General features: G+C 37.8%; 4 protein-coding genes and 1 long non-coding RNA gene across 7 annotated transcripts; 4 read left to right on the forward strand and 1 right to left on the reverse strand.

Annotated features, from left to right (window-relative positions):
- Nucleotides 1-169,325: 169,325 nt before the first annotated feature.
- On the forward strand, nt 169,326-174,506 carry LOC140247615 (uncharacterized). The gene is made up of 4 exons (XR_011902726.1): nt 169,326-169,389; nt 173,315-173,396; nt 173,824-173,944; nt 174,286-174,506. It is a non-coding gene; the product is annotated as an uncharacterized lncRNA (long non-coding RNA).
- Nucleotides 174,507-192,335: 17,829 nt separating this feature from the next.
- On the forward strand, nt 192,336-391,751 carry ADCY2 (adenylate cyclase 2). Of its 2 annotated transcripts, XM_072328899.1 has the most exons (25): nt 192,336-192,694; nt 208,945-209,142; nt 254,067-254,228; nt 286,334-286,483; nt 319,419-319,567; nt 320,854-320,965; nt 321,916-322,043; nt 326,857-327,015; nt 327,370-327,502; nt 327,830-328,006; nt 329,361-329,404; nt 332,500-332,580; nt 335,218-335,287; nt 338,636-338,733; nt 345,292-345,376; nt 354,476-354,613; nt 362,843-362,962; nt 367,801-367,985; nt 368,979-369,063; nt 375,468-375,626; nt 382,241-382,387; nt 383,939-384,046; nt 386,079-386,193; nt 388,663-388,787; nt 389,371-391,751. In XM_072328899.1, exons 1-25 carry the CDS (start codon nt 192,470-192,472, stop codon nt 389,521-389,523), a joined length of 3,306 nt encoding a protein of 1,101 aa, XP_072185000.1. In that variant the 5' UTR covers nt 192,336-192,469; the 3' UTR covers nt 389,524-391,751. The 2 variants fall into 2 exon arrangements, with proteins under 2 accessions (XP_072185000.1, XP_072185001.1); XM_072328900.1 differs by lacking the exon at nt 254,067-254,228.
- Nucleotides 391,752-395,734: 3,983 nt separating this feature from the next.
- On the forward strand, nt 395,735-405,792 carry CFAP90 (cilia and flagella associated protein 90). Its single transcript, XM_072328666.1, has 3 exons — nt 395,735-396,051; nt 398,618-398,734; nt 403,511-405,792. Exons 1-3 carry the CDS (start codon nt 395,878-395,880, stop codon nt 403,685-403,687), a joined length of 468 nt encoding a protein of 155 aa, XP_072184767.1. The 5' UTR covers nt 395,735-395,877; the 3' UTR covers nt 403,688-405,792.
- Nucleotides 405,601-411,969, reverse strand: FASTKD3 (FAST kinase domains 3). Of its 2 annotated transcripts, XM_072328663.1 has the most exons (7): nt 411,744-411,969; nt 410,174-411,637; nt 408,933-409,018; nt 408,136-408,298; nt 407,319-407,388; nt 406,564-406,678; nt 405,601-406,078 (listed from the first exon to the last, which is right to left on the reverse strand). In XM_072328663.1, exons 2-7 carry the CDS (start codon nt 411,606-411,608, stop codon nt 405,980-405,982), a joined length of 1,968 nt encoding a protein of 655 aa, XP_072184764.1. In that variant the 5' UTR covers nt 411,609-411,637; nt 411,744-411,969; the 3' UTR covers nt 405,601-405,979. The 2 variants fall into 2 exon arrangements, with proteins under 2 accessions (XP_072184764.1, XP_072184765.1); XM_072328664.1 differs by having other exon boundaries at nt 405,738-406,078; nt 410,174-411,770.
- MTRR (5-methyltetrahydrofolate-homocysteine methyltransferase reductase) lies at nt 411,957-436,934 on the forward strand. Its single transcript, XM_072328665.1, has 16 exons — nt 411,957-412,194; nt 413,062-413,191; nt 415,408-415,596; nt 418,193-418,346; nt 419,279-419,396; nt 420,400-420,754; nt 422,008-422,130; nt 423,286-423,439; nt 424,656-424,744; nt 426,410-426,590; nt 428,410-428,452; nt 429,766-429,952; nt 432,098-432,216; nt 433,483-433,575; nt 433,671-433,850; nt 434,803-436,934. Exons 3-16 carry the CDS (start codon nt 415,453-415,455, stop codon nt 434,945-434,947), a joined length of 2,085 nt encoding a protein of 694 aa, XP_072184766.1. The 5' UTR covers nt 411,957-412,194; nt 413,062-413,191; nt 415,408-415,452; the 3' UTR covers nt 434,948-436,934.
- The last annotated feature ends 85,117 nt before the right edge of the window (nt 436,935-522,051 follow it).

The raw sequence follows: 522,051 nt of genomic DNA on the forward strand, positions 1-522,051 counted from the left end.
CATAGATAGATAGCTATCACTTCTCTACAGCCTCACCACACCAGGGTAAGGTAGAGCCCACTGATCTTTGCCTGAGGGGGAAAAAAGCATTTCTTGGAGTGGCACAAAGCAACCAAGGGGAAATTAACTGACCTGCAAGAGGAGCTGATGTATTGCCAAAAAATGTGAAAATCTTTGTAGGCTACAGGTATGAGAACATGGTGATGACCATCTCCTGTGCTATGAAAGCTGGCGATGATAATGTGCCAGTGGACTGAGGTACAGTTCAATTTTCAGCATGTGATGCTGGGCCCTGCATGCTCACATTCCAGTTTGTGTTTCTGAAGTCTAAGAAGACTTCAGAAGGGCTTAGAGTGCATCGTGAGAATTCTAAATAGAATTTGAGAAGAAAAATAGTCAGTGAGGATATTGTGGCCCCTCACATTTCAAGTGACTTTTGAATATGTTCATTGCTACCAAAGGGCCTGTATAAAAAACGGATTTAGTTTCATGTTAGCTGTCACTGCACTCAATATGATTTAAAATCTTAGCAGGCTCCTGTATTCCCACAATCTTTTCCTAAATTACTTTCCCAAATTCACTGAATGCAAATTACAACAGTTTCTTCAATCAGAGCTTTTTTTTTTTTTTTTCTTTTTTTAATAAATAAGGTATCAACACTGCTGTGGGCTGGCATGTGAAATCCTATCTTGGTTTGATTTTAATGGAAACCCCCTCAGAACACAGTGCTGCAAGAGCCATAAACTATACTTGCTTCATTTCACTGTAGAGTGGCTAAAAATACATTCTCTCTTTTGCCTCGCTGTCTCTAAACAACTTCATCTGCAGATGACAACCATCATATATACAGGCAAGGTAAAAAGTGGAGCTTTGTTTGCTTTAGTAATGAATCTTAACGCTTTATTTCACTTTTGTGCTTTGCATAGAGTTTAAAGTAACTGTAGCAGATCTAAACAGAGGACTTTTATTCATGAGGAAGTTAGTGATCCACAAAACAATTGTTCTAAGCAGGCACGGTTTGTGCTGTGACCAACACGCATAGACAAGGTAACAAGGCAAGTTCAAGACCAAGCCAGGAAAGCTCAACAACAGCTCAGGAACAGAGCCTGGGACAGGCAAGCCCACTGCATAACCCATCAAAAGGCTGAAGTCCCAGCTATGAGCTTAAATGGGGGCTCTGGGCAAAGGTGGATGCTCCAGGTGAGATTGTTAGGAGTGATTATGGCCTGTTAGTGGCATCATGTACCTGATAAATTCTTGTCATTCAGCTGACCAGCAGAATCACAAAGTGGTAGATGTTGGAAGGCACCTCTGGGGATTTTGTCTGTCTGTCCTCCCAGCAAAGTAGGTTGATCTACAGTAAATTATACAGGAAAGTGTCCAGGTGGGTCTTGAATATCACCAGAGAAAGAGGCTCCACAGCATCTCTGGCCTGCCTGTTCCAGGGCAGTGTTACCCTCACAGTATAAAGCGTAATGAAAGTTATGTAAATTGCGATTAAAATTGTATTTCAGGATGCATGAGCTGAAAGCAATATTTTTACCTTACCATTTTGACCAATTGCAGCATATTATTCTAAGTAGGAATAATAGTAAGTTATCTCAGATTTTAGAAGTGTGAATACCACATTGGTATGTGATACATGTCCATGTTTATGCTCCTCAAACCTAAGAAAATAACACTCTTCCATCTGGAGGTTTATCTGAGGAAAGATATTCAACTCTTTGTATTCAGATTTAGGTACACGGCCAAAATACTAAAATCTGTCATGTACTGCAAAGCAGAAAATTTGAAGTGGGAACCTAACTTCTTGGATGGCTATGTAGTTAACAGCAGGGTGCCAACAGCTTCTGAATTTCATGGGTGCTTTTCCCACAGCTGTGTCCATGCTACCATGGAAATAACTGAAACCTGGTGGGAGCCACCTGCAGGTATTTGTGTTATGCAGCAAAAGATAGGCCACCTGAGGAGAGAAGGCTTACACACTGTATCTGGATGGGCTGCTGTGATAAAAACAGACGGGTGCTTTTAGCCAGGAGCAAATCTTCTGATTCCCAGAGATGCACTTATGGGCAGCAGGACAAATGCTCTCCTCCTCACCAGGGGAGGTTTAGGTTGGATATCAGGAAAAACTTTACAGAAAGGGTTGTTAAGCACTGGAATAGGCTCCCCATGGAGCATGGACCCTGAATGGGGTTAAAATCCATTTGGATGTGGTGCTCAGGGACATGATCTAGCAGAGTTACAGTTAGGCTGTAGTTAGACTTGATGATCTTTAAGGTATTTTTCAACTGATCATTTCTATGATCCTGTGAAATGCCTTGTCTGTGTTATAGAGCAAGTCCTGATTAAATGATATGCCACCACGATTTTACTAATCGTTATCACTTCTACAACAAAACAATATCATTTTGGTCATCCCAAAGCTGAAAGCTCTGACAATCTGATTCAGCTGGGCCTGGTCAAAATAAGTACTACCCATCAGTACTCAAGCGAGAGAACCAGAGAAGCTGTATGGCTATCACTCTTTCCTCGTTTACAGTACCTCTCTCTTTTGTTGTTTCTCCCTCAATCTCTCTCTCTCTTTTTTTTTTGGTCAGTGAGGATGTGGCCACTACCTCAAGGAAGCACATCCAATGGAAATGTGATGCTGGAACATAGCCCTAATCTTGCACAACTTGCTTCACACTGCGCTATATTTACATAAATCTGAGGTTCCCTGTAATACCATTCGCTTTATCACAAAACAATCAGATTTCATCAGTTGTTCAGAAGACTAGAGCAACCCATGCTCAGTGACTGGTTAGGCAACTCAACAAGTGAACACATTACCAGGTTTGTATTGTCAGGACTCAAGTCTTATGGTTACCTGCAGTTGAAGTCAGCGCTTCGACTACAATGAAACAAAAAACATAAATTCTGACTACAGCATAACTCTAGACAGTTACATATCTGTAAGGGAAACTGTTGATCACAGCCTGAACCTCTGATTAACCACCTGAGGCAAGTGATGAGTCAGCTGCGGGAGCAAAGGTGACGGTAATTTAGCTGTGCTACTGGAAGGGGTGGAGCTTGGTCCTACCTCTCCTAGATCCCATTTAAGAGCTGACCACCACTAATGTAGCATCTCTTTCTGGAGATTGCTTCTTTGTGGAGTTTTTGTGGCAAGTCACAAGACATTTCCAAAAGACTCATGACAGAGCAGTGCTGTGTTGTCAGGGTCAAGGAGAAGTGCATGATGAAAACAGGGCACCTCCAGAAAATGCAGAGCTGCCCTATAACAAAAGAGTACTGACTAAAAATATTATCAGCTAGTTTTGTATAGTTGGTTTGGCAGTTATTGTTAGTAACATCCCTTTTTTGCTATTCTGGCAAAGCACAGCCACTGTGAGCAAAATCACTTTGCGTGTCAGAGAATGCCAACTGCTTGCTTTCTGCTATCCCCGTGAGTGCCATGCTCACTTAATGGTGTTGGTAACTGTTGCATCAGAACCTGCTCTGAATGTTTTTCTTTTGTTTGTTTGTTTTGTTTTTGTTTTGTTTTTAAAGTAATTTTTGTGGAGAACTTAGCTGAAGATTTTAGTGTTTCTCTGTTTTCATATTTCCTATTTTAATTGAATTAATAGTGATTGGTGTGTTTCTGATCTGGAGATGGGCCAAAAGCAAAGTTGGATATAGCTGTGGGTGAATTCTTCCCTTTGGTTGTCAGCATATGTGACCTTTGACATGGCTGCTGATCCTCTGGATGAGCTGTAAATATCATTTTACACAGCAGCCAATCTTAAAAATCAAGCTGCAGTGGTATTGCTAGGGTTTGATCATCATCCATGTATAGATTCTCAAAATGTTTATCTTGTGTTTAAAGTTGAAAGGCTTCTAAGCATAATTGCTTCTAAAAGCATTGTTATCTACAAACACAATAACACAAAGCTTAGGCTGCTGTCCCATAAACACATTTTCCTGGTTGCTGACATGGCTGCTTGCCAGCGATGTTGAATGCTTCCATGATCTCCCAGTCAACCATGTATTAAGCATTGTCACATATAAAGGCTCATTCTGTCCCAAATACAGTCAGAGTGTCACCCACAGTCTCTTCACAGGCAGCAGGACACAGGCAATAATAGGCTTGCAGGCCCATGTTGCCAGGAAGCCCATCAAACAAATGCTGTCTTTGTTATGCATCAGCTTAATGGTTACATCTGCACTATTCAAGAGAAGTTTGTTTTGAAATAATGGAGCAGCAAAGTGGTCCCAGGCATTCAGTCCTCCCACTCTGGCCCTGTCAGACCAGAGAGCTGCCTGAACTGCTTTCCTTTTCTTTTTCTCAGCCAGATGGATGTCTGGTTCTTCCTCTACTTTTGCTTTAGAAAGACTGGCACAGGGTATCTCTGTGGACTGGTCAGTCTTACTCTTTTCTTATTTTTCTCCATCATTTTCTGATGTCACCAGCATGCATATAGAAAGAAACATATCCAAACACTTTATTCATTTCTTTTTTCAGTGTCTTAAGTGGTGTTTTCAGCACTTGGCTTAACAATTTCCAGCTCCTATTTTGAAAGTGGTATGACCTATATGCAGTTAAAGTGTAAGTAATGTTCCTCTTGCATGCACAGAATGTATGGTATGTCCTGTACATCAGTGGAAGGACTTGAAAACCCAGGAGGCTATTGCTAACCTGGACTGCATAATTCATTTGTAAGGCTGAGTCCCACTAACAATTTGTTGATTTTAATTAATCAGGATCTTGCAGGGCTGCTGCTGATTCTTAAATTGCCTTTCCAAAGCAAAGTCGGTCTTTATATCAACCTTGATTGTGTCAACACGTATGCAGTTTACTGGTACACAGTTCAGCTTTCCATCCTTTGCAGAGATGATCTCATTGTTACTACTGCTGGTTGGATCATGGTACAATAACTCAACCAGAAAGTTCTCAGCAACCTGATGCATGTAGATACCAAGATAAATTGACGATATTTGCCAAAAAGTGCATTTTCTTTGGCAGCAACCACTAGTTGAAGCCCTCTCCAGATATGAGCTAGTATCCTAGCTTCATAAAGAGTGCAAAAATGTTACTCTGTCTTAAGCTTGTTTACCTCATGACAGGACTGCAGAGAAGGCCTGTGTCTGGAGAGATGAAGGCTGACATTCTGTTGTGAGGATTCATAGGATGTTACACGTCACCAAAATGCATCATCCTTCTGCAAAATATACTGCGTATACATGTGTACTCCCCAGCTGTGCTATTCTGCAGGTAATGTTTTCACTGATGTTACTCCCGCTGTGTAGGCACTGTTTTGCCTTTAGGTTCACCTCCTGCTTAAATGAGCTCCAAGAACCTTGTCAGTTGTGAAGTCTAAGACTGTGCTCTGTGGGAAAAATCTGGCACTGGTGTTGCTGAGTACTGAGGGGTAGAAAGGGTCCAGAGGAGGGCCACGAAGATGATCAGGGGGCTGGAGCACCTCCCCTATGAGGACAGGCTGAGGGAGTTGGGTTTGTTCAGCCTGGAGAAGAGAAGGTTGCGGGGTGACCTCATTGCAGCCTTTCAATACCTGAAGGGAACTTACTCCCAGGAGGGGAGCAAACTCTTTGAAAGGGCTGATAATAGCAGGAATAGGGGAAATGGTTTTAAGTTAAAAGAGGGAAGATTTAGGTTGGATGTTAGGGGGAAGTTCTTTACTAGGAGAGTGGTTAGGTCCTGGAACAGGCTGCCCAGGGAGGTTGTGGATGCCCCGTCCTTGGAGGTGTTCAAGACCAGGTTGGACAGGGCTCTGGGTAACCTGATCTAGTAAAGGTGTATGTTTGGTGGCCCTGCTAGGCAGGGGGGTTGGAACTACATGATCATTGAGGTCCCTTCCAACCCGGGTCATTCTGTGATTCTGTGATTCTGTGTAGAAACCACTGGACATCATCTTTCTTTTACCATCACTCCAACCCAATCATTGGGTATTCTGGTATAGGAAGGTTTCTATGCAGCTGTAAAATATTTGGAGCGAGTCACGCAACACATAGCACCTGCTTTTTCCTTCCTGTCCCTTTTATACTAATAATCTTCTCAATTTTGTAGTCTGTCCTTATCTAGATTCACTTTGTGATGTACCTCTGATTCTTTTGTGACTGCAGTCTATCGAGTAGCATACAACTATTTCCTTTCTCACAGTTTTAGCTACAGCTTCTAAGTTTACTGAAATCTTTCTTTTCTTGCAGACCGTGGTCTCTCTTTTTGAGGAAAGATGCAGATTCTGTCGTTTAAATTAAATTTAAAGCTTTAACTGTAAATTTTAATTCATTCCCCCATAGATTTTAAAGGTTTTACTTTTGTGGGCTCTGTGGCTGTGGTAGTTCTGTGGAAGCTGTAGTTGTAACTCTTTATAAATGGTGAGAATATATCAGTGTAGCAAAAAGCATTGTGTGCTATAAAATATCTCCACATCTTGGTTTTGAGCGTCCTGCTAAAATGTTCTTTATTAGTAGTAGCATTATTATACAGCTGTAAAAGCTTTTTTAAAGGCTGCTTTAAAAAAATCTTTTCCTTGAGCAGTCATTTCTGAGGTTATGTGTCTCTGATAAAAATGACTCATAACCCCCCAACTATTTCAGAACCCATTTTCTGTTTTAAACCAGCAGCCCAGGCATGCTTCAGTAATACACCCACCACCACAAAGCTCTACTTACCACTGCCATTTTGTTTGTAAAACCATTGCGCATCCACCGATTGTGGCTGTCTTTGTCCTTTCACCTCTGCCACAATCACCTCTTTCCTTTTACACTGCTTTCTTTCTGCCTTTCCTAAGCAAAATGCGTCTTGGTTTGCAAGCCATATTGCCACTTGGCTCCTATTCAGACAGGGATTTTGCTTTGCTGCTGCTTCCAACAGGTGATAGCTCTCCATCCTCCCTGGAGAACAATGGAAGTCTTCCAACAGAAACCTGTGGTGTAGACATGCCTATCAACTGATGCACTGACAAGTTATACTGACTGGGAGAGAAGAGTAATTCTTGGCGGCCAGACTTCTCTGACTCCAGAACTGATGAAATTTCTCCATTATGTCCCTTGTAATCTTTTCCTACTAGATAATCTACATTAGAACTAATTTCATATATGGCTGAGAGATAGCTTCTCCTATTTCTTGAAGCTGAAGCAAAGTAGCAGGTGCAGTAAGATGGACTTTTCTTCTCCCTTGTGGTTGTTTGGGATGAGTTTTCTTCCTTTTATGGCTGACAACATACTTTCACATAATAAGTGGAGTTTGCATGCAGCATTGTGATAGTTAATGCTGATTCACGAGAAAGTTAGGTGCTAATTTTGGAGAAGAAAAAGGCGAGGCATTCTCAAGTTGCATACCAGAGCAGAGAATGAATGTGCACAGAGGGAAATTAGATTTTGAATTAAATTGAAATCCAACCTCTTGCTTGTTTTCAGATTCCCCCACTGTCACCACCAGTCATTCTAAGGACTTCATAATCGACACTGCAACTGAATTTATACCGTACCTCATTGGAGTGCTCTGTTTTGCTCTTCTGATGCAGTGCTATCCGACACTTTAAAATCATACTTCTATTTTTCCATTCCTTCTCCCAAGTCAGCAGCTTAAAATCTTGGATACCGAAACACTTAAATCCTATATTTGGCTCAGTAAATGTTTTAAAGCATGGCAACAAAAAGAAGTGGAGCCAACCAAAAGCTTGAATTCTGTGTTTTGATTTTTTAATGTTAATATCAATTTGGTGATAGTATAGAGTTAATATAGATTGATCTTTTAAAAAGGCTAGTCTTCCGAATAGCTGTGATTTTAGTTTACGTAATTAACACATCTCCAGACCACGTTTATTTAGTCAGACCATTTGTGGTTAGAATTAAAATCTTTGCAATCATTGAGGCAAAAGCATCTCTAAAATTTAGGTGCATTTTGGACTGTTAAATTCAGAGAGAGCTTTTCAGCGCAGCAAAGTGTTTCGTTCTCTTTTCTTAAACTTGCCGTCTGACATAATCTCTGTCACTCCAGAATGATGAAAATAACTTCTGACTGAAAAATACAATTTGTCAAATGAAAAATGAGATTGATTTTTCACCTGCCAGCTGCAATATTAAACTCAGTTAAGATCAAGAGTGAGAGGACATTGCTACAGTTACGTATCTGCTTTTTAGTGAACACAATTTAGTAAAAGGGCAATAGATTCAATAGATCTGTAAGCAGGACTTTACTTCTTCACTTTCTTGCTATGAATAGTTCACCCAAATCTGTGGTGGAATAATGAAAAGGTGTACCAATTGCTGGCAATGTATGTTATCCACCTGGAGGAAGTGCCATTCTGAGAGCTTATCATTTTGTGATCTTTCACAAGCACCCAGTTAACATGTGTTTTGTGATGTAGTCACAGTGGTCGAAAAGCTGTTATGACACTTTGGGGATTTTTATTCAAATTCGTTTTATTATGAGTGGATCCCATTATAAGTTCTTTTATATATATATGTGTGTATATATATATTTATATATATATATATTAAGTTCCATATAACTTATTGCTTACTGAACTTCATTTTAATAAACAATATGTACTCTAACTTGAATCCAAGGCATAAATCATGTTACGTTTGCAGTTTTGCTGTTGGCCAGAGGAAGAGACTGGAAAACTTTCATTTATGTTCCCATCAACTGAATTCTTTAAAGTCTAAAATATTAATTAAAATATCTATAAAGGACAAGATAATAAGCAATAGAATTATAAAGCACTGCTAAAGCAGCTGGAAAATGAAAAATGAACTAATAAAAAATGAATAGGGGATTGCATGGGAAGTTCTGGTAACTATTAAGAACGTTCATTTTGCAAAAAGAGCAAGGGCGCGTAGACTTTAGGAAGAGAGAATGACTTATGAACAGAGTAAGAGAGCACTCAGAAAAATTTATCTTCTCAGGATGATCTCAGAAAGCATTCAGAAGTGATTAGAAAGTCACAGAGGAGCTGAATGAGACAGGCCTAACTCTAGATGTCAGTGCTTTAGTTATTAGATAAAAGGAGAAAATATGTTCTTTTCTGGCAGTAAGCAGAGCAGAGGCACTTTGTTTAGCCCTGCACCAGGCAAAGTGCTATGATCTGTGTATCTCTACTGGGTTGCGTGTTGGTGAGATATACAACAAGCACCATCTTTATCAAGGGCTGAGGTAAACGGATTCAGATCCTCGATTCCATACATTAGTAATCATTTGTGGAAACTGGTATGAAGTGGCTGGTGTTCCTGAATTACACATCCTCTGTTGACTTCTTGCTTCTCAACCATGTTCCTCACCCAAACTGCAAGACAGTCTCCTCCCAGAGCTGAAATATTACTGCTAAGCATAAGGACTACTCCAAAAGTAATGCTTTCCATTTTATGATGTTTGCCCACAACCTCAGAGGCTCTCTCATGACTAAAACAATAACTCTTGTCTAACTCATTGTGGTTTTTTTTGTGCTCCTGCTTGTGTTTGTTGCATCTCATCCAATTAGTGTACAACTCTGAAAGAGTCTGTCTCTGTCTTCTTCATCCTGTGATCAAGTAACTATAGACAGCAGTAAGGTCTCCCTTCACCTTTCTCTCCTTAAGCCTGAATAAGCTCAGTTAGATAACTGTTTTTACGTCATGTCTTCTAGATGCTTTGCTGTCTTCATGGCTCCCCGTTATACCTACCCACTATGTCCATATCTGTATTGGAATGCTGAGCCTAGAACAAAACAAAGTACTTCACATGTGACCTTACAAAAGTAGAAGGGAAGAACCACTTTCCTAAACCTTCTTGTGGCATCCTTGTTGGTACAGTTCAGGATGTGTTAGGCCTTCTTTGCTGCAAGGATGCACTGTCAATTTGTGCTGACAAATGCACATATTTACTTTCCCAACAAATTACAGTTGTCGCTTGTTCTTTGTGACCTGTTCAGATTTAGTAAAATAAAAACTGAAACCAGGTTTTAGTGGCAGAAATTGGAAAGACTGAAATAGCATTCAAACACCTTTCCCTTCCCACTAAATCTGCTCCTTTTCTATGGCTTATTTATATAGAATGAAAGAAAATTGTGGTGTTCTTGAATGTCGTGATGAATAATGATTTTTTTTTTTTTTTCCCCTCATAGGGAATTCAGCTTTTTAAAACTAACGAATGTGAGTCAGTACAGTACATTTAATCATGAAGCAACTTAATCATCCACAGTAGTAATTTTTTCTTGATTAAGGATTGTAGGGTGTGGTTGTTCATGTGATGTGTGGTAGTCTTCTCTGTAGAGGTTTATGTCACTATGAATCAGGAATATTGACATGCTACTTAAATGTTTCACCTATTCTCAAGAATTACAACTCAATACTTCATTCTTGGATAACTGAGACATTGGAATGGCAGAAACAGGGCTGATTAAGGTCTATCTTGGATGTAGTGGAAATATTTCTTATTACAAAATACTGGTATAAATCAAAGGAAGCAGGAGCTACTCCATACAAAAGGCTATTAATCATTTCAAATGTTTTTGAATGTTTTAAACTGCAGTAGTACCTATGCAGCATAAAAGGCAATCATGTGTGCCTTCGATCTCTCTGTGAAAGACAGCCAAAATATTCAGTATGTGAAGAATTGTTTACTGTTAAAATAACTTGACATAGGTCAAAGATATTTTCATTGACACATAAATGGACTTTAGATCAGGATTTTGGCTTCAGGTATACAAATAAAGAAAGCAAGAATTTTAAGCTAACAAATAGAACCATATGAAAACCGCAGATAGATAATTAATACTTCCTCATAATAACTTACTCTGTCTTTGATAAAATCCACCAAAAATATTGCCTGTATGGATAATTTTTCACTATTAATATTTTCTCCTGGAGCTATAAAACCCAAGGTCTTTGCAAATATCTTACATTTCCCAGAAATAATAAAGAGGAAACATATACTGACTCACCACTTCCCTTTGTATGCCACTCTTATCTATTTATTGATTTATTTATACTAAATCTGCAGGAACAAATGGACACAAGTAGTCTTCAAAGACAGCCCAAGCTTCCACAAAAACTGTAATGAAATAGATTTTCTGAGCCTGGTAACTAGCAGGTAGAACTGGGCTTCCTGGGCCATCCTTGCTTTCAGAAGACTGCCAAATCAAGTGAGCCCTGTGACCTGAGGCACTCCTGGACAAGGCCTTTGTATTGGAGGCTACTATGGTTCTTCAGGCTCTGAGATCTTCAGGATCTTTCCATCCTGATGTCCTGAGGAGAGATGGTCCATCTACAGCTGCTGGGTACTCGCTTCTTCCACTGTTAGGTAAATACATATGTGCACTTTGGGTCTCCTCAGGAGAATCTTATACACTGATCTGGATGATGTCCCAGAGACAGCCTGGGAATCATCAAGAAGAGATGAGCCAGGTCCAACCGAGGCTCCAAATCACCAGGCAAACTCATAGTGGTGTGGCGGGTCCAAAGTCAAGACAGGAAGCCAATTTGTAGATCACAGACAGGATCAGGTAGATATATAGTGACATGACAGGTCTGAAGACATGCATGCATTTTTCGCATTTATGAATGTGTACCTTCTGGAAATAAATGCTCAGCTTTGCTAGTGGTTGACCTGGAGAGGTGGGGCTGCAGCAGTCTTGCTTCTTTAGCTAATTTCAGTCCATGATCAGAACTTTCATGGCTTAGTTTCTCAAGCTGTGCTTTGGTCTGTACCTGTATTACTTAGAGTTGTTTAAGATAGACCAGGGAACAATATATCTGTCTGAGTGGAAGAAACTGTGCACACCATCATTTCCAGTCAAGAAAAACAAGCTTAGTGTCTAAGCCAGTGACAGAACTTATTTCTTTTACTGGATGTATTACAGACATCCTGATGTGAACAATGTTTTAAAGAGCTCAAGTTACCACGTTCCAATATTTGGCAGTAAAGACTTTCATTAGATTTTGATGTAAGGATTTTTGCTAATTCCTTATATGTTTCTGCGTCCTTCATCAGTACTGCCACAAACGAAACTCTACTTTCTATGATATTATGGTTAATCTAGTGCCCAAAGTGATTTCATATCTTTCTCCTCAAAAGCAATCTACTTACTATAAACTTCTATACCACCTCCCCATTCCTCATCAATATTTTCACTCATCTAAATGAATAAGAAAAGAATGGGAAGTTACCACAAGGAAAACTGAAAAGCAGCTGCCTGTGGAATCTTTCATCCATATAGACCTGTGTGGAGCACCCACTGGTCCAGTCTGCTCAAAGAATGCAGTTATAGTTGTTGTACCCTACCATGAGACCTAAAGATCCTATTACACAAAGGATAGATTGTGTGTCAAATCCACACGATATTTTAGATGCTTCTAGAGAACACAGAGGACAGAAACTGTACTAATGTTAGTAAAATATCTGTTCATTTGTGGAAATGTGTTGGGAGTTTCTTTCCCATTTTTTCTGGAAATGAGAGTTCATCATTGCTCTATTTTCTAGAGTTTCATTTTTCCACATCAAATAAGCATATCATTATTTCTGAAATACTTAGCAATCCTCTGAATGTATTTGAAGCTCAGCTCTTTGTGAAGTTATTCACAAACTGAACTGATTCTATTTTATGTTTATAAATGTTAATTTTAATCCTCTGTTAATAGAGAAATCTTTTTGAGAAGAAACCCTTTCATACAAAGCCTTTACTAATTTTCCCCTACATTGTTACCAGCCTAAGGAATGTGTTGGTGCAATCTATGCACAATTTTAACATAGATATTAGGGACATCAAAATAAGTTCAAGTGAGTAAACCAGACGGAGCTCACAAAATAGTCATGCTATTTGAATTATTGCCTAAATGATTGTTCTGGCAACAAACATTTTACTTGTTCATCTTAAAGCAGATGCAAATCTGTAGACCTGATTTCAAAGCTTCCCCTATGCTGCTTATGAGCGTATCCAATATCCAGCTACAGCCTACTAGCACTAAAATCACCAGTGAAATTAGGGGTCAGGTTATAAGAGTGAAATGTTCTTTTTCTAAGTGCTTTGTCTGCTCTAGTACTCTGCCACCAAAGAAGGCTATTCTTTGTCTGAGAAGTAAATCCTTCTGAGTTCCCATCTGCACTTATCACGTCCATATGGTTATAATGAACAGAACAGCAACAGAGAAACAAAATCTCATTTTAAGGATTGCAGGAAACCAATACTGAACATTTTAGTTATTGGATAAAGACAACACGTATGTGCAAAATCTCTTCACATATCTTTATGTGTTAAGCTATACTGTATGTCATGCTGCCATGCGCATTTTTTCTCCAGTGAACAGCTAACTCACTGAAAAAAAGAAGCATGAGAACAAATTTTTTGGGGGAAAATAGCAAGGTTTAAAACATTTCTTTCAAACATTTCACCAGTGCTTAAAATATTTGCTATACATGAAAAGAAGGAATAAATCTATGGAGTTTGTTACAGTTGGTGTTACAGCTGGAAAGATTATTGTGGTGAAAAAGGGAAAAGAAACAAACAGGGAAGGTGCAAAGGAAAGACTCTACAGAGGAGCTATCACCAGAGACAGGTCCTTCCCCAGTGGCAGTCAGCCCTTGAATGGGATCTAGGAGAGGTGCAGCCAGGCTCAACCCCTTCTTGTCACACAGCTGAATTGCCTTTACCTGTGCTCCTAGGGCTAACTCTGCTTGCCTCAGGTGATCAGCCAGTGGTTCAGGTTGTGACTCAACAGTTCCCATACAGAGTTCCGTTTCCACAGTGTTTTGTCAGTATTGTTTACATTGAGGAGATAGACAGGAAGTCTGCAGAGCAAATGAAAACATGCATAGGCTTATTTGAACTAATTCTGACCTACCTAATGAAGAAAATGAGAGCAATGAAAACATGATAGCTTCTAGAGCAAAAAATAATTTACCTGAACCTATAGGTAGTGGTGTAGACGTGACTTTCCTTTATTCACGCCAGTTGTTCTACAGGGTGACCACTTCTATGATGAGAAATCCTCAAAAAAAAACTCAGCACACCTACCAGGTGAAAGCACAGCTTTAGTGAGCTGCAGGGCAAACCTCTCACTATTCTGTCTTCTGTCCTTAGTCTTATTGCTCACAAAATAATGAAGGGGCAGAAACAGAGAGTCAGCAGGAAGCCCTGGAGAGACTTATTTTCCAGCTGTGGAGCTGCGCATTTAAATGGGAGCTCAAATGCACTGATGGTGGTGAAGAGTATGGTAGCAGGAAGAGAACCATCTGAAAGAAGAGGAAACAGAAGCAGGACTGACAGCTTCTTCAGGGGTGTCTGGGCCACTTTTGTACCCGATCATTCCACTGCAGCCATCCCAGGAACTGTCTGAGAGGCTGGCACCAATTCCCTGCTAGCACCAATCATGGGAGGAACAGATACATCTCTTTCTGACACTCAGGTACTCAGTACCTATGTGATAAGCATTGATCCTGAGTTCTTAATACCTACAGACCACATCTGCTCCTGCAGATAGGAAAGATTGGCACAATTTATTTATTTATTTATTTATTTATTTATTTATTTATTTATTTATTTATTTTTCTTGCCTGACACTGTCAGCAGAAGGGTTGGGGAGATAGGTGGTGGCTGGCTGACAGTGGAACCTTCCCTGCCCTGAAAGCCGTATCAGAGATACCTGGATTCAGCCTTTCAGCCTTGAAGGTGCTCCAGCCTCCAAGCAGGGACTCAGATCCTTGTTTTTCCAGTTTCAGATAAGATATTTGTTTTTCCGGTTTCCTGCTGTGAAACTGCATTAAAAGAAACTAAAAATACACTTCCTATTACTGCTTTTTCATGCAGTCAGATGCTGTACTTACTACAGGGATGTTATTTACCTGTCATGATAAAGACAAGTTAAGGCTTGTAGTAGGAAGTCCCAGAGACATTCCTTCTGCTCCTCTGAACTCCGCATGATGATGCAGAGGGGCTCCAGTGTGACAGTGCTTTGTAATTGGGATTGAGAAACTGACAAAATTGGAAAAAAAATAAATGTTTTGAAGACCAGCATCTAATGACTTAATAACAGAAAGAAAGTGCTGGAAGTTTCTCTGGTTGTTCGTGTTTAGAACTAGAATAGAAACCACTAAAAAGGAATAGTGGGAGAAGCAGTCTTGTCCTTTCATAGTTTCTTCAGATATCGACAATCTAAAAAAAGCCTCCTTTCCCCAGTTATATAATTAGAGGAATTCGTACATTTGCATTTAGGGAAGCAGTCTCTTTCAAATGTGCTCTACAAAGCCACTCTGTGAAAAGAGCCATTTCCAAATCATGCTGTTCTTCTAAGTGTGCTAAAGCATAAAGAGTAATTAGACTTCTTGCCTTAGAGTTTAGTGGGAAATGTTTAAAAAGAATCCAGCCCTCCCTAAAGTGTGAGTCATCAGCTGATTGGAGCCTGGGAAGCCACAGCACAGTCCTCTGTCTCTTTGTTTAAAAAGATGGTTGTGCATGAATTTGCTTTTACAAAAAAAAAAAGGGGGGGGAAAAAAAAAAGAAGCAAAGAAGCATATGTTTTTCTGGTGGTATCCCCATATGGTTGCAGAGAAATGTCACTATCTATACATACATATTCTGTGTCTGCCTCTGCTTCGAGGACTCCCATTGCCAGTCAAAAAGGACAAGCAGAGAAAGAGTGCCTCTTCCCCCCATCCATCCCATGCTCTTTGCTGTCAGAGGAAACACTGGGAACCTCAGAGTGCCTTTCTCTTTTATCAAAAGAAGTCCTGCAGCCCAAGCACTGAAGTGGGATAGATACAGCCCTGCTCTGTGGCTCATGGAGCATGTACTCTTTGCTTCATATGTGAAATGGTGAGGAGGTGGACTATACTTGGTGAAGGCCACAGCTGCAAAAATACAGAAGCATTTCAAAGAAATATCTATGAAAAGGATTCATTTATATTTTCCCCTTACTATTTTCAGCATGGGGGAAATTGTAATTCAGTGCATTTGTCATGGAGATGGCTGCACTATGTAAACTAAAAATTAAAGAGAACAGTCAACTGAAGCAAGATAACAGATGAAGGAATTCAGACCCAACCTGCTTCAGAGTCACAAAGCTGTAATTAACAGAAAACAAGATTTCTAATAAAAATTAGTTCAAATATGCTCTTTGTAATGTTGCTGTCAATATTCCACATCATAACATCATGTGCAGTATGGATCATTAAGAGGTTCATACTCCAGTTCCGTGGAATAACAACATCCCGAATACTCAGCTCTCAGAAGAAAACCACGTATCCCAGAGGACTTCACGGCCAGAGATAAGTCATGGAAGGAGGACATACATAATCTCGCTCCCAGGCTGGAGCTCTCTCTCTCTCAGACTCTCAGAGAGTGGGAAGTGTTCCAGCCATGTTGCCTAGAGTTCACAGTAGGCCTCTGGGTTTTTGGGGACTCTCTCTCTGTTTTGTTCGATTTATTAGCCTCAATCATATTGTATTATATTGTGTTATCTTGTATTCCGATATCATATTTAGTAAAATAAGTTTTCCTCCTTAGCTGTCCTTTTTTCCCATTCCCCTTTTCCCTTCCTTTCTGGGCCGGGGGCCCTATGGGGCGGCTGCCCTCTGTCACGGGCACAGGTAAATCTAGGTAACCCGTGACAGATTTATAAGTATGAAAAATTTGAAAGTCAGCTTGCCCCACTTCCAATAAACTGCTAGTGGATGCATTTATATGCAGAATGAGAGCTACGACTTCTAATAGGAACTCTAATTTTTACTTGTGTTGCTCAGTGAGACCTCTAGAGAATTCTTTATACTCATTGCAAATCAGATTAAAATTGTCTTTATCAGCCAGTCTAAGCTCCCTTGGAACTCTATTATCTCATGTATCAGAACTATTTAATACTAAACTCCTCCTATCCACATCCTTTGGTTAAGGTAACATGGCAGAAGAAATTAAGAGCATATTCCACATGTTTCAGCCAGGAACAGTCAAAACCACTCCAGATTACTTTGAAACATCTAATTCCAGTGTAACTTTCTCTTGAGACCTATTGCGGTGTTGCAATATGTCACCCAAAGAATGTCCTACAGGAGAAATACAGAAGATGTGGAGCACTGTTCCTAAGAAAGACTGAGAAAGTTGGGGATTATAAAGCCTACAGAAAAGAAGGTTCTGGGGAGATCTTCTAGAGGTCTTCTATATTTGAAGGATAGCTATAGGAAGGATGGGACAAACTCTTTTTTAAAGAATGTAGTGATCGGACAAGATATTTTTAAACTAAAAGGGGAGATTTAGATCAGCATGGTTAGCTGACTGAGCTTGTTTTTAATAGTGTTTTACTTAACAGCATAAAAGAAGGGTGCCTGGAAATATAGAAAGGAAGCATACAACAGTATGATAAGGGAATCATGCGCATTCAGTATCTATATACTGTTCAGCTATTAACTTTATTATCTTTTCTATCAGAATCTCTATTTTTGTGTTATTTCTAATCCCAAACAGCACCAGCATTTTTTAAAGTGCTCTGCCTTTCAGTGAGTAATTTGGATTGATTCTACAGCATGAGACAAGTTACCAGCTGCTTCTGGCAACAGATTGTATTCTAATTCATTATGGTCTTAATGCATGCAATATATACTAATCACAGTATTACTTTTGCTTTTGAATGAGTCTAATGAGCTTAATGCCATTGAGGGTTTCGCCTCCTGTCAGAACAAATTTTAGAAGCTATTCTACTGGAAGCAGAATTATTGGTGAAATCCTTATTTTCTTGCAGTCAGTTTTCTCTGATGTTTAGCTTATAGACTGCTCTCTGTGAGGAGTTTCCCTTTTCTGGGTAACAGATCTAAGAAGAGAGGGCTTGGATTTTTAAAATCCAGTGTTGATCTTTTCAAGAATTCAGGTTGCGCTTGTGTGGACACTGAGAAAAGAAGCATCTGGATTAAGACAGAAGATATACACTTCTTCCTATTAGAAAACTCTCTCTGACCATTCCCCTCCAGAGAGACTCCTGAACCACTTGCGCAGAAACATTTGACTGTAATCATTCTGAATCACCACTAAGAAGACCTCTTCGCATTCTTTCATGTTATCCTCTGAACCAAGACTGAATGTTGTCCTGGCTTTACAGCACAAATCATATTTAGAGGGAAATGCAAAATAAGATCAGGTTGCTCACACACACTTGTCTCTAGTAGATACCTTTTCTCAGTCACCATTTCTAGAAGCTAAGGCTTCTTATCCTGTTTTTGACTGGAGCTGAGGCAGAGATGGCTTTGGAAGAAGGTCTGAGGAAGGACTGTAAAGCTCATTTCCTTGACATATGTATGTTGAGGATATAATAAACTGCTTCAGTTACACTCTGACCCCCTGATCCAAAGTGACTGCGAGGAATAAAGGTGTACTAGTTATTTCCATCCCTTTCAGTAACTCTAGCCATAGCATTTATTATATACAGCAATATATATTGCTGTGTATGACAACATGTGTCATCTCCCTAGCATGAGTCTCCCACAATCCAAGTCTTGCTCCTCTCTGGGATTCAGAGGTTCTTCTCTTTGTAGGAAGCTTTTGCAGGGGTGATGAGCCTCCTGTATGAGCACTACCTGCTTCCTGCACACACCATGGAATCTTTGAAAAAACGACAGGGACAGAAATATCCTGGTGGCATGAAATGATGCAGATGTCATATTGCCTTTTGGGTACATGCTGGAGAGCATTAAATTTGCACATATGAAGAAGGCCAAGGCAGCAGCCTACAGGCTGGAGACATCATGACACCGTCAGGGCCAAGCAGACCACTCGTTTCAAAGAAGCATTCTCACCAGGCTTGCAGCTCCACTTCAAGGCCAGATATACTGTTGCGACTTGGGGAATTTAGCCTTATATATGCTGTCTAGCATGAATAAGGCTATAAGCAGTAAAAATGTAGTGCAATTGTCTGTCTCCGTCTTTAAGCATTTTAAACCATTACGTATGTATGCTGTTAACTTGCACAAAATCACTGTGCAGCTGCTGTTCAATTCTTTGTAGATCTGTACATAACAAAGTCATCCGTATTTCTGCTGGGGTGTCTGGGCACAAACGCTGTAATGCTGCTCTGTGTTTAATAAGCTGCTCAGTGGCCTTGACATGCCTGAGGCAGAATTCCTGAGGCTGCTTCTCCTACCTAATCTGCCCATGGACTTGATTGCTGTGACATGATAAGAGTATATAACTGGCACATTATGATATGGTCTCACTGGCTGTCAAGAGCTCATGTGTGAATAGAGGTTCCTATTACTCCTGTGTTTGCCTAGAAGTAAGTAGGACAAACACAAGCAAAAATAAAAATATTATTAATAATAATAAAATTAGAATAAGCCCACAGCAGCCAGAGACATGGCAATTAACCCTATCATTCAAATATTGGTATAAAATTCATGCTTGGAATGCTCCCCCACATTTCAGTTTTGACAGTTCAATACTTATACTGTTCCATTTCATTCTGCTTTATGTGCTTCAGTTCTTGTAAGTCAACAACTGCTATGCTCGTTTCATTATCAGCAGTTTTCTATGTTAGTATGTTTTCTTTTTCACACTTCATTATATGTTTCTGTTTCCATATCCCATTATGCATTTCAGCTGTTGTATCTCCTTTGGCACTTTACATGTCATGCTGCATTAGCATTTCAGTTCTTGTTTTTGCTTGTCATTATGAATGATCATTATCACAAATCATTATATTTCTGATTTCACATCTAATTACTCATTTTCTAGACCATCACTGTGGATTTCAATTCATATTGCACCATACGCTGGGGGAGGTTTACTTCACTTTTAATGGACTTTTCATGACTTTTTATGGATTTCACTTCTGCATTTTATCCTGCATTTAATTTTTCATAATTCCTTATACATTTTCCCTACTGCATTACATGATTCAGCACTTAACTTTGAATCTTATTTTATTTTGCCTCTTTGATCTTAAGGTGCAGTTCTGATTTTGCCTGTGATAACTTATTCAGATTTTGTATTTCATTGCTTATTACGAATGTTCAACTTATTTTGCATTTCTGATGTCAAATCCTATTATGAGTTTTCTTTTTCACATCTCATTACCCACTTTTTGATTTTGTATCTCAATATGAGACCCTTTATACATCTCATTTCCAGTTTCCAGTTTTGGCTTTTGCTGTGGATGTTCATTTTTATTTCACTGCTTGGTTTTGTTTTGATATCTCATTATGTACTTTTGGATCTAATTATGAATTTCATGTATCATTACTTATTACTCAATTTCCTTTTTGTTGCCCATTATGGATTATGCACAGCATTTTGAATAAAAGGTTTCAGATTTCTCCATGCATGTTCATTTCCTCATGTTTTTCAATTAACTTCTAACATCTTAGTATACATTTCATATTTTCCTGCTACCATCTTTTTCAAATCTCTTTTTTTTTTTTTACACCTGAGTAGACTGTCTTCTTTTGCACCTCAATAAACATATTCTTTTCATGTCTCATTACTCATTTAAATGACTTCATCTCACTGCAAATTTAATTTCTTTGTCTCATGCTAAGTTTTTATTTACAGATGCCTAATGAACTTTCCTTTTTGTAATTTTCCTTTTACACAACCTATTTAGATACATAAAATTATACATTTCAAACTTTGCATCTCTCTTAATGTTTAGAGATGTTCTGCATTTCATTATGTAGCTCCATTATTTACATCTTGTCTTTGGAGTTATCATAATATATTGCCATTTCCCCAGTCCTCATGCTCTGTTTATGTCGCATTTTTCAACTTTTGAGTACCTTTTTGTGCTTTTGAGCAGCAGCATATCCAGCAGGCATGACCTTGCTCAACTCATCATCCATTTGTCTATAATCTTATATTTTTTTCAAGTTTTCCTTTTGTTAATTACGTTCTTATAGCAGGTTGCAGTTTTTTTCTTTTTTTCTTCCTTATATAAGTAGTTAGCTTCAAAAGTAATGCCTCCTACTTATTTCCATGAAAACCACAACAAATACAAAGAACAATAACACTATTTGATAGAGCAAAATCTCAGCTACAAAATATTACTTTACCTTTCAACTTAGTCATCATCATTAGCTGTATATTGTTGTCAGCAATGAACAAGAGCCTACATGCAGTGCTAATAAAAATCTGCACCAGTGTAGGTAACCCCACTGCACCTGTCTTGTGGACTGACTTTGTGGTTCAGCCTCAGGCCAGTCTCATCAACACAAAGCAGCTCAATGATCTGGACTCCTGGCAGGTCCTGGTTGCCCAGCCTGGGCCTGTCCAAATCTCCTTTCTGGGGAACTATGGGACTGGGAGCTGGCAGCCTAGTGAACCCCTGTACTGCTAGCTAGTCCCACTGCTAGAGTGGATTTGGTTGCTTCCCCTCAGAAGAGACAGCACTAGATTGTGTTAACCTGAGTTTTGTTCAGTCATAGAACTGAGAGTGTCTAACAGTGAATATTACATCTCTTCCTGGGCAACCAGTTCAGGGGATGCATTGCCCTCCCAGTGAAATCAATAAGATACTGGTTGTGGCTATCATGATTTGTTATATTGCCTGGAATTATGGTGAGATGTTTTGTTCCCGTGACATTGTCTAAGTATTGCCTTAGTGTGCAAATAACTGTAAAGTTTTTTTTACAGGAGTGGAAACAAAAGATATGATTCAGAAATAAACTTGCCTGCTGAAGATAAATGGCATTTGAATCTGAAAAGTGAAACAAGCAGGAAACAAGTGTTGCTCTGATTTCTCAGTTTCAGTAAAATGAAGATCTTACATTGTTTCATCTAGTGAGAAAAGTACCTAGGTACAGGAACAATTCTCTTGTTTCATTTCATTGGCATGTAGAGTAAATACGTCCATCTAAGTGAACAGTATTTGTTAAACAACATAAGCTCAACACATTTTTGTGTCATTCTTGAACTCCTAGAGAGGAACAGAGATCTTTGAGTATTTCTTTGATTCTGTCCTTAACTTCTGTCTCCTTAAATGCTTAAGAGCAACATAGAACTTGTTCATGTTGCTGTGAACATCTAAAGTCTTCAAATGTTTTAATAATATAAATGGCCACAAATAAACTAGATTATAAGGTAATTTTAATGTAGAAATACCACTTATATTGATATATCTTGTGACTGTTCATTTATTTTCAGTCTATGCTAGGAAGTTTGTATTTTCCTGGCCAGTTTTGCCAGTTTTCTTTGAATCTGGAAGGCTGAACATTGTATGGTTGAAGGCTGTATTGTTGCTGAACATAATCTACTTCCTCACCAATTCACATAGCATTAATGTGTAACCTGGGACATGACTGTGGTTACTTATTCAGATTTACTCCAAGAGAAGGCAGACATTAAAAATGTCTTCTGATATCCTTCAAAAGTGCATGCAGCTTCAACATCCTTTGCATCGTATGTTCCTTTTCTGTGCGTAAGTAAGTAGAGAAGACTCCAAAATTACGTTTAGTTTTTAGGGAGCTGCAACCAGTTCCCACTTGTCCCTTTGTGTCAATAAAGGAGATGAAGGATGGATGCAGTATAGCTGGAAGAATGTTAGGAGTTCAAGGGTAGACTAAGAAGGCATAGTCTTGGAGTACTGTCTGAAACCACACAGTACACTGAGCTATTGACCAGCATAAGGCAATCTGGGAAATATCAGGGCAGAGCTCAAGACTGGAATTCTGACATTCCAGCTGCGTTCCCTCTAAGTGTTAAAGAAATAAACATTAAGCAGGCAATCCTTTCTCCAGGAGCATAGGTTTCAGGCATAATTGTGAATTCAGGACACTTGCAATGAAGCTAGCTACTTTTTTGATTTCCTTTGAAAGAAAAAGGATCTGGATTCTTCAGAGTAGGTAGCATATATTAATGCACAGGGAGGAGAAGTAGGGAGAGAGTATTCCATGAAGCACAGGGAAAGTATCTATATTGAATCAAGGTTTTTGATGTCCTAGTACTACACATTCTCAGGTGCACCTGTATACGGTGCTTTGCGACAGTCCCTTGAGGATGAAGGCAGAGATGAAGTGATTGTCTTGCACAAAGCGTTTCCTTGCCAGCGGCTGGAAGCTTTGTCCTTTACACATTGCTGCAGGATTTCATTCCTGCTCATAGTGGCTACTTTCACCTTCACAGTATCTGAAAGCTTTCTATAATGTGATGCAACAACTCCTGATACAATAAGCACGCATGTTCTATTCAGGGGAAGTGACTGAACAGGATGACCTTCTAAGGTCCCTTCCAACCTTCAGTGCTCTATAATTCTTTGAATGTGATCTTGTGAACCAAAGGCGTCTGTAAATATTTGTTTTGTAGAATGTTATCATATAATACCTCACAGCCCTCCTTAAGACTTTTTTTTTTTTTTTTTGGAAGACAGCTGAAAGAAACTCTAAATATTACATAAATGCTAGATAAATATTATTAGATGCTATTTTTACTTTGAATGGAAGGGTATGTCATTGTAAACTGAGAAATGATGCGCCAATGTGCTGTTCACAGTAAAGAATCCTATGCCTCTAGGTACTGCCTTTACAGGCTGCACAGATAGAAACCACCTTATTTTCTTCAGCAAAATTTTCATCATTCTTACTACTGCTATTTTGCTTTTTAAAAGAGGAAGTTGGGATAATAGAATAACTAAATTATTTTCTTCCTCAGTCAAGAATCGATTTTTTTATAAGGAAAGATCCTTATGGATTGCATAGAGGTAAGAAAGAAGATTCCATTTATAGGAAATTGAAATCTGTTTTGCATTCTGTTGTTATCATAGCCAGTTTTCTGCAAGGAGTACTAAACTCAACCATTTCAGATACTTGATTAGAGCAAGGTTACCCATCAAAGAGTGAAAGAAACATAAAGCCTGTGCAGGCTGAAGTACAGACTTCCTGTTAACAGGATCTTAAGCTATTGTGAACTGTGAATGACTATAAGGAATAACTGCTTTACATATAAGTAAATAAGAAGCCCATCTATGTATTGTAACTAGATTCTGTAAGGATTGAGACAGCTTTTGTTTGATACTGGTGATTACATCATCTGTAGGTCTTTGCCTTTATCAGAAAGCATAGAAAGAAGTTCTTATGTGGACATTTTCTTTTGACAGCAGAATTGCTGAGCTGAAATGTTTTTTTGCATAATCTCATAGTGGTTCAAAATATTAAAATGTTGAGTAATCACAGAATCATATAATTGTAGGGGTTGAAAGGGACCTCTAGAGATCATTGAGTCCAACCCCCCTGCCAAAGCAGGTTCCCTACACCACGTTGCACAGGCATTCAGGTGGGTCTTGAATATCTCCAGAGAAGGAGACTCCACCACCTCCCTGGGCAGCCTGTTTCAGTGCTTCGTCACCCTCACCGTAAAGAAGTTCTTGAGTACATTTGTGCAGAACTTCCTATGCTGAAGTTTCAGCCCATTTCCCCTAGTCCTTTCCCCATGCATTACTGAAAAGAGACCAGCCTTGCCACTATGGCTCCCACACCTCAGGTATTTATAAACCTGGACCAAATCTCTCTGTGGATGAGATCTTCATGGCATGCAGTGGCCTGATTGGCTTATTTGATGCTGATGCTACGTAAAATGGTGCTTCAAAGCATCTGAAGGGACTCAGGTTATCAATACTATTCTTTTTTTTTTTTTTTAAATAGTGTTAGACCAAAGGAAGAATACTTCCAGAGTCTGAGTTCCTCTTACTGAGATCATAGTAAAACTGCAACTCCTGGTGCAAAAGAGAGGGCAAGAGAGGAGTTTGTATTGTACTAGTGATAACATGAGCAGATAATTTTTTTTCATGCATTTTTGTCTCTTAATGGCAGCAGCTTACCTCTTCAAAACTATAAGAGCCCAGTTTGTATTGGAGGTGATTCAGACAGGAGATATTCACTCAGAATTGCAGGGAATTATGAATATGCATGGGCTGTGATCACTAACATTACACGGACTGTGGCTTTAGGAACAGAAAATAATGGAATTCTGAACCCTGAAGTTGACCCAGTCCACTGTGAGCCTTATTCATTTGGTTTCTCCTTTAGTCATCATACATATTTCAATGTATAGATCAGCAGGAGATAATTTAAGCAGGTACCTCTTCAGTGTCCCATTTTGATTATTTTTCTCCTTATTTTTTATGAGAACTTTTTTGCTGTACACCATTCAGAAGGAAACAATATTTTCCACATCCACACAAGCTTTTGTCTGGAAACTCATCACAATATTATGAACATTAATAAGCAAGGGACACTGCTATTTTATCTTCACAGTACCCTGAGGAGAAAGATACTCACAGGTTCAGAGAAACTGCATTATTGATTTCATTTGAAGTGCAGGTACATTGCACAGTTGAAAATGAAAGAAAATGAATTCAAGTTAAGGAATTCAAAAATATAGATATCTCCTTCAGGTAATTTTATCTAGTAATTTGACAGACATCCTTACATGACCACTGAATAGTCAAGGTTGCATATGAAATCTACTAATTAGCATTTAATTTCATCAATCAGGAAATCAACTTGATTCTCATATGGTCCCTTCCTTGATCACACTGTTCCTTCAAAATCCGGCACTTCTACTGACTCTGTGATACTGTCCTTTTATCCACGGGACAGATATATCTAGTCCAATGAATCAGGCATTTAAGAGGGGGGAAAAATGATTTGATTTCTCAGGGAATATTAACATTGTACTTTAACTTTTTGTGTTTTGCTCTATTCACAACATTTCATTGTATGATGTTTATAAACTTTCCTTCTATTTTATGCTTAAAAATGCAAAAGTCTGATCACAGAGGGGCTAGTCACAGAATTCATCATAAGTAGCTCTCTTGCACACCTGCTTGTCACTAAAGGTAATGAAAAACTAACACCAACAGCTGGTGTTATCTTCTATTTAAATCAGTTCTTGTTTCACAGATGTTTTTTGACAGCAGAGGAATGATAAAAGTTGAGAACTCTAGATCCCATTAGATTTGCCAGAGTAGAAAGACACCCTAATTATCATAGACTGTCATCTCATCACCATCTCTTCTCCAATATATACTCCTCTTGTATGTTTTTCTCTGTCTTAGCTTCTCCAAGAGAAGCAGAACAGAAATACTTCTCCACTGGAGTCTTGTGGAAGATACTGTGCTTGTGGAGTCAGCAGGCCCTGATGTCTGTACTAAGCTGTGTGCTTAAAATACCACCATGTTCATGTGAATGGCTGCAGCATAACCCCAGCTATATGACAATAGAAGGCAAGTGCTGGAAGGCTCCACATGTATGCTGCTTCTGGATAAAGGTCGTATATGTTTAGATAAGTATGTTCTGGTGGTGGGCATAAAGAAAGACTTTTCAAAAAAGGCTTTTTATTTTATTTTTATTTTTTTTAATGGTTAGGTAAGAGGAGCAATGTAATGGGTGGGAGTGGACCTTACCATAGATGGTATCTGCACAGCGTGATGTGGCTGTATGTCTGGTGCTATGCATTCAGTGGAATACAAGAGCAGGTTACCCAGCATCTGAAAGGATGTAAGATTTACTCAGTACCTGTATTTTTCTTTCTATTTCTATTGCATTATTATTAATTGCATTATTATTACAGTCTGTTTCTTTTTTACATCATTTCTTGCTGTGCCTTTTTTGACTGAGATTGGAAAGAATGCTGCATCTATCCCAATGCAGAACATCTGTGCAATTGGATGAAGAGAAGGAGAGATTATACTTTATGAAGTAAATTGTACTGTTTACATTAGGGACTTTGGCCATCACATGCCATTTATGGCTAGTAGGAATAGAATGCTTCTTATGGTTTGAAACTGTTGCACTGCACAGAGAAGGAATGACATTACAGGTAATTAGAATGAAAAACGTTGTCATATATATATATATACATATATATATATATGTGGTATATATATATATATATATGACAATATATATATATACACCATATAGCAGTGGTATAAGCTGCTGCTTGCAGCACTGAAGGGCCCAGGTTCGAATCCCCCCTGTGGCGCAGGGGTAGAAGTGCCGCTTCGCTACACAGGGGGCTCGAAACCCGGGAGTTGGACTCGATGATCTCTAAGGTCCCTTCCAACTCGCACGATACTATGATACTATGATATATGTTATATGTTATATGTTGTCATATCACTCCCTTATGACACTTTCCATCCTTTTGCATACTGAAGGGAATAGCTCTAGGACCTTGTGGAGATGTTCTAGAATTCATCAGTTCATGGAGAAAGCATGTCAGTATTTTGCATCTGAGATGGACATTTTGTGTAACTCCTTTATTAAAACAACTACAATGCAATGCAAGAGCAAAACATTTTTGCCACATTGCTTGTTTGTCTGTTTTGCTCTTCCTATTACATAAGAAGCACTTTCAGGATGGATAACCTGAATACAAAGCAAGTAAGGCATTTCACTGCAATCCATTGTTCTATTACCAGGGATGCTATCAGCAGAATTTATTAATACTTTTTATTTCTGTTCCACTGAAGGCTATCTTTGCCTTCTAATCTGGAGGCAACAGTATATTCCTCAGCCTGCTAGGTAATACAAACAGGAAAGGAAAAAAATCCCAAGGAGACTAAATTGTCACTTAAAGGAACTTTCTTTTCAGTCAGAAGATACACTAATGCAATATGGTGCTATGTCCAAATCTCAGCTCATAATTCTCAGTCTTAACACTTGCAATCAGGTTTTGTTTTCCCTATATCTGAGGAAAAAAAAAAACAAATCTACCTTAGAACTTCACTTGTCTTACTATTTCTCTTCAATAAAGAAGTTTAAAAAAAAAAAAAAGTCAAGGAATTCAAATCTTAGTTCAATCATCTGAGAGTAGACTACTGTTACATACTCTGCAAAGTAGTCCTGTAATTAGCAGTCCAAAAGAGAAACCATCTAGCATCTTGTATTCAAAAAAAATCACAAAGCCTTTTCAAAAATAAATATCAGGGGCTAGAAAATATACTTTAGAGAAATTGTCTTGGATAGGTTCATGCATATTTGTGATTAAATATCTTTCTAACATTTGAATAGTCAAATACTGTGCATTCAAATATACATTCTGAAATAATTTAATCACATGAGAAGGCACTATCAGAATGCAAAGCTTAAGAATTAATTTTTCCAGCTTCCATTTTTGTAGACCTTGGTGAAAAAATGAATCTGGAAGAGTAATTTGCTTAGGGATCTGCAGTAAGATTAAGGGTATAGGGAGACAAGAGATATTAATGAAAAAGATAAAGAGGCAATAGTTTGAATTAAATATTTTCCTGACCAAAAATGTCTCAAGCAGAACAACTGTAAAATCAGGACTAATGATGCTTGCAGTTAATCTTTCTATCAATTACCTCTTTTTCTGTATTTGTTTTCTTTCTGCATGAATGATCAATTCTTCTACCACCTAAAGAAGAATTACAGGCAATGGGGAGCATGACTTCTCACAAACATTACAGAGAAAAGGCAAGAGGAAGCACTTGCAAGGAAAATTTTGAATGAGTTTAAGGAAAAAATTGTTCACCATAAAAGCATATAATCACTGGAACAAGTAAAGTAGCTCAGGGAAGTTATGGAGTCAGCAACCTATGGGATGTTCAGAACTCAGTTGTACAAGGCCCTGGCAACCTGAGCTGGCCTTGAAGACAATTTTGCTTGGAATAGTGCTTGAACAAGATAACTGCAGAATTCCACTTTATTTCTGTTATCCTACAATCTCAGTTATGCCAATGAGTGATAAGTAAATAATACTAACCGGGGCTAATAACCAACTTTGCGAAGAAGCATGGGACTACATGAGTTAGAAGCAGATGGCTTCTTACTTGTAACTTGTTTTATATTTGTGACACTAAACACTAGGCCAGATGCTTCTAGATAAAAAGGTAATTAAATATTTCAATTTCACAGAGATTTGTAGTAGAGTCAAACATGAAAAACAGAACACAAAGGTGAATAAAATGGTGGTAAAATCCTAGCAACAATATTAATTTCTCTATCACTTTGCTTCTCTTTGAAGATTGGATGCCTGTATGTGAATTTTTGAGAATTCCAGGAAAGCATTCCCTGCACCCTGCCATGAAACAGTCAGTTTTGCTGCTATTCAAAATTAAAAAGGAGCATACTCTCCTTTTTCTTCTACTCTTGCAGCATGGCCAATGCAGCAAAAGGACTGTTACAGGGTGAGATGCAAGCAACGTGTTGAAATTGCAGAGGTGTCCCTTTGTTTTTCTGAGTGAGTCATGTAGTTACTACTTTTTGCTGTAGAACCGACAGTTTCCTAGGTGAGCAATGCCAGCAGGCAAAGCACTCTCCTTCTAAGAGAGTGTCTTATTTGGTTTCTGGTATAGAGGGTTGCATTAAGATGTAAGCGAACATGATTTTATAATAGACATCATTGATTCATGTCATCAGAATGTAACTTGCATTCTGGGTGGATCACAAGGCCATTCAAAGTAACAAAAGCATAAACATCAAAAAGACTCTTTAACTTCTTTAAAAACCTGGAAATGTATATTGAGGAAAAACCTCTGTCAGTTTCCTTTTAAACTCCTACATATTCTCAACCTCATTTCTAAATTGTTATCATTTTCATTATCAATAAGATTGGGTTACATTTGGAACAGCACTATTATAAATGGCTTTGATCTTATGGAACTCTTCAAAACTTTGTAAAATATAATTATGATAATTCCATCCACTGCATTTCTAAATCTATTACTTTTTACAGATGAATATTAAGAGCCAATAAAACTAGTATAAAATTTAGTCTAGATTCTATTTGAAGAATTAAAATATTTTTGCCAGTATGTTTTATGACAAAACAATATCAATAGCTTTGGATACAAACTGGCTATTCCTGTCTATAGTTATTTGCTAAAACAGTGTTTTCATCTATGAGAAATTCGGTCAATTTCTTATCTGAACATAACTTAAAAGAACAGAGATAATATGCCTTCTATTACTTGTTTTTAGATATTATCTAATGTGTAGAGATCATAGAATGGAAAGTCTTAGATTGGAAGGGATCTTAAAGCTCACCCAGTCCCAAGCCTGTGCTGTAGACAGGGCTGCCCCCCAACAGCTCAAGCTGCCTAGGGCCCCATCCAACCGGGCCTTGAGTGCCTCTGGGGATGGGGCACCACAGCTTCTATTGGCAGCTGTGCCAGTGCCTCACTGCCCTCTGAGAAATGAAAGATTTTTTTATAAATTCATACAGAGGTATGAGGGCCCTTATTTTTCCAGGACCCTTATCACTCTCCATTAGCTTAAACTGTAAAGAAGGTTTCAAGAACAAAGATGAGAATGATAAGATGATTTAAAATATATGATAGCATTATTGCCTTCTCCTATCAGCTCCAGCTTTTAATGTCAGCTTCAGTGTGAAGATAACAGGATAGTGAGCTAGTAATCTTAGGAATGGATGGGTAATATGTCTGTGTTCTATAAAGTATGTCACTGATGCCAGTGCTCTGTTAGCAACTTGTTTCTCCTTTCTTCTTTCCTATTCTCCTGTAATATTTGAGTAAAAGCTTTGTGCTTGGAAATTACAGCATGGAAGTTGTAATTTTCTCTGATGCTGTGGTTTTCTGGCAATGTGAGCACTGATGCAGGGCTGGCTACCTACCTGCAGGGAAAATAGGCCTCCACATAGCAACAAATTATGGTCAGATAAGCACTGCAGGGTATAATGGGAATAAGCGCACTTTCATAACATTTCCATTGCCAAGATCAGAGAGGGAAAGGAAGGTGCTTGGGATACATACTAATGTTGAACAGAGCAGTTCAAAGAGCAGCTGTGAATACGTGTTCAGATCCACTCCCAGCCTAACTATCACATGAGACTCACAAGTAGACTGCTGAAAAAAGATTAGCTACAACTTTCAGGAAGTAGTTGTCAGCTGCTGGATTCTCACTTTTCTCTTATACAGAACTTATCTATATAGTTTCTTATCTGGTCTAGGCCCTCTCTGTTCATAGTCTTAGTCTGAAAGGTACTTGAATCTTCTCTATCCACGCTAGAGACAAAGGTTAAGAGGTTTGTATTGTGAAGCCTTAGCTGTTCTGTCTATGCTCAATGGCAGAAATAATAAAGAAAAAGAAGCAATGTGACTATGCCTTAAAAGCTTAACAACAGTTTTTGAGGATTAAGGCTTGCTTCCATACTGTAAGTGCTGATTATGTGAAACATCTCTTATGGTGTTTCTTTTCTGGTGTTGCAGCATTTTGTTAGGTGTCAGTGGACACGATATTCTCCCTCTTTTTTCCTCTAGCTTGTTCAGAATTGTCATATTTGAAAGTGGTGTCTGAAAATGCTCTTGTGGTGTTGGGAGATGTTTTTATTTCCAATCCTGTGATAACATTTCTGGAAACAAATTCTGCCAGAAGCAGTAATTAAAAGAGACCTTCCAATAGAGCCTTAAGCCGCCCCTTCATGTTAGTTTTCTGCACAGGCAATAAAAATAGTCAGGACAGTAAAATACCTATCTTGAAGGCATATGTTCACCAAAAAGCATTGTGCGGTTTCTACATTACTAACAGTATTTTCTATTGAGCTAGAAGGGACTGAAACTTTTCATTCTGCTTCAGATGTTTAAGCATATATGTTACACAAGGGAGTGAAGTACATCCAAGTCTACTACAACACTTTGCCAAAGAATGCCATTTTCCCCCCATCTCTGCCAGATCGATGTAACTATCTTCACTGGCTAAGGATAACATTTTAAAGAAGTTGCTAAGCTTCAAGAGTGGGAGTGAGCACTGTGCCTTTCCTGCACTGTCAAGAAATAGATATCTTCTGCTCATCACTGCACTCCCTTGTCCTTACCCTTCCCATATCCTGTATTCTAGTTGTTACCCCTATTTCTAAGAGCTTCCCTTGGTTCTCCCAGTGCTGCCTGGTGGCAAGTCTAAACCCTACTAGGGAAAAGCAAAGCAGCTGATGCTCATTAAGATTTCATGATTTCAACCTCAACTGCCATGAGGAACAAACAAACAACATTAGAAAAAAATATGGTTTTAATACTGGGTAGGGAAGTTCAGGCTAGAACATAATGAATACCATTTTCATCAAAGAAATCTGAACAATAAAATTTTTCCACGCTTCTTGATATTCCCTTTGTACCCCATGAACACGATGGGAGAATGCCACAGAATCAAGTGCCAACTCTTCAAGTGTATTCTTTCAATGGCCTTTGTGAGCTTTTAAAGTAATCTGAAGTATTAGCAGTAGAATAAATACATTTTGGTCTTCATTTTGAGTAATCAGTTTCACTAAGGGTAGGTTTTTAACTGATTGAAAACCACGCACATAACAGCCAATGTCATGTTTAGCTGAACAGTTCAAAAACTATTTGGATAAAGTCAGTGTGAAGTATAAGAAGTATCATATACAGCCTACAACAAAATTGTGAGGGCTGAAGTAATCTCTTAAACAGACATTAATTGAAGTAAAGCAGGAAAACAAGTTCAGAGCAAAGTGTTTTTCAGTAACCAGAAACACAAGGCAATTTGCATAATGTTTGACTGATTTCTGTAAAATGTAGCAGAAAATGTATCTAAAAGATGATGCATGCTGCAGGGTCAGCACTGATAGCAACTGTTTTCTTTAATATATTTAGAGCTATTTAAATAAATTAGCATGACTGGGAACACATAGAGATAAATAGTAACATAATTTCACCTTCCATAATGCAGGAAGAAAATGACTAATGAGTTATCTGCCAAATGCAGTTGCCTTACTATGGGGATTTATGCAACAAATATCATTAATTTAAAACTTTTAAAAAATTCTACTGTTCTACTCTTCCCTTCTGGAAGACCAATTTTCATTAACAAAAATAATAGAAATAAATATAAATACAGAAATAGAAATGCAGTCTAAAAGTTAACTTAGAAGGTTAGTTGAACTTACTGCTTGATGAGGGGTCATCTATATAAGATTATGTCAGGTTAACTGGGCTGTAGTCAAGTCTGGTCTTGAAATTCTCAAGGGACTGCTTAAGCTCTATGGGCAACCTGTTCTGCTATATGGTCATTCTCATAGTGAAAACAGGCTATTTTTATATACAGTTTGAAAGTCTTTCACTTTAATTTATATACACTGTCACTGGCCCTCCTACAAAGAAAAACCTGTCTCCATCTTCTTGTTAGCCTCCTCGTCATAATCTGTGCCAGCTGTCACTGAAAAATTCATCCCAGTCAACAACACTTCCTTGTTAATGAACAGCAACCGTGCATCACCCTTGTATGGACCACTGAGTCCTTCAGTCAAGAAGTTATCTTTGACAAATACCCAAAATGACCCAAAATCTCCTTCACTGCTTGCATCTCATCATGACACTCTTTCGATGAAGATCTACAATTCAACTAGAGCTTAAGGAACCATTCTCTGCAAAGCTGATTTTCAGCCAAGTAAACTCCAGCATGGACCGGTTATTCCCATGTGGATTTATTCCTATTGTACATGGGTTTATTCTTACCGAGATGCAGGGCTCTAATTTCCCTATATTGGACTGTGTGAGGTACTTGTCTGCTGATCTCTCCAGCCTCTCAAGATCCCTCTGAAAGGCAGCACAACTATCTGGTGTATCAGGCACTCCTCTAGGTCTGTAGCATCTGTGGTGCATTCACAAGGGTTCATTCTGCCCCATCACAATATCAGTGCCCAGGTCACACCAGTAATGACTGATCTCCAGCAGGATTTCAAGCCCTAGATCACAACTTGTTTGACCTTGACAGTTCTACCAGTTCTCAAACCACTTTGTTGTAGACTTACTTAGCCTATTCTTCACCAGCTTGTTGGTGAGGATGTTATGAAAGATAGCACTGAAAGCCTTAAAAAAGTCAGATAAACTATATCAATTGCTTGCCTTTCACCTACCAAGTTTTTGAACTCAGCATAGTGGGTTGATTAAGTGTGATTCCTTTTTCATAAATCTATGTTTACTGTACCTGAGCACTTTCTTGTTCTTGATGTGTTTGGAAATAGTTTTCAGGATTAGATGCTCCATACCTTTCTTATGGATCAAAGTGAGACTAATTGAGCTCCTTCTTTCCCTTTCTTAAAGACAGAGAAGATGTTTGCTCTCTTCTAATCCTCGGGAACTTGCCCATATCATCATGACCTGGTAGTCTCGGCTGGGGAGCTAACCCCCCTGTGATTCTGGAAGAAATAGTGAGAGACTTACTACTCCAACTGGACTGCCACAAGTCCATGAGGCCAGATGAGATCCACCCGAGAGTGCTGAGGGAACTGGCAGAGGTGGTAGCTGAGCCGCTTTCCATCATCTATCAGCGCTCCTTGTTGACTGGTGAGGTCCCAGAAGACTGAAGGCTTGCCGACGCGACTCCCATTTACAAGAAAGGTTGTAAGGAGGATCCAGGGAACTACAGGCCTGTTAGCCTGACCTTTGTTCCAGGGAAGGAACAGATTGTTTTGAGGGAGATCATGCAGCATGTGCGGGATGACCAGGGGATCAGGCCCAGCCAGCATGGGTTCATGAAGGGCAGATCCTGTTTGACCAACCTGATCTCCTTTTATGATCTAGTGACCCATATGCTGGATGAAGAAAAGGCTGTCAACGTGGTCTACCTAGACTTCAGCAAAGCCTTTGACACTGTCTCCCACAGTATTCTCCTGCAGAAGCTGGCAGCCCATGACTTGGATGGGTACACTCTTGGTTGGGTAAGGAGCTGGCTGGAGGGCCGGGCTCAGAGAGTGGTGGTGAATGGAGTTAAATCCAGCTGGCGACCGGTCACAAGTGGTATTCCCCAGGGGTTGGTGCTGGGGCCTGTCCTCTTCAATATCTTTATTGATGACCTGGATGAGGGCATTGAGTGCACCCTCAGTAAGTTTGCAGATGACACCAAGTTGGTTGGGAGTGTGGATCTGCCTGGGGGTAGCGAGGCCCTACAGAGGGATCTGGACAGGCTGGAGAGCTGGGCTGAAGCCAATGGAATGAGGTTCTACAAGACCAAATACCGGGTCCTGCACTTCAGCTACAACAACCCTGGTCTATGCTATTGGCTTGAGGCGGAGTGGCTGGAAGACTGCATAGAGGAAATGGACCTGGGGATATTGATTAACGCTCAGCTGAACATGAGCCCACAGTGTGCCCAGATGGCCACGAAGGCCAATGGCATCCTGGCTTGCATCAAAAACAGTGTTGCCAGCAGGAGCAGAGAGGTGATTGTTCCCTTGTACTCAGCACTGGTGAGGCCGCACCTCGAGTACTGTGTCCAGTTTTGGGCCCCTCACTGCAAGAAAGACATTGAGGCCCTGGAATGTGTTCAGAGGAGGGCAACAAAGCTGGTGAGGGGTCTGGAGCACAGGCCTTATGAGGAGCGGCTGAAGGAGCTGGGAATGTTCAGCCTGGAGAAGAGGAGGCTCAGGGGAGACCTCATTGCTCTCTATAACTTCCTGAAGGGAGGTTGTAGTGAGCTGGGGGTCGGCCTCTTCTCTTGAGTCATTAGTGATAGAACCAGGGGGAATGGTTTCAAGCTATGGCAGGGGAGATTCAGGCTGGACATTAGGAAGAATTACTTCTCAGAATAGGGTGGTCAGGCACTGGAATGCACTGCCCAGGGAGGTGGTGGAGTCACCAACCACGGGGGTGTTCAAGGAAAGACTGGGAATGTATGTATGTATACATTTATTGCATGAAACTCTGTTTTAGACCTAAATGTGTGCTTATATTTTGGTAGAGGCTGTACTCCCACAATGTTAAAATAGGCAAGCAATCTGAAATAAAAAATCAGGTTTCACAAAATAATCAGTCTTAAAAATCACGTGATTAAAAGTAATAAAAATACTGCCTCTTGTATTTGTTGTTAGAGCTTGTTAGAGAACATTATTTATTTATTTATTTATTATGGTTCTAGGATCTGGAAATTAATTTACTTCAAAACTCAAATAAAAAACAAACTCGTAATAGTACGTTTTCAAGAGAAAGGAGCTTCAAGCTCTCTGTCATTAATTATAATACATTTGATGAAAGTCTAAGTTATAACGTTACTACTGCTGCAAAAAGAAATTATAAAGCGTCTCAGTCACCTAAAAGTGGAAATTAATCTTTAGTACTTCCAATATCTTTTTTCATTATTAGAACATCTGTTATTCGGGCATAATATTTAATAAGTTCACACTAAAAATTGCATTCTAAATACTTTGTGGTACAGTCCTTAGACACTGCCTTTTACTCAGATATTTCTGAATAGTTTAAAAAGTAATCACATTTTATTCTGCTAACTGCTCGCTTTGAGCTCATCTAAATGGTAATAAGGAGAAAAATGAATAAATTATTTGATTAATTTTTCATATTTTCCATATATATTGAACCATTTCCTTAACACTTCAGTTTCTATTGATTTGTGTACTTGTAGCCATTGCTAATCACTACCCATATATTGAAATAATTATCTTTGAAAAGTACTTTTTTTTTTCTTAGGGGACATCCTTAAGACTTTCTGGACTTTTTGTATCAGTGATGAATATTTGGATATCACTTTAAGATCAGTTCCCTTTAATACCTGCTTTCTCAGATTTCAGATGGAACAGTCCCTACACTTCACTTGGCACCGGTACGCTTACAATTCCAGTAGGAATGCTTTTAATTTATTATATCTCCAAAAAACCCCAGTCCATTTAAATATTAACATCTCATTAAACTTTGCTTGCTGAGTTAGAACCATGGAGCAATCTGTGGCAATGCCCATTTGTTTCAGAAAGCTCATATTCAGAAGCAGTATGACATGCTATCTCAGAGAGGTGGCTAGTCTCTTTCTGACATAACAACAGCTAGTATACCAATTTATATTTGCAAACTCCCTTGCTATCCACTTACTGAGGAGACAATGTTAGCTTACACAAAAGAAGCAGAAAGGCTTGCTTCAGAGCTGAGCTCTCTTTCTGAGATGAGATGACATGGCACACAGAGAAGCACTGGTGTTATGGAGTCTCAGCATGGGTTTGCAGAAACTTTCAGAGCTGACAAGGTACCTGAGAGACAAGAAAATAGTAAACTGCTGTATCTGCACATAGATCTGACCCCGGGAATGCTGTAAGATCCCATCCGTAGATAGAAGAGAATAGCTAGAAGAGCTATTTCTTTCTGAAAGGCTTCTGTTGAATGTTGAAATGACAAACTATTGTACACAGAGCCCAGAGCACTGGAACAATCTATGCAGAGAGGTTGTGGAGTCTCTTTAGAGATATTCAGAACCCACTTTCCTGTGTAATCTACTGAAGTGAAGCTGCTTTAGCAGGGAGCTGGACTAGATGATTTCCAGTGGGCCCTTTAAACCCCTACAAATCTGTGATTCCATGTAAGGCAATGCAACACAGAGCAAATTTTCTTTATCTCAGCAAATCCACTATGCATCATCTGAGAGGCAGTAATTGGCTGTTCACAAACCCAGACTTTTCTTATTTCTCATTCAATTCATAACCTTATGCAACCATAATGATTTAAGATCATCTGTTGAGCTCCACAGCTGTAAGAAGCTAAGAGTGCATTGAAAGTCTGTTATGAAGTCTTGGATGACAGGCAATGAATTACTGAGCAAGTGGACTTGTTCAGTTTCTGGAAGGTAGCATGCCCTTGATGAAGTGTTGTGAAAGATCAGTTTAAAATAAATAATTCTATTTAAAACTTTAAATAAAAATATTGTTGCGGTCTTTCCAAATTCTTTTTTGACCTTATGGAAGAACTTCTTTGCGGACTGTGCAGCTGCACTGAAACCTGAGGGATTTATTAATGTAGAAATTGAGTTAGGCAGAAATATCTTAGAATATCTTTTCGATTCTTTGTTATTCTAGACAATTTGGAACCTGATAGATTAAATTAATGATGAAGGATGACAGTTGGAAACATCTGTCTTAACTCATGATGGAAATTCAGTTACTAAAATGATGTAGCAGTATTACAAAAATGTGTATATTCATGGAAAGCATCTCTTAGACAGTTACATGTAGTTTTAGGGCTGTGATTTGTGTTTCACCGTTTAACTTCTAAATATTTGATTTACCATTTGAGTTAGTTCACATTTGAAATGTGTTTTGCCTACAGTTTCAGGTTATGAATGTAATCTATTTGAAAGTTATTTAGAAAAAAGCATTTGTATAAATGTGAGATCCAAAGTTAATTCAGTGTTTTAGTATTTTCTATCGTGGCTGTTAAGTAATCAAGAAACCAAGGAGTCTTAGAAGTATGAAAAAGATGTGCTTAAATCTATTTATACCTTTCTATCATGCTTCAGTCAATCCAATCCTAAATTTCTAAAAATAAGTTAAGGTTTTCTGATTCCTTCTATAGGAGCAGACATGGGAATCTAATGTAATCAATGGGAAATTATGAAATAGAGAAGCATTACATGAAGGTATGTCTCACAGATTCATTGCATAAATTAGGTGGCTGGGTAGAAAGAATCTTTATGGTATATTACAAGGAGAAATTATGCTACAATAAATATATTTACATATAACCCTACATATATAGCCATATTTTTCTAATGAAACAAGAACCACATTTTAAGCAATGTCTGACATTTGGATATTGAAAGTTAACAAGAACTAAGCAGATCTGTGGTGTATCTTCAGTATACATGGCACCATTCACTGCCTGGAAGTTAAGTTGAAACTTCCAGACTATACTTATAAAGTTGCCACTGATCCCTGAGCTAAATGGTATAGACTTTCTCATGTCCTTTTCACAAGCTAGAGAGCCCTTTGCCATGACCACTGAATCCTTTGCACTTTTTTAGTAGAGCATCTGATAAATATACGCTTCTATTTTAAACCGTCTTGGAAAAGTACTGATGCAGCTCATTGAAAGGGGTGCAGACTTACAGCTAGCTAATGGTTTTGCCTTTTCAGTGATTCTGTACTTTTAAATAGGCCATTTTAATTACTTATATTAAAAAACAACATTGCTTGGTGTGAAGCTGAGGATGAGGAACCAGCAGTGCTGAACTGCCCAGCAGGCTCTTCACAGGACTACCAGCACATTCCCACACTACAGCACAGTTCTGGCTGAGAGCAAGTTCTTCACAACTGTGGTCTCTGTCTCTCATCCCTTCTGCACTACAAGTTGCTTTCCTCTGATCCTAAGTCATCAGAATTAATAAGCATGAAAATACATATAACAGGAGTACAATGTACAGCCTGCCAGACTTGATTTTATACATCATGATGCAACACACAAGACATACATGTGAGGCTATGGCAGAGCCTGTGATCACAGGAGAGATATCCTTAGGTATCCTAGAAGATTACATTAGGGGGAAGAACAAACATATGGATGTTATTTGAAACCAAACATCCTTTAATGCAAAGACCTTGGCAAAAAGCATCATCTTTTCCATGCCCTTGTTTACCTGTCAATAAGATTAATCAGCTGTCAAACCAGAGCAACGAGGGCAACTGAAAGATTAAGGGCACAAATTGAAATAGGAAATGAATAACTTGACAAATAGACTTAACAGTAATGCGCATAGTCTTAAATTTGAATCCTTGCATTCCTAAGCTATGTAAGCTTGGACTTCTCAGCCTACCTCAGGCTGGAGAGATGAAATGCGTGCACACCTGAGACTATTTGAAACCAAACACTTCTGCTCAAAAGTGGGCTCAAGAGTAGGTTTTCAGATCACTTAAAAATAGCTGCAAGTGCCCGCTGTTTACAGAATTATGTAATGTCATTCAGGAAGGTGGAACATTTGGGTTCAGTTATTTCCTTGTCTAAAGATGTTTGAGCACAGATTTATCCCATGGAAGATCTATGAAGATCTTGAAATACTCACCATCTACTGTGTATGAAGTGACTGCTTCAGAGTTATGAATACCAGATCTGTGGAATTAAAAAGAAATGAATATTATTAAACTGGGACATAGCTCAGGTAAAATGGTAGTTTTTTTTGATGGAGGAAGTGAGGAGTATGTTAAACTATTAGGGAATATGGTTCTGAAAAACCTTATCTCTTAGGATAAGATCATCCCAAGAGAAAATGAAAAGCACAGATTAACGTGAGAAAGAATTTTGAGAAAGCTAAGGTCTTATTGAACATCCCTGCTTCAAGAACTGTAGATGTTTGCAGTGACTTGAGAGGGCTATTAACAACAGCAGGGCTTTGTTTTAATTCTAACCATCGATATGTGAGTTTTTGTCACAGCTTTCTGAAGTTTTATTCTTCTCTCATAGTTACTTCAGCCCCTAAATTGGAATTTCTTTCTATTTCTTAAGCACAGTGTATGTTTAATTGGATTACTTCCACAGTGAGCCAGCCATGAGAAACCTCATTGTCAGAAGTTTTAAAGGACAGTATGACTTAGGTTATAAGAACAATTTTTTTTTTTTTTCCTTTAATGAATGTGAAAGTGAGATGAAATTTATTTACTTGCTGCATAAGACAATTCTGATAATAACAATAAAGATTTTAAGATTCTTTATTTGCATGCATATATTTTTCCTCATCTTGAAATATTGTAGTGTATTGATTAAGTATAAAAATCTAATCTTGATCAGGGATCAGAACGCTGCTGTACTTTTGTCATATGAGCTATTTAATCTCTCATGCTTAAGAATTTACTTGAGAATTCAGTTATGAATATAGCAAATATCCTTGTCAATTTATGCATTTTGTGTTTGATTTAGCACACCATAGTATGTATCTGTACATGGATCATAGAATCGTAGAATGGCTTGAGTTGGAAGGGACCTCAAGGATTATGAAGCTCCAATGCCCCTGCTGCATCCAGGGCCACCAGCCTCCACAAGTAATACTAGACCAGGCTGCCCAGGGCCCCATCCAACCTGGCCTTGAACACCTCCAAGAACAGGGTATCCACAAGTTCTCTGGGCAGCCTGTGCCAGTACCTCACCAGTCTCATAGTAAAGAACTTCCCCCTGATATCCAAAACAAGAAAACCCCTCTGAAAACAAAAAATGAAAAACAAAAGCCTTTAAAATAGAAATGTTCTGAGTTTTGTCTTGCTAGAAACAAGCACATCACCAGATAAGATAAAAGAATTATTCAATTAATTAAAAAAACCTGGATATTTATACCTAAGTATATGGAGGAAAGATTGTGAATAGCTCTCTATATAGAAGTAAAAGACCCCCAAAATATGATTTACTGCTTTCAGTATAAAGCTAGATAAATCTGAACTCAGAACTACAAATTTTAGCAGTAATTTATTAATCATAGGAGAAATGTACAGAGCATGTAATGGTACTCTGGAATTTGAAGTCTTCATATCAGTCTCCAGTAAAAAAAGAAACTCTTGTTGAAATCATTTGGCTTGAGTTGTTCAGGAGATCAAAACAGACAGATACAACACTGGATTTTATTAAATTTAAAACTAGCCTATGAAATGCAATTAGTTTGGAAAGCAGATAGTTCAAGTCAGCCAACTTTATTTGTATGGGTTTCCCTTGAAGTTTCACATTCCATCTTCATCCATTTATAATTTTTGCCAAACTAAGTTAATCTCATTCTACAGCTCAACCTCAAGACAAAAGATCATACAGATCATTCCAGATGTTTCTGAAGACAAGAATGAGACAAAAATGTGTATTTTTGCATTAGGATGATCTAACAATCCTTCTGAGACACTGCTGAATTTTTATACAAAGATCTTGGCAGAAAAATTACTTTAATCAGGAAGGTAGTTTATGCTGCTACAGAAATTAACTAAACAGATTCAGATAAAGGATTTTGAAAAACCCAGCCTGCAAATATATATTAAAGACTATTGAGAATTGATTTGTTGAAATCTTTGGAGACACTGATGAAGTTCTCCTTGAACAAGGTCAAGGACTTTGGAGCTGTCCATGATAACTGCCTGTCTCTATGCACTTCTTACTCTGAAGCTGCATTCCCCATCTCTCCACCACTCCTAAAGCTTATATGCCTGTACATATTACAGTCACTCAGAGAATTCAATATCCTACTGTCCAGAATGGCAGGAGTGAAGCTGAAATTTCTCTAAATGGTGTACTAGCTCAGAATAACAGCTGAGTTACTGCAACCTTATAGACCTGATTTGCATTTGACCAGTTCAAAGTACTGAAGATGAAATTTATACAGACGTGTTCCAAAATGTTCTATGAGGGCTGCTCCAAAGCAATGCCTCTTATATGAAATGCTGTCCAGAAAACAGCACACATAAAGCTGTTGTTTTCTGATGACACTAAAATTTCATACAGTAATGACACTAACTGAAGTATTGAAAAATTTCAAATTACAGAAATAGGTATTTCAAGGAGAAGATAATATTAGAGTGTGTGTTTCACTAAACCATAGTGATTTGCTCCCAGTTTGGCTCCAGAGCCTTTGTCCAGCTTATAGTTTGTCTTAGATCACTCTTAAACTATTTCCTATAGTGAACAGATTAGCTGACTTGGTTTAGATCCATAAGCATGGTAGGATGTAAGCAAGCTTCCTTAGGTATTTCCATCTGAAATAGCATTTCAGTCTGAAAAACAGCATAAAAAATGTACTTTGGTTTGCAGGCCAATAAAGAATGCATAAATAACAAAAAAGGAACACTGCCATCTGAATTTATTAAAACTCCTTGAATTCAGTAATCAGAATATAAACTTTAACATACAGATCTGAAGACATTAAGAAATTTGTCACTATATGAAAAGATAGTTGATCAGAATTTTTCATTCAGCAAATTACTTTCAAATTTACAGGAAAATGAAGAACTGTCACCAAAGAAGAGCTAACTCCTTTTACTATTGTTTGCTGGTCATTGTTTTAGTAACTATAAGAATAAATTAGGGCAGAAAGAACTGAACGTTGGAACAGTCAGTACAAATTGTTCCCACTGCAATGGGAAAACTGTAGGGTAGTGGGTGGAACCAACTACTGCAGGGATGTACAAGAAGCAGTCTCAAAAGTGCCTCAAGGCAGAGCAGTTTTTCCTTAGGTTCTTCATAAGAGCAGTGAACAATTTATTTGCTGAAATTTTGTGCTTTCATTAGGACTTGGATGGCCCTGTCATGTGAGCCTATATACCAGCACCCCCTAACAGGGATCTGTTCATTTTCCACATACAGGATCAGCTGCATAGTAATAATGTTACTGTATTAACAATTAATTTTCAGATATCAAACTGATACATGACAGATCCCGAGGAGCCAGTTAGAGACTCTTATTAAGTTATAGAATTTGTCTTCCTCTGATGCCATACTAATTCTTTGGAAGAATGCATCTATTTTCAAGGGCAAAGACCTTGGTAGAACTAATACATCTGATGTAAGAATCAGATTAAGAAAAACATACATTACATTGGGTGTGAATACAAGAGAGTTCTATAACTGAGAAATTTTACTCAAATTGAACCATGCAAATATAAGTCTTATGCACCTTTTGGAGGAAAAAATATCCTTAAATTTCCTCTTGAGATGCCTAGGCAGGTAATTTTTTGGGTATTCTATCTGTAATGAGTTCGACATTGAGGTAGAGAGCAGAAATTTACCACTGGCTCCTACCCCATCTTTTTGGTTTCTTCTCTGTGTAGGAAGGTAATAGCTGTCCTGCAATTGCACTGCTCCTCCTTCTGGTCGCCAGGAGACATGAGGAGAGAAATAGCTGAGCTAGGGACAGTGGGAGTGACTATATACTGCTGTTTCAAGAGCAAAATATCATGTAATCATCAGGAGTTGACTGGGGAAAATTGCCTGATTGGGGAGAGTGGGAATGAGATGAAAAGGAGCTGGGAAGAGATGCGAGAGGAGAACCTAGAATAAGTAGTAAGTCATAGTGAGCCTCAGTGTGCTAAGACCAAAGAATATTTGCTAAGGACAAAGGTGCAGAAAGGTGAAAGGTTGTACAGAACTTAGGGTCTCCACTCTGCAAATAAAGTAAGTCTACTCTGGTAGACTGTGTCTCAGCAGTGGTTAGTCAACAAAGAAATGATGCCTGTCATCCTTGTCTGTCTCTCTTTTGAGAAAATGGAAAGAAAATTTAAAATTTCAAATCTTTGCTCAGAAGATTTAAAAATGAGGTAGCTCAGATTCTATTAAAAAAAAAAAAAAAGAAGAAGGATAGAAGGAAAGAAGGAAAGAAGAAGGAAAGAAAAGGTCACAATGGAGCTGGTTAAGCAAGCAGAGTGTCAAGAGAGATGGTGAAATTTCTGTACTGATGACCATCACTGGAGAAATTTCTGTCACTCAAGACAAAGAGATGTCTGGACATGAATTTGGGCACCTGATTTAGCTTTAGTGCTGCACTGGCTAGGAGGAGATGGCTGAACTTGAAGGCTGGCAGGAGTCCCTTCAAATCTATGTCTCTCCATGATTATAGAATGGATTTTCTGGGGAGATTACAGTTTCTGTTTGAAGAGATGAAAATATAGAGTTTGTACACAACACAGACAAGCAGATCACAGTTTATTTTAATCTTGACATTCCTTATCTCTGCAACCTTGATCTGCTCGCTTCCAGTAAGAATTATCTTGGGCACAGACCTATGTTTCAACTACATAATCTGTGATTTATTTAGATGATGGGCTCTTTTGAGGCTATGCAGCAGGGAAGGAAGCATTTTGAAGGCCACAATCTGATTCACTGTGGCTGTGGAAGTCAGTGAACAGCGATTTGTGGGAAGAAAATAAGTTTCATTCAGGAAAATCTGAATAGACATGGAAAATAGAGGTTATTCCTTCTTGTGTCACTGATCTTAACAGACTGGCTATTCAAGATGATGGTGAAGATTTTCTTATTTTTCACATGTGCCAACTTCCCTTTCAGAATATATTTTGTGGAAATAGTAGGCACAGGGCAACAAGGTAAACACATGAAAGAGATTCTGTACAAGCAGGGATTAGGTGAATCTAGGGCCTTTCAGTATGGAAAATATGTAATTGAGGAAGGCAATGTGACAAGGGCTGTAAAGTCATGAATAGGGAATAATTCACTGCTTCTTACAAGAGCTACAGGAAACATCAAAAGAAATTACTAAGCTGCAGATCAAGAGCAAACAAAGGACTTCTACACAAAGTGTAATTAAACTGTAGAATTCATTGCTTCAGAAAGCCATACATACAAAAAATATAAATCATTTATAAAAGTGACTAGATGAATCTGCAGAAGATTATCCATCAAAGGTTGTAACAATGGAAAAGGCAGATGTAACCTTTGACTGGGGAAGTCCCTTGAAGAAGTGACTTAGTATGAGGGCATCCATTTTGTTTGTTGACATAAGCACACCCACGCTAAGTTTTTCTCATCCATTCACAAATGACTGAGTAAACAGTCTGGCAGATAGCAAATGACATGCCTAAGAAATAGCAGTGTTATCTCCTTTGAACAGATGCAAAGATAGGGCCTATGATTTAAGTGCCTATTTGCTTTACACAAAGGATGTGATGTTGAAAATCACATTTATTGTATTGACATGAATCCAGTCATATTGAAAACAAAGCCCTGGGATCCTGAAATAGAAAACAAAGCTCTGGGATCCTGAAATAGAGCAAGCTGTAGGATTTAAGATTTAAAAAAAGTAAAAATAAAATAATAATAATAAAAAATATATACATACAGGTATAATAATAATAATAATAATAATAATAATAATAATAATAAAAAGCAATGCATGAGGAAATGTGTTATCAGAATAGAAATACTGAGTCTGTGAGGTAAGACTTATAACCATATCCAAAGAGTTTCCTACTCTTTCTTTTACTGGAGTTAAAATTTGGATGCACAATCCTTGTGCACAGTTTTCATATCAGGTCAAGATCATTGTGCACCTGATTGCCTCTGAACCAGCACAGTTAAATACGAAATGTCATAGTTTTCAAATTTACATTTGCAGTCATACAGCTATGAGTAATGCAAGTGAACAAAAAACACGTAAAATATCTTCCTTCCATGTCTGTATAAAGGAAAACAAAGGACAAAAGTAGGCCAATTTAGAAAGAAATGGAACTGGATGGGACATTTTCTGATGATATAGAAAAAGAAAATGTATTTGTTTTCACCTTTTTGTGTTATCCTACTGAATGCCACCATGGGCCTTTGTAACACAACAATTCAAAGAGAGTACTTTCAGGAAGTTTCATTCATTCTTTTTCCTCAAACTAGGCCAAGGATTTGTCTAGGTAAAAGTTTAGTTTGACCATTGTTTATGAGTTATTCTATGGTTGACCATGCTTACAGTCATCAGTAAATCTACCAAAACTGTAGGCAGTTCTGATTATGACAGCATATTTTCTCTAATTTTAAAAGGGAAACAAAGACACTCTCCAGGATCTTTCTGTTCTGTAGCTGTTCGGTCCAAGCCATTCCAGTTTCATGGTCCAGCTGCCCTTCAAGGATTTCAAGGGGGAGCACTGCTGCTGAGCTAGGAAGTCAGCGCCATGCAATGGTTTAGAGTAGAAGCCAGAACAATGATGCTTTATAAAACCATCAAGTAGGTTATGCCAAGTACAGGAGTTTTTATAATTTTATTATATCAAATTTGAGAGGTCATATGTAGAATACTGTGGTTGTTTATCCAAAAGAATACTCCTTTCTCCTCTAGGTTTGAGAAGAAATGCTAGTGGAAGATCACAAGCTATTCTCTGAAGAGTATTTCTCACACTAGCCCTGCATTTTGGATATTTAATTAATCTGTAATTAATCCAGACAGTAAACAAGAGAATGATGTTAACATGTGGGAATGACAGAAAAACTAGCTCCTTAAGACCATGGTAAATACAATAGAGAGCAGATATTCTTCTTAGTAGACCATAGTCTAGGCAGAAATCTGTTGGTTGTATCAGTTTTTTTCTATGAATCTGTAAGTTTACTGAATTTAAGATATTAATGTGGTTCTCTAGTCAGTGAGTAGAGGCTCTTGACTTAGAAGCTCAATTAGAGTCCAGTTACTTGTTCAATGAATACTTGATGTAAAATATTTAAACTTTTATCGGAGTAGCTATTTGAGTCCAGGTAAGCAATCTCACAGAGTAATTGCTATTCTCTGTAGACTAACAGTAATTTCATTTACTCATCTTTTGATGTGTTCAGAGGTCCTCCTGCAATAATGCCATTCTCTCCAGACAAGCAAACCCAATTCTTCCTCCAGGACGAACAGGGGAAGTTGGAACTTCTGATTTCAGTGCACTGCTGAGGACTGAGTTCCCTGTGCTTCGTGAAGTCATTCTGAGTGAACCACCTCTTAGATTACACTTGTTTCTGGAGCATACTGGGTATCTGGCAGGAAAATTCCCTCATGAATGGCATTGACTCCAACCTAAGCTTCCTTGAGCCCCAGTGAGTCCTTTGGAATGCTCCAAGTTAGAGTCAAATGTTGAGGTAACCTGTCATTGTTAAAATGTTGCATAAATTTGGAACTTGATGTAATTCAAGTACTTGCTCAGTTCATCTTATTGTCTGATATGTAGCAGGATTTCCTGAAGAGTTGGTCAGAACTATGCTTAATGCCTTGTGTCACACATTTCCAGAAGCTAATTCCTTATCAATCAGAGAAAAAAAAAAAAAGAAGAGATATCAAAAAGAGCTATTTAGAGAAGAACAAAAAATAGCCACAGCCTCAGGAAGAGAATAACTGTACCATTCTGAGAAATCACTGTCCCTGGAGCTCCAAATCTGTCAGAAAATAAACTAAATAAGAACCTTTATAGTGTGAGAAAATGAAAGTATGAGTCATTTTGAAAGATTCTTTTGTAAAATGACCATGCTGCCTTCCATCGTTATTTTCTGTCCAAGCCAACAAAATCAGAGTGCAGAGACACAAGTATTGGCTAAGTGCTTTAAGTCTAATAAAGTTAATATTATGGACCAAATATTTTCACTTAATGTAATTATGACACCTGACGGCTGGATGTTCACAGATCAATGAAATGTTATAGTGTTTCAAAGCTGCAAACCAAAATATTCTCTAGGGAAGACTTAACTTTGAGAATAATATACTGAGATACTATTTTCCTTCACACGAAGGAAAGGAAAAAAATACTTTTCTTGGGTGTGACTATTCAGAGCTCATTCTGTATTTCCACAGGATGTTGTATGTAGAGTAGTTTATATAGAAATGTGAAATATATAATGTATGTAAACAGAAGATTAAATGCAACAGCTTTATATGTAACTTCCCCTTTTGCAAATAGACCTGAATCTACAAGTTCTGTCATATCTACCTAATAAATGCTCTTCCAAAGAAACTGATGAAAAATCCATGTAAATCAAGATTTTAAAGGCTGTAAGCAATATCAAAACAGAGAACATAGAACTGAAAAATGTTTTACATTGATGCATTGTTCTACAGCATACTAATTAGACAAACTAATTAAAAAGATGGCCCGACCTTTTTTAAAGACTTTTTGGTCACCGTTGCTGATATCTCAGACTAATTGAGCATTTATGCTATGGACAATTAAGACCTTGTCTGTTTCTAAAGACCTTTAGTCAGGCACCCTGAAAACATACAAGTGTTTTTAAAAAGAAAACACACACTGCTAAAACAAACAAATCCTGTGGTGATCTTGTTTTGACACTTAGAAACACCTAAAAAGCAAGTGTCAAGAGAATGTCTTCTGCTTTAAGTTAACTCTCTGTGTATGGCTGGACTGCAGCTGTTGTGTGCTTCAGTTTCCTTTCGATTTTTAAGCTTCAGAGCTACTTCAGCTTCTAGAACTGCTAAGCTTCAGCTACACTTGCAGCAGAAATCACCATGACCAAGTGGCTTCCAATTGCACTCAAGTGGCTACCTCACATATATGCAGTACTGTTGGTGTACTAGTTTCACACTGGGGATGTATGACTCTCCAAAGATTTTGTTGTTGCCAGTAACAGGCAGTGTAAGAGAGGCCATTCTGCCTGTGTGACATTCTAGAGAAGGCAGTAACAGCTCTGCGTTTTCTGAACAGGAGCGCATGTCTCAAAGCAGGTAGGAAGGACTTGCCAGTGTATTTGCTGCAGGTTTTGGTAGCTGCTTCTTTCTTTAGAACTCATATGGCCAAAAAGGTGGAACAGAGTAAGAAACACCTGGACTGTGCTGTGGCACCACATCAGAAAACCTAGCAAGGCAGTCTGAAGTAAGACAAGAAATGAATATGTTACTTCCACATTGTCAGCAGTCAAAGAATAGAGTGGAAAACACAACTAGTTTCTTCTTCTCATTGCAGAATGAGCACTCTGAATTCATCAACTATACAAGGCTGTGAGTGCTGAGCAACTGTGGTCACCCAGAGCACACCTGTGTGTATCAATTCAGGCTCCGCAGTGATCCAGCCCATGACAGTAACAGTGGGGGAAAGCCACCTAGTTTACCCAGGCATAAGTTACTTCAACTTTTCCCAAGTTGAGTCTCTCACATCCATCAGGTTATCTGTTTAGAAATCTTGTGTTATTTGTCTTGACCCAAAGATTTTTCACCCCATTTTCTTCTGCCCTCCTGTTAGGGAGGAGTGAGTGAGTGGCTGGATGGGAGTTTGGCTCTAGTTTAAGGCTAAGCCAGCACAGTTACATATTAGGCTGAAACCTGCGCAGGAGCTGAATCAGAGTTATTTCTGAGAGTGTTATGGTCAAGTAGTTATGTTATGGACAAATAGTTATGTTAGACCATGCATTTGTACTTGTTCTTGTTGTCTCCAGGCTTCAGGAGAATCAAAGGTTGCAAGAAGAATCATTTAGGTTGCAAAAAACCTTCATGATCACCAGGATTTTTTTATTAATAGAATGTATTAATGCATGTTTGTTACTTAGTAAGTGGCCAACCTGGTCTTGTGTGTGCAGCCATTTACTAAAGTCATTCAGTATTCCAAGAAGAGTACTGGGGTACTAAATCCTGCCCCACTTACAGTGGCTAGGTGTTCAGCAAAATGGAATAAGATGTCTGACTGGCAGAGGTCAGAGGGCTTTGATCAGCAGTGTAGAGTCTAGTTGGAAGCCTGTAGCTAGTGGTGTTCCCCAGGGATTGGTACCAGGTCCGATCTTGCTCAATATCTTCATCAGTGACCTAGATGAAGAAACAGATTGTGCCCTCTGTAAGTTTGCTGAATTTGACATGAATTTGGGAGTTGCATCTGACACACCAGAAACCTATGTTGCCATCCAGTGAGATCTGATTAGACTGGAGAGTGGGGGCAGAGAAAAACCTGATGAAGTTCAGCAAGGGCAAGTGTAGAGTTCTACACCTGGGGAGGAATAACTGCATGCATCAGTACAGGTGAGGGGCTGACCTGCTGGAGAGGAGCACTGCAGAGAAAGACCTTGGTGTCCTGGAATTAATTAAAACTTTAAAAATGTAGGAGTCTTACTTTGACTTCTATTATTTGGCACTGAACTGAAGCTTTAGTCTCTAATTTTTTTTTTTTTTTAATTATTATTTTATTAACCTGTAATATTCTGGTTCTACTCCCTTTTGCAGCCAGCTACTCAACATTCACTCAGATTCTGTCAGTTCCACAAGATGTGGCTTACATGAAACACAAGAAAAAAAAGTTTTACTATAAGATGGTAGAAAGAGATTCACCAATATATTAGGAAAATATTTGTTTTAATAGCAGGTAAAGACAGTAGTTGTTTCAGTGTTTGTGTCAGTTAATAGGAGTGTCTGTGATCTGTCTTGACATCTCTACATCTCTGTAACCAGAGGTTCAGTTCAGAGCTGGTAGACCTTACTACTAGTAAGTGGCTAATAGAAAAAAGATATGTTTGGCAATTGGAAAAGCTCCATATGTATACCAAATCACAGAATAATTGCTGTAGGCTAAACAAATGTGTACTGCTGCTTTACTCCCAGATTGTCTTATTTTCCTTCATGGCTCTCTGCTTGAAACAATTGTTTTCTATTCCTGCCAGACCTAGCTTTCAGTGGAGAAGCAGCACTGCATAGAATAAAAGCGTTTGTGGTCAAATTTCTGTAGTGAATACAGTTTGAAAGAAGGATGCAGGATTGAATGGACCTCAAGACTCCTTGGGTTCTGTGTTCTGCTGCAGGAAGGACTGACATCAAAGCTAGAACAAGATGCTCAGATGTTTATCTAGGCATGTTTTGGAAGTCTTCAGGGATAGTGATTCCTTGTTCTCTGCTGGCAAGCAATTCCAGTGTGCAGACATCCTTATGGTGCTGTATTTTTTCCCTCCATCCACTTGAATTTCCTTTGTTCCAGCCTGTGAGTATTGTCTCTGCTTCTTTTTTCTCCATTCACTTCTGGGAAGTCTGACTCCTTTTTCTCTACAATAACCTTTTGTGTAGAAGATGATGGCAATTACCTCCCTCAAACCATTTCTTCTTTAAGCCAAACAAATGAATTCTCAACTTCTCCTTGTAAGTCATGTGTTCCAGCCCCATAACCGTCTTGATGGCTCCCTGTTAGCCTCACTACAGTTGTTTTTCTTGCAGTTGTGCTACATAGTTTATAGCAGCCATCATCTTTTGATCTATTCCTTCTTCTCTACCCTGCTGTGTAATTCTGAGAAGACTAAACCACAAACATGTTTCTTTTTCTACTTTATGTCCCTTTAGAATACGAATACTTAGAAGCAGGAATTGCTTCTACTGCTTGTACATGGAGTTCTAAATATGTGAGGACTCTAATCTCTGTTGGTTTCTGAGCATTGCTCTGATAGAAAGAGCAATAATTCTTTTCTACATTAAGCATATGGGAAAAGTAATGTGATAGTACAAAAAACCCCAGCAAAAACAATGGAAGAAAATTCAAATATAAAATGAAGAATGATGGTGCCTACTATGATTTGATTTGCTAAGTTCAGCCTGGTTCTTAATGGTTGGTCATGGGGGTGTTGGGAGTGATAGTGCTGGCAGCAGCAGTGGTGCCATGTGTATTACACATGCAAGCACTAGCCCTGGGCACCCTGCCCAGAACAGCAACTACCACTTGCCAGGCCAGTGCCACAGATATAAATTAATATTCCAGATTTTTGTTATCAGTGTGATACAAAGTCTGAAGTGACGCTAACAAGTCTCCATCCATCTGGAGACAAAGTTGTAGATTCATAGAACAATATTGATGGTTGTCTTGTACAACACATTTCTCAATGCAGAGCCAGTTTAAAGCAGTCTGACCAAGACCTTCTTGAGTTCTGAGTATGTCCAAGAATGGAGATTCCACCACCTCTCTGCACAACTTGTTTCAGTGTTTGTCCATCCTCAAATGGTTAAGAAGTTCTACCTCTTCTTCATCTGGAATTTCCAACTGGATATAGATTGCTTATTGTTTTTCTTCTCATACAGATTTGTACTTTCTAGAATTGGCAATGCTTCATTTTTTTTCTCTACTTTCTCATCAAGGAATGATTAACTGAGATCGTAACTTGGACAAGTAATGGTGTGTCTGATTTATTACCACCTGAAAGAAAAAAGTAGTTCAGCTGAGTGGCCTGCAAAGTTGTGAGAGGTTTCCCTGCTCACATCACCAGGGTGAAATGCAGTACTAAGAACTTCATAGAAGTAGTAAGAACTGTATAAAAGAAGCTAAGCGAAGAAAGCTGCCTGCAGGATGCCACTTGCTTTTCCTGCTGCACCTATGCTGTGTATGGAGCCACAGAACTGTGGTGGGCAAGTCAGTAAAACAGGCCTGCAGAATAGATACCGAGACAATGATTGCTTCAACAGCAGAAATCTTTTCTGCCAAACTACTTTGGTCTTGATACTGATGGATTTCAGACATCTGAACCTTCTCTGTTCTGTATAATTCTGAAAGAAAAGCCTTTAAAATTCAGAAACCAGTGTTAGCTATCTTGTAGTTGGGTTCTAGGGCCTCACCGTTCTCTCTGGGATTTCTTGCTGGCTGTGAACATTGTTCATCTGATAAATTAAAACACTAAGCTGCCTGTAAATTACATGGCTAATCTCAGGTTTGAGAATACCCTTAGATGATTTGGCACTCAAAGAGTTACTGACATTAAGAAGATGAGTGGTTGCAAACTGGCAAATGCAGGGAACATAATGCCTGCAAGGAGATAGGCTCCCATCCAAGCAGAAAGAGCTATTAAATCACTTTAGCACAACAGCATTTGTAACTATGAAAGGAATAAAATATTTATCAAAATACTAATTTTAGAATAAGAAGCCAGAAAGAATTCTGACTAGGTTCTGTATAAGAAAAATATAATAATTTTATTTTATAAATGTACTTTAAAGAGGTAAATTAGGTCACATCCTATGTGATCTAATGTCAGTCTTTACAGGCTATCAATTCTTCTCAGTCACATTTCCAAAAAAGAATTTTTCACCATGTTTAGTTATTTCTATCTATGTCCTTTCCATGCTACCTTTTTTACCTTCTTTCTGATGGTTCATCTGGTGAAATTTGTACTTTTAATATGTGTTATTTCAAATGAATGTTGCCAATGACTAATTCCATGTCATTTGGCACTTTTCTATGCCACTGAACTAGACCAAATAGAATATATGTAAATATAGATTATCCAATTAATTTCTGCTCCCATGTGTTGTGTGTGAAAAGATATGTTACATGCAGGAAGGATCGTAATGATGAATTGCTGATATTCAGATATGACAGATGTACTTGGGTTCCAGTATAAATGGAAAGGACAGCCCTAAATTCTTCAGGCAGTACTGGGTCTTAATTTTGCACAGCATTTATCATTTTCTGAAGGAGAAAGTGAGATTTCATCATTACAGTTGTATAAGATTGCAAGGAATTGAAAAATTCCTTTCAACCATTCTGACTATAATGGTATAAATATATGGGGATTTGATCTCACAGAAAAAGAATAATTAGTAGTTCTTGCTAACTAACATCTCCAGGGATGTGGCTTCTACCATCTCTCTGGGCAACCTGTGCCAGTGTCTCATCACCCCTACTGTAAAAAACTTACTTGTATAGCAATGAGATTTGTGTATGTTTTATTTAGCCAAGATCTTTCCCTTCTCCTCCAGTACCTGAAAGGTTCTTACAGTGAGAGTGGGGCAGGTCATTTCTCACTGGTGACATGTGACAGGACGAGGGGAAATGGCCTCAAGTTGCGCCAAGGCAAGTTTAGGTTGGATATTAGGAAGAACTTCTTTACAGAAAGAGTAGTTAAGTACTGGAATAGGGTCCCCAGGGAGGTGGTTGAATCTCCGTCCCTGGATGTGTTTAAGAGCTGTTTGGATGTAGTACTCAGGGATACGATTTAGTGGAGGGTTTTTAGAGTTAGGGTACTGGTTAGGCTGTGGTTGGACTTGATGATCTTCAAGGTCTTTTCCAACCTGGGTAATTCTATGATTCCCTTCAATGTATTTTTCTCCCTTGAGTAATTAACTATATTATCAGGATGCCGTTTGCTGAACTTATCACTGGCATTTTATCAGTTTCTATTTCAACTTTAGGTTTCTTTGATATATATACACATATATATATTTTACTGTATCCTCATTTTATCTGAACTATTTCCATTTCAGTAGCTTCAAAATTCTGTCCATAAGAATCATATTACACAAATATAATCATGGTTCAGAGACACTTCTGTGTATCTATGACCATGATCATCACTTGCAAATCTGCAGATCCTCTGGCATGTCAGACTTCAGCAGCAAGCATCTGAGCTTTATGGACTACAGATTTTTAATTTTTTTTAGAATGTAAATGCATTGCCTAGAAAGTCCGTCATAAAATGAAAGCCTACATCGATGCTAGAATTAATGGAGTCTGATTCTTGTCCATTTGTCACTCTGTCATTTCTGTCATATTAATACCCTGTTCAAGGGAAAGTGATTTGATCAGCAGATACCATTTGGAACTTGTTAACAATTTTCAACTATTTCCACCCAATATATGCCACTCCTCTCAGAAGTTTGATTACACTTGCTCCTCTCTTGTTTGATGCAGGAACCAACAATAAATTTCTTTGAATCCTCCAAGTAAGAAATAATCTTTATCATATAGATTGTAAATTTTTGATAAATGTTGTTAATGTTTTCATGAGTACTGAAGATATTACAATAAGTTATCTCATTACAAGCTTTTCTGTATATTCCTTGCTTACAAATGTATGATTTCACAAACAGATGCTAGTAATTTTAATGAATGATCATTATTTACCTACTTGTTTTATTGCTCAGTGACTTCAGGACCTGTGATTTCCTGGAGTTCTCTCTTTTGATGGCACAGATGTGAGGGTATGAAATTTTCCACATTGAGGCATGAAGAGTTAAAAGGTCTTGTATGGAGTGCAGTTACCCGCAGGAAAGCCATGCTGCTTCAGGAATTTAGTTCTGCTTGTAACTGAGCAATTTTACATTCTTAGTTTTGCATTTATTGTGCCAAGAGAAGAGAGTTTAACTGCTCACTTCAGCGAAGCATGTGTTTGTTCCATGTTTTTTATTTCAGATATGCACTTTCCTTTTCCTGTTATGACATTGTTTATTTTCCATTTTTATACACTTCCACCACAAATAGCATCAACAGGAAATAAAATCATTAGCTTTAATACCTTGGGATCTGTACTTGAGAAGGTGATATCATCCAGCATCCTTGATATGTTTGAGGGGAGGGCTGCCATTCAGAAGACCTTTGAGAGGGTGCAAGGGAAGGCTGGCAGGAACCTTATTATGTTCAGCAAGTCCTGCAGCTGGGACAAAGGAACCAATGCAGGCTGGAGATGTTTGGGCAGGGGAGCAATGTCTCAGGAAGTGTCCTTGTAGTCTTGGTAGGCAGCAAGTTGAATCATCAGTGGGCTATGACAACCAAGCAGATGAACAGTACCAAGCAAGGACTATATTAATAGGAATATGTATAGTAGGTGGAAGAGAATAATTATTTTCTTCCACTTAAAATTTGTTAGACTGTACCTTGAACAGAACAGAAGGCTTGGGAAAGAAGGGACATCAAATATCAGCCTTCCAGTACTCACAGAGAGGTAATAAGAAAGGTGGAACCAAACTTTTGATGTTTATGTGTAATATAAGGACAAAAGACAATGGGCAAAATATGAAACAGTGATTCAGACTGGGTAGAGGGAAACACTTTCACCATGAGAGCAGTCATGCAGTGAGTCATATTGCCTAGAGAGGTTGTGCAGTTGGAGTTCACGAAGCCCTGAAAAGCCTGATCTGATGTCACAGATGATCCTGCTAGATTGGACTGTGTTACTACACAGATTGGACTGGCTGACTCCCTGAGTATTTCTATAACCATATGGTTAACTTAAAAACCATCCAGAATCTGCAAAACTGACAAGAAGCAATTATTTTCAGTACTAGTACTGATCTAAATATGGTTATTAGCACTATGCAGATAGGTAATTTCCTTTGGTACAAAAACTTTCACTATATAATTAACTTCACAGACTTTGTGCCTCAATCCATACTAAACAAATTATATGCAGTGATGTCTCCATTTGCATCCAGCAACAGTATGGAAAAAACTATATATATAAAAAAAAATACTGTGAATTTAATTTAACAAAATACTGCTGTTTCAGTCCTCCCAGAATGATCCACAATTTTTAATTATATTTGGTAAGAGAAAAATTGATTTGTATTTACAGGCATTCTGTGGAAAACAAAATGTGCTGTTCAATTCAGCAGCTAGTGCTTAGTGACTGAACAGAAAGGTCTGATTTGTTTCTGGTTGTTTTTTCTTTTGGTTCTTTTTTGAAAGGACTTGAATGTCTATGTGTGTCTCTAAAATGTGTTTCTATCCCAGATCTTATTGGATATGGAGTACATGGTATTAGGGAGAAAACTGTATTTTCAATCTATTGTACTGACTTGCAAGTCAAGATAAAGACAGGTTAGTAAATGAAGAAGGAAAAGAGAGAAGAAAGCAAATGATACAAAGGCAATCACTCACCATCTCCCATCAGCTTACTGATGGCCAGTCAGACTCTGATCAGTGTCTCTTTTGACAAAACTACACCCCTGCACACCACCCTGTATTCATGCTGATCATGATGCTACATGGTATGGAATATCTCTTTGGTCACTTTGGGTGGACTCTACTAGCTGTGTATCTTCCCAGTTTCTTGCCTGCTCCCAAACTACTCATTAGGATGGGAGAGTGAGAAACAGAAAAAGCTTTGATGCTGTGTAAGAACCATTGAGAAGCAGCTAAAATAATGGTGCATTATCAGCATTGTTTTGGTCACAGATCCATAATGCAGCACTATACAGGATGCTACGAAGAAAACTAACTTCATCCCAGTCAAATCCAGTGCAGTGAGAATAGAGCACAACCCCATTAAGACTTTTGTATCTTAAGGCATGCTGATCATTATCAGGTGAAAGATGAGTACTAGGGATCATTTGGACTAGATCCTTCAAGCACATGGGTCAGACAATCAGTTCTTGAAGAGGCTAATCTTTATGGTCCAGTATTGTAGTAAAAAATACTCAGAACACTATGTAAAATGTTTGCAATAATAAATGAAGTGAAACACAGTATCATGCACAATCTATGCTTAACAGAGAATACCTTAATACAGAAGGAAACTATGGGTTTTGTGTAAATAAATATCAGCCCTTGGTGAATGAACTGTAACTGTGAATCCTCACTGGATAATTAGTTGTACAGCAGCAAGATAACATTCAAAAATGGATACTATCTTGTGAGGTATTAATAACTTGCTATCAAATAGCAAAAGGGAACTTGATATAAGCCAAGTAATTATTTGTTCTTTGAAGAACTATGTAATTCTGATCTGGAATTTATTTATTTATTTATTTATTTTGGTGGTATTTATGTCATTCCTTCTGGGATGACAATGGCAGAGATATAGTGTCTCCCACAGCTGACACTCCCTATATTCACAAGTGGTAGAATTCTGGGACAGGTTTTATTTAATATTCTTCTCTTGTTCAACAAAACACTTCAAAATCCTGCTTGTGAAGTGGTGTGACTCGAAAAACAACATCAAAAGCAAACCCATTAGCAAAAGCAATCAGCCATTACTTGATAATAACTAAGCAGCACTATGCAATTCTCAAGTGGCTATAGTGCACACTCCCTTGCTGTAGATGATGAAAGGCAATCATAATTTCCCTGAACAAAGTAGCTGGTTATGTAGTAGTACCTGCCTAGAACTCTCCAACATAAGAGAGTATATGTTCTTTCTTCTGTGTATGTTTTTTTTTCTTTTTTTTAAATAATATTTTGGAGCCTCAAATAAGCAAAAACCTGGACAATTAAATTGCTACATGAAAATATAATCTTCTTTATTGCTTTTACAGGCAAGAATAGATTCTACTTTGAATTGCCCTCCGTACTTGCACATAAATCAAATTCTTAAATAAGCAGTCTGATAAATTACCTTAAAAACATCTACTTTTTTTCTTAGTAAATACACAGAAGACAGTTATCTTCTAGTGTAAGAAAATTAAATATGTTCCATTTCTTCAAGTGCATTTGTATGCAAACAGTCATGATTTCCTCATCTACTTCAATTGTTTCATATAAATTAACTCAGAATCTTTTAAATGCGAGTGAACAGAGGGAAAATAATCGTCATCACAGGAGTGTTTGTGCACTAGCACAGCTTGCCTAGAGAGGATGGGCAATCTCCATCCTTGGAGATTTTCATATCGTATTATCATGCCTGGATGAGTTCCTGAGCAGCTTTTCCTAGCTATGATATGAGCCCTGCCTGAAGCAGGGGATGGACTAGAGATGGTTAGTATTTACTGTAGGATTTTGACCAGCAGCACATTTATACTCCTCCCCTGAATTCTAAATCTGCTAGGAAGGAAAAAAGATTATTGAAGCAGAGAGCAAAGAGAGAAGATGAGATGTTTTGGGTGCAAAGCAAGTCTACACATTTGTTTACTCTCCACTCTCTTCTGTTATCATTGTGTTTCAACTCATTACAAACATGAATGCTTTTACCTCCTGCTGCAATATATAACATTACCTCAGTTTCACAGATAGCGAATTAAACAGAGCAAAGCTCTGTTTTGTCCAAAGGTCAAATACAGAAACCATGGAATTTCAAGAGCAGAAACAAATCTTCTAAATACTAGTCCTGAACTTTATTTTAAGCAATTACTGTTTCAGTGGGAATTACTCTACAAAAGAGAAAATGCAAGAACTGGCGTTCTAAGGCATCCACTGAGCTCTTTGCTTCCTGCTTTATGCCTTGCAGCATACAAATGTGTTATTAGTACTTGTTATGTGATTTAGAATATGAATGCTAATACACTTTAACAAGCTCTGACCTGGATCTAAACAATCCTGCTGATTATATTCCAGATCAGGCACTGGGTAAGAATTAGACACAGTGTTTACAATATTCGAATACTGATGTCATTGGCAAGGCACCTCTGCATGAAGTTCAGTACTGAACAGTGGACCAATCAGCAAAGCATTTTATTAACACACCTGCTTTCAAGCAAATTTGGAAGCAGAAATTAACTCCCTTTTACTTGGTCAGAACTGATATAAAACACAGAGTGTCAGACACCCTGTAGTAATTGTTTTTCAGCAGTATGTCACAAATGAAACAACAAACAAAACAAATTTTTTATTATTTTTTTTTAATTTTTATTTATTTATTTAGGAGAAAGGAAGTAATCCAGAGAGTTAGGAATATTTATTCAGAGAAAATCACAACTTTCCACAAAGTTGTGGAAATTCAAGCTTCTGGTTATGCTTCTATTCTGATTACTGAAAGAATCCTAAATAAATAATAGCAGCAATAAAAAAAATAAACAAACAAGGAAAAATGATGTTATTTATGTCTTCATTGATTTCAGTAACAATAAAATGTAATTGTAATGTTTTTATTTATTTATTTATTTATTTTTAATTTTTGAAGTGTATTTGTCCCTTATGTGATCCTGTATCCGAAGCTGATCTCCATGCAGAAATGCATTGCCTATCTTGTGACATTTCATAGCTTCAATGCTGTGTTCCTCTTGTGTCCTGCAGGATGGCACCAACCATGCTTGCCATCATCTCCCCTTCCTCTGCTGCAGTCCCATCACCTATGGCCATGACAATGCTTTTTCTCAATCTGCCCCATAGCCAACTGATGTCTTTCTTCTGCTTTTGGTCAAGTTAAAACAGGAATCAAAAGCTTTTTGGGCTGAATGCTTAACAAATATCTAAATAACTTGAATAAATTTCTTTTGGAAATTAACATTACAATACTAATATTTGTGTGAAACTAGTAACAATGAAAAGATATAAAGGGAATGTGGGGTTCCAGCCAGCTACTGTGTAAATTTTAATGTGAAGTTGCTCATGGCTGCCTGGACAAGGCAGAAAATAAGTTTCAGAACTGCAGTCACTGGGAACCTAATTTAATATGAACAGAGAAGAAGTACTGCTGAATCTAAAATAACACCAGGACATACAAATTTTATGAAATTTGAAAAGCAGATGAACAGATAATATGATTAAACCTTCTCTGGCATACCTGATGGAAAAGAGGCAAACACATTTACTGCTTATTACAGTGATAAATTCATGGAGGACAAGACAGATGTGTGATTCATAGTAGTCTTGTTGCAAGCTTACACTTTAGAGCTAGTCTCCTAATCCCCTTGCTGCTGTGCATCCTCACATTAATATTTAGGAGCATTTCAATGGCCTCTTGCCGACTGCTTTCCGTAAGATACCAGAGGTCTTTCAGGAAAATGCTGCTCACAGATGACTGGCCATACTCTATTTCCATCTGATCCTCTTCCTGCCTTTAGTCAACACATTTATTTTCTTTCATATTTGTTCTCAGTAGAATAAATGTCACTAAGAATAAGTTATATTTTCAGAAAAAACAGCAACATAGAAGTCTAGCAAAGGGACTTTTATTAAAAATCAGTATTGTTATTTGACTGAATTGTACTGTAGCAGAAATTTATATTATCAATAATAAAAAACAAGAGTCTACAGAAGAAAACATTCTTTGTCTCCAAAGCCAATTGGAGAGAAGGGAAATGAATATATTATTTCAGGTGCTTATTGTTGGGTATTGGGTAGGTGGTGCCTGCGTGCACCTGGGGTGGAGTCAGGGAGGTCACGAGTGTCACACAGGGGCGGTCACCTGTACCACTATATAGGGTTTGTTGTGAGGCATTAAACTTGTACTTTCGGCGTTACGCACTGTGTGTGAGTCCCGTCTGTTCCCCGTGCGCTGAGGCACGGTACTTTCACACGGCAGCCTTAACTTGTCGCCGGATCGGGAGGCGACACTTATGATTAACTTATTTCTACAAAATGTTTTTAAAACCTTTGTAGAGCAAAATACTGTTTGGAAGCTGAAGACGCGGGCCTACAGCTATATTTTGTTTTATAGTCTCTGTTCTTCCATTAGTATGATTTCAGAGTATGTAATACTAATCAATCAGTTATGATTTCAGTTTCATATGACATGCTGATTGATAAATATGGGATATCTTAACTCCCCTTATTTCTCCATTTTTCTTATTTGAGCAACTGTTTCTGCCCAAAATCCCAGATAGCAACAACCCTTTGTTTTATATGCACTGCAATCGTGCACTGTTATATGTCTTCCACTCACTTTTCCAGTGATGACATCTGCATACATAGACTTTGCTCATGAGAGCCTCCAGTTAGTACTGAATGCTAATTGTGAATGGCAGTATTTGTAAAATTTGTACTCATGGGACTGGTGCGTTTTGCATTAGTTCTGACCTGCACCCAAATGAGACAAGGAAAAGATCAGGAAAGTAGGTTGTGAGGTCATCTGTTCTTGCAGGCATGGAATAATGACTTTAGTAAGAAGACCAAATCAGAACAGATTTTCCAATTCCATATCAACCCCCAGTCTTTCCCTGAGTACTTGTCCCTAGATCTGATGGTCACTGTCAATGTCTGTTTTCTGCTATAAGCTCCTGTCCGCACATCTTTTCTGCCCTAGTGCCTATTTACAAACCCAGGACCTTACTGCCCAACTGGTCCCAGGCTCTTCATGGAGAGAGGCTCTTCGTTTGTAGTGAGAGCCCTCCATATCGCACAGTTGTCTGTTTTGCTTCTGTATGCACTGCATTGCATGCTTTTATAGATGTATGCCCAACAATCCTGTGAAACACCTATGAAAGAATAAATATTTTTAGCTTAAAGAGAAAGAGCAATATTGATAGTACTGACTCTAAGGATTGTCACACTGCTTTTCCAAGTGTACAATTAAAACAGTTTCAAATTTCAGCATAATTAAGGATTAAGTCTTGTCTGTACGGTCATCCTGTGTTTTGCTATCCTGTATGTGCTCCACTAGAGTGACAAAAGCTTTCCAACACTTTTTAGGCCTTTCTTACACTTTTTATTCTATGTACACTCCTCTAGAAAAGCAGAGGTCTAAGAAGAAGGAACTGCCAATCCTATTTTGCATGCAAAAGGCTATTACCAAGTATCTCAAAGACCTCTTTGTCAATCATTAAATGTTATGCACAAGCGGGTAATTAACTGCGGTGATACAAAATCACATGGGAATATGGGACCATAAGCACTGCTATAATGTTAAAGTTTGTGTTGGTGTTTATGTTTTTTTTTTGCCTTGTGTATGAGGAGGGCAGAGAATTTACTGGGTACAGCACAATTTCATTCTCAGTTTAAAACCTCTTTCACCTTTTGTTCCTAGGTCCATCACTTGAAATTTTAAAGCTAATGTGGGGAAAGGGTGTTGCTTAAGTGTAGCAATATTCACCTATGATGTGCTAGGGAAAAGCCATTGGTTTGTAGAACAAAATTTTATGCTTATTTTTACAACACACTGTATGTATGCCCAATGAATGCAGATTTTTATCACCAGGAAAATGAGGATCTGTCAAATGTAACTGTATATAATGTTCCATGTGGAAAAACAAAGTACAGAGCATAAACCTAACTTTGGCATCTATTTCTCTGGCATCAAAAACTGACTTCTATCTCTGTTCTTCCCTCCTCCTAGAGGGAATCCATTTATTGGTCTCCTAATTACCCAGTGCAAGCATGCTTCACCTTTTAGTATGTAAAGGAGAAAAAGAAGTGTAACCTGAGCTTGAAAAGGTAAAGATCTATAATGGTTTTGGATACTGATAGTTGGAACTTGTTTTTCATACACAGCTCTGCTCCATGACATCCCGTTGTAGTAGAATGAAGTAGCAGTTTATTGGATCATAAGGAAAAGTGTATTAAACTGTCCTTCTACCAGGCGTATTCCCCAGGCTCATAAGCATCACTGTCTAAAAGTAGCTCTGGATAATACTATATAACGATTTTATTTCAAAGCATGTTAATGGCTGTCTCAGTCCCAGGTCAGCTACGGCCATGCAACGGCAATAACCATTGCACTGCTGTAATGTCATTGACCACCAACATCACTTTCCCAGTGAATGCTCTGAAGTAAAAAATGATAGCAATATACTAAATCAATATTTGCACATCATTCTTTATTGCTGTGTTTAGATATAGAAAAAACATCCTTTCTGCTAGAGTCCATAGCTTTGATTCCTCTGTACTTTAAGCAGTATGATTCAAGTTTCCAAGCTACACAAGCAGTAAAAAATCACACACACACACAAAAAAAAAAACAAAACCAGCATTAAAAAAATTCAAGTAAAACATAAGCTGGGATTATGCACCCTTTCTCTGCACTCTCAATTTCTGATATGAAACACATCTATGCCTGATCCTGGGGCTGTACACAAAGAGACAGCCAGTCCTGATAAATTGCATATGTGTTATGTAGAAAACTCTTGTGATGTGCTCTATCAAAATCATCTGCAGAAATGTCTTTGATTTCTTCAGCCCATGACTCTCTAGCAGCATCGATACTGCACTGTAAGCAATAATTAATTGTGAAGTTCGGTTCTGGCAGGCACTGAAAAAGTGGAAGTGAAAATGTGAGAGAAAGACTCCAGTCTCCCTAAAAGTCATCTCTTCTCTCTAGTTTCTAGTAAGTTATGACAGACAGGAATTCTTATATGAGCAAGAGGGAATGCACAGAAATGAAGATAATGAGAAATGGAGACAATGGATATGGACAGGACAAGAAGAATGAGAAAGAAAACACTATTTTAAAAAATGAATTAAAAAAATGAGAAGTTACTAGGATGCAGAGACAAGTGGAGGCCAGGACTAAAGAGAGGGAGCACAAAGGGACTGGCGCAACAAAGATGTTGCTTTGAATGAAAAACAAATAGAAGAGTACAAATTAAGAAGCAGTGGAGAGGAGAGTGGGAATAGGAGGAATAATATGAAGCCTGAAGTATACGCAGAGTAATTCTACATCAATTATGTCCTTATGATTTGCTTGAGGGAGAAATTCTTTTAGCAGTTGGCTCAAATGGCTCATATTTATCCTACTAATACCTAATTCCAATTGGTATAAACTGACTACCCTCATGCTGCAGAGCACTCGGAATAATCCCTAACTTGATATCCACGCCACAGGCCTTTGCACCTATTTGTTGACAGGTCTATTTACAAAGCTGTGTACTTTGTGTTGAATATTTGCATGTTTTACACAATCTGCGTGACCAAATTAATATTAGCTGACCTGTTCAGGATTGTGCTCAAAAAACACCCATGAAAAGCTTCCCTGCTGCTGTCATGTACACTGTGAGATATTCATGCTTTTAGTTTGCTGCAGTATAATGCAATGCCAGCAGCTATGTAAGCTCCCATTCTGCCCAAATTTCAGCTTGAGACATTTTTAAGGTCATCAACATTCAGTTTATCTTTATAAAACACTCAATATAATGACAGAAATGAACTTTGCATCAGTTACCCTGGGCTCTTAGAATATTATGCTGGGAGTATAGTTTGAATGAAAATGTGTTGTGTGCAGAGGGGCATAGTATCAATAATTAATAATATGTACACTTAACATATTGCTTGTTACCTTGTTCTTTGTCTCAACTCTTAATTTCAGTCTGATCATTTTTCGTATCTTTACTGCTGAGGCTGTATGTTCCTTGGGATATCAAGAGTGTGCAAATCTCACCTGGAGGTTATCCCATAAAATCATTTAGCGAGCCTTGCTCCAATTACTTACGCTCCCAGTCCTAATTATGAACAGACAAGAAATAACAGGCAATCCTTATACAATGCTTCTAGAACAAAAAGAGAATCATGGGAGTTATAAAGACTATACAATTTGTATATCTTCTAATAGGGTAGGTGAAGATTTCTGGAAGGTCTTCATGAAGCTCAAGTTGAAAGAGGCACACGGAAGAGAGGATAGTGCTAATAAAATTGTACAATATAGACTTCAAAGTGATGAAGAAGTAACAAAAATTCCCCATTCAAATCTTCTGATCAAGAAGGAAATTCAAGAAAAATAGGGAACAAGTAAGATAGACTTTAAGTGGGAAATAACTTTATATGCTGATAGTTTGCAATAGCATGAAAGGAAATCTTTAGGTTTTAATGTTTCATAATCCACTTCCTCAAGGCAAATCTTTCATTATCCACACAATATGACAGTTTCATAATATTTCTTATATCCCTGCTCCTAACAATACACTCTATCTCATGATAATAAATCCTCCTTTATATACCTACTGCAAAATTGAGGAGATAGATACATGTTCAGCTCATAAGCCCACAGGCAGCCATCTGGAATGGAACAGGCATTACTGTCATATTATCTTCTTTCTAAGTACTTCTGACTTTAGGAACTCTTGCATCTTGATCAAAGACTTCTGCCTTCAGAAGATCTTTTGTTAGGCTGTTCTGATCAAGCTTTCAGCTGTCTGAGCTGACAAAGTCTGGATCCATATTAGCACTTTGGATCAGGACAGAAACGTTGTCTAAGCAAATCACCCAGCAAACCAACCTCAATTGCCTCAGTATACACTGTGGTTTTCATAGAACCGTGCTAGATGCCTTTCAGAGGAAATTAAACTGGACCCCCATCTCCAAATGCTTTAGGCAGTCTTTACCTCTTAAGGAAGACTGAACAACCGATTGATGGTGTTGATCACACTAAGCTGAACAGCTCCACAGCACACCAAATATTTAATTGTGTTCTCATGTAACACTCTGAAAAGATTTTCAGATAATATAAAAAGCCAAGTATTATGTGTGTTCTCATATGTATTGATGAGTTCCAGCCTTCATTTCTTTGCAAATTCACTGCTCCTTTATCACCTACTTGCTCATCTTCTGGTTCAAAATCCTTTTTCGTCTTTAACTTATCTACCTTCTTTCCATGCCTTTCTGAATGTTTCTTCACCTTCCATTTGTTGTGGTAGTTGTACCAAGAAGTTGTAAGAGTAGTAAAACTAGTGTTTTCACCATTTTTATTGTCATTTATTGCAGTGGTGACATCTACCCTACAAAAACCACAAGTACTACAAATCTGGATATGAATGAATGTGGCAAAACTGGGATCCCTAGGAAAAAGGCCACCAGGGACAAGCTATTAATTTGGAATGAATTTGGATAGAGAAAAAGAGATGCAAGGGCCATCTAATGTAAAAAAAAAAAAAAAAAAAAAAAGGATAAGAGGGTACAATAACATGAGAAGACCAAAACAGAACAACTATCTGGCAGTGTGGATTTTGTGTTGTGTAGATACACTTAACAGTACACAACAACAAGTGTATCTTGTCTTCTGGACAATAGTCTAGATAGTTAGTACAACTAGCTTCTGTGCAAGACTGTAGTAAAATGTTGGAGTCGCATTCACTGTGTGTTATTAAGAAAAGGTTAGAGAACTATCCATAAAAATTATATTTAATCTGCTAAAGGTCAGGGAGTTGTTGATTCTGTGACATTTTGAGATCTCCTCAGCATGTTTGCAATTTCAATATTGTCAGTAAAGCTTTGATTCTTGAGTCATAATTAATCAAAATATAATCATCTTGTAAAAGAAATTCCATTTCTCATCTGAAATTTGGTAGAAATCTGATAGATATAGTAACAGAAAAAGAAGACATTAAACAAGTACTTTGCTGTACTTCTTGCTGGAGTGATGTCTTTCCTTAGTTTCTGTTTAGCAGCTTAACCTCCTTTAAAGTTTCTTTTAAAATAAATGAATGAACTGATGTAACAGATGAGAAAAATAATGTCTTTCTGTAAATGTACAGCCCAGCTTCCAAAATTCTTAACCTTACCCATTAAAATCAAATCATTTAAATAAAAATGGAAGAATGTCCTTCTTACAGTTGTGCCAACGTGAGCCTAAAAACCTATACACAGAAACTTTTCAGCAAATATTGTTCTGCTATGTAGTGTTTAAGTACAAGGAACAGTGGAGGAAATGATAGATGATTTTATTTAACTCTCCTTAGTGCCTCTTCACTCTCATACTGTAATATTAATGTGAATGTATGGATGATCTCCATTGCTAATACAGAAATGTTATGTGACTTGGAATATGAAAGTCCAAGAGAAACCTAAGAACTCAATAAACAGAGTAGCACATAGTCAGTGCAGAAAAACATTTCAATGAGACTACTTAGTTTATTGAATTAAATTCTATAAATATATGCGGTATCTGTTCTGAGATCACATGTAATAAATAAAAACAGAACAGACGAGCTCTTTGAGTCTACTAAGCTCATTTTCTTTCTAATGCTTAAATATTTCATTGGTGACAACATTTCTTGGTTTTCCAACAAAATGATGTAAAAATAGACTGGAAAGTCAGAATGTGCAATATTTTCGTCTCACATCAGTGCTTCTTCCAAGTGGTCTTTCTCTGAGTGAACATACATAACCTTTGAGACAAGTAGTCAAAAATATTTTGTGTAGGAAAAAGGCTTCATTATGCTAGTCATTATCTGTTTGTTACTAGCAGTTGGGACACTGATTTTTTCTGAAGCAGTCTCTTTATCTGGTGACATTTCCAAATAAGTAATTGATTTCTTGTTATTTGACATTTTAAGCATTGAAATTCTGTTTGCATATATCCTTCTGAGTACTTAAAATATTAAAAATGATTGCTGGAAAGAGGTGTAAACCTGCTTTCTCATATTGTAAGTGCATAATAATTATCATTCAGCTATCAGTTACCTTGATACTCTATTTCACATCTGTACAGAATGAGATTTCCCGCCCCCCCCCACATCCCCCTTAAATAACAAACCAAATTAAACCACAAAAATGCACACACAAAAAAAACCAGACAAATTTCTTACTGTTTCTTTTCTTTCATGTTTTCTAAATCTTCGATTTGTTTTCAGAGTCAGTTTTGCTAAACAAGATGTTTTGAAAGCTTCATAAAAAAACCTGAAGATTCTAAACCAGAACTTTCCTGCTGCAGATTGGTCATTGCAGATTTCAGGCTTAGGACCAATGTTAGCCAGTGTATGTCTGTTTGGGAAAAAAAGTCCTCAGTTAACTCTACCTTGGCACTTTGATCCCAAATTTTGTTAATTACAATGAATGCTTGATCCTCAGGCCACTAAAGAGAGGTATCATCAATTGCCAAAGTTGTTAAAATATGGCTACACATAGCTATTAGGCATTACCTGTAACAGTGCCAAACCAGGAAAAAAGCCAGAACAGAACAAAAACCCACATACCTCCTGCAAGTTGTATGTCTCCCTCATTAAGGCACTAGCCAAAATGGTGTTATATATTTGTGATTCTGGAAAACCCTGAGTACCTTTTGAAGAGACACTTAATCAGAAGTTTGTGTGGCCACACCTTAATTTGTGATAAATATTTTAGTATATATACTAGCTAAACGTAAATGTTGAGAACTTGTAGAAAATTTGTCTTGTCAGAACAGTGTATAAACATCTTCCAGACAGTGCTGTGTAGAAAATAAGAATACAGCTCAGGGCTAGAGAGAAGGCTAAGGCAGTAGGTTTTTTCAAAGTATCTGTAATACCTCCAGTATCACAAGATGTCCTAATTCTGAGCATCACTTATTAAATTCTACTGTTAGATTCTAACCAAAGTAATGAAAACTAAAAAACATGATTCATAACACTGAGGAATGAGTGAAACAATGAGTGAAAATTAATCTGTGTTTCTGCGTAAAGGCAGTCTGGGATGATGTCAAACTAAGGGTGTCATAGGATTATTGAAATCATTTGAACAGGAGACAAGCAATTCTTCTAAATTGTAAGATAAATCATTCGAACTCTGAGTTTGAACATAAGAGACGTAAAAGGTACTTTGATAAAGACAAGGAAGAAAATAGCCTTTGCTGTTCATTTCTGCATTCTGTGATGATATTCTAAAATACAGAGCTCTTCTAAAATGAAATCTGTTTGTTTCCATTTTATTTCTTTTTAAAAAAGTTTGCTGTTAGGAAATTCCTGGGTTTCCATTGAGGCCAGAGACTGGTTTTCAATGAGATCCTGGAGTGCCTGTGTAGCAGTTGTTGCAACAGATATTTCACCAGAATAGTGCCATTACAGTCTAATTCTTTTCTCACTTGGTTTGCTGTTGACCATCAACCATCGCTGTCAGTTGTGAAGATTTGAGCCTCAGGAGTTTTTACAGCAAGAAATAAAATGAATCGAATTATTAAAGATAAGAAGAAGGAAAAAGGAGAAAGGATTACGAACTGAGTCAGAAAAGCTAAGGCAGAGATAGATAAAAAATAAAAGGAAAGTGAGATGCTAATACAAAATAACATTAAAAAGGCCAGTGCATTTATGGTCCTTTCTACATTAGTCTCCAATGAATAGTTTAACTTTGGTTTATATAAATAACAAAGACTCAGGCTGGAGAAGAAAGATAACAGGCTGGAAAGTGCTTAGGTTATTTCAACCAGGCATTAAAAAAATGAAATTCTTCTGCTGATACTTTGAAGATTTGACTCAAGAATAAAAGTACTGTTACCTATGAGAGATACTGTATAGATGAATGAGATAAATATGAAACATACTAAATGCTTAGTTTTTCTGGGGGAGGTAAATAGGTAAGCTGTCACCATACAATCTAAGCTTGGATGTCAAAAACTGCTGGAGATGAAAAACAGACAGTTTTACAATATTTTAAGCCGCTAGAAGGTGGCACAGAGAAAAACAGTAACAGGACATGTTCAATTAAAAAAATCAGAATAAATTAGTTGTTCTAGCATATGGTTATGTATGTTATAACTTTATTAAAAATCTTCCACAGCATTGTGAAGATGAAGTAAAGGAAAAATATGTAGACGGTATGCTGGAAAGATATATTCATAGTTACCATTAAGTTGGAAGAAATGTTTTGTTTAAAGTGTTACATGAATATCTCTTCAGGTAGGAATATAGGGAGGATGTTCACAAATAACTTGTCTGATACAATTTGATATTTGTAGAAATATCACACTGAAATCCATTTCAAATAGTTTGGTTGACAAGATCTACTTCTGAAGTTGACAGTGATATGGTAAGTAAGTGGCTTGGAATCAGCAAGGCAAAAACCATGAACTGCTATCAAAGAGCATTGTATCAGGGTGATGCAAGTAAGAAGTACAAAATAATCATTCTGTCTTTCAAGGAGTAACAAAAGCCAGCTGCTTCTTCAGAAACATGACCAGAAAAGCAGGAGCCAGTTCAACTACTGCCCTGTCCCATAATACTCAGCAAAGTGACCAGAGAAAACAAATCGTTGACAAGTTTTTTTCCCTACAAGGTGTGTCCTCACACCTCATAGAGGTCTGGGTTAGCAGGGCCTTGACGTATAGTGTATTAATTGATGTGGATATCAGTGGGCTGTTCAGGGCTGAGTTTCATGTGGAGCTTGGACAGGGAACTGTGAAAATTGTATGAAACATGGCAAGAGAGACTTGAATTTGGATGAGGAGGACACAGGGTGACTATGGAGGTCGAAGACACCGCTAGTATAGTTAAAAAGATGAAATGCCCCAAACACCCTTGATGGGTCCGGTTTGGAGGCCATAACACTCCTGCAAACTCTATTGTGTACAAGTAACCTCAGGTTTTCATAGGGATAAGAGCTACTTTAACCTCTCATCAAGTGTTTTAAATCACTTTTCTTTTGGTGAAAGAGAATCACAGAGAGTACTGAGAACACAAATTTTTCAGTTACCAGTGTTAGTGTTTCTTCAGTTTTACCTGATATTGCAAACGAAGGTGCAAGAGAATAATTCCTTCTGGAATATCACATACTGAACCTCCTGCATTAAAACAAGATCTTTTAAAGATTATGTGTCATATATGATTCCATTATTCTGTATATAAGTAACTTATTGATTCTGTGAAAACATGGCTTTGGTAAGGGTCAGAATTGGCATGAAGTGCTGCCTACACAGAACTCTCAAGCACCACTGTAAGAAATATGGATGTTTGATAAAAGCATAAGAGCTTCTGCTTTTCTTGTGAAGAACTATTGAAGGGCCATGATCACCACATATGAGCCTAGCTGAAAACCGAGGAAAGTGGCATGAATTTAGTACCCATTTTAAGGTACACATTTGATCTATCACTCTTTTTATTTTTCTGTGGATATGGTTTTTGAAATGTGGATTAAACTTCTTAATTAGAACATTGACCATTATACGATACTCATTCCATATGTTAATCCTAACTCATGTGAGAGCTCAAAGGAAACAACATGCTTCAAATTTTTTTGTACTTAGAAATTTATAACGGTTCCATTTTGAACATGGCAGTGTCGAAGTAACCATTCTGTAATCATACTAGTTCAATTTTGGAAGTATCTGAGTTGCATAATGTACGTTCAATTCATTCTGCCAAAAAATAAAGTACAGTCATGTGGAGCTTCTCTTTGCTTGCTGATAAAAGAAAACTGACACTAATGAGGTCCCTTGACAAGCAAATGCAGAGCTAAAAGCATCCTAACTTCAAAAGGATTTTGAGTTTCAAATATTGAAGTGATGCAGCAGAGAGAAAGGGCTCACAGTTGTGGAATCCCATGAGTTAAGTCTAACTGCTTGAAGATTAAGAATTGTATCTGACCTTGTATCACAGATATATAAATGATGGAAAATCTGTTCAGGGGAGATTATTGTCCCAATTTCTGTACAGTTTCTAGAGGAATTTCCCACAGAGGACTGTGTGGCTGAAGTTTGATAAGGCTTGGCATTGCTGGGAATCACGTGAATGATACGCATGACTTTGCCAGCATTAGATGGGAGTTTTTCCCACCCATTCATGACTGGTAACAACCGATAGGGAAAAATACTGGTCATGCTTAACTAAAAACTTCTGGAAAGTTAGTGAAACTGTGATAATATCCTAAAAATAAAGCCTTGAGAAGATTTAAAATATAATTAAAATAAAATAGAATAGGAAAAAAAAAAAGTCATTTCAGGATTGGGCATAATTCAGGATTTCAGGATTGGGAAGGTTATGGAAAGGATAATCTCAGGTATCATCATGGACGAACTAAAGGTCAGCCATGGGATCGGGCCTAGTCAGCATGGGTTTATGAATGGTAGATCCTGCCTGACTAACCTGATTTCATTCTATGACAAGGTGACCCGCTTAGTAGATGAGGGAAAGGCTGTCGATGTGGTCTACCTGGACTTCAGTAAGGCCTTTGACACTGTCCCCCATAACATTCTGGTAGAGAAGCTGGCTGCCCGTAGTTTGGATGGGTGCACGCTCCGCTGGGTGAAGAACTGGCTGGATGGCCGGGCCCAGAGAGTTGTGGTCAATGGAGTGGAATCCAGTTGGCGGCCGGTCACAAGTGGCGTCCCCCAGGGCTCGGTGCTTGGGCCGCTTCTGTTTAACATCTTCATTGATGATTTGGATGAGGGGATTGAGTGCACCCTCAGTAAGTTCGCAGATGACACTAAGCTGGGAGGGAGTGTTGATCTGCCTGAGGGGAGAAGGGCACTACAGAGAGACCTGGATAGACTTGATCGATGGGCCAAGGTTAATGGAATGAGTTTCAACAGGGCCAAGTGTCGGGTCCTGCATTTTGGTCATAACAACCCCAGGCAACCCTACAGGCCTGGGGAGGTGTGGCTGGAAAGCTCCCAGACGGAAAGGGACCTTGGTGTGCTGATGGACAGTCGGCTGAATATGAGCCAGCAGTGTGCCCAGGTGGCCAAGAAGGCCAATGGCATCCTGGCTTGTATCAGGAATGGTGTGGTGAGCAGGACTAAGGAAGTCATCCTGCCCCTGTACTCAGCATTGGTGAGGCCTCACCTCGAGTACTGTGTCCAGTTTTGGGCACCTCAGCACAAGAAGGACATGGAGGTACTGGAGCAGGTCCAGAGAAGGGCAACGAGGCTTGTTAAGGGCTTGGAGAATCAGCCCTATGAGGAGAGACTAAGGAAGCTGGGGCTGTTTAGTCTGAGGAAGAGGAGGCTGAGGGGAGACCTTATTGCTGTCTTCCAGTACCTGAAACGTTCTTACAGTGAGAGTGGGGCAGGTCTCTTCTCACTACCGACTTGTGACAGGACGAGAGGAAATGGCCTCAAGTTGCGCCAGGGCAAGTTTAGGCTGGATATTAGAAAGAACTTCTTTACAGAAAGGGTGGTTAGGTACTGGAATGGGCTCCCCAAGGAGGTGGTTGAATCGCCATCCCTGGATGTGTTTAAGAGCCGCTTGGATGTGGTACTCAGGGATATGATTTAGCAGAGGTTTGTTGTTGTGGTATTGTTTTGTGGTTGTTTTTTAAGAGATAGGCTACTGGTTAGGCTGCGGTTGGACTTGATGATCTTCAAGGTCTTTTCCAACCTGAGTAATTCTATGATTCTATGATTCTATGATAATCACAGAACTGTAGAATGGCTTGGACCTCAAGGATCAACAAACTCCAGACTCCCTGTCCACAGTCAGGACCACCAACCTCCACATTTAATACTAGACCAGGCTGCCCAGGGCCCCATCCAACCTGGCTTTAATGTCTAAACTCATTAAAAGGTGAAGGCCTCTGGTGTTACTGAGAGTTGGTGATGGTGCTGTGTATTCTTGAAGGGAAGCTTTTTTTTTTCACATTTTGAAGCTAGTTCTCTGATGCAGTGCTTGACTAGATTTGAGGGCCACTGCAGGACTGTTATTTTCAGTCATTTTATGTTACCATTTTTACAGATGTTCATTCTTCATTTCAAAAGAAAAATAAGAATCTTAAATCTTTGTGTTTGGAAGAAATTAATAACATTTTCAATAATTTGAAAGTGCTTTTAATAGTGCCTCTTTTTTAGTTTAGGAAATCTCAATAACAAATAATTCAGTTTCCAGGAATGTATGTACTAAACAATATGAACAAAGAAAACATATATCTAAATGAACAAAGAGCTTGAGTGTAGTGAAAGATTTAACTCCCATATGATAATACATTTTCTTAAGCAAAAGTAAAAACACTGGGTGAAGAAAATTGAATAGCACAACAAGGAATTCAAACTGATATGAAGAATTGTGATTTACTGTACCTCTAAGTTGCAATGAAATTTGCTTCTCCTAACCTCTTCCAGCTCTTCCCATTTCTATATCAATTCTAAGTTACTGTTCCAGATACCAAAATATATATGATGTCCTCCTAGAAGTGTCAATGAATTCATATGTCTGTTTAGACAACCCATATATAATACAGTGAGAACTTTTGCTTTGCATAGCTAATGCTGGCAAGCAGACACAACGCCTGTGAACCTTGCAAAGACACAGACCTGAACACTAATGGGCTTCAGACCACTCTTTCCTAGAACACACATCTGAATCTGGTAATCACAGAATCACAGGATTGCAGGTGTTGGAAGGAACCCCAAGAGTTCAGTTCCCCAACAAGAGCAGAGTTTTCCAGCTCTGGGCAGGCAGCTTTGGAACTGGGCCATCAGAACCACACTCTGCACCTTCTGCCCCATTTGGTCCTCCAGAACACACCAGACATGACGAATCACAGAACTGTAGGGGCTGCAAGGGACCTTAAGAGATCACGTCCAACACCCATGTTAAAGCAACTACTCTCGAGGCAAGAAGAGAGGGGAAACAGAACTACACGCAAGTAAAGGAAACTCTTTCCTCTGATTTGGTATTTATCTCTTGCAAGATTCCATGCAAATACTAGCTGGGATTCTTCTGCTTCCACAGCAGACAAGAGAGGCTTTAAGATTTTCATGCTGAACTATGAGTATGCAATCCTTACGAGACATTGCATGGCATAACTACATAGCTTCCTCCTTGATCTGAAATACTTGTTTCATTAGTACACTACTATTTCGCAAACCAGAATATTATTATCCATAATCCTTGATACTCAAATTAAAAACAAATGAAAATCTAGATATGCCTATCCTTGAATAAACTTTTAAAATGTGTTTTCAGTAAAAGAAGAGTTTTTTTAGTAACAGCCTTCCCAGCATTTTCAAGCGGATATTTAGATTTATGGTGAAATTTATTCTGACCACATTTATTAACAAAACTTCCTTTGTTAAAAGCCTTGTAAGATAATAATAAAATTTTTACACTTTGGTTTCAATTACTTGATAAAGCCAAAACCAGGCACATTATTTTCAGATGCATTCTCTTTCTTTCTTAGTGTTAAAAATGGTATATGTATTGCAATAGTTTGCTTTTCTAAACTGTATTATTGTCTTGAATTGAGACCATAAAGATGTACTTTGGCAAATGAACTCATTGTTAATGTAAGAATAGGATGTATTTACTACATAGGGATACTAAAGTGTTATTTCTGTCTTCATAAGAAACACTCCTGAAGGCATTAAACCTTCATTATATTTTTATTTTCTATTCTGAGTGGAATTGGTCATAAACAGGAGGAATTAAAAGAAAAAAGACATAGAAAAATGGTCTTGTTACATCTGTGATACTAGAAAGGAATTCATTTGCAAAGTCTGAACTGAATTTCAGCATCCTCCTTTGCTGCTTGCATTCAGCATTCAAGGTTATAAATCCTCGTTGCTAAAAGTTACAATCTAATAATCATAGTAATAACACTAGTACTAGCACCATAAGCTTCAAACGATGATGTGTTATCTTTGTGTTAAGTATTAAACAAACACAGTTGAAACGTAAAGATCAAGGGAAAAACAGATGCTATTTTTCCCCCCCATTCCACTTCAAGAAGTCACAATACATTCAAGCAAATTTCCAGCGTTCTCCTGAACTGGGGTTTGATTCTGAAGTGAGAAAGCACACCAGCTACATCTAAATTAATCTTTGCTTGCCTGCTGCACTTTCTTCCATCTGGTGTTGTTTGATTGTCCATATTAAGCACCTCTGTTAGCACTCATAGAACAAGTGCCTAGACTTCTTCATGACATGTGAAAATGAGCATGCAGGGAAGGGAAGAGCAAGTTGTCTGCTCTTCAGCATAAGATACTGAATCTTCAGCATTTCTTCTAAAATGGAACAGTATCACAACAGCAGATCTGTTAAGAACTGAGATCTGGGCCAAATAACATAACTGTATTTGGTCAGGAGTCCATCTCACACAGTATCCCACCCTTAACAGTAAAGAGTGGAAGATGATAAAACATCAGACATGCACATTCCAAATACTCAACTAGCATTCCTCATTCTTACACAATTAACATCCTTTGTGCTGTGAAGGCATTGGTGTATCTTCTTCTTCCACACCATAAATCTTCAATATCTTTTTAAGCCTATAGGAACTTTAAAATCTTACCAATTCTTATGGCAAAAAGCTACAAGTATATAATGTATTCTTAGTTAACATGAGTTAACATTTAGTTATCACATTTTCTCCCCGGTCATTTTTCTTCACAGGCTAAATGATTGTATTTTCTTAGCTATTAATGGAGAAAACCTACACAATATTCTAATATTCCTTTATCACGATCTTTATAACTTTACTTTTCTCTATTTTCCTTCAAAATCAGGAGTGAAAACAAAGAATTCAAGATACAGGTTCAACATGGATTCATATGATTTCCTGTTCCTCTCTCTCTCCCATCAGGTCTTAATATCTTTGATCTTTTAACTTTTAATCTTCTTTTAATCAAAATCACTGAACTGATGTTTTTATGAAATAGTTGTATAACTCCAAAAGCTATTCCATAAGAGTAATAAGGGTCCATAAGGGTTCAAGGACTAGAAGGAATGACTTCAAGTTTCTCCAGGGGAGATTCATGCTGGACATTAGGAAATACTACTTTTCTGAAAGAGTGGTCAGGCAGTGGAATTGGCTGCCCAGTGAGGTGGTGAAGTCAATGATCTTGGAGGTGTACGAGGAATGTTTAGACACTGTGTTGAGGGACGTGGTCTAGTGATAACTATCGGTGATTGGTGGATGGTTGGACTGGATGATCTTGTAGGTCTTTTCCAACCTTGGTGATTCTATTATTCTATAATCCATGAGTGTGTAAACAAATTTAGGATTTTTTTTTCTTTCCTTACTCCTCTCCAAACAATTTGAACTTCACAAGTTTCATGTTTGCTTACTTTTCCAGTAGCCATAAGGGTTCCTCTGAATGACAGCCCTGTCTCTTGCAGAAGAAATATTGATTGCCTAAGTAGATCCATCCCAGTATAATTTGCAAGCTTGTTGAGTATGCGCCATGTTATATCATACAGACTGATCACTGATACATTAAACAGAAGATTAAAGATACTCAGACCCTTATCCTTCTCTCCTAATGATTTTCAGAGTTTTAAAAGGTGTTTTTATCATTCTTAAATATATAGAAATATCAAGATATTTCCTCTTGTGGTTCTCTCCACAGCCTGCAGTAGAAGGCATATTAGAAAGTTTAAGTTGTTTTAAGATTAGTACTCATTTGCAATTTTTTGTAATAAAGTTGGAGAATATAGAGAAGCACTTCTGTTCGTGAAGGGTTTGGATATGGTTTGTCTTTCTGAAGAATACTGTCTGAGAAATGCTGTGAAATGCAATATTTTAAATCCTATACTATGAGTGGACTGATAACCCATTTTCAATAATGTGCCTCTCTGCTTTAAAATGTGTTGTATCTGTTATATCTATTTATCTCTGGGAAGGATTATGGACTGAAGAAAAGTAAAGGTACATTGAACTAGGAAGATTAGATCATTGAATTAAAGCAATTGATGCATGTGAAAAATGAATTATGAAAATGAGAAAAAAAATATATTGATGGATGTGATATTTCCTTAAAATGTCCTTTTAATGTAATGTAGCCTTTTAGTGCTCACCCATTTGTTCTGCAGTATAAAAGGGTCTTCTAACATTGAACTAAATGTACTGATAGCTACTTGATATTCAGCCGACCTTGCACCTGCAGCATCAAATTCTGGCACAAATACATTCTATCTCTTTTTGCTTACTGCCCTATTACATTTTAATTTTCCATTAGCCAGTGTCTTATTAGGTTTCAACCATTTAAATCACTTTATTTTCTCAAAAAAGGGAATAGAATAGAATAGAATAGAATAGAATAGAATAGAATAGAATAGAATAGAATTGGAGATACTCTAATGTTACTGTGTCTTATTCAAAAAAGATGAATCTCAAGTGTGTGATCAGATAAGATCTTATGTAATAGCATTTGAAGTGGAAAAACGGATATACTTTTCCTGATATGTCTTAGCATTATATTTGCCTCTCATATAACTTCTTCACAGTGGCAGTTCACAGTCCGACTAGCTCCAGGTGTTACTTCCACCTCTTGTCTTGCAGCTGGTTTAAGCTGAGATTCTTACTGTTCTGCAAATGGTGGGAAACTTCCATACTTTCACACATTGCTGCATTTTTGTTTTGTTCTGTTTCTTCTGTGATTTGAAAAGATATTCCTGGGGACTCTCAGGTCTTTCTTGAAGCTTCTGTTATCCTGGCACATCTGGGCAGAAAATTGCTGAGTCCCTTGAGCACCAGCAGGTGCCCTGAATGCTCCCCTCTGTTCTTAAAATCTACTTCTCATCATTATTCCCTCTGGTTCTTACCTCTTTTTCCTTTCTCCTTTGGTTTCTTCACAAATTCAGTACTTCTTCCCAAACCTCTTCCCTCTGCCTCTTGCATCTCCAACCTGAAGCTCCTGGCTTCAGGACAAATGCAGACCTCTTATTTCCCTTGAGAATTGCAGCAAGGCCAGCACTGTGTGTTAGTTGCCAACAGAATATATGAACAAATCTACATTCTTCTAGTATGCTCTCCCAACAAAAGTGAAGCTGAAAGGCAACATGAACCTGAACAATAGAATGGATATGCATCGTTTTTCTTAAAAGCCCAAGTTGTACTTTCTGCCCAACTACAGTTCCTTTTGGAAACCACACTGCATTCATTACCTGTAATTTGTTCACCAGAGTTAAAGCTCACATGCTTCACTACTGTATGTTCATTTTCAAGCAGAGACAGTTTGATCATCCAGAAAAAACAATGCCAAAATTCTGTCATGAGTCAGGAAGTTTTGTTTCCCAATGCTGATATTTAAAAAAGACACTTTTTTTTTTTTTTTTTTTTTTTAATTATTATTGCTTTGCAGCAACATTTAGTAAAGATGGAGCTTATTTTCACATCAAACATTCCTGTCCCGTCTCTGAATTCTGTTAACTAATTTTTTCTTACTCATTAACATGTTCAAATTACTTATATTTCAGTTTTGTTAATTCCCTCTGTAACAGTTACAACTGGGGTTAGCTTTAAAGCAATGTTTAGAAACTATTACATTTGCTGCCAGTCCACAAATCAAGGTTAAAACTAAACATACTCGAAAGTATTTCAAGCTTTCTGTGAGTTGTGCTGTGACTACAGTTGACAGGGAATTGAATTATAGGAACATGGCAAGTTTAGTAAATGTTCACTGTCTACAGCAACATGGGCAGCTTTACTGTTCTTCACTGAGGAAAAACCGCAGCAGAACAGCCCTCAAAGGAGGAACAGTCATACCAAAAGGTGAATGTAGCGCAGGTAGAGACTCTCCCCACATGGGGTGCAATCCCTCCACATCTGAGTAGGGTGAGTAACTGCAGAGACATGAGCATGATGTGATTCATCAGGTCCACCCCAGGGGTTCCAGTTGGAGGAGGAGGATGAAGTGCAACCAGAGACAAACCAAGAAAAGGAGGCAGGAATTAAGGTCTGAGGTCCATCCCAGTGACACAAAGGACACAAAAATCCAAAACTGTTACAGACAAGAGAGAGTATGCAGCAGCCCATGGTGCATCTGGGATTTATTTAAGAAACAAAATATTCTATTTGATGACTATATCATCACTTGTTTCTGCTGCAGATCCGCATTTGCAAGCTCCTTACTCCCCTCCCCACCAGAAAGACTGCTGCTGGTTGAGGAAGGTTGGGCAGAAAGTCACGTCAATTTCTGCTGCTTAGTTGTCTTCTCTCTCTGTTAAATTTAACTAATCTATGCATAGGTGGTTTGATCTCACATCTCTTCATTAATTAGAGGATACAGGACCTACCAATTCAGTTTAGTTAATAGAATTTTGAACGCGTGCTTACTTGTTGCAATGAATAGTCTTCTGTCCGAGAGTTCATAAACCCAATTTCAAACACCTGCATCTACTTATCTGCTGACTGTAAGCAACAGCAATTAAAAACAGACTTTTCACCTACAAAAACAGTGTAGCTCAGAATAGGAGTGAAGGACCAAGCCTAAGAATAAATGACATTCATGACCAATTGCAGAAGTCCAAGGTGAGGCTGGTCAAGGCAATTCAGGCCTATTAGTGTACTCATTGTCCAGACAAGTATGGAGATGAAGCCGTTTATCAGAAAGATCTGCCTTCTGAAGCTCTTCAAGCAACCAACTCAAAATGATGCTGATAGGCTAAAATATTCTATTCCATTTTATCATTGCTTTTATTTTGGTTCTCTTCTTATGCAAATTTCTTCTTGGATTTTCTGCACCAGTCATGAGATCTAAAAGCAAGCATTAATCTATATATACTCTAGTGTACCTGAATCTGGGAACTGACACCACTAACTTCTTGTGTTTTCCATTTGGTGTATATTCAAAGTATGTTATAATAAGGGATTCCAAAGCACAATCAATTATGTTAGCCAAGAGGGCTTTAGACAGCCTGTCTCACTCAGTAGTAAAAACAGCTGATCTCACATGATCCATCTTATCCTGAGTTTATTTTTATCTGATCAGTTGCAGTTCATCTGTAGTTGCACTGAGCTGGGAATACAGTAATCTCTGCATGCAAGTGTAGTTTAGAAATAATACTAATAAAAATTTTCTTCCCAAAATGTTCTTTTCTCTAGATTAAGCTGATACTAGATCTCTTAATCTAGTAAACAAAGACAAGATGCTCACTGGAACTAATGTGCCTATACCTTGGCTATAAGCTTCTCAGAAGCAATTGTAAATGCAATAATTCCAGTAAGAACTGTAGATCCTTAGAGAAACATTACTGTGAAAATACAGTCCATATGTGTCTGTGACACTGACAATCACTGCTGTCACTATCATAGATCTACCCATAAACTATCTCTCAGCATAATTTTTATTGTATTAGTCTATCTCCAACAGGGGATAAACTTGTATTTTATATTTGTCTAAAAGAAAATAAAACAAAGCATCAGTGTCTCTTAAAAAGAAACATTTCTTTTCAAAGATGAATGAAGTCAGGAGAGGGCTATGAGAGCTTTACCAGACAGAGCTTTACCAGACAGCTGACTGAATTATTTCTGTATGATACACGGTGTATGTACAGAATACGATTCAGGAAGCGATGCCTCAGGGTGACAGGTAATTTATGCCATTTGACTTATCATCACCTGGGAGAGAAAGTGTGATTGTCACCTGGCTGACCAGTAAACAAATCTCTGATTGCTGACTGAAAAAGTAGGTGCCTGCTCATGCTTTCCAGATAGGAGCTATGCCACTTTTTCAGCATTCCAAGAAACTTGTGTCCTGCTGCCTAAGGAAGTGTGCTCATGGGGTCTTGGCTCTACATGAGTCTGCTGTAGCTTTGCAGGCAAGCAAGTTTGTCATTGCACAACTGTATTACAATACTGTCTTCAACATCTTTGTTTTTTGAGTAGGAAAAGGATACAGCAGATCTTGGGGAAAGAGAAGGAAAAAAAAAAAAAAAGAGCTGTGTGACAAATGGGCACTTTTCTTATAATAAATGTATGTGTATATATTTTTAAGATAAAGTGAGAAAACAGAATGTGTCTTGTCCTGCTTTTCTGAAGGATTTTGGCTATGTCATTTAGAATATTAAAAGGTCATTTCTCTTTCCCACTACAGAGCTTTCATCATGAATCACCTTTTTTTCTTCTTGTGAAGAAAGCACTTCTGTATGTTGAAATGGTAAGGAAATTATAGTTTTGTCATTTTTCTGTGTTTAAATGAAAGCACTGCATGACTGCCACTGACCTAAGCAGACATGTTTTTGCAATTTAGCTCAGTTGCTTTTACTTCTTTAAGAAATACTTTAAGAAATCAGCGGGCCAACAAAATTCTTGTGCATGGAGACAAAAGAGTTCCATTCTAGGACTACATGTGGAAAAGTAATAGCTGGTAAGAAGACATCCTCTAGTTGCCCTCTCTTACAGATTTAATTTCCTCAGTTAATACTTGAGTATACACATTCACATATTTGCTTTTAATATTAATTAATGGCAGAGATCTCTGACAAGTCAAGAAAGAGGTAACATGTATGTAGGTGTTAGTAAAAGACATATCTAAGAAGAGAAATGAAACGGTGGTGGAATTATCATAATGAAAGTGGTTAAGCAATGGAACAAACTGACCAGATAGCTGTTGGAATCTCTGTCCTTGGAGTGTTTCAAGACCCAACAGGATTAGGCTCTAAACAATTTACCTTAAGAAGTAGATCTGCTTTGTGCTGGGGGTTGGACTGAATGACCTCTGCATGTCACTTGCAACCTAAACTTTTCTGTGATTCTCTGAGTCAGCATTAACCAAAAAGTGACTTTCTGCAGAAATGAACTGTCTACTGTAGAAGACTCTCTAGCTACTTGTTTTTTTCTCACTAGCTCTGAATGTGGTTCCTCAATTATGACAACTCAGGAAAACATACCTTCATTTGCACACTAAATCAACCTTGCTTATAATGTTATAATTACTTTTGGCTTATTCTGGGGACACTTTGGATGTGTGAGATTCATAGGTGTCAGGGAAGATAGCTGTTTCTTGTTAGTCCTCAAATCTCTATTTTCCTTCAACTCCTTTTCTGTGACATTTTCAGCTGCAGAATTTGAATCACTTCCTAAGCTGTTCTCTGTTTTCCTACAAGTTCTTAATTTTTTTCATAGCTGGGGCTCACTGTTCTCTGCACAATACATTTTCCACACATGACAAGAAAAAGCACGAAAATACACAACGATTAAATTAGTTTTGAAGGAATAGATCCTATTTCAGCCAAGAATTTCCTGGGTAAAGAATAATGTCAGTCCTCATATGTAGCAATGCCCAAACTCTTGTTCATTTTTCAAGAAATTACTTTTTTCCTGTGAGATTCTGGATGTTTTTTTCCTCCACAGTTTACATCTCTATACATTCACTCTCCATCAGTCTATGCAATTCCTGGAAATATCCACTTTCTATATCTCATTGGGCTAAACAGAGAATTCGGGGGAAAGCTCTCAATCTTGACAGTATGGATAATGTTTCCTCCAACTATTGGACTCAAATTATAATCCATTAGAATCACAAATTCAGTGTCACGGAGTGTTTTCTTAATGGAGGTTACATTTTTTCACTGGTTTCCCATGCTTAGAAACTCTACCAAAATCTTTCTGTATTGTACAATTATATGACAACTTCACCACCGACCTCTTTCTAAACTGTACAGGTTGAACATCCTGGTGGGCTGCTCCTCAAATCTGCTCCTTTTGTGGGAATCAATACCAGTGTTCTTTTGTGAGTGACTGCTGGGTGAAATCACTCCGAAAGCTCTTAACAGCACACATTCATAAGAAGACGTTTCACAGGCTTGCAAAGCCTACATTCCTATTGGAAATTCCAACTTTGTTAGCTCTCCATTTTCAATTTCATTTCACAGCTGATACAGACTTTCTCAATGAAAACTCAGATGCTCCAAAAATGCTGCACCTTAGCTCCCACACGTGGACTTTTATTCTTCACTAGGTTGATGTTGCTTTGTGGAATAAATAGGGTCATCATATCTGCCCACTTTCATTAGCAATTAGCAGTGTCATAGCCCAGAGCATGCTGCTCCTGTTGCGGGAGTTTAGCCAACTGCATTCATGCCCAGCTCACTGACAGGAACTGCACCAAGGAAATAGATAACATGACTAAGCAGAGAGCCCTCTTTTTGACTTGTGTTTTTTTTTTTTTCTATGCAATGATTAGTAAGGGTGAGTTCAGAGTCCTATATGTACTAATGTGTAGAATCACAGAATCACAAAATCACCAAGGTTGGAAAAGACCTCCAAAATCATCCCATCCAACCACCCACCTATCACCAATATTTCCCACTAAGCCATGTCTCGGCAGACCATTCTAGTGTCTAATCACTCTCTTGGAGTAGAAGTATTTCCTAACTTCCAACCTGAAGATCCCCTGGCACAACTTGAAGCCATGAGTGTTAAGAGGCTCTAGGTCCCAGAACTAGTAAGACTGCCTTTGCCTTTAGCATGAAGAGTCAAGTATAGCTAGTCTAAGTTACATCAGACATAAAAATTAAAAAGGAGATTGCAACTGTAACATGCTAAGTCTTTCTTCTTTCAGAGAGATGAGCTTTAAAAGACCTCGAAGACAAAAATGACACTCAAACGATCTGCAAACTAAATACAAGCATGCTACGCTGTTATGTAGTTTGACTACATGAAAACTAGCCTTTTGTGCCAGTCATTATTTGTATATTTGACTCTACGTCCCAGTGGTTTTGTTTCTTTTAGTGTCTGTAAGTTTTAATTCTTGTGCACCCACTGGAAAATTTAGTAGTTATATAAGACATTCAAAAAGCTTCTGTTTGAACTCTTCTTAACTGTCTTATTTTATCTGTTTGTAACTGGTAATTATGAGTTCGTGCTGAACTACAATTTCAGTTTCTGCAGTAGTGCTGTTAAAAAGTTGTTTGGTTTTAGTCTGTCTTATTCTTCTCCAATAATGCATTTTTAGGTTTGAGTATAATACTGAAATATTCATTAAGTTCCAAACCAGCTGCAATTATTTGCACTGCGTTATAATAATGGCAGCTGCCCTGAATGAAAGAGGGGAAAAGATGGGTGGGAATGGGGTAAGTGGAAAATTACAAAAAAAAAAAAAAAAGAAACAAAAATAAGAGAAACGTAGAGTATTACAAAAAATATCTGGAATGAAGAATGGTAAGACCAGTGAGAAGAAATATGAAGATAATCATTAAAATAGAGTCCAGCAAATTGACTAGCAAAATATCAGTTTTTATCCAGTCTTACATCCAAACACTTGACATGCTGTGGCTCATGAAAGACTAACAAGCCACTGTGGCATTAAAGTTTCAGAGAGAACAAAATACATGAGGTCAAACACAGGATAATAAAATGGAAAAGTTGTTGCTGAGAAACCACTTTTAGATAATTAGAGGTATTATAGAGACTAGAGATCAGACAGAACTGCTCAATTTTAAGAAATGTTGGAAACAGTACTTTTGTGCTGTTTTTGTTGGTAACCATCCCAAAATGGATGACTTTGAAAACCAGGCTTTAATGAGATTATCTGTTACACTGGCTGTATCAAAAAATCAATCAGCTGTATCTGATAAGATCTGTCTTTCATCCCAATCTGTACAACAGTATTAATTTTGTTTCAATTACTTTATTTAACCTACGGAAAAAGAACTGTTATTTCTTAAACTGCTCAACTGGAGCAAGAATAGAGCATCTTGTGATGACTCCAAATAAAATGGGAGGCAGATCCCAGCTTGTAGGCAAATGTCTCTTCAGGACTTTCCTTCATATTTAGATTAATGGATTGTAATGGTGTTATTATGTAATTTTACAATCCAAAATTATGTATGCCTTCATAAAATGTTAACATGTTTATACAGCCTATAACCTAGAGACTTAGATTATCTGTCAGAGTTCTGAAACAACTGCTATGAGAAATTACTGATCTGCTTGTAAGGCATGTGGGGAGGTATGTTTTTAAATCGCTTGCTCTAGAAATGATGATGAACAGCAAAGCATTTTGAATTTCCATCTTGTCTTGTTCCCCATCCAGTGATGTAATATTCTTCTCCAGCAGGATATGAATATCAGAGAATAGAACAGATTTTGTGATTCTGATTTGAAGACGAGTTTCAAAATATGGGCATTGCTGCTACTGAGGACAGCGTTGCAACAACTACCTTCTAGCTGGCAGTGTGGCAGGACTCAAAACTATATTCTCCCTAGGCAGCATGTGGGAGAACCAGCCATCATAAGAAGAGCTCCACTTTACACGATTGCACCTCAGTAACAATCAGCTGGAAAATACTATAAAATAAGGAAATGTCATGAATTCCATCTTCTCTGTTGCCTTGGTGAGTAACACATAAAGGTCTTGACCATTGTGCCATGTCCTCTTTTCCTTGAAATAGATCCCTACATCTTGAAATAAGCAGGGACCAGTCCTTTGATTTATAGATAATCTGTTGGAAGATGAGAAGTTACATTAATCCTGGCCCCTCTTCCCTACTCTCTTTGGAGTGCAGTAGATTATATATATGAGAGATAAACTGGTTTCCTTCCTCTTTTTCATTTTACCCTCATATTTCTGCCTAGGTTTTATTTGCATGTGTGTTGAGTGAAGAAGGTTCAGGGTTGTTTTCCCCTTCTGTTGGCACTAGTCCACCATGAAGTCTGAACTGTTCACAGTTCAAAGAGAAAAGGAACTTCTCCTGTTATGCATCTAGGAAGCGCTCTGTAAAAAGGACTCCCTTGCAGTCCTTTCAATAAGGACAGCATGTAAAAACTGTTCACAAAATAAAATACTGCCCTGGAAACACTTGAGACCAGGTTCTCTTCTCATATCGTTACTGAACATTAGCTTAGAAGACCAGTTCTTAAGCTGAGAAATACTGAATATTTCTGCAAAATGGGACAGTTTTAACAATACTAGTTATCATTATGCTACACAGGGGAAGGAAATTGATCTAGGTACCCTAAAACCTGCTCTAAAAACAAAAATAATTATAAAAAGCATAGACCTTTAGATGAACATTAATTGGTCCACTATGCTAGCTACATTTTGATCTATATATATCTGTTAGTGCTGATACAATTCTGGACATGCTCAGAAGCAGAGATGTGCAGAATTGGGAACAATTAAAAGAAAAATGAGCACAAGCACTGGCAGAATTTGTGTATTTTCCATAGGACAAAGCAAATAGGGAGAATCTGTACAATTGCAATTGCTACCTATGCCACAATTCACTGCATTTTTCCAAGCTGTTTACATGGGTTTTAATCTGAAGCTATATCTATGTGAGATGAGGTTCTTTAGATACTGATACTTATAAATATTTCTATAATGAGTAATTTTTAAAAAGGGACTTAGTGTAAGATCTGTAGTATGAGACATTGGACTACAACTTCTGAGATTTTTGCAGATCTTTCAGTATGCTCAGCACGTTTCTTAGTTTGTTCTGAAAGGTGAATTACTCTATGAAAATCTTCCATGAAACAAAAAGACTATCTGTTTCCATGGCAAAATCATAGTTTCTTTTCCAGTAATCAGTTTGCATCTTTGTACTCATGACACAAACAATCTGTTTAAAGGCATAAGAAGGAAAGCATGTCGGCCATAATAAAATTGGAGGGCAATAAAACTACAACAGATTGGTTACATAAAATATAGAGGAAAAGGTACAAAGGCTTAACATTTCAAAAAAGTCTTAAGAGGAATTGTTAGTTTTGTTTCTTTTAGCAAAACTGTGGTTCTCAGATAAAGTCAAAAATGGTGACAAAGAATTGAAGATCTCTTTGTGTGGTTGTACCGTTTGAATTTGTCCACACTTTGAAACTTCAGAGCAATCATAATAAAAAATCTAAGAGAACTTCCTGCAACACCTGTGAAAGTTAACAAACTAACACATTTTATTTTCAAGTAGAATGTTCCTTTAGGCACTTCTTCATTTACCTGAAGTGCTTTAGCTGTCTTTCAAGATTAATACATTTTGAAAGCATAAAAAGCAGTGAAAGTTACAGTCATTTAACCCTCCTAAATCTTTAGCAGATCATCTGACAGCCAAACAGAACCACTAGGTACTTGCCACTGTCTTCTTATAATAAACATCTGAGAAATCAAAATGATGGTTCTAGGTTACAGGTGGTCTATGAGAGATTGTTTCTGTAATTTGCTTCCATAGTGGACATGCTAAGTCATGGCCTGCAGCAGTGATTGAGCACCTGGTGGGAAGGCAGAGCCAACCCAAGGGAGCTCAGCTGCATGCAGTTCACCTGGGTGACCGGAAGGGGGGGGGGAAAGAACAGGAGACCTCATTTAAGGGCTGCCCGTGGAGGTGAGGTTCTCTTGCTGGAGCTCCATTCTACTTGAGGCCTTCTGAGGGTAAGCAGCTTGTTTTTCTTTGTTTCTGTGTTCCCCAGCATTTGGACTTGTTCTCATTAGCTTCTGCCAAAGGCTTTGCCATCTTGCAATTTTTTCTGTGCTTTCCGTTGCATTATTGTGTTACAATTTCAGTCACAGAAAAAGTGGATTGCGATTGGTGCTGTTGGGCAGAATCCACTGTTTACTATTACAATGTGAGAGGCTGATCAGAGAAAAAAAAAAAAAAAAAAAGCATGGTGCAAGAATATCAACTGGCACAGCACAGCCTTGATGCTTGCAGCTGTGGGTAATACAGGCAGCCTGTTGCAGCTTCTGAAGCCAACAGGCTAATTTGCTAATTTCAGGCTAAATTTACTGCAAAGTTGGTTTGGGTCTGGTTTTTGAAGACCACCTGCCTTGTAAAAAGAGAAAGCACGAGTTCAAGCTATTGTGCTGTATTTTAAATTATATTGTAATACATGTAGGCAGTGACTGAGATGAAGCTTCTGTTTTAGAGAACCTGATTAAGAGATCTTTTAAAAATATGTTTCTGTGTGTTGCAAAAGAGAGTTTGTGAGGGTGGGAGACTGAGCTGGAGCCTCAGCCAGACAGCTGATATCTGCTCACACAAACTATAATCAGTCATTCCCTCAGGCTTTTGCAGGTGCAATTGCTTTCTTAATTGTCACATGTGTATGTGGCTGTGTATGTAAATAAGAAAACATGGGAGGGACCTGCTGAAGGTAAAGAGGCAACACTGTTTTATTTATGACTAAATTCTATGTATTGAAGGGTTACAAACTCAGAGCTGGAGCGGATCTTAAGGGATTTTCTAGTCCGCACTGTTTGACAACTAAAGTTAGCTTTCCCAAACAGCATTTTCCTAAGCTGCTCACAAAGGATACCTGTCCTCCACAAATGACAAAGCTGTTCCCATGCCACCTATCCCAGTTGCTCCATTATCATGATCAACACAAGATTTTTCATGAGACCCTATCCTGAATAGTCCTTGATTAGTTGTTTCCCAGTCTGTATTTATGCAATTAATAATTTCTACCTCAAAAGCCTAGTTTATATTCACTGGTACCTCACTGTCCTTAGCATTTGGCAGCTGATGAATTTGGGCCAAAATATTATAAGAGTTCCCAGTCTCCTTGATGCTGAGAACTCGAGTTGCACTGCTACAATTTACACAAGAGTTACTTCAAGTAACATGTGTGACCCTCATCTTCCTATAACTATGCTTTTACAGTTAAAAAGGCTTCTATTTGATTTGTGCAGCTGCAGGAATAAGACCCAGCTACATGAGTAAAGAAAGGAAGTGGAACAGAGGAAATAATTTCAGGCCTGTTAGAAAGCATCAAAACACTGAAAGCAGGAGAACATTTCATAAAAATGTAGGGTTTTTTTGTGTGTGTGCGTGTATTTCATCACATGACAGTTGTATTTCCATCCTATCACTCAATTTAAGTCTCTGCATAGTTAATACACAGTTTCTTGTCATGTGGGCAGGCATGATGGAGCTGCTGGCACTCTGTTTTATAAATAGAATCATAGAATGCCTTAGGTTAGGAGAAATCTCAAGGATCAGAAATTTCCAACCCCCTGCTGTAGGCAGTGTTTCCAACCACTAGATCATGTACTAGACCAGGTTGCCCAGGGCCTCATCGAACCTGGCCTTGTGTGGCCCAAGAATGGGACATCAAGAACTTCTCTGGGCAATGTGTTCCAGCACTTCACCACTCTCTCTGTGGAAAACTTATCCCTGGCATCTAATCTAAATTTCTCCTTTAGTTTAAATAACTTTTCTTTGTCGTATTACTACCCAACAATGTAAAAGTTGAAAAAGGATAAATCTTGATAATATTTGTAGGGTAGTGGAGGACCATTACCAGCCTGGTATAAGGTGATGCTGTTCACCCATGCCCAAAAACTGCTTTAGGCAACCAAGATCTTCTTAGATCAATTGGAAGCTTTTAGTGCAACACCCTAGCAGAATGGACTGTTTTGATGTAATAGATCTTGCCTACCATGTATTCCCAGGTACACATAGCTATGTAATGTAATGCGTGATACCGAAGATTTGTTTCCTCATATATACATATTCCACAGTGGGAATAGATTTCATATATGACAATCAATTTCTCATGATTTTTCTCCAACAGATACAAAACTGTTGGCCTCTTTTCCGTTAAAATTCTCAAGAAGTTTAAAATTACGGACTTAAATAAATTCTCCTATTTCTTATAAGGTCAGCATTATTTGAAAATGCAGGATGTACTTAAAAAAAAGATGTAGGGTCAAAAGAGGTCTTTAAAACCTGACCTCTTTCTTTTTAGTTTTCACATGCTATGCATTGGTATGGTAATAGGTCTTGTATGGAGGGATTCAGATAAATGGTTTCAATCATGTCTGTCTAGAAGTGCTGGAAGACTTTTGAGAAATGAATAATTCAGCATTTTTTTGTTGTTGTTGATAGTACAGTTATTAATGGCCCTCATTTTTAAATGTGGACTTTTTTTCTGACATTTGACACAAGACGAGCCAAAGAATTTCTTCTGTTCTATATCTCAAAAATAAGAAACATTTGGAAAATAGTATTTTTCAGTTTTTCTGCAGCTCTTTATGGAAGTACTCATTTTCATGTCTGTTTTACAGTTGGCAAGGAGGCATGCAGAGGGTACCGTTTCTTAACAGAAAAGGTAGTCTATCTGTCATTTTGAGTTCTTAACTCCTCAAACCCACACCTCTTACTCTGGAGGTAATAAGTCAATAGATGCTTTTATTTATTTATTTATTTATTTTCTGTCAGTGCATAGATTCAGCAAGTCCTGGCAGCACTGCATTATTTAGCACCTAAAATCGTCAGGAGCACTCCAACAACTTTGTCTGGTTCACTCCATTCCTGTTCTTGCTTTCCTTCATATCCAGTACTTGTAGGGTGAAGAACAGCCTACACTTATCTATGCAGCTTTTTCAAACAGTATGTTTGTTAGAAAACTTGCCTGACTTGTGACACCCGATTTCATAAACTACGTGGGACTATTTGGAAGCTAGGATTTGATTCTGCATCCACTGCTTCTTAGGGTGGTCTGTGTTGTGCTGAGAGAGAAGTCTTGGAGGTCACTCTACCTCTGAACTTGTGTAAGCCAGAAAGGGAAGGATGGAAAATACCTTTTTTTTACCACACAGTCTAAATAAGGGACTAGGAGCATAAATACTCACAAATACATTTCTCTACTGTGTAAGATATTTTCTTTGTTGTCTAGTAGCATTGTGTAAGTAATCAGGTGGCAATAGTATCTTTCAGACTGGCATACACAAACATAAGAATTTAGGTTCTGACAAATCTGTCAAAGGTCTTCCTGCTGACTTGACAAAACAAATGATGCACAAAGCAATTGCTCACCACTCTATAAAAGATGCTGAGCCAGTCCCTGAGCAGTGGCTGATCTACCCCCCCCCCCTCCCAGAACCCCCCGAGTTTTTGTAGCTTTTTTACATGACATCATATGGTATGGAATATCCCTTTTCCTGGTTTAGGCCAGCTGTCCTGGTTCAGTACCCTCCCAACTCCCTGTTCACCCCTCAGTCTCTTTCTCACAGTGCGGAGTAAGAAGCTGAAATGACCTTGGCTCTGTGCAGCACTGAAACCATCATTACCATGCCTACTAACGATGTCTCTCACTGTCACATCTACAAGTTTCCTGAATGCCTCTAGGGATGGCAACTCTACCACGTCTGTTCCAGTGTTTCACCACTCTTTTCAAGAAGAAATTTTTCCTGATAATCCAACCTGATCCTACCCCCTGATGCAACTTGAAGCCGTTCTGTGTTGTCCTACTGTTAGCTACCTGGGAGAAGAAGCCTGCTTCCCCTGCACCCCACCCCCACCACACTACAGCCTCCCTTCAGGTAGTTTTAGGGAGTAATGAGGTATTATCAACATTATTTTTTTCCTTAAACAAAAACAGCATCATACCAGACAGCTCAGAAAATAACTGTCCTGGTTTCAGCTGGGAAAATGTGTGATAGCTTTTGCAGACAGTATCATTGTAGCGGGAACATTCAGATGTCAAGAGCAGCTTCTGGTGACAGAACAGTAGCTATGAATGTAATCTGCCAATTTGGTAATTGCTTGTGGGAGGTTCTCAAGATTATAGTGAATTTACAAATACTGTAGTCCTAAAGGGTATGTGTTACCTCTCTCGGCCCAACTCAAGACAAGAAGATGATGCAAGCAAAGGGTAGTATGTAATTTCTTCATTCAAGGCATATAGAAGTCTTGGATTTTATTGTTAAAAGCAAACTGAGAAGAACAGACATTAAATTTTCTGTTAGCTTTTAATGAACTTCAAGTTATTCAAAATATTTTGCAACTCTTAATCTTTCAAGAGTTAAGATAATCTGTTTCAAGGCCAGCAACTTATTTTATAGTACTGAACTGATATAGATCCCTCACCTCATAACCAGCAAATCAGTTTTCTTCTAAACAGTGTATGTGTATGCTGTCTATTTACTGTTGCCTAAATCAGGTTTCTACCCTGAAGGAGCTGTCTACATCACAAACAATCTGAAGTTATCACTAACACCCTGGCTGTCTTGGCTTTAAAGAGATATTGCTGAGCTCAAGCACAAGCAATATCAGCAGTCAGTATGGAAGATATGACTTTCTCCGTGGAGGTTAATCATTGAGTAGCTTACTGACAGCAGGTGGTTAATTTTCCATTAAAGAATCTCCATGTGAAATAACAACCTTTACTTTCAGGTTTTTTTGATGGTAAAAGGGGTTGACTTAACTGACTTAGTCATCTCTTAACCAGACATCAGATCACAAAAGCTTTTAGAGAAAAAGTGACATGGCTTGAAAATGCCCAACAACCAACCAAAGAAATCCAAACAATAATTAATTAATTCTTACATAAATGAGTCTCCTGGTTATTTCCTATTAATTACATGGTCATCAGGATTGGTGCTGGGGAGTTCACAGAAGAGTGCCTACCAGTAGAGGGAGAGGGCAGGACAGTACTACGTCACTCTGTGTTTTGGCGTCTTTAAATAACCCTGGCATTTCTTCAGGTTAAGTTCAGTTTAGCTGGCTAGTGATGTATAAAAAAATTATATTATTTCACTGGAAAATAACTTCTGAAATGGGAGTGTTCTTATTATGACAATGCAAACAAATTATTAAATATGTGGGAAAAGGAAGCATCTCAATGTTTTCCTTGCAAAAGTCAGCAAAAAGATAACTCAGTGTTCAGTTTGACAAAATGCTCTGAGTTCCATAACTCTCTGCTGTAAGGTCTATGATCTTTCAACAGTGTTTGTCAAGTATGGAGTCTCCATATCAGTTTAATGTCTGGAGCTCAGCAGTTCTGTTTTAGTGGCAATGCTTAAAGCAGTTTGTGGAGATTAATGCTTATTAGGAAAAACAGAACCCCTTTTACAGACCCGAGAAGAAGAAGATGTTAATAACTGTATCCAAGGGCTCTTAAAGCTTCTTGATATAAGTGAGATCATGTAACACAATCTGTGCCTTTTTTTTCTTTTTCTTTCTTACAGGGTCAAATTTCAAAATAGTTCGAATAAGGTATCTACTATTATTGCTGATGGCAAAGCACACTAGTATTTGAAGACTTCCAGCTGGCTACACTGTGTGTGAAAATGCAGGCTTGCAGATTCTAATAGGAATGGAATTTGCTTACTAATGATTTAGCTCTTATTTGCTACTCCTAGTAGATGAATGACTAAAAAAACATGATTCACGAAACTCCAGGTGCTGAAATGTGTTTATATTAGCAGCTTTGCCTAATTAGTTTCATTTAAAGTCTCTCTATGTGTGAGAGAGAATTAGGGAATACTAAAGTAGTGTTTTATTGCCATTCTTTGTTTTACTAACCCTCAGATTAATTATTTCAAACATGAGCTGGTTGTTTAACTTTATTTAGCATAACACAAAGTTAAACCTCAAGGAAATTGCATGTAAAATACAATTATAAATAGGTGTTGATAGCTCTCAATCAAGTGCAGAGAGAGCTTGCCACAGACTCTCTCTGTTACATGTTGTAAATAGTATTGATAGGTGGGGAATACATTATAAATTGTATAAAGTATAACTGGAATCAGAGTACTATGAATAACTGAAACAAACTCTTAGAAAGCTCAACAATCTTTAGCAAAAATCTATACCATAGAGATTTCAATAACAGGCTTCAAAATAATGTTTACACAGGAACTTAAGACAGAGAAATGCATATTCTTTAAAACTCCCAGGAAAATATATTGCTTTTTTTTACTCTGTTTTCCACTTCTATTTTCTTGTTATTAGCAAACTGCATATATTTATTCTTGATTGTATTTCAAGTGGCAAACACCCCAAGTATCTTTGGCAGCATTGGTGTTGAATTAGTATATTTGGGAGCAGTAATTCCTTGCAGGGCAAAAAAAACAACAACAAACAAACAAAAAAACTAACAACAAAAACACTAGAATTGTTTTATCTTCTGAACCTACTGAAGGAAGGTTTCTGAGAAGGAATTTTTTCTAATACCCAACCTGGACCTCCCTCAGTGCAACTTATGGCCATTCCATCTTGCCCTATTGTTAGTTAGGGAGAAGAGGCTGATTTCCCCTCCACCTCACTACAACCTCCTTTCATGTAGTTTTAGGTAGTAATAAGGTCTCCCCTGAGCCTCCTCTTCTCCAGACTGACCAGTCCCAGGCCCCTTGGCTGCTTCCCATAGTCTTGAGCTCCAGACTTCTCACCAGCATCATTGCTATTCTCTGGACATGCTCTAGGGCCTCAGGAACCATTAGAATTTGCATTATGGAATTGGATTTTATGGAACTGCATATACTTTTTACCTGGAAAGTGAGGTTGCTAACATCAAGCTTCTCTGGTTTTTAGGCTTCAAGGGAGAAATACAGATCTTGTGAATTAATTCATCTTGTACTAATTATTTTCATACTGCTGATTCTCCATTAGCTTTAATTAATCTCCAAGGTTTATGGTCTAGAAATAACATTCATACACATGTAAATATCTTATAATTGCGCACAAAAATGTGCCTGGTTCCCTATCAAATTTTATTTATCATCATATCATAGTATCATAGTATCATGCGAGTTGGAAGGGACCTTAGAGATCATCGAGTCCAACTCCCGGGTTTCGAGCCCCCTGTGTAGCGAAGCGGCACTTCTACCCCTGCGCCACAGGGGGGGGATTCGAACCCGGGCCCTCCAGTGCTGCAGGCAGCAGCTTAAACCACTGCGCCACTGGGGGCACACTTTTACTAACATTATGTCTCATAGTTCTAAGTATTTCCACCTGTGCTACTGTTTATCTTTTAAATGAGAACCAGCCTATATATTTTTTTAGCTAAAACACGTTTAGAATTGCCTACATGTTTACATTTGCACTTGTTTTCCACAGCCCTCCCTCTCCCTTTCCAGGGATGCTTAGCTAGACATATTTGGAATACTAAATCCAGTACAAAAATTGCGTTGTTTTATTTGCGGTTGGCATCCCACTACAATTGGGTTTCATTTTGTTATTTTAATTGCATGCTCTGATTCTACTAACTTTCTGATGCTGAAGCCACTGATAAACAACATTTTAAAAGCTTGTTTTATTTAGTTGGTGCTTTTGCCTTTGCTAAGCCGAAATCTGGGTGTACCTCTGTGTCCACAAACCTTCGAAAATCCATTTTAAACATAGACTGGAGGTGAAATGATTTTGTCTTCTTCCCTCAGAATTCATAGGACAGTATTGTATTCTTTTTGCCTGGGGGTATTTTTATCTTACCACTATTTTTCAAAACCTTAGGGCCCAGTTTAAATTTAAGTACAGAATGTCTAATCATGGAAACTAAAAAAAAAGAAATAAAACATAGTGTACCGAGGCAGGGATTTCTCTGGCCTGCAGCTTTTACCTCAGTTCCTTCTTAGACTTTCATCTTTGTTTAAATTTATATACCAAAGATAAATCTATTTCCATTACTATTTGAACATTCTTATAAGGGAAACTTGGTCCATATTCTGAACTCGGAAATAACAGCAGTCACCTCGGTAGAAGTCCCATCTCTTCATTTCAGAGAGTCTATCTTGAAATAGGCTTCAGTTAAGTCCAGCATCTCTTCAAAAGCTTCAGATATAATTAGTGTTTAAGAAAATAGTATGGGCTGGGCCTGTCCCTTTCAAATTACTCATCTTGCACACACTGGATAGAATACTTTTTGAAAATGAATTTTTAACAAAGCAGTAAAAAGGCTCCCATTACAAGATCTGTAACAACAGGACTTGTAACAGCAGGATTTGCATTCATTTTTACTAGCAAAGATCACATCTATTTTTGTTAGGTGATACAATCTCAACTGTTTAAATTAAATTAAAAAAAAAAAAAAACAAACCCAAGCTGACTAGTTGAGGCTGCATTGTTTGAGAAATAATGTTCAGGTTATTCACAGTTTTGAGCAGATTACTGCTATGTAGGAGCAGGTGAAATTGACAGAATCATAAACTCCCAAATGTAGACCATTATCCCTGCTTTTTGACCAAATATATCCTCTGTGACCATGACAACACAGTACATATGTAGCTGAGGAAACACTGTTTTCTCATTATCTGCAAAAGGCCATAGACCTTACAGTGCAGTCTCTGGGTTTTCATAGGCCTTGCTGGTTTCAGCCAACTTTAGCCATAGTAGCAATTGCTTGGTGTCCAATTGTGTGGACAAGCAATTGCTCCTTCCCCACTTCTTCCAGAGAAGGTTTTCCATTTTCTTGGAAATGAGATTGTGCCTATGCTATAGGCTTCCTTCAAGCTTCCTTCCCCATTCAGCTGGGAGAAGCATTCTGTCAGAATGTTAGTAACTGTAGCATGAAATGTTGAACATTGTATGTTCTTACCCTATACTGTTATCACTTTCAGCCCTAGATGTCATATCAGTGCTGTCCATTTGTATACATATTCTAGAAATGAAAGCAACTGTCCTGACCCATTTAAAAATCACCAAAATTACCTGAGAAAATACTTCATTGTGAACCACTCATGTCAGTCACAGCTTTGTAAGTGAAGGGTCAGCATCTAGAATGTATCTTAAACCATCTAATGATTTTGAATGTTCCCAGTGAAACACGGGAAAAGGAAACAAAGAAAAATCTTAGTAGAGGCAGAATTGCCTGGGCTAGAAAAAGCATGAGTTGAAACTGATATATTATAGATGTGTACTTACTATCTAGACCCCAAAATCATGTGACTCCAAACAACAAACTTGTTTTCAGACTGTAAAAATATACATTTGTAGCTCTGAAGAAAATGTTGACAATCTGAGTTGCTCCACAGAACGTATGCCATGCCACTCAAAATAAATTTGATACTTTTCCACCACTTTCTGTATATGATATGCAGGTATGTAGTCTCTAACTGATGTCAGTACAGCTAGATGAAATTTTTGGTTGCTCTCTTTTTATTCCCAAGACAAGGGATGTCACTGATCTCCTTATTTTTGTGACTAGAAATGACTGGGATTAAGAGAACTCTGCCACTATTATTTGTGTCTTTGAAAAGAGTGAATAACCAGAAGTTCAATTCCATTTCTTGCTTTGTATCCAGCATTTCTTTTAACTTGATGGGGATGATGAATATCTTTGAATAAAGTGAGAAATACAGAATTGTTGTGTAAAAGTATTAACACTATCAAATATTCCAAGTTTAGAGGGTTGAACATATTTTATCTGGACTCACCTAAAATGTGATTTTTGGACATGATGAGCAAAACAGTGCTAAGTAAGAACATTGTACCTAAAGAACTCAACAAGCAACCATCAGCCTTTCCTTAGTTTCTCTTTTGGGGTTATTCCTTGAGGAAATATTTCATCAGTGTAGTGAAAAAGTTCTTTATAGATGTCTTGTTATAAGGTTTAATGGATAATGCCATAGCAGATGGTAGGGCTCTTTCCATCACTGGGACAGATGGTTCCAAGGGTATTGCATGCTGTTCTGGGAGAAGACAAATGTGAATCTTTCTTCTTTGGCCAGAGGCTTTATAAAAAGGCAATTGCAACACTAACAGCGTTATAATTGATATATTCTTTGTCCTCCATCTCCAACAATACCTTTCCCATGTAATGAAGTATAGCATCTTATGGGGTGTGATCGAACTGGAAGTTAATAATTAAGCACCACTCTGCAATGTTCTTCCGATCAGGACAAACAGTACTATTGTAAAGTATACTCACTTTGGACAACCCCTCTGTTTTCTGAGAGAAGCAGCTGAATTTTAAGTTTTGCTGCCAGTCCTTCAATTGCTTTTATCTGCTTTTGGTATATCACTTAGTCCATTGACAGTGAGGAAATCTAGGCTGGATGTACGTGTGCCTGCTCTTAAGACTCAATCTTCTGGCCCTATCAGTCCCTACATCAGTTAAGCATACCCAATGATGGCAGGAGTACCAGGGCCAGTGGCTGTAGGAAGGAGGTACCAGTTTCACCTATTAAAACCAAAGCTTTCATTTTCAGAATCAGACACTTCCCCCTGAGCCTGTCTTGGTGTGTGTTCTCCTAGGACCACAGTCCTTGAGAGGCATAGGTGCCTGCCTCTGGTACCTACCAGTTTGTTTCTGAATTGTCCTTTAGTAGGAGCACTGTGTGCCTCTTTGGATAAACAGGCTCATTACATAGGTGCACACGTGCACCTCCCACTCTTCCACCTTAAGAAAAATATCACTTCCCTTTTCTATTCTGGCTAATCACACATAGATGCTTTGTGTATGAGGTATAATTTACTGATTTTCAAATCTATCTTGACCATTTAGGAAAATGCATACAATCCTACTTTTCAGCAAAATGGCTTCTTTAATGTTGACATATTTGTCTTCTTCACTTAGAGTCATCAATCAGCTCTCAGTTTTAAGGAACACATTGGAAGTGATTTTCTGTAATGTTTGCTTGGGCAAGAGAGGGATCTTGTACCAGCTTAAAAGTGACTCAGTGTTTGGTAAAGATTTTTATAGCTGTAGCTTCTGGCAGTATTAATTAGAACAAATTATAATGTGATAGACAGGTTTTGCCAGTTGAAAAAGCTTAACAGAACTCCCTCTGTCTCCTTCAAAAACCAACTGGAATTTTTGGTGGTATGTGCATGGCTGGCCTCCTTGTATTCGTAAATATAATAGGCTATGTGCAACTTATCTGTTCAGAAGTTTACTTTGATAAGCACATGTCCCTGTGGTTACATAACATTACAAATGGTACAGTAATAAGCATAATAAATATTCTGGGGCTGCTTTTCATCGCATTATTAATAACAGGGATTTTTAAACTCAGCTTAAGGTTTCCCAATCAGACTTCATTATTTATGCTTAAGTCATTTTTCAATGATCACAAGTGGTAATTTTAGGTTTCTATTTGACTGGAGTTTGTGCTAAGCTATTAATTGGAAAAATGAGTATATTTTAATGAAGTATTTTCTGTCATTATCTGCTCCAGCAGCTTCCTAGATCCCAAACAAAGGCACTTAATTAGTTGTTCAGTCTTTCTCTGGTCCAGTAAATGTTCTATGCAAATACCAGTAATGAGAGCCAATAAGAACAATCCAAAAGTCAGTCAGTGTTCATTCTTAGCATCACTACTTTGGTTTCTTTCTCCACACACAGCTTCTTCATGAAAATCTAGCACTGCAGTTTTTGTGAAATGATTTTCAAAAACTACTTCTCTTTTTCTCAGCCCTAACACCAAATATCTGCCTTCAAAATTCAGCCTCTTAACATAAAATAATCTTCAACAGTCCTAGCCCAATGCTGCTCAGCAAGAAGCAGTTTGAGTTAATTATTCAATGTATGTTAATTTACTTTTCTAGAAAAATGCAAACTTTTTACATGCAGAGACTTATTCTTTACCCATGCAGGACATGCTACCGAGGCCACAAAGTTGCACATACAGAATGTTAAATATATCTTCTTGTCTTAAATGAAACAGCTGAAAAATGAAAACAAACCTCTGTCAGGTATCATTCATGGAAATTACGTGAATACCTCTAAATCAATTTTCCACTAGCAGCCAGTGAAACTGAGCTGACCAAAAACGGCTCATAAATTTTCCTATATTAAATATTCAATTAATATTCAATTGACATATCTACTGCTAACTATTAGGTCTTCTTACCCATGATTAGTCTGCTGGTTTGACTTTGAATTTCCTACATACTGACCCTTGCAATTTCTGGGTTGGCAAACCATGTTGTTATTTTAGTGTGGTTATTGCTCCCACTTGACTTCATGCTGAACTTTCTCACCACAATACAATACACTTGATCCTCCTTGATACCGTTTACAGAAGCCTCAGAATGCATAGACTGTAGCTGGAATCACCAGCCCTGTTCTTGTTCCATACTTTTCAACATCCCAGGGCAGATTTATCTCTCTGCTTCTTATGGCAAGTGCAGAGGCAACCATATGTATCAGTTCTTTGTGATTTCTAAACAACACATTCCCTCCACTGTCATTGGTTTTAAATGTGAACCATTACTTAGGTAAATAGGTTGATGCTAGTACTGATTATTGCTTTTCATTGTTAAATTTTTTGCTTTGTGTCATCAATAAACATAGAATTTTGCTCTCTAAGATCTTAACAAGTAGGCCACATCAAAACATTTAATCTATTTGAAATTCAGTTCTTTAAAAAAATATCTTTGAGATGATTGTTTTGGTGGTAGAGAGAAGGGGAAAAGAAAGATATTCCCTCCAAGGGTTTTGATAAGCTGACTTTGTTCTTTTTTCCCATCTGTCAGCAGCAATGCAGCAACAGAGGAGAAACTACAAACTTCTTTCCTAGTGAACACATGTGAACGTACTTGGAAAAGTCAGATCCAAGTTCTGACCTCGATAAGGCACTCAAATGGCTTCTGTGAATGCCTGCAGAAGTACAGTCCCATGTGACTGATCCACTTGGTGCCCTATACTTGAGGTATATCATAGTGAGAAGGGCTACTACTAGTAACAGAGGATTTTCTTGCAAATAATTTCTAGAGTTCATATAGAGCATTATTTAGTTGTGTCAACTACATGGTGAAAGTACTCCAAATGATATGTATGCAGTGGATACGTCAAAAATAAGTTTTGGATCAAGCAGCCATACAAATTCTGTAGTTACAAAAAGTTTTATGGAATTCCCTGCAAAGAGACAAGGGCTAACACAGGGCTAGAAATTGACAAGTAATCAGATTGGAACTGGAAAAACAAAACACCAACCCAACCAACTGAACAGAAACCAACACCAAAAGAGACATAAAAATAGTGCTTAATTTACTGTTGTTTCCCCCATCCCTTAGGCTGCTTTTATTTTAGGTGCTTTTGTGCTGTATTTGACTAGAAATCCTAGATCTGAAGAACTTTCAGTTGTACATAGTTCAGTTCTGTAGGTGGCTGTTGGTGTGAAATATAGAGCTTTCCTCTTCCAGATTAATACCCTAGACTTGAGCCCAGTTATGCTTCAATGTTTTGAAAACTGAATCTGTTCCCTTGTTGGTGTTATCAGTACACAACTCAGTGTGAGTTCTGGGCACTGGGAACTCCTATTACTCCCTCTCATACACTCTAGAGAATGCACAATGTGGCTAGACATTCAGCATCCATATCAGGTACACTTCTTCCAAGAAACAGTCAAAATTCTACAGGACTCTAACTCAGTCTGTAATCCAAGTGTGGTTTTTACTATTGCCATGTACCCTTCTTCCAAACATTTGCATGAATTATTCCAACCCCATCTGCCAATGGACTTGAACCAAGAAGGGTAAAATACTGTTTTGCACCAGAATTCCTTTTTGAAAATCTGTTATTAAAGCTCATGAATCCTGACTGAAAAGGCCACTCAGGGCTGAGGGAGCAGATTGTTACCCTAGTGGAGCATTGCTTCAACATTTTGTGGTTTTACTCCAAACAATCTATGTGCTTTTCCTAAAGTGAGACTGTGTTAATTCACCATACCTATTACTACACTGACTAAGAAAGAATCAGACTTTCTCCTGGTTAGGCTGCTATCTGATAACCAATATAAAGTAAACACAATGGAGAATTTTTGTCCTTTGTAAAGATATTTTCATTTTTTCTTCTTCCCTCTGCTTTCTTTTACTGCACAGACAAACCCCTTTAAGTAGTACAGAGGTATCACTTGCAAAAACTTCCACAAATGAAAGGGCCTTTTATCATCTTCCCTCGTAATTAAGAGAAGTGTCACCTCAGACAACAATCAGCAGCAACAGCTGCATGAGAAGAACCATTCTGAGTGACAAAAGCAGTGCCACAGTGATCAGTACATCATTCCTACTAGGCCTCTCTTCCTTACCTCAGCAAGTTAAGAATTGACCAAGTAGGTCAGGAAATTTGCCATGCTATTTGCTATTCTTAAACAATCTTTTGAGGTGTGTCTGGCAGCACTACAAAGAATAGTGAGATCTGAAGTCTGTTTCATGAATTATTGGGTGATAAGTTAAAAGAACTCCTTACTTCTAAAACTAGGTTGGCTTCTTATTAAGAAAACCTGTCATAATAATGCCACAGCTGCAGCAGTTATGTACCCTGAATATAAGAACTTATTTTTGATGCATTTTGTAGAGCTTCTTTACTCTTCCAATGCATGTTTCCCTACTCTTTTCCTTGCAGATCACTGAGCTCTCTGGAAGGTTTTTGTTTTTGTTTTTTGTTTTAGTTGCCAAGTCACTGGAGGTGTTCAAGAAACATTTAGTTGTTGTTCTGAGGGATATGGTTTAGTGGGAACATTGGTGAAAGGTGGATGGTTGGACCGGATGATCTCAGAGGTCTTTGATTCTATACCTCCCATGGATTATTCTTCACAGCTTTAAGAGGATGAACCATACTGTTTTCTACTAGAAATACTAGGATTCTCCTGCCACCACCATAGCCTAGAATTGAGGTCTTATGTACGGGAATGCACCACTGCTTTTATCTCACTGTGGTTGTTTTCCATGAAGACCCACCAATCCCATTGTTTTGAGTCAGGATTTGGTTGTCTTCCTGCACTAAGACATCGCATGCTAGATGGAATTCAGGAAAGTGAAAAGAAGCACTGCAGAAGCATAGGACATCTGGCTTTTGGAATGCCATCCAGCTTGTCATATCCTGACCAGATGAGAAATTTTTCTGTAAGTCTGTCAGAATTAGAGAAAAACAAAGCTCATCCTTTTTATTTTGGCTATTAGGTAGGCTTCTCCTTTCACATACATGTCCGCAATAGTTAGCCCACTGGAGGCTGATACTGCATGGAAAATTTTAAAATAATTTAATAATCAAATATTAATTGTGTGCCCCCGGTGGTGCACGGTGTTAGAACCGCTGCTTGCAACACCAGAGGGCCCGGGTTCGAATCCCCCCTGTGGCGCAAGGGGTAAAACTGCCGCTCTGCTACACTAGAGGGCTCGAATCCCGGGAGTTGGACTCGATGATCTCTAAGGTCCCTTCCAACTCGCACGATACTATGATACTATGATATTAATGCTAATTGAAAACTGTGGAAAATTAGGGCACAGAGTAAAGGGGTACAAATTTTCCAGTAAAAGAAAAAGAGTAACCAACTTTTTTGTTTTTGTTGAACCAGACATATGATTCTCAGGAAAAAAAATAATAATCATCATTTGTTCCATTTACAAAACAGTTTATCACAAGGGATCACTGTGGTAATAAATCCCTGCCTCTCAAAGGAGATGAAATATATCTATCTGCCTCACAAATAATAATGCAAGTTCAAGTAACCACAGGTTAAAAAGGATAAATGAAACTGAGGCAAAACTTTAACAATACCAGTAGAAATGGTGAATCAGTGTTGGAAGACCCAATCACGTGTCTTTTCTTTTCAATGTCTCCAATGGGGGAGACACCACAACCTCTCTGGGCAACCTGTGCCAGTGCATGGCCACCCTCACAATGAAAAAGAATTTTCTGATGTTCAGAGGGAATGTTTTGTGCTTCAGTTTGTGCCCATTGCCTCTTGTCCTGGCATTGGGTATCACTGAAAAGAGCCTGGATCTATCCTCTCTGTCCCTCAGGCAGTCACAAGTATTGATAAGACCCTTCCAAACCTCCTTTACTCCAGACTGTACAGTTTCATCTCTCTCAGCCTCTCCTCATAGGAAAGATACTCCAATTCCTTCACCATTTTCATGTCCATTTGTTGGACTTGCTCCAGTAATTTCACGTGTCTTGAATTGGGGAGCCCAGAAGGTGAGGTGTGACCTCTGCAAGGCTCAGTAGTAGGGAAGGATCACCTTACCTGACCCGCTGGCAACACTCTTCCTAATGCAGCCCAGGATACTATTGATTCTCTCTGAAGCAAGTGTACACTGAAGGTTCATATTCAGTGTGTTGTCCACTAGGACCCCCATGTCTTTTCCTGCAAAACTGCTTTCCCACTGGTCAGCCTCCAGTACATATTAATGCATGTCTTTCTGACCACAGGATTGCTCCTTCCTTACCACAGTCCCCACTCTCATCTCTCATCTCCTCCCACCCCACTCAACTTCTCCCACTTAGCCCTCCCTCCACACTTTAGATCTGCACCCCCTTCTTCAGCCCACGTGTCTACAGTCTGCAATTGCTCTGCAACTCCTTTTCTTTCTATTTTTAAATCTGCTGATTATTCTTACTTCCTCCTCCAACCTGGCACTCAAATTATTCTCCAGTACCCATTTGTTACTGATTCCACCTTCTTTCCTGACTTTTCCCACAGGAAAAACAAAAGTTGGCTCCAGGCTGCAGATATGAAAACTTGCCTGTATGTATTCAAAGAAAAAAAAAGAGCAGATGACTGGGAGGAAAAAAAAAAAAAAAAAAAAGTAAAAAAAAAAAAGTAAAAAAAAAAAAGTATGATAGCCTATATTATACAAGTGGGCATTTTCTTGTGAGCCAATAATTATTATGATCAAGACAGAAGCTGTACAAGGCTGACTGGAACTCTTTCAATTAAGAATGAATGCCAGCTCAAAGTCTGAAACACTCACAGATTTAATGCAATTTATTTCTTTTGTCTTGTACCTATTCCTACAAACAAGAATTAATGCTCTTGGACAAAAGAGGGAAATATTGCAGTATTTTCAATGAGCTGTTATTTTGATATGCAGCAAATCTTGTCAAGCCTCCTAGGTGGGGTAAGCAGATATACTGCGTTACTTGCCACTTTGCCAAATGTTCTTTTCTCTTTCATCCCTGCAATTCACTTCATCTCCAGCAGTCTACCCAAGAATACAGCATTTAGCAAAAAATTGAAGTGTGCATAAAAGAAATCCAAACTCCACCAAACTGTAGAACTCTTCAGTTTCATTACATTCTCCAAAAATATACCAATCCTTTTCATTTGGTTGGTGTGTTGCTTCCATTTCAATTTGAAAACAGAATGGCTTTCCAGAGAAAAATAACTTATTTTGTGCCAATTGGCTCATTAGTTTTAAATACAGAATTTGAAGAAGTATATTGCATATGGTTTTGATTAGAAAAGAGCTTTTTCATTGAATTCTGTTAAAACACGAAATGGTGGATGCAAGACTGTTGAGGATAAAGCAGAAGGGAAATTCCTCAGAAAACCATCAAGTTTCTCAGATTAGTGAAATCAGATCACAAGGCTGTGAGTGAATTGCACTGTATAATGAAAGGGTTGTTTGAGTCTTTCTCTGTTTGTGCTTTTCTTCTCTTGTTTAGGCCTAGGAAAGAAAAATGGAGAGTAAAGTAGCAGAACTAGGAGAAATGTTTATGATAAGGTTGAAAATATGTGGAGATCAAGTTCATAGCAAACTTTCAGTGAAGGGTGAAAGAGACAATCACAGAGAAAAGGCTGAAAATATGCTTGTAGCACACTGTTGTCTACTTTCATATGCATATATATATCTGTTGTTAGGTATATGTGCTTACTGAAATTATGTTAATAGATAAAATCAACAGTGGATGATAGGTAGACGACCAAAAGGTTAAGAATAGAGTTTGGGAAGTCTCGTTAGCATACAGAAAATAATACAAAGATTGAGGCCTGGCTGCAGGCACAAAAGATTATTTCCAAAAGACAGACACCAAATAGAAATTAATTAATGCAGCTTTCCCAGTGTATTCACTGAAAAAAAAGGAGATAGATTGATTCTTATGGGAGACTGAAGCTCCTTCATCTGATGATGAAAATATATTGTGTTTTTTTTTAATATTAGTGTATGCTTTTCTGTCTATTTCTAGATTTTTACTGAAAATGGATATGTGCTGCTTGATATTCCGTAATTTCATATCTTTTTCTTTTTTTAATGTGATCTCTGCTGAAATGAGGCAACAATAAAAATAATGTTGCCTATTTGAAATAAAATAGTTATGGAAGCAAATGAGATATAGTTTGTGAATCATTCTTAATCAGTAGGTCACTGCTTGTGTGTTTAATGTTTTTCATTTGACGATACTCTCTACGTTCCTGGGCTTTATTTAGATGAATATCTTTAACATGGACTAAAATTTCCAGTAGAAGTTCCTGCCATCTTTCTGAATGACTCTCTCTCCTTAACCTACATTCTGTTTTTAATAGAGGATGTGGTGGGTGGGAAGAAGTAAACAATTCCATTAATTGTGGTCTCAGGCAATTTAACATTACACAGTCAGTGTAATTAGAACCAACAAATCAGTATAATCAGCACAATGACTATACATGACTGCTTTTAACTGTGAAGATTTGTGTATGTTTGTGAAAAGTAGCACATTGACAGGGTCAGAATCTCCTGTCTTCCTCTTTTCTGCAGAGGAGTTACATGGAGAGGGTGGACTACACACAGTCCACTCTTCCTTAACAATGACATGACCCTTTCTTGGGAGCTGATCTCCCACTGCCTTCAGAATATAAAGACATGGGTCTTCTGTTTTTGCCAGTCTTGGGTTTCTGGGCTTCTTTAATGCAACATGAACATCTCCAGAGCTGCAGACATTCTGCCATGGGGATATGAACACGTGCGGTAAAGAAGCCATCTAGAATCTATCAGGAGTACTAACTCCTGAACATAAAGATATATATGTATATATATAATATATATTATCTTATATTTTGTTTAGCACAGAACTGGTTAAATTTACAAGTGTGATACTGATTTGGAATAAATGCTGTGTATCTGATGCTTATGGGGTTCATGCAGATGAAGACTAGTATAAACTTCACTGGGTGTTGACTTTCAATCTCTGCATGATTTTGTTCACAAAGAGAGAGACAAACATTTAGGCCCTTGGATGCTTCTGTCATCTTGCTGCATGGGGAGGCATAATCTGACCCTTCAGCGATAGAAGTACCATGCTCATTTCAGGAGTCATCCCACCAGCTGCTAGTTGGAGATTGGTACTCTCTATGGTTGGCGCACAGACTAGAAGCTGCACTGCAGAAATTAATCATAAACACACTGACAGCCTCTAAAGGCTTTGAAAACTAAACTGCTTCTTCCTCCTCATGGAAGGGTATAAGGCACAGGTAATAAATCACAAAAAGGAATAATGAAGGAGGGTAACATATGTATGTATTTTAAGAAGTTTAAGAGAGTACTTTTCTCAGAATATCTATTTTGATACCTAGCTGCAGGAGCTTAATTCAGCACATCTCTTTGCTGCTCTCTGCATCATTTTGCAAAATGGGAGTGTTCTGCTGAAGCGGCCCTGGATTATGCTGTATTTTTCTAATCACTTATATGAGGAGAAATTAAAAATATTAATTTGAATGTGAAAATGCTCACAAGAGAGTGAATTTTCTGTTTCTCAATAAGCAGAACTGAGGGAAGCAGTCCCACAGCCTTTCGTTCATTTCTTTCAACGCTGTCAGCTGTGATTCAAGATTCCAGAACTTGTAACAGAGAAAACATTTAATTCTGGGTTTCAGAACCACCAAAAATCCCATTCAACAATCTCAACAATCAAAAGTAGGCATATCTGGAAAGCTGTCCTAAATTGTTTGACAAAATATATTATTAGCCTACTGATCTTTTAGTAGCATCCAGAAATTCTCATTTCATGGTTTCAGATTCTTTCTTCTTTTGTAACTAGGTTTTCTAATGCCTGTTCAATGGTCTGTATGATTATGAAATGCGGTAGCACAATGTGATGGGTTTGCTCATGGTTGATGACAACATGGTAGTGTTGTCTGTGATACTCTAAAATGAGTGATTGTGCTTCAAGGCAAGAGGGCATCTCTTAGCTTTTAGTGGCTGCCATGGTCCACATTAAGTAGTGGTCATTGAATAAGACAAGAGTTTGTTTCCCTTGGAGCCACCCAGCACACAAGCTGGGAAGGATTTGACCAACAGCAACAGAAAGAGTTGGGAGGCTTGAGAAAGTGGAGAAAACTGAAGTGTTTCTTGCAGCATACTGCAGGCCCAGGCCAAGCTTTAGAGCTGACTCCAAAGAAGAGACATTCTGAGAAGTGCTGACATAGTTGTGCCTCATGTGATCAGCCTGGGAAGCTACTGAAGAGGAGCGGAACTGAAAAACAAATCAGGGAGGACTGCTCCACCCTACAAAGAACTGGACAGAACAAATTGGGTTCTGTGCCAAGAGATGGAGTAGAGTAGTGTTAAATATTTTTGTCTGCTAATGCCATCCAACTTAAAAGTTCAGAGGAATTTGACTTCTAGGTAACTTCTTTAAGGGAATGCTGCTTCTTCAAATTGATACTTCATCACAGTTAATTTACTTTCTACTCCTGGTATATGTAGTCATGGAATTGTATCCATATTATCAAAAATACAATAATAGGAACACTTGTCAGTTGAACAAAGGCAAAGGACTCAATGATTGTGAAAACTAAGCATGTTGTAAATGTAAATAAGACAAAGACTGGCAAGGTTTGATGTACTGCTGGCATTCTTTGCCTGGCCAGCTGCAACTACCAAGAGAATTTTTGGGCTATACTCACAATATGAAATCGAATCTGAATGCATTTGTTCTAAAAAATAAAACAGACTTCTCTTATTTTCTTTGCCAGAAATTCATATGACAAACAATTCTGTCTCAGAGGAGCTGGGCTTCTATAAATGGGAGAAAGTCAGCCTAATTGAAGTCAGGAAGTATTTGCTCTTTTACCAGTGGGGAGAAAGGAGAGAAGGCAGAAATGATAAGCAGCAGGAAAAGATTGTCATGTTACTGAGAGGGAAGATTTTATGCACATGCATATTCATAGACTAGGAGAGGTGTGCATATATGCTCATTCATAGGTGCCAGAAACAGGTGTGTGAGTAGTGGTGGGATGGCAGTTGTGTGGCACCTGTGTGCTTGGAACACAGTAAGGTATCACAGCTGGTAATGGCTTCATTTAAACTTTAATTCTGTTGCAGGAATTGCTAAAAATATAAATAAATAATTTGCATGCACACACACACACAAAACCAACCAACCAACAAACAAAAAACACCAAAAGAAAAAAACCAACCAACCAAACAGGTAAATGGAGTTCAACACAAAGAATTATTGAAGAGAATTCTCCCAGAGGCTGTCAGGAAGTAAATCACAGCAGTAACTCACCAAAACTCAGGCAAGGTAGTAAAAAAGCATGTCTTTGCAAGTGTTTTCCCCAGGACAGTAAAGCCAAACAATTGCTTTTGACTATTCAGATTCTCAGCACTTTTGTCTCTGTCAGAGAACTTTTACATCACATTGAGCCTAGGCACAAAATGAACTAAGACAGCAAGCTCTGTATGACAACACCTCCTCCTTTAAGAGCATGAAATACAGATCTCATGGCATGTTATCAAGTGGAGGCCTACTGCTGCTCTGAGCATGCCAAACTTCAAAAGTATACAGGGTAGCTCAGTGCCTTGCTCAAGTAAGTTTTCAAACTTTAAGAAATGAATAATTGAAAACATTTCTGGACAACCTGACATTTACAAAGATGCAAAAATGTTTTGAGACACTTTTGCACCTGGAACTCCCAAAAATCAGGCCTCAGCTGGGCATACCCTATAACTACTGATAAATAACTTCATAGAGTCATCAGACATTGGAATGGCCTGCCCAGAAGGTGGTGGAGTTGCCATCCCTAGCGGTGTTCAAGAGGCATCTGGATGAGGTGCTATGAGAGATGGTTTAGTGGCTTGTGGTAGCAATGGTAATGGGACAGTGGTTGGACTACATGATCTTGTAAGTCCTTTCCAGCCTTGTGATTCTATGATTCTATGATTTTTGTTGCAAAGAAAGTTACCATACAGTGTTATATACCTCTGTGATTTTTCACAGAGGTAATCTTGAAAGAATTCAGTGATCATGATGGAGTGATTGCAAACTGACCTTAGATGCACCTGTTGTAATTGGGTACAGGGTGGCTGTACTTTGCAGGTTGTTAGACTGCAAATTCAGGCACTTTTCACCACGTCTATTATGTACTAAACGTCCTACAGTGCATATTCTCTACTGTGAGGTTTTAAAAGGCCCTCAGAACTGTCAGTTCCAGACACCTCAAAAGAACAGGAAATTCAAGTCAGTGCTTTGCATCTATAAAGATCAGTCTGCTAATGAAAGAGTTGTGTGAAAATACATTTTGCTGAAGTTAATATTTTTTACTGTGTTTCATGTGGCCCCAAATAGGATTGCTAATCCACTGAATACTGTGGCTTTTTGTCATCTGATATCTATACGTCACTGAGGCCACTATGTTCTCTTTTCTTGGAATTAAAACAAATTATTCTATTTATGGACATTTGCACTCTTTTATTGCTACTGGTGCACATTCTTTATCTTCAGACACTGAATTAATCTTCAAGTGTAGTTTCTATCTCATCCATTTATAACTATTTTCTGTTCTTATGAGAGCTATGTTTTCTTTCTCAGTCCTTGTCAACATTTAAATTTTGAACATTCAGATTCTGTTAGTGCATCAGGTTAGAAAACTACTTGAAGTTTTAGCTTTTCTATTTTGACAGCTTAATCAAGTTGTATGTTTTAGAAGATGACATGAATGCTGTACCAATCATTTACAATTTGGCAGAAATCCTGATGTCAAACAGCCACTTTGATTTGTGTCAAGACAATTATCTGTTTGCACCATTTGGACAAAATTCCAAAAGTTTTACTTTGTAATCATTTGACAATTCTTGCACATTACGTAATATTAAAGTCAATCATATTCAAATGCTTAAGTTATATTTTAAGGGGAGAAGCTAAAAAATTGAGTTCTATACTTTGTTATCAAACAAATTTAATAACAATTCCTTTCCTTTCTTTCCTTTCCTTTCCTTTCCTTTCCTTTCCTTTCCTTTCCTTTCCTTTCCTTTCCTTTCCTTTCCTTTCCTTTCCTTTCCTTTCCTTTCCTTATCCTTTCCTTTCCTTTCCTTTCCTTTCCTTTCCTTTCCTTTCCTTTCCTTTCCTTTCCTTTCCTTTTCCTTTCCTTTCCTTTCCTATTCCTTTCCTTTCCTTTCCTTTCCTTTCCTTTCCTTCCTTTCCTTTCCTTTCCTTTCCTTTCCTTTCCTTTCCTTTCCTTTCCTTTCCTTTCCTTTCCTTTCCTTTCCTTTCCTTTCCTTTCCTTTCCCTTCCCTCCCTTCCTTCCCTTCCTTCCCTTCCCTTCCCTTCCCTTCCCTTCCCTTCCCTTCCCTTCCCTTCCCTTCCCTTCCTCCTTCCTTCCCTCCTTCCCTTCCCTTCCCTTCCCTTCCCTTCCCTTCCCTTCCCTTCCCTCCCTTCCCTTCCCTTCCCTTCCCTTCCCTTCCCTTCGTAGAAGGACTATGAAAAAAAACTACAATCAGAGCTGGTGAGATTACATTTTCCTGGCATATGTTCTAAATATGCATTATGGCTATTATCATCAGTCTTCAATTAGATTAAAAGAAACGAATCAATGGGAACTGACTAAAAAAAGTTCTACAGTACTTCATTTCGCAGAATGTGAAGAACAATTTTCATTTCCAATTCATGTCATATTAAAATGCTTTTAATTTCCTTATCTCTCACAAGGAAGAAAAAAATGCATAAGCTAGATTTATCAATATGATATGATCAATATGATAATTCTTTTTTCCTTAAAAAATATCCTAAATCACAGTAAAATAAAGCAAAGAAGAATTTGCTGAATAACAAATTGAATCTTTTAGGCAAAGGCTTAAAATCAAATCAATTGGACAGTGTACAATCTACTCTGCCCTGGTGAGATTGCATCTGGTATATTGTGTCTAGTTCTGGGCCCCTCAGTTCAAGAAGGTGAGGGAACTACTTGAGAGAGTGCAATGCAGAGCCGCAAAAATGGTGAAGGGAGTGGAGCATCTCCCTTACCAGGAGAGGCTGAAGGAGCTGGGTTTCTTTAGCTTGGAGGATACTGAGGAGTGACCTCATTAATGTTTATAAATATGTAAAGGGTGTGTGTCAGGAGGATGAAGCCAGGCTCTTCTCAGTGTCATCCAATAAGAGGACAAGAGGCAGTGAGTGCAAGCTTGAACATAGGAGGTACAACATAAATACTAGAAAAAAACTTCTTCACAGTGAGGGTAACAGAACACTGGGACAGGCTGCTCAGACAGGCTGTGGGCTCACTTCTCTGGAGACATTCAAAGCCTAGACGTGTTTGTGTGTGACCAAATCTAGGTGTTAATACTCCATCAGGAGGGTTGGACTAAATGATCTTTCAAGGTCCCTTCCAATCCCTGACACTGTTATTCTGTGGAAATTTGTGTATATCAGACTTCTGGAATTCTCAAGACAAATACTTGATATCAAATTCTACTATTTGATTTTTCTTATTCTAATAATTTGTGAAAACCTTCTTCCTGTAATATACTGATTTCAGCCAAGGGTACTATAGGATTAGGACAGATGCCCAGTTACAAGATGCATGCAGTTTTGTTTTGTTCAGCCATCCTTTCATGGTAGTGGAGTCGTGCTCTGGTCAGACACTGTAAGTATGCTAAACTAAACTAGTGCCTTAGAGCTCTTCTGTTTTTCAGTGGCAGTCCTGGTTCATAGGTATGGCTGTGCCCATTAGGGCTGCTTAAGCATTGTTCATATCAGCCATAATTTTCTTACTCTCCCTGCCCCCCTTGCTGTGTTTTCTCTGAAGTGTTGATGGAGGAAAGCGAGGCCAAAAGCTGATGGTACAGAGCCATCACACTTCTCATATAGAACATCTGGAGGTGTTCCCTTTGTGGAGTATTCAGTTGTTGACTGTTTAAACCAATTTTAACTCCATTCATATCCTGCTGAGCATATGAAGTACAACTGAGGTAGAACAAACCCTAAACCATGGCCTGTTATTAATGTAACTATCGGAAGGGTTCTTGCTTTGCATTACAAAGAGGATAAATAAATCAGTACTTGAGAACAGATATTTTCATTAAATGGCTGTTACTAGTACAAGCTGAAGGACAATAAAATAAGAAAGCCATTCCTCCAGTAAGTGAGCAGCCTAACACAAACCTTACTTTTTCTGCCTTAATATTCTTTCCCATTCCACCTTCTATTTCTCTCCTTCCTTCTGCTCATCTAATATCTAACACAGTGCTTTACAGGCAGCTCTTCCCATGGCTTTCCCTGCACATAAACATTGAATTACAGGCTGGTAGAGGTTGGAAGGGACCTCTGGAGATCATTGAGTTCAAATCCCCTTGCTAAAGCAGGCTCCCCACAGGAAAGCATCCAGTCAGGTTTTGAATACCTCTAGAGAAGGAGACTCCATAAACTCTCTGGGTAGATTATGTTCTTCGCATATGTTGCCCCTTGTTTCATTGCTGGACACTGCTGAAAAGAGCCTGGCCCCACTCACTCAACTATTGCCCATTTGGTATTTATAAATATTAATAAGATCTGATCTCAGCCTTCTCTTCTCCAGGCTGAACAGTCCCAGCTCTCAGCCTTTCCTCATAAGGGACATGCTCAACACTGCTCCTCATCCTTGTGGCCATCTGCTGCACCCTCTCTAGAAGTTCCCTGTCTTTCTTGAGCTGAGGAGCCCAGAATGGGGCACAGTACTCCAGATGCGGTCTCAGCAGGGCACGGGAAAGGGAGAGGATCACTTCCCTTTACCTGTTAGTCATACTTTTATGACTTATATCTCTGAGATTTTCCTGGAGTTAAGCTGACCTGTAAGATCTATTCCTAGTGTTATTTATTTCATACAGCTAGATCACATCACACTACCCCAAAATTCATAGTCATCTTTCCTCAATGGGAAACCATCTTCAATCCCTTCCTGAGGACTGCTGAAGAACCTGGCACATCTTTGAATTCTGTTAATCTATGGAATCTCCAGAGGTCCTTTTCTGCTGTAATTTTTCTATGATTTATACAGAGAAGTTTTAACCTAGAGGTTTGAAACTGAGTATACATAATATTAACAGCATCTTGAAAAAAAAGCAATACAGAGGGGGAGGACTGTTAATGGGCTTTGACAACTGCATAGAGATTGCACCAATGGTGCAGTCCTCTCGTTTTCAGTGTATTCAAAAACAGTTTAATTTTCCTAATACTACTGTGCTCCCAGCACTGACATAATGATCTGCAGGCTTGTAGTTAGGAAACTGAAGGAGAATAGTGAAAATCTTTGCAGCTGTGGCATTCAGAAACATTTATCAGTTTATAATTACTGAAGCAAGCAATGCGCCTTTTATCAAAGTATTTTCAGCAGCCTTGAAAGACACAAAACCAAAAGAAAAGAGTTTAAGCTTTGAAGTAATTTTCCTCAGTTGGCCCCTGTGTACAGCAGTTGTTCAATGCAAGGAAACATACTGTTTCTCTAAAGCAGATGCTATCAAAACCAAATGAGGATAAAAATATACTCAGACCAGAGACAGGAAAATGCTAGAACTCCATGTGTTAGAGGCAGGAATTATCCCTACAAAGATCTCCTTAATGTTGTTTTCTTGCATAACTCATTACAAATATGTATAGAACTTTATTTTTGTTTTATATAATCATAGGAACGGCTGAGGCAGGCTCAAACTCATCTCAGTGGTGCTAATAATTAACAGACATCTCATTTCTGCTTGAAGACTAATTGTATAACTCTGTAACAGGTAGCTGAAGTTTACAGATGCAATATATTACACTCTTTTAAAAGGACAGTGGGAGGGCTGCAGGAGAAGTGTGATTTCTGTGTCTGGATTATGTTGAGATGGGGGGGAGAGGGGGGAGAGTGGAATATTCATCTATTCCCATGAGCTAGTGAGCAGGCGGATTTAGGAAATGTTTTTTGGTCTTGAAACTGATAGGAGGAGGTGTGAAGCAAGAATCTGAGAGTCTGTAGCATAGTTGTATGCTAAGATATGTCAGGTAAAAGCTGGGACTTGGCACAAGCTCCCTACAGATGCAGAGGGTTAACACAGTACTTGCTTCGACTTGAAATCTGATGAAACCTGTTAGACTGAGAGCAGGGCTGGAAGGGCTGAGAAAGGATGCAGCAGGAAAAAGGAGATGTGCTTGTAAATCTTTCTGTCTAAAGATCTTTTGCTTGAGTTCTTGTATGAGTGTAGCACCCACAAGGACTTTTGGTGGTCATATTAAGGAACTACTGCAGGCAGAATTGTGTCAGAACCACTAAAGGTAAGAAAAAGTGTAAGTCTCTAAGTTAACCATATTCCAGTGGGTATGTTTGGAGGGCTGTGTTGTGCCCTGCAAGCTGTACTGTGCTATGCCATATCCATGGAAACAAGTCAGCATGTTACTTTTCCCACAAGTTAAGGAGCAACTGAAATTTGTGAGCAGGAATGTTGTCTTTGTCTGACTTTGTCCATGCCTTCAGACTTCACCCATGCCCTCGGAGAATATTATTGAAACTTGCCTGAAGAACAGAATAAATCAATTTTCACAGGAAAATACACACCTTTGAATCATCCTGCCATTTTGAACTGAATGTAAGTATTTGTTGTTCACATCAGTTAACTCTGAGTTGTACTGAGTGGGGTGAGCATCCAAGGGGTGTTCTCTCTCCAAACTCCTGTCTCCAGTGCACATGTGAGAAAAGTTATTGCATTTGCATCATCACTTGATAAATAACTAATTTCTCTGTGTAGACAAGTGAAAAGAACAAACAAAGATTAGATCACTGCTCTATTACAAAGCCACATTATTTAACCTAGCTTTTTTTCCTCATCTGTCTCTCAGAAGAAGGAAAAAAACCCACACCCTGAAGACGTCACTAGTCTTTGAGTTATTCACAGTCTGCATCCTCTGAGCAACCGTCTGAGTATGGGATGTGCTACAATAAATCACAGAGAGCATACTAAAAACATTTTGGTAGTTCTAATTTCTCATATCCACTTTAGATTTCTGAAGAAGGCTTCTCTGTGGTCTGAAACTGTGGTTGTTTTACAGACTTGTTTTGGAAAGCTTCAGCCTGCTTCACCTGACAGTCCAGCACTTGGCTGTGCTTCATTCCAGAACATGACACCCTCTGAATGTGCACACACTGGGACCTGAATTTCATGTCAGTGTAGTGAGCTATTGCAGCAGGAATTGCTCTGTACTGTCTTAAAATGTTCAGAAATGTAAGAAATTGACAGTTTTATCATGAGATCTAATTCTCCAGAGGCAAGTTAGTGTAGGTGCTGCCCTCAAAAAAGTTTCAGGGACTATAATATAGAGGCGGTCAAATTAGTATTCCTTGAATAGAAAGAGAATTTGCTACCCTTGTTATATTGTGATTGAAATCTCTTTTGTGGGTAGATGCACTCCAACATGAATTACGGATGTGAAATAGAAGCCTCTAACTTTGTTTAAATAAACAGCAACCTTGTGGCATACATGTGATGGGGAAAAAAAAATACTGCTCTATAGGGTGACTCTTGAAAGAATGAAGTCCCAATATTTATCTTGACTGTTCTATGTAGCAGCTTTTTTTTTTTTTTTTTTTTTTTTTTTTTTTTTTTTTTCATCTTCCACATGCAACTATGTGGTGGGGTAGCCTTGGCTAACAGACTACAATTTGGTGGCTCTTAAACTGCCACCACCACTCCAGCTGGATGGGAAAATAACAGGTGTGAGAAGCTCTTGGTTCAAGATAAATACACTAACATAACTTAACAGTTACTGTTGTATGCAAAACAAGCTCAGTTTGGTGATACTCCTTTATTGCATGTTTAAAAAGATTTGTCAGTGAGAAACAAAGAAACACACATTTAAAAAACAAACAAACAAACAAAAAAGCTTTTCCTCTCTCCTTTCGCAGGCTCAGCTTCACTAATTCATCCTTCTTTACCCCTGCAGGAGACAGAGGAAGGGTGGAGAATGTAAAGACAGTACGTAGTGGTATACTCTTCTCCTCACATCCTTGATCCAGAATGTGGAGCCAGGATTTTTTCTTCCGGAACATCTGCTTGTTCTTGTGTGGATTTCTGCATGGGTTGCAGTGTGGGTATCTGCTCCAGCAAGGAATAGTGCCACACAAGTGTGCATTACTTTTAGCTGCCTTGCAGGCGTGGAATCTACACCTGCAGGTTACTCGCCTAATGCCAGGTCAGAGTCCCAAGATGCTTGAATACCAGGGAATGAATCTGTTACTGTGTCACAGACTACTTCTGCAAATGCCTTCTGTAGGTCTGAAAAAAAGATGGAAGAAAAATAGTGTATGTTATGGCAAAGAATAAAAGACTGTTTCTGATCTGCTTAATAGCAAAGTGTTTTGGGTGCTGCTGGATGCTTGTAGATTTTAGTTATCAGTGGACTTGAACCAGTAAGAAAGGGCAAATCTTAAAAGTTCAAGTGTTAAATACTTCCTCCTAATGAGGCAGTTTGCTGCTCATGATCTAGCCTCTGGAACGCAAAATATGTAATGATTGTGTAGTTATAAATGAGAAATTTGGAAGATGACCTATATCTACATAGTTAAAGATGACACAAGATGTATGTCATAGTCAAGTATTTATTGTGATCTCAAATAATCATTGGTGATTAATGCACCGTAATGGCAAACACTGTGTAACAAACATAGTATTTCTTTACTGGAACAAAGGTTTGTTTGATGTAGGTAAAATTGTTGGTGTAACATGCTTAAATAAATTCAAATGATTTAATGCAATCTCACCAGTTTTTGTGCTAAAGCAATGCTGTCAGCTGTCAGCCTGTGTAATGAAAGCATTTAAATAAAAATTCATAATAGATGATAAACAACCATGTAACAATCATTGAGGTGAAATCTTGCAAAGGAACTCTCAGTAGGTTTTGTTGAGTCCCAGCCTCTGCTTTCCCAAGCACAAAATCTGACAATCCTCTTCCTGGGCACTTGAAATTCCATCTGTAAAAGCAATAATGCTTGAGAACTGCAAGGTCTCCTTTTGAAATATTGCCCATCATTTCACTGCTTTGATATTTGCTGTGAACCCAGCTAAACACGGATATAGGCTGCTTTTATCCATTTGCTTTTATCATTGTTTTATCATCTAGATCTTCTCTCTTCCTGGTATTAATGCTCTTCTCTATTTATAGATAGCAATTGTTCCAGATAAGACTTCATTTTGCAACATTAGGAAAGAAAAAGCTTTTTTTTTTTTTTTTTTTTTTTTTTTTTTTTTTTTTTTTCAGAGATGATACTTAAGAAACTCCACTTATCACCTTATACTGACATTATTTCAAGTGTACCTGCACCCTATCTGTCCTGCAAATCCTTACTGTCTGATAGTAATTTATATTGCTTTTGAGTCCCACAAATGAGACACATATCCATCCTGTATTTACTGTTTCTGAAAAACAGAAGGGAAAGCATTCCTATGAACGTGAAAGGTAGACAGAGGTCTGCCAGCCATTAAGTTGAAATCAGTTGTTTAAGTATGTAATCTTTGAAATCCTCTTAACTTTTGTCTAAATTGCTTCTATTTTATCTGACAGTGAATCAATTCCATATCTTAAATTCTACTCTGTATTCTAAGATACATTTTTTTGTGTGTGTGTGTGCTAACTGTGCTACCTGTTATATTAACATTTCATTTTCAGCTTTTAATGAACATTTTTCTCTACTACTTTTTGATACAACAGGTTGTTTGTATCACATCTAAACTGTCACCCAACGTTGTGAAATTCTGAATCCAGAAACTCACAACAAATTCTACAACTCCTTCTTGAAGAAAGGGCACACAAAAGAGATAGGTAGTAATAACTATTTTTGTTACTGTTTCTTAAGAAATCACCTGTAATTTGTGTCTTTTGACAGTTCAGAGTTATGATCCTCTTAACTTGCATATAGACAGTGGCCCTTATAACACTGGAGCCTGTTAGGTCAACTAAATTGGAAAATATTTTGAGTTCCTTACAATTTTGTTTGCTTTTCTCAGAGGTGTAGAAAGTGATGAAAGGAACAGAGATTATAATCAACATGTGGAGCCTGCTGTCAAGACAAAAAATATGAAGAAAAAAACAAAAGTCTTTGGTAAGGAGAGAGCTTGACTGAAATCCAAGACTGTTACTTATCTGTGAATTCATCTTGGCCATGCTCTGATTGCCATTTCATGAAGTCAAAGTAGCTTGTGCCACTAATGCTTGACAAGCACTCTGAGCTGCTCAACCAAGCAGAAATAATCCCCTAGGGGTTTTTCTCACTGCCCTTTCTACCTCCCAGCTATGCAACAGGAACTTTAGGCAGCTTAAAATTTCAAAATTACTTCTAAACCAATGAATAAAGCAGGCATTTGGATGCTTGGCTCTCTCACACCTCTTTCTCTAGTGGGTAACCAATTTCTTTTGCAATTAACATCACCTCCACAAGAGAAAAAAAACCTCTCAAAATGATGTCAGTTTTTAGTAGAAATGTCTGAAAACAGAAAATGCACATAGAAAATGATATTTGAAAAATTTCCCCCCAGCACTTAGTTTGTCTGGCATAACCAGACAAAATGTGGTCATTTTTGCTTGCCAGTGACCCACCTCAAATATTGTTGGTAATAATGATTTCTCATTGCCATAGGTGAATTTTAGATTAGGTTCAAAATGGCATTATTTTTGCAGCAACAGTCCTTTGCATGAGCCAGTTCCAGATACCAGCAAAAGTAGAAAACCCTTCTCCCTCACGTAGATGAAGGATTTGAGTTTGCTTAATCTGGAGAAGATGAGGCTCAGGAGAAACATTGTTGCTCTCTTCAGCTCCCTGAAAGGAGGCTGTAGCAGAGTGGGACTGGCTTTTTTTCCCAGCTAACAGTGATGGGATGAGAGGGAATGACCTCAAGTTGCACTGAGGAGGTTCAGGTTGGATATTAGGAAAACTTTCGTCTCAGAAGAGTGGTGAGGTGTTGGGATGTAGTGGAGTCATTGTCCCTGGAGGTGTTCAAGGAATGTGCAGATGTGGCACTGAGGGACATGGTTAGTGTGCGTGGTGGTGACGGGTTGTTGGCTGGACTGGATGATCTTAGAGGTCTTTTCCAATCTTGACGATTCTATGATTCTCTATTCTCAACGTGTAATGAGGCAGCAAAACTCACCACTGTTTCGGAATTGTGGTGTCTCCAATAAACATTGCATTCAGTAACAGAAGTAAAACTGCTTTTAGAGAATGCATGAAATGAAAATGGATCTGGAAATTCTTTCCAACCAGTTTCAGTAGCTACAAGGGTTTTACTATACCAAGTAGTCACTAAAATTCAAAATCTTCTATTGAATTTACCTACCGTCTGCATTGGTTGGATTAGCAGTGCTTTCTGGGTGGGTTATGGCAGATGATCATACCCACAGGCACTGAAAAGATATCCCAGAGTTCTGTCTCTTGAAGTAAAATGCATGCATCCTCATTCACTTGGATTGCAATGCATTTAAATTCAAAATGCACCAGCTTTATTTTTTTAGCAGTGTGCATAAAGACAATTTCAGATTGTGTTTCTTCCAAAACATAGCCATCACATCTAGCATATTAAATTTAATCTATTGTCATTGATTTTGGTTCTGTGCCACACAGGTGAAGACATTAGTATCAAGTTCTGAAAGTTTGAGACAACTGCTTGGTATTGTTTAAAGAGTTTATCTGAAACCATATTTTTAACTTTATCGATATTATTTTTCTTGCTTCATTTTGCAACTGCTATACATGAGACTAGGGTAAATCTATAAGTAAACATACATTTTTATCTTAGACTAATACATATAAAGGAGACAGGCAGCCATTTGTCAGCAAAGCAGGAAAGGAATTATTTTATTTTCTTTAAACTGTATGTCAATGCAAAGTAAAATATGCATTCAACAGGTACTTTCATCTTTTCACTCTCTTGTGTTTCTTCCACATTGTCCATTGCTCTTATTCTCTCTGATCTCCATCTAAGCTTCAGCATTGCCTGTGTAAGACAGACACCACTAAAAGAAATAGGAAAGGGTTCTGTTCTGAGAAGCCATGCACCTCTGCAGCAGGTAGAACTTTAGAAAACAATTTAGTGCTTAAAAAATACTGGAAATTGTGTATGAAGTCTACAGTGCCGTCATTACGCTTCTAACAAACAGGCACTGCAGAGCTCAGAGGAGAAAAAAAAAAAAAGGAAAATTGATGGTGTTTTTCCAACTGTATTTTAGAAGCCTGTATTGTAAGGTCTTTTAAATGTTGAATATGGAAGGAGCCTGGAAGTATAGCTGAGCACTGGGAAGAAAAGCGCTGTACTCAAAACCCAAAGTAGAATTTCTGATATTACATGTTAGCTTCCCTGAAGAACAGGCAGCCTTTTCTATTTCAGAAGGCCATTTTTAGGGAATGAAAACGTCCCTCATCTCGCATTGATTTTTTGACCATTCTGGCCAAATAAACAAGGGTGATAGTTTGAAAATATCAAGGCATTCCAGAGAAATTAGATGTCGTGATTTTCAGGGTATGAACCATGTTCCTGTTCTGTTTGTATGGTATCTTACAAGAGGAACCCTCGTTCCTATGCTTGGAAGGAGTATTTGTTAATTAAATAAATATACCCTGTTGTTTAGGTATTATAATTTCTTTAAAAGTTCAGGGCATACATTTGGCAAGAAGTAATTAAGTTAGAAGGATTTGCAGTTTAGCTGTTTTACATTTCTGAGCACTCAGTAAACACAGTATCACTTTCGTAGATATAGAATTGCTTAGTTGCTCCAGGATTGCTTAGTAGATCCTGCTAGACTTGGGATCCCAGAAGTAAAAGAAAGGGACAGAAATAGCAACTGTGATCTCTTTGTAAAATATGTTTGCTGGACTTCTTTCTCAAAGTCATGCACTGAATTTGAATACTGAATCTAACAGAGATGTTGTCTGAGATTGGTAATCATTCCTGGTGACAACTACACTGCAATCCTGCTTCCCAGAGAGCTAGTTGTGTAATGCAGCAGATAACTTGCCTTAAATTGTAACCCTGGCTCTTTTACATGTAAAATAAATAAAGTGATTAAAAAAAAAAATCCCATTACAGCACATTCTTATTGGTCTGAGGACAAAATATACGCTTTAAAAAAATCCATTTGCTTTCTCTGTTCACTACAAGTACCGTTTGTTCTTTACCAAACCCAGCAGCAGGAAAAATCCAAGCACTATACTTTTCACTGCAGGGTGGCTCCAGGAAGGTCATCACTATTGAACTCTAGTCTGAGTTCCTTTATCCAATCTAGCAGCACCACGTGCACACTTCTTAGAGCATTTTCAGCAGATAATCTGAAGAAGGGAGAACCACAGGCACGTCAGCACTGCTGTCAGTGATTTAGAGCAACAAACACATCTGTGTTCCAGAAATACACACTGAGATAAATGTGTGGATAAATAGTGAAAGACAGACATCTCTACATACGTGTTCATGACACGGGCCAAGAATGGTAATATGACTGTTTTACTACAGAACTAGAAGAAAGAAATTGAATGCTGTTACCTACTCTCGATTATTTCTTTGTTCACGAAAAAAAGGTTAAACTTCTTCCATTGTGCAACAAGGATACCAGCTCTCTCACAAAGATTCTGTTCTTAAGTCGGCTGACTGACCAGATGGGCAATGTATGCTCTAGAAAATAGTCTTAGTCTTCCCTGTCTGTATCTTGATTGGATGTACAAAGTGAATATGGAATGCTGAAACATCTTGAATCATCCAGGTTATTTCTGAGGTGTCCAATGACATTGACTGGCAATATTTTTGCTCTTTTTAATGTTGTTATCATCTTCAGTCCTATCCTGTGCCTATTCCTGCCCCGGGTGCAGTTCTGTATCCTTTCAGTGATATTCTAATACAGCACAACACACTATTCAGCTGAACTTGGTGATCTTGCTTAATACGAGAGTGTCTGAAGTCATCATCAGCTGTCTTGAATAATGCTCTGTAGCTGCAGTCTTCCAGGATTAGTTGGGCCTTCAGTCAGATAGGAAGACTCTCAGCTGTTTTGGTTAAGGGAAACTGCTAGATATCTGAACTTGCTGCCTTTGTTGTTTGCTAAATCTCATGGTACATGCCATCTTCAGAAGTAGGTAGCAAAAATGTTTGCATTACCCTTTGGAAACTCCAAGCTGTGAAGAGCAAATAGCTGAACAGGGAATCCGGGGGTGCAATGAATCATATATGACCTTGAGCCACAGCACAGGTGCTGACATATTCAAATGACATTGATGAGACTTTCACTTTAAATGTGCCTCTGGATATTAAGTTACTCAGATGAATATTTGAGGGAATTTGCTGTCCTTCTGAGGGTAGCTTCACAGCATCCTGCTATAGGAATCCCTATATCTGAGCAACGCAAAGGGAGCTTATTTTAATATGCTCTTTCAGTTTTATCCTTGTCACATATACCAGATGTATTTTGGTAGTTAGATGGATACCATTACGAATGTGAAGACTTTGCTCAGTGTAATCAGTTCGTACATTGCTATTAAATTGAATGTTTTGCTTTAAGTAGCAGAAAGAAAGCATATTTTTAAGCAGAAATACTAAATACCCTCATTGTGTTTTCTGCCTTCTGTGCTTCCTTGGTACTAAGTCCTCCTGTTTTATGTTCTAGATACCTGTTGAGAAATAAGAAATCAGTGGAAGCTGTAAAACTAATAAGCAAGAAAATTGAGACAGGAAAAAATCCTGGAATGATTCCACTCAGAGGAATTCATTTTCATCCTATTTTAAATGTTCAGAACTTCAAAGTGGAAATATCAAATAGTCTGCAGTTCTAATGTGAAAATTCTAGTCTTACCTCTGGTATTTATTGGAGGGTTGGAGCATCATGATCCTCGAGGTCCCTTCCAACCCAGGTCATTATGTGATTCTGTGATCCTATTTTTTTTTTTTTAAATGTGAAGACACCTTCAATGTCTAAAATCCAAGAACAATTTCCTTTAAAAGGACCGAGCTGCACTCCTTGCAAAGCAAACAGATGATTATAGTGCAAATTACACTAAGTGGGAATACCAGCTAGCAAAGTTGGACAAGGATGTAGTAGATACTTTCTGATTTATCCTTTCCTTTTGCTCCTATTTTTGAGTTGGATGTATTGCAGTTCAATTTATTTTACATTTCACGCCCAATTTACCTTCAATCTATCCCTCTGAATTTTTTTGCTAAACTTTCAGATTCCAATAGAAAGTTTCATTTTGAAGACATTTGTTGAGGTAGGAATTTCCAGCTATAGTTTTGTCATCTTAGTTCCAGCTCTTGGCCACTCATATTGTTGACATAGTGACATGAATGCAACCACAGAGAGTTCTCTAATATGTAAATGGTATTTCTCAGGGAAAAAGATCATTCCAGCAGAAAACACTATTCATCAGTTCTGAAGGAAAGAAGGAAGCAACAACAAAAACATAAAAACCAGACATGAAAACCAGACATGCAAGTTTGAAAAATTTATTAAATTACAGGCATATTTCCTATGTATTGTAGATACTTAGTTGAATTCTAAGGAAACAGAGATATGAGATTCTATAGGAAGACATACATATCAAGTTTTGATTTTGGCAATGTGAAAAGTGTGGAAAGTCTTCTCCTAACCAAGATTCTCATATTCTGCATTCCTTTTTTTTTTTTTTTTTTTTTTTTTTTTTTTCTCTGCGTGGCCAGATGCCTAGTAATCTCCATTCAAGGATATCAGTTGAATTATCCTAGATGGTCTTTGAGACTGGGATACTCTGTAGTCTCCCAGGCACATCCCTCCTGAGATCAGAGAAGTCAGTTGTCTCAAGTCATATGTCTGTGCTACCAGATAGGGAAAAAATTAAAAGACAGTCAGTAAGTCATATCTAATCAAGTATGGTCACCGGAGCACCTTCCAAATGCTTTTGCTTAAGCATATTTTGTACTTGTCCATTACTTTACACCATGGAGAGGTTTTATGGGCATTTTCAGCCAATCCTTGGGTCTAGATCATGACAGAGTGGCTTTATCATACAAAGAGTTTTTAATATTTAGAATACTTCTGAAGAGTTTCAAAACTTCTCAACTTGACCACATAATAGTTTTGAGGGGCAAAGTGAGAAAGAATTACGTTTCTTTTTCTGATAAAAGAAATATATAAAACAATAGATACATTGTGATGTTCAAGTTGCAATGACAAAAAACAGCTTTTTAAAGTAAACAAGCATTTTTCAAGGTAATAAAGCTTCACAATTTTCTTAGACCTCCCTGATAACCAGTTTAATAAAAAATATATCCTACAGTGTGACAGTGGGACTGCCAGGTCACCACCTGAAGCAATGTTTGAGCACCAGGTGAGAAGGTGAAGGGAGCTCAGGTGCTAGCAATGCACCTGAGTGACTGGAAGAGATGGAACCTGTGTCCACCCATCCTCACCATCGTTTAAGGGTTAGCAACTGAGGGAGCGGCATATTTTTTGATAGAGATTGTGTTCTTTTTGAGCTATCACCAGTTGTGGGAAAGGGTGAACTAACTTTTCTTTTTTCTTCTTTGTCATCTTCTGTTTCTCTCTAGTGCTTTTATCTCTGTAGAAGGTATTGTCATCACCTTCTTTTGTTATACAAGTGTAACATGGTGGTTATTCACTGATACATTTGGATGGTTCTGTTTGCACAAGTCTAAGCAGAGTCCACAAGAGCACTATTGGTAAGGCACAATAATTCAAAGCTAACAATGTTCCTGAATACAGTTGCAGGTACCTAATTTAGCAGTTACAGTGAATGTGTTAAAGGTTCAGCACTTTTGAAAATCAAGTCAAGTAAGTGCCTGATCATTGCATACAGCAGTACTTGTCCTGCTAGGAAAGCTTAACAGATTTAGGTGAAGTTATGTTTCCAGGAAATGCATTTGCTACTAATTGAACTCTCTTAGTCAAAAGTGCTGTTCATTCTGTAATGGTTATCACATTACTGAGACTAAGCCTTTACTTCATAGAAGAAAAATTCTACTGTTGGTGGCGTCATGTTGTCATAGAAACATTTTTAATTGTTAGGTATGATTATTATATAGGTGGGTATGATTCATTATATAAGGGTGACTGCTTCACAGCTATTTGTTTTGTTCATTGAAATCTAAGTTTCAAATCAGTATGCCAGATCAAACCCTAGGTATCTTTTACTTACCACTCTTACCAAAGCAAACATTTCTTCCTCCTCCTTTGAATGCGAATGCCGTGTTTTCTCCTGAAGTTTTCATTTTCTGTACCTTCTCTGTTTCTTGAAGTCACATCTAGCAAGGTTGGGAACAGGAAATACTCCCTGGTGTTACATGAAATAAAAATGATATTAGTGTAGCGTACACATTCTCCTACTCCCCAAGTAGGATCTTCTTAACATAGAATGGGAAAGAATGCCTCCTCCTAGGCAGCTTAGTATTAAATGTATTGGATCTGAAACTGTAGCTGTTCCAGTACTAAAGAAATAACAATTAAAAATTGGTTTAATTGGTTTTGAAAGTCTTCCATTATCTCTTTAGATAACTGTATCTAGTAACACTGGAAACCAGTTTGGTAGGAAGGACACTCAAAAAAGCTCTCACAAATTACTTCTGAAAAATTAAAGAAAAATTCAGACAGATTAACTTGATACAGATACATCCAAATAAACATTCAAAATTCCTGACTATTACTGTCATACATCTAATATTGCTTGTATCAGAATCAAGTAATTGCAGTAAGGGATCAGCCAGTTGTGCTATGCATGTTATTTGCACACAAACATATTTAGTACTGCTGAAAATCATCTTTGCTGTACCTTTTTTATATTCTTCTAGTTCACATTTACAATCAGATTACAAGAAAAAAAAAAAAGAGGAAAAAACCCACACAGACAAAAAAACCATGCATGCATTAAATCTATTTCAACGCTTGTTGGTACATGTTAGGAATCATAGCTTCATTTGTCTTTTCAGAAATACGAATTTGTTGACTCAAATGTAATATAGCACGTGCTACCATTCCAAAGGTGTGAATTCCATTATCTTGGGATTTTCACATTTCTATCTCTCAATATTCTGTGTATCTTTGTTATGCCTATTAATGGCAGGTACATTTTTACATATTTATTCTGTGTATATTTACTTAATAAGAAACAGGGTATATTTGTGATGATTTCTGTATAATGTTTGTGGTGCAAGCAGTCATCTACCCAGAATTATTGTTACATAGCTCAGCAAATTTAACACAAAATTACAACTTTTTGGAAAAAAAATAAAAATCTTTCACAGTTAAAATCGTTTTATAAAAAAAAAATTACTTGAAGTATATGAAACAAGTATTTTACTCAAAAAGATCATAAAAAGATCATTCTCTCATGCACAGCACTTCTGCTAGGAGCATGGCAAACTATTACAAAATAAAACACTGCTAGATACAGTGATTAAGGAATCAATAACACATGCACAAAATGTACATGACCTTGGTATAAATTAGGACTGATTAGGAAGATGTGACATGATGCTTTTATTTCAATGGTTATAATCCATCTACCACCATATATAGTTTTCAAATACATATCCGTTTTCATTAATAGGTTCAGATTTGTGGTATTTTGTCCAACCAAACCTGGTAGAAAACTTCAAGACACAAAGACGAGTTATACTGCAGTAGTTTACATAAAGTAATCAAAGACTATTTATTTATTTATTTATTTATTTTTAATGGGGAAAAGGGACAAAAAGGGACCTTTAAAGTTCATCTAGTTCAACTCCCTTGCAATGAAAAGGGACAGCTACAACTAGATCAGCTTGCTCAGGACCCCATTCAACCTGATCTTGAATGTTTTCTACTGCCTGTGCCCTTCTGCCTCTTCTTGCCCTTCAGTTCAACCAGCAGGTCTTGGTTCTTGGTTCAGCTATGCTGGCTTCCTACGCCTGGGAATGGAGAGTTCTTAAACCCTAAGGAGATTTTCCTTAAATTTCTTCCAGCTCTGCTCCTCTCCCTTGTCCTTGAGAACAGATTCCCATGGTAATTTTTGCCTAACTCCCTCCTTGTCATAAGATTTCAAGTGTACTACAGTGTTGCAAACACATCTCAGGATACCAGGTTGAAGGCCCCTCCTAGCACCCTGTCCGTGTAACCAAGCTATGCCACCTCACACCTTATCATGGGCAGGATCTCTATTACCTTGCTTCCCCTTCAAACCCAGTTTAAAGTCCTGCCAATGAGCCCTGCCAGCTTTTCCCCACAGTCTCTCTTCCCACTTAGAGAAAAGTGAAAGCCATCTGGTGCTGACAATCCCAGAGCAATGTAGGCCTTTTCATTGTCAAAACTCCAATGTAGTACCAACCATGAAGACAAGTGTTTACAGATTAGACCCTTCTGGTTTTTTTTTTGTTTGTTTGTTTTTTTTTTTTGTTGTTGTTGTTTTGTTTTTTTTTTCCACTTTCTTTAGCCAGTACAATATGCAGAGAAGATGACCAGTGTCCTTGATAATTTATTCAATCTATATGCTGAAATACTACTTTGACATTTCAGTCCAGAAAGTGTAAATGGGTACAAGAGAGTGGCTGGGAAAGAAAACTTGGTAAGGATCTTTCACTCTTCCTCCAAATTCCATTAAAAATGTTGCATTTGTGAAGGAGACATTGATGTATTTAATAGCCTTTAATAATGAAATACATAGTCATTACTCATTAAGATAAGGTCTACTTCTCTTTACTGTAAGCTGTCCTAATAATTAATAACTTGTTTTCTCAGGGCAATATTGCTTATTTTTACAGGGAAGATAAGAAAGGAACAGAGGGAACTGAATATTGTTAAGAGTTGTGGATATTTACTGTGTCTGTCTACAGTGAACACTAGGTAGAATTGAACAGTAGTGTATATTCACATCTGTAGCACTAAAATATGTATTTTTCTTTCAAAAATTTTTGGGCAGAGTAGTTTTTTTGTTGATCGTCTCTTTCCAATTCAAAACAGAGTTGCTTTTTTTTTTTTTTTTTTTTTTTTTCCCTTCACTTTCTTATTAAAAATATGAAGTAACCAACCATATTTTACAAAGCCTTACATAACCAGACACATCCTTTTGAGTGATTGTAGAATGGGAAGAAAAAATACAGAGAATGGTCAGATTTGATGCATCTACAAGATGTTCAATGATCGTTCTATTCAGAGGTATAATAGGACCATATATTTGCAAAATTTTGACATTGTACCTGAGCTCATGTTGTTTGCAAGCAAAATGATTTCATGAGAGGAAGAGAATATTTTAGATATTACTATTGGAATGATCTTGTGAATCTTTTGCCCGTTTTAGTGGTTGTTGTTTTACTTGGCCTGTGTATGCTTTGAAAAAAATCTGTCATTTCCTGATGTGTGTGGGATACAAGTGACAGAACAGAGTTAGACAAGTCAGGTAGCAGCCAAAAGTGAGAGAAAAAAACTATTTAGAAATTAACCAAGTTCCTGTAGCTTCATTCTGTGTGGGAAATGAGCTTCTGTAGTGTTTTTCTGTAACAATAATATGATTAAATGCTTATAATTACTCAGGTTTCGTTGATTTTCATCAGTATGAATGTTGGGCAACATGTTGTTCAATGTACTATCTTGTATTCTAGCATTTAGATGACATTTTTATTTTGTAACCAATAAACTGCAAGAGGAACAACCATGAGATCACATAGATATCAATGCAAATATAGGAAGTAGTATGTACTTCAGTTGTTCTCCTGCATCTCTGACACCCAAAGCCCACACCATAGAGACAATTCACATCCACTCTTGCTTTCAGGCCATCTCACCCAGTCATGAGGTTGATCTTTGCACCAACCAGTGCATGGCCAGCCCTTTCTTATTCCCTTACACTTATTCCTCACTTGTTCCTCTCCAAACCACTTGGATACGTGGTCTGAGGCTCTCCTGAGACAGTGCTCGGTGGAAGTCAGGCAGGGCATTCTTTCCTCTGAGTCCTTTATTCTGATTTCCATCTTCCGCTATGCTCATCATGGTTTGTGAAAATGAGTCTCTAGTGGGTTACTGGCTTTTGGAGAGGGTTTGCGAGGCTCTGGTGCAGGAATTACTTGCCCCCCTGCCCTTATCATTGTCTCTCTGTATACCTCTGTGGGTGGGAAAATGATTTTCATCATGTAACCTAACATTCCAGATTTGCATCAATGTGTAGTGCTCCTTTTCTTCCAGCATATTAAATTATGTTTCAGAATAATCATCATCAGGTTGTTACACTGAATTTGATAACATTCTTACTATTTGAAAATGGAGCAAAAGAGCAAAATAAATAAATAAATAAATCTTGTTTCTTTAAATGCTCATTTAGAATAACAAAACAAAAACATCCATTAAAAAATTGCAATGTCTTTTCTTCTTGACTTGTCTAGCCCTTTTTCTTTTGAATTAGATTCACAATGCTAAAAAAATAACAAAACCCACCAACTTTTCCCGAAGTACATTCCTTTTTCATTTCATCAATTTTGAAAGTTTTCATTGTGTTTCAACCTTATCAGCAACTTGCTTTCTAACATCTTAAAACTGTTAAAAAGAGCTATTTTGTATACTGTAGTATGATTTTGTAGAATAAAGGCACTGTAATAACTTTGATAAAGAAATTGTCCAAAGCTAATTGTCTTTTCAGTTATCAAAGTATAGGAATTAACACCAAATGAAATTACTGCACAACAGCTCTTTTCTTTCCCGGACAGATTCCCAAAAAGAATGTAAGTAATGAATTGTTATATTGTTATTTGTGTGCAAGAGTATCAGAGTGCTGTTAAGGGCCCTAAAAAAAGCTTTGTTTTTTATTCTTTTCAAAATGTGGCATCATACATCAAAGTGCAAAGGCAGTTCCACCAAAAACCTTACTAATGCTCAGAGAAGACTGAGATTGGTGCCTACTGAAGAGAACTTGTAAGACATGGCAAATTTATATATATACTTTTTAAAAATAATAGATACTGGGGCTGTTTGATACAGTAGAGGAAAGCTTTACTAACATTGGACAGCAATTAACTCAAGTGCAAAACTAGATTAACTTTTTAAAGTGCAGTTGCAAGTGAAAAATAACCCTTTATCTGCTATATTTCAGCTCAGTAGGTGTTTACATATCTTCACTGTCTATAGCAGCACAAGATCCATGTAAATTCCATGTTAGTGGGTTAAAATAGTTCACATTTCCTTTTCTGAAAAATAAAAATAAAAAAAACAAAATAGACAGTTTCAATATTTGACATATTAGTTTTGCTTCAAATGTTATTTAGTATTTTTCATTCGTTCAGCTGATGGTCATCTGTATTTCATTATTCTCTGTGAAAGCCTGCATTGATTAAATATTGGTTGGAGCCTTCGGCATGGGCTTAGTAGCACTATTGTGAATAATACGCATAACGTATGTAAAAGTTAATTCAATACAAAGCCATTTAAGGATTCATTTTTGAAATTCCTCAAGGCAATAAGATGGTCACTGACGTTATAATGGATTGTCCCACGCTCATGAACAAGCAAAGATTTCTCAGCCAGATAGAGGCCTCAGGACAATCCATGTAACAACAACGGAATAAAATTCCATATGTAAAAAATATATCAAAATTGATTCTTCAGATCTATAATGGAAACTAAACTCTTTCTTGAAGTTTTGCTAGCTTAATAATTTTGCCATTCCTTGTTTCTTTAACGGTAGTGCACAAATGTTACATATTATTATTATTATTCCACTGTTCTTTCTTTTTTCTGGGTCATGCATTTCATTATTTCCCAGCATTTTAGCTTATTTCTGCCTGCTGTACTTATGTAAGGAAAGAAAACTTGTGCCACACATCAAGGGCAGAACTGAATGCATCCGTTCTCTAGTTGACTAGAGGATTCCCATAATCAAAATGCTTGTGGCTATTTTAGTGTCTGCTTCCATCCCAGCTCCTACGCAAGGGCAAAGTAAACCATATTATACAAGAGCAACAAAATAAATTCTTTGAGTTAAGGGCATATGACTTTTACCAGAAGTATAGCCTGAAGCAGAATAATGTTCACAAGTTCTTAAAACACACAGGATCTAAAAGAGACAAAGCAGACAAGAAGAAAAACAACAGTGTCAAGAAAATGAATACCTTCAGGGAAAACAGGAAAGTTTGTGTGTCTTCTTCCAGTTTCTGAGTGGGCTTGCGCATGTGGACCAGTAGCATGAGCTGTCATGGGACCAGAGGGAGAAATCATGACTGTCAAATTTTATCTTCCCTGTTGGTAAGTCTGTATTCATAAGAGAAGAGACCTAGAGACATCACAGCAGATCTTCCTCAGTATTCAAGAATACCAAATGTTATCTGCCTGTTCACACCATGCAGTGTGCACTTGCTCTTTAGTTGCATGTTTGTGGCAGTGTACAGAGGTTCTGGGCTAGTAAAGGGCAGAGACTCGTTAACATGCAGAAGTAACAGTGATGTAAATCTGCCTCCAGGCCAGACGACTGTGGAGCAGAAGCTTGTCATGCTGCTTCATAGCAACGCCAGTCAGCTTCAGCATAAACAGGGATGGGAATTTTATGTTCAGAAGAGGTTTAATAGGTAGCCTGCTCTCTGCTGTAGCCGGTACATCAGTTCTTCTAGATGGGTCTGAAAAGAGCTAGGAAGAAAGACACATGATTATTTTCATCTTGAACAAAATATTGTTGCAGCAAAAGCAGGTTGTCACATCAATCTGCATATTGGTTACCCTTATGCATCTGCAGTTGGTTATTTCACATGTCAGGTAATTGGATCTCCATGGACACTACTACTCACAATACATGTGATACAGTTTTTCCTGCGGGATATAGAGACAAGCAGGAAAAAGCATTTACTGATACCAGGATTATGTGTGTAAACAGAAAAAGGCTCACAAAGAAAAGAATTAGACTTTCTACCACTAGCTTATCCTCCACAAAGAAGCACAATTCCTGACCCTGACAGGGTCACAAATAACAGGTAAAAGTTGAAAAGCAACCTCAAATGAAGACCCAAGATGCGAGCATGTGTGTAACACTTTACAACTGCACTCCTCATCCTACCACTTCAAAACACTGTATGTACCTCTGCATCTAAAACATTGTCAGGAGTCTCATCTGGTCACAGTCTGGGCAGGCATAACTGCTGCTGTTACATTTTGTGCAAGGTGAATTTGAGCCTCCAGGCTACTCTTTTTAAAATAAGTGCTGATGTTTCTGCTAACCAGTAAAGTTGTCAGTAGCCCAAAGAAGCAAACCAGGATGAAAATTGAGCTATATTTTACTTTGAGAAGTGGCCTTTCCTGTTATGTACAAAATTACACTGCAGAACAGCGTGTGGGACCTTGCACTGCCATGTCCTGTAAAACATTCTTTCTGCAGAGTCCCTACTGCTTTCATAGAATCATAGAATCACCAAGGTTGGAAAAGACAAGATCATCCAGTCCAACTGTCCACCTATCACCAATATTTCCCACTAAACCATTTCCCTCAGTACAACATCTAAATGTTTCTTTAACACCTTCAAGGGATGGTGACTCTACTACCTCCCTGGGCAGCCCATTCCAGTGCCTGACATCTCTCTTGAAGAATAAATTTTCAGGCAGAGTACTAAATCTGATTCACACAAACAGAAAACAGAAAATGATTATATAATACTATTTTAAAATAAACAGAAAATAAACTAAAAAAGTATAACTGAATTGCATACTTGTATGTACAGAAAAACAGTATTTTTCTCTTAGTACATCTCCACTGTCTGTACAGGACAACCACTGCTCGTGCATGTAGGCACTACCACAATGCTAATGTTTTTGAAGATTATCTTGAAATCACATCTCTTACTTGCAGAGCAAGCTTAGGGAGTGATGTCCTTCCTCCAGCCTTCTAAATTGCTTCTCATTTTTGCTTCCTATCTCAGTTATGTTACTGTGACTCTGGGCTGATGGTGTGTTTTCACTATCATCCTTCATTATATGTTCATCATGTTATCTCCTTACTAAAACAATAAGAACAAATCTCAAAGCAATTTTGTTTTTCCTTTTTAAATCAAAGACTGCAACCATCCAATAGGAAAAAAAAGAAAAAGAAAAATAAAAAAAAACAAACATAAACAACACACACAACAAACACGCACAAAGAAATTGGTAAGAAAAGATCCTATTGCAATTGGATTGAATATACTGGTAAACAAAGCTATATATTTATTTCACTATTGGTTTGATAATTAAAAGCTGATAAAAATACAGTAAGCTAGTTCTACAATGGGCTGTTTTAAAAATCCAGATGCCTCTTAACTTCTAAAATTAGAGTAAATCTTTGAAGACACAAACAATGTGTTTTAAGAAAAAAGCTAAGGGATGGAGACTTCAGTGTAAGCACATCGAGCTGCTGTGAGGGATGACAAGGTAATGCAACTGTGCTGATTTTCAGCAGCAGTGTAGTTACTGCTCTGACCAAGATAGTCCCTGCAATGATTTTCTACTGTAGTTTGCTTAGGAAAAGACAGAACTTTGATTTTATCTTGGGACAATGTGGCACAAGCAGTTTGAATCTGTTTAGTTAGTTGGTTATATGCGATGAGCCACATGCTATCATACATTCTAATGTAAAATTATCTAGTTAATTACTTGCTTATATATCGAATAGTATGCAGACAGCCATCAAGAATTTTATTAGACTTCTTTATGGTTATCATCCACATATTAGTCTATAGTTAAAATAATCATTCTTAGATGCACAGACTTTTTGTTTTGCACTGTTTTTCCACAGTGTTTTTCATTTCTCAGTCATCAATTTAAGGGATAATTTTGTTTCCACCCAATTCTAAAATAAGGAAAATTATTTAAATGTTAATTTCTTGTAAATTTTTTAAACTTCCTCAACCATGAATAGAAGGTAATTCCCACAAGAGATTTCTAAGCCATAATTACTGATTGAAGAGGCCTTTTAAAATTAATTGAAGAAACCAAGTATAGAAATGTTATCATTGTTATTAATTATATAGTATATCTAATGCATATTATGCAATCATCTAATTCACTTTCAAAGAAGCAAAGAGATGTTTCTTGCTAATTTGACAATTCTCTTCTGATTAAATACGTCTGGATGTAATGCGATATATCATCTACTAAATTGAGCACTCTTTAGATTCCTTCACAAATGTTTGCAGCTCAACTCCTGTTTCTGGGGTACCCCACAACAGTTTCTAATTCAGCCACAGCTTCATTTCCTTTACCTGTTGGCTCTGTAATAAGATGCCTTCCAGGTATAATGTAAAACAAGAAATGAGAGGAGAAAAAAAGAAGAAAACACTTTTTGAGGAAAACAAACACACTCTTGCCACTGCGGTGAAAGGGGAGATGATAGATGAGACAGGAGAGGAATGGAGCAGTGCAGACCTACTTGTTATGGAGAGTGAGAACTCTCCACAGTTCACACATTCCAAATACAGAAAGAGGGAAGCTGGTGAGTGGAAGGATGTCCATGACCCAGGTGAGACTGTGCAACCTCTTGGTCAGGCTGCCCTTGCATCAAGGGGAGGTGGAGGGTGTGAATTCCATGGTGGGGGCAGCACTGGGTCACATGGAGCTGGAGCAAATTGGTCCAGAAAAGACTGCAGGTTCATGACAATCCTGCTGCACTGCCTGAAGACCTAGGAGTTCATGGGGGTGTTTCAACTGAAAACAAATAGCAATGGACAGGGAATTAATTCTCAAGCTGCAACAAATTAAGAGCTATTCTTAGCACTTTTGCTAATATCTTAATCCACACAATCAAATGCACAAACCATAAAAAAAAATCAAGCTTTGGCCTAGAATGAGAAACTAGTTTCAAAACCTACGTCTAAGTAATAGCTGACTAATCTGTCAAGAACTATGATCTCATTCATTCATATGCCTAAGGATCCCACCAAAGCTCATCAGATTTTAATGATGAACTGGAGCTAATGCCTGTGTCTGTTTAGATATGAAATCCCATGGTAGGTTTCAGAATTCTTATTAGTGTAAAACATGTAAGAGACTGATTTTTTGATTGTATGATAATTTAATATTATGCTTATTATAGTAGTTGCAAGTAAAAATGCAGAGGAGTCTAATTAGAGAATAATATGCTGTTGTAGTGGAAATGCTAAGTCACAGTCCAAAACAGTGATTGAGCACCTGGTAGAAGGCAGGGCCAACCCAAGGTAGCTCAGGTGCATGCAATGTACCTGAATGACCAGAAGGGATGGAAACAGGATCTACCCCTTCCCAGACCTCATTTAATGGTTTCCGATGGAGATGAGAGACTCTTGCTGGGTATCCCTGTGTAGCTGAGGCTAAGGGTAAGCTGGTTTTCTCCTTTTGTTTCTGCATGCTCAGCTGCTTTGCTTGGGCTAATCCTCACTTGCTGCAGCCTAGAACTTTGCCACCCTGCTATTATTGCTGTACTTTCCATCACATTATAGCATTACAGCTGTATATATGTACGTTTGAACTAAAGGTTGTAGAAATTAAGAAAGATTATGCACTGAAAGTTCTTCAGTTTTTCTATATGAGCTGTAACTTGCTAAAAATGTAACAATGCAAAGAGCTTACTCACTTGTGTAAATAATAGATATGTAAAAATATTTCAGAGAATTAAGTCTTGCATTATCAACCGTTGGATTTTGTCTAAGTAACCTGTAAATTAAGAACTTGCTAACTAAATAATTTGAAGTGACTAAAGGAAAAATTAATCCAAGATAGAGAGAGACATTGAAGAGGTATGTATTGAAGGTTATGGAATCAAACTGTTTTAAGAGATGAAGTAATTAAAAGACAAGTTATAAGGCTTATATTAAATAACTACTGAGCTATTTGAATTATGTTTATAGGCACATGCTGAAATTGGAAGGGCTTAAAAACAGGCAGTGATATTGTTAATGCTAAGGGTTACTGAACAGAAGAAAATAATGGAAACATCGTGAACAAATTTAGTGAGTTCAACATGAAACTTGTGAATAATCAAAGGTAAGTTACTTAGTACCTACCCTACTGATTCTATCTATATTATTCATTTTTGTCCTGAACCTGCAAAGAAACAGGAAAGAACCTTTCCTTAAATTTTAGTGACTGTCACAATTATTTATTCCTTGTACAAGAATAAAATCAGGAAATCTCAGTCTAGACTGTTAGCAAAGTTTGTAAGTTTAAAAAAATAAATAAATAAAAACTTATAACATTAATGAGAAAAATAAAACAAGAACAAAAATAACTAGGATCATAGCCCAGATATTCAGAAATCTCAATTGGGTTCTTTCCGCACCACATATTTTACGGGGATTTCTACATCGGGATGTAAGTGCTCTTCCTATGTTTCTCAGGATACCAGCTGTTGAAGTGCCCCACAGATGCTGGGATTTTCCAGTATTTATTCTGGAATTTCCAGCCAAAATAGTAAAGGAAAAATATGACTGCATTTGACATTGGTCTGTGGCAAAGTTAGCGTCATTTAATACCCTCTACTGCACCTCTCCATCATGCCATGAGTGTAACAATGAGAGTATTCTAGATATTATAAAAAAAACATTCATTTTTCTGAAAATGAACCATAAGCATGCCAAAACTCCTAATAGTAAAATCAACCTAAGCTCTTGTAAGAAGGAAGAGAAACAATTAAGAAAATCTACACACGTACTAAAAAGAAAAACAAACAAAAGGGCAAATAACCTGAGACTGGTTCATCCTTATTTTTATGCCCATTTTAAATATGTTCTCCTTGACTGCCATCAGCCAGAGATGTTCTGTATTCATTTCAAGATTTTTGGATGCTTCTCTGATTGATACTGCTGACACAGCCTAAAAAAAACCACCTCATTTTTCATTTTTTGGCTATTTCCAACTAGCAATTGACAGCACTTTGGGACATATCCAAAATTTGTCAAAGCCATGAATAATCCATCTTCCTGCTCAGTTAATAGTTTGTTCCCTTTCTCCTTTCTTTAACCAATTCAAATTCAGACTGCTCTCTGAGCCTTGCTTAGCTTCAGCAACAGCATCAACAGCACCAAGGAGTGGCCCATTCAAGGTCATCTCTGGGAAACATTTCAAAAGAGAACCTTCTGGGATCTACTTCAGTTTGTTTATTCTGCAGTTCATAAGGCCCTAGTGAATCTCCAGACACTGGAACAAGATGCAGGATCATAGAATCATTTAGGTTGGAAAAGACCTCTAAGATCATCTAGTCCAACTATTGGCTCATCACCACCATGCCCACTAACCATGTCCTTTAGTGCCATTTCTATATGGTTTTTTTTTGAACACTTCCAGGGACAGTGATTTTCATCACCTCCCTGGGCATCCTGTTTCAGTGCATCACCACTCTTTTGGAGGACCAATTTTTCCCAAAATCCAGCCTGAACCTCCTCTGGCACAACTGAAAGCCATTACCTCTCACCCTCTTGCTGGTTACTTGTGAGATAAGTCCAATCCCCATCCCAACTCCAGTCAGGTAGTTGTAGAGAGAGATGAGGTCTTCCCTGATCCTCCTCTTCACAATGAGCAATCCCAGATCTCTCAGCTGCTCCCTGTAAGACTTGTGCTCCAGACCCTTCACCACCTTTGTTGCCTTTGTTTGAATGTGCTCCAGGGCCTCCAGAGATGAAGGGAGAAAGCATATAGGTTCTCTCTACCCAACTAGTTCACTGCAGCTGAGGAAAAGCCAAAGATCAAGGAGAAGCAGATAGAAGGATCTCTCAGCAGAGCAATCTGGTTATAGAAAGTGGAGATAAGCATCTCTGCCCAGAAGCCCCAGGGGAATCTGTAGGCAAAATTTCAGATAGCTGAGTCTGAAAGACTTTTTCATAGCTGGAGACTTTAGGACACTTTTCAACAACTTATGTATAATCCTAGCCTACTGCATTTTTAGTGACTGAAATCCTGTTCTCATGATGTGAACTTTTCTTTAAGAGCCTTTGGAATTCAATATTACCATCTGTTTACTGTTGTTAACAGACCTACCAAGTCTTGTGTGCCTCCACATGGGACGCTTCCTTAAACTCACTGAGGCAAGTTACAGATAGATACACTTCAAGTGCCAAGTGTCAGCCTTTAATTAACTCAACCTGCAGTTGCGGTGTTAAAGTGGGATTTAGAGGGTACCCATACATGTGGAGCAGGAAAGCTGATAGCTGACTTCCTTGGAAAACTGAGCAGCCATATGGGGAGTAGATTGGTAGGTGGCTGGTATCATGAATTGCTACAGGTGTGGGATGTGTGTGTGTGTGGGAATAAATCTTTGCTAGGCTTGCTTAGTATCTGTAGGATGAAGATGACTTGGAAGATAACTTAAGTGCTTTGGGAACTGGAAAATCTGCTAGAGGGACTGAGTGCTGCATTCGTTCAGTTTGCCTTCTGGAGAACTTGGAGGTGGCAAGAGAGTTGATTTTGTACCCCATGCGTTATTGCTGCCACGCTCACGGAGACTGCTGTTGCTTCACACTGCTCCTTCACAGCTGGGATTCACAAGAAAAGCACCAACTTTAGAAAGACACCAGTGAGAAAGCAATTCTGCAGGCAAGTGTATGATTTAAGATGTATGGCAGGCCATGTCAGTTGCTTGTGCAGCACTGCAGTAAGAGAGCATTGCTGCCAGTTCCTTTGCTGAGAAAAGTAAGGAGACTGGGAGTCTTGCTGGCACTGGTCCCTCTCTAAGGGCATCAGAGGATGCTTCTTTTACTGCACAGAGGTGAATGCAGATCACAATTTTTTCCCTTTCCCTTGAATCTTTATAAACTGTCTCTGAATGTGAATCTTTGTTTTGTTCCAGGAAAAAAGTGATGTTCTTTCATTTTGAAGCTAGGACATAATTTTCCTTATTATGTGTCAGCTTTTCTTTCTGGATGAATCAAGATAACAGTTTGATATATTACACCATTATTTCTTTTTTCTCCCATCCTTGAGGGCTCCTAACCAGAGCAAACAGTTTGACAGATAGTTCTCTGCTCCTACTTAGCTTGGTTATAGGAAGACTAATAATAGAATTATAGAATCATGGAATCATAGAATTACTCAGGTTGGAAAAGACCTCAAAGATCATCAAGTCTAGCCACAGCCTAACCATAGCACCCTAACTCTAACAACCCTCTGCTAAATCATACCTCTGAGCATCAAATCCAAATGGCTCATAAATGCATCTAGGGATGGTGACTCAACCAGCTCCCTGGGGAGCCTATTCCAGTGTTTAACTACCCTTTCTGTAAAGAAGTGTTTCCTAGCATCCAACCTAAACTTACCCTGGTGCAACTTGAGGCCATTGCCCCTCATCCTGTCACCAATCATAGAATGGCTTGGGATGGAAGGGATGTCAGAGAGCATCTAGTTTCAACCCCTCTGCTACAGGCAAGGTTGCCAACCACTAGATCAAGCGCTAGATCAGTCCAGTGCCCTATCCAATCTGGCAATGAACACCTCCAGGAATGGGATATCCACTGCTTCTTTGGGCAGCCTTTGCCTGTGCCTCACCAATCTCTCTGTGGAAAACTTACTCCTGACATCTAATCTAAATCACAACTCTTTTAGTTTAAAACCATTCCCTCTTATCCTATTGCTATTTGTCCATGTAAAAAGTTGATTTCCCTCCTTTTTATAACCTCCTTTTAAATACTGGAAGACCAAAACAAGGTCTCCTGAAACCTCTTCTCCAGACTGAACAAGCGCTGCTCTTTCAGCCTGTCTTTACAGGAGAGGTGCTCCAATACTCTGATCATCCTTGTAACTCTTCTCTGAACCCTCTCTAAAAGCTCCAAATCTTTCCTGTGTTGGGGGCCTGAGACCTGGATGCAGTACTCCAGATGAGGGCCTCATGAGGGCAGAGTAGAGGGGGACAATCACTTCCATCTCCCTGTTTGTCACCCCTGTTTTGATGCAGCCTATGGTACTGTTGGTCTTCCAGGCTGCAAGAGCACACTGCTGGCTCATGTCTGGCTTTTCATTCATCGGGACCCCTAAGTCCTTTTCAGAAAGGTCTACTCTCAAGAAGTTTTTTTCTCAGCCTGTACACAAATCTGGAATTTCCTTGACCCAAGTGTAATACATGCACCTGTCTTTGTTGAATCTCAGTAGGTTCACAAGGGCCTAACTTTTGAGTTTATCACAGTCCCTTTAGTTGGCATTCCTTTTTTCTGTCATATCAACCACATCACTCAGCTTGGTGTTACCAGCAAATCTACTGATAGTACTCTGAATCCCATCACCTGTGTCACAGACCCCTGAGGGGCACCACTTTTCAACAGCCTCCACCTGGACATAGGGCCATTGATGACAATCATTTGGTGGAGACTTTCCAGCCATTTCCTTATCTGTTGAATTGTTCACCCTTGAAACCCATAATTCAGGGATAAGGATGTGGTGTGGGACCACATCAAAGGCCTTTCTTTGTTGACTAGTTTGGAAGTTTAGGTTCAGTCTTTAAATTCAGAACACTCACATTTGATTGTCCTGGAGTGGCAAGCAGTAATGACCACCACTGATGGTTCATGGTTTCAGCCCTGAAGTTAGATCTGTGAAATAGAAGCAGTCCAGATCATTGCATGCTGTCTTTATGGTCTCAGCTGGCCTGCTGTGCTCTCATCTGTTAGTGCAGGAGCAATGTGAAATGCTTGTTTAAATCTTCTCTTGCATGATAAGAGGCTATAATACCTCATTTTCTATGGTACTTTCTGTTGTGCCAAATTAGACACGATTTATCTGTAGGTGTTATTTCCAGATGGGATAGCTCAACCCTACAGATCAAGTGTGAAATGTAACAACAAAATTTTAAAAAAGAAAACATACCCTTAACCAATTCTCCAGAAACTGTGAGATTTTCTTGCATTTAAAAGAACACGAAGCCAACAAAATAGTGGTGTGTGGATTAATTTCATTGCAATCCTTTTTATGTGGATTAAATGTTTCTCTTTTGAAAAGTCTAACCAAGTTCCTCAAGCGTGAAATTACTTTGACCCTATTAGAAGTGTTCTATTTCTGTAGGCAGTTATTGCTTCTCTCAGTTGTCCAAGTTCAGTAGAAATAATTTTCTGTTGTTAGGATAGGCAGCTACATAACAGGTGTGTATCTGCTTTCCCAGCATGTGCAAAGACTTTTTGCACCCCTTCTTTTCTTCAGACCCAAAGCTGTACAGCTGGCTTAAATAAGAGCATTATTTGGAGGAGCTGGTCATCTCTACCTTCTCCTCCACTACTCAGGTGTTGCCATGTAGCTGATCTCTAGAGTGGCAATAGTGAATAAAGGGGAAAAAATACATACATATAGCAGGTAAAGAAGTTTTGGAAGGCAACTTCTCAGATTGTATCCTTTGACAAATTTGACAGCTTCCTGTGGGGTAGTCTAAAGAACTTGATTTTTATTTACTCTCCCCACTGAAATGGGAACTTCTGAAAAGTTTAAAACAAAAAAAAAAGTAAGTGATTTAATTTCAAGTCTTTTCAAAAACGCTTAAAACTGAACTATTTTTCTCTTGGCTAAGTGAAATGACATGAACTGCTTAATTTCAGGCTAACGTAACATTAATCTTTATCTTCCCTTGTAGCATGTGACCCTTGAGGATCAAGGGTAAAACAGAGATGGCAGATTTCTGAAACATCAGACACTGTGTCCAGACAGCAGTGCCCATTGTGCATCTACAATCTCAAAATTTCTGCAATTCTCTGGAACCTATCTGTGTCTCTGGAGACAGACCAGAGGGTAGAAATCTAGCACAGGAAACATTCTAGCTAGGATCAAAAGAAACTAAAATGAAGTATCTGGCTGTAAGTGTTCTGATGGAAAATCAAGACTTAAAAAATTTTCCCCAAATGAAATGCATTTGGTACAAACCACTCATTGCGTCAGTAAAAAAGTGTTTCAGCAGAAACACTCAGCTAGCTTTCATCACATCTGTTATACACATCCTCTCCTTCATACACACAAACTCAATTGTTTAAAAGGAGGCAGGCTGCTTATTTCAGAGAACTGGAAGGTATTTCAGAAGAGAAATGGGTAACCAGTGGCAGCATTTCTGTCACTCTTAACAGGCAAACTTACCAAAAAGTGGAAGTTGGGCACTGAGTCATTGCTGTGTATTTCAGTTTATAATTGGTCTTTGATTTTATACATTAGTCCACAGTACAATTTTCAGTATAGACTGGTTGGGTACCAGTTAGTATTTACTAAAGCTGCAGGCACAAGTTTCGTTAAAATACTTTTTATCCTTCTTTTTTCTTTTCTGTGGATCACAAAGTATTCCCAGCTTAAAAAATAATAATAAAAAAACCAAACACACATATTTTCAGTCACTGTGCGTAATCGTCTGCTGTTATCCATTCCAGAGAAAGCTACATTTCTATAACTGATGAGTCTTAATAAAGTGAAAAGTGTATTTAAAACCATATGAGTATTCCTTGTTTCAGTGTTGTAAACTTTCTTGAAAAGGGGGAAGAAAGAAGAGGTATTCTTATGAAGTTGCAGTTTTCAGATTCTTTCTGTTTTTTCTTTTTTTGTTTGTTTGTTTTGTTTTTGTTTTTTTGTTTTTTTCTCTGAGTATGGCTTTTAATATAGTTGAAGTAACTGTGTCCAACCTACTTTAAGTGGCCTGAAATAAAAACACCTTCAGATATAATAACTGAAATCTATCAAATATAGAATTTAACACTTCTGTTAGGCCTTTTTATACCTGACTGATGCTATATTTATCTCTTCTGCTCTTTTTCAAATGAAGAACACATCAGAGTTGAACTGTACATTTTCTTATTCAGTTCTCATGGAAGTAATGCATAAATGTGGCTCTATGTCAAATCCCTTTGGTGCCAAGTCATTAGCATTCAGAAAAGGAGAATTGCGTTTTGAAAATAGTTTACTTCTATTGACAAAGCAAGCTGATAAGAAACGTTCTAGTAAAGACAGAAATAAATGAAGGAGGAAAGATCAGATGATGGCATCTCATCCTCAGAAGCAGCTAATTTCCACTGTTGTAGCCATCATCATTAAGTTATGTTCAGATAAGAAAAGGTAGTAATAAAAGCATTGAAAGGTTAACTAAAAGCAGGGGAGAACTTAATTTAGCTAAAGTAATATTAATTTCAGTGATCTGGGAGGGGAAATAATGGGGGAAAGGGGAAGCTATGCAAAATCACCTCTGTTATCAACTTCACTGTAAAAACCACAATACAACAGCTTCTAAAGTGAAGCCACTCAATGACAGTAATGGAAATAACAGAACTGAGAACAAGTTTAGCATTTACTGAAAAGGAAGGATTGCTTTTGTTGTATTTGCCTTGAGTGTTAGAATACTATCTAGAAAAAAAGAGAGACTGGCATTTCCATAGACCCAAGCTTTCCAAGACATGACTGTTTACTCCATCACTTTTGTTGACAGTAAAATGCACAGATGCTTACAGGAGCTAATGTTTCTTCAGCAGTATACGCTGTTGGCAAAATGAATGAAACATGATGGGTAAACACACTGGCAGTCATAAGCTTCTTTATTGTAGCAGTCATATATTTATAGCTTCAGAACAAATAAAACATATTTATATTTATAGCTCATTTTGTTGAGCAGTTTTTCTCTTTTTCTTTCCAATTAGTAGAGTGTATTTCACAGTAACGTAAATTCTGTTCAGACTTAACAGCTAAACTGGTGCCAGGGCACAGTTGCTCTATAAAAAACTGTTTCACATTAGATATGTAATTTTACTAATAAATAAAGAAGCACACCTTAAAATCAGAAAAGGGAAGGTACATTTCAAACTATGGTTTCCTCATACTGTAAAGAAAGTAACTCCAGAGAAAACAAAGATTGTTTTTAATCTTGTGTATTATGTTCCATGTGTTGTTTAAAATGCAAATATTGTAATTAGTTGACCATGACAATTTACATATTGGTTTTACCTTCATTCAACTCTGGGATGAAGGTTTTTAAGAGTTTTTGTGTGTTTATTGCCAACTTTATAACATCTGGCATTTTTCTTAATGTCAGAGTTACACAACTGACTGAGTATTAGCTCTTGGGTTGTTGTGTCTTTCAATTGGAATTCCCGTTCCTTAGATTTTGGAGGATAAGCTTATAATTAAAGCCTTTGTAAACAGAAATATTAGCAAGAAAACAACATCTCTATCTTATTTTCCTTTGGGCTACATTAGTTCCAGCTCAATTCCAGTTCAGGGTGCATTCAAAAGTGAGAGAAAATGGAAAACTTTATCCTTTGAAATATTTATATTCTATTTGTATTCCAAATAGAAGTAGTGAATTTGCAGCCACAGCTAAGAAATATTTTGGTTTAGTATTCTGTGTAGTATGTTCTGTGAAAATTAATAGTCCTAGTCAGATTCAGTCAACATATTTTCATGTAACTCTGAAATGGCACAATCTTTCAGTATACTTCATTTTGATGCATGCAATTATTTTGAAGGAAGATATTATACAAAAGCGAATAAAACATACTCAGTTCTGCACCTCAGCCTCAGCTATCCTGTGAAATTTTTATTGCTGCCAATGATGAGACATTTTGTGAAGCTCTATATGTAGTGGGTAAGGTGTATTATCGTACATTCCTTCAGAGCAACAGCTCTGATTGTTCATCATCGCTTTTTATTTATTCCAACTACAGTTACTCCTAGATTGTTGCAAACAGAAAAATTGTTTTCTGTAGCTCTTTCTATGACAAAGTGTAGTTCCTGCATGACCAGTGGATAACTTTTCTGAAAGTTCTCATTTTGGCAACTAATGCTAAATATCCTAATAGTGACTCACGTGTTCACGGCTGAATTGCTATAAAGAAGTAAACAGAACTAAGAGAACTGACCTGAGGCGACATCATCATACAAATGCAATTTCAGGACAAGCCTAACTTCTCTTTTAAGGTAACTATATGGATTGAAGCAAAAGATTACTTAGGAAGGTCCAGAAATATCAACATATTCACCGAGATATAGAGATGTCACCTCTTACAACATATATAAGCCAGCAAGGCGCTCCAGAACTGTGTCTTGCTTTATTTGTATTGCTATGGTATTCTTTTGTGTTACATTCAAATTCTTAACTAAGGTATTAGGATTATACCTCTCAATTTCAGAGGATAATGATCTAAACATCTAAATGTTTTAATCATTATTTTTAAGAAACATAATATGCTCTCCTCACAATCTTCTTCAAACAGATTTTCCCAATTTTTACGCTATTAGATGGTCTGTTGCATTCTATCATTCCAGATTTATCTTATTTCTTTCTGTATTTGTGTAAACCAGAGTAGCATGAACCACAGCCTGGAGTGGAAATGTATTTTGGTTTGAGGAGCAACCAAGAATAAATAAAATTCAAAATAGATAAATGACAAAATGATGGAAGAAATGCAGCCAAATCTTTCTGCTAAATTTGGAGATCATACAAAAAATTCCAGACAAAAATCTGCAGGTTGATTTGCCTGATACATAGAAAAATGTAGTGGCAAGCAACATACTATATTAGTTGAGTCAGAACAACAAAAGCTGCATTTAAATTTAGCATTTTAGTTCTGTAATGGATAAGCGACAACAGCAGTGTGATACACTATCTTTTGGTTTCTGTTTCTGTGCTAAAATCATGAAATTTTCACTACCATCTTCTTGTTTGTATGTAGCAATTGTGTGGGCTCTGTACAAGGTGCAGAACTTTGACTCCTCTTCCAGCCCTGGCTGCATTCAGCCCAACACCATGCAGCTCAGATATGATGCTTCTGCAACTACAGACTTGTGTGGCCGTCGATTCTGTGGCTGAAGCTGATCTCTGCTTTTGTACATGTTCTTCATTTTTGTATGGTGTGAGACTGCAACTCTTCTAAGTGGGGCAACCATTGCAGCCACCTTGCTGTCATCCTTTACCTACCTCTGATTCACCTTCCCTTTGGGCAGCCGTACTTCTATTGCTCCACAGCCATAAGAGCCAACTGAGAGCCATTGTTTTACCAGTGAAATTAGGGCTGGGGTTTTAATTATGATTGATACAGTCAAACAATAGCCTACATTTCTCAGTGCTGAAAGATTAAAGTTTGTGAAATTTGGGGAAATTTGAGGAAACTTAGAAGTTAGGTGGAAATTCTTCACTTTGAGTATTGTGAGTCCTTGCACAGGCTGCCCAGAGAAGCTGTGGGTGCCCCATCCCTGGAGGAACTCAAGGCCAGCTTGGATAGGGCCCTGGGCAGCCTCATCTGTTGGGTGGCAGCCGTATCCATGACAGGGGGTTGGGAGTGGTGGCCTTTGAGGTCCCTTCCAGCCCAAACCATTTTGTGATTCTGCAGATCTACGAAATCAGTTCTGTTCTTCATCTCAAAAAATAAAGGATTACAGATGGTCAAAGGTATGAAACAGCGTTTATATAAAAAAATGACTAAAAGTGCCAGGCCTCTTCAGCTTAGAAAGGTAATGATTGATGTGAAACAAGACCCTTAGTTGTAAATGTCCTATAGACCAACTGAGAATAGTGCTGGTAGATTAAAAAGAAATGGGAAGGACGTGGTTCTTGCCACAACATGTCACTGACCTGTGGAATTACTTTTCACTAGGCTGTAGACTCTAAAAGCTAATATGTATTCAAAAGAAAATAAGGGATAAAAATCAGGTAAATAACTCTACTAAGACTCTTACTTACTTCCAATACACTTTCTTCAATGAGAAAATTCACTGAGCCACAAATCACCAGATGTTTGAAGCATCGTTATATGCTTGTTCTGTTCTCATATACTTTCTTCGGCATCCGCTAAGCTCCTGCCAGACAGGAAGCTGGGCTAGACGGATGTCTGCTCTGACCTGATACAATTGTTCTAATGTTCTTAGCGCCACTGGCTGACACTAAGGAGTCATTTGGGCTGTCAGTATTTGTCTATGGAACAAGAACTTTGTGTCTTGAGTCTCTAGGGGGAAAATACAAAGTATCATTTCCTGCAAAAGATTCTGTCTAGTTTCTTCATTTCTGCAGTGCCTGAAGGATGAGAGCACAGAAATCTATTTTTTTAAAACCTTACCTACAGATTTTGGCTTTCAGTGATGGTTTAAGATAGATATTTGTAATGCTTTCCTATTCTTCTTTCTTTTTTCTTTTTCTTGTTTTTTTTTTTTTTTTTTTTTTTTTTTTTTTTTTAATTTTATTTATTTATTTATTTATTTATTTTCCCCTCAAGAAATAGTACTATAAGGATACATATATTTGTGCAAAGACACTTACCAAGTCTCTCATCAATAATCTCAGTTCTGTCCAGGGTGCAGGCTTTTTGGAATATTCAAGGTCTGGAAAAAGATATCAGTGTATTTTTTTATACTGAGAGGCAACACTTGATTTTAACCCATTCTTATAAATTCCTGTACTTCATTGGGCAGACTGGAGAAAAAGGAGAGCTAAAACTGCATGTTTGCCAATTAGTCCTTCCAAGTGTCTGTAGCCAAAGAGAAAACAGATGGGTGTCTGTAGAAAGATGAAGATGAAACTGCCACTCTTGTCATCACAACTCCATTTTCCCTTTGAGTAGATTAGAATACAAATTCATATCTTCAACTTTTTTTTTTCTTCCTTTCTTTTTTTCTTTTTTTTTTTTCTGCCTTTTTTTTTTTTTTTTTTTTTTTTTTTTTTTTTTTTTTTTTTTTTTCCCAGCTGAATCATCCATGCCCCATGGGAAATGAAATAAGCATTTAAAATATGGGTGGGGGGAACACATTCGAGGAGACTATTAGAGACCAGGTGCCAGAAACACATCTGGGAAGATGAAGGGGGAATGTATAAAAATAGACAGAGGAAACTATTCAGGTAGCAATGGTGAATATAATGCATGGAAAAGGGCTGAGCAGAGGAAGAAAGTAAAAGGATAGTTTGGGTCCTTTAGAATGAGCTTCTTAGATAATTGAACCACGTCGTCCAATGCACTGGCGCATCTGAAGTAAATTTTAAATAATTATTTGTGAATAATTATTAATAAATCTATTCACACAAATTTGTGCAAATTGTCATGTACTTTGATGTATGTGTAGCATCAACAGAGGAAGATTAAAAGCATATACAACACTTTTCTGTCACTAACTAAAAAGATGAACCTTTATTTATCCAGTGTAAGAAAAACAAGCAGCTCCTGATGAGAGAAATTAAGGAAAAAGGTTTCAAAGAGTCTCAAGCTACACAGCAAATTAGACTCACACACCAATGTAAGCTTTGACAAGTGCTTATATCATGGAGCAGGTAGAAAGAATCTTGATAAATATCTATTTAATTAGGTTTAAAAGACTGCTAGGAATACACTGAATTGGGACATAAACTGCTAAGACCTGTATTAAAAGCAGTGTGTCACTTCAGTTGTGTTCTTGCACTGAAGTCACCAGGAGCATGACATTGCCATAGCGGCATTTACCGTCTTCTTTTGTATATCAATAACCATGAGGGGAGTGTCAGCCTTTGGATTATTGTTTGGGCACTTCCTTGTATGACAGAAACAAGAAACAAACTCTTGGTGTTTTGAGACATACCTGTTAATTTGCAGGGGATGGCATGAACTTGCAACAGAGGAGGGTTGGACTGAGTATTTGGAAATGGTTCTTCACCAGGAGAACTGGAACAGGATCCCCAGAGAAGTAGCCCTCCTCTTACTGGGCAATGAGATGCTACTGCTCTCTGTCATTCACTTACTGCAGAAAGTAAAATGAATGAGAATTTTTCTTTTCATAATCTCTTATTCCTTCTCACATGCATACTATTTTATTATACGGAGCTAGAAGACAAAATGTAATAAATTCACATTTGATATAAATTGCAATCAGGACTGCTACTTCAGAAAAAGAAAAGAAAAAAGAAAAAAAAAAAAAAAAAAAGAGCTGCCTCTCAATGAGATGTAAGAATTGAACCATTCAGAAAACTTTTATTTTCTCTAACTTTTTACAGTTGAGAAGAAAGCTTATCCATCTCTGACAAAAGAAAAGTCAATTACTCAGTATTTCTTCATATACTTATGAGATAGTTTCTCTTTGCATTTACATTACTGAGATCAGAATATAGATTTATATGCATAATCTACAAGTTTTCAGTTTACTTAGAAATGTCACAAAGGCTGCAAGTAGTTCTTAGGATTTTCATATTTGGTAGAATTAATGCTTCTGGAGGCCATTCTAACCCATTCTTCTACAGCCTTTGGAAGTCTTCTGGGTGACAGTGATTATTATAACATTATCTACAATAGCTGTTAAATCTGATGAAAAATACTGCTAACGTGTTGCATGGATGTTGAAATAAAACATTAGCATGCAATCAACAATAGCACCTTTGAAGAACTGTTGTCTCAGGTGTCTTGGAATTTGCAAGATAAATGTTTTTCACTCTAATGCATATATATGGGTCACTGAAAATAATACCTCCTATTTATTTCCATGGAAACTATAGCAGATACAAAAAGAGCAATGCCACTGTTTGATAGAGCAAATTCTCAGCACAAAACTCTATTTTTCGACATAGTCATCATCACTGGTAAAACATTTTCACCAACAATGAACAAGGGCCTGCATGCTGTGCTTATAAAATTCTTTACCTGCGGAGGTGACCTGCTGTTTTACAGATGCTATGACAGCTTCATTATTGGAATGCACTGCTCTCCACCTCACTATGCTCACATCTACTGTTTGGGCTCCACAGATATTCAGAGGAATGAGTCTTATCTTGAGTTTTGGACTCTCTTAGGAGATGATTAGTGATCAAAAACCAACAATATTGCTTTATGCTAGCATAGTGTTGAGCTCAGAATAAGTTAAATAGATTGCTTTAAATGCATTCATAGCCCTAGAGCTTCTATCAGCTTCATCTACAAATTGAGCCTACCTACTGATACATACAAGCAACAATAAACCTGAACTTAAGGTTGCGTGTCAAGTCCCTTCACTTCTTTCTCTGATAAAATTCTATCCTTATATAGTATAAAGCCACAACTAGTTTAATTAAACTGAAACCCGATATCGATTCTGCAGTAGCAGTGTTTGACTGTGGACCTTTGTAGCTGGAAATTTAATCAGAGTTTCTGTCATCTCCATGTTAAGAAGCGATGTTATGTTAGTCATTCTGGTTAAAAAGAATCTGACAATGAAAGTACTTAACAAGCAGCAAAGCATAAAAATCTTATTAGACACTGTGGAAATGAGACTGCTTGAGAAGATCTGCATGACTCTCTAGTGAGTAAATATGAGGAGTAAGAAAAAAGAGGGGTATGTAAAAGTATGCAAGTAAAAAGTTGTGATGATGAAGAACCTGGAGAATGGAGAAAAGGCCTACACAGTCAAATGTTGTTTAGAAGTAGGTGGCAGCATCAGTATGAAATCCAGTGGGGCATAGCATAGAAATTCTACCACATCTGTGTCAGCTTAATACCTGAAAATTAGCTATAAACTGAGTATGACTCAATTCAGTAGAGTTGCCTCATCCAAGTACTACGCCTCAGTTCTTAGAGAAAGAGTAAGTGGGAAATTGCTCATTTAAAGAGCCATTAAACAGACACATAGGGAGGAAAACAGTATTCAGAAAGTCTAGGCTTTAGATCTGGAATCCCCCTGTGGGAACAGTGTCCACAGCTTTGCATGGGTTAGTCCTGATAACACACCAAACAGTATGTGTGAATGAAATGTCAGGTGTGAAGCATTGGAAGCTACATCACAGACATACACAGCCCACTCTGGGCACGTGATGCCATCTGAGAGCCCATTCTGTTCTATAAAGGAGTTGAAGCTTACTAAGGATTTTTATTTACTTTACATTCATAACTGTGGAGCTGTGGAGAGCAGCACCTGAAGGGTGGGCTCCATGGTATGGAGCTGTGTTGGGGTGGTGCTGACAGAGCTGCAGCCTGTGGGATGCCTGTGCGGGATCAGTTTGTGAAGGATGGCATCCTGTGGGAGAGAGCCCATTGATAAGCCTGTGAGGAAGAGAGTGAAGAGGAATGACAGAGTTGTAGTGTTACGAACTTTTTAGAATCCCCATTCCCCATCCCTCTGCACTGCTGAGATGTGAGGAAGAGGTAGAAGAGCTGGAAATAAAGGAGAGAATTTGAGCCTGGGAAGAATGTAGGGTGAAGGGGGAGTGTTTGATTTTTCTCTGTTTTTCTCCCCATCCTACTTTACTTTTAGTTGTCAAGAAGATAAAATTATTTTTCACAATTAAAGTCTGTTTTGTCCATGATGGTAGTTGGTAGGAGATCTCTACCTCAAGCCACATACTTCTTCACCTTATTTTCTTCCCCTGTCTAGCTGAGGAGGAGGAGGCCTAGCTGTCCACTAAAGTAATAATAAATTAAGTCCAATTTTAATATGGATTTTTTTATCACAGCTATCTCAGTTGATCATAATTCAGACTTTTTTTTTTTTTTTTTTTTTTTTTTTTTTTTTTTTTTCCAAGAGAAGTCTGAAGAACCTTTCTTATTGCTGAACTCAGTTACTGCTGTTCTATTATCTATGAGATACAAAGCAGCAACTTTTGTCTATGAGAAGTTAAACAAAAGAAACCTTTCACCACATCTATTTTCCACTTTTAGGAGCCTGTATATTAAAAAATTCACTGCAGTAGCAAAAGCTGTTTTAAGTTTAGTAGACAGTGTCATTTAACCTCAGTATTGTACAGGACATTAAGTCATTGGTGAATGGATATTTTACAATTTCTGCACTGCCTGGCAGAAGCATGTGTTTATTACTGGGCAGAAGCATTATAATATTTATCATTCTTCAAGCACACTCTTAGTTTCTTTGCTTTTAAGCTTATTTATGACAATATAAAGTTAGCTCAACCCTAACTGCAATCAGAGCAGGAAACAGTTTCCTAAGTAAACATGTATTAGTTTCAATACACTGTTCATGTTTTCCTGTACTGGCACAATCTAGTTGCTCACTCACCATCAGAATGAGTCATGAGCACCAGACAGAACCAAGAGTTAACATTAAAAAGCTTTGGCATTTCCACTTCTACCTCCCATACATTTGCAAAGGAAATGACACATTGCCCATCCCTTTTCAAGTTACATACAAGTCTAGCTTAACTAGACTACATGAATTCGGGTTGCTTGTGGCTACTGACATGCCACACAAGGAAAAGTCTGCTGGTTGACACAGAAGAAATAAATTTCAGGGAGTAGCTTTCTTGAATGTATTTATTTATTTAAAGTTTAGTCAATTTAGATTACAGTATAATCCAGCAAGTCTGCTTCAATAGGACATATAGGTAGATTAGGAATTACTCATATGGTCTATCCTCAAATATCCTCTTGAAGGACCAGGAAATGTATACCTAAAAGATTGACTGAATTTCAGGGGAAAAAAAAAAAAAAAAAATCTGGAAAAAAGAAATACTTACCTGAAAGAGGCACTGTGCAGGCAGCCAGTGTTTTGTGGTAGGTTCAAGGAAGGCGTTGATTTTACACTCTGGTGAGAAACTTGCACCAAGCCCTGATCCTAAAAGCTGTTATTTCAAAACCTCTAGAAAACACTTTGTTTTTCAAATTATCAAGAGAAGCCATGCTAAATAATCAGAAATCTTGAGAACTTTCCAGAAGTCTGTTGATTAGTCTACAAACCCAGCAGTTATGTTTTGAATTTAAGAACAATACTATTCTTAATGTTTATGACAACTTGCAAATAGGTCTTTGTGTAAATCTATGCAATCTGTCACATAACTCTTTCTAAATTTACATGCTCAGAGTTAATTATGTTAAGAAGGATCTTGATTTTTAGAACTGCTAAACATTTCTGGGTCCCAGCTGCTTCAGTATAAGTGATTCTGATTGCCTTTTAGATATTTACAGATATTTTCAAATATTTACAGATGTTTACAGATATTTGCTCTGTGCTTTTAACGCAATTAAAGTCAGATTAAGAGTAGCTTCTAGAATTAATGAAGCTGGACATCCTTTTAGAAAAATACTTAACTCCTCACTGTAACTGACTGTCATGTATTTGCAGATCCCTGTATCATTAAGACCTCCTTCCTTTAATATATTTCTTTCTGACCAATGTGTTTGTCATCACATAGCAGTGCTTCTCTGAATATCATCAGCACAAAGTCCATTAGGAAACATATGGAAAAATGTTTCTATGTTGTGTTTCAATCAAGAAAACGAGTGTTGTTTCTGCATACCAAGTAAATATTTTTCCACTGGGCTTCTGCATCAGCCCAATTTGTCAGTATGATAAAAACAAAATTTTCATTGTCATTAAACTAAGCATACTGGTCCAAAATAAATTTTTATACGGTATCTTTTAAGACTTTGCCATCAAATATTAAAAAATCTAGAAATGTTCTGCAGCATCTCCAAATTGAATGATAAAGTCTGTTTCCTTTGAAAAGTAAGGTTCATTTATTGTAAAGTTGCAACAGATGAGGAAACAGGCTGTGAAAACTTCATGTAATTTAAATTATTCCATATTTCTGTCATTTTAGGGAGGAAGAATATGAATGATGACAAATACATTTGTTTGTTTTCTTTTAAAAATAGTGTGGATAATTTCATCTGCCAAAAATGTGCTTTTCCCAACCTTCTTTTAGCCACAAAACACCCTCCTTTTACCGATATATTGTCTGGTATACTTTTGAATAACTTTTTGATTTCACTGTTTTGTCTTCCAGATACCTTCTGTCATGGAAAAAAAGAGTTGTTTCAAATAAAAGACATGAGATGAAAGGAGTGATTCTGGAGCAAAGTTCCTTAGATAAATTACCTTGAGGTGTGCCTCTGGTGGTGCAGTGGTATAAGGTGCTGCTTGCAACACTGGAGGCCCGGGGTTTGAATCCCCCCTGAGGCACAAGTGGCAGAAATGCTGCTCTGCTACACAGAAAGGCTCGAATCCCGGGAGTTGGACTCGATCTCTAAGGTCCCTTCCAACTCGCACGATACTGTAATACTGTGTGATACCTTTCAACTTAAAAGTCAAAATTATTGCTTAATTGGGAAAAAACAGGGTAGGGGATGGGGGATAGATTATGAATATTTAATTAACAGGATTCCAGCACAAACCACAAGCTGAAATGGAGACAGACATATCTTAGTTTGTAATTATACTGTTCTTTCTCCTATTAATTAGAACTCTCTTCTGTGCTCTTTTGTTATGTTTGTACTGTCTTCTATGCTAATTGTATAGTTTTAGGCTTCCTTATGGAATTGCAATTTACATTTTATAACACTGTATACTTTAGCCATTCATCCCAGCCCATATGCTTTGAATTATAGTTAGTTGTAATGGGATGCATCAAATCTGTTGGAGTGTTATGGTGTTGTATTGCTGTATGCTTAATTATTTTATTAAATCTTTGTCACGGATTACCTAGATTTACCTGTATCCGTGACAGGGCAGCCGCCCCGTAGGGCCTCCCCTCCCTCCCCTCCCGGGGCCCCAGAAAGGAAGGGAAAATAAAGCAGTGGCAGCAATCTAAGGAGGAAAACTTATTTTACTAAATATGATATTGGAATACAATGATTGAGGCTAATAAATCGAACAAAACAGAGAGAGAGAGTCCCCGAAAACCGAGAGGCCTACTGTGAAGTCTAGGCGACACGGCAGGAATGCTCCTCACTCCCTGAGAGTCCGAGAGAGAGAGAGCGAGTTCCAGCCTGAGAGTGAGATTATAGATGTCCTCCTCCCGTGACTTATCTCTGGCCGCGGCATCCTCTGGGATATGTAGTTCTTCTCCGAGAGCTGAGCTCCTGGGATGCTACTATTCTACGGAACTGGAGTATGGATGATCTATACTGCACATGATGTTATGATGTGGAATATTGACAGCAGCACCACAAAACTATGACATTCCACCCCTTATTCTACATTATTACATCATGGTTAATATATATACATATGTACACGTATATAAAACTATGATAGCTAAATAGTACATTTAAATGTAACATAATTGAATGTATAATTATAATAACTAAAACACACTACACATGCAAATATATACATAGATACATAGAATTATTGACTGCACTCCCCCAGCATCAAATTCCCTTGTGGTACACATTGAACATCCCCATCCTTCTGCATTACCCACCAAGTGCACCCAGGTCCCTGGGCAAAAACAGTTCCACGAACAGGTTTTCCTTTTCCGGAGGCTGGAAGAACCCAAACAGCTTTTCCCAACATGTTCCTTACATGTACAACAGGGACCTTATCTCCTTCTATAGTGTGTAGGGGGCTAGATTGGCTAGGACTATCACGATTGACAGATCCTCTAGTATTGACCAACCAAGTGGCTTCTGCTAGATGCTTTTCCCAGTGCTTAAATGTTCCACCACCCATTGCTTTCAACATAGTTTTCAACAACCCATTATATCGTTCAATTTTACCAGAAGCTGGTGCATGGTAGGGAATATGATAAATCCATTCAATGCCATGATCTTTGGCCCAAGTATTTATAAGGGAATTTTTGAAATGTGTCCCATTATCAGATTCAATTCTTTCTGGGGTGCCATGCCGCCACAGGACTTGTTTCTCAAGACCCAATATGGTGTTTCGGGCGGTAGCATGGGGCACTGCGTATGTTTCAAGCCACCCAGTAGTTGCCTCCACCATGGTGAGCACATAGCATTTACCACTGCGAGATCGTGGCAAGGTGATATAATCAACCTGCCACGCTTCCCCATATTTGTACTTTTGCCATCGCCCTTCCTCCCAGAGAGGTTTCATCCTCTTGGCTTGTTTAATTATGGCACATGTTTCACAGTCATGAATAACCTGTGCAATAGCGCCCATAGTTAAGTCCACCCCTCGGTCTCTGGCCCACTTATATGTTGCATCTCTTCCTTGATGGCCTGAGGTCTCATGGGCCCATCGAGCCAGAAATAGTTCGCCTTTATTTTGCCAGTCCAAGTCGATTTGAGCCACCTCAATTCTGGCAGCTTTATCTACCTGATGGTTGTTTTGTTGTTCTTCAGTAGCCCGACTCTTGGGCACGTGTGCATCCACGTGACGCACCTTTACAACCATACGTTTTGTTCAGGCAGCAATGTCTTTCCAAAGTTCAGCAGCCCAAACAGGTCTACCCCTCCGCTGCCAGTTCTTCTGTTCCCACTGCTGTAACCACCCCCATAAGGCATTTGCCACCATCCATGAGTCAGTATAAAGATAAAGCATTGCCCGCATTCTCCACCAATAATCTGTCACGGATTACCTAGATTTACCTGTATCCGTGACAGGGCAGCCGCCCCGTAGGGCCTCCCCTCCCTCCCCTCCCGGGGCCCCAGAAAGGAAGGGAAAATAAAGCAGTGGCAGCAATCTAAGGAGGAAAACTTATTTTACTAAATATGATATTGGAATACAATGATTGAGGCTAATAAATCGAACAAAACAGAGAGAGAGAGTCCCCGAAAACCGAGAGGCCTACTGTGAAGTCTAGGCGACACGGCAGGAATGCTCCTCACTCCCTGAGAGTCCGAGAGAGAGAGAGCGAGTTCCAGCCTGAGAGTGAGATTATAGATGTCCTCCTCCCGTGACTTATCTCTGGCCGCGGCATCCTCTGGGATATGTAGTTCTTCTCCGAGAGCTGAGCTCCTGGGATGCTACTATTCTACGGAACTGGAGTATGGATGATCTATACTGCACATGATGTTATGATGTGGAATATTGACAGCAGCACCACAAAACTATGACAATCTTTCTCAACAAAATTAGTAATTATGTACAAGTTTCAGAAATGTTGGGGGAAAAGAAGATTGACTTGGAAGACAGAGAGCCTTAATAAGGGAAAAAGTCTTTCTTTTCTATTTCCACAATATTAAGGTGTTCTGTAAGTTTTCATCCTATTCTATTCCACAATTAACAAGCTTTTTTTTTTTTTTTTTTTTTTTTTTTTTTTTTTTTTTTTTTTTTTTTTTTTTGAGTTATTTCACCAACCAACAGCAAAACAACAGGTATTTTGTAGATTCCTCTTACATGTAGCGGAAGACCAGCCATTTCAGTAGTTAAAAATGAAAGATCACAAAACAAAGAATATAACTCAGCCGTCAACAACTGGTCATGGCTGTTTCTCAGAGGCAGCTCTTCTCAATTTACCCTCTTCCATTTCCATGAACTTTTTAAAGATGATAGAGCCTTTTCCTGCAGTTTTATTTAGCTTCATCAGTGATCATGAACAAATGTATTCTTATAGCCTTTTTTTTTTTTTTTTTTTTCTCCAATCTCATGAAGATTCAAGAAGACTTTCAATGTTGATGAATACATGGCATGGAAACTAGACTGCTTTTTGTTCTATTTTCTCGGCAGAATCAAATGGATAGTTGCTCAAGCTTTGGTTAATTTGTAGGTAGTATTTTATGTCTCTCTTGATGGAACAATGTAACAGAGTGGGCAGGGTAGTATATCAAACTACAGCCCATGAGGCAAAGCAGAATTTTCAAAGACGCTGAAGTCCCATTGCCCTTTAAGAAGTTTTGAATGTTCTTGATATCTTACCTTTAATCTTTAGCATAATAAGAGCTTTATTCTGCAGCTCCTATGATTAACCAAATTCTATTGCTACCACATGGACAACATGGTCAAACATTAGCATAGACTTCTGAGAGAATGATAGAATTGCTGGTTAGTAATCTTTAAATACTCTAATAATATGAAATAATTAAAGAATTGCTTATGTTGTAAAAGATCCAACCATCACCTTATACTACCAAGTCAACCACAAAAATGTGTTCTGAAGCATCACCTCTGCATATCTCTTAAATATCTCCAGGGATGGCAACTCCACCACCTCCCTAGACAACCAATTACTTAGAAAGAATCTGAAGCCAGACGCTGCACTTGAGAGAGGAAAGAGAAAAGCATATCTTGACATTTGTAATTCCCAGAAAAAAAGTCAAAAAAGCAAAGATGCAGTGCTTGTTTCTTTAATGATGAGGAATTAAAAGGCACAGTCTTGCATAAGGATAGAAGACTGAAGGAAAAAGAACCGACACAAAGGATTGTTTTAATAACAAAGAAAAAAGCTGGTACAGAAAACAGAGAAAAATATTTATCCTGAACCGATTTGGATATTGAAAGCTTAAAAGAGTGGATGAAGAAGCTGAAGTAGTACAGATATACAGAATTCCTGAAAAGAAAGATATGCACTGACTTCATCTGAAACCATTTCTTTTTAAAGTCAGAATGTTATTGTTCTTTTTTTTTTTTTTTTTTTTTTTTTTTTTTTTTTTTTTTTTTTTTTCCATATCACAATCCAGACAACTATGTACATGATCTTATTAAGGTGTCACTTGAAGGAAAATTTTAAGCTTGGGTTCAAGCAGTCTTAATGGTTTCTGGAAGAATGTGAAGTAGTTTGAAATGACAGTTAATAACTACATTGTGTGCAAAAAATGGATAAGGTTTAGAAAATAGTTGATTAATTGGATTGTTGGGTGAACTGCTTGCCTATTTCCTAATTACTCCTTTTTCTTTCTTCCCTGAGCTCTGGCTCTCTCTGTCATAGCCACACGATACAGCATCTGTTTCTTTAGCTGAGAAAAATGTTTTCCTACTTTTCTGAGGAGCCTTCTGATGTTAGATGGTTTCTGAATACAGAAATATACACAATACTAGACAACAAATTAGTCTTTAATAGGCAAACCAGAGGCATACCTGGTTTCAGACAGTGCACTTGTCTGTTGGTCATCATGCATTGAAAGAGACAGTCTGAGAGGTAAGATCAGAAGTAAAGGAAGTGAATGATAACAGTCAGCTTTGAGTGAAGCTGTGGAGGTTGGTATGATCTGAGCGGTGGAGACATTTGGTGATGCATTTGTTCCTTTTCCCTGTGTTCAGGGACTTCACAGGGCTTGGGCTGCTTGCTGGTTGCAGATGCTGAACTGTGATGTCTTGCAGAGGCCAGGTATGGAGAGCATCCAGGGGTTAGTGCAGAAGGAGAGTATTTAACACTGGGCAGGCAGTGCAGGTGGTGCTGTGGGCACTTTGAGGATTTTATCATATGAGCAGCCTCCTTTAACACATGTATTTCGGAAAGTTTTGTCATGATATTAAAGAAGATAAGGTATTGGTTAATAATTTCAATTACACTAGAAGACTATTACTGAGAGAGAAAGAGTAAAAAATATAATAACAAAAAAATTACCTCCATTCTGTAGACTAAAACTTTTGAAAACTAACGATAAGTTCTGAGTTCCATTAAATGTTTTTTACCTAAGACTAAGATTCTTCTCTTGGAAGCTGAAAAATATAATGCAGCATAAGCTGGCTAGTTCAGAAGCATTTCCATACGCTACTGAAGGCAATTCTGGAATCACCCACTTGGGGTGGAAGGGACAATTCTTACAATTCTATCTCAGTGCTTATGGGCAGTTAATATCTGCTAGAGCCTTTTGAAAGTGTCACTGAGTGGCACACTGGCAAGTAGGACAACACATACGGGAAGAAGGAATCAAACTACTTGTGCCTCATGTCTGTAGCAGCTTTAATAGAACATACAAAGTTCTAAAAGACAGAATCAAGCAATGGTTAGTGCAGTACTATAGCAAAGCCTGGAAATATTAGGATGAATACTGCTTTTGTAAACATTAGTTAATTCAACTTACATCATGAATTAATTGCTTATATATTAAATATTGTCTTTACTGTTACTATTAACATTGTTTAATTACTTAGAAGTTTATTTTATATGTAATACATTATTGGAACTTACTACAACTCTGATTTTCTTATAATTAAAAGTAATTAAAAGTAATGGTATTGTTATCATAGGATTATTTGTATCAGTGCCAACAATATTTCACACATAGCTATTCTTTCAAAAAGTTTTATTTGTGGACTGAAATGCTGTGCTGAGAGACTGCAGTGTCTACAGTGAAGAATGAATGGCCAGAGGCAGAGCATGACTATGATCATCCTGAGTCAGAGTAGCACTGCAACACTTGCAAACAATTAAAAGAAGCCAAAGTCAAATTACAAGGTACAAACTGTAGCTACCAACAGTTGTTTTGAATCATCCTGCAAAAGTGGACACTGAGGCAAAATCAGTGAATGATTCAATGGCGAAGCAGCTCAGAAGACCTCAGGAAAAACAGAAGTTAGGAGACACAGACAACTTACTTTTTTTTTGGTACATTTTCCATAGAAATCCAACAACTTCAGAGTGAGCCAGACTTTGCAAAGGCTAATGTGAAGCACAGGCTGCTTCTGCATGAATGAAGGGGTGCCAGAAGTAAAAAGAGATTAAAACATAGAAAAGAAGGTTTTAAATGTGGACTGATACGATTGTATCTAAAACAAGAGGAACAAAAGCTATATATATTTCTCTCAGAGCATCTCTCTGAATTTTTTGAGCATAAAATAGAAAAATCAAGTTAGTAAAGACCTTGTATGCATTTAATCAGATACTGTTTCATGTTTCAAGAGGAAACTATATCTCCACTGGTAGAAGTAAGTTTTAGGTTATGACAACAGTGTCTGTTTTGTTTGCTAGCACTTGATCTTTGCATTATGTATGTTTAAACAGAGATTTAAAAAACTCTAGGATCTCTAAAACAGGGTGAGGAAAGCCTGTTGGAGATTTTCTGATCTAGGATTACCTTAATCTCCCCCAAAGGCATCCAGGCAGGAATTGGTAGTGTGTAACTCACATAGGCTGCTTATTGCTACAGGTCTGTAGCTGTTACGGGTCTATTCAGGGCTCATACACCTTTTTTCCTCAGCCTTTACCACTTTCCATTCCTATTCCTGTTTCATGTTTGCCTCACAGCTTCACTTTAAAAAAAGCACCAGTCTTGCAGCTGTTCATACATCACATAAACAGTCTGTTAGAGATGGTTTCAGCAGCTGCAGTTTCCCATGGTTTCACTATTATTCCACAAAATGTTACTAATATTTGGGAAATGGATAGCAGATGCCCAGAGTTCTTTGTGAAAACAATGGGAGACTGCTCTGTTTAGTTGTGTGAGATCATCCAAGTGCATTCTGTTATTGACTTTCTTCAGTTTTGAATACATCTGTTTAGAGCTTAGGAAAGAGTGTTGCCGTGACTCGGATAACCCCCTAATTTCCCAGCTTCTTACGAAACCTCTGCTAGAGCCAAAAGACCACCGTGACTCATCAAGAAACGTGGCAAAATGGCGTTTATTAGGAGTAATCAATACCTTATATACCTTACTACTTCGTCTACGCCCCCTAGGGCACACGTTTGAAATGCGCGCCAATGTACCTCACAGGGCTTGAGACGGAAGAGGCTGGATTACTATCACCGTCACATACCGAAAAAGCCCCGCTACCACCTATATGCTTGTACTACAAGGTTCAGCCTCGTTAGCATCTACAACAAAAGAGTGTGAGTCTGTCCAAACCAGCAGCAGCAAAGGTTATGGAAATGGCCATGTCAGACTAGCACCACTTCAGCCACCTCTTCTGTATTTCGCAAAAGTGCTGTAGAACAGCAACAGACAATGCAGAAAGAAAGATGCAGTGCACAAATGCACAAGCCTACTTGATATCTATTTCTAGGTTAAAAAGAAGTCTTGGAAGAAGAATCTAACCAGCCTAACTCCATGTACTTCATTATCTGCATCTGGCTGCAGTTAAAGTTACAAGCAGTTTTCTGTCTTGAAATGATGATGCCATTGCTAGTGTCTAAATATCCTTTCTCTAAGGATTCTTTATGGTCACTGGTCTAGTGAGCCTATACCTATGCTCAGGAATCCAGTACTGGTGACCTTTCAAATAGGTAGCAAGAATAAGCACATAAGTTACTCAGTTTCTTCCACGCTAAGTTCTTGAGATCAGACTTTGTTTTCTGATATGTGCTTTCCCTATTACAAGGGCTGCTCTGAAAGTAATGCCTCCTATTTTATGATGTTGGCCCATGATGTCACAGGCAGATGTTGATGGTACAGCACTAGATGTTGAACTTTCCCACCAATACTCCGTTACATTTTGTTGTTGCATAATAGATGGCAACAGAGAGGCAGTCTGACAAAATGGTGTCTGACATGACAGTATGGGTGGAGCAAAAGTGTGTCATTGAATTTCTCCATGCAGAAAATGGCACCTGCTGACATTCACTGATGCTTGCTGAATGTATCTGGTGACCAAACAGTGAATGTGAGCACAGTGAGGTGGTCAGTGATGTGTTTCAGCAGTGGCCACAGTGATGTGAAAAACAAGCCATTTTCCAGACAGCCTCGCAGATTTTTATGAACAGGGCATACAGGCACTGGTTCACTGACGGAAATACATAGTTAATGGTGATGACTGCACTGAAAAATAGTGTTTTGCAACTGAAATTTTTCTTTATTAAACAGTGTTATTGTGCTTTTTGTTTCTGTTCTGATTTCCATGGAAATAAGTAAGAGCTATTACTTTCAGACTGACCTACATACATTATTTCTTAACTCTGCCTTACTACATTTCTTGTACCTTGCAATCCTATTTTACTTAGAACACACTGTTCTGCTGAAAAGTAGTTTTGCTTACTTGAGTCTGCTCGACTGTGTCAGATATGTCATTGTGCACCAGTGGACTTTTGTTAGATCTTTTTGTGGTTATTTTCTTGTTTTTAAGCTAAGTTCTCGCATGCAAAATAACAGCTGAGCTGAGATTCTGTGAGACTGTCTGCCCCATGCATTTGTTAAGAGCAGTGAGCCCTAGCAGCACTTTCATAAGCAGAATGTTGGTAGGGCAGCAGACTGGGAAGAAGAGTATGACTTGTTGTTGTTGCTAACATATACAGCTATTTATTTGTTAGGTTCAGCTTTCCAGAGGTCCCTGGGACTTTCTGCAGTAGTTCGCAGGCATGGCATCAGTTACTCCATTAGACTGGGAAAGGTGGCTTTCAGCACATAACCTATAAATACTAGCTGCAACCTGAGAGATCAGCATTTCAAGTTTAGCTTCAAAACTAAAATGAGCATTCCTGGATTGTATTCTGAATTACTTATATAAATGTGCATATGTTATTTAATAGCATTACATTTCTGTTAGGAAAAACTGGCCTAAGGACTTAAACACAGCTAGGGCAATTGCACTGAGATTTCCAGCAACCTGAGAATAGCCTGATTTCAAAACTTAGCTTTATTATAGCTCTCCTCCATGTCTTGATCTGTTTCCAGTGTGGTATTGCAGCCTTGCAGTTGGGCTCTTCTATTAGGAACACTGCATGCGGTTGTTCTGGCTGATCTCAATCATATTTGGGAATCAGTTCTTTTTAAGCAAAAGAAAACAAATTTTAGATAGAACTGTTAAGATGTAAAAGGTCACATTTTGTACCTACTATTTCAGACTGCAGTATTGTACTTTAATTTGCTTATGGAAGTTTCTAGAAAAAGCTGTATTTTTTTATGCAAGCACACTTTCTCAGAATGTTATATATTTGCAAACAGTATTCCTTTAGTCTTTGGTTTGTCTTCCTTGCTCCAGAGTTTACAGGAAAGGATCCCTGTACATATGAGATCCCAGGAAAAACAAACAAACAATCAAACAAACAAAATAAATAAAACAAAAGAAAAAAAAAAACCCAAAACATTGATAATATTTTGTTGCTTGCTGCTACACTTAAGACATTTTTGCTTGCCGTTACACATTTCACACGGTTACAATAACTAACCTTATAAAATAATCCCTTCTTCCTAGAGAGAAATGAGTGACTGTGAAATAGAGATTGACTTCTGGACCCCTGAGGGAACTTAGCTTGAGTTAGGTTCGCAGGTTATGAATTATTGTTTGCAAATGCCCAAGGCTATTTTGCAGAAGTTAGACAATAAGAATGAGGTTCAGCACCTGAAGAGTTACCAACTGTTGAGGACAGACTGCTGTTTCCTTCCACTGTGCTGCTGAATGTGACCCGACCCACATCTTAGTTGCTGCATGGTAAATATATATATATATATATATATATTAATATGTAAATAAATAAATATAAACAACAACACTTGTGGAGGAAAAAAAATCGCTCTTAATGAAAGATGTTTTTTTATGTCTTGCCTTTATATAGAAATGGTGCAATTCAATCAGTAGCTTCTGCCTACTTTATATGTTTATTTCCAAACACTTGATACTTCAGATTCCTAAGGGTTACCTAGGAGCAAGGAGTTAGTTTTGAAGGACCCATACATAGAAACGTGATTGAAATGTAGCTTTTGTTATTTAATTGAAACTTCTTCCACTTGCTCTGTGAACTGTTTTTCAGCCTTTGTGTTTAGAGAGAATTGTTGCTGTCTTCTGTGCAGAAAATCACTTGAAGGAACCTCAGCTATTACATTACTGGAATAAAGTGTGTCTATACTAGTACTTATGTCATTCCCACCAGATGCCTGTCGATCCTGATCTGAAAGACCTTTAGTGATGAAGATTCAACACCCACACTATCCCACTCTTCTGCTGTTCTTAGCAGTTGAGATCTTTTCTGAATATCTAATTGGAATCTCCTTTGCAGAAGTCCACTACTTTGTATTCTATGTGGATAGAGAAAATGATACAGACTTTGCATACTTGACTTCAGTTATACTTCTGAAAGGAAAAAAATACAAAGTGACTTTGTAAAAGGTGTGAAAAAATGTAATTCAGCAGAACCAACTGAAAAGTAATCACATATAATAATAAACCATGGCATAAAGAAAGTATGGTATCAGTGAAAGTGACTCTCTGGCAGTTAAGCAAAACAACAAATCCCTACTATGGCAGTGCTACAGAGGATGATGAAACAACTTGACACAACAGTGTCAAGACAGTGTGAAAAGAAATAAACACCAAACTAGGAGATATAATCATGTGAAGTTACTCTTCTGTGTAGTACAAAGTAAGGTAAGACTGGAGCACCATGTTCTATCAGAAATGCCACGATTTCAAAAAAGATTAAGGAAATTAATGGAAGTTCAGATGATAAAAAATGGAAAGTAAAGTGAAGTGCGTGTAATCAGAAAAGGATAAACAAATTTGGATATCCTACCTTACAGAAAGGGAATCTCAAGAAGAAATTAGAAGTCATCATCAAATAGGTGAAACAATGTTGCAAGGAGAGAAACTATAGAGAAGCTTGTCTCTGATAGCTTTTTCTATCAGGTTTTGCATCAGGAGCCAGTGATAGGTCACGAGCGTCAAGACACACTGAGGCTGACTTGTCACCCTTAACACATGCATGAACATGCCTTAGGGGTGTCCTCCGAGTAGGAAATGCTTGAGTGAGTTCATCTTAAATTGGGCATCTACAGCCTTGGTTCTGATGTGTCCTCAGGTATTTCTCACAATCACCCCTGAATTCTGAAACCAGAACTCTTACGCAGTTATCAAGGGCATTGGGCTGTTGGTTGGACCGTACTGGCATGAATAATTCCATTACTGATTCTTTTGCTGTATGGGTAGTTTTAGAAATTGTGATCCTTACCTCACTGGAATAAACAACTTTTAATAACACTCAAGACTGGACAGAGCCACTTAGGCAAAAGCTTATCAAAGCTTTAATACAAACAACCAGATTGCATTCTTACTTTCAGATGCAGTCTCTCAACAAGAAAGATTTGTTTTCTATAGACACTTCCCAGATGACCAAGCTAGTGAATGACAACACTAAAAATCAGAGACTGGAAAAAAACTTTAGAAAACAGAACCAGGTGATGTCTAGAGATATCATTCATGTTTAATGTCATTGCTGAATAATTCTGATAGATTAAGTGAAATTGCTCATATGAGTAAATAAAAGGATAGATGACTGCAGGTCTGCAACCTCATTTTTAAAAACAACAAAAAGCAGTTTTTTATTTTGCGTAAGTACTTTAAGGAGCTGATTTGGGGAAATCTGAATTGGTTAAGCATCTTAAATGCTTTAAAAACTAAAAAATATACACACTTACCAAAAAGTAATAACCGATACTATTTCTGAAAGGGGACTTGCCGTTATATAAAAAACATTATTTTTAAGCATTAACAAAGCAGTACTTCTGAAAAAGAGCAATTATAAGCTACACAGACACTAAATAATTACAAACGTCAGAAGAAATTCTCTCTGAAGCACGGACATTATCCATTTCTCTTTTAAAAACTTCCTTTGGGAGAGGTAATGTAACCAACAGAGTGAATTTCACTTGCAGTTTCTTCCCCAAGAAAAGTGCCATATCCACCTTGAACCAGCCCTGAAAGTGGAAAGAAGCAATGTCATGGCATGTCAGGAAGCTGCTGCTTTAACTTGGCCAAGGAAGAAAAAAGAGGTCAGAATTTGCCACGGTTGTCTTTCATGCTCATTATAGCAATAACAGTAATACAGCACGTTAAAAGCACTACATTTTTTAAGCCAAGATTCACCTAGCTGGAAGCTTGCAAACTTTTCCCAATTATTCAGCTGGATGATTATTTCCACATGTTTATTTCTGGATCTTGTTTTTATGGCAAAGTCAGCTCTAAACCAAGTGGGAATATCATGCTAGGCTTTCATCTTACAATTCTAGATGTGAGCTGTACTTAAGTCTCTGTGTAAGGAGCTATATATTTTTAGAATGCATTCACCTTCCTCAAATCTTTGAAACAGAGTTAATAGTATCTACTGTTTCTATTCTGTGACATGTTTAACCTCAGGACTATGTTGTGAATTCTTCTTTCATTCCACTTAACAGTAATCTACTAAGCAAGCCTACTTTAAGCAGTAACAATTCTTGAGAAACTTTCTTAGGGGTCTTACAAACCAAATATCAGTCTGTCAATTCTCTAGGCTATCTTAATATTTTAAAAAACATCAAATGTCTATCAAAATAAACAAGTTCAAACCTGCCAAAAACCAACCCAACAACAACAACAAAACAACAAACAAATCAAGGATCACCACAGCTAACAAACAAAAACAAAACCCAGACAAACAGATCTAGATTCTTCTATTGTGATGTTGACCAACATAAAAAACTGCTTGTTATTTTGAATAATGTGAGACTGTCCAGAAATATCAGGTGCATTTCAATTAGGTTTTCCTGGATCTGGATAATATATGAATTTATATCTTCTGATCCGTACAGAACCATTGTTTGGCTATCTCTATTCCAATACCAACAACATTCCAACAGATGCTTTGTTTCACTTCTTAGGTTTGGGATCTATTTTTCTGTGCAGACATATTTCTCTTCTCTCCATCAGATGGTCCTTAATGCATTCAAACTATTGATTTTTTTAAACTTCTTTGACAGCTTGCACAACCTGATTGACTTCTTCCAGCCTATACAGTTTGTGAGTAAAAACACGAACTGTTGCATATTCACAAACATTTATTTTTATATGCATATTTAGAGATGAAAATACAAGAGTTTAAACAAGAATCAGATTGTAATATGTGGCCACATTCTCTCAAAAACAGTGGAAAAATTCACAAAATTAAAAAATAATTAGAAAAAAGAATCCATAACCACACAGGAAAACAGTTCCACTCCTTTCTTGTGCTACTAAAAGTGTCTGAAGACAGTTTAGAAGTCCTTAGTTACACAGCTCACAAAAATTAACAAATCTGTGAAACTTATCCTTGTGCTAAAGTATGCTAAAGTATGGAACAACAATCTACATTATTATTATCCCACTTAAGGAATGTTCTGAATTTAAAAGAAAAAAAAAAAGTTTTAAAATCATTTTGTATGCTTCAGTGATTGCAGTTATGAGCTAAAATAATGGGCATTTAGTGTGATGTATATTATTCTGCTTTCTTTGTAACCAATAGAATAGGACAACATTTTCATAAGGTGATAAGAACATTTGAATGTTCTAATGCCACTACGTGTATTAATTTAGATGGGGGAGTGGGATGGAGATGAACTATCACAATGAATATATGTGAATAATATACTAAACTTATCCTACAGCCAAATTGCTAAGAGCTGGAATTGCTAAAGTTACCCAGAATTTAACAAATATGTAAAGTATTAGCAGGATGCAGTTACTTCTGAGTGGGTATTTTAGCTGCACTGAGATAATATCTGTGTATAGGAAATTGGTAATCACAGCCTGAACCTCTGATTAACCAGCTGAGGCAAGTGTTGGGTCAGCTGTGGAAGCACAGGTGAAGCACACCCCAGAAAGGGGAGGAGCTTGACTCCACCTCTCCTAGACTTCATTTAAAGGCTGACCACCACACTGACAGCATCTCTTTTGGAGATCACTTCTTTGATCTCAGCAAATGCCTCAGCATTTTCTATCTAGATTGAAGGCATCAGAATTGGTGAGTTTTTCATATAGATAACCTTTGGCTGTCTATTACACCACCATTCTTGTATTATCTCCTACTTTCTTACTTTACAATTTGTAATACAATTAATGCCTTTAAAGTCCACCTTGTATAAGGAAAAAATTAAGAAACACGTTCACGCAGTTTTCACTGGTAAGAGACATAAAGCTTTCAGAAATGTAGTGTTCTATGAGTTCATCTTCCCTAATAGTCTTAGGGCTTTGTCTCTGAAAATCTTGGTAGGATGCTCTAATCAATTTTTTTCCCATTTTTTCTTAAAGGGAAAATACACAAGCTTAGATTCCCATATTGTTTTGCTTATTCATCAGTGTAGTAGTTGAACCCCATGTAGTCTGTTATTGAAATGGAATTTCCAACCTTTAAATAGCTTCTAAAATTTCCCTGAATTATAAGCCAAAAGAGCTTGTTTATTATAGTGCTAGAAGAAGAACATGTCATATGAGCAGAGGCTGAGACAATAAGACTGGAGAAGAGGTTGTTTTGGGTATCAGCTGGTACCCATGACGTGGAGATAAGCTATTTGTGGTGGCAAGAGGGTGAGAAACAGTATAAGTTAAAGCAAGGGAAGTTCAGACTGAATTTAATAGAAGGTTTATTCACTCTGAGGGCATTTTAGCAGTGCATCTGATTGCCTGAGTAAGTTGTGTGTAGCATCTGTTCTTGTAGGTTTTCAAGACCAGAAAGGATAAAAACCTCAGAATAATGAGTCTGAATTCATAGCTGACCCTGCTTTGAGGGTCAGTAGCTTCTGACCCTGCAGAAGCGCAGATCTTTTGAGATCCTTGAGAAAAGAAGGCTGAGAGGGGACTTGATCCAGGTTTATAAATACCTGAGGTGTGGGAGCCATAGTGGCGAGGCTGATCTCTTTTCAGTAGTGCGTGGGGACAGGACTAGGGGTAATGGGCTGAAACTTCAGCATAGGAAGTTCCACATGAATGTGTGTAAGAACTTCTTTACGGTGAGGGTGACAGAGCACTGGAACAGGCTGCCCAGGGAGGTGGTGGAGTCTCCTTCTCTGGAGATATTCAAGACCCGCCTGGAAGCCTACCTGCATGACGTGTAGGGAGCCTGCTTTGGCAGGGGGCTTGGACTCGATGATTTCTAGAGGTCCCTTCCAACCCCTACAATTCTGTGATTCTGTGAGGTCCCCTCCAATCTGAATTGTTCTATTATCCTGCAATCCTTTTTATTTAAACCTTGAACAGAAAAACAGAATAAATAATTATTGAGCTGTCTAATTTGTTTCTACTTTAAAGGTTAATATGTTTTCAATACACTAACAAAGCGAAGATAAAAACCACCCAGATTCTTCCTAGAAAAAAAGTCAGAATGTAGATCTACCCTTGGTGATCAATGAACCAACTAAGAATTTGCCAGAGGGGTGAAAGGTGAAGGTTTGTCTATAGTGATAAAGAAATTCTAGTATAAAGAACCCTGGGAAAAAAAAAAAGTGCAAAAAAACAAACAAACAACAAAACAACAAAAAAAACATGCAGCAAGATCAGAATGACTGTCTTCATGAGAAGGGTTTTACTTTGTTCCGTGGTTTGTTTGTCAAAATGCCATTGAAAAATGCCATGAAGGTAAAAGGATACTGAGATAATTCTTTATCTTTAAAGATATCCTCTTCAAAGAGCAGGAACAGACTGTTCTAATGCACAGGAAGAAGATCAGAATGAATGAGGGCCTACTTCATGATCTTAGTCTCCAAAAAGAACTTGATGGCAGTCAGAGGTGAAGATAGTGTACCCAGCAGGAATGTCACCTTAGGGACATGGTTTAGTGATTGACTTGTTAGTGCTAGGTGAATAAGTTAGACCTGATGATTTTAAAGATCTTTTTTGACCTAAATGATCTGTTGTTTTTACAGTAAGGATAGTAATGTGTCAGTGTCTGGTTTGGTGGAAGTGGTTGCAATTCCTAGTGAGTTGTCAAGGTGCTCATCAGAAATTTATTTATATTTACTCTTCCCATGCTTCATCCTTGAAAGCAGTTGCTCACAAACATACTTACTGCCAAAAAGTGATGAGATGAGTAAGGTGTGGTCATGAAGTGAGGGGTATTTTTCTCTGGTAAGAGAAGGCTTATAAAAGTCTGGTAAAGAGACATGGACAATTTTTTCTTTGAGTTGAAAGTCTGATTGCACCTCCATGCATACCATTTGAAAATTTGCAGGTGATATACTTACATTGACCTAAAACTGAGTCACAAATATACCATAAAATTGATATATATTTTTTCAATCTTGAAACCTGTCCTTAAATTTGTGAATCAAAGCAGTATATTTTTCATTCACTGTTAACAGGACTATAGTTAGCACACATATTTAAGTGCATAAAATTATTTGCCATAACTTGAGCTTGCCATGATTTAAGTTTCATTTTGAATGTTGTTATGGTTTGAAACACAGAACAAGTAAGTTGATTTTCACCCTGAAGACACATGTTTAACTCATTTAAATGAGCTGCCAAATCTACGGAAAATGCTAAATCTGTAAGCCATTTTTTGTCTTCAGGTTCTGGCATGAATTTTCCTTCTGATTCCATAAATGACTTGATTTCATTTTCTCCATTTTGGAAGCTTTCAAGGATGTTGAAAATTACAAAATCTGTCAACACTGCACAAGTGTTCTGGATATTTCTTCTGCAGTGAACATGTTAACTTACTATATAATTTTACAAAATGACACAATTCCCACTTCAGTAATTAAATAAGAAAATGTTAAGTAACAAAAACTGTGTGTCTTCACAGGCACAAACGCATAAGGTGGGTTGAAATATTAACAGTAATCACTGCATTTTGCTCATCAAGTGGCACAAGTGCTTGTAGCATGTAGTACATATGGATTTCAATTTAACTGTGTGTGGTGGGTGTGAGAAGTGGGGTTAGCACTGCACTATGCCCTCCCCTCCACAGCTTTCCATCATTGCCAACACAGTTCATGTTTGAGCTTCCTGCAACTGACTCATGAAAAATATCACTAAAAGTTACACAAGAATGTTAAAAATTGTGATCTGGTGGGCCTGTGTTGTGTCCTGTGGCTCACATGTTGGATACACCTGTTCTAAAAGATAGGTGGAGACAAGACATACAGCATGAGGACAAGCTGCATCTAAATGATGGTGCCCTATTGCAGTGAGTCCAGTGGAGCTGATTAGAGGCTGGAGTGTGTGAAGTATCAAGAGAGGCAGAAAAAGCTGATTTATTTATTTATTTTTAAGCCTTGAGAAGTCATCAAGACTGCTTTTTTTTTTTTTTTTTTAAAGTTCTTAACAGAAGAGTATAAAGTGGAGACCTACTATTCTCGTGCACAGAGCGGAAACACAGGAGCAATAGACATAAGTAACAAAAAAGCAGTTGCACTTTGATTTAAGGAAAGCATTTTATTTGAAGGTTGTTAAGCACTCAAACAATTTGCCTAAAGAGGCTGTGAAATGTTCATCCAATCACCAGGTTCTGAGCAACCTGATCTACATTATCTTACTTGGTGCAGAAACCTTGGACTGGATGATTGAGAAGTCACTTAGCCTATATCTTTATTTTGTGATTTATTTTTTTCATAGCTATTATGAAAAACTGTATAATTGATATTATATATGTTATATGTACATTATATACATTTTAGTATATATACACATATTCAATGTCCTATTCTTTTTATATGAAAAAGAAAATTTAGAAGTATATTACAAAAAGATGTTTCTAGAATGCAGAATTATATAGTCTCCAAAAGAATATTTTCATTTAATGTCAGTGTAAAACTTAGCTTTGCTATCCATGAACTACAGAGGACCTGTTTTATGATCCTGTAGAATAAAAATAGTCCCTAAATGAATTCGTCTTAACTGTAGTATCACAATAAGCATATTAACAGAGATCATATGTTTATGTATTGCAGCTTAATATACACCATTCATATGTGAACACCATTCACATTCACACATTCATAGCATCAAGGAAAGAAGAAATCGGTAAAGCAGGTATGTTTATAAAATATATACATTCTCATATACATGCACATATATGTATCATCCATACAGTCTAAAACTGAGCCTGCAAAACAACCTTCTAGCCAATTCCTCTTTCCAGAACTCTCACCTTTGTCCCAAATTGTGATTGTTAAAAGCAATTCTACCACTACAGACAGCTTTGCACAACCCACAGATGTTTTCCCAAGAGTGCCACGTGCTTAGGTGGTAGGGGGAAGGTTTTGAAGGTTATGTGTAATAGCACCACCTGGTGAAATGTATTTGAAGTCTACAGAAGACAGTACTGGTAGGCAAGAGTTTATGGGGATGGGGGGGGGGGGGGGGGGGGGGGGGGGGGAAGGGAAGCACAATGTAGAATCAAGCTTTTCATGATGAATTCTTCCAATTTTATTTATTTACTTATTTTTGCATATTTCAGAGTTTCTTGGAAGATCTCAAGTATTAAAACTAGTCATTTAGTATGGAGCTTGCAGTTGTTTGAATTTCATGGTCACAGCATTGCAGCAATCATGGTAGGACTGAAGGTGAAGTTTCAAGAGGTCAGTTAGTCCATCTCATGGCCCAAGATAAGATAATCTATCATTGTGCATATCCCACAGTCTGCTCTCTAACTTTTTTCTGTGGTGGAGGTGTGTGAATCTTTCAAAACACACACACACACACACACACACACACACACACACACACACACACACACACACACACACACAAAATCCCGGAGTCCCCAGAATCTACCTTTTTAAACCTGAGACTGCTACTTCTCTGCCATATTATCCAATTATTCCATTCCTTTTATTTTATTTTTTCTCTCTTTTTCTCAACCTGAGGCACCCTGATAAGTTTTTCCAGCCTTTTGCTCACTCTCATTTTTCTTTCACAGGTTACATTTAATCTGGTCTGGCTCTTCCCTAAACTGAAACACTGAACATCGTAAACTAGTTGCTACCCTACCAGTGCTGAATGGAGCCGTAGAATCACTGAATATGGTTCACAGGCTGTATTTCTACTTATAAAATTCAGCTGAATGTAGCTTTTTGAATGAATGTATCATGCATGATTCCTGTTCTGCAACAACCCTTTACAGCCTTCATCCTTTTATGTCTATACCAAACAGCCATTTTTGTTTTGTATATGAAGTGGATTACTTCTGCCTACACATAGCAGCATTTGCTTCTCCCAGCTCAGCAGAATCCTACATTTTTATAATGTTTCCACAGTTTCTTAAGTTTTATTTTTAGTTCAGATATACCTGAGTATTCTCCCAGCTCAATCTCCCTTACAGGTTTAAAAAAACAGTTCTCAAGCCCAGGGCGTGCATGAAAATATGATACAGCACCAGATTTAGGACAGACCTTCCTAGATCAATCATTCAGACATTGATTCAGAAATAGCTATTCTTTTGATTTTTCTAATCTGTAGCAATTTTTCATTCAAGCTATAATATTTTAATCTGCAGATTGTTTCCCTAGTTTGCTATGGAGATATCATGTGAAACAGTATTACAAACTTTATTACATACAACTTCTTTCTCAAGAGTTCGTTACACTGACATGGACAGAAATTAGATATCACCAGCCAATGCCAAGGATGAAATTAAATCAGATCTAGTTGACTTGAAAACATCTGTTCTATCCAGATATTCCCTCTCTATTAGTGTTTGCAATTGACCTTGGAAAAAATTATACCTCACCATTAAGCCTCTCCACAGGGTATGCCACGGCATCCCCCTCATACTCAGTAGATCTTTAGTTTTGGTTACTCAACTTTTCAGAAAGTCAAAATCTCATTTCTCATGACAGATCTTGTTGTATTTCTTAAAAAAAAAAAAAAAAAAAAAAAAAAAAAAAAGTGAAATTGTTGTTAGAGTTAGGGTACTATGGTTAGGCTGTGGTTAGACTTGATGATCTTCGAGGTCTTTTCCAACCTGGGTAATTCTATGATTCTATGAATTAAAACTGAGGAAACTGGGAGCAAAGAAGTAACCTTATGGTTAACTCATATGCCTGCAATTAAATGCATTTAAGAAATCCTGTGAGGAAATGGTATCATTTTAGGGGACTTGATTTGGTGTTACGCATGTGCAGCGGAGACAGGTGTGAAAAGAGTGCAATTGGTGTTTGGCTAGACAAGTACAGCATTAGAGCAAAATTATAGAAATAGCAGAAATATACTAACCCGAGAATGAGAAACCAGTTCTATGCTTCCGAGAATAGGCAACTATGACTGACATCTGGCAACCTCATGGCACTGCTGGATGTCTGCTCTTGTGCTTACACCCAATTCTGCGTAGTACATCAGGACATGTTGCTTATTTTGTATGTATTCCAGACCAAGAAGGTGAGTGTAACTTTTATTGAGACAGTTTAAACATTATAAAAGTAGAGCTTTCTGCACCATTCTTAGCAACAGCACCGTCAGTAAACGCAATGTACTCCAGTTGTAAACAAATCTATAAATTTTCATGACAGCTTTGGGAAGCTAAGAAATTACTTCCCTGAAATGATACAATTCCACAGACCTATAACAAATCCAGAATTGCACCACTTTGTCTTGGGCTCCAGCTAAGACTGTTAACTGCAACCATTGTGAATGTTCTTCTGAAAACTGTGGGTTTCTTTTCCCTGAGATGAGCTGCACTGAACCCAGGAATACTCAAGCTTGCTACCTTTCCCTATTAGTAGCAGCCATATCAAGACACCAGGAAGACAGAGTCTTTGCACCATCTATGTTCCATGTAAAATGCAACTCTCAACACTTGTCAATCTGCCTTTGTGGCAAAATTATTTTACTGTTTCTGCCAACATCCTAGTGGCAAAGCGTTAAGTTGTATGCTTTATTCTTTCACAGTCCAGCTGACTGCATGACACAGCCTGTAATTCACACTGCTGTGTATTTTGATACCAAATTTATTTTATTTTTCTGGATACTTTGCACAGTTTTGTTGCTTGCTTTCAACTTATGTAATTATTTGGCACCAGCCTACAGCTACATTTTTCTCTGCTCCAAGTTAGCAGCAATCCATTCACATAATACATCCTACTCACTTTTTTGGTTGGAATACAAGTTCCAAATATAAGGTTTTCTTAAATTTTGCCTTAACTTTTCCTTTCATTTCATGCCCATATCCAACTTCTCATTAATATGACATGCTTTGCAAATCACATTATTTTGCATAGTCTCCATGTTGATGGAAAGTGTATGGGTTTGTTATTCTACATAAAGTATTCCATGTTATTTAATAATATTTTACGGTTTCTTGAGAATACAGCTGTAATCTGAGGCATGGTTAAAGCTTTCAGCTTTTGCTCTGGCATTTTTGGCACTTGATTTTTCAACTTTGTGATTACATTAATGCTATTGTCTTGCCTATATTAACAGTAATAATGTTATGATAATCATATCCCCCACTTCAGCAAAGTGAAGCAATAATTCGAGCAATAAAACAAAGTAAAGCAATTATTTATAGATGAGGAAAATTCTATCTTGGACCAAAGTGACAATGAATATTTTATATTAGGACTGACTGTATTGTCAGAAGAATATATTTAACCAAGTGGGATTTCAATTGGGATAAATGTTAAATCTGAGCTAGTTCCTCTGATTAAAATCCCCATGTACCCTGGTAAACTGAAATCAGTTTTATTCTCAGATTGAAGACATCACATATTTTGTTTTTAATTTGCTTTCATGCAAAGCCAGAACTCACTGCGAACATACAAAGGTTTGAAGGTCTTCAAACTCAGTAATGGTTATTGTGGTTCCTTCCTTCTCATGCATAATTTCCTCTGACAGTAAAGAGGCCCTCTGTGTTATAGGAAGTCCTGTCTTTTAGAAATCTATTGGCAATGTATCATTTATTCTTTTATTTGCAGTTTCTCTACTACTTATCCTTCAACTTTGTTTGCAACATCAGAAAGCATGCAATATTAATCAGAGCAAATTCTTTGACATTTTCACAGGTTCCAGTCTCACTTAAGAGCTCATTAAAATAATAGGTATTTAGTAAACATTGTTACAACATCAGCTATATAATAGTGTAATAAATACTTTCAGTGCTTTTGGGAGTAAGGGAGGAGATAATGATAATGGGTGTGACATAATGCAAATCCTCTATGATCTGCATCATTAATGTTCTTTAGATCAGAAGTAGAGGAAGGGAAAGCAAAGAGTGAGAGTGTTAATGGAGAACTGATGCAGATGATTCCTTCAATAGTGACTGCACTGCTCACACCGTGTTTCTGTTTTTCCATCTATAAAGCTTCAATGTCTTTTTCCCTAGAAATTTCCTGAATTTTTAATTAAGCTATTTAAAGAATCTGACATAAACAGAAAAATAGATTCAGTTACTTCTTACAATTTAATTTCTGTGCTCCTCTAATTTGCATTGCATTTGCATCTCACAAATGTACTTTTTCTGCAGTTCTCTTTTACACTATCATCCCACTTGTTGGAAAATTCTCAGACTCTGCCTTTGGCTTTGGAAATTCCATATTTTCAATCTGTAATGAATGGCTGTGATCATCAAGAGCATATTCTCAGCTAGTCACCAGAATAGCCCTATGTATCATCTGTGCATATAAAATGTTCTGGTATTTCGTAGGAATTCATAGAAGTGAAACTGTTTGCCAAGGAATGCTGTAAGCATTTAGAAATCGAATGATGCATAATATAGAATTTACTCAAGTTAATTTCTAGTGTCAATACAAAAGGATTTTACTTTATTTTATTTGAAATCCATATAGCTGAATGAATAAGTAGAGTCACCTATCTTTTGATTCAGTGGATTCTATAAACCATACCCCTGGGAACACTGAGTGTACCTGCAGAAATAGTCTGCATGAAGTTGTTGTTCAGCCCCTTTGAGGACTGTGGGACATATTTCTATTGGGGCTATCAGTATTTAGACAGTCTCGGGAACTGACTCAATAATAATAAAAGAGTGACCTTATTTCTAAATCAGAACTTCTAGGAACAACTGTGTAATTTAAGTTGCTTTGCCCTTAACTAGTTTTTCACATGTAAATCTGGCTGGCATGGTGCTAACACTAATATTTTTTGTGCTTTTTCATCATTGTTGCGGATGTCTTCCTTAATTAGAGACAAAAGACCATTCTTATTGTGTCACAACTGTTTTTATGTCATTTCAGTATAGAAATTGTCTGAAAGGGATATCTAATCTAAAATTTTTTTGGATGACACAGTCTCTTCTTAACTGGCAAGAAGTCATCTGGTCAGCTTCAAAGACAGATTTTTTTCGGCTTCTTGACAGGTTCACCATCATTAAATAAGGGCTGTTCTTTATCTCCCCATTTTTTATTTTGCTTCACTAGTTAATTCATTGATAATTCTCTTGCAGAAATGCAAGAGAGGGAATGGTTTTGTAGCTCACTTTCCCGTGGTGCATATTTGCTACTATATTTAACTACTTCTTTAATACAGTGGAAGTAATCAAACTGGGCCTTAGAATCAGAATACTGGGTGGGTGAGAACTTAAACTGAAGTACTTGATCTGTTTGTTGAAAAGATACCTATTTTCTATTACCAGCCTTAATGGATGTCCTCCAAGATCTCTGAAGCACTTCAGAAACTCAACAATAGCAGGAGTGTTACAATGTATGCAGATTCCTGCTGACTGAGATGAGAAAGCTCTGAAATGAATTTAGGGAATGAGTTAGCACACAGTGTTGAGACAGTTCTCTCAAAGCCATTTCTTGTAATAAATTCTGGTTACCTCCCTTTAACAGTGTCCCATAGCTGATGCTTAGTATTACCCACAGAAGATCATGACAGGGAACCAAGAGACCATGGTTCTTGCAAGGATCCAAAGCCCGCCTTTACTGGTAATCTAATGCTGTCACAGCCTAATCAAATACAGAAGCCACTTATTTTTAAGCTGGTTATAACAACCCTACCATTAATCCAAATCTCTTAAGTCTATTAAAGATCATTAGTAATATCCTTCCAGTGAATTGTTATGGCAATCTGTGAATTGGCACTGGAAAGAGGAATACAGGGTTGAAGGCTCATTCTTAGACTTGGATTTGCTTTGAGTTACCTTTTAGCCATGATTTCACCAGACTTAGGTATGATACAGTTACTTAGTTTTGCTACATCTTATTGCTGTGTTTTCTCCATAAGCAAAGGAATTACACAGTTTCTCAAAGCTACACAAAAACTAAGATAAGGCAAGGTAATGGAGAAAATAAGCTTTTATCTATAGAACAGACGGCACACATCTGGCATCTGAGTAATTTGCTGTTACAGCTGAGAAAACCTGGACAATCATCTGACCCCAGAGCAAAATAATATTTTCACATAAGTTTTTCCACCTACAGCAAAATACAATCGAAAGTACCACATTGGCAGGGCTATAAGGTTACAGTAATAAGTAGATAAAAACTGAATAAAATATCTTGATGCTTCCTTTAACCCCTCCTTCAGCCTTCAGTAACTTCCAGCTGTGGAAAGGACTGTTCAAGAACTTTCTGAAGTTACAGTTGTTTCTGAATCTTTTAGACACCAACATATTCACCCCATCATCCCATGACCTTGTGAAGCTCTTGTTAGAGCCCTTGTAAAGATTTAGCACTCACAGGCTCTTCCAATAGAGTTCCATGTCTTACTTACATACTTACATACATTTAAACTCAGGACAATTTTTGCAGTCTGTGCATAGTGTAAGTTCTGCAGCCTTTGGTTCAGACCTGAGAACTGATGTAGTAGGCAAAGCATGTTTGCCTGAAAGGATTTCCAGTTATCCTTACTAAATCCTATTAGTCTAACAACATCAGTGAGGTTAAGATCAAATAGGGTCTGTGGAAGCATAATATCTTGAAGTGCTGATTTTCTTTAAATGTTAGGTTATACCACACCCTCTCTTTCTACAGTGTCAACGATCATTAGACTAATGAAAAAAATGATTCATCGTTTCCTCCCAGCCCTGTTAATTTGGTAAGGAAAGGGACACTTGCATAGCTACTTCATTTGCCATGGCAAAAAAACAGTCCCCCAGCTTAATTAGGTATTGATAGCAGGCAAAAGAAGTACTGATCTCCCTACAACCTCATAATGTATTACCATGACCTTTCTTAATCAAAATACTGGTGTAGCTTTTATGGATTATTTTCCACAAGCAATCAATGAATAGAACATGTTGAATTTAAAATGGATCGAATTTTCACAGGTTTTTCCCATTTTGTTTCCCACTCTTTCTCTTCTACTTAAAATCTACAACTATAATCCAAAAACAAAAACCGGATTTCACAGTCAGGAATAAGTTTTCTCTTTCTCTTAGTTTTCCTTTTTCTTTTTTTAATTGTTGTTCTTTCTTTCTCTCTTTCTCTGATCATTCATTTGTTCTGTCCTTCCTTTCTTTCTCAATTAGACATGTTTTCATTCTTCATTCCTTTGGATATTTTCAAATTTACAGAACAATATAATCAGTTTATGAACTTGCATTACATTTTTCCTCCCACTATTAGTACTTTCACATGACAATTACGAACACTTCATGCTTTGCTCCTGGGAATTATGATTACATTTTGAAGTTCATACTTGTTCTTAATCTTACACTTAAAAACGTTACTCTATCCCAAATATCTCAGGTGTCTAGAAAATGGCCAGTTTTTGTTTTTGCTTTTTATTCACTTCACTGCGGAGGGGTTCTCTGAAGTACTCTCTTAATTGTTTTATAATTGTATATCATTTGTAACACAACCATTTTTAATTATGTTCTGTATTGGATTACCTTATAATTTTTACTCTTTACTTTATAAATTGATAACTTTCCAAAATACTCCTACAATGCTGTTACAGCTGTCTTTGAGTACTCTCCACCAAGTCATGTAGTCATTCCATTTTATTCCTTTATCAGACTATTGCCCTCCTTTTGACTTCACTGCTCAACATGAGACTGATGTTGGGTCTACCTATTTCTCACTTCTGTGGCCCTTTCTACCCTACCTTAAAAAGTAATAGTGACTTTCTCTATAAGTTCTACTTCCTTTCCAAAGTGTCAAAGCTATATCCAATTAGTACTTGATGTAGACCTGTCTGGATTTTGAATCCCTAGAGTATTTCCATACCACATTTATCTAGTTCCTTTGGTTACCTTTATCCACCTATGCATTTTAGACCTATCAATTTTTAGTTGTCTTGAATCAACAAATAAATGATCAGAGTGGTCTTAACCAGTCTGAACACTCCACTGCTGGATGATCAGACACTTACAGATGTTCTAATAATAAAAGGAATTGCTAGTGAACAACATGAGATTGTTATCACAAAGACTTTACTTTTTCAGGTTCATAAAGTATTGTTTGTTGTTGTTTGTTTGTTTGTTTTCCAGACAGAGACCTTCCTTAATGGAAAATTAATTTAACTACATGTAGCAGTAGGAGCTTATAATGAAAATCATTGATAGTAAAATACTGGAATAACACAATAGCAATAGGACATTCTACAATTATGACTAAGATTTATCTCTTTCCTGCAAGTATAAAAAAAAAATCATTGTCTGCTCTGTCTTGCAAATATTTGTGCCTATTATAGGGCTTGATATGTAAGGTTAGAGAAGGCACATAAGAACAGAGCATGTATAGAATTATACTCCTTTGGTGTAACTACTTAGTTTCCACAGACCAACATGCTTGGATCTTCCTGAAATAGCTTTTATTTCCTGATTATTGTGTTTAATAGCCCTTAATTAACTAATTCTTTGATTTTCTTTTTCTAGTCCAATTTTAATGCATTTATACTTGGTTTCCATAACAGTGACTAGCAGTGAACACCACAATTTAATTATGTTGTGGATATTTTTTGTCATTCTAAAAAGAAGTATTTTGCTTTAGGCTTGCTGTATGATAGTTTATCAGGTGTCTTTTATGTCTGTTACTTTTTGCACTGCAGAAAATAATGGCCATTTTCTATCTCCTGCGTGTATAGCTCTCATATTTCATAAGTCTCAATCAGAATTGAAAGAAATATCCTCTTTTGAATAGAGTTCTGCTCCTTTAAATCTCTCCTCTATCATCACTCTTTTCCATACCTTCTCATGCTCAGTAATGAAAATGTGGGACGAGGGTGCATTAGTATACACAGCAACATAATGGCTAGAAGCTGATGGGTATTATTGTTTGTTTTCTTTTCTTTTACTCCCTCTGTGTATTATCTTCAATTACCTTATGCACAGGAGTAAGCAGTTTCTTGGTTCAATAGTCTTTGGTTCCACCTTAAAAGTGAATGTGAGGTACTGCACAAATATTCTATTAGACTAATGTTGTGATAATTATTACATATAATTTACTGTAGTAAGCCATAATGTGAGCACAGTAATCCAATGTTCGTGTAATTAGCATGACTATGAGCAATTCATTATGTGGTTGTTTCAAGCTAACATGGATGGTTTCTCAGTAACGATGTAAATAACTCATATGACCAATAATTATGCAACTGAGAGGCAGGAGATGACAGCCCTGGTAGAAAGTTCGCAATCAGATTTGTTCTCTGTTTAAAGTAGAAGATTCATTTAATGAATCCTTTCTGTTGCACTGTATTTAAATATACTATAGAAAGTGTTTAATGCAGTCATGTAATTTATAAATGGCTATTAAACAAAGAATCATCCACCTGAATAATCGAGAGCCATATTGGATGAGAATATGCACTACAGCATATTCAGTTAGCAATTGATCACTAATGTTTACACAAGTGCTTTTTAAGAAAGCAATTTAGTGCAAGCGACAGGTATCTTTTGCCAGTTGTGTACTGGATACTGACAAGGAATAGAAAAGCACTTTGTTATGCTAAGTGTTTGCTGAAAAACCCCATGGAAAATGTTTTAACTTCATTCAAATAGGAAATAAAACTAGTTGAAGTAAAATGGAAGTGGTATTTAGTAAGCATACCTCCTTATGGCTCGAAAACAAAGAAACAAACAAAACAAATACAAAACCAAAAAAGCTCAAATTTAGAACAGATTGTAAGTATTTGGATTAGTAAACCAGTTTTTTCTAATGCTACCACAATGATATAATCATTTAGGATATATTTGAAGATCCAACAGGATTTAAAATTGTATGGTTTGTTACCTGATATATACTACTAAGATATTTTAGTCTTGTTTTAATTATGATGCACAATTATAAGTGATAGATTGTAGGAAGGACACTTGATCCTTTTTACAGTGCCATCAAAAGTATCAAGAAGTCAAATATGCAATGAAACACTAATATTGATTTTTCTTCTATCTTTAATTTCTCAGTGATTGCTGGTCTGTCAGATCTTATTTTATTTTGTTCTTAGTTATATCCAATCATCTGGTCCAGGCTTATGCACAGCATTTCAACCCACTTGGAAAACATCGGTACAACTGGGTTTAAGGCCACTTTCAATTATCTCTGAAAGATCACAGTGAGAAAAGAAGATGATGGAGGACTGGAGGAACGCAATCATTCCTACTTTCAAGATGAGAAAGGAAAGCATTCAGGACTGATTGGATGACTGGAATTAGTCAGTATGGTTTTATGAAGGTAAAGTACTTGACCAACCTGACAGCATACTACTGTGAAACAAGAGTGTTAGTTGGAGGAACAGAGAACAGTGAATGCTGTTTCTCTTGTCTTTAGGGAGGTTTTAGATGATGTCACAAAATTTCATCTTAGGCAAGCTGATGAAGTATGGGCTAAGTAAAGCAAAGGTGTTTTGAAAACAGATTGAAGTGCCAGGCTCAAAAGGTTGTGATCAGTAGCACAAAGCCTAGCTGGCAGCCAAACACTACCTGTGTACCCCATCAGCTGACACTGGGATTAGTACTGTTCAGCCTCTTCTTTAATGAACTAGATGATGGGAAGAAGTTGATTTGTGGGCAATACAAAAACTTAAGAGTGGCTGATATGCCAGAGGGTCATGTTGCAAATCAGACAGTCTTACTAGGATCATGAATTTCATTAAGTTTAGCAGAGATGTACAGGGCTCTGGATCTGGGAAAGAGTTAATCCCGTACACCAGTACATGCTGGTGGCTGGCTGGAAAATAAACTGGTAGAAAAGCAGGTCCTGGTAGACAAGTTGAACATAGCATCAATGTGCAAATAGTATCATAGCATCAATTGTTGCAAAGCTGGCCAGAACATGTTGCCAGCAGGTTAGGAAAGATTATTCTTGCCCTCTACTCAGTGCTGATGAGAACCCATCTGAACATTGTCTCCATCTGCCCATCTGTCTCCAGCAGTGGGCACAAAATACAAGATGGCAAATTCTTTTCAGAAAAAGTTCTACTGTCCATAATAATTGTGGAATCTTCTTCCTTGGAGGTGTTCAAAATTCAACAGGACGTAGTTCTCAGCAACCTGCTCTAGTAGACCCTACTCTCAAAAAATGGAAATATTTACACTAAGACTCTTTATGATGAGGTAGTCCTCAAGTATATATCTGAAATGTTGATGTAGAAGTTGCCTATAAACTTCTGTTCCAAAAATGTATCAGCAATGTCTGAATTTCTATCCATCGGTAGATTTGAAGAAAACTTCTGCAGTTGGAATTTATTTTTTAATTAATATCAATGCCTTTTCACTAAAAATAAATTAGATACTTAACACACTCTCTAGAGGAGCATTTCCAAGTGTCAAGTAGGCCTCACTAACAAGGGGAAGGGCTGGGTTGGGTTTGCCAGCTACATTTGCTCTGCAGTTCTCCTTTCCTTAGCTGTAGCTGCCATAGGATTAAGGTATGCTTTCAATCCACAATCACTATGTTTAAAGTGTGACGCAGAGCCAGGACCTGACTCAGCTCACACACCCAGTCTCCCTCCTCAAAACCATTCCAGGCCCCAAGTTCCAACACTCCTGTCTGTCATTCATCTGGAGTCACTGGATTTCTCTTGTTCTCTTGTCCTTGGTAGTGGTTAAGTCCCACCTTCCTTGGTTCAGAAGCAACACTCGATCCAAAATCTTGGGAATCTTTACTCTTGGCAGAATTACCCAAAATGAAATCCTGGATCATTACCAATTCTTACAACTTCTGCTGTCAGCTGGGCATTCTTATCAAGTATGTAACAGAAACCATTACCACTTACTGCTCCACATGAGTCAGGAAACCCTCTTCATGGAACATATTCCATTAAGGTCACTGAGTATTTCAGCAAAGGTCTGTTTGACAGGAAGCAACACCAACTCCAGCTCTGAATGGGACATGCAACGTTCATCAAAATGTGCTGAAGATGTGCCATAGGATAATTAAAAGATGAAATGCAGGACCACTGCAGGAGCACCAGTACTTCTATGTTTGCCAGTATAAATCTGGCAAACAGGTACATGATGGATAAAACTTACCTGATGTCCAAATCTAGAGTAATGTTCAACTTTTCTATAGTTTTGTGCTTAGGTAAGTTCAAGCCAAAACAAATTTAAATACTAGCTTATTGCTAACATTTCCTAGAGTATTCTGTCCTCGGTTCAAGCAAAATAGTAACTGATAATCATCAAATAAATAGTTGGATAACTATAAAAACCTGTGCCCAGGCTGACTTTCTTTAAGACAAGAATATAGAAAACTAAAAATTGGAAATGTATCATTTATGAAAAATCCTAGCTGTTCAGAATCGTATTTCATCAATTGATTCTGAGTTTTTAAAATGTCTCATGGAAGTCTTGAAAGTAGCACATACATACTTTTGCTTATTTCTAAGTATTTTCAGAGTTGAGATCATATCTTGACTTTTGAAAGATTAACTTCCACAGTCATTTCCTGGTAACTTCCTTTAAAATAACTGTGACAGCTACTGAGGAGAAAAAAATAAACCATGACAGAAGTTTCCAAAAGCAGGTATTTTGATAAATATGAACAATTTCTTAGATATGACTGTAGTTATGCATATTTATTTACTCTAGCCAGTCATTTTTATCTTTAAATTTATATGTTTTTGTCCAGTAGTGAGGGTTAACCAGAGTAACCTGAATAGGTCAGTAAAACTCATGTAATGGACAGATTTGATTATTGCAATAACTTTTGAAGGGCTGGATAGTTACAGATTTCCTTTAGATGCACTCTTGACTGCAGCAAAAAATGAGATTAAAGAACCATCTAATCAAATATCCCATTTCTTTAAAAAATAAAAAAATAAAAATAAAAAAGCTTACCCCTCCAAAAGCAATATTATGATCTAGCGAAAGATGTAGGAAACCCACTGTTTATATTTAATCTGCCTTTCATATTTTTGTCTCATCTCTGTGTCTACTGCCTTGCATTGACATTAGTCATGAAACAATAGGATCAGTATTTCTCACGACATATGTTGTTACTGGTAGTTATCAGAAGTATTTTGACAACCATTTAAAAACAAATCCATTTCATCACCCTGTTAAATTCTTGTTCCTAACAGCCTCCTGTGATGGTGCTTGCAAATTAGCTAGAAGCTGTGTGAAAGAAAATCTCACTTAGTAATTATTAATTTCCTTCAGCTGCAATTTTATAATTTTATTTTTTTCAAGATAAAATGTAAGATTCTAAGCAGTCTTTCTGAAGTAAGTCTTTCATCTCTGTGGGCTATAGTCATAAATACTTGCTAAATGGAGGAAACTCTTCTTTGTCTTGGATTACCTGTGTTCTGAAGAATCTGTCTCTAGTCCTGCAATATTCTTTACAAGATAAGTAGAGTAACATAGCTCAAGACAGAGCTGTATGGTCAATAAAAGGCATTAGAATTATTCACCCCCCTGTTCTTTATGCATTCTAGTGCTGTTAGAGTGTTTGGACTGTTACTGTATATTGAACAGGTCTTTCCTGACCTGCCTATAGTACTAATTTTGAATTTATCCAGCTGGAATTTTGTAAGCTACTTGAGCCATTCCAAATTTCTCAGGAGTGTTATTCCTTTGCTTTCTCCTTCCCTAGATCTCCTCACTGAAAGCAGAATGTTATTTTGGCAAGTAGTTGACTTCCTAAAGGACGCTACTACTTTTGCACACATGTTCAGGTGCAAACTGTCCCAGTATGAAGGAAACATAAATGGGAGGTCAGTGTCTTGAAAGTAGAAAGGGGTGACAGTTCGTACTTTGGAAAATAAGTCGAATTTTAACTGTGAGTATAAAAACCAGCATGATCAAAATAAGAAGGGGCAAGTTACAAGAAATATAACTAGAATGTGCTTATGGATAATTTTATATTCACCCCCTTCTTGAAACATACTGCGGAGTTAGCTGACCCACTATTCATCTGACAGCTGATACTAAAACATCTAAAATACTAATCTATTTTTTGCTCCAATCTTGAACAAAAAGATTATCTATGGCTAGATGACCAATGTAAGTACCATCTGTGAAGTCATCCTGCCCCTGTACTCAGCATTGGTGAGGCCTCACCTTGAGTACTGTGTTCAGTTTTGGGCACCTCAGCACAGGAAAGACATGGAGGTACTGGAGCAGGTCCAGAGAAGGGCAATGAGACTCATTAAGGGCTTGGAGAATCAGCCCTATGAGGAGAGGCTAAGGAAGCTGGGGCTGTTTAGTCTGGGGAAAAGGAGGCTGAGGGGAGACCTAATCGCCCTCTTCCAGTACCTGAAAGGTTCTTACAGTGAGAGTGGGGCAGGTCTCTTCTCACTAGTGACATGTGACAGGATGAGGGGAAATGGCCTCAAGCTGCGCCAGGGCAAGTTCAGGTTGGATATTAGGAAGAACTTCTTTACAGAAAGGATGGTTAGGTACTGGAATAGGATCCCCAGGGAGGTGGTTGAATCACCATCCCTGGATGTGTTTAAGAGCTGTTTGGATGTGGTACTCAGGGATATGATTTAGTAGAGGGTTTTTAGAGTTAGGGTACTGGTTAGGCTGTGGTTGGACTTACTGATCTTCAAGGTCTTTTCCAACCTGGGTAATTCTATGATTCTATGATTCTATCTTCTGATCATTTGGATTTCAAGAAATTTCTTTGGTAACTCCAGACCTTATAAGAAATTACTCTTAAAAGTGTATGGAGAATGAGTAAGGACCAAAATTAGATACCAGATGTAAAGAGGAGGAAGGAGAAAACTAAAAGTAGGCAAGGAATTACAGATCAGCCAGAATGTAATTCATAACAGTGTTGAAAAACTCAAACCATTATTTATCTTTATAAAAAATGAATTTCACCAAGTTCCAGATGTGTGAAATCAAACATATTTCCGTAGCAAATTCTGACATCATTTTTTGAGGAATAAAACACAGCTGCTGTTATAATGCTAGGGAGAGCAAGTCCTAACAACCAAACTCAATAACATCAATTGAGAAGAAAAATCCAGTAAAAAATAGAAGTCTTCAATATTAATCAGTAAGAAAAAATTGTATACCCTTGATGGAGAATTAATGTTGTCAGGTAGTTGTCCAACACTGATTTGATGTTCCTCAGGCTGAGTTTCAAGGTCATAAGGAAAGCCAGGTTCCTTGCACCAAGTTTAAGCCTAGAGCTGTGGACAACCCAGATGTAGTGAGGCACAATTGTCATTGCTGTCACAGCAAGGATGGCTCAAAGGCTGGTGTTCCCAGGGTGAAGCAAGGCTTGTTGACCTGTCTTTGGCCATGCTGCCACAAACAACTTGTGGAAGCATAGGTTGGCCAAGTTCCATGTGTTGTCCTGTTGTCAGGGGCTCTTGTAAGGTAATCCAGTGTCCCATGTACGAGAAAACAATAGGGATGGGAAAATGAAGGATAGGGGTGATGCAGGCTTACAAAGTTTTAACTGAGCGTTGGAGGCAAAGGGAGATATGCAGGGAACAAAAGTGTCTCCTGCATCTCACATTCCTATTTTGCTCTCTCCCTGAGACCTTTCACGGATCCCTTGACACTGGTAACAAGCTGCAATATCACAGTCACAGAGTAGTTGGGGTTAGAAGGGAGTTCTGGAGATGGTCTAGGTGGAAGCTAACTAGGATAATCTGCTGCTGCGAAGAGTACTGCCTCTGGCATATGTTTGCTTAGACAAGCAGCTGTGACCCTCAAAATTTTGTCCTGTGTTGCTCTGTTTTTACAGAGGGATACAGCAGATGCTTTGACACCAGATGTTCAAAAAGTAAAATCTTCAATGTTGTTGAAGTCCCAGTAAATACACAGTGGATGGTTTTTGACAATGCTATGAACTAGCTTTGATATTTTACCCTTTTGGAGAAATAAGGAGGAATACTCCTTATTATGTGCAATATAGCACTTCAGCTATTTTCTGAAAGTCATTTGCTCTTTAACCCTGGACGTAAATTCACTGCACCTTTGTTTTCCCTGAGACACATCTACTTTCAGTTAGAGCCTGGTAAGTATGCAGACTGTAGGCTACCTAGGGAAATTAGTCTCTAAAAACATATGGCATTTCAACGTCAACAATGTCAGAATTATCACTTGACTGTAATGATGTTCATTTAATTAAATGCAACCTGAAATAAAAAAGTTAATATGCAATTTAAACAGTAGAGCGTTCAAATTAGAAGGTCAACTTCTGCGTGGATTTAGGTACTATGACATTTTTAATTACACTGCTGATGTATAGAATGCTGCAGTCTTCAATTACATACCAACATGCTACTTGTATGCAGAACCTGTTTGTTTAGCTATAGATATGCGCTAAGGATTACGAGGAGTTCTTGATATTAATGTATGTGATCCCAGCTGGAGTTTGAAGAATGAATTGAAAGATGCTGGTTTCAAGTGTAGGGAGGGAAGGTAGGTGAGTGGGTCCATCAGGTGGAACAGAAGATGAAGTCAAATGCAAAGTAACTCAGTGCTTCCTCTAGTGCAGCTGTTGAAGCACCTGATGTCGAGTCTTACAGAATGTGAGACTGATTTATGCTGAACACATTTTTCTGAAAAGGCACAAGATACCACTAGGAAACCTTTGGGTTAATTAAGTTTTTTTTTTTTGCTGTGGAATTATAAGTTTATTTCCTGAGAAACTGCATGAGACTAATATAATGAGAAATTAGTTGTTACAGGCATGAGATATTACTAACTGGACATTACAAACAAAAAAACACCAAATCAGACAAAAGACATCATCATAAAATCCTTGAAAAGGTTTTTTCTGTTCAAGTTCAGAGAGGTGGAAAGTAGTGGAAAGTTACCAGAGCAGAATCAGCTTGAGGAAGAAAGACAAGCAGTACTGTCATTTGCATGAGCATATTGTGTAAGCCTCAAGTACTTTTCTGGAGATGGCTGTTGTTCACATGGAAAAGAGAAAATGTTTTATTTTTCCCATTCAGATTTTTTACACTTTTGTGAGTCCGTGCAAAATCATGTAATTATTCTTATATTTAAAAGAAGTATGTGTGATATATTGGTCTTCCCACCCATGAGAGACTGACACTCAGAAGCTTCAAAATCCCAAATATTGTGATCTGCTTTTTAAAGAAGTTTTATGTTGTGATTTTAGTTTGTCTTTTGGTACATATTTTTTAACCTCCCCTTTCTTATCCCACTAGATGTGTGTATGTGACAGTGAGGGTGGCCAACTCCACAATTTCTGAAGTGACTGCAAGTAAAGCTTTTTCATGTTGCAAAAATTCTCACACCCACCTCTACTAACTCCTTCCCAGCAATTAATTCTGCCAGAATGTTCTCCCCACATAAATTTGTGTTCATCCTTCAATCTTATCACTGCTGCTCTTGAGAATCGTTCCCCCTCTCTTTCCCAGCACAGTGGGCGCAGTTGGAACTTCTTTCCACTTCTTCCTCAGCTGCTCTTGCTGCCCAGCCGTGCATCTCAGAACAGAGCTCCTCGACTTTCACTCTTCTTCCTTCCAGCAGCTGGAGGGAATGGGACAAGGAAGGTCAGACCTCATCCTTGTTTCAAACCCTAGGAGACTAGGAAGTGTCTTGACAGGGTTTAAGAGCTTTATATAATATAGATTTCTCTGTTTTCTTACAAAGCTACTTGATATACAGCTTATTCCATGTGAAGATGTGAACATGGCAGAGGGGGAAGGCAGCATCAGGTCTTAACGGAGAAACTTCAGTCCCTAACCATTCTAGCTACCTGCCTGCTTTCCTACCTGGCTTGGCATCAGCCATGGTTAGCTCACAGTTGGCTCTAAATCTCTCATCTATGACCACTGATAATAGCCCGTTTTACACTTTCAGTTGTGTTCTATTGTTCCATGTCCCTCTTGCTGCTGGCTTTTACTTCCGTCACCAAAAGCCACGCTTGTGGCACTGGGGTCCAGCAATATCCCTGTCACAGTGGTGTCGTCCTCTCACTGTTGAGCTCAGGCAGGTCTGCATCCCGTGGAAGTTTTTAAACTAAAAGAGGGGAAATTTCTCATTCGGAAGGCAGTGAGGCGCTGGCACAGCTGCCCATAAAAGCTGTGGTGCCCCATCCCTGGAGGCGCATGGGGCCCTGGGCAGCTGAGCTGCTGGGGGGCAGCGCTACCCAAGCCATGGGGCTAGGTGGGCTTTGACGTTTCTTTGAACTCCAGCTGCTCTGTGATGATTTGCATTGTGGTTAGAGGTGTTCAGTGGGTTGGGGAAAGAGAACTGCTTCCACGTGAGAGACAAACTTTAGCTGGTAAACACTGTGCACGATGGACAGGAAACTTTGGTGACGATACTGCAGTTTGTACTGAGTGCTTGCTTTGTTAGTAGTAACCAAGTCCTTCAGAATAGGGCAACGGGCCACACTTAAAGGCAGGGAAAACGTGTCTTGTTGCTCCAACATCGAATTTTGACAAAAATCGAGGTATGGCTTTAAACTACAGAGATTCATCGGCGTAGCAAGGGATCTCGTGGAACAGACCTCGGCAGGTAGGAACCACATCAGACAACCTTCTCCACACATCTACCGTCGCGCTGAGGGGACATGAGGGCAGCGTGCCCCCCCCCCCCCCCCCCCCGCCCGGAGCAGCGGGCGCGGCATGTGCGCGGGGAGGCGCTTCCCGGCGGCGCCCAGCCCCGGGCCGGCAGCGCGGAGCCGCGGCCGCCCTCCCGCCCGCCGCACCATGCCGCCGCGGCTCCTCCTCTCCGCCTCCCGCACGGGAGCGCGCCCCGTTCCCCTCCCCGGCTGCCTGCAGCAGCGGCGGCGCTGAGGGAGTTGCGCTGGCTCTGCCCGGCGCCTCCGATGTGGCGAGAAGCGATGATGGGGAGGAGGAGACGCCGTTACCTGCTGGAGCGGGCAGAGCAGGCGGGCGGCTGCGGGGCGGGTGGCGAGCAGTCCCGCTCCCGGGACTGGCTCTACGAGTCCTACTATTGCATGAGCCAGCAGCACCCGCTCATCGTCTTCCTACTCCTCATCGTGATGGGCGCCTGCCTGGCCCTGCTCGCCGTCTTCTTCGCCTCCGGGCTGGTAAGAGACGTGCCGGGAACGGGACGGAGCGCGGAGCCGCTGCGGGGCGAAGTTGGCGGCTGCAGCGGGGACCCCCCGGGCAAAGTTGGGCGCCCGCTGCGCGCGGGCGGGGCTGGAGGCGAAGGGAGCTGGAGGGAGCGGCGGGCGCTCCGAGTTTAATTCGCTTAATTCGCTGGCTCTGCTTCCTTCCAGCTGGCAGAGCGGCCAGCTGACCTTCTGCTTTTGTTGGCGGGGTTTAAATTTTCTCCCCAAAATAGAGGTAGTCACATTTGGACGGCAAGCGGGCAGCTGCCCGTTCTTTTCTTAATACCTTCCTCGCAATGATACAGTTATCCAGCGTTTGACCCATTTTCTCGAGGGAGCTTTCCGGGGCTCGCTGCCTTCCCTGCTCGGGGAGACGAAGTTGGCTCTGCGCGGTGCGCCCCGCGCGGCGGCTAAGGGCTCCCGGCCCCGGGAAGGAGCGCGTCGCGGAGCCGCTGACTGCCGGCATCGCGGATCTCGCCCTGCAAGTCGGGCCGCTCTGCCCTTGTGCCAAGCGCGAGGGAGAGGCTGCAGAGGGCAGTAACATTCTTGCTCCTCACGGAGTTTTGCTGCCGGTAGTGATTTAGGGGCTGCTTGCACGGCCGTAAGCTTCGGAAGTAGGGAACGGAGATTTGAGGGGTCTCGGGTTTTGTCTTTTCTTATTCCTGTTTAGGTCTTCTGGGGAGCTTGATGTTTGTTGAACATAGCTAACGGTCTGTAGGAACGAGGACAAGTAGGTCAGGTATAGCCCGCTGCCTCTCCTAGAGGCACTGCACATAATACTGCTTGAACAGACAGAGAATCATAGAATCATAAGGTTGGAAAGCCCTGCTTTCCTGCTTGTTGTGACCTAACTTTTGTCTTGAAATTTGCAGAAAGTGGTTATAAAACTTGCTACACTTAGAGTTAACTGTTGACTTATTTCCTCTAGGTATTTGTCTTAATGTTTTCACTGCTTTCTTTTATAAGTGCTCTTCCAACTAAGTGCAGAACAGGTGTAAAACAGCTCAGGTGAAGCCAGTAATAACGGTGGTGGCTCCCAGTTCAGTTGATTAGTGCTTAGATGTTTTAGCTGTGGAGCTGTGTGTACCCATATGCAGATTAAACAGTGTTTAATTAAAGTGCATTGACTTGGGGACTTATGCATCACGGCTGGAGGGAGCAAGGATGGTAGTGGGAGTGCATCCAGGCTGAGGCATGGGCATGAGAGGTACACAGTGCTACCTCCAGCCAAGGCAGTGCAACTTGGGTTTGACAGCTCTTAGCACTGAGTTTCATCTTTTTTGGTCGTGGCACAACCTGCAGCTTGTTGTCACAAGTTGCTCCTGCTGTTTTTTCATAATTCCATTTCTCAAAGTAAGTCATTCATAGTAACAACGCTGGCATGACACTGGTTCAGAAGACTAACTGAAAGTTATGGAAACAAAACAAAGAGCTGACTGCATCTTGCCACGCGCAGTGCTACAGAAAGAGTGAATTTTATAGTTCAGTCTGCATTTGGAATTCCAGACATACCGGAAAAGGAAAAAAAAAAAAAAATGCTTTCAGTACCTTTTTCCTGAGCCTTTATCTTCCTGTGCCTCACGACTGAGAGGGTGAGTGGAGAGAGGTGGGGTTGGTCCTTAAAGTTTCCAGTCAGTGGATGAGAGCGACTTTAGGTGCAGAGAGAGCTTGTCTGTGCCGACTTTCAGCCGCAGGATGTTGGGCAAAATCTCTTGGAGGACTGCCCAGTTGTTCACCTAAAAGCTTTTTATTATAGTCGAGCTCTAGTTGCATTTGGGATTGAAAATATTTCTGAAGGTTTTAGTTCTGTTTCTCCTGCTTGTGGCTGAAGAACGCTCTTTTTGTACAGCTGCGGAACCCTGGTTGAAGTTTTTGTGCCTGATAATATGCAAGTGTCAAGAAGTTATGAGCATCTGAGCTTGGAGAGCCAATGCTGCTATCCTTGTCTTTATTTTGCACATATTGTATGCATGTATGCAATTGCTTTGACAGAATATTTACTTCTGTAAAGGAGGCACAATGGAAGTGAGTGGGAATAGTTCTGTGAAGGTCTGTGCTGTGCATTTGAAGCTAAAGGAAATCTTTCTCAACAGTTGTTTCCTTTAGATTTCGTACAAAGCAATGGAGATTTTGCTGAAAATTACTTAAGCCTGTTGTGGAAACAAAATTCCCAAGTGACTCACTGCAACACTTGATTCATGTTTCTCACTTTTATTTCAAAACACAGCTTAGGATGCAAAACGTGGGTTCGGATGTTGTTAGGAAAAAATGGATATACGTGAAAGATGAACTGGTTTTATGTTCTAGGCTTTCTTATGAGAAGATGAGCCCAATGGAAGTGAGAGGTTTTCCTTCCACTCAATTTTTAATTCAGTTGTTAAAATAGATCACAGTGACATCTGACTTTATTTATTTATTTATTTTGGTGGTGGGGGGGGAGGAACAGTGTCTGCTTAACTACTTCCCAACAGAGCCAACCACGCCGAGATGCATCCCACTTATTCAGCTCTTTCAACCTGCCAGAATACCAGCTGTAGTCTTCCCGGTTTCAGATGAAAAATTTATAAAAGCTGTTGCAAAATTACAGTAAACAAGATTACTTACAAAGCGTGCCTGGAAATGAGATTACTTTTCTTTCAGGCAGCGTGACTGCTGTTGTCGCTGAGACTGGTTTCTTGGGAGATTTTGGGTTTTGTTTGTTTCAGGAAAATAATGTGATTTTGACCTTTGGGATTAAGCACTCTATCTCCTCAAACACTTGATACAAGTCTCCCAGAGTCTACCTGTAAGATGACCATTCACAGCGTGGAGCTTTGCATAACGTAATGATAGTATCAGCCTTTGAATTCCCTGTGTCAAAGTATCCTCAGCATTTCTCGGTACCTGGCATGAATGGAAAACTGGCAAAATGAAATCAGGCTTCCATGTTTAGCTGCTTTAATCGATAGAGAGTAAATTATTTTCCCAAATCTGTGAATGCCTTCCAGTGCTTAGAAATGCCAGATGTCAGGTTCATTTTCTGTCTGGTTATTGTCTTGCTCTTTTAATAATATAATGTGTAGGGCAAACTCGTTATTTTCCTCCCTCTCCCTTTTTAGTACTAAAAACATATCACCATTTTTAGTGATATCTAGAACAGCTATGTCTCTGGTCAAAACAGATCTATGATACCTGCAATTTATAGGAAAAAAGATTAAACTGACTAATATTTTTAATAATACCTAATGTAAAATATCAGCATGTATGAAATATCTGCTGCTGTGATGTTTTGTTTCTTATGCAGTTAAACAAAACTCTGACTGAAAATAGGGTTGATGCCCAAATTGTACAGTATATTAGAATGCTGTAACTTTCACATATGTAGTTCATGTATGTATTATATATTTTCTAGACATAAAGACTGTACTGTGCTGTAGATACAGGCTTCAATAAAAACAGTCCTATGGTATGTGAATCACTTAGCACTGCTAAGGACCTTGTGGTTTAGGTTCAGTGAGACCCAAGTCTGTCAAGACTTTCTTTCCGCTTTCCCAGAATTCAAGGACCACCAGTCTACTGTGAGATATCTCTTTCAGTCTGGTCAGTCGTCTTGCTGAAACACTGCAAGCCTGACCTTAGAAGGTCTGTACCCTTATCTGCCTTAAGAATTCTTGCTGCTACAGGTGACCCTGTGAAGCTCTTAAGATGTGATTGTTGATGTGCTGTGGAGTTGGAAGATACCAGTGGTCAAGTGGAGCATGTGTTGAGCAAACAGTCCTTCCACAGTGTGACACTGGGATGCATTCCCTCATTTCAAGCACTATGAAGTCACTTATTGTTTGCTGCCTAATTGTTGTCTCTGAGGTGGAGTTATTACCTGTCTTCCAAACCAGTTGCACAGAAAGAAGAGGCTCAGAAGAGTCCTGTAAACATTTCAGGTCAGTGCCATTTTTTGGGCCCATGATTAGAATGACTACAAATCCTCCCTTCCTCTGATGAGCCTAAAAGAAATCCTTGTACTTCTTTTGGCAAAAACTGGCCCATCAGCTGAACCTAGAACTCTTCCAGATTGCTGCAATCAGAATTTCATCCTAAAATAAAGGGGGAAAAAGTCTTCAAGTCCATGTGGAAAACACAGCTTAAAATAGCAGAAAGGAGAGACATGTTCATTCTCATCACAGTGTCTCAAGTGATGAGGTGTCTGCAGATGGACATTTGCTGCACAATTCTGGTAATGTCCTTGTTAGTACTTTGGATCTACAAATTCATTCCTCCACACCAACAGGACATCACAGTGGTGCTGTGATGATGTTCTATCCCTGTTAATGAAGTGCTTTGTTATAACTAATTGTATGGAGTAATGCAGCTGTGTTGTAGGTTCATTTGTAATGCAAATTTCAGGAAATCTTTTAGGATCAGCCCTGTATAATTTACAGCACATTTAGTTCAAGAGCAACAACTGTCTTCCCCAAATCCAAGAATACTCAAGCCTTGGAAAGTGTTCCTTGGAATTCTTGCAGACTAAAAGTGAGCCAAAGCATCTGCTATACCGCTTTCAAACTGCAGCACATCCATTCCTATGAAAAAGAAAACTAAGGCACAGCAAAGGTAATGAAGGAGCAAAATCCTCATGAGTTGAAGATCAAGCTGAAGGGAGGCTGTTTGTGTGCTTGTTGTGCCCACCAGGTATCTTGTCCTAAGCTCATTCTGACAGATTAATGCCGCTATCAAGATGAAGAAGAATTCAAAGCAAAAATTATGTTATTTACGATGTCTTCTCTTTCAATAATTCCAGCTGTGAGCTTACAGTTCTGCTTGAAAGTCTGCTATATGTTGAACTGTTCTGTGAGGGGATCCCATGTTTTGTTTTTTTTTCTTCTTGTCTTTAGGCACCAGAAAATCACAGTATATTTTTCCAGGTATCACTGCTGGCTGTCTGATGCAGACTCATGATTTGCCCTCCCTGCCAGTTGTTTTTTCCAATAATATCTTTGTATGACTTTTGTAGTCAGTATTATCTCTTGAATCAGGCCCATAAAGGTTGATGCTGCTTCCTGTCTGAGTCAAGATTTACCTTGCTTTGTGTCTGGTTTAGTTCCTCAGTACTATATCAGCCTGGGCACTTGTTTCATTTGTTAATGACACTCCCAGTACATCTGTGATTGCTTTTAATGCTGCTAAGAGCTTGTCTCATTTGCCAGTCCCTAACCAGCCATCCAGATAATGAGGTGCCTGTGGCAACTTCTCTTCATCTAGCTTTGTGTCATCCTTCATGTTGAATAACCTGAATGCTGAGTAAGAGCTGGGTAAAAAATATGGGTGTGATTAAACTGGCACCACAGTGAGCCTTGAACTGTAAGTTTACCAGGTGAAAGCTTTGTGGATACTCTATCAATGGAAAGCTGATATAGGTCACCAGCTGTGACTCAAGCTATGGATCCACAACTCCTAATCATTAGTGCAGCTGACACAAGTGACAACAGATAAACTGACTACAGCTGCTGTTTACTGAGGTGCAATGGGAATTAGATAGGTGATTTTCTGCTGTCTTTATCAGCATCGAGCCAGGTGTGTTGATACACAAATCATCTATGGCAATTTCATGGTGGATTTGCCATGAACCAGTGAATATCTTTCTGGTTATCTTGCTTAAATTTTTTCTTTAAAATTGGTTTCAAGTTGGATGAAGCTATCTGACTTGTTTATAGGAGTCTTAAAACTCTCATCAGAAAAGTAAATCAGTTTCTTAGGTGGAACTGTCATGAAGTCTCTCAGAGAAATTAGCTAGACATGCCAGTTGCAATGTTTCTGCTGAGGATGAGAGTACTTCTTGCTATAATGATAGCAGTCGCTGGACTCATCCAGGTTCCGCAGAACGTCACTTCAAGCTGATGGCAGCATGGACTTTTAATACAAGTAGAAGTTGTCTGCAAATCTCTGGAGTGGCTGGGCATGGGAACAACTGCAGCTGAGCACTCTTAATCTTTCATCCTGTGCCTCAGTTCCCAGCAGTAACCTGGTGGTGATTCCAGTTGCTGACACAGTGGCTTCTACGCATTTTAGTAAGAACTGAATCAGCTCAAGACATATTGATATGTTAATAGGAGAATCTGTCAATTGATCAAACTTCTGTTTTTAGGGTTCTGGGCCATGAAGTCAGTGAGTCAGCTGAGTTCTGTTCCCCTTTCCCTCACCTTTTTTTTCTTGGATAATTCTCTCTTGATCCTCCTAAAAAGAACAGTTCTGCACATTTTCTGCTCCAGGTGTATTGCTTTTATTTTTTAAATAAGTGATACCCAGACACTAAACTTTGTTTAGACTGTTCTGAAGGGTCAAGAACCCACTGAACTCTCTGTGTGGAGGGGCATGAGGCAGTATCTGCGCTTATCCTCCCAGTTGTCTCTTTCTTCAACCTATATCAAAACATTTACTTAGTCTTTTTCTCTAACCAGAACTCTCTTGTTCTTAGTGATCTTTGCATAATATATATGTTGTTTCTGATGAGTCCAGGCAGGCATTTGAGAGAAGCAGAGGAAGTAGCCCTCAGATCAGCCCTCTCTGCATCTGCTCCTTCCACCATCCATGGTCCTAGTTCTGAGGTTTGTTTGATCCAGGAGGTGTGCTCTGAAGTGCTGAAGTAATGGCTCCCGGTTCAACTCTCAGGGTCTGACAGGCATATGAGAGAGTGGGATATGTTCGTAGGGGAGTAAACTTTAAGAACTTTTTCTGTCACAAAGATAGCCATGTTTAAGAAGTAACTGCCCAACCTTTGGAAAAACTTGAAAAGTAATTACACAGTGACAGTTGTGACTTCTCAATATTAAAACTATTTTTCATGTGACCTTTTAATGCTGATATGTAAAAGCTGTGGAATATTCTTGCAAAATGTGTTTTAAAAGACCCAACAGAGAAATAAGCCTAAGCCTACCTTTTTCTTTATTAAACAAACCTTTAAAATATGCACTGTTTTCTCCTGTGTTGAAACTCATATGCTCCATGGTTGAGATTCTGTGATCCTTAGATTTAAACAATTACTATAAAACATATCGTTTGTTTGAAAACAATCACCTTCACCTATCCACGTTTTTGGATTTTGCATAAATAATAGCATGCATTGGAGAGTTCCTTTAAGTTTATTTTGATAGTAAAGTTAGTAAAGTTAGTAAGGGTTTTGAGAATATCGCAAAAGATCTAAAGAAATGAAGTTATTAAGCCCCATTTTTGGAGATGAATTCAGAATCAATACGTGCAGAAATAAAGCATGCAAGGAAGATATTTTGATCACTACACTTGCTTTGAAAAAAGTCTGAGTGATGTGCATAGACACCAATTAGCCCTAGAGCCTGAAATAATTGCTTTCATCAAAATACAAACTTTTACTCACTTTGCTGCTTATTGCCTCAAATCTTTTCTGCAAGGTACACTTGAGGGAGTAAAACATAATTAACTGTCATTACTCTCTGGGATGTGGCTTATCTTCTTTGCTTGCTGGAGTCATTGTGTAGGACAATTTTATAAGCGCAGGCTGCAGCCACCAGTAATTGTGTCTTGTTTTTCACGGGCTAGTAAATGAGTTAGGGTGGAAAGCAACTTTTGATTATTCTTAGCCTGAGAGAAGATTGAGGTGGTGCAAGGTGACTGAAAGGCATGATGGTCCAGTTCAAGTTCCCTGGCTCCCCTGGAGGCCCTTTGAAGCCCAGCTTATTAAATAAAAAGTTGTAAGCACCGACAGATTGCTTATGGTGTAGTTAACAGGATGAGAGATTATGAATCAGTGGGAAGAGAGAGAAAACTGCCAATGTGATAAGAGAGAATTGGGGAAAAAAAAAAAAAAAAAAAAAAGTAAATAGGTAAAGCTGCTTACCTTTGAGTTTGGGTGCATGGGGTTTGTGCAGGACATGTTTATCTGTATAAAATACATAAGTATCAGGCTCTGCTTCTGATAATTATGTTTCTGATAGGTGTCTGTCCTGTATTCCAGTCCATGTTGGAGAGGTCTTAGGCTTCTGGTATTCTCTGTGTATTTACATGCAGGTTATACAAGTGGTTGACACTCCTTGTTGGTCTGGATGGACACTACAATTAAAAATCATAAGAGCTGTTTCAATGGACAGCTATGTTTGCTCCATGCAGAGAGAAGATAAATTGAAAGCAAACATTATTCCAATATCTGTTCACTGTGCTGAAGCTTTGACCCTTGCAAACATATCTTTTTAGTTCTTTTGTATTCATTTTGGAGTGGTGGCTGTGGGAGGACCAGAACTGCTGGCGGTATTCAGGATTCACTGAAGTAGCATTATGATGTTCTCACTTGTTTATTCTACTAATGTTCTGGGGTTTGGGTTGCTTTTTAACTGCTTGTGAGCACAGAAGTGATGTTTTCATGGGCCTTCCTATTAGAATTGCCAAATATCTCAGTTTCAAAATGTTAACAGTCAACCAAGGGCTGATTACAATGTATATAGAATTATACTTGGGCACTTTTGTGTGAGGGGTATGTTTCTACAGTTTTCAGCTCTTTCTTCCATAAATCCAGTTGGCCCTTTCCATAGAACCTTATCTCCTTCTTCTGATTTTTTTTTTTTTTATTCTGTGTTTGTTATTTTGTGTTGGTTTTTTTTTTTTGTTTTGTTTTGTTTTTGCCTGTAGAACTCAACACTTTAGTTTGAGACAGACCCTTTGATGTGTGATGTATTCTGCAATGAGAACAACCCCATGATGCACACAGAACTGCTACAGTTTGATCTCTCCATTCTTTTTAACATCTGGATCATCTGTTTGCTTGTGTCATTTTAGCAGGCTTCCTGCTCCTGTTTAAGATTTAAAATGAACTTGCTACTTATTTTAACCCTCTGAAAAATGATATCTCAGATTCTTTTATTGGCCTATATTACTGAGTTTCTGGCTTTGTTTTGATCTGTCTCAAGTTATTTTGGGGAAAGGATTAGCTTTTGGTCTAAGCATCTGATTTTTATAGCCATCTTGAAGATTTTAATCTGTAAACTTCTTGCTCTGCCTTTTAGTTTCTGTGTTCAGATTTTTTGTTCTTCTTCACTGTTACAAGGCGGCTTCTCAGCAGTAACATTTTATGATCCCAGCTCTTCCTACTTCTTGAGATCAGATGAGTGTTTTCTCTTTCTTTGTGTGAATGTTTTGTTGTTATAGATGTTTGCTTTTCCACCTCTTCCATGAGCCAGACCTGAACAACAGTCGTAGCTTTTGTCTGCTGATGTGATCCTTAGCCAGTCTAGCTGAGAGTCACTGAGTATGCTGTTACCTGTTGTGTTTTCTTACTTGGCAGTCTGTCTTTAACTCAGTATTTCATAAAATCTCATACAGTTTCCATCCTGATTGGATATTAGTCTTCTAGATGATATATTTCAATAAAACTTTGCTGTCCAGCCTACTGTTTGGATTCATAGGAACTTAATGTTATTTATTGATTCTCCTAGATTATTAATTGCATTTTAGCTTTCTTCAGTCCCTGCTGAAGTATGACTTTCTGTCTTTTCTTTACACTTTCTACCTGGAGCAGCAATATTCTACTGAATGTCTTTTTTCCACCAAGTTTTCAGTAGGACTACTGTGTAAATAATGCCATTTAACAACAGGAATTTTATTTCTTTTGTGTCTTTCTTAGGCTTTTAGTGTTTATACAGAAATGTGTATACTTTCATATGGCTGTTTCATTTCTTTGCAAACTTTAGAAAGACAATCTGCCTGTTATGGCTTTTTTTGCTATTATTTGCTATTATTTCTCTCCTTTGTAAGTTTAATAAACTTCTGTTCTTCTCCATAACTGGGAATTACAGGTCTCCATGATGTTATTGTTTGTCTTAAATCATGTAGAATCATAGAATCACCAAGGTTGGAAAAGACCTCCAAGATCATCTAGTCCCACCTACCACCAGTGTTTCCCCACTGAATCGTTTTCCTCAGTACAACATCTAAATGTTTCTTGAATGCCTTTAGGGATGGTGACTCAACCATCTACCTGGGCAACCTGTTCCAGTGTCTGACCACTCTTTTGGAGAAGAAACTTCTCCTAATGTACTGTGTCCTTGTAACCTCTTCAGTCTGAATGATTTCCTATGACCTTTGAAGTGCCAGCAAAACTCATTCTTTTCTGGTTTAGGTTAAATTTAGCTACCTACAGGATTCCTTGAGTTCTTCAAATGGCCATTTAAATTAATTTTTTTAGCTGCTTATTGAACCTAGGCTTGTCAACCTATTTTGTTTTAGAAACACTGATGAGAGAGCTACTACAGTTCTTTTTCTCCACTAGTGGCCACTACTTTGCTTTCAGGACTTTTCTCCTAGCCTTCCTTGTCTTAGTGTTATCTGCACAGACCATAGCCTTTGATTGTTTCTCAGTATCTCCAGAGATCACATCCAAACCCTCTGTGAGGTCTGTACCTGTTGAGTCATGGCCTGAATCTCTGATTGATCACCTGAGGCAAGCACAGGGTCAGCCCTGGGAGCGCAGGTGAAGGCAATTCAGCTGTGTGACCAGAAGGGGTGGAGCCTGGCTGTACCTCTCCTAGACCCATTTAAGGGCTGACTGCCCCTAGGAAGTATCACTTTCTGGAGATTGCTCCTCTTGGAGTTTTTCTTGCGAGTCTACATAGGTGAGCATTTTTTGTCTGTTTCTGATTATCCCTTTCTATTCACACCACTCTATTTTTGTTCAACATACGGAGGTCTGATGTTTTTGTGTTAAGCTAAGCAGAGAAGCCTGTGATCTCTGGTGTTTTAGATTTTGTGTTTTTGATCATCATTGATACCACACTGAAGTAGATGAGCTTCTCTCATTCCTATCAGGAAAACTGGGAAAAAATTGGGTTTAGCTGCTTTGTACTGAGCAAGGGAAAAGGTGAACAGCAACCCTACATGGCTGAACTCACTAAGAACCCACTGGCCAAAAGTGCTTGATACTGTAGTCAATAACACAGGTGATCACAGGGGCGTTCCCAGGACCTACGTGGTTGGTCATTTTATTATCACAGTTATTGTTCTTGTGCTAACTGGGACAGATGGTGTGAAGACAAAGAGTAGTTCCTGTTTGTTTCACCAGTATTGTTACACTGATGCAAAATGCCAAGCTTCTCATATGGGGGGATTTTATAGCACACAGTTCACTATTTGGAAGTTTGAGGAGATGTTCAAGGTGGTCAAAGCATCACCTGAGGGATCTGAATGAACTGTTGTTATACTGATGATGTCCCAGTATTACTAACAAATTATCTAGAATATAGTCATGAATCCAGAACTGTTTCTTGTAGGTTATATATATGTGTGTGCAGCAGCTTAGAAGCTGTAATGACAATCTAAATTTCACTATGCACGTGATGTGCAGATTGCTGTTCTCATTGCTGGCAGGTGAGTAGTCAAACATCACTGTCTGATAACAGCAGGTGCAGACTATGCTTCTGACTCATTAATAGGGAAGTGAATTTCTCAAGACAATAATCTCCGTGAAGAAACTGGATATTGAGCCTGATGTTGTTACCATTGATCTACCAAGTCAGAGGGGGAATGTTGAATCAGAGGGAGAAATCTCTTGGTGAAAATCAAGCTCTTTGTCAACATAAAAGTCAGGACAGTTTGATTAAAAAGTACAGTTCAATTAATTTGTTGCTAATGTCCGTGAACGTGCTGCAGAAAGATCAACAGGAGATTAATCAATTAAAATATAAAGGCCCATGAGAAAGTTTCTAACCAGGAGGGGAAGAAAGAAATACGAACAAAGCTTTGAGTTATGAAAGATAAAAGTAAATGTGAAAGGCAAAGGAGTTTTTCTTAGTTGTGGATCTGGAAAATACCACACAGGATTGGAAATAGCATCTGGCCTTAAGGGCAAATCATTGTTTGTGGAGTGAAGATGGTCTCATAGTGATGAAATTGATGGAAAAAAATTCTGAGGTGGTCTGTCAAAACTTTTCAGTTGTCCTAAATGATAAGGTTCTAAATGAAGCTCCTTGGCTGGGAGCAGCAGTGTCTCTCAGTAATGACACAGCATACAACATGCTGCAGTTGGCTGTAAGCAAGTTCACTAAAATAGAAAAATATGGGTTAAAAGTTACAAGCACCCAGAAGATTTTTGTGTCTTCATCTTTGGAGAGAACTATTTCTTGAGGTGTTAGAGAACTGAAATGCTGTGTACTTCTTTGAAGAGAAAGGTGATGACATCTTCTGAAAATCATTGTAGTTCTCATTCTCACAAGACTTGGAAAAGATTTTATGGGGAAAAAACAGCCATTTTTTGCTACAGAGGTAACTGAACAGGTTCCTTCTGTCAGCGCGATTAAATGAAGATGTCCTACTTTGTTGAGGAGGTGGGTGAGCTAATAGTCTTCCAGGCCAATTCTTTTTTTTTTTTTTTTAAATGTTCAACATTTTTTACAATAGTTATATGAAATCTTATATAGCTTCAATGTTTGAAGAACACTGCTCACTTTTAGAAAACATATATTCTCATTTAGAAGTATTTCACTGATCTCAGCAAAAAGTGATTTTAGTAATGATTTAGTATAGTAAATGCCTTGAGTTAATTCTGATTAAGCATGTGGTATTTCAGATCTCAGTGGGGGTCTGCTGTATATAAACTGGTGTCAGATTCCATTAGATGACAAGAATAAAGGAAAAAAGCGCCAAAAGAATGAGAGATGATGGGAGGGGATTTTATGCTGAGGCTGTTATTGTAAATGCTTGTTTGCTCATTTTTATAGGGTGCTTTATCTAGCTGTGTGGCTTATATAAAAGAATGAATTGCTCTGTAGCAGCTCTGCTGTTTAAAATTAAATGGAAGGCACACCATTATGTGGAAAGGGAAGGAACAGGATGGGAATGAGAGAAGGTTGTAGTTTTTGGAAAGACTGGTGGAAGTGATTCTTCAGATTTTAGAGATGATAACAATATTTTTACATACTTATGCATTTATGAGGGTTAGAACAATTTCTAACAGTAGACTTTTAAGTTTCTTCAGTGATTAAAAGGCAGCAAGATAGCAAACACGCAGGAAGATAGAGCTGTCAGGCAAGATCCATGTACTGTAGGCCTAGCCATTATGTTTGCAAGTGTCACACTGATAGTTTTAATTCCATTACCTCTGGTGTATTTTAGTTTCCGTGAGTAGCAATAAAAAAGAAGGAAAGTGTTTTGTATAAGGTTCTTTTTCCATCCTTGGGATATAGTTAGGGAAACAGAACATTTAATTATTGGGAATTGTCCTTGTACCTGCTATCATCTTGTATCATGCTAAACACACTGATGATTGCAAACACTGACTGGGACATTCCAAGCTCTGAATGTCCTCCTCTTTGAATATTTCACTTCCTTAGAGTAATAGAAAGATACTGTTGAAAGTAATTTGGAGAATAAAATCTCATGTCAGGTAGCCTGCCTCTGTTGGCCTAAAACTAGCACATATTTTACAGGCAGTGTTGGGAAAAGTCCCCTGTATGTGTTGAGGCTTTCCAGAACGGGTTAAAGTTGCAGGTAATTATTTCCTCATGCATATACTTAAATTGCCTACAGCTTACTCTATTCTATCATTAAATTTATCTTTTACTTTAGATAAAAGATGTGTATAGTGAGATGTAAGTACCTTGGGCTTCCTTGTGGCTTTGGAGTCAGCTCAGCTAGGTCAAGTCCCACTGAAGCCAGGGAGGCTTCTTTCATATACATGCAATGAGAAACTGATATACTGGGATCTTTTTATTTTTTTTAACTGCATATATTTAAAGCAAACCAAAACTTCAAAACTTTCCAACAGGCAATCAGTGAAGGGAAGAAAGAAGGAATGTATTTTACATTTAGTGATCCAAATGGCTCATCCAAGTGTTGAGGTTTGTTTACACTTAAAAATAAGTAATTCTTTTGGCTGATTAGCTTGTAATTTGGAACAAAATTTTGACAGATTGATCTAATGAGAGAATATATGCATGTAAATACGTAACTGTGTATGTATACATGTGCTGTAAACTGGAAGCTGAATGTTATTCACTTGTTATAAAGTGAGATCATCCTAGAAAGCAATATGTACCCATGTATGACTGAAATGGAGAAGCATGTTGTCAAATTCGTGGTAGCTCATTAATACCACTATGACAATCAATCTATTAATTTGATGTTATCAAATTTGACATCATTTAAGTCCACATTTCCTGAAGCTTGTCTTTCTTCGGGATTGTGTGGGTTCCTCTTTGTGCCTGCAACCTTCACTGTGTGACAGACAGTACTGTAATGTCCCACCCATAAAGGGAGGAAAGGAGTGACATTGTCCTGTCCCTGGGGAGGGGTCTCACTTCTCAGTGCATAATAGGAGCTTTGCAGTCCCCCCTGGAAGTGCAGAATGGAAACAATTTAATTAAATGCTTTTGATGCAGTCTGGGCTGAGACTGATCATGACGTTCACTGGAAAAAAGCTTCAGGGGCGAGGATGAACAAAACCCCATTTATTATGGAGTCGTAAACAGAATTAGAAAGATAACTTAAATGTGTTGTTTTAAAGATGAGAAAGGCAAGTGTTAGTTCTGAAAAGTGTTACTGTCTTTCTCTTTGGCTTTGTGGTGATAGCTGATGTACAGGAAAGATTACCTTCAGCCTGCCCTGCCTGATCAGAGGGAGGCTCTCATAGCTGTGTTTCTACTGGTTTCCAGCAGCCAGGGAGTTTGCCACTCTGCTCTAGGAGCCATATGGCTGACAGCTAATGGCGTGAGCCATATGGTGTATCAGCTAATGAGCTTGGCAGAAAGTCGATCAGCTCCTGTCCTGTCAAAGTCCAGAGTCTGCTGTTCGAGGTTTGGTTATGTGTATGCCTGAGCTCGTGGCTCCTGCTTGGTGTGGTGCTGGCCAGAGGTGTGAGCATGCTCGTGGCAGCAGGTGAGCATGCTGGAAGCAGTTGACAAGCATAGAAGTGTGCGGAGCATGAGCAATAAGGTCACGAACAGTAGGGGAAGAACGTGAATGAATGCTACATCACGTGTCTCTTATAGATACGGGGTTGTGTAGTTTGTCTTTTATGAGGAAAAAGAAATAAACAAATGCTGAAACACATTTCTATTTGTTTTTACTTTTATTTTTGCACTATCTGTTGAAAGTTTTGTATAAGTAAGAAAGGAAAAGACCCTCACATGATAAAATGTTAAGTATGTAAGCTGAAGAGCTATGAGTGGGTGAAAAGTATCAGACACTAAGAGAGCCATCATACAACTGGAGGAAAATAATTGTGTCAGTGTTGAAAAATGATCAAATAGGTGCTTTCAGATTGTCCCCATGATTTCGCCAATGGGAGAAATGGAGGTAAAGCATTCCTGCATACAGTGTGACTTGTGGAGGTTATTATACTGCTGCAGCGGTAGCATTTGGGGCCTGCTTTTGCAGTCCTTTTTTTGTGGAAAAATTGCTGCTAGAACTAACAGCTGCCCGCCTGAATGAACAGCACCTTTGATATAGTGCTGATGTACTTCAATCAGGGATACTTTTGAACAAATACAGTAATAAATACTTTTTTAATGCTTCTATCGCTAGATGATTTAAACATGTTAGTGTAGTAACTTTTATATAGGTTCTGTAAATAAATTTAGTTTTATTCTGAATTTCTTTTTGAGGTATGTTCCAGCCACTACTCTGCATTTTACCTGCACATTTCAAAGTAAGCACTTGCTAGGAAAAAGATGGTGCATGTAATCTGTAACCCATCCATCCAGCTGAATGCTTCAAACGGAAGCAAGATAGATAGTACCTGATAAATATCTCTGTCAAAAAAAATTATACTCTAATGGACTTGGGCATGGCATAGTCCATTTGGGAGGTGTTTAGGCAGCTGCATTCTTCAATTTAACCCATGAACCATACTGGCTGCAGAGATCTTGTGAATTCAGGAGCAGAAAAGCTTGTACTGCTTTCTGCAGATTGGATTTGCCTTGCCTTTTAATTCACTTATTCCTTCACGCCTACCACATTACTGCTGTGTGAGTTAGTTTTTTCAATCTACTTCAACTAATATATATCTCAATTTAACAAAAGAACTATTAGGGTGGTTAATGGTTATTTATGAAGTTAATCCAAATTACAGCTTCCTACATTGACGGAAATCCTGTTTTGATTCCTATTGCTTGACATTTGATTCATATTCCCATGTCTTTCTGAAATATCAGTGCACCATCAGTTAAGAGTATATTATTCTTGTCTGACCTTTAAGTACATCAGTTTTTAACTTCCTTTTCATTTTCCTTTGTTTCCAGGAAATTGAAGACCACGTGGCATTTTTAATAACTGTTCCAACGGCTCTAGCAATTTTTTTTGCTATATTTATCCTTGTCTGCTTAGAGTCTGTCTTTAAGAAGCTGCTCCGTATATTTTCGCTGGTGGTCTGGGTATGTCTTGTTGCCATGGGATATCTCTTTATGTGTTTTGGAGGAATCATCTGTCCTTGGGACCAGGTAAGATTGTTATTAATTCTACAATACTGGATTTCCAAGAGCCGTACCCTGCAAAAGTGTCAACATTAACTTCTGTGGGACATTTCATGAAAAGCTTTTGTGACCAAGTGTTTCTGTGCTAAGATTTCCTGCGCCTACTTCATAAGCAAGATGTATGTACTTTAAGGGTCTTGCTTTGATATTTTATGCTTCTTTGGAAAACGAACATTTGATTCCAGTCCCCTTCTTCCTTCTGTAGTGAGCGTTTGATCCCAGTGACCGATTGGCATGTTGGAAGTGCAAGTTTTGTTCAAATCTGCTGGTGCTATCTTCAGCTTAAAGTGTGAGAGCTTTCTGTTCAGTGGTCTTCAAGATGTTTTGTAGCAACGTTTGAGGAAAAATGATTGATAACTTCCTCACATATCTAAGGAAATACCTAATTACAGAAACAGGGAATTACCTTTTCCTTCAAAAAAATAACTGTAAAGAAGACAAAGCAAAGTGTAGTTGCCTCTTAATTGCAGCATTTTTGAAATATTAATAAAAGGTATGTGATATCCAAAGCTGTACCTGATAGATTCTTTGATGTTTTGCTATATCCTTTTCCTTTCCTGCACTCTCTCAACATGGAAATACTGTTGATGTAGAAAATACTGCAAATCTCCTTATAGGATGGAGAAAACCTTTAAATATACAAATGTGTCCCCTGAAAATTCTGAGTTGAGTGCAAGTTCAGTATAAGATTTAAATTGCAATACTCTATCTGCGCTGCCTTCTGGGTCTTTATCTTGAATCAATTTCTCTGATTTTCTATTTGGAATGTGCAAAGACTTATGCAAATATTGAACTTTAAGTATGCAACTAGTTCCTATAACATCTTTGATTCAAATGATTTAAATTGCTGATGTGTGTTGATAATATTAGTTTTGGAGCCGTCATCACTGTGACTGACTTCTGTATTGTTATTTTCTTGGAAGTTTCAGAGATCAATTATCCATCAATCTGCTTTCCTGTTCCTCCCTCCTTCCCTCCCTCCTTCCTTCCCTCCCTCCTTCCTTCCTTCCTTTTTTTTTTTTTTTCTCAACAAGTATTTGGAACTATCAAACCAGGCCACACTTGCAAGTGATAAGAAACAAACCAGAATGTGTAATACTATTTTTTTCTAGATGCCCATTTCACCATGGGTGTCCCTGTATCTTTGTGATATCAAGGGTAGGTATTTCACTTGATCTTAACTTTGCTGAATCATTTATTTATTGCCAGCTGTGAGATGTCATACTAGAGTATTTCAAGCTTTCAAGCTTAGATATAGATATGTACTTGGCCATATTATCTTTTCATTTCAATTTCTGTGGAGTTTGATCTTATCACACCTTTCAAATAACCATTTTTAATAGCATGTGGCGTGAAAGATATCTAAAATGGATTCTGCTATTGCAGTCCTGTTTTTTTCTTTAGTCTGCTAAGGTGGTTTGTTCTACTGTGCTTCTTTCTTAGGGAACTGTAGGCATTTCTGTAACATCATGGTGACTGGGTCAGCCATCCTCAGCAGGAGGGGCTGAAGAGCTCTTGGGAAAGACATGGTCCTTGAGCAGCTTGCCAGGGCACAAGGAGTCAGATGCTTTGATCTGCTCCTTGGTTGGCATGCAAGAGGTTTTTGGGAACAGGATATTTGAAAGCAAGCAGCAGTCTCACCTGGTGGACAGGGCTCTTCCAAATAGCACTGACCCCACTGCCCATATCTGGCTTAGCTGGAACATGCTTGCATGTTCATCATCTGGCAGGAGAAGGACTGGGGTACAGCAGCCCTTAACCACTTTGAGAAGTTGCTGCCTCAGAATACATTTTTTTTCCTTGGGGTGCTGTTTTGGTGATGGCTGTAGGTATGTTTTTATCTGCTGTCAGTTAAGACTGACTACAGAAATATGGAAATCTTTCTGGGAGTTTGACATCGTACAGAGTAAATTAATCCCAGGTTTGATGGGGGGGGTGGGGAGGGAGTCAACCAGTAGTACTGCTGTGCAGTCCTATAGTGTTGGTGTTTTGATTGCTCTGCATCAAGAATACGTGGGTCAATAATAGTTGTTCTCCCCTGTAATTATACGTGAAAGCAAATCTGAAATAATTCTTCCTCAAAGGTGACTGACAGATTCTTTCTTTAAGGTTTACATTTTGTGAAATTAAAACACTTTTTGCTTTGTTCATTAGGGTCTTTTTCTTGTTACTCTATGCTTCTTGTGAGAGAAAACAAATTGATATCAAACTTAATTTAATTCTGTTTCAGATATATCCTTGTCACAATAACTAATTGGGAAATGATCAAAATGCTAAATTAAACAACAGTTCATTCACTTAAGTGCTTTCATTTTTTTATTTTTTTCAAACTACAAGCTAAGTTCATCTAGCAGGGTTTAAAAATAGTCTTTCCAACACATCCTTTGTATCTTCCAAATCCTGAGCTTGTAGAAAAAAAATGGAATTTCTTAATTGTACCGGTAAGCAGTTGAAAGGTAAATTTACTGCATACCGTAGTTTATAGAAAGAATGTGTTTTTCTTTCACTTGCGTACAAAACGTTTCCCTTAGAAAGACATCAGTGCATCCTTTAGGTTGTGACTTGATGATTTTTATATTCCTTTTGGCTGTTTTTATGTGCTAAATGCTAATTTTCTCTGTTGTTGGAGGAACCTCAGGTGTGAACTTTTGCAGCTTTTGTTTACAATAAAAGCACCACTTCAGAGAGAGTATTTTTGTTATGAATTCAATATATATTTAATGTGGAGCAGCTCCCTCTGTGCCTGCAGGCACATAGCTCAAATAACTTCCATGAAAAATGGAGAATTGAAAATGAAGCGGGCTGGTCAGTGACGGTGTTTTTTGTGTTAGTCCTGTGGGCTGGTATGAAATAAGTGCAAATCATAATTGGTTTCAGCTTGCTATTGTTGTCCCTGCAGACTGCTTTTATCTGTCTGCATTTCCTCATCTCTTGTTCATCCACAGCTACAGCTTTAGAGAGAAAGCCATTATTGGGTGTGTGGATCTGGCTGTGTTGAGAATGGGGTGCATGCGGCTGCAGGCTCTTGCTTTATCCCTTGGGCCCGTCTGCAAGCCCTCTGCTGGCCCTGTAATTGCCTGCTGAGCCTTAGCCAAAGGCTGGAGCTGGCATTCAGCTTCCTGGGCATCATCAAACCCATCCACCAGAGGAGACAAACTGCAGTATTGTTTGCATTATTAATCTTTCCAGATAGCTTAACTCCTCAGTTAGTCCAAGCTCCCCTCCTCTTTATGGATGGTGAAGACAAGCTAGGTGCATTGGAAAGGAGATGGAGAGCACCACCTATGTGGAAATCTCTCCATGGAAAAATGCTCTTATCTGACAAACTGTCACTACAGAAATGTGGCAGTTCTCTCGCATTGCCCTGGTGGCTCAGGGAACTGGGATGTTCTAATAGGACCTATATGTGTGAGACTGACTTACAAGGGAGGAAGACTGGACTGTTTGAGATGAGAGGATGTCTGTATGAGAGGTCTGGCAGGAGGCACAAGGCGCCTCCCTATGATGGACAGGAAAAAAGCAAAGGAAGTCATGTAGTGCCTGAGAGATAGCAGTTGTCTGCTGGTGGGTCTTTCCAAATCTGAGGTGTGAGTGATAGTGCATGGGGCTGGCTTTCGTGAGGAGATGTTTAGAAGGATCTGTGCCAAAATCAGTGGGTGATGTGTTGGGTGGAAAGCTGAAAACACTTAACGGGCAAGCTGAGGAAGCAGTGCTTGGTGGAGGAAGGTGATTTTGTCATATTAGGACTTTTCCTTACTGACAGGAAGGTTCAGCTTTCTAACAAATGTAAGTCCAGTATCCATCTGTAAAGTTTATGCCAGGGGATGAGTTTAGTTTTGTTTCCTTTTGATTCCCTGATGGTACAGTTATTGTACAATAGTTGCCTTTCCTTTCCATGTCATCCTTTGACACATCTAATACTTCCTCGGGCTTTTATACAGGATGTGTGTAAATATATCAAGGGGTAAGAAGAGATCTTCAGGCACACAGTGGATGATTTAAAAAAAGAAAAAAGAGAGTAATTATACAACATTATACTGGTCTAATGAATTCTATCATTGCTGGATTTTGGTATTCAACTCTAGTTATAAATGCATTTGCACAGCTCAGGCACCAGATGTGATCCTCCTTGTCTATATTCAGTTACAGCACAGAAATTACTTCAAATTACTTTAAGCGGGATTTGACACTTCTGATTTACAAAAGAGAAATTATTCATGTAGCCCTGTGTTTAGAATATGTTTGGCTATTTTATTCTAATGCTAGTTTTTGAGCTGAATCTAAAGAACTTCTTTGTTTTAATGAATAGAACAGTTAGTTCAATTGGAAGGGACCTACAGAGATCATTTAGTTCAATGGCCTGACCATGTCAGGGCTTAGCAAAAGTTAAAGCATATTAATAAGGACATTGTCCAAAGGTCTCTTAAACAGACATGGGGCACCTGCCACCTCTCTAGGAAGCCTGTTCCAGTGTTTGACCCCCCCCCCATCACAATTACAAAATTCTTCCTAATTTCCAGCCTGATGCTCCCTAGCTCAGATTTGCACCATTCCCACACATCCTGGTATTGGTGACTGGGAGCAGAGTCTGGCACACTTCTTTATTTCCCCTACTTAAGCAGCTATGAGGCTGCGTCTATCTGCTCTTCTCTAGGCTGGACTGTCCAATGTCCTCATCCTCTACTCACAGGAATTACTGTTATGGAATGTTGTTATGCAGCGGGAGTTGTTGTAGGGTGGTTGGATTCCAGCCTTGGAGCAACACTCATGTATGAAGTCTAGGCCAAATTTTCAGTATCTATTATTCTCATTTTCTTTCATACTTTCTTGGCATCTGAGCATATAAATCTGTTGTGTGCTGAGGGATAGAGGCCTACTATGCTGAATCTTCTGTGGACAGTTGTGGTAATTAGCTTCTTTATTAAGCTGAGGGGCTGCAGTTTGTCTGGGGGCGCCTGAGGCAATATGGGTTCTGCATTTCTGAGGGAACTTTGAGTTGTGTTTGGAGGTGAGCAAAGTCAAAGATGTGGAACTGGAGAGGAGCATGTGGGTGGTCTGAGCTCTTGGAAGACAGCTGCTGGATGGGTTCACGGAAAATAATGAATTTTGTACAGAATTGTCCAGGGTCTCATTTCCACATCTTGCTTGGGACCTGCATTGTCTGAAGTTAACCCTGATGTAAATTACTATTAAGATGTGCAGTTAAGTGGTGCCAAAACAGTTAGATGATTGAGAAGGAGATCAGGATGGATGCCAGGGAAATTCCTGTAGCACAGGAAAAAATGGATGAGTTATTGTGAACAATGCAGAAATCTCAGGATCTGGAGTATGGAGGAGACTTATCTTTTTTTTTTTTTTTTTTTTTTTTTTTCAAGTTCAAGGAGAATCAGACTACTAGGAATGAATATCCTAAGCAAGGAACTGAATCTTGAAGGAGGCATGGTATGGTACCTTGCAATGTGGATGATCACCAAGACCTTTACCAGGTGGCTTGGTTCAAAGGATGAAGAACTAGATTGCAGCTGATACTGTGCTCCAGGAGCAGGTGTGGGAGAAAAGGAAGAAACCCAGAATCCACAAGTACAAGCCATTTTTTTTTGTGATCATGTTAGGTGAAGGAGAGGAATAGATGATTTTTATCTTATTATTATTTTCTTTAAGGCATACAAAGTTGCAGGCTAAATATAAAGAAATTTTAATGTGTTTATCGAATTCAGGTGTAACTATATCTGTATGTAAGACAGGAAAAAGCTGAGCTCCTAGAGACCTGCCAGCTTGTCATTAAAATCAGTAATGTAGTAGATTAATATAACAAAATAGTGTGTAGAGCCTTTGAAGACCCTGTTAGCACAGCTAATGTACCACTGTTAACCTTTGGTATGTGATGGCAATGTGTTCTGATAGTTGTTCAGGGAAAGAAAATTGATTTATTTTAAATAGGAAAAGCTTTTTTATTATTATTATTTAAAGTAAAACATTTGTTGTGGTGCCAAATGGAGAAGAAGCAAAACTGGAGGAGATGGGAGTTATTAAAGTAATTGTAAATACAGACAAAGGGAGATGGCAGCTGGGGTGACTTCAGAGAGTATCAGGCCTGAGGAAGATTGCTGGTTCAATTTCTTGGGTAGCTCTCCAAGGAATAATTGCATTTATTAGTGCTTTCTACCAGTTATGGGGCAACAGAATGTCTCTGCTATAATGAAGATTGTTGATGGTACAGTTAAGAGTCCTAGTACTGCAAAAGAGGGATGTTATAGGGCAAGAACAGCATGACCTTGAAAACTGAAGTAATAGCAACTAGATTAAATTTAATAATACGAAGTACTAGGTGGGCCTGCATTTGGGAACTAACAGCAGAAAATTCAGCTGTGGGCCAAGAGACCGTCAGTAGAAAATGAGCAGGAAAAGCATAATGAAGAGGAGGTGCATGAAATGGTCACTGCATCACTGGGGTAGCAGAATCAGTTATAATGACAATGGATCCAGATCAGGTGAGGTTTCACTGGTGCCTTGGTCACTATGCACATTTCTGGTCATCTACATTCAAAGGGATAAACTGAAGTTGGAGCAAATGCGGCAAGTTAGATCATCAGGAGAATGGAGAGAGCCCATTTTGTGAGGGAAATTTGGCAGCTGTAGAGGAGGAGGAGAACAGAAGAACGCTGAGAGTGATGTGACTGCCATCTACAGATGATACATCTACAGATAATGCCACTAGGGCTTTCCAGGCAGAATAGCAACAGCTGAAGTAATGAATTGGTTTTATAGTGGAATGCTGCCCTTATTTAAGAGTAAAGTAAAGAGAGAGATTTTCTAAGTTTATGGCTTTTTTGTTGTTGTTGTTGTTTGTTTGTTTAAATGTTTTATATCCTTCTGGTGAAGGAACCAGTAGTCTTAAAAAATATGTATATATCAGGGTATAACAACTTAGCCATAATTCCAATCAGGAAATTATTTTAGATCATATGATTAAGGTTTGATGTAATACGAACATGAAGAGGCTGAATGTCTCCTACACCTCTATAAGAACCTTTTGAAATCCTTAGCTTTCTGCTAGTTTATTTTTCTTTACTTCATTTCCTGTAGTGATTTTTCCATCACAAATCATAAAATTAAGCATGAAGGCTGAACTGATGGCAGATTTTGTCAAGATTATTACATAGTTTGTATGCGTTGTGATATTTGCTGTGCAAGTCATGTGGATCAATTTTGTTAAGGGAAAAATTAATGTAGCTCCAAAGAAGTACAATAAAAACTTATGTCTCGGATAAATATGCAAAACTGGTTGTGGCACGCTTTCCCCTCCATGATGGGAGATTATGCTTATCAATAAATCTGTTAATGATTCTTAGAATTCTGAAAATAAGTAATTGGAATTTCAAATATCATCATATTGTTCTGATGTTGCTGATGGGGGAAAAAAAACAACAAACACATTACAAATAGAAATTAATAATTCAAGACATTTATAAGAGTTCTTATATGCCTAGTAATTGATTTGACATTAGAAAATAAACATTTTAATTCTATAGTACATAGTAATTAACAAATACTTGTATGATGGAACTATCTGAGAACCTTTAAAGACGTTACCCACAATTTCTTAGCTAAGCATCCTTTAGGATAGCCATATAAGCCTTTTCCTGTAATTGAAATTGTTTTCTACTAAGAAATTTTGCAGTTTGTCTGACATCAGGATTGGATTTTTTTTGGCATGACACTGCTTGAGTCTTTAGGACTGAGCTCTTTGCTTAAGAATTTGATCTTAAAGCTGAAGTAATTTTGTGGCTTTAACACTTAATTCTTATTGATGTCAGAAAGGTTTTTGCAGAAGAAATCTTAAACTTTCTGGTAGCATTTACATTTGATTCATCAGGGTGGTTAAACCCTCTAAACAATTGGTTGAATTTTATAAGAGCAGGAGAGATTAGGAAAAAAACCAAACTTCTGTTTCAGTAAGGCTGACTCAACATGAGTTGTAGGAGATGTATGTTTACATCTCAAGTTCATCTATATCTGTGTATGTTACATATCTGTATGAATAACATTTATAAAATCTTAACTACACAAGTATGTATTTTCATAAAATACTATTTTATTATTTTGATTATACTTATATTTATTTTTAGTGAGTTACAATCTAGCTAAAATTTTAATTATATCAATTATAGAGAAATGGTAAATTTTTTGAGAACTAGAAGACTTAGGTTTGCTTTCAAGAAGTTATTTGTGTTAATTTACTGATTTGGGGATGACCATGTTGTTCCAACCTCCTTGTATTGGGCAGGGACACATCCCACTGGACCAGGTTGCTTAAAATCCCATCCAGCCTGGCCTTGAGTGCTTCCTGGTGTGAGGTACATTGAATGGGTTAATTTGACCAGTTTCAAACTTGACTATATATTCATAGTGTTGCAGTCCAAATTGCATTTTTCTTATTTGCTTCTTGTGCATCCATTTTGTTCTATGTTTTGTATATAAATGTGTATGTATATGTGTGTATATACCTATATATCTCCATTTGTAATTAATTTTATATGTCTTGTTTTCAATGTGCTATTTTATATGCTTTACTTCCTAAACGTTATTCTTACTAAAATGGGCAGACGTGAATATCTTCTTAAATGTTCTTTTATAAATAACATTTGAATGATTTGAAAATAACTTTTTTTTTTTTTTACAAGAATCATAGTTAATTGCAGTTGGGATGATGACTTAGGACTAAATGTCTCATGTTCCCCCATGCTATTGCAAAGTAATTTGCATTTTGTAATCTGCTCTTTTTCTTCAATGGTGCTTTCTCCATTTCTCCCTTTTTATAGTAACTCAATTTCAGATTTTCTGTAATCTACTGGTTATTTATCTGCTGCATATTTGCAAAATAAGCGTGCATTGAGGTTTTTAACCTTGCTTTGCTTATGTTGCAATTCCTCTGTAGTCATTTTTTCTGCACTTCCTTTTATGAATTTGCTTATTTTTGCATCTTTCTTGTATTTAGCATCGTACTTGTCATCTCTCCCATTTATTAATGAGGGTTGCCTTTCTTTAGTACTTCATCATTTTTCATCACCTTGTAGTTTTCATAACAATGTGTTTTGTCTCCTTCAATATGGATGAGTTTATGTATATACCAATATTTTTAGGTATCATTAGTGGCAACTGTAGAATTGCAAGTTCAAATTTCCAGGGGCTCAGTTATAGGTCTGTCAAATTCCCCTTGACCATACATTCATTTCTGTGTGTTTTTTTGTGTTGTTTTGAAAAAAGCTCTTATTACTCATTTTGATTGTATACATTATTTAGCGAAAACTCCTGCACACATTACTTTCATACATATATAAACAAATATAATTGGGTATTTTAAATCTCCTTCATGTAGATGAGATTGCAGTTTTTCTTAGATGCTTGTGAATACTGTGTTGTTTTTTTTTCACCTTTCTAGTAGGAGCCTGAGTTACTCAGTGTGTGGAATCAGATATGATTCAGTGACTTCGTCATGTCCAGCAGGACAAACAGCCAGGTCTACCAAATTACAAAGTTTTGACAAGGGGAGGAAAGTACATATGAAGATATGTAGTAGCCACCGAAGTCTGCTAGAAATGGAAAATCTTTCCAGATCCACAAATTGCATATTGTTTTTGTACTTAGTTATTAGTTTAGTAGTAGGAAGCATAGATTGCAGAACAAAATGATTTCATTTCTTGTAGTGTTATAAGGTTTGTATTCTTTATTTACCATGCCAACCATCCATCTATGATAGGGATATATAAAAGAAAAAAGATTTTTTTTTTTTTTCAGTGAAATGTTAGGCTTCAGTTTTCAGTATCTTTGCAATTGTATTCTGCTGTTTGTTTTAACCTATCTTATGAAAGTGGAAGTACCAGGTGTATCCCTTTATTTGAGATGGCTACAGTCTCTGTTATAGTGCTAGAGGACTGAAGTCAGCACACAAGCCCACTACTGCTGCGTCTGTTGTTTCCATGAGAAGAAGCCTTTGCCCATGGACAGATAGCTGCCATTTGGCATCCTTGGTCTAAGCTCCATGACACCGGAGAAAGGTTGAATTTGCTGTTAGTTCCTGGACTGCAGTTTTGAAAGAGATGCACTGAAGAAAAAGGTGAAGAAATAAAGAGGAATTGAATTAAAACCATGAAAGAAATACAGTCAGTGTTTAAGGATAAGTTAGTGTAACCTGATGGTAAATAAAATACTCAGTTGATTAGATGAGTAACAGCAAGCCTTTTGCTTGAGCAAGAAGTAGACTTTCAGCACTTGTTATTTGTGTTATTAGTGGCAGTGAGTAGAAATGAGATGGTGAACAAGTGTGAACAAATAATCCCGGAGGTCTAAAAAGCTCACTTTCTGCAGAATAATTTTGAAGTATGGAAGGTCATCGGTATTGTACATTCCAGGCTGCTGGCTCATTGTCATGCTGCTATAGTAAGGTTTCTTGCAACTAGGGAAATTACTTTGTGTGTGTATATATATATATATATATATATATATATCAGGCTTTACATACTGAAGTGTATCTTACATATTTTTATATATAATTTAACATTTGGTACACTGATAATAATATTATGACTCCTCAAGTGTTTGGAGGAAAAAATAAATCTAGCAAGAAGGAGAGTGCAAGTTTTGAATATATTAATTTTAATGCAGAATATATATGAGGAAGTCATTCTTTTTAGGCAAGGTCAGTTGATGAACTCATGTAACGTGAAAAAGCTTATAACAGTTTTAGAATTTTTTTTTTTTTTAAAGCAAAATATTTCCTCTCATTTCTTTTAATAGCTCCTTAACCTTGAGATCTTCCAAAAGAAGTTATTGCCTACATTGCAACTTCACAGTAAAGAGTCATGGCAGTGTCTATTCTTTTAAAAATACTGCTTTGTTAGGTTTCTTCTTATTGTTAAGTAAACTGTAAAGTAAGTTACTACTAGGGGATCCAGTTTTTGAATTCTTTAACTAGTTTTTCCTTTTGTTACAGTTTTTCTGACCAGAGATACTGGGTTATCTTTTGTGTTGAACCGATTTCATGGGATTTTAATCTTTAGGGCTATAAATTATTCACAACTGATGCCAAGAGTTAGGGAAGAGTCGGCACTAGGAAAACCCTTTTGTGGAGGTGACAGTCCTGTTCATCCTGTCCTGCCTCTAAATCAAAGCAGTGCATGAGACTGACTTGCTGCTGTGGTGGGGTGAGAAGCCACAGTAGTGCTGGTTCCTGAGCAGGCAGAGTTGCACTGTGGAATTCAAAGGCCTTGTGATCTAGTAACATCCTCTGCCACTGGGTTCCTGATCTAGTTCCATGAAATCTATGATCTCTCACTCCTTCAACACACCTCAACTTCTATACCCAGCCACCTCTGTTCAATGGAATTTCTGAAATTATCCCACATCCCTAACAATTTCTTCTTCCGCAATTCCTTTTTAACTCATCCTATGCAGAAATCCCATGGTCAAGGTTCTCTCATTCTCCTGGGCACTCTCTATCCCTGACTTTTTAGGCTTCTCAGCCTAAGTTTTGCTGCAGTTTTGTCAATTCAAGCATCAGTGCTACAGGAATTTCCCAGCAGTTCTCACCCTACGGTGTTGTGGTATTCCACTGCTTGCCAGTAGATTAACAACTTTTAGGAAAAAAAATAAAAATTAATTACCCATGCCTGCTCTAACAGGTGGATCTTCAAAGAAGCACAGCCATAAGTTCTGCTTTGATATGGTTTAAATATCTCTGATGTGCGTTTTGTATCAAATCATTTTGGACAGGACTCTTGAGGGCAGGAAAAGCAGTATGGCATGACATATCTATACAAGATGTGTTTAAATGTGTTTTTTTGCTTCTAAAGGTGTCAGGCGATTCCTTCTGACTTTCAAATTACTGTATCACAAGCTTAAATGAAAACTTGTTGGATAGTGCATATCAGAAATATTTAGGCAAATTTAAGACCAGCACCACTGATTTGTGAGTGCTTTTTCCGCACCTTGCTGTCTGTGACTGTTATGGTTAGCTGCTCTGCCTGGTCCAGGAGCTCTGGGGATCAGTGATGGCAGACCTTGTCAGCACAGTAAATCCCATTGTAGTATTGTGCTTAGCGCAGTGATGCAGCCTCTGGTACTTGAGTTAGTGAATTCTACTTCACTGTTGCACTGTATTGCATTTTGTAGCATAGGCATCATTATAGCTGAAATGACTGCCTATTTCTACACATCTCAGTCTGCAGGACCCCAGAAATGGAGCAAGAATGGTGTGGGATCGGGATTCTTTCCGCCTATGTATCCAGAGTGGCATCTCCCCAGAATAGACTTTGTTCCTCCTTCAGTCCAGAAAACTGCTTAACAGCTGCAGTGAAGCCTCCTAGTGGGTTGTTCATGAGTGCTTCTTTGTAAGGATTCAAACCTCTTGCAGTGAGGTAACAGCACTACAAAGATTGTAATTAGATTACTACAGTTAAAAATTCTCTGTGATGTATTACTGTTGCCCGCTTTGACATTTACATAATTCTAATGGTGTCAAACTGCCGGAGAAGAGCTCAGCTGGGAGTGAATGTGTAGCAATCATTAATCCATTGTACCCGGGTAAGCATTTTATCATGATTATCAAAAGATGTATTTACATGGAGACAGGCAAAGGTGACATATGATCTATCCTCTTTGCCCTCAGGAGGTGATGGCTGCTCAGCTTCCTCTCAGGGAAGGGAGAACAGCTGAGGGACCTGCTGTAACAGCCCCAGCAGTCAGAAGTGTCTGAAGCTGAGGAAATTTTTGTCTGGAGCTGAACCCTTTCTGAGCAGGAATGGCATTTTGAAGCCTTTCTATGCTGCATTCCACACCTCTATGTTGTCTTTTTTTTTTTTTTTTTCCTCTTTTTTGAATTTCCTGAATCTTAGTGTGGTATTTTTAGATGTAATACAGTACCTGCTCTTGTGTTGTACGTGCTTATTTTTGTTTTAGATATCTACCTTTCCTTGAATTTTGAAGCATGCAGAGTGCATCATGTCCCTATTTGTTTAATAGGTCATCATGTAAGTAATACCTTGTACGGATCATTAAAGGGGATATTGTGTATGAAAAGGGGGAAGTTATTTTTAACAGCAGGACTGAAGAGCACTCCCTTCTATCCTAGTCCCTCAGAAGACAAAAATGACTCATTTACATTTCAGATGTGATGTAGATACCAACTGTTACCAACTTCATTCAGAACTGTGTTGAAGCTTTCAAAAAATTTCTTTTGGATTGAATAGAAATATGACAAGTTATTACATATATCAACAGTAATAGTTGTTAGGCTGCGATTACACCGAATTTCCAAGAGATGCTGTTTGACCAAATATGCTATGCTACATTGCAATTTTAATTTTTTTTTCAGTCCTTTAAAGAACAGTAAGGAGCATATGAGAACCTTGCTTTCTGAAGCCAAGAACTCTGTACTTAGTGTCTCAGCTTCTCACTGATGTTTTGGTGAGAGAAAGAATGGATTTACCACTTGCAGAAAATACAGTTTAATAAGATATCTTCATCCTCCCTTGAGATAGGGTACTTTTTTTGAGCCAGTGTAGAATAATGAGCTGCTTTATCTAGCATCTTTCGTATATTTCTGTGAAAGATGCAGCTTTGCTGGCTAAAAACTGCCGTTTTGTCTATGCTGATAATCTTGGGAGAATCATTTCAGCTACTTGTAACAGCTGCTGTGATTTTGGTGGAGGGACCGAAAATAGCTCTTCGGATCATATCTGTGCAGTAACAGCCGTTAGGAATGGGTATCTCTCAGACTTTTCCAGGGAGAGTCCTTGTGAAATTAATTCCACCACTTCTTACAGCAGTGTTTCAGTAACTCCTTTTTTCACTGCAGTTCTGTAGAGAGCATAAAAGTTACCAAGATCACTTTGAAGTGAATGAAGGCAATGCTGTGGAGCCTGGGCATCGCTGCCAGGCAGTGATTTGGTAGAACACACATGATGTTGAATATAACCAATTCCAAAGTATGAAGGGCTGTGAAAAACCAAGAGGAAGGAACAACTGTGTAGTGCTGCTGGAGCTGAGAAAGGATTGAGGGACCGGCAGTGTTGTTGCCCAACCTGTGCTGCTGCTGTTTGCCTGATCAAAAGGAGACTTTGACAGATCTTCCAACTTATCTTGCCTTTGCATTTGCATCAGCTGTGTTCACGGTATGGTCTGAAATTAAGTAATGCAGATAAGAAAGAAGTCTGAACATTTTGATTTGGACAAGGTCTATCAAGAGTATGATTTCTCATCTGCTGTATAGTTTTAACAATTGAAAGATGTATAAACTGTGGAACAGAAAGGCTGGTCTGTGCAGCTGGGTATTCAGATGACAGCTACAATCCATGCATTTTTTAGGTCACAGAATGTTTATAATGAATTTCTATGCCATCAATGCAACGAGAAAAGGAGGAGCATGTTTTGTCCTTAGAGGTACTTGAATTATTATCTGGGCCTAGGGATTGGGTACTTTTTGCTGAATCAGAGGAAAACTTAAATAGCAGATATGCAGCCTAAATACATACATTACACTGCAAGAAGAACAGGCGTTTCAGGAACTGTCTTCTCTGTCTCTCTGTAAGCATTACCAGAACTGATGAGTTCTCACTGCTGGTGGAGATAGCTGGGCTATAGGTGAATTCATAAAGGCATTTCTACTTCATCATTGTTGAAGTAAAGGTTTTCCTCATGAGATTCATCTAGAACATCAACACCATAAAAAATGACATGAATAAATATTTCTAGTATGATCTTGGTGAATGCAAGAATTATATCCAATTGCTTGTACAGTGTGAAAACACTGGAACATTTGTTCAACTACCTTCATGTGATGTTTGACAGTGGTGGTAACAAAAAAACAGATTACTGCATATATGGAGTGACATACGCAGATTTGCAACACAAACCTCTGCCACTAGTCTAATCAGAAGCACGAGAGCATTAACTTCAGGTTTACTTTGTAGATATGATTTGTATATACATAGATCATCTGTTTTCAGTTGTAACAAAAATCTAAATGAACATGCATATAATTTCGTGTGACACGGTCCCTAGAATTTAGAATAATAGAAGTGCAGAATCACAGAATATCCTGAGTTGTAAGGGACATGCAAGGGTCATCAAGTCCATCATAGATGGGTGATTTATATTTATCTAGCTGTCTGTACTTGACTGAAGCTTCAGAAATGTAAATCATAGTTACAGATTTCTTCCCTCTCAAGGACAGGGAGGAGATGCAAAATAATGAGTTTCAGTGTACAGAGCGTCAGGTCTATGAAAGTAGTACTTTCATTGTAGAGGTAACCTTTTTTTAAAAAAAGAAAAAGTAGAAAATGGAAGAAATTAACATATATTTTATGTTTATTGTCACAGGTATGTGATTACAAAGAGCAAATTAAAGTACCACATGGAGAAATGTTGTCTTCAAATGTGGAAAAAACTGATTATGTAAATGGTATTTGGGTAATGCAGTTTCTTCCCCCATACCAGCACTTCAAAGAGAGAAACCAGCACTGCAGGATAAATGGGATGAAGCAAGAGCGTATTCAGATCTTCCTCCACCCACCATCCGTGTTTATAGCCATTCTGAATGTTCATTTGAATACTTTTGAATTCACATTTTCATCACTGAGCAAATCTAAATCTGATCCAGGAATAATCAGCAAAATAACTTGTCAGGAATCTATCTGAAAACATCCTGATAGTTACACTACTGTGATATCAGTGTAATGGAGACTAAAATAATATTTTGGATATCTTTCAGTTATGTTTGGTTACTTGAATTTCCCAAATAAAAGAATTAATACTTTGTGAAAAGTCTTGCTAATAATAAAGTGCTTTGTGCTGCCTTGCATAAAGCTGCCTGAATTGATGTAGAGCTGATGGTGTCCTGTGCAGGAGGAAAGCAGATGTTCCAGGTGCCAATTGGAGTGTATATTTGTAATTTATAGAACAATGTTTCTAAAGCTCTTCATCAGGCTTTTTAGAGCACTCCTGCCTGACTGCTTTGCCTGGCAGCAGCAGCTCTAGGAACCTGCACCTATTGGGGAGTGTTTCTGTGCTATCTGCTGGTTGTGAGCTCTGGTTCTCAATTTGCTGGAAGTATAACAGATGAAAAATTAAGAGCAAACACTCACACTTTGATTTCACAGCCACAGTATCCTTAGGGAAACACAGAATTTTCCACTGTTTGCTCATATATGTGTCTATCATTTAAAGTGATGTGGGATATTATTTTTCCCATACTCCCCAGTTGTGTTCGCTGCTACTTTTGCCACTATGAGCATGATGCATCAAATCCTGTTGTCTTATCTATATTCTTCACACGCCTTGTGAAGTGCAACTTTTCAGATTCAAAATATGTAAGCAGCTAGATAGATATGTAATGTCGAGGTAGATTCTAGTGATCTGAATAGGAAGAGTTGTCAGAAAGAATAAAAGATTTCCTCTGACTAGTCCCAGATTTCTTGGAAATGCTCAAGCTTCTCACTCTGCTTTCCTGGGAAATTTCAATCTGCCTCTCCTCATCAGAGGTGGGGAGAAATTCCTGGTTCTTCTTATCATAGCCACTGTTGTTTGAGACAGTGTCAGAACTCCTTTGCTTTTGCAGTTACCTTTTAGCTATTAGAGACCTCTCATGACAGTGAGGCCTTTTTTTGGACAGTTTTTAAATAAAACCATGTGCTGACATCACAGAATTGATTCAGAGTCCTAGGTCATACATAGACTCTGCAGATCAGCACAAATGAGTCCTGAGATGTTAGCAAATTAATGCAAGTATGTCTTTGTTTTAGGGAAAAGCAAACAAAAAATATGACATTGAATGAGGACAAGGTGTACTCAGTTTCTTCTTTTACTGTTTCCAAGGTTTGTTTTCTGTGGCTGTTCCCTTGTATAGCCCAGTTATGTTTGTGTAAATGGCACATACCCTTGGTTATAAATAATGCATTTGAGATCCCAATCATAGCAGGATGGGTGACATTTTATTGCAGGTACCGGTCAGTTATGGAAAACAGGATTGCCAAGGAGTGATTTCTTTGAGAGCCACATTTCGTATTAAAAAGTGCACAGAGGAAACAAGCAAAATCTGGAAAGGCTGCGTCTAGAAGTCTGAAGGCTAAACAATTATTCTGTCTGAAATTTCTGACTGATTTTAAACATCAGCTTTTAGAAGAGAACGGCACTGTATGTACCATTCAAAGCCAGTTTCAGAATGCCAGCTTTAAAATAGTGCTGTTCTCAGGCCCTTCCAGGAGGATTCTGTGCATTTAGAAACTTGAATTGCTCAGAGAAATGGCATGGGCCATTGCTTTGGCTGGATTTATGTATGTCTTTTTGTAAAAATCCTCCAAGCCACTGAGGGTTCCTCTGTAGCAAAATGCCAGTGTAAAATATGATAGTTTTTGAAGGATACATTTTATCTTGTATTTAAATTCACTTTTCATGAGCACTGAGGACCAAACACCAAGTGCGTTTAGACTGATACAGTGCTGTGGCTTTATTGAGTGAATATCATACTGAAAGATGTTGTACTAGAAATGAAAGCCATTAGTTGTGGAAATAGAGTCAGTGAAAGAAGTTAGACTAACAGCAGCCATTTATGAGAGACAGGCATCTTTTCATTCAGTATGGGCAGCTGCACTCCAGACAGCAAAATAAACAAAGAAAACTGTGTTAGTGCCCAGTATGTTCCTGGATAAGACTGACTCTATTGCGAGTATATATTGATTTAAATCTAGAGGACTCTGAAGGAGGAGAAAAACAACCAGGAGTGATGAGAAAACCATTATAAAACCCATTATATCAGTCACATAATTTTATTTCTACATGAGTGACTGCTAATTGCTAGTTTTTCACCAAAACTCTTATACTCCCAGTTTGCAGAAGTGTTATGCATGTGCTTTTCTTTTCTTCTGGACAAATATTACCATTTTCTCAGCTTATTCAATTTAATGGGTAAGCAGCAGAGATTTTAAGTGCTTGTATAAAGTGTTAATAAAGACGAGCAGAACTCTTCTCAAAAAAATAAGAATTGGGCTGAAGTGATGTGGTATGTTTCTTTCTTTTCTTTTTAATATCATCTCAGTGTTGTTTTCATATGTGTAAACAACTCCTGAAGTTGCTGGGGGGGTGTTTCACAGTTAGGAATTAGTTTGTGCAATTGCATGTAGGTGAGTAATGGCTTTGTGAAACAATCCATACCCGTGAAGAAGGTGACCACACAGTAAAGATGTCTGGGAACCTTCTGCAAAGCACTGACTCTTCCCATTCTCATAGCAAAACCTATTAATGAATGAGGCATCTCATTTTAAGAAGCTATGTGGCAAATATTATTTTAAAAAAGAATAGCCTCTTGAAATGTTATATGTGAGTATATATTTAATAGTTTATTGATTCCTTTACAGGCTAGCACAATCAGTAAAAGAAAACATGTTCTTCCCTTGTATTAAAATCTTCTCAAGTTGATATGGTTTACTTAAAAGAAAACAGTTCTTTTTTTGTGATTGTATAAGTGTGTATCAGGCAAAGAAGAGATCTTTCCGTTACTTAAGAAGAACGCTTACATGACATACATAACAGATTCTTGTTACCTGTTTTTGTCAATGTTGAAGAGTGATTGCTGTTTGGCACCAGTCCTATGGGGAGTGTTGTTATCACAACTGACATTCGTAATGGAAGGGAAACAGAAGTGCAGCACGTGTCAGCACTGTATTGATCTTAAGGTTAATGTTGCTTGAACTGTTTTGTGAGGAAAGTTTTTGTTGCTTTTGGTGGATATAGATTCTTTTTCTTTCAAGATTTGGGTGGAATAAATTGGTACTCTCAGTGGACAGCTGTCATGCATATGAGAGGAGGGTTGGTTCATAACTGATGCTCTTACTGTTGATGAGAATTTAAGTAGGAGGTTTCATATGATTAAGCCTAGGCAAGCTGATGTGATATTTTCTGTGTAGTCTGTAGGGAGCTCAAAAATAATGTTTCTTGTAATACTCCCTGTTCTCTATAACTCTTAATTACTAGGTGAAAAATCATTATTGCTTAAGTGTTCAGTACATCTTATGTGTCTAAGCATTATAACCACTTAAATGTTTTAGGAAATTTCATCTGCCATTTTTTCTCCAAAATAAGTTCTTCAGAGTCCTGAGTAGGTTAGAGGTTTCTGTTTCTGATGCTTATTCTGTTATACTTGTTGGTGTGGTGTGTGTGTGGTGTGTGTATATATATATATATATATATATATATATATATATATATATATATTTTTTTTTTTTTTTTTTTTTTTTTTTTCCCCTAAAGTCTTCTGCTCTGAAGTTGTTCTTGGCCCACTGATATGGTACAGCTGGCAGCAAGTGGGATGTATGTTTGATCATCTGCCTCAGAGATGAGCCATCATCTCTCACTATATGTTTCCTCAAACTCTTCTGCTCCTGGGTAGTCTCCTGGGTATGTTCAAATCACTTTATATATTCCTTAGTCTCATCTTTGAGAAGTCAGAGGTTCATTCTGACAATAGGTTAAGTCTATAGGAATCTTAGCACTATTACCTAGGTCAGATTTTTAGAGCTTGTTTGTGGTTACTCTACCTGTTTTCTAAAATGACTTGCTGTTGCCACATTACAACAATGTTTATTTAAATGCTTTCTGCTGTTTTTAATTGAGAAAGTATCTCAGGAAGAAAGACAGGTAGCAGGCCAGCCTTTACCTGGCTTAGTCCTGATGGTCTGTGTCTGATTTATGCTATGATATGCCTTGTAGACCTGATCTCCAAGAGTGAATCTTGGTGAATGGCATTTGGACAAGACCTGGGGGCACATCATTCGTTCTAATCACCCTTTGGAGGAAATTCTAGATGTGTGTGGAAAGATGGAGCTGCCAGATGCCTTCAGGAATGGGGCTTCCACAGCCTCTCTTGGCAGCCTCTACCACTGCCTCACTATCCTCTGAGTACTTAATTTTAAAGCCATCCTGCCTTGTCCTATCACTAGAATTTGTGAAAAGTCAGTTCCCCTGCTGCTTGTAAATGCCCTTCAAGTACTTGAAGGCCACAATAAAGTCTCTCTGGAGCCTTCTCCAAGCTGAGCAAGCCCAAATCCCTCAACCTTTTCTCATAGGAGAGATGCTCGAGCCCTCTAATTAATTATCTTTGTGGCCCTCCTCAGGACCTGCTCCAACAGCTCAGTGTCCTTGTGCTGGGGACCCTAGGCCTGGGCAGAGTACTCCAGCTGGGACCTTACAAGGGCAGAGTAGAGGGGAAAATAACAGTAGAGTTCAGTAACTTGCTCAGGAAAGGGAAGTTTGGGAAGTAATAAGGGTACACACACAAAAAAAAAGCTTAGTCTGTTTGTGAGAAAAATAAATAAATAAAGACAAAACACTCCAAATTCATGAAGAACTGGAGTTTTTATTCTAAATCAAATTTCATCCTGTTCTGAAGTTCTCATTTCAAAGGAGAGAGTTACTAGGGATACAAGAACAACTGTTCTACCACAAGAAATTTAGTTGGGTGAACTAGCAAACACACTATGCCACTGAGTTCTTATTCCTGTTCCAGTGCTCCTTAAAATGTTACAGAACATAAAGCAAGGATACAAAAATAGAAAGTGGTGACATGCAGCACATTAAACTGGACTACACAGTAATTAGTGATTTGTGTTCCACAAGTAAATTAATAATTTTTCTTAGTTGCCTTAAGATGTGGATAAGATGTTGTCTCGGGAGTGGAAGGAAGAGGAATGTTTGCATCAGACTGGATTTGCTCTTGGCAGAACAGGGGGCTTGCTGACAGAATGAATAGCTCCGAAGGCTGCATCTTTGTTTCTGATTCTCAAAAGATATATGTGGAAGAAAGCAGTCTGAAAATGAAACATCAATAGAATTTTGCATTGCATTAGCACTGTTCTTTGCTGCAAAATACAGTAACATTTGATTAACATGTGCCTCATGAGTTACTGAAATACCTTGATATTTATCAAGAGAGTGTGTCACCAGCCTCACACAACTTGATTCTTCTCATACATTGGTGGCAGCAGGCAGCTGCTCTCATTCCAGTACTGCAAGCATTCACCGAGCTAGGGTAAATAAGGAAAGGAATCAGATCTTTCAGAAGATCCTTTTCTCCCCAGTGGTCACTGTGCATACTTTCAAGTACCCAGAGGTGCTGTAAAATTCTTACTGCCCTCACAAGACTATTTCCCCAAAAAGGCCATCTTTGGGAGGTTGTCCACTAGCTTTCCTTATGTGCTTTAGGATGGAGATGTACCGTGAAACAGAACTGAAGGCTCAGAGAGGTATTTTTATGTTGCTGCTGCTGCTTGAATATAAACCTGAACTGGCAGTGTTTGGGGAGCTGCTGATCTGATGTATCCTGAGAAATGATGATAGTCATGTTGAAGGAGGCAAGATAGTGATCCTCAGGACCCTTCTGCTCCACTTCTCCTTTCTCCATTTCCGTTCTCACTCCAAGGCTCTTTTTCTCTCTCTGCACCAAGTCTTTCTATTTATATGCGGGCCTTTTTTTCTGCACAGTTCTAACCCCAGCCTTTAACAAAGCTTCTGTAGTATTTAGGCTTGGCAGGTTTTTTGAACAGGAAACTATGTCAGAGATAAGATTAAGAAAAAAGCCTGGAAGTGCTATTGCAGTGTCTTGTTGTCACAGTTCTGCTTTTTGTATGAGAAAACTGGTAAGTGTGCTAAATGTTCTCTGAGAAAGAGAAGGAGAAAAAGATGTTAGGATTTGCTATAGCAGTAAAAACAGCTAATTCAGGGCCAAGGACCTGTCGTACATAAGCCTTTGAAAGAGTAAATTACTGTTAAACGTTTCTAAAGAAAGTAGGAATAAATAGTAAAATAAGAATAAGCCATCTTGTGTACTGCTGCTAACTGTGGTGTGGCATTTCTCTGTGTGGACTTGAAATTGTGCCAAATAAACTGGTGTTCCGAGAGAAATGTCTTTATTTATCCTTGTACACATCGAAAAACAAATAGTTAAAGAAAAAGCTGAGAAAAGTACGGAAGAAGGTGTAAGAAAGAGTGAATTCTGAGGGGCTCCATCACTGTTCCTGGAGAACTGCAGCTGTCTTTCTAATATTACTGCTATACATAATCTGACAGAAAGAAAAGCAGATTTCTCTTTGAGATTTCAAACATTAAAGTGAAAGTTCGCCAATTGAAGTGAAAATCTTTGATAGGATGAAAGATCTTGTAAAAAAAAAGTGAGATTTCATGGAGGAAAATTAAATAAGAATTCTTTTATTAAAAGCAGAATTATTTTTTGGGAGCTTTATTAGCTGTGTAGGCTAACATTTCAAGATAATAATTTGAAGCATTATCGAGTAGAGATGGGGGTTTTGATCTCGAGCTGGGCATAAATATAAAAAAAATCTGTTTGCTGTCATCATTAAAAACTGTGCCCATTGAGTTTCATGTTTAATAAAAGGCAAAAAACCTAGCTGGTAGCTAAGGGAACGGCCTTGAATGTGAGACTGTTTTCTGGCAGGACATTAATTACTATTTTTCCATAACCTACCCAGAGGATGGAATTAATGACACATCAGGAGGTGCAAAGCATTTTATTTCTAAGGTCAGTGGATCTGCTTCGTTGTCTAAGAGAAGTGCTTAAAACAACAGATTTTTGCTTCTCCAAGGGAAGCTTTTAAAGAAACAATGCCATTAGAAATCAAACATACAAAAAGTGTTAAATTATTTTCTTAGCTTATTAGTAATATAATCAAATGTACTGTAAGCAAACTATTTATAATGTAAGGAAACTATTTATAATGTAAGCAAGCTTTGTTTTGTAAACCATAGAATTTTTATTTGGACTTTCATTTCCTTATTTATTAGAATTGAAAAGAAAGCAAAGAAGTCAGTCTGACTCTTGTTTGTTTTAGAGGTTAATTTCAGAGTTTCTGGACAGACAAGGTCACCTTGATTGAGTATTTCACCACAAAAAGATGAAGTCTTGTTTTAAGTTTGTTTCTACAACATTAGTGGGTACTTGCTATAATTGTTGAGCTAAATGAGTGACAGCTGTGGCTTTGCCACTGAGGAGTGAATGCTTAGTTATGGTTCTCTTGGCAAAGCAAGAATCTTTTTGTATAGCTGGTGAACTGGTTATATGTATTTATTCGTAAAATGTGTATTATGGTGTTTTGGATATGAAATTACTAATCTAGGAGAGAGTAGCTTGTACCTTCCAGCAGGAGGAGCTTTCTGTTATGAATGAGAACCAAGCACACCAGGAGCCCAGCACCCTCCATGGAACTCAGAGGTGCAGACTTCTGCCAGCACAGACCTTGTCCATTTGTATGCTTTTCTGCAATACTGAAAAATGGGAAAACTCTGAGATACCACAGATTTACTCATTGATTTCAATTAAGTAGTGCTTTGAATATGTTGTGTTTTCATTTTTGGGCCTTACAGGAGGGATTTTTGTCCTGTTTATATTCCTTTCCCACTTCACTTTTGTATCCACAGGCTTCTGTATTGCAGTATATTTTAGAATGTAGGCATGCTTTGCATGGCAGTTCTTTTGTCTCGTATCAACAGCTGTATAATTCTGTTAGGTTTGTGTAGGAAATCACTTGATAACCTTTACCTTACTTAGTTTTAGCACTGGCAAAGCTACAGACTTTTGTAAATATGTATTTTTATGTAAAGTTATTTATAAGTGAGAACAATTGTGTCTGAATGAAATCAGAAGACTTATTTTTATGAGGAGGGAGAGGCTGTTAATGGGGCTTCTGTCTGGAAGTGTCTTTCTGGAAGGATGTGCGAGTTCCATCTCAAATGGGAGACCTTCCCAAGAGACTGACTTGCCTGGTCTGTGGATGCCAGGAGGTATGGTCAAGACCATTCTGATTGCTGCAAAGAGATTAAAAGAATTGCTTATAAACATAGGTATCTCAGGTCCTGCTTGTGGCCATTGAAAACAAATACATTTCTATTTACATGTATTGTGAGGTAGTCTATTAACACTGGAGTTATTTCCTGGTTATCAGCTTTCTTCTTCCCTTTTAAGCAAACTACTTCACCTTCTTGATTTTTTTTCTTTGTTTTTGAGGCAACATTGACCATTTCTAGCATCCAGTTTTAGTTCTGCTGCTAGTAAATCAAAACCAAAAATGCATCCCAAACCCATATCAAACAGTGTATGGGAAAAGAAAAGATATTATGCCATCGCAAAGGAAGGACAGCACGTAAAAAGAAGGATATCTGGTTGCTTCAGTGGCTTATTGTCTGGTTTGTTACTGTTACATCTAGATATTTTCACTTAAAGTCAATAGCAGTAGCATGGCTACTAGTGAATACCGGTTTCCACAGGCATTTCCAAAGTCAACATTGCATGTAGTCCAGATAATTTTTTGGAGAAAAGAGGTTTTTTTCTAATTTTTGCTTATGTGTTTGTGTGTGTGACACTAATATGCACTTGGGAATAGAGAGTAGTATTTTTTACAGTGAATATCATATTCCTCCTCATTCTTACATTGAAAATGCAGAGAGGTTTTCTATCTATATGGAATAACATATTCAGGCTAAAAATAGTTATTTATTACCATTTGAAAAGGGAGACTCCTGGTTTTTGATTACCACTCAAAACCTGCTTCTAGCCCTAGCAAGGTCAAATGTGTTCAACCTTGAAACTCTGATGTTAGGCATGGATAACACACTTTAGGTTGCTGCATGGGAGATACAAAACCTATCAGTTATTCTCTGTTTAAAACCTGCATGTGTGATCGTATATGCAGAGGTCTGTTGGATATCTTTAAGATATTTTTCTTAAAAACTTGAGATATTTATAATTGGATGAAATCACTAAATGTTATTAATTATCTGTGAGCTGAAGTTTGTCTAGGTGAAGGTGAAGTTGTGAAAGCGTTTGCAAGTCTTTGGGCTTCTTTTTAGGCTTCATGTTAGAAACTGTATTGCTGCTCTTCATTTTCATTGCTGATTCTTTTGTTGAGGTAACATTTGAATGTTTGGATCAATAAGAGTTTCTAAATTGAAAAAGTGTGACAAGGGAAGGGAGAAGATAAAGTATGTGTAAAGTGTTTAGTTCTGCAGAAAGTGCTGTGCTGTTTCATTTCCTCCTAATTCTAAATGTATGAATAAATCTGTGTCACTAGAGAAAAGAATTTAGAACAAAATAAGTGGATTTAAGGAAAAGACACCACAGTGTATTACAAAATAGAAGCATTATTGCCAAAATCATGCTCTAGCTAATGCATACTGTAATTTTCATTGATTTTAAACATACAGGTTGCATCACTTACACATTTGATTCTCCCGCAACTGACAGCATATTAACTCAAATGTTTTGACCTCTACTTATTTTCATTCTGAAGTTTGGTTGGGGGGGTGGGGGTGAGGGATGGGGGAAGAGGGTTGCACCTCCTTTTAACTTCAGCATCACTTTATTGTTTCTTCAAGAGCTTTTTTTATCTCTTGCCCAGCTACCAAATGTGTTAAATCAACATACTAAAATACATTAAGTCAAACATTAGAAAGAAAAGAAATATGGAAATGTTGACTGACCAAATCCTAATCTGTTCCAAATCTATCAAGCTTGATTCTGGCCTCATTCTAGCTATAAATAAAATAATTACTCCCCTGATATCAACTAAATGTAAACAGGTAAATGATTAAGAAGGGCAAATCCTGCTTGACCAACCTTGTGGTCTTCTGTCATTGTGTCACTTTGTCAGTGGACAAGGGAAATGCCAGTGATGTCATTCATTTCAACTCCAGTAAGGCTTTTGACACAGTACCCCCACAACATCCTTCTCAAATTGGAGAGGTATGGGTTTGATGGGTGGACTGTTTGTTGGATGAAGAACTGGCTGCAGGATTGAGTCCAGTGAGTAGTGGTCAATGTCTGGATGGAGATTGGTGACGAGTGTTGTCCCCCAGGGATTGGTGCTGGGGTTGATACTTTTCAGTGTCTTTTTCAATGACACTGACAGTGGGGTCAAGAGCACTCTCAGTGAGTTTGTTGATGACACCCAAGAGGGATGAGATGTCATCCAGTGGGATCTAGACAGGCTTGAACATTGGGCCCAGGTGAACCTGAAGTGGTTCAACAAATTCAAATGCAAGACACTGCACCTGATTCCAGGCAACCCTCACTACCAATGCAAGCTGGGGGATGAAAGGATTGAGCGCAGCTCTGCTGAATATGACCTGGGAGTGCTGGTGGATAAGAAACTGGACAGCCAGTACTGTGCCCTCACAGCCCAGAAAGCCAACTGTATCCTGAGCTGCATCAAAAGGAGTGTGCCCAGCAGGTCTAGGGAGGTGATCCTGCTCCTCTACGCTGCGCTGGTGAGACCTCACCTGAAGTACCTCATCCAGGTGTGGAGTCCTCAGTACAGGAGAGATACAGACCTGGAGTGCATCCAGAAGAGGGATACAAAAATGACCTGTGGAATGGAGCACCTCTCCTACGAGGACAGCCTGAGGGAGCTGCAGCTGTTCAGCCTGGAGAAGAGAAGGATACAGAGTATCCTAGTAGCAGCCTTTCAGTATCTAAAGGTGAACTACTGGAAAAAAGAGGACAGGCTCTTTAGCAGGGTCTGTGGTGACAGAACAAGGGGATAAAGTCTTTTACAGTGAGGGTGATGAGGTACTAGAACAGGTTGCACAGTACAGTGGCTGATACCCCATCCCTGTAGACTTTCAAGGTGAGGCTGGATCAGGCCCTGTGCAACCTGATGTAGCTGTGTTTTCTGTGTTCATTGCAGGGGAGTTGGACTAGATGGCCTTCAGAGGTCCCTTCCAGTTCTAAGGATTCTACAATTCTATGAAATGAAAACAGAATTAGGAATGTACTTTTTCCTTCCCTGTCAAGATTTTCTGTTCTGATGTTTGTGTACAACAAAATTATGGAACAAAAAGCATTATTATATCATGAACAGTGGCATGTAGAGTACACAAAATGGCTGACTTATTTTGGGGTAAGTCAAGACAGTAAAACAGCTTCACTAAGGAGTTTGAAAGAGCATGAGAGATTTTTGTGCACAATGATGGAAGTACTGCCTTCTCAGTATTTCATAGTCATGGATAAATAGAATTATTGTGGTTGGAGAAGACCTCCCAAGATCCAGTCCAATTATCCACCTATCACCAGTATTTCCCCACTAAGCCATGTCCTGTAGAACAGAATTTAAACATTTCTTGAACACCTCCAGGAAAGGTGACTCCACCAGCTTGCTGGGCAGCCCATTCCAGTGTCTGACTTCTCTTTCAGAGAGGAAATATTTCCTTACACCCAACCTGAACCTTGCCTGGCACCTCTTCATTCCATTCCCTCTGGTCCTCAAACAAACCAAAAACCTTTCTCACACTGCTAAGATTTAAAAAGAAGTGACTGAGAAACTAGTATGTATTTTCTATAAATTCGGTGAGACAGCAAGGAACATATTCCAGTAACATTAACAGGAGTGAAAGGAATCGGCAAATTTAGGATTAATTTAGGCTATGAATCTCCAGGAAGTCTGAGGGAAAATACTTGCACACATTGTAGGAATATTATCAGACATTGTACTTGGAGGCTTTTCCATACTGCAAGAATTTGTGTCTATTGTAGAGAACATATTCTCTTTTATGAAGAAGATGTAAATGCAAATGCTTCATTTTAGGGAAAAAAACATTTGCGTGGCTTTCATAAAAACTAAAAATATTCCAGAATAAATATTGTAATCTCTGTGGTAAAAAGAAAATTATAATTGGAATAATGATAATTTCACCTAGAAATAGATGAGAGGATACATAAATTACCTTTTTATTCAGCTTCAACACAGTGATGGCAGATACTGCCAGTCTTGCAAATGTACTTATTTGTCTCTTGTGGGAACTGTTCTTTAGAAAAGCAATGCCCGTAAGAGGTGCCACTGAAAGCACCACTTTTCTGTTTTTATGTTTTAATCCTGTCATCTTTAATTCATTCTTCTTTCCATTTGTAGCTAAAGCTTTCACTAAACTGTTCCGTTAGGGAAAAAAAAAAAAGCCGCTTATAGAGGTGGACTGAAGACAGAGTAATGATGAGATTTGCCCATTATTACCTCAAAGTGTATAAAATTGCAACTCAGAGCTGCAGAGTTCTATTTCAGATTTCTCAAGTCATATCAGGGAAATAATTACAGCGTCTGTAAGATATGTATAATTAGATGTGGTAATGAGAGTTCAGAAGTCCTTTTATGAATGTTTAGAAATAGGAGTATGGCAATGCTGACGCCTTGTGATACCTGATTTTCCTCCTGCTTTTCTCAGTAAGTGCTGACTATTTCTTTGAGATGCTACGATAGTGTTATCTTATAAATGGGCTTATTCCAAGAGCAAGGAAAATCAAACTGTGACTTGTCAGCACTTACCAGCCTGTAAATCATCCTGGTATAGCTATGTTGCACTTTAAAATAGTAGCATATATATAATCTGGAGATAATGTTATTTATTATTAACTGGTTGGAACAGCATGTGCAGTCGAATTAGCTGTCCTAGGTCACCTGCTTGGCATTTTGGTTCCACTGACATCCTTAGCATGAATGGGAAAAACAGAAGTGATCTACTTATGGGTTTAGTAAACTGAATAGTCTTTGTAGTTGCTTTGATCTTGTTGGAAGACTCTTGGAAGTAAAGCCATCGCTTATGTCTTTCAGAAGCCATTGCTTTGTACGCATCATGAGAATTCATCTCTTCCTTACAAATCTCTGCTCTCCTATTTTGCAGGCAGCTGGCCTGGCTTAATACATGTATTCTCTGGAGTTTGTACTAAGTGCTCTGAGCACAGTGATAGAGTGTTTCAGTATCTAAGGATTATTGCTTTGACAGGAATGGTGCTTCAGTTTACCTACCAATCACTTTCAAAATAATACAGGCTAAAATAATTGTATGAGAGCTGCTCCAAAAATAATGCCTTCTATTTTATTATGTTGGCCCACAATGTTGGAGGCAGGTGTTGGTGGTATGGCAGCAGAGGCTGAACCTTTCCACTAATATTCTATTACATTTTATTGCTGTGTGACAAGTGGCAACAGAGGAGCAGTCTGGTGAAATGGTGTCTGACATGGGAGTGTGAATAAAGCAAAGATGTGGAACTGAATTCCTCCATGAAGAAATGGCACCCATTGACATTCATCAACGCTTGCTGAACATTCATGGAGACTGGATAGTGGATGTGAGCAGAGTGAGGCCAGGGAGTGGTGCATTTCAGTAGAGGTAACTGCGACAGTGTGCCACCTCTAATGATGCAGATTTTAAGAGTGTGGCATACAGGCTCTTGTTAATTGCTGGTGAAAATGCATAGCTAGTGGTGATGACTGTGTTGAAAAACAGTGCTTTGTAACTGTTGTTGTTTCCATGGAAATAAATAGGAGGCATTACTTTTGGAACACTTCATTTATAAAATAGTATTTTTAATTTTTAAATGTTTTTGAGATGTAATACAACATGTAAAGGAAAGTTGCACTTATGTTTATTTATCCTTATATCAACCCAAAAGCTTCTCTCATTCTCTCTGGTTGTTTATGGGATTCATCTTAATCATGTCTCTGGGTGTCATGTTCTTATGCATAGTAGATCTTTTCTTACGCAAATTCAACATTTTTATTCATTGAACAGAAACCTTATCTGGACACGTATATTTCCTTTATTCCAAGTCTGGTCTACAGTTTTGTTCAGATTTACATCATCCTTGTCGCCATGATCTTGGACAAAGATCCCACCTGATTGCTTTCACTGACTGTGGGATGGCCCTGTGCTGTATTAATTTGTTAACCTACAAACCAACAACCTCACAAGGTTAAACATTCTGCTTTGTCAGTCAGGATAGTGTTTGTGATGCATGCTTAGTGTTTTTATTCTTTGAATCTGACACTGTATTGCAGCTGTAGCTTGTCTGTCTTCCTTTATCCCACAGTTTAATTGGTATTAATATATGTGGCAGATTGGTTTAGGTTAGGCACAGAGATAAGCTGTCACCTTGCTCTGACTGACTTGTAGCTTGCCACTGCAATACAGAGAGACAACTGGCATACTAATTGATAGGAACAAAAATGTATCCGTTTTTTTTCCTTCTCAAAAAAAAAAAATAAATAAAAAATAATAATAATAATTCAAAGGAAAAAGGGAAATGTATCTCCCAGTCTGAAGCTTCCCTTTTGGTAGGTATTGTGGTATTCTTTAGTAATATTGTTTGAGAAAGCCAAATGCACTCAGAGAGAAGGAAAGAGATAAGTTAGTTTTAATAAGAACATGTATTGGCATAGCTTTGTAATGGCACAGTAGCCTTTTAGGTAAGCCACGTGTGAATTTGACTTATTAAAATGGTTGGGCTTTGGAATTGATTGGTAGATTTTTTTTGACTTAGACTGTCATCATGACGGAGTGAATTCCAACTTCACTGCAGAGGAGGCCTATTTCTGAAGTGTATACGCTAATTTTTTTCATCTAAAGTCAGCGATTACTTTGGATTGTGTATAGTGTGTTCATTTGTAGGTGACTGGTCTCAAATATATTGAAATATCATCTTATACCTGTAATCTTTTACAAGCTGTCAGTGATTGTTGTGGTTGTCTGGATCTGATTCACAAACATTTGTTAGCATTTAGTTTGAACTGTTGATATGTATGTTTGTGTTTTCATCTTCTACTGTGCATACCAACCGTCCAATAACAAAAGAGAAGGACAGAAGCACTGCTGCAAGCTGTATAGCTGTCATAACTGAGAGGAGCTCATTTATATTTCTTGTCTTTTTCATCATCTCACTCCAACAATACCTAGAAATTCTTGCTTGTGTTTCCCAATTTCAAGGAAAAAAAATATTGTAGTTCCATTAACTTGTTAGACCGTATGTAACTTAGGTGGAATGTGATCGGTTCTTTTTTAACACTTTTTGGCACTAATAATTTCAAAACTCATGGTTTTATGGTGTTGCTGTCAATATTCTACATCATAACATCATGTGCAGTATGGATCATTGGAAGGTTTATGCTCCAGTTCCGTGGAATATTGGCAGCAACACCACAGCAGCTGCCCCTGTCACAGACACAGGTAAAACTAGGTAACCTGTGACAAAAACATATTCTTACAGTTGGATATCTGCTAAGATCAGGTGCTTGACTGGTTCTGAGGGTGTGACTTCGATAGTGATGTGGCACTGGATATATGGGGAAAAAAAGTATTCTTGTTCTGTTTACCTACAAAATTGCTATGAGGAAAAAAAAAAAAAAAAAGAACAATTAAACTTTTCAACACTTTTCCATTAATTAATTTGCTGCGTTAGAGTATATGCAGTTTTGGTAAATGATACATCAAGATCTGTGCCCATTATATGAAGCTTGTCTGTCTAACCAACCATAATGCTGGATTGGATGACCTCCAGAGGTCCCTTCCAGCCTAAGTTACTCTGTGATTCTATTAAGTGCAGAAACAGTGTGGTGCCAAACATTTAACTGCGTAATTCACCTAAGTTTTTCTGTGATATGTGTGGTATACACTTAGACACTTTTCACTCAAAAAGAGGTACTGTTGTAATTCAAGGAAACTTTATAGAAAAATTCTGGCCATGTTTCTGTAATATGGAGTGCACTGCTGTTTCCTCTGGGGATCCAAACTTTGTAAAATTGTTCTACTGAAAACTTTTTTGGTGTAAAAGGTGTGAAAAGGAAGGTGTGAAACAAAATATCACAGTCCTTTTAGCAAATGAAGGCTGAAACCTTATCCAAAATAATTGGTAAATTAGTGGTTAACTAATTTTAACGTTTAGAACATAGTGATACATGAAACTTCATACTTGTTAAGAGGCTGGAGTATTTTTACTCTGTATTCATCCTGCTGGGATTAATTAAATTTACCATATTTAGCTAATCCTACAGCTAAGTAGCATTAGTTAGTCTTCGCAATTAGAAGATAACCACAGTCAAGAGTTTAACATGAAATCGCATCAATAGTCCATGAGTGTCTGGAGTGTCTGGGCCTACATTGTTCTTCGAATCAGTTAATACTTTACAAAATTAGTTATATTTAAAATTGAGGCAATCTGTATTAAAATTGAGAATTACTATAATTATTAAGTTCATTCAGGCTAAATATATTCTCCAGTGGTACTCCGTCAACAGTTTATGGGCTGGTTTGGCCCGGTTCCATGAACAGGGGGGCAGAGGGACATCGCAAAATCCGCACCTCCATAAGGGGAAACAGGGACCCCAAAATAATTAAAAACAGTAGCAATGATCTGAGGAGAAACAAAGTAATTTACTAAATATGGTATCAGAATGCAAGATAACACACTATAATACAGTATAATTAGAATTGGAGCTAATAAATATAATGAAATATATCTGAAAGCTGTAGGTCTTACAGTAATACTGAAGTGATGTGCGCAATTAGGAAAGGCAGCAGCGAGGAGAGGCGAAAAAGAGCCTGATCAGGTGACTTTTCCAGGAGTTCAGGAGTTATATTTCCCCCCTGGGGTATATAGTTCTTCTCTTTCAGGCAGGCACCTGGAACTGGAGCATTAACACTTTATCTCCCAGTTCACTGCATGTTGTTATGATGTGGAATACCAGTAACACAAAAAATCATACTCTCTTTCAAAATTGCTTTAAATTTTATGTGAACTTATTTTAGATACAACCGCTACAGTAAAGTAATATCAATTAAAACTTATGTACTGAAATGTCTGAGATTATATTTTTTTACTTCTGTAACAAAGTGCGTGAGTGGGAAATCCATAGCAGAATTTCTCAGCACGAAGACATAATCTGTATTACAATTTTTAATTGGTTTCTGCATTGATGTTCTTGAAGGTTTTAAAGAAATTCACAAAAAAAGCTCTGGAGGATAACCTCAAATACATTATGACAAGATTTGAATTTGGTCTCAGTGAGCAAAAACCTGGTATCATAGTATCATAGTACCGTGCGAGTTGGAAGGGACCTTAGAGATCATCGAGTCCAACTCCTGGGTTTTGAGCCCTCTGTGTAGCGAAGTGGCACTTCTACCCCCTGCGCCACAGGGGGAATTTGAACCCGGGCCCTTCGGTGCCACAAGCAGCACTTTATACCACTGCTCCACCAGGGGCACACAAAAGGGGTCTAGCAAAAGGTTTTACCCTGAATAGCACATATGCAGGCAGTGCAAGAAGTTTGGAATGGTGAATGTACTAATGCTGAATCAACTTGATAGTCAGGTTAAATATGTGAAAAGTTACTTCTGAGGAGAACAGAAACAAAATAAGAGAGAGGCAGAAAAGAGAAAGGATAAAATTTTAGCAGTGGCCATCTGGGAAACCCTTCCCCATGCGTCCTCCTCTCTACTGAAGCATGTGGTTTTCCCAGTAATCATTTTCCTGTAGTGACTGCATGGTTTTATCTGGTACCTGCTCAAACTCCAGGGTTGCTGTGACTATGTATGATGCTACTGGTCATGCCTAGACCATGCTTATGTCAGGTAGATGCCGCATGTTACTGTATGCATATTATTGGGTCCCCTAGTATTAACCAAACCCACAACCAAAGGGAGAAAAATAGGGGAATAAAGAAGTGATATTCATATTAGTGGCAACTCTTTCCCGTGAGAATCCACCCTGGCAGTGCTGGGTTTGCATTTGCTATGGGCATAACTGCATGAAAACAACTGAATAAGAATGAGGAAAAATATTGTTGTGGAGGCTCTGGAAGTCTTTGACCTTGTAGTTTGGGTAGAAAGTTGCAGAGCTGCTAGCAGAAGGCAGGTTTCAGGGTTGCATGTGGAAATTCCAGTGTGATACTGAGATACCAAAGTCGCTGCGAAACAGTCACAGTAGTGGTAGACCTGAAAACCTTTGTGAAAGGGAGGTGTCACAGGGATAATGTATAGTTTTTAGAAAGTGCTGTAGAACCCGTTTTAGTGTCAAAACAATTAATTGTTACGTTTTTGTGGGTTTTTCTTCCCCAAACGTTTGCATTATCTTACCATAGTTTTCTCCATTTTTCTGACATCATACACATCTAGGCATTTTGTTTCTATTATTAATAAAATTTTCCATGGATTTATTACATCATATTTTGGCAGCTCTCCCATAGAAGAAATCTGTTTCTTTTAACATCGTACTCTTACAACTCTGTACACAATCACAATGTTTCATGGAAGTTATTGGAAGATTCTTTTGCTTGGCACTTTCTTGTGTTTCTTTTGTAGTCTGCCCAAAAATATATGCCTGGGGAAAAGCATGGTCTGCAAAAATCAGTTAGTTATCTGGTTTCTGTAAGTGGAGTCACACTGCTCAGCCATTTCTATTTACTGCATCTTTCCTTTGCAGCACATTCTGTCTTGAGCTGGTAAATGATGTTATTGATCTGTGCACTGTTGATCTGCACAAAAGAAATCAAAGCTTCATTTGTTCAGGCTCCTTACTATTCTATTTTTTTCCTAACAGATATACTCCACTCCTTACCCTTTTTCCTTCTTCTGGTTATTTGCCCCCTATTAGGACAGTCACCACATAAAATGTCAGCTCACCAGGTGTGCTGCCCTTTGCTGACCACCTAGTGATCCTTTGTTCGACTCAAGGAAAGAAGGAATTCTGCTCTCTAGAGGGAGAGAGTATTCTCCATTATCATCTGCATGTTCCTGCTTGGTAGTAGATAAGGTCAGGAGGAGAAATACCCTTTCTTTCTTGCAAAGTTTTGGAATACGTTTTGCTCTCTGAAACATCTCATGCATTTCAGCATGCTGAGCTACAGTTACTGCTGTGCTGAGCTGCTGTACAATTTTGCTTCTCACTGTGGCCCCTTTTTCCCATCTTCACTTTCAAGCACTGATCTTTATGGGTTCTCTGATAAACACTACCACAGAGGACTCCAGGGCTGCCCACTGTGTTGTTCAGGCCACTTTGATGGTTGTAATATGTGGCAGTAGCACATACCCCTCAGGTCTTAGACCTCCTCCAAATGTTTGGATTGTACATGTTTATGTCCTGGTCTTCATTAGGAAAAGCATTGTCAGCAGCTTGAGGGAGGTAATCTTTCTACTGCTCGGTACTGGTTAGGCCAAATCTGGAGTGCTGTGTCCAGTTCTGGCCTTCTTAGTGCAAGGAAGATGGGAACTGACTGGTGTGAGTCCAGTGAAGACTCATAAAAACAATTAAGCAATTAAGCACCTGGAATGTCCTTCATGTGAGCAGAGGCTGAGAGAGCTGGAATTGCTCAACTTGAGGAAGGGAAAGCTCAAGTGAAATGATATCTATGTTTCTAAATACTTGATTTGGATGTGTGAGGAAAAGAGCCATGCTTTTCTCAGTAGTGCCTGCTGACAGGCAGTGAGCACAAATTAAGACACACACAATTCCATATGAATGTTGGAAAACACTTTTTTACTGTAGGCGTGGTGATCAAATAGTGGAACAGATTGCCCAGAGAGGTTTTGAATCTCCTTCCTTGGAGTCTTCCAAAGCCTGACTGGGCACTGTCCTGGACAATCTGCTCTAGGTGGTCCTGATTGATCAGAGTGGTAGGCCTGATGAGCTCTGGAGATCCTGTCCAACCTCTGGTTCTGTGAAATCTCAAACAGGTTGTTCTAGAATGCTGTCTAACCATCTAGTGTCTCTGATCTTTGTTCTAAAGGCACCTTTTGTATAGACAGATCCAGCACAAGGGATTCAGGGGATAGGTCTTCTGATATATTGGGGAAGAAGGGATAGGAGAAGTAGGGGAACCCAGAGAGTCCCTTCAGAATCTGAAGCATTCATGTCCCTGCTGCCCACATTGATGAGTGCATCCACAGAGATATGTATCTCCAGAAGGGATTCTGAATGACATAATATGTAGGCATTTGCAAAAACATGACTTTGAGAAAGTCTGGGAAATGATCTAAAGTGAGCAGATTCATCCTGTTGTTCTGAGCAAGGATGAGTTTTTACAGGTGCCTGGGATGAGAGTGCTGCCAGGCTCTGATTCAGCTGTGAAATGGAGGCTGCCTCTTAAAGATACTTTCTAATGTGCTCATGTGTGAAGTGAGTATTGAGTGCTCTCAAAAGTGCTGTTCTGCTGGAGTACCTTTACTGAGAAACTCCTAAATTCACTCTCTCCTCCCAACTTTCAAAGAATGTATTCAATTTTTTTTCTTCAGAAATGCTATTTAATATAATTGTTTACTTTTTTTTTTTTTTTTTTTTTTTTTTTTTTAATTTATCTCTAAAGCCTTTCTGATTTATTTGCTATTGTATTTCAAATGCATATGTTTATTCCTAGTTTTTGGTCAGCCATTACATCTGCCAATTTTGTTTGACCCTTGTTACAACTTAGACTTGTCTGCATTCATTTCTGTCAGTCTCCAGCCCTCAGAATTTGCTATATTTTCCACTACATTTTCTGCTTGTTTTGGTAGCTACCAAGTTTTAGACTGCACATAGGTTTTGTTTTAGTGAACCATATCTAGAAATAAAACTACCTGTTTCACTAATAGAAACTAGAAGTAAACTAGTCAGAAAAATGGGACTGGAATTGGAACGTAGGGAAAAAATGATTATTGAATGCTACAGATGCTGCAGTGAAACTATGCTTTGTAATTTTAAGTATTGCAATTAACTGATGGGGAGAGAAACAGTAACTTGAAACTTGATGGTCCTTGGGTGACCCATTCCAACTCCTGTATGCCATTTAGCAACCCTGTACAATGAAAGAAAATATTCTGAGGCATGGAAAGCACCAGATATTATGCAATCAGCACATTCATACATGCCTTATTGTGCAGTTATTTTATGTTGAAGTATTTGTTTTCTGGCAGTCAACCTGTTGCTGCTGTATCCTCTTTTGATAATGGTTGTGGCTAATTTTTTGGCAGAGGCTGTAATGAATGTTTGCTTCCTGATGCCATTTAAACCCAGATTTCTACACAAAAGAAATGAATAATTAGTTTGAGAGCTTCTCATGAACAAGAACAAGTGATGATTGACAGGGTTGTTTACTACCTCTATGGCAGTCATTAAGAAGTAAAAGTTGATATTTGGTTAAAACTAGTGAGGTAAGAGTTTATTATGAACATAATTTTGTGAAGTACACTGCAGCAACACTTTTTTGTTCTTGTTTTTTATTTTCAAGGTTTGTGATGTACTCAACACACGAAAAACAGATTTTATATAAACTAAAATCTAGTTTCTTGTATATTATATCCTGTTGCTGCTGAAAATTGATATTTCCTCTCACAACTCCCTTCTGTTTACTAAATCTACAATGCTTTCCGTTCATAAATTGGTTGGACTTTCAATTTTTGTTCTGAAACTTTACTTTATTCTAAAGTCAAGGAAGATATTGTGTCATAAATGTATTTTTTCCTTTTTTTCTCTCTCTCTCTTTTTTTTTTTTTTTTTTTTTTTTTTTCCCTTTCTTTTTTAAATAAAGTCCCTTTGATTCTAAGCATAAGAATATAAGTAAGATTCCTGCAGGGTCAGAGCCGTTGTCTGTCTACCTCTGCATTCTGTCCCCAGGGATGTCAAGAGGAGCTGCTATTAAAAGACAGCACACAAGCTTGATCACTTCCTGTGGTCTGTTCCTTTCATTCTTCCTCAGCATCCACAGTTGTGCTAGAAATGTCAGAGGGTACATCCCTGCCCTGTCTTTTTGTTATTGGCTTATGGACAAGTAGTCCAGGAATTCGTTTAATCTCTTTTGAACATGCTGGTACACTATGACCTCCTGTGGTGCTAAGTTCAAGAAGTTCATAGTCTGGTACGTGAAGATGTACTTTCTTTTCATCTGTTTTTAAATCAGTTCTGTAGTATCAGGGTACCTTTACCTTATCTAATGCTCACAAAATTAAAGACTTTTCAGAGGTCATTCAGCATAAGAAGGTGATTTTAGCACTCAAGGAATTTTTTAAAGTGGGGAGCATTTTTTGTTCTTTGAATGTTATCTGGCTTTTTAAAGTCAGAGTCAGAGGGTCTGTTTTCTGGAATTCAAAACATGTGGAATGACAAAAATCTTTTATGTATTTGCAACAGTTACTCTCCCAACACAACGTTTTTACATACGGTCTGTCATTTTTTATAAATACCCTTCTGACACCCTAATACACACAATGAACATAGTAATTGCAGAAAATTTGTAAGATTAGTAGGTCCTGTCAATTATGTTATGGAACTTAGTTATTTGCTTAGGAAAACTAGGATATCTTCTTTTATACTATTATATAAATAGACAGCCTTTGAAATCAGTAGCCGTGATCCAAGCGTTATTCTTTCCAAGAGAGAATTCTTTAATTACCTGTTAATACTCCCTTCACACAATTAACGTCTGAAAGCAATCTTGTAATGTGTTGGTCCACTTAGTGTGAATATTTGCAGTCTAACTGTTTAATTATAGGATCAGAGTTTTCTTGAATATACTGTGAAAAGGTAGTGCAGTTTTCCTCAGTTTTCCTGTCATTACATGTTTGTAAGAGGTTGTCCTGAACCATAGTTACTTCATTAACTGTTGCCCTATTAATGCTGTATGTCCAGAGCAGCATTTTTCCATAGTTCAGAGTGAAACAGCACACTTAGATTTACTTGCATTTGTAAGCATTGAGATATTGCACTCCCCAAGGGGAAATTGTTCTGAATAGCACTGAGCTTCCATATGCCTAACAACTTATGATTAACCTGTTAATGAACGCTTACTAGCTGTGGAAATAGCGAGTCATATTTGGAACATAACTTGTATAAAATGAGTGTTTAGTATATTTGTGATACAGTTGTTTTCAGTGAAAAAAGCAACAGCTCCTGTGTTACTGTATTTGCAAAGAAGCACAACTTAGAGTGGAAAATACGTTAAACTTTCAACTCCAAATACCTGTCTGGATTAAGGCAGTGTCACTCAGAAAAGCAGATGTCAACACCAATGGGTTGTTCCATGAGCCTCAGACCCTCTACAGTATATGGCATTGGAGTCCAAACCAGGGATCTATCTAACAGTCATATTTGTGAGCCACAAAGTATTATCTGCTTCATGCAAGTTTTCCTAGGTCACAGTCATTGGTATGGTTCAGAGCCTGAAGTGGCTGGCACATGTTTGGAGATGCTGTGACAAAACAGCCATTCAGATTGGGTTTGATTTTTTAAAAAAGAAATCATTCTATTTTGCTAGATGTGTAGAAATGCATAGCTATTGTTTTATGCTGTGTCCTATATCAAGAATGCATTTCTGTGAGTGATGATGATCGCTGGTGATATCCCACACTGGGTTGTCATTGGGCCTGTTGGTGTACATTCACTTAAGTCACATCACTGTGGCAATCTGTATTGGAAGTTTTTCTGTGCTTCTGAAAGTAACTGCTTAAAATCTGCAGAAAAAAATTGTCCATTACAAACCCATGTAGTCAGCCAAATTATGGTAGCTCATCGTCCTTTAGATTGCTGTGGAAAAGAACACCCACTTACATAATTGATGAAAATCTGGCACTTCTGAGAGAGGAGATGCCCAGAGCAGCAAACGCACTCAAGGTTGGATAAGCTCTGACAGCCAAGAATCATGGGCAGAAGTCCTGGATACCTCTCAATCAAAGCTGGAAAATCACAGGCTTCCCTGCAAGACATTAACCAAAAGTGAATACTGTGTGCCCTGATGTGTAACATCAGTGCCCAAATACTCATCTCCAGGGTATGGAAAATGATAAGCTTGTCAGAAAAGCCTGAGAATCAAATTTCTAAAGCAATCCAAGTTCAGATCAGGACAAAAAAAGCATGTTTTGACTAGTTAGTGGCAGTGATGACTCACATCAAACATTGCTTCCAGCGCAATTTCAAAGCAGCTACAGGCTTTGTGGTTATGGCATGCTTTGGTGGAACAGTTTGCTTTTAATAGTGTCAAAAATAGTACACTGTAAATTAATACTGCATTTACTGATGGGTACACATGCCAAGTGTAGACATGCAGTGACACCTATTAGCAGTGACAGCTTTTGGTTGGCCCTGAAACGGTCAGGCTGTTGGACCTGATGATCTTTGAAGGTCTCTTCCAACTGAACTATTCTGTTCTGTCCTGTTCACTCTTTCAGTGGGATAGTCCAATTCTTCAGAGCTTGGTGTCACTTTGTGTTAATGTTTGTATAATATTTATATATGTTAATATTTATATAATATTTATATATTCTGTCAATTCTTAGAAAAAGATCATGAAAAAAATCAAAGGCTGTTGTACATTCTATGACTCAGTCCTGAAATCCCAACTCTTTCTATCTGAAGATCCACCCTACACAGAAGTTTTGAGTATCATCTTCTGTAGAATCGAGCTTATACATAGAGACATTTGAAATACATTGATTGTTCCCAAGCTTTACATATTTCTTATGTGTGTTCTAAAGATGAAAGGTAAAGACATTGTATTTCATGGTACCTGGGGAGAATACTTTTGTGCCATGGTGAAATTGAAAAAGAACTGTGATTGACAGAGCTCTCAACTTCAATCATAAAACCATTGCTGGAAATAGAGAACAGGAATGTTGCCAAGAATCAAGAGCTGTGAATATGAGCATTTTAGATGAGAGATTCTGTTTTAACAATCCAAAGATGACTGATACCTCTTGTGTCTTCTCAGACCCAAGTTCTAGAACTGTGTGTTGGCTATCTTCTGATACACATTAAGCATCTGGTGTTTATCTATATGCCAGTATAAGAATTGGCAGATCAATTTGTTTTCAGTTGTTCTTTTACATGATTGTAATTCAGCTCAGCCTATTTGATACTGAGTAACTGAATATTTGAAGTGAAAGAGCATCTCCCTGGTCATCCCTCTGGACTGCTGCAAAGCCTTTAATATGGTCATGCATTACATTCTTATTCAAACTGGAGAGAGAAGGATTTGAAGGGTGGACTGTTCAGTAGACAAATAATTGGCTGGAAGTTAACATCCAGAGGGTTGTGGTCAGCAGCTCTGTGTCCAGATGGAGGCTGATGATGAGTAGTGTCCTTCAGGGTTCTGTCTTGGAACCAGTGATCTTCAATATGTTTATCAGTGAAATAGATGGTGGGATTGAGTACACTCTCGGGAAGTTTGCTGGTGACACCAAGCTGAGTGGTGCAGTTGATTCAACAGAAGGGAAAAATGCCATTCAAGGGAATCTGCCTGGGCAAGCTGGGACCTACATGAGTCTAGATGAAATTCAAAGATGCCAAATGCAAGCTGTTGCATTTGAGTTAGGACAATCCCAGATGTGTACAGACAGAGAGAAGAACAGCCCTGCTTTAAAGGACTTGGGTGTCTCAGTGGATTAAAAATGTGGCATGAACCAGAAGTGTATGCACTTGTATCCCTGAAGGCCAACAGTATCCTGGGCTGCATCGGAAAAGATGTGATTGTCGCCTTCTGCTCTGCCCTTGTGAGGCCCCACCTGGAGTGCTTTGTCCAGGCCACAAGGATGATGTAGAACTGTTGCAGAGGGTCCAGGGTGCTGGAGCACCTCTCTTAGGGAGAAAGGGTGGGGGAGCTAGGCTTGTTCAGCCTGGAGAAGAGAAGGATTTAGGGAGATGCCATTGCCACCTTCCTGCACTTAAAGTGAGCTTATAAACATGAGGAAGACCAACTTATTACACAGGCAGATAATGAGAGGAAATGGGAGAATAGTTTCAAACTAAAAGAGAGGAGTTTAGATTAGATGTTTTGAGGAAGCTCTTCACTGAAAGGGTGGTGAAATGCTGGCACAGCTGCCTGGAGAACTTGTGGGTGCTACATCTCTAAAGACATTCAAGGCCAGGTCGGATGGGGATCTGGGCAGCTGAGCTGGTGGAGGGCAGCCCTGCCTGTGGCAAGGGCAGTGGAGCTAGGTGATCTTTAAGATCCCTTCCAATTCAAGCCATTCTATGACTTTACGATTCTGTGATTCTACAGTTTTATGATTCTGTGAATGCATAGCATTAAGGGGGAGTTGAAACTTCTGTAAAGACTCTCTGTTTGTAGTACTGGAAGGTAAAATTCTACATTTATTTTAACCAAGGAAAGAAGTGGAGTGACTTACAGAAATCATACTTGTTCTTAACAACATTACAGAAGTGGAGCTGATGTTCTCAGATACAGCTGAATGTTATGAAAAATATTGCAATGTATCGCTTTTTTTCCTTTTTTCTTTCTGTATTCTGTATTCTATTTTATGTTAAATTGCTAGAACATTGTATTTTACCTTATATCCATTGCTGAGTTTTAGTGCCTGGCGTATCTCATGAGTCAGACGGATTGTGTAGTCTAGCTATATAATCAAGCCATATTCAAATATATAAAATATTCAGATCCTGCTTTTTTTTGGAAACCAATTCAATTAGAGAAGGATAACTTTTTATTTTCTAATAACAAGATTTTGACAAATATTCAAATTACTCTTGCCCCCAGGTATAAACTTGGGAACAATGAAACCTTGTTTTCAAAGTCCCTGAGATGTGGAGGCATTCAGAATATTTCTACCAGAACTAGAGCTCAGGGTTCTTCTTAAACCATTTTTTTTAAACAGGAGACGTGTCTGAGACAGTTGGTGTTACATACCTTTCTGGTATTTAGCCTCTGGTTATGTTATGTCTGTATTACAAGACCTTTCACTTTTGTTCTTACCACCTAAGTCATTCAGCTTCCTTCCCAGTGCTGACACCTTTTATCATGACATAGGAGAAAATGAGATTGCCTTAACATGATTTATTTTCAACAAAATCACATTTGCTTTTACATATGTTTTTCTTAACTCTTACTATACTTGCTTATGAGTTTTTTTATAATTATTTGGTCTGTTATTCCTCCAGAAATTGAATCTAAATCAACCAGTTTTCAGCTCCATTTTTTCCCCAGCTTTTCAAAGGCATTTCCCTCATCCAGCCTGACAGAACATTCTACATCTTTCCCAGGTTTTGAGATGACAAAGTTAGCTCTCTCAGTATCAAAGCTGGCCAGGATGTATACCAGGCCAGGATAATTTGCAAACACCATACTTACATAATCCTTTTCTTGTTTAGATGAGGTTTTTAAAACCCCTTCTTTGTGGTTGGCTTTATTAACATCTGATCACAGTTAAAGCTTTCAGAGAGGAATGAAGAGTTATCAGGTGCTCCTGTTTCTTTATACTATGAGCTGATAGATTAAAAGAGTACAGTAACAAAGTTTTGTTATGTTTTTTTTTTGTTTGTTTGTTTTTGTGTGTGTGTGTGGTTTTATGTTTGTTTGTTTTTTAACTTTATTTTCCTTTTAATCCTTTGTGGTTCTATTTTGTTTTGTGCCCTGAGCATTTTATTTTGGCTCTGTCCTTGTTTGCGTCTACTTCTATGTGATCTCTGAAGAGCTTGGACTTCTGTCCGATTGGTCTTTTTCTGTCCTTCCTGGATGCAGTGATAATACGTTTTTGTACTTTCAGGGGATGCCAGTTATCACTTATATATCTGGTTGCAGAGCAGGTTGGGCAGGAGAGCAGTGCGCTGCAAATGTGGGCTATGGAAGATGCAAATGGAAAAAAAAAAAGATAAGACTGTGAGAAGAATGCAACTGCAGTACAAAGCAATTAGACTTGAGCATAAGGGATGACTGGGCAGAACCGAATGATGATTAGAAAGTAGCTGGATTAATCTTAATGGAGGAATTAGGGAAAGATGAGTGGAGAATAGAAGTGGAATTCCTTCTCCATCCCATTCCTTCTCCAAGATGGGGAAGATGGCTCCGCATTCTGGCAGGTACACATATGTTAGGGTTCAGTTTTGGCTCTGGAGTCATCACATGCAGGTGTGAAGGAAACAAACTGACAGTAAGAGAAGTAAGCAGCAAGTTATTATCGCTGATAGCTACTTGGGAACTGTCTGAGTTGAACACTGCAGTTGTAGATGGTAGATGATGAATAGACTGATAAGTCAACTAAAATGAATGGAAAGGCTTACTTAGGAACATAATACACAGACTTATATGTTTCCAGAAATGCCTACTTAAGTATTCAAAATCTTTCTCTCAAATCCAGTTGTGCTTTCTCAAATATGTGATGGAGTTTGAAACATCCATGTACCATCAAATACATAACCTTTGCACGCATAATGAAGAAGTACCTTTTGCTGGTACAGTCTAGGATATGCATATGAAGAATTAGTTCCACAAAATTAGTGTATATCATAGCATCCTTTTCCAAGAAGCTATCAGTAAGCTCTGCTTATGGGCTGTGGGTGTCTGAAGTTGCTTTTCATGTCCAAATATATGTAGTGTTTTAATGGAATTAGACATACATTATGTAGATACACAGAATGCTTGTTTGAATTGGGGATTTTGGTATAATCTTGTATTGTAATTATTGTATATAACTTATACAATACTGTGTATTAAATTTTGATGTTTTAGTGCATCAGGGTGAACAAAATCTTTCTGCCTTACAATTCCTTAGACCCTGTGAAATGATTTGGCAAAGTAATTGTTTTGCAATGCAGCTTTTAATCAGAAACTACTAATCACAGGAGAACTACACTCTTAACTGTAAACAGGATGGTTAATACAATAAAACCTTGAAAAAACAAACTTAAAATCAATTTTGAAATGTTAGAACGCTGTGAAGAACTACTCTCTTAACTGTAAACAGGATAGTTAATACAATAAAACCTTGAAAAAACAAACTTAAAATCAATTTTGAAATGCTAGAACGCTGTGAATTTCTTTAACCATTAAGTTGAATATTAAAACTGCACTTTTAAAATAAAATATAATGCAGTTTCTGCAACATTTTCTTAAATTAGTTCTCCAAAATCAACTTTCCTTAGTAGTTAACAGAAACTTTCTTGTAGTAAAAAAAAAACAACACCAGAACAAACAAACAAACAAACAAAAAAGTGTATAACTTTATTCTGAAGAGAGTTTAAAATTAAATGTTACTTACTGAATGTTATTCCAGAGTGAATTTGACATGCTTCTTTTTTGTCTTGTTGTCTTGCACAGGTATCATTTTTCTTGTTCATTATTTTTGTGGTGTATACCATGCTGCCCTTCAACATGAGGGACGCTATAGTTGCGAGCGTCTTGACCTCTGCATCTCATACGATTGTGCTGAGCGTCTGTCTATCGGGTACAGCTGTTATAAAGGAGCACTTGGTTTGGCAGGTAGGTGCTTTGTGAAATTAATGATTAATTGCATACTTAATATCCTAGTAAATGAGACCATGAGTTTCCCAACTGGTGCTTCTCCATTTCTGGATTGCCACAGGCTCAATTCATAGCTAGCCACTTTCTACACCTGAGGCTGTCAGTAATGATATGTCTTGCTGAAACACACCCTTAAGTGGTAGAATCTACAGCCACACACGCAGTGCTTACCACTGTTAAAATTGTTGTTGAAAATAAATAATTCTGTGATACAGCCATGCTCTAGTAGGTGCATTGCCACACATCTACATAAAACACATTGCTTCTTTCCTCACCTCTTCAAAGTGAAACTTGTAGGCTTAAAAAAAAGATTTTTTTTTTTTTTTTCCATGTAACAGTGTTGTTTTTGACTAAAAAAATCCATTGCTCCTTAGAGTAGCCTTGTCTGGGTTTGCTGGAAAGAGATTGCCTTCTTGAAGTCTAATGTAGGGCTTGTCATCCTTCCGTATTTCTCAGCCTTTTATTGGAATTTTACAGCCACCTCTTGGCCAGGCTCACTGATTGAAGAGGGCAGGCTGACTGCAGACATAGTGACATTTAGAGAATGCACCTGTATTTGCAGTTGGGTTTTGGCTTGCAACTGAACTCTGATCATCTTGCTAGAGAACATATCACAGAGGAATGATTAAAAAAAAATTACTCCAAATAGTGGGAGTTGTTTTTCCTCTCTGTTTTGGTGAATGTCTTTCAAATGGTGAAATAATACATTTTTTTTCTCATGGTACTGTGATGAACCTAGGTATCCTTGTTAGAGATCTGTAAAAAAAAGAGTAAAATGTAAAAAAGTAGATTTCATTTTGAAAAGTGTGTACGTGCTTTTTTCTATATTTATATAATCTTAAGGAAGCAAAATTATTTTAACTTTTGGATCAAAATTGCAACAAAGCTTAAAAGTAAATACATTTTTATAAGTCTACCAGAAGAACAAGGAAGGAAGACATTATCTTATTTCTTCCAAGCAGCATGAAATGTGAAACAAGTAGTTTCGACTTACCATTTAAGTTATGTCATCTTTGTTTGAAAAACATCCCTCAAAACATAACCAAAATTACACGGAATTTACAAAAGTAAATTGCCTTGTAATTAGTAGTTCAGAAAGGTATATTTTATTTTCAGATGTGGCTGCAGACGTGTGTTATCTGGAGTATTGCAGTTGAAGTCCGATAAACAATAGATATTCTCTGTAGAAATATTCAAATGGTGAGATATGTGGCTTTGCATTTCTCCTTGTAATTTAGGTTAGTTGTTACTTGCTGCTGAGCTTGCTGAATTGTGCTGTATGCTTACCAAGAGCCACGATCATCTGCAGTCAAAATATAATTTTAATAATTTGCTGATATGGTTATTGTTGATTGTATTTGAACAAGCTGAGGAGATTTTTATTCTTGGTTTCATGTTGACTTGCGGGTTCTATCTAGGATTTCAAAATATATTAATGTGTGTGCCATTCCTTCCCTAAAAATGTTTTAGTTTAGAGATGCTGTTTGTGGAATTCATTTATTTTTTCTGTTGTATGGGAAATTGGTAATCACAGTCTGAACCTCTGATTAATCAGCTGAGGCAAGTTTCGGGTCAGCTATGGGAGCACAGGTGAGGGTAATTCAGTTGTGCTCCCAGAAGGGGTGGAGCCTGACTCCACCTCGTCTAGACCACATTTAAGGGCTGACCACCACTGAGGCAGCATCTCTTTGTGATTGCTCCTTGGTGGAGGTTGCTTCAGTGTTTTCCAGAAGGCTGAAGGCCTCTATTGGGTGAGTCTTTCCTTTAAATAACCTTTTGGATACTTATCACTACCTCTCTTGTACCATCTTCACATTATTGTCACTATATGTCACTGTACGTCTGTCCATTAAAATTAGGTGCAACTAAATCAAGGCTTTCAGATACATTACATTTCAGAGAGGATATCTTTAGAATCAAATGAAATAAATTATGGGCTATGTTGTGTCTTTGAGTCCTTCTGTAGCCTTCAGTTTCTTTCAGAAAGAGTGGAGTCTTTGAGCACTTTGTACATTTGTTAAGAGTATTTAATTTCTAAGATTATTAGTTTTCTCTTCCCTCTTCGCAAAGTGTATTGAATGTTCTTTATGTTTTGGCAGTTGATGAAAGTGCTGAGTGCACTGAGCTGTCATGGATGTTAGACTCAGCCATGAAAGGGACTCAACACCATTATTACAGTTCACTGTGACCTCTGTGCATGTTTAAATGACAGCTTATACTCTGTGTAAGCAGAAAAATGCTTTGTGTTGTTTTATTTGAAGTAAATAAATAGAAATGATTGTATTACAGATATTGATTATAGTAAAAAGAAATAATGTTCATCAGTGATACACCTCAAGTTGGTATAGGATAAATGTATGCAATTAATAAAATCTGAAGTGGGATATAGTTATTTAAAAGACTTGGAATGTTGAGTCTTTTTTTTTTTTTTTTTTTCCTGACAAAAAAGAATGTTGTTGAGGCCTGAAATGAAGTTGTTTCACAGAGCTCAGTCACTAAAGCCCCAAGATGAGGAACTGGCAGTACACTGACATTTGAAAGCTTAGAAAAACACACTCAGGGCTGAGCTCAGTAAATCCATGCTTAGGGAGCTGCACTGAGCTTTGACAAAAATATATTATTTTGATTTCAGGACTACTGGTCCATTTCAGCAAAATAGGAAAAAAAAAAAGAATAATAATACATGCAGTGAATGTGGTCTTTTTTCTTCTTTCTGGCAGGGATTTTTTTTTATTTTTTCTGTAGAGAGGGAGCTAGTATGTGCTTAAAAAGCAAAAAACTAATAGTATAACAAACCTTCTGGTGGGTAAACAACAGATTTAGCATACAGAATGTGTATATGTAGCACGTATCCTCCTCTAAAGTGTATGTGCATCTCCTTTAAAACTACTTTGTATGTACTGGAAGACTGATTACTTTGGTCTGAGTTTTCTATTCTCTGTGCTGAAGTTCTTTCAGCCTTTTTATATAGTGAATTCTCCTTGCTTTCTCTTCCATCTGGTGGCCCCCTGCTGGACTTCTTTCAATTTTTCAGTATCTTCCTATCACTCTTGCTGCTAACCTGTAGCATTTTGGAAGTCATGCATACCTTTAGTCCATCAGCAGAAGGAAGTGGGTGTTCAGAAGCGTGTGCTTATGCTGAGCTTAGGTGGACCCTATCTTACTGATTTTTCCATTCCTTTTGTTCTCTTTTGTCAAGTTTTACACCTGCAATTGGCTTCAATAAAACTGAAGGGTTTAGTATGCGTAGATTATCAAGTGTTGGTTGCGGTTGGGGTAAAAATTTCATGCTGATGTGAAGAATTAAACTTTCTCTCTTTCTTAAATAACCTGTGTGTGTTTTCTGGGGAGATGGGATCATCCCTGTTGTTAAGTTTTGCAATGATGGAGACCTTCTATCACAAATCTTGACATTTTTTTTCATTGTTGCTGAAAGTTAGTCTTAAATCTTCTTTCCTAGTAGGTATTTCTCTGGCTTTGTTATTTGACTTTCATCTGCTAGACTTGCAGACCCAGTAGTATCCAATTTGTTTATCTCTCATGAGAGTACTCGTAGACTATCATGAATTCATCTCATAACCTTTTTATCAGTAAAATATATTTTTTTAGGCAACCTTAATCAGTTGCCTGCTTTTATGCTAGCTCAGCCCTTCATTGCTTCTACAGCTCTTTTCTGGGTCCTTCCTTGTGTCACGTCAATATCTTCCTTGCAATGTGGATGTTAGCATACTACTCCGGGAGTAACTGCAGTGGTGTGAAATGCTGAGCCCACAAAGGGGTTACTGTGTGGTGCTCAACACGGAGACATGGGCTCTGCTGTAAATCCTCAACTACTCTGCTTGCACCTCTGTGCAGAGCTGAATGCACAGAAATGGGATCTTTGACAGCAAGGAGGAAAAAAGAGTCCCATGTGCCAGCTTCAGTTTATAAAAAAGCAACTGTGTATCTATGTGGATTTTTATTTTTTTCCTACTACTGACAGTATTAATCCTACCCCTATCTAGGCGCATGATATGGAATCCAGGACTCTCCCTCTTTACACACAAACATCTCACTACTATACAGAGAAGCCATAATGTGGGTTTTCTGTATGCTTCTGGCAGTCTTGTGGTCAGGACTGCTGCAGAACACATCTCTATTTATGCTGTTAAGGCGTTTGGCTCAGGAGACCTCAGTGGCTCAACATCCTTCTCAGTTACTGCTGGAATGAGAAGTATTTCACTGCCATCCCTTACCATAAAAACATAACCTATTTCTCTCCAAACCAGAGCAGGTTTTGATGAAATAGTTGTGGTTTTCCTGCTTTATTATCAACCGCTCAAACATTCTGATCTCACAATGGGCTGATACTATCAATAAAGTCCTTTTGTTTTTAATTTGTTAAAAATAAGCTAACCAGTAACCTTAAATGTGCCAGATGGTTGTTGTTTTCACTCTCTCAACAAAACAATTTATTGGTTTGTAATCCTTTTTCCTAACTATACATAGATATTTTCTGAACTTTGGCTAACTCACTACAAAATGTCACTCATATTTTTTCTTTAAACTAGTATTATAGTATTCTTGACTTCTCAGATTTGTTTTTGAAAGGGGGCTGCTCCTGGCAGCGCTGAACATATGGTCCCTTCTGAAGGCACAAATCTGTAGCTGTGTCACCACGCATGTACACACACACAGTTTTAGACAATGTTCAAGAAAGTATATAGCAAAAAGAAATACATTGTGATAAATTTTATTTAAGTAGTGTTTGTTTTTAACTTCAGTTTCCAGTTCCTTTCTGCTAGCCTGGATACATTTTAAGATGGGGTTTGGTTCTGGCAGACAAAAACAAATGCTAAATGAAAATTATTTTAATATTGGGAACATTTGAATTGAGAAGTGCAAGGGCCACATATGCAAGCTTTTGTGCATTTACCATCAGATGGTTTGAAGTCTCCTATTTCAAGATGAATTATAGCCTATATGCTAAGGACAGATAAAGATGGAGCCACTATCGTATACTTAAGTGATCTATTGGTATATGCATCCTAACTACAACTCTTAGTGAGAGTTCTCCCCTGCCTATTGTTTCATTTTGTTTGGGGAGAGGTGTTTTGTTTTTTTTTTTTTTTTTGTATTTTTATTTTTTATTTTCCTGAATAGGCCAATCGTTCCTTCTGTCATGGGTTTTGTCAGCATTGAATCGAAAGCTTTTTTGCTCCCTGTTCCCATCAACCTCCTTATTCTTGTACAGAGGGGTTGGTGGCCTTTTGAACCCTGATTCTGCAGGCTGGAATGGGACCCCACCTGTTTATTTAAAACATTGGTAGATTAAATCTTGTAGCTACTCAAAGTGAGGCAGGTAGTTTTGATAGCATGTGGCAGGTCTTCCTCCTTTTGACTACTCAGCAGTCTGTTGTTGAGGTTCTAGTGGTTGGCTCATAAAGAGTTTCCAGCCTCTGTGAGCTTTTATTAGGTACCTTGAAAAGCCTCACTAGTATAGCTGCCTCTCTCTGACTCCTGAGACTGCTGTGACTTATGCCTGTTCCAGGAACCCACAGCAGTTCAAACCTTTTGTCTTGTGTTCTGTATCTGCTCTCTATCTCTTCTAAAGCTACCAGTGGTTTTCCACCATGTTACATTTCTTCTAAATTTTTAAAAACAAGTTCTGTATGGACGAATCATGTACTTTTTCAAGGGAAAGTGGTTTGTCTGATATGATCTTTCTTTCACAAAACTCTGCTGTACTTTATTCTGTTTTCTTATAGCTGTCATGCTTTCCATGATTTTTTTCCTTCAAAAATTGTTCGGAAGTCTGACATAACACTCAAGTGAGTCTAGCAGGGCTATAATTGTTTAGATTTTCTTTCCTCATGCATCACCAGATTTGGTGTGCTTTAATTGTTTGCTATTGTGTTTAGATCATGCACTGCTGCACCTGTTGCAAGGACCTACCGCTGCTCACAGCAACCCTCTGCTTTCCTTGTCCTGCAGATAGTAATTGTTGTGTGGAGGATGACTCCAACAGACTGACAAATATGCCTCTGGTAGTCCCATTCTTCTCTTTTTGTCTGTGCGCTGTGGATATCCACTAATGAGAACACAACTACATATAGACATCATGTATGTCCCTGCCCAGCAGCTGAACTCAGACTCTTAGCAGCTCTCTTGGGATCCCAGTCTCCCGAGTGGCTGGCACCTGGACACAGGTGCCTTCCAGTCTGCAGCCCTGCTCCGGCCAGCCAGGACATCTCTGTTCCCTCTGTAGCATGGTCTCTCTGTTAAGTGCACCTCACCCTTCCCAGATCCCAGGCCACATCACTAACCTGGCTTTGGTTTGGCATGTGCTGGTTTTCACATGTGGACTTGCACACCTTACTTCAGTTGCTGCCAGGGGACCCAGTGCCCATGGCCTGACCCCAGACCTGTGTACACACACTTGCACATAGGATAGAGAATGCTTTACTCAGGAAAAGAAGCAGAAATTGAGTTTAGTTGGCAGACAGGACAGACTGTGCTGCCCAGGCCCAAGGCATGGCCAGGCAAATGTATAGACCAGCAGCTGGCTTACACACAACTGACCCCTTTCACCTTCTTAGTCCTCTGTTTTTCCAGACTTATTCCTCCCCAAATCACCATGGTGCTTCCCTTCCTCTGTCTTTGGTTCCTCCCCTAACCATTCTACAATAAGTTGTGCCTCACCCTGCATCCCCTAATGTGTCCCAAACCCCTGGCACTGACCTCTCTTAGTCAGAAAGGTGCTCTGGAGAGTTGCTTTCCATGACTTGTGGTGATGGGTTTTCTACCTGGACACTGGGACTGAGGCTGCCCTGGGATGGTGCTGGGATGGAAGCAGGCAGGGTATCCCATCCTCTGAGCCCTTAATTCAAGCTCTCCCTTGTCTTTGTGCTCCTGTGGGCTTGTGGTAGTAGGGTGATGGTGACTGGGATGGGCCTGGCAGTACAGTGATGTTGCTAAGGCTTCCCTGATGTTGTCAGTCTGTGCTCTTCTGTGTGTATGTATGCAGATTTTAATCACTTAACAATAATTACACGATTATTTCTAGCAAGATTCACAAGCTGATGTTTAACAGGTGCTTTGCAATTCATACATAAAATCTCTGAAAGAACCATTCTGTATCTAAATTACAAACATTTACTTTGATCTAGTCAGCTTTTTCAGCATTAATAGCACTTTTTTTCACTGTTAATAGTACTACTTATGCTTTTTATATCTCGTCAGCTCCTAGAAATAGACATAACTGGTGATATCAAGCAGTGGGCCAAATTTTCAAATGTGAGAGACGTTAATATGGCATATATGTTATATGTATTGGGATGGTCTGAGCAGTGTGCACCATAAAGGTCTATATATTTTGTTTAAAACACCGATTTAAACTCTTCTGCTAATTGAAGATCTTTGACAGGTGCTGGTATTTAGATCAAATGTTTTCTTTAGCACGAGTGGCATGGCAGCAAAATACTAAACACAAGGTACCAGTATTGACTGGATAAAAAAGAAGAAAATGTACTGCTCTAATGCTCAGAAATAGAAAGCTGGTTTATGCTGTCATGCAGATACAAGACAACATGTTTATAGAAAGAAAGGCCAGAGAGAAAGGCAGTGTCTTTAAGTATGTGGATTATTATGTAACCTGTGAGACTGAAGATACATGGTGAAAGCATAAAGCACTCAGGAATTTTCGTAGTCTAAATGGCTAAAGGCTGTGGGTTGAATTTATCTTACAGTATAATTCTACCTGGAATGCCACTTTTTGAAGGAAAATGGCTGTTCAGAAAGATAATGCAGCTCACCTCTAGCTTTTTACTGCAATTACACAAACGGAGTTGCTGTTATTGCTGCATGAAAGACAGAAAACAGTGACTGCTACTGAAGGAGCAAGGCTATATATTTATATATATATTATTTTTATTTATTTATTTATTTGTAGCAGCAGCTACTGCTGCCCCATTCCTCTTGTTTTTTTTCCCTTCTCTCTCCTCACCGCAGCAATGCTCCAGCTCACCGAGTTATGCAGCAGCTGCCAATGTGTTCCAGAGGGGAATGCTGTGCCCTGCATAGTCTGATACAGTAGGCATATTTTTATGGTTGCACATTTATTTCCCCTTGATTTTCTGCTTAAATCTGGGCAGGTATAGAAATACCAGCTGCTATGCTTTTAATTTGTTTTTACAATCTGCAGATAACTCTGGATTTCACTTCTTCAAGACAATCTGCACAGTTTAGATATGCTTATGAGAAGCCCACTTGACTAGGAGAGTATAGATGTGTAGGAGAATGCATAATTCCCTTTCATAGTATTCAAGCATTAACATGGAAAATGTGAACAGCCTCCAAAATGCTGTGACAAGGAGGCCTGCAATATTTCTTGTCCTAAAGGTTACAATTTATTTTAGCAGATTTAATTTTCCAATATATAAACTTATTTGATCAAGAAGCCCTCAGTCCTTCACTATCTTAACTACACTGTAAAATGTCTGTGGTAGAAGCCTTGCTCTTGTGGCTGTTATACTTCTGTGAATGTAAGCTGGTGATGATGGGAAATTCCAGTACTTCTAGATTAGAACAGAAAGCAGAGTGATGTACCAGCCATACCTTCTTCTCTTGCAGTATGGTGCTATGGCAGCAACTACATACTCATTATAATGAATACATTTTGAAAGGGTGTTGTGTGCTATATCCTTTTAATAATGATATTAACATAAATTGCTTAAAAGTGAGAAGATAATTCCCAATTTTGTTGCACTGTCCATCTAGGTAATTTTTCTAGACCAAGGAAGAGTTAATTCCTTTAATTAAGTTATTGTTAGATTTGCTATTTTCTTCCATTTTCACAGATGTTGTCTAGCTCTTTCAGTTATGTCATTTTATGGCTTAGTATTCTGTGTCCAATTTTAAGTGAATTACTTCTTACAGCAGCTGAAGCATAAAATTCTGAGTGAGATACTCACTGTAGACATGATGCCTCCTCATTTTATATAGTCATAGGCTTGTCATCTATTCTTGTACATTGTTTTCAGGTATTCAGGAGTGGAAAAATGCCTTTCACTGTCAAAATGTGGATACACTTCCCTATCATGTCAGCCAGTTTCAGTGCAAAATAAAGCAGGCGGGATCAGGAGCGCAGACATGTAGTGCTGTGAGTCTGGCAATTAAGAATTCAACTGGCATACCATTTACCCCAAATGACTGACTTCTTAAAGTTGCATGGTTCAGTCCTCAACCTGTCGAGATATGTGGAATAGACATGGTCTTATTTGCTCTCTGCTCCCCTGTAGCACCTTGGTTCTCAGCTAATGGCTAAGCACAGGCAGTAGGATTCCTTTCTCTTGAAGTCACCTTCCAAGAACTTATAAATGTCCACTTATGCAGTTCTTCACTTCCCTCAACCTAATTTTACCATACTTTAATCCTCAGTCTGTTTCAGAAAAGCTCTGGCTACAGAAACCCGACTTTAACTACAGCCTCCAAGCACCAAACATGCAGGAACTGTACAAAGTAATGCAGACAGTTAATACTCAAAAAGAAACAAACAACAAAAAAACAAAAACAAACAAACAAAAAACAAGCAAAAAAGCAAACAGACTAACTCAACCTTCTTCCTGTCCAAAACAGTGTGGCCAGGTCTCAACTTTCTCCAGATAATTCCTGACATGTTCTTTCCCCTAAGGAATGCCATGGCTCTGGGAAAATGGTGGTTAGCTCAAAAAAAATCTGCACAAGGTGGGAGCTTTACAGCCATAGTGGTCATAGTGCATCAGACTGTATTCCAGCCTTGGTTTGTCTACCAGAAGAGACCCAACTGGAGGGCATAGCCTAATAACCTTGAAGTAATTCTTTCTTCTTCCAGGGAGTGATGTATTGCTTCTTACAGGGCACTTTATTTCCCTTCTCAGGTTACACCTATTACTGTGTGAATGGCATCAGCATTTGTTCTGTATGGATCAGCTTAATGAGTTGTGTCTGTCTCAGTAATAGCTACTCGCTTGTTATATGTATCTGCTATCAGTTTAGACAAGTTCTCAGAATACTGAAGGTTTTATCTTTGTCATAGTTTCAGCTAGGACAGAATTGTTCTCTTCAGAATGTCTGGTATATTGCTATGTTTTTATTCTGGGAGAAAAACAATGTTGACAACACACTTATGTTTATAGTTATTGCTAAGCAGTGCTGTACAGAGCCCAGGTTGTTCCTGTACATCAGCTCATACTAAGAAAGGGCTGAGAGTGGATAGAACCAGGACAGCTGACTTAAACCGGCCAAAGGGATACTCCATACCATAAGACATCATGTGGAAAGAATTTTGAAGGGGATGGATATTCATCTACCTCTCTTCTGCTGCCTGGGGGGCTAGCTGGGCATAGGTTGGTGGTGAACAGTTGCTTGTGCATCAGTCATCATATACATTCACATATCATAATTATTATCCTTTTCCTTTTCTCTTAGTAAATAGTTTTAACCCAATCCATGAGCTCTACTTTTTTTGTTTTTGTTTTCCCTTTTGATTCTCTCTCCCACCCTGCTAGGAAGGTAGAAGGAGTGAGCGAACAACTGTGTGATGCTTAGCTGCCTGCTGGGTTAAACCACAACAATCCTACACACTTGCTGCAAATGTCACCCATATTGACTCAGCTCTAGGTTTCTAGATGAGACATTATTAGCTATAGCTGTTGTTTCTCTCCTTCACAGTTACTGCTTTTATTCTATATTTTAACCTTGATAGAAGTGGAACATAAACAACATGGTCTGTTTTTTCAGACATATCGTTATGCTCATTAATGTATTTGCTGTTTTTATTTTAGTTGTTTCCTATCACTTTAAGGAAATATTTTCTCATAAGTGAGATCTACTCAGGAACTACACAAATCGTAGAATGGTGTGGATTGGAAGGGATCTCAAAGATCATCTAGGGTTGCCAACCACTAGATCAGACTGCCCAAGAGCCCATCAAACCTGGCTTTGCCCACCTTCAAGGATGGGGCATCCACAGCTTCTCTGGGCAGCCTGTGCCAGTGCCTCACCTTAAGAACACAAGCTTGAAGTAAACAGGTGGGCTCTGCACTGAGCTAGCTCAAGTCCTCAATCTTCATGAATTCTGACTGCATGAAAGCACCGCTGCTGTTTTTGAGTCCAGTTTGTTCCTGGAAACAGAGAGCTGTGTTTGCAGAGCTGCATTTAAACTGTATACCAACTCCAGTATCGCTGGATCCTGGATATAGAATAGCACAGTTAATCCACACCACTCTGCTGTTTTAGGAGAAAATTAGAATTATTAACCTCAAGCAGTGTGGCTATCCAGAAGATTAAAGAGCTTACAGATGAACAAAACTAAGAATGGAAGATGGCCAGTAATTATTGGCTTGTAATTATGGTCTCAGCTGGACAAGAAACATCTGAACTAAATCAGTGTAAATGATCTCAGCTGATATTTGTTCTCAGTGCTGCAGAAGGCAAGTGCCTTCACACATGCTATCCAATTTGACCTGGAGAAGATGTTCTCCTTGGATCTTAAGCGAAAATAATTGGTTCTGCTGAACCTATTAGTAGGAAGGCTTTCATGCGTGCGAAAGTTGTACATCATTCCTGCTCCTGTCCTCCCTACAGTTGTTGCTAGTATCTGTTACTTTAGAAGAAATAAAGTACACAAAAAGAACTTAAAAGCTCTTCTGACCTGTTTTAAGCTGTGGGAAATAATCTCATCCAGTCCATATGAAAGTGAGTAGATGAAATTGTGGAGCATGAGGTTTAGGATTCTTCAACATAGAAATGCTGTTGTTTGTCAGAAGTTAAAATTGAGGTTTACTTGGAAGAAATAAAAAGGAAAGTTATGGCTATCTAAAAAAATATTGAAGATTTCCTTTGACTAATCTTCCTTGTTTTGAATACTACATTGCCTTACATGGTGTTCATTCAGCGATGGTTCTATCTTAGCAATATTCTTTTAGGACTGACATGAGGACTTGGCTGTTGTATTTACCAGAATTATTTGCCAGATTTTGTTGCATGAGGGAGCTTTACAATTTAAATGCAAACATGAGGCGTGCAGAAATCCTGTTTCCTCTAGTATGTAGGTGGTGAGACATCAGCTTCTGCCAGGGGTCTTCTGGGATAGCTTTGGAGTTCTGGCTGTGGTTGTCTTTTGCATGCATACTCTCTTACTGAGACATTTTGGATTCTCATATGCTGTTTAGCCTGTGGAAAGAATCATTATTAGAATTTGGCCTGAGGAATGAATAGCTCATGGTGACAAAAAGAAACGCCCCCAGGTTGCCTGATTGCTGCTGCCAGCTTGTGGTGGACAGGGGGCAAGAACAGAGAAAAGGGGGTGACGTGTTTCCAGTGTGATGCCATGAGAGGCTGTTGCTGTAGTGACAGAGTCCTCTGAGCTTAGTTGGACATTTTGTTGGCGTTTTGTTTCCGTGCTAACGTTCTATCTAGGTCTGCTCAGTTACATTTAATTTCATAGCATCAGATCCACTCAGCTTAGTTAATACCCTTAGGACCCGTGTTTGATTTATTTATTTATTTTCATCTGTCTTCTTTTTAGTAAAATAAGCATAAGAAATGCTTTGGAAGTCTTCAAAGAGTAGAAATGGTCACGATGTAAAAAATGAACAAGCAGCAAAAAGGACAAGAGGAACAAGAAGAAAGAGGGAAATTATCTGTGCAAAAATGGCGACAAAAGCATTAAAGCCTAACAAGCAAGAAAAGTGGAGTGCTGAAAAACAAATGAGTAGATAACAAGGCACATTTGACAGTACTGCTCTGTAGCCTGCTGCTGTTTGCTCTAAGATTTTGCTTCATTTGCTGCTCAGTCTTCAGTGGTGTCACCTTCTATTCTCTAGCCAGCAGTTTAGACAGTATTTTCCTTAGGTTTTGGGTTAACACTCTGACCTTGGTTCAGTTTACTGATGCTGCACTGGGTGACCTTTGAAGACAGAAATAATTCCTTCTCTATTGTTATTGGTATTAACTGTGTCACTTCATAGTCTCATGTTCATGCTGCGTGCACAGTCTCCTTCATCACTATCCAGTTATTTTCAATTTGCTCCATCACTTCAGCTTCTTTGGAGCTGCATTGGCTATAGTATTCCCAACTGGATTCTCCAGTCTGTATGTGATCAGGACTGGCATTGCCAGAATGGTGGGAGAACAGACAGCAATCTCTGCTTGTTCCTTTGTAAACATGTTCTGAATCCTCACTGGACCTACCTACATGACAGTCCTGAGCTTTGTCGACAAACTAATCTGTTGAGTTAGACTGCAAATAAAAATTCCACTTTGCAACACCCCTTTTCTCAGCAGAGCTGCTGGTAAGTCCAGCTTTCCTTTTGAATCTCTGGTGCAGAACTGAGCTGCACAAATGAATGAAGGAACCATGATGGAGGAATTCTGCATTCAGCAACCTCTCCATATACCAGAGCCCAATATTCTTAAATAGCATTCCTTACGTTTTAAAATAACATTATGGCTTTTGCATGGGAAGTAGTTTTCTTTTTGATTTTGATGAAAATTTAACATTAGTCTCTTAATTAAACAGTATTTTAGATATCTTGCAACTCTTTTGGCCATTTCTAAGAAAGCCAGATCACATAACTCTTCTGCCTATTTAGGTCAATCAGTATAATTATGTGTGCTGCAAATCATTTACTTCTTCATGAATACTGCACGCATTTTTTTTTTCTTTGATTAGAGACTGAAGTGGATTGAAGTTTGTGGTGGTCTGTTTGCACCTGCAGAAATCTCTGAAGAGATTTCTCTGATCTTTGGTGCTACTTAGATTCATATGTTCATAGAAACATTAATGTTGAAAAAGACCTCTGAGGTCATCTAGTCCATCTGGAGACCCATCCCCACTATGCCCATGTGGTGTGCCGTGCTCAGGTGGCTTTGTAGTTTGTTTGTTTTTCTCTTCATAGACAGTGAAAGAAATGTAAGGAGCAGAAGTGAGCCTAGAGTGCTAATGTCAAACCAGAGAGGTCATTACAGTGTTGTGTTTTTTTTTTGTTTTTTTTTTGAGGCACATGTTGAACTAATAAAGCTTCTGGAATGGATGTACAATAATGAATGTCCCTGAAATGATTGGCACAGTTCCTTCCATTCTCATTTTAAAATCGTACTCAGTCGATGACTGAATTTTCACTTAGTCTGTGACAACAGTGCTAGGATGTGTCCAGACTCTTGCTGATGTTAAGAACAACTTGGGTGATTTGATGTGAGGCATAACAGGGCACTTTAGGAAGCTGTGGAGTGAGGAGGTAAAGCAGTAGACAGAAAACTCATGATTGCATACCTGCACACCTCTCTGCTTCAGGGTGATGCTCCTGTGTATCTACAATGCTCTTTCATAGTTGAAGTGTGTGCAGTTATGTTGGCTTCTTCCATGCTATGAAAAATGAAATAAATTCTCCCTTCATAAAAGCTGTGAAAGCTTAAAAGCTTTCTCCCATTATTTATTTCTTCTTTCCCTCCCACCGTAGTTTTTAGTAAGGTTTTATTTAATTTTTTACTTTCTCACAAACCTGTTTCTTTCCTATGCTTCAGATCTGGAGGGACCTTTTGTTTATTTTTCAAAGTTTTAATTTGGGGATATATATATATATTTTTTTAATTATTTTTTTTCCTTCAGTATGCTACATTTTGCTTAAAGCTTCTTGTAACAGAATTCAACAACTTAACTGCATTGTAAGTACCATACTTAGCTTTGCTTCAGACCTTCAATTTCATTTGAGTAACACATACACTGGAACAGACTGAACAGCTGATGTTTGCTCACTGTCTCCAGGCCACCTGTGACTTTATGAGTCTCTGTCAGACCTATCATCTCTTTCCAGGCCGAAGGGCTGTAACATAGTTATCTATCTTTATTTAACGTCATTCTATACCTTTGATCTTCCTTGTTACCTTTCTCTGTTCAGAAAGAGGTTTTCATTTACGCAATATGAAAGCAGAGTAAGACAGAAAATCCATTAATACTTCATGGCATGCTTATTTGGTAAGGAAGTAGGTTGTAAATTCTGATGACTCTGAATAAAGTGAGGAGGGAAAAAATAAAAAATTTTAAAAAAAATAAAAAATGAGCCCAATCCTCCACACAAGTGCAAATTATTTGAAGTGTTACTGCCAAGGAAATGAAAAATCTGTCCTGATGAGGACCCATGCAATTTTGAAATGAAGAGTGTGTTTTACTGGGGAAAAAAAAGCACTTTTTTCTGTAGTATGTAAAGGAAGCTCAAAAGAATTGTTGTACATCAACTTAAACAAATTAAGAGCAATAAATAAATGAGTGCTCCTCCAAAAGTAACACCTCCTATTTTTATGATGTTGGCCCACAATTTCAGAAATGGATGATGGTGGTAGATGATTCCCACCAACATTTCATTACATTTTGATGCTGCATGACCGATGGCAGCAGAGGGGCCATCTGACTGAATGGTGTCTGACATGGAAATGCATATGAAGGAAAGGTGTGTTCCTGAATTCCTCCGTGCAGAAATAATGGCACCCATTGAAACTTGCTGAACATTTATGGAGTCTAAAGAGTGCATGTGAGCCGGGTGAGGTGGTGAGTGGTGCATTTCAGCAGTGGCGGCAGTGACATTGGATCACCTCTGGTGTAGATTGTTACAAGCACAGTGTGAAAGCTCTTCTTCATTATTGGTGAAAATGGATAGCTAACAGCAGTGACTATGTTGTAAAATAGTACTTTTTTAGCTGAGATTTTGTTGTCAAGTATAGTGTTAACTGTTTTCTTTGTATCAGCTGTAGTTTTCAAGGAAATAAACAGGAGGCATTACATTGCAGAGCAAGCTATGTGTTTGGTTTTTTTTAATGTCAGAAATTAAAGTGTTGAAGTCTGTTTGTATTAACGCAGTCATTCTGAAGAAAAGGGTGACTATGATTATACTGCATTACAGGGAAACCTGAGCAGTTAGCGCTGTTTCCACAGTGCTGTTGTTTTTATTTTTGTGGAGGTATAGAGTTTCTTTTTTTCCTTTGACTTTAATTTGAGCAAAGCCACCTTAAGGGTCGAGAAGACAAATCTTTTGTTTATTTTCCTGGCTAACTGGGGAGGTCTCAGTTGGCTGGAATGTGATTTCACTCATCAAGAAGGAGAATCCAGGGAATTACAGGCCTGTTATTCTGACCTCACTAACATGGAAGGTAACAGAGCTGATCATCATGTATGTCATCACTTGGCAGATGTTGAGCAATCAAGTGACCAGACAGAGCCAGCTTGGGCTTATAAAGGGCAGGTCCTGCCAGGCTAACCTTATCTCCTATGGCAAGGTGACTGGCTTAGTAGATGAGGAAAGGGCTGTGGATTTTAGTAAGGTGTTAGTAAAGTGTTTGTCGCTGTTTTGAACAAAATTCTTCCTTCTAGCTGCTCATGGTTTCAATAGGTGCATAGTTCTCTGTTTAAAGAGCTGGCTGGATGGCTGGATTCAAGAAGTCAAAGCAAATGGAGTTCAGTCCAATTGGTGGCATTCCTCAGGGCTTAGTACCAGGGCAAATTTTGTTTCATGCTTTCATCAGTGATCTCTATGAGAGGATTTAGTGCACCATTGGTAAGTTCAGAGCTTTACCAAGTTAGGCTAGACTGCTGGATCTGTTTGAGGGATCTGATTGGGCTGGATTGTTGGGCCAATTCCTATCATGTGACATTCAACAAGAGTAGTAGGTCCTGGGTCTTTTACTTTTATCATGGAATCCTGGTATAGGCATGGGAGAGAGTGGCTGGAAAGCTGCCCTAGCAGAAAAAGACCCGGGGGTGTTCACTGACATCCAGCTAAAAACAAACCAACAGTGTGCCCAAGTGGCCAGTGCCACCTTGACCTGCATCAAATACAGTCTGGCAAGCCGGACTAGGGAAGTGACTTTCCCTTCATCTGAGGTCCTGGTGAGTCTGCACCTCTAATTCTGTGTTCAGTTTTGGGCTCCTATTACAAGGATATTGAGTTGCTTGAGCAAATGCAAAGAAATCTGAGTGATAATGCAGTTACTGGTTCATCACTGGGTGGCAAAAGAAGGCATAGTAATTGTGTAGCTGCTGATGAGAGAATTTTCAGAATGCATTATGTATATTTTTGCTTCATCCTAATAAACTAAGTTCACTAAAAGCTAGGAACAATGAGCAGTGTCTCAAAGGGGTACTACATTTTATATATTAGACCCTTCCTTTATCAAGCATTGAATGCGTAGCTATAAGAGCTGGAGCATGTATAACTTGAACCTCATGCTTTAAAGTCAGACTTGAAGATCAGTTCAAATTTTAGGAACCAGTTATTTCACTGTTTTTTTTTTTTGTTGTTTTTTTTTTTTTTGTTTTGTTTGTTTGTTTTTGTTTTTGTTTTTGTTTTTTTTTTTTTTTCAGCTAGAGATCATGATATTTTGTGTGTAGTTACTCATTTTAACTTTAATGGCATTTTCCATTATATAAGGTCTTGACAGTATTTGTGTTTGTGTATGTATGTGTGTGTAAAATTTTGTGTATAGGTATATGCTTGTATTTTTCCCTCTTTCAAAATGTGAAATTTGGGAAGTCAAAGACTCTGAAATATATGTTGAGAATAATGCTTCCATACTACACTGTTGTGTTTCTTCTGTGGCTAATGAGGTCTTCTGGGTATTAGTCTGTCTAAGTTAAGTTCCTAAGTATCTACCATTTTAGTTCACTGAGTCCAAGAAGAGTTAAGGACATTTGAATATAATGGGACTATGTATGGAAGTCGTCTTTCCTTACAATGTAATTTATTAAAGGCTGCTCTTTTCCTTGAGACTGTCAAGTTTGATTATTCAGAAATTAAAATACATACAATATGATGAAGCAAAGTTCATTCTGAAAGCCTGATTATTGGGATAGGCAAGATTGTCTTTAACAAGAAACAGTGTATACATGGATTAAAGGTATTTATACTTATTTTCCCTATATTGACCTTCATCCTATTTTGGGCTGAGGAGTGAAGGATAAAGGATAGCAAAGGTAAGGGACAGCGTTAAGCCCTAATGTGGAAAAATAATTACTTCTTACAAAATAACCTAGATATTTTTAATTAATCCTCCACAAGCTGATAATTCTCCTGCACACATACATTTACATAACTATGCTTTAGTTATTTTGAAAAGAAAACAGCAAATATGATTAATATTCTATTTCGGCAGCCAGATTTACCTGTTCCACTGCTTCAGTTTGCTTTGTTTTTCCTTTTTCTTTTAGTGTTAAAGAGAATTAAATTAAAAGACATTCAGCAGAAGCTTTTGTAAGAAGTTTGCTGACCTGAATAAAATAAACAAATCCAAAGCTGCATTCAGTTGCATAGCTATTTTCAACTTTGTGTTTTCTAAGAGTGGAGCAATGATAAGAGTTAATCAGTGCCAAGGTGCAGTTCTTTGTTATTCAGAAGATCTGACCCATAGCTCTGACATTGTCTTTTGAAGTATCATTTTTGAAGTGTCATTTTTTTTCTGCTTAGTCCCTCCATTTATTACATCTCTTCATTGGTGAGATGCTGATTTTAATATTTGGCTTTGTACAGTTTGACCTTTGACATGCTATATAATGTTTTTTTTTGTTTTTTTGTTTTTTTTTTTTTCAATATCCTGTATTTGTGTGAAAATACAGGTTTTGACAAAGAAGTTGAATCTGGAAGAGGAAAAGAAAGCCTTACATTTAGCTGTACTCTTGTATACTTGTAACGGATTTAATGAATATCATGAAATAGGGTGTCATTTTAAAGTACTTTCATCTGGTTCATATAAGTCATCCTGTTTCCTTAAAGACTTAAAAATCAATGCAACTTAATGGGTTTCTTTACTGTGATTTTGTCTATTGTTTCCTTCTGCACTGTGGGGAATTTAATTAATTTTCACCTGGAATAGGAGGTACATTTTATCTTCAGTATGAGCCTGGAAATCATTGTAACTTTTATTTATCTAGGGCCAGAAAATGCCTCATTGGGCTGATCAGACTGAAGCAGGGAAGAGCTGTGAGGTTCACTTGGTCCTATGTATTATGGGCTTATATAGCTTAACTGAATCAAGCTTTCATTTTCTCTATAGCAATGTCTCTTTGCTCTGTATCTTGGCCTACCGTGGGACTCATGGTAGTTCTTGTGAGCCACCACAGATTTTTGTTATCATACACCTAGCTTAAAAGACTGTTAGATCTGGTTGCCCAGGCTTCCTCTTGAGCATCTTAACTTTGCAAGACCACAGTTACAAATGGTTTAAGAGAAACAGAATGGCTAGTAGCCTTTTTGCCACAGCTGTGAAAGCAAGCAGCTCTCACAGAAGATACCTTGAAAGCCAGTCTTACTCTGCTAGTGAATTGCAGTCACCGAGCAGGACAGATCTGGGTCTTAGAACACCTATGGGAGACTTGGTCTTCTCTGACATGCTAGATACACTTCAATAGACTTAATTTTGAGATAAGAAGCAAGTCAAGGCATCGGCTCCAGTTGGTCGGGACCATCCCACCAGATGCATAAAAACTCAAGAAGGAAGAAGTGATTGGCAGAAGGAGAAAGGAGGAGTCTTGTGAGCTGCTGGCTGCCAAATATGATTGAGGTGAAAATGGGTTATTTCAGTATAAATTAACTCAGACTGTAATTTAAAGGTATTTTCAGGCTTGAGGATTCACTTATGAAGATTGTATTGTGCTTTTATTTCCACATGTTAGGTAGTAAGGCATCTTGCACATCCATTTCCCATTTGCCTTGCAATGAGTTGTGAGGTTTCAGGAGCTAGTGTTTTTGGAATGGGATGCCACTGCCACAGTGGTGCTGAGTGGGCCTTTCAGTCTGCTGGGGCTTTCAGTACAAGGTTACATAAAAATGATGGATAACTAGAGTAAAAAGAGCAGGAAATAATCTTGGGCAGCATCCTTTGACTGTTGCTCAGATCAATATTGTGTTCCTAACCTGACAATTCTTATAAAGGTTGCTGGCTTTTCCCCTCCACAAAGTAAGTGATGATGGTGATTGCTTTTGACAATCTTTGAAACAGCACAAAAAGAAGAAAATACAAATCTATTTCTACTCTTATGTCATGGAGCTTCTAAAGAGCCTTTCTATTGGCACCATCATACCCTTGCTTTAAAATCCAAATTGATTTGTTTTCCTTAACATAGAGGAAGCTTGGTTCTATCTTGTGAGCTGATTTTCCTGTCACAATTACAGCTCGGAGATGTTTGCTGTGATCTAGGTTATGCTGACCTTAATTAACGACCGATTCACTGTGTGTCAGGTAACGTCACAGACTGTTTCAGAGTCCTCTGCTGCAGTAGTACTTGAAAAAACTAGAGACTGAGCACAGCGTAGGCAAGCTAAAAAACATGGCGTTAATTTGTTTTCAAAATACCTCTGTTTGAATGTGATTTATATTTCCTTGTTTATGAGAACATTTCCTATGGTATGATAGAAGTTCCCGTAGACAGGCTAAATTAGAGTCAAATATGGAGCTTTTTTTTTTTGTTTTGTTTTTTGTTTTTTTTTTTGTTTTGTTTCTAAACAGTAATTACAGACATATCTAGTCTAAAATGCAGCATATGAAATTTAGTCATTTGCCACCTAATCTCCCTTTTGGGTATTTTTCTCTACAGTTCATGTATTACTGTTCTGTATAGCCTGTGATTTCTCCTTTTTTGTAGATCCACTCTACCTTAGGATCTAGGCAGACTGCCTGGAGATCACATGAAAAGACAGTGGGGAGTCATTCTTCTGTTACAGCACAGGGGGAAAGAGTATGGTCCTTCTTGGATACCACAGTCTTTAGCTATTGTACATCTATACACGTGACAAAGAGCAAGATATTTGGCAGCTGTGCCGTTGGTTAATTTTTTTCAGCTTTTCCTGTCATGACTGTAAGGTCATTGAAAATCACTGGGGAAAAAAAAAAAAAGACCCATGGGAAAGAGAGATTTTTTGATGGGAAGCAGCGTATGATACTCAAGTATGATATTTCAAATATCCAGCTATTAAAACATGCTATCAGATGTTAATAATGTAAAAATGATTTGATTTTGTTAAATGAACCATTACTTTGGCAGACATTTAACTCTTGGAGTCATCGTCGTATAGCTTTATCTGTAACTGTAATGCATTTTCTTAAAAGTGTTTGTGACAGTCTTTTTGCTTCTGTAACCACCTTGATCAGCATCAAGTTTCAGCTTGAACACCGTCTGGTCCTACAAGATCTTTAAAGTAGTTCATTCACTCAATATTTCTTCAGAGTAATACGGAAGCTACTATTATGAATAAAATCATTTCTGTACTTTAAAATGTCTTACATTTTCTTCTGCTGCAAGGTAATTTCTCTGTAATTATAACTTCTTAAAAACGTGTATCTGTAGTTGCACTAATTTTTGAATTTCATTCGTACTCCAGTCCTTTATTATCTACCTGATACTAGTCTTAATCCATTGTTGGAGACTAAGGTTTTTTTACATCTATAATAGAAATTTTTAATGAACTTTGTCTACTGTGGTTTATGCTCGGTTGATTTTTTTATTGATATGAAATGATGATATGTTGGGTTTTGAGGTGATTGTTTTTTTTATTTTGTTTAAAAATATATTTTTATTTGAATTCCCTACTGCTAGTTATTTGGATTTATCCATTAAGCATTTTCAAGCTGACAATAAGTATGTTACTTATGATGAGCTCTGGATTGAATATTAAATTAATGCTGGAAGGTTGGTAGAAGATCATTTAAATAACAGTTTAATACAGCCTGCAATGTAAAATAGGTATACAAAGCAATTGTGGAAAAATAGACTGCTGAAGAAAAATTCATTAAACCAGCTAGATCCTTTTTAGATGCATTTAGAATCAAGTTTAATTTGCTTTTAAAATGTATTCATTAAATGTATTAGAGAGCTGTACTAACACTGGTTTTATTTCTTACTAGTTTAATTCATACTGAATTTTTTTGTATGTTTTTTGTGTATTTTAGCATTAAAAAAAAGAAATCCCACTTTTTTTTTTTTATCTCAATTAATCTAGTCATTTGATGAACACGCAGCAATTGCTAGGAATGCTGAAGTTCTAGTAAAACTTAGACTATTTTAAATGTGTGAAAGAATTTATTATTCTTCAAACAATTTTCATTATCTGAGAAGTGCAATACCTGCTTCCTTTCTTCTGATATGTAATAGTTGTGTATCCATCACAAACATCAAATAGTGTCATTTTCCTGCATATATTCTGTGATTAAAACTGTTCTTGGAATCCAACTAGTAGCTACTAGCCCTCTCTAAAATGTGACTAACATCCCTTTCTTTCTACTTGCCCAATTCCTCGTGATTCCAAAATGAGAGGTTACATTTTTGTATTTTATAAAATTTGACCAGTTATTCTACCATAAGTTTTTCCAAAGGGTTTAGGGTTAATAAAAATGTCAGATTCCTCAGTATGACATTTCAAATAGTATAGTTATTTCGTTAATGTCTTCTAGATGTTTTGACTGTTTGCTGTTGCCGCAGCAGTCCCTGTATTTTCTGTTCTCTATCCAGGAACGTGTCGATCTTTGAAAATTTCCCAAAACAGTGTGCTTTTTCACTGAAAAGTATTCCTCATGGCTCTTCTCCCTACACCCTTATTTTTTTGTCTACCCTTTTTGAGAGGAGTCTTCTACCATTGTGTGTCATATTCAAGGTGTGCTCTTGCTGTCCTTATGTACAGTGGTCTGACTGGTTGCCTGCTTCCAACTACACAGAGCACTTCCAAGTTTCGATTGTTCCCAGTATGGCAATAGTGTGATTCAGGCTAAGCTGTATTCTCTCAAAACTTCTATAAAAACATGTTTTGTATGTCTGTCAGCATTTTACCTCATAACAGAAGTCACTTCTGAGTGACTGAGCTACAGCCAAAACTGTATCCCAGACAAGACATCGTATATCCCAACATGTTCTCTGTGACATCCCAAAGGACAAATGAGAGGAGAACTAAGAGGTGTGATAATAGGATTGAGAATTGCTTGCACTGGAGAAAGTGATGCAGCTGAAAAAGCATTATAGTTAATGCTGGGTGTGATAAATGATTACTCTTTTACTGTTTGCTTTTGTGTCCTTGATTGAAGAAATAGGTTTTATAAGGCTTTAACCTCTGAGTTTTGGTCTTGCAGCTTTGTGTTTAGCTATTAAACATACAGAGGATGTAAGGGATATCAAGTGTATAGGAGATAAGTAACGCAAAATGTATCATAACAGTGTCTCTCAGTTATCAGTCAGGCTCATTAGTTGCTGGCTGTGCAACTAACTTGTAGTTTGTCTTTTCATATGTAGCAAAGCAGCTTACTGTTTGCTACAATTACGTAAGTTTTGTCAAGGCTTCTACCAAACTGATACAGTAATACTTTTAAATCAGGATGTTTTGATTAAGGTGAAAAAACAATCATTCATAAATGATCATTTTATATGTTATTTGCTCCTTATAATTTTGGGATTTTATTCACAGTAGTATTAACTGTTCTTTCATTAAGTATGTTGAAGATGAGGTAGGCTTTTTTTTTTTTTTTTTTTTTTTTTTTTTTCCAAACTTGTTTTTAGAAACTAAATGTAGCATTCATAACGTCTAATATAGTGATTTGGAAACAGTATTGTTTGCAACTATGGCTGAAGTTAATGGCATTTACATGGAAATAACTGAAAGAATAGTTCAGATGGGAAGGACCTTCTTCAGGTTTATCTGCTGCATCTCTTCCGGGCTGACCAGAAACATGTTACAGACAGCATTGTCCAATTGCCTGTTGAGCATTCACAGACATGAAGCATCAACCACCTTTCTAGGAAGCCTATTCCAGAGTTTGACAACTCTCATAGTACAGAAATTTTCCCTAACGCCCAGCCTGACCATCCCCAGGCACAGCTTTGTACCATTTCCACCGTACCATCTCTCCAGAGAAGCAGATCCCAACATTTTCCTCTGCTTGCCCTCTTCAGGGAGCTGCTATTTGAATTCACAGAGACTGTATTTTCTTTTGTTTCTTTTTACTTTATCAATAGTATTCCAATATTATTCCAGTAAAATTTATAACAAAGTTTTAAATTAATAAATATGACAACAGTATGACTCTAATCATCTGGAAATTGCAGTCTTTTCTTTGTGCTGCTGGTTACTTTTCTTCATTTGTAGGGAGGCCTGTCAGTTTTTGCAAAGTGTTGTGATGATTTTTAGTAACAGTCACACAGCTTGTCTTTTGTAAAATGCTTAGAAAAGTAGTAAACAAACTGTAAATGAACCTGTAATAAAAGCACTAAATGCAGAAGCTACTGGTTGGACAGTGCTGCAGGTGATTGTAAACAGGGTTACCCTGGAGATGACATTGTTGTCAGCTTTTTGTGCTTTGTCTTCATGTTTGATATATTAAAGCCATTTGTTTTCTAGAAGTCATTCCTTGGAATGGAAGACTTTGCCATGTTCACTGTCATTTCATTTTCAGAACTTCAATTCATAATACAAAACTTTTTTTTTTTTTTTTTTAAATGTAGTATGTAGAATTTGCAGATTCATGTCTAAAGCAAAACCTCTAGGTAGTATTTTTGATCCTAAGAAAGAAGAAATTAAAATATGAGCAATGAAGGTATTTGAAAATTTGTTGAAAAATGATGACATGGAAATCTGATTTTTTTTCTTCAATTATTTTATAAAGTATATATAAGCTATTTAAGATTGAATTACAATTAAATTCATGTTTGTGTTGGATTCTCAGTAGTTTAGCTACAAAATGCTTACAGGTCTATTTCAGTTTACCTGTTGCTGTGGCATTTTTTACTGATAATGAAAATCATTCTGTTCATTACCATGTGATCAGACTTGCATGATCAGCAATTTTGGAATCTGCCAAAAGGAAAACATATAATCCATACAAAGATATTTTAAAGGATGCTGCAGAATCCAAACATGCAGTAGAGAAAAGAGTTTGAAGAGTGTTCAGGTGAAAGTATATTATTTATATGTTGAAAGAAATGAGGTCTTCACTTAAAGAAGATCTGAGGTTGTTTGAAGGCATCAACAAATGTGAATGAGGGTGATTCAATTGATAGCTCTACTCGGATTTCCAAGTTGTTTGAAAATCCTTTTCCTAAGTATTTTCAAACAACTGAACAGCCAGGAGGAAAGATAAATGCTTGGATAAATACTTCTTTAAAAGATATGAAAGAGAAAGTAAGGATCTATGGTAGATTCTTAGCTTTAAACAATCAAATAAATGTGGACACATGGAACTTGTTTCTTCACTTGGCAATACCTGCATTTATTTAATGATTGCTCCCAACTATTTTAAGAGCAGCAGCCTGTTCTTTATAATGCTGTGTAGTATTTTAGGCATCTGTAATGTGTAACCACATACTGCTCTACAGGAGTTGTCATTAATACTGCTGTGAAAATGAGGTACTATGTTGATCTTTCAGATGTTAGTCAGAGTATATCCCACCATGTAATTTAGAAAATGCTTTAGTTCAGGATATCCAATGTACTTCTTACAAAGACTTTGAAAGAGAAAATCTGACATGACTAATGACATGTCTGCAGTTCTGAGACATGATGTAGAGAAAATGGTTATCTTTTCTGAGAAGATAAATACAAATGGAATGAATTGGAAGCAGAAGCATAGAGACTTTTCAGTTTCTACTTCATAATATAATATATGTAGTATATATAATATATATGTATATATACATATATGTATAATATATGTAGTGTATATAATATGTAGGTTTTTTTAATGTTCCATACTGCACATAATGTTATGATGTGGAATATTGACAGCAACATTACAAAACCACGATAAACAATTATTAAGTTTTTAATCAATTTCTGTAGCTCATCTCTTTCCCTAGTTTTACCTGTACGTCTCCATGTATATTCTTTTGCATGTCCTAAAGAACATAGGCAGATCCCACTGTTTCCTAGCACAGGATTATATGCAAATAAAGAAAAATGAAGTTGACAAAGGTTTGTCTTAGTCCCACCAAGTACTTGAGGACTGTGTTTTATAAAAATCTTATCCAGTTCATTAGGAATAATAGCAAGAGAGGAAAAAAAAATTGTCTAAAACACTAGTCTTATATTGAATCATAATTTCATTTAGAAATCATATTATATACTATTTTAAAATATCTAATTATTGTTGTCTGTTAATTAGTTTAAAACAAGTATATTAATTGACAATAGTTTGCAGTAGGATAGAAATATTGTAGGTTGTTTATGTAACACTAATCTCCATTGATTTTAATTTCTTTGTATACTGATAACTGGAAATATGTAGCATATACTTAACTATTTTTTCTCTCTCTTTTTTTTCCTCTAATCTTGAGTGCAGAATCTAGATTGTTTTAATTTCAAGAAGAGTTGAACATTTGAATTTTTCTGTTTAATTTTGCCAGTAACAACTGAAAAATCAAGTTATTAAATACATGAAAAGAAAATAATTCAAGAATCCCAAAGTGATTTTCAAGATATAAAACCCTGAATTCGCTGAATTAGTTTATTCCATCAGCTACTAAATCTTCTTACCTCTGTGACCCACTTAATTTCTGTCATTCTTAATGTGTTAATGATATGTAAATAACTTTTCAGTTGAAATTTAATTTATGTAGCATGTATTTTGATTTTTAAGGAAATAATAATTTGTCCTTCAGGTATGTATTCTACTGAACAGTTAGTTGGCTCATATTGACTTCTGTCACTTGCTAATTTTGAACCAGAACAATACCATAATTCTGCCTATGTGCATCTTAATATAAGAAAGGTGAACAAAAACTCTAGAAATTAGGGTACTCTAAATAAAAAGAAGGTGGTAGAAGCCTTGTAATGAGTTGTAATGAATATATTGTCTAATTTAATACATTATTTTTAGCAACATTTGTTACAGAAATGAGGCTTAAGTGATTATCAGTTCATTTTTGTGGTAGTCTATCCTTCTTCTGACAGCTTTTGAAACTGTTGAATCATTTCCGCAAGACTGACCAGAATGGAAGGTGTTTAGGGAGATTTGTTTAATCAAGAAATGTCATGAAGTCTGGTAGATAGTACAGGAGGGAGATTATGCTAATAGTCCTGTTGTGGTAAGGGGAGGAGAAATCTTTGCATCTGGTCCTGTAAGGGCAGATACATGTATGACAACCTTCAGTCTTTAAGTAGTAAAGGAGATGAATTTCTTGAAGAAGACCGAAGCTGTTTAAATGTCAGACATGGGTCTCTCTGGGATAGTACTTAAGATTTTATTCTGCATGAAAATAGCAGTTGTTTACAGGTTCTGGTTTCAAAATGTTTAGGTTTTCTGAAATATACACGAGAGTTTTTTTTTTTTTTTTTGTTTGTTTTTTTCCTCCAATCAGTCACATGTTCAAATGTGTTCAAGCAGTTTTAGTCATAAAAAAAAATAACGTGAGCCATGAGGCACATGGAAACACAAAATAACTTTCCTCCTTGAGGCAGAAAGGGGAGTGCAGGGGCTGGCGTTCTCCTTCTGAGCAAAGAAAATGAGTTTCCTTCTGGCAAAAAATATTTTAGCATTTTAAAAGTATGAGGTCATTTATCAGTCAATTATATTGATTGTGCATTACAGCAAAGTGTTCTCAAGGGACCATAACTCTGATTTTTATTTTTTTTTTTTTGTTGTGTGTTTTGTTGTTTCCTCTTTTTGATTCGGGAATTTACAGTTTATGATCTTTTCTCATACACACTGGCATATATGTGCAGAACTGAACAAAATTAATCTAGTAATTCCATAAAGCAGCCTGGAGCAATGAGAAACCTCAGTTCTATAATAATGATAAAAAGAAAAGCACATCAAATAATAGAGATGCTACAGAAAAAGAATATCCTGCTGATGTCACAGCATCACAGATTTGTCCACAATACTCTGATTGCAACAGCAAAGAAGCAAATTACACAAACAAGTTAGTGCCAACTAGTCACAAGTTTGTAAATTTCTATCTTGTAAAAGGTCTGTATGCCCCTCCAGAAAGGGGCCTTTTGCTATTTCTTTGGTAGAAGTTGAAAAATGTAGAGAATTTTTCTGGTGTCTGGAATAAAATGTGGTTTTTTTTTTGTTTGTTTGTTGTTGTTTTTTTTTTTTAACTCTCCAGTTTCAAGTAAATTAGCTTTTTGTTCTAGTGAGCTGTTTCTTGCAAAACTGCTATTTGTTTTCCTCTGAAAAGCCCCTGAAAAAAGCACTTGAAGTTCTGCTTCATACAGACAAAGGATCTTAGGATACTGAAGCTTCCTGGTTCTTCAGTTCATTCATAGCATGTCTTTATTGTGGTTTTCATGAGTATTTGACGATTTATGTACCTCAGAATATTAAAACATGTCACTGTCATTAAATAATTGAATTTTACTTCCCAGATCTTCCTGAGCCAGAATATTGTGTGCAATAGATGGAGAACCTTCTGATACATATACTAAAATAATGATATTTGGCACACACATATTTGTGTGTGGTGGCCATGCAAGTTAAATATTTACTCTGTGGCTAAATGTATCCTTTTTAAGTGCTGCTTTTCAGTTTCTTTTAACTGTAAAGGGTGTACTTTCTAGTTGAATTTTGCCTGAATCTAAAACCTTAAATAAACCAAGCAAGGAGACTTTGTTTCCTAACTTGTTTTGTCACACCATCCATCACTTGTTTTGTCATGCAGTTCATCAAAAGAAAGATTCAATGGGGAGAGAGACGATTTGTCTTTGTAGAGCCAGAGAAGTTGCACCTTGGCACTGATACAATAATTCTTTGTCTCTCATTAATTTCCATGCAGACATCGTAAATTATACCCTTTCTTGTCCATCCCTCAGCTTCCATTTAAATCTTTACTCCTTACATAGCACAGTACTTCCTTGTATACCCATGCATTTGTAGGCAGCTTTAATCAGTAGAAATAGGATATTGTACTATTACATTGTAATAGTAATGCAGTAACAGACTGAATTTTGTAAACAACTCAGTTAACTTTACAACTCTCCTGAGAAATTAGTCATAGCTACTTTACTTTGTCTTCGTTTGGTTTTAAATATAATCTATTTTGTTAGTTAAGCACTAGACATCAGACTGTTTTATATTCACTGATACTGAAAAGCACATCTGCTTGAATGTAAAAATACAATTCAGAAAGTGCCCTGTTGCCTGTAGGTGTGTATTGTGTTTAGTATATCAAAGAAGGAAGAGAGCTCAGGAATGGTAAATCAGGCAACCCTGAGTGACTAGAGGTGCAAGCTGGTAAGTGGATTATGTTAAGACACTTGGTGATACTTTGTTAGTCTTTTCTTTGATTTCTTTAATTCATATTTAAATCAACTTCTATAGACACTGTATTTAGAGATTAAGCAGGAAGTGTCACAGTGTATACACTTAGTAGATACATTTAAAGGGATCCAGGTAGACCAAGAGATGGACTTGCCTCTCTGCTGTGTGACTCGGTATTTCCATCTAGAAAATGGAGTGAGAGCTTTCAATAGCTAATGGATATTACTGGTGGTTGTTTTGTTTCTTGTTTTCCTTCATACAATGTGTTTATAAAGAAGATGAACTAGGGTTCATGTGTTAGAAGTCATCCAGTACTTTTCTGCTGTTGTATTACAATCTTTTACTTAGCTCAGTCTTGCTCTGCTTGACAGGAGCCTTAACTATGTTGTGTAGACTCTTCAGATCAGATGCTTTTTAATTCTTTTATAAAGGCTTTTTATGATTGTTTTATCTGCATAGTTGATCAGAGCTCTCATAGCAAAATGCAGAGTTTCTTACAAGGAGGGTCACAGCAATTCTCTTTTTCAACATGGATCTGCTGGAGGAAAGGAGGGATATTCAGGAAGAGAAAGGAATTTGAGAGTTTTCACTCAGAGAAATGACAAGGCTACTTTAAGTTATAAATTCATTTTAAATGCTTTGGTCCAGGGATGATTCAGAGCATGGAATCTTCTCAGAGCAGATGCCTGACAGAAGAACAGGAGGAATATTTCATATGATTACACACTGATTAGAATACTTTACTAGGAAGCAGCAAGCTTAGTTAAGTTCTCATTGGTCTAAAAAAAATTTGAACTTCTGTCTTCCAAGAGGATGCATGTAAGACTTTACAGCAAAGCTCAGATGGTGCTCATCTCCAGCTCGTATGTTGAAGCGGGACTGCTGCTTGGGGGGAAAAAAAATAAATGTAAGATTTAAGAGAAGGGAGGTACTCAGCAAGTATTTTTATTTTCCATTAAACCTTTTATAGCCACTTTATGTTTCACTCAATAACTTACTGGCAGAAAAAGAAATATATGTTCAAGCAATGCAGACAAGATATCTGTTGCTCTGAGCAAGAAACCATTTCATCTATTTCTTGGAAGAGTTTTCTGTTTTAATGCCTTAGTGATACACTTCTGAATGAATTCTGCCTAGCCACGAGAACTGAGGTTGCTCTCAACACATTTTCTGTTACATATTCAGTTGCACATTTACGTGTTACATCTCCACTGTGTATGGCAAGAGGCTTTGAACAGCCTAATTCAGGTACTGCAAGAATGCACAGAGTTTCATGTGGGCTGTATTACCCCATTGAGAATCTGAAAAGCCTGGTTAATTAGCTTCCTTGCTTGTCACTCACTTGTTTCCATCTATTTTCTCACTTCATCTGGTTCAGTTATAAAACTGTAATCTGTTTTTCTATGGCTGCGAAGATGATACTCATAATTTACTCCTCCATCTAGCTGTTTCAATGTATTTTTTTTAGTTTTAGTTGGTTGTATTCCTGAAGTTTTGTATTGAATAGTCTTTATGAATCTGGATGGTACATTTAAGTAAGTTCACTAGCAGCTTCTAAACACAGATCTGCACATATGGATTTGTAATGTTGCACCTGGAGTACTCTATCTCATTCTGATCCCCCCAGAATGAGAAAGAACTAGGCCTACTGGAAAGAGTCCAATGGAGAGAGGAAAATAGGGACTAAAGCAGCTCTCCTGTGAGATGATGAGAGAGCCTGGGGACTGTTTCCTGGAGTAGAGGTTTGGGTTTTCACTGGGTATTCAATGGGTTTGAATACCTGAAGGGGAGGTGCAAAGAAGACAGAGCCAGGCTCTTTTCAGTAGTGCCCCATGATGGGACACAAGGCAGTGTGCACAAACTGGAACACTGAAGGTTTTGCCTAAACATTAGGTAGCACTACTGTACCGTGTGAGTGATGGAGCAATGGCACAGACTGCACAGAGAGGCTGTGGATGTGACTGCCAGTCACAGTCCTCCACTGTAATCTCTCATGTAAATTTTTGTTCACTAATCCATGTCTGTTGAGAGTGCTGTGATATTACTGATAGCAAACATAAAACAGTTTTGAGTTCAAATTTTCTTCTGTGCACTGTCATCTCTGTCATCCAACTCAAAAGAAAAGTTTTATTTAAAATACTCTTATCTCATTTTAAACAAAACTTATTTCTTGTATTCATGTGGTGTTGTGCACACTGAGCATCTGATGCTGTAAGTTCAAGTGTAAACTTAATAAATTTCATCTTGTGCTTGAGGCAAATGCAGCAGCTGTAAGTATTTTCTGGAAGAAAGATGTCATGTTTCACTATGTACATCCTTAGCTAGGTTGATGTTTATAGCTAATATTTGTAGTGGTTCAGGGTGAGATAAAATACAGGCCAGGTTGTTGGTGTCGTATTTTTACTCCTTAATCCTTTGGCACTTCAAAAGACAATGTCTTGCCAAAAGAGGATGGCAGTCACTTGGCTACTGGTGGTTTCTAGGAGACATAGCTGTCACTTTACAGCAGTGGATCCCACGTAATTGGTGTTCAGCAGTGGATGTAGAACGTGAACTGAATTTCTTTTTTGTTAAATGTATATCTCACAGAATAGGCAAACATTCATTACGTTCTTATTTTGTACTGAGTGAAAATGGTATAATTGCTTTTCCATTGAATTTGAAAGCTTTTTAAAAGGTGAACCCTTGCTAGGAATCAAACAAAAGCAAAATACATAAGTGCAGCAATTTTTCACTTTAGTTTAGGATTATATTCTGCTAATTTATTTGAATAAGTTCCCTGACAGCTCTTTTATTTATTTATTTATTTTTAACATCTCTAGATATTGGCGAATGTAATCATTTTCATCTGTGGAAACTTGGCTGGAGCATACCACAAACACCTCATGGAGCTGGCACTGCAACAGACTTACCAGGACACGTGCAACTGCATCAAATCCCGGATCAAGTTAGAATTTGAGAAGCGGCAACAGGTAAGGTCATACCCATGTTTGATCTGTTCTGCTGCTATTGCGCTATTTCCTGTTTAGTGCTCTATGATCTGGCTTGCCAATGGAGGAATGCTTACTGAAAGTTACTTCATGAAATATACAAAATCTTTTGAACAGAGTTTTGGGCAATTTGCATCTAAGAAGGCATTATAATTACTCGTGTTGTAGAATACATGTTTTCTTTGTTTTATGAAAATATTTTGCTTATGGATTGATGAAAATGCTATAAAGATTCTGTTTTTATATGTCTTTTTTGTTAGTTTCGTTGGATGAGCAGTGTTACACATGTAGATGCTTTGGGAATCATTAGTTCTTCATGCCCAAGACCAGTATGGTAAAATCATTACCAGAAGATATTACTGCACTGTTTTTGAGACTACAATACTGATGAATCATGTGATATAGTTCCAGGGGTCAGGTGTGTTAAGAGGAGCTAGGGGAATTGCATAATGAGACTATCTGTCATTTACTGCAGCAGCTGAATAAAAGGCTTCTCTGATTGCTTTATATAGTTCTTTGTCTCTTTGCAAGTTCTTTACTGTGCCTATCATCCTGACAGATAGGTGCTTCATTTAAGAAAATTTGAAATACAAATTAGTTCATCAGGTAGTAAAGAAGATGGGTATATTTTGCTCTCAAGGTCACCAGACTAGAACTTCTATCAACTGTTAAGGGTCAGAAAAGAGAGTCCTTACCAACAAACTGACCTTAACTGTCATGTCTGTCTCATAAATACCTGCAGCCATTTTAAATTACCTTTAAGATCCTTCATGAAGATTTTGTAAAGAAGAAAAAGTGAATGAATTGTCTATACTGTAATTTTAACAGATGTTACGTGTTCAGAGGACTAGCCTTATTCTGTTGTGCATTTGTGTCATATACTGGCTGAAGATGCTTCAAGACATTAAAGGTAGTTCTTAGGAGAACACTTCACAGAAAATAAAGGCACTGATCAGATTCAAAATCTGTATAAGGTACCACTGCATGATAAGTTTTGTGAACATGTAATTTTCTACCTCTGCCTCCATGCGATGTGTACAGTGAAACACTAGGCTAAATAACCGATACTGTTCAACACACATTTTGCCGTTTGTTGAGCATGTGGGTCAGAGTATCTCCAAATGAGCTCCAGTGAGACTGCTTGTAAGCAAAGTGCAGGGCAGCTAATGCCCTGTGTCTGGGAGTAGTACCAATTTGATGGGACAATCTCTAGAAATGTGAGGGTGATGTGATTGCTTCTAGACTCATGGCAACTTACTAGAGGAAGGTTAATGTTGTCCTCTGTGCCCAGGCTCAGCTGTCATAATCAAACAGTGCAACTCATAGTAGGCGTCAGAGTGTCTTTTTCAGGGGAGATCTGAGCTCCTAGCTTCCTGAGCACAGTTATAAAGATTTAGGCTTCCATTACTGATTGCGTTTTCCTGTAAGTACAGGAAATGCATTGGTATACCTGTAGGAATCAGGATGGACTGTTACTGGGAACACTGTCAACTGGTTCTCAAAAGGGTAAGGATGGTGCTTGTAGAAGTCAGTATTGATGGAGTACAAGCGCTGGCTGGTGATTTGTTTGAATGTGTATTGTTTATTTGATGCTGCTAACTTGTATGAAGAGATGTCGCTTTGGCTTCCTGGAACTTCTGAAGGTATTGTAAAAATGGTTGAGAATCTGTCAACCAGAGAGAAGAAGAATATCTAGAATTCTATGCTGGATGCTTCCTCTTTGTTCTTTCTAGGAGTTGTGTATCTCTCACATGTTAGAACAAGATGGCAAGCAGAAGCAACTGTTATTCATTGACAAACATATCAAATTAATTAAGGTATCTACACACTTTTAAAGTAGTCTATTGCAGGTCTGGGTTTAGGCATTTTCATTATTAATAGATAGGTCAATGACTCATTAAACTGGAGTAAATTAAGTATTCAGTAAATATTAATGTATTATTATTATTATTATTATTTTTAAGTCTGATGAACCACTAGATCATCTGATCTTCTTACATATTTTTCTTTAATCTTTATTTCCTCAACTCCATAATATGTATTTTAACCCATGTCACTGTTTTGTCTAATAAAAAAAATATCCAAGGGGGTGTAGATCTGTAGTGGAAATGCTAAGTCACAGCTTGAACCAGTGATTGAGCACCTGGTGGGAAGGCAGGGCCAACCCAGGGATGCTTAGCTGCATGGAATGCACCCAAGTGACGGGAAGGGATGGAGCCAGGATCCACCCCTTCCCAGACCTAATTTAAGGTTAGTGGTCAGTAGAGGCAAGAGTTTCTCACTGGAGATCCCTGCATGCCTGAGGTTTCTTTCTTTTATCTCTGTGCCCCTGGCTGTTATGTTTGAGCAAATCCTCGTTTGCTGTAGCCTGGGACATTGCTTCTCTGATGTCATTGCTGCACTTTCCATCTCATTACAAGATCATTGCCATTATACTTACAAATGCCGGGTACTTAAGTGAGTAGAAATAAATGAGGATTCATTTGAGGAGGAGTCTCTTCTCGAGGGTGATGTAAACTTTAGTCTAGAAGTGGTTGTACTTTAGTCTGTGTTTTTAATATTGTTTTTACTTGTTTAATATTGTTTTTAATATGAGATAGGAAAGATCATTCCCATTGTTGGTATTTGGGTAGCAAGTTAATGATATTTTTGACTGCTTTTAGAGAATTGTCAGGTACCCTAAAATAGTAGGAGCAGGTGCATGTTAAAAAAAAACATTGAGCTTGATCACAGCCTTTATTAACCCATGCAGTGTTGTATGACAGCCATTAATTTGTCATCATTTTCACATGGACACACAATATTAATTTACTTCAGTGAGAAGCGCCACAGGCTGCTTTCACACAAGCGTGAAGTGTAGGATTCTAAATACTTAAGGCTCCAGATCAAAGTTGCACTCGCTAACATCATATGTTTTGTAATTGTTTTCAAATGACAGTTTGTTCCAAATTACTCCATGAATGTCTGCTGATTTTGTTTGAGAATAGGACCATACAGATATAGTACTGCTGTTTTTCAATTTTGTTTTCTTTGACTTTGAATAACCTTTGTGTGAAGGCCATTTCAATTGTGTCAATAGATAAGTACATCAGGATACTACTTGATGGTTACACCAGAGAACTCAAGAGAAACACAGAGTTCAGTGTTACTGAGGGAGACAAATGCACAGTGGTATCTGGTGAAAAAAGAGCACGCGTATGTATATATATATATATATATATATATATATATATATTTAGATATAAGTTAGAAATATTGTACTCATACTGCTCTGTATTTCTGTTGAGGCACAGCTGCATCCTAATGGATTGGAAGCCATGGGTGAAAACAGCTCTCTGCAGGGCAGAGACTCACTAGAGAGGGCTTCATCCTGCAGTACAAGTGGGGCACTCCCAGTGCTGGTAGCCCGTGTTGAACAAGAGTCCAGAATAGCAGGCAAGTTTGTGATGATGTGGCACGTCTGAGTCCAAGCAAGTTGATGCACAGATCAGGGTTAGGTCTGATAGTAGCTAGGCAGGTCTAAAGGGAAACTGGAAAGCCATCCAAGGATCCACAGCTGTTTCCTACACCGTGACTTTGGCTGGACCTGAATAACCATGGGTGAGTTAAAATGGGTCTCCTGGGCCTGTGGATGTGAGGTGGTGGCTGAAGTCCCAAGTTATGCTAGTCAGGGCTGATAATCAGTACCCTTAGGGCCTTTATGATTTCATGTGATTTATTGCATAGGTATTTTACTTAGGCTTGGGTTGGGTTTGCCCTATATAATGCTTGTTTTCCTACGTGTGTATATGTTGAAATGTTTGTGTATTGTGAGCCATGCCTTTTTATGAACTGAGTTTTTTGTAGGGTTTTCTATGGGTTTCAGTTTTGCTGGTGATGTGAGATTTGTTTAACTCCTGTGGCAAAAGACATTATTTTGAATGCCTACTTTGGTGCTTCTTATACAGCTTTTCTATCTTTTCAGTGTATAAAAAAGAAAATTGTTAAACTGTTCTGACCTCTGTAGATTTAGAACCTTATTTTGAGAAATATATTTAAAATAGCCTCTCGTGACATTGTTTGTCTCACTGATGCAACCTGGCTGACAGTTTGTAGGGGTAATGACTCACTATCACTGAGTGCAAGATGTTAACTCTGACAAGTAGTTAACATAATTGCTCTTTTCTCTACCTTCTAGTGCTTTGCATTATGAGACATAGACTAAGAAATTCTTACGACAGGAGAGATATGTTTGTAAGGTGTTGGTGTGCAGTGTGTTCCCTAAAATGCTGTCTTTTCAGAGGAGGCAGCATAATGATGGTTTTAGAAACAACACTCAAGTAGCAGATGAAAATGAATGAGATTTTAAAACACTGAATGGCATTTTAATTTTTTCACTGAAACATGGTGAAGCAATACCATTCATTACAAGCAATACTGCAATACTTCAAAACTGTTTTAAAATGAATCTAAATGAGAGAAATCCTATATGTTTCTGAGACCTGAGGCCGCTAGTATAGAAGTATTTTAAATACATTATTTGGAGCTGATATATAAAATGTGGATTCCTGAATGTTCAATTAATGCTTTTTAAAATGTAAGCTATTAATGTTGTTATGAACACAGAATAAATCTTCTGAGGGCTTCCTTGTTTTCTTTGTTGTTGTTGTTGTTTTGGTTTTCCCCTCTTTGTGCAGACTCTGTCCCCTTCTTTCCTGTAGCTCCCCTTTAGATATTAAAAGTCCACTATCGGGACACCTTGCAGCCTTTTCTTCTCCAGACTGAACGGCCCAGCTCTCTCAGCCTGTCCTCATAGGAGAGGTGTTACATCCCTTGGATCATTTGTGGCCCTCTTCTGGATGTGCTTTAACAGATCTGTGTCTCTCCTGTTCTGAGGACTCCACGTATGGATGCAGAACCCAGCAACACAGCGTTGCCATTGCTAGTGTCAGGCCACAAACCTTGTACTAAGTTTGGATCAGCAGGACAGATTTATTTGCTATTTGCCTATAAACAAGATTTCAAGCACCAAGCTTTATATTTCCCTCTGGGTCCTGCAGTGAGTGATACCATGTGTTACTGGAGCAGAAAGCAAGGGTGCCAAAACATGTCCATGTTTCAAGTCCTTCATCAGGATGAAGTCAGTACTGGTTGCTTGGATCCCCTTACTACTGAATTTTTTGTTGCAATTACAGATTTGCTTTTTTCCTCAGTTTCTTTACTCCAGCATGCTGCCATCTCCTCCTCATGCCCCAGACCTGGAGCTGCAGCTCTCCTCCCCACCATGTTCTCAGTGGGGGTGTCTATCTGTCCTGTGCAGACTCTTGACAAAATTAATGAGAATTATTAAACCTAATTTGGGCAGTAAGATGCCCTTCTTTCTCCATCTTAGTTCCCCTTCTGAGCTGTTCAGTAGCCCTTTAGTACTGTTATTTCTATTTATGACCCCATAACATATTTAATGGAATTTATGAAGGTAATTATGGTTTAGTGCGATGTGTGAAAGAGGTAAAACATCATGTGAAATTCAGCATTAGCACTGTACAACAAAGTAGGAAGCTTGATTTAGCAGAAGTGGGAATAAGGAGAATAACTTAATATAATAGTTTCCATTGTGTTCTTCTATATTCTGTAACTTTAATATGATGCAGAAGAGAATTTACAATTATTTAATTCAAAAATAATTGCATCACATACACCTTCGCTTCATTAGGTTTGTCAGAAAAATGAGCAAGTGCATAGCGGTACCACAGTCTAATTATTTTGAAATGACAATTATTCCTTTACTTATATTTTACTGCTGTTAGGAGCTCAAAGATAGTTATTTTGGAACTCAGATGTCAACATTTCAGCAGCTGGAGAAATACAGAGGTTGCAGTATTTTTGCTCAAACTCTTTGTTTAGTCTGATGGGTTTAGCTTTTTGCGCTGAGGTTGGGATGTGATATTCAGCTGCCACTTCTACTAGGATTTATACACCTGTGTGATTCCTAACAGGAAAACTGTTTGTAATAGTTTTTCCTGTGGGTTTTTTTTTTCTTTATCTTTTTATAAGCAGTTTGAAGAATTTGGTCTGGGTCGGATAAATTCTGGTAATAAGATGTATTCAGAATGGTACTGTGGTTTAGTTCCAGTTCAACACCACTTCACCGATTACTTACTAGAGGTATGTTTACAAACCCCAGTGAAAACGAGACTGGGCAATCTGTTTTTCAGCTCTTTGCAGCAAAGTCTTGTGTTCTCTAAATGTATTCTGGGGGTCTGGTTTGCTATAGAAGTGGTGACTACAGTAGAATGATGTTCTTTCCAATTTCCAGAACATTTGATTTCTGAGTGTATGGCAAATTGGTAATTACAGCTTGAACCTCTGATTAATCAGCTGAGGCAAGTGTCGGATCAGCTGTGGGAGCACAGGTGAGAGTAATTTAGCTGTGCTCCCGGAAGGGGTGGATCCTGACTCCATCTCCTCTAGACCTCATTTAAGGGCTAACCATCACTAAGGCAGCGTCTCTTGGAGACTGCTCCTTGGTGGAGATTGCCTCAGCGTTTTCCAGCAGACTGAAGGCTTCCATATGGGTGAGTTTTTCCTGTAGATAACCTTTTGGATATTTATTACCAGCTCTCTTGTACCATTACCATCTTTACATTATTATCACCATACACTGAGTATTACTGGTTGGTAAAAAAGAGGTGCATTTAAATGCGTGTAAAGAAATCATAGACCATAATTAGGATTCTCCCAGAAGTGGTTGTAGAACAACTGAGACTTTAACCATCATTCATTGTGACTGTGAATAGCTGCAGGATTACCCTTGAAGAACTTTTCTACTTCTCAAAGTAATCTAACTCTATTAATAGCATCATTACATGCACTGTAAATTTATTCATAACGTTTACTCTGCTTTAATAGTGACTATAATGTTCATTCACTTCCGTTGTAGTGGAGACACCTCAATGCAGTTGTTTCATTATGATTTCTATTATTTAACTAGAAAATGGAAAGGGGGAAGTGCTAATGATTAGTGTGTGCTGCATCTGGTAACTACTTTTCTTGCACTATTTTCAGATTTTTGTTCTGCTACATGATTTGTAGGCCTATGAGAGATCCCTTGAGTAGGAATAAGGCTTGCAATGTTTTAAAATATTATAAACTGTGCCATTCATCAAAGAGAATGTATGTTTCATTGTTAAGATGGAGAGGTATCGTCCCTGGCTGTCTAGTTATCTATATGTAGTTGTGTAACTACACAAAGACACTCATGATGTTCATTATTTTGAAATGAATGGCTTAGCAAATATCTTACTCAAGTGTCTCCTACACTGCTCAACAGAGACGCTGCATTCCTGCTTGTCATGTTTGTTCTTACCTCAGGACGTTATGGTCATTTACTATTTTGCTGGAAAATAGATGAGATTTCAGCTGCTTCTCCATGTGCTGATTGCAATAATTTATAACATGTAACATCTTCAGAAAAATCAGTGAGTCATACTGCTTTACTTTTTTTTAAAGAGAAATGTGTAGTTTAAACAGGTACTAATTGCCACACTTTCATAGATACCCTGATATTTCTGATTAAATATGCAGCTGGCAGGCAAACGCTAGTTTTTGTTGTGCCACTTCTGGTTTTGTCAGCCTCATTGTGAGAAGTAAAATTAATAGCTAGAATGTTCTTCTTTTTAAGAACATCTTTTGACAGCAAGATCAAAGTCTTCAATTGTTAATTATTCTCATAATTAATTGTCTAATTTTTTAAGTTGTCATTTGATTTCTATCTACAGTATTTAAGTCCAGCTGGATTCCTTTTTCCTTACCTTCCTTGATATGTCATTTTCAGCTCTCTACATTAAAGCATTCTTCTTGAAAAGCAGGGATTACAGAATATTATACATAGAGTAACTATGCAATGATTTTGGTTACCTGGAGGCCTCATCTGTTTTGGTGGTTTTTTTTTTTGTTTTTTTTTTTTGTTTTAACCTAACGTACTTCTCAGTTGTGTTGTAGGCATCCTCATAATTGTGTAAGTAGCTTGAATATTGCAGTGTTCATGAAGAGCATCTTGGTCTGTGTGGTTTCTGTGGGTGGCAGTGTGCTTTTTTGGGCTTGAATTGTTAGCTTTTCCGTAGTTCCTAAGGAAATTCCTCTGCATTTTATTCCAGAAATGTCTTCAAGAATTAAGAATATAAGTTCACTGTCTAGTCAGATAAACTTCATTTACACTTATTTCAAGACTGTACTTGCAAAAAAGATAGAATTAACTCCTCCCATCTTTCTGCAGGATATTTTCTAAGCAGATTCATTTGGGATTTTTCACTGCACAAAAATCTGATTTGTGTGAGATCTAAATTTGATTTTGATTAATGTAATAAGAAAATCATTATAGCAGTAGCTGCTTCTTTCCTTCTTGACCTCTTGACCTTCTTGACCATGAAACTGTTTTTTGTTATGATTCTGGCACAAGTGCAAAAAAGGTGCAGATTGGTGTAATCAGCCCCACCTATACCAGATTTTACAGGACAGAATTAAAACCTGAACACAACTAAAGTTTTACCTGATGTCTCTTATTTCCTTTGTATGCATCCTCATTGCAAAGTGGGTATAGAAATGTCTGTGGATTTTTTGTTATTTTCCATGCTGCGTGATTTCTAAAATATTTCTTTGTTTTTTCTTTACAAAGAAAAACCCTTTCTTAACCATCAGAGAGCTCATTAGTTCTAGCAGTTTGTATTCAGACACTGAGGTTATAACAGCATTTTCCCTTAGGTCACCAGGCTTCTCTTCAAGCAGCCCTTTGATATTTGATGTGTTGCTTAGGCTCCTGTGTGTAACCTGCATGTGGATTCTTTCTTACTCAAATGAGAATGAGTAATGAGAAGTTCCCTGTAAGTTGTTCATGACCTGTGTGCTTGCCTGATTCTCAGAACTACGTTTTGTACTGTCATATTTTATCTCTTTCTTTCAAATAAAGAATCATTCAGGTAGAGAGGAATATACTCTATTTGTATGGTGTGGGAGGGCAAATGATACAGGCATGCCAAAACTCTTACTGATTGGACTGAAAGGTTTCTGTCAAACCTCAGGGCTGCTTTGTCTGATGTGTACCTACAGCATGGTTCTGTACAGCAGTGCTCAGAGAATAAGGACATGGAGGCAAGTAGCTGCCTGACAGTAGCATGGAATTTTTTCTTCCAACTGATCAAATGTCTTTATGGAAAGCAGTGTGAGATATCCTGTGATATTTCAGATGTGCTACTCAAAATACTCAATGTAAATGTTTTTCTTAGTAAGTTGTATTTTGAAATCTGCCAATTGACTGTATTGGAACCCATTCAATCTGTGCTGCTGTGCTAAATTTTAAACTACAACATTAAATATCAGTGCTACATTGTGTGTTTGTGTAAATCTAAATTATAATGTGAACAATTGTCATTATCATCAACAAATGTTTTTGTTTGTTGTTGCTCTTTTTTTCTTTTTAAGTCTGGTTAGTAGCAGATGCAGTTCTGAGGAAGCCAAACTGAAAAATTAGGGCTGCTCAAGCTTTTGAAGTGACTGTGTTTGAAAAGCAGCTTTGTGTATGATCATAACCAAAACTCAGTTTTACATTGTGATTAAAAAAAAAAAAAAAATTGCTTTTTAAAAATACTGTTGTGGGGAAAGTAAACACCCTCCTGAACTTTCCCTGCAAGGATTTCCTTATTTCACATGGAAATGTGACTTTCACTCTAAAGCCTTACCAAACCTGCTACTGAATTCTTTCTGACCTTGTCCAACTTCATTGTGTTTTCTGATGATGGAAATTAAATATCCTAAAGCAAGAGTGAAAAGAAAAGTGAGAGAGAAAGCAAAAATGCATAGATTTAATGCTTTACCATTTTACATTCACCTCTAATGTACAAAACCGATTTGTGAACTTAATTTGCTCCCTGATAGATTTGTGTATAATGAAAAATACTCAACCAATTTTCCTGAACAGAAGCAGACTTATTAAGTCTGTTTTCAAAATATCATTTAGTAGAAGGTTTTGATACAACCTCAGAATGCTTTTGAAAATGCGGAAAAGAAGTTTCAAACGTGAAAAGGTGGTTTAATGCTTCTTCTTGGGTTGCAGGAGCAAGTACACTTGAATCATTACACAGGTCTCTGTCTAACCTGTTCTTCAAAATGTGGAGCTTCTACACCTTCCATAGACGTTCTGTTGCAATTAGTTCTTGTCTTTGGAGAGTGTTTTCCAAGTCATCCAACTTAAATATCCTATAATGCATTTTAGGACTGCTAGTGCATTTCATAGAGGATGTGAATAGGCTTCATTCATTTCCTTGTTATTTCAGCTTTCTGTGCACTTGAAAATTATTGCCCCTTTTCCTGCCAGTTACTCCTCTGATGGAACAAGGATTGTTTTTCTCTATTATGACTATGTTTTCTAGATGTGATATTCTGTATTTTCATGCTTCTACCAGTTGATCCAGATGATTTTCTGTGAAGTTAAAATGCTTTGGCAATGTTATGTTACATGTTAAGTTCAATTTGACGTTTCAGAAGACCTTGAAATATGATGTGCTATTACCCTTTCACCTTTGCAATTCTGTAAGTTGGTTTGAAAATTTAATTCTTGCAGGTCAGGTAGAATAAAGCAATTAATTCCATTCTGCTCTTTACCAGTTCTGGATTGGAACTGACTTCCCTATTTAACTCATCTGTCACTATTCCATTCTACAAATAATTTTTCATACTCTCAGAATGTAATTTTATGAACACATAACAAAAATGAAGATCTTCATTCAAAGACAAGTTCTTTCTTCTCTCTTGTTGCAGCTAAACTCTAATACGACTGCTGTATTTTAACTCTTTTTACTCTAGAAGTGAGAAAATCACCTGTGGCACATCATTTGAAATGTATACTATCATTTAAAATACTTTCATGTTTTAAATATTTTTAATTCTTGTTAGCTGTCTGTGTAGGACATTAGTATGATCCAAGACAAGTTGGCTGCAATGCTTATATCCCTGAGCTGATTACTGTGATTACTGTAAAGCCAGCTATATCCCTGAAATCTTGTACCTTGAAATTACAAGGAAGTATGTTCCTCAGCAGTTTATAATCTTTTATGCCTCCCTTGATCCTAGATAAGACTTCAGTTGCAACTATCTTCTGTGCAGGAGTCTTCTCCTACCAGCTATGTATTCACGACTGCAGCATATTTTAACAAACTGTTGCCTTTCTCTCATACTGATATTTATATTCATTGCTTTGGATTTCCTTTTTCTCTTATGAAGTAAAGAAATCTGGTAGAGCCAAGAATTGCAGCTGACTTTTCCCAGATTCATCACTTTGAATACTCAAAGCTGTTCTCTAAATAACTATATCACGAATCTTTCCTTTTCCTCTGTCACTGACATTTGAGGCATCCGTAGTCTTTGTCAGATATTCTCGTTAAATGTCCCTCAATGCATTCTATACTGTAAAATATCATTCAATTTCTTTCTTTTGTGTCTCTACTAATAAATTGGATTTTTATTTCAAGCCTTTTTTACTCTATGGGCCATCTCCTTTACTTATCAAGTATTTCTTTCACTTACCATTTTCTAAATAGCCATTAATATCTTGCCCTTTAGTAAAAACCTCAAAAATGAAAAACATCATGCCTGCTACTAACTTCCAGATAGTGTTTTCAGAAAGAGTTTATCCTACTTTGCATGAAAATGTGAATACTAAAATCAAGTTCTAGCTATTCTCATGAAGGTGGGAGTATTTTTGACTATTGCAAATGCAACCCTGGAAGGAGACTTCTGCTACATTCACACGGGCTGGAGAAAAGTCATTGTGGAGTGTGGTCTATTATATGTTACAGAATATCCTGAATAGAAATGCAGGCATAAGACATTACAAAGGTCAAATTTTTAAATTAAATTCCTTGTTTTGACTAATCTGGTTAGAGCCATCTCTTGAGGACTTAAACCTATAGATCTCTGCTTAGTCTAGAGCGTTGTATGTGAGCATCTCTGGAGGGTCAAAAGAAGTAAAGAACAGGAAAAAAAAAAAAAATAGATATCCCTAATCACAACATTAATGTTAACCTCAAAAAAAAAAAAAAACAAAAAAACAAACAAAAAAACTATGCTAAAATAAGGGAACTGAATAGAACAGTGTTTTGGAGACACCTTGAAAACTGAAAAGGTAGAAAGATGATATAGAGATTATTTAAACTGCTGTGTGAATCTCAGAGTCCATTTATTTAAAGGATTGTAAATATCCCTCAAAATATGAATTGACTGGGGGGGGGGGGGTCAGGGAAAAAATTAAAAGAGATTGCTAGGAATAAAAAATACAAGTACAGGTTTTCTGAGATAAAAGAAATTATATCTAGCCCAATATTTTCTTGCTTGGTAGTAATTTATGCTTGTGAAGTGGAAAATACACTCATGCGTGAGATGATGCTTCTCTAACAATCTGTCTCAGTACAAGAAAATCTGCAGTTCAGTTACTTAATGAACCAGAATGGATGTTGTTGCATTTAAAAGTGCTTGATTAAATTTTCCACCTATAAGTTTGCCTACTCTTTTTTTGAGGCAGTGTAAATTTCTGTTGTTCAGAAGTCCTGTGGCATACTGTTTCAGCTCAGTGGCATATGGTGTGAAAAATCATTTTGTTTGGTTTAAGTCACTGTCTAGGTAGTTTTATTTTATTTGATGCCCCATTAACTCAGACTCAAATAGGAATCCAGTGATCTGGTGTGTGGACTATTTCAAAGTATCTCCTCTTGCCATTGAAGTTTTCATACTCAGCCGTTATCAGCTTTTTCCCTCCCACTCATCAAATGACTGCTCAAGCAGTAAGGCAGGACCAAATCTGTACAGCAGTTTTTATTTTTCTGCTTTCAGAAGATAGTGGAAAATCACTCTATTTGATGACATTACACGGCTGAATGAAGTTTCAGGCTTTAAGGATGGCTGACAAGCAGAAGCATTCTTTCTGCATTGAGCAGGAGGATTCCTGTAGTATTTAGCAAACTATGTGATACTGTAGTGGGTTTGCCTTGTCCCCCAGCCAAACTCCCACCCAGCCACTCACTTATTCTCTCTTGCCCAAACGGAATAGATGAAGAAAAGTAAGGAAAAGAAGGAATGAGAAAGTTTGGGCTTTGAAGGGTTGAGGTAAAAACAGGGTAATTGCTTACCAGTTCAGGCAAAAGAGTAAAAAAGGAAAAAGTAAATTAGTCTTTTGCCATCTAGCATAGTTTTGGGTAGTGAGGAGCAAAAAAGCCAGCACTGAAACAGCACCTTTCATCCCTGAGTTCTCAGGCTCAGCTTTTCTCCTTCACTCCTCTCCATCCGTCAAGCAGCACAGGGCCACGGAGATGTGGTCTGGAGCTGTTCCTCTCTGCTTCCTCATTCCTCCTTACTTCTGTTTCAGTATGGCTCTCCATATGCCTTCAGGCCTATGAACTGCTCCAGCTCAAGCACTCCTTGGGCTGCAGTGAATATCTGCTTCACCATGGAGTACCTCTTCCTCCTCTGACTATGCTCTTTCTCATCCTTTTGTTCCCTTATGCTCTCTCTGGACATTATTTTCTGCTCTTTTGTATTCTTTCTCAGGTTTGCTGTTGGGTTCAGCTGTGTTCTGCACTGGGTCTGTTGCAGAGGTTTCCTGTGCAGCTTTCCAGTTTCCCAAACCTTGCCACCTATGCCCAATGCAAACGTGATCCCCTCTGAAGAGAAGTGGGGAATGTAGTGGCTGGCAACACAGGAGGTCTTGGAGGCAAACAGTGGGTGAGCTGTGTTGTGCTGGCCTTGGTCTTCTGAAGCTTTTCTACAGCTTTTCACAGGCCACCCTTCTTCTAGTTACTATAAATAATCATCACAGAAATCAGCCTTGTTACTTGTTCCCTTCAACTCTGTGCTTTTTTTTCTTTTTTTTCCCTTCTAAAATCTAATCTGTTGTGACTTTAGTTCCTATAATTTCTATAGACCTCCTCTGATTTGTACCTCCAAGTCAAATAGTCTTGCATTTTTCTGTTCTCCTCTGGTTGGTTGGAATGAAGTGGCTTTCTTTAGATTTTTGTCTGTCTGCCTGCTGTATGCTAAATGTCTTTTGGCCCATCAACTCTTCTGGTCAGTCACAAATGAATTCAGTAATGCTTTTTAAACATCTAAGGGAATCCCTTTGGGCAGCCCAGGACTGATATGTTGCAACAGCAACTGGGGTTATATTTCTTTTCATAAGTAAAACAAAAACAACAAAAAAAAGCAAAGTAAACCTAGTACTCACAGGGATTATGTACAGCTGTAATGAGATTCATACTGATAACGCTCTTTAAAAATGCAACTGCAGTAAATAGGTTTACTCCTGAAGAGTAATTCATAGTCTGTATTTTGTTATTTAGAGGCTGCTGGACCCTAATTTATCTGTGAATAATGATTTTTTTTTTAAATAATAGCTCCATTTTCCCTGTGTGTTTACTGGTAGCTTCCTTATAAGATACAATTCTAGGCTATTTTAAAATGTAACCTTACATGGTCACTGTATGTTAAAACTGAACATTTGTTTTCTGGTATCATAGGGAAAACAAGTGTGTTTGTGACAGCAGTTATAAAAATAGAAGATGAAAGTGTTAGTGTGCCTGCAAGTGATATTGTGACATGCAAAAAATCTGCAAATATATCCAAGGATTTCTGCTATTTTACTGTACTAACAAGATAATTGCAACAAAAACACAAGCTTCTGTTTTGCTTTTCATACTATTTTTTTATGTGAAAGTCTGTAATCCTTTATTGCTCTGTTAATATCTGTTTTTCTAATTAAATTTCTTTGCTTATCTTGTGGGTGTCCTGTGATAGACTTACTGTCTATTTTCATAATTTTAAATAAACTGTAGAGCTAATTTTCCTTCCCCATATGTATTTTCTTGAGTTTTTGTAAGTTAATGTGTGCATCTTCAGTAATTTTGAGAATTAAATAATAATGTCATAACCCAATTTAGACTCATTAGCATATGAATAACATTACTGTTAGCTGATTAATTTTTGCATATAAGATGCAATTAATTATTGTTGTTAATGCTTTTGTCAGAGCTCCATGCAAAGATTCTCAGCGATGCCAACAGGCTGTCATTTCAAGGCTGTGCGTTTCCATATATAGATGTAGTATAACTCACATAACTGATTGTACCACCATTTCTTTCTTTCTTCTTCTTTTTTTTTTTTTTTTTTTTTTTTTTTTTTCTTTTGTGTGTGTGTGTTCAATTAGATCATTATCTGGCCTGTCAAAGGCATACGTATACTGTAGCATAGCACTGGTGTTCTAAAGGTATGATGGGGTGAAGGTAAACTGGTTGATAAATGTGAAGATGCACCTAAGAGAACTGGAAATGGAGATGCCATTGTTTAATGAACATGCAGTACATCTGGACTGCAAATAAATATGCAGAAGGTGAAGCTCCTAAAGGTCTGGTTATGTTTAAGTAGAACTTAAAATGCATTTGTATGTAGAATCTGTGAAATTTTCAAGTCAGCTGGATGTTTGTTGAAACCTTGGTGAAATGAAAAATTGCCAGTTTTGGGTGTACATAGGAAATTTCACCATCCCTTCATTTTGAGGAAGAAAATGACTTTTTCACATTAAAACACACACACACAGAAGCCACGTGATAGTCCTGTGCTAGTTATAATAGTGATTTACACTGACTTCCAGAAAAACCGTTGTTGGTTTTTAGTTTCTTTTAACCACTAGGGGTTAATTGAGAGATCTGTGTGTCAGAAACAAAGTGAAAATCCAATGCAATGTTGGATAAGGACTTCAGTTGCCTTACTTAGACAGTAAGGCAGGATAAATGAACTTTGAGCTGAAGAGAGCTTTGAAAGACAGAGGGAACTTAAAACAGATGGAGAGAGCTGATGGAGTGGCCATGTCCACTGCTTAAAGCAGCTTAAGTTTCCTTCCGAGACTGAAAGAGATCCAATATCCATTCAACATGCAAAACTGAATTAAAATATGGTCTTTTTCACTGACGTGACAGCTAAAATCATTACAGCATGCATCAAAGGGTTTTCTTCTTCTACAGGTATCACTAGATACTCCAAAGATGACAGTAGTGTATAGGAACTCTCTTACACTGTTTCAGAAGGCTTCAAGTTGGTTGTGCATTGATCTTATTCAGTCAGTGGAACTTTGCAGATATAATGACGTTAGCATACTTCCCTTCTGTGCAGAAGGGACCAATCATTTGGTCTTTGAAAGTACGTGATGAGTTCTCTCAAATAGCTAATGGTGCTCATCTCTACATATTCCTCCTGTCAGGCTTATCTGGCCCTTTTGTCCTCAAAGCCTTTCTTCAGATAATTTAGCAGTAGCAGTAATTTGCAGCCCCCTCTTCTGGGAGTTTTTCTTAAGTCGCTGTCTAACATCTTGCATTTCCTGCAGTTAGAGAGGAGCTCCGTAGCTCCTGTTTATGAAGAGAGAACATTTGCCAAAGCACTTGCATCTCTTATTGAGTGTAACCATAGACTTTGCATGCTTCTGTCTTCTTTTAAATGATTAACTGCATTCCTCTCTTTCCAGCCACAGAATCTGAAGCTTTCTTGTATAAATTTTCCCCAAATTGCCACAACTGTCCATTTACCTGCTATGAGACACCTATCTGTTTGAGGAGAAGAAACAGTGAATAGTCTAGCTTTGGGAGGTGTAGCATTTGTTGACAAGTTGTTAGTTCTGAAATGCTCATTACTTGCAGTACCTCTGTACCACTGTTCATCTGAAATGATGCTGGAGTTTTAACTTGTCAATATGGGAGGATAATAAGATGCATTTTTAAAAGGAAGCAAGGAAAATAAAATTACTAGTATGATGTGATGCAAGGGTTTCATTCCATGGAAATGTGTGTTTGAGCTGATCAGGTGCTTAGCCGAACCTTAATGAATGACTCACTCTCTTAGTCTGAAAAGCCCACATATTTAAACAAATTATTCCATTGCCCTCTGAAAAGGCTTTTATTTTGTGAGGTAGATGCGTTGGGAACATTGAGGCATCAGCTGCAGAGTGAGCACTGTGACAGCTGCTTCTGAGTCACTGCCTGCGTTAGCACGGATGCGGGGTTGTTTACTCTTCAATGAGAGATGCACCGGTGAGCAAGTTGGCAAACTGGAAGGGCTGCTAGGACCCAATTGTACCCGTTGGTCTCTGGTAAAACTGGGTGCAGCATTTGCTGTTCTGTCCCCATCACCGCAAGTTCCCATCTGTCTTGTTTCCTGTAGTTCTATGAGGGGCAATACCTATGTCTGTAGTATAAACTTAATTAGTAAATTTCTTGATTCAGAAAAGATTATTTTAGCCTTTCAAATCTACAGCTATGTTGTGGTGTTAGTTGCTTTTTTCAAAGGAGATGGGCACTGATATAGAATAACTTAAATTTGAAAGTTACATAGCATCCACTGTTGAATGCACTGGATCCTTGGAATAAAATGATTTATAGGTCTATCTTAGAGTATGGTTGCAGTGAATTATAGCAGAATATGGTATGAGTGATATGGTATGATTTAGTTATATTACTTTGATTTTGTTCTGATTTCATGCTATTGGTATCAACTTTGAAAAGCATGAAAAATACAGTTTTAAGGCATTCTCTTATCTGCACCCTTTCAACTTGCAAATTGATATTCAGTACTTAATTTAATAAACTATGGGCATTAAAGTTGGGCACTGTTTTGCAAAGGTGCTTTTGATTATGCTTAAGCAACGTGTGCTTTTAAGTCATGTTGGGTGAATTTAAGTGCTTTTTGATACAGAATGCAATTAAATGTAAAAACAAATAGTAAGAGTCATAAGGGACTAAGCTGTGTTCTGCAGCTTACCTGCATTGTCTCCTTGAAAATGTATTAAAACATTCATAATCAAACCTAAGAAAGCTACTTTAACACCGTCTTTGAAAGTGAAGTATTAATTTATTGGTTCTAGACCAGGTTTGTGTTGTCAAGCAGAAAGAAGAAGGAAAAAGAAAAATAAAGTGGAGAAAAGCATTCCATGTAATTCATGTTTTTATGAAAGCAGATTGATAATGGTAATTTTAAATGACTGCAGGAACACTTGAAGTTGTCCTGAAATAAGTAATTTGTAAACATTTTTAAGAAATAATTTTTGAACGCTTGGGAAAATGAAATTATCCTTGAAAGGAGATATTTCAGTGTTAGTTTAGCAGCAATGATTAGAAGGAATGCGGAAGTATGTTTTCAACTGTACTGGAATGATTTATTTTTTTCATAGTAAAAGCACGTTCAGTACTTAGGCCATATGATTCCACATAGTAAAGACAGAAATTACTGTTTTTTTAATTCATTTGCATTTGTTGTGAAACAAATAAGTATCCCATGTTTATGACTCATTACAGCAATTCTCTCAAGGTGAAAAGTGAGAAGAGGTCAAGGAATAAATAAAATAACCAGTAATAAGTCTTCATATCCTTGAGTTTTTCTGAGAGATCTGAAGAGATGTACGAATTAAACAGCTGAAATGCTGATGTGTGAGCAGCTTGCCAAGAGTTGTGCCCAATACTGTTGGGCAGGAGGACCAAAAGAGTTCCACAGTAGACCAAGGATCTACAAAATTAGGAACCCAGTGTCTGTTTTGGACACGAGTGGTTGTAGAATATAGCAACAGTGAGCTATTGGGTGAGGGTGATACATGGAAGAAGAATGAAGACAACATTTGTGGAGAAAACACTAAGAATTAAGTCTTCAATGATGTTGGGGATGTATGTGATGGGCTTTGATACTGGCTACCTGCATTTCTGGAATGCAAGATCCCTCACTAAAGAGCCCTGAGAAAATTAAGTAGGGGACAGGCCAAATATCTCCTTATGATCAAATATTTTAGGTTGATCAGTTTGCCTCTCAGGAGTTTTAAATCTTTAAAATTTAAATTCCTTTTATTTTCTTTTATGCTCAGATTATTTTTAATGTAGTAATTTCCTGCATTTTCTCAAAAAAAAAAAAAAGTCAAGATTTATGAAAAAATTACTTATCAATCATAAAATACACAGAGGTCCCAGGCACAAAGAATTGCTGTTGGAGCACATAGCACCAGAGTGCTAAGGATTATTCACAGAAGCACTTTATTGCTGTGCAGTATGCCACGGTGTGGAGTTCTGTCTGCTTTTACAGCGAGCTTTATGCTACTACAGATAAATCTAGAAATAAATTTGATTTGTACATTTTTAGATCTTAGTGTATAAAATAAATCTTGAGGTGCAATTTTGGAGATGGCAGTTTATGTAAATTTCTAGAAGATGAAAAGAATACTGAAAGAGTAATTTCTCTGGAATTCATGAGGTGCAAAATTGCTGTTTTGTTTCTTGCTTCATAGACGCCAGATAGATTAGATTATGGAGTAACACAGTTATTGATGGTAGATCCAAGTGTTGCTGCAAATTCAAAGGCAGGCATTTTCCTTCCTTCTTCATAAGAATGTTTTTAGCTTGAAAATAACACCTGTGCTTACTACTATACTATGCAGTATAGTTTGAACCCCAGATTTTGATGTAGCCTCCCTAGGCAATCTGATCTAGTACTTGTTCTAGTGATTGGCAACTCTCCCTGTGGTGGAGGGGCTGGAACTTGATGGCTGTTGAGGTCCCTTCCAAGCCGAGCTATTCTACGATTCATTGTTGACCATTAACAACAACAAAAAATCACAAATAGATGCATCAGGTTAATGTATTTTTAATTTGACTATCTGGCACTGCTATTTTTCCTCTTTTTCTAAAATAGTCAAACCTCCTACATGATATTGAAGAAACATGACTTATTGCTGGTCTTCCTGTTTCTCCTGGGCCTTACTTTTCATCCTTTTTGCTTAACATTTTTTTTTCTTTTTTATTTATTTTTTGTTGTTTTGTTTTGAAAGCAGAAACATGAAAATGCCATATTCTGTATGCTTTGGATTTCTGTCCCACTCAGATATACATTAGGGAGTGATCTTTTGATGCGCTTCTGTTAGAGAGTAGAAGCAAACATCTGAAAATGCAGATGTAAATTTTCAGATGAGGAAAGTTAGCTGAAGCTAGCAGCAGTCATTATCAAAATGTCATCCTTCTCTTTGTTTTGAGAGAAAAATAAACTTTGAAGATGTCCTGTAAGATGCCAGGTGACCAGTGTGCACGGCTTTAACTGTCCCAAATACAAGGAAATTTGCCATGTTGGAAGAGCTGTAGGTTCACCGAAACGGATGGAGCAACTACAAGCAGCTGTCAGTAGTTCAGCATTCAGTCTCAGACCAGAACCCCAGGCTTCCTTGGAGACTTCACAAGTAAAAAGATACAGGAGAATATCAGAGTTCGCACCAACCAGATAAAATGCAGAGTTCATCTGTTGTGTTAAATAAGAATTACTTTGGGTATGTGCTGTGTCATGATTTGAATAGCAGTTGTTAGAGACTAAAGGATGGGTTCTGGCAATGAAAGCTTCTCAGACTTTTTCTGAACATGAAACAACCTTTACCTCCCACCCCTCCCCCCCAAATAATTTATAGAACTTGTTTATTGTGTGGGCTGGAACAAGGGTCAAGTATGAAAACAAGCATCTTAGACTAAAAGTTTGTTCTGCCTCCCGTTCTGGGATTCTTGATTCCTCTGTGCTAACTGGACAGCATTAAGTGCCCTTTATTGTTGAAATTTCAGTGCTCAGTAGTAAGGTGAATTATGTAGTAGAATTTTGGCAAATATTTATTTGTGGAAAAGGATGCATCTTCAAAATTATCTTCTGGTTTCTTCTGTTTTCAGAACTGTCTTCTGCTGTTCCTTCTGCACGGCAACAACATTCTAGTGGTCAATGCATTTTTTTTTCTGATGAGTGGGTGTATCTTAACCTATGTTTTAAATGCTTCAGGATTCACTAGATTAAAGGAAGGAATGAACTATATTGATTGTGTATGCTGGAAGTTATCAAAAAGTCATTCTTAGTAAAGAAGTCACTGAATGTGGAAGTTATATAAGTATTGATTATATAATCAATGTAATTAATGGCATGTTTGTCATTAGAAATAACACTGCCTAAATCAATCACTGCAGCTCTGGTACTGTTTCTACAGTGTGTGTGTGTATACCTATTTATTTATATATATATATATATATATATACACACACACACACACACGTTTATATATCCATATATGGAATCATAGAATAGACTGAGTTAAAAAGAACAATAATGATAATAAAGTTCCTCTTTTAATGCAGCTCAGAACATAGTTGGCCTTCCAGGCTGCGAGCTCACTACTGGTTCATGTCCAGCTTCATGTTTACCTGGACCTCCAAGTCGTTCTCAAGGGCTGCTCTCAAGGTGTTTTGTATAGCAATTGGACTAGATGGTCTTTGAAGTTCCCTTCCAACTGAATTATATTATTATATTCTAAATTCATATTCACATAAAATACATAGCATCCATATTTAAAAAAGGATTTTGAATGAACGGTAATGACCTGGAGTTGGGAAAAATTTGATCTGTTTCAGGCTTTTAGTTTTGCACGAACCTGGACTTAATTGCACAGAACAACATACCGAGGCCAAACTTTCTGTGTCTCAAAGGACACACAGAGATCATCTTGACTGGGATGTGCTTGCTGTGGAAGAGAGCACAGTGGTATTTGTGCAGGAACTCAGAATTTAGGGAGTTTAACTGACACGTCATAGAGACAAGTGACCACTAAATCATTTTGTTTTTAAGCACAGAAATGTGAAAAGGCTCTATGGAATCTACCTCCAGAATGACCTCAGGCTCATTAAGAGAGGTCTCTTGGAAGAGGGCTTTCTAAACACAGGTCAAAAGCACATTGTCCTGGAACTTTAGTTAAAACATGAAAACTTCTACACCTGACATCATGTTTTCTACAGCTTTAGTAGCTATGAATTTGCAGTGAGCTCTTTTCATCAGCTGCTAATGGCAGCGGTGATTGGAGGGTGGTCATGAATCACCACACAACAGTCAAAGCTGTCTCCAGACTACCATGGAGAAGATGAAAACAGTGGGGGCAAAAAAAGCCAAACATTGCAAATTGAAGCTTCTTCTAACCAGAGGCACGCTGTCCATTTGCCCAAAGATAGTTCAGAAAGGCTTCTGGAGCCTGGAAACACACTGTTAATGGATAGTCCTCCACAGCTAAAAGGGAACACCCATGCCCTGTTCCAATGGAAAGCCCATGCTTGCAGAGGGACCTTGAAGACAAGGAGGACAAGGGCATCAGAAACCATTCAGTATAGAGCAGAAGAAGTGATGAAGCACAAAGTGGTAGGAAAAAAAACACCCCGGAGACCACCTCAGCTTCTGGAACTGAATGTCACCTTGCCACAGGAATAAGGAAAATAGGGAATGGGAAGCAGGGAGGACAGATTTTATGTAAGTATTTGCGTGTTTTTTTCCAGACCCTAATCAGCAGTGGGAGGTTTGTTTTTGTTTGCAATAAATCAATTTAGTTACAATTCCCTGACTCCAGACTGTTTTACCCACCACAGTGTCCCAAGCAAATAAAGACAGCTTCTTGCATCACAGAGCTAAGTACCTCACAGTTTTGAGTATAGAATTGTAGGCAGTGCTCCTTTCTGCTTGTTTCTTGCTTGTGAGGCTTCTTAGCTGTAATTTTTCAATCTTGTTCTTAGGATTTTGATTTTCTTTATGCATTGGACATCGTCTTAGTGCCTGACTTCTGGGGGATCTCTTTTCCCTAGGTGACAAAGCACTTGAAAGTTAGGCATTTACCTCCTCAGTGTTTCTTTGGATTAAGTCTGAAATTTCCCTTTGAGTCTTTGCGTGCCTAAAACTACAGTGTAAAACGCTTCAGGAATTATATGTGCACCAATATGAAGATGTTACTTGGAGCTTTTTGGAAGATAAAATGAAGGTAATCTGAAAGCCTTAACCCATGATATAATTTACAGAATTTAAATTTAGCAATGAGTGAGCATCTTACAACCAGTGCTCATGAATGATTTGCCACGTGTCCAACTTTTCTTGGCTTGCCTGGGCCACATCTATAAGGGTGTTCTGAAAGTAATGCCTCCTATTTATTTCTGTGGAAACAACAACCAATGCAAGGAACACAATAACATAATTTGGTAGAGCAGATTCTCAGCTACAGATTGCTGTTTTGCAAAATGGTTACTATCATTAACTGTGTATTTTCAGCAGCAATGAACAAGAAGCTGTATGCCATGCTTATAACAGTCTCCACTTGTGGAGGTGACCTGTTGTCACGCCACCCATCAACTGACTGTACTGACATCCACTGTTTGGTCTCCATAAACATTGAGCAAGAATCAGTGTCATTATTTCCACATGGAGGAAGTCAGTGACACACCTTTACTTCACTTCCACATCAGACACTGTTCTGTCAGACTGTCCCTCTGCTGCCATCTGTCACACAATGACAAAATGTAACAGAATATTGGCAAAAAAAGTTCAACCTCTACTGCCATACCACCACCAACTGCCTTTGTTGTCGTGAGCCAACATGATAAAATAGAGAGTGATGCTTTCAAAGCATCCCTTATAAAATATATAATATAGTTAATGTGGATAAGCAACAAAACTTATTTTATTATTATTATTATTTTTTAATTAAAACATAAAAAAGAGATGAACAGAACCATATGATATATAGGATATATATCATATATAGGATATATTATCTTGTTTTTGTGAAACTAACTGACCAGACTGGTTCGATGGCAGCGGCCACAATTCTTATTGTGCTCTCAAGGTGTTTGGTTGGTTGTAATTTTACTCCTTCTGAGTTTCATCCTTGAAAAGAGTTCTTCATAAATGTATGTACTGCCAGAAGCGATGACAGGATTAAGGATTGATTGTGTAGTGAGGGATATTTGTCCCTGCTAAGAGAGGGCTTATACAAATCTGGTAAAGAGACAAGATCAGATTTTGGATTGCCACTCTACACGTTGCGTTTGAAAACTTGCAGGTAGTGTATTTCTGTGTGACTGATATGGAGTCACAAATAAAAGAAATAGATGATTTTTTTCAGGAATCTTGAAACCTATTATTAAATTTCTGTATCAAAATGGAAAGCACAACTGCGTATTTCTTGCTGTTCACAAGACTGTGTTTAGCCAGTGTATCAAAATCCATAAACTTACTTTCTGTCATTTGAGTTGGCACTGCACTGAAGCCCGTGCCCTGGTTTCAGCCTAGGAAGGATGCTGAGTGGTGGGTATGCGCTCAAGGCTGGGCTGGGCTACATGTGAGGAAGAGCCACTGCTGTGGAAGACTGGGGCATGGAGGGGTGTCTGCAGTGTGATCTGTGCAGGGCCACAGGTTGCATGTGGCTGGTTTATCATGTACCTGCTGTTTTCTTCCTGCTAAACTTCATCAGAATGCCAAGATTTCTTCCCTCCCCCCCCCCCCCCCCCCCCCCCCGTCATGTTTATTTTCCAGTGGGAGTGTAGTTTTTCATTTAAAACTTTATTTAGTGAGTAGCAAATACAACTTTAAAAGATCAGCTAGGAGACTTGCATGGGATATAAATTAAGTCATTAAATGAAATAGAAACTTTAATTCCCAGCTTACAGATATAATCATTGTTGTTGCCTTTTCTTTAGACAGTTGTAACAGAAGGTCTGATTTATAAGTGCAGTAATGGAGTATACTGCTCTCAGATTTCTTCTAAGGGTGACTCAGCTTTTTGTTCTTGGAGGTTAGGAAGCGAGGCTTGAATGAAGTGACGCTTACTGCTGCTCTGTAAGAAGTGTTAAAATATACTGCTTACATCATTGAAATTTATAATCCCTGTTTCACTAGGAGTAGAACAGATTTCACTGTAGGCTTACTTTTCATTCATATCTGAATGGCATATTTTTCTTGAAATCGTTATTTCTTAAATTACATTTTCCCTCCATTAAAGTAAGTCATTCTGTTGGCTTGTTATTACCCACCTCTACTTCTGATGAATCCAGTGAAAATACTGAGATTTTTTTTGTTCACCTTCATTCCTGTCTGGCTCTGCTTCTTATTGCTTGCCTGACCCATTTTGAAGTGTTTATTAGCCCGCAGTAGGAATAGTTGGGTGACTGATCCTTTGTTTTCATCCTTTTTGTGTGGTGATAAATCTTTGATAACACAAATGTCTGCTAACTGTGTAGTATTCAATAAATACTGGATGGAAGACCAAAGAAGACTCATTCTGTTTCTCTTCTGTAGGCATCAATCTGCTATTTAAGTGCTGTAGAAATACTTTTTCTTTGGATTAGATGCTTTCAGCAGCAAGGTTTGACCCTAAACTGGGCAGCTGGAGACCTTTGCTTTGGGGAAGTGGCCTTATATACATTTCACAAGCAGCAATCTAGAATATGTTTTTTGACATCTGAGAGATTATTTGGAAAAAATGCAAAAAGAGGTGAAAAGAGAACTTTCTCATTTCTAATGAAAAATACAGAAAAGTCTTCTCATCAAAATGTTAAATAAAATGTATTTGGAGTTGGTGCTTAATTGTCTAAACAAAAGGGGAAGAAGAAAAACAGCTTGGATATTTCAACTGTTGTTATTTTATTTCAAAAAGGTAAAGAAAAAGAACACAAGCAGTTAATGATATTTTATACTAATATGTTGTTGACAACCATTTGTAGAATTTTTTTCACTATGTGACTTGAATTTCCTAGCAGAAGACTTCCAGACCTGTCAGTGGTTATAAACCTCATGGAATAAAAAAGTAATCTTCAGCTGCTACTTTGGCTTGTTGCACTGTCAGCATCTTTGCCTATGACTTCTCCATGTGAACATGCCAGCCTACTGTGGTAGATTCTTCTACTTACATACCTGTGAAGCTTCTGACACACTCTCTTCCTTGACTATTATCCTTTCCTGATAGGTTAAGAAAATAAAACTGTATGTATTTGGTGTATGTACTTCGTACATTAAGAAAGTGACATGATAAGGAAAGAACCAAATATATAATGCCTTGCACATCAGTGGATTGGCCTGGTGTCTGTAGAAGGCATTTCACTTCTTTTCTTGGCTTTGATTGATAACCTAAATGAAATTGCTCTTGGCAGCTGAGCATACTTCATTCAATGTACACACCTTCTTACTAACATATTAGTTTTGGAGGGTATTTGATGAAAAATATGTAATGTATATACACAAAGAAATGAAGGTTGTTCCTGCTGTGAGTTTTCAGTGGCTTTTTGTGTCTTGGATTGCAGAGGGAATGCATATAAGATATGGTATTCCTTACTGAAATGCAAGTGTGTGAATTTAGGTGAGGCTAGACTCAGTTTGTGTGCTGTATCATGCTTATGCCAGCTTTGTAGTACTTCACTGTACTGACATAGTAATGACTGTTAATCTTATCAAACACAGTTTGCAGAATGCTCCTTCTGGCCATTCAGAAGTAGCCTTGAGATTCATAGACCTTAAAGCAAGACTTAACAGGATCAAACTGAACCTAACCTTGAAATCACGTCAATTAAGCAGCTGGGGCTATGTATGTCCTTATTTTCTGTTCTTACTCTATTGTTTTACTGTTTACTTTCTTGGAACAGTAAGCAGCAGCAGATATGCGTGTATTCTGGAGATGGTAGTGATCTTCATTTGCAAAATTAGTCATAGACAGCCAGCATATGCAAAGGATAATTTATGCATAAACATTAAGCATCCCTTGAGTTCCTTGAAGAAATTTGTCTCTGCCAAATACGTGGTGAGCTTATGCATTTAAATGAGGTTTCAGATGATCCATCCACTGAAACTGTTGCAGAAAAGTGGTGCTTTAGTGGTATGTGAAGATGAAAGTGACCGAGATGTTAACTACACAGACACAGCTATTCAGCAACAAATGATCTAGGCACATTGAGCATTCTGAATGATGCACGTTTAGCATGAAAATCAATATGCCTATTTCTAACAGCCTTGGTTGGTTGTATTGAGTTCTGCTCTTGCTGAGCGAATATGCCCTGCTGCAGGTGTTTTGCCTTTGAAATATTATTCACTGCACTCCCTTCTGGAGGCTTGGCTGGGAAATCAGATCTGGCCTAGGGGCAGTGCAGGGAAGGCAGCCAGTTTCTCATAGTGGCTCTGGGGAGGAGAACACTACGCATGTGCCTCTTCTTCCAGTCTATGACAAATCCCTGACCTGCAATTGGCTTCCTGAGGTGACCTCATTGCCACTGTGTAGTACCTTTCTGTAGATCACTGTGTGCTTTCCCCTGCTCCAAGGCCCTGACCTGCGCATGCTTCCCTCATGGATGTGTTCCTTCACCATGGACTGGTCTGGAGATCAGGTCCCTCACCTGTCCCCCCCCAAGATTGCCACGCTCACCCAGCCATGGGCCCTAAATTAGGGCCCAGTCCTCTTGACACCCTGCATGCCTGGCTTCCTTCTGGCTGGAGCAGCAGAGACATTCTGCTCCCACAGTCCTGTCATTCTCCTTATGTAAAAATAACCTTGTGGGAATCTGTGTTCCTTGGTTGGTGAAGTATAGAGGATCAAGGGGACAGTACTCTCATTCGGCTTATGTGTTTAGGTTTTCAGGGTTTAATTTTCTGATTTGTGATGTTACCATCCTTGAAGTTTCCCCTACAGGATCACAAAGAAAGGAGGTTTCATGCTGTCAGACTCAGTAATTTAAAAATATATATGTACTTTTTCACTAGAGGAAAATAAAAAAAAAATGCAGAGATGAATGTTAGCAACACAGAGCCATTTAAGAGGCTATTAATGGGTAGATTCGTATTCATAATTCTGTCAATCGGAAAAGATGTCACCTTTGGCTTAAAGTCTTTATTAACTACAAGTGACAGGTAAAGCAGAAATTAGAAACATAAAAAATGTTTCTGTATTTCAGAGGCTGTGATACATAGGAATAATCCTTTCCTGCTTCTTTCAAGGCTGAATACAGTTTGAAAGTATTCCAACGAAAGAAACAAACAACAACAAAAACACTATCCTTACAAAGAGATGGACTGCAGCTAGATAGGAAGAGTAAAAATAATCAGTATGAAATAATAGACTGATAGGATTATTTTGTATTTGTAAATAAATGGAAGGATATACCTTATTTTGTAGGAAATTAAGTGGAAAAAAATGTTTTTAATGAGGAAAAAAAAATTGTTTTAAATGACTTAATAAAATTAATAGATTTCATTAAGATGTTTGATGTAAAGATGTTGAACATGTCCATTAAAAAAACACTGCTGCTACTATCTATCAAAAGATCACAATCTAACAAGTTTGGAACAGGGTAACTGAAATTTGTCAGCGGAGAGATTCAACGAACTGGTATTTGTATAGTGTTCTGCAAGAACCAATTCTTTATGCTATTATGCATATTTTATTAGTGATCTAACAGATATATACAGAAATCATTGCAGACAATAATTGTTGTAGAAAAGCTAAATATTGGGTTGTTAGTCAAAACAGTAATCTGGAATACCTTAAAACTTCATTCATCAAGTCAAAATGCTCCTTTGTAATAGCTGTCTGTAAAGTCATTATTCTTACAACAATGAGATTAAGTCTTAGGTAGAAAACTGGGAAGTTATAACGCTGAAAGATATTTTGCAGCCATAGCAGACAGGAAACACCAGCAGTGTTACAACGAAGAGTTGTGTAGTGTAAGTCGTGAATAACTTCAGGGGAGTGGGAGAAGAGGGTGCGTACATTAATGTCTTTGTGTACTGGAGCACTGCATGAAAAGTTGCGTTAAAGGAACTTTTAAAAACATGTGAAGATTGTAGAGGATTTAGAGAAGAGACTGTAGAAAATAGTAGCAGGAGATCTAAGAGGCTAAGTCTGTTTGCTTGTTCAAGAAGAAAATGAAGTTATCTGTTTAGTGTTTAGCTTCCTTACAGGAAAAATGTAATTTTCATCTGAGACAGTTGTGATGGGACCGAGATTAAGAAATAAGAAATAGAGAACGCGTTTTAAACAATTTTTACCAGTTCATCTAATCCAGCAGTAGAACAGATGGCTAAGGAATTGATGGATTCCACATCTCTTGGTATCTCTGTAGTTGAGATTAAATACTTTCCTTAGTGCATATGCATAAAACACAATGTACTGGTCCCAGTGCAAAGGTTATAAGGCTTGTGGAAGTTACCAGCAGACTGAATTTAAGGTAATAATATCTCCTACTTGTTGAAACTTCATCTCACTTTCCAGCTAGGAATTTGAGTAAGCTTTAATAATAAAAAATTAAGGTGTTTATCCTAGTAGGTGTATTTGAAAGACTACATGGGATCTAGGAAGACAGAACTGTAATTTACCAAGTAAGCATCCTGTTGATCCCTGGCTTAAGCAGGCAAATGGCAGATTCATCATTGTGTGATAAAGAATCGGTGAGTCCCTTTATTGTAGATTATTTCTTGATACATTTCAAGGGCAAACAAAAATTTGCATTTATCCTTGTTTACTTGTAATCTGTGCTGTGAAGCTGGATGGCTAATTTCTTCTAGAGCTCTCACTACTGACTTACTGACCTAGCTTGTCACATATACCACATCAATTCAATAACGTGATCTAAGCTAAAGAAAAGTGAAGCTGTATTCAGTGCCCCAAATGACATTACAAGAGATAAAAATATCTGTGTTGGAATATATGGAACAAAAATGTCCCTTTACTACTTAATTGATCTACGTATATATTGTTTATATATATTGTAAACAGATACATAATATATATTTAGTTTATATATTCAGAGGAAGGGGGTGGGGCGAGAAAGAGAGCCCTATCAGAATACCTCTGTTTCTCCATGATTATGTTCTTTTGTCTGTATTATTTTGGATATGAGAGTAGATGGAGAACTGTTTTCTTTTTGGCCTTTAAATCTATAATTTTTTTTAAGTTACTTATGCTTAAGTGAAAAGAAGAGTCAAAAGCCATGAAATCTTGTACAAATGAGTGAATCAAAGTTAGTAGTTTACATAATGATACAGTAGTGAGTAGATGAAGCACTACTGCCTTGGGCCAAAAAGAGCATGATTTGTGAAATAAGCACTTAAGAAAACATACTGTTCCAAGCATTTGAGGATATTTTTTCTTGCTTATGGCATAAGACCAGCATGACCTCTATTGTGCAGAGTACAGCAGATTTAATTGCTACTTTGCAAAAAATGATGTAGAGCTATGATCTTTAACAGATACGCTAATTTATTCAAGCAGGAGTTTATCAAGCTTTAGGTAAGTTATGTGTGGTGGGAATGATGGGCAAGATCATCTATGTAAGTCAGGGACAATTCTAAAAAGGAAGTCTATTTGCATATGTGAATTTGGGAGTCACAGCTTGACAGATATCACTGAAAATCCTCAGTTAAACAATCTAGGGATGATGACTACTTGCTTGCCATGTGGTGGGATCCAGATGAATGTATTCAGAAAAGAACATAGCATTTAACACTTTCAGTATTTACGGGTATTAAAATGTTGAATTCAGTATGGATTGTGTTCTTGGTCTTATGGTCCTAAAACTCAAAGCTCTCAGATACAAGAGTTTTGAGCAGTGAGCCCTAGAGAGCACTGATAGTCAAATAGCCCTGTGTATATGAAACACGTGTACTGACTGTAAAGTTATGTTGGTAATAATTCAGTGAAATACATTCTTGAGAAGATGTTTGCTACCGTGATAGAACAGCAGTTTCTCTTTCAGTACAAGTGTGCACTGCTGTTATTTTTAGTCTGGAGACTTTTAAGTGCTTAATCTAGACCTGCATTAAAAATTACATGTGCTGCAATTCTGAAAATGGCTTCTCTGTCTACTGCAAGTGGGCATTTTTTCTCAAAGTTGTTGTCTAATATGTCAGTTAATGTGTTGATTTTATTTTTGAGAGGATAACACAGAATCTATTGTCAAAAAAAAAAAAAAAAAAGCCATCATGTGCAGCATTCTTTGTTGACTATGTTCTTCATGCTGTTCCACTCTGCAGAAATTTCAATGTGCGACATCCAGTGATAGAGTTTGAATGGTAATCAGTTTTGATCCTTCTCTCGTATTCTTTCTAGCCATTGGAGATCGAAAGATTAGAAAAGGTTTCTTAACAATCTTCTAGCAGAAAGAAGAGATGATGGTGCATCTTGAACCATTTTGTATTTGGCTAGCTCACTAACCCATCTTCTGAAGTAGCTGAGATTCAGCTTCTTTCACAGTAGTCTTTCAGTGAGCGGAACCAAAACTAATAATCTGCATGCAACATAGTTTGTGACTTGGTAACGCATTGTCAGACAAGAAATTAATTGGACTGCGCTCACTGTGTGTGATTGACAATAACCTTTATGTTGCCTCTTTGAAAAACATGGAAGGAAAATTTTCTTTTGGATAGGAGTTCTGATGTGATGTACAATTTCACCAGGAGATCTGTGCAGAATGAGACAGTGGTCTGGAATGGAGAGAAGAAGATAGGAAATGTCCCATCTCCCCTGCTGTCTCCTACAGAATGACAACATTCTGTTTTCCTTTTCCTCTTAAGACTTGTTAGCTTATAGTTGGCTTTCTTCTGCTTCCTGCAAAGCCTTTTTCTATTGCTTTATTAAAAACTTCTGTTTTTGTCCTGCCTCTCTGAGATTTCCATCAGTAGCAACCTGGACACTAAATGTCTGCCTCACCACTTCCTGGAATCATAAAAATCACTGGAAAATAGTGAGAAAAGGGAAGAATTGGTTCAATACTACAAGATTCTGTCTTAATTGGTTGAAATAGAAGGGTTTTTTGCCAAAGGTGTGCAGGATTGGATCCATAGGTCTTTTGTATGCTAATGTTGCACTCACAGCTATGCAAATGCTATGGGGACTGGAGGGTCATCATTACGTGTTACAGAGATAGCCAAGTGAGCTGTAAATTTCAGAGATGCTATAGCACTCTGAAATGCTGTGATGTTAATGTTAATGCTGTGATCTACTCAAGGCCATTAAACCTGAACAAGGATAATTATCCTAGACATTGTTGAATTAATGGTTACACTGCTTCTGTTTCCCTTGGATAGGACTGCAAACACTGCAAAAGTACATGTTGTGAACCACAGAGAATGCATCACTATGAATAACACCTGCAGAACTTGCACATTTTGAGGTTGTCCTCTTTTCAGGCACAGCTATTTTTCTCTCTGCGTCCATCATGGGCTTTCACGGGGGCCATCTCATTCCACATTTGTTCAGTATTCCATTTTTTGTACTTAAGCGGGTTTAGCTGCTCCCCACTGCCCTACCAGAAAATAGAGAATTCCCATGGGAAGTTCACTTTTGAGGTGGAGTGTGATCAAAGCTGAAATTGTTTTTTATTTTGCAGAGTTCTAGCCATTCTCTGGTTAGTTCTGAAGTAGAAAATCAATGAAAAGCTGTCATGGGTAAAGTAGGCAAAATTAAAAATACTGAGGTAACAGAGCTTCTGAAGGAGAAGATCGTTAAGTGTAATACCAAGAAAAGATTGGGAAAAAATGTTTTTCTTTGATGTTTTTTTTTCTTTTTTCCTTATAAATATATATATATACATACATATATGTAATATATATATATATATTTATATATTTATTTTTCCCATATATCTTTTTTCCTATTTGCTTTAGAATATTTTCAGATTCTTCAGAATATTTTTTCAAAACTTCAGTTTGGAAAATGCCATATTGAAGTAAGGGGAGAATAAGTATCAGGATAGGTTATTTTGTATTCATATAGAAAAGTCAAACGTTTTGTATATGTTCTGTGTCTGAGTTTATCTTTTTAGTCTTAAACATGCTGAAATAGGCATTAAAAGTACACCTAAGAAAAATAAATAGTACTTGTAAGTATGTGTATATCTCTGTCAAGTTCTTGAATGAATTAATTAATTTTGGAGGTTTTATCAAGCAAATGTAAGCCTCAAGGAACTGTTAGAGCATCTTCACAATAAACAGTGCCTTGCACAGTATTTCTTCCATGCTGATTCTGCTCTCCTTCAAGAAATTGTGGATCTTTCATTTTAAATTTTAGGAGCGTCTTCTTCTTTCTTTACTGCCTGCTCACATTGCCATGGAAATGAAAGCAGAGATCATTCAGAGGTTACAAGGTCCCAAGGCAGGTCAGCTGGAAAATACAAACAACTTCCACAACTTGTATGTCAAGCGACACACCAATGTAAGGTATTGTACTGGAATAAAATTTATTACAATGTTAAAAAGAAGAGAAAATATTGAGTAACTAAGAAAATCGTTGTTTTAATATATTTTTCAATAACTTAACGTTCAATATCTAGCATATTTTAATTTATTAGATGCTGACAGCTCCATGTTCCAGAACAGCAAAAATGATAATGCAAAGAAGGTTTGTTTAGAAGATGGATGTTTAGTAAAAGCATAAACAGGCTTTCTTCGTAATGTCTTGATTATTCAGCTTAAAGTACCAAATCCTGCCATTGTTTATTCTAGCTGAAATTGTGGTTTGTGACTTATATTACTCTGAATTAGTAATTTTCATAACTAGAGCCATTTGTCAGGTTATAAATAATGTAAATAGAAACTGCTGTATCATATACATACTTTACATAATATCTAAAGATGAAATATTCTGCCAACAAATCTAATTACTAATTGATTATAAGTTTCTAGAAGTTAAAAAAAAATGATGGCTTCTTTGCTGAAGACACAAAAAAACCCAACACACTGAGGTGAAAAAATTAACCATTTCTTTCAAGTATTCCTTTGTATTTATAAATGATTTCATTTTTTTTTTTGTTTGTTTGTTTTTCTGACTGATCAAGGTCATTGAGTGACAGTCACAGAAACTACATTTTTTAAGCAAATATTACAGGATGTCCAAGGAAGTTCCTTTTCAGTTGTTAGGAAAAAATACTGTTTCATTTCTGTGAATTGATCAGTTTTTCTTGGGGAGCGGAAACATTATGTATGGTTTGAATACCTTAACAGTTGAGCTTTAACTTAATAGTCTGAGTATTATCCAAACAAAGATTTCTATGATGTAAATTACTGATAGTAAATCTTGACAAAAAAAAAAAAAAGTCTACAATGATAAAGTTATTAAACAATTCTGAAAGCAAACCTGTTTATTGAAATTATTTCTATTATTACATTGTCAGTGAGTAAGAAAAAGATTTCTATTTTTGAATACAGTATAACACATATACATATAGAATGCCTGTAAATGCCCATTAATATAGACATATGTAAGAAGATAATACCTATTAAGATAAATATAGGTATGTATCTCCAGCAGATGTAATGTTTATAAAGATAAATGCAGATATGCACTACAGGTGTAGTTATTGCTCTGCATGTAATAGTGACCATTTTGGTTACAGGCATGACAGTGCCAAATCCTGAATGCCTACTTTCAGCTTTTACTGTTCACTGATAAATTCACATTCTTAAAAAGGAAACTATAATGAGGTTTCTGTTTGTTTCCGTTGTAGCATCTTGTATGCTGATATTGTGGGATTCACTCGCCTGGCCAGCGACTGCTCACCAGGGGAACTGGTGCACATGCTGAATGAGCTATTTGGCAAATTTGATCAAATTGCAAAGGTGAGTTTCTACTGGAGTGCTACTGTTAATTTAAATACTCAGTTTAATTCTTAATTCAATTCTTAATTTAAATCCAAGTCATCTCTAACATATTTGTTCATCTTGAGTGCTCTTCTTTACTTGAGAAGAGGTATTTCCTGGGCTTTTACAGGCAGATTAGTCTTGAAGCATTTGAACTGAAAATCTGGCCGAGGTCTTAGAGTAACAGTGTGTTTCTTCCTGTGAGACAATCTGTGAAAGCCAAGAAAGCTCTCTCTGATGGGGCCAATATAAACAGATCCTGGAGCCCTAGAAAGCTTAATGGACAACCCTTTAAATAACATTTTGACCACCACAAAGATTAAAGAACTCAAGATAGAAAAATGTTTGCATCAGTTTACTCTGGAAAAGCATTTAAGAGACTGGATGACTAGAGAGGCAATATTGATCAAAGTAATTTTAATTGAGTACTCAAGAAAAGATTTGAATATAAACATTACAGCAAACTTCATGCTGTATTCGACTGTTGTGCTAAAATATTTTTTTCATTAATTTGAAAACTAACGTCCATCTTTAATTATTAAAAAAAAACAAAAACACAAAACACCAAAACATTGTATTGCCTTAAAGTGAGTATTAAAGATAAAATAAGATTATGATTACTAGTTTTAGAAGGTATGTCATGATTTGATTTTATATGTTCACCTCAGCTCCTCAATCTAATGTGTCATGTGTATTTTGCAGTGGACTTTCTTTCTGGTTTAATCCATTAAAGACCATAAAAGATGGAGGAATCACTGCTACAGAACTCTCTGTCAGTGCTTCTTTTTTAGCATGCCAAATCCTTCTCTATTAAAACAGGTTTAAGCAGAATAGTTTTGATAATATCATTTAAGTCAGTCTTTAGCAGTAACACTCAGTTTATGTAATTCAAGTTGAAAGCGATCATCTGATTTTTCTTTTTCCTCCAGGAAAATGAATGTATGAGAATTAAAATCCTTGGTGACTGTTATTACTGTGTTTCCGGACTACCTATATCTCTTCAAAATCACGCCAAGAATTGTGTGAAAATGGGACTGGACATGTGTGAAGCCATTAAGTAAGTGTTGTGGTTTTATTAGAGGAACAGTATTCAACAATGAAAGTCTCTCTCTACCTGTAGCAGCTGGTTGAAACTTTCAGACCTTCTATAATTGGCGTGTTTCATTACAAGTTCTGACATGATAATCTTGATCTTGGCCTCAGCAAAGAAAGATGTAGGGTTATGCCAGTTTGTGCTGCCACTACTCTACAAAGATGATTAAGAAATTGGAGCATCTCTCATGAGGAGAGACTGAGAGAGCTAAGACTGTTCAGCCTTCGGAAGTGAAGGCTCGAGGGGAGATAATCAAAACATATAAGGGCTTGAAGGGAAGATATATAAAGGAAATGGATCAGGCCTTTTCAGTGGCACCCAGTGTCAGAAAAAGAGGCAGTGGGCACAAACTGAAACACAAGAGGTTCCTTCTGAACCTCTGAAAACACTTATTTAATTTGCAGCTGGCTGAGCACTGCCACAGGTTGCCCAGAGAGATTGTGGAGACTCCTTTATGGGAAAAATAATTGAAACCCAGCTGGTACAGCCCCGAGCAACTTGCTCTAATTGGACTTGTTTTGAGCAGGGTTTGAGACTAGGCAGTCTCCAGAGTTTCTTTCTAACCTCAACTAGTCTGTGATACTGTGATGATGAGGTGGTAAATATAATCATCACTTATTTGGGAAGCCCTGCTTTTTACAGTCATGATGCTGCCACCCAACTGTTAGTCAAACAGCTCTGTTCAAGGCCTGAGCTCCTGGTTTATAAGTTTGGAATTGTTCTGGTCAGGAGTGGTTGCCACTCTACAGAAAAAAAAATGTTATTAAGATGCCTCAAGCTCTTAGCCCACAGAATGATATTGAACGTGTATGATGAAAATGTCTTTAACAAGTTTCTGGTCCTTGGGCTGAGAAGCATATCTGAAGTCGGACACATTTCAGCATAAGGGTACTTAAACTTTGGATGGCTGCACATCACACTGGAAGGTCCTGCATCTGCCCATCCAAAAACTTTAGATTCATATATTATAGGTTTTTTGCTAAGCACGGGACTGATTCTGCTATCTTATTTAAAAAACCTTTTGAGAGGAAAAGACAATAAAAATATCTTTCTTTTTTATTTTAAAACCAGATTGAGATAATTCATGTGTATAATTAATACCTGAAGTCTTTATCAGTTAGGAGTTAAAATACTGTAAATGCTTGCTTATAGCAAATTTATTAATGGCAAAAATATCTTTTCTACTGGAAAGTGATTTCCTTTATTAAAATTATAATATATCTTGGTGACCTTCACTTTGAAAAATTACATGTCATGTGGAGGTCTGGGTATTTGGTAGTCACCTGTTAGATTTGTTTTTTGTAACAATTTGATATTTGTTTTAAAAGTTGTGATGTATATATGTGGTTTGTACCTTATCATGAAGTGGACAGATACACTGAACAGGGTTATCTCAGTGATTAACTATACAGGCCCACAAAAATGATTCTTCTCATCCTTTTGAACTGCATGTGTTTGTGCTTATGGCCTCAGGAGGATTTTGTTTTTTCAGTTTCCTAGTCTTGTCATTCGGTCCAGTAGAATTACTGTATGAGTTTTTTGGTTAATTGAAATTGTTTTGTTTTTTCTCTTTCGGTTTCTCACTGAAAAGGTGTGGTATTTCTTTAAACGAGGACATACATCTCCTTGCTTTAGGGATCTTTTGTGAAAATAGCCTCAGTAAAGGAAAGAAATTAGGTTGCTGCATTTTCTAAAATTACTTTTTCTTCATCCAGTTCTGATTGTACCTTACACTGTGTCCAAATAAATGTATTTTTATGGCCTTTCAGTACTTCTACTTGGCTAGCATTAAAACTGCAGATTGGATTGTTCCCTCTGTTGCTTTCACTGGATGTTTTCTCTTTTTTATTTAGGTACAAAAAGCAGCATTATTATAATTAAATCCTTTTCTAGCATATTAGGTATTAAAGCTGACATCCCTTCACTAGAGCTAAAAGAGAGTCTGCCCCTAAATTCTGACACCGTAGTCATTGGTCTGGCATTTTTTCTGTGTCTTACTTTCTCTTTTTCCCAAGCTTTCAGTGAAAAAAAGAGCTTTTTGGTTTGCATTTCAAAAGCTCCAGGTGCTGTGTGATAAATTCATGTTAAAAGCATTCACTTGGAATTCCTGTTCCTTTCCTACTTTTGAAGAAAAAAATGTGGAAGGTTACAAGCAAGCAGACAAACAATACAAAGCTATAACTGCCCTTCCCAGAGAACTAGAAGTATAATTTTGCACATCACGAAGCGGTACTTCACTTGAACTCAGAGAGCAATCTTTCAGTTCATCACACTTCATAATTTCACTTTTTTTTTTTTTTTTCACACGATGTTCTTCTCAAGCTGCTCACAGACATGGACATTGCTAGAGCTAGATGATCAGATCCTCCTTGGAAGTTCAGGTTTATAGTCTAGAAAATCATATTCCAGTTGTATAGCACATTCTGATCTAACTTAATTGCTGTAATCCGAATTCACAGTGATTGTGGACCTGGCGCCCGGATTATCATAGGTTAATTGCATTAGTGTCAAGATAGGCAGAGCCAGTACCCTATGTTTTGAGATGCTTTCAAAATACTATGTCAAGTACTGCAGCCACTTCTGTGGCCTCTAGAACAAAAGTTGTAGTAATAGTAGTAACTCTTGCTTTTGGAAGTGTATAATATGATATATTTTGGACAAAATATGTTGAGCATATGTGCTGTCTTCCTTCTGCAGTACTCCATCCGCTTCTCTGTTTGCTGACTCTAATTTACATTATTTTCTGTTGCAAATTCTCAGAGGCTGTCTTTGATTTGATAGTGTGAAATGAGTTCCGTTTTAGAAAGTGAAAGAAAGTATTGGATGAGGCTGTTGTACCAATTTGGAAGTTCCCTTACTTAATTTGTGAGAGTTTATTTTACTGCAGACTTTGTGATGTGCTCTGCAGGATATGGCAGGGCAACCTTGAGGAAAGCCCTTCTGGAGGATAAATGCTCCACTTCCACAGAGACCAGATTTGTAAAGCATGTTTTATCTGGAGTGTTAAGCTTGTATTTTATCATATCATCATGCTTGTGCAGAGCAAAGTCATGTTTGTCATTTGTGGACTGCTTGAAAAGGTTATTTACAAGCAGTCCATTTTCAGGTGTGTCAGCTACAGGAGAGCTGAGTAAAATGGTAAAGTGAAAAAAGATATCAATAAAACTCGTTAGAGACTAAAGAGATCTTTAAAAAAAAAAAAAAAAAAAAAAAAAAAAAAAAAAAAAGTCTAGCTTTTCAATTATTTCAAAACACAGTTTAACAGAATACTTCCTAAAATCATAGAGTTGTTAATGGGGAAAAGACTACTAAGGTCATCGTGCGCATCCACCAACCCATAACCACTATGTCCACTAAACCATGTCCCTCAGTGCTACCCTCATCTCTGTTTCTTGAACACCTTCAGGATGGTGACTCCACCACTTCCCTGGGCAGCCTGTTCTAATATCTCATCACTCTTTCTGAGATTTTTTTTTTCTTAATGTCCAAATTGAATCTTTGTGTTATTTTCATTTTCCTCATTTTCCAGCAAAAGAGCACTTGTGTGATTAGAACTGTCATTTACCCTATCAAAGTAAGACCATTAAGTTCCTCGTTCCCTTTCAATAAAGAGGAAAGAGAGGCTAGTTTAATTTTGTTATTCCAGAGGTATAAAGTTGATGGGTATCATCACTGAGTCTGAAGACGTTCCTAAGAACTTTGAATCTGACCCTTATGCAGAAACAATTTGGATTTATTATTTTATAGCTGTTGCTTCCATCAACACAGAATTCTCCCAAGATAAATGTGTGTACATGTTCCTTATTGGCTACAATTTGGTCAGCACGAGTTGGGGCTTAAATTCATAAATCCAATTTAGTTAGAGTAATATGATCTTCCAGTTTCTTAGACATATGAATTAGTCAGATAGCTCACTAAATATGTAGTTAGATACCCATATGGCAGATAAAAATGTTCTGGCTGTTTGGCTTTAGTCACCCACCTGTGACTCTTCTGGAAAGATGAATAGGTATCTTATGTGTAGGGCTCTTATGTGATTTGGAATGAACAGATACCTCCGCTCTGTTCTACATCACTGGAAAGTTCAAACCTTTACATCTAGTATCCTTGGTAAGGGTGGCCTCTCACCTTCTGTGCAGAAAGTGAGTGAGGCATTTGACAAGCATGTGGAAGACTGTTGAGCTTGTATTCTTCATAGCCTGAATCACATTGAGCCTATATCTGTAAAAACTCTATGAGCCACTGCTTGTATACAAATGTGAGGTACTGCATTTTTCATCCTTTTTCTCACTGGAGAACCATTTGCAAGAAGGCATGCAAGTATATTGGGACCTGATAGAGGACAGATATGAGAAAGCCAGTCCTCATTACCCTAGATATTAGGGTCTTCAAGTAGAAGCTAGTATAACAGTAATTCCAGCTCTCCAAAATCTTCATAGATTGTTGCTGCATTAATAACCAAATAGAAGATTACCTTTAGGAAAACATTTCTTAGATTCTACTGTAAAATTGAACTTATCCTCTACATAGTTCAGTCCTGACAAATAATTTTGAATGGATATAAGAGCTTCTGATCCTGGAATGAATGTTTGGTACAAATATTTATAAATGCAGGTAATAGAAAAGGTAATATATAAAAATTATCACAGAAAAGATGGAGCCAATGCTAAAAAGAAATAGATGGTATCACCGTTGTTCCCATTAATTTGTGTGTCAAATAAAAAGAAAGCAAAGGCTTTGTTATGTACAGTAACACAAGTTTTCTTCTCAACTACAGGAAAGTGAGAGATGCAACTGGAGTTGATATTAATATGCGTGTAGGAGTGCACTCTGGAAATGTACTTTGTGGAGTTATTGGGCTACAGAAGTGGCAGTATGATGTGTGGTCGCATGATGTCACTCTGGCAAATCATATGGAAGCTGGAGGGGTCCCAGGGTAAGAGGCTTCTCTGTTAGCTTTGTACACAAGTCTTTGTTCTGTGGAGACATATGTATGTACCGCATCTTTGGTCATCAAACCTCATGAAGAAGCCTTGAATAATTCTTAGTGTTGTCTTTAAAGCAACGAATACATAGCATTTCCTGTGATTTAAGGAGTATTTTTGTGGATGAAAACCATTAGATTTATGTTTATTAGAACTTCTGAAAATGAGATTACAGAGATTGCAAATGAAGTAAGCAATGCATCAAAAGTATTTTAGAAAGCTAGTAAAAAAGAGGTCAGTCAGCTTCCAGTTATACTCTTGATCAGTGTGTGTGATTATGTCATTCTTTTAAAATATAATTCCAGCCGTGTTCACATCACTTCAGTCACCTTGGCACATTTGAATGGAGCTTACAAAGTGGAAGATGGGGATGGAGATGTGAGGGACCCATATCTGAAAGAGCATAATGTTAAGACTTACTTTGTAATCAATCCTAAGGTTAGTAGTACTTCTGCTTTGTGGCCAGTCCGAGTTATTTTTGAGCAGGACCACTAATCTGTTTATTGAATAATTTACTACCATAATATATTGATCGGAGCTATTACTGATTTTTTTCAGATGCATGTTTGCATTGCCAATCTTTCCCGCTCTTCAGAAATAAGTCTCTGATATTTCCCAGCAATATCATTATGAATTGCGGGTTCTCAGCTTCTCTTCATTTCGAAGTTCCTAAGCATGCATATAAGTAGTAGCAGATGATGCATTAGTGCTTCTGAAGGTAATGGACACCAAGTGTGATATCACTTTTGATTCTCTGTCAACCAGGGAGAGAAGCGAAGTCCTCAGCACCACATTAGACCTCGACATACTCTTGATGGAGCCAAAATGAGAGCTTCTGTCCGCATGACCCGGTACCTGGAATCTTGGGGAGCAGCCAAGCCATTTGCACACTTGCACCACAGGGACAGCATGACCACTGAAAACGGCAAGATTAGCACAACAGTAGGGGCCTACTTATGTCATTTCATACAATTTAGCAGTATTTGAAAGAAAAAAAGGTGCTCACTGCTAAATACCCGGTTCTTTTTGATGGAGGAAAGTACATGCGTTTGTACTGGAAAAAAGCCTGAGGAAGTTTCTAGGAGCTTTTCCATGGGGCTGAGTTTTGGATTAGACTGTGAAGAGCCATGTCTTTCTTTTAGTGCATGTCTGAATCACAAGAACTCAAGTATACTTAGCAAAATGCACTATTTTGCCCTCTGAGCTCGTTCCACAGTCACAGCATGTAGAATGGCTGCTGTTCACAATGTGGAAACAGATTTTGAATGTGAAGCCAGACTACAGTACCTTTAGGAAGGGATATGTTTCATGCAGAGACATTTCCTGAGATTTAATGGTTATTTAGCAACATACTGCATTTGGAACACATCTAAATGGGGAGCAAATGCTACAAAGTTAGAATATTCCTGTGGCACCTGGAGTGGACCTTTTAAGAACCAAATCTCTGGGAAACAAATCGATGTGTACTGTAACATCAACCTGTTGAAGGTGTACTGACTAGACTGTAAATTGAAGCTAAGGGCCTGAATATCACAGTGCTATTGCACGTGACATCTCTTACACTGAACAGAAAATATTTCTCTTTAATTTTGTCATCACTGTCTTACTGCTGTCAGTAATACACAGTTTGTATCTTGCACATTGCATTATTCTACTTTTAACAAGTGCAAATTTAGAGATAAATTCTAAGTGTTTTGAACATTAGCATTCACTCCTGTTTCCATTATATATGACAACATAAGACTGAGCCACCTAACCAATCTTGTTCAATAAATACAGTGCATCAGAATGTGGATTGTGACATGCTCATTACAGAAAGTACCCAACTGTCACTATTAATCACAAAAGAAATGTGGTTGTGATGGCTGCTATTCCTCACCAATAATAATGATGTCCATGGCCTGTACTTGGCCACTCAGGTCTGTTTTTTCAAAAACACTTAATATTGTTTAATAAAATGAAGCTGGCAGGAGTTTAGGCTGTATTACAGCAGTAATATATAACTGTTACTTTGAAGCAGTAACTTTCTAGTAAAGAAAAGCATTTTTGGATTCTGGTGGTTGCATTGGTAATTTATTACTTATTACAATGGATGACTTTGTGTGCAGATCATTCCATCTTCACCAGTGGCTGAATTTTTCTTTTAAGGGCTTTAATCTAATGCTAAAAGTATTTGTATTGGAAAATTTTTCCTTACTTGACCCTGTTTTCAACACTAATTTTAAAGTGAATTCACATTAATTATGTTGTCAAAGTGTATTATACTTAAGAGGTATTTTCTTTTGTCTTTCATTAGGATGTTCCCATGGGGCAGTATCATTTTCAGCGTTGCAGAGAGAGGTAAATTGATTTTTAAAAAAAATCAATTAAATAAATTCCATACACACACACACACATATATATGCATTTTTATACATATAAGACATAGTTTCAAGAGAGAGCTATTTCTTATCCAGATTACTTTTTAACTGTTGCCTCACAGATAGAAAAGAGCTATGAATACAGATTTTGCAGATACTAAAGAATTGTGAATATACTCCCTTCTAACAAATAAGCATTATTTAGAATTACCGTAAGTATGTCAGTGGCCTCCTATTTGCCTGCTAACATCTTGCTTGTTCCTTCAGTGTGCAGAAAATGTTGTACAGGAAAGCTGAGAGAGGAGATAGAGTGGGGAAGAAAACAGAAGCTGAGAAAGGGTTTTAGTAAATTGTGTTATAACAGCTAATAACATGAACTGAAAAGCGTATTTTTTTAATTCCTTTGTATTTGTATTGTTTGTTGTTTCAAAGTTTATAGCAATTGCAGTCATATTTTTTGGACCTTCTGTAGTACTTATGCTATGCAAAATATTTGCAAAATCATGTCAATTTTTTTTCATGCTGTCATGGGTTAACCAAAAATCTACCTGTGCCCGTGACAGGGAGACAGCAGGAGAGGGAAGAGAAAACAGCGGCAATGATCTAAGGAGGCACACTTATTTACTAAATACTATATCGGAATACAGGATAACACAATATAATACAAATTAATTGAACTTAAGGCTAATGAATCAAGCAAAATAGGAGAGAGAGTGAGTCCCAAAACCGAGAGGCCTACTGTAGCTCTAGGCGAAACGGCTGGAATGCACCCACACGCTCCGAGGAATCAAGAGAGTCCAGCCCCGAAGTGAGATTATATTGTGTCCTTGTCCCGTGACTTATCCCTGACCGCGATGTCCTCTGGGATATGTAGTCTTCTTCTGTGAGCTGCACATTCAGTAAAATTATCCATGCTTTACATGATGTTATGATGTGGAATACTGATAGCAAAATTACAAAACCATGACACATGCCCTGTTTGTTGTTTTAATGACTAGGCCAACACAGTGAGAAAAGGTCTCTTTCTCTAAATATATATATATATATATATATATATACACACACATATATATATATATATATATTTATATATATAAATATATATATATATCAGAATTTTAAATCAAGAAAAGAATGACTGCTCTTTAAAAAACAAGGCTAACACTGTCAGAAAGCTGAAGACCTGATAAGACTTTTGATAATGCCTTTGTTTCAGACTTATAAGAAACATTGCAAATACCATAAAAACATTTGAAAAAGCCATTGAAAAAATTCTATTTTTATTATCTTTGGTTATGCAGATAAGTCATACTTTCTGTTCCTCCCCCATCGTGAACGGGTTGCCCAAGGAGGTTGTGGATGCCCCATCCCTGGAGGCATTCAAGGCCAGGCTGGATGTGGCTCTGGGCAGCCTGGTCTGGTGGTTGGTGACCCTGCACATAGCAGGGGGTTGAAACTCGATGGTCATTGTGGTCCTTTTCAACCCAGGCCATTCTGTGATTCTATGATTCTGTGATCTCCCTACATGGTAAATATCCCATCAACCAAAGTAGAGGTTACTGGGGAACAGTGCAATTCCACAAATTATTAAAAAAATTCAGAAGTTGAACAAGTTTTGACCATGTATACATTATATTAATATACACAGTCTCTGATTTTCAAACCCAGCACATATGTTTGGACAGCATCTCCAGAGAGTGTAAATTGGCCTAGTAGTAAGAAGTACATTCCAAAATGTATGAACAGGTACAAACATTGCCATGCTTGCTGATAGCATGCTACTGGAAGTGGTTTCTGAAGAAAATGATTACTAGAGTCTCCTGTATGTACTGAGCTAAAATTTTAGATATGCAAGTTGGTCGTTCCCCAGGGATAGCGCTGAAATGACAGTAAGTCCTCTGAAAATCAGTATTTTATTAGAAAATGAAAATGTGAGCTTTGAAGCCTGACTGTAGGCTTCCACTTGTGGCAGTCAGTCTTACTCACTAATGTGATATATTGATAGGGATATGCCAGGAATACTAAGTGTGATTAGATTGTCTCCTCCTGTGTGGTTATTCCTCATAGGCAAAATGGTCCATATGTGAAAAATGAGCTGTGAACATGTACTCAATCTCTGCATTATTGATTAGGCAAGAAATCAGTAGAGTTGTTCAAAGTTACTGAAAGTACATTAATATTGCTTTCTCAATGCATGTGAATCCTGCAACAAGTTATTGTTTTGGGGGAAATAACCCAAAAGCTTGATGTAGAAGTTCTGTTATACCTTTGAAAGTTTTGAATTTGTAGGTTAAGGAAATTCTGGTAAGCCAGAAGTTAAATTTCAGATCTGAATGGTTACTTCTTATAAAACATGATTATTAAGTTAACATTACATTTTAAGTTTTGACAGCACAGAGATATAATCTAGCAATATCTGAATTATTATGGCTGTAAGGAGAGCACAGCTGCTGAAAGAACTGATGATGTTTGTACTAACATTATCAAAGGCAGTCCCTCTGCTGGGTTCATGCTGAATGCAGTGAAAATAAGAGACCTCTTTTTTTCATTGCAGTTGTGCTCTGAGTTATAAAAAGAGGAACAAGGCACATGCTTAAAACACATTTCAGACTTGATGTTTGTACTTCTTACTAAAAATATTTCCAAGACAAGAAGAGTAGGCAGGCTTTCTGTAGGAATGTTTATTATACACTAGCACACTATTGGTCATCATACAATCCTGACAAGGATATTTAAAAATGACTGCAATAAAAGTTTTCTGAATTGGAGCATATTTCCATTTTTTTTATATTGAGTTCACACCACTAAGGAGGACTTTCTCTCAACTTGAATCTTGAATTTTTTTTCTTTTAAGAATTTCTGTGTTCTTTTTATGTCCTCCCTAATCTCTATTGATTGATTGATTGGTGGAGGAAAGGTGGAGCAGACTGTTCTTGTCAAGAGCTTAGGAGGATCAATGTCTGAGTCCTGTAGAAGCTATTGCAACATAAATGTTGACCAGATATTATGCAAATGCTTATATTTAAGGTTTTTTAACAATGTAATGATTTTAATTTCTTACATTTTTCATTTCAGAACAAAATCTCAGAAAAGAAGATTTGAAGAGGAACTGAATGAGAGGATGATTCAAGCTATTGATGGAATTAATGCTCAAAAGTATGTTTCTATCCTCTGTTGTCTACTTGATTCAGTTTTGACATAAACCTGTAATAGTGAGTAGCATGTACTATTTCTCCCTCCCACGTTCACAGAGTGGTCTGAATGAGTAACGATAGCACTGCTACCAGGCTCTGCACTTTGTAAAGATGGATATACAGTACCTTTTAATACTACATGGGATTCACATTGCCTGTGAATGGCATGTCAGGTTTTGGCTTCCCTTGATTTTTATGACAAAGGTATTTTTGTCTCTTTAACTGTTCAATCATAGCTGTTGCTATGTATCACTTAAAATAAATTATTAGATTGGTTATCTGAGAACAAATAATGAGAAGTGTTCATTACCAAAAAGCAGGTTAATTCAATAATATTTTAACTATACAAATGTTAATCACTCAGAAAACAACAACAACAACAAAAAGTAAATTAAAAACATGATAAATATTGGACACAAAACACAGTATTAGATTTTTTGTAGTTTTTTGTTGTTGGTGGTGTTTTTTTTAATTTTTAATTATTTCAGTTTGTTTGTGCCTGTGTCTTTGCACAAGTCTGCCATGTGCCAAATGCACATATTTAGGGTGACTCGGGGCCTTTGGGTTCAGTTCCATCTTCTGGAATGCAGATGAAGCCATGGTCTCTGAGAAGCAGAATCATAGGCTTTTAGGATGATTGAGATCAGTAGATTTAGTTGGCATTGCTCCTTGAAAGGCCATGTGAGGAAGGTTAGGACCTTATTGAATACTATTCTGGATAAAGAAAAATACAGATTTAAAAGAAGAAGCAAGGAACACAAAGTTTTTCTCTTTTAGCCATGTTCCCATAGCTATTAGGCGTGCATCCTGCATAGGAGGGATCGGTTAACCCTGGCTGTGCCACTTTGGTGGTTAGGGGCCTTCTATAAGACATGTGATGGATAAGAATCTAAATATCTACAGAGAGAGGTAAACTAAAATTATTTTGCTATTTGTTAAGTAGGTAACTATGTTAAAAAGATACATTCTCTTTCCTTTTCTTGGCTGCTGTGGTTTACACATGTTGTCTACCGGACTAGGCCTTTAAAACCATGCACCCTTGTGGATATGAGTCTGTCTTTGTTGCCCCTTGATCTGCAAAAGAATCCAAACACAAATGTGTTAGCTTCACAGCTGGCATATCCCCACATATCTGTAGATATTTGGGACTTCTAGGCTCATCAGGGAGTCAGATAGCAGGCAGGATTTCGCAGCCTTTGTTACTATGCTAAAAAATCCTTACCTTTGTGCACCATCTGCTAAGCTTATTCTTCACTTCTGCTTGTCTGCGCTGCACTCAGACCTCTCAGTAGTACCTGCTGAATCTTTCTTTAGGCTCTCCTATTTTTCATGTCTTTTGGGTGATGCCTTGCCTGCTTATTTGCTTTTAATCCCACAAAACCTTTTCTCTAAATCTTGCTCACCTTTTTTGCGGTAGATGTCATTTTTCTTCTGTTTCTGCAGATTCTGCTACAGAAAAAAAGTTTGTCAGTATGGATAGATAGGTCTCTTGCTTTTATTTCTGGTGTCTGCTTTAACGATAGCTGAGAGCACTGGTGATACGGAAATTGGTCATGCAGTCCCTCAGTCCCTTAAAAAATGGTGTATTTGAAGTCTGCCTGGAAGATGGATGTAAAAGGGTAGAACATGTTTGCTGAAAATGAAAGATTCTGAAAGCTGTTTATTTTACTGAAGTGAGAAATCACTGTTGAGTGTTTGTGAAACTAAGATTTTTCAAAAGGCAGGCATAGTCAATTATTGACCTAATTCACAGAAAAAACACGAGAGAGCTATGACCTCAAGGCAGCCTTCTACCAGAAAAAGTTGCAATGCAGAAATGCGGAGTTACTAAAGCTTCCTAGAAATTCCTATAACTACTTTAAAAGAGATGTGATCAACATAATTTTACTGAGCTCTTGAACATGTGAGCTAGTTGTGGGGAGTACAAGGCAGCATTTGCTCTAAGTGCCATTAGTGTGATCAAATGTGTGTAGACCAGATTAGGCCTTTGGGAGCAGCTTATGCAGGTCATGGTCTGAAGACTAACACTGCTTAAAGACAGAAACAGTTCACTTCTCTTTAATAAAGTTCTTTCCATTTGCTTTTAGAATAGGAGTGTAATTTTCCTGCCATTCTTACATGTTATAAAAGTATACTTTGAAAAGGTAACTGGTGAAGATGGGACCAGATGGCCTCCAGAGGTTCCTTCCAACCTAAAACTGTTCTGTGAAAGTCATATCAGTGATCTGTGAAAGGTTTGCTTTTGACTCTGTGCACCATTCTATCCTGTGCCCTGCAGTATTACAGCATATTGGACATGAGTGGAATACCATTGTGAGAATTATATCATGTAAATTTCTCCCTTGATTGTCTTTAGCAATGATCCACAGCAAAATAGCTCATCTGAACTTTTGCTTCATGAGTATATTAGTACTGGAAATCAGAATGAAAACAGGATTTTAGCATTCTCTTCTAATTTTAGTGTGAACCATCATATATGTTCCAAAACCCAATCACTTTCTTCTAAGTTATTTTCTTAATCTGCTGCATTTCAGTAGTACAAAAAGACAGGACTACTTTATTCTTGCATACTTTGTGATGTTTTCTTTTTCTTTTCTAGGCAGTGGCTTAAGTCCGAAGATATTCAAAGAATATCACTTCTTTTCTATAATAAGACTCTGGAAAAAGAAGTAAGTTATTTTCACTGCAAAGTCATGATTGATTCTTTCTCTACCTTATCCTAAGTGAGAACACTATAACCTGACTTTATTACACAGAGCACCACCCCATCAGTGAGAAATCCTTCAACTTCTTTTGCCTTATTTATAGTAGAAATGTTTTGAGTATGATTTCCAATATTGCTTCTCTGTTTGCAGGGCAATTTTTATAGTGTTCAGCAATTCTGAATTTCTTGAAGTTTTCAAAGTCTCATAGAAATAAGAGGTTTGATAATCTTGATTTGCTGATGCTGAACCCAAGGATTCTTGAGTTAACTACCTACACACTCAAAAGACATTTGGCAAACACAGCTATTCCTATATTTTTCTTTTTAGCACATCTCAAATACTCCACTTCCAATCATGATAGTCCAGCAATAATTTCAGTTCATTTGTTTTCTTCATAAGCACTTGATGCTCACTGTCATCCCAGGGAAGTGATACAATGATACCGTAAATGTTATTTAAGAAAAATACCTATCTGTATTGGTTGCAATTCACTAAATGTTCTTATGACTAATATACTTAATAAAACATGTTTGAGATGTATGGGCAGATGAAGTAAATTGTACTGTTCACAGTCCTTGCAAAAAGAAAAAAAAAAAAAAAAAAAAAGATCAAAATGAAAGTATTTTCCCTTTTAGGCAGCTGTTGGGACCATTAGCCCAGAAAGTCTGGTGTTTTCTTTTTGTTGTTTTATGGCTTTGTGGGGCTTGATTACGTTTCAACATACTGATGAAGTTTCAGCAATAAGACTGGAGATCTGTCTCTTTCCCCACCTCAATAAGCATAGAACAGCTGATAGCTGAGAAGTTATGGTGTCTTTCAGCAAAGTAAGAGGTAGATCAGACCAGAATTGGCTTTATAAACGGGTTAGCTTGATAAGAACGTAGTAGGGGAAGCATTAGCATACTATGTTTATACTGCACAACAGAGATAAAAGCATCATCTTGGTCTCACTTGATACTCAACGACGTAATTAATCATTTTTGCATGTACCTTCAGTTCAAAGTTTCTGAAATAATTTTCACCTCCTCTCACAACTCAGCAGAAGAGAGTTCTTCTGGCAGGCTGCCAAAGGCATGTTGTATGACCTTGGCAATGCATTATGGTGATAAAAAATTCCTGGCTAGTTAAGGCTGTGTAGAAGTGGCATAAGAGAGAAGCAGCAGCACCTGGTGTGGTCTCACCCACGGTGTTTAGAGGGTGCACTGAGTGGGAGCACATACAGATTTCAGTGTGGATGGTACTGAATGATTAGTTCTAAAATAGAACTTGAGAGCAAACCATTATATGTGCTGTTGGGATGATGAGGGAATCAGAATTCGGGAGAAAATCAGCCAAGTTATTTGGCTGTGTGGATGCTCCCTGTAAGAGCCTAATCTCTTCTAGACTGGTAAGAGTTATGGTATGACAAAGAACTAATTGTTCTTTTCAGGTCTGGCTTTTTAAGGTCTTTGTTCTGTGTCTTTTAATGACTCACTAGTCCAATCTTGACTTTAAAGAACTCAGTAGGAAGCCTGATTTTGATTTAAGCAGAAACTTCCCACACCCTGCAGGGACTGAAAGTACTGCGAGGTAATAAAGCAAAAGAATTATTTATCCTAAGGAGCAAGTTGCCTGGCTTTGTTCAGAAATGTCTGGAGAAGTGTAGAACATTGAAAAAGAATTTACAAGTGTGTTGGAATTTTTTGAGATTTTAACAGCGACTTGAGGTCCAAAATCGTTGGATGGGACCATTGAGATATAACAAACGTTCAACAGATGGAACAACAAAACTTGCTGCAAGCATACCCATCAAGCATAGCGATATTGGTGCCTCAGAACTCAGTTAGGTATGTGGGAAGAATTGTTTTCAATTTGTCACAGAATTAAAAAAAAAAATGCTGTTGGGGTGCTAAACTTTATTTTTGCACACTAATATAAAGTTAAGTGCACCATTTTCAAGGGAAAAGTTTAGCACTGAGCACAAAGACACCACCATTAGAAAGCACAGCTCATGCACATTTTATTTTATGATATTTGCATGTTGAGAACATAATAACACAGAAATAATTTTTGATGCTTTTCTTAATAAATCACATCTTGGAACTCTTTACCCTTTTAATAAAGTTAGATAGTGTTACAGTCAGAAAGATTAGTGCAGTGGAAAGGCAATACAGGAGTGGAATGGCAAAAGAACATACAGAAAACGAATGCTTGCCTGTCTCTGAAGATCCAGGCTTGCAGGGGAGAAACTATAGGGGAGGGATCTCCAGCCAGAGATCCTTCCCCAGTGGCGTCAGCAATTAAATGAGGTCTAAGATAGGTGCAGCCAGGCTCTGCTCTTGGTCACACAGCTGAATTGCCTTCATCTGTGCTCCCGGGGCTGACCTGGTCTTCTCCCCAAGAGATCAACAGTGGTTCAGGGTGTGACTCAACAGTTCCCATACAGATAGGCTAAGTAACTTCAATAGACCCAATACTTAGATCATTTCCTTTTGAGTACTTAATTGATTTCAATGTATAATCTACATAATCTAATAATATAATCTATATATCAATCTCAAACAACCAAAAATTATTCTGATAAATATTTCACTGCTTAATTCTTGTGTATCTGGACAGACTAATAAGAGAATTTTAAATAGCATTTTTTTATTAATGACAAAGCAGATGGAGCCAACTCTTTCCTAATAACAAGTTTTTATTATTATCAGTGGATAGATAAGGCTTTTTAACAGATATTCACTGAAGTGATAATGTAGCATCACTAAATATCAGCATGACATCTAGCTCCACTATTGGAAAAACAACTTTTATACAAATCGTTAGCAGTTTCCACTTTGTTGATTCATGTACTCAGGAGTTTCCCAAATAAGTGACATTAACAGTTTCTTATAACTGTTCCAGCACACTCAGTATTTACTAGTAACTCGGAAAACAGTTTGGAAAATTAATGACTGAGAAAGATTGTATAAGCAAGGTCAGCTATTATTAATAATAGAAATACTTCCACATTTTAATGATAATTATGATACTATTTTTTAATTAATTTTTTTTTAATGTTGAATTTGGGATAGGCTTGTTCTGAGGAGGAGCAAGACCAAACCATTTCTTATGGCTATCTACTCTGTCCTTTGAAAAGTGAAAAGCTTCCCTACTGTGCCTGATAATCCCTGTCCTTATGTAAGCGGATATGATAGTCTATGAACAACAGGAATCTTATTATTGCTGAAATCAGCCTGTGCATTTCCGCATCTTAAAACTGGAATTTTGGTTGGGTGATGTTTTATCTGCTTTGAAAATTGTGTTCATAATATTTGCTCTTTCTTTTTCCAGTACAGAGCAACCACTCTGCCTGCGTTTAAATACTATGTGACTTGTGCCTGTCTCATATTCTTCTGCATTTTTGTAGTGCAGATTCTGGTATTGCCAAAGTAAGTAGTATTTTAACCTGTATTCATTCCCATGTTTATTTGCATATGAATGTAAAAAATATATTAGTAAAAGTTTTTTGAATCATCAGATTACAGAGATCAATTAATGGAAAAAAAGTTGGACAATGGTTGAGGAGTTTAACCAATTTTCAATGTTACATTTGTTTCTAATTTTAAATGCTGCCCTTGCTTGGTGCTCAAATGTCAGTATCAGTTCTTCATTGATTTTAGTTTTTGTGTTTAAAAATGTGTGATGTTGACATGAATCTATGTGCACAGAAAAGTAATACAAACCATGTATTCACAAGACCAACAACTGTGTGTAAAATAAGCCTGAGCTTATTTTATGAGGCTTTAAAGTAGGATAAAGTGAATTGCAGAATTGAGACTGTGATTAGTTAGTTGTATTTAACATATCACTGTGATCATACTGCTCTGTTCTACATAAAATTAGTGTTACTACTTGAAGAATTCCTCTTTTCAAAACTAGTTTAAAAAATATAATTGATTGATGAAATAATTATTGCCATCAGAATTTATTTATATGAGATGAGAGGAATAAGTGTGAGCCTATTTATGTTGACATAACAACCAGAATCAGCTATTCTTTCTGCCTATGCATGTTCTAGGAAGTCCAAGAAAATTGGAAGGTAGTTCCAATAAATAATATTTTACTAGTCTGCTTAAAATGGAATTTTGCTGCTAATTGTTTCCATAATGGACACTTGATGTTTGTTAGTTTGATAGCAGTTGTCTCCAAAGCCAACACTGCATATTCTCTGTGATTTAGTATTCAGTCTTTTTTGCCTGCACAATGCTTCTGGGAGAAGTTTTTACAACCTCGGATGAGTGACTGCTCTCGTGCTGTAGTACTTGCATTTTAATTCAAAGCCAGAAGGAATTTTTATCCTGCAGATTGTTGTGTTGTTTTTTTTTTAACATGTATCAAGTTTTACAGGTTTCTCTGCAGATGTTACAGCATTTTCTTTGCAGTGGGGTTCCCATTAGTTTCTGATTTACAGACACGGGCCACAAAGGGTCATTCTTAGAAGAAAAGAGTTCATCAGTATCTTTTATATGGCTCACTCTCAATTTAGGTATCATACCGAAAACAAAATATGAATCTAATTAGCCTCTTCCAATATTATCGCTAACAGATCTGTTTTTATGTTTTGATTTCAGTCACAAAAATGAATTTAGCCTTATTATTTACCATATACGAAGTAAGATATTAATTTTACTATAATGTTATTAAGTCCATTGAACCAAATGTGTAGCTCATTAAAATGAATCAGATACTTGAAATTAGTGAACACTTGGGAAATATGTTCAACTGAGGAAAGTGTTCTCTAACTTGTAAAACCATGAGCTGTCTTTCTAGTATCGGAACAAAAGATACAATAATTTATCCTTTTCATTAGAAAAATGTAAATTATTCATGGCCCTTTGATAGGACTGCTTGTTAAATTGGAAAAGCAAGAGTATAAAATCACAGAATGTCTGAGGTTGAAAGGAACCTGTGGAGATCATTTGGTCCAACTGCCCTGCTTGAGCAGGTTAGAAAGCAGATATTACCAAATGAATGATGTTCAGCTTCAAGGGCTCTATGAATTAATTTAAAATAAACAAAAATTGAAATAAGAAAAGCAAGGTATCATACAAGCATCTGGAGCTCTGCTGGAAAATCTCAGTGTGTGTTTCAAATTAAAAAAAAATATATTTTAAAAATCACAGGTATACATAAGGGTATTTTTTGAAAGCAAAATTGCTTTCATTATGCTATAATTTTACCCGAGTTGCTTACTGGCATGTATTTATTTAAAAAAATCTATAAAAAAATTAGGTGCGGACCAATTTATTTTTTTTTTTTAATTATTGCACAGATGTAGATTGGGATGACACGTCTATCTACTTGTCTATAAGTAAGAAGCAGTAATAACAGCAGGAGAAAATGCTAGGCAGGTAGCCATTCTTGTTGGCAGTTTGGTTTTCTGCACTGGAAATAAAGTTCAGACTCCAGTCAAACAGACTCAACTGCCACAGATGTTGTTTCCCCCCAGGAAAAACAAACACACGCACATGAAGAAAACTGAGTAGATTATTGGTCAGTTTAAAATTCTATCTAGTATTTTTTTCTAAAAGTTTCTGCAGAATTTTTAAGCGGTGATTTAATGAAGAGGAAAAACTTGATCTGTCATTGGGTTTTATGGATTCACAATTAATCTGTTTTTGCAGCAGTGTAATAGCATTGATTTCTGTGCACGTACACCACCTGCTGCTTTAAAGTAGATTTGGAAATGTCTGTTAGTGAGAAACATCCAGCACGTTGCAAGAATATAAGCAATGTCTGCAAGATCATGAGACATTTCTTGCAAGGCTGGAGTCATTGATTAACATTTCATTCTTCCCGTGGTCTAGAAACCGGTGTAGTGTTTTCACAGTAAACTTAAAATAAATTAGTAATTACAAATTAGAGCAGTATCTTGGACTTGAATGTGTCATAGTGTCTTTGTGATTCCACTGCAAAGTAGCAGATAATTTCCTTGGAGCCGGCCTTCAGAGGCTTTTTAGTTTTCTTGGCTAACCAGGTGACAGAAATTCCTGTGGTAATTCCCAAGAATACTACCTTCTCTATTTGGTGAAACTGTCAATTAACATGAACTCAATAGTGTTGTTGTCTTTTTTTTTTTTTTTGAAATACAGTCTGCTAAATTGATAACAGTATGTTTCTATTGACCAGGAGGTACTCACTGTGCTATTCAGGTAGGGAATTTGATTGGGGTGACATTTAAGATTCAACCCAAGTCTTCTCTCTCTCTGAGGCTTCTGTGTTTAAGAGCGTATTTCCTTTTGTCTCAAGTCATGCCAAGTTAACAATCATCCACCTTGTCCCTGGAAGATGGTCAGGTCTTGACATGGCATTTCCTATTAAATGCAAGTGAATTTCTTTGCAGAAAAAAGGAGGTACTTAAAAATCTCATCTGAAAGTAGACATCTAAAATTCGAGACACTACAACAGAAAGTAAAGCACCATTACTGACTTCTTTTAATGCTGCATCCAATTAAAGTACAACAGCTACAAAAAGAACAGCCCAAAGTGTAATTATGCTAATTAAATTATTTCTCCTTAACAGAGGAACTGCTATGCATTCAGTCTGCGTAGTCATTGAGTCAATCAGTGGCATCAGTCAAATCAGAAAAGAAAAACTACTATTAGTTATGAAAAACATCTGAATTCAATATTGTCTTGTATAATTGCTTCATTATGATTTTATCACCTCAAGAATTTACAATCAAGCAGTTAAAAACGTGAATGTCAGTATCCTGGAAAGCTCAGGGTATTTGCTGTGTCTATTTGGGTGCATGAACCATGGGCCACGTGTTTTCCTAAAAGATGCAGAAGTGAGAAAGAATACATTCTTTTCTCGATGATTACATTCTTTTCTACTTTTTTCAATACATTTATCTTCATGATGAGTCTTTATTTTTCCGTTCATATGTTAGGAACAAGAGATGAGTATGCATATGTATTTTTTCCAATCTCATACTGCCTCGTAATAATTAATTATTCAAAACATATTCGTACTTGCTGAAACCAGAAAAACTTGTCCACATTTTAATTTTGTTAACAATTAACGATTTAGACTTAGAACTGTCTGAAGTCTGGGAAATTCTGGTGTTTAATTCCCTCAAGTTCAGATTCTGAACTCTCAGTAGATTATTGTCAAGGCTTGTCCCATCAGCGTCCCCAGCATGTACCATAAAAGAGAACAGACATTTCACAAACGAGGGCACTGAAGAATAGGAAGAGGCGGGTAAAAAGTTAACAGTCTTTTGATATCCCGATTGCTCTTGTGACACAGTAGTTTGCATGCATCTGTCAATGCAATCAGTGATTCCATTTTATGACTCTACACAATGAAGGCAAGAATAGTTTACTGTTTTTGTAGTGTTCCAGTGAGAAAAAGTAAGTGTGTGTTATGACTTCCCTATGGTCATTGCCTCAAATGAGGCTTATTTATGTGGGCACTTAATTTTTAGTGTTTTGCCTTCCATTATAGCATCTTCATCCCACTTCTTTCCTTCTAGGAGCAGCATGAAATCATTTCAGCTTAGCATAACTGAAACAAGATGTCCTGCTGTTCCCAGAAGAGGGTGTGGGGAGCAAAAAGCTTAGAACTTTTTTCCCTCTGTACTTTCCTTTTTTCCTTTTACAAAGCTATCATTGGCCCTTTTTTCTTTGTCCCAGTGATCATTCTTGTTCTTTCAGTGTTATCCTTTTTCCTGTGCCACTCTGATAACATCATCGATCTCTGACAGTCTGTATAAAATAGCTGCTCAGACCTTCTGTTCTTGTCTGTTGCCCCATTGTTAAGCACTCCTTGCATAAGCTTTCCTTCATGTATGTTGATTTTATTTCTTTTGTCCTCAAGTTTCACTCAGGAACACCTAAATATCTTCTGCAAGAAACCACTTAGACTTAACAGACAAATCTGTTCTTGGGCTGAATCATTTCTTAAGGTGTGCGACTTCATTTCCTGCATCTTCCACATCCAGGAGAATGTGGTAATAGTTTTGAATGCAAGAATGGTTACTTGGGTACTACTGATGAACATATGTGACTCAGAGTGCTTACACACATAAAAAGCATGCCTGCTAATTGTATTCCTATTCTCCTCTGTTGCTTACTGGATTTTAAATTCTTAAGGGTGGAAACTGTAGTTTTACATATGTTGTTATGCAGCTTAGCATCTTGGTCTTTATGAGAAATTCTTGGACAACGTGTATTCTGAAGTAATAAGGATTTTGAAATAATTTCTAAAAGAAACATTATTTCAAGGTGAACACGATCTGTGTAATGCCAGTTGCTTGTTTTCATCAGCTGTTTGCATCAACCAAATATTTCTTGAATACTTAGCATGTAAAAAGTTCTCTGTGTGACTGGCAGGGAAGCTCATAAATTATTCTCCAAAATGTTCTTAATAGCAGCAATATGGCAACAGGTTGGTATGTAAAGTTAATGCCTTTTTGTTCTTTCTTGAAAATAGCTCAACATCTATAATGCTGTCATTATAATATTTTCCAATATTTGTACATAGTCCAAGGAAATTGATCCAAAGAGTTCTACTACTTCATTTTTAGTATTGTAGCATCTAAGATGTCTATATTTGAATTCAAATGTTATCTCTAAAGAGCAAGGATGTAACCTTTTATTAAAAAGATCTTTAAACTCTGAATCATAGGTTTATGGAAGAGCTAACGTAAAATATTATATTACTGGATTAAAATTTAGTTGTTAAAAGAAAATTAGTACATGATTAAACATTACTCAAGTTTTGCTAAAATACTTGCTGGGGCTAAAAGTGGTTGAGAGATACTTTTAAATTTTGCAAATATGTCAAATCAGTGGTTAAAGTTGAAAGCAGACAATTGAGTGAAGGCCTTCATGACCATGTCTGATTTCCTTTCTTAAACAATTCAGTTGATCTAGAGCTTCTCATCTCCTCTTGGCATGCATTATGAATGTAATTAGGTCTGACTGCATCTTTCCCTAGGCAGCTGTGCTAAGTAGCTCTCACATAGCTCCTGGTGGGACAATTATGTGGTGTTCATATAGGGAGATTCCACATTTGCAGAATGCATGCATTCACAGATTACTTCTACGTCCCTGCTTCTGATTACTGAGACCCGATGCTATTTTGGCTAGACTCTCCTATTTAGAGTGCATAAGAAAAGGATAAGTTAGAATGCTGAGTAAGGATGATTTCAGGACTAGATTTCAGGTCTAGATTACTCAGTTTAGTTGTCGATCTGTTGTTCTTTGTTTTGTATTTTTCATTTTCATTATAAATCTGTTGTTTCTTTTTCTTTTCTTCATGGTGTTGTCTTCCTTCCTATCATGCTGCCTCTCCTCTGATACTTCAGAGTCAGCCAACCAGTCAGATTTGGTACAAAGTGGAGTTTTTAATGGTGTTGAATTCCTAATTATTCAAGAAATGAGCTAACAGGCTGTAGCATCAAAGGTGTAACAGACGCCACAGTTTCTAGCTACAAGACACAGAAAACTGGACATCATTCACCCATACTATTGCTTTTCCAACCTTTGGAGAGAAGTTACACCACTGGAACATGCTTATTTTATAAATTTAGCAGACTCTTCTATTTAGAAAATCACTAAAAATAAATAAATAAATATAGCATTAAGGTTCTTCTTTAACACAGTCTTTAGAGTAAAACAAACAAACAAAAACCCAACCTTGATGCTATTAATAAAACTCTACCAGTTAAATTATCTGTATGAAAATTATTATTTATCCGTCATAATAGTTTTGCAAAGTTATAGAGAATACCAGTGTAAGTATTTTTTGGACAAAAACTTTAAGAAAGAAAAGTATAGTTTTAATGGTGTTATTTTGAAAGCTCTTCTTTGGTATGTGGAATTTTTGGAGTTGCAGCCTACGCATGGGAGTTGTATCATTACCTGCATTATAAACAAAGAAAGGTTGTGCTACAAAGGTGTACCTAAGAAATTAATACGTGTTTTCTTATTTCTTGCAGAACATCTATTCTTGGAATTTCATTCGGGGTCGCGTTTCTCATGCTCTCTTTCATTTTATTTGTCTGCTTTGCTGGACAGCTTTTGGTAGGTATTGAAGGAACCCAATCTAGTAGTTAATAGTTTCTTCTCAGTGACATCTCCAGATTTTCCCAAGTCTCTCTGCCTTTGCAGAACAACATGCACCCTCAGGCCTCTAAGCACACGGTATTGTCCCCGCTAACTTACTCTAAATGGTCCTAATTTATATGAAAAACAGAAAATGCCACTTCAGTGATTGTCTTTGCCTGTGTTGATACTCTTTCCCCCATAAAGATGGATCCTCTGAGAGGTCTGCGTTACTATTTGATTGGTTGACCTTTCTGAAATTTTTGCTATTGTCCTTGCAGGAGATGACCTTTTTAAGAGAATGCTTTAAATTGGGGCAGTGCATATTTGTTTATTTTCAAGTATTGGAGAAGACCTTTTCTGAGCTTAGAGTGCATATCACAGTAATGATTTGGTATATAGAATTTTTGTAGTAAAATACTGATTTTGCTGTTGAGTGTTACATGTGTTGTTGTAATGCCTCTAAGTGAACCTGGTTATATGCTCATTTTGAGAATCCAGAATTTGTGCGAACCTTTCAAATTTACACTTCACAATTTAATTAACAAGTATTATTGTCCTCCTCTCAGTTATTCTCAAATAGATCGAACATATAAATCCATCAAGAAAGAATATTTCAGAATTTGTGATGAAGTAAATGCAATTTGAATCTGGCACGTAATCAAGAAGAAGCCTATGCCTATGTTTGTTTATTTTTGCTTATGTTTACTTATTATTTAAGCTCATTTTATATCTTACTGGAAACTGTTCTTGTTAGGTCAAGTAAGTGACTTATTACACCACAACAGAAAATCTTTCTACTCATGTTCAATTTTTATTTTTATTTTTATTTATTTTTATTTTTATTTTTATTTTTTGCCTTTTGAAACCAAGCACGCAATTACTTTCCCAGGCTTCAGACATGTGAGTCAAAATAAAATCCAGTTTCTATTTTGTGTCCAATTATTGACTGCAACTGAAGAGCAGTGCACTAAGCTGGCATACCAAGTCTTTAATTATGAACACTGTGGGGTTGTTCTGTCTGGAGAAGAGAAATCTCATAGGCAATCTTGTCAGTCTGTCTAAATACCTGATGGCAAGGAAGGAAGTTGAAGGAGCCAGGCACTTTTCAGTCATGCCCACTGACAGGGTAAGAGACAGTGCGGACAAGTTAAAGCACATCAAAATTCATCTGACCACTGGAATAATCTGTCCTGTGGTCATCAGACACTGGAATGGGTAAAACACAATGTGTTGTGCCACTTGTTCTATCATTGTGATCCGTGTTAACAGATACAAGAAAATGGAAGATTCAGCTTTTCACTCTCCCATTAATTAAGGGGATATGTATTGCTGCAATCTATGTCTAAAGGCTCTGGTGCAGTTAATCCTCACTTCTTTACCACCTTTGCATTCTTCACAATTTCCCATGAGAAAAAGCTGAAAGAACTTTCATATAAAAAAGTGAAACACACACATGGGAAAGGCAATTAAGTCATTATGTAGTAAAACAATAAGAAAAGGTGGTCTGGCAGTAGAAACAAGAAAGCAAGAATGTGAGATTTTTTAATTTCTCCTTCGTCTTGGAAATAAGAGGAATATGTTTCTTAAGAAAATGTAATCACTCTGCATTTCAATTGCCGTTCCAATAAGGTAGGGAATTAATCTAAAATATAATGAAACAATATTTTCAAATGTTTTTAAATCCTTGAAGTCTCAGAGGTATTGTTATTACTTAGTTAGTTCTTGTGTAATGTCATGCTTGATTGCTGTTTGTTATTGGCATGACAGGAAAACGTGGAGTTGAGGTGATGCTGTTGAATAACAAAATGAAAAAGAAAATATACTTCAAGGGAAAGCCAGTCTTTTCTGCATAAAATAAAAAGGTGCAAGTGAACTGTTATCAGGGACGTAAACACTCGTGGGGATTTGATTTATAATGTAGCTTAGGAGGAATACAGACATTTCTTCTACTTTTAAGAGGATGGCTAAGCAAATTTTTCAAGTCAGAGTTGAGGAGTTGTGCCACTTAAATAATATCTAGCACCTAATTTTTATGTTGGTTGTTGTTGTTGTTTTACCTGTATCTCATACAATTCTCAGAAATTGAGACCTATTACTACATTTCTGTTGACTTATAAGATGCCATGTTGTAACCTAAGCGGCTTGAAGAGGAATTATTTGTGTTTGTCCTTATGAGTTCAGCTGCCCTAATGCAGAAGCTATGTTAAGAAGCCTTTCAACAAGTAAGTTACTGCTGTAATTGCTGCAGGGCTGTCTTTCCTTCACTGGAACAGACATAGTTCTGTAGGTTGATGGGTGAGAGGCAAAAACTACCAACAAGAGTTGGTAGGTTTATCTTTTTCCTGTCCTCTTTCTAAAATCTTTTACTGTATGTCAAAAATCCAAGTACTGTTTTACAGCTTTAACCACAGTCACAAATTATATTTCAGTAGCATTTTCGTTGCAGTATCTGACCCGTAATTGCAGATGCTTTATTTCTAGAAAAAAAGCCCAAAACTGTCAATCCAACAAATATCAATAGCTGGGAGTTAACATTATATTGCAAGTGTTTAGAGAAATCAAGCTTTATCATCCTAATCCTGATTGTTTCTTGTTTTGTTTTGTTTTGTTTTTCTCATCTCTTAAGGAGTACACTTTGGACTCCCTTCCAGAATGCATGTACTTAATGGTAGAAATGTTTGTGTACACACATCTGCACATAATTGCAGAGTTTAGAACTGCCAAATATGTCTCTTTTTAAAATTCACAAAAAAAAAAAAAAAAAAAAAAAAAAAAAAAAAAAAAGAACAGGGTTTGATCCTGACTGTGGCCAAATTGCTGTGATGACAGAGCTCTGGATAAAGGTGAGGTGCCTACCTACCTCACCTCCTCACAGGACTGGGCAGAAAATAGGATGAGACAACTTGTGGATCAAGATAAAGGCATGGAGATCTCTTACCATTTTTTTTTTTGTCACTGGCAAAACAGACTTGACTTGGGGAAATTCCTCCCAAAAATATCTTCCTTCCCCCAAACAGCACAAGCAGACATAAAAGGTTGGCCAGTAAGCAGTGTTTTCTCTCTGATTCTCCTTCCCTTAACACTTTTCCACTGCCCTGATGTATATTCTCCATGGACCACTGTTAAGTTCAAGAAATATTCACTTGCTTTGAAGGGGTCTTCCTGGGCTGCGGTGTGAATAGCTGCACCACCATGGAGTGCCTCCAACCTTAGCAGTCACTTTGCTGTTTTTTCCCTTTTTTTCTTCCATCTTCCTCTCTCCATTCCTTATCCTTTCTTACATACCTTTTCCCACAGGTGTCCTCAAATGAACCCACCTGCTGCCATCTTGATACCTGCACCTGATCCAGGAACTTAGAGCAGTAGTCACATATTTACAAGGCTGTTACAAGATTCCATAGTGCTGGCAAGACCAGTAAAATCTGAGTTCAAACTAGGACATGTGGCTTTTGCTACATTATAATCTTGTCTCAATATTTGACACTTCACCCTCTCAGTCTCTGTGGATTATAAATGGCTGTCATAACTGCAGAGTAAGGCAGGCAAAAATCAACCTTGAACAAGCTTGTCTGTTTGATTTTAATTTCCTAGGTAAATGAAAAAAATGCAGGCTGTACTTAAAATTACTAGCTCTTCCAGAATTTAATTATGATACTGTATGAAGATATTTGTGCTCACTCTATCACTTTGTGTTTATTATTAGTTGATTTTACTGTTCAGCTGCACTGCAGCCCAATCCAGCTCAATCTGTTGCAGAGTGATAATAGTGGTGATTAAATAAGAATAGAAATGTTTCCATCAAACAATGTGGTACAGTGGTAGCAGAAATAATAAGATTACAGACTTGCAGATCATACCTTTTATGCATATAAGCCAACATCAGTCTCAGACAAACAGACTGAGTGCAGGAACATCTGAGGATTCTCATAGAAACACTTATCCATGGACATTAGATCTTCATACATTCTAGTTAAAATCCTTATATCTCCTGAAATATGTCTTCTCCATACTAATTACTTATTAGTCCCTATGCATACTTCCTCTTCTTCTTCCTTTTATTTTCCTTTTCCCTTCTGCTTTTTATTTCCCCTTCTCCTTTTCATTTTCCTTTTCACTTTTCCCCTCTTGCTGTTCCTATTCGTCTTCCTTTTCCTTTTTATCTTCTCCTTTACTCCTTTCTTTCTTTTGTTTCGTTTCTTTTTATGTTTATTCTTATTTCTGATAATCACCACATAGAGAACTGAATCTTAAGGTTATGAACAGTTTTTGTCTTAAAGGTCTATTTTGGTAAATGTTTTCATAGTTGAAATGTACATTTGCGTTAGTTTTGGAGGTTTATGCAATTGAACCATAGAATTAGCATAACACGTTGTCAACAAGCAAATATCAGAAAATAATTGGCTCCACAATTAAGAAAAAGGATCTGATTTGAGGTCATGAACATTTTAAAAAGTGCAAGTTAGTATGTGAACAGCTCTGCCCCTGCAAGAGGAGAACATGTTATTTATTATCTGCATTACCACACCACTATATAAAGAGTGAGACACAATCTTTATCTTTGTGTACAGGGATTTGTAGTTTACACCAAAGCAGTTAGCATTGGTGCTTAACAGTCAGGAAGGCTGTGTACACTGAAGATGTTTACAAGATTTTTTATTCCTGACAGCAGTGACAGGATTATCAGTATAAGCACCACTTGGAAATTATTTTCTCAAATTATTTTCTTCAGAGGTAATATCTTACCTCTGAAGTGAGTGTTTCTTTTATGCAGATAGAAATGAAAGATCAAGGTCTTTCAGTTTCGCTGTTCAATAGTAGTCTGCTTGGAAATTAAGGTTAAAGAAAGTGGGGAGGGAAGACAGGGAGAACTCAGAGATGCACTTTGGGAGCTACAGTAAGATCCAGCAGAGGCTCTGCAATGGCACGTTTATCATCAATAAGTAGGGAACTATGTTTCGACTTCTCAGGAGAATACCTTACCCACCAAAACCAGGGAAACTGAAGAGAGCTGCATTCTATCCTTACGATGATAGATGAGCCACCAGTGTGATGTTAGGAGGGAAGGACAGGACTTGATGTGCTGCAATGCTTTATGCTTCCAGGATTTTATTATTCCAGGACCATACATTCCCAGTGCTAGCAAGGAAGTTTATACAGGTTACCTGTGTTTAGTGTGAGTAGTTTAGAGCATAGAGAGATAAGTGCTGGAGGATGTAGTTCCACAATGAATGTGGTATGCTGTCACTGACAGCCTAGTCAATGGCCCCAGTGTTCCATGGCTCCAGCACTCCAAACAAACGTGCTTTAAGCACAGTTAGTTATGGTGTCCATGAGTGCTTTCTGGAAGGCTCCCAAGAGTGGATGCAAAACACCACACCAAAGAAGAACCAATCATGAACACTAAAGGGCAACCTCATTTCAGGGAGTTATAGGGAGCGATAAGGTCTCTCCTGCACCTCCTTTGCTCCAGAAAAGTCTGTACTCTGTGAGTCCAGGAATGTGCAAGTGCTCTGAAGCCAAGGAGAGTATTTCTGAGCCTCATCATAAGAATAATTCAGAATTTCCAGTCAGTCTCTAAGTAATATTTCTACTTTTAAACTGTGCAGGGACCGGTTAATAAGAAAACAGTGCAGAAAATAGAATGTGGCATTCAGAACTCCTTCGTTTAGCTCAGTGCCTTAGGCACTGCATTTAAAAAGTCATTCAGATTTGCTCTTTCTCAAAGCCAGTGGCTCTTTAAATATTTCATGTGCAGCAGAAAAGCTTTGATGAGAAAGATTAAAAATGTCTTACCTTAAAATAGCATATAGTACTGTGATTATACGTTTTCTTGAATGAGGAAAGTACTACAGGAGCGACCAGCACTGAACTCCAAGAGCCTAAAGGCATTTTTATATGGCTCAGTGCAGTGTTCTTTCCTTTGAACATGATAACTGAGCTGAAGCTCATGGCCATTTTATTGTGATCTTTTGTGAGGGATAATAAACACTGCAAAGAATGGTACAATTGAAAATGCAACACTGAGTTGAGTTTTTACTGTTAATTCCTTGTTCATTATTGTAGCTTTAGTAAAAATGGTTCTGTCCAATATACGTTAATCTTCTCTTTGCTTGCATATATGTTGTAGGAGTTTAAACTCCTGCCTTAGGTTTACAAATTGTACCAGAGGATTCAAATGTTTGGTGGTACCGTGGTCATTTTAAAAGTGTTATAGCCCATTTAATCAACAATAGTATCATAAGGAAGTACTACAAGCATAATCTTGAGTCTGTGTCAAAAATCAGCCCTCCCTGATCTTAGGTTAGTGTGTTCCATATCACTCAGCCCATTACTTGGAATTGAACTTTTGGCTCTTTAAGTCTGAGTGAAAAGAAGTCTGTGGAAAAAAAAAAAAAAAAAAAAAAAAAAAAAAAAAAAAAAAAAAAAACAACCTCCAAATGCAAATTTGTTTCTCTCGATTTCATTTTTTGTAACATCAGTGTTAATAAAAGGTTAAGTTGTGTTTGAATGCAGAATGGAAAGAACAATGACAGAACCGTGGAGGATATGATTCATTGGCTTTGTGTAAACAAGAGGTCTGCAGTCAAATGTTCCAACTTCTGCTAGCGTGTGAGAGAGAAGTGTGACAGCTCTTGTGACACTGTCTTTCATCTGCAGCACAGCTGTCACAATTAATTTTCACACCAATTCTTTGCTCTTTCAATTTATTAAATGCTGAAGCGGGTTTTTGTGTGTGAAAATACAACACGGGATACATTGTAATAAGTTGAATATTCAAAATAAGTTATTAGTCACAATTGTACTGAGCAGATCTGATATCTGTCATATCAGATTTAAGATATTCAGGTGAAAAGGTAATATGTTAGTCACCTTTTATACTACAAATGCCGTTTAGAATAAAAACAATAGCTTATGGTACTGAGATATGTTTTGCACTTCTTGCATGCTTTCTGGAAATGATTACTTTCTATCAACTTATTTTCCATTTTCTTATGAAATATGCAAGTGAGGCATAAGATTTACAAAGAAAGTGTTGTTTGTAAGGCCAGAATCAGTAAAATAAATCTGCATAATTCTGCCAGTACTGTTATGGATCTGAATTTAATGATCACCCCCCACAACTTCAGTTCTGCTGTCAGCAGTTGTTCTGCAGGGCCGAACTGCCAGAGTTGTGCCAAACATGGGCTGGATTTAAATTGCTTACATTACAAGGGAAATGATGTTCAGCACATTTGTAAACTCGTATGCAGAATTACTGATCAACAGTGTTTTCTTACATATTCTCCAAGGAAATTCTTGGTGGTTTAAAATTGTAGTTAGGACCAGGATTTTGTCACAGATTTTCCTTCTGCTAGTCTCACTGGTTTCACCTCTGTAAACTGGTCTCTCTGCTGTTCCAGAGACCTGCCACCTACTTAACAGACCAGGTGAGCATGACAGATTTACCAAAGAGTGGTCCTTTCCCTCCAGAACTCAAGAGCTGTGTTCTAAATAGCCTGCTAGGAAATGTTTCACTGAGTTCCTTTTATATACATCTCACAGGTGGAAAAAACCACCTACACTCTTCATTTGTAAGTTGCAGTCTAACAGCACTCACATTTTTCTTCAGGTCAGACCCAGAAATATCTGTAATTTTAGTAGTAACAGCTAGAACAGTGGAATCTCGTGATTGATTGATAATCATACTAACTGAATGATAAATTTTTACCTGAAACTTTTTTTCCCCTGCACTTCTGTAAGTGATAAATTCACTCAATTAATGTAAACTTTTCCTCTTTCTTGTTTTTTTTTTGTTTTTTGTTTTTTTTTTTTTGCTTTGTTTTGTTTTAATGGAAGTAGAAAATCAGTCCAATTTATTCCTCCTTCCTAAAATATGTCAGCAAGTTGAGCAGTTTTGATCAAAAGTCTTGTAAACCAAGGAAATAAGGAATTACTGTGTGAAATTTTGGTATAGAAGTCTGTTCAAAAGTGAACAAATATATGGCAAGCAATTACACAGCTTTCATGAATAAATGTAACTATATGTAAATGTAAATTCTATTATACATGTTGAGAAATAGTGTAATTTAAAGCAATGTCCTATCTGTTGAACCTGAGCTAGCTGATAAATTCTATACATTGAAGTCCTGCATTTGGTTGTTTTTATTGCCTGAGTTCTTGACTCAGAGACGTTCTGTGCCTGTCTCCTTGTCTATTGCTGTGGCTCCTTTTGGTCAAAGTTTGGGATAAAAAAAATACATAAAGTGATCCTTGATAGCATTAAGTAAGTGGAGAAAAGCAGCTGATAAAAAGCAAATACTTTTGTAGGGCTGTCACATGCCTTAACTTTTCACTTGTTTTTTTACACAAGTATCAGTTTAGCAGAGCTTGACATTTGGAAAGAGCACAAGATATCTCGGCAGCCTGGTCTCCTCATTGCTAAAGTTTACAGGAAATGAATAGTTAGATGTGCCACAAATTGTTATTTTGTGTGAGCATCTTTTGCCTCTAAGCACTGTGGGTATATGAATGGAGACCCGTATTCTTGGAAGCAGGTGAAATGAGCCTGAAGTTTTTGCTGTTTCTTTTTGCCACTGTATAAGAAATATTTTCTGCTCAATACTCTTGCTGTCAAATCATAAGTTCGATTTTGTAGAAAATCATTGTTTTCCTGATAGTTTTATGAAAGGTTGTTTTAATCCTACCAGAAGAGCCCTCTGTTTCTGCATCAAAGGCTTTACAAGAGTCATTATTGAAATTTTGAAGTTTCAACTCGGGAGTTCAGTTTATTTGCTTGGTTTTATTGATAATAGAGCTGATGATGACACTGTCAACAGAATTGACATTAGGGCAGTAACTGCAAGTATATCTGTGTTTATTGTCATGTATAATCTTGATCTGTAAAAGTTATTGAAAATATGATAGTTGAACACTTCCGTATAATGTACTGAGATTAATACTACTCATAATCTTAAGCCTTTGTAATTCTACCCATTTATAGTAATTAAATACACTAAAGCTATATTTGTTTTATTCTTTTTTTTTTTTTTTTTTTTTTTTTTTTTTTTTTTTTTTTTTTTAACGTATTGCACTCAGCAATGTAGCAAGAAAGCATCAGCTTCACTGTTGTGGATCCTGAAATCATCTGGAATAATTGCAAACCGTCCTTGGCCACGGATCACTCTCACGTTGACAACCACTGCTATAATATTAACTATGGCTGTGTTCAACATGGTAAGTGAAAAAGGAGTGATTTTTCTTCTTTTAAGGTCTTTTTGCTTGCTTAGAGTTTGTTTAGATAATGTTTCAAATATGTCTCTTATAATTATCCTGGATGAAAATGATTGCCAGACAGAAATGTAAAGCAGAGCAACAGAAAACATGCTGTATAACAAGGGCGTCTTTCAGGATGCTCAGCGAGAGTTCAGACAATGTTTGAAGCTTATTAACAAAAAAAAAAAAAAGAAAGTAATTTATAAAGAATGGAAGATAGTTTGTATTGTTCATCCCTCACTCAATCTGTGCATTGCTCTGAAAAGCAGAGTAGTGCTCAAAGAGTGCAGTATCTTCTTACAGGATGTGTGGAAGACTGTGCAAAGGGAACTGAGTTTTGTTCTGGTTTGTGATGCTCCTCTTATGATCACTAAATGATCATAATTTATATGTTATTGATTTTCATGTGCTTAGCTTTTTATTATTATTATTGAAAAAGGAAAAAGAAAGTGAAACTTACATCAATAACTTCAAGAGGACTGAACTAGAATTTTGCTAGAACTTAAGAACTTACCTGTTATTTAGGCTTTTCAACTTTCAACTATTTTTCATAATAGAGAAAATCTAAGAAATTCTACTATTCTTTCATAACTGTGGCAAATAAGAAGTAAATCTGACATTACTGTGCATAAAGCTGGAATCTTAATAACCTCCTGATGAAGTGTGCATTGTGAAACAGCATGAACAGTACATGGGATCAAAAAGCATTACTTGTTTTGCCCCATGGGCTGAGCCCACTGTTCATACAAAATCAGGAGTTTGTTCCAGGTCAGTTTTGCATTTGAAAAATGGGAACTGTAATATTTATGTAGGTACTTTTTACAGACATCACTGCAAAGGTCTTACTTGCATTTCAGTTTGATGAGATTTGCACTTCAGTGCTTTTGAAATTACAGCTCCAGCACTTCCTTGAGCTGCTGATGTACTTGAGGTTCATAAGGAACTTAAAGATTGATAACACCTTCTCTTTACATATGTTTTCTCATAACATTGCAGGGGGCACTGAGTAAGAACTAAACCCATCAGAGTGAAGTAATGATGTAATGTGGTCTTTTTTTAGTGTGAACGTTTGACATTTCTGTTTAAATCTTATCTCGGTTTTTTTCTGTGTTCTTGTTTTTGTTGGTTTTCTTTTCAGTAGATATTTTCATTTCTTAGAGAGGAGACAATTTCAAAAACAATTCCATGTTTAGGAATTAAAAATGCAGCTAATTTGATTTCATACTTATTGTTTGGAGAGAAATACACAAAGAAGCAGTGACTAAAACTCTTTTTAGCCACAAAGGCAGTTGACAATGGGAAAAGTGGTTCTGAAAAGTTACTGATTTGCTATCACTTCTTGTCCTCAGCTCAGGACTACATATATCTTTATGAATGATAAAACTTATCCAAGCAAATGTTACAGGGCATAACACATAGAGTGGCTTGTAAGTGTATGGTTATTTTTTTTCAGTTAGTGAGAGTAAAAGAAGATGAAGTCAGCAACTGTCCTTTCCTTAGGCTGAAGTTCTACTGTTGTGAGCAGTCCACATAAAATGTGGCATTCAACTCGTAAAAAACATTTTTAGCAAAAAAGCAGTTTTTCACTACATCATTTTTAGAAGAAGAAAAAAAAAAAAAGTTTTTAGTTTAATTGGTTCAGGTCCATTTTTATGTGGACTTAATGTTACAGTAAAGCATAATACACTGCATTTTAAAGTCCTCGTGCCTTATCGGTAATGGCTGCACTGTTATAAATAATCACGTCCCATGGGATTCATGAGATGATAATTTTAAGAACAATTCCCATCTTGAAACTAAACCTTAATAGTTTGACTAGTGAAAAATGATTTTAAATGTGATTGTGAAATTTGCATTTTCTCAATATTAATAGCAAATTGTGAGAGAGACTCTGAAGTATCATTACTACATCTCCAAGCAACATGTGCTTAATAGCAGAGTTGATTAACTGCATTTATTTCCATGAACTCTTTCAGTAGGAAAAGGCAAAATGTAGCCATTAAGATTTAATGGAGATAAAAAGTGTCTAACCATCCCACACCTAATAAATCATAATTAAGACCAAAATGTCAAATAAAGCTCAGTCTTTGTGGCCAAGGGACATTAGAATAGTGTGAGGGTGCAGCTGCATTTTATAAATGAGCTGTTTCAGCAGACATCTGAATCTAGTCTTAATGTTTGAGAGGTATATAGTCATGATAAGTGAAGTTAAAAAACAGCTAATGTGACATGAAGTATCAAGTAACTCTTAGCTGAAGGAGAGTGTGACTAATGATGCTTCCATTGAGTGTTAAATGTGGGAGCAATTAGGAGAGTAGTAGATGAGGAAGACTTTTTTGTTTTTGCAATATTGACCTGCATTTCAGAAATAAGAGGAAATGTATTGCAGGGAACAATCCAGACATCTCAGCAACAGTAGGACTGCTTGGCTGCAATGGGACAATATGTGGATGTTGTATGTGTGGTTGTCCACAATATATCAAATGGTTGTGCCTCATCGCTTTCCTGCATGCATGTGATCTGGAGGAACATGGATTGAAGAAAGTGTGAAAGAGCCATGTAAGAGCTTTTTGTTTCAGAGACTTTGCGTCAGGTGTATGAATAATTCTTGTCAAAGCAACAGGATCGCAGAGCTGTACTGTCCCAGGAAGGTGCCCTAGCTAGCAGCTTAAAATGTAGGAAGTTACTTGCTTTTCTGTCTTTCATCTAGTACATTTTGAAGTACTGGAGTATTTTCACAGGAAAAAAAAAAAAAAAAAAAAAAAAAAAAAAAAAAAAAAAAAAAAAAAAAAAGAGAAAGAAAGAAAGAAGAAAAAAGTGAAATCTGACAGGTTTGATGTTTTTGTTCCACTTTTTAATGTACCTCTGTGAGCACATCAGCAAGCACTGGCCTTGCGGTTTTTCCCCTACTGGTGGCTGATGTTCAGTGTTTTAACAGTGGTAATTTCTTGAGGAAACTTGTTTCCATTTTCATATTAGAAAGTTGCTTTCTTGAATACACTTTCCTTTTAGAGTAGCTAACTATGTTGATATAGTTGCTGACCTTGCTCAGTGATCTATTTTAAACAAGCAAGCTCTTCTGAAAGATGCATTCTAATTATATGTCCCTATAGTGCCTAGCACATTAAATACCCTATTTTGGAGTGTACCTAATTTAGTCATTTAAAGAAGAATAAACAGATTCTGCCTGGCGCTTGACCTAGCCTTGGAGCTGGGAGGAGGAAAGGTAATGCTCAGCTAGAGTCATCTTATTGAAACTTTATGTGCAGGGCACCATCACAAATACATTCTACATTATAGACAGAATTTAAGAAACTAAGTCACGCTGTCACAAATTTTGCTCAAAGTCCAGCACAGAACTGGTAGAAGTGAATATAACTCTACACCTGTCAAAGCCCATGATGGTATATGACTGTAAAGTCCCAGCAGGTTCCTTGTCTCTCTGTGGAATGCTCAAAGGCCCTTTGAAGAAGGCAGTTGCTTTCCAGTGCCTCTGTAGGGTGGCTGGGCCTTGAGCACAGAAATGCATCTACAGGTATGTGTTTTTACTTGGCTTATCGGCTTCTATATCTAATGAAATGGAATTATTGAACAACTTTATGAAGTTCTTAGCATTCCAGTACTTAGCCTACCTAGGTTCTCCTAAAAGTTTGTGAAGATGAGGAATGCTACCAGGAACTGGGATTTTCCCTATTGGTCTTGTGCCACTTGCACCATGTCAGACTCCAACTGATGTTTTACAAATGAAATGGTAATTTTGAGAAGAAAGTTCTCTAACCACGTGGGTACTTGGAAAGCTGATAGAAAAATAAGGAACGAACAAGAGAAGTTCTGCAGGTTTGCCTGAGAGCTTCATGCAAAAGAGCAGTGCGGGACAAAAGCATCATTGCTTCATTTGTACTTTAAGCAAAAAGCAAATCCTCTAGTTCCATTGGTAATGCCAGACTTGCATTGCTTCCACCATGCTTTAAAAGTATACTCTTCTCACTTTGTGTTTTGTAGGGCATAAGATGTACTTTGTTTACAACAGTCTTAAAAAAAAAAGAAAAAAAAAAAAAAAAAAAAAAAAAAAAAAAAAAAAGCTGTAGACCATTGTGTCTTGTAGAAGTGGCATAGTTCTTATGTAATGAAAGAGAATTAATTTAAAGTGGAGCTGCACATTCATACAAAGCAAGGACGTATGGAAAGAGAGAATGACAGTGACAAAAATGTTTTCTGTGTTTTTCTTTATAGTCTTTACAAGTCCATCTCCAGGGTGATTTTGTTTAAGGAAGTGAAGACAGTGATGGGACCAAATTAAAATTCAGCTATAAATTTAGATGTGCTGCCAGACCTTTCTTTTCACTGTGCATGTCTTTCAATTCATTAAGCACATCTCTGCCTTGGTGCAGCTACTTCATATGGAGTTTACCTCTGCGGTATGAGGTTTCTTGCTGATGCACAAATGACAACATCCTAGGTTTCTGATTTGCACAGAGGATGAAGCATAGCCTTTACAGGTGGATCCTGCAAGACATCCTGCTACCCCAGGTCAATGACCACAGTTGAACCATCCCTGGCAGATAGTCAGATCAATTAATTTTGCATCTTTTTCAGCCTATGGTTTAGTGGATCAGTGGAAAAGTACTTCCCAGCTCTGTTCCTCCTCCCTCACCTGTCACAGAGCCAAGCCATTCACATACTACCTAATACAAATTTTACACCTCTTTTTTTTCTATTCCGTAATTCAGTGTGCATTTTGATAAGTGCATTTTCATATTAAATACTGCCACCTTTCCTTTTTCTTAATAGGATGCTATCTTATGCACATTAATGTGAAAATCAGCAAACCCACTTGCTTAGTAAGGTGAGATGTACCCACTCACCTTGACTGTGTTTACAATCCATCAGAACAACAAGGCAGAAAGCCTTGCTTCTGGTGAATTGTGCAGAAGTGTTTGAAGTACCTTGGTGAGAAAGCTGACTTTGTTGTTAGTAAGATCCAAACAATTGTGTTATGGTCTTGTGCAGATTCCCGGTCAAGTAATGAGAGAGATGCACTAACATGCTTGTCCCATGTTGTCAGTGGGGGATCTTTCACCATTTGGTTCCTACTGAAAGGCATAGCACCACAGCAGGTATTTTCATCATGTGAGATAAAAAAATTGGAACGGAAGATTGCAGAATGTACAAACACAAGAGAAGAAAAAGCTGCTAGAATGTATGAAGATATAATGAGAATTTAATAGTAGTGTGCTCACATTTTCCCTGGCAAACAGTGGTATTCATAAAAAGTATTCCTTCTATTTAAGTCATTTGAGTAGGTGTGACTGCTTAGTAGGACTGAGCTGTCTCTTAAAATACTATGTTGAAGAACAATATATATCTCCAAAGTGTGATAGCAGATGTAGATAACTGATGAGAGACAAGAAAGACAAGTACAAACACATCATTCAGAAATAAGTGTTGTTTGGCTCATGGGAGATGACAACATTTCCATACCCTTTATATTCCTTTTTATGCTTATTTGTACATTCATAGATACACCACATTTCATATAGCTTTCTGTATTTACATTTACAGGTCTGAAGTACCCCATAGGAAGTTCAAAAACAAAATGAAAATGCCTTAATAGAAATGTATACATGCATATATACATGTATTTATACTTACACACATTTATGCATAGGATTGTGTTGCACATTTTCATGATACATAATCTTTTACTCTGTGGTCCTGAAATTAAATGCAGTTATTTCATGTTTGTAAGAAAAGTCAATGCGCTATTAGCAAGATTCATTGTCCGTGCTTGGCAAATGACCTGAGTGGCAATACCTATGAAGATGAGGATGTCAGTGCAAATAGCTGGAGGCAGGTGGGCGAATTAAATTGTTTGTTAAAGTGTTCTGGAGGACCTTTGCCTCAAACTGTTCATGTTAAGGAGAAATGCAAGCGTCATTTGGGTTAAATAGTAACCACAGGGCTTCAGAAAGAATTTCGAACCAAAGGAATTAGGAAGAAGTTTAAGAGAAGCATGAGTACTCACAACAGGAAGACCTTGTTGTGGACACAGCAACAGTCAATATCTTGTTTGGAACTGCCAGTAGTCACACCTCTGACCACACCTCGGGCTTATCTGCACACATGAACTTGTGGGTTACTTTCACATCGGCATCAAAAGAATGTGCAGAGCACCTGCACACTGATCTGTTGCACCTGCATCTCCTTGCGGGAGGGGTGTGGAGGTTTGGTGCCCCTTCTCCCAGAAGAGCATGTGCATGTTTAACCTAGTTGTCCTGTTAATAGGGGTGGATGTATGTATAAGTTAGAGCTCTTTGGCGTGAGTTGTAGAAGGGCAATTCAAAATTTGTAGGTGTTTATTAGCATTTTTAGGGACTTTTATTGTGCTTTATTTGTTATACTACTGATATTGCAGCAGACGGGATGCTGGCTAATTAGCTACAGGTAAACAGAGAAGCATGCTAGTAAAGGACAACAAACTGAAAGTACAGATGTACAAAGGAAAGTGAGCACATTCTATGTGTTATTCTGGGGGGAGTGACACTGTCTTGTAAAGCAGCCTTCATAGCAGGTGGTATAGCAGTCGCCTTTGGTGCAGTCAGTCCTGCATCTGTGGAAGGACAGTTTCAGAGGTAATGGTTTCAAGCTCTTCTCAGCAGCACCACAAAACAAATCAAGGAGTGCTGACCACAGGTGCTGCCTTGGGAATCTGGATAGTCTTTTAAAAAGTCACTATGCATGTAGCACAGAACTGGCATATCTTGCCAAGAGTGACTGTGGAGTCTGCATCCTTGGAATCTGTCAAGACTTGGCTATGCAGAGCAGTGATTGATCATATCTAGTGCTAGTAAATCAGTAAACCACTTTGAGAATGGATTAATCTGAGTGAACTGAGCAGCTTTTCTCTGGTGTGGATTTTCATATGCAGTACATGAGAGTGTGAAATTTGCTGATAGAATTAAAGTGGCAGGCCAGGTCTGTGCAGGAAGGTCAGACGTTTTAGAAAGGAAGAAGCCAGCTGGAGATTTGAGAAAGAAAGGAACTGGGATTTGTTACTACAGAGTGCAAGATTATGGTTGGTGCAACAGACTCATAACAATAAGCTCTGACAAGCTGGGAGCTCATCAAATGGAAATGAATTAAGTTCAGGATTTTGGTTAGTTACCTGAGTTTAATGAGAACTCAACTGAATCTCAGTAAGCATCGATGTGACTGCTCTTGTCTTATGGTAAATACAGATTAAACTCACCCAAATGTATCCCAGTGGAGGAATATTACCTCTTGCTGACTGTAATAATAATGGCTGTAATTATATCATTATTATCATTATTATTATCATTATTATATATGTGGCTGTAAGCAAGAGAGTTGTTGTGATGTACAAAAACATAATTTCTGCAGAATTAGTATTAATGTTATTGCAGTACTCAGTCAAAATCTGGAAGAGTGATTTTAGTTCAGGTCATCTAAAAGGTTGAACTGAAAGGGGTATGTACAGAGCAAGACTAAGAACACATTTTCTTAGAAGAAACTAAAGAAAGCATAGATTTCTGAGCATCATGAAGGCTGAGATAAGGGAGCTATCTGGAAGCTGAAGATTAGTACCAGAACAAAAATGTGGGAATGGACCTTGAATGAACAGAAGGTGATAAACTTAGAAACACTGGAATAAATGTTGTCAGAGAAATCTAACTCAGAACACACTTTAAGAATACATCAAAGGTTATTGTCTGATGGTAGTTATCCTTCGTATCAGTAGGCCAGACCTGGTGCTCTAGGAGATACTGTCTCTTCTTCAGTAATATTATTACCAGTGTTATTGTCATGATTGCTATGAAATGGATTACACCTCTGTAAATCAACTTCAGTAATGACTTCCTTCTTTGATTCTCCCTATATTTAAACAGAAGGTTCGGTTGAGGTAAACCTGAGAATTATTCAAATTTAATTTAGACTATCATTGTTTTTCCATTCAAATGTGCCTTATGAAGATGAGCAAATTCTTGTTGTCTGAAGCATGCAGGATCCAAGTAATCAAAGTGATGTCATTTTGCCTTTGCTATTTCAGTTTGCAGTGAAATACCAAAGTTAAATGATTACTGGCAAGGCTTTCTCCACTTCTCCATTTCCCTTTTCTATTTTGACCTTATGCAGCTGACAGGCTAATGGATTATATGTTGTTTTCTCTAGTTTTTCCCAGATAATGCTGCGACAGCTTTTCCTCCAGTTCTGAATTCGTCTAATGCAAGTTTTCCTAATTTGAGTAATCAAACACAGTGGTGTATACAAAACAACTGTTTTTTCCTACCGGTAAGTTGATTTTACATTTATTTGTTTGTTTAGAACCATTTCTCTAAGTAGAATTTCTGTGGATTTATTGGAAGTTAAAGACCAGCTGGTTTTTGAAGACTGCTTAGGAAGCTTGCTTTATTTTCAGTCACCTGCAGCTGCCTCTGAAGGAAGTGGGTCGGTAGAGGAATTTAGTAGTTCTAAACATTGAGGTTATAGTGAATGTCAGATGAAAAATCAGGCAATAGCCTGATAAGAGCCTTAGATCACCCATCCCAACAAGTAGGCATTATGAGGTGTCAGGAGAAGACGGTGACCATGGAGGCTGTGGTGAGCAACCACCTGGCTGTCAGTGAGGGAGCAAGGTTGAAACAGACGTATTTTGCAAGGACCAGTGCTAAGTCTAAACATACCACTTTCTTTTTTCACCTGGCAGTGAAATTGAAATCTGTGATTACCAGGCTTGCATCATCATTGCATCATGGAACGAGGAAATATAGCACTCATACACCACCATGTAAACTGAGTAAAAAAGATCTGAGCTGGTTTGAATAAGATGTCTTATTGTGAACAAAAGCAACTGGCACTTGAAAATGGAAAACATTCTTACAAAAGTGAAATCTGTATCCCACACAGCAGTGACTTTTAGAGAGCTTGGGAAAGATCTGCATCTGAACATAAAAAGCTGCGTTTTGTGACAAAGTAGATCAGCAGTGTTTGAATAAGAAAGCAGGAAGCAGCAAGAGAATGGAGAATATTTTATTTCTATGCAGAATTAATGATACCAGTAACAAAATGGTATGTGCTGATTTCCACATAATTATGGAACCATAGAAGCATGGAATGGCTTGGCTTGGAAGGAGCCTTAAAATCATCTAATTCTAATGTCCTGCTGTGGACAAGGACACCTAAGCAAGGCTACATAAATGGCTCTATCAAGCAAAACAATCCCAAGCACACCCAAAAGCAGGATGTTAATTTTGTATAGAACTCTTCTGTAAAAACTAATTACAGTGACTGTAGCACTTGCAAACTTTCAGCATCTCCTTGATAAAGCAATAGTAGAGCATGAGTTTCTTTTTCCCATTTTCAACTTACTTAGCTAGATTTGGTACTGGCAGATGCCTATAACTTTTTTGGCCCCAGTGTGAAGCTATCCTTGTAGTCAAAGAAATGAAGCAATCCTTCTCCCAGCACCCACACAAATACTTGCTCACAAGCACATAGGAATTAATTGTTCCCAAGCATATTCATATTTGTGTTGATTTTCTTTTATAATAGTGGATTCTTTAGTTGCCTTTTTTTAATTATTACTGTTTTAAAGTTCTTGAAAAAAATTGTTTTCTTTGTTACAATGAAGCTCTCCAACGAGCATCTGAATGGAAAACTTGTCATGAATTATATTTGTTAGATTCAATCCCTTTATCTTAAGAAAAAAGCATTTTAAAAAGTATGTTTTTCCTTGTGTAACTGTCAGCTCTTCTTATGACCAACACATTCAGAACAACTGATGGTTTATAAGTTTGATAATATGAAAATGCGTTCTTTCATCAGAGAAACTTTGATCAGTTGGCACAACAGTTATGTCAAAATGTCGCTTCTGGTAAAAAAAAGTTTATATTGGCTGAGGTATTTAGATACTTTTTTCCCCTCATTTTCTTTATTAAACAGTTCTCTCAAATGTGCATGATTTTCATCCTGAGGCATTGCATAGCTCCCAGCTTCCAGCTTCAAAAAGCTGAACATTCCAATTGGGTTATTGTTTGTTAAAAAGTTTTCTAAAAACTAAAAATAAAATTCTCTCTTTACTGAACGAGATATTGAACTGCCGATAAATGCTTGCTTTCTTAAATTGGGTATCAATCCTTTTTTATCTGTTTTACCTTTAAGCACTTCTTCCTGTGATTTATAGCAGCGGAGCTGACAGATCTATTGATGACATAATCTGAAAGGAATGAATAAGAGATTTTTTTAATTATTTTAGCCCCACTAGCATTCAGTTCATCTGGAAGCATATTGATTGATTCTGTCCTTGCTCCACACCGTAAAATAACTTTTCTGATTTGTATTCTTTGCTTTCGTGCTCTTTTTGAAGACTTACCAAAGACTGCACAGTAAGTTACAGGAACTTAGCTCGTGGTTTTATTTAGTTGTGCTGTGAAGCTCCTTTAGCTTCTGTATAATAGAAGCATCAGGCAGAGATCCAGTCAAGGATGGTGTGTGGTGCAGAGTCCATCTGTGGAGAAGTCATCCTGCATTTTTTTGAGCTCTTGCAGGATTTTCTTTGAAGAAAATCTTTCTATCCATCATTTCTGCTGTCAGACAAAACTTATGTTCACAAAAGCACTTGATGCTGCTCAGTTACATTAAGGCAAGGATGAAAGATGTGCAAGTGCCATCATCTGAGGCTTTCATACAGCCAGTGGACATACAGAGCATGGCACACACCTGCCTTGCTCAGGTGGGTAGTTACATGAGTTGCTAATTCCTCAGTCTACCATCATTGTCTGCTAAAGCTCACTACAAAGGTTTGATATAGCAACTGTGTTGCTGTAAGAGCATTAATATCTCTGTAGTCTCCTTGTTCGCTAGGTCAGTTGTACAGAGGTGCAGGATGAGTATACCTAGAGCTGGTGTGTTTGTTAAGAAATGAGTCCTGTATGCCAGTACACTAAAATTATTATTTTTTCCCAGCTTTGCATTAATTCCTCTCCAAGCTCATTTCATCAGCTGAGAGAAGACCACATGGCCTAGCAGTCTGGATGCCATTTGTCAGATGCCTTCTACTTTATGTGCTGTAACAAAGATCAGTGTTTTCATGCAACTGCAGTTTCACTAGTCTTAGATTTTCTGAATGGTTAACTTGACTTTTTCTTCACTGAATTTATACTGTTTACAAACATTATTTATTCTATTTATTTTTTTTTTATAGCAGAGGATTCAAGCTACACAGCTTTAAATACCTACTAAAATTTCCACTTTTTTTTTTTTTTTATTATTATTATTATTATTAGAAAAGGGAAAAATTCAGTTCATATGACAGACATTTAAACACTCATTTGCAGAACTGAGCTCTCAGAAGCAACAGTTTTGGGTACACGTTTTACAACCCAAAAAAGATAAATTGCAGGTGGCATTTTAAATAGGCATCATAAGCTGATGTGGCCATTCGAGTAGAGTTTCCCATGTTGTCTTTGCCAGAGCCGCATGGTGCTTACTAGAGTGCTGCACTGCAATATGCAATATCAATCATCATTCTTAAATTATGTCTGTGCCACTGTTCTATCATCCATCCACCCACCTCTGAAATCTTAGCCAACATTTTCAATCTGGTTATGCATTCCCTTGGAGCACTAACAGGGACTTTATTCCACTTGGAAATTTCTTGGTCTTTGCTTGGTCCATTTGTGGATTTGAGACAGCCTTTCATTTGCTGTAAAACTAATTTCACAAGTAGAATGCCCTGAGGATTAAAAAAAAAAGGCTACCGCTACTTTTATAAAACACTGAATTCTGAAAATATAAGTTTGAGCTCTTGAGGGATGCAACCAGCAGAGAAGTTTGTTTTATTTTTACTTTTTTATTCTGAACAACAGTGCTTTATATTTCTTATTTCAAGCAGATCTGCAAGGAAATTATAGTAACAGCAAAGATTTACATGGCAGATCAATTCTACCCGATGAGTGCCATGAAAATTATTATTCTTAATGATCCTCCAGAATTATTACACAGTGATTCAGGTTCTGTCAAAAGTACTGTTATCAACTAATCAACAGAAGTCTGAAAATCAAAGAGCATATCTAGAAATAGAATGCTGTGTAGCTTAAGAAAAGATTGTATCTTTACAGGATGCAAGACTGTAATTTTCAGGAATGATATTTGACAAAGGTGCTGTATATTAACAACAAAGAAAATGATTCTAGTGGGATTGCATTATTCATGTTTTAGCATTGGTTTTGATACAATAATCCATTGTAAGAGAGTATGAAGTGAAAATCTTTTTTTTTCTTCTTTTTTTTTTTTTTTTTTTTTACCCCAGAAACTTAACTTCAACTATATTTATTTTTTGTTGACAGTGTATGGAAAAGGCTTTTCTAAACAGAAGAATGTTTTTCTATGTAGTCATTACTCAAGAAGATGTAACATGATCATTTTTTAATATGTATGTTGCTCATAAGCCATGTTAATCACTTTCAGTTTTTTGCCTCTTTAACTGTATTTCTAGAGTCTGTAAAATTAGGTGTCTGTGAGGTTCTTAACATGTGTGCTTATTGCACCAGTTTAACAATGCTGCAATAATAGGCAATGAAATTGTTTACAGATCTTCAGGCATTTTGACCTTGATCTTCCCTTATTCACAGTAATACGTACAGGGTAGTTTTTGTATTCGAGTATCAGCGAAAACTATACAGAGGTGTGGGAATAAAATATTCAGTCATGCTGGCGGTGGGCTTTCATATAACACTTCCACACCAACACTGGTTTCCCACATATAGGACATACTGCTACTGGAGATGAATAATTCAAAAGTGACGAAGGGTGAAAATTAGAAAGCATAAATGAGGATCATAATCTGAAATCTGTTGAGTTTAGAGAGAATTTGAGCCTAGAAAAAGAGTCTATTTTATGAAAGACCAGTATCTAGTTGTTATTGTCTGTGAATCATAACGTGCTATATGACTATGAATCATAACATGATATGACTATGACTATTTACGCATTGTGATAAATAACATGCTTAAGTGGTCAGTTTATATTTTCTTAAAAGCTAGTATTCTATTAAAAGCTATTTATTTATGTGTGATAGCCCTCTCAGCAGCCAAACTATAAATATTTACTATGCTATTTTCCTTCCCCAGTATTTTATATACAGCTGCATATTAGGGCTCATTTCCTGTTCCGTTTTTCTGAGGATAAATTATGAGCTGAAAATGGTGATTATGTTGATTGCATTAGTGGGCTACAACGTTATCCTTCTGCACACTCACGGGTCCATGCTGGATGACTACAGCAAATTTATGTACGCAACGGCACCCCTAAAAAGGTAGGTTAATTCCAGTCATTCTGAAATTAATGGAAATAAAATACCAGCTATGGAACATATCATGTAGCATTTTTATTTCTTATGCGTTTGGCTCTATAATCTACAAGTCACAATTTAAAGTTGTTGTCACTGTTGAGCGTAAGAATAAAATACACAGATCTGTGGCAGATCACATGCTATAGAAAGTGCAGTATGGTTTACTGTGCATTTTTATAATGAATGACATAAGAAAATGTGATCTTGAACATTATTAGGGCTCCTGAAGATGCAAGCCAAACAAGATAAACTTTTTCAGAACTAGTATATTGTTGTAAAACTTTATAAATGTAGTCTTTGCTATTGAAAAACAAAACTACAACCAAACAGACCAATTACATTTATGTAGTACTTTTGCCAGTCAAGCTTGTGTATCTATTGGTTTTTCCTTCCTAAAAACCTTGATCCCTCATCAAGGTTCTTCTTTCAGTTGCATCAGTAGTGGAGCGCTAACGGGAACTGTTTCCCATTCCTTATAGCGTCTTTCCCAAAAGCAAAATTTGTAATAAAAGATCTGATTTGTCCCTATTCTGAATGAAAAAGACATCTCAGGAGTTAGCTGCCTCAGTAGCCATTTCTTCACATTCATTGGATATGGGGTCAAGATTTCCATTATGGAAGTCATGTATTATGTAAAAACTGTTTTTAATCTGCCTTTATAGAATGAGCACCAATCATTCTCCATTTGCTAGCAAAGAAGGAAATTATTTTTAATAAATCCTCACATTAGCACTGGACTTCAAAATGTGGGTACACCTGCACAGAATGATGTAGAAGTAATTAAAGTTTCATTATAGAAATAATATATTGCCAAATAATAAAGCATATCCTATTTAAGTGGTCCTAGTTTACAAAACAGAATGTAATATAAATGGCAGTCTTTCCCTTGTTCTTGTGCTGAAGTAATTTTGTTTTAACTTTTGAGCAGCTTGCTTTGCTTACATTTTTATTTTATAGGCCTGGAATACTGAAAGATCTGAAGACAATGGGCTCAATTTCCTTGTTTATATTCTTCGTCACGTTACTAGTTTTGGGTAGACAGGTAAGATGCTCAGTTCTTTTCATCCACATCAGTGGACTCACTGCCAGCCTCCCGCCTTCTCAAATATGTTTTAGATTTTCTGACAAGCACCCTTGTTCCCTTTTGCCCCACACCCTCTCAAAGGAGCGTCAGAAACATCTAAAAAGCTATAATTTCCTTTATTGCCTTCCAGTATGTCCTTAAAACTGGCCAGTAACTCTGCAATAGCTGTCATTGAGACTGTAGGCATTATGCTGATAGTGCACTGTGACTGTTGCTTGTCATGCTGACCAATATTGTCTCATAGCTTCCCAGCGTGCTCCCATCTGTCCACATCCATCTGCTTTCTCCCTAGTTGCTTAATTACAAGCTATTTTCTTCACAGTTATTACCATTTGAGGCAGACACAGAAACAATATAGCATACACACAGCAGTGTACCACATACTGATGCCACAGTTGTACTAAAACAGGGAACTGACAGGAAACTCCTCTTTTCATTACCCAGTTGTGCTTTTTTGGTGCCATTGTGGTATGGGTGGCCTGACACTCTTGCATGCTGAAGGCAGGGTGAGGGGTGGTTCTCTCTCTCCAGTTTCTTGAGGTTGTCCATGCTGAGCTGAAAGCTTGTCATGCCAGGAGTGACATGGTACACAAGGCAGTGCTCCAAGATGGAGGAGACGAGCGTTGTGAGGTCTCATGAACAGTCTGTATCCACACAGCCTGCAGCTTTTGGAAGGTTCTTCTGTCATACTGTCTGTAAATCACTTATTTACATTACAGTTCCCCAGAACAGAATGACTGTCACTTAAACTGTCAGACAGACCCTCCAGGTTACTAGATAAAAAAATTCCTGTCTGTCATCTTCTTTACTTTTGCTTAGGGGAACATTCTTGAGTTCCAATAAAATTCATCATTGGCCTTACTACCAACAGTGTACTGGAGATTGCTCATTTAATGTTAAGAGCAGAGCGGTGCTGCAACACAGCTACTTCCAGATGTAAACAGGGTTAAACACTTCTTAGCACTGTGGAGTCCCTGTTGATCAAGGTGTTAGATCAAAGGAGTGAGCACAACATCAAGAAAAAATAGAAAAGGAGTATGATTTTTACTGAGCTGAGAGTATTTCTTTGTGGGCTCAGTCACATCCACAGCAAAGTTTCTGATCTGTATACTGCGGCAGTGCGTACTGGTTGCTTCCTGGCTCATACCTAGTGAAAAATGAGCACGTAACGGTAACAGTCTTTTGCTTTCAGAGCTGTAGGTTTGAGATCTTCATCATGATATTGCTTCTTTGTAGCACTTCAGCCCATTGCCTTTGACTTCTCTGCTATTTTTTTTTTTTTTCCTCCTTAAAGAAAATGAAGGAAAAAACCTCTGTTTTCAAACATTCTCAAGCAAGGTCTAAAAGATAGCAGATGTTACAAACTAGTTTTAATATATTCTTGAACTAAGACCTGCAATTTTAGGTTACTGCTGGTGACACTGGCTGGAAGTGAATGTCTTGGAGAAAAACAGAGAGAAAACTCCTTCCAGCAAATGCATCCTGATTTGCCCTCCTGTTCTTCCTGCATTGCCAGAATCTGTGCCAAGCCCATGTTCTAATCCTACTGTGAAAAGAGGATAAGGAATGGAGTGGGACTAGAGCAGCAATTCCTGATGAGCAGTCTCTCTGCTGCTTCTGGTGTGGACCGTAGCCTCTGCCACTGTCTCTGGCATTCAGCTGCTTCTCAGCTCTACTTCTGACTACTGTTTTTATTATTTTAGAGGTAAAAGGAGCAAGGAGTGGATGCACTGTAGATTTGGACAGTGATGGAAAGCTGCTTTTTGTATGTTCTGAATTCCTTTTCTAGTAATGTCTGCAGTAGCATTGTTTCTCTAGTAGTATAAGAGTTTAACAGGGCCAGTATCATCTTTTGGATAGCTTTTAGGTCAGATGGTTAAATTAGAAAAGTAGACAAACATTTGGATAGATTCTTCTCTGTTATTTCTGTTGCTTCTTTGATTTTAGACAACTTTTCAACCTTCACGAATGGACCATAAGGAATAATTAAAATTCCCATATCCCAAAAAGCACTCAGCAAATCTTATGTTACTTTTGCACATTAATGGTTATCCATCCTTTCATCTCCCCTTCAGGAGAAATGATGAATGGCATTTATTCTGTATGCTTTTCCCCTAGATACTGGACATCTCATCTCCAGTGTATTTATGGAAATTGGAAGAAGCCAGTACAGTGTTACTCACTAGCATCTACATGGGCAAACAAAGTTGTTGAAGGGAAGAACATTTTTCCCATAAAGACAGCAGTCTCTGACATAGTTTGTGTTCTCAAGGGCAAAAAAATCTGGGAAATAATGTTCCCAGCTGTCGTAGGCTGCAAAACTCATGGATTTAGTAGGCTAATTTTATGGCCTGTTGCTACAGTTCTGGTAGAGCACTTTGCTACCTCTGCACCCTTCTTCCACAGAGGGTAATACACAAGTCATTTTTCTCTTTGTTACTGCCTTTTTCAACATTGCAGATAATAGCTTCTCTTTTCATGTCTCTTAGTACCTGTATGTTTTAAGAGTGTTAAAGACAATAGCCACTGATAAGAAGGGATGTTTCTTCCCTTCTCCTGGCACTGGTGGTCCTCTGCCCCAGAGCAAGTTATCAAAAAGTTCACCTAAACAAAATGTGAGTGCTTTCCTACAACCCAGCCCCATGAGCCTGCTCACTGCTGGCTGATGCAAAAGCAGGAGAAAGAATGCATGTATGTTAGAATGGGGGCGGAGGGAGACAGAGCTAGTGTATCAGTACACCTTCTATGAGCAAACTTAACTCCCAGGTTCAGGTAATACTCTTAGATGCACAATCATGATTCCTGCTGAAAGTGCTAGGCATTCGGAAGATAGGGAAATGGTCTGGCTTAAAAATCAGCCCTGGAAAAATGGTTGGTTTTCAGCCAGATCTGTTTGCTGAGCTTGCCTAAGGAATAATTGTAGGATAGGCATGAGGTGGAGAAAATAGAATTGCTTTTCTTTTACATGGTCACGTCAGCATAGGCTATAAGTGACACATAACAGTCTACATACGTGCCATCTAACTTCTCTGAAACAGTCTGGCAGCACACAAGCAATACATTGAGAACTCTCCAACTCTTCCCAGACATTGCCTGGGAGAATGCAGATTGGCATGGGCTGAGCTCTATATAGAGTGCACTCATTTTTAATGTTTAACCATTGTGAATTCCTAGTATCAATGTAGCACATGAACTTTTTTCTTATCTTTATATAATATTACGTACACCTGCTTAGTCTTTTAAGTAAATATTTTGCTTCTCCCAAAATTGGTTAAATTGTGTTTATAAAAATTGAGTTTCACTGGCTGTTTTAGTGTCCAGATGTGTGTGGCAGTGAAAACTGTTTATTTCTAGTAACTGTTGTGGTTTTTAGCCGAGTGGTTTTTTTCCATGAATGGTTCCTTTTTTTTCCTTTTTTTTTTTTTTTTTTTTTTTTTTCCCTTCTCTTAGGCAATGTAGTCTTTTGAAAAGCCTCTTCTGAAAGAACTTAATGAGCATCTGTTTAAAAGTTCACTTCTATTCACAGACCATTGGTGTATTTGTGACAGATGGGGGCATGTTTACATAGGCTGTATCAATAATTCCTCATTATATCAGCTTTAGATAATATGTCTAAATAGCTCCTTAACACAGCTTTGTATGTGGTTCTCATTGTCACCTCAGTTCTCTTCCAAAGGTTTGTGATGTATCTTTGCCATTTGTCAGTTCTCCAACACACTGGAGGTTTTGAACAATAAGGCGATACACCACAAGTTTCAGAGCAGCAGCTTTTCATATCAGTTACTTTTAGTGCTGCTGACTTCCTGTTGATAAACTCACAAATAAGCTGTAAGGAGACATCTTCTACTAATGCTCCATACTGAAACAGTTCCTCAGACTCACTGTCTATAACTAATGGCTGTGGAATTTTCTTAACTTCCTCACCTGAATGAAAACCCACGTGTAATTTTCCAGAAGTGATCTTATCTGCATTAGTGGTACTGTCACTCTGCCCCTTTAGCATCTCCTGTGACTGCACACATCAATGGCACAGACACAGGAGCTGCTTATTTTGACTTTCTAACTTTCTGCAGCAAGGAGAGAAAGTTCATTCAGTTTGTTACCTCATTCTGAGGCAAACATTGAAAACAGGTCTCAGGGAGTGTTGCACTAGAATTTAAAGATACAGACATTGCCATCTCTGTCTCATCACACAGAAGATCTAAATCAGTATTTGATACACCTGACTGCTTTTGCCCAAGAATGAGTTACCACTGATCTGTACCTCAGGGTCTGCATTGCCTTACATGCATTGATATCGTGCCTGCCTGTATATCAAAGCCATTCTGAGATATTTTCATGGTGAGATGTTAAAAAGGTTCCGTAGATTACGTGTAAAGTAGGAAGCAATCTTGGTTTTCAGATGACTGTAAGGCTTCGAAGTGTGAGCAGGGTCTTCAAAGATGTTTAAAATAAATTGGGTGTATTGAACAAGCAAAAAACAAAACAAAACAAAACAAAACAAAACAAAACCTCAGTCTAAAATAAGCTTTACTAAGATAGGGCTTCTGTTTTTAGAAGTCTGAGAATGCATTTTGAAATCACCTTTGACATTTTTAATTATAAATCAAATGGTAGAGTAGATTCTGCTTTTTTTTCCCATTTTCTGAGTTCTCTTTGCCATTTCTTTTGGCATCCTGTATTTCAATAAATAACAGAAGTGTAAATACATTATCTCCATAATATTTATCTCATAAAGAAGAAAGAAATTTTTTTGAAGGCTAAGCTTATCTCAATTTGTTTTCAGTTACAATGTATGGATACCTAATTGCTGTTTTGTGCCACATGTCCACTTTACTTCCAACAATTTATGCAAATGATCTTGGCATCCCAGTGTCTTATTGGATTTTTTCTACATGAAGACAGTTTATTGGTTTTATTCTGCGTTCATGCAGATGTGGAGGCATTAAGTTTATCATCTATGCGGGGAATCTGAATATATAAATATTAATAGAAAAATAAGGCAAACATGACTGCGTATATTTTGAATCCTGTGGTCAGTTTTGAACAAAAGCTGTTCGTGACCTCGAGCTTTACAAGAGAGATAACCGGAACAATGACAGAACACAATACAGTTCTGTTTACAGGTTCTGGTGGAAGTCTGTTTTCAGGTTGTGTCTTCCTTCATGCACGTCTTTATAGGTATGTAGGTCTGTGCCTTCTCTTCATTTGCTTCTAATCTGCAAATAACCTTTAGCAACGTAAGCAATTGAAAATAGCCAGCTTGTTTTTTTATTTGACATACCAAGTCCATACTTCTGAGGCAGAGCATGATCAAGACATTAAGACTCACTTTATATTCAGAACAGTGTTAACTGAGTCAGAAAACCAGAATCTCTCTTAGGCAGCTCATTTGAGAAATGTGTTTTATGCTTCGTAGTACATCAGCACAAGTCACAACCTGTGACAGCAAACGTCCAATCACAAGGACTGTTGTCATGTTTTTATCTAAACACTTATTGGCTGCTAATAATAATGGCTAGTATTTTCAGGATTTTACATAAGATACCAAAAAGCCTTGAAATTATTGAAAAGGAGTATAGAAGTCCACAGAAAAATGAAACAAAATTTTCAAAATTGCTAATATTTCAAGATTCTTATATATTTATATAATGAAAACTCAGGTACAACAAGAAGAGAACAATGTAGCATTATATACATTTTTAAAGACAAGATCAAAAAACAACATGATGTGCCATTTTTGATAAGTCTTCAAAACATTCCAGTTTTAAAAATCTCTTGTTATTCTAAAGCAGTAATGTTTTTGCTTTGTGCATGCTAAAAGGAGATAGTTTGTCTCCTGAACAACGAAAGGTGTATCAATAGGCTGAATTTTCTTCTGCTACCCTTTCTTTTTTAACCAGAAAGTTTGTATTGACATGCGTTAAAGATGGCAACAGTTAGAGTCTTCCTGTGAGGGAAATTCCCTTTAGATAAATTAGATATCATATTGCAGAACTGCACATTATTTCCATAGCCGTGTTTGATTTGTAGAATGAATTTCTTCCAGAGCATGAAAATACATAAGGAAATCTTCCTTTGTTTCAGTCACCCTGCATCTTTTGGCTTATTTTCTGTGTCTTTTTTTTTTTTTTTTTCTTTCTTTCTTTCTTTTGTGGTGGGGAGCATTTATAAATTCAATGAAATGTGTACCATATGGTGTGTGCTTGGGGATTAACTTCTGTGGAAACTGGAATGGTACTTGAATGGCCAAATGATATCCTTGTAAAGGTGATGTACTGTGTTTATTTTGTCTCTTAAACCTGTACTCCAGCAGGACAAGATGCCGATTGTTTCTTTACCTCTGTGTCCTCTTGTAACAGAATGAATATTACTGTAGGTTAGACTTCCTGTGGAAGAACAAGTTCAAAAAAGAGCGGGAGGAGATTGAAACCATGGAGAACCTAAATCGGGTGCTTCTGGAGAATGTGCTTCCAGCCCACGTAGCTGAACACTTCTTGGCAAGAAACCTGAAGAATGAGGTCAGCCATCTCTGTATATTCTCTGTTCCTTACTAAGGCAGCATATAATAGAAATAGCGCTTAATGCTGAGTTGAACAGTAGGTCCATACATTCAGATTATAGATTTACAGTCATTTTCCTTCCCACCTGTTTTCCTGAGCACTGAATCACCTTAGTACTTTGAAGTCAAAAATGTGAAACTGTGGCAATACACTTTGCCCTGGGGCAGAGAAGGAAAACGAGGAGAAAATGAAAAGGATAATTGAATCCACAAGGATTTAAATTTGAAAAGCATATGTATTCAGATATATTTTTCTTTGTGATCAGAGTGGAGCTGCGTCCAGGTTTTGAAATGGCTTATGGTGACTGGAGACTTTGCTTATGGAAGTGAAAATTAACCTCTTCCATGAAACAGTGGCTATATTAATTCTGAAAAGAGGTGTTGAACACTGAAATAGCTATTTACTCACAGCTAACAAACCTAATCCAGGCATCAGAAACATCCACCAAAAGACTCTTGTTGACTTAAGTGGAAGTCAGATCTACTCCTGACACTGCTTTGCAGATTTAATAAGGGAAAGAAGGATGGAAACAAAGACAAAAGAAAAAAGCCTAACAGATTTAGAAGGAGTAATAATTTCTATATATCTTAAATGCAACAGTTTGAATTACTTGCACATAAAACAACTGTTCCAAAACAGACAGAAGAGGGGAGGAGATTTATTTGGATCTCCTGAATAGAGAAGGATAACATTTTTCCTTTCACTGTGGTTTGCACTAAGCTACACTACTATAATGTAGTTTACATTGGTACTTTAGTACTACCTGTAAACATTCATTTGGTAGCTAATGTTGAATGAAAACTGCTGTGGGGTTCCTTTGAATCCAGTGAAGATGTTGGCTGAAAGCCAGGTTGGCTTGGCTCCAGATTTCAGTTCAGGCATTAAACACAGCAAACCATCAGGGGATTGCTTTCTCATTTATGTGCTATTCCATCTCTGTTCCCCAGCAGAGCAACACCATCTGCTCACCCTTGTATTGGCAACTGGATTTATACTGTCACCCCTCAAGATACTTGGGTTGAAATGTGCTTCAGTAAATGTAGTGAAGATGAAAAACGGTAGTCTGCTGAACTCTCTGGTCTTTCACGTCAACTGAAATAAAAAGAAGTTGACGTGATTTTAGTGGCATCCTGTTTTCAAAAACCCTTGAGTTTGCTTTGTTTATCTTTAAGCACAGTTTTCAAAGAAGCAGGAACCTCACAAATCCTTGGAAATATTAAGGAATACAAACATCAGTCACATCTTGTTTCAACATCTGTAAGGACATGTCAAAACTTAAAGGAGATTCAGTATGGCTTTTTTTTATGTCTGAATACCGAAAAATAGATGACAGCTGATCAAATCTTGGTTTTATTTCTGTGGATGTTCAGATAATGAATTGAAGTTTGCCTGCATCTTCCTCAGAGGCAACCACTCAATATGGCTATATGTATACACTATTTGCTATCAAATGGATGAACATTACTTGTCCCAGAATTTTTTGCATGCAGTTGTATGAAGGAAAGGGAAGGCTAAGTATACTGCTGAATGAAATGCAGCAGGAATGAAAGGGAAGAAAAATGTGTGGATAAATGCTAACTGAGAGTAGTAAGACTGTACTTTCAAAAAAAACAAGAAACATCTTTTTGTGATGCTGATGCTGACATGGTAAAAGCAAAATTATTTCAAAGCATGTAAATGTAGTAAAAGTTTGTTTGCTTTATCAAACTCCAGAATTGAGTTTCTGCTTATTGACTGTATGCTAGATAGCAAATAGATAGCAACTTTCCAGTTGAGAGACAGAGGAACAAACACAAAACAAAAAGCAGGAAGCAGGATTCTTCTGCAACTGGCTTCTTGCACCCTTCTCTTTTGTGCTGTGAGCATCCAGCTTCCCTATTACTAAGAAGCACTCAGGAAGCTTTCTTGCTGCTAGCTAACTTGAAAGCATGTTGCTGAGTTGAATACCTAGCAAGAGTAATTCTGCTTCATTAGCTGCAGAATGGAGCCAGCAGAAATTGTGCCCCAGAGAAACCAACTGCTGTAGCCTTCCACAAGCCATATGGAGTGGGGACCAGTTGGCCTCCTTCATCCTCAGAAGGTCTGCAGGCGCTGGAGAAGATGCGATAGTATGGAAAGCTGACCAGGAAAAAATCAGATGTTGTAAGGGGCAGGGGGAGGGAATGAATTAATTGTAGAAGAGAGGGTGATTTTTTTTGTGTGTGCTGAAAGAAAGCCATTCCTTCCTGGAATTATATTGCATTTAATTTTCTGATTAAACATTTTGGAGAGTACTCTTTCATGAGAAATACTCATAGGAAAATTAAGACACCTGATTACCATAGCCTTTATTATTATGAATGATTGCAATAAACGAGTAGGGAACGTCTGCTTAAAATTGCCTGACATTTATTGTGACAGCTGCAATTACTGCTCATGGTTCTAAACAGTGCCATTTGTTGTTTCTATTCTGGTACTGCGTTACAAAGCATTACTAGGGATGGATGTTGCCTCGCTGTTGGAAAAGAAGGAAGAGAAATGGGACACTGTTGCTGTGCTTCATCATGACGGGTGTCTGTGTACAACTTTGTGTACTAGTTTTTGAGGTGGAGGAAAGACTGATAACTCTTTAGAGGAAAGGAAGATATTTCTTTGTAACACTAGAACATGCAGTCCTTTCATACAAGCTGTTTGTCCCATGCTGCACAGACAACAGACTACAGCACACTGACCATTTCTATGTGACAACAGCACTTCTGTTTGTATCTATGCTCCTGGTTTTTTTTGGTTACTCATATCTTCTTCCTTATGATTCTGCATCATGCAAGTTGCCATGATTTTTTCTGGGCTGCACTTGCTTTCTGGGATGACAGCAAAGACACTTCCTAATCACTGTTGCCATCTGGGCTCTGTGTTTAAAGTCTGTAAGACACTTTTTTCAGTGGCAAAGAAGGCAGGCATTGCCATCCTTTGGCGATCCATTTACCTGTCCAGCCCAGGCAGTAGCTTTCAGCAGAATTTCTAGAAGCAGCTGCACATTAACATATTATTCACCCATTCTGTTTTTCCTTGTAAATTTTAGGGCATATTTTCCTTCTGCAAACACCTTTTAAATACTTCCTAGTTACGTATTTTTTTCTTGTATTCCCATAAAGATTAAACTTTTTAATCCCCTAACCTCTTGTCTTTCATGTTGGTAAACAGCAACAGACTATACATACATATATATATATATTCACACTTTTTTTTTTTTCCTTATTGAACCTGTAAATTTTCTATTTGTCTTCTGGTTCTTGAATGATGTGGTGGTAAGAAGAATCAGTTTTCTTGTGCTTCATATATATGTCCAGAGAAGGGCAGCAAAGCTGGTGAGGGGTCTGGAGCACAGATCTTACGAGGAGCGGCTGAGGGAGCTGAGATTGTTTAGTCTGGAGATGAAGAGGCTCATGGGAGACCTTGTTCCTCTCTACAACTCCCTGAAGGGTGGTTGTAGTGAGGTGGGGGTCAGCCTCTTCTCCCATGTAACTAGGATGAGAAGGAATGGCCCCAAGTTGCACCAGGGAGGTTCAGGTTGGATATTAGGAGCAATTTCTTCTCAGAAAGAATAGTAAGGCAGTGGCACAGCCGGCCCAGGGAGGTGTTGGAGTCACCATCTCTGTAAGGGTTCAAGAGCCATGTGGACATGGCATGTAACTTAGCGAACATGGTGAGGACATGCTGACAGTTGAACTAGATGATCTCAGAGGTCTTTTCCAATCTTTATGATTCTATGATATTATTCAGTAGTATGTGTTCCTTTATTGTATCCCTATGTAGATGGTTTCCTTTCCCTCTGAGGGTTCATTTCTGTTACGTAACAGGCATGAATTCTTATGACTTGAATTTGTATTCTCAGGTAAGTCATAGCATTCACTTCTGTGTACTGTTTTAAATATGACACTACTCCACTATGGTCGCTGTGACAGACTTTTCAGAAACTTTATAGCCTGTGTCTATGAGCAATTCCATCAGGTTTTTTCTTAGGATGCAAAATCAGTGGGATTCGAGAAAGTAAATAAACCAGAAAACTGCTATCTGATGTTCATTTGGTAAAATCAAACAGCCTTATTCTATTAATTTACAGAATTGCTAAGATAATAGCATTGTGTATTAGTGTTAGTGACAGCATTACTATTAATTTGGTTGGATTTAATTTACTAGATTTGTAAAGATGATAGGAATATGAACAATTTTTTTTATTATTTTCTTTTCTGTGAAAAAGGTCTATGATCATGGATGTATGTGGTTTATTTTGTTAGGTCAAGTTTGAAAAGTATAAGTAATAACCCACATTCTGAATGTTAAATATCTACATTCTGATGTGGGTGTTCTCACATCTCCCTCTGCTTTTCTATATAACACTGTGAATTTCTCCTTCCACTGCCAAGCCCTGTATTTTTTGTGCAATTTCTTTCCACTTTTAAAAAAACATCTGTGTAGCCTGGATTCCTTTATCCACCACTGAAATCAAGATACTGGGAAGGCGACTTGAGGAAATGGAGGGAACAGTGAGATAAGCCACATCATGTGAACTCTGTGCCTATTCTGCTAAACTAGCCTAAGATGAGCATTCAGCATGCCAGATTTTAAGTTTTGAATATATTTAAAAGCAAACATTACTGTAGCTTTAGTGTAGACATGCCTGAGGTAAATTTGAAGTAGGTAGATGTGAACCAGAATGCAAAGGCTAAATACTTGAATAGCAGGTCTGTAAATCTTGTTCTGCTGTTCCACTACACTAATTTTGAGCTGGTTTGAGCTCCCATCCTAAGTGCAAACACTCAAGAGAGCAGCTGGTGTGTGTCACTTCAGTGTTACCATGTCCAAACCTGGATTAATGTGGGAAGCTGGAGCAAAGAGAGCAAAGAGATGCTCAGGTTCCTCTGAAATGCTTGGAGTCAGAATCATCCTGTGCAGAGGCACTCCTCTTCAGTCCTTGTGACCTCCATAGACTATTTCTTTCCTATATCCGCAAGAGGGAAGCACTGTCTGAAGACTGTGCCCATCTGGCAGTAAAATGACTTTCCAGATACACTTGTCCTCTAATGTCACTAGACATTAGAGGACACATAAGACAACTGTGCTCTCAAGTGGCATCTTTACCCAGGTGTATTGCTCAAATTCAGTTGATATAATCTAGCCAGAGGGCTCTCCTTTTCCCTGTTCTATTGTATGAATTAAATTGATATTTTTTAAAAATATGCACCAACAACTGTAGGAGGAAATGCACAAATTAACCCAGTGTTTATGGAAATGGAATAGATGACAGAGAAATATTACCAGGGTGCTGGTTCTTTTCAAAGGGCAAGATGCATGAGGAGTTTCAAGGACACTGTGATTATATAATCCTTATTGAATAAAAGGGGAGAAAAGTTGTGTAGCAAACCATCTAGCTCCTCCAACTGCTCATACTTCTGTCTATCTCACACCTATTCGGGGCTGAGGCAGTCAACATATTTTACCATTGCCAGTTCAGCTATTTTTCAGTTAACATCAGCAACTTGGGTTCACTGTGTAGATTCACCATGTTCTTTAAAAAGGAAAAGAAATATACTACAAGCAAAACTGAAAAAACCCACAAAGTATGGATAAATAAAAAGGGAAAAAAATATCTGAACCTTCTTGAAATCACAGAATATTTGTCTTATTCACAAGAATATTGAAATTCATGCTCTACTCAAATATCTTTAGCAGAATTTGGCTTTGTACTAGCTTAAAGCATCTCTTATTGTTGAGGTTACATTTGTGTATAGATTTCCATACTTTTTTTATTAGTTTAACAAATAGTCCTTCTTTTCTTTTTTCAGGACATAAATTTGTCCTGAAAGCAGAGAGATTGTAATGATAGAGGGCATTGGAGAGGAAACTGAAGGAAGGGATAAGGGGATTCATTTTTATCATCAGAGATTTCCTGTGGAGTAGAGGTGCTCTCATTTCAGTGCTCACAGAATGCTATGGAAAATGTGACACATAAGAAAGTTTAAGTTCAAGTGACTTATTTATCTCGTTAAGCCCCTTGTTATGGAAAAGAAGGGACAATTATTTTGTCTTATTAGGCATCTTGTCATTTTCAGTTAGGATCTTCAGGGTTGTGTCACATCATGCTTTTGTAGTGCTCTAGTGATGAGATTTTGCTTCAATTTTCTAGGTCTTTCTAGTCATTAAAATGATACAGCTAATAATAAATTAGAGACTGTTTTGTAAAATATAGTCTCAGCCATGCAAGCCAAACCAAATTCTCTACTCATCTCAGAATTGATTCCTATCTAATAAATCAGTGAATATTTTATGCTTACTGAGCATATATTCAGGTGAAAAAAGGGGTAACTTTGGAACACTAAAAAATTTTTCAGCTATGTTGACTATGTTTAACAAGTCTGTATGCTGCTTAAACATCAATAAATACCACTGAATGCAAAAAATACTTGAACACTGTTTTAAAAGTTTCCATTCATGGCATTACCTTCCTTTTCACTGCATATTATCAGAGAACCTTATTTAGAGCTGCGTATAACAAGTGTTTTTTTTTCTCTTTTTTATTTTCTTTTGGACAGGATCTATATCATCAGTCATATGACTGTGTCTGTGTCATGTTTGCCTCTATTCCGGATTTCAAGGAATTTTATACAGAATCTGATGTAAATAAGGAAGGCTTGGAATGTCTCAGACTGCTAAATGAGATCATTGCTGACTTTGATGATGTATGTACTTCTAACAACAATCAACATATGGTTTCAATCTTAATAACCCAGGGTATGCAACAGTAAGCAAACATACTTGAAAAGGAGAGTGGAAGAGCTGTCAGAAAAGAACTTTTGTATGTCTGGTCATGTAGAAAGTCTTCCAAGGAGCATTAAAGGAAAAAGAGATTTATGTGGAATAAATGAGATATCGATCTGACATCATATTCAGGCGCTTTTCAGTCTATATAATGAGAATCCAATGCATGTATCTGACAGGGAAATTCTGCCCTTTATCTGCAGTTCACAAGGCACATTACACGCCATATATTAACTGTAGTTCCCAAGTACTAATGCCAGATGTAAAATGCCTAAGTTTGTGTCCTAAATTTGTACATCTTTGGAGAATCCAAAGGAGGGCTTCGAAGGTGCTGAAGGGTCTGAGAGCAAGATGTATGGGGAGTGGCTGAGGCTACTTAATTTAGCCCAGAGCAGTGGAGGCTGAGGGGAGGTCTCATGGTGGCTGCGGCTGCTCTCAAGGTGAGTGGATGGGCAGCACTGAGCTCTGTTCTCTGTAACAGCGACAAGGCCTGAGGGAACAGCATGGAACTTTGTCAGGGGAGGGTCAAGTTTGAGATTAGGAAAAAGTTCTTCTCTAAGAGGGAGTTTGGGCACTGGAACAGGCTCCCCCAGGCAGCAGTCACAGCCCCAAGCTGCAGGAGTTCAGGAAGTGCCTTGACAGTGCTCTCAGTTATATACTCTGATTTTTGGGTGGTCCTTTGTGGAGCCAGGAGTTGGACTTGAAGATACTTGCAGGGCATTTCCAACTCAGGATATTATATGATTCTATAACCTGCATTGTTTTGATTATACAACATGTTGATCGGTTGGCATATGAATGACTCATAGGAATGCATAGTTTTTAACATTCCACTCTCCAAGCTACAAGCAAGTGCAGACTGTATAACTACAGATAGATTGTGAAAAGTCATCTCAAAAGGTCTCACTGAGAACAGTATTTGTCTTTAAAAAAGTTGCTGCTGATAAAGATACCGAAAGAAGGTGTTAAGAGTGTGTCGTGATTCAGAGAACACAGTCTGGATTTGCAGTTCTGCAGCTGTGGAGGGAATTTTAGCATCAAACCCATTTTGATAACTTTGGAATGTTCAAAACAACCTGGGTTATGAATTAGAATTCTTACCATCTCAACCAGAAGAGATGTTTACTTTCAGAAAGCTGCTAACAGCTTAACATTGGCTTGCAAAATGATTTGGTTCCACTATCAAATGAGTGTAAAGCCTACTGATTTTTAAGAGCTATATGGACAGTAAGGTGAAGTTCAATCTCACTGATAGAAATCTAGTCTCATTATGATAAAAAAGTATTTTAGGAGACATGAGTTCCCTTTTTCTGGGAACTATCCCTGTATCTGTTCTTTTGTCCATCCTTAAGGCCATCCTGTATATATTTGTGAATCAAAGTACTGATGCTCTTGAATTCTGTTAGAGAAACAAGCACTTAGAGCAACAATGCTGTTGATCTCAATAATGAAGAACTATTCTTGTTTTCTAGTTATTGTCTAAGCCAAAGTTCAGTGGAGTTGAAAAGATAAAGACCATTGGAAGCACGTACATGGCAGCAACAGGATTGAGTGCTACACCCAACCAAGAACAGTATCAGGTACAGAAAAAAGTTTCTGCTCAATAAAAATCATGCTCAAGTAAAGCCTAAAATTCTGTTCATTAAACAGCAGCCTACATGTAACACTGTGGCCTCAATTTTTCTTCTGAGTGTATGCTTTTGTTTAGAAGTCTCTGAATTATTTTTCTTCACATTGCAGTTTTCAAATGCTGCCTCTGCATTTGTTAAGACTAAATTTGGCTTTCTACTCTAAACGTAATACAGCATTTTATTGCTACATGCTGCAGCAGAAGTAATTGAACTTAGAGTCTAAAGAAGAACATTGGAATCACTATTTTCCATTGAAAGTTGAGAGTGCAAGGTAGCCTTATTAACCATGCACTTAAAGAATCTTCAGACTCAATGCTTAAAGTAGGTTCCTTTGTTTCTGATTTATTTAATATAGTAGGATTGGGAACTGTGTGCAGTCAGTAGAAATGAAGTTCAGGGAAGCAATTCATAACTTCGAAGCAAAAGCTTTGCTTTTGCTGTGATCTTTAGATCACTGGTGAGCAACAGAGATGGCAGTAATGAATCAGTATGTTCCCTGATAAGGATTAATGTCTCCTGACAAGCTCATGTTCCTTCTAAAGAGAAGCAATTAACACCTGAACCATAGACCTTAATAATCTTGAGGACAAAAAAGAATAATTTCAAATTAGCCCTGACATTCATTACAGGGTGAAGATGATGAAAGAAATGCAAGACCTTAGACTGGAGAATACACAAAGGAGCTCTTAAGCACCAGTAAATTTAGTGTGTGTGCTGCAAGAAATGTATTGTTTGAGTTATTTCTGCAAATTACAAATCAGGAGATCCAAGTCTTGGGGTTCCTTTGGTGATTTAGTACACATATTGAAATCCATCAAAACTTAGGTCTCTTCAGTCCGGATACTGCAGGATCCACACATGTTGCTGTGCCTAGTGTGACAATGACTGACAGCAAGGCATATTGCTGAGCACAGTCCCCATTTCAATTCAAGAACTCAGGGAAGACTAAGTGCCCAAAGATAGGGTCTGAATATGTCAGCTGGGTAGGAGACCATCTGTCTTAGCAAGGAGTGAACTCCAAAGGAAACAGACAGGCTTTGTTCATCTAAACAACAGTTCTGGCAAAAGCTACTCCCACCAAGGCTGATGTATGTACTCTATGAATCATCTCACAAAGATGTCATCTGTCCATCAACTCTGTCACTTTATCTCAAGGAAGACTCAGTCATTTCTCATAGAGATCAGTAAGTCTAACTCTTAAGAAATCATTCTGTTGTCAGAATCCTACCCAGGGCTGTGGGAGCCTGAAAATCAATTCCCTCTTTAGCCTAAGAGGACTCAAACTAGTGCTTAAAAATCAGGCTACACTGTCAGTATATGATAAAACTCTATGAAAAAACTCTATAGTCTTAGAAACTAACATGAACCCTGGAATAGCAAATTATTGAACAGGGAATGGGTTGTCTTTCCTTATGTTCCTCCTGCATTTTGTTCATTTTCAGGTCTATTTCATGTTCCCAGATATGCCTCCTTATCTATTTGCCAGATGAGATCAGCTGTGGAACTATTAAAACTGAATCTCACTGGAGCTTAAGCGTTAACAAGAGTGCTGAAATGTGCAGCAATGAGAGGAAGGAGTCTCTGTGGGGCTGACCATAAACATCAATTATTATTAAGAGGCATAAAACAGACACTCAGAAAAAATTAATGTACAAATCCTAGGCACACATGGACAGTGAGTGCTGGTAGGACAGATAGCAACTAATCAGTTGCTTGACAGTCAAAAGAATACGTTCTGAATGTATCAAATCTGTACTGCCTTATCATGTAAGTAAAATGCAACGTCGTCTATTGGCCATTGTTCAATAGAATTGTTGGTGGAGAGGGCATCATCTTGTACATTAGTTTTCTGCTGCAGTCACCCTGGCTTTAGCTTATCTCTGAGAGTTTAAGTGTTTTCATGTTCAGCATATTTTGGAAGTGTTCTCACAGGAACTAAAGCTATAGAAAATAATTTTATTCTGTTTGTTTGGCAATTTAGGAACCTGAACGACAGTATATGCACATAGGAACCATGGTGGAGTTTGCATTTGCCTTAGTGGCGAAACTGGATGTCATAAACAAACATTCTTTCAATGACTTCAAGTTACGAGTAGGTATGTATTATGGGAATTGAGAATATGGAGGAGGAGGATAATGTAGCATGATGTTCAAGCAGATTAAAGCATTACTAGAACTGACCAACAGGGCCAAGGAAGTAGACAGCATCACCTTTACCCTGCTTAGAGGCAGTGTTAATGGCTTTGCCAATGAGCACAGGTGCTGTTGTGGCAAGAAGTGTTTCAAGACAGAAACACAGAAGAAGCGTTATCACTAAGTAAAGAACACTTGGAAAATGTTCTTTACTTGGACCCATGAATCCAATGGTTCTATGGTAACTATATTTTAAAGTTTTTTTGCACCAAAGGAGATAATAGACAGGGCATTGCAAAACTATATGAGTGGCTTTGGAGGGCAGTACCTAAAAGGCACAAATGAGGCTGGAGTTTGAAATAACTTTAGATGTACTAAACTCAAGCGAGCTTACAACAAAGCTTTTTGCTGTTAAACACTGGAGGATATTTCACTTCTTTATTATTCTGTGTATATTGACAAATGGAAGCAAAAATGTCCAGCTACTAATATTAGGAGTATCACTTACGTTCCAGCTTCTAATTGCTTCCCTTTGTGCTCCACAGTATTAATACAAATAATAATAAATAAATAAATAAATAAATAACACAAAACAAACAAACAAACAAACCATCCACAAAACCTATAGTTGCATGAAGTCATGCAAAGGATGATGAGATAAATGAATTCAGATCTGATCAAGAACCATAAATTCCAAGACGCTTATTTCCTGATAGCAGTACATAGCAGTTTTACAGTGCAGTATGTAACTTGGAAAGTGTGAAATGAAAGCATTAAATAAATATTGGATACCTTCAAGTCTTATAAACATGTCTGAAGTATCCAACAGTTATTCTCCTTTCTTGTTTTTCTTGCTGTGCTGCTTGCTTTTCTTCTTGCTTGCTCTTACATTTATTTCACAGTGCCACCCACTGGCTATGCTTGCTACTTTCTGACCTTAAATATTCCCACGTTCCTTTTTGTTTCATATTTGTTGTCATAGTTAAAAATGAGAAAGCACATCTGAAGCACGCCCCATTCTCAATATGTTCCAGAACTTGATGAGTTTAAAAAACATGTAGAGATAGTCTATTTTTGTATAGAATAAGAGTTCTGTTCTTGCCATAGATAATGCTCCATACTTGCAAACATACTGTTTTGTCAACATACATACTGAATCTGCAAACTGATTACATCAGTGCTGACTCTTATCAAGTAGGGATTAAGAGGTGAAACTTTGAGGAGAAAAAAAACATACCCACTTGTGATTTAAAAACATTTGCTATGTGCTATGTAGAAGTTACTCATGAAATAAAGAAAAGGAAAAAAAATGAAAAGATGACGCTGTCAGAAGCTGCTTCCATAGCATTAAACACTAACAGAGTTTGGCTGAAAATCATTTTTGTGTGTGTGTGTGTGTGTGTGTGTGTGTGTGTGTGTACCACAATGATGTCTCAGTGGGGAATGAGTTAAGAAAAGTTAAAGAGAGGGTAAAGCCTGATGGTTTTTGAGCAGTCTTTTGTGGTTGTTCTGCATTGTGTTTTCTGGACTGCATACAAACTGTTTGTTTCTCAAGTGCTAACCACCATATAATCTCCTCCATGCATCATCTCTTCAGGAGCTTCATCTGGTGAACTAAAAGTGATAAAAGCATAAAAGAAGGAGAATAAATCTCAATTGTCAAATCTTCAAAATCTTAAGACAGGGTTGTTGTTCAGGGTTTTGTTTCATTGGTTGAATTAATCAATTTACTTATACATTTATTTTTGCTAAATGAGTCTAAAACAAACTCTAAGAACACTTTAAAGAAATAATACATTTCAGATAGAGGGTTTAAAACAAAACAAAACAAAACAAAAGCAAAAAAAGCAGCAGCAGCAAGGATTAAATCTTCAAAGGTCCATAGGTCCCAGACTGGCACTTTTACCACCTTAACACAGTAGAGGCACCACTGAGGTCAACTTCCTACCACCATTTATGGCCATGAAAGCACCTGATATCCATAGGTACTGCAACCACAGAAATGCATCTTCCTCTGATGTAATCCCCACTTTAAGGACTTGAATGCAAACTGCTATTTGTAAAAGCTTTTCTCAGACAGCATGCAACCCTAAGATTATTGCAGCTCACTTGGTGTCTTGGTTTTCAACCTTCATTTGCTGTGAATGCCAGAATGTTCTTCATGTCATGAGATAAAGGTTGAACATATCAAAATTATTCAGGATAGAAAGGAGCTGTTAAACTAAAATTAGATAAACTTTTGACATTTCTATAACATTCTCTTGCCATAAGGGGTTGGTAAAACACTTGTGAACAGGCTTTTAGTTGCTGTATCCACTAATCAACATGGACCAAATACTGGTGTGTCCATTGACTTGATAATTTGCCAGGTGCACTACTTTTTATCATCTGCTCAATATTCTTTTATAACATAAATTTCTTATGTTTTTCAGGTATTAACCATGGACCTGTAATAGCTGGAGTAATTGGAGCTCAAAAACCACAATATGATATCTGGGGCAATACAGTAAATGTGGCCAGCAGGATGGACAGCACTGGTGTCTTAGATAAAATACAGGTAGTCTTGTTCTGTGCTGGTATTTATCTTAATAATGCTTAAAAATCATCATATGTTTGTACATCAAAGACGTTTGTATTTTTGGGGCTGAAGATGCCTACCATAAAAATGACCTTTCAGAAGAAATGGATCTCAGTCAGGAACATAAAGAATTAAAACGTACAGAAGAAAAATGGGAAGAGAATCAAACCTTCATATTCACCCTACAGAGGAATACAATGGAGGAAATTATGTGTTTCCTGGAAATGTAGCACCAGTTTAAGAGGGGATTTGAGCAAAATAACATTTGTATTCTCTGAATTTCTAAACTCATAAAATATTGGCTACATTATTTGTGAAGGGCATTGAACTTAATTATGTCCATAACTACAGTATATCAAGTTAAATCCATGAAGCAGTGATGAAGTGTTATTTTGCTGAAATATGCAGATAAATAATCTTTATGGTTTGCTATCTGTATAGATAAGAGACAGACCTGTATAGAAAAGACCTTCATTTACTAGTCAGGACAGATGTTTTCTTTATATTCTGCAAGATGATTCCGCTCCGCTCTTTTCTCAGTGTTGGTTTTGTCTTGTTGCAGGTTACAGAAGAGACAAACAATGTCCTGCAAACACTGGGGTACATGAGCACTTGCAGAGGAATCATAAACGTAAAAGGAAAAGGAGAACTGAAGACGTACTTTGTACATACAGAAATGACAAGATCCCTTTCACAAGGGAATGTGGCATCTTGAAGAATGCTTGTATATGTCATTGATACCATATTTTCAGGAAAGTATCACGCACTTTTTAACTACATTTTGGCCCTTAACATGCGTGCTATTTTCTGATATGTGGCACTTATTTTAATATGGCTGCAGAATAGTCCCATGAGCCATCATTTTGCACCTTGATATTCCTGTGTTCAAGGACAGTTGTGATGTACACTATAGGACTGGAAGATTGTACTGCAACTTGCACTGTTATTCCAAGGCAAGAAAAGAAGGAATAGGATTTAAAAGGAGGTAACTCATCCTGAAAGGACTAAAAAGAGATGTTGGTGACAAATGTGGGGAAAAAAGGCAATAAAGCTAGGGGTGCATACTTTTTCCTGATGCATGGTGTTTTCTGGAAAATACAGTCGCTCCCCAATAGCATCCACTAATCTGGTATTAAAGCATACAGTATTTGTAAATAAGTTTACTCGATCCACACATGATTTGGATGTGATCACCAGTTGCATCTCATAGCCAGGGACACGTTGGGTGGCTTGCTGGAATTCTTTCCGAAGAGAGAACTAACAATGCTGGAATAGTTTTGTACAAACGTGTCAAATGTTTTGAAGCTATTGTCTTTTGTAAGGTTAATTCATTAAAAGTTTATATGTAATTTGTCTTACTGTTGCTGTCTCTTAGTTTTGCTTCCTTCTGTGGCTTCTGTCCCTCTACACCTGTGCGTCTTCTGCTGCAGCTGCTGCATTTTATTCAGTAATTAGCTATCGAAGCAGGCTGTGGCAGCTATCTCCATAGCTTAGGTCACTAATATCTGTAAGATTTGCTACTGCCTTTCAGAAATTGCATCAACTCTATTGTCTTCAGTCCTTCTTGGTATCCTAGGCTCTTTGCGCTCATTTGGTCCCTAGGTGATAGAGAAGATTTCAAATCCACAAACATGAACGAGAACGAAGTGGAGGATACTGGAGACATTAGCAGTGTTGCTACTCTACGATGGGCCTGCAGTGCTTAAACAGTAACTAAGAGAAACTGTAGGAAAGAAGAAAGCCTGTGTTTTGTACTTTGACCACCTCTTCTGCCCTTGTATGCCTTTCAGTTATCAATATCCCGATTTCATGGGATATTTAAAATAATCAAATTTATCAGAACATAACTGATGCAGGCTGTCTATTTTTGAAGATACAAAAAAAGAAAGAAAGCTATTTTGTGGATATTCAAGATTAATTTCAATCCTGTTGAATAGTAACTTGCGGATTTTCATAGATGATCATATGTGGGAGACTGAAAAAGCAGGTAAACATGCTCCTTTGAAGGCACTCCAAAGATATTTTTTTCTGTCATGGTATTGAAGTGTTAAGAGTATTCATTGAACAATCTTTTAGATTTCTCATTTGTGAAACATTTATATACATTTGCATTGCATTGGTTTCCTTTCAGAAGGAGTTCCCAAAATATTCCCTGAATAAATGACGTCAGGCTGCACAGCCTCACTGAGTGTGGCAAGGTTACCAACAGCCGCCATCTGCCCTCTAGCAAATTGGAATAGCAGTCAATGTTGAAATGTCAACATTTGGAGTAAAACAGACACCCTGAACGTTTATTTCTTCAATTAAAAATTAAATTAAATTAGGGAAAATAAAAAATAGCTTCAATTTTGAATGTACTCTGAGCCTTTAAAATCATTCTACTGTTATCACAAGTCAAAGCAAACATTTCTCACTGTGGATGAAAACCCTGTAAGTCGATTATATTGTACTGTCATATATATGTGTAGCTTTCAGGTATAACCTGTATATTCAGGGTTTTGTTTTCATTTGCAACATTAGTAAACTCTGTACCTAATTTGATAGATTTGTTTCTATGATTTTTATAAAAGTTAAACTATATTATATTTCTGTAACCCATAAAATGTTAAATTATTTGAATAGCTGTGAGCTGACCGGTCCAATGAAGTGTAAAGATAAGTACGTGGCCTCTGAGAACGTGTTAAAAATGCCCTTGTCTGTGACAACCTGGTGCCCTGGTAATACTCCGGTATTCTCTCATTTTGTACTTGCATTCTAACTCTCGCTACTGTGTAGCCACATCCTGCTAAAGAACAAAAAAAGGTGAATATACATGTAGTATGATGCCCAAAGAAGGGTGCGTATTATCCTTTCTCCAGCCTTTAGTTGCTGAGTATTATTATCTTTCTAGTGCCAAGAAGCTATTTGTATCCAATAAATATTTTTTGTCTTCCAAAGCACTTTACATCTACTGTCTATACTGTTTTATTCCTTCCCTGTCTAAACTGACCCAGAGATCCTCTTTCTTCTGCAGAAATTGCATATTCCACAATAACTGGATATAACACTACTTGATTGTCACTGTATAACTTGAAAGTTTTCTCACAATCATATTTTCTATGTAACTTTAAGGCTTCAGTTCTACAACTTTCATGTTGATGCTGTAGTTTACAGGTCACTAGCAAGTCATAAAGGACATGAGTTTCAAAAGCAGAATGCAAGAGTGCTCAACAACATGAGGCAGCAGCCACACAGTGAATATAAGAGTGGTTCACTCTGATCTGGGAAAACAAAACCCAAACATGAACTCCTTGGGAGACTGCTGGATTTCTGTATCAAAGACAGTGCTATGCGCCCATTTATGGAGGACTGCCAAGGGGCAGGAAGAAAGACTAGGCTTGCAGACATTTTTCTTGACTACAAACATAGTTGTAATCACCTGTAAAGTAATGCTACTTAAATGCTGTTTCCAGAGATAGACATTAGCATCCTATTTATCCTGTATGCAAAGCATTATTCTCTTCATATTCCTTTATGGTTTATCTACTTCATAATCTGTCTACAGACCTTACCTTTTCCCACTGAGGCACAGGTAGCAGGTCAGCCTGCTCATTTCTAAACAGATGGCTGTGCACGTTCGTAGGCAGAGGTGTTGAAATCCTGTCATATTGTTTTCAGAACCTTGTATCAGGACAAACAATTAGCTATATCATCAGGATTATTTACATACTGACAGATTTACTGTTTTACATGATGATTACCTTGTCCTTCGATAATTAATTTTCCTTTTGGTTGTACTTCAGTATGAGGCTTTTTTTCCTCCTGCAAGTGACAGTCTGTCAGTCATTCAGAGCCTTGAAGAAACAAATACTTCTGTGAAATGAATGGCTTGATTTGAGGACGAAACCTATTACAGCGGAAACTGGACAGTTTTAGAGCCATCTGTGTTTCAGCTTCTTTTTCAAGGATGATGGCTCACAGCATTTGTTGGAAAGCCTGTCTCTCCTTCATGGCTCAGGAATACATGACATTCTGATACATGCTGAGGCCAAACAGCAAGGACAAGAGCTGAATTTCTGAGCCTTGATTTAACAGCTGCCTAGCCATCTCTGCTGTAAGTGCCACCAGCTTGAAACAGGTATGTCACCCGGCAGTACAAAGACTGCTACTGTGTTTTTTCTGTGTTTCAATAGCTTGTCTAGTTACATGTCATCTGTCTTCTTGGGTCCATTCTGTCACTATCTGTCCCATCACTGTCTCCTCTGTGACCATTTGCCTCACAGATTAATTTGAAGAATTGTCTTGCTAAGTTTTTCCAACAATCAGTTTGATATTTCAGAATGCCTTTGAGACACTGTTATAAGTATAAAAGCTATAGGGAGGGGAGCGGGAGTGAGGGAATAGTTCAGTTGGAAGGAACATTCAGAGATCATTTAGCCCAACTGCCTGAACATTCCAGGGCTCACCAGAAGTCAAAGCATGTTACTGGAGGGCATTGTCCAAATGCTTCTTATAAACTGAAAGGCATAGGGCATCAACCATCTCTCTAAGAAGTCTGTTCCAATGTTTCACCACTCTCAACAGTGAAAAAAGGCATTGTGCTTTGTGCTTTTCCCATGTGTCCTGTCATTGGTGACCAGGAACTAGAGCCTGGCACCTCATTTTTTGCTTTCAAGGACCTTAAAATTCATTTTACATTGTGGAGCATAGATCTGCACAGAATCACCTCCTTTGACCAGCTGGCTATGCTGTGTTCAGTGCACCCCAAAATGCAGTTTGCCCTCTTGTCCGTCAACGCATACCGCTGGCTCATGCTGTCACCAGCACCCCCAAGGCCTTTCCTCCTGAGATGCTCTCCAGCCATTCTTCTCCCAGTCTGTACCTGCATCCATCCCAGCTGCAGATCTTGGCATTTTACTTTGCTGAAATTCATGCTACTGATCATACCCAATCCTCCAGTCTTATCTAGATCCCTCTGCAAACCCTCTGGATCCCTCCAGAGTCAACAACACCTCCAAGTTCAGTATCATCAACAAACCTGCTAACCTGCATTGAGCTTCTGCATCCAGATCATTGATAAAAAACATTAAATAGAACTGGCCCCAGAACCAAACTTTGGAGAATGCTGTTACTGACCAGCTGCTGGTCTAATGTAGCCCCATTCACATGTAGGACACTTTAAGCTCTGTTGTTCAGCCAGATCATCACCCAGTGTAGTTTGAACCTGTTTATCACACCGTCCAAAAGGATGCCATGACAGACAGTCTCAAAGGCCTTAGTTCCAGAAAGAATATGTGCAGTGCCTCTCCTTCACCCATCAAAGGGTTAGAGGACTTTTCCACATTGGCTATGTCTTTGTTCTTCAAGTGCCTTTCAGTATCCCCAGGACAGCCTTCTCCATAACATTTCCAGGGACCAAAATACTATGTCTGTAGGTTACTGGATCTTCTCTCATGCCCTTATAATTTCTCATCTGTCACACCCAGAGCAGAATTAGAGAGAAACATTTCAAATGTGACATCAGGAATCCTGTATAGCTTAGTTTAGACTTCTGGTGAACAATCTCTTGTAGCTCTATTTACAGCTACAGCTGAGCTGCCTTTTCTAAAATGGTTTGCAGCTTCTTCATGCTTGTACTAAACTACAGAACAGCACTTGCACAGTGACATACATATCTCTGTGTAGGAAGTTGATGTCAGACAACTATTGTTTAAAACTCCACCGCTCACATATTCTGTGGTAATTTGACTAAAGTTACAAGGAGAACCCTAATTAGTAGAGCGATATTATTAGATAAGCAGATGGAAATTGTCATGAATGATTAAAAGTCTATAGAATACAAATTTCTCTCCACTGCACTTAAAAAGAAGCAAGATGCTAGCTACATTATTCAGTTTATCAGTGAATGGAGAATGGAAGCTATGTAGTAGAAATGGGAGGTTTACATCATATGTGGGCTCAACATGCCTACAGGAATTGGTTATAAAGATTTAGGTGTCCTGAATGCTTTGTTTTTCAATTGATGTTCAGTAAAAACCAAGATGTCTGAAAGACTCCTGTTGTGAAAGAGCCTGCAAAAAACCAAATACTAACAGTTATAATAATGGCAGTGTTGCACCTATGACACTAGTACTGCAGTTGCCAAAAAGAGCAGCAATGTAGGTACAATCACAGAATATCCCAAGTTGGAAGGAACCCATTAGGCTCACTGGGTCCAAGTCCTGCTTCCACACAGGACCACCTAAAAATGACACCATATGTCTGAGGGCAGCGTCCAAAAGCTACTTGAACTCCACCAGGCTAGTACCGTGGCCACTGCCCTGGGCAGCCTGTGTCAGGGCACAAAGTGAAGCAAGTCACATATCCCTAGGCAGTACAGGAGGAAAGAGAACAGTTGCATGCATGTATTAATATAAAATAAGCAAAACATGAATATTGAAACTAGGAGCCAGGTGTTACTGGGGCAATTTTAGAGCTAACCTGTTAATAGAGGTTGTACCTGGGAGTTGCTCACTTACAGTGCCCAAAACATGAGCATTCAAATCAAACTGCCTGAAAGGGCTAGAAAACATGCCCACCTCGGCACTGAGCAATAGAAGACACCCCAGGTTCCTCAAGATGCAGATGCCTCATTCTGTGGGACATACCATGTTTTGGTGTGCTTGTTATTCAGTCTATCCAAGCATGAAAATTGCCCCACAGAAAGGAATTTTTGACAAAGGGACATAAACAAACAAGCAATCAACTCTTTTGGTCCAGTTTTGTTCTCATTTTCTTCCCCAGCCTCCAGAGACAGGAATGAGTCAGGAGCTATAAGAAGGAAGGTGTCAGAGGCCACACTGGGCTGGGCACAGGTGAGGGAAGGTAGCTCTGAGGCTGCTGTTTAAAGCCGTGCTAAAACCTCGCACATCACGCTCGTGAATGTTACATATCCAAGTTTAATACGTGACCAGGTCTTCCCCGGGCCGAGGCGAGGGCTTTGCCTAGTCAAATCGCCTCACCCACGAGGGTGCTGGGCCTGGTGCTTCCCCCCTCGCCGACTCGTTCCGCGGCGCCGTGAGACGGCAGAGCGTTACCGGGTAACGGTAACATGGCGTCCTCCGCCACAGCGGCTGCAGGGGAGCAAGAAGGGGACGTGGAGGAAGACGGCAGCGGGCTGGGAAGGAAGCGCCCACCTCCCGTCTCCTCTCTGTCTGCCTTCAGCTACATCCCACCCCGGCGGGAATGCCCGGCGGAGTTGAGCTACTTCTACCGGGTGGCCCAGGTGAGGGACAGCTGGGCAGGGCAAGCGGCAGGCTCCTGGATCGAGAGTAAAGCGCTCTGTGGGTGGGAAAGAGGTTTTGTGGCCGGAAAGCGTTTCCAGGGTGTGAATTACAGGCTGAGGGGGAAAAGATATTAAGGGAAAGTATCACTGGATAGTGGCAGAAGGCAGATAAATGATTGCCCAGTGGCTGCACAGTGATTAACAATACAAGCCCAATTGTTGAGACTGGAGGAGACTCAGGGGAGACCTAATCATTCTCTATGACTCCCTTGAAAGGAGCTTGTGACCAAGAGGGGGTCGACCTCTTCTCCCAGGTAACAGTGATAGAACAAGAGGGAATGGCTTCAAGTTATGCCAGAGGAGGTTCAAGTTGGCTATTAGGAATAATTTCTTCTCAGAAAGAGTGGTGAGGCAGAGGTACAGACTGCCCAGGGAGGTGGTGGAGTCACGGTCAAGAGCCATGTTGATGTGGCACTGAAGGACATGGATGGTGGGGATGAGCTGATGGTGGTTCTGGGTGATCTTATTTTCCAATCCTAATGATTCTATGATTCTGTGACGCTTTTTGCCAGCACTGTTTGTGTGCCATTGTTGAAAGACAGGATTTGCCATTTTAGAGTCAATCCTGTGGATTTCAGCATTACTTTGGGAATGTGCTCAGGGCCAAATGTTAAGAAGCACAGGTGGCGATGTGCATAACACAGTGTGGTAGGCAGATGACAACATGAGTAGGGTTGGGGAAGGTTGAAGGTCTTGGCTGATGCACTTGGGGTTGATGGAACTGGCAGGGAGAATGGCTATCCAGGCTGTGTGGAATTAGCAACCATATGCTGGTATTTCTGTTTACAATACAAAATTTGCTTTCACAGTCCCAGTGATTTGATTAAAAAATGAAAAAGACCTGTATGTCAGAGGCTGAAGCAGAGAGAAATAGAGAAAGATGTTTTAGCATGTGTCCCAAAGCCAGAAATTTCCACTTCTTAATCCTTTGGCTGACAACTACTCCCTGTACTACTTTACATAAGTTATCATACCCAGTTTATGTCCTGCTTCCTCTTCTGTGACATGGAGAAAGCTTTTATCTATTTTTTTGTGTGGTTGGAATATTAATGTATATTTGCAAAGTGCTTAGCCTCAGAAGCAATACATGGAGGATGCCCCATCACTATGGTCTAGTAAATCTGCATTTAATAACAGAAATAGCAGCAAAGAGTTATCGGGATTTGTAGCACAGAATTGTCTCTGTACAGAAGAACTTTAACAGATCACCTGGGACAAGCACTAATTCTTAACAGGTTGGCTACCTGTCTGCAAGTTTCAGAAAAATGATCTGCTCTGACACAAGTAACAAGTAATAAACAAATAATGCCACATGAAGGAGAACAAAGAGCAAGTAATATTCCCACTAGTGAGCACAAATTATATGCCTACCAAAATTCTAAACAAAACTGACAGCATGGAGAGGACAATCAAGGAAGCATGGAAATAATGGAGGTAGAAATTAGATGCAATATGCTCTTGAACATGCCTGAAATTTTGTGAGGCTTGATGATTTCTGAGGAATGAAGGGATGTGATGTATAGGTTGAAAATCAAACCACCTCTCCTCTTGGCAGGACCAAGAAGTAGAGCTATGCTTCCAAAAGAAACCTGTGATTGTGGTGATACATTGCTAACATTCTTACCTGAGATTTCCTTCTGAGAGAACCATGATAGCCTTCTTGACCTGCCCTGACTTGGATGTTTTTGGAGGACAGTAACGGTGCCACTCAAAGGATATGAATTCTCCAAAGGCTAAATTAAGCACACTGTAAAATTAGAGATTTTAAAATGCACAATTTTTTGAGTTTATAGGAAGTCATGCATAAAACCAGCAATGCATTGACTTGTTTGCCAGAATACAAACTTTTTAATGAACAGCATAAACAACTGACAGCGTATTACAACAGGGGATTTTGTCCTTTCCTTGAGAATGTTTTTTGTATTTGAAATTTCTCCACTGATAAATTTATTTATTTTTTTAATTGAATTTCACTAACACATTTTTTAGCAGATCAAATCTTTTGTGTTATTCAGCTGCAACTCTGTCAACAGATATCATAAATGCAGTAATATTCTAGGTTGTGGTTTGCTTTATTTTCATGTGTGGCCGATCACAGGATTATACCACTGTGGCAGGTTTCTGAACTCTTCTCAGTTCTGCTTTAATTAGAAATTAAATGGTGGTTCCACTACGGGACACCTTCACATTTTTCATTCCAAATGAATTTTCTATCCAAAAGTTTCAACAGATTGCAGGGAAAAATTGAAGTAATTTGCCACGAGGGAAATTTCAAAGATGAATGGATTGAAAATAAAAAATCACGTATCAGTCAGTTTTTTTTATTGCAAGTTATTTCAGAAGAATGACCCAACCTTGCTAATGGTAGCTCAGATGTATTACAGTTGTCATACTCTAATGTTATGCGTCCACTGATTTATTATTGAATCCTCTGTATACATTCTGTATCCTATGAATTTAAACAGGACTGTTATTTAGCCATTTTTTTTTTTCTCCTCTTCTAAAGACAGGAGGGGTTTCTACTTACGATTCCATTTTTAAGAGACCAGAGGGTTACAATGAAAAACTTCACCGATGTGACAGAGAACATTCAAGGAGTCGTGGTCTTCACGTTAATGATGAGGTAATCCTCTGATAATTTCAAAATTATTTTTATTAGAGGTACTTTATACATTTTGACATGGCTGGAGATAAGCGAAGGCACCTGAGCTAGCTCTTGCTCTTTGTGTCCTGTAGGTTTCCAGATCGCAAGCCTTATTTAAGTTAAAGAGTAGGGGAAATATGTGCACAGAGAGCCAAACCCTCTGTTACAGAGTTTCAGGATTACCTCTGATTAGTCTCTGCCTCTTCTGAGTTTGCAGTTCTGGTTGTCCTGCAGCTACTTTTACAATGCTGAAAACTCTTCTACCTGAGAGGGATGGAGCTAGGGGCTGCACCTCAACCCCATACTGATATCCTCATTCCCTGCACCTTACTGTGTGAATCCGTGTTTTCTGAGTCATCCCAAGACTCTAAAACTGGTGTGCTTGTTGATCACATTTACACCAGGTTGCTCTGCAGGAAGGGAATTCCTAGGGAGCTCATGCAAAGGACAGATCAGACAACCACAGACATGCCTGGAGAAGGCTAACTGAAGCAAAAGTGTTCAAGGACAGAAGAATTTGGGTTTAGTGTGTAGCCTGATAAGTAAGGAAGTATGCAACCATACTTTTAAATAGATGCCTTGAAAATAGGAATACTATAATATATATACTTAGATATAAAGATATACCTTTTCCTTGCAGCATATGAATGATACATATATATGCACACATACAGATGCAGAGGATGTCAAAAAAAATAAAAATAAAAAAAGATGAAGCACAACCTCTGTGTGCTAATGGCCTATAAACTGCAGTGGATTAATAAGATGGAAAGATGACGACGATAGGCTAAGAATTGTTTCCTCTGTTAGGTATGATAGACATAGAAGAAGAGAGAGAAAAATATGAAATTACTGTAATTGCTGTGAAGTAAAACTGTTGAGATTTTGGGACAAAGCTTGTAATTCCTCTCACAGCCCTTTATGCCAGACATTTCACTGCACAGTCATAATCCCCTTCAGTTCTATCAGACAGTGCAAAAAGTAATAGGTACTCTAAAAGGAGTCATGAAAGTGCCCCTTAATATTATCTGCTCCTGCCTAATAACTCACCTGCAAATCTGCAGGAGGTCAAAAGCCATGTCAACAGTCAATCTAGTGAAAAATGAGCCAATCGCTCCACCTCCTAGCCAGTATCAAACCCAATATCCAAGTGTGATGTTTATGTAGAAACAGTTTTATTAACAAAGCTTTAAAGTTTCTTACTCAGATTTTGCTTCCCTTCAGTACAAGAAGTAGTCACCTTTAAAAGATTACCTGCTAAAGCAAGTGCTTATAGGCCAGAATGCATAGTAGTTCTGCTGGTCAGAGCACACAAGTGACTGCCTGGGAACTGTTCTAAGCAGGTGTCCCTTAATCCAGTCCTTTAATTAGCATGGAGGCACATCAAAGCCACAGCTGTTAAAGGATGCAATATGATCCTTATGCATGGGATGACACCCAACACTGGATTTACCCATAACTAAATGTAGGTCACGTACTCAGCTCCTGCTCCTTAGTTACCTCAGTGGCTCTCACAGACCTTGTATAATACCAACTATTTTATGAAACATAATAAGTAAAAATGCTGAAATTGACATTTTTCTAATACAACACTGGAAGGAGGCAGGTGGGATTCTTTACAGTACACTTCTTTCTTTGAAGTGGAAAAAAACCCAAATCACTACAAGCAAGCCTTTCCTTTCCTGCAGAGCGTGGGCACACCCTGGGAATCCAACAGTACAATCATAGATAGCTCAGTTTAGCTGCATATAATGCAGTGACTAGAGCAAGAGTGTTTGCACATGGCTGCTATTGCTGATTTCAAGTGTTAACAGTGATAGAATTACATGCTGTGAAGGCATATAATGAGATACTTTCCAGTCAACTGTGGAAAATTTGATATCTGTTGAATGCAGAACCTTAAAAATCATGGAATACTGGTGCATAGTCAGTGCTGTGCTACCAAGGATGCTGAAAATTGAATCTTACTTATTTAAAGGAAAAATGAACTACCTACAGTCACATATTGCTACTTGCCATTGGCAAGCGAAATCTTTTTTGGCTAGCAAAGACTATTTTGATGTTACAAAGACTGTCTCATCTCTGTGTCTGGTGTGATCGTGGAGCAGATCCTCCTGGAAATTATTCTACGTTACATGGAAAACATGAAGCTGATTGGTGACAGCCATCATGGCTTCACTAAGGGGCAAATCATGCCTGCCAAGTTTGGTGGCCTTCTACAGCAGGGTTGCAACACTGGTGGATAAGGGAAAAGCAACTGATGTCATCTACGTGGACTTGTATAAAGCATTTGATACCAACTTGCACAACATCCTTGACTCTAAAACTGGAGAGTTCTAGGTTTGACCCATAAACCATTTGATGGATAAGGAATTGGCTGGATGGCTGCAGGGAGTTGTGGTGAACAACATGATGTCAGTTAACAAGTAACCAGTAGCAAGTGATGCTCCTTAGAGTCAGTATTGGGATAGACACTATTTAGCATCTTTGTCGGTTGCATGGAGAACACAACTGAGGGCACCCTCAGTAGATTTTCTGATTATGGTGGAGGGAAGAAGTGCCATCCAGAGGGACCTGGGCAGACTTGAGAAGTAAGCCTGTGCAAACCTTGTGAAGTTGAACAAGGCCAAGTGCAAGGTCCTGCACCTGAGTTGCGGAAATCCCAAGCACAGATACAGAGTATCTGTGCCAGAGAACTGGCACAACTTGCAGTGCGGCTGCCCCCCTGCCCTGTGCCATCATGGTGGTGGCCCTGACCTGCTGAACAGCCTGGCCTGGTCTTGGATGTGCAGCCATCTCTTAGCACCAACTGGACACTGGTGAGCTGTTATTTCTATCAAGGATGAAACTCAGGGCACAGGATACAGCGCAAATCACTTTATGGATTTTGATACATTGGCTAAATGAGTACAGTGAATAGCTGGGTCCTGCGCTGGATAAACAACTGGCTGGATGGCCTGGCCCAGAAAGTGGTGGTGAATGAAGCTAAATCCAGCTGGTAACTGGCGATAAGTGGTGTACCCCAGGAGGTGATGATGGGGTCTGTCTTGTTCAGTATCTTTATTGATGCTAGGAAATTCTTTACTCAGAGAGCAGTGAGGCAGTGGCACAGGCTGCCCGGAGGAGCTGTGAATGTCCCATCCATGGATGTGTTGAAGGCCAGGTTGGATGGAGCTCTGGACAACTGGGTCAAATGAAAGTTGTCTTGCCATGGCAGTGAGGCTCAAACTAGATGGTCTTTAAGATCCCTTCCAACCCAAACTCTTCTATGATTCTGTGAAAGGTTCTGTAATTTCTTCAATGTTTATCCACAGGTGAGAAGAGGGGGACAAAATGGTCCGATGTTTCTTTTCCTGACATTCTTCTCAATTGTTGATTTTTGTCCTGGTGGGTTTCAAAGTTGGTGAACTGAATGGCATTTAATGGCGTTGTGCAAGATAAGCAGATGAGCTGGCAGGAGGGTTGAAGGAAGAATAGTTGTTTGTTCTATTTTATTTGGGAAATAAAAGGGGGGGGGGGGGGGGGGGGGGAAGGGGGAGGTGGCGAAGTTGTAGAGGGGAACAGTGCTTACTACAGCATCTTTCCAACAATCCCAGATTTAGATTTGTCCATCTTTCAGGATATGTTACACCTGACTGCCCTGCTGTGAGGCTATTTGGACCTCTGCTTCATCTTGCATTCTCACAGGAGGTGTGGTGGTGGTTCATGTGTCTCAGAGGTTCTATCATAAATTTTAATGACTCAGACTTGTGTTGTAGCAAAGATCTCATTTACTTGCACCTCAACTGTAGTGTGGGGTCTCTATTTTTGGTTCTCCTTGTAGATGTTATTTATGTTATAGTAGTAGGCAAATACGTTGGAGACCAAGGCTTATTGTGTTAGCCAGTGTGCAAACATACAAGCAGCCTGATAAATCTGAGACCTTTGGCAAGGGAAAGCAAAACAAACAAATCCTGCCTGCCTTTCTCTTCTGACTCCATAGCTCCCTGTTGCTGCAGCACAGGAAGGAACTGCAGATTGCAGATAATATTTGTATGGTCACTTAAAATACAGTTTATTAAGGACGGGCTTAGAATAATCCTGTCTCAGATGGATTATTTTTTACCAATTTCACTTCTTATCATTGCAGAGCAGTTATTTCTATAATCTTAGAGCTACAGACCGTTTTAGTAAAACCTTTCATTGTGCAGAAATCCAGTAGCATATGCTTTATGTCCCTTGGGGAAAAGCTGCATGGGCCAGTTGTTCAGCTTTTATTTAAGCTATTTTGTCTGTGTACAGTGGTTTCACTGAATTGTGCAAACACACTCCTTCAATAAGGTATATAATTCAAACCTTTAGTTTTGTGCAAGTCAGTGTACAAGAAAAGAAAAAAATGCAATGTGTTATTTCCCAGTAATGCAGTGTTTACTTTGCCAGTAATCACACAGGGTGTGAGGGTGTGTATGTTTTGTGTGTGTCGGGGTGTGTGTGGGTAGATGGGTGTGTGTGTGTTTATGTAGCTTAGGTGTTGTCGGGGGGCACAATTCCATGTCTTCTCATCATCCAGCAATACTATTAATGTACATAAAAAAACTAGGTTAGGAATGGAACCGTGAGAGTGCGGATCACTACTACATAAATATACCTTTGTATAGCAGATGCTGTACTGTTCCATCTGTTCTCTTGCCCTCAGGCACAGTACATTTAGCAATAGTTAACTGCCAAGTATTCACTCTGTGATATTCTCGTAAGGAGAATGTTACATTTTCACAGGAAACGGCAAGACCTGTCGCTGTTTTGTCATCTTCGGAGTATGGGAGACGCGTAAGTAACCACACAGAGCAGATGAGCCGAAGTCATGCAAGGGTTAATTGTGTGCAGGCAGAATTCTACAGGAAAAATGGCATCACCTGCTTATTGGAAACACCTTCTCCAAGACTGGATCCATGATAAAAGTCTCTCTTAGCTAACATTGCCAGCAATGTTTGTGTGCAAAAAAAAAACCTGTCAAAGTGCAAAATAGTGCTTCTGCCGTTTACTTTGTGTTGTCATTAATGAAAATGACTTATATGAAATAACTGCACTTTTCCTCATGCTGATTCAAATGGTTGTTTTCTCCTTCTAGTCTCTTAGAAGTCTCATGTAGGACATCCACAAAAGCTGAACATTTTAAGAAGCAACACTGGAAATTAAATCTGTTCTGTCAACAGCCGTCTGTGCTATTTCAGGCAGTAACTCGACATAATTGTTCACTGACTTAACATTAAATTTGCCCCTCAGGATATCAGTGGTCACTGATTTCTTAATACTTACAGTTCTTTTTTTCTGCAGAACAGTAATTCAATCAGTAATTCAACCTAGATTTTCCAAAAAGGATGAGAAAGTAAAAGAAGATCTGATTTCTAGAAGTAATGAGGAATTTCACTAGGGTTCAAGTGGTAGCCAAGTTAAAGGGAACTCATCAGTGCTTAGTATGTAAAAAGACAATAAAATTTGCATTTAAATAATTTTAGGCATCCATTTTGCTGACATCAGTTAAAAAAAATGCTGTCGGGGGATTGATCTGTCACAAAAAAAATCACTTTTGATTCCTTAGCCAGTGCTCTACTACTAAGAAAGTAATAACTAGTTAGTTTGGTATAAAGCATAAAAAAAAACCCACACCACAAGTCACTTTAAAAGTATGTCTAGAGATAAATGTCTACAGCCACTTAAACACCTGCTTCCTTCTATTCTCATTGAATCTCATAGTGGAGTTTTAAGATGTTTTCAGGAAAAGAAAGATCCGCAGGTTGTGCATCCTTGTGGTTCTGCAGTGCCATTGATCCTGTTGTTGTTTAAAGCTGAAGCAATATTGATACTGTTCAATATTGAAAACTAAGCCAGACTGATCATGCTTGTTTAAGAGGGACTGAAGTCCACAGCATTGACTGATGCTTTACTTCTTTCAAATACCAAAATAGGAAATAAGTCTGCTAGGAAAAAAACAATACAAATAATACAAATAACTACTTCCTCTAGGGCCTGGATATGCAGTGAACCAGGCAATCAATAGAGCATTTGGTATGATGTGAAGAGCTGAGTATACAGAGCAGTCCATTTTTAGAGGTGTTTGGCACTTTCAGTATTTATGGCTTGTAATGTCCCCTTTTTCAATGAGTAATGGCTATGCACAAGAGGGCAGAAACTGCTACATTCCTTTTCAACAATTAATACTTCATTAAAAAAATCCAGCATTAAATGAAAAAGAATCACGCACAGTATGAATGAAGTAAGAATGTTTTCTAACAACACCAGAACACTTTACCAAGGGTATCACAAGTGAAGAATCACAAGTGAGACAAAATGTGACCATATTCAATAGACATTGTTTTTAGTTTGGTAAAGCCAGTGCAAATTACTTCATTCAAAGTCTCGCTATACTTACAAACCATCTGTGTTCAAATAACTACGAGAAAAGATGTTTGAGAACACTACCACCTTCTGGCCAATGTGAGAAACGTGCATCTCCAGATGACTTCCACCAAAGGAGTGTAATTTAGCAAGATATCAGCAGTACTCACCTGTGCTTGTGTCATCTTCTTCTCTTTCAATACCATCTCACACTCACTTCTGAATTTTTCCACGTTTTTCCTCCTATGACTTGCTTCTCATTCAGTGACTGACTTCTTTTAGTGTTCAGTGTCGAAAGAATACCTTCCATAAAATTTTTCTGTGTGCTATTTAGTGATAAGCACTCTACAGCTTCTACCTCTGTGCAATAAGCTAGTGATGCTGTGCACTTACTGCAAATTTAACTTTTATAAAACACTTGGAAACATCACATGAAAAGCTGGGAATAAACTGCATGTTTGTTTTTTTTTATGCTGTCAAGAAAAAATACTGATTGGTTGTTATGTACCATGGCACATTTTGTACATTCAGCAACAGCTAATAACCTTAAACGTCCATTGACAGGTGTGAGTTAGAACCAGTGAAAATACAAGGGAAATGCAGCAGTGACTGTTCAGCACTTTTATCTGTTAATATTATACAATAAATATTTACATAAAACTTATTTAAGAAAATATGTTGCTTTTTATTACTCTTTACATATTAATTGTTCCAAATATTGGAAGATCACACATTCAGAAGCTGAAATCATCTTAGATAGAGTTAGTTATTAGAATTGTTCTTCCACGTGTAATATGTACACTTTATGGTACAGGAGGCCAAGCTGTGACGCAGTAGTATTCTCCATTGTCAGCAGTCATGTCCTTGTGTATGAGGAAATATCTTTTTGTGTAGATATTCTGCCATTTTTCTGCAAGATTTTATACTTTCTACCTCAAAAAATGGAACCTGGAAATGAAATCAAAATGATTGCTGGAAATATATTTTAATAAACAAGAGTAAGTTTAATGTTCATTAAACAGACATGTAATTACACATCAGAGTTGCATTTTAAAATAAAAAACATTTACTCCTGAGTTTATTATTGACCTGTAAGTCTTGGGGGAAATCACAGGAATAGTGGTTACTGCAAAGCAGTATAAACATAAGAATTATGTTTATTACAGTTTAAAGATAAGTTAAATACAACGCAGTTAGGCTTATGTGCTAAGCACTGTTTGAAGCAGTCACTATTTGTGTAGGCAGAAAGCACTAAGTCATCCAAGAAAAAAATGAATTTATGTAATGACAAAGGCAAAAGCTAGGCAAAGAGAACATAAGGGCAATATTATACCTACCTTAGGGAGTGATTGCAACTACAGTTTTATACATTATAAAAGAATCATTTTTCACTTGTTTTGTTAGCCAGAGTAAACACTGTCAAGGGACTTTACCTGCACAACTTTATAACCAAGTAACTGAAGATGCCTCTGTTTAATAGCTTCCTCTCCCAGCAGATTGTGGCTATTAACACAAAACCTATTTTGACCATCAACACAGAGCGCAATTCTAAAATCAAGAACAGAAAAAAAAAAGTCCACTTAGTCACCAGAACTGCTGCGATTCTTAACAAGAATAAGACAGTACCTCCTCTTATTCCCAAATACCTCCTAGAATTAAATGTAGGCAGGGGTTACCCACTTCAGAACTATGTATGTTACTCAAAGGGAAGGAGGGGGAAAAGACTGAAGTTTAGTTAAACTTATCTGAAAAGCGAATTTATATGCTCTAAACAAAAACTGCCACACAAGTTAATGACAAGAATTTGGTAGTTTTAACACTAGTATTGGTAAGCTGTTTTCAATTCTTCTAGCAGGAAAAAACAAGCAAATACTTGTCACATCTTGGAAATATCTAGCAGCTGAATTTCTTCAACACATTAGTGATTCAAATTAAACCTGTATATGTGGTTGGCAAGCATCATGGACTGCAACCATATTATTTCTACTTGGTACAAGTAGAAGAAAAGTACAGATCTTTCATTTGACCAGCTTTGTCTTTTTTTGCCATTGGTTGTAATGCAAAACTTCAAAGTTGTTGAGGTCAATGCAAAATTCCAAATAACTTTATTTTTGCCAGGGATTTTACCCTGGATACTTTTTATCAGTGTTAACCAGCATTTTACCAGTGGCATCTTTTATTCTCTTACCGTGTGTGTACTTCTTCACATTGAGTAGCGGGCAGCACAAAGCCTTCTTCATCTAATTTAATCTCAATATCTAGTATGGATGAAATGGTAAGAGAAATTAAAACCCATTTTGTGTAACGAACATCTTACTGTGATTTTCATGCTGCCAACCTTCCAGCTCTCCCATTCATTACTCACCACCAAAGTACAGAGATTAAGCACCACAGTGGCACCATTTCATTTTGCTTTAAATGAAAACAACCGTTTACAAGGAAAGGAAAAGGGAAGGTGACAGTAAAAATAAAGAATAACCGAGTTAGCATCTATTTTCAGTGCAATCCAGGTGTGTAAACAGTGCAGTTATTTTCTCTCCTTGTTAAAAATCACTTTGAAAATTACAGTATCTCAGAATTGTAGGGATTGGAAGAGACATCTGGAGACCATCTAGTCAAACCATCTGCTAGCAGGGGTTTCCTAGAGCAGGTTGCACAGGAAAGTATCCCATTCACTTACATATTTACGTAAAAAAAAATAAATAACTTGCTTGTGTTCAGATCTGTAAGCAATTGCAGAAGTCAGTCCAAGGCCTGTAGCTTCATGGTACAATTACAGTATTTGTTACATGTACTGTAAGTGCAAAGTTAAAGCTCCCATTATGTTTCCTCACTTCAAACCTCCCGCAGAGCTTTCTTTGTATTCCAGTTTACATTTTCCATATTTGCACAGTTAAGGATGCAAACAAAGGGAATAAAATCTTTTTTTTATTTCCAGAAAATAAATGGGATTTTTGATAGCATAAGTACACATTTCATTAGTCTGAAAAACTAACGTTACTTACCGACTGTATAGAAATACAGTGTTGATGCCTGTGATGAAAAATATAATCTTTTTTTCAGTAAATACAATAGTCCACTCTTCACCTTTTTGAAGAGGTGAACATCCAGAAAACAGTGAGTTGTGAGAAAGGCATTTACTTGATACTTTGGAAGGAGTCTGGGACCCTGTACAATGATGGAAAGCCCAATTAGACAAAAGCAAAGGGAATATAACCTTTCTGCAATTACAAAATAATTCTGCAATAATGTAACAAAATATATTTGGTGTATTTCAAAGCTACGTCAAATGAGAACCTTAGTCTGAGGTATGACCTGCTGGAAAATAAAACCAACCAATCAACCCCACCCCCAAACATCAAAACATCCTCAGCAAGCTTATGTGCTATCATGCTGAATTTATTGCTCATGAGAACTGCACAACTGTTTCCATTCCTCTTCACCAGGCCAACATCAAGGTGGCTGATCTTTTACGTGCTCTAAGGCTTTACAAACCAAACATTAAAAAAAGGTAATAGTTGCTGGAAAAGCACTCAGAAATACATAAAATGCACCTAAACTTATATTCACCTATATGCACCTATATGCACCTAAGCTTATATTCAGTTCTGTCAAACAGACACGTGGATCAATCATTCAAACAGGTAGAAACACTTCATATTTACACCAAGAAATACAGGCTGTTTTATTCAGTTCCAATGTTTTTACAGGAAAGACAGCCCTCAGCTTCTATCAATGTGCTTGTACCTAATGACCTCATCACCTGCTTTTAGCGTCAGTTCCAGTTTTGTATCTACCATACCTGATAAAACGGGCACTCCAGGGTAACGGTTAGAAAAAGCTGTGTTAGCTGGGAGGCGACAACTCTGTCCAAACCAGGTGGCTGAGCTGAAACGACAATATTCAAGTTGACAGGTTTACTTTCAGCAGGGTATCTTCACACATGCTGTCATGCAGAAGTAAGGAAAAGCGATTCAGTTGAACATGCAGAGAAGGTATATTCATCCTTATATGAATGAACAGAAAGATCAGCTGTGAAATGATGTATTTAGAAAAATAAGGAACTGATATACAGAACTACATAAATACACAACAAGATCTTGGGACAGTCAGAACCTTTCACGAAAACAAAGGAGGATCTGAGAAATGCAAGATATTCTACAGGAAGGCATAAACTTCAGTTGAAGTCTTGGACAACAATGCATTTCCTTCTTCCTGGAGCCCTCTGAGAATGGAACTGTAGTGCTTACTACTACAGGCAGAAAAGGAGCTCAGGGCTTGGAAGAAATAGGGGCACAGAACAGAGAATGCTGGTTGGCAGATATGATGACAGTGGGAAGAAGCATCACGTAACCACATCAGATTATAGCTCAAAGTAATTTGTAAAGCAGGACAAAGCATCAGTCTTTATGAATCAATAGAACATGTGAGCCTTAGAACACAACTGAAAGTGCTTACAGTGAGAGTGGGGCAAGTCTCTTCTCACTGGTGACAAGTGACAGGATGAGGGGAAATGGCCTCAAGTTGCACCAGGGTAAGTTTAGGTTGGGTGTTAAGAAACCCTTATTTACAGAAAGGGTAGTCAAGTACTGGAATAGGCTCCCCAGGGAGGTGGTTGAATTGCCATCCCTGGATGTAAACACACTCTTAAACAAGAGCCGTTTGGATGTGGTGCTCGGGGATATGATTTAGCAGAGGGTTGTCAGAGTTAGGGTACTATGGTTAGGCTGCAGTTCGACTTGATGGTCTCCAAGGTCTTTTCCAACCTGGGTAATTCTATGATTCTATGATTCACATTTTTAATCTAGATATTTTAAGATAAAAGCCAGCAGTTAAGGATAGGCTGGTATATTATGACACTACTATGTTTTTCGGGCTTATTTTAATTAACTAAGCCACAAATTAGGCACTGCAAATTATCTTCTATCTTTTGATCACTTTTCTCCAGTTACCCTGATCAGGTCCTTGCTGATTTGATAGGATTAGACATACCATAAAGTAGCGAGAAAAGGGGAGTGCTGGTGGAGAAACTTTGCTCCTTACCTTGAAGCCGCTGAAGAAAATAGGGACTAAATATTTTTGGCAGAAAATTTACTGGATAACGCTGAATAAGAACACACGAGTGCAGCAGATTCAACAAGGCGTGAGGCTGAAATTGACTAAAACGAGTACGTAGTATTGCTTCAAGCTTCCTAAACAAGGAAGAAGCATTTGGAGGGAGGTAGTTCAGAGTCCCAAATGGGACAATATATTCAGCAATCTGGTCAGTGGTAAAGCTGTCAGCATTAGAAATGAAACCTTCTGCCACTGCATCCAAGATAGGCTTGGAAAGGATCTTCTTTTGACAGCAGTACTGCATGACTTTGCTGACAGTTTCAGGATGCATAGTAGGGATGGACTTGGGAACATGCTTCTCCAGTGCCTCTGTAAAAACTTGCTCACGGTGTCCAAAGAACAGGAAGGCTTCCAGTACACTTACCAACTCATCGTCAGTAAAGTAAGGAACATGTTTCACAGAATGCTTACATAGTGCTAAGATTAAGGGAACTACCTGAGTCTGATGGAGAGCCACCAGTGAATTCAGTATTATGCTCGTGAACTTTGGATTTAGCTGGTAAGCTATGGTTAAAGTGGCTCTATTCATTCTGTTCAGCAGGTCGTGGTATTGTTCCCTTTCCCTGGCCATCACCTGCAGTATCCTATATACTACCGCCATTTCCCTAGGACTCCAGCTCTTGGTGTCTTTCTCTTGCATGTGGCTCACAATCTGTTCCAGCATAGCACAACTTGGGACTTCCAACTCTAGCAAACTCTCTCCAAGAGAACACAGATTGTCAACAGTCAGCTTTCTGTTAGCAAGCCGCTCTTCACTCTCTGAAAGCAAGCTTGCTATGAGTGTACTTTGGGGATCTATGCGAAGCTTTATCAAAGCTTGCAGTGCGTTCAGCAGCCCGGTGTTGGACAGTTTTGAGGATTCAAATTCGAACTGAAAGCATAATGCCCTGAAAACTTCATTCTCTAGCACATCTTCAGGGTTCTTCAGGCCATCGTCATCCACCTCAACTTCAGAAATCCTCTGCAGGGCTCCCGATGCCATAATATCAGACATAACTTCCAGGGAGCGAAGAAACTTAAAAATCTCTTGCGTCGTATGGAGGCTTTTCAATGTCCTGAAGAACATTTGCTCATCCATCCACCGCTCATCAGCTTTAGCACTGCTCCCAGCATCCCCACGGAGATGCACCGTTTCATTAACAGAAAGGGACTGCATCCGCAGCTGCACGTGGTTTTTCCGACAAAACACATCCCGACATTTGTCATGGGAACGCAGCACCCTCGCGGCTGTGGGACTATAGCTCTGGGGCTTTCGCCGTTCGCTGACGGAGCTCAAACCTTTTCTTAGGGTCATCAAAATACGCCTGCTCGCCGGTGCGCCGGGTGAACAGAAGTGGAAGCTTTTCAAGCTGATCAAAGCCATATCGGAGGGAGCGTGTCCTCAGAAGGCACCTAGAAGAGAAAAAAACGTGAGCGCACGAACCCGCCCCTGCCTCTCCCCCTCGCTCCTCGCCCTCCCTCGGCCCTTCGGGGCAGCGCGGGCCCGATGAAGCCTCACCTCCACCGCCATGACGGGCAGCGCGGCACGTCGGGAGTTTCCGGCGCTCACCGGCTCGGCTCCGGCGGGTTACGCGGGCTCCGTGCGCTGCTCTCCCCGCTGCCGCCTGGGCCGGAGCCCCAAAGCGAACTGGCTGCCGGGCCGGGCTGCGGAGTGCCAGGGTACCAAGCTGTACGGAGCCGAGGCTTGCGGCGTTCCGGCTGCTCCGGCTTCCGGGGGTAAAATCAAAGCGGATGTGTCCTCACTCCACGCTTCTCCTCTCAGCCCGGAGGGACAGGAAGGGGACGGGTCTGTTCTGCTGCCGGGTACAGAGTTGTTTCCCAGCGAGCCGGCTGCTGTTAAGAAAAAACAACAAACCAACAAACAAAAGAAACCCAACGATAAACAGACTGGCCTGACTCTGAGGTCGCGGTATCACCGTCCAGTTTAGAGCCTACTGAAGAGCGTAAAGGTACTGGGGAAGTGTCTACTGTTTTTATCGTGCCGTGAAACCGGGTGCGTTAGCCGGCCATCCCGGCCTTGTGGGAAATAGGCTGGCAGAATCGGGATGGTTGGGAGGGACCTCTGGAGACCATCTAGTACCAATTCCCCTGGCAAAGCATGTTCCCTGTGGAGGGTTGAACAGGAAAGCACCGAGGTGGGTTTTGAATATCTCCGCATAATGAGACTCCACAGCCTCTCTGTGCAGCCTCTTCCAGGGCTCTAACACCCCATCTCCTCTGCCCTGATGAGGCCGCAGCTGGAGTACTGTGGCTCCTCAGCTCAAGAAAGGCAGGGAACTTCTAGAGAGATTTCAATGGAGGGACACAAGGATGAGGAGCGGCATGGAGCATCTCCCTTATGAGGAAAGGCTGAGAGAGCTGGGACTGTTCAGCCTTGAGAAGGTTGAGAAGGGGATCTCATTACTGTTTATAAATATCCAAAGTGCAGGAGGTAAGTGGATGGGTACAGATTATTTTCAGTGGTGTGCAGATAGAACAAGGGGCAAAAGGTAAAAACTGGAGCACAGGAAGTTGTGTACAACACAAGAAGAAGTTCCATGGTGTGTGATGACAGAGCACTGGGACGGGCTGACCAGAGAGTGGAGTCTCTTTCTCTGGAGACATTCAAGACCTGTCTGAACACTTACCTGTGTGAATACAGTAGGGAATATACTTTAGCAGGGGGTTGGACTCGATAATCTGTATAAGCTCATTCCAACTCCTATAAGTCTGTGATGCTGTAAGAGCATCCAAGTTAGAGTACTTCTCTAGACAGTTCAGTAGACAAGAATTACTTTTTTCTTATATTTTTTTTCTCCTTTTTTTTTTTTTTCCAGTTGAACCCATATCACATAAATGGAATATCATCTTTGAAGAGTGTATAGTGCAGGAAAGCAAGAGTAATGTAGACAACACTTTCACGTGAGCGCATGTGTGTTTCTCTTCTACGACTGTACTTGTTTGCAGGTAGGTGTGGCTCACTTTCCTTTGATTGAACCTTTTATGCCTGAAGCTCTTCTGGTTGATGTCAGAGATAAGATGCTTCAGAGGGGCAAAATGTTTGATGTGAATCAAGATCAAAGCAATTTCTCAGTCTCTTAATGACATAATTAACTGTCAAACAGTGAATTGAACTGTTTAATCAGTTAATTAAGCAGGATCAATAGCAGTAATGGAACTGATAATATCATGGACTCGTAAAATATTGATAAATTCCTGCGAAACAGCCATCTATGTCTAATTACAAGGAATCATGTCATTGTGGACTTGTCCCTTTCCATAAGTACACATACATACCATTAAATATGCACACAGTTTCCTCTCTCAGGAGGAATGCATATCTAGCACAATTCCCTCATTGGGCCCTGTGTGTTTTCTTGTTTGCACATCTTCTGTGGGAGATGTTGGTCTGACTTCTGTGTCTGTATATAATTTCCTAGCCCCCAACACCAGTTCAAAAGGTCCCTGCTGATTCACATATATACACCAATCCATCTCTCCAAATCCAGTGTATGTATTTTCCAATTGAAAAGAAGCATGTTGGTTGCTTAGCTTCCAGACTTCTGTCTGTACAAGGCTTCTGTGGTACCATGCGTCCCAAGTGGAAGCCTGATGATCTTTCCTCCTTTCTTAGGTATGAGAAAGAATGTAGTAATGATGAAACACCACTTCATCTTTACTGTTTTTCTGTTTTTTTTTAATCCATTTATTTAGCCAGGCATTTTTACCTGCTGACAGGAGAACAATTAGGGTGAAAACATAGCATGAAAGTAGGATTAATCTATATTTCTAGAGAGATCTCAGGGTATTAGAAACATAATTCATATGAATCTTCGTAATTTCTGTATGGTCAAACTGTAGTATTTCTTCTGATCTAAAAGAAGAGCAAAAAATAATTCTGTGGATTACGTTGCTTGTATGAAATCAGTTATTTGAATGAATTTGTTTAAATATCTGTAGGGAATATAATCAATTTAAGGTAAAAAAAAAAATGTGCTGGGAAATGTAGAGGTACAAAATACAGTGAAAGCTTTAAATTTTTCCAGTAGTTGCATTTTTCTTGGAGTTCAGGTATGGTCCATAATTCTTCTATTTTCCCTGGTAGAAACAGCAAAAAACTGCCTCAAATTGGCTTGCTACGGGTTTGCACAAATTGATGTGTGGTGTGGTTAGTAGGCTGAATGTGTTATGTAGTTGAATCTGAGTGGGCAGTAGGTGAAATACAACAAGCTGGGTGCAAGAAGATGAAAAAGATCTCAGTTTTGAAACTGAAATTACTTTAATTCTGGGTATTTTAGTTCTGTTGCATCTACCTAGTAGTAGCAAAACATTGGCAGAGGATTAATTTGTAATATAGGCATGAGAAATGTTCTGCTTGTCTCATTTACTAGGTTTTGATGTTGTCCTTGTATCTTGTACCTTGTATTCTGTCTGTGTCTAAATCATAGAATTTTGAATGAGAGAAGTTTTATAGATGAAGATACGCATTTGACTCATCCTACTTCTTACAAGACTTTGTGAAGGAGCGACATTTTACCCTGCAGAAAGTTTCTCTTAAGATTTTTTCTTATTTCAACAGAAAGAAACAATATCCAAAACAAAGATATTCTGTAGTTGCATTTCTGTAACAAGCGCCTTCTTGAATCAGGGAATGAAAAACAGTGTTTGTGTTGTAAAGTAAAATCATAGAGGTTTAAGCACAGGGGCGTTTGTGCAAAAATTAGTGATTTCAGAGAAGATGAAATTAAGAATTTATAAGGTATTTATCAATCGTTGTAGCTGTATTTGGATGTCACCAAATCCGTGTATTCTTTTATTTTGAAATGCATCTCAGAAGGGAGACTAAAGCAGTCACCAACTTAAAGTGGAAAATAGAGCTTAGATCATAAAAAGTAAAGATTTAATTTCAAGCTGTTTTTCTCTATTTGCACTATTTATGTGCTAGATTCTTTACTTTGCATATCACAGTGTAACTGCAGTATCAAGGCAGTACAGCACATATGGTCACTACCATGAGTCCTTAATGCCATGGCCTGCAGATTCATAGCAGATACCCCATTTTCAGGTTAAACAGCAATACTGATATGCATTTCATGCATCTGTGATCTGACAAAGAGGGCAAAATCTTGCTGTTCTGCATGCAGTAAATTCACATTTTCTTTCTCTTTTTTTTTTCTCTGCAGTGCTTTTTAAAAAATAAATAAGTAAAGCATTCCCTGCTTTGGAATATGTGCTGTGATTTAAAAAGGAGATTTTTGCTCCTCTATGCAACACAAAAGGGGCAGGCAAAAGCCATAGCTGAGGAAATATGCCTGCAAGCAGGTGCCCATGGATTTGAAGCTGACATGCACTGTATAAGTGAGATGGACAAGGTGAGATACTCTGCGCCGCTTTGAAAAATAGGTATTTAATAGCTGCATTTTTCTTCATTTGCTTGAGTGGTGACTGCTGATAGCGGCAAAGTCTAAGCACATTTATCTACCTAAAATGGTTTCAAACTTTCAGGTTTTTAAGAGTCAGTAACTGGGATGAGACTCATAGACTCATGATAGCCTTCTGCCAAATCTTTCTGAGGGTTTTTCATAGTAGTACAGTAAATACCAGAGTAAATCTTTGTTTCTAACAACTGTCCAGTGACTTTCTGAAAGCTAATTGTGTACACACTGCTAGATGAATTTGGTATTTACTGGTCAACTCTCCAGTTAGTAGAAATGATTACTCAGTTTTTCCACTGTTTCTGTTATGTTGAGGTCCTGCTTTCTGCTAGGTCTGGATTCCAGTATGATGTTGACTTTTTGTGGTGTCTTGTTATTTAACACAAGGATCTGTTCCTGTTTATACTTGAGATGCACTCTAGGAAAAAGAAAAAAAAGAAGCTTGGCTGGAGTAAGAAAATGGCTTTTTAGTATTTGCTGTTATCCACAGGTAAAGGTCTGAAAACTTAGTGTCTGTCATGTCGTGTAACTAAAAGCATGGTGGACTGTAATTCCTTCATAAAGCAGGTCCTCTAAAAAAACAAACAAACAAAACATGGCAGTATTTCAACTAAAATGAACAGAAACTATCACTTCCTGCACTTAAAAATGTGAAAAGTTTATAAAAATAACTTTGTTTCCTTTTAGCAAGTTGCTTTCTTTGGTATATAATTCATTCTGTAGCTGGACATCTGCTTTTTGAATGCATGTTTACTGAGTAAGTAGTACTCAGTGTAAGTATGATGTAGTGTGGGCATGTTGAAGAGGCTCATGCAGCAAGTGGGGAACATGCAGATTATCCTTATATTCTTCCATTTATTTCTTTTGCATTTGACAGCTTTGGAGATTAGTTTCAGGAAGGCAGCAGACAGAATATTTCTAGCCCTGTTATTGGTCTGCCACTAAACTCATTTGTCAGATTTGGCCAGACAGCTCAGAGCAGTGAGTTGGAAAGGTGCACTGAGTTGAGAATGTGGGAATTAAGTATTGAGGGGAAAAATAATTTCTACACCTTGGTGGATTTCATCACTTAAGCTTTTCCTTTTCATTACCTTTTGCTGTAAATAAAGGGAATTTCTAGAAATGAGGTGTAATTGGAGAGGGGAAGGCAGGATGACAGCTAACAGGAGCAAGAGCCTGCTTGAGTTGTGTGTGGCCTCTGATGAATTCCTCTGGGTAACTTAAATTTGACAGGTTATTCCACAACCTACATGGTTCAAAGAGTTTTTTGTGTGCCTTAGGTGACAAAGCAAGACGTTTCTGTTTTGTCCATACAAAACCATCTGGAGAACATTGAGTACTTCTCTTAAACTCTTCAAATATGCAGAGGAGAATGTGTACTAGATCAAGCGAGAATTTAATGAACTAATTGCAGCTCTTTTCTAATACACCAGCTTCTACTTCTTAAGCTTATATCTCTTATTATGTGTTTGGAACACAATTTAGTTTAATATTTCATGTGACACCGGTAGTGTCATTTTGTCAGTTTCTGCTTAAAGAATTTGCTTGTTAACTCAATAGTCACCACTGACAGTGCACTGAAGTTCTATTACTTACAAAATCAGCTGTGGAAGCTTTGGAAATTCCAGGTATAGCTAAGGCCTTTTTTGCACAACTTACAGATCAGTTTTGAAAGCTGAAAAATTAGTGATTATTTGAAGTTTGTCTAACTTGTAGAAGACAAAACTGTTTTGGAATGTTCCTGGACCCACAGCTTCCTGAAAAAGTACTTGGGGAATGTCCTTGCATTCTTACTCTGTTCTCCACTGCTTCTCCAGACCCTGGCTTGTTAGCTGCTGCTAAGGGCAGATGATAAGTTAAGTAGTTCCACGCAGCTGTTCTTGGGCTCTTCAAGAAAGTTGTGAAGAGAAAACTGGCAATGGCAAAGGTGCTTCATAATCTATCTTTCTGTGTTTCTCATCATTTTTGCATTGTAGGGGGTAAGCTCCACATCCCTTGAGAAGGAAGGGAGGTTTGAATGGCTTGTTAAGGAAAGTGTTTAGAAGAGGACTTGTACTCTGATGTTTTGAATTGCAGTCCTGAAGCTGCTTAAAATGATTACACAGTATCTCTTGAAATCTTTATTTATATTTTGTTATGACCCTACTGTCTCATTGAACTTGGAATGCTGGGAACGAATTTAGATGGAAACCTTTACAAAATGGTTGAAAGATATGGGGTTGCTTATCATGGCAAAGAGGAGTCTAAGGAGCAACCCAGCTAACTAAGTTACATGATAGATGCATGCTTTCTGGTAGTCGCATTACAGTTCTTCTGTTCAGTTGGTTCTGTACATTGGATTTAAGCCACAAGCAAGATTATCGATTGCACCCCCAAAATAATTTCCAATTATTTGAAAGTCTTTCTGTAGTTTAATACAGGTAAGATGTGGTTAAACAGTTTTCTTTGTACCTTTGGGGAAAGGGAAATAATGCGTAAGGCCTCAAATAGTGATGAAATGGCACCTTGTAGTTGTTTGTTCTATTACTTGTAGTACAACTTGGAAACAGAAAAGGATCCTGTAGTTATTGTCATCTCCACAACTGGTACTGGCGACCCACCAGACACTGCCCGCAAGTTTGTTAAGAAGATCCGGGATAAGACCTTGCCACCTGATCATTTTGCACATCTTCAGTATGGATTGTTAGGTGATGTAGTGTTTTGTATATTAATGCAGCGCTTGCCTGTCAGTGAGTAATTTTATATGTTATAATTCTAAATAAGATTTGCTTTATTTATTTCTGCAGTATCAACAGTTTTATGGGTTTTTTCTTAATCTCTGTGTGCAATAAAGGAATAATATCACAGAAGTGATCTGAATGCAAGCTACCAATTAACTTTTTATAGTTTAATTTTCTTTATGTCAACAAAACGTGATATTTACTGTCTATAGTTGCTGAAGTTTTAATTTCGTGTGAAATCCCTATAGACTGTTAGCTGAGTTTACTTGACTTTGTGAGCAACTGGGTTTTTTTCTGTGCAGCAATGTAAAACATTCATTTTAGCATCATCTCATCTTTTTACATTTGCTATAGGTCTTTCCATTTTAAATGTCACACTTTGGTGTGATAGAAGGAACATAATCTTGTGTTAGATGTTGAATAGGCAAAGTGCTATTACTACTAAACAAGGTATAGTGGTAATAACGTTCTAATCTAAAGGGGAGGTACTGTGTGATTTATCAGAAGGGAGTATCAGCTTCACTCTGTTTCTCATTATTTGAGCTTTCTACATCTTCCTCTCAGAGATATTAGGGTTGTTTTTTTTTTAATTATTATTTTTAAAGTCCCTTTCTGAAATATTCCTCAGAAATGCTTTCTAAGAAAAGTATTTTTCAGATAAATTCTGTCTTAGGTTTGTGTAGGAAGAATGAGTTTCTCAGCGATACTTTGGGACTAATACAGATACATTTACTTATTTTTAAGTCAAAAAAGTGCCCTCAAAGTACAAAATGCTTTTATATATCGGGTTATCTTGCTTGCCTGCAAGAAAGTTGTGTTTTATTTGCAGATCTTTGTGTAGCCTGTGTGGCTGGCTGGCTGACTGATGGACATAATTTTTCTTTCTTTGTACGTTTTAGGTCTGGGAGACTCAGAGTACACATTCTTTTGTAACGGTGGAAAGACAGTTGACCGACTACTTCAAGAACTCGGTGCCCAGCATTTCTATGATACAGGATTAGCAGATGATTGTGTAGGGTAGGAACCAAATGAGTTTGAATTTTGTTTCTTTGATATGTAATATTTAGATATTATTTACTCTAAACTGTATAATGCTCTGAACCCAATTACCCAACACCTCCCAGGAGTGAATCCTGTCTGAACACAGTATGCCACTTTGAATCTTAATTGCCATTCAGCGCAAGTGCAATTTTAAAGTCTGAGCAAACAATTGTAATGCCTGTAAAAATGCAGGGCATACAACAGTTTTATAAACTAAGTCATTCTGAATAAAGAGAAGCTTTTTAAAACCCAATCCAAGATTACTGAAACAAATAAAGCCAGTACCACAGCATGAGTGCAGTTGAGCTGCTTTAGGTATGCCCTAAAATAAATGTTTTGTTTTTTTCTCCATGTTCTGTAAAGCATTTTTTTAATGTATTTTTTTAAGAGAAATTATATAAAAGTTTTTTTTGTTTGTTTGTTTTGTTTGTTTTTTTTTATTGCTGTAGAGGATGTATGTAAGAAAACAGCTCCCTACCTCTTATGTTGCTCCCTCTGACCAGTAGGCCGCAGTCTTAGTTTATTTATTTTCAAGTGCAGATTTTACTGGTTCTGTGCATGATAACGCAAACAATTGCACATCGCCGTAATCATAAAAATTATATCTTGCATTCTGGAATAGTAAAAGTGCAGCATTGTTTTAATGTACTGATGTTGCTGTTGCTTGTGAAAAGCTGTAGGTTTTGCTACCAACCCTTCACCTTGTTGTCCTAAAGATCAGCCTAAGAAAATAAAAATGTGGAACTGGAAAAAGAGTGAGCCTTCTCTATACTGCAGACTATTTACCTTTGCATAGCATTAATAACTAAATGAAAATACGTGTTACTAGCATTACTCTTTTGTTATAATACCTGTTTTACTTTTTTTGGTCATTTCTAATTTAACAGTACAATAAGTTCACAATTAGTCCTCCTTTTTTTTTCTTTTCCCCTTTCTTTTTTAATTTATTTCTTCTTCTCTTTTCTCTCTCCCTCCATAGATTGGAACTAGTGGTTGATCCTTGGATTGATGGTCTTTGGCTTGCTCTCAAGGAAGTATTTCTGTTGCAGAAAGAAAAAGAAGGCATGAGCAACGACGATGTCAGTGCAGATCCAGATGCTGGGCATGAAATGAACTTAAGCTCAAAAATACAGAATTTGAATTTAGAAGATGAAGGAGTGAGGAGTTCTGATAGTCCGTCGCATAAACTGCTTGACATCAATGTTGTGGCTTCAGCTACAGACACTGAACCTTCACTTGTTCACTCAGTCCCTCCCATCTCTCAGTCTGCTCTTAATATTCCTGCCCTGCCACCAGAGTATATAGAGGTGCAGTTTCAGGACACCCATGGGGAGGTAAGAACTTCACTTTGAATGATGAAGGCCTCCAGTTCTGGTAAGAACATGCCACTGATAAGAACATGCCACTGAAAAGAATGAATGGATACATATCTAAAGAAAATACATCCCTGATCACAGGGGATTTTTAATTGTAAGAGAAAAGTCAGCTTATATGTTTAGAAAGTAATTTTCACTGTATGAATTAAGGACACTGATTTAAAAATATATTTTAACTAAACTATAATTTGGTAGAGGAATGACACTGCCAGAAATAGAAGAATTAAAATCATCAGTGTTCGATTTATTTACTATAAATAAATAATCCATTCTGTTCAGACAGTGAAAACATTTTCCTATGGAAGGGATTATGGTACAGTTTCGGTTCAGATTTTTAGTACTTGCAGAATGCCTGAAGAGGATGTGAAATTGCTCAAAATATTGCTGCATATTTAATAACTTAGAAACTAGTAATTGTAAAAGCGTGGCCATAACTGTGCTATTGCAGACAGAAGATGAACTGCAGATCAAAAACCAGTATGCTTTTATTATGAAGCCGTGTAGAACTAAAAGCTGCTATACAAGGAGAAGAATTAGCATATACTAGTGATCATCTCAAGTGGGCAAATTTAGTGAAATAGAGAGTGTGATTCAGATTTTTCTGATTGCTTGCCAAAGAACAGATGCTGTCGTTCTGTGAGGGAACAGTGAAGGAACTGGATGTGATGATACAGCTGAAAGGGTAAAGTCCCTGATCCCCAGTACTCAAGCAATGCAAAACGAGAGAGATGGCAGCTGGGATCAGTCAAAAGTGCTGGTTATCAGGCAAGTCTTTATGAATGAAGCAGGTCTGAGGCTAAGTTGTTGAGTTCAGCTGTTCAAATTACTGAACAGAGATTTAGAGGTACTCTGCTATTACAACACTCAGGCTGAAAGGGGTGCTGTAGAGCTTAAAAAGAGAGATTGGGCACTCATGATCAGCTACTCCTGAGAGACAAACCCATAAAATCAAATTGGCTGTTTTTAAGAGCCTTTGAGAAAGGGAACAACTAGCTGCGTTTGATAACAGTTTAGGCCTATTGGACTATTCAGACATATGGACTTTTTATGGTTGAAAATATGCCTGTTACTACTTAGATGTGATTTTTAAAAATGAAGAGCAAAATGCTTATATTTGTAGAAGATACATGTTTTCCCTCTTCTTGTTTTAGTAAGCTTTTATTCAGCTGATTTGCATTTTTTGGTGTAAGTTTTCATGTCCTCTTTTTCAGAATCCTCATCCGTCCTCACTAGTTTCAGAGGGAACAACCTTCAAAGTGCCAGTTACAAAAGCATCTCAGCTCACTAGAGAAGATGCAGTAAAAACTGCATTGCTTTTAGAACTTGATATTGCAGTAAGTCAATGATAGCTTTGTAATATTTTTTTTTTTTAATGAGTAGGTAAAATGAAGGGTAAAAAACATGTGTATTATGCATAAAAACTGGCAGAGAAAGATTTGATGGTTTAAAAAGAAGAAAGAATTCCTGTACAACAGCATGATGTTAATGTAGGGTGATTCGTTTTGTATGTCCAAAGCCTGATTTATTTACTGAATGTTATGGCTCTGCAGAAACCAATGAAGATTGTCAAATTCATTTCTTTGTTGTTCATGGACATGCTGTTGAATTAAATATAAATTTTAGGAAGTACTCAGAAACACTGTGTAGGAGATTGTGACCCTTCTGAAAGGTAATCTACAGATGTAGCAATTTCATTAGTACAAGCAAGTTGTAAGAATCCTTAGTTCTTTGTGTTAGAGCTGTTAAGATCTGTTTCATCTTCTGGGATTCATTTACTTAATTCAAACTGTTAGCCTCTGTTACTCTAGATGTTTGAACTGCTTTAGATGATTCAGGAAAGGTTGTATTGTAAAATACTGATGTGAACATTAAGCACAGAGTGCTTATTAGCTTAGAAGAAATCTTTTAACGGGAAAAAATTCTGCTTTTGAGCTTTTCTTCCCAGACACGTCCTTAGTATCTCCAGAGAGGGACACTACAGCTTCTCTGGGCAGCCTATTCCAGTGCTCTGTCACTCTCACAGTAAAGAATTTCTCCCTTGTATTTGTATGGAACTTTCTGTGTTCCGGTTTCTACCCGCTGTCCTTTGTATTGTTGCTTGCCACCAAAAAGAGCCTGGTTCCATCCACCTGACTGCTGCATTTAGATATTTATGAACAGTGAAAAGATCCCCTCTCAGCCTTTTCTTCTCCAGGCTGGACAGTCTTAGGTCTCTCAGCCTTTTTTGGGACAGGAGATGCTTCAGGCTCTTAATCATCTTTGTTGCCATCTTCTGGATTATTTCTAGGAGTGCCTTGTATTTTTTTAACTGGAGAGGCCAAAGCTGGACGCAGAGTTCCAGATGTAGCCTCACAAGGGCCTACTCACAAGAGCAGAGAGGTTGGATCACCTCCTGCTGGCCAAGTTCTAGACTGTTGTTAGGAATGAGGATGATGTTGGCCTTGGTTTACTTTTCAGTTTTATTGAAACGATTTCGCATTTTCAAACAGAATACAGCCTTTGACTACCAACCTGGAGATGCCTTCTGTGTAATATGTCCCAATAATGTCAGTGAGGTGGAAGAACTACTTCACATCTTAGGACTTTCTGAAAGAGGAGACAACTTTGTTTGTATAAAGGTTAAGCAAGACACTAAAAAGAAAGGTAAAATATGATGCATTAGTTATGAAAATATATTCCTCTCTATGATAGTAGTAGTTGGTATGCATGGTTTTGAACATTTTTAACTTAGATATTATGACACAACTGTTATTTTGTAGAGATATGCCAGAAATCAGAAAGAGTGGGCACATAAAATCTGTTCCTGTTTATACTGTTGATGACTTAGCTTATGAATGGGAACTTGATCCTGTCATTGAGATTCTTCTGTCACTCATCTTTTGTGCTTCTGTGCATGTAACCTAACATTTCTCCAGCTGAAAGTAAAATCTCCCTTTCACATTCATCTATCCTACATCCTTGGAGGGCTGTGTACTCCTGGAGCACAAGACTTATTCCTGCTGTGGTGCTTTTTAAGGGGCTAGATGGTCTTTGTATATGTTTTGTTGAGTTTTACAGTCCCATTCCTCATAAAGGGATGCAAGAGTTGAGTCAGGTAATGCTGAGACAAAGAGATAATTTAGCAAGTTATATAGTTATATTCTGAGACTGAAATTTCTGTTTCAATAAAGGACTCTTGATAATGGAAGAAAGGACAGTAAGAATGAGTAGCTAGACAAGGGAGCCAAGAAACATCAAGATAAATCCCAATGTGCAAGTTCAGTCTGTAATGAAACAGTTGCGGATTAATAAGTGTTTTGTCCCATAAGTGTTCTTATATTCCTTTTAGGGTTATCTTAGAAAGGGGAATATCTGCTTTAGTGTGACATAACACAAGGATGATGAGCCTGACTGCACTCTGGCTGACTCCATAAAGAAAGACTCAGTGGATGTAGGAGTTTCTCCTTCATGAGAGGACAGTACAGGACAGGTTTTTTTGTTTGTAGAGAAATACCTGTGATCTGCAGAGCCTCAGAAGCTCCATCTGGGCACTGGCTGTGTACAGCTTTGATTAGATCATGAGAAAACTTCAGTATGTTCTATTTTTCAAGGAGTGTTTATTAATGGAGTGGAAAAAAATGTGGATGGTCCATTTACTTGTTAGCATTCCTCTGTATTTCCCCAAGACTGTAAGTGGCAAAAAGGCATTCAGTGGTCTGGCAAAATGTACTTACATATATATACTTCTCTTATTGTATTACTTCTTTTCTGTTAACTTTTTTGCCTTTTCATTGGAAAACTGTCTTGCTGCTTAGTTTGTAATTTTGGCTAATCACCTGAGCTCATCCTACAGAACTGAATGTATTCTTCTCCTAAATAGGAGCAACTCGTCCACAGCACATCCCTGAGAGAAGTACTCTGAAGTTCATTCTAACCTGGTGTCTGGAACTAAGAGCAATTCCCAAAAAGGTGTTTGTATTTCTTCTTTTCAAGTGAAATACATAGTAATTCTGTGCTGTGTGGTTTCTACGAGTTCTGTCCTTGCTTCATGTGTAGTTACCACATTTCTTGGTGAATAGGGATTGTCAGTTTGCGTGCTGCTGATTCTTTGTTCTGAGAAATTTTGCTTTTAGTGCTTTATTGGGCAAATTATAAGATACTGAAGCCTGTATTCTCATTCTTCAGTTCTTTGATTCATAGAGGAACTGGACGTAAAAGTGATGGATATTTGGTGCAAGATAACTAGAAAGCTGACAGAACCTAACTGTAGGCATTAATGAGAAGTCATTCTTCTCACTAAAGATAACCTGACCATGTTGGTCCTTTTTTGTCCCTGGAAATATGCATGTTACTCTATATGAGCCCCACAGAATGTCTTAAATATTTTAAAGCTTTTCTTGATCATTTTACTAACTGGCACAATTCAAAGAAAAAAATTTGTTTGTATGTTTGTTCTCACAGTGCACAGATGTTATTTCCCTCGTGTTTTGTACTTGTGAAAAATTGGAAGCTTGCAACTGAAAATGCATGGGTATTTCTGGTTTTGTCAAAGCACATTTTAAAGATGAAGCATGATGCTAACCAGCTGTGCTGGTTGGGTCTGTGAAAGAAATCGGTTTTTGGAAGGACTTCTCACAAAAGTGAATTTCACAGGCAAGATCGAGTATATGTCATTATTAGACAGTGTGCTGTAGAACAGAATCTCTCAACTTGTACAGCCTGTTCAGTACTTCATTTAATATGGCAGTTTTTGAAAATTCTTCTCAGCAGTACACAGTACACAGAGAGTGCTGGAGAGGAAATATCAACCAAGCCTGTTTTTATAACCCGTTTTATTTCCTGCTCAGTGTAGAATAGGCTGTAAGTCCATAATCAAAATGATTTTCTGGATTTTCAGTTTGCCCAAACAGTAGGTTATTTTTGCAGTATTTTTTATATAAAATATTTAGTCTGATTGCATTTGGTATTTTGAATCACTCTTCTTTCTGAACACTATGTTTATCTTTACCTTTTGGAAAGCAAACACACACACAAAAAAAACCCTGGAACTATTTACATCTGATTTTTACTTTATCTTTTAGTGCTCTATTTAATTTTATTAAGAAAAGCTCGAGCTAACGTTATGTATTTGTGCCGTACAGAATAAAACACTGCAGCAACATTTATATGACTCATAAATTCCATGCTTTATTTACAGTAATATCACTTCAAAGACTTTGTATTATTCCTTTTCCAGTTTCTGTAATTTAGCAAATGGTGTTTTGTCTTGATTTAATTTGCGTTATGGGGTGCTGACCAAAGTGCCAATACATAAAAAACATTCCCATAAATTTAGTATTTATCTGGAAATTGGTTAAGTCTGTTTATCTATTTCTTCTCCTATTCAGGCAAAGTAGGATTTTCTGACCTGCTAGCTTTTCCCAGACATCAGGGGTGAGGGGTGGTGGGAGGAACTTAAATCGTTCATGGTAGATGAAAGTGAGTGTTGAAAAATAAATTGTATTTTGTATTAACTGTTAACCTGCAAGCTGACCACTTCCTTTCCCCAGGCAATTCAAGCTTTTCATAGATTTGTCAACGTTTTCCCCAACTGAACAAATTATTTACCTTCTACTCTTGCTTTCTTTCCTTCAGGCATTTTTGCGAGCCCTTGTAGAATGCACCAGTAATGCAGGAGAAAAACGGAGGCTTCAGGAGCTTTGCAGTAAACAAGGAGCCTCTGATTACACTCATTTTATTAGAGAGTCTAACGTTTGCTTGCTGGATTTACTTCATGCTTTCCCAAGCTGCAAGCCTTCACTTAACCTGTTAATTGGTGAGTAATTTAGACTTAACTGGTTTTAGTTAATTCTGAAAAATGCCTCAGACTAAGCATTCAGTTTCTTAGATGCAGATAACTCTTCAGTTAGAAATGCTATAGTATTCATAGTCATCAAATGCAAATGTTAGTGGGCATGACTCTGTCCACCAGTGGTGGTGTGTGGTCTTTGTTCTGCGCTTAGTTATGTACCTGTGCTTTTAATGACTCTGAATTGCTCCTGTGCATAAAAATAAGGTGTTCGTAGTGTTTTTAAGAATCAATTCATCAGCTGCTTACAGTTCAAAAAGATGTGTTTTTATACCTCCTGATATCTCTGCCCTTGTGTTCTTTTCTTGGGCTTTTATCTGTGGAAACAAAAAGCTTTTCCCTGTATATTGGTGTTTAAGTTACACCTAATACACTTGCTGAGTTCTTTGCCTAAAACTTTGAAGGAATGAGACTAGAGCTGTACGTGTATCAAACTCATCTGAAAATAATAACAGTTACTTTTCAGATTAAAAAACAGAATTTCCTGTAGTGTTTCAGTATATGAAACAAAGCAATTGCTTTCTATAGCTTTGTGATCATGTTCTCCATTACTCCTTCTTAGTAAATTGCAGAGATTTAAAGATAGCAGCTCTGTTGCACTTGATACAAATCCTTGAGTCTTCTCACTGGCAGCAAAACGACATAACTTCTCAAAGGTGGCATGGAATGTGCTGTAACGACTGAACTGAATAAAATGAAGTTCTGAAAGTTTTTTTTCTTTTAAAGTGTGTTGTCCCAAGGAGGTAATGTGCTGAATGGGCTTAGTATCTTTAAGAGATTTCAGTGAGCTAGTTTGTCTCACCTCTGGCTTGCAACCTGCGTGAGCAGCATCTTTCAGATATGTTTAAGTCCGTATGCTGGGGGAAACATACACAAAAAGGAGGCATGCATGGAATACAACTAAAAAGCAGCTGAACTGCACTGTATTTTATCTTGTTAAATGAGTGTGTATTCTGGTATTTCTTGCTTCTTGTCACTGTTCTCCACAGCACTGTTCATTTTGTGATGTGTCTTATCTCCTTTTAATATACTCATCTCTTCAGCCAAAACATACAGTCATGCTAGGTCATTCCTGCGAAGATACCAGTGAGTTTGACATTTTCTGTATGTGAACATACATATGTATGTATGTATGAGGGCAGATAGATGTAGGTTTTGGTATGTACGTGTATCATATAGTGGACCTTTAATTACAAGAATGCCTAGTAAACTCCTGTCTCAGTTTTGAATGGATACCATTCAAAGCTACCAATGTTAAGCTTTTTTTTTTTTTGGCTTCTTTTTTTCAGAGTCCATTTCAAAAATGTATGTTGGTATTCATAGGAGTTTGAAATTAGGCTGGTGCACCTGCCCTAAGGCCATTATATATAGGAAATACTCAAACAAGTAATTCCTATTTCGAAAACTTTTCAGCTCCATTAAGCACACTTGCTTGAAAGGGGAAGGAAATCCAATCTGAAGCTTTACTTTGTTTACTAACTACTGTCATCTCTTCTGTGTGCTTTACAACTGTTTTTAAATGATCAAGAACCCCATAAATTAGCTGTTCTGGCCTTATTTTATCCAATTTCTAACAGATGTTCCACAAAATCTAAAATTAAAAAAAATAAATAAATTCCTATCACAGTCCCACTGTTAATGGTTTATTTATGAGCTGAAACCACTCAATGTTAGTAGGTACTGTTACACTGTGCTTGCTACCTGTAAACATTTCCTAAGTGATATTTTGATTTTTATGGGGGTGAATAAAGCTATAAGTAATTCTGTTGTTGTTGTTGTTTTCCAGAACATCTCCCTAAATTACAGGCCAGATTCTATTCCGTTTCAAGGTAATGAAATATTCAATCATATCTTCTTTGTTATTTAGCTATGTTTTTTTTTCTTAAGCGTGTGTGTGTGTGTGTGTGTGTGTGTGTGTGTGTGTGTGCACTTCACATTTTTTTTAGAGAACAAACTCCAGAATATATTTCTGTAAGTTCATTCTGGTTAGAATTTTTTCTCCCATGTACTGTTAAATTTGTCTTTGTCAACTTGAAATCTTAGGCCCTTCTTTCCCATAGTGCAGACACACAAGTGGGCAAGCACATAAAACTCCTTCTGGTGAAAAGTGATTCTGCAGGTCTGTGTTCATCTGAGTGGGGCAATAAGAATGCTTTGAACTCTGCCTTCACTTTTGGAAAGAGTGTGTGGCTGCCCCTGAGTGAAGAAGTTGTAATGTTGTCTTCACCTTGAATTTTTCCTTGAAGATTGAATTTGTTTTTGGTTTTTCCTAGTCATTACTGAAATTTACTTCATGTAGTTTTGAGCAAAGCAGAGTAGTCATTGATAGCCTGGATGAATCTTGGGTTGTGAGGCATGTGGCTTTTTTTAATTCTTCAGCGGAACTGGAGCCTTACTCATTGCCAGGACCTTGTGTCCGTGTTCTTGATAGTGTGTGAAGTGTAACCTGACTTGGAAGATCAGAATCCAGCTCTTTGTGTTCAGTAGTGTAGCACTGCATCTTTCCAGATGGCCTTCCTTGCCTTTGGGTATCTGCATTGTTATTTTATTTTATTTTTCTTTTTTTGAGGTTTATTGTTTCAGATGCTTCTTTGCCTAGCTCCCTCTTCCTTACAGGTTTCCCTCTGGCTTCCTAAGAAGTTACACTAGGAGGCAGTTCCTGCCCATGGTGTTTTTTGTTTCCAGTTTGCCTATTACAGTTTTGCCTTTATTCTGCCAAAATGAGGAAAACAAAAACAAAACAAAACAAAAAAAAGCCCAATCCAATAGCATGAATAGCACTTCTGCAAGACAATCTAGTGAAAGCAATATATCTAAAGAAGTAGAATAAAACAGAAAAGTAGGAATGATGAATGAAGTCCCTGTTATCAAACTAACAAACAAACCAAGCTAACCTAACAAAAACCAGAGGTTCGGCTATTTCAAACAGTGTTGTTTTGTGTGTCTGATAAGAGTTTGGTAGAATTCCCAAGAGCAAATTCACACACATGAAAACCTGATAGAGAGCAATTCTAATTCCATCCTGAAGGCATTGCCTTCTGATTCCAGCCCTGGGTAGCTTTATAATTGCTTATAGATCTCACAAAGGTAACTGAACACTGAGGGGAAAAAAGAAAAACAACAAAAACTTGTTCCTTTACAGTTCAAACTTATATCAGCCAGGAAAACTGTGCTTCGTGTTTAATATTGTCGAGTATCCTGCCTGTCCTACGAGACCCATCTTACGGAAGGGAGTTTGTACAGGTTGGCTTGCTGAGTTAGTTGCACCTCTACTGCGCACCAATAAAGACACACTGGATATGAAAAGAGAAAGTTTTCCAACTGAAAAGGTATGAATGTTACATTTAAATTCCATTAACCTCTAAATTTGTGCATGCTTGAAGTAGTCTTTGTTTTCATTGTTTATTTCTCTCATGTAAAACAGATGTTTTGGCAGGGGCTGTATGCATCTGCGTTTTGTGATTCTCCCCTTCTTTTAAGTTTACCCTTCAGTCATCACCCCACTGTACTCCTAAATGAGTATTGGAATATACTTCCATGGACTAAGATACCAGTTAAATGGTTATAGCAGTTTGAGAAGCGCCTAGTCACTTTCAGGAGAGGCTGGCAGACTGTAGAGGGACAGATGTTTCACAGTTTGAAAAGGCTGAGTTACTGAATGTGATACAGAGAATAGTCTTCTGTGGTATTTCTGCTGTGCATCAAAGATGTTCTGGTATAATGGCTGTTATTAGGGGATGATATTCTTCTTTCATCTCTCTTCTTTTGTCTGTGTAATCCATCACAATCTCAAATATATTATGTATAAGTTAGGGCATGAGGGAGTGGCTTAAAGCTTCGTGGAGGAAGTTCAGATTGGGTGTTAGGAGAAAGTTCTTGATAGGGAGGGTGGCCAGGCACTGGAACAAACTCTGCAGTGAAGTGCTCACCACTACAAGCCTGTTGGTGTTCAGGAAACATTTGGACAACATTCTTAGATGTGGTTTCACTCTTAGGTTTTTCTTTGTGGAGTCACTAGTTGGAATTGTTCCTTGTGGATCCCCTCCTACTCAAGATATTCTATGGTGTATATACTGGTGTATACTACAATATATAGTGTATGTAGTATTATAAGTAGTATGGCAGGAGAGCTACTGATGCTGTAATGGGAGCAAGTTTATACGTTGAAGAAAACTGTGCTGATAATACAGGGTATTTGGCAGAATGGAAACAAAACCCACAAAGTTATCTTTAAAACCTAAATCAAAGGAAAATTGATATGTGCATGATGAACCTTATTCAAATTGTCACATCGCTATACATTTAAAATACAGTGGACTTGCAAAATGTTTGAGATCAAACTTGAGAAAGAGGTGGGTTAAAAAGAAAAATAAAAGGATTGTTACAAGTGGAGTCAATAAAATTTAGAACCATTTTCATCTGCTGTGCAAGCTAGAATCCAGCACAGATAAATGTTCAGCGGTGCACATCTATTAGAGAGGTATATAGAGTAACAATACAAAGTGGATGAGTGTGATCCTATGCAAAAATATCTGAGATTAATCACAAAAACTTTACAGAACAAATGTGTGTACCAGTTGAGTTATTCTTTTTAAGGATTGGCAAGTTTGGAATTCTTAATAGGAACGGTAGCCTGCTAACTCAAGATAAGCTTGAAATAGTATTACAGAAATATGAATATCATTCCTCCAGCAAGAATTATACTATTCTTTTTTTAATAATCATTCAGCAGGAAAATTAATCCTGTTGAACACTGCAGCGATTTAATGATAAGGAGGGTAGTAGAAATAAACCACTCGGATTTACAGAACAAACTTTAAATAACACGGCCTAGCATTTGACTCCTTACACTTGAAAGGAAATTCGAATAACTTCCTAATTAATGTTCAGAATAAATCAGATCCTTGCTTATGACTTTAATGGGTGGAGGTCAGCTGCTGATTCTCTGTCGATTTGTGTTCTGTTTGGAGATCATGTAATTTCAGTGTTTGTGAAGATTAGAAGGCAAGCTCAGTATCAGTAGGCTTCAGTTTACTGTGAACAAATCCTTACCCCTACCAGAATGTTCACAATGTTAGACATAAATAGATAATAAGATAAAATGAGTTGCCTGTAACAGTTAGCATGGCTAGTTTACCACTTCCTTTTGCCTACCGAGCTTTCTGTGAGTTCTAAAACTGTTTTCAGCAAATGTAAGGCGCGTCAGCTTTCACAATCAGAAGCTCATGTTTATGTGTCTTTGTCTGGTTTCTTTATGGATGGATTGGTAAATCTGTAAACAGGGCATGTTGTTCAGCATCTCCTGTAATTTTATTCCAAATGCTTGGCCTTACAGCTAAACTCTGAAATGCAGGATTTGGAAGGGTGTCTGCACTCATATGATATACATCAACATACTGAAGGTTCAAAAAATTCTTTTCTATTTTATGACTTACAAACATTCTTTGATTGTCTTCTCTCTAATTTCATTTTAGATATCTATTTTTGCTCGTCCAAACAATACTTTCCACTTGCCTTCAGACCCATCTGTGCCTTTTGTGATGGTCGGTCCAGGAACAGGAATTGCACCATTTATTGGTTTCCTACAGCACAGGTATGTACCAAACTCCCACATGTAAAGCAGCCTTTTAATGTCAAGAAAAAAAATACAGGCTCAGATATTTTTATTTTTACTTTTCAATTTGGGAAAAAAAAATGTACTTTTTTTTTTGTGTGTGTGTATCTTTTTGTATTTGTTGTTGCTGTTAAACTAAAAACAGCAGTGGTAATTTCACAAATGCATGTGTGAACTATTGTTTACTGCTTTATTTTTTTATCCTGTTTTCTTTTTATGACACTTAAAGAACTCTGTGGAAGCCTAAAAAATGTAACAAAACCAAAGCAAAGCAACCGTAGCAAACAAACATAAACATACAAAGGATATTATGACAAGGCACACTGCTATGTTTTTTGCCTATCTACAGATAGCACTCTTTTTATTAGTTCTGTTACTTGCATGACTTCAAAGGTAGAAACCTTTCTTCCCTCCTACAGCAACTTAATTTTGTAAGGCAAAAAGAAACTTGCTTAAAAAGTGAGATCGCCGCCACTGATGTGTTTAAAAAGAAAAAAAAAAAAAACAGAGGTAGAATTTTTAACATGCTTCTGACTGCATTAATCTGCTGTAAGCAAAACATTGCGTACAATCCTCACTATTTCCCCGTAAACATTTCTTTCTCTCAGATTTATTTTGTGTTTTATTTTCAAGGATTTGTAGCATTCCATGTGTATTTGACCAATGTTAAATAAAATCTTTCTCCCAAATGTAACTAGGCAGTTTCAGCTAAAACCCCTGTAAAGTAATTTCTTTAGCATTATTTGAAGAAAATAAAATAACTTTTCTGATGGTGTAGTAGTAAATAGATCGTTGTTCCTGAACTCTTCCAGTCATCTGAAGCTAAATGAAATGCATGCTGAAAATGATTTGTGCTGAGTTTTCCTCGGGTGTTTTTACAGTGCTTCCAATGGAAGTTAAGGGGTAACAATATCCTTATTCAGCAATCAGAATTGTTTTCTGAGATGTTCAGAAGTGCCATGCCTGACTGTTTCAGTGGGAAGCTGTGGCAAAAACAAACACACAAAAAAAGCCCCTTTGAAGTTGATTGAATTTGAGCTGGGCCGGAAGTGAGTACTCAACAAAATCAGAAAAGGGAGGCTATTTACCTTAAGTCATTTTACATTAATAAGCTTCAGGGCAGGTAGAAAAGCACTATCATAAATAAGAATTACACTTTAGGTTCTGCATTTGATAAAACAGGATTGGATTTACATACATTTACATAAAGTCAGTACATTAATTTATTTATTCTTTTCTGTTCAGGCAGAAACTGAGAGAAGAACATACAGACTGGGAATTTGGAGAGACATGGCTCTTCTTTGGTTGTCGGCATCAGGATAGAGATTATTTATTCAAGCAAGTTCACTATTTAACATTCTGTGTGTCTCATTTGTATTCATGAGGCGTTGTTTATCTCAGAGCCATTACTAACACTTTTTATTGCCTTTCAGGGATGAGCTCAGATGTTTTCTTGAAAATGGAACGTTAACTCATCTGAAGGTTTGTTTCTCAAGAGACTCTTCAACAGGAGAAGTAGCTCAGCCTAAGTATGTGCAAGATGTCATTAGGCTTTGTGCTAAGGAAGTTGCCAGAGTCCTGCTGAAAGAAAGTGGTTACTTCTATGTCTGTGGGTAAGTAGAGTGTAGCAGACTGTCTCAGAAAGAGAACAGAGTTAGCAAAAGTTTGAAGTGTTAGAAAGACTTAAAGATGTCTGAATAAAAGGACCAGCATGACACTGAAACTTCCTTTCTGGAACACCAGAATTTATTGTGTCCATCAGTAAACATATAGCTTGTAACCATGTAGTTCCACTGCTGCTTCAGTTGCTTGTTATTTATTTTTTCTGTTTTAGTATTCAAATGAGCTGTGATAGGTTTCAAGTTAATACATTGCTCTTAAGAAAATTAGATACAGGAATACATGTGGTAAAAAAAGCACACAGTGGTGAGGCAGCAGTAACTTCTGCTGCATTCCACACTTTGATGGGCCAGGATGCTACCTGAACCTAGAAATTTAAGGTTTTTCATCCCAGATTTCAAAGTTCTGTCACCTTCATAAAGTTCCATAATAGTAATACACTTTACAGTGGAGTCTTATTTGTGAACACTAACTTACCTGGATGTTTCAAATTCTTAGTGTTGATAAATGGAGAGCTGTTTGAACACAGGGCTCGATGTCAGTATTTTCTCCTACAGAAGTTAATGTCTACTGTTTGTATTAAAAATAACATCAATAATAAGTGAAGATTTTTTTGTGCACTGTGTGGTTTTGGAACCACATAGTTACTATATAACATCAGCATCCCCAGTTCTCCCTAAAATAAAAGAATTATTCTGTGACAGCTCAAGTGGAAATCCAAGGTTTTTTCCTTGTATACTATGATATAATATGTGTTTGAGAGCAATCCTTGTTCTTGTCAATGCTCAGCTGTGTGAAAACTCAGTGGGTCTCTTGCCATACAATACATAAGCTGTTTTTGATGTTTTTGATCTTTTCCAATATTGCAGCTTCTTAAGCTGTTGATAAAAGGAAAAATACAGTATTTTACATTTTCCTTCTTTTTTCTTAACCCCTCCTCCCCAGAGACAAGAAGCACATGGCTGATGATGTAAGTGATGCTGTGTTAGATGTTTTAAGTATAGAAATGGAAGTTGACAAATTGGAAGCAATGAAAACCATGGCCAAGCTTCGAGAAGAGAAACGTTATTTGCAGGATGTTTGGAGCTAATCATCTACTCTTTCCATGTCGTTGTAAGGCAAAAGATTTTGCTTTGCTTTCACGTTTATGCTTTTAACTAGAATCATCAAAAATGCCATTGTCACACACATTTTAACTTTCTTTGCTGATCTTTCACTTAGGAATGTGAAGCCTTTTCAAGGATGACAAACCATTCTGTCTTTGGAATGTATTTTTTTTAGCAACATTGCATAATGGACTGTGTCAGTACCTTGATTTTCTGACTTTTGAGATTGCTTTCGTGTAGAAAGTGAGAACTTATTTGTACAATTATAATTGTATGTTTGTTACATCACATATTTTTTCCTATAATTTATACATAAAGAAGCTACAAAGTAAATATGTTAGTCACTTAACTGTACACCATCAAATACATTAATGACTTATCAGAATCTACTTGGATACTTCCTGAGGCTTTATTTTTTTTCCCCACAAACATACACATTGTTTGGACAAGAGGGAATGGCCTCAAGTTGCGCTGGGGGAGGTTCAGGCTGGATATTAGGAAAAATTAATTCTCAAGAAGAGAGGTCAAATGCTGGAATGGACTGCACAGGGAAGTGGTTGAGTCAGCATCCTTGGAGGTGTTCAAGAAACATTTAGATGTTGTACTAAAGGACGTGGTTTAGTGGGAAATGCTGGTGGTGAGTAGACAGTTGGACTGGATGGTCTTGGAGGTCTTCCTAGCTTGGTGATTCTATGAGTCTGCACATGTGTATGACTTCTTTTTCCTCGAACAATAACTGCCAAAAGGAATAAAGGTCCAGAGTACTGCACAAAAACCTGCTGCAGAATATCAACTCTGAAGTATTTTTTTAAATACCTCTATTTTTCATTTTTTCATTCAGATATCTTGAAGTTTTGCTACACTCTGCTAATCCTTACAGAAATTCCGTGCGCAATTCTTTTGAAGTTGGCTTTTTTTTTTTTTTTTTTTTTTTCCTAAAATAATAAAATATGCTAAAATATGCTAAAATATTTGTAGTTTAATTTCTGGAAAAGATCTTAGTAAAAACTTCATCAGATTGCGAAAGTAGTATTTTCTGTATTTTAATTTGAAAATATAGTGAAATAATGTGTTCTAAAGCAGTTTCACTCACTTAAGGCAATACATCTTCTAAATCAAACTGTTGAAATCAAATGATTGAAATACCCTGTCTTTTTCCTTCCTGCAAGGACTGTTTGGAATGCGAATAGATGGAAGAGTTAAAGTATAAGGCATTCATACTTCTCTTCAGAACAAACCATTGTCTGTTGTTTGTAATGTAGACATTTGATATAGGAATAAGTTCTCCGCCTGTACTAGTTTGTGGTGGTAGGTATTTCAGTGGCCAGCAGAAGTTTCCATGTCTTCTCATTAGATGTTCTTCAGCTTTCTGTGTGTTCGTTGTGGTTCTTCATGTTGCTAAGTGGAGCCGAAGATACATGAAACGCGGAAGACTTAACAGCACCTGCCCACATCACTTGCGAACTATTCCATTAATTGGTGCCTTACTGCATTCGTGGTTATATTAAAGACTCTGAAGATCCTAACCTATTTTGGAACCTGAATGTTACATGAATACTTCTTCAGCTGCTGCAGCTTATGCTGGATGGTGGTAATTACTATTGCTAGATAAAGACATAATGCACTGCCACACAAATTCTACAGATAATGTACAGTGCCTGTTTTATTTAAATTTAATTGTGTAGCCTTGCTAGTGCTACTTCCCATATCATAGCTGAAGCAGTGGCCATAGTGGATCTGATTTCAGATGCCATACTCAAAGACCAGATGCTTTTTAAAAGCTTTGCCAATACCATGCCATAAATAACTTTAAATGTGTCTAATATAAAGATGCTGTGCTGTAAGGAACAAGTTCTAAAAACTGCCATCTGTATATAGAGGTACATTCGACTTAAATAACTGAATATTCAGTCTGTTATTCTGTAGGCAGTTTGTGGGGGCACAGAATAAAGCAACACTTAAAGCAAACAGAAGTGAAAAGACCTGCTTAATGCTCTGTTGAGATTTATTGGTTCACAAGAGGACTCATTCTTGCAACTTCTATTTGCTGTAATGTAAATATAGGTATTCTCATTGCATGTTTATGCATTTAGCAATTTGGTATGTTGATGATCTTAAGCAATTTTGAAACAACTCATTTTTCCTTGATGTTTTCCTACTGTTATATGGAAAGGAACCTTTTTAAAGCCTTATGCCTCCATCTCTGGATCCAGTTATGTTTCATCTGAGTTGAGAATACCACAATTAAATCTGGTGGCCACTCTAATTGTTTATATATATATATATAACTGATCAATTTTATTAATTGTTTATCATAAATGAAAACACTTCCTTGGCAAAAGCAGTATGTCTGCTTAGCCTCAAAATCTTATTCAAATACGTTTCATATTGGAAAAAAATGGAATTTTATACAATTGCAAATTACAGTCTTGAGAAGTTGATTCAGCACCAGTACAAATTACATTTACTTTCATTAGCATTTGAATAAACGCTCCAATTTTGGTGGAAAAGATTTGTCAAATTCACAAAGCATTCAAAGCCAATTGTGCTTCTTTAAAAAGAATAGGTTTTGCAATTGATTTAAAAACAGTAATTTTGTATGACTCAGTCATTCAGGGATATTCATTTCTAAGCTTCTTTGAACTGTATTGCTTAGATGGTCGACTGGATTCCATCATCAACTTTTTATTATTATTTTAAATGCATTTTATGGTAACTTGGTAAATCAGCAGGGCTGTGTCCAGTGCTTTCTAATTAGATGATTCTCAGGACTGACTTATCTGTGATGGAACATGGCATTTTTGAACTATCTTTCAGGTGTTGTGACAGGACAAGTTCAATTGTGCTCAGTTTATGAACATCAACAAGCAGAATTATTGCATGAGGATTGCTGAGTGTGTGGACAGGTCAGATCCTGAGATAGGTTATTGTGCTTATTTGTCTCTTGTATCGCTGTATCTTTGTATAAACCGTTCTGTCTTCCAGTTAAATGCTAGCTCCCTTCTGTCTTTTCTAGACTACAACAGCTTCAGATGAAAACAATCCTGCACTTTATTTTGCTGGTGGCAACAGGTTCTTACAGTATAAGCCAATCTATATGTCACCAGCACTCTCTCATGAGAAAGGATCAATTCATAAGCTTCTTAAACTGATTAGATAAAAACTCTGTAACACTTGGAAGATAAAGTATTGAATGCAAAACCTTTCCTGCTTTCAAGTGGAGTTTCTAAACCTGCTGGAAGGGGATGACATCGATGCCAATGGAAACCTCAGTTGCGTGGCTTGAGGGTAGTACACTTCTAGATTTTCTTTGCCTAATAACCAAAGCAAACACAGAAGGAGGAGAAAGAGATCCTGTATTTTATTTTATTTTTTAATAAATGACTGAATGTCCGAGAATTTCACACATTGGTTTTTAGAACATTTATTCCTATGAATAGTGGAGTGTGTGCGCGTGTGTGTGTGTGTGTGCACTTGAGAATTTTATGAAAATAAAAACCAAGTTAATTCCTAAGTAGAAATAGTTATGTTTCTTCCCAATACATGAGTTTGTTAAAGCTCTTATAGCCCTGCACAAGGCAGTTACTGCTTTTGAAGGTAAATGAAAACATTTCTCATATTTTTAAGAAACTGTCTACAAAACTCAATTTAGAACTTATAGGAAATAATTCTTTAAGTTTGTTTTTCTTTAATAATTCTTTAAGTTTTGATTTATTTTTCTTTGTTTTAATAAGCTTTGTAAAATATCTTTTTCTTTACGCACCCCCAGGATCTTAAGTTAGCTTTTGTCTTCTTCACAGGTTAGACATAATTTCATATACCAGTCTAGACAACTTTGTCTTTCAGTTTACACAGCCGTATTTTACCATTAAGATACATGTAGACCTTTGTTCAGAGGATGTCAACAGAATACTGCCAAGAAAAAGATAGCCACCAGGTATTTCCCTCTACTCATTTTGTGATACTGAAAGAATATGGGATTTTCTTTGCTTTTTCATTTACCAGAAAAAGAAGACGACTTAGGAGTTCATAAATATACAAATAAAAAAAAAATGCATGTTTGTGTAAACTACTGTACAGATGTTTAAAAAAAAAAAAAAAGATTTTCTCATTCATTGTTTCTTACTGTGTCTACAGCATGATAGATGCTTGTGAGCTACATTTCTTCATTTAGTTCCTTTTAATCTCACTGAGTGATCTTTAAAATCCTTAGTGATTTTAAAGAGCAAAACATTACAAAACTGACATTGAGGAGGAAGAAAACTTGTAAATTCTGTAAGTAGAGTTATCATCCAGTGTTATTGTTTACACATTCAATCTGCAGATTGTAGGCCTGTTCTAGGTTAGTTAGGTTAGTTTTGAAAGGTCATGGTAACAGGGAGGCTCTGGAGGACTGGAGGAAAGCAAATGTCACTCCTGTCTTCAGTAAGAGCAAAGTAGACCTGTGGCACTAGCCTTACCTTATGGGGATGGTGGAACAGATCCTTCTGGAAACCATTTCGAAGAATAAAATAGCATTCGGGATTAGTCATCATAGATAAAGGGGAAATTGTCTGATCAACGTGGTAGCCTAAAATGAGAAGACTAGCTTAGTGGATCAGGCAGTCAGTGCAGCACGAGATGATGCTTTCTGGCATTTTTGTACTTAGGTGCCCCAAACTGAACAGTACTTGAGGTGAGGCCTCACCAGTGCTGAGTACAGGGGCAGGATGACTTCCCTAGTCCTGCTCACCACACCATTCCTGATACAAGCCAGGATGCCATTGGCCTTCTTGGCCACCTGGGCACAGTGCTGGCTCTTATTCAGCTGACTGTCCATCAGCACATGAGGGTCCCTTTCCATCAAGCAGCTTTCCAGCCACACCTCCTCAAGCCTGTAGGGTTGCCTGGGGTCATTCTGACCAAAGTGTTTATGTTTGGGTTATGCACAATCAAATAATGAAAAACATTGCAAAAAAATCACACAGTAGCATTAAAGTTTACAATCTTGTGGGGCTGCATTACTAGCTGTCCAAGGTTGCATGAGGCCTATGGGCTACAGGTTGGACACACCTACTTTATGGTCTGCAGTCTGTTGTCCTAACCCTGACCGCTTTCTGATATGTTCAATATTGCACATAGTAAGAAAGGGGTGGGGGGAAATGACAATACTTCAATGGATGGCTGCTGCAGTTGATCTACGAGAACCGTTTTTCTTCCTTGGATGATTGCATTAAAAATGATCACTTGCAAAATTGCTTATACTTTGCATGCCACATTTATTTCTTAACAAAACTTCAACATAGAGTTCAGCAGTATTTTTCCATTAAAAGATTTTCAGCAGCAGGTTGGGCACTGGTCTGTGACAACATTTGTTTGGTGTTCCTGCTTTGTTTGGGCCAAAGCCAGATTAATCTCTTAAAAGAAAATACTCAAGATATGGTATGAACCTCTGCAGTTCGGTACATCTGGGCAAGTTCATCCTCAACAGGGCTAATTTAAAAGCAAACTGGTTGACTTACTGTAAAACAGGCTGCAAAAATAAAACACAAAAAAACATACATCCAGGCTTCAGTAAGATGAAGTATATTTGCCAGCTGGCATAATAGACCAATTTTAGTTTGTATTTTTAATGTTGGGTTCCATCAAAAAATTATTACATTTCAGTCACTTTTGCAAGTTCTGTAGCTCTGCAAGATATCGAGCTTTGATCCAGGCAGAGATCTAACTAATTGTGAGTTTCAGGTGTTCACTTAGATTTCTAATGTATCTAAAGAGGATGTGCAGTTGACAGCGTCTCCAGAAGTTTAATTTACAAAGTATGTATTGATGGCTGAGATTCATATTCTCATTGGTGTAGGTTGCAAAAATCAGATGGAGAGTGGAGGTGAACAGTGGACTTTGCAGATCGACCTATAGGCTAAAGGAATGGCACCTGTGTAGAAGGGAGTAGATGTGGTTAATGAGGATGTGTTGGATGGTGTGGGACTGGAGCATAAAGTAGGTGGCACGGAGTAAGTGGTGAAAATCCTATTGGGTCTGGCAGGGTTGTGTTTTCTTCCTAGCAACCTGTGAAGTATTTTGCTGTATTAATGATTTGTGTCTTAAATAGTGTTGATAACACAGGAATATATTACCATTTGCTGAATAGAGCCTATTCATTCAGCATCAACACCACTTCTATTTCTCATGCTACTGCTCTAGCAAGTAGGATGGAGTGGGTATGAGGCTGGGAGGGAACACAGCCAGCACATCTGACTGGACAAACTAGATGTGTCATACCATTAAACATCATAAATAAAAAATGTGTGAGGTGCAAAGGAGCTTCCAGGTGGGCCTTGCATCAGTAGCCAATGAGGAGTTTTCTTACTTCTGCTCTTCTGATTCTCTTCCTTGTTCCTCATAGGGAGTGCACAAGAAGTGATATGGTAGTTGCCTACCAGAGCTAACCCATGACATTCTACTTCCAAATAAAGGGCACCCAGACTTTGTATGGTTGTGCTGCTGCCAGTGAGGGACTTTGCAAATTCTTGTGTTTGTGACATGGTAACAGCTATATACTGAAGTGAATTGTTTCAGAACTGTTTGACACCATTAGTCATTACCTTATATGCACCTCATGTTTTATCATATGTGGTTACTTACAGCAAAACAGTTGCTTTGAATGATTTTCTCATCAAAATCCATAAATTCCATATTTATACAACTCTTGTTAAATAACAAGTTTTAACATTCTGTGTAGGTCTGAGTATAAATGTAATCCACTGTAAATGAAGGTGTTTCAATTGTATCAGTTATATATACAATTTAATACAACAGTTTACCTGGTTTGCTGCCTATCCTCCATTTTCAGATTGCATGAACCACCTCCTTGTCTCTTAATTACTGTATAATACATTAGCGTCAACTACAGGTGTTATTTCTTTGGAAAAAGTGGACTTAAAATGTCATTTTCTGTAATGTGACCATGTGCAGTCTTTGAAAAGGTCTTACTGGTTTCTCTTTCTGAGTTCCTGTTTACCTCCTGTCTCAATTCTTTCTCTGTTCTTGTTCCCTTTCATACACTCTTCTGTCATCTGCTTTTCTTCTTTTGCAAATGCGTGTGTTTCGCTGCTATCTTCTCTCTCCTCTTGTACTTGTAGCTGTCTTTCTCATGCCAGAAGGCTTCCAGCTGCAGTTTGAGTTTGTGCATGACCTCCTTCCACAGGTGATTCTGCTTCCTGAAGGTGTCTCAGGTTTTCCATCAATTTTTCTCTTTCATGGCAGTATTCTCAATGGTGGTGACTAGACTTCTTTTTTCTCACACACATCTGGGAGTACTGTTGATGAAAGATGTAGAGCACATGGAGTTGGCCGAAAGCTGTTGGAGTCAGCAGTGGAAGAACTTTTTCCTCTCTCTTGCTGTGTATTTCAGAAGGTATTGGTATAAAATTCATTTTCTTTAAGCACAGGTGATTTCTGTATCTCTTAATGAAATGACTGTATGTCTCTGAGCTTATACCGGGAAATATTTGCATGTTCTGGGTTGTCTTCTGCGGAAGTCTTCATTCCCCACCAACTGTTCAGAGTAGAAAAAGAGATGGAAATATTTCTCTGGCACCAATACCTCTGAACTAGGGAATATGATGTAGATAGCTGTGTCATCATTTAAGTTCATTTAATTCCATGTTAAAAAATCTCTTGTCAAGGGAAACCAAGAATATGTGTACATAATACAAGTCTTCAGCACTGGTTGTATGTAGATGATGGAAAATGAATCTACAATCTCCTACAATTTCCTGTTCTTATCATCACCCAGGGGGGAAGAAAAATCAGTCCCTGGCAAGTCAGCAAATAAGCATTCAGTGATCAATACCCAGATTTCCATTGCTGTAAATCTGCTCATGGCATGTATAGGAGCTTTTTTCAAGAAAGGAGATGAAGGATCTTGACAGTGGGAGTAATGTATTCAAAGAGCTGTGAATTAATTTTCAGTATACATGCTTTGTTGGTTTCTTTTTTTCCCTCAGATTTCCTCGCTGCATGCTGGGATTGAGAGAGAATCCCTTATCTGAGGGGATCACACACTGCCTGTGGTTAATTCCTCAGATTTCACAGTAAGTGCAGTGGCTTTGCCGAGATAGACTGCCCAGTTGATCTCAGCTAGAAAACTGTAACAGACGAAAAAGTAAAGGCAGTTTGGCCACACATAAACAGTCCTGTTTCTGAGGAGACAGGGCATCTTGCACTGCTGTCATCTGCAATATTTCAATCTGTTTAAATTTGCAGTTGATGTTAGGTGAAAATTCCAACCAAGTCAGCAGTATAGGATGTTACAGCACAGAAAAGTGCTGAATTAACACAGTCAAACACCTGCATTAGACAATGAGTGTTTCCTAGCTGGCTAATATCGAGCTGGTGTTTGGGGAAATGCATCTACCCACAGTGTCTCCTTGTAGAGTGTGCACTGCAGTGTATTCTGATGCTCCCTACTGAGTATATCAACAGTGAGATCATGTGCTCCTCAAACACTCTTCTGCTGTTACATCAAACTCCCATCCCCAATCTCTGATAACGTGGCCTTGAGCAGCTACAGTGCTAGAGAACACATTTTGATGCATCTTCTTTGAATTATAGAATCCTTAGAGTCAGAAGGAACCTTTAAATGTCATCTAGTCCAATTCCCATGCAATTAACAGAGACATGCACAGCCAGATCAGGTTGCTCAGGGCTTGATCCAGCCTCACCTTAAAAGTCTCCAAGGACCAGGAATCAACTGCAGCACTGGGCAACCTGTTCCAGTCCCTCACCACCCTCACTGTAAAAGATTTTTCCCTTATATTCCATCTAAATACCTTCTTCAGACTTGTAGCCATTTTCCCTTGCTCTATCGCCACAGACTGCTGAAGAGTCTGTCTCCTTCTTTACTGTAGCTCTCCTTTAGATACTGAAAGGCCACTATCAGGTCATCTCAGAGCCTTCTCCAGTCTGAACAGCCCCCCCCTCCCTTAACCTGTCCTTGTAAGAGAGGTGTTCCAACCCTTGGATCATTTCTGTGGCTTTGGTACTATATAAACGGCAACTGGAGAGAATACACATCAAGCAGTACTCACTGTGACTGCCTCTGTAAGGACTGCTAAAGCATCATGGCCTTGTTCAAAAGTAAATAAAAGATCACTTTAGAAGAAAACAGCAGGAGAGAAAGGCTGTCCATTGATTAAAGTTCAGAACAATTTTAAAAGGACTGAAAATGATTACAAAGGCTAGAGACTGTTTAACAGATTTAACCCCAAGCACTTCTATTTATCATTTCTGGCTGGTAGAATTAACTTCATTTCAGAAGCAGTGACAGATAGACTTCTTGATTTATGATTTATTTTGGCTGAGGCCCGAAATAGCCTCTTAGAACCCTTGTAGCAGAAATCTTTTGTATTGACCTGAGGGAGAATTGATCTCCAACAGTAGGTAAAGCAAATTCATAGCGTTGCCACAAAGTCACTTCTTACAAAAGAAGCTCATCAATCTTGATGCCCTGTTTAATTTTCTTTTTAAAAGATCTAATCTTTTTTGGAGAAATGGCTGTTAATAAGATGTCAAAAAAAAAAAAAAAAAAAAAAAAAAAAAAAAAAAAAAAAAAAGCATCCATAAGTTTGAAAATGTTTGTAAAGCAGGAACTTGCTTTTCAAAAAAAATTGCTTTTTTATTCCAAGCTTGGACCATATTATCATAGAATCATACAATCACAAGGTTGAAAAGGGCCTACAAGATCATCTAGTCCAACCATCCTCCCATTACTGTTGCTACCACAACATTCTGGTGTTTATACTTCTTAGTATGACTTAATCCTAGTTCTTAATGGGAACTCAACCCATCCAAACGCAGAGGACCTGAGAGGCAGCTGATGTAAGTCAAAACAAGGCCACTCTCTGTCATCTTTCACATGTTACGGAGTACTGGGAAAGACTGAAGGAAAGCAAATGTTGCACTGTCTTCAATACAAACTAAAAGGACAGCTAGAATAGCAACAGACATTAAATTATCTATGGTCTCTTGAGAAGTCATGAATCAAGTCTTCTGTATGGAGATATAAATGGGATAACATTAGCTAGCATTTTTCTTTCTTTTACAAGGCAATGATTTTTCCGAATAGTACAGGTATAATAGTAGCTAAACCAAGCACGGTTCCATTCCAGAATGGCATACTTAAGAAACTCCAAAGTACCAGGACAAATCAGCTTCAATATCATTTTAGGATACCTCCTTAATATGGCTAGACAGCTACATTCTATCTGTATTACATTTGTGATATTTTGGAAGGATGTTGCTGAAGCAAACAAACCAGGTATGATAGCAGTCATTGTATAAACATAACCTGTATACTTACTGCACAAAAGCAATGAAACATTCTTAGGTCTATTTATCTACAGTTATTGCTTTGTTTTTGTTTTGCTTTTTTTGTTTGTTTGTTTGTTTGTTTTTTAGAGGCAATAAATAGGATTTTGTGTGTTTGTGTTGCTTTGTTTTGTTTGAATGTAACCAGTGAGGACACATAGCAGATTAGCAGATTAGCTAAAAACTACTGATTAAACTGTTAGGGAACTGTAATATAATTTCATTTAAATGAGGAAGCCTAATTGCCCAGGTTTTGTATCTTTCTTGTTTTAATTCTTGAGAAATTAAAAGGAAAAAAAAGTGAGATCTGAAGCTGAATAAATTACTTATACTTGTGACTCCTTTCTAAGCTTCTGCCTATGTTTCTGCCAAGGCAGGTAGCTGTAGGGTGCTGCCATTCTGACAAGCAGTGCTTGAAGCAAAGCTGGTCATTGCCCAGGGTCATCTTTTAAGATCACAGGTAACAAAGACAACCTGAATATTCACCTTGTTTATGAAGCAGCATGTAGTCAGATTCTATCCTGGGGATACGTCTCCTTAATCTTCAAAGCAGAAGTTGTAGTTTGCTGTTACTTCCCTTGAGGGTCAGAATTTGAATCATTTCACTAAGGAAACTGGAAAATACCAACAGTGAAGAACTAGGCTATTCTGTATTTAATTCAACCTCACCTTTTTTCTTCCAATGAGAGAAAAAGTCCTCAGGAGCCGCAGTTTTATTATTGTTTTATCTCTCTTCTGGACAGACCAATTTGGCCAAAAGACCTCTATCAGAACAGACCATGCTATTTCATAAAGTTCTAGTAAAAGCTCTTTCAGTGTTCAGCTACTGTGCTCTGAAGTAGCAATGCTGAATATTTACAGCATCCTTTTCACTTTGCAAGTTCACGGTTTTCAGTGAGACTAATTCACAAATGGAGGAAAACAAAACCAGTCATTTAGACCAGCCACATTCAACTTGCAGCCCACAGGCCACGTGCAACCTGACTCAGCCCATCCTGTAGCCACCCCATGCCATCATGGCAGCATCTTTGCCCTGTCAAGCAGCCCAGCCCAACCCTGGGTGTACTCCCATTCCTCAGCAACGGCCAAACATCAGCATGATATTGGCACTGTCTGAGCTGAAACCAGGACAAGAGGAGGGTGTGGTGCAGTTCAGTGCTGGTTCCAGTGGCTGCCACACACAGTCAGTCAAATTGAATCCCGCATGTACTGCATATTATGTGTGCTTGTGCCTCTTGGTGAGTAAAACACAATGCCTGCCTATAATAATAATTCAGTCTGCCGTTTGTCATCTCAAAAGAAAACAGGACCCCTAAACAATGGATGAAGGAAGAGAATCCAGTAAAAAATCGACAAGTGAGTACTTTTTCATCAAGAGAAATAATATGGTACATATATGCTTAATTTATAAGGAAATCGTCTGTTTTCAAAGATTACAATTTGAAAAGACATTATATTCAAAAACATGCTGCCAGATTTTGTGCCTATCAAAGAATGTTTTATAAAGACAAAATCTGTGATAAGCACCTTGAGAACTCACTAAGACTTGCAGCTTCCATCAATCCAGACTTCTGCCTTAGTTTCACAAAAATAAAGCAAAAATATCTCTCTGGTTTTATGGTTTTGTTGCTCTCCTTTTTCAATGTTGTAATATATATATACATATATACAAGTTTTGTTACTTAGAGGTATTAACTATATTATATATTTTATATGCAGCTCAAGACAATTAGTCTTCACCTAGTGTGCCTCAGGCAAGCCAAAAGCTTGGTTGCCCATGCATTAGACCTTTAGCCTGAACTTGGCAAGCAAAAACCGTGGCCATCTGTGTAGTAACCTGCATCTTATTTCTTGTCCTCTTGAGCCACTCAGTGAAAGGCTTTCCTTTTTCTCTTAACCTTGGTTTTAATAAAATAGCAGAGAACACATCAGTGTTGACTGTAGATAACTTTGTGGCCCGTGGCCACTTTACAAAGGACAAAGAAACTCTTTCCCAGCTGCAGGTAGATATTGGGCCACCAGATTGGCAAAACACTCAAAAGAGATAACGTTATCTGTGCTCAGGCATACCTCTGCATCAATCTTTCCTCTGCAGAGATAATGAGCTCATATTTGCAGTGACATGTCTGGGATTTACTGCTTGAGTATCTGACTCTACACTTTGTATCATATAGATGTATTCCTACTGGAACCATCGATTTTATCAGATACAAATTTTCTCTGGGTTCCAATTGGCCATATTCCTTGAGCACCAGCAAATATCTGCACTTTATCTCCATGAGACAGGTCATGATTGCCACATCTGTATTCCCAGCTTTTCATTTCTCTGTCTCAGAGGCTGCTGCTCCAGGACATTTTATTCCATCAGAACTGTGATTGTGTGAGAAGACTGCAAGCTAATGGACAGAGATCAGTTATGGTCTGGTTCTGTGTGGACAGGAAGACTCTTCTACAACAAGTGAAGCAAGACAAATGCTGGAGTAGAGGCACACAGCAGGAGTGAAATCTCCATCTTTGGGGACACTTTTTGGAACTGGGTAAACCAATCTAGACTTGGGAGTTAGCCTTGTGTCTGGGAAAGAGGAAGGAATACAAATGATATTCAAGCTAAATCCTGCAAAATGGTTGTACCTAATCACATTAGGTGAAGAGCAAAGCTCAGTTATTTCTGCACATTCATGTGCCCATGTAAACAAGCGATCAAGCAACCTGTCCTTCCTACAGCTGGGAAAGGGAGAAAAGCTGTTAGCACATAGCAATGCTTTGATGAGGAAGACAGTCTATGTGGCTGATGGGTGCTGCAGTTGTAAAGAGCCTAAGTATGGCTGAGAAAATTTCTTAGCAATTGACATCACTTCTGTGGGGGAACCAGCCAAGCCTGACTAAGACAACTCTATCAGGAGTTTTAAGCATCCAATTGCTCAAAATTTCCATACTGTTTAGTCATTCACAGTAGAAGTGACGAGGTACAACTACAGGACGTGTAAACGTGGAAGTTTGGTGGCCCTGCCAGGCAGGGGGTTGGAGTTTCATGATCCTTGAGGTCCCTTCCAACCCAGGTCATTCTGTGATCTGTGATCTTTGACCTATTTTTCTTGTCTTCTGTATTCTTTTACACTTTGAGTCCATTTCCATTATGAGTCACAGGGAAATATAGAAATATTGTTCAGATTCTTTTTTATAGTGTAGTACTGCACAACACAGGAGAGTTTTTAAAATTCATCCTTGGGTCTTGACAAGTTTGTATATATAAATGTGTGCTTCAGTTTTGTTCTCTATTTCTCCCAGCACACAAAGGATTTAGTGAATTTAAATGATTAACAAATATTGGCATTCAGGTCTTTGTTTTTTCAGTTTGCATGCCAAGTGTTAGCAGGATTCAATTTAAAAGGGTTCAGATAATGATCATTCTCCTTATACCGTGTCATTTTATCAGTTCTGTACAGCTCCTTTTTCTATCAGACAGCCATGGAAGATTTTACAGTAGATAAATAACAAAACTCAAGCACTGACTGATTTATTTGTATCTTCCACAAATATAGCTTTGAATAAAAGCTGTGGATGCCCCATCCCTGGAGGTGTTCAAAGCCAGGTTGGATGGGGCCCTGGGCAACCTGGTCTAGTGCCAGACATGGAGGTTGGTGGCCCTGCCTGTGGGATGGGGGTTGGAGCTTGATGGTCTTCAGGGTCCCTTCCAACCCAAGCCATTCTATGATACTATGATTTGTTTTTAACAAATTCTGGTTTGGTTTTCGAAAGTTTTTCAGCTTTGCTGGTGGCCTTGTGCTTTATCATTCTCCTTTTGAAATTAGTGTGCATCAGGGAAAGGGAGAGCAAATGTGATCACAGTCACAGCCACCAGCTTTAGAATAAGAGGAAATTTTCCACATGGGTCTGTTTGTATTTCAAAGCCAAAGGTGTACTCCCTGTGGAAAGGTGGCAGCACTAGTGTAGCACTCAAAGAATGTTAATTGTCTTTCTGTTTAGTTGCTGACTGTTTTGGCTGCCTGACTCTTCACTCCTCAGAAGGTCACCCACAGTATGCTTTAAATGCAAGATTTCTAGATTCCTTTTGGAATCCAAATGACAAACAGGAGAGTTTTAATTCTGTTGGGCTTGTTATTTGTTTGTTTGAGCCTGTTGTCATTTTGTCCTCTCTGCTGGATAAACTTCTGTTGAGGTTCCCAGACAAGCTGCAATTGCTTTCTAGATCAGATCTTTATCAGACCTTCCATAGTCCAAACTACTCTATGACATCTACAAAGAAGATAAAGCAAGAGAGGAGGTGTTTTTGTGTAGTTTGTGGTGTTCTGCCTTTCTTCTCAGGCACAGAATAAACACTGTATAAATTGGGCAAGATTGGTTACAGGACGAATCCTGTGCAAAGTGAACTGACAGAGGGTATGTGTGATTTCAGGAAGAACAGAGATCTTGAGCTTTGAAATGAGAGAAAGCTTTGAACGTGAAGAGAAGAAATACAGTTTTTGGTGTGTTGTTTAGTTTCAAAAAAGTGGTGAAGTAAATTCATTTAAAGAGTCTGTAGTATTTGACAGTGTCTCTTTACTTGCTGGATCTGATTTCTTGTGTGTCTTATCAACAGTTATCTGAGTATCACAGTATCGTGCGAGTTGGAAGGGACCCTAGAGATCATTGAGTCCAACTCCTGGGATTCGAGCCTTTCTGTGTAGCAGAGCAGCACTTGTACCATGTGCGCCACAGGGGGGATTCGAACCCCGGGCCTCCGGTGTTGCAGGCAACACCTCATATCACTACACCACCGGGGCTCACACATATCTTGTTGCATGTGATTTAACTTATATAGTTTTAATATTTAAACATCTCAGTGACTTAATTTATGTGAACAACTATCTTGAAAGTATTCCTTATTCCTAAGGAACCACTGTCAGCTTCAAGTTCATTGTACCTCCTGAATTCCTTATCTTATACAGCAATATTATTCTACATTTTGAGGTATTCTCTTCTTAGTATGTGCTGATGTTTGCATTGCACAGTAATAAATGTTTTCTCCACTTATTTCTCACTATTAGAGAGTAATAAGCTGTTATCATCATTTGTTATACCAGCAAAACATTAACATAGATTGTGGATGGTATTTCAGAATTTAACTCCTTTTGCATCTCAGACATGTTTCTGGTATGAGGACAGTATGGTCCTCTTGGAGCTCTTAGGGAGTGTATGAAAACAAAATGTAAGTGTGAATTTTTGGGCTAGCTAAAACAGTTTATCCTAAGTCATCGGACATTTCTTTGTAAAATTTCAGTTTATCTTCACATTTCCCTTTCCCAATAGATTTCTTTGCAGATAGGCTTCATCTGACCAAAGTATACAGGAAAATATCATAACAGTAAGAAACCAAGGATCTGTGCCTGCAGTTACAGGCAGAGAGGGGGGTTTTTATCTACATCAGGATGAGTGCAGTGACACTCTGCATGTGTTTGGCATTAGTCAGCACAGATTCATGAAGGAGAAATCATGTCTGAACAACCTGATAGCCTTTTCTGATGAGGTGACTGGCTTGCTGGACAAGTAAAGGGCAGCAGATAATGTTTATCTTAGGTTTGGAAAGGCTTTCAACTCTATCACTCATAGCATCCCACATACACAAGCTGACAAAGTATCAGTTAGATAAGGAGACAGTAAGGTGACCTGAGAACAAGCTGAACTGCTGGGCTTAAGAAGTTGTGGGCACAAAACCCCACTGAGGTCACTAGTAGTGTGCTCCAGAGGTCAGTATGGAGTCCAATCCTCTGTAACATCTTCACTAATGACTGGAATGAAGCGAAACAATGCAGCTTTGAGCTGGCAGATGATGCAGAACTTCAGAGGAAGTAGAAGAAGGGGTGAGCCAGCATTTGATAGGCATGATGAATGTTCTGCCTTTCAGGGAAATCTTGGAAAGCTGGAGCATGGATCCAACAGCAATCTTCTTAATTTTATCCATAGGAAATGCAAAGTCCTGTGCACATGGAGTAGTAACCCCATGTACTAGCATAGGCTGTGAGGCCAAGTGACCGGAAAGCAGTTTTAATGAAAGAGGCCTGGAGGCTGGACATCAGGTTGAATGTGAGCCAGATATAGACTATTGTCACAAAGAAGACCAGCAACATCCTGGGCACTTCTCTTGGTTAAGGGTACAAAAGGAGCAGGAAGGAAAGAAGGGCTCCCCACTGGGACACTCAGTAAGTCACCAGAAAATCAATATTTCCAAACTACAGCTGAGCTGAGAAATGTCAGCATTTTGGATCCAGTTCCCTTCACAGTATGTTATTTGAGTTTGTTTGTCTTTTCAGCTGTCACCCAAGGAGCTATGGATTTCTTTTCAAGTGAATTGATCCTAGATTGTCAGACCACAGGATACCAAGAAAGATCACATAGGCCTGTGTTTGACTGTCCTTCGTGGAAGTGCCAGAATGCTAAATTGCTTCAGGAGTGTTAGAGTGGCACCAGTGGAGCATGAAATAAACTACTATGAATCAAAAATACCAATGGCAGGACAAAAAGGCATAAGAAACACCAAATTTATGTATGGAAAGGAGACAGCAGCATTCTCTGTCTCGGGCTGTTACTGACTTAGATATGTAACACCATGCCTTCTTTGTTTCCTGAATAGTGCCATCCAACTTGATAGTATCTACCTTAATCAACAGATTGGAAAGAGCGTATAGATATTTTCAGTGATAAGTTTGATGTATTGAAATCCCACCATGCTGACTTCTATCTGAGACAGCAATCTGCCCTTGCAAAATGCATTCAGATGAGGAGCTCATCAGCACTGTGACACTGGAAGTAAACTGTCATTAATTGCTTGCTGTTCTGCAATGCCGTAAATGTCTTTTCTCCTTCTTAATGGCTGGTGGATATTTATGAGATTGAGTGGCCTATTGTAGAAAACATCACAGACTTCTTTATATTTCCCCTCCTTATTTTAGCCTACCTTTAGTTGTATTTGGCTGAAGATAAAACTAAAACAAAGTCTTGTTCAGGTTCAGCGCAGCACTTACTTCAACATCTCTTGTCTGCCTATGAAAGACTAAAATAACAAATGTAGATCTGAACAGCTCAAAACAGGCATATCTGAAATTTAGGAAGCCAGAGTGTGAAAGCAAAAGAGCTTGAAACCTTTGATCTTCAGGTGTGACTAAATGGAGAGCCTCCACAATTTGTTTTTAAGTAAACTCAAACCTCTTGTTGGTCTTACCTTGTAGGTGAATCATGTATTTTGCTGTTTTCCTCTAATTCCTACTGTTGTTGCTTTTACTGCCTTGTCCCATGACAGCTCCAGAATCCTGTTTTCCTGCCTGGCTTCTGTTGTCTGCAGTGCAGTTAGTAAAGCCCATGCATCTGCCTGGCCTGGCTCTTTGTCAGGCTGGCCAGTCCCACTGAACTCATGGCTGCTGCAATGCTGGAAGAACCTCACAATTATATGTCTACCAGTGCTGGAGGCAAGAGGTTCTCCTCCCTGTTACAGTTTCGGACATAAAATCCCTGCAGTTCAGCTCACAATACTGCTGCAGAATAAGCTGAAATATTACTTATTGTTCAGATGAAATGCATAAAAGTACCTTCAGCCATTTACCACCTTCTTCATAGAATGTGACTTATTTGTTGTTAAAGACAGTCCAGTTCACCTGGTGCTTTCATGATAGATTTTTCTAGCCTCAGATTTTAACATTTAAAAATACAAAATTCCACACATTTAAATTTACGTCTAGTTTCCTTCCTCCTTTTATCTTAAGTAATCCGTCATTTGAATGATTCAACTTTTGGAATAAGTTTGTCCCTACACACTGAGATGTTATCAAAGAACAGCATGTGTATTTGTACTAATGGGATGATTTGCTGGTATGGGTTTTTGTTCTGTGCCAAACAGTTCTGTCTCCAGTGATTGTTTCTGTCATCACATACTTTACTTATCCATTTTTTGGCTGACCTTTTGTAGGCATTGTCTTCTATAAATAAGAACCAGTCAGGAAAACGGTGACTTGCAAATTGCATGATTCTTCAGTACTTACAACAACTTAAAACTTACTGTTGTTGATATGTACAGAGAAAGAAAGGCTGGCCTTGTGAGTAAGGTCTTGTATGGGTCTCAGAAAGTCTGTTTTAATTTGTGACTCTGCCACGCATTCCTTATGTGGCCCCTAGAGAAAGGTGTAGGTTCAGAATTCAAGCTGGATAAACAAGATAATAATTACTTTGCATTACTTTGTATTTAGCTTGCTATTACATTACAGTCTTTCTAGAAAATGCTATAACTTTTACTACATTTATGCAATATCTAAAACAAAGGCATTCAGCCTCCTTTTTGGCCCCAAGATAATATAGCAACACTGAGAATAATGTTAAAAAGCAACAGATCAGCCCTCTTTTTTTTTTTTTTTTTTTTTTTTTTTGCATGTTTTCAATGGAAAGTAGCAGGCGAGCTTGCTGTGACCTGTCCCAGAGACATGATGTTAATGCATTTCACAGTCAGGTACCCCCAGGCATTTTTGATTTCCTGTCATTTATCCAGAGGATGGAAAATCACAGAAAGTCAGTGAAGAAAATACTTCTTAAACAATCACCCATAAATAGTGGTGAAATAATAGATTTTTTGTCTGAACTGGTAATCCTTTCTTCACCCCTCAATAGGAATGATGGAGAATCCAAAGGACCGGGACAGTGCTGCAAGCTGTTGGTATGACTGTAAGGCTGACACAAGTCTGCAGAGCACCTATTTGGAGGAAGCAGCTGCAAGATTTGCTTACATGTCATTAAAATCACATCTATGGACAGAAAGACATGCTGCAAGAATAATCATGTCTAGTAAGTTATGTAGAATTCTTCTGGAAAGAAGGAATGTACAATACTGGTACTCATTTCATCTGTTTCTTCAGAATGAAACTGAAGCAGATTATCCCTTATGACAACAGGCTGTCCTTAAAACAGCCTATTCTGAGTAAAAGTGCTCCTATATTTGTACTGAGTTGTTAAAAATCTTTGGCAAGTTTTCCTAATTCAACATCAGAATTCAACGTTCTTTTTCTGTGGTGAACATGAATAAAGTTGTGTTTGTCTTGCTAGGAATCCATGGTTTTACACCCAAAACATAATTTTTGACTTTGTGGGGAAGAGCTACAAACTCAAACTGGAAATAAGAAACCATATCATGTAATTTTCAAGTTACTTCAGAATGCTTGGCTGGTCACATCCTCTGTACCCTGCAGCTGCCTAGAGCTACCTTCCAAAAGAGCAGTAACAAGACTGGACAATTATACCAGCCAGCACTTGAACAAAAAAATCTTTTCTGACCCCTGAAGGTGAATAGTTTACATCTGACATAAAATACAATCCCCTTGCACTTTGCTTGTGTATTTACAAATACTGGTAATGATCACTGGGACATAGGTCTGTTTCTAAAGAAGTGAGAATTCAAGCTGTTCTCTCTGAATCTAAAGAAATCCCTACAGCTATTTGCTTAGAAGATCATTCAAAGCACTTCACAGGAGAAATGTATTAAATATATGCCCTGAGAGTTGGGCGATTTCACACATAAATCAGTTCTGACAGGAGCAGACCAAAAACAAACACTCAGGTTGGCTTAATATGTAGAGAGCTAACAACAATCACTTGTCTGGCTCAGACTATTTGAAAGTGCCAAATAATTCTCAAAATTTGGCAGGTCTTAATGCAACTGCAATTGTTGGCAAGGCAGGACTTGAGTCCCGGTGGTTCCTGAAGGATATTCTGTACAAAAAGACATGGTAGAATGAAGACAGAAGCACTTATATAATCTAAAACTACAACTTCTAAGGCATTGTAACCAAGACTTCAGGCTGTAAGCACTGGAGGTCTTTAGGACAGCTATCACAAACTCTTTTTGTAGGCCTGCTGGAAGAGTTGATATTCTAGAAAAATAATTTGACTCACTTGAGATTTGAATTTTGTAAATTCTTTGGATTTTGAGAGTTGATTTCTTTCTTTGTTTTGTTTTGCTTTTGTAACTGTAGAACACGGCAGAATAAAAGTAAGAGGGAAGTATATAATGTGTATTGATTTGTCAAATTATATGTGCAGTGTTGGAATTCTGTGTAAATGAAGACCTCCAGAGGAGAAATCCTCTTTGGGTTTCTGTCATCTGTAGCAGGAGACATGCAGGAGCAAGGAAAGATAAAACACAAGTATTTAAGGGGTAGCCTGATCTTCAGAAGCAACTATTTGTATTGACTGGGGCTGAAACAATCCAGGTGTCAAAAATGACATGTACTGAACACGAGGATTCATGTCGTGCAACCTCTTTTTCTTTTGTTAGCCACATGGTCTTTGAAACTGACAGGCAAACTTGCAAGAAAGCTGCAGAAATAATTTAACAAAAAAATTGAGATTATTAGTAAGTGTTACAGTTTGAAATTAATTTTTTATCCCTATCTTAAATATCTGTTTTCCTGTCTTTATATGTTTTGCAGTCTTGCAGAGTTCTTTTTTTTTTTTTCCTTCATCTTCCATCATTCCTAATTTTAGCATGTCCTGTGTTATTTATTGTAATTGTCTTGCTTCCTTCTGGTAAGCAGCTTTCATGCATGATCCTGCTTTTCCTACCTCATTCATCATTCTTTTCTACCATCAGCCCTGGCAACATCATCTGTTGTACCAGATCTTCACGATGACTTGAATGATAGACTCTGTACTCAGAACTCTTCCTTACAAGCACTGATCTTTCCACTGCCTTAAATAATATTGGTAATATTCAGATGTAGAGTGGACAGTGTAGGGCACCCAGACTCACTCTGAATACTGGCAGATATTTTAGTTTCTCAGTTCATCTTGCATGTCTTTCCAGTGCTCATGTATTGTGCACACACACTGTGTGTGACGTTTGACTGAGACATGCAGTAGGAGAAGCAGAAGTGATTACTGAAGCAGTCTGGAGGACAGAAATTCCTTTCAAAGTGAAGCCCTTAGGTATGAACTCTTCTTTTCCAAACCTAGAAAAGTTACCATCAAGCTGGTGGCTCTCCTAGGAGATATTCATCTGAATTGGTGTACTTCCATATATTGCTAACTGCTATTACCTTGAACCTATTTTTTGAAGAAATAAGTATTTGTTAAACTTGAATTTTGGGAAATTGTGAGAGGAGAAATGTATCTGAGGTAATTTCACAGCTGCATAACTGGTCTCTTCCTTCCCACTCCTCTGACCAGCTTCATCCCACCTCCAAACAATTTAGTCCATAATGACAGTACTGTGAAAAGTTTCAAAAGTTGTTACAGAGTTCAATAAATACAATTGTCAAAACATTAATGTGCTGCTGGTAAAACAGCTGATTCCCTTCATGCTGCTGTCATGCTCTACCTACAGGTCCTTCAAGAGCTATGTAGAGCAACACAAGCCGGAAGCACCAACAACATGATCACAGCACATTTGTTTGAGTGAATGACTTCCACGGTCCCTTCCAACCAAAGCAATCCTATGATTCTATTATACTACATGGAGAACAGTGAGCTATGGAGATAGACAGACTGTTTACAGTGAACAACGATCCAAACTGTACCTCAAAGATTACATAGCAGGCAAAGGAGGGTATCCTTTTGTTTGGTTTGTTTCCAGGTTGTGTGGGCTGTTCACTGAATGAGCAATGAAGTGGATCAGACCCTGCAGGGCTGTTCCTGGAGAGTCTGTGGAGACTGTGGGCTTGAGGGTAGAAGTGAGGGACTGGATACTGCAGTTCACAGGGAAAAAGTACTGGAGGAAGAAGGACAGAGAAAACCCACACCTGAAAGGTAAAAGAATGCCTAAAGAGGATCGTCCAGACTTTCATGCAATCCAGAAATTCTTGATTAATTGAAAGTAAGAAAGTAATGTAGAGGGAAAATATGGTTTGTAAACATTTAAAATGTATGCTTTGCCTTTTCTTTTAGTCACTTAGGGTTTGGATTTTTTTGACACTTTTTAGTTTCTCTATTCAGATAGTCAAGAATTCTGCCTCCTTAGACGTGACATAAAAACTGAAACCGAATTTTCTTTCTTCCTTTTTTTTTTTTTTTTTTTCTTTTTTTTCCCACTCTGTCTTATTTAGAGACTTGCAGTTCTTATTAAAGTCCACTTTTATCTGAGATCACTTCAAATCCGTTGTTGATATAAGGTACTTTTATACATGCATTAGCCTACAACTCTTTCCATTGTCTATTCTACAGATAACCCAAATATAAATAAACCTTGTTCACATGATAAATAATAGAAGGACATAGGTAAAAAACAAAACAAAACAAACAAAAGAACAAAAACAAAAATAACAAAACCAACAAACCAAAACAAAACAAAAACAGAAATAAATGACTGTTACAGATAAAGATCAACCCATTTAAAATTCTTGCTGATCTTGCACATTTCAGCCCACTGAGTTATTACAAGGCACATTCCAATTTTCCAGTTCTGGTGGCCTGATCGATTGTGAGGTTTAAATCCTGCAGTCCCTCAGACAAGTTATCGATGTCTGGGATTTTAACTCAGTCTGTTCCACTATTGAATCATCAGAATACTAACAGACTATTACAGTAACAGTTGTATTGCTCTTCCTTGGATTTTATTAGGATTAGTATCAAACTGCAAAGTTTTGCCTCATCTGCTGTTTTCTGAATGTGTTCTTGTCAGAATAATGCCAGCTGTAAGACAGGGCAATGTATATTGGCAATGACAAGACAGAAAGTATCCATTTTGTTGTAAACTGCAGAGGCATACATGACCGAAGATCAAATGAGAACAGCTTAATGAAGTAGAAGGGAATTTGTAGTCAAGCCCAAACAGTCAATGGTTGTATTGGTTGAATTTTTATATCAGCAACTCCCAGAAGATTTGGGCATTTGGCATCATGCTTAGTGCTTCCAGTCTGCAGGACACAGTAACATTTTAGCTTTCTGCCCTGTGGTGCGTGGTGCTTTTGTTCAGCTTTACTTTGTCACAGCTTTTCCTTCCTGAGAGGTCTTCCTGCCTTGCCTCAGTTTATTATGGCTTATCATCTTCTCAAGGGTTGTTTTTTACTCTCAGTGAAAAGAGAAGTTTTTATATCTTCATTTTTATGTTTCTATGAACTTATGCTGGCCTGGAAGTTGAATGAAGAATCTGTGAAATCGCTGACACAGCTTAGTGCAACTTGCTGAAGCTTTGAGAAGCTCTCCACTGCCCAACCGCAAGGCACTAAAACATGCAGTGACCCTCCTCATAATGTTTGACATTTTAAACATTTTGTTTATGGAAAGACAATTAGTAAGTAAGACCTAGTGAATAATTTCCAGCAACATAATTGAGTAGAAAAAGACTTTTCTATTGATGCATTAAATCCATTTAGAAGAGCTACCAACAAAAACAAGCTTCTTCTTTGGCATTTTCAGTAACAGTGTCTGTTGGTGGCTTCAGGTGATATTAAGTTTCGGAGGACAACTTTGAAAGTATTCTTACAGGAAATGGTTACCAACAAATTCCATAAAAGCTTCGCTTTAGATATAGAAGAAAACATACATGGTAAATAAACAATCTATAAACAGTCAAACTGTACAAGTTCAAACAAGCTAAGGACTTCCTATGAAATGTGTCACGTTCAGATTAAATTAATCAGTTTCTGACACAAGACTTCCAAATTATCACTTCCAATCTGTATATTGCTCTGGTCATTTTGGTGTCATGTAGCTGTGCTTTAGCTGACATAGCAATGATTATGACTGCAGTCTTAGAGAGATGGTATTAGTTGACATTACAGCAGAAACAGGGATAGGAATATAGGTTATAGGATTTATTTATTTATTTATTTCCCCACAGGAATTGCAATTTCCAGAATTTGTGTTTTCTAGGGGTTCCCTAGATAGAACAAGTTTGTTTAATCATTTCTTTAAGGATCACAGTTCTTGTTTGCATCTGAATATCTGTCTACTGTTGTTACAGGGAATAAACAACAGCAGTGCTGCTGGATTTGCTCTTCCCTCTCTTCATATGAGACATAGAAAATATATGTTATCAGTTTCTGAAATATTGTAAATTAGATTTTCTTTGCTGTAGGGAGATGACAGAACTCTTCTAGACAGTATTTCTGATGCGTCTCTACCTCACAGAAGGTCTGTATTTTGAGATTTTCTGTCTTATAATTTCTATAAAAATAGCTGGGCAAAGAAAATGCGGAATGCTACTCAGATACAAGATTTGCTCCTACCTTGCCTTCCTCTAGAATTGGGACTATCTTAAAACCTGATTTGTACTGCCAGGATATAGCAATTTTGCCTTCATTCATTATGATTTGGATTCCCCCTCATATGCTGGAAATAATTTTTCCTGAGGTAGTTGTGTCTACTTTTGAAAATAAATACTGGTCTAGTATGAAAAACACCATTTATTTGTAGATATCCTAGGATATCTGTGGGGTGAAGTTTTTGATAAACATTTTGGACCCTTCTCCTTCCTTTTTGGTGTGAGTTTTGCCTGTGTGGGCAGGAGGCAACCCTTGAGGAACTGCTGGCTTCCCAGTGCAGTGCCTTTAACCCAAAATTGTTTTATTCTTTTTCGGACAGCCCCTTCTGCATCCTCAAAGGATTCAGATGTTATTTATGAGTTAGGATCTTGCTGCTGCCAGACCTGTCTGTGGCCAGTGGTATTTGACTGCTCTATATGAAAAACCAGTTAAGTAGAGCAGCTGTAGGGAGTGCTGAGATGATTCAGTGTTTGCCAGTGTCATATACGGAAGTTCCTGCTGTAGCTTTTTGTAGAGAAGAGACTACTTTCATGTGCTTCTGCTTGCTCCAACCATGCTTCAACAAATCAAGATTAGAAGATGCAGATCAAATAGCTGTGGCAAATCAAAACAGGCCTTAAAAACTCACAGCAGTAGAACATACTTAATGGAGTAGAATTCCTATTTTCCTCACTCATCTGAAGAAGTTACATTTCAGTGAAATGTGCTGTGTCTAAAAGATACATGAGCTATATTTCCGAAAGCTGTTTGAAAGTCCAAGAAATCCCAGGACCATAAGAAATGGTAAAAAACTTCTTGTCAGTGTAAATCTCATCAGTTTCAGCCTGTTTTTCCCTGTCAGCTTGGATGCAAAGGTGAGCAGAAGGCATGCAAGCCCTTGCTTTCCTTAACAATATCACCTGCAGCCTTCTCCTGTCCTATGCTGCAAAGAGTTTGAATGACGTGAAGTAATTACAGCAAGCTTTATCAGCAAAATTCAAGCTCACTGGGCTTTTGAAGATCAAAAGACTGTCACGGATATGATCAGTTCCATTTATCATGTTATCACAGCCTCCATTTTCACCTTGTTCTTCTGAATGATTGCAAATCTAGTCTCAGCTGCAGCTTTTATGCATCCCTTTCAGTTCTTAGACCTTCAGATCTAACTAACTCCATCCCTTTTATCTGCTCAGTAATGACTCTCTGGTTGACATGTTGTTACAATAGAGTGAAGCTTGAAACTTCCCCTGTGGATTTGTAAGGCTGATTGTTTCTATGGGTGTAGAGAAGAATGTAAGTTGAATCTGCAAAATGTGAAAGTGAAATCTCTTCAGGATCTATGTTCCCACAAACCTTTTTCACATTTTTCATTCTCAGAACTGAAACAATAAACTTGTCAGCCCATCATGAATATTGAAATCAGAAACAAACAGAAATGAGACTCTCTGATAAAGCACACTGTTCTCCCCTCCCTGCACCCAACACGCTGATACCTCTATGCAGAAGCCTGGCATTTCAGTTACAGTAGATGAACTGTTGTTATGAAGTATGATCTGATTGGAATAAATTTGAATGAAGAGTTGCTCAGCCATATATACTTGGTGAATTAACCTGCTGTGCTGCTACTTCATAACCTGCATGGCTGACACATTGCTATCCTAGATGAATTAACTTCATGCTAATATAGGAATGGTCATTAAGTAGCAATTACATTTATTTACTTTGAAAATGCATGCCAAGTCTACTGACGTAAGTAAGCCATAGGCACTAATAATGACTTCCTGCACAGAGTTAAAATCCCAGATGCATTAGGTCAGGCATGTCCAACCTGCGATCCGCAGGCTGTGTGCAGCCTGGTCCAGCACATCCTGCAGCCACCCTCTGCCCAGAGCCATCACGGCATCGACTCTACCCCAGTGAATGGCCTGGCTTAACCACCAGTGTGCACCCATCACACACAACACCCACACCTGTCTGTGATATTGGCACTGTCTGGGCAGAAACCAGGGCACAGGGAGGGTGCAGTGAAATGCTGTCTCAAGTTATAGCAAGCAATTGTGTGCAGTTTGATTCATTGACTAAACGCAATCCTATGAACAGCAAAAAATATTCAGACATGTTTTCTGTCTTGGTAAAGGAATCTGAGAATAAATTTCAGAATTTCAATAAATAAATAAATAAATAAATAAAAATCTTTTTTTTGGACTCCATTTTCAGTCAACATAAATACATTACCTGTGAATTTTCAAATTCAACTCTCGCACCTTTACCAGACGATTATAATCCTTCTCTTACCAAAGAGAAATGTCCCACACTGCACAACCATACCTTATTCATGTCACCACTTTTGGCAATACATACATTTGTGAACAACTGTTTTCAAGGATGGGGCACAGGAGGAGTAAAATTTCATCAGCAGTCTCTAAGGAACTCTTGAAATCTCAGTGAGAATGGCAACCACTGCCACTGAACTAGCCTGGTGCATTAGTTTCACAAAAACAAAGTCATATCTCCCACCTATTTTATGATTTTGTTTCTTATTTAATGCTTTAATAAGAAATGTTAAAAATAAATTAGTTTTTTTAAAAGTTTTGTCACTTAGATACATTAACTATATTATGCATTTCACAAGAGCTCTTCTGAAAGTTACACCTCCCGTTTTATGATGTTGGCCCATGACATCAGGGGCAGATGTTGGTGATACGGCAGTAGAGGCTGAACCCTCCCATCAATATTCCACTGCAGACAGATGGCAGCAGAGGGGCATTCTAACGGAATGGTGTTTGATACAAAAGTATGTGTGAAGTAAAGGTGTATCACTAAATTCCTGCATGCAGAAAAAATGGCACCCATTGATATTCACAGATGCTTGCTGAATGTTTATGGAGGCCAAACAGTGGATGTGAGCACAGTGAGGTGGTGGGTGGTGTGTTTCAGCAGTGGTGACAGTGACTGGTGCAAATTTTTACAAGCAACAAAAAACAGTGTTCCATAGCTGAGATTTTGCTCTATCAAACAGTGTTATTGTGCTCTTTGTGTCAGTTGTTGTTTCCATGGAAATAAGTAGGCAGAAATTCTTTCAGAGCAACCTACATATATGCAGCCCAAAACAATTTATTTTCACTCACTGCAGCTCCGGCAATCTAAAAGGTTGGATGCCCATGCATTAGACAATGTTGGTCAAGATCTTTAAACAAGTAAAGATGGAGAGAGACACAAATATCAACACTATTGTGTTTTTCCTTCAGTAGGGCTGCATGGCAATATACATTGCTTCTCCAACATTCTCAGCTAACTGTGAAATATATGTAGATATCAAGTAGATGAATGACCTACAGATACTATTGTCTACTACTATTAGCAATAAACTCTATGTATTGTAAAGTTAGCTGTAGTACAGCTGCTAGTAGTTCTGTGATACTAACACAGGAAAAAGCCTCTTGTATTTACATGTGAATAAACCAACTAGCTTTAAGTTAATTTAGTTGAAAAACAAATCAAGAAAAGATTACATAGAGCCTCTTGTGACATCAAATTTCCAATCAAACCTGAGTGCAAGATTATTAGATGAAGTTTACAGCAGGTAATTAATTGCTCCAGTGGAGGATACTAGGTGGAAGTAATCAGAGTTTTAAGTAAAGGCAGTGTTCTCTAGCATGGTAGACAAATTAAGAATGCAGCAATACTGTAAAGTCCACGAGCAAAAGATATCTTAGTTTTAAGACATAAAATATTGAATTATCAAGTCAACAATTCCCGGTAAGGAGTAGCTTTTGGAGACTTTCAGATGCTTTCTTAAGACTCATTCTGAGTTAACAGCTTCTGTAATCACCTATGTTTTCTTCCCATCTATGACATTCTATTTGTTACAAAATCACAGATCACAGAATCACAGAATCACAGAATGACCCGGGTTGGAAAAAGGATGAAAGTAGGAACATCCTAAAAATCATCCAGTGATTCTTATCCTAACCTCTGCTAATGAAGAGTTAGCTGATTGACTGTTTACAAGCACTGAATTAACTCCTCTGCTTGGAGACTTGTATTGACTCAAAATATCCAGAGAGCAAATGGACAAGTTCTCTTTGATTTTCTTATTGCACCTAACAGTGCAGAGTCTGATAGCACAGAAAGGCTTCAACAGAACCACTAGTGCTGTGAAATAAAGAAAAAACTTGTGAGATCACAGTATTTAGTGGTGATCATGCACTATCCAATTTCAACATCCTATATGAGGCGGCTGCATCCATGTTGGCATGTTTTTCTTGGTTACACTGCAGCATCCTTTCCTTAAGACATAATCCCAAGAAGTTGTCTGAGCAATGAGTAAACTTTGTGTAAAGCCCCTTAAAGAGTTTCTCAAATTAAACAGCACAATGTAAAATATGTATAATTATTTAATAGTTAAAGCACTGAGTTATCAGGTACCCAATCAGAAAAAAAAAAAAAAAAAAAAAAAAAATGTCCTCTGATTTCCCAGGCAGGTCACTCTTGAGTAGGAAATATTAGATAGATCAAAGAGCTTTAAAGACAGAGTAAGTTATAAAAGATCATTAATTTTCTCCTTATTCCTGGATAAGGAGTGTAAGATAGTATCAAACAATCACTAGAGAGGACTTACCCCAAATTAAATTAGTCAGATCAATCAAATAAAACCACTACGCTGCTGAAACACAAGGCTCAGAACAAAATTTCATTTGTTCTCCAGGCAGTTTACGATGGTGTGTATATAATGCCATATCACCTGAGACAATCATTTTTGTATTTAGGAAAGGTAATAAGGAAAAAATGTTTTAATAATAGGAATACTTTTTCCTCTTCTAAAAAGCTTGTCATTGGTTGGCCCTTCTGGCTGCCAGGGAGCACTGCCAGCTCAGATACAAGTAGCCACCAACCAGAATGCCCAGATCTCTTTTTGTGAGGCTGCTCTCCAGATCCTTGCCCCCCAGTCTGCACATACAGCTAGGGCTGCTCCATCCCACATACAGAACCCAACACTTGCTCTTCACTCAGATGGGGACCATCCTCAAATTTGTCCAGATCTTGGTGTAAGGCCTCACATTAAATAGCCTTAAAATGGAGCCCCACAGAATCCATTGGAGACAAGTAGGGTAACTCTCAGGCCATAGCCTTCCCTCACCCAATACAGCTATGATTTTGTTGTCCTGGGATGTTCTTAGGGTCACAATGCCATGGCATTATGATTTCATGGACCACCTCCCAGAAAACTGCTATAACTATGGGGATCCTGATATCAGAACATCAATTGTGACATGAGCCAGCCAGCCAACAAAGGCAGGCAGTTAGGGGCCATGACTCCAACCAGTCAGCCAAGGCAGGCAGGCCGGCAGCAGCTGTGACTCCAGCCAGTCAGCCAAAGCAGGCAGCACGACAAAGACAGCCAAAGCAGACCACGACACCAGCCAGCCAGCAAAGGTAGGCAAACATGGACTGTGACTCCAGTCAGCCAGTCAGCCAGTCCAGTCCAGGCAGGCAGGGGCTGTGACTCCAGCTAGCCAGCAAAGGTAGGCAGACATGGAATGGGAAAGGGAAGAAAGGGAAAAGGGGAAAATGGTAGGGAGATGGGCCTAAAAACAAAACAGCGGCAACAATCTGAGGAGAAATAAACTAATTTACTAAATAAGATATTGGAATGCAACATAATTTGGGGAACTACAGGCTGATGAGTCTCACCTCTCTACCTGGGAAGATCATGGAGCAGATCTTCCTGGACGACATGCTTGATCATGTGAGGAATGAGCATGATCTGAGATAGCCAGCACAGCTTCACCAGGGGGAGGTCATGCCTAACCAATCTGGTGGCCTTCACTGATGGAGTGATGGCATTGATGGACGAAGGGAAGGCGACTGAAGTAATTTGCCTGGATTTGAGTGAGGCCCTTGACATGGTCCTCCAACACATCCCAAACTTCAGATTGGAGGTATATTTGGAGGTATATGGATTTGATGGGTGGATCACCCAATGGATAGGGAATTGGTTGAAAGGCCACAGACCTTTCAGGTGGTGATTAATGGTTCTATGTCCAGGTGGAGGCTGGTAACAAGTTGCGTCTCCCAGGGGTCTGTCTAGGGACCAGTGCTCTTTAATATCTTTCTCGATTACATCAATGATGGAATTGAGTGCACCTTCAGCAAGTTTGCTGACACCAAGCAGTCACTGGTCACTGTGGTTGACAGAGTGGAAGGAAGGGATGCCATTCAGAGGGACCTCAACAGACTTGTGGGTCTGATTATCTACTGAGGTTCAACACAACAAAGTGCAAGGTTTTGCACTTGGGCTGGAGGAATCCCAGACGTCTATACAAACTGGAAGGAGCAGTCCTTGAGAGTAGCCCTGCAGAGAAGGACCTGGAGGTCCAGGTGGATGAAAAACTAAACGTGAGACAGCAGTTTGCTCTTGCAGCTTGGAAAGCAAATGGTATCCTGAGCTCCATCAGAAGAAGGGTGGCCAGCAGGGATAGGGAGGTGATTGTCTGTCTCTGCTTTGCCATCGTGAGGCTCCATTTGGAGTACTGCGACCAGGTCCAGGGCCCCCAAAACAAGAAAGACAGGGAGTTGTTGGAGAGGACCCAGAGGAGGGTTACAAAGATGATCAAAGGGTGAAGCACCTCTCCTGTGAAGACAGGCTGAGGGTGCTGGGCTTGTTCAGTCTGGAGAAAAGAAGGCTTTCAGGTGACCTCATTGCAGCCTTGCAGAACCTAAAGGGAGCCTATAAACAGGAGGAGACCCAATTCTTTACAAGGGTAGATAACATCAGGCAAGGGGAAATGGTTTTAAGTTGAAGGAGGGAAGGTTTAGGTTGGGTGTCAGGGGGAAGTTCTTTACTATGAGAGTGGTGAGGAGCTGGAGGAAGCTGCCCAGAGAAGTTGTGGATGCCCTGTCCCTGGAGCTGCTCAGGGCTGGGTTGGATGGGGCCATGGGTAGCCTGGTCTAGTATGGAGGTTGGTGGCCCTGCCTGTGGCAGAGGGGTTGGATATTCGTGATAATTGAGGTCCCTTCTAACCCAGGCCATTCTGTGATTCTGTGATAACATGCTATAATACAATATAATGCAATATAATTAGAATTGAAGCTAATAAATCAAACAAAATGAGAGAGAGCATCCAAAAATCAAGGGCCTTACTCTAAGTAAGCTGGACTGCACTGGAAACAGAGATGAGCCAGATGGTCAAAAAGGAAAAGGGTGGGTCTCGTGATCTACGATTTAGATGTCAGAGGGAAGTTTTTACTGAGAGAATGTTGAAGTCTTGGTAGAGGCTGTCCAGAGAAGTTGTGGATGCCCCTTCCAAGGAGTTGTTTAAGGCCAAGCTGGATGGGGTTCTGGGCAATCTGATCTAGTACCTGATTTAGCAGCTGGCAGCACTGCTTGTGGAGGGAGTTGGAACTTGATTCTCGGGCTCTCCTCTAAGCCATTTTATGATTTGCAGGGTATAAATATCTTTTTCCCATACCTATTCATTTCACATGTGGATTAACAAGCAAAAACGTCTGAATGTGCCATTCATATGCACAAATGATGATTTCTGCTAATGATCTGTTATGACGAGAATTAGATTTCTGAAATAGGACTGCATTAGAGGTATGCTCCATACCTTAATATTTCTTTGCAACTCAGTGCCTTTCAGTTACAATTGAATTTTATTACTCACTCTATTTTACTTTCTAGGAAATAATATTTTTCTTTCTGTATCTATCTTGCATTCTATGACTAGCGTACTGAATATGCCTAGTTACTGTGCAAAGCTTGTTGTTAACATTTTTCAACAAAATAAGGGACCTGTGGAAACTTCCTATGAATCAAGTGAACTTTTGAAATTTGACTTTCCAGATAGTTCATTAATTCTTATTAAATTCTTGTTTACTAGATTGTTCCCAGCTAAAGCGTGAAGGTCTGCTTTGGAAATGTTTTTTTTTTTTGATGAATCTAACAATCTCTTTTCTCCACTAATGTGATGATGTTTCCTCCAAGCCTTGGTACAAACTTCACTCATGTTCTTTTAGCTAAGCATTATGCAAATTTTATATCTCTAATTTGAAAAACTTAATATTTATTGGCTAAGTTGGTAATGATATCTATTTACCTATTTTTGATTGTTCTGTTGCTTCCTATAACAGAAGCTAATCTTCAGTCCCTTATAACCTTATCTGAACTGAACCAGAATTTTACTGTCAGAATTTTACATGCTTCTGGACAACTCAATGTCATGTAAATATTTAAACAAACCAGGTTGCTTATTTATAGAAATGAGTCAAGGGCTGTTTTTTGGGGGGAATGGGAGGGAGAAGGGCTGAAATCTTCTATTTTACAAATACTCAGTCTGTTAAAATCCATTTTCTGTACGTATCTTAGTAATAAGGTCTTGAAATCTTCAAGTAGGTCCTGAATAGAAGATGATAAACCTTTTTTTTTTTTTTTTTTTTTTTTTTTTTTTTTTTTTTTTTTAAACTCTGGTTTATATTTCCTCATTAGCTGTTTTATAGGTTTTTGAAAGTAAATCTTTAGTGTGTTACTGAAAACTTCTGCTCATATAAATAGTGTTTATACTACATATAATGTGAACATTCTCGAGCTTTCCGATAATGGACCATCAGTACTTGTGAACGTCACTGCCCTATGCTCACAGTGTTTATGCACTCTTAGAGAATGTTGTCCTCTTCTTATTTCTCTTGAAGTTGTCTAATAAGTAGGGTATAACCATCCCTTTTCAGCGGAAAAGGGTAATTATCAGGATACAAGACATAGTAATGCAAAGAAGAGGAAAACAGGGCAAGAAAAGGAGACAGAGCAGGGATTGGAATTGATGGACAAGGAAACAAGCATCTTCTATTGTGCATCCCTCCACAACCCTTCTTGCAGCATGTATTGACAGCCTGGTCTTTGGTCTGCAAAACAGCTGTTTTATTTTTCAGTTTTCCCTTACACCTTCTGGGATACTATAAACACAGGTAAGCAAATAAATAAAAATGTCCACGGGGCCAATAAAGCCACCTTCTGATCTGCCCTCCTTGGACTCTCTTCCAGGAAGTGAGTCTAAGTAAGCTATCTTCACAGTAAATTGCAAAACATGCCCATGTCACAGACATCTCTAGAGACTGGATGTGGGCAACAGCTGAATTTATTGCATCTCCCTATGTGCCTACAGGGTACTCTTTTCTTCCAGAGATATTTCTGTTGTGGGACCTTTGGCTTGACTGACCTTCAAACCAAGCCATTACAGCAATAGATATTGAGACAATGAATCAGTTCTTGCAATTCAGGCAGTCGTTCCACCTTCATAACTGAAGCTGAAGAGTCACGGAGGTTCAAATTTCATGGGATGTTTCACAAGCATGAATTGGGATAGTATGTTTTCTTTCAGCTGTTCAAGTTTCCTATATTACAGCTACTTCTTTCTGGGGTTTCCATGATCTTTGAGGGGAAGAAGACTCCAAATTCTATGTCAGGGCATGAATCTTGTTCCACACCCAAATGCTGCGAGTCAGAGTACCTTTCTGACCAACTAGGTTAACAAGTTAGCATCTGCTGGATCCAGAAGAGGACTACATGTATCTTGTTTTTCTGGAAGCTGGCTGAATTTTGGGCATGTTGGGATGTGTGCCCAGGATTGTGACACCAGAAGATTTCCTGCACAGGGGAGTTTGTAGTGTGATTTTTCAGGCCTTGTCTTTTGTTTAGGTAGGTGACTGCAAAAGTGGAAGGAATCAGAGTTGTGTTTTTTCTGTCTTTTGTAGATTAATGTGCTGGAGGAAAGAAATCTGTTGCCCTGTTGGTTAATAACCAGTAGACACAAGTTAGGGGTTGCAAGACTCCACTGATTATGAAAATCCTGTTACTGAGAAAGAGAAATTCTCAAGGATGTTACCGTGACACTGAGTATCATGCATGAGTCACAGCTGGTAGTCATATGTGACATCTGGAAGTTTGGTCCCTGTTGCTGGTGGGTACCTATTTCTTGGATCAAAACTTTCTTTATTTAAGGCTGCAGTCATAAACAAGTCAGTCTGATCAATGTAAGGTCTTGGAAATATTCTTGGCAAAGACCTGCTGTTTCTCTCAGATCTTGGAACACGTGTATAAGAATTACACTTGACTAGCCAGTGAAGAATGAAACCCAGCAATGGGCCATTGAGTTTTTCTACTCAGGTAGCAGCATGTAGGCAGAAACCAAGGCATCTGAGGGCACAACAGCAGTACTAACAGACTGGGTGTTTTTGCAATGAATACTAAACAAAGGTTACTGGCATTGCAACTGAGCTTACTCTGACTCAGTGCTGCAGAATTACCTTGCCATGCAAAAGGATTGGAACAGAAAACATGTGAACACATACAGAACCTCATTTTCTAAATTCAGTTACACAGGAGAAGATAATAGAATTGTTGAGATGACAATAACAAAATGTAGTAAAGGGCAACTAAAAATAGTGCTTTCTCACTATTGAACAGAAAGGAATTTCAGTGGGCTGAGTTAGTGGTAATCTAGAGCAGTGTCCTTATCTAGGAGAGGATCACAATACTGGAACAACTTTAGTCTTTTTGTTCTTCCCTTGTTGCTGTTCTTAGGGAGGTTGTGATGTCCTTCACATTTTTCCTAATGATTTTTTATTTCAGCATATACAGAATGTTGGATATATATTTCATTTGCCTCTTCTATGTCCTGAAGTTATTTTTATCCTACTCTCTAATGAGTTGCATTACTTCAGTAAACAGTAACTGAGCATGTGATGGCAGGTGCATTTAAAATGTTTCTATTGGCATGTTCTGAACTAGATGTCGATTGTGATGTGACTTGTGATGGAAGGACTGTGTAAGCCAGTTGAAGAGGATGTCAAAAAGTAACAGAGTATCCAGGATGCTCAGAGCACTTGCATACAGACTGGGTGATGGAGTTAGTCCTGTTTATTTTGGAAAACAGGAGGCTAAGACATAAGAAACCTTACAATAGCCTACAATTGCTTGAAGGGTAATTGCAAAGAAACTCTTTAGTTGTGGCAGACTATATAACAGGGGACAGCAACAAGTTTTAAGCTGAATAACTACAACTAGATATTTCTTCCACTCAGTCAACCAGAATAATGGTGGCATCTCCATCCTTGGAGGTTTTCAAGATGTGACTAGACAAAATCACAGCTAACCAGAGGTAGTTCATGGCCTTAATCCTGCTTTTAGCAGGAAATTGGACTAGAACCTTCCACAGGTCTCTTCTTACCTTCTCTTGTGGGGTCTGTGATGAGAGAAAGGTTTTATAACCTCTGTGATTTTCAACTACTTTTTTTTTTTTTTCACTAAGAACCACCTAGGGCTATGAAAGAGAGCATCACGTATTAGCTCATGGACTGTGTGTAGACAGGTGAGTTTGTGATTCCAAGGCACACCAAACTCTTTGAAGTGATTTGTATGTTGTTCTTTTTATCTAGTATCAAATTTTAATGACAAATTTAATGACAGTGTCGTACTTGTTCAATGTGACTTGCACTATATTAGTGTGTGAAGTTAATATTATTTGCAGCGATGTTGTCTGTAACAAAAGCTCTTCTTCCCACTCTGTTAGCCATTCTGCTGCTGCTTATTTATAAATATCCCTCCGAGATCTCTGAAAGCCACCAGACCAACCTACCGCTCAAAGCAGGGTGAACTCTGAATGTTGATCAGGTTGTTCACAACCTTGTTCAGCTGAGGTTTTGAAACTCCCCTACACTGGAGGTTCTACAGACAACATTTTTCAAGCACTAATCCAGATATTTCCAGCAGAATTTCCAGTTGCATCTGTTGGGTTGTTTTCTCTTAAGGCACCTATGAGAAAAGCCTGGCTTTATTTGCTGCAGTTGCCATCCATCTTTTCATCTCCATAAGAAGTAAACCCAGTTCTCTTTTCTCCTATATCTATGAATGGAATATTTTTCACTGAATTATCAGTAGTGATTTGGAACGTATCAAGTGCTTGTAATTGTTAAGTTATTTATAAAAAGAGTCCTTCAGGCAAAATTGAGAGTCTTTTTGGAAGAGTAGGTTAATAGGGCATATTTCATTGAAAAAATAAATAAGTGGAAAACTTACAAAGCAGTTATCTTAGAGACAACCTGCTCAGTCTGTCTGGGGAATATTGGTGACTTAGCTTATCCATGAAACATGCGTAATAGCAACATGTTTAATATTTTTTATATTTTTTTTTAGTATTTGTTTTAGGAGTAGATAAGAATAGTGTATAATTAAGGTATTAAGCATGTATTTTCCTCAGTCAGTTTAAGATATGCTTTCTTTCAAACAGTGGTTGAATTTCATTTCTATGATTAGAAGCTTAAGGCCATTTCCCAATCTAATTAAATATGTTTCACTATAGTTAATCCAGACTTCTTCAGGTTCTGACTCTGCATGATAAAGTCTGAGAGCAATCTGATAAAATCATAATTGGAAAAAATATTTCTCTTAACTGCTCGAAATGTTGATTTTTCAGATTGTGACTGTTCTCCTGAGCTCATTTTTAAACACAAATGTAACCACGGGAAAAAAAACACTCTCAGTTGCCAGTTAAGTGTCTGCATCAAATGGATTGCAGTCAGTGAAGCCCAGGCAGTTGCTTCTGTGGCTAATTCAAAGGATCTTTCAGATTTGATAGAAAAACAGCAACTGATGTCAGGAGTCTGAAACAATGAAAAATTAAATATTTCTGCTGTTTTTCAGTGGTGTATTCCACAATTTTTCTACATTTTCTAGAGGAACCTTCTGAAGAAGGAATAAAAAAAAAAAAAAAAAAAAAAAAAAAAAAAAAAAAAAAAGAACAAAAGAAGGATTTTGCTTATGTTTTGATGTTTTGATGGAATTCTATTTAGAGTCATAAAAAAGCAGATTGTTCTCACACGTGGCTGGGGAAAGGAAAGATGAACAAAATGTTCTGTGGCCAGCTCTGTAAATCCATTGCCAGAACTAAAACAGAATTTCTTCAGAGGAAAAAGGATATGTATGTGGGTGAGAGATGAGGATGTTGTTTTGCACCCACTGCAAACCACTGCATGCACTCATGCATTAAAACTTCACATTTACTGATAAAAATGTTCCTGCAACTAACTGAAGAATACCCATTTCCAGTGCAAGAATAAACTTCTTCACAAACCCATTCCTCATGTGGTGAGCTGCTGTGACTCTGGCTTCATCTGGCCCCTTGTCTAGAGGCTGCTGTGCTCAAAGCTTCTCTTTTTCTTGTGTGGGTTCAGTACACCATATAAATCCTTGGAGAAACCGGCAGTGACAACCCTTAAGTGAAATCTTATCTCAATACCATCAGTAATAATAAGGAGCGAGTCTACCAGCATCAGATAAATGCTGAACAGTTATGCAAGGTTGTAACTACCTCCTCTGTGGCACCTGAAATTCTCCAATACATAGTTTCAGCAGTTTAGTGTTGCCTACTAACTGGGTAACTGTTATCTTCATTTTGAATCTTATGTTCTCCTGGGTGTGGATTCTGGAAGTAATGTCTCCCCTCCTATTTTTATGTCTCTCAGCTACTTTACCAGGTGTTGAGTATTATGCTTGTCACACTGGGCCAGTATGTATCTGTGTTTCATTCACTGATGTATGCGTATGTACACACAAGTAAGACCATGTTTATGCTCAAAGAGAGACTAAAGAAAGAGGGAAGCAAATCGTTCTCATCTTGTTTCAGGAGCTTTCCTGTAGAAGATCTCAGAAGTTTCTTCTCACAGGTTCTGATGAGACCAGTTAGAGTCTTAGTGTCAAAATGTCATATTTTCTCTGTAATTGGTACCCAAAAGAACAGAGTTGAGTCTAAGTTTTAGTCTGTCCCTGTAGCTCAGTGAAAATTACTTAGCAGAACATCTGAGGTTTGTCTAGAGTCTGTCTTGCAAACTGTAGAGAAATAGGATGCCACAAAGGAGTTTCTAATACTCTTAAAAATGCTGGATGCATATGCTGAGGAATTTGAGAAGCTGAAAGCTCTACTAAGAGAGTTATTCTGATCAGTATGCTGAAAGCAGGCTAATATTCATTTTCAAAGTTAGGAGTTCAAAACTGGATCAAGCTAAACAGGTAGAAATACAGAAGTTAGATGTTCAGTTGCTACACGACTGGTTCATCCAACAGTTTTCCTCACACAGTGACCTTATATTGCATGCATAGAAGGAAGTAAAAGCTGGGGAAAAGAACAATTATTGAAAACTGAGAGAGAGGGGAGGTAACAAACCTAATGCCTTTATAATTTTTATACATCTTTTCTAAGTTGAAGAAAGAAATGCAGTTCTGAAAGAACATACTAATTTGCACTTAGAGTCTCCACTGAAAACCAGAAGGCACATAGAAATTGTTTGTTAGTGCGTAGACTGTCCTAAACCCAAGCAAAAAGGACAAAGGAAGAGTTAGTTACAGGCAGCATCAGTTTGAAAGAACTAAACATTGCTTACAGCAGTCATTTGACTTTATAGCCTTGTGTGTGAGGCTGCCTGACAATACGAACCTCCTCACTTTGTTAACAATTTTCATTTATGCTTTAAGGTAAACATGCAATTGTCACATGTATGATAGCCTCCTGCATAGGGTTAAGCAGAGCAGATATCTCTTGAAAAGAATGACAGTGAAGGTATAATACGAATGTAGAATCAAGAGGAAGTAGGACAACACTGACAAGACTACCTGATACTTCAGGGAATGTGAGGGCATGCATTTTAGCAGTGAAAAGATAATGTAATTGGTAATGTAAAATGTGAAAGAGGGTCAGCTTCTCTGCAAGGAGAGAGTTAGATATTCTGCCTAAAACCTAGGAGCAGATTGCTTTGTCTCTACCAGAAGCTGCAAATCCCCATTGAAACAATTTTGCAGGATGTATTAGGAGCAAAAAGCAGATGATGTGAGAAAAACACCAAAAATACTACTTTGAGAAAACTTTGCCACTGAAGGCAAAGGGTCTCAGGTAGACATAGAGGTTTGGAGACAATATAAGGCTTAAGCCTGTCTCATGGCAGAGAATTCACTGTGCCTGGAAGTAAGAGGAGATGATTGTTGAGAGTCAGGTCTGGTGTAATAAGATTGGAGATGTTTGCTCAGCATCCTTTTGCAAATTGTATATAAGCTGCTGCATATTCTCATGGTTACCTCTCATTTTGCTAATAGAGGAGGAGCCTGGTGATCATAAACAAACTTTGGTGAAATGTTTTTAAATCTGCTCTCAGTCCTGTTTCCTTCTCAGCCACAGAATTCCCCAAGTTACTTCTGCAGCAATAACCAGTTACCTTCTTGGCAAAAGGAGATGCTGAAATCCACTGACAGAAAGTCACAGTGTTACTCTTTCTATTCTTCTTATTCTAGGTTCTTGAAGCACTTATCTATTGGGATAACACAACAGAAACTTTAAAGAAAAAACTATAATGACAGTGAATCACTATAATGTGCAAATTGTTTCTATCCTAATAGAATTGGGTTTGCTTTGGTCTACTGCATAAGATCCTAACTCTAGTATGATATAAAAAAGCGAGGGATCTTAAACACGTCAATGGATGTCTTACGAAGCATGTTGTCTGATGATAACATCCAAAATAAATTATGCAACATGGGTTTACCTTTTCTGCTAGTATCAGAAAAGTGACATTCACTTCAATAAACTGCCTTGCTCTAATAACCTAACAAAAATCATGCCAGTTACTTAATTCACAGAGTTAGCAAGAATGCAAAGTGAGATTGAGGTCAAAGAAATAAAGAGAGGAAGGATTTCCCCTTCCAGGAGAGGAATGGGACTAGCCTGATGAAGAGACTGTAACAAAGAACTGGCATGTGGGAAAGGGAACCAGGAGGAGGTTATACAGGTATGAGAAGCAACTGTGAAAAGGAAAAAGGCAGCGACTCAGCAAATCAAGAAATCAATGCAAAATTCCTGTTTATGATCTCCTAGATGAGCTGGCTGGTCAGTGAAAAACAAGTTCTTCAGAATAGAACTGTCTGATGGCAGATGATGCGTTTTATTTCCATAACAATATTTTTACTTAACTTGAGAAATCAATGTTTTAAAGCTTTTAAAAAACAAAAGAAAATAACAATCCTTCTACTGCTTGAGAAGAATGCTTTAAGAATTATATTTGAATTTTAAAAGGGGAAAAAAAACACACGTCTATGCCTTGGGTTTCCCATGGCAGGTTAATCCAAACATGAATCCATCGCCCTGTAGTATGAATATGATTATTTAATATTAGCACCTACTTCTGAGTCTTTTAGCATAATCATAAATGTGTCCTGAGAGGTTATTAATATTGCTGAAAGTTTAGTCAATGTTTCACTCCTTGCTTTATGCAAATGTATTAAAATGTGAACACTGAAAAAGATGAACCAGCATCTGAACTTAGCTGCTATTAATTTAGCTAAGCAAATTAAAAAGAAAAAACACAGAGACACTCAATAGCAATCAATAGTGGGCAATTTTATTAACATCACATTTGAAAAATTAAAGTAATTTAGTCTGTCCCATTCTTCTATATTACCAGAGGAACCATGAAGTCAAAACTGACAGAAAATCTGATGAAATGAATTTGAGGAATATGCCCAAGGAAACAACTTTCATAAAGTCTTGGGTAAAAGGGAGAGCAAATGTTCCAGTATGCAAATTGAATAGTGTTTTGTTTTGTTTTGTTTTGTTTTGTTTTTAATGTCTGCAGCCTTCTTCTTCAGCATATAGCAAATCCACATGAAAGACTGAGGTAATATTCCTTTTTATAAGATTTTGCAGCTATTCAAGTTTAAAGTCCCAAAGCTGCATTTCTACATTGTACTTTGAAGAAGGGAGAAGTGTAAAAACTCGTGTAAAAGTTGCTGGTCATAGTTCAAGCTTCCAATCTCTTACCTAAAGGAAAGTCCATAATAAAGACTATCGACAATGTGGGGACTAATGTTGGGACTAATTTTACTAATGTATAAACAGTTGATACAGGGTGAGTAATTCACAATATGCATTCATATTGGCTGATACATTTTACACCAAAGCTGATGGAAATTCTTTGTTAACAATTAAAGTGAAGGTACCTGGGAAAAAAAGGTCACATAGTTAACAACTTTGCCTAATTGCTACTTCATGAAACCATATAACCAACACATATTTTTCAAACAAACAGAAAGGCATTTACGGATGTTTAAATCCACCAAACAAGAGGTCCCTTCCATAACAAATACTTAATTCACCATAAATAAAAAGATTTCATAGTAAGAAAAGTAATGAAAGTTTGTTCTAAAATCTAATTGTTTATAATCTATCTCGGAAGGCAGATTGTGATTTCCTTCACTTTTTTTTTTTTTTTTTTTTTTTTTTTTTTTTTTTTTTTTTTTCAGAAAAATGATAAAAATCAACATCCAAAATAAACAGTGGTTGAATTGCTAGAGTAACATTGACTCACATACCAACTTGATTTGCAAGCAATTAGCTTGAAAGGAAAAATAAGGAGAATAAGCCACTGCAAGGCTGGAAATCTGATAGTTAGGATCAACGTAGTTCAGAATAGGTATATCAAAAACAGTATTTGATAGGATGCTTAATTTTGATATATATATTTAATGAATACATAATTGATACTTATTTTGGAAAAGGTCATGTACCCCAAAATGTTCTGCCTCAGTTTAAACTCATATATATAGAAGTTTAAAAACAATTTAACATGTAAAATACATATAACTGTGTATTTCAATATTAGCTTTTAGTCTGTACTCATTTCATCTGCCTCATTAAACATAATGGGAATAGATAGTCAAGTGTAATTGGAATATTTTGTTTAAGATGCTACATTAAAATATTATGTGCCAGAGAATTTTGAATCTCAAATACATAAAAGTTGTCTCTAAATTATACATGCATTAAAATAAAGTGGATGGGATAAGGATTAAACTCTTTTCATGTATTAGTGTCACTGATACTCTATTTTTTACTCCACATACAATTCTTACAGAGCTGATCATTTGAAAGGATTCTCTGTAGTCACATCACATCCTGAAATGAACTAACCATTGTATTTGAAACACTTTTAGCTATGAAGCTGAATGAGAAAATTTGACATTCATATGCTCAGATGACCTATAAATACTAATGCATATACTTTGCCCAGGGCACTGTTGGTTAAATAGGAATTCCCTATAACTGCCAGTTGGATGATACCAAAATCCTTTATTTAAACACACTGCTCAAAAACGTAGGAAATCCAAATCTCTTCTTTTACAAAACCCAAAGTCCCAAAGTTTATAAAAGCAATAACACTGGATAAGTGTCTAATATTTTACAATCTTGCATTTTATTTTGGTGGTTAGCACTTTGGGGGCCAATTATATTTAGCACTGTTGTTAGTGATCATGCCCACTTGCAATTAATTAAGTGATAATTGCTGAAAGAAATGTTCCTCCTTTACTGATGTTAACAAGTGAATGCTAGCATGTTTGAGCTAGTCAACCTTGTTTCCAAAATAACTTCTCCTGGATTCATTTAGATGCCTAGCTGAATCAAGCCCTGATGAGTGGATAAGATTATTAAATTCAAGTAAGTCATGACAAATTGCACTATTTTTACAAGAGTGGATTTGTGGCTTAAGAGGAGGATCTTCCCATGATTTATGTATGTGGAGCTGATAGATGTCCTTTGTGGCCTGTACTAGCAATTAAGTGTGCTGTTTATAATCTTATTGGCAGTATTTAAGAAAATGGCTTTTCTGTAATATTTTCAGTCTTTACATCTATATGATAGAAATACATAACTGCAAAGGTAAATTCTAGAAGAAAATACTGTGTATCCATGCTGCAATTCTCCTAACTTACTTGACTCTTAATTCTTAAGCAGTTTCTTGCTTATTTGGGGGTTAATGTAAAGTTGTTGTTACTGTCTAGATAACCAAGTATGTTTCACAGAAGTAGCAGCTTGCTTTGTTCATAGTTTCTTATTACAACAAAAGATACTTGTTGCTTTTTTTTTTTAATCAATTATTTGCAGGAGATCAGTCTAGAGAAGTTTTTCTCCTTTTATCACACAGGGGAGATGCTGTCTTTTGCACCCAAGCCACACGAGTCTTTTGAATACTGGGAGGAAAATGCCATGTGTACAGAAGGCTTTGCTTGTTAAATAATTTAGTTAGCTTTGCTGACTGAACTGCCTCAAAACCAAACAGTCCAGGAATGCTGCATTTTGGCTAACTTTTCAACTTGGCTAGATGTGAGAGAATAATATCCACGTTGTCCTCCTGAAACCACCCATGAAAAGTCTATACAAAAATAAAGAAAGCCTGCACCCTGAAGCTAACAGCTTTGTGAGAGGGTGTTTGCAATTCACAGTATGTCTCTTGCATGCCAATTGCCATAGTGCGTGCCTGAGCTCAGCGTTCTCTGCAAAATCCCTATGGAACAGAATTATGTCAATCTTCTCTTAGCTTTGTGTTCTAAACTGAACACTCAAGCCCAATTTTACTGAGTGAATTTGATAAAATAATTGCTTGCTTTCTCAAAGAATTAATTTGTCTGGGAATTTGGGAAATGAGAAGGTTAATTTTAGTAGAAGGAAGATGAAGACTAGAAGACTGCATAGTTTCTAGAAATGCATTTATTTCAGGATTTCACGTAAAATGCAAATAAACAGATATCTGCAACTTGATATATATTTTTTTACATGGTTCTGAAAATAAACTCACTTTTAGCTGTTTTTCAAATTCATTATTCAGCAGATGCTTCTAAAATAGAACTTACACAATGCATTGATCACTGTGCTTTACTGCTGAATTCAGCAAAGAATACTTATATCAATCAAAGTTTATTGAAAACTTAACTGAGAACTAATAGCTGAAGACTTGTTCCCAATGAAGTTATTGGCAAGTTCATTTAAATAGAAAGCATATAATACTGAATCCTGGGTGAAGTTTCATTTTAGTCCATTTATTTGTCAGTTAAGAAGCAGAATAAAATTATCATTATTTTCTGTTAACTTGAGGGAGACATCAAATATTTTTAGACATAGTCTTGGAATACTTTATCAGTTAAAAAGGAATTGATTTCAGTATAACTATTTTATATGAAGGAGGCACCTGGAGCATATATGTGTAAGAAGTTATAAATAATATGTCAGGACAGCTGACAGGTGGAATTGTTTCTGGTTCGCAAGCTGTTCTGAATTCTTCTACCACAAAATTATCTTTAATCACACTATTAGAGAAAACTGTGTTATTGTTGGCATTCATTTTGTAGAATTCCAGATGTTTCCTCTAAAAATGTTTCATTTTTTTTTTCAAAATCATTCCTCCTTTGTGAAGGCCCTAACCCAACATGGAGTTTGGGCAGGATGGCTGTTAAACATTTCTGGTGGGAGCAGGGCTTCTGGTAATAATTTTCTGCACCAAGCAGATCAAAATGAACTCATTTAAGTGTTTGACGTACTGTAGATAAGATTCTATGCAGAAATGCTTTTCAGTTCAGAAAATTAATTTCTTGTTACTTATTGCCTTGCTTAGAGTTTGGAAGATTCTTAAGAGTAGACAAAAACAAAGCAGCTCTGTAGGATTGGATTAAGTTGGATGACCTCAAGTGTATGTTCGCAAATTCTGCCAGGCCTCAGGCCAGGTGTGATTTCCTAGGGACCAAGTTCAGGAAATTCAATAGAGTCCTATGGCTTTGATTCAGTAAATAGAGTAACATAATTAAGTTGAACTTGGATAGAATTTTGATGTCTATGTCTAGTGGGTGATGAAAGAAACAGTCATTCTTCTGTTTCATCCTGACTCTTCAAATGCTCTAATATCCTTAAGCATACTTCATTTTAAAAGCCCAGACTAGATTCTAGTTTGCCTGCTATGGAATCACAAGTTAAAATGCCTTCCATGACCTGTTAGATATTTTTCTTTTACATTAGTATTATTTCTTTTGACTTGTGTATGAACAAAAATTGACATATTTTGTATAATCACATGCATATACTCACAAGCTATATTTATTTCTAGGAAATAGGTAGATGAATATTTCAGATGTAGTTTATTACCTGAATTTTCCACAGTACTGAGCTGCAGCATCAATTAGGATGAGCTGCGTTTTTTTACTTTTTTTTTTCTTTAAAACCAAGTGGAATTACTTTGGGTAAAGTGAAGGTTCTTCATCTGATATTCTATTCTGTTCCTCAGGCACACTGTGTATCTGCTGACTTGCCTCCTCTCAATGTGCATCCTACCTGGCTATTGTTTGCTGTCATGGTTTTGTGGTGTTGCTGTCAATATTCCACATCATAACATCATGTGCAGTATGGATCATTCATGGTCCAGTTCTGTAGAATGGCAGTGTCCTGAGTACTCAGCTCTCAGAGGAGAACTACATATCCCAGAGGATGTTGCGGCCAGAGATAAGTCATGGGAGGAGGACATATATAATCTCGCTCCCAGGCTGGAGTTCTCTCTCTCTCTTGGACTCTCAGGGAGTGGGAAGCGTTCCAGCCGTGTCGCCTAGAGTTCACAGTAGGCCTCTTGGTTTTCGGAGACTCTCTCTCTCTGTTTTGTTTGATTTATTAGCCTCAATCGTATTATATTGTGTTATCTTGTATTCCGATATCATATTCCTTAAATTATTTTCATAGCCTTTCTTACCTTCCATCTCTGTTCCATCTGGAAACTTTGAATACCAAAACTTGAAGCCTGTGTTTTCTGTTACATCAGATATCCACAGGAAATCCCTGTGCTACTACTGTCTACTCGTCTTCAGCATTCTCTCAGATCACCCATTTCTGTCACTTTATTCAGAATCTCCCATTCAGGCTCTCATAGTATCCTTGAGTAACTCACCACCTTTTTGCTTCCTGCTTTTCCAGATGTACATCTCACCTAGCCCTGCACAAAATCCAATTTCTGAGATCAAGTTGATTTGATTGTCTCGTTCACCTCTCGATTTTCTTACTTTGCCATGCTCTACCGTACTAATCTTCTCACTGTCAAGAGTCCTTTATGACTACTCCTCTTTGCAGAATCGCAGTCAGTTCTTTTCTGTTCACTTGGGCTCAATGCAGTATCTTTTAGTTTATTTGAAAAGGAAAAAGTACCAAAAAAGAAAGTGTATTGTATATTTCAATCTAGTCTTGGGCAGACTTGTCTGTACAGCATTGTGCTTGCTGATGGCTATTTGGTGACTTACCTGAAATGGAGATGGTGTCTAGTTTGCTGATGACAGATATCTATGTTATACAGTTAGATGTTATAACTGGTATTGATGTCTACTTGGCAGCTTCAGCAGAGGTCAAGCACTGAAGTAGGTTGAAGACAAAATGATTCTGTCACTCTAGCACTTGCCCACTGTAGAACAGGTCTGATACTGCTGATCCCAGAATGCTTTCTCTGTTTTGTGTGTATGAGTGTATGCCAAGGATTTACTTCTCCTTGCCTGTCAATCTAATGCTCTTCAGAAGTGCTGAGCAAACTTCAGAAGTGATCATTTGCTTAGAAAAAGTCACAGCACAAATCTCAAAGGTCATCACTTTCTGACAAAAAACTGATGATATCACCTGTCAGCATTTGTCCTTTGTTTGCTTGTGAGAATCACTGACATCTCTGCTTAAGCCATCAGTCCTTGCCAGCAATGTATCTAAACTTTACTTTTTTTCACCTTTACTATTTCTTTGGGCATTCTATTTCTGCTCTGTAAAATGTGCCAAGTAATGAATATGGTGAAGAATGTGTTTTGGAGACTTTACTAAGGAGATTAAAACAAAAAACATTCTGGCCACTTTCTAAACAATTTCACTCAGTTCAGTTAATTCAGAACCAAATAATGAAAATGTACTGGTTCAAGGTTCTCTATATATGCACTGAGCTCAATGTAGGATCAAGTTGAATTAAGTAAATACTGGAAAGAAAACATGACTAGTTGTATCACAAAAGAAGAATATTATGCTTAAGGCAGCTCATCTGGACTTCATGCACTTGAGAAGCAGTAGCACAAAAAGAGATACAGTTTCATCTTTCGGTGAGTAGGAAAATTGCTTTACATTAACAACAATAAAAAAAAGGCAAAGTCAATAAAGACATTAAAACGAGACCTGTTAGAGCTGAAACTCTCATCTTATCTGTGTGTGTATGGTGTCTTCATTAGATTTTAGCATTTGAATATATTTATTCTTAGAGCAGGAGCTCTGTCTTCCATATTTTACACAGTGAGACTTGGCTCTGACTGGCTGTGCTACTGACCAGTAGCAGTGGTAAACAGTGTAACAGTAACAGTTGCAAATCACTGGAAACCAAGTACAAGAGCCATGCCCTTTCATTATTTGCTTAAGGGCAGTTATACAGAAATTGACTTTAGATGCAGTCCACCTTACATCACCTTACCAAAATGGAAGTCGGATAAATTAATCTCAGTTAATCTCACTTGTAGTGTCATGAGGTTTCGCCCATCATCTTCTAATTTAAAACCTACAAGAAAATTGTGAAGAGAACAATAAGATGGTTATTGAAGTCTCTAGCTATTATTACTGGTAGGGTACTTAGGATTTTCAGTATGTGTCTTACAGTCTTTTTTCCTCATAGACACTTCATTTCTAGACGATAAAGTTCTCAAACACTCAGTGCTTCACAGATCTACTTAAGCAGACAAATGTTGCCTTCTACTGTGAATATCCATATGGATAATAAACAATTTGTTATGTATCTTCTTTCAAGAGTTAATTTTCTGATATGCGTCTCTTGGACTCTTCCACTCTTGCACTGACTTTTCCACTGGTGAGGATGGTTAGACTCACATTCATTTACTGAAACACTGAGAGCTTTTTGATGTTTTCATTCAGTTCTGAATCATGCTTCCCAATATTATAAAATGGTGAAGAAGAGATACATACTCATAAAAAAGCACCCTCCAGAGGGGTTAAAGAATGAGCATGAGATGAGTTCTGGAAATATCTTTTACTTATAGAGAGCTAGTAATGTCCTGACTTCAGTGTTCATCTGACAAGATCTATTACTTCACATGAGATATGAGTAGGACAGTTTGCCTTTATTTTTTTACTATGAATACTGAATTATGCCAGACTGGCACAACCCTATAGACACATGAATTCACTTACTCAAAATAAGCTTTTTTCATTGTATTCATTGCAAATCATCCTAGGAGCCACTAAGAATAATTTCAATTTTAAGATGCATTTACATCTTGTCACCTTCATTTCTGATGTTTATTAGTTTTCTTCTTCACTTTTACATCTTCTTTCCTTTTTAATGCTTTTTAGATTAAACGTTAATCCAAGCTTTCATTTCTCTGTATGTCTGTGGTGGTTTTTCTTTTCCTTTTTCTCCTTTTCCTTTGTTTAATATGTTTGCATAGCTAATGCATCAATTTTAATCCTATCCTTTAAGGTGCTCAATAAGTGCATGACTTATAAGTGCATGATGACTGAACCGAGTAATAGACTGAACAGTAGATATATGATAGGCTGTCATGATGTTGTGCTACTAAACAGATGGGGAAGCAACCATGATACCAAATCAAGACAGGAGGCTTGCACAGTCCAAAAGCAGGGCTGGTCTGGAAATGGCAGTCAGGGTCAGCCAAGGATCCAGATCAACACACAACCCCACAGTAACTAGGCATGTCCAAAGTCAGTGCTGGAAGTTGATGCAGAGGTTGGGATCTGGAAAAACTTAGTCCATGGCCAGGCACAAGCTGAACAAGGTTAAGTAGAATCTCTGGGCCCTTTCAACTGGAGACCCAAAGGGAGCCTGTCACCAGGACCATTAAGGACTATTAATGCACTAATGGCACTAACAGCTTGTAGAATAATATCCATACCATGCCTCAGAGGCATACATCCGCTTTAACTACTACAGAATCTCCTTAAGCTAAAATCACTGTCCTTAGAAATACAAACAGTAACTGTAGAAGTGATAGCAGAATCTTAACCCCATTCAAGAGAACAGCTAATAGCTCTTGTTGAGCTCAGAATAATTCTCCTCTCCCCCCCTCCTTTATTTATGAATTTAGTTGAGTTTTTATGTCATCATGCACTTTAGTAGATGCAGGGGCAAATAGTTAACCACTGCAATGAGCAGAAACATTATCATTATATCATAATGGAAAAATCATGCCCATGAATTCATCTTGACAATGGATCTGCCTAACCTGGCATCTGCGTAATATATTTAATCACTAAGGAACTGATGCATTTGGTTGTGAGGGAGGAAACCTTAACTCCTTTGTGAAACTTATAATAATGTGTGTTCAATGTTCTGAGATCGTTCAGAATTTTATATTGAACTATAAATCACACGATGCTTTGGGACATTCAGCATGTGGGAGGCTTGAAAGCAGATAGTTGAAATGGTCTGGACAATTGTTCTGCAAAAAGAAATGTATATTTACTCTTCGCACCATCAAAACAGCAGTTATTTTAAAGAAAGTATAGGACGTAAGGTACATTTATCAAATGCCAAGTTGTGAAACTCTGAGTTCCTCTCATATTTTGCCTATCACTTCTGCCCTTCATCAAGATCACCTCTAATTTGTTGGGAAGAGTAGGAACCAGCTGTATATAGCTTTTCACTGGTCTACCTACCCCAGAGCTCCAATGTAGTCACTACTGTCAAAAGGAACAAAGCCTTGTGCTGTGGAGAGCTGTTATTTCTGTTGTTTGGTTACACTATGCCCTGTGCTAAGATTCAATCTTATGATCATTGCACTGTAATATCCTTGGAAGAATATTTTCAAGTAGGATGTTAATTAGGAAAAGTGCCAAAATAATACTCTCTATCTGAAAAAATAATTGGAAATTGTTCAGTCAAAACGAATGTGCCTGTCTTTGGTTTCCTTTGCTGCTTCTTAGCCTCTATTTTTTGTTTTCAGTTTGTCTGCAGACAGGTCCTACTAATCTGGATGCACTTCTCTGTAAAAGTGTGGAACTCAGTCACACTATTTTAATTGCTTAAGTTCTTCAGACAGTTCTATGATGTGAACTCTGGTTAGATATCTCCTGTTTCCTGTCATTGTTAGGAAGGAAAATATGCTCCAATGGCTCTATTTATTTTCAGCAAGAGTCTGGAAGAGGACTTTCACCACTAGAAATTCCAAACAAGGATTGCAGTTTGTTGTTTTCCCAGTCTTGAATGTTATGAACACAAATTATTTACTGTGCACTGTATGCACTCTAGGAGGGAAAAAGGAGGGAAATGTGGTTGCTCTGAGGCAGGACCACTCCAGCAGCCCCTTTCACAAATATTAATGCTGCAATTGCAACTGCTCAACACCAGGGCACGGCTGTGTGAGAGAGAGGTCAGGGCTTTTTCTAGATCCCAGTAAGTGCCGAAAACAAAGAGCTTACAGAATCTTTGTTCTAATAAGATAATGGAATAGGAAAAAGAATATAGATAGTAAGTCTTACATCCCTTCAGATGCTGGTAACCTTAATCTTATGTAGCAGACAGATTATCCTGCAGCATGCAGTCTGTGGAGAGGTTCATCTGAAGCTGCGTGAATGTGGTGAGCTGAAAAACTGAGAAGGAATTATCCCAGTGTCTTAATGCCCCCTTCCGACTCCCCAGCCCCTCAGGTATATTAAGAAATGTTTGAGAAGCAAACAAAAGGACTAGGAAGAGGGTAACACGATCAAGTCATTTCTAACTTGCTTTTATCAACCATGGGGGAGCTTAGAAAGTGAATAAAGAATATAAGGGAATTGCAAACAAATGCTAAGTTTGGAGACTTGGTTGTGCTCAGATTAACCAAAAACTCAGGCAGAGTGGTAGACACTCTAGGAAGTATGTAAAAGAGAGCCACTGTTCACTGTGACATGGTGAAATTCTTCTGGGATCTGCTCAGTGCTGCTGAACGCAGGATTCAGAGCATCTGAAAGGTTGTAAATTTACTTGCTCTTTCCATCCTAACTAATTGAAACAGCTGTTTTATTAAGCCATTTGTTATTGAGCCCTGCTTGTGGAGATCCAGAAGAAACACTCTCCCAAAGGACCACTCTGCACAATCTCTCACCTTCCCTGCCAGCTTTAGTGTAGAACAATTCAGCTTACTTCTTTGATATAGTCTTTATTTCCTGAGCAGAAGATGTCTCTTTTTTAACTCCTCAGTTAAAAAAGAAAATTGAATCAAATAAACTCTTCTTAATGTAAAAGTAGAAAACATCTGACTCCTGTTCTGCCACAAGACATAAAAGAAAAAATTGCTACCAGCATATTTGTTTATTTAGCATAAGCAAATATTTAACACTTCAATCACTTTTATCTTTGAAACATACAACTGGATGTTAATGTGTTTTATGGTGTTAATGGGCAGAGAGTGAAATTTTCTTTTCATGTGAATGTACCTAAGAACAAGATGATATTGAAAAAAAGAAGCAAACCAACAAACCAAAACAAAAACAAAACCACATTGATTTTAAAGGAATTCCATTATTCACAGCAATTCTTCATTTTTGGTCTCTCAGTTTGCAAATATTTTCTTCTCAGCCTGTAGTAAACTGCTTTATAAATCACATAGAGGCTTCTGGGCAGAAGGGAGGAAGGTAATTGATCTTGTTACTGCACAGCCATAATGATGCAGACCCTGTGCACTAGCCTCATATATTTTGATTTATGTGTCCCCGTTTTCCCCCAAAACCACATTAATTGCATTGGTTAAAACAATAGAATGGTGCATAAAATTGATTACTCTAGGGAAACACAATCTAGAATTCTATAGCTTCTGGAATTTACAGTACACCTCATCTTGACTTTAGAAAATTTTCTTACTGATGATCATTCAGATTTTTAAAGACCACATTGGAAGACTTATCATATCATAACTGCATAATGTTCTGGTCAATTGGCCATTAACACAACATCTAGAAAGAATTGTTCTGTTGAACAACCAGACATCTAGGAATCTTGATTTAGCTGGCACAAGTAAATTTTGGATGGTCTAATTATTGTGTCAAATAAACAATTTAATGAGTTTCAGGCTTGCTTCTCATTTTCATTTGTGTTTTGAGGTAAATTGAACATATAATTTCCATCAGAACTTCTCACACCCTATCTGATGAGTTTTGTTAATTCGGTGTACCACTATGAATTTTATTCACAATTCTTGATAAGGTGTAAAGTCAGCATACTTATACAGTCATATTTATGAAAACAACTACAAAAGCAAGCATTTTTTCTCAGTGTTTCTCATACAACCAAGTTTTAATTTCTGGGACAATATTTGCAAGATTTTATTCTGTTAATATGATATTTTTTCCTCAGCTATTTTTAATGTGCCCATGTTCTGTCAAAATTATTATGTACTGGGAAAAAATGCTATACAGAACAGACATAAGCTTAATGCTTCTTACCTATGGCCTTCCTCATGTCCTATCAAGGCTTCAGTTAGCAATTGCTCAGTCTTGTTCCTGCTCATAGACTGTCCACTTCCATAATCTCATCTTTGCTACAGCTACCTGTTGATGCATTCCTATAATGAAGATATGAGGATTTCTTGCAAGGTTGTTGCAGCAGCAAATTTCTTCTCTCAAATGTGACCATAATGGCTAGCTCTGTTCCTTATGATATCATAAAGAGAAGAATATATTCAATGAAAGGACAGAAAAAAGCAAGAATTAGTCAAGATATGTAATTATCCGTAAATAACGTCAAATGTCTTAGAAAGACTCACTGAGGCTGACATTCTGGTAAATATCAGAAAAACCTCACCGTGTGAAAAAAAATAGCATCTATAATGTGAACAGATGCAAATGTAATCAACAGAAGAAAATGATTCATATTCAGAAAGCAGCAAATACTTATTTGACAGAGCCATATAACTTACTATCCATCATGTTCCCAGTACTTTTTATTAAGCTTCATGCTAAGAAATACTTTGGCAGTATCTTATTAAAAATATATATGCATTCAATGCTTTTTATCTTCAACAGTTAGATTCTGGCAGAGCAAAGCACTGAGACATTAATGTAAGGTGGAGAAAACCTGAGATATAATTTTAAGAAATATGTGTCTGGTGTTGAATAAATAAATATATTAATTTATTTGCCTTCTGTAATTTACTTAGGATTCTTCACCATACATAGAGCCACAATTCCATGCTGAAATTCATGCTTGAATCACTTTTATGGATTCCTTATGTCTTGCAATAAGCTGGCATTTGATTTAGCAGTGTCATTGCCTGAGCCACAGCTATGCATCCACTTAGTACAGTCCAACCTCCACTGAAAAAAAAAAAAAAAGCCCAACACCCTGTTGTTTCTTACTCACTGATATGGTCACTGAGTTGATTTGTTCTGGATCTTTAACCTGGCACAAGTAGACTCTACAAGCAGGACTTTCATAAATTATAAAGTGCATACTTACTGGTTAATATAGTCACAGAAGATAACTAGGGTACAATGAGCTACAAGATTAAACATGTTCATTAACTTAATAAGGCATTGGAAGAGTCTTTACTGGCCAATAAGAAGGGGAAGAGTTGCTCTTTGCAACTCTCTAGAGAGGAGTTGCTGCTGAGTTGCTCCAGTCAAAACCAGCAAAACTGACATCTTGGTGACTTCATGATGTCCAAAAGTCTCAGTAAGACTGACCACTGTGATTAGTCATGGGTTCTGTTTTGCTTTGCTTTGTTTTTGTTGTTTTGTTTTGCATTTGGATCTCGCATCTTTCTATGCTAGTGTTTTCCCCCTTTAAACTCAGAGCTATTGCTCATTTGATCTCAGCAATCCTACTTCTGTCTGCAACGTTAACATTCTTATCTGTCTATAGACAGCTGTTTCTGAGCAGGCTGAGTACAGCTGTGCTGTATGTGGACACCTAACTGCTGCATGTAGGTGTAAGCCTGCAGTGTGAACTAATGAGACAGAGGGTAACACTATCTTCCTGCTTATGGCTGCTTGTTTCCTTCCTCTCTATGCTGCTGTTACTGTTATTTGTGTTGATACCCAGTGAATGATCTTGGTTCTGGAAGCTTGAAATGAACCCAGCTGCTCATGCAGCCCCAGCCCCTGATTGCAGCCCAATGAGTGGATTTTCATTTTGTGAGCTGGAACACTGAGAACAAAGAAAACCACTGGTGGCCAAAAAGTTGAGAAAACGATCAGAAGGGAAAAACAACAACAACAACAACAACAAAAACACAAACAAACAAAAAAAAAAAAAAACACCAAAATCCTACATTTGTTTTCTAATTTTAATTTCTTTTGGTGTGTCTCACCCCTACGCTTCTTATCTAGTTTCTCTGTAAGACAACAGCATTTCCAGTTTCTCTGTTACTAGGTTTGCTCCAAAGTCCACCACTAACGGAATATATTTCTTTATTAAGTGGATAATGTTTGAGTGAGAAGCCTACCCTACTGATTGCTATAGTACTTTCTAGTTAGAAAGTTCTGCTTTCCTACATTCAGACCTACAGAAGAACAGAGGTTAGTCAGTTTGCCCAATGTTGCTGTACTTTCAATAAACCAGTGCATTCTGTAATAATAAATTACTACCAACTTTGTTAAATATTCCAAATAAATCCCTGAAAAGTATTTCTTCTGTGGATTCCATTCTACCACAGAGCAACAGTCTCCTTTTGAGTCAGCTGTAATAAATTTTTCCAAGTTTCCATTCAGCAGATTTCAGCATGCTGTGTAAATGAGCCACATGCATACTTCTTTGTAAGCTGTTAAAAATCTCTACATCACCTTGAAATGCATGCCTTGAAGTGGACTATACAACAGTCATGACAGTGATGTGAAAGACAAACCACTCTCCAGTCTGCCATGCATAGCTGTCACACTATGAAATAAAGAGCATCCCAATCAGTCCATCTGCACAAAGTGGCTGATTGCAAGCAAACTGTGCACAGAAATGAATATCAGCTTCAGTGCATTGGAAATGATGGTGTTAACACTGGAATATCACAAAAGTTTGTGCCAGATGGGCCCCACACATGTTCACACAGGAACGGAAAGAGTACCATAAGCAAGTTTGTCAGGCCCAGCTCAGGTGCATTTACACTAATGTGTGAAGCATGAGTAACAAACAGGAGGAGCTGGAGGCCATTGTGTGGTCAAGAACTATTGAATCAATACAAGGCTGAAAATGACAGTTTTCTGGATTGCATCATTACCAGTGATGAGATTTGGTGTCACTGCTACAAGCTAGAGTCAAAACAGCTCATGGAGTGGCAACATGAATTTTCCATTGAAGAAGTTCAAGATGCAGATCTCAGCAGGTAAAATGATACACACTGTCTTCTTTTGTTAGAAAAGGGATGATTCTTCTGGATTCCCTGGAACCTCAACAGACCATCAATTCTGACTGTCACACTAAGCTGAAGGCTCAAACTTCCAGAGTCAGGCCAGAGGAGAAGACAACCATTCACTTTCAACACAATAACTCTGGGCCCCATACCAGTGTTAAGACCATGGAACACACTGCAAACCTTGGCTGGACTGTCCTACCATATCCATTGTTAGGTCCAGATTTGACACATTCTGAATTCTGTTTGGGCTGTGTTGGCAACATTTTCCTAGTAACATCATCAGCACAGTAGCTATGAAACTGTGGGTTACCCACTGATGCAGATTGTTGTAAGTGCAGCATGCAGGCTTTTGTTCACCACTGGTGAAAATACACTGCTAATGGTGGTGACTATGTTGAAAAATAGTGCTTTGTAGCAGAGAATTTGCACTATCAAATACTGTTATTGTACTCTTTGTAGTTTCCTTAGAAATAAAATAGGCTTTACTTGTGGAGCAGCCAATGTAGAAGTAGAATCAAGCTCACAACTTTATTATTATTACTATTATTATTATTATTATTATTTCTTATGGAACATCTGTTACATGTATTACATCTATTACCATGGTCACAAATTCAGAGAAAAACACATTTCAAGCATCTTTGTCCTAAGTTTCTGGTCATACTTTAGCATACGATATTCAGCAGAGCAGTTTTAATCAAATTTGCAGGACTTACCTCCTGTTTTATTTTATTTGACAAACAAATAACATAAAGCCTTTTTTTCTAAACATATAGGGGAGATGAAGGGAAAAACAAACCCACACTTTTACATAAAATCACATGTTTTGTTAATTCCTCTGTAATCTGTTCAGGTAAACTGGATTTTGAAGTCCTGTAAAAATGTTACTAATGGAAGTCTGATGGGCTTTGTGGAATTAGAGACACCCGGTTTTGTTGTTTTTCAGCTCATACATAGTACAGTGACATGTGGTATGAATGTATTGAACAGAACCATAGGAACATAACCATAAAAATCAGAGGAGAGCTGCCAATGCCTCTTGCCTCCCTTCTGTTAGTGAAGAATTTTTCTGATCAGACTTCCAGCCTGTTCCTTAGTCACTGATTCCACAAAGTTTTGTTTTGGAAGGGATATTTTTTCTGCAGTTGTAACTAATAATTTCATTCTTCCACTGCCCATCACTCTGTTGGTAACTTTCATATCAGCACAGCTTCCAAGGGCCTTGCATCTCTTTGTGGCCAGTGAAAGTACTGATAGCCTGCGCTTTGTGACTCTCTGGGTTCCTTGGTAGTCCCTGCTGTGTTGTAGCAACTTTCCTGGAGTGCAGTATCTATCTTCAGTTTAGGACCATAGTGGAAAACAGCTTTCCCATAAAAAGCAGTTTGGATTACTCTATTTATATAACTTTCAGATAGAGAACATTGTAAGTTAGACCACCTGAACAAATGGAAGGTGGTTGCTTAGAAAATTATGTCTCTGGAAAGGATTTAAAGAGCACAGCTGTCAGACAACTCAGTTTAAGCTCCGTTTGAGGTTAACATTCCTTGGCTGCAGAAGGAAGGAATAATGATGAGACATCACCTCTGCATGGCACAGACTTGAAATATGTACTTTAGATTCTAGAAGGAAGTAACCTCCCTAGTGAGAAATACAAGCAGGCTAGTAACAACAGACAAGGAGAACGCTGAGGTATTTGACAACTTTTTGCCTTAGTCTTCACAAGGGACTGCTCTTCACACAACTCTTGAGTGGATGGGACAGAAATTAGGAGGTGGGGAACCATGTCCCTTCTCTGTAAGTAAAGATTAGGTTCAGAGCCACCTGAGGAACCTGTACATCCATATGTGCGTGTCAATGGGTCATGAAGAGATGCATCCTGGAGTCCTGAGGGAAATGGCTGACGTGATCACCAAGACATTCTTGATGACACTTGAACAGCCATGGTGTTCAGGTGAAGTCCCTAGTGAATAGAAAAAAGACAATATAGTGCACATTTTTTAAAAGGGTAGAAAGGACAACACAGAGAACTGGGGACCTGTCAGCTTCACCTCTGCTGGGGAAGATCATGCTGGAAGCCGTGCTAAGGCATGTTGAAAGGAGTGAAGTGATATGAGATAACAAGCATGGTTTCACCAAGGGCAGGTCCTGCCTGACCAACTTTGTTGCACTTTATGAAAGTTAACTGTATCAGTGGACAAGCAAAAACCCACTGATATCTGGACTTCAGTAAGGTCTATGACATAGTCCCTCATAACATCCTTCTTTTCAAATTGGAAGTATATGGATTTGATATGCACTGTTTAAGGGGTGAGAAATTTGCTATGAGACCATAGCCAGAGAGTAGTGGTCAATGGCTCAATGTCTGGATGGAGATTGGTGACATTTGATGTCCCTCAGTGATTTCTGTCAGCTCCCCAGGTCCAAGCTTTGTTTTCCACATTCAGCTCACCTTTTTTTTCCTGAAACAGTAACTTATTTAGCTAGTGACTGATTAGTTTTCAGAATGTAGATAGGTTTAATGTTGCAGAAAACTACTTGAAACAATAGGCAGTTTATAAATTTCTAACCCTATCAGCATTTTACAGGCCCTGTCTGGTTGGGGCTGATGTATGAAACACTACAATAGCAGAAGGCTCAGAGGAGATAGGAAGGGTAACATGCTCACGAAGCTCAAGGAGAAATGTAGGGAATGATCACAGGTGTCACAAAGGAAGACAAATTTAACACACGGGGGACAGGTGGTTTGTTTTTCTTCTAAATAAATGGCTGCAAAATTTGAGTGGATCATTCAGCATTATTGGCAGACATGATCAACTGGCCATATCAGCTGAAGGGGTCAACCATTTGTACAACTGTTGGCTCTTTAGTTAACCAAAATAATAATTCTGACAGACAAAAAAGGACTTTCAACAGAACAACAGGTTTGATCTGGATTCAACCACATTACTCCTTCCCAGCAGCAGAGGGTGCTCAGTGTCATGATGACAAGCATGTTATAAAGGAATTATGCAAGTAGTGTGAACCCACAGTACATTGCAATTGCTACACTATGGTAATTTGCACTTGTACTGTGATTTGAGTGTGTTGCTGTTATTATCCTGCAAAACAAAATGACATCTAACATCAAAACAGCTTCTGATAATTTAATTTGGTGTAAACATTAAACCCTTCATGTGTAGAATATCTAGAGCCAATTTGTTATAGAATGTTAGACTTCAACACAGTATTGTTAGACCTGTGATTCAGTGCAAGTGTCTGCTCTTCATGCAGGTCTACTCAGCTTTTTATTCCTATTGAACATGGAAATTTCTTCAGGTGAATGTAATTTATTTATAGCAGCAATCAGCAGTAATTCCCCCCATCTCTGTTGTTTCTACACAAAAACATCACTCACTAAGCCAGGAAATGTACACATGTAGCAATGATACCTCTATAAAGCTGTCTCTTGCCTCTTGTATGTTTAAGATACACAAGTTGTCAGCATATCTGACATTGAAAGATCTGTGATTCTGAAATATAAACTTTATCGCAGAGGGCTGGATCTAAAATTATGCAAATGATTCTAGTGTCCATATTTCAAAAAGATTGCTGAAAAAATAAAGTCAGAAGAGATACGCAAACAGTATTTGAAGTATAGAGGAAATTACAACAAATGGCTTAGCTCAGACTTCTTTTTTATCTTTCAAGAAAATTTAAATTAACTTGATTTTATTTTATAAGTAGTTTAACGGGCAGAAAATAGGAGTCGATGATGTAATTTTTAACTTTTTGAAGGATAGCATTGTAAGAGGCTACAGTCACAAAATTCAAATCAGAAGTATTGAATAGATGTTTAACTGTCCAAAGGAATAGAGTTCTGAAAGCAGCGGAGGATTTTCAGTCTCTTGTATTCTTTCAGCTGAAATCACATACCTACATGGAAGAAGAGTTTTTGTTTTTGTTTTTGTTTGTTTGTTTTTGTTTTTGTTTTTTGTTTTTTGTTTTTTGTTTTTTTTGACAGTTTATTACATTCAAGATGGAGTTAACTGAGGGAAATGTAATGGGGTTTGACTACACTACATTAAAGAATATGACTTAACTCTTTGATTCTATTATTTGTTTCTGTTCTGTCATAAAGAGATGCATAAACTCATACCAGAAAATATGACTAAGGCCAGTTTGAAATATATTCACTTTTGGGGGTTCAGGCTAGGGTTTAGAATGACGATTTGCAAGTTTAGGTTTAGGGATTATCTTAAAGGTATTATTAGAGTTCAGGGTTAAAGTTAGGAATTGTGTTAGCATTCAGATTTAGGTTGAGGTTTTAAGTTTGGGTTAGTATATTCTGCTAGGCATTAAGTTGTTGCATTAGTTCAGGGTGTGCTTTGGGATGATGGTGCATGCTCCAATTTTTAGTTGTATGAATGAAGATTTATAATTATGGTTAAGAATTAAGGGTAGCTGTAGAGTTACAGTTCAGTGTCACAGTTCAGGTTTGGTTTTATTTTGGTGTTTAATCTTGATGGTTTGAGTTAGTGTTTGGTTGAGATTAGTTGGGATATGGTCAAGGTTTTGGTGAGACAATAGGGTTTGTTGCTAGTCTTAAATCTAGTTAGGCTTAGAGACTGCATTTTTAGAACTAGTTTGGATCTTGCTTATTTCTGTCATGGCTATGTTAAGATAGAATTACTTTATTTCTGAATTGTTATACAGAGAGAGCCAAATGGGCAGTTAAGAGATTCATCATTATAGATAAGAAAACTGGATGCATGCATTTTTGTTTAGATGAGAAAATATTTGAAGATTCCTAGGTTTTGTGACTATTTTTGCCTAAGCTTTTCATTCAGGAAAGTTGATCATAAGTTGCAGCAAAAGAACAATAAAAGTTTTGGAGGTACTGTGTACTAAAGAGGTGATGGTGTGATGAAAGCATTTTCAACTCAGGAAGAAAACAATCAGAAATGCAACTGATGGCAAGGATCCAGAGTATGTGAAGCTCAATCAAGATATTATCCAGACTTCAGAAATCTATGTTAATCATATGGAATCCTTCTGACTTCATGACGAATAGAGCCAGATTACAGAAAAGCTGAAATTATGGCCAACATGAAACATCCAGCACTAGTGTAAGCAATAAGAATATACAATTTCTATAGATAATGGAAATGAATAGAGTTCTAATGTGCTTTATAGACTGCATTGTTTTTATCAGTAAAGTTTAGATAATAATCACAAAAAATTCAGTAGCACACACAGGCAAGACTCTTAATCAATTAGAGTATGTTACTGGAAGCCTAGTCATCATTCAGAAAGAGGGATTCTTGAATGGATGAGAAATTTACCTGCTTTAATATTAAAGACTCATTTCATGCATATCTGAAACTTTCATGTCACCCAAATTATTACCAAGGAATTCTATGTATTGCTCTTTTTCTTTTTCTTTTTCTTTTTCTTTTTCTTTTTCTTTTTCTTTTTCTTTTTCTTTTTCTTTTTCTTTTTCTTTTTCTTTTTCTTTTTCTTCTTCTTCTTCTTTTTCTTTTTCTTTTTCTTCTTCTTTTTCTTTTTCTTTTTCTTTTTCTTTTTCTTTTTCTTTTTCTTTTTCTTTTTCTTTTTCTTTTTCTTTTTCTTTTTCTTTTTCTTTTTCTTCTTCTTTTTCTGTGTTAATATGAAGTGCAAATTTAAGAACAGTCACTTAGCAGGCACTGCTATGACCCTCTAAACTTCTGGCAGCTTGACATGGTTTGAGGCAAATGCAAGAAATGCTATGACTTGACAGACATTTGTAACTGAACACCTTTTCACTTCTAAATCTCCAGTGAGTGGAAATAACACTGTGATGTATAGGGGAAAAAATGCCAATGGTGTCAGAGTGAAGACTAAGTGGTAGTGTTACCTGTTTTGTATAAATGTTCTTATTTGTGCAAAAGGCAGTTAAAATTTACCTACCAGATGCATCAAAATAAGCACAAAAGAAAAAAAAAAAACCCTCTGTAGTGGTATGTGAATAGCTGAAATCTATGTCATTACCTTCTGAGAATGTAAATCTTTCTTCAGATGCTGATACCACAATACACTTAGCCTCACTACAGGCTGAGGCTGAAACAGTAGTGATGATTAGATCCACACCTTTTTGATCTTTTTTTTTTTTTTTTTTTTTTTTTTTTTTTTTCATATGAATTAAGCGTAAATGAGCAAACTGTAAGGAAATTCTGCGAAAGCCTTCACGTGTTTCTGAACTGGAGAACGCAATTAATGTAAGACATTGTTTCACAGGAAAATTTTTTTAATTAAGAACTATTATTGATTTTGGTTACTTGGTTGTAGATAATTAACAGTTAAAAATAATTCTGACTACTTACCAGATAATATCTGGTTAGAATAAGTCTTTCATATAACACAGGATACTTTACGCAATATTAAGATACGTAGCCCAACTATAGTAATTCCGTGTTTTTGTTCAGCTTGTCAATCCTGGTGCACTGACACAGCAGCTCTAAGAAAGCTCACTCACAGATCTACTCCACATGATCACAGGGAATCCTTTCTTTTTCATCTTTTATTCCCTTTTGAATTGAGATTATATTTCTGAACTTTAGGTGTCTCTCTTATTATTCTGATAATAAGTACTTGCTTACTACCTAGACTCATAGAATCACAGAGTCATAGAATGGCTTGGGTTGGAAGGGACCTCAAGAATCACCAAGCTCCAACCCCCTGCCATAGGCAGGGCTGCCAACCCCTATCTAATACCAGACCAGGCTACCCTGGCCCCCATACAACCTGGCCTTGGACACCTCCAGGGACAGGGCAGCCTGTGCCAGCACCTCACCACTCTCTTGGTGAAAAATTGCCCCCTGATATCCAACCTAAATCTTCCCTCCTACAATATCACTGTGTAAATCCATGTAACACTGGTCTAAACTCTGCATGTGAAGGGTAAAGTTATGTTTTTGGAAACACTGCTTCAGGCAGCCATGTAGATATTATACTTTGAGCTGATGGGTACAGAAGAAATTGCTTGCATACCATTCTTCCAGCATTCCAGTTTTTTTTTTTGTTTGTTTGTTTGTTTGTTTTGTTTTGTTTTGTTTTGTTTTTTTTCCTGTTGAAACTATTGTTTGTTTTTTTTTTTTTTTTTTTTTTTTTAAAAGGCATATTTCAAATTCAGATAGATACAGTTGCATTTAATCAATTCCATCCTCTGGATAATGTGTCGTATGTTAGACAGGCCAGCACTCATGTTTCACATTTCCACCTACGTGCCATTTTCCACCTATCAGCGTATCAATGATGTCATCATAGGACACTTCATGAATTTGAAGTTTGTAAGTTGATTGTTTACCTTATTAAAAAAATAATAATTCTATATTTTCACCTGACCTTGTATGTCAGTACACATTTCTTAGCAATATTCCAAGGAGCACATTCCATCCAATTTATTAAAGGTTCATCATCCAAGGAAGCTGTTATGCCATCTCTTACATTAAGTAACCTTTCTTATTTTAGGCAGAGTATTGCATAAAAATTACTACCAAAGATATGAACTCTAATGACAATTTATCAAGACTCTGGTCTAATAGAATTTTAATTGCAAATTTAGGAAAAAGCCCTCAAGGAATGACAGTCAATTATACTGAATTTGTCCAAGATCTCTTCCTATAATATACTTATGGTCAATTTTATAAACATCTGTTTTACTGGACTAGAATCTAAAATTTTATCTGCCTGGGTGCCATTTAATTTTCTGTTTCATCTGTGTGCTGAAATAAATACCTCCTTCAAATTTAGTTGCGTGAATGTTGGGCTAATTCTGTTATAATTACTTTCAGGTATGCTTGATTCATCTTTGTTTCTAATGGTGAGGATCAATGCTTTAATCAAAGCTTCAGTGGTTTCAAAGGTGTTTGTTGTTGTTGTTGTTGTTGTTGTTGTTGTTGTTGTGAAAGACAGCTCAGCTGGTGACTTATAACTCCTGTTGTTTGGCAGTTTGGAAGTCAGTATATATTCCCTGTACTCCCATTACAGCCATGTGTGAACTTAGAACTGGTAAAAAGGATTTTTTTTTTTTTGTTTGTTTTCTGTTATTAACCTGAAATGGAATATAGAAGTAACTCCTGGATGGATTCAGCACTCATTGGCCTGTGCAGTAGCTGTTGAACTGTAAAACTTCTTAAGAAGCCTGGTTTGGGAAGAACAAAGAAAAGGGCACTTATGCCCATCGTTTGTATGCTTCTCTTATATCTGGGGTCCAGATTTACCCTACCAATAATAGTGTGATATCAATGGAAGGAGCACTCAGCCATGTATGCTATTGCATATTAAGTGTTTATTCTTCTCAAAGATAAGCAATTTCACATTTATAACCTTCTACCTGAACTGAGTACAACTGTAAGTTACATAATGTACAAATAAGTTAAAATATGCTGCATTGTTTTTATCATATCTACACCAACATTACCAACATTACAAAGCCAACTAACACTGAGAAAGTGTTTTCTGGCTTTTCTCTTCTCTGCTCAAGATCAGTGTTCCTTCACGCCATATCTCTCTTTCTGTTCTTTTTATCTACATTATTTAGTAAAGAATCCAAATCTGCCATGGAGAAGTTTAGCCTTGGTATTTTTTTAACGAATAGCCTGCAGACAAGCTTTGTAAGTGAATGAGACATAACTTAGTATCTGTTCATGGACTGCCTATAAGTTCTGTGAATATTGCAGATGATAGACTCAAGGCTTCCATTAGAGTTTTTTTTCTGCCTGCTCAGGATAAGCTTTGAGAAACAAGAACATGTAGCAGCACATAGTGGATTATCAGTCTTACAGTCGTGTCTTTCAGAGAGAGTATTATGCTGAAGATTTTGAATAATCACAAACTTCTCAGTTTTATATATTCTACTCAGTAGATAAACAATCATTTAACTGAACTTTGACTGATTCAAAGTATAGTCTCAGGCATTTTTTTTTTTCCATTAAATCACTGGAATTGTTGAAATCATATGTCACTGAAATAGTTCTAAAGACGAAGGCATTTTGAACAAGCAAGATATGATGCTTTCTTAGAATATCACACATTTCCTTCATCTTGTAAACATTTTCAAATAAACAGCCAGCCACCCAGCCTTAACAGTATGGGACCTCCATACTACTTTTGTATTAACCAAGGATACAGCCCCTTGTCCTGCCTAGTCTGGATATTTCATTTAGGATAGGAAACATTTCCTCTGGAATAAGTCTGTCTTCACTGACAGTGAAAGCTTTCCAGATGACACACTAAAGAGTGAATGCTTTTAGACAGATAAAATTAGGCATGATGAATCTTAACTGTGTCATGGCCCATGAAATTCACAAGATATATTTGTTTTATAGGGATTCAGCAACTTCAGAGACTCCACGCCAGTACTGTCTCACTGTACTCACTGTTGGGATTTTTTTTTCCTAACAGATGATTTGAATCCCCCTTGTTTTAATGTTAAGCTCCTAGCTTATTCAGCTAGTCAATGGGGGCATTATTCTTATCTGTTTAAGAGTTTGAAAATATTTTTCCTATTTTCAGCTCTCTTTTGTTCATTAGTCTTAAATGAGTTTCTTCACACTGACTAGAACCTGCTCTGCAATATGAACACTGTTCTAGTTGCAGCCTTGTCACTACTAAGTGCAGTAGGAGGGCTGCTTACTATTCTTACAGGTTTGGCTCCTGTTCATATGTTTGCATCTTATACAATGGTAACTGATTGGCTTTTTTTGATATAACAATGCTCAGATCCCTTTTTTCTTGTTCCTGCCATGTATTTGTGCAGTTGTTACCCTTTCTAGATGGTAATTAAATACTTTTTTTTTTTTTCTTTCTTTTTTTTTTTTTTTCTGTTTCTCCTTTTCATCAAGGTCACTTGTTCCTTCAGTGCTCATTCAGTTCTTCCCAGCTTAGTATTGTTCACAGATTGTCACTGTACTCTGTGGATCTGAATGGAGTGCAAAGCTACCTGCCCAGGAAGACTGAACTACTGTCCATTCACCTCAGAGTTTCTCTTGCAGTACCTATCCTTGCTGTTCTTTATTTGCTTCTGCATAATGAACTGGACAATTCAATCACACGTTCTTTTATATTTCCCAAACCAAGATAGTTTCCATCTATTCCTTCCATGTAATCTTTTGTTATGCTTAGTGGTTCACAATGTTTCTGAAAATTCAGTTGTTTTTGTTTTTGTTTTTTTTTTGTTTGTTTTTACAGAGGATAACTGATTTCTAATTCTGAAGTTCGTTAGCAAGCTTAAAAGGCCAATAAATATGACAAGGCAAATGGTTACAGATGGCAGTATATTATTTAGACCAAAGCTGACATTTCAGAGACCCAAAGTAAGTACAAATTCTGGAGGAATACTTACCACCAAATACATATTTGGATTCTCAATGAACTGTAATGGTTGTAAAGATCTGTGTTTTTATTTGAGTAAGAAAGACAAGAGCTCAGTTCAGTGCTGAGTAGAAGCAAAATGTGAGGAGGAATAAAAAAAGGAGTAAATCTAGAAAGGTTAAAGCAATATAAAACATTAGGAAAGCTGACAGTGCTCCCAGACTCTTCTCTGTGGCAATGTGTTTTCCAAAACAACAAAAAATCCACTCAGAAATAGAAAGATTGAAAAGAATTCATTGCTTCCTCTTTTGCATAAATCATAAAGAGGGTGCTAATTCATGTAATGTGACTATATGATGTTCAAAGCTAGGGAACAGAATTCTTTAACTGAATCTTATTATTTCACACTGTAATTTAGTCCAAGAATTTGCAAGGAAGATTCACTGGCCTTTCAAGTGAGAATATGATTGGTGGAAAAAGGTTGCAGTATAACCAAAATGTTGTTCATAAGTCTACTTTTTCAGAACACAAGCAGAAAGTACATTAAGAGGAACTCTCCTAGATGACGGTTCACCAAGTGTGACAAGACATCCTTTTAAAAATCTATCAAAAGTGAACTAAGAAGAGTGCATAAGACTCAGAAAAGCTTTACAAGCAAAAAGAGTTCCCTCTAGCATTTGTAAGTGCAAGATACTGTGGTCTGGACCAGTAACTTATTACATGCAATTACCAGAGTGCTTGCACAGCTATAAATCAAATTGCTGGAAGGCTCTATAGCAATGTATTTCTTGTCTCCTATAAAAACACTGCAATCAGTCAGTATTTCTTGAGGGAGCTTGGGAGTGAATAGAAAGAAGCTCAGAGGGTATTTGGAGAAACAAAGCCTGATCAGAGCCAAGGCTGAGCTGTGTACTGTGAAGCCCATTTAGCAGGAATGTGCACAAAGATGTTCACCGGCCAGCAGCAGGCAGGAGCAACTGGAATTCTCTCATCTGTGCCAGCTGCCACTACTCTCTACAAACTGACCCACATCCAATTCCACTGATAGTCTGAGACATGATTAGGATACGAACATCCCCTGCACCCATACCAGGAAGAAAAGAAACACAGAAGTATCTGAAAAGAGAAGAAACACTTAAGTATTTCTCACTCTGATACTACAAAAATCTTCCACACAGTTGATGAGAGTTTACATGTGCATGCTATTTACAGTACATCTGTCACACTCCATCTAGATTTTTGTGCTGCCAGTGTTGGCTGTAGACATGAATCTGTAAACAGCATAATACTTGTCTGAGCAGCACTTGGGAGAACCAGTCCTGTTCTATATGGAATAAACGGGAGATGTTACTCCTCACCTCAAAACATGTTGCATCAGGCTCATGAGGTTGGTAGATCATATGCTGAAGTTTGCATAAGCTCACACAGTTTGCTGGAGGACTCCTTTGGATATGGAAGTGTTTTGACACTTTCTGATTCACTCTGCTTCCACTGCAGTGCCATCCCTAGGCCGTAACTTCTTCACCTGGGGAAGCAGAAAATGCTGTGGGAGAGGGATGGGATGCCTTGCCACCAGAAATCAACCAGAACTTTAACACGTAGTCCCCTTAAAAAAAGAAAAAAAAAAAAAAAAAAGGAAAACAAGTTATTGCCATAGTCTATGACAAGATATAAAGAAAATGTTACAAAGAACTGAATGAGTTTGGAAAAGACAAGAAACAGATTTAATCCTGGATTAGATTGCATTTTGTAATACTACACACTTTATCAAGTAGGAGGGCAGTACATTATTATTTTGTTGACACTATTTCACTCTGTATAGCCATTATTATAAAAGTTCATTAAAGACTAAGAGCTTCGCAAAGTCTAAGTTCTGGGAAGAATGGATGTGAAAAAAACCTGGAAATGTTTCTGTGAAAAACAAAGAAGGCAATGGAGCTGAGGCTGCCCCACCTTCTGGCTGAAAAACAGTGGCATGTAATTTCCTGAGGTTGTTTATACATGTAGGTCACTCCAAAAGTAGCGCCTTCTCTTTACTTTACACCTTTACTTCATATGTACTTCCACATTGGATGACCATTTGTCACACTGCCCTTCTGCTGTCATCTGTTGCATGGCAACTAAATCTAATGCAATATTGGTGGGAAGGTTCAACCTCTACTGCCATACTGCCAACATCTGCCTCTAATTTCATGGGCCAACATCATAAAATATGAGGCATTACTTTTGGAGCACCCTCTACTGTTTGATGGTGATTGATCACTTCCAACAACTAGAAGAGGTAAATTGGTACTCAGTATGCAATACTTCCAAAAGATCCAAAATTTTTAACAGCAACAGTGAAATGAGCCAAGAAAACAAACTATTTGAGGAGCACTGGTACTTGCAGCAAACTGTCACTTGTAAGCACAACATATATGTTTGGAGGTAATATTTTTCAGTGGAAGACTGGCAATTAAAAAAACCTACACCCTTTTCCGATGCATCAGCTTTGATCAGCTATATTACATTCAATCATATTGCATATTGGAAACATAACTAACGCTTGAACTTCAGCTGCTTTCCCTGAGTGACTTATCTGAGGACCTCAACCCTAGCAAAAGGATATTGGTTTCTTATTTCTAGTCAATGTGGTTCAGAAATGACTGCTCCTCGCCTCATCAAAACTTTGATTATCTCTTTTCCATCTTCTTTTCCAATTCAAAATACTGAATAACAATGAAATATCTTGTAAACAAGTAAAAATGGCTACTAAACTGTAATCATCACTTATATCATCCCATGGGGGGAGAAAATTATTCTTTTGTAATATTTTGTTGATATTTTAGAACCTTGAAAGATGTTTTATCCAGTATGTAGACTGGAAGTGTTTCTAAGGTGCTTTTTAATTATGAAACTTCAACATATGGCTCCAGCAAGAGCCAATCTAAATAGTGTGCAAATTTGCTTATTTGTGGATGGCTATGTGCCAAAGTTAGACTCTGCTAAATTGGCAGTGTATCCTGAAAAGATAAGATTTATCATTTGGAAGCAGAATGAAAGTTGAAACTTTTGCATTTCGATTACTAGCTAAAAGAAGATTGGCTTGGTCTCTATTTGCTATTTTAGTAGTGCTATTTATCTCAATTCCTTTACATATCATAATATTTTCTTCAAGGTGTAAGAGTTAGATCTTGTTCAAAAAGGCAATTGCTGGGGGAAAGAAAGCTTCAGGTATTGCTCCTATTGTCCCAAACAGTAAATGTTCAGGATCCAGAAGAGTTGTGCAGTTCATAATGGCTGATATTTGTGATTCGAGACTGGATCCATATCCAGGTCATACAGCCTTTGATAAAGAATAGTCTCCATTTCTCAAAACTCATGCTGCTATATGTGCTTCTGTTACACTTGATAATAGCCTAATACAAATTGCTGCACTATACAAATAATGAGAACATATTATGCCAACAATTAGATTGTCTGCAGAAATAGCCCAACTCAATTTGCATGATAACAAAATGGTCCACAAAAAACAAACACCTCAGAAAATAAGATTTTATGAAGACTGTGTGGTACTGTCTCCCACAGTATTCTCCTGCAGAAGCTGGCAGCCCGTGGCTTGGATGGGTACACTCTTGGCTCGGTAAGGAGCTGGCCGGAGGGCCGGGCTCAGAGTGGTGGTAAATGGAGTTAAATCCAGCTGGCGACCGGTCATGAGTGGTGTTTCCCAGGGGTCGGTGCTGGGGCCTGTCCTCTTCAATATCTTTATTGATGACCTGGATGAGGGCATTGAGTGCACCCTCAGTAAGTTCGCAGATGACACGAAATTGGCTGGGAGTGTGGATCTGCCTGAGGGTAGTGAGGCCCTACAGAGGGATCTGGACAGGCTGGAGAGCTGGGCTGAAGCCAATGGGATGAGGTTCAACAAGACCAAATGTTGGGTCCTGCACTTCAGCTACAACAACCCCGGTCGATGCTACAGGCGTGGGGCAGAGTGGCTGGAAGACTGTGTAGAGGAAATGGGCCTGGGGATATTGATTGATGCTCGTCTGAACATGAGCCGACAGTCACCTGGGTGGCCAAGAAGGCCAATGGCATCCTGGATTGCATCAAAAACAGTGCTGTCAGCAGGAACAGGGAAGTAATTGTCCCCCTGTACTCAGCACTGGTGAGGCCACACCTTGAGTACTGTGCTCAGTTTTGGGCCCCTCACTGCAAGAAAGACATTGAGGCCCTGGAACATGTTCAAAGGAGGGCTATGAAGCTGGTGAGGGGTCCGGAGCACAGGCCTTATGAAGAGCAGCTGAGGGAGCTGGGATTGTTCAGCCTGGAGAAGAGGAGGCTCAGGGGAAACGTTATTGCTCTCTATAACTTCCTGAAGGGAGGTTGTGGTGAGCTAGGGGTCGGCCTTTTCTCTCGTGTAGACAGTGATAGAACTAGAGGGAATGGTTTCAAATTGCGCCAGGGAAGATTCAGGCTGGACATTAGGAAATATTACTTCTCGGAAAGGGTAGTCAGGCACTGGAATGCGCTGCCCAGGGAGGTGGTGAAGTCACCGACCATGGGAGTGTTCAAGAAACGTTTGGTTGTTGTGTTGAGGTATATGATTTAGCTGGGAAGTATTGGTGATGGTTGGACTGGATGATCTTCTAGGTCTTTTCCAACCTTGATAATTCTGTGATTCTGTGATTCTGTGACTATGAGTCAGACAGAGCAAGACTTTTTGGTTTGTTTGTGGTTGTTTTTTTTTTTTTGGAAAATGGTTAACAACGTTTACCAAGTCAAGGAACATGAATGAGCACTACCATGAAAAACAAAAGAACAGGAAATGAAATTTAATTTTAAATTGTGATGGCAATTTATTTGCTGTTGTTGTTGTCAGTAATGTTCCGTCTATAAAATAGACCCTTCAAGAGGAAAAAACGCACTGACATTTTGCATGTGCACTGAAGGCAGACTGTAGCTGTGCTCTGAACATTTCTGTCATGATGGGTACAGCACCACCAGTGATATTAGGGAGAGATAAGTGGCAACAGACTAAATTCCAGAAATGCTTCTCTTCCCCATGATATATATGTATATCATGTGTTCTTTAATTTGAGATTTATGCAACTTCACCTCTGTAAGTGTCCTTGCGTAGGAAAACCTTGATGACTGAAACAGAATAAAGGGCCTTCATGCATTGCCTCCGCATTGTTAATTTCATGGAAAGCACATGCTAATCCTACTTCTGGGGCACAGAAACATTTACCACAACAAAGGAAGAAGCTTAGAACACAAAAGGACCGCTGACTGCAAAACATTTGTATCCCGCTTATATTATTTCCTAATTTTATGGCTGACGTTACCCTTGCTACCAGAATCATCAACAAAGAATGGACATTATAAATGCATCTAATGCAATTCTTGTCTGAAATTTTTTCCCATATACGAATATGAACTTGGACACAAACCTGAAAAAGTACTGTGCTGAAAAATGAATCACCAAAAAGACAGAAATTGTCTGAATGTTGCTTTGCTATGCACATGTCACAGACGTAGTGGCTAAGCACTGGAACAGCCTGCCTGGGGGGTTAAAGATGTTGGTAATTTTAAAGACTCAAGTGGAAAAGGTCCAGAACAACCTGTTCTAGCATTGAAGTTGAACATGCTTTGAGCAGGAGTTTGGACTTTGGACCTCCAGATGTCCCTCCCATCACAAATTATTATGTGTTTTTTTTCTACTTCTGTGAGTATGTTCTGGAAGAATTTAAACATGATCCTCTGCTCATTTTAGAGCAGATGTCTTCCTCACCAAGAGCCTAGTCCACAGCTGACTGCTGGAGCCTTTTAGTTGCAATCACTAACTTTGGATCGAGGCCTTGCAACACAGTATATATGGTGCTCGGGGGAGGAACCAGCTGTCCTATATGTCTTCTTTATACTCATAAAGCATGTGGCTGCATGCTTTGTTTACTGAATCACATCCAAATCCCTCTTTGACAGTAATACTAATGTCTTCACGGCTGTGGGTTAATTAATTTATTTATTTATTTTGCAAACTTATCACTATAATGTTCAAATGCTTAATGAATTTCTTGTTATAAACTGTAAGTGACTTTTTTTACTGTCATGGGGACTAGCAGCACTGTTTTTCATTCTTATGATGATAAATGCTGAAGACAACAAGACAACTTGCAAACATGAAGAATCTGTTCCAAACCTTTACTGAATGTGGACTTCAGTACACGTCCATCAAGTTAGGACAAGCAGCTTTGGGAACAAATGCCATATCTAATCCCAGGATGTTCACTACAAGGTACATCTGCCTCTTTTCCAGTAGAGTACAGAAATGTTCTGAACTGGATCTGTGTAGAAAGCCTGTGCCATCCTAATTACCTCATTGCTGAAATTGTTTTAGCCATCTGCTAGCTAGCAGAGGAAGATCTGTGAGAGACTTTCTGAAAGCTACAAGAAACTGTTATAATTCAAACTGGGGTGATATTTGGATTATTTGATAAATTAATGTTATTCATATAGGTGGCTTAGAGGTTACACAAATAGAACACCGTAAAAGGAAGTAAATAATTTTTCATTCAGTTCATAAATATGGAAGTCTGAAACAGTGCCACTATTACTGAGAAGCAAAGGTACTTGAGAGCCAGTGCTTATCTTCATAGTCTGAGTAGTATTTCACTTTCAGGTTTAGCTGAAAGATATATGCCAAGTAAAGAGATGTTCAAACATCCTTTTCAAGCTAAAGTCACATCTGTTTTAATTCAAAAAATCAACCAAAGAACTACCACAGGAATATTAGCCACGTGCATTTGCTTTGGAACCTGAACTTTCAGATCACAGCCATGCTGCCTTGTGACTCAATATCTAATGTAAGTACAAGCACCTCAATAATTTGTATTTATTTTGGCAACTGTATGAGGGATGATTTACCTAATTATGAACATATAACTGGATAAAATAAAATAAAATAAAATAAAATAAAATAAAATGGGAGTGTGAACAGTCCTCCCAGTCACTCCCTATCATAGTATCGTGCAAGTTGGAAGGGACCTTAGAGATCATCGAGTCCAACTCCCGGGTTTCGAGCCCTCTGCGTAGCGAAGTGGCACTTCTACCCCTGCGCCACAGGGGGGATTCGAACCCGGGCCCTCCAGTGCCGCAGGCAGCAGCTTAAACCACTGCGCCACTGATCCTTTCCTCTCCCTTATGATGTTGGTCTGCTGTGTTTCACTCAAAGATGTTGGCTTTTACTGTAAAGTACTGAAAGATGGAAGAAGAATAGCTCCTTAGAGTTTCCCCCACCAGCAGTCACTACTGACTAGCAGAGGTTTCCGTACATCACTCTTGCAGAACCTTGAAGGGTTCTGGCTATGAAGAGAAACAAACATTGTTAACGGGAAAATAAGACAACTGGGAGCATTATACTGAGCTAAATCATCCTGTTATAACAGTTCTATAGTAATGCAATTCAGTACCAAAAATAATGAGGACATTATTTCATCTAGTTTACTTTATTTTCAACTGACATCGGTCATTTTTATTTCTGTACAGGGTCTAAATTTGATCAAGCAAAAAAAGTATGTAATCTACTTAGTTCTTTTTACCCCTCTCTGCTTCCCCTCCCTCCCTCCCATACAGGAGAGGAAAACATACAAATAGGGATATACTTCTGTACCTTGCCATCTGAAATGAAACATTTCTATGTCTCTGCTGTTGACATGATAAATGCTGACAGCATTTTTTGCTGCCCCTCAAGACTAGTCATGTTTTCAGTGATATCTGTATCAGTCGAAGCACTCTAGAGAGATGTTCTGTGTCCCTATTGCATTGCACTAGAAGGGATACCATTCTTACAAAATTCCAAAGAGCTCTGTGCCAATCCATCTGGGCACCCTTCTAGCACAGCACACAATGTGCTTAGGATTTATTAGCCCCCTGAGTGACACATGGCCACCTCAGTAAGCTCCATTAACAGGAGCAGGCAGGCAGTCTTTATCTGCTGCCCACAGTATACAGGCTGCCTACTGCCTCTTCAGTTGCTCTGCGGGTTCTAAGTACCAGTGATACTTTGGCCATGGCAGAATTTTATCAGAAAGATTTGGCAGTTCATTGGCAGGCCTCTTGCTGTCTGCAATGGCAGCTGGCAAGCTGCTTGCTACTCAAATAGAACAGTACATAAATAAGGCATCGAGTAGCTGTGGGCCAGCCACATGGACTACCAGAAATGCAGTGTGCCACTTCTGTTGAGTCAAATCATTCATATGGTCTGCCTGAGCTGCTCCAGCCAACTGTCTGTCTACAGTGAGCAGAGATACTAGAAAGCCAGTTTCCACTGTTCAGCACATGGGATAAGCTGAATGTGCTCTGAGGATTTTTATGTGGGTATCCCTGGTGGACCATTGAGGAGACCTTGTTCACACCACAACACAGAATTTCTACACAGACACAGTAAAGCTTGAGCCCTGAAATCTGGAAAGGTGGCAAATGGTAAGGAGATGTTGGACATAGAGATTCCTAGGATTGTAAATTGTGCTGGCTGGATTTGATAGATTCGATGTGTGAATGCCACTGCCTTTCTGTATGGACCAATTGCTGCAGAATTGGGCCTTAGAACACTTGTATGCCCAGCCACAAACTGCCACCATGACTAGGTATGCACCAGAGAAGACGAACAAACATAAAAGGTTCTCCATGTGTGAATATTTGGCTATAGGAGATCAATCTCTTGGTGTCGCAGCAGAGTCTGGAGAGAGAAGCCTATACAGTGAGTCCATCAGGTCCCCAGAAAGCCTAAAATATAACCCTTAATGCAGGAAAAATTGTACCATTCACAGTCTAGAAGTCACAGGACACCTAAAGCCCTATTATCTCACACAGTGTATCCTGTACTTCAGCAGCAGATCATTCAAGTTGATCAATCTTTGGAAGGGCATGTATAGTGTGAAAGCATTTATTTTATTAAGTTACCCAATTAAGAATTATTCATTATGCATTAAATAACAAATAAGATTAAAGATGATTAGTTAAACACACAGGTGCAGAAACCTGGCAGATAGATGATAATGGAGTGAGGAACAAAGACTAAAAGACCAGAGCAGCTCAGCCACTGGATGACAAGCCATTAAAAATCTGCTAATGCACAGTCTGGAAGAGGGTCAGCCTGAACCTTGTAATTGATAAGAAGATGTAAACAACACTGTAATGAGTACTATCAGATACTTGAAGGACCCTGTAGACTTTGCAAAATTTATTATAGAATGTCATGGGGAAGGACCAAAATCAGAGATAATGAGGCCAAGGTGAATCAGGGAGATAGAGCATTGGGAAAAGATACCAAAAGGTGATAAAAGAGAGGCCATGGGCAACTTATCTGTAGATAGAAATCTTTGTCTTAGTCTTATCTTTTTCACCTGCCCAGGTCACTGAATTCACCCGTCTATGCATAACTTGTTTCTTAATATCTCTACTTTTTTTTAGAGAGCTGTGTCAAGCAGAGCAAGATAAACCTGTGCAGTCTTAATACTCTCAGACACATGGCCTGATTTTTTTATGGTCCTGCGTGGAACCAGGAATTGGAATTGATCCTACTGTGTTCCCTTCAAGTCAGGACATTCCATAATTTTATGATTTTATGAAACCACCTGTATTTTGGGATATATGAAGTTCCTTTATCCACAGTCTTCCAAGTTTTGTCGTCCCACAAGGAGCTCGATAGGTCACTCCAGGGCAAGGCACAGGAGCAGTTTAACAGTGTGAAAACCTAGGAGTCTTCTACTTGCATTTTCTTCCAAGCATTTGTTTAGCCAGTAGTATGTACACAGCCTTTGTATGCAACTGAAGGTTATCAGAAGTTTCTTGAAATGACATCTGAAATTTTGCTTTAGGCTTAATTGTTTTACATTAAAATAAGTTTTTAAAGACTAGATATAGTAACCATATTTCTGATAATGTAAAAAGTTATTTACAAGTACAGCTGTACTGATAAGCCAGAATAATGCTGCATGACATTGACATATATGCAACCTCATTTGTAATAGCTGCCATGAACAGGCCTGTGGAAGTAAATGGTGGATGCAGCTTGGCATTTCTAGCTTGAAAAGCCATAATGAAAGATTTATAACTACTGCAATTTTCTAATGCTGCTCTGGGATGAGGAAACAAAAATAATAGCTTAAATAACAACACAGTGGAAGTATTCTATAAAGGGAAATAAAAACATTAACCCATTCAGTCTTCTCAGAAATTGTGGCAATGTAAATCTGATCTTATCATACGGTCTGCAGTTTGTGTGCAATCTGAGAAACAGTTAAGAAAATGAGCAAGGACATACTATGCACTTCAAAAGTCTCCTTGGGAACAGACAGCACAGAATGTAAGAGTTTAAACTAGTTCAGTGTCATTTGTTCAGCTAATATCAGAGCAATAAATGCAGAACCCTTTACACAAATAACAATTTCTTAATGTTTGTGCCAAAAATTAAAGCCAATTCCTATAAATAGTCACTTGAATAAAAACAGTGTATTTTTAGAAATAGCATCTTAAAAGTACCAGATTGTGTGAAGAGCTCCTTTTTTTTACCTATGCTGTTGTGGTGTCATTTGCCACCCAACTCATTTCTGTAGGGTCCAGATCCAGACAGTACTTGTCCAGTCACACTCAGGACTGAGCCCAGATTGTAATATATCTCCAGGATATGGTACACTCCTTCCAGTACCTGAAGGGGGCCTACAGGAAGGCTGTCGGGGGACTGTTTACAAGAGCATATAAGGACAGAATCAAAGGAAATGTCTTTAAACTGGAAGTTGGTAGAATTAGACTAGATATTAGGAAGACATTATTTACTATGAGGATGGTGAGACACTGAAACAGGCTGACCAGAGAAGCTGTGGATGCTCCCAGCCTGGAGATGTCCAAGGCCAGGCTGGATGGGGCTTTGCGCAGCCTGGTCTAGCAGGAGGTGTTCCTGCCTATGGCAGGGAGGTTGGAACAAGATGAAACGGGGTCCCTTCTAACCCAAACCATTCCATGATTCTATGATTCTATGATACTATGATATGCTTTTAGTAGCTCCCGGCTAATGTAGGCGCATACCCTCAGTAAGACCTCTTCCAGTTTTTCCTTCAAGATCGCCAACTGCACTGTCTGTACTTCTGCTCTGAGCCCAGGCAGATAAAATCTCCATGGGAGGAGACTCAGATAGTATATCAATTACTTATTTGTTGGAAGGACATGCAAAAGCATAGTTTTTGTTTCCTTCAGTTATCAGCCTCTGCACCACAGATGGACCTTACAGGTCTAATGCTTATATGGGTAATAAAGTTGGCTCATGATAATGTCTGCTTAACCACAACCCTCTTTTGTCCTCTTTTGGATGTGCAACCAATTATCCTACATGAAGTTCTGTAAACAAGCACTAGGGCACTACTGCTGTCTTCAGAAATAATTCTATGGCAGCAATGTAAAACCTTGGAGTCTAAACACAGAGAAGCTAAAGTACAGCATGAAAAGAAAGATTCTTCTGTGCATAGGTAGACTTGCACAGTTGCCTAAGCTTTGGAGAACAGAAAATCCAAAGTTCTCAGGATTAGCCCATCATAGAAGCTGCTTCTCTATAATTTTATATAAGAAATTAAGTTGCACTGTGGATGATGTTGTATTTTACAGAATTATTTTTTGTGGAAGTTGGATGTTTGATACTTGGTACTTGGAACCAAGTTTCTCTCTACACAGTATATACTGTACTCTCAGCTAGGCTTGATCTTATTGTCCTTGTAGAGCAGCACTGCATGCAAAGCAGACTTCTTGGGTAGTTACCAGCACCCTAAGAAACAGTCTGACACCATGAGCTCCTTTCATATCTCATATTTGCCTGTCTTTTGGAGATAATGACTTCTCATTGTTGTGATCTTGGCTTGAATTCAAAGCAGCGATCTGGAAATGAAAGACTGTTTCCTCTTACCAGACCCAGAATTCACCCAGCCTTCATCTCAGGGATGATGATGTTCAGTAGTAATCATTTAATTCTGTAGATTTCTATAAACAACCTTAATGATATAATTAGAATTCTCAAGGATAAAAGGTAGTACTCCCATTTCAAATTGTCACATTAAATACGCATGGCCTGTTTCAACTAATTGAATTAATTTGCTGTTTCATGGGAAAACAGAAAAGATCTGAGACCAGAGATTATTATGATGCTACTATCTTTAGTTCAGATTTCAGAACCAGACAATCTGCCAATTATTCTGACTAAACTTGCCCTTCTCCCTTGACAAATAGTAAGTCTGATGAAATTAATTTCTTCTGTCATGGCCCAACTTAAGCCAAATTCACAGCATATTTTTAACAGGGATGTATTTTTCAAATAATGGAGTGAAGAAGTTTTTAGAGGTGGATACTGAGGGTTATTAAATTCCATGTAGTGTTTTGGGCTCACAACTCTGAAAGATTTTATCTTGTTAATAAATTTTTAACTCATTAATTAGTTTTAATTAGAGACTTATTTAGTTTTAAAAGAGACTCTGGCAAGCATGCTTCCTTCCTTTTCCTGACAAATGCTCAAAAAATACTATCTACATTCCTTTAAACTCAGTAAATATGCTTCTCTTATATGAAAAACTATCACTGCAAGCTATGCCTAATTCTAATACCCTGTACAGATGGAACCTTAGTGCTCCAGGAAATGGGGAATTAAAATCTGTGTTTATCATTGTATTGCTACTCAGAAGACCTAAAGAAGTATAATAGTCCTCCAATGCCTACATTAACCTTTATGAATACCTTAATCATTTTCATTTATTCACTAATATTGCTCTTTATACTTATCATTCTGCTTTTATGATGAGGGTGAATTTTTACCAAGATGTGTGGAGTAAACCATGGCACTGCAAATTCATAAAATTGCTTAGTGTTCCCAGTTAATTTCTTAAGATGGCCATCAAATTGAGTGTTCATTACATTATAGTTAGTCTGCCAAAGAATAAGCAAACAAATAAAAACACTTTTTGGGCAAACTTTGATACTATCTTAGAAATAAAATATTCAGTAGAATAGAGGACTCTAATAAAATATCATGCAGCGATTCAACAGTGGATAGGTTGATTTTAAAATGAAATAGATTTTAGTTTGTGCCCTGAATTTCAGGAAAATAGAGTTCTGGACCTTTGTTTTATTTCCCTAGAGCTTTCCTAGAAAACAAACTGCATTGCAGATGTGGAGATTTAAAATAGGATCAGCAGATAATTATTGAACTATACAATTAGATCTGTGAGCAAAAATAAGTTATATGTATAAAATAATCATTACTAAATTGCACTGAACCTCTTGAGCTTTACCAATTAATTGTTCAGGTAAAATAAATCTGTTTATGACCCCTGGAGGTATTAATTTTACAGCAGTCAACAACTTTCACATTTGTTGTCAGTCCCAACAGATCAAGACACACACACAGTCCTGGTTGGCTGAAAAGAGAAGCATTTACTTCATGTTTTAAAAGGTATTACTGGAGGCCATTAAATGAGTGGCTTTCATCTTGCATTGCTAAATCTGCAGTTACAGCAAAAAATCTGTAATGAGTAAGTTATTTCCACTGAACCTACAGGCTGATGTAACAATACTAACTTGGATTACCCCACTGATGCCACTAAGTTTTCCAGTGCATAACAAGTTTGCCTTCTTTTTACCCCATACCACTCAGCGTTTCAATCTTCAGACTGTAACCGTCGAGACTTGATTTACTGTAATGTCTATCCTGGAGGAGACATCTATTGATCTGGCTCTGGCCAAGGCTGAAATCTGATGATGATAAACTTGGTGCTACATATGAAATTTAAAAAGACAACATATTGATCACTGTTAACTGATGCTAATGGTTTTAAACACTGTTTGAGCTGTCTCCACCAGTTGGCCTGCCTTGTTTTATTCAGGTTCTTGTGCTGACTTAGGTTAAATGTCTTTTGGGCCAGTTATGGCCATTGTATATTGTTAGCTGAGCCTCAATTCACAACTGCACTACAGATAAATGTGAACAAGGAGTTGGACCAAATGACTCCAGAGGTTCCTTTCAATTTAAATTATGTTATGATTTGATTATCTAGAGTATTCTTGTCTCAATTTTATATTTATTTGTCCATAATTATATTTATTTCCATGAAATTAAATTCATATCACAGCACTATAGTCTTAAAGAGCTGTTAAAAGTGTATTACATCTTCATTATATATTAACTGTGCTGTTTCCTCCATGAAAAAATTAAAGGTATCTTAACTTCTGGTAGAACAAAGTAACGAAATTACTGTTTCTTTCTTTGCATTCTCTGCAATTATCACTAATAATAAAGTCATATGTGAAATTTGGAGAACTGATTAAGATCTCAGTCTTGTCGAGGGATGCCAAAGATATCACAATTTGAGTCTAAGTAACACTTTTCTTCTGTTATACTAAGTTAATTAGTATTTTACTTTTTTTCTCTGACAACACTGGACATTAGTAACTGAGGTTGGTGAATACTAAAGGATCTGCTAGTCATATTTGTCAGGACTTCTGAATATATTAACTTTGGCTGCTTCCTTTCACCCATAGTTTCTTTGAGCAGTAATGGTACTGTACATCATCTATCAGACTCCTTGAGGTCAATTCTGTGAAATCACTGTCAAGACTACTTTGAGTACTTAACTTTATTTTAACCAATATGACTTCTTAAGAAAAGGCAATAAAACAATTATGTATCATGATGGTTTTTAGATATCTTCAATTTTTCTTGGGTTTTGGATGTTCTCAGTAGAAAATAATCTGTAGTTCTCATATAGGTAAAATAATTGTTATCATGTGCTGGAGTGTGTTCAAAGATTGGCAGTAATTCTTCAAATCTTCACTGACCAACCACATGCAAATAATCCTCAAAGAAATCGATTGTTTTGCTTATTTTAATATATTTTAAGACATAAAAAAAAATATTACGAGGATTCATGTCTATTTTGAAAAAGAAACATGTTTGTTGCAAGATTTTGATGGAAAAACAGGCAGCTTCTGAAATGAACTAATTTTTCATGCAGAGAAGTTGCTTCTTTTTATTGTCTGGCAAAACAACCTGAATCATTTCATGGTTTATTTTTGCAGTTCTTCATTCATGCATCTTCTACTTTACATCCCTAAATAACTGATGAAAAAACAGAAAGATTATCACACTTTTATGGAGCCCCATTGAAATTCATATGCTAAAGGGTTCATCTGTAGGTAGACAACAAGATCCTGGATTGCTGAATCAGTGCTAAATGTGCATTATCTGAGGTAACTCCCAGGGGAAACATACTGCCCACAGAATAGAGGAAAGAAATACTGCAAAACTAGGGTGCTTCTTAACTCAGTTAAAAAAAAAAAAAGTATAGTTTATGTAGGGTGTTTTTTTTTTGTTTTTTTTTTTTTTTGTTTGTTTGTTTGTTTTTTTCCCCAGCAAACACTGCAAAAAAGAGGAATCCGTGTTTCCATCATGAAAATACAAAATTATAAATGTCTGCTCTTGGAAATGGAGTGAATCTGTGCATTTCTTGGGGTGTAACAAATGAGTTAAAACAGTAATAATTGAAGGAGATACAGATATTTGCAAAGAGGCTACCGAGTTTTTCCTGGTTCACACAAATTTGTGGTTAGAAAAAACATTCTATGAAATTTCCTATATGAGCTAACAATGTGATTTGATATACTTGCAGCCTAAAAGAAGTATTTTATTTCACAGGTAACTGCTTCATATTTATTTGGATTTTCTTTATCTTTACTTGCTATTTGTATAGATGAATTTAGTTAGACATAAGAAAGAAATTGTATGGGAAACTGGTAATCACAGCCTGAACCTCTGCTTAATCAGCTGAGGCAAGTGTCAGGTCAGCTGTGGGAGCACAGGTGAGGGTAATTCAGCTGTGATCCTGGAAGGGGTGGAGCTTGACTCTACCTCTCCTAGACTTCATTTAAGGGCTGACCACCACAACAATAGCATCTCTTTGGGATTGCTCCTCTGTGGAGATTGGGTAGCCAGCTTCAGCATCCATATTGGTGAGTTTTTCTTATATATAACATTTTAGATATCTATCACCATCCTTCATGTATTATTACTGTCTTTTGTATTGTTCTACATTATAGAAATATATAAAATAGAAAAAAAGTCTGACTTGATTAAAAAAGAAACTACAATTCTGACAGTGAATGTAGGGAATGTGTGGTTTACTCTTGACAGCATTTAGTTTTATTTATTTTAGTATTAATTGAGGAGCTGGACCATAAATCTTGTGATGCACCAGGCTGTAAGGCCTGTAATTGCTATGTGGTACAACAGTTCAGCTATACAAAAAAAAAAGAAAGAGAACAAATAACCACATGTAGCAGGTGAGATCTACTGAAAGAATGACTCTTTTGCTATTAGATAATTTGGACAGGGTTAAGTACCATAATGATATAATGCCACTAAAATACAAATAAAGATGAAATAGTATTTAGGCAATTGTTGACTAGTGGTAATACAATTAAAATGAAGGTGGAGCTGTTAATGAATTGCTTCCTGAGTGTCTTTCCAAGATAAAAGCAATGATTGCTCCATCTTGTGCTGTTGTTCTATAACACTTGAACTATTTTCATTGCTGAAATAATAGTAATTCAAATTCATCCTTCTTTTTTTAATTACAAGTACCAAACCTCTGTAGTAATTTTTACTAGTTTTTGGAACAAAATCTAATAAACCAGATGAATCTTCAAATAAATCTCCACTAATCAGTCCTATTGTTAAAAAAAAAAAAAGTAACACATTTCCCTTATGTGAAATTATATTTATTTAAATGCATTAGACATAGAAGGTTATTACCTTCAGTTTTAAAATCAATTGTTAGCATCACTCTTTTATCAGTTTTACTTTGTTAAAACGATAAAAGTAGCAGGGAGATTGTTTGAAGTCTCCTCCATACAGAATATCAATATTTCAGAACTGTACTTTAGAAAGGGGTGTAATTTTTAAACAGATACCATTCTTCTATATACCATGCCTTCCAATAATCTGTGTGTCAGTGATTTACATAACCACAGTACTATCTTCCCTTGCCAATAAGCAAAGCAACCAAGGACCTAACTCTGAAAAAGAAAAGGCACTTGGGCTTTTTGAAGGAATTTTGTTTTGTAAGTAAGAAATTTCAAAGTACCCAGGAGACTGACATGAATGTAATAGGTTTTCTCTTTACCAGTAGCTGCTCATAGTGAGAGTTTCACAGGTCAGTAAATAATAAAGGAATTTGTTTCCAGGTGGGAACTCAGAACATAGGAAAGAATCTCAGTACTGCTTCTAGTTTATGACACCAGGGAAAAGCAACAGATACCCCAGGTAGATCAACATAACAAACTGTGGAACCCTTTCACAATTCCCAGCACATATGGAAACAGAAATTCCAATGGAAGACTATAATTAAATCAATGCTTAGATCATAGTTATGTCTTAGACTTCCTGGGTGTGTTAATAAAGAAAGTATGGGAATGAAGACATGAACAAAAGACACTTTCTTAAATAATAAGAAATGAAAAATAGAATTGATTGCATTGAAGGAATTGAAAGTAATTGTTTGCTGAACAATGCAACTATAAAAAGAAAATAGAATCTATGTTAAGAAATGGCTGTGAGAAAAAGATGAGAAAAATGATCTCTTACAGTACTCAACAAGAGGAGAACAAATTCATATAGCATCTTTTTAAAAATTCACACAGCTAATGAAGTGCATTTTTATCCATTAAATGCCCTTATCAAACACAGATTAATGTGTTTGCCAAATTAGCTCTTCACTTAACCACAATATAGACTCAGTGGCTCTGGTATCATAAGAGTGCTACCAGTGCCCAAGACACTGCTTTCCTTTCTGTTTATTAAACCATGATGATTTCAGTAATGGGGATGCAAATCAGCCAGAGTCCTCCTGGAAAATCACCAATCCTCCACAGTCCTTGCTAGTGCTGCTTGTCTCCTGCTCCACAAAGAAGTCTCCCTGTTAGCTTATCTCACTCTGCACTGGAACGAGCAGTCTTTCTCATCTTCCTTAGAGGGTGTCCTAGCCCTGTCCTTCTCATCTTAGAAGAACAAGATGTTATAAAGTGAAGTTCAAAGAAATTAAAAACAAAAACAAAAACAAAAACCACAAATGTCATCCATTCCAGGTTTAAATAGTATTTAAATAAATGGAAAGTTTATCTAATAAAATGCATGCAGTCCCAGAAAGAATATATGGGATAGATGCTTGGAGTTTGTGAATATTTTTTTACATTTCATAAGAACAGCTTACCAAAGTTTTGCTATTCCATTCTTACAATTTTAAGAGTTAATGAGACATTCTCTTCATGTGTTCTCTCATAATCCTTTATCTTTCGTTTTGTTAAAGTACCTTCTGGCTTCTGGCTTCCTGCTGTTGCATATGATATGCAAGTATATGTGAAGATAATCATATAGAGTTAGAATTTTACAGTTTCAAGAGAAATGGCAACAAGAAATCCCACAAAACTCCACTGCTGAAGATACAGAGAAGACAGAAATACTCAGTATTAAATATTAAGTATTTGTATGCAGAGGTGGAAGAACCCATTTCATATCATGATTATAGCCTTGATCAGGCATGTTGACGTTTGGAATCCGTGTAACAATGCAAGGCTTTGTACCGTGGGAAGAATGCTAGAATTGTGTCTATTGGTTAACAGACTCTGTATATAATTTATTATTCTTCACTGTTCTGTAGAGCCAAATCCAGATTATAGCCTGATATCACCATTACTGGTTACAGTAATGGCTACAACAGGCTGGAGAAAGGAAAACCCAGTGGAAATGGGAGCTTGACTGGTGTGAGTGGGAAATGAGGGTCAAAAATATCAGATTTAAAAGAAGAGATGATGTTATTAGAATGGGGTAGATGGTGGTCAATCTTCCTTCCTCATAAGCAAGGACTGAGATCTGTATGAAACTCTGCATCCCTAGAGCAGTGCTGTGTAACTTTTAACCTTTCTACCTAATTTTCATCTATAAATTAGACTACTAATTATGTCTTGCAGGGATTCTTGCTCACTGATATGAATAGAACAAATATATTCAGGAAATGAAGGCTGTGGCCTACTCACTGTATCTAACACTAATGTTTATGTAGGTACACAGGAGTACACCTCCTGTTGGAAGAGAGATGGGAGAAAACTTAGAATTTCTGTAGTGGCTCCTACTTACTCAGAAACAGATACCTTTATCACTCCCAAAAGGAAGATAAAAATACATACACATGCACATACAAACCCAAAAGCCTAACATCCCAGTCTCATGTTATTTGACCTGTCTAAAAATTCCCTGCCAGTCTACTTCCTCAGTCTGGGAAAGAACAAAAACAGTCCTTCACCCTGTTCTATAACAGCACAAGGAGCAGCTGGGCATCCTTCAGTCTGGTATTGATGCATTTGGATGTTTACTTGAGAATCTATAGCACCTCGTAGAACAGCTTTTGAAAAAACCTTTATACTTTTAATAATTTCAAGTGGGGGTTTAGATTCTGTTTATCTAAATCCAATTTATAGACTGGATTCTTTTTTTTATGTATTTCTTTTATCAGAAAAAGCAAGGATCACTTCTTCAACTAATGTCTCAATAGTGTTAATTATTTTTGTCTTCTTACAAAATTAATCCAACACTGTCATATTTCTTACTAATGAGAACTATTGCAACCTTCATTAGACAAGATTACATTCCATTTTAATAGCTGTAGAGACTGACAAGCAGATAACGAGATTGTTTGGATATATTCCCACCTCTAAACAGAACAAAGTTTGCAAAAAGTATGTATCAGAAGGGATTTAGAAGACAGCTAAAATCAAGACTCTTGCATTCCCTGGCATGTTCAAACAGAAGTAGTTTTTCACACAAAAGCACTGGTAAATATTTGGTAAATTGCTGGTAAAGGCAAAGCAAACTAAGAACTAGGGTGAGACACAATATTTCTCAAGCCATATAATTGCATTAGGTTATGCCTAATCTTGTATGAATACAAGTGATATAAATTTTCTTGAAATTCATATTGATACAAAATATTGCTTGATGGTGGAGTTTGCGAGACACTAACCACAGAAGATATACATCATATATGTTTAAAAATAGGTTTCAAAAATGTGCCTGCAAGTCTCTAAGTCTCCATCAGATACCTAGATATACCAGTGAACAGCGCCGAGAAAGCTCTCAGCGGATCTTGAATACTTACGCATTCAGTAGCTTAATGCTTTAAATAACTAAGAATGAAACATGACATGTTTATTCCAGCCATCATTTCAGAAGATACTCTTTCCTTTTTCATCTGACTATTCCACAGTTTAATGGTTAAATAGCTGATTTATGAACAGTATTCCTTTGACTTTCATTTCTTGTGCAAAGATTTTATTGTATTTTCCATTGATTTGCAGCATCATTATGAGCCTTGCTCTTGTACTCTCACTTAAAAGCAGAAGATAACACATAATTATGTGCACTGTTGATCTTATCTCTGTTTTATCACAAAGGAATAAGCACTCAATACAATCATGTACGAAGTACTTGGATGAAACCCCAGGCAACATAACTGAAAACATCAGATGAATGCATCAGCATTCCACATCTATCTTCTAGTATGAAGGCATCACCATGTTTAAACAGACACTTTAGTCATTTAAAACTCTGGTAACTTTCAGAGCCCAAACTGTGCTTTAGATGGATAACCTTATGAGTCCCTTACTGGGGGACATAGTTTAGTGGGGAAGTATTGGTGGTACATGGATGGTTGGACTGGGTAGTCTTGGAGGTCTTTTCTAATCCTGGTGATTCTGTGACTCCCTGGAATAAGGCTGTGGTGAGGTGGGGGGGTCAGCAGTGGGGTGGTAACAGTGGCAGGACAAGTTAGATTACCTGAACCTCCCCTGGAGCAATTTCAGCTGGGTATTAGGAGAAATCAAAAGTTTATTATTGAGAAGACTGGTCAGGCATTGG

This window comes from Excalfactoria chinensis, chromosome 2, assembly GCF_039878825.1.
Source record: "Excalfactoria chinensis isolate bCotChi1 chromosome 2, bCotChi1.hap2, whole genome shotgun sequence".
In the NCBI taxonomy this organism is placed as follows: domain Eukaryota; kingdom Metazoa; phylum Chordata; class Aves; order Galliformes; family Phasianidae; genus Excalfactoria; species Excalfactoria chinensis.

Coding starts and splice junctions, on each gene's coding strand:
- ADCY2 (XM_072328899.1), top strand. CDS start 192,470: ATGTGGCGAGAAGCGATGATGGGGAGGAGGAGACGCCGTTACCTGCTG. Junction 345,377..354,475: donor GCTTTGCTGGACAGCTTTTG/GTAGGTATTGAA, acceptor TATTGCACTCAG/CAATGTAGCAAGAAAGCATC. Junction 375,627..382,240: donor CAAGAAACCTGAAGAATGAG/GTCAGCCATCTC, acceptor TCTTTTGGACAG/GATCTATATCATCAGTCATA.
- CFAP90 (XM_072328666.1), top strand. CDS start 395,878: ATGGCGTCCTCCGCCACAGCGGCTGCAGGGGAGCAAGAAGGGGACGTG. Junction 396,052..398,617: donor ACTTCTACCGGGTGGCCCAG/GTGAGGGACAGC, acceptor CCTCTTCTAAAG/ACAGGAGGGGTTTCTACTTA. Junction 398,735..403,510: donor GTCTTCACGTTAATGATGAG/GTAATCCTCTGA, acceptor ACATTTTCACAG/GAAACGGCAAGACCTGTCGC.
- FASTKD3 (XM_072328663.1), bottom strand. CDS start 411,608: ATGGCTTTGATCAGCTTGAAAAGCTTCCACTTCTGTTCACCCGGCGCA. Junction 407,389..408,135: donor ACTGTATTTCTATACAGTCG/GTAAGTAACGTT, acceptor CATCCATACTAG/ATATTGAGATTAAATTAGAT. Junction 406,079..406,563: donor TTGGTTATAAAGTTGTGCAG/GTAAAGTCCCTT, acceptor TTTCATTTCCAG/GTTCCATTTTTTGAGGTAGA.
- MTRR (XM_072328665.1), top strand. CDS start 415,453: ATGTGCTGTGATTTAAAAAGGAGATTTTTGCTCCTCTATGCAACACAA. Junction 419,397..420,399: donor TTAGCAGATGATTGTGTAGG/GTAGGAACCAAA, acceptor CTCCCTCCATAG/ATTGGAACTAGTGGTTGATC. Junction 424,745..426,409: donor TAAGAGCAATTCCCAAAAAG/GTGTTTGTATTT, acceptor TCTTTCCTTCAG/GCATTTTTGCGAGCCCTTGT.